General features: G+C 45.2%; 1 protein-coding gene, 1 long non-coding RNA gene and 1 other non-coding gene across 9 annotated transcripts; 1 reads left to right on the top strand and 2 right to left on the bottom strand.

The window, feature by feature from the left end:
• The first annotated feature begins 12424 nt into the window (after positions 1–12424).
• LOC139263202 (spectrin beta chain, non-erythrocytic 1-like) lies at positions 12425–464124 on the top strand. Of its 7 annotated transcripts, none has more exons than XM_070878931.1 (36): positions 12425–12508; positions 191294–191490; positions 289997–290148; positions 292802–292975; positions 298561–298652; positions 298801–298881; positions 301780–301895; positions 302189–302301; positions 305951–306138; positions 307004–307121; positions 308532–308690; positions 311898–312200; positions 314832–314982; positions 317303–318173; positions 321792–321929; positions 326732–327488; positions 328784–328986; positions 329091–329181; positions 330273–330419; positions 333387–333650; positions 339474–339692; positions 339807–339896; positions 341080–341358; positions 355785–355915; positions 360728–360932; positions 361490–361864; positions 362827–363071; positions 370298–370436; positions 377195–377279; positions 379348–379544; positions 382761–382888; positions 387698–387776; positions 442860–443134; positions 446009–446182; positions 449868–449910; positions 459882–464124. In XM_070878931.1, the coding sequence occupies exons 2-36, from the start codon at positions 191340–191342 to the stop codon at positions 460065–460067; spliced, it is 7119 nt and encodes a 2372-aa protein (XP_070735032.1). In that variant the 5' UTR covers positions 12425–12508; positions 191294–191339; the 3' UTR covers positions 460068–464124. The 7 variants fall into 7 exon arrangements, with proteins under 7 accessions (XP_070735032.1, XP_070735035.1, XP_070735034.1 ...); XM_070878934.1 differs by lacking the exon at positions 12425–12508 and adding an exon at positions 13021–13043; XM_070878933.1 differs by lacking the exon at positions 12425–12508 and adding an exon at positions 36781–36834.
• LOC139263204 (uncharacterized) lies at positions 34957–246025 on the bottom strand. The gene is made up of 3 exons (XR_011593064.1): positions 246008–246025; positions 231980–232084; positions 34957–35007 (listed from the first exon to the last, which is right to left on the bottom strand). It is a non-coding gene; the product is annotated as an uncharacterized lncRNA (long non-coding RNA).
• Positions 217842–217933, bottom strand: trnay-gua (transfer RNA tyrosine (anticodon GUA)). Its single transcript is given in 2 exon segments — positions 217842–217877; positions 217897–217933. It is a non-coding gene; the product is annotated as a tRNA-Tyr (tRNA).
• Positions 464125–499751: the final 35627 nt, after the last annotated feature.

Here is a 499751-nt window from a genome sequence, read left to right as displayed (position 1 = left end):
GAGGGTGGCCCATGAAAGGGATGATGGTGAGAGAGGACTTGGAAGTGGGGTCTCTGACTCAATGCATTCCCACTTCTCCCCCGTTGCCCTTCCCCCTCAGTCAGAGTCCCACATGCTGCCTTTTATTCCGATGGCTAAGTCTGCCCATGCACAATTGCAGGAGGAGCAGTCTTTGGCGGGGCCCCCATAGGCTCCAAAACCCAGAGGACGTCTGCCGAAAGTATATAAACAGTCAGAGCAGGGAAGTGAGCAGCCTGCTGAAGCCACAGGGTTTGCAGAGCGTAGGAGCTGTAGGAAGAGAAAGATGAAACAATTGTAGATACACAAGGGTATGCATATAGGTTTGTTATAAAATGTTAGATGGTTAAGTTTCTGTAGAATTTTTGATCCACTTAAAATTATTTCTTTGCACCACTTTCCTGTCTTGTCCATTTTTGCCTGCTGGCTGGCTATTGGCCTTGTCAGTTGGAGTGAATTGTAAGACATTACTAAACCTCGAGCTATGGGAGTGTGTGACAGGAATGTTTTGGTCATTTTAGGACTACTTTGTGGTGGTGGTGGAGGGAATGAAGTTGGTTCAGCATCTGGGTACAATGTGGGTGCACTGGTATAACCTAACTAAATTGTGCCATAATGAGGTCATCCCTGGCCTCTCAGGCAGAAATGTGTGCCATTGATGGTGTCATGTCCACTTCTGGTTCCTCCTATTCCTCCTCGTATTCCTCCTGCTCCTCTGAAGAGGCTCTGTGCTCTGCGCCTTGCTCCTCCTGCAGCTCCAATCCTCGCTGCTGCGCTCTGTTTTGCCAAGTGCAGCATACCACGATCATTCTGGAGACCCTGGCTCATGCATATTGAAGGACACCTCCAGGCCTGTCCAGCTATCTGAAGTGCATCATCAGCATCTCGATTGCTTGCTTTATTACACATTTTGTCGTTATCTAGATTTGATTGTAGTGCTCTTTGACCCCCTTGTCTCCAAGCAGGCAGCCGGTAAGTTTGGACGGAGGTGCGAAGAGCTGAGGGAGGGTGGACTGGAGCAGGACAAATGAATCATGACGGCTCCCTGGGAATCTGGCACATACATGCATGATGATCTTTTTGTGGTTGCAGATGAGCTGCACATTGAGGGAGTGGAAGCCCTTACGGTTCACAAACTCTCCTGGGTGATCCAGGGGTGCCTTGATGGCCACATGTGTGCAGTCGACGATGCCCAGCACCTGTGGGAAACTAGCCAGAGCCACAAAACCGAGTGCCCGTTCCGTCTGACTGGCTTCATCTGTAGCAAAGTGTACATAACTGCCTGTCCAGCCAATAATAGCATCGATCACCTGGGTGATGCATTTGTGGGCGGGCGACTGCATTATCCTGTAAATGTCTCCTGCAGATTCCTGGAAGGAGCCTGAGGTGAAGAAGTTGAGGATGGTGGTAACTTTGACAGCCACTGGTAATACATGTCCACCAGATCCACTTGGCAGCAGGTCTTCGTCCAGCAGGCTCTAAATGTCTATCACAACCTGATGCGATAGCCTGAGTCTCCTGAGGCTCTGGTGTTCACTCATGTTTAGGGAGCTGATCTGCCTATATACCCTGTGTTTGGGGTATGGCACCCTTAGAGGTGCACCCTTGTGACCAGCTCCTCTCCTGTGGAGCGGCAGGTCGGTGAGAAGGCTGATGCTGCTCCTACTGGTGTTGCTGGTGTTGTTGGTGCTGGGGCTCACCTTGTTCCTCACCTGAAGTTCACAGTGAATCAGCATAAGCAGCACCCATGCTGATCTGATATATGACACAGGTAAAATGGAGACCAGAGGCACAAGTCTCCAATGTAGTGAGAGTGACTTCCAAAGTTGGAGAAATAACCTGCAAACTCCTCAAAGCAAACTCTCAGCACAAATGGTGCCAGCAAGAGCTTTTCCCTTTGGTAAGGAAGCAGATGTGAGGTGTGAATATGTATATATTTTTTTTAACTGTCAGTTATTCAGCTCCCAATATTGCTGCTGTGATCTCATCTTCTTTCACTGGCGAGGTTCAGCAAGCCTGGGAATCCCGTGAACATCCAGGAAAAGCTGCAACATCAAGTCAAAAAAGTCTGTTAATAGCCACAAAATGAGCTCTAAACTGCTTTAATTAATTCACCCGCCTCTTCCGAGGTGGTCTCTGGCGCGCCAACACACCCAAGTTAAAGGCCGAAGCCAGCAGGTTGAAGTCGTCTTCCCAAACGTGGTCCCAGGAATCTGAAATCTTCCTTTCTACACCATCCTTCCAGCTGCGCTCTAATAATCCCGACCTTTCCCTCTCTGTCTGGTCCTGCACGTAGCACTGAGTAATCCAGAGATTACCTTGGAGATTCTGCTCCTTAATCTAGAATTTAACCTTGAAATCTCATACTGATCTATCAATAGGGCCGCTTGTGTGTGCAGAAACCCTACCTGATATTGAATGCTGATCCCGGAGTCCCAAAACAATTAAAAAATTCAGCATTGGCCAGGATTGCAGTTTTTAATTTAATAAAATACATTTCATAATACTGCTTGCTGCTTATGTGAAAGAACCCAAAGGCATATGTGTAGTTCACTGCGCTCCCCAATCTCTGCTCGAATTCTTCCTGGCAGGCAGGATTTAATGCATAATATAAATTGAAAGGCAAGTTCATTTTTTTTTACATTGTAATATGTAATCCTTTATTCACAGAAGCAATGCTCTCCGGAAATGATTTTGAAGACAATAATTAATTTATCCTACCAGAGTGTATTTTAGGAAGAAATAATATCTCGTGAGTATTAGAACATGTAACCATTGCATTTGCTGCGATTATAAATAATCTCACTTATATTTAGTTCTGTAATCTTCAGCATAATGTTTTGTTGAGTTCTAGATGGCATTTATCTTTCATCAAGTATTTCTTTGGGTTATTATCCATTTCTACTCACAGATTGATCATTTGTTGGTGGGGGTTAAATTACCTTGTGAAAATAAACAACTCCCAGTACATTAGAATCAAATTAAAGGAGGCTGTTTATCGGCAAATAACTCAAAATATGAATCAGCTTGTGCTCCGTAGATTAATAAAACACCATCAAGGGATCAAGGCATCAGACACAAATTTTGTTTTCTAATTATATGAAATTAAATCAGAAGCTGTAAAAGCAGCACAACATGATGATTATTTGAACGGGATGCTCAACTTTTGTAGAAAATTAAAACTATGCTTGTCTCTATTTTTGTGGGGGGAGTTTTTACTATCTAGGCCATATGGTGTTCCCATATTGAGAGAATGGGCAGTGGACCCATCCAGAGACCTTTGATAGTGTTCCTTTTGTCACTGGCTGTTTGAGGTGCTGGGCTGGAGTGCCTTCCCTCTGACTTGTCCCCTCTACCGCCCGTGAAGAACTAATTAGCTTCCACTTTGCATCTCTCCAACTGAGTTCAATAATGAACCAAGCATCACATTACTTCATCAGATTTCACATTATCTACCAGTACTTCTCAAGGTTAAAATTAATTTAATGTAATGGACTATATTAAAAGGTAACCTCAGGTGAAATGAGAAGCTTCTCCACTCTAGGTACACAGCTGCTGCAGTAGTATATTAATCAAGAGGCAGGCATCACCTGCAACTCCTTGTTATGCGTACCAATGTAACAACTGTCTTCTGCCCAGATTGACAATTTAATTTTAAATTCTGGATGGAATATATGTAGAAAACTGGAGATAACCAAGACTGGTGTATTTTTCTCAGACTTTAACCTGAAAATTCTTGCAGCACCTAATTGAGGAAAACAGACTCCTCGACCAAGATTTCTTCAGATGAAGCTTGGATTGTGAGATGTTTTCCTGTTTACCTCCCGAGGCTTATTTAGAATCTTGCCTGGAAGAAAAAGCACATTAAGTACAACTTAAGCTTCAAACTTTTACCAGCTTTGAATAAACAGCCTTAAAGGTTATCTGGTAGCAAAAGCCTTGGGTTAAAAAAAACCCTTACAATTATGTTGTATAAGATGAAATATTGTATGCTCTGGTTGCGCTTTAAAATTCTACATAGTTTCTTCATCATAAACTGGCTGAGCAAATCTGATAATGAGTATTCCCTCCTACAAAATATTTGTCCCAAATGCCTTGCCATAAATGGCTTCGACATACCATGCAACCTCACTTTTATCTTGTTAAGCCACTCTTGTCTTACTGATGCTGAGTGATGGTTCTCAGACATTTGGAAGGAACCTGGCCCCTGAGGCCAGGGAGTAGATGGCCCTTTCCTCTCGTGCAGCAGCATTGACTCGAACTGAGTACCCTTAGATGCTTCTGAGAAAGCAACTCTATTGGGAGCATAGGATTTTAGAAATAAGACAAGACCATTCATCCTGTCAAGTATCCTACTTCAGGAACAATTCTGACTTTTTTTCCCCACCTTAAACTCAGATCCCTCTTCTCTTTGCTGAATCTCAGACTGATCCAGTCCCCCTTTAACAGTTTCAAAAGGGTCAGCACTTACTGTGGCCATCTACACCCGGAAACTCAATGGCTAACCATGAATATTTTTCTCCTTAGGTTTGATCTAAAGAGTTGGAAGTGAATTATTTGAGCCTCTCCAGCATATTATTTTTTCCTTTCTAAAATATTTGGATAACAGATGAGTTGGTCCCTCTTGCATTTCACAAATGATACATGTGTTTGAACACATCATGTTAACCACAGTCCTTGCCATGTGTGTGTTGTTTCGTTAGGGATGTACATTCTGAGCTTTTGGGATGTTCATAATTCATAGCCCTGTGACTGATGGGAACTTAAGTTCTCTGTAGTGTGTAGTGGAAAGTGTTACACTGTCTGTCTTTTCTTATTATGTCAAAGGGAAGTAAAATCTAAAAATGTAAAAAGGAACGAAAAAATGAAATGAACAGATGTTCAGGAGTCTTAGTTCACCTAACATTAGAGTCCAATATTTTTAATTGTTCGTCATTAAATAGGTCCACATAAAATGTATCCTCTTAAAAACATTAGGATTTCCATCATTATTTATAATGGCATTAAACATAGATCATATTAAACCTCACATTTCGATTTTAGTGAGATTAAAAAGGACTTCTGACTTTTGCTTGAGAGGGTATCAGTGTAAGCTGTGTATCAGTGTAAGCTTCTGTGTATCCATGTGAGCTTCTGTATTATGTAACAGCACAAATATTTCACGCACATTAATGAAATTCACTAGTCTTAGCATAACAAACAAAAGGTCATCTGACTCATAAATTAATAAATTTTGTTATGTGCTCATACCAGTTGCTACTGTGTTATAATGCAATCCATTTAATAATGAGAACACATTTTGAGCTCCAGTACTGTGATAATTGTTAGCAGCACCAAATGACTTGCCTCATCAAACAGCAGTGATATATTACACTATAAGGTTAATGATTGAGCAAGTATTCAGTCAGAGCTCATTATAAAGAAGCACATGACTGACTATTTCCCTGCCCTTGCCCTCATCATTATTTAACTATTTCTAATTTTACATAGAACAAATTTGGTTCACTATTAACTTATGGGTTGGGCTGCCATCTGGTGTATTATCTAGAGTCCCAGTTAAAGCATTCAGAAAAGTTTTGAATTAAGCAACTTGTATTTATATATTTGCAACCCCCTCTTCCCCTTCTTCTGAGACATAGAAGAAAGTCTGAGTGCTACACTGGGGGAGCAGAGGGTGCACATTCAGGATGCAATAGGGAGCAGTGGGGGAAAAAAGGCCTGAACATAAAGCAAGAGAAAGATGGAAATGATCTAAGCAGATTTTAGTTTTGAATTAACTTGCATAGTTAGCTCTTGGCTATTGTGTTCTTGGAGTTTCAGGTTCTTTATTCATAAAACCTTCTTTAACTGTAAGTTTTATAAACACTTATTTGTGTACCTGCCAAGAACATAGCAGAGCAATGAATGTTTTGAAGAAACTGTAACACGTCGGGCTGGATTTTCGGCTTTTCTGTTTTCGGGGCGATGATGGCGTTGGGGCAGGAAAGTTAGTGGCTAGGAATAGTTTGCATGTTAGTATTTATGTTTGGGCATCTGGGCCCTGTGTCAGGGGGCGTAGCGCTAAAGGAGGCACCTTTGGCGCAGGGAAGGGAAACCCCCGAGCTAAAGAGCCGGGCTGGGAGGGCTCCGAGAGAGACCTGGGGTGGGGGGTTGGGAGGGGAAGAGAGAGGAAAAAAACCTAAAAAAAAAACTAAAAAAAAAAACCCACGAAAACATTCCTAAAACATTGCCCACGCCATCGCAACACAAATTGCACAAAAATCTAAATCAAAAAACAGTCGCTCTTACTTTTGTTGGAATTTACCTTCCTTTCTGCCGCTGGGAACATTGGACCGCTCCGATTTCCCAGGCGGCCAGTGCGGGCGCACCTCCGGGCAGACGGGTCGGCCAAGAATCAAAAAACTTGCACTGGTGTCGCAACCAGAGGTGTTGCATACCTGGTTCAGTTCTCCTCGGTGGTGCTGCTCAACGCCGCCACAAAACCCGACCAGAGGATCACGACGGGGCGCAGGAGACCCCCGGCGGCCCAAAGGCCAAGAAATTGCTAAATGCGCTGCAGATCTGAGAAGATTGGCTGCACCGTGTGATTTTGGCGACCACCTCACTGCAGCACTAAGGGACATCTTCGTTATTGGAATCGGCCACGAGGTCCTCCTCCATAAACTGCTCTCTACGGACACTACGGTCACCTTGCAGAAGGCAATCAAAATGAGCCAGGCTTTCATGATTTCAGTCTGCGACTCCAAAAGGATGATGACTCACCGCCAGGATTCTAACCCGACGAGTACAGCGAACCGAATGGCGCCTTTCAGAGGCAAGACTGCTGCCCCGATTCCCGCAACCCTGAGACCGCCACATGGGACCAACCAGCTAGCCCTGTGCTGGCGCTGTAGAGGAAACCACAGGGCCCACCAGTGCGGATACAAAGACTATACCTACAAAGGCTGCAACACTAAAGGTCACCTTCAGCGAATGTGTAGAAGAAATCTTACTCACCGAGTCGATGAAGAGTTGGCCGATCACCCGGGCTCCAGCGCTGATGAAGATGAAGCGACTCAGCCCCTGGAAGAGATGTACGGAGTGTATACCTGCTCCACCAAGTGTTCCCTGTGGAGAATGGAAGTAGAAATCAACAGTGTTCCAGTCTAGATCGAAATCGACACAGGGGCGAGCCTGTCGCTGATGAATCAGACAGCCTTTGAGAAACTCTGGGACAACCCCGCCAAACGACCCAAAATGTCCCCAATCCAGGCGAAGCTACTCACCTACACAAAAGGCACCATCCCAGTCGTTGGCAGCGCATAGCGGCGCGATGCATAAGCTTCCTTTGTGCATCGTTGCCGGTGATGATCCAATGCTGCTGGGAGGAAGATGGATGAAGCAAATCCAAATCTGTTGGAGCGACGAAGGCCTCCAGGCCCCGGCAATCGACATCCTACGTGGCCCCAAACTTGGATCCATCGCAGCACCTGAAAATCCTACTGTCCGACTCGACAGTGCGGCAACGACACAGACTGCACAACTCAGCGGCGAGATGATCCAACCTGAACGACCAGACCTCGCCTTCCGGGCTCCAGTGGCAGGACTCCGAGGAAAGAAGATCGGCGCAGAAGATAGATTCCCGGTATCCGTGGCAGAACCTGGGGAGAAAAGGATCACCGCAGCCTACCTCGTGGAGAGAAAGAAGATGGCGCCCGCACCACGAGGCAAAGCACCTGAAATTAAGATGACTGCGACCAGACCACGAGGGGCAGTATTGAGGGAGCAACACGTGTTACCGAACGGCGAACCGGATTGGGGTAAAGATTGCAAGGACCTCTTAAAGGAGACCGGCAACCCAAAACAATTAAAGGGACAGTTCCACTCTTGGCACAGCGATTCCGGTGACACTAATGATAAAAGTGTAATTAATGAATGCAGGTATATAAATGTACTGTTGAACGGTGATGCGGTAATGCTAATGAGAAAAATGTAACTAATACTCCAAAAAGTGATGTATGTGACAAAATTGTACTGTTGAACAGTGATGCTAGTAATGTTAACGAGACAAATGTAACTAACAAAGGCAGGTATTCAAATGTAACGATGCACAGAGATACTGATGGTACACAAGAAAGCGTTGTAACTGACAAATGTGAAAGTGTAAAGAGAAATAACAATGTCGAGTCGGCTAGTTGTGGTCGGAGCCAATGTATCATGTATGCTAATGATAGAATGAGAAATGATACAGGGTTCTACATGTATACTGCCAATGCCAAAGGAAACCCCCAGTGAGAAACACCCAAGTCCAGTGGGCTACCTGATTATGTAGACTGCGCTTCCGGGACCAATGTGATGACCCAGGGAAGGTTCACACACACCCAGTGGGAGCATACCCACAGCAGTCAATGGACAGCACAGCCACCACCACTGGCAACCTGCCCCAGAGCGGCCCTACCATCTCCCCCCCCACCCCGGCCACCAGGGCCAGCACCGGGAGCAAGAGGCCAGTACCCTCCAGCTTTCCCGGCGGGACCTGGGATGATCAGACTTCCACCACCATGAAGGGCAGCAGGGCGACCCTACAGCCCCCAATGGAGGACAAGGAGGCCACACCACCCTGTGACTCTGCCCACCACTAAACGCTCTCACCCACCCAATCACAACATATGTACCTTACCCAGAACAACATGTACTTGCTCCACCACTGCGGAATCCTCCAACAGTGACATACCCACATGGTCTATATATGGTGGGGGCAGCGGGGGGGGTGGGGGGGGGAGGAAAATGGATGTGTGCAGCCATGAACACATGGATCACACCCGGCACACACACAACCCTCATCACAACCTCCCACTGTCCACTACTGATCACCTCCTCATGTCATGGCAATAAGGACTTGGGAAAGACTTAGGGGGGAGTGTTGTTATGTATGTATGTTAATATATGTACTGTAACACTAGACCACTGAATGTACCTTCACCGTGTATACACCATACCTATACCAGCAGAGGGTGCAACTGCTGGAGACCTAAGGGCCACCTGCACACTGCAGGTAACCAAGTATAAAAGGGAGCTCACTTCTTGGTGTCCTCACTCTAGGAGCTGCAATAAAGGACTAAGGTCACTACAGTTCAAGTACCATACCCTTACCTCGTGGAGTCATTATTAGAGTGCTTGCATATACTATACAATCCTTTCTAATTATCAGTTGGTCTGCAGTTTCCAACTCTTTCACCTGTCCTTCTCTAGGTAGTATCCAACTCTCTTTCACTGCCCTCATTCTCTCTTTCTCATCTGTCCTCCTCTAAGGTACCTAGCTCACACTTACACCTGCCCTTTCTTGTAGTTCTCTCTTTGTAGTTTACAATGTTCTCTCTTTCTCTCTCTCGCTCTCATATCTGTCATTTTTCTTTCTACCATCTCTATCTCTCTCATATATCCTATATCCAATCTCCCAAGACTAATGTTCTTTCACATACTTTGGGCCCAAGTTTCGGGCCGCGCATAAAACGGCGCAGCCCGGACCTGGACGCCCGTTTTTCGCGCCAGAAAGTGCGCCTAAAAAAAACTTACCTATTCTCCAGCTTCCTACAGTTCCTCTGGAGCTGGGCGCGGCGCAGCACGAGCTGTAGGGGGCGGAGCCAGGTCCCTGCGCTGAAACCAGTGCCGGAACCTCTGCACATGCGCGCTACAGTGGGCGCGCATGTGCAGTAGCTCCAGGCGCCCAAATCTGTGGGAGGGGCCCGAAGCACGCAGCCCCTAGCCCTGGCCGAATGGCCTCACTGGGGCTGCGTGAATAAGGCTCCTCCCACTCGACCCGACCCCTGCTCCCCACCGCCCCCGGACCTCCGCAACTCTCTCCCTCCAACCCCCCGGACCTCCGCGACTCTCTCTTTCCCCCCCCCCCCGGACCTCCGCGACTCTCTCTCTCCCCCCCCCTCCGGACCTCCGCGTCCCCCCGGACCTCCGCAATTCTCTCTCCCCCCCACCGGACCTCCGCGACTCTCTCTTCCCCCCCCCGACCTCCGCGACTCTCTCTTTCCCCCCCCCGACCTCCGCGACTCTTTCCCCCTCCGCAACCCCCCCCCACCCCCGAGACCCGACGTCACCTACCTGTAAATCAGCCCGAGGTCTTGGGCCCGGCTGTTCAGCCTCCTTCTCTCCCTTCCCCCCTCCTCTCTCCTTCTCTCCCTCCCTCCTCTCTCCTTCCCTCCCTCCCTCCCTCCCTCCTCTCTCCTTCCCTCCCTCCCTCCTCTCTCCTTCCCTCCCTCCCTCCTCTCTCCTTCCCTCCCTCCCTCCTCTCTCCTTCCCTCCCTCCCTCCTCTCTCCTTCCCTCCTCTCTCCTTCCCTCCTCTCTCCCTCCCTCCTCTCTCCCTCCCTCCTCTCTCCCTCCCTCCTCTCTCCTTCCCTCCCTCCCTCCCTCCTCTCTCCTTCCCTCCCTCCCTCCCTCCTCTCTCCTTCCCTCCCTCCCTACATCCTCTCTCCTTCCCTCCCTACATCCTCTCTACCTTCTCCCCCCTTGCCCCCCTTCTCCCCCTCTCCCCCCTTCTCCCCCTCCCCCCTTCTCCCCCTCCCCCCTTCTCCCCCTCCCCATCGCCCTTCTCCCCCTCCCACCTCCCTTCTCCCCCTCCCCCTCCCACCTCCCTTCTCCTCCTCCCCTCACTGTCAGAAACACAGACACTGACAGACAGAGAGTGAGAGACACACACACACACACAGACAGACAGAGACACTGACAGAGACACACTGGGGGGACTGTCCCAGCACACTGTTGGAGGACTCCCGGTGCTGCAGTCGGTAAGTAGAAAATGTTTTATTTATTGATTTTTAAATTTTTTTTTATTTTTTATTAATTTTTTTTCATTGATTTATTGGTTGATTTATTGATGTATTTATCATTTATTATTGATGATGGCTCTTTATTTGTAAAACTGAAGTGTTTAATGTTGTAAACTTCCCTTTAAACCCCCCCACCCCCCCATTCCCTACACCTGATTTGTAACCTATGCCTGATTTTCTAAAGTGTAGACAAGGTTTTTTCGAACGTACAAAAATCTTCACTTACTCCATTCAAAGTTAGTTTGGAGTAAGTTTTCACTGCCTAAACTTTGAATACAGGCATAAGTGGCCGGACGCGGCCCCTTTTGAAATAAAATTCTGTTCCAAAGTGAAACTGTTCTAACTGACTAGAACTGGAGCAAACTAAATGCCGAGAATTCAAATTTCTAAGATACTCCATTCTAAACCAGTTGCTCCAAAAAAACAGGAGCAACTCAGGCCGAAACTTGGTCCCTTTCATACTATCTGTGGTCTCTAACTCACTCACTTGTTCATCATTCTTCCAGATACTGCTTTCGAGATCTACCAATTGACATCCATTTCCTGTAGCAATCGCTCATTTTAGTTGTGCTGGCTTGATGTCTGGAGTGGGATAACTGACCTCAGTGCGCCTTGGGAGGGAAGATCAGGTCGGGTTCCCGTTCTTGATTGTTATTTATTGACTCCTGCTATAAAGTGTGTGTGGAAATCAAACTAATGCATCGAACCTTTATATGGTCCAATAGCTTGGTCATTTGGGCTAAGTATTAAGGGGCTGTCAGTAATAGTTTGTAGTGCCTTTGGGAGAGGAATTGCAATCAGATAAGTGGCTCAGTGGGTAACACGCTTGCTTCTCAGTCAGAAAGTTGTGGTTTTAAGTCCTGTTCCAGAGACCTGAGCACAAAAGTCTAGGCTGACAGTCCAATGTCGTACTGAGGGAGTGCTGCACTGTCGCAGGTGCTGTTTTCGGATGTGATCTTAAACCAAGGCCCTCTCAGGTGGATGTATAAGATCCCAGGACACTATTTTGAAGAAGAGCAGGCGAGTTACACCCGGTGATCTTGATCCCTCAATCAACATCACTAAAAAAGAAACACTGCTGTTTGTGGGACCTTCCTGTGCGCAAATTGGCTGCTGGGCAGTCATGACAACAGTGACTGCACTTCATAAAGCACGGCATTGGGTGTGAAAGGCGCTATCTAAATGCCAGTCTTGCTTTCAGTTAGCAAATAAAACGGGTTTGCAATCAGTGACACGCTTACAGATAGCAGCGGCTCGTTCAGAGCCCTGCAGCCACCACGCACCGGATTGTGTCCCCGGGGACTGCGTGCATGCCTGGCTGGCGCTGCTGCTGCCCGTTGGTCCACTTGTCCACTTGTGTGGCGCTGGGCCAGCGGTGTCATCTTGCAGGGGCTTTCTGCGCGTTTCCGCGGCCGAGCAGGACGCCGCTGTTGCTGGTGCGCGTCGGCTGGTGACATTTGGAGGTGACTGATGCTCGGTATTTGTTTTAGAGTCGGTGCAGGGTCGCGAGTCTGCAGCTCCTCATTGTGCAATTTATTTTGTTCTTTCCCACTTCAGGTTTTATTCCTGAGTGACAGAGAAAAGAGCAACTTCTTACCCCCCCCCCCATCCCCCCATGTTTACATTTGACTAGAAAAGTGATTTCAAAATACAGTACATGACAAGAAAGGTAGGATTTATTTAACAAACATTTTATTAGTTATAGTTTGACCAATGCAGTCTTTTTACCTGCTGACTTGTTAAGTACTCAACCCCAGTCGTGTGAGGGTGTTGTCAGCTATTCGTAAAGCTGTGATTTATATTTAATGTAATTAAAGTTAAATGTATTCTATAATCATTTAAATTATATGAAAAGTGAGGGTAACATGGCTTTATTGATAGGCGCACTAGTTGATGCCGGTTGGGTGTCACGTGAGTGGGTGTTGTTATGGTCTGAGAGCAATTTTTAGAAACCTCTTGAGCATTTTCATGTCCATCCCCCCATCACTGCGTACGTTTATTTTATACACGCATTTATTCATTTAGTTTAAGTCCAGAAGAATGTCTCAACTCTTGACTTGTTGAATAACAGGTTTCTGCTGACAAAAAAAACAAGAACTAACCATCTATCGGGTCTGTGACATTCCTATGAATTTTTATGCTTTGAGAATACTTTCCAACTGACTAAAAGTGAACACTTTGCCATCTTGCTTGCTCCTTGAGAGGTATGCTGTATTGGTATGGATCGCTGTTTGTGTTTAATAAGTTAGAAGTGTTGGTTTAACAGCTGGTATATTGTCTGATTTTTACCTCTCAAAAAAAAACGATTGTCTGTGTGATCCTGATAAAGAACACCAAAGTGTACACAGTTGTGTTCCATCTTCCTCAGCTGCTTTTTCAGTTAGCTTGATGTCTGACATTTGGAATCCTATTGCAATGTTTCACAGTCTCCAAACTACTAAGCAAACTACATGAGCAGAGTTTCTGTTTGCCTGATATCCAATGAACATTCTCACTTTCGAGGGAGACACCCCACTTACAGAAATTCAGAGAGATTAGACTTACATTGGAAAAAGCCAAAGCTTTGGAAAACTCATGTGTAGGTGTACTCCTGTAGTTCAACCAGCTAAAGCCATGTAGCTTACCAGTGCAGAAAATTGGTGATCTTCGAGCTGCTTCTCCAACAAGGATAACTTTACCTGTTTGGCTATGGGCTTCAACTGTCACCATGAACAGAGCGAGAAGAACCCCAGCTTTTGCAGATCCCATTGATAAGCCAAGTGTTCAATTATTGTCAGTAATACTAAATCTGCTGTGGAGTTTAGACTTGGTGCCAGTTTTCCATTATACATTGCCAACTTGATCCCAAAGAGACCTTGTTTCCCTTCCCCCTACTCCTGAAGAAGTATAGACTCATCATCATAGGCAGTCCCTTGAAATCAAGGAAGACTTGCTTCCACTCCAAAAATGAGTTCTCAGATGACTGCACAGTCCAATTACAGTCTCTATCACAGGTGGGACAAACAGTCGTTGAAAGAAAGAGTGGGTGGGGAGTCGGTTTGCTGCACGCTCCTTCTGCTGCCTGCGATGGTCCTCCGCATGCTCTCGGTGACGAGACTTGAGGTGCCCAGCGCCCTCCCGGATGCTCTACCTCCACTTTGTGCAATCTTGGGCCAGGGATTCCCAGGTGCTGGTGGAGATGTTGCACTTTATCAAGGCGGCTTTAAGGGTGTCCTTGAAACGTTTCCTCTGCCCACCTGGGGCTCGCTTGCCATGTAGGAGTTCCGAATAGAGTGCTTGCTTTGGGAGTCTCGTATCGGGCATGCGGACGATGTGGTCCACCCAATGGAGCTGGTCCAGTGTAGTCAGTGCTTTGATGCTGGGGATGTTGGCCTGATTGAGAACACTGGTGTTGGTGCGTCTATCCTCCCAGTGGATTTGCAGGATCTTGCAGAGGCAGCGTTGGTGATATTTCTCCAGCACTTTGAGGTGTCTACTGTATATAGTCCATGTCTCTGAGCCATATAGGAGGGTGGGTATCACTACAGCCCCGTAGACCATGAGCTTGGTGCCATATTTGAGGTCCTGGTCTTCGAACACTCTCAAGCAACCGAAGGCTGCGCTGTCACACTAGAGGCGATGTTGGATCTAATCGTCGATGTCTGCCCTTGCTGATAGTAGGCTCCCGAGGTATGGAAAATGGTCCACTTTCGTGGATTTTGATGACCGGAGGCACAGTCCTGTGTGGCGGGGCCAGGTTGGTGGAGGACCTTACGGATGTTTAGTGTAAGGCCCATGATTTCATACGCCTTTGTGAAGGTGTTGACGATAGCTTGGAGTTCAGCTTCTGAATGTGCGCAGATGCAAGCATTGTCCGCGTATTGTAGTTCGATGACAGAGGATGGGATGACCTTTGATCTAGCCTGGAGACAACGACGGTTGAACAGGTTCCCATTGGTTCTATAGTTTAGTTCCACTCCAGCGGGGACCTTGTTGAGCAAGAGATGGAACATTGAAGTGAGGACGATCGAGAAGAGCGTTGGTGCAATGACGCAGCCCTGCTTGATCCCGGTCCGGACGTGGATTTGGTCTGTGGTGGATCCATTGATCAGGATCATGGTTTGCATGTCATCATGGAGCAGGCGGAGGATGGTGACAAACTTTTGCGGGCAGCCGAAACGGAGGAGGACACTCCATAGTCCCTCGCGGTTGACAGTGTCGAAGGCTTTTGAGGTCAAAGAAGGCCATGAATAAGAATTGGTGCTGTTCCCTGCACTTCTGTCATTGTCGTGTGGTGAACATAACAAGAACATGAGAAATAGGAACAGGAGTAGGCCATACGGCCCCTCGGGCTTGCTCCGCCATTCAATAAGATCATGGCTGATCTGATCATGGACTCAGCTCCACTTCCCCGCCCGCTCCCCACAACCCATTATCCCCTTATCGTTCAAGAAACTGTCTATTTCTGTCTTAAATTTATTCAATGTCTCAGCTTCCACAGCTCTCTGAGGCAGCGAAGTCCGCAGATTTACAACCCTCTTAGATAAGAAATTTCTCATCATCTTTGTTTTAAATGGGCGGCCCCTTATTCTAAGATCATGCCCTCTAGTTCTAGTCTCCCCCATCAGTGGAAACATCCTCTCTGCATCCACCTTGTCAAGCCCCCTCATAATTTTATACGTTTCGATAAGATCACCTCTTATTCTTCTGAATTCCAATGAGTAGAGGCCCAACCTACTCAACCTTTCCTCATAAGTCAACCCCCTCATCCCCAGAATCAGCCGAGTGAACCTTCTCTGAACTGCCTGCAAAGCAAGTATATCCTTTCATAAATATTGAAACCAAAACGGCACGCAGTATTCCAGGTGTGGCCTCACCAATACCTTATATAGCTGTAGTAAGACTTCCCCACTTTTATAATCCATCCCCTTTGCAATAAAGGCCAAGATACCATTGGCCTTCCTGATCACTTGCATACAACCTGTTGCGTATCTGTAAAACATGCACTCCCATGTTCCGCCACCAGGGAGTGCATCCCCTGAAGTCCCAAGGGATCCCAACATCCCTTGGGAGCACTGTATATAAGCCGGCCCCTAAGGCTTGTTCCTCACTCTGAAGTGTCTTATTAAAGACTGAGGGCACTGTTACTTTAACCTCCCTGTGTGCAGTCTCATCTGTGTTAGGAATACAACAACTGGTGACGAGAATACTTATCCAACGCAAAGATGAAGCAAACTGTGGGAATCCTGGAGAAGTTCTCGAAGGGTGAGGACTGGGAAGCCTATGTCGAACGGCTAGACCAGTACTTTGTAGCCAACGAGCTGGGCGGAGAAGGAAGCGCTGCAAAAAGGAGAGCGGGCCTCCTCACGGTCTGCGGGGCACCGACCTACAGCCTCATGAAGAATCTTCTGGCTCCGGTGAAACCCACAGATCCGTCATATGAGGAGCTGTGTACACTGATTCGGGAGCATCTTAACCCGAGGGAGAGCGTGCTGATGGCGAGGTATCGGTTCTACACGTGCCAGCGATCTGAAGGTCAGAAAGTGGCGAGCTACGTCGCCGAGCTAAGGCGACTTGCAGGACAATGTGAGTTTGATGGCTACCTGGAGCAAATGCTCAGAGACTTTTTTGTACTGGGCATTGGCCACGAGACCATCCTACGAAAACTTTTGACTGTAGAGACACCGACCCTCAGTAAGGCCATTGCGATAGCACAGGCGTTTATGTCCACCAGTGATAAAACCAAACAAATCTCTCAGCACACAAGTGCTAGCAATGTTCATAAATTAACTGGAACTGTGTTTGCGAGCAGAAATGTACAGGGCAGAACCCACGAGTCTGCAACTGCCAGCAGGCCTCAGGTGACCCAGATGACTCAAGAGTCCGCAACAAAGGATGAATGCAAGGCAATTCACACCTTGTTGGCGTTGTGGATGCTTCCATTCAGCCTATTCATGCCGCTTCAAAGGTTATGTTTGCAAGAGCTGTGGAACAATGGGGCACCTCCAACAAGCTTGCAGACAAGCTGCAAAACCTATTAACCACCACGTGGCAGAGGAAGATCGGTCCATGGTGGATCAAAGCAATTTCGAGCCTCAGAGAGAGGAGGCAGATGCTGAAGTACACTGGGTGCACACATTTTTGACGAAATGTCCACCTATAATGCTAAATGTAAAATTGAATGGCTTACCTGTAGCCATGGAACTGGACACTGGCGCTAGCCAATCCATCATGAGTAAAAAGATGATTGAGAGACTGTGGTGCAACAAGGCACTCAGACCAGCCCTGAGCCCCATCCACACGAAACTGAGAACGTATACCAAAGAGCTTATCACAATGCTGGGCAGCACCATGGTCAAGGTCACCTACGAGGGCACGGTGCACGAACTGCCACTCTTGATTGTCCCAGGCGATGACCCCACACTGTTTGGAAGGAGCTGGCTGGGCACAATCCGCTGGAACTGGGATGACATCCGAGCGCTATCACATGTCGATGAGGCCTCATGTATCCAGGTTCTTAACAAATTTCCTTCCCTTTTTGAGCCAGGCATTGGAAACTTTTCTGGGGTGAAGGTGCGGATCGACTTGGTCCCAGAGGCACGACCCATTCACCACAAGGCGCGAGCGGTACCTCACATGATGAGGAAGAGAGTGGAAATCGAGCTGGACAGACTGCAATTCGACGGCATCATCTGCCCAGTGGAATTCAGCGAGTGGGCCAGCCCGATTGTTCCAGTACTCAAAAGTGATGGGATGGTCAGGATTTGCAGCGATTATAAAGTAACTATTAATCGTTTCTCGCTACAGGACCAATACCCGCTACCTAAGGCAGACAACCTATTTGCGACGCTGGCAGGAGGCAAGACGTTCACCAAGCTCGACCTGACTTCGGCCTACATGACGCAGGAGCTGGTGGAGTCTTCGAAGGGCCTCACCTGCATCAACACACACAAGGGACTGTTCATCTACAACAGATGCCCGTTTGGAATTCGGTCGGCTGCAGCGATCTTCCAGAGAAACATGGAGAACCTACTCAAGTCGGTACCACGCATGGTAGTTTTTCAGGACGACATATTGGTCACGGGTCGGGACACCGTCGAGCACCTACAAAACCTGGAGGAGGTCCTCCAGCGACTGGATCGCGTAGGGCTGCGGCTGAAGAGGTCGAAATACGCATTCATGGCAACAGAAGTGGAATTTTTGGGAAGAAAGATCACGGCGGACGGCATTCGGCCCACAGACGCCAAGACAGAGGCTATCAGGAACGCGCCCAGGCCACAGAACGTCATGGAGCTGCGGTCGTTCCTGGGACTCCAACTATTTTGGTAACTTCCTACCGGGGTTGAGCACCCTCTTGGAGCCCCTACATGTGCTATTGCATAAAGGTGAGAACTGAGTATGGGGAAAAAACCAAGTAATAGCTTTTGAGAGAGCCATAAACATTTCATGCTCCAACAAGCTGCTTGTATTGTATAACCCGTGTAAAAGACTTGTGCTGGCATGTCACCCGCCATCGTACGGAGTCCGGTGTGTATTACAACAAGCTAACGTGGCGGGGAAGTTGCAACCTGTCGCCTATGCCTCCAGGAGCTTGTCGAAGGCTGAGAGGGCCTACAGCATGATTGAGAAAGAGGCATTCGCGCGTGTGTTCGGGGTAAAGAAAATGCATCAGTACCTGTTTGGCCTCAAATTTGAGCTGGAAACCGATCACAAGCCCCTCATATCCCTTTTCGCTGAAAACAAGGGGATAAATACTAATGCCTCAGCCCGCATACAAAGCATACACTTGTGCTAACAGTGTATATCTATACCATCCGCCACAGGCTAGGCACCGAGAACTGTGCGGATGCTCTCAGTCAGCTACCATTGCCCACCACGGGTGGAAATGGCGCAGCCTGCAAACTTGTTGATGGTGGCGCAGCCGGCAGACTTGTTGATGGTCATGGAAGAGTTTGAAAATGATAAATCACTTGTCACGGCCCGCCAGATTAGGACTTGGACCAGCCAAGATCCTCTGCTGTCTCTAGTAAAAAAACTGTGTACTGCATGGGAGCTGGGCGAACATCCCCGTTGAAATGCAAGAGCTAATCAAGCCGTTCCAGTGGCGAAAGGACGAGCTGTCCATTCAGGCAAACTGCCTGTTGTGGGGTAACCGCGTAGTGCTACCCAAAAAGGGCAGGGAGACGTTCATCTCGGATCTCCACAGCACACACCCGGGTATAGTAATGATGAAAGCGATAGCCAGATCCCACGTGTGGTGGCCCGGTATCGACTCTGAATTAGAGTCCTGTGTACGGCAATGCAGCGTGTGTGCTCAGTTGAGCAACGCGCCCAGAGAGGCACTCCTATGTTTGTGGTCCTGGCCCTCCAGACCATGGTCAAGGATCCATGTCGACTATGCGGGCCCGTTTCTCGATAAAATGTTCCTGGCGGTGGTGGATTCTTTTTCAAAATGGATTGAATGTGAAATAACGTCGGGAAGCACCACCACCGCCACCATTGAAAGCCTGAGGGCCATGTTTGCTACCCACGGGCTGCTTGACATACTGGTCAGTGACAACGGGCCATGTTTCACCAGTGCCGAATTTAAAGAATACATGACCCACAATGGGATCAAACATGTCACCTCGGCCCCATTTAAACCAGCCTCCAATGGGCGGGCAGAGCGGGCAGTAGAAACAATCAAACAGAGCCTAAAACCAGTCACAGAAGGCTCACTCCAAACTCGCCCGTCCCGTACTGCTCAGCTACTGCACGAGACCCCACACGCTCACAGGGGTGCCCCCGGCTGAGCTACTCATGAAAAGGACACTTAAAACCAGACTCTCGCTGGTTCACCCCAACCTGCATGATCAGGTAGAGAGCAGGCGGCAGCAACAAAATGTAAACGATGGTCGCGCCACTGTGTCACTGGAAATTGATCTTAATGACCCTGTGTATGTGCTAAACTATGGACATGGTCCCAAGTGGATCGCGGGCACAGTGATAGCTAAAGAAGGGAGTAGGGTGTTTGTAGTCAAACTAGACAATGAACAAATTTGCAGAAAGCACCTGGACCAAACGAGGCTGCGGTTCACAGACTGCCCTGAACAACCCACAGCAGACACCACCTTTTTCAAGCCCACAACACACACCCAAAGGATCAAAGACACCATGCCGGACCAGGAAATCGAACCCATCATGCCCAACAGCCCAGCAACACCAGGCTCACCTAGCAGCCCTGCAGGGCCAACAACACGCTAGCTCAGCGAGGGCACAGCCAACACACCAGAACAGACAGTTGTACCGAGGTGGTCCACCAGGGAAAGAAAGGCTCCCGACCGCCTCACCTTGTAAATAGTTTTCACTTTGACTTTGGGGGGGGAGTGATGTTGTGTATCTTTAAAGGATGCACTCCCATGTTCCGCCACCAGGGAGTGCATCCCCTGAAGTCCCAAGGGATCCCAGCATCACTCGGGAGCACTGTATGTAAGTCGGCCCTTAAGGCCTGTTCCTCACTCTGGAGTGTCTTAATAAAGACTGAGGTCACTGTTACTTTAACCTCCCTGTGTGCAGTCTCATCTGTGTTAGGAACACAATACTATCCTTTTGTGTTTCATGCACAAGTACCCCCAGGTCCCGCTGTACTGTGGCACTTTGTGATCTTTCTCCATTTAAATAATAAGATCATGTCCCTTGTACCCCTTAGTGGACGAAATCCGCATTGAGACTCTGGGAGGAGCTCTTCAGCCACAGGGAGAAGATGGTTGAGGAGGATTCTAGCGATCACTTTCCCAGTGGCCGACAGCAGGGAGATTCCTCTGTAGTTGCTGCAGTCGGACTTGTCCCCTTTTTTAAAGATGGTCACGATCACTGCATCTCTGAGATCTCCCAGCATGCTCGCCTCCCTCCAGATAAGAGAGATAGGTCATGCATTCGTGTCAATAGTGCTTCTCCACCATATTTTAGTGCCTCGGCGGGAATTCCATCTGCTCCTGATGCCTTGTTGTTCTTGAGCTGACGGATGGCCTTTTCTACCTCGTGTAGGGCTGGGGTTTTGCTGAGATGGTGGCAGGTAGCATGCTGCGGGATGGAGTCAAGGACACTTGTGTCAAAGGCAGAGTCTCAGTTAAAGAGATCTTTGAAGTGCTCCTTCCAGCAGACCCTGACTGCCTCGATGTCCTTAATGAGTGTCTCCCTCTTCTTACAGCAGTGGGGTGGGGCCTTGGGTGCTTGGGCTGCAGGTGGACTTAACTGCGGTGAAGAATCCTCGCACATCATGGCTGTCGGCTAGCTGCTGAATCTCCTGTGCTTTCTCCATCCACCATGTATTCTTTAGGTCGCGTTTTTTTTTATTGGACCTTGGCCTTCAACTGTCTGTCGAGCTGCTTTGCTGCAACCGAATTGGGTTGCTGCTTTAAGTTCAGAAATGCCCTGCGCTTGCGGTTTATTAGCTCCTGGATCTCCTAGTCATTCTCGTCAAACCAGTCCTGGTGTTTCCTGGTTGAGTGACCGAGTGTCTCTTCGCAGGTGCAGACTTGGTGCCAGTCTTCTCTTATAAATTCACCAACATTGCCAACTTGAGCCAACTTGATCCCTTCCCCTACTCCTGAAGAAGAATAGACTAGTTGACAGTTGGATAACTGACAATTGCAGGTTTAAGCTCTTGCTAGTTAGACAGCAGATGCCAGGAATTTGCCACCAGAAGCATGCTGAGCACCATGGATCATCATAAAATGTGTGAATGCATTACCACCATTTCCCTCATCACAGTATGGATATATACCTTGCCCCATCAAAGGATGGTTCTACCAGTTTGATGTGTGGACCTTTAGCAGGAACTGTACATTTTAAGTAGTTGATTGTCAGAAAACAATGTATTTAAAACACATGTTCTCAAAAGGCTGACCTAAAAGGCTGAGCTCTGGTCTCTACTATCAACAATAAGTCCAGTCGAGGTAAATTAGGGCACTGGGTACATTAAGAAGGATTGGTTTTAGGCTTATTTCCGATGCTGAAATAATTCCAAAAGACCAATATAACGGGCCATCTCAGGGAAGAGATTTTATACCATCTAAACTTGAATAGTATAAAAAATTGCAGCTGAGATTGCTATTGCAGCACAAAAATGTTGGTTAATAATTGCAAAAGTAATGGCCTGGAAATCCCAGCCTTCCCGGGTCTGTACGGAGTGTGTGTGGACCTAGAAAGGCATTGCAAAAGCCGGTTTTCAGCGCACAATGCACATGCTGGAGCTTGACAGATCCTCTGCATCTCGGGAGCGACGACATTTGCATAAGCAAGATTGCGGTATTTACCCATATCTTGTCCAGCAAATATCCTGAAAACTCTTGCGCCTGATAAAAGCAGGCGCATAACCTACTTTTACAGGCGTAAGATTTTTAAAACATATAAAAATATAATTAAATTAAATGAAAAAAACACATTTTATTGTTTAAAAACCCTGTCCACTAAGGTAAGTTTATTTTTAACCCTAGTTACAAAACTTTTAAAAAAATTGGAAAAATATTGTTTTTTTCTAAGGCATTTATAACTTTAATTTCAATTAATTTTAATTATGTGAGATATTTTTACATTTTTTATTATGGTGTTTAGTGTGTTTTTTTCCTCATTAATAGCAATGAGAACTCGTAGATACGGAGTTCTCATTTCTATTAATGAGAAAGCTGTGAAACACTGTACCTGATGTGTGACTGCACCTTCTGTGTGGGAACCTGGAGGACGGGAGTGCGCTTCGCAGCACAGGAAGAGAAGGCCTCCCCAACGGAATCCCACGCTCCTCCGGGACCACCAGGTAAATTCGTTTAAAAATTTCCGGTCAGAGGCGTTGGTCCGAAAGAAGCTTCCGACTGGAATTTCAGGGCCAATGATGCACCAATGTAAAAATAACATTTAAAATGTAAATGCTGATCCTGCAAAATGCTTTTTTTTTGTTTGATTGTTCTGAAAAGATGTGACAATAAGTATAGCATTGAATGTTCATCTGATACATCAATTAGTTTCAATCCAATGGTACACAGATTACTGAAAGTACAACAATAAAATGTGCAAACTTGCACCACTCATTAACACTTCAACTTGTGCTGTCAAAACTCTAACGCTGAATATATTTATTTTCTGTTTCTTACAAAAATGTTTAGAAACTGTGTTTCTGTGGTTCATTAATCATTTCATCTTAAGAACTTTCTGTTATATATGTAAACTTGCATATACTCTTTACAGCCACCAGAGGGCTCATCCCCTGGAGTCCCAAGGGATCCCATAATCCCTTGGGAGCACAGATATTTAAGGACGCCTCACAGGTTCGAGAGGCACTCTGGAGACCTGCAATAAAAGACTAAGGTCACACTTTACTTTGAGCTCATAGTGTTCAGTCTGACTCTTTCTCCATGATTAACAACAGGCGACGAGATACAGATAGCGATCACAAAGATGCAGAGAACAGTGGGCATCCTGGAGAAATTCTCGGAGGGAGATGATTGGGAAACTTTTGTGGAGCGACTCGACCAATATCTTGTGGCTAACGAGTTAGATGGGAAAGAGAGTGTTGCCAAATAAAGGGCGATCCTCCTCACCGTCTGTGGGGCACCAACATATGGCCTCATGAAGAATCTGCTCACTCCAGCGAAACCCACGGAGAAATTGTACGATGATTTGTGCACACTGGTCCAAGAGCATTTGAACCCGAAGGAAAGCGTTCTGATGGCGAGGTACCGGTTCTACACCTACAAAAGGTCTGAAGGCCAGGAAGTGGTGAGTTATGTTGCCGAGCTAAGACGCCTTGCAGGACATTACGAATTTGAAGGACATTTCGAGCACATGCTCAGAGACTTTTTCGTACTTGGCACTGCCACGAAACCATACTTCGCAAACTTTTGACTGTAGAGATCCCAACCTTGAGTAAGGCCATAGAGAAAGCCCAGGTGTTCATTGCCACCAGTGACAATGCTAAGCAAATCTCTCAGCACACAAGTGCTGCTATAAGTACTGTGAACAAAGTGATGTTGTTTTCAAATCGCAACGTACATTGCGGGTCACACATACTGCATCTGCACGTCCGCAGATGTCTCAGAGTCCACCATCAAGGGTGATGAGTGCAAGGCCATTAACACCTTGTTGGCGCTGCGGGGTGATCATCATTTCCATTCATGCCGCTTCAAAGGGTACGTTTGCAAGGGCTATGGAACAATGGGACACCTCCAACGTATGTGCAAGCGAGCTGCAAATCCTGTTAAACCTGCAAACCACCATGTTGCAAAGGAGGGCAGATCCACGGAGGATCACGACGAACCAGAGCCCTCAGACTGAGGAGGCAGAAGTGCATGGGGTGCACACATTCACGACGAATTATCCCCCGATAATGCTGAATGTTGAACTAAATGGACTCCCGGTGTCAATGGAGCTGGACACAGGCGCGAGCCAGTCCATCATGGGCAAAAAGACAAAAACTCAAGGCCAGTTTTAACTCCAATTCGTACGAAACTAAGAATTTATACAAAAGAACTGATTCCCATAATCGGCAGTGCTACTGTAAAGGTTTCCTACGATGGAGCGGTGCACAAGCTACCACTCTGGGTGGTACCAGGCAATGGTCCCATGTCGCTCGGCAGGAGCTGGCCGGGAAAGATACGCTGGAACTGGGACGACGTCCGAGTGCTATCACCCGATGACGACACTTCGTGTGCCCAGATCTTAAACAAGTTCCCTTTGCTGTTCGAACCAGGCATCAGGAAATTCCAAGGAGCAAAAGTGCAGATCCACCTAATTCCGGGGGCGTGACCCATCCATCACAAGGCGAGAGCAATACCATACATGATGAGAGAAAGGGTAGAGATCGAGCTAGACCGGCTGCAACGAGAGGGCATCATTTCACCGATTGAGTTCAACGAATGGGCCAGCCCGATCGTTCCTCTCCTCAAGGGAGACGGCACCATCAGAATCTGTGACGATTACAAATTAACTATCAATCGTTTCTCCCTGCAGCACCAATACCCACTATCAAAGGCCGACAATCTCTTTGCAACGCTGATGGGTGGAAAGACGTTCACGAAGCTGGATCTGACTTCAGCCTACATGACGCAGGAACTGGAGGAATCATCAAAGGGCCTCACCTGCACCAACACGCACAAAGGTCTTTTCATTTATAACAGATGCCCGTTTGGAATTCGCTCAATGGTGGCGATATTACAGAGAAACATGGAAAGCTTACTGAAGTCGGTCCCGCGCACTGTGGTCTTCCAGGATGACATCTTGGTCACAGGTCGGAACACAGTCGAGCATCTGCAGAATCTGGAGGAGGTTCTTAGTCGACTCAACCGCATGGGGCTCAGGTTAAAACTCTCGAAGTACGTTTTCCTGGTGCCTGAAGTGGAGTTCTTGGGGAGGAGGATCGCGGCGGATGGCATCAGGCCCACTGATTTTGAAGACGGAGGCAATCGAGAACGCACTGAGGCCACAGAACGTGACAGAGCTGCGGTCGTTTCTAGGACTCCTGAACTACTTTGGTAACTGCTTACCAGGTCTCAGCACACTGTTAGAACCACTGCATGTCTTACTGCGTAAAGGGGATGAATGGGTTTGGGGCAAAAGCCAAGAAAATGCCTTTGTAAAAGCGAGAAAATTGTTATGCTCTAACAAATTGCTTGTGTTGTATGATCCATGTAAGCGTTTGGTACTAGCATGTGATGCGTCGTCATATGGCGTTGGTTGTCTATTGCAACAAGCTAATGATTTCGGGTAACTGCAACCGGTTGCTTACGCATCCAGGCATCTGTCTAAGGCTGAGAGAGCCGACAGCATGATTGAGAAAGAAGCGTTAGTGAGTGTTTATGGGGTAAAGAAAATGCATCAATATCTGTTTGGGCTAAAATTCGAATTGGAAACTACCCATAAGCCACTCGTATCCCTGTTTTCCGAGTGTAAAGGGATAAGTACCAATGCATCGGCCCGCATCCAGAGAGATGGGCGCTCACGTTGTCCGCATACAACTACACCATCCACCACAGGCCAGGCACAAAACTGCGCCAATGCTATCAGTAGGCTGCCATTGCCCACCACGGGGGTGGAAATGGCACAGCCTGCAGATTTAGCCATGGTTATGGAAGCATTTGAGAGTGAGCAATCACCCGTCACTGCCCGGCAGATCAAAACCTGGACGAGCCAGGACCCCTCATTGTCCCTAGTCAAAAGCTGTGTACTTCACGGGAGCTGGTCCAGTGTCCCAGTGGAAATGCAGGAAGAGATAAAGCTGTTCCAGCGGCGCAAAGATGAAATGTCTATACAGGCAGACTGCCTTCTGTGGGGCAATGGAGTAGTGGTTCCCAAGAAGGGCAGAGACACCTTCATCAGTGACCTCCACAGTACCCACCCAGGCATCGTAATGATGAAAGCGATAGCCAGATCCCACGTGTGGTGGCCTGGTAGCGATGCGGACTTAGAGTCCTGCGTTCACAGATATAATAAATGCTTGCAGTTAAGCAATGTACCCAGGGAGGCACTGCTAAGTTTACGGCCTTGGTCCTCCAAACCGTGGTCTAGGGTACACGTCGACTATGCAGGCCCATTCTTGGGTAAAATGTTCCTTATGGTTGTAGATGCGTACTCCAAGTGGATTGAATGTGAGATAATGACGGCTAGCATGTCCGCTGCCACTACTGAAAGCCTGCGGACCATGTTTGCCACACACGGCCTATCTGATGTCCTGGTGAGCGACCACGGGCCATGTTTTACCAGTGCTGAGTTCAAAGAATTCATGATCCGTAACAGGATCAAACATGTCACATCTGCCCCTTTTAAACCAGCGTCCAATGGTCAGGCAGAGAGAGCAGTGCAAACCATCAAGCAGGGCTTGAAGAGGGTAACTGAAGGCTCACTGCAGACTTGCCTCGTCCAAGTCCTGCTTAGCTACTGCACGAGACCCCATTCGCTCACTGGGATCCCACCTGCTGAACTGCTCATGAAAAGAACACTTAAGACAAGGCTCTCGTTAGTTCACCCTGATCTACATGAACAGGTAGAGAGCAGGTGGCTTCAACAAAGTGCATACCATGATAGCGCAAATGTGTCACGCGAGATTGAAATCAATGATCCTGTATTTGTATTGAATTGTGGACAAGGTCCCAAGTGGCTTCCCGGCACTGTCGTGGTCACAGAGGGGAGCAGGGTGTTTCGGGTCAAACTTTCAAATGGACTCATTCACCGGAAACACTTGGACCAAATCAAACTCAGATTCATGGACTATCCTGAGCAACCCACCTTGGACCCTACCTTTGATCCCCCAACATACACACCAGTGGCAACCGGCACCACGGTTGACCATGTCGCTGAACCCATCATCCACAGCAGCCCAGCATGGCCCAACACACCAGGCAGCCCAGCAAGGCCAGCTGCACAGCAGCCCAGCATGGCCCAACACACCAGGCAGCCCAGCATGGCCCAACACATCAGGCAGCCCAGCATGGCCCAACACATCAGGCAGCCCAGCAAGGCCCAACACACCAGGCAGCCCAGCAAGGCCCAACACACCAGGCAGCCCAGCAAGGCCAGCTGCACAGCAGCCCAGCGAGGGCCCAACAAATGATTCAATAATACCAGCTTTCACACCGAGACGATCAACCAGGGCAAGAAGGGCCCCAGATCGACTCACATTGTAAATAGTTACACTGTTGACTTTGCGGGGGAGTGTTATATATGTAAACTTGTATTTACTCTGTACAGTCACCCGAGGGCTCATCCCCTGGAGTCCCAAGTGATCCCATAATCCTTTGGGAGCACAGGTATTTAAGGAGGCCTCACAGGTTGGAGAGGCACTCTGGAGACCTGCAATAAAAGACTAAGGTCACACTTTACTTTGAGCTCATAGTGTTCACTCTGACCCTTTCTCCATACATAACACTTTCTGTAAGTTGTTAATGCAGCTTTTTGTAGGAGAGGAAGAACATTCTTTACCCAAAGATTGGTGGGAATGCGAAACTCGTTATGACAGGGAGTGGTTGAAGTGAATAGTATAGATGCATTTAAAGGGAGGCTAGGCAAGCAGATGAGGGAGAAGGGAATAGAGGGTTATGCTGAGAGATTTACACAAGTAAAGACGGGAGGAAGCTCCAGTGGAGCATAAGCGGACTGGTTGGGCCGAATGGCCTGTTTCTGTGTCGTATAGCCTATGTAATCCTGAGTGGTGGAGGTGATTGGAAGGAGCTAAAGATATTAAGGATTAGCTGCATAAGTATAGGAGGGAGGGAGATTATGTTGTAACTTGCTGCATCAAACTGGGAACAGAAAGTCTGAATTGGAATGTATTGCAAGTTTAATGTGGAAATCACAAATTAATTCTTTATTGGTCTTAAACAGTTCTAAGCTACATAGTTCTGGTTTCTCTGATAATTGAATCATAGCCTTATACTTTCTTTATTAGCATGTTTAAATGTTAGAATATCTTTTATAAGGTTTTTTTTGTCTCCAGGTTTTACCTCTTTTCTCCTGAAGACTGACTCACTCTGAATACTGTTATATGGACAATGGTTATCCTCCTGACCTCGTTCAACTGGCTATTCTTCACCTGTGAACCAGGACAGTGAGTGTTGTCCATTGCAGCTGAGCCTGCTTCCATCTTCAAGCAGTTTTCAGCAGGAATTCTTGCATAGCAGTTAGGAGAGGGAGCCCTGGCTGATGTGATTTTCCCTTGCCTAGTTTTGTGGCACTGAGGTCGATTGTCGCATTCCCGCTGTCCTTTAGATCAGCTAAGTCAGCACAGACTGGGGATTGAAACTGGGGCCTTCTGGTCTCAAGACTTGGGATCACAGGATGGCTATTTAAAAAAAAACAAGATTGATTGATTTGTTTGAGTTCAACTAATGAATAATTCACCCAGTTGTAGCTTGCAAGTAACAAGTATAGAACAAAAATTGACCCTTAAACTGAAGTAAAATCTATCAAGAGAACAAATCTGTGTAAAGCAAAAAATGTTCACATTGTTATATTTTTAATTGGCTCTAAGATTCTTTTTCAGTGGGGGAGTAATTCGTGTTTAGCGCTCGAAAGCCAGCTGATGGCAGTTCCAGCGTGCACGCCATTTTCGTGTTGCCGGTAGTGTTGCTGATAAACTTGATCGCTGGGGACATCATCAGCACAGAGATCATAGAAACATAGAAAATAGGTGCAGGAGTAGGCCATTTGGCCCTTCTAGCCTGCACCGCCATTCAATGAGTTCATGGCTGAACATGCAACTTCAGTACCCCATTCCTGCTTTCTCGCCATACCCCTTGATTCCCCGAGTAGTAAGGACCTCATCTAACTCCTTTTTGAATATATTTAGTGAATTGGCCTCAACAACTTTCTGTGGTAGAGAATTACACAGGTTCACCACTCTCTGGGTGAAGAAGTTTCTCCTCATCTCGGTCCTAAATGGCTTACCCCTTATCCTTAGACTGTGACCCCTGGTTCTGGACTTCCCCAACATTGGGAACATTCTTCCTGCATCTAACCTGTCTAAACCCATCAGAATTTTACACGTTTCTATGAGGTCCCCTCTCATTCTTCTGAACTCCAGTGAATACAAGCCCAGTTGATCCAGTCTTTCTTGATAGGTCAGTCCCGCCATCCCGGATCATGACATCTTAGAGTGTGCAATGCTCACTTGTCACCCGATCTCCAATTTTGTTTTGGCCTTTATGGTTACCGGCTGGAGAATGCAACGACAGGCAGAGATGGCATGCGGCAGCAGGAAGCCGGCTCCAGTGAGGATATTTAAAGGGATCATCACCAATCACTCGCACCTGACAGGGTTTTGCTGTTTGAGTGGCTGTGTGCTACCTCCTGCAAATGCAAGAGTTTTCTTTAGTTATTTCAAGGTTAGTTAGTGTCGGAGTGTTCTGGCAAGTACAAAACTCTCTAATTATTTTTCACACACTACAACACTTGCTAAAAGTCATGGGGGCTGTACTGGCAGTTAGCCTCGTGCTCCAGGATCTACGGCGGAGAGAGCGGAGGCAGCGAGAAAGTCAGGAACATGTGCGCAGAGGGAGGAGGAGGACCATCAGGGCTCTCAACAGGAGACCTTACCCACCTAAGGTCTTCAGACAGCACTTCTTCTACCTTCAAAGAACTCTGCCACCTCCTGCAACCAGACCTCTAGCCTCAGACCAGGGTGACCGCAGCTCTCCCAGTGACAATCAAGGTCAATTTCTTTGCCAGCGGATCCTTCCAGTTTGCAGCAGGAGACATAGCTAACATCTCTCAGTTCGTCATCCATCGCTGCATCTGGGAGGGCACAGAGGCTCTTTACACCAGAAGAAGGGACTACATTGGTTTCCCAATCACCAGATAGAAACAGGACGAGCATGCATGTGGCTTTGCCAGGATAGCAGGTTTCCCCATGGTGCAGGGCACGATCGACTGCATACATGTGGTTTTGCGGGCACTGCATAACAATCCTGAGATCCTCCGTAACCGCAAAGGCTACCACTCACTGAATGTGCAGTAAGTATGTGTCCAGACACAGCGAATCATCAATGTCAATCTTAGTACCAGCTACGGTGCCGTCATCCTGCATTCTGTGCAGCAGAACCCGTGCGTGAACTCCCCCTCCGGGCAGCTGGGCCCTGAGCTATTCTTTTCCCCCAGCCTTGTTGTAGCCCATTCGTGCCCAGTGCCTCACGCTGTGCAGATCCTGCTACTACACTAGCCTCTAAAGAACATGTCGTGCAGTATCTGAGCTGGTGTCTGTGAGTGAGAGATGCAATTGTACAGTGTCTGCTTCCTGCTCTTCTTCTCCTCCCTCGCGCGCTCTGGTTTTCTTTTTATTCATTCCTGGGATGTGGGCATTTCTGGCAAGGCCAGCATTTATTGCCCATCCCTAATTGCTTTAGAGAAGGTGGTGGTGAGCCGCCACCTTGAACTACTGCAGTCCTTGTGGTGAAAGTTCTCCCACAGTGCTGTTAGGGAGGGAGTTCCAGGATTTTGACCCAGCAACAATAAAGGAACGGCGATTTATTTCCAAGTCAGGGTGGTGTGTAACTTGTAGGGGAACTTGCAGGTGATGGTATTCCCATGTACCTGCTGCCTTTGTCCTTCTAGTTGGTAGAGGTTGCGGGTTAGGAAGGTGCTGCCAAAGAAGCCATGGCGATTGCTGCAGTGCATCTTGTAGATGGTACACACTGCAACCATGGTGCGTCGGTAGAGGGAGTGAATGTTTAAGGTGGTGGATGGTGTGCCAATCAAGCATGGTGCTTTTTCCTGGATGGTGTCGTGAGTGTTCTTGAGTGTTGTTGGAGCGGCATTCATCCAGGCAAGTGGAGAGTATTCCATCATACTCCTGACTTGTGCCTTGTAGATGGTGGAAAGGCTTTGGGGAGTCAGGAGGTGAGACACCTGCCACAGAATACCCAGCCTCTGACCTGCTCTTGTAGCTGTGATGTATGTAGTACTCAAATCGCTGACTCCACACAGTGTGGTGTTGTAGTACTTGCTGTAACCTTGGTCCTTTATTGTGTAACACCAGAGTACCCCTCAGGTGTGGTGGGCAGCCTTTTATACTCTGTCTCGCAGGTACTTTCGGGTCTCCCACCCACAGTGCCCCTTGTGGCGCACCATTGTAACTATACATTTAATGTGCATGGACAATACATAACAGGAGCTACAGTATTTATGTGGCTGGTCCAGTTAATTTTCTGGTCAATGGTAACCGATGTTGATGGTGATGTTGAATGTCAAGGGGCGGTGGTTAGACTCTCAGTTGTTGGAGATAGAAACATAGAAACATAGAAAATAGGTGCAGGAGTAGGCCATTCGGCCCTTCGAGCCTGCACCACCATTCAATGAGTTCATTGCTGAACATGCAACTTCAGTACCCCATTCCTGCTTTCTCGCCATACCCCTTGATCCCCCTAGTAGTGAGGACTACATCGAACTCCTTTTTGAATATATTTAGTGAATTGGCCTCAACAACTTTCTGTGGTAGAGAATTCCACAGGTTCACCACTCTCTGGGTGAAGAAGTTTCTCCTCATCTCGGTCCTAAATGGCTTACCCCTTATCCTTAGACTGTGACCCCTGGTTCTGGACTTCCCCAACATTGGGAACATTCTTCCTGCATCTAACCTGTCTAAACCCGTCAGAATTTTAAACGTTTCTATGAGATCCCCTCTTATTCTTCTGAACTCCATTGAATACAAGCCCAGTTGATCCAATCTTTCTTGATATGTCAGTCCCGCCATCCCGGGAATCAGTCTGGATAACCTTCGCTGCACTACCTCAATAGCAAGAATGTCCTTCCTCAAGTTAGGAGACCAAAACTGTACACAATACTCCAGGTGTGGCCTCACCAAGGCCCTGTACAACTGTAGTAACACCTCCCTGCCCCTGTACTCAAATCCCCTCGCTATGAAGGCCAACATGCCATTTGCTTTCTTAACCGCCTGCTGTACCTGCATGCCAACCTTCACTGACTGATGTACCATGACACCCAGGTCTCGTTGCACCTCCCCTTTTCCTAATCTGTCACCATTCAGATAATAGTCTGTCTCTCTGTTTTTACCACCAAAGTGGATGACCTCACATTTAGCCACATTATACTTCATCTGCCATGCATTTGCCCACTCACCTAACCTATCCACGTCACTCTGTAGCCCCATAGCATCCTCGTCACAATTCATGCTGCCACCCAACTTAGTGTCATCCGCAAATTTGGAGATACTACATTTAATCCCCTCGTCTAAATCATTAATGTACAATGTAAACAGCTGGGGCCCCAGCACAGAACCTTGCGGTACCCCACTAGTCACTGCCTGCCTTTCTGAAAAGTACCCATTTACTCCTACTCTTTGCTTCCTGTCTGCCAACCAGTTGTCAATCCACGTCAGCACACTACCCCCAATCCCATAGGCTTTAACTTTGCACATTAATCTCTTGTGTGGGACCTTGTCAAAAGCCTTCTGAAAGTCCAAATACACCACATCAACTGGTTCCCCCTTGTCCACTCTACTGGAAATATCCGCAAAAAATTCCAGAAGATTTGTCAAGCATGATTTCCCTTTCACAAATCCATGCTGACTTGGATCTATCACGTCACCTCTTTCCAAATGCACTGCTATGACATCCATAATAATTGATTCCATCATTTTACCCACTACCGATGTCAGGCTGACCGGTCTATAATTCCGTTTTCTCTCCCTCCTTTTTTAAAAAGTGGGGTTACATTGGCTACCCTCCACTCGATAGGAACTGATCCAGAGTCTATGGAATGTTGGAAAATGACTGTCAATGCATCCGCTATTTCCAAGGCCACCTCCTTAAGTACTCTGGGATGCAGACCATCAGGCCCTGGGGATTTATCGGCCTTCAATCCCATCAATTTCCCCAACACAATTTCCCGACTAATAAGGATTTCCCTTAGTTCCTCCTTCTTACTAAACCCTCTGACCCCTTTTATATCCGGAAGGTTGTTTGTGTCCTCCTTAGTGAATACCGAACCAAAGTACTTGTTTAATTGGTCTGCCATTTCTTTGTTCCCAGTTATGACTTCCCCTGATTCTGACTGCAGGGGACCTACGTTTGTCTTTACTAACCTTTTTCTCTTTATTGCTTGGCACTTGTGTGGCGCGAATGTTATTTGCCACTTATCAGCCCAAGCCTGAATGTTGTCTGAGTCTTGTTGCATTCAGAACTGGACTGCTCCGTTTTCTGAGGAGTTGTAAATGGAAGTGAACACTGTGCAATCATCAGCAAACGTCCCCACTTCTGACCTTATGATGGAGGGAAGGTCATTGATCAAGCAGCTGAAGATGGTTGGGCCTAGGACCCTGCCCTGAGGAACTCGATCAGCAATGTCCTGGGGCTGAGATGACCCACAACCATCTTCCTGTGTGCTAGGTATGGCTCCAGCCAGTGGAGAGATTCCCCCCCTGATGCCCATTGACTTCAATTTTATTAGGGCTCCTTGTTGCCTTGATTTCAAGAGCAGTCACTCTCGTCTCACCTCTGGAATTCAGCTCTATTGTCCATGTTTGGACCAAGGCTGCAATGAGGTCTGGAGCCGAGTGGTCCTGGCGGAACCCAGACTGAGCATTGGTGAGCAGTGCCGCTTGAAAGCACTGTCGACGACACCTTCTGTTGTAGGAAAATAGCATGATGGAAATTCAATCTATGACGTTGTCAGGGGAATACTGATCTAATTGCAGAAAACAGACAGGTTACTTATCTAATTAACAAACTGCCATTGTCACTATTTCTGAAGTAATGGCTCAAGAATGAGGAGTCAGGTGGGCAAACAAGGTAAATAAGCTAGACATACCAAATGAATTAAAAGCAAGCCAAGAACCTTCAACTATCAATTGATATGCAATTATAATATAATCAAGGAGAAATAATGTGAGCCACACCCTGGGGACTGCCCCCCAGGAGCACATGGACAGGGACCAAGAAAGGTATAAAAATGTAACCATTTCTGTATTCTGCAGAGTGCTCCACCTCACGCTGTCGAGAGAGGCTCTCCGTGCATATGCTTGAGAAATAAAGATTTGATGTTGAATTAAGACCTACCCGACTCGACACATTAGAAGAATGTGATGATCTCATAGAAACATAGAAATTAGGTGCAGCAGTAGGCCATTCGGCCCTTCGAGCTTGCAGTGCCATTCAATAAGATCATGGCTGATCATTCAACCTCAGTACCCCTTTCCTGCTTTCTCTCCATACCCCTTGATCCCTTTGGCCGTAAGGATCTCTGTTGAAAAGCAACTGAGACAACACGGGCACATTTCACCCGGATGAGGTCTGGTCTCTGAAGTGATACCTCAACACCTGCCATCACTTTGCTGATGATTGAGAGTAGACTGATGGGGCAGTAATTGGCCGGATTGGATTTGTCCTGCTTTTTGTGGACAGGACATACCTGGGCAGTTTTCCATATTGTCGGATAGATGCCAGTGTTGTAGCTGTACTGGAACAGCTTGGCTAGAGGTGCGGCTAGTTCTACAGCACAAGTCTTCAGCACTACAGCTGTGATGTTGTCGGTGCCCATAGCCTTTCCTGCATTCAGTGTGCTCAGCTGCTTCTTGATATTACGTGGAGGGAATCGAATTGGCTGAAGACTGGCTTCTGTGATGATGGGGACCTCAGGAGGAGGCCAATACAAATCATCCATTCGGCACTTCTGGCTGTGGTGTCCTCGGGATAGGCTGTGCTTGGGAATTATCTGAAAGCAGAAAGGGACATGAGTCGGCAGCTGCACACCCAACAAGCCTGACAATGAGGTGCTGCAGCATCAGTGAACCTCCCATTTAAGTAGTGGAAAAATGCTGTGGCATCATGACTTGCAATTAGACTGCCCCTGATATTGCTCCAGCTTTTCAGTGTAACTCCAATCAGCTTGAGTTTTTAGAATTTAATCATGACTATAGTTATTTTAATGGGGAGATAGCACAAATTTTGCGTGAATCCTAGGTGGCGCAACTTAACTGTTTTTCATCTAAACACTGCCCATTTCTTGGGTGTAACGAATTTCTAGCCCTGATGAGTGTGTTTTAATTTGAATATTTAGCAAAATACAGAAATCGAGCAATTGCCTTTACTGTAGTGAAGTTTTCAAATACCTCTTTTGTTTAAGAAGCGAATGCAAATGGATAACTGCCATTAAAAGGGTACCGAGCCCAACAATTGAATGATAATACACAATTAATGCTAAGGCTGCAGCATTTACATTCAACCTTATTGTCAGTGTGAAGTGGGTTCACTGTGCACCAAGTTAAAATGATGGTGCAAGTTTGGAATCAGAGGCCAATCTGACTGGAGCAGAGGAAGACTGCCCTTCCTGAGGAAGTCTCACTGTTGTTCATTCCAGTGTAACGTTGGCCCCTGATTTACACTGAAACTTAGGGAAAACACTTCACATCTTGTTAAGATGCAGTGTGCAAATTATCCCCAGACATATGATTATCTATTAAGGGTAACAAATCACCCTCAATGTTGGATGTGCCCAGAAACTCATTTATTTCCTTTCTTTCCCTTGATCACACCATCTGTACAAAAGGCCCATCAATCTTTTTAAATGTTTGACTACTTTTAAAATAAGTCCTGATACTCTTCCAGCATTGGATACCTTTGACATTTTACAATCTACAATTGTTTTCTTTTGCTTTAACTGCACAGCAAATAGTTCACTAAATGCTGGAGTACCTGAAATTATTCATATTATTCATTTTAATTCACTTGACTGCATTGTATTTCAACTTGTCTGAGACAATTTTTCCAGTATATTTTTTAGACTAAGCAGAGAGCAAAAATGTCTAGTTTTCGCTGATTGAGCTTTTATTGGAAAAGCACTTAAAATAAAATTTGCAGTATGCAAAGCGAAAACTGGTTCTCTGGAGGGAAGACAGTGAAGCATGATGATGTAACTCTTACAATTCCAAATTACACTTTAAACACAATGTTTGACAAGTATGTGCACAAATATTTTTCGTGGGGATGGTTGTTGAGTAGCACAATCTCTCCAAATAAAAATAAATGTTGCATTTAAAAAATATATAGTTTGGCGAGAGGCATGGAGGGAGGGAGCAATTTCTTTTACATTGTATGCTTTGAATTTATACTCTGTGTACTGAATACAACTTAAAATATTCAAAATGTTAGTTTTTCAAATTAGAGATTTTAAAACTATGTTTTTTGCCTGAGGCTCTTGTGGTTAGAGTGATGAAACACTAATTGATTACTGCAATTTTTATATTGAAACTCTTTTCCTTGCACCCACAACAGCAATTGACAACGGCCATTTCTTCAGTTTTCTTATCTTTATGCAATTGTGGAGCTCCCCTCTTATCAAGGAGGACAGCTGTTCTGTAATGATATTGTCAGAAAGGGGGAACTCCTGCATATTTCCATCTTGGAATTACTTTTTGGTTAAAAGAAACCGTGTTTTGAATTTTGGTGACTGGCTGATGCAATCTCAATGAGACAGTGGGAAAGTAAATATGCAACTATAGTTGCAATTAGCAGGATAAATATGAAATAGCATCCTGGTCAGGTTAGTACCCTTAACATAATATTAAAAGTTATAAACATATGGGTCTCAAAATTACACCGTGGAATGCTTTCACTTGCATGTTGATCTGAAATTCTTTCTCTGCGATTTAAGCAGAGGCCCTAACCCGTTTAAAATAAATGGATTACTGCTTAAAATAGCGGCTAGAGAAATTTAAGACTGATGTTTTAAGCGTTCATGTGCTAGTATCCCACGGCATAATTCTAGAACCGTTACTTTTTCATTTATTATTGTTTCATATGCATCTGAAACATCATTGTACAAGTAATATTTGAAGCAGATCTCTAGATTATGAATGTTGTCAAGTGTAGAAAGATTTGAGTGAAAGTAATGATCTTAAAGACTGTTGCTTACCTGAGCAAAGTAATAGTAATTAAGGTGATATCATCATTGATGGACAAAAAAGTTTTAATAAAATTGCTCCTGCATATCTCTTAAAATAAATCATCTGATGAGTACATATCCTTTTGGGTGTGTTTAAGAATTGAGGAGCTGAAGACAATACTGGGTGGCACAGTGGGATGGTACACTGTCCTTTCTCACTTGAGATCTGAATTTGAATCTAGTTAAACTGCAATGTAAGTACACTGTCTCTTCTGGCCATGAGGGTCCAGTGGAATAATGACAGTCACGCAATCATAAAATTTTGCTGACCTTGTTGAAAATCGTAACTTCAACAGCGGCTGAAATAAAATGTGCAAAGGGGAAAAATGATACATAGAAACATGGAAACATAGAAATTAGATGCAGGAGCAGGCCATTCGGCCCTTCGAGCCTGCACCGCCATTCAATAAAATCATGGCTGATCATTCAACCTCAGTACCCCTTTCCTGCTTTCTCTCCATACCCCTTGATCCCTTTGACCATAGGGGCCATATCTAACTCCCTTTTGAATATATCTAACGAACTGGTCTCAACAACTTTCTGCGGTAGAGAATTCCACTGGTTAACCACTCTCTGAGTGAAGAAGTTTCTCCTCAACTCAGTCCTAAATGGCTTACTCCTTATTCTTAGACTGTGACCCCTGGTTCTGGAACTCCCCAACAATGGGAACATTCTTCCTGCCTCTAACTTGTCCAATCATGTCAGAATTTTATATGTTTCTATGAGATCCCCTCTCATTCTTCTAAACTCCAGTGGATACAAGCCCAGTTGATCCAGTCTCTCCTCATATGTCAGTCCTGCCACCCCAGGAATCAACCTGGTGAACCTTCGCTGCACTCCCTCAATAGCAAGAACGTCCTTCCTCAGATTAGGGGACCAAAACTGAACGCAATATTCCAGGTGTGGCCTCACCAAGGCTCTGTATAGCTGCAGTAAGACCTCCCTGCTCCTATACTCAAATCCTCTAGCTATGAAGGCCAACATGCTATTTGCTTTCTTCACCGCCTGCTGTTGCTGCATGCCAAACTTCAGTGACTGATGTACCATGACACCCAGGTCTCGTTGCACCTCCCCTTTTCCTAATCTGTCACCATTCAGATAATATTCTGTCTTCCTGTTTTTGCAACCAAAGTGGATAACCTTATATTTATCCACATTATACTGCATCTGCCATGCATTTGCCCACTCACCTAACCTGTCCAAGTCACCCTGCAGTCTCTTAGCATCCTCCTCACACCTCACACCGCCACCCAGCTTAGTGTCATCTGCAAACTTGGTGATATTACATTCAATTCCTTCATCTAAATCATTGATGTATATTGTAAATAGCTGGGATCCCAGCACTGAATCCTGCGGCACCCCACTGGTCACTGCCATCCATTCTGAAAAGGACCCGTTTATTCCGACTCTCTGCTTCCTGTCTGCCAACCAGTTCTCTATCCATGTCAGTACATTACCCCCAATACCATGTGCTTTAATTTTGAACACTAATCTCTTGTGTGGGACCTTGTCAAAAGCCTTTTGAAAGTCCAAATACACCATATCCACTGGTTCTCCCTTGTCCACTCTACTAGTTACATCCTCAAAAAATTCTAGAAGATTTGTCAATCATGATTTCCCTTTCATAAATCCATGCTGACTTGGACCGATCCTATTACCGCTTTTCAAATGCGCTGCTATTTCATCTTTAATAATTGATTCCAACATTTTCCCCACCGCCGATGTCTATAATTCCCTGTTTTCTCTCTCCCTCCTTTTTAAAAAAGTGGTGTTACATTAGCTACCTTCCAGTTCATAGGAACTGATCCAAAGTCAATAGAATGTTGGAAAATGATCACCAATGCATCCACTATTTCTAGGGCCACTTCCTTAAGTACTCTGGGATGCAGCCTATCAGGCCCTGGAGATTTCTCGGCCTTCAATCCCATCAATTTCCCTAACACAATTTCCTGACTAATAAGGATTTCCTTCAGTTCTTTCTTTTCGCTAGTATTTCCGGAAGGTTATTTGTGGCTTCCTTAGTGAAGACAGATCCAAAGTATTTGTTGAATTGGTCTGCCATTTCTTTGTTCCCCATTATAAATTCACTTGATTCTGTCTGCAAAGCACCTACGTTGGTCTTCACTGATCTTTTTCTCTTCACATATCTATAGAAGCTTTTGCAGTCAGTTTTTATGTTCCCTGCAAGCTTCCTCTCATACTTTATTTTCCCCCTTCTAATTAGACCCTTTGTCCTCCTCTGCTGAGTTCTAAATTTTTCCCAGTCCTCAGGTTTGCTGCTTATTCTGGCCAATTTATATGCGTCTTCCTTGGATTTAACACTATCCCTAATTTCCCTTGTTAGCCACGGTTGAGCCACCTCCTCCTTTTTATTTTTACTCCAGACAGGGGTGTACAAATGTTGAAGTTCATCCATGTAATCTATAAATGTCTGCCATTGCCTATCCACTGTCAACCCTTTATGTTTCATTTGCCAGTCTACCCTAGCCAATTCACGTCTCAAACCATCAAAGTTATCTTTCCTTAAGTTCAGGACCCTTGTCTCTGAATTAACACTGTCTCTCTCCATCTTAATAAAGAATTCTACCATATTATGGTCACTCTTCCCCAGGAGGCCTCGCACAATAAGATTGCTAATACGTCCTCTCTCATTACACAACACTCAGTCTAGGATGACCAGCTCTCTAGTTGGTTCCTTGACATATTGGTCAAGAAAATCATCCCTAATACACTCCAGGAAATCCTCCTCCACCGCATTACTACCAACTTGGTTAACCCAATCAATTTGTAAATTAAAGTCGCCCATGATAACTGCTGTACCTTTATTGCACACATCCCTAATTTCTTGTTTGATGCCATCCCCAACCTCACTACTACTGTTTGGTGGTCTGTACACAACTCCCACTAGCGTTTTCTGCCCTTTGGTGTTCCGCAGCTCTACCCATACCGATTCCACATCATCTAAGCTAATGTCCTTTCTTACTATTACGTTAATTTCCTCTTTAACCAGCAAATCTACCCCACCTCCTTTTCCTTTCTGTCTATCCTTCCTGAATGTTGAATACCTCTGGATGTTGAGTTCCCAGCCTTGGCCACCCTGGAGCCATACAAGAAAGTACAGTGCAGAACTAAAAGGAACAATAAAAATCCAAGCAGAACAACTGACTGATCAAAATAGTAAAAAGAAACTGATGAAAACATTGAAAATTGTAAAGTTAAGAAAAAAAATCAAAAGAAGGGAAAAAAATACTGAATAATAACTTATACTCACCATCATTTAACAAGAGGAAAGGTTGTAAGAACTTTAAAAAATCAGGGTGGCAAAAGATCAATTTGCAAACAAAGCCGTATCCACTGGTACATTATCTCTCCCATCAAAGCCATGGCTGTTTTTTTTGTTTGTAAACCCTCTCTTCGCTTCCAAACAGCCTCTGGTCAACTCAGAACCCTACTACTATCCATTAAATTTGCGCAAATGAGTGATCGAATGGCTCATTATTACACATAGTAACATTTGCCAACTGAACTATTAGGGGCACTGGGTATCTGATTTGTAACTAAACTTTATTCCCCCAAAAACTGGTAGATCACTCTCGGTGAGCTCTTTTTGTTGTTTTTCTGTCTCCTTCTCAGGTGGTGCCTGACCTCTGCTCAGCACCTCCTCATAGTAATGTGTCTAAGTTGGGGAGCTCAGCAGAATAGAGCGTCAAGTGCTGGGACCCCAGCTCTTTACAATATACATTAACGATTTAGATGAAGGAATTGAGTGTTATATCTCCAAGTTTGCAGATGACACTAAACTGGGTGACGATGTGAGCTGTGAGGAGGACGCTAAGAGGCTGCAGGGTGACTTGGACAGGTTAGGTGAGTGGTCAAATGCATGGCAGATGCAGTATAATGTGGATAAATGTGAGGTTATCCATTTTGGGGGCAAAAACACGAAGGCAGAATATTATCTGAATGGCGGTAGATTAGGAAAAGGGGAAATGCAACGAGACCTGGGTATCATGGTTCATCAGGTACAGCAGGCGGTGAAGAAAGCAAATGATATGTTGGCCTTCATAGCTAGGGGATTTGCGTATAGGAGCAGGGAGGACTTACTGCAGTTGTACAGGGCCTTGGTGAGGCCTCACCTGGAATATTGTGTTCAGTTTTGGTCTCCTAATCTGAGGAAGGACGTTCTTGCTATTGAGGGAGTGCAGCGAAGGTTCACCAGACTGATTCCAGGGATAGCTGGACTGACATATGAGGAGAGACTGGATCAACTGGGCCTTTATTCACTGGAGTTTCGAAGGATGAGAGGCAATCTCATAGAAACGTATAAGATTCTGACGGGGCTGGACAGGTTAGATGCGGGAAGAATGTTCCCGATGTTGGGGAAGTCCAGAACCAGGGGACATAGTCTTAGGATAAGGGTTAGGTCGTTTGGGACTGAAATAAGGAGAAACTTCTTCACTCAGAGAGTTGTTGACCTGTGGAATTCCCTGCCCCAGAGAGTTGTTGATGCCAGTTCATTGTATATATTCAAGAGGGAGTTAGAGATGGCCCTTACGGCTAAAGAGATCAAGGGGTATGGAGAGAAAGCAGGAAAGGGGTACTGAGGGAATGATCAGCCATGATCTTATTGAATGGTGGTGCAGGCTCGAAGGGCCGAATGGCCTACTCCTGCACCTATTTTCTATGCTTCTATGTTTCTAATATGGAAGCATTAGCACAGCAAATACTTTGATCTAAAATGCTTTATAAAGAAATAAGCAGCTATCAGCAAGCCAAAATAGAATCCATATGAAAAGAGATAAAAGATAATAAAGGATCAATCACACTAATAGGCGTAGTCTACAGACCACCCAATGGTAGAAGTGACCTGGAGGAAGAAATATGCAGGCAAATTAGGGAAATGAATAAAAAAAACATAGAATAATAATCATGGGGGATTTCAACTACCCCATATTAATTGGACAGAAGAGGTAGGTGTTGCGTATGCAATAACTCTTAGACCGAGTACTGTTTAACTCCAAGAGGTATGACCTTGGCTCTGCTTTATTAAGGCCCAAAGTGACTAATATACAAAATGGCTGGCCTTTTATACTTGGGCTGCACACAATGGCCTCTAACAGTGACGCCATCTAGTGGCTAGTGATCCCAAAAGTACATACATGACAGTAGTTAAAGGGGATAAGTGAATGGAGTTCCTGCAATGGGTACTGGACTCCTTTTTAACCCAACATGTAAAAAGCCCAATAAGGGAGGATTTGCTATTGGATCTAGTAATGGGGAATGAACCAGAGCAGATAAGAGAAGTAAAAGTAGGGGAAAATCAAGGGACTAGTGACCATAATATTACACACTTTAAGATGATAATTGAGAAGGACATAAGTATGACAAAAACCAGGTTAATAGATTGGAGAAAAGCTGATGTTGAGGGGGTGAGAATAGAACTTGGGAAAATATAATGGGCAACAATATTGGCAAACAATGCTGTAGAACAGCAATGGGAAACATTTAAAACGGTGATCAACAGAGTGCAGGAACAATATATTCCGCTAAAAGGAAAGAACAAACTAAACACTATTGAGACTCCATGGATGAATAAAGTCATAAGGGAACAATTGAAGGTAAGGAAGGAGGCATATATTAAGGACATGGACAGCAGAGGAATGCATGATAAGGGAGAATACAAAGAGATTAGGAGAGAAGTCAAAAAAACAATTTGGAAGGCAAAGAGGATCTATGAAATTAATATATCAAGGAACATAAAACAAAATAGTAAAACATTTTACAAGTATATCAATAAAAACAGGAAGGTTGGGATGGGAATAGGGCCATTGAGGGATAGACAGGATAATACCACAGGTAACGACAAAGAGATGGCAGAAATATTAAATAATTATTTTGCTTCAGTATTTACCAGGGAGGCAGAACAAGTGGACAGGGCATTGCATGATGAGATTAGTAATGAGATAAGTGCAGTTAAAAGAAAAAGAGGAGGTATATTAAATAAACTAATCAAACTCAAAGTGGATGAAACCCTTGTTCCGGATGGATTGCATCCACGCATTTTTTTAAAAACTAGATGGAGTGTGAAATTCTGGACGAAATAGACATAGTGAGAGAGAAGGTATTAGAGGGTTTGGCAGCTTTGAAAGTGGATAATTCCCCAGGCCTGGATGAAATGCATCCCAAAGCAAGAAAGGAAATAGCAGAGGCTTTCATCATCATTTTCCAGTCCTCTTTGGATACAGGCAATATGCCAGAGGACTGGAGGACTGCTAATGTGGTACCCTTGTTTAAGAAGTGAGAAAGGGATAGGCTGAGTAATTATAGGCCAGTCAGCCCAACCACAGTGGTGGGAAAATTATTGGAAAAAGTCCTGAAGGACAGGATAAATCTACATTTAGAAAGGCAAGGATTAATCAGAAACAGTCAGCACGGATTTGTTAAGTAAAGATCGTGTTTGACTAACCTGATTGAATTTTTCAAGAATGTAACCAGGAGGGTTGATGATGTGGTGTATATGGACTTTAGCAAAGCTTTTGATAAGGTCTCACATGGCAGACTGCTCACGAAGGTAAAAGCCCAAGAGATCCAGGGCAAAGTGGCAAGTTGGATCCAAAATTGGCTCAGAGGCAGGAAGCAAAGGGTAATGGTTGATGGATGTTTTTTTGACTGGAAGGATGTTTCCACTGGGGTTCAGCAGGGCTCAGTACTGGGTCCTTTGCTTTTTGTGCTATACATCAGTGATCTAGATTTGAATATAGAGGGCATGATTAAAATGTTTGTAGATGACACGAACATTGGCTGTGTGCTTAATCATGAAGAGGAAAGTCATGGACTGCAGGAGGATATCAATCAACTGGTCAGGTGGGCAGAACAGTGGCAAATGGAATTTAATTTGGAGAAGTGTGAGGTAATGCACTTGGGGAGGGCTAATAAAGAAAGGGTATACATTAAACGGTAGGCCACTTAGAAGTGTAGATGAACAAAGGGACCTTGGAGTGCTTGTCCACAGATCCCTGAAAGTAGCAGGCCAGGTGGATAAGGTGGTTAAGAAGACATACACAATGCTTGCTTTTATTTGCCGAAGCATGGAATACAAGAGCAGGGAAGTTATGTTTAAATTGTATAATATACTGGTTAGGCCACAGCTGGAATACAGCGTGCTGTTCTGGTTGCTGTATTATCATCATCATCATCATATCATCATAGGCAGTCCCTCGGAATTGAGGAAGACTTGCTTCCACTCTTAGCATGAGTTCTTAGGTGACTGTACAGTCCAATACGAGAATCACAGCCATCGTCACAGGTGGGACAAACAGTCGTCGAGGGAAGGGGTGGGTGGGTGCCTGCGCTTGATTTCTGCTTGCTCTCGACGACGAGTCTCGAGGTGCTCAGCGCCCTCCCGGATGCACTTCCTCCACTTAGGATGGTCGTTGGCCAGGGACTCCCAGGTATCAGTGGGGACATTGCACTTTATCAGGGAGGCTTTGAGGGTGTCCTTGTAATGTTTCCGCTGCCCTCCTTTGGCTTGTTTGCTGTGAAGGAGTTCCGAGTAGAGCGCTTGCTTTGGGAGTCTCGTGTCTAGCATGCGAACTATGTGGCCCGCCCATCGGAGCTGATCAAGTGTGGTCAGTGCTTCAATGCTGGGGATGTTGGCCTGGATGAGGACGCTAACATTGATGCTCCCGGGGGATTTGTAGGATCTTGTGGAGACATCGTTGGTGGTATTTCTCCAGCGACTTGAGGTGTCTACTGTACATGGTCCATGTCTCTGAGCCATACAGGAGGGCGGGTATTACTACAGCCCTGTAGACCATGAGCTTGGTGGCAGTTTTGAGAACCTGGTCTGCAAACACTCTTTTCCTCAGGCGGCCGAAGGCTCCACTGGAGGCGGTGTTGGATCTCGTCGTCAATGCCTGCTCTTGTTGATAGGAGGCTCCAGAGATAAGGGAAGTGGTCCACGTTTTCCAGGGCCGCGCCGTGGATCTTGATGATTGGGGGGCAGTGCTGTGCAACGAGGACAGGCTGGTGGAGGACCTTTGTCTTACTGATGTTTAGCGTAAGGCCAATGCTTTCGTACGCCTCAGTAAATATGCTGACTATGTCCAGGAGTTCAGCCTCAGTATGTGCACAGACGCAAGCATCGTCCATCGACAACAGAGGTTGGGGTGGTCTTGGACCTGGCCTGGAGATGGCAAAGATTGAACAGGTTCCCACTGGTTCTGTAGTTTAGTTCCACTCCAGCGGGAGGCTTGTTGACTGTAAGGTGTAGCATGGCAGCGAGGAAGATTAAAAAGAGGGTTGGGGCGATGACACAGCCCTGCTTGACCCCGGTCCGGATGTGGATTGGGTCTGTGATGGATCCGTTGGTAAGGATCACAGCCTGCATGTCGTTGTGGAGCAGGTGGAGGATGGTCCATAGACCCTCGCGGTTGACCGTGTCAAAGGCCTTTGTAAGATCGAAGAAGGCCATGTATAAGGGCTGGCTCTGTTCTCTACATTTTTCCTGCAGTTGTCGCACTGCAAAGATCATGTCCGTTGTGCCACGTAGGGGACGAAATCCGCACTTCGACTCCGGGAGGAGCTCCTCGACCACAGAGAGAAAACGGTTGAGGAGGACTCGAGTGATGACTTTCTCAGTTGCTGATAGCAGGGAGATTCCTCTTAGTCGGACTTGTCCACTTTTTTAAAGATGGTCGCATCTCTGAGATCTCCTGGCATGTTCTCCTCCCTCCAGATGAGAGAGATGAGGTCATGTATTCGTGCCAACAGTGCCCATCTGCCATACTTCAGTGCCTCAGCAGGGATTCCATCTGCGCCCGTAGCCTTGTTTTTAAGCTGTCTTATGGCTTTTTCTACCTTATGCAGTGTTGGGGTCTCACTGAGGTGGTGGCGGGTAGCATGCTGCGGAATGGAGCATGCTACGGGATGCGTATTATAGGAAGGACGTGATTGCACTGGAGAGGGTGCAGAGGAGATTTCCTAGGATGCTGCCTGGAATGGAGAATCTTAGCTGTGAGGACAGATTGGAAAGGCTGGGTTTGTTCTCCTTGGAACAGTGGAGGCTGAGGGGAGACCTCATTGAGGTGTATAAAATTTTGAGTGGCCTGGATATAGTGGATAGCAATGGCCTATTTCCCTTGGTGGAGGGATATAGTGGATAGCAATGGCCTATTTCCCTTGGTGGAGGGGTGAATTACGAGGGGGCATAGGTTTAACGTCGTTGGTAGAAGGTTTGGAGGGGATTTGAGGGTAAGCTTCTTCATGCAGAGGATTGTGAGGGTCTGGAACTCGCTGCCTGGAAGGGTGGTGGAGGCAGAACCCCTCACCACATTTAAAATGTGTTTGGATGTGCACTTGAAGTGCCATAACCCACAAGGTTATGGACCTAGAGCTGGTAAGTGGGATTAGACTGGATAACCTCTTGTTGGCTGGCGCAGACACAATGGTAAGTACATCATGGAATCTAACACGGCCTGAGTGATCTCCTGGATTAGTTTTGATCGCCTGGATGGGTCGGAGAGGAATTTTCCTGGATTTTTATCCCCAATTGGCCTGGGTTTTTATCTGATTTTTTGCTTCTTCCAGGAGATCGCATGGCTCCGGATGGGGTGGAGTGTAAAATGTTGCGCTACATGGGGTATCTCAGTTGTGTAGGGTGGACTGGTTGGGCCGGGTGCTCTTTACCTGTCCGGCATTGTTCATTCTTCATAGGTTTATATGTAACCTTCAGGGCTGCTGATCGAGGGCCATGTGGTTCTTTGTCGGCAGGCGGGACACGATGGGCCAAAATGGCCTCCTTCTGCACTGTAGCTTTCTATGCTTCTATAGCAGAGGTATTACTACACATATTTAATAATTCGTTAGACAAAGGTGTAGTGCCAGAGGACTGGCAGATAGCTAACATAATACCTATATTCAAGAAGGGGAATTATACCCCAGTTAGCTTAACATCAGTGGTAGGGAAAATGGAATCCCTACTAAAGGAGAAAATAGAAGAACATCTAGGGGTAGAAATTGTTCCCTCCCCCCTGCCCGTTCCCACCCCGTTTCGATGGTTTTTACTACAGCTGCGGTTCAGGCCGACTCTTTCGCGAAATCCCGCTTTTTTTGGTTTGTTTTGATCCGGAAGTTGGTGTAATCATCATCATCATCATCATCATCACCATCATCAAATGGGGGCGGTGTCCACACCTGAGGGACAACGACGCCGCGGTAACAGCAACTGTGGCTCGAAAGTTGGGGGTGGTGCAGAGTCACCGCCGTGATGACGTCTTCACAGCGTCGCGTCAGCACGGCTCTCCCCTTCACTTAAAAGCCTTTGTGATTTTTAACCTTTGGCCCACTGGGCCACCAGAGAGGGTTTCGGCCGAGCCAGTGGCCTGGCACCCAAGAGGGGGTCTAATTGTCGGGCTGACATGTTATTCGGCCGACAAAAAAAACACGGCGTCAGTGAGCTCTCCCCTTTAAGGGAAACCGCACGGCCGCTCCAAAAGGCCTCAGCCTCACTGGACCACTGAGAATAAGCGTATTTTGGCACTGCGGGGTGGGCCGAATATTTTTCGAGGGGTATAGATCGATAGTAATGATGTGCTTAACACCGATTGGCAGCAGCGGAGTGGTAAGGGGCGGATTGGGGCACTGCCGAGAAAACTCGGGAGGGCAATTGGGCTAGTAGCAGCCATTCCACCAAAAGGCTGTGGCCACTCTACTCCGCAGCGTGGCCACTGATTTTGCGGTGGTAACAGGCCTTTTGGCCCCCACGAAACCAAAAATATAATAATGAATAGTCGGCATGGATTTCAAAAGGGAAAGTCTTGCTTCATCAACCTAATTGAATTTTTCGAAGCAGTAACAGAGAGAGTAGATAATGGTAATTCAGTAGATGTAATTTATCTAAATCTTTAGAAGGCCTTCGATACTGATGAACAAGGTCAGAGAATGTGGAGTCAGGGTTCCAAGTTGCAGAATGGATAGCTAGATGGTTTCAAGACAGAAAGCAGAGAGTAGGGGTAGAGGGTAGCTATTCACAGTGGCAGAAGTTGGGTAGTGGTGTTCCACAAGGATCAGTGCTGGGACCACAATTGTTCACAATTTACATTAACGATTTAGATTTCGGAATCAGAAACACTTTCTAAATTTGCGGCTGACACCAAATTGCGGGGGGGGAGTGGGGGGCAATCGTCAATACTGAGGAGGACTGCAACAAATTACAGGAGGGCATTAATAAACTTGCAAAATGGGCATACAATTGGTAAATGAAGTTCAACACAGATAAATGTGAGGTATTACATTTTGGTAGGAAGAATAAGGAGTTCTCTTATTCAAAAGCAAAATACTGCGGATGCTGAATCTGAAATAAAAACAGAAAATGCTGGAAACTCAACGGATCAGGCAGCATCTGTGGAGAGAAAAAGAGAGTTAATAGGTCGACGATCCTTCGTCAGAACTGGTGAATGTTCGAAAAGAACACATTCTTAAGAAGCACTGAAAGGGTGAGGAAAAGAAAGAACAAAAGGGAAGGTCTGTGATGGAGGGAAGGCAGGAGAGATTAGAGAGACAAAAGGGATGATGAGCCGAATTGAAATGGTAATGGCAAGAGTTAGAAAAAGGTTAGTCAAGATAGGGTGTGAATGGCGAAATAATGACCAGCTGCCATTGGAGACAAAGAGAAAAAAAATATGAGCTCGGAGGAGGGGAGGGTGGGGGGAGGGGGGGGGGGGAGAAAGGGGAACCAAAGATGGGCAGAGGTTATGCTCTGAAATTGTTGAACTCGATGTTGAGTTCAGAAGGCTGTAAAGTGCCTAAATGAAAGATGAGGTGCTGTTCCTCGAGCTTGCGTTGAGCTTCATTGGAACAGTGTAGGAGTCCGAGGGTAGAGATATCAGAGTGGGAGTGGAGTGGAGAATTAAAGTGACAGGCGACCGGAAGCTAAGGGTCACACTTATGGACTGAATGGAGGTGTTTTCCAAAGCAGTCACCCAATCTGTGCTTGGTCTCCCCAATGTAAAGGAGACCACATCATGAGCAGCGAATATAGTGTACTAAATTGAAAGAAGTACAAGTAAATCACTGTTTCACCTGGAAGGAGGATTTGGGGCCCTGGATAGTGGGAAGAGGGAGGTAAAAGGGCAGGTGTTGCATCCCCTGCGCTTGCACGGGAAGGTGCCATGGGAGGGGGTGCTAGGGGTGACTGCGGAGTGAACCAGGCTGTTGCGGAGGGAGCGGTCTCTTTGGAATGCTGAGAGAAGAGGGGACGATGTGATTGGTGGTGGGATCACGCTGGAGGTGGCAGAAATAGCGGAGGATGACCTGTTGAACGTGGAGGCTGGTGGGGTGAAAAGTGAGGACAAGGGGAACTCTGTCGTGGTTCTGAGAGGGAGGGGAAGGGGCAGTAAATAGAACGGACACGGTCGAGGACCATGTTAACTACAGCGGAGGGGAATCCTCAGTTGAGGAAAAAGGAAGACACGTCAGAGGCACTGCTGTGAAAGGTGCCATCGTCAGAGCAGATGCTACAGAGACGGAGAAACTGGGAGAATGGAATGGAGTCCTTACAGGATGCGGGGTGGGAGGAAGTCTAGTCCAGGTCGCTGTGGGAGTCAGTAGTCGGAAGCCTATGCCCAGAAATGGAGACAGAGAAGTCACGGAAGGGAAGGGAGGAGTCAGAAATGGATCATGCGAAGGTGAGGGAAGGATGGAAATTGGATGCAAAGTGAATGAAATTTTCTAGTTCAGGGCGAGAGCAGGAAACGGCATCGATACAGTCATCGATCTACCGGGAAAAGAGGTGAGGGAGGGGACCCGAGTAGGACTGGAACAAATAATGTTCCATATATCCCACGAAAAGGCAGGCATAGCTAGGACCCATGTGGGTTCCCATAGCAACACCTTTAATTTGGAGAAAGTGAGTGGAGCTAAAGGAGAAGTTATTCAATGTGAGAGCAAGTTCAGCAGGCAGAGGAGGAGGAGTGTGGTGGTGGATGGGGACAGGTTGGGCCTTTGTTCGAGGAAGAAGCGGAGCGCCCTCAGGCCATCCTGGTGGGGGATGGAAGTGTAAAGGGATTGGACATCCATGGTGAAAAGGAGATGGTTGGGGCTGGGAAACTGGAAACTGTTGAAGTGACGGCGGGCGTCGAAGGAGTCGTGGATGTAGGTGGGAAGAGAGTGGGCAAGGAGAGAAATAATAGAGTCAAGATAGGAAGAAATAAGTTTTGTGGGGAAAGAATAGGCCAAAACGATAGGTCTACCGGGGAAGTCCTGTTTGTGGATCTTGCGAAGGAGGTAGAAGCGGGCTGTGCGGGTTTGGGGAACTGAGGTTGGTGGCTGTGGAGGGAAGATCTCCAGAGGAGATGAGGTCAGTGACGATCTGGGAAATGATGGCTTGATGTTCAGTAGAGTGGGGTCATGGTCCAGGGAGAGGTAGGAGGAAAGTTGGCAATCAGCTTCTGCAAGGTAGAAATCTCTTATTACTTGGGAGTACAAAAATATAAATCACTAAGTTGCGACACAGGTTAGCAAGGCCATACAAAAAGCAAACCGAGCACTAGGGTTTATGTCGAGAGGGATAGAATTGAAAAGTAGGGAAGTTATGCTAAACCTTGGTTAGACCACACTTAAGAGTATTACCTGCAGTTCTGGTCGCCAGAATATGAAAAGGATATAGAGGCACTGGAGAGGGTGCAGAGAAGATTTACAAGGCTGATACCAGAAATGCGAGGGTATACATATCAGGAAAGGATGAATAGGCTGGATCACTTTTCTCTTTTAAAAAAAAAAGTCTGAGGGATGATCTAATGGAGGTCTTTAAAATTATGAAAGGTTTTGATGGAGTGGATACAGAGAGAATGTTTCTACTTGTGGGGAAGTGCATAACTAGAGGCCATCAATATAAGATAGTCACCAAGAAATCAAATAGGGAATTCAGAAGAAACTTATTTACCCAAAGAGTGGTGAGAATGTGGAGCTCGCTACCACAGGAAGTGGTTAAAACGAATAGTATAAATGCATTTAAGGGGAGGCTAGACAAGCATATGAGAGAAGGGAATAGAGGGTTATGCTGATAGATTTAGATGAGAAAAGACAGGAGGAGGTGCGAGTGGTGCATAAACGCCAGCATGCACTGGTTGGGTCGAATGGGCTGTTTTTGTGCTGTATATACTATGTAATCCTATGAAATGATATATGATTGTATTATATATGTTAGAAATCAGGGATGCCTAAAAATGTATAAAATTGAATGCTGTGTTTTAAATCGTTGTTTTGAACTGCAGATGGAATGTCTATTCGAATCAGAGAAATGCTTAGAAATGGAAGCTATAGTTCTTTGTACTATATATAACATCCCTGTTGCTAAGCGATTATCTGCTTTTAAGCTAAGACTTGAACCTTGTTTATATATTTTATGTATAATACGAAGGGCAGGGTTTGAAGTTACCTGAACAAAACTGCTGGCGAAGATAATGAATGGAAGTTGTAGGTTTTAACGTAAACATGTTGCTACGTCGTAAAAGAGATAACTGCTCTGGGGCAAGCAATTTTCTGGTTTGGTTTCATGGGATCAAAGGAGACGAGAGAGATATGAAACATTTTCCACAGGAAGAAACCCTGAGTTAGTATAAACAGAGAGATATCAAAAGAATTCTACAGAAAAACGACTTCAATAAGGTATAAACAATGACATATGGCCAGAATCATAAGACATGTTTATGGCGGGCTTTGTTTCGTGCTTCGAGACAAAGAACTAGAGGTCTTATTGGATATTAAGGTTTATGGGGAACCTCCTATAGGTCAAAAGGTCTTGTCAGTGTTCAGGTCCAGGCTCACCCCTAAAAATAGGTTAAAAGTGATCTCCTGGAAGATTATAGTCACAGACAATGGAGGGGAGAGCGGACCAAAGAAGGCTCTAGACAGAGAGATACTTCAAGCTAAAGAGAACTGCCCACGTGCGCCAGTCGTTTGTCCGACCGGGATCGGTATCAACTGCCTGTTACGGTTCTATGTTTTTGCTTTCTAGCTAATGTGTTATATTCCGTCTTAAACTCTGATTGAACACAATATATCCACCAGATTGGTTTACAGTTGATCCTGATTGTTAAAGTGAATACAGATAGCCTTAATGTGGCATATTTCTAACATGAATAATCCTGTTTTTGCCTCAACAATGTTTGGTTGAGTAATAAAATATGTTTTTCTATTCTAAACTTGCTTTTCACTAAGTTTCATTTATATACTTAGTTAACCCTTTTTCTGGCTGCTTTGGAATAGTATTAAAATAATTCCAAGCCAAGATGTTTTTTTCTTTTTGAGGAACTAACCACATTGGCAGATTATGAATATTAGACAACCAGATTTTCTGAAGGCGTGTGAATAATGGGAGACTTCTAGCTGAAGTCAAAGCTCTAAAGAAAAAAAGAGGACATTTTAGATTGGATAATAAGTCTGCTGATAAGTAAGAAGCAAAGGTTGGTGATTAATAGTAGCTATTCACAATAGAGAGCTATCAAAAGCGGCTATCTCAGGGACAATTTGGAATCTCTGATGGGAGGTGTTAAATGTAGATTGTCTAGATTTGCAAAAGATAACAAATTATATGCAAAAGGATTATATTCAGGGAAAAAAATAAAATTCAAAGATAAGATTGAACAGATGAATTATGAAAAAAGCATAATGGCCTAGAAATTTCAGTCGGAGGTTTCCCACGGGTAGATGCCTCCGACCTAAAATATTTCTACGAAAGTATCTGGTGGTCCCGGAGGTTTGGAGACTTGCGGTCCTGGCTCTCCATGCGAAGGCCTTCGTAGGGGCACATGTATGGGTTTTGTACGCATCAATGGGGTAACGTGGGCCGGCCAAACCTCTGAGTAGGGGGATCCCCATTAATACTTATGGTAATTTCGTATGTACAGAATCAACATAAATATGAATGGGAATACCCCCCAAAACATAGTAACATCGAAAATAATTAAAAAACTCATCACATATTTCAAATAAATAAAAATGGAATTTAATTAATTATTTTAAACAAAAAGGTATCTTATTTAACAGGATTTTACATGTTTGAATTATTTTTTAAAATGTATTATTCTACACTTTAAAAGTCATACGCTGATAAAGCAGGCCTTCTGTGCTTTTATTAGTAGTAAGAAATTGAAGGACATTTGCTGGGCAGGAGTTGGGCAAATAGCAATCTGTCAGATCGCAAGTGCAGAGTTTAGAAGCATGCAATTCGCATACCTAAACCCGGAACTTGCAGGGACCCTACGGGTGCCTGTGCACCTCGCACGTATCCATGGGTAGCGCGATTTCAGGCCCAGTATTAAGAAATGGAAGGTAACATATTGGAACCAAAAATTGCAAATGTGACCACAAAAAGAAATATATGGCATTTTGGAGGGGACTCAACAATGGTGATGCCAAGGGAAGGTGGTTAGACTCTCGCTTGTTGGAGATAGTCATTGCCTGCCACTTATTCATCATCATCATAGGCAGTCCCTTGAAATCGAGGAAGACTTGGTTCCACTCCTAAAGTGAGTTCTTTGGTGGCTGAACAGTCCAACACGAGAGCCACAGACCCTGTCACAGGTGGGACAGACATTCGTCGGGGGAAAGGGGGGTGGCACTGATTTACCACAAGCTCCTTCCAGTGCCTGTGCCTGACCACTTCACGCTCGCAGCGTTGAGATTCGAGAAGCTAAACCCCTCCCGGATATATTTTCTCCACCTAGGGCGGTCTTCGACCAGGGTCTTCCACGTGTCAGTGTTGATGTCGCACTTCACCAGGGGGGCTTTGAGGGTGTCCTTGTAACGTTGCTGTTGCCCACCTTTGGCTCGTTTGCCATGAAGGAGCTCCGCATAGAGCAATTGCTTAGGGAATCTCGTATCTGGCATGCGAACTAAGTGGCCTGCCCAGCGAAGCTGATCGCGAGTAGTTAGTGCTTCAATGCTGGGGATGTTCGCTTGGGCGAGGACACTGTTGTTGGTGCGTCTGTCATCCCAGGGGATTTGCAGGATCTTGCAGAGACATCGTTGGAGATATATCTCCAGCGACTTGATGTGTCTTCTGTACATCGTCCATGCCTCTGATCCATACAGGAGGGCGGGTATTATTGCAGCCCTGTAGACCATGAGCTGGTGGTAGGTTTGAGGGCCAGGTCTTCAAACACTCTTTTCCCAATCCTCAATGTCGTCCAGGTCTTGTTGCATGCGGGTGCGGATTGCTTCATTATCTGAGGAGTTGCGAATGGAACTGAACACTGTGTAATCATCAGTGAACAGCCTCTCTTTAATGGAGGGAAGGTCCTTGATGAAGCAGCTGAAGATGGTTGGGCCTCGGATGCTGCCCTGTGGAACTCGTGCAGCGATGTCCTGGGGCTGGGATAATTGACCTCCAACAACCACAACCATCTTCTTCTGTGCTCCAGCCAGTGAAGAGTTTTCCCCCTGAGTCCCATTGATCTCAAGTTGAATCGGGCTCCTTGATGCCACACTCAGTCAAATGCTGCCTTGATGTCAAGAGCAGTCAGTCGCATGTCGCCTCTGGAATTCAGCTCTTTTGTCCATGTTTGGACCAAGGCTGTAATGAGATCTGGAGCTGTGTGGTCCTGGCGAAACCCAAATTGATCATCGGTGAGCGGGTTATTGGTGAGTAGGTGCTGCTTGATAGCACTGTCGATAACTCCTTCCATCACTTTGCCGATGATTGTGAATAGACTGATGGGGCGGTAATTGGCCAAATTAGATTCGTCCTGCTTTTTGTAGACAGGAAATACATTGGCAGTTTTCCACATTGTCGGGTACTGGAACAGCTTGGCTAGAGGCGCGGCTAGTTCTGGAGCACGTCTTAAGCACAACAGCCGGGATGTTGCCTTTGCTGTATCCAGTGCGCTCAGCCTTCCTTGATATCACGTGGAATAAATCGAATTAGCTGAAGACTGATTTCTGTGATGGTGGGGTCCTCAGGGGGAGGCCAATATGGATCATCCACTCAGCACTTCCGGCTGAAGATGGTTGCAAATGCTTCATCCTTCTCTTTTGCACTCGCGTGCTGGGCTTCTCCATCATTGAGGGTGGGGATATTCATAGAGCCTCCACCTCCTTTATAGTTATTTAATTGTCCACCAATATTCACGACTGGATGTGGCTGGACTGCAGAACTTTTATCTGATCCGTTGATTGTGGGATCGCTTGGCCCTGTCTATAGCATGCTGCTTCTACTGATTAGCATGCATGTAGTTATGTGTTGCAGCTGCCCAGGTTGGCATATTATTTTTAGGTAAGCCTGGTGCTGCTCCTGGCATGCTCCTCTACACTCCTCATTGAACCAGGTCGGTCCCCTGGCTTGATGGTAGTGGGAGAGTGAGGGATATGCTGAGCCATGAGGTTACAGATTGTGGTGGAATGCAAATCTGCTGCTGCTGATCCCCCACAGCACCCCATGGGTGTCCAGTTTTGAGCTGCTCGATGTGCTCTGAATCTATCCCATTTAGCACAATGATAGTGCCACAAAACATGATGGAGGATGTCCTCAGTGTGAAGACAGGACTTCGTCGTCACAAGGACTGTGCGGTGATCAGTGCTACCAATGCTGTCATGGACAGATGCATCTACAACAGGTAGATTGGTGAGGACGAGGTCAAGTAGGTTTTACCCTCCTGTGTGTTCTCTCATCACTTGCCGCAGGCCCAGTCTGGTAGCTGTGTCCTTCAGGACATGGCCAGCTCGATCAGTTGTGGTGCTGCTGAGCCATTCTTGGTGATGGACATTGAAGTCTCCCACCCAGAGTACTTTCTGTGCTTCTTCCAGGTGGTGTTTGACATGGAGGAGTACTGATTCATCAGCTGAGGGAGGGCGATTGGTGGTAATCAGCAGGAGGTTTCCTTGCCCATGCTTGACCTGAATCAATATTGAGGACTCCCAGGGCCACTCCCTCCAGACTGTATACCACTGTGCCCACCACCTCTGGTGGTCTGTCTTGCCGTTGCGCCAGGACATATCCCAGGGATGGTGATGGAGAAGTCTGGGACATTGGCTGAAAGTCATACTCACAGAATCATGCCTATCAGGCTGATGCTTGACTAGTCTGTGGGACGGCTCTCCCAATTTTGGCAGGTCTCCAGATGTTAGTGAGGAGGACTTTGCAGGTTGACAGGGCTGGGTGTGCTGGTGTTGTGTCTGAAGCCGTTGCCGAGGCCAATGCTGGGTGGTCCACCCACTTTTATTCTTATTGTTTCTCGTAGTGGTTTAGTACAACTGAGTGGCTTGCTAGGGCATTTCAGAGCGCAGTTAAGAGTCAACCACATTTGGGAATTCTTTTTAATGTTTTTTGTTTCAGAGGGCAGTTGAGCTCCTAGGGCTAAAACTGCCTACTTTTAATTCATTTTTATTTTTTTCATTTTAAAAAATAGTTCCCCTTTAAAGGACAAAAACTGCTTTCTAAAATGACAGGCTAGCTTTAAGAGAACGCATTTCTTCTTCCAGGGACGCTACGGCCACGCTTTATTGGGCCTCCTGCTGAGAGTAGCAGCCGAAAACCAGACTTGCATGGTAAGCTTAGTGCTGTGCTAAAGTTCAGGCAGCAAGTAGGAGAAAGAATCAGGCTGAACACTGTGAGCTCAAAGTAAAGTGTGACCTTAGTCTTTTTATTCAGGTCTCCAGAGTGCCTCTCCAACCTGTGAAGCCTCCTTAAATAACTGTGCTCCCAAGGGATTATGGGATCCCTTGGGACTCCAGGGGATGAGCCCTCTTGTGGCTTTACAGAGTAAATACAAGTCCACATATATAACAACACTCCGCCGCCCCCCACCCCCCGCCCCCCAAATAGTGTAACTATTTACAATGTGAGTCAATCTGGGGCCCTTCTTGCCCTGGTTGATCGTCTCGGTGTGAAAGCTGATGTTGTTGAATCATTTGTTGGGCCCTCGCTGGGCTGCTGTGCAGCTGGCCTTCCTGGGCTGCCTGGTATGTTGGGCCCTGCTGGGCTGCTGTGGATGATGGGTTTTGCTTTGTGGTCAACCGTGGTGCTGGTTGCCACTGATGTGTATGTTGGGGGATCAAAAAAGGTAGGGTCCAAGGTGGGTTGCTCAGGATAATCCGCAAATCTGAGATTGATTTGGTCCAATTGTTTCCGGTGAATGAGTCCATTTGAAAGTTTGAGCCGAAACAACCTGCTCCCCTCTTTGGCCACGACAGTGCCGGGAAGTCACTTGGGACCTTGTCATCATTTAATACAAATACAGGATCATTGATTTCAATCTCGCGTGACACATTTGCGCTATCATGGTATGCACTTTGTTGAAGCCGCCTGCTCTCTACCTGTTCATGTAGATCAGGGTGAACTAACAAGAGCCTTGACTTAAGTACTCTTTTCATGAGCAGTTCAGCAGGTGGGATCCCAGTGAGTGAGTGGGGTCTCGTGCGGTAGCTAGGCAGGACTCGGGATTGGCAAGTCTGCAATGAGCCTTCAGTTACCCTCTTTAAGCCTTGTTTGATGGTTTGCACTGCTCTCTCTGCCTGACCATTGAACGCTGGTTTAATAGGGGCAGATGTGACATGTTTAAACTCAGCACTGGTAAAACATGGCCCGTTGTCGGTCACCAGGACATCGGATAAGCCGTGTGCGGCAAACATGGCCCGTAGGCTATCATTAGTGGCAGCGGACATGCTAGCCGACATTATCTCACATTCAATCCACTTGGAGTACGTGTCTACAACCACAAGGAACATTTTACCCAAAAACGGGCCTGCATAGACCACAGTTTGGAGGGCCAAGACCATAAACTTAGCGGCACCTCCCTGGGTACGTTGCTTAACTGCAAGCATGTATTACATCTGTGAACGCAGGACTCGAAGTCCGCATTGATACCGGGCCACCACACGTGGGATCTGGCTATTGCTTTCATCATTACAATGCCTGGGTGGGCACTGTGGAGGTCATTGATGAAGGTGTCTCTGTTCTTCTTGGGGACCACTACTCGATTGCCCCACAGAAGGCAGTCTGCCTGTATAGACATTTCATCTTTGCGCCGCTGGAACGGCTTTATCTCTTCCTGCATTTCCACTGGGACACTGGACCAGCTCCCGTGAAGCACACAGCTTTTGACTAGAGATAATAAGGGGTCCTGGCTTGTCGAGGTTTTGATCTGCCGGGCAGTGACGGGTGATTGCTCACTCTCAAATGCTTCCATAACCATGGCTAGATCTGCGGGCTGCGCCATTTCCACCCCCGTGTTGGGCAATGGCAGCCTACTGACAGCATCGACGCAGTTTTTTGTGCCTGGCCTGTGGTGGATGGCGTAGTTGTAGGCAGACAACATGAGTGGCCATCTCTAGATGCGGGCCGATGCATTGGTATTTATTCCTTTACTCTCGGAGAACAGGGATATAAGTGGCTTATGGTCAGTTTCCAATTCGAATATTAGCCCAAACAGGTATTGATGCATTCTCTTTACCCCATACACACACGTTAACACTTCTTTTTCAATCATGTTGTAGGCTCTCTCAGCCTTAGACAGACTCCTGGATGCATAAGCAACCGGTTGCAGTTTCCCAAAACCATTAGCTTGTTCCAAGACACACCCGACGCCATAGGATGATGCATCACATGCTAGTACCAAATGCTTATATGGATCATACAACACAAGCAATTTGTTTGAGCCTAACAATTTGCTCGCTTTTACAAAGGCATTTTCTTGGCTTTTGCCCCAAACCCATTCGCTCCCTTTTCGTAGTAAGACATGTAGCAATGTGCTGAGACCCGCTAAGAAGTTACCAAAGTAATTCAAGAGTCCCAGAAACGACCGCAGCTCCGTCACGTTCTGTGGCCTTGGTGCTTTCTCGATTGCCTCCGTCTTCACGTTGGTGGGCCTGATGCCGTCCGCCGCAATCCTCCTTCCCAAGAACTCCACTTCAGGCGCCAGGAAAACGCACCTCGAGCGTTTTAACCTGAGCCCCACGCGGTTGAGTCGACTAAAAATCTCCTCCAGGTTCTGCAGGTGCTCGACTGTGTTCCAACCTGTGACCAAGATGTCGTCCTGGAAGACCACGGTGTGCGGGACCGACTTCAGTAAACTTTTCATGTTTCTCTGGAATATCGCTGCCGCTGATTGGATTCCAAACGGGCATCTGTTATAAACAAAGAGACCTTTGTGCTTGTTGATGCAGGTGAGGGCCTTCGATGATTCCTCCAGTTTCTGCGTCATGTAGGCTGAAGTCAGATCCAGCTTTCTGAATGTCTTTCCTCCCGCCAGCATTGCAAAGAGGTCATCGGCTTTTGGTAGTGGGTATTGGTCCTGCAGAGAGAAACGATTGATAGTTAATTTGTAATCACCACAGATTCTGATGGTGCCGTCTCCCTTGAGGACTGGGAGAAGAGGACTGGCCCATTCGCTGAACTCGATCGGTGAAATGATGCCCCCTCATTGCAGCCGGTCTAGCTCGATCTCTACCCTTTCTCTCATCATGTACGGTACTGCTCTCGCCTTGTGATGGATGGGTCGCGCCCCCGGAATTAGGTGGATCTGCACTTTTGCTCCTTGGAATTTCCCAATGCCTGGTTCGAACAGCGAAGGAAATTTGTTTAAGACCTGGGCACACGAAGTGTCGTCAGCGGGTGATAGCGCTCGGACGTCGTCCCAGTTCCAGTGTATCTTTCCCAGCCAGTTCCTGCCGAGCAGCGTGGGACCATCGCCCAGTACCACCCAGAGTGGTAGCTTGTGCATTGCTCCATCGTAGGAGACCTTTATGGTAGCGCTGCCGATTACAGGAATCAGTTCTTTCGTGTAAGTTGTTAGTTTCTTGTGAACTGGAGTTAAGACTGGCCTTGAGGCCTTGTTGCACCACAACCTTTCGAAAGTATTTTTGCCCATGATGGACTGGCTCACCCTGTGTCCAGCTCCATTGACACCGGGAGTCCATTTAGTTCAACATTCAGCATTATCGGGGGACAATTCATGGTGAACGTGTGCACCCCATGTACCTCTGCCTCCTCTATCTGAGGCTCGAGGCTCTGGTTCATCGTGATCCTCCATGGATCTGTCCTCCTCTGCAACATAGTGGTTTGCAGGTTTAACAGGCTTTGCAGCTTGCCTGCACATTCATTGGAGGTGTCCCATTGTTCCACAGACCTTGCAAATGTACTTTTTGAATCGGCATGAATGGAAACGATGATCACCCCAGCAGCGGCAACAAGGTATTAATGGCCTTGCATTCATCACCCTTGATGGTGGACTCTGAGTCATCTGCGGACGTGCAGCTGCAGGTATGTGTGATCTGCCCTGTACGTTACGACTCGAAAACAACATCACTTTGTTCATAGTACTTGTAGCAGTACTTGTGTGCTAAGAGATTTGCTTCGTATTGTCACTGGTGACAATGAACGCCTGGGCTATCGCTATGGCCTTACTCAAGGTTGGGATCTCTACAGTCAAAAGTTTGCGAAGTATGGTTTCATGGCCAATGCCAAGTACAAAAAAGTCTCTGAGCATGTGCTGCAAATGTCCTTCAAATTCGCAATGTCCTGCAAGGCGTCTTAGCTCGGTGACATAACTCGCCACTTCCTGGCCTTCAGACCTTTTGTCGGTGTAGAACTGGTACCACGCCATCAGAACGCTTTCCTTTGGGTTCAAATGCTCTTGGACCAGTGTGCACAAATCGTCGTACGATTTCTCCGTGGGTTTCGCTGGAGAGAGCAGATTCTTCATGAGGCCATACGTTGGTGCCCCACAGACGGTGAGGAGGATCACCCTTCATTTGGCAGCGCTCTCTTCCCCATCTAGCTCGTTGGCCATGAAGTATTGGTCGAGTCGCTCCTCAAAAGTTTCCCAATCATCTCCCTCCGAGAATTTCTCCAGGATGCCCACTGTTCTCTGCATCTTTGGGTTCACTCTCTGTATCTCGTCGCCAGTTGTTGTGTATAGAGAGAGAGTCAGACTGAACCCTGTGAGCTCAAAGTAAAGTGTGACCATAGTCTTTTATTGCAGGTCTCCAGAGTGCCTCTCCAACCTGTGAAGCCTCCTTAAATACCTGTGCTCCCAAGGGATTATGGGATCCCTTGGGACTCCAGGGGATGAGCCCTCTGGTGGCTGTACAGAGTAAATACAAGTCCACATATATAACAGGTAGCACCAAAATACCAGTGCTGCCTGCATGGTTAAGTTGCCCACGGTGGTGCTGGCAATTTTTTCGTGCACTGAAGTTTTTAGCCATAGAATGTTGCTCAGTAGAGTAAATGATGATTCTATTAAAGCACTGAGAAGGAAATTGGATCAATTTCTGTTCATAAGGTAGTTGAGTAACATGGGATAAGGATTTGGGGTGGGGATGAAAAAATTAGAAAAATGTTCTATAACCGTGAGATCTAATTGGTGGAATAGGCTGGTTCAATTCAGTGACCTCAGTGCTACTTTCTTATTTTGTTGAAGAGTGATAAAGAGTAAACCAAAGTAAAATAAATGCTAAATTACAGTGAAACATTCCAGAAACATATGTATTAAGGCACATAAGAGTAAGAATAAAGTTCATGGCTTATCTTTAACTGAGAATATCACTCGTGTACAGTGGAGGTCTTACAAACAGAAGGTGAGATAAACAACTAGTTAACCTCTTTGATGGCACTGGTTGAGAGATCAATGTTGGCCCCAACACTGGGAGAACCCACCAGCCTTTCTTTGAAATAATGGTTTTGGATGGTTTACATCCACTAAACAGGCATTCAGGGCCTTGGTTTAATGTCTCACCTGAAAGATGTTTGTAGGCATTTAAAGTAGAGAAGCCTCTGAGTAGCCAGCAGAAGCTTCAATTGGCAACAAACAAACTTGTTAGGATAGCATGTTGAGTTTTAAATTGCATTGGGGTACTGGGACAACACACATTATAGTTGCAATCACTGCAAAACTGACTTAAATGTTTTATAGACCTTTCAGTTCAAAATGTTTCACATTGAATGTTAAAACTTAATATTGGAATGAAATTCTGTCTTTATTGTCCCTTTTTTGGCTGCGAACAGAAAATAATCTCTCAGATGTAATGCGGGCAACAGTGACGATGTGTGAATTTTACTTATACAGCTAGTTTAAACAGCACAAGATTATCCCATTTTTAACTGGTCAATAGCTGAGTGCAGATTAGGTACCGAGACACATCTGAGAGTAACTGGGGTAACAACCTTTTTGAATTGTATGTTCCAAACTCTGTGGGCAGGGAGCTTTCAGTATCATTCGTGCAGGTCGTAAATCAACTACATGTGCAAGACATGGAGTGAAAAGGCCAAAGCAGAATAGAAATGGTTTGTTCCTTTTATTTCTCATTGAAATGAAGGAAAAGGGAAGCAGACTACAATGGGGAGTGGCTTTTTCATTGTGTTTAAATTATGAAGGCTCAGCTTAATGTTAAACACATTTCTGGGTGTACTACTGTCGCAGCAGATAACTAATGGAATTTTCAGTCTGCGAAGGAGCTCCTGTAGAATAACAAACCAGCACAATAACTTAGATGTTCTCAAGACAATTGACACAGTTTATAATTAACGTGGGAACAATGCATATAGTAGCATTTAGTCAACTGAGACCAGAAAGCACTGGACTTTTTGTTCCATCCTTTGTTTGGCTATGAAATATTTGGGGCTAAAAGTTCGGGTGGTTTGCACCACCCATTAACGCCATAAAATGTCGAAAAAGCGGCAGCCAGCACTTATCCACTAGGTGCTGGTGGCTCCCGCAGTGGTGCCATTTTGCAAGGGCTGGTAGCCCTCACCAAACGTGATTGCTGGAGAGATTTAAATCAACAAGATTGTGATGTCGGTGAGCATGCAGCTCTCACTGGATGCCCAATCTGCAGCACTTATCGGCATGTTGAAACAATGACGGGGAAAGCAGGCACTCAATAGTCGAAGGAGGCTCCAGCAATGATATATAAAGGGTTCATTAGCAATCCGTTGTACCTGACATGATTCTGCAGTTTGAGTAGGTCTGTGCTACTTTCTGCAACTCCAACGCCTATCTTTACATCTTTCAAGTTTCGCTCTGTGGTAACATGGAGTAATGTTACAAGTTCAGAACTCCTTTATTATTTTTTGCAGGGTTCTGATCACAGCACTTGCTCACAGTCATGGAGGCTGTCCTGACATTTGACCTCGTGCTGCAGGACCAATGGCAGAGGGAGCGGAGGGAGCAAGGAAAACGGGAACATTCACTCAGAGCGAGCAGTAGGAGGGCATGAGGGCCCTCAACAGAAGGCCTCACATACCTAGGGTCTTCCAAGGCACTTATACACCCAATTAAGCAAGGAGCAGTATCTTGGGAGACTCGCTTCAGCAAAGCAGTGGCCACAGGACTCTGCCACCTCCTGCAACCAGAACTTCAGCCTCAGAGCAGGGCGACCATGGCTCTCCCAGTTGCAGTCAAGGTTACTGTGGCCCTCAGTTTCTTTGCCAGTGGATCCTTCCAGTCTGCAACAGGAGACAAAACAAACATTTCACAGTTTGCTGTCCGTCACTGTGCCCAGGAGGTCACAGAGGCCCTCTATATCAGAAGAAGGGACTTTTTAATAAATTTGTTCACAGGTTGTGGGCGTCACTGGCAAGGCCAACATTTATTGCCCATCCCTAATTACCATTGAGAAGGTGGTGGTGAACCGCTGCAGTCTTTGTGGTGAAGTTACTCCCACAGTGCTATTAGGGAGGGAGTTCCAGGATTTTGACCCAGTGACAATGAAGGAGCAGCAATATATTTCCAAGTCAGGATGGTGTGTAACTTGGAGGGGAACTTGCAGGTGATGGTGCTCCTATGTGCCTGCTGCCCTTGTTCTTCTAGGTGGTAGAGGTCGCGGGTTTCGGAGGTGCTGCTGAAGAAGCTGTGGTGAGTTGCTGCAGTGCATCTTGTAGATGGTACACACTGCAGCCAAGGTGCGCTGGCGGTGGAGGGAGTGATGTTGAAGGTTGTAGATGGTGTGCCAATCAAGCGGGCTGTTTTGTCCTGGATGGTGTCGAGCTTCTTGAGTGTTGTTGGAGCTGCATTCATCCAGGCAAGTGGAGAGTATTCCATCGCACTCTTGACTTGTAGATGGTGGAAAGGCTTTGATGAGTCAGGAGGTGAGACACTCGCCACAGAATACCCAGCCTCTGATCCGCTCTTGTTGCCACAGTATTTATGTGGCCTGTCCAGTTAAGATTCTGGTCATTGGTGAACTCCAGGATGTTGATGGTGGGGGATTCGGCGATGGTAATGTCATTGAATATCAAGGGGAGGTGATTAGACTCTCACTTGTTGGAGATGGTCATTGCCTGGCACTTGTGTGGCGCGAATGTTACTTGCCACTCATCAGCCCAAGCCTGAATGTCGTCCAGGTCTTGCTGCATGAAGACATGGACTGCTTCATTTTATGAGCAAGTTGCGAATGGAACTGAACACTAGGTTGATTGACCTCCAACAATCAAGGGACATACAGGGTAAGATAAAGAAAAAAGGGAAGCTTATAACAGATACTGAGAACTCAACACTGCAGAAACTCTAGAGGAGTATAAGAAGTGCATGGGTGCAATTAAAAAAGATATCAGGAAAGCAAAGAGAGAGCATGAAAGAATGTTGGCAAGTAAAATCAGGGAAAACCCAAAGATGTTTTATAAATACATTGAGAGCAAGAGGATAACTAGAGAAAGAGTAGGGCCTATTAGAGACGTTAAAGGAAATCTGTGTGTGGAGGCGGAAGAAGTTGATAGGATTCATTCTTAAAGAATACTTTGCATCCTTTTTCACAAAAGGGAGGGGCGATGCCGATTTTGCAATGAGGGAGGAGGAGTGTGAAATATTAGATGAAATAAACATAGTGAGAGAGGAAGTATTAAAGGGCTCAGCAGCTTTGAAAATGGATAAATCCCCAGGCCCGGCTGAAATGTATCCCAGGCTGTTAAGAGAACCAAAAGAGGAAATAGCAGAGGCTCTGACCATTATTTTCCAATCCTCTCTGGCTACAGGTGCAGTGCCAGAGGACTGGAGAACTGCTAATGTTGTACCTTTGTTTAGAAAGGGAGAAAGGGATAGACCGAGTAATTACAGGTCAGTCAGTGTAACCTTGGTGGTGGGATAATTATTGGAAAAATTCCTGAGGGATAGGATAAATCTTCATTTGGAAAGACATGGATTAATCAAGGACAGCCAGCATGGATTGTCAAGGGAAGGTCGTGTCTGACTAACTTGATTGAATTTTTCGAGGAGGTAACTAGGAGGGTCAATGAGGGCAGTGCGTATGATGTATATAGATTTTAGCAAAGCTTTTGATAAGGTCCCACATGGCAGACTGGCCATGAAAGTAATAGCCCATGGGATTGAGGGCAAAGTGGCAAGTTGGATCCAAAATTGGTTCAGAGGCAGGAAGCAAAGGGTAATGGTTGATGGGTGTTTTTGTTGCTGGAAGGCTGTATCCAGTGGGGTTCCGCAGGGCTCAGTGTTGGGACCTTTGCTTTTTGTGGTATATATCAATGACTTGGACTTAAATGTTGGGAGTATGATTAAGAAGTTTGCAGATGACACTAAAATAGGCTGTGCGGTTGGTAATGAAGAAGAAAGCTGCAGACTGCAGGAAGATATCAATGTACTGGTCAGGTGGGCAGAACAGTGGCAAATGGAATTCAATCCGGATAAGTGTGAGGTAATGCATTTGGGGAGGTCAAACAAGACAAGGGAATACACATTAAATGGTACGACACTGAAAAGTGTAGAGGAACAAAGGCACCTTGGAGCTGAGGTCCAAAGATCCCTAAAGGTAGCAGGCCAGGTAGATAATGTAGTTAAGAAGACAAATGGAATACTCACTTATGTGGAATATAAGAACAGGGCGGGGGGGTTTATGCTTGAACTGTATAAAACACTGGTTAGGCCGCAGCTGGAGTACTGTGTGCAGTTCTGGTAACCACGTTACAGAAAAAATATGATTGCACTGGAAAGAGTGCAGAGGAGATTTACAAGAATGTTGCCTGAACTGGAGAATTTTGGCTATGAATTAAGATTGGATATGCTGGGTCTGTTTTCTTTGGAACAGAGGAGGCTAAGAGGTGACCTGATTGAGGTGTATAAAATTGAGGGGCCTGGATAGAGCGGATAGAAAGGACCTGTTTCCCTTGGCAGACCATGGGGCACAGATTTAAAGTAATTGGGAGGAGGATTAGAGGAGATATGAGGGGAAATTTCTTCACCCAGAGGATGGTGTGGGTCTGGAACTCACTGCCTGAAAGGATGGTAGAGGCAGAAAGCCTGACCACAATTTAAAAAAAATACTTGGATGTGCACTTAAAAGTGCCGTAACCTACTGGGCTACAGACCAAGAGCTGGAAAGTGGGATTAGGCTGGATAGCTCTTGGTCGACTGGCGCGGACACAATGAGCCGAAATGGCTTCCTTCCATGCTGTAAATTTTTATGGTTCTATAACCGCAACCATATTTCTTTGTGCTAGGTATGACTGCAGCCAGTGGAGAGTTTCCTCCCTGATTCCCATTGACTTCAGTTTTGCTCGGGTTCTTTGATGCCACACTCGGTCAAATGCTGCCTTGATGTCAAAGGCAGTCACTCTCATCTATGCTAACTTCTCTGTCAGCAGAGAGAAGCAGGACATGCGTGCATATGGCTTATACAATATTTGCTGGCCACTCAATGCATAGCCTCAATTGTCAGAAAGCTATTATTTGTATGTGCTTACTGTAATTTTTTTTCTGTTTTCTTTTAAGAAAAGCAATAGCTACGAATCACTTGGGATGATGAATGAATTTTGGCATAAATATAGTGGGGGCGATGTTCCCCAAATACTTTTGGTGCAAAAGGTGGCCAAGATGGGGTCTTAAGCTGAAACGCTGGTTTAGCCTGCATTTAGCATTTTGGTAAAGAGTTGACGCCCGGAGGATAGTTAAGCAGCTGATTGCCACTTAAATTGCCTGCTAGCGATCATTAAGGAGGCTGAACAGCATTTTGGTGACTAGCGCTTGACCTAACGCGCTCTCCTAACAGCAACCAGCTGACTGAGAGTAAACTAGTCATTGCAAGGATTTCGAGCACTACTTACAGGTATATCACCTTTTACTGTTCATTTGCTGCTGGAAAGAGCTAACTCAAGCTATTTCAGCAGGTGTGCTTTTGGAGATGCTGTCTTTCAATTGAGATATTAAACCAAACCCCTTTTGCCTATTCTGGTGGTTCAGATGGACTATAGAAGCACAGAATCATAAAATGGTTGCAGCACAGAAGGAAGCGGTTCAGCCCGTTGAGCCCTTGCCGGCTCTCTGCAAGAGCATGTCAGCTAGTCTCTTTTCCCATAGCCCTGCAAATTTATTTTTCTTCATGTACTTATCCAATTCCCTTTTCAAAGCCACGATTGAATCTGCCTCCACCATCCTTTCTGGCAGTGCATTTCAGATCCTAACCACTTGCTGCGTAAAAAGGTTTTTCTTCATGTCGCCTTTGGTTCTTCTGCCAATCACCTTAAATCTGTGTCCTCTGGTTCTCGACCTTTCCACCAATGCGAACAGTTTCTCTCACCTACTTTGTCCAGACCCTTTATGATTTTGAACAGCTCTATCAAATCTCCTCTCAACCTTCTAAGGAGAACAACCGAAGTTTCTCCAGTCTATCCACGCAACTGATGTCCTTTATCCCTGGAACCATTCTTGTAAATCTTTTCTGCACCCTCTCTAAGGCCTTCACATCCTAAAGTGTGGTGCCCAGAATTGGACACAATACTCCAGTTGAGGTCAGACCAGTGTTTTATAAAGGCTCATCACAACTTCCTTGCTTTTGTACTCTATGCCTCTATTTATGAAGCCCAGGATCCCATGTGCTTTTTTTAACCGCTTTCTCAACGTGCCCTGCCACCTTCAACGATTTGTGCACATACATCCCGAGTTTTCTAACTCCTGCCATTACCATTTCCAGTCGGCCCATCATCCCTTTTGTGTCTCTAATCTCTCCTGTCTTCCACCCTTTCACAGACCTTCCCTTTTGTTCTTTCCTCCCCATCCCCTTTCAGTGCTCCTTATTAATCTGTTCATTTTGAACATTTGCCAGTTCTAACGAAGGGTCATCGACCTGAAACATTAACTTTGTTTTTCTCTCCACAGATGCTGCCTGACCCGCTGAGATTTCCAGCATTTTCTGTTTTTATCTAGAGTAAACATACTTAAGGCCAATTCCAGTGGGTTGAGAATGGATCTGGCCTGGATAAATTGGCAGGAAAAACTATAATCTAGCAATGGTTTGAGTAAAGTTGAGATACATTCCTACTAGAGGGAAAGGTAGGGTAACCAAAGTCAGAGCTCCCTGGATGACAAAAGAGATAGAGAGTGAGATGAAGCAGAAAAAGAGCATGTATGACAGATGTCAGGTTGAGAATACAAGTGAGAACCAGGCTGAAGAGTGACCATAATATGGTAGAATTCTTTATTAAAATGACGAGTGACAGAATTAATTCAGAGACTAGGGTCCTGAACTTAAGGAAAGGTAACTTCGATGGTATGAGACGTGAATTGGCTAGAATAGACTGGCAAATGATACTTAAAGGGTTGACGGTGGATAGGCAATGGCAAACATTTAAAGATCACATGGATGAACTTCAACAATTATACATCCCTGTCTGGAGTAAAAATAAAATGGGAAAGGTGGCTCAACTGTGGCTAACAAGGGAAATTAATGATCGTGTTAAATCCAAGGAAAAGGCATATAAATTGGCCAGAAAAAGCAACAAACCTGAGGACTGGGAGAAATTTAGAATTTAGCACAGGAGGACAAAGGGTTTAATTAGGAGGGGGCAAATAGAGTATGAGAAGAAGCTTATCGGGAACATAAAAACTGACTGCAAAAGCTTCTATAGATATGTGAAGAGAAAAAGATTAGTGAAGACAAACGTAGGTCCCTCGCAGTCAGAATCAGGTGAATTTATAATGGGGAACAGAGAAATGGCAGACCAGTTGAACAAATACTTTGGTTCTGCCTTCATGAAGGAAGACACAAATAACCTTCCGGAAATACTAGGGGACTGAGGTTCTAGTGAGAAGGAGGAACTGAAGGAAATCCTTATTAGTCGGGAAATTGTATTAGGGAAATTGATGGGATTGAAGACCGATAAATCCCCGGGACCTGGAAGTCTGCATCCCAGAGTACTTAAGGAAGTGGCCCTAGAAATAGTGAATGCATTGGTGATCATTTTCCAACAGTCGATCGACTCTGGATCAGTTCCTATGGACTGGAGGATAGCAAATGTAACATCACTTTTTTAAAAAGGAGGGAGAGAGAAAACAGGTAATTATAGACCGGTTAGCCTGACATCAGTAGTGGGGAAAATGTTGGAATCAATTATTAAAGATGAAATAGCAGCATATTTGGAAAGCAGTGACAGGATCAATCCAAGTCAGCATGGGTTTATGAAAGGGAAATCATGCTTGACGAATCTTCTAGAATTTTTTGAGGATGTAACTAGTAGAGTGGACAAGGGAGAACCAGTGGATGTGGTGTATTTGGACTTTCAAAAGGCTTTTGACAAGGTCCCACACAAGAGATTAGTGTGCAAAATCAAAGCACATGGTATTGGAGGTAATGTACTGATGTGGATAGAGAACTGGTTGGCAGACAGGAAGCAGAGAGTCGGGATAAATGAGTCCTTTTCAGAATGGCAGACAGTGCCTAGTCGGGTGCCGCAGGGCTCAAATCTGGGACCCCAGCTATTTACAATATACATCAATGATTTAGATGAAGGAATTGAGTGTAATATCTCCAAGTTTGCAGATGACGCTAAACTGGGTGACGGTATGAGCTGTCAGGAGGATGCTAAGAGACTGCAGGGTGACTTGGACAGGTTAGGTGAGTGGGCAAATGCATGGCATATGCAGTATAATGTGGATAAATGTGAGGTTATCCACTTTGGTGGCAAAAACACGAAGGCAGAATATTATCTGAATGGCGGCAGATTAGGAAAAGGGGAGGTACAATGAGACCTAGGGGTCATGGTTCATCACTCATTGAAAGTTGGCATACTGGTTCAGCAGGCGGTGAAGAAGGGAAATGGTATGTTGGCCTTCATAGCTAGGGGATTTGAGTATAGGAGCAAGGAGGTCTCATTGCAGTTGTACAGGGCTTTGGTGAGGCCTCACCTGGAATATTGTGTTCAGATTTGGTCTCCTAATATGAGGAAGGATGTTCTTGCTATTGAGGGAGTGCAGCGAGGGTTCACCAGACTGATTCCAGGGATGGCGGGACTGACATATGAGGAGAGACTGGATCAATTGGGCCTTTATACATTGGAGTTTAGAAGGATGAGAGGGGATCTCCTAGAAACATATAAGATTCTGACGGGACGGGACAGGTTAGATGCGGGTGGAATGTTCCCGATGTTGGGGAAGTCCAGAACCAGGGGACACAGTCTTAGGATAAGGGGTAGGCCATTTAGGACTGAGATAAGGTGAAACTTCTTCACTCAGAGAGTTGTTAACCTGTGAAATTCTCTGCCGCAGAGAGTTGTTGATGTCAGTTTATTGGATATATTCAAGAGGGAGTTAGATATGGCCCTTATGGCTAAGGGGATCAAGGGGTATGGAGAGAAAGCAGGAAAGGGGTACTGAGGGAATGATCAGCCATGATCTTATTGAATGATGGTGCAGGCTCGAAGGGCCAAATGGCCTACTCCTGCGCCTATTTTCTATGTTTCTATGTTTCTGTGGCAGGACTGACATATGAGGAGAGACTGCATCGACTGGGCCTGTATTCACTGGAGTTTAGAAGGATGAGAGGGGATCTCATAGAAACATATAAAATTCTGACGGGACTGGACAGGTTAGATGCAGGAAGTATGTTCGCGATGTTGGGGAAGTCCAGAACCAGGGGACACAGTCTAAGGATAAGGGGTAAGCCATTTAGGACTGAGATGAGGAGAAACTTCTTTACTCAGAGAGTTGTTAACCTGTGAAATTCTCTACCGCAGAGAGTTGTTGATGCCAGTTCGTTGCATATATTCAAGCGGGAGTTAGATATGGCCCTTACAGTTAAAGGGATCAAGGGGTATGGAGAGAAAGCAGAAAAGGGGTACTGAGGTGAATTTTCAGCCATGATCTTATTGAATGGTGGTGCAGGCTCGAAGGGCCAAATGGCCTACTCTTGCACCTATTTTCTATGTTTCTATGAATATAGAAAGTTCAGAGGGGAAGTGAAAAAGGAAATACAAGGTTCAAAGAGAGACTATGAGAATAGATTGGCAGCTAACATAAAAGGGAATCCAAAAGTCTTCTATAGGCATATAAATAATAAATGGGTAGTAAGAGGAGGGGTGGGGCCAATGAGGGACCAAAATGGAGACCTACGTGTGAGAGAGAGGGCATCGCTGAGGTACTAAATGAATACTTTACATCTGTCTTTACCAAGGAAGAAGATACTGCCAAAGTCATAGTGAAAGAGGAGGTAATTGAGATACTGGAAAGGATAAAAATTCATATGGAGGAAGGCTGGTTGTACTTAAAGTAAATAAATCACCAGGACCAGATGAGAGGCATCCTAGGATGCTGAGGGAAGTAAAGGTGGAAATTGTGGCGGTACTGGCAATTCCAATTCTCCTTGGATACAGGACTGGTGCTAAAGAACTAGAGATTTGCAAATGTTACACCTTTATTCAAAAAGCGATGCAAGGATAAACCCACAATTACAGGCCAGTCAGTTTAACCTCGGTGTTGGGGAAGCTTTTAGAAAGTATAATCCAGGACAAATTTAACAGTCACTTGGACTATTACTATTCTTAATGTAAAGTTTCGAAGCCTTTTGCAATTTGTTTTTTAGAAAGTAACACACTGAGGTGACAAATGCCACAGTCGCAATGAGAGTTTTGTAATATGTTTAGATTTTTTAGAAAATTGAGGGGTTGAAATTGCCCAGAGTGAACAGCGGCCCTCCTTTTTAACCGAAGGGGAGGGGCGTTGAGCCACATCAGCGTTACGTGGAGCAGCTGCGTAGCACTGACCAATGCACCCCAATTGCGCCCCGGGACCCGCCCTAAGAAGAAGTAGAGCGTGCGAGATTGCGCTCCACTTCCTCTGAGAGGCAGTAACCGCAATTTCGCACAGGAAGTCCCGCCCCAACACAGCCCCCAAACGGGGCGCTGGGGAATTTCTCCCCCTGGGTTATCAGTGCCTTAAAATGTGCTTTTCGTGTTACTTAAAGATTGAATAGCCGAGCAGCATCGAACAGATTACATCTTTAAAACTGACCATCAGTTATTGGATTGGAAGTCAGTTCAGCCATGACTCAGTTGGTCGAAATCTTGTCTGAGTCAGAAGGTTGTGTTTCAAGTCCCACTCCAGTGACTTGAGCACAAAATCCAAATGGACACTTTTTAGTGCAGTGCTGAGGGAGTGCTGCACTATCGGCAGTGCTGTTTTTTGGATGAGATGTTAAACCGAGACCCCGTCTGCCCTCTCACGTGGACATAAAAGATCCCATGGCATTATTTTAATTAAGAGCAAGGGAGTTCTCCCTAGTGTCCTCAGCCAACACCACTAAAGCAGATTGTCTGGTTATCATCAAATTGTTGTTTGTAGGAGCTTTCTGTGCGCAAATTGGCTGCCACATTTCCTACATTACAAAAGTGACTACACTTCAAAACTGCTTCCTTGGCTGCAAAGCGCTTTGAGACATTCGGTGGTTGTGTCTTTCTTAAATAATCTGCTATTACGGTGTACAGGTTGAACCTCCCTTATCCAGAACTCCCTTATCCAGAACCACCCCTCGTCCAGAACCATTCCCGGCCACCGGGTGGCACATGTGCAGAACTCCGACATGAACAAATTGAAGTCCTTCCTCGCTGCCGACTCCTGCAATTGCTGGCCTGACCCCACGATCCACCGCCCCCCTCCCCCCACCCCCATGATTTCTCTGCCGCACTCCCAGCCCCAAGCCAGCCAGCCAGCCCCGATATCCCCTTGCTCAGTACCTGTACCATCCAATTTAACGTGACCACCCCTCGTCTTGAAAAATCCCTTATCCGGGCTAGGCCAGGTCCTGAGGGTTCCGGATAAGGGAAGTTCAATCTGTATTTGAATCATTGAGAAGTACATGAACAAAATAACAACATTGTAGCACTACATCTTGTGACCATTCTAATGTTATATGGTGGCACGGATAGAAAAATCCTTTTCCATATTTTCTCTGCATTCTGATCAAAGCATCAAAACTGCAGTATGTGCTAATTTATCGAGGGGAAAATAAATGTTAAATTGCAGATAAACAATTTTGAGCAAATGTGATTACTTTGTGGAAGTAGTATTAGCATATATGTAATCTGTCACAGCAAAATCATTTTTAGCATTAACTTGATTTTAAAATGTAAACTATAGTGTAACATCAAAACATTTCTGGGTTAACTGTCATTGGAGCATTTGAGAAAAATATGTCTAGCATATGAGTAATGAAAAGCTATTTCTTTGTGATTGGAGTGCTAGAATATAAAAAAAAATCAAAATTTACAGCAGGGTTTTTGTGCCTTTTCATTCTTCAGATGAGGAATACAAAGCAGTTTGTGTCTCTACAAAGTGGTTTTGGCTTTGCATCTACACAAGCTACCGTATAATTCACTTGCAAAGTGCTGCAAAACAGTCATCTCAGTTAAACTCTGCCTGAGCGACCTGAGCCTGGAAACATTAGCAGATACATAACCATACAGAAGTTTCACATTTCAGTTTTTAAACAAATCCGTCATTTGAGCTGATGCCAAAAGTGTTCATTGTTCTATTTCTAGTGGTTTGATCTAAAGTGGAATAATGACAACTTGGTCTACTTATCCCAGCGCAGGCATGTATATATTTAGTACACCTGTACAATGTTTTTCTCCAAGATGCAAGGAATTAAAACCTATTACCATTGCAGTTTAAATTGTGGTGCAATATCTCAAGGATGTCAAATGTTTGATTCCTGTGAAGTGCCTTGGTACGTTTTACTACTTTAAAGGCACATAAATACAAGTTGTTGTTGTGTGGTCTTGTCATGAGACATTGCGGTCCATTCTTATCTGTTATGGCACTTTCTGCTAATTATCTTTGTGTTTTATTTTGAACAAGATTTTTGCCATCATAAGTGTCATGATAAAGGAATCAAAGAGAAATTTTCCAGACTCCCTGGCTAGATGACCGAGTAGTTCTTAACTTGTCCATAATTTTCGTATGTTTGTATGATATCAACAGATAATGGACTCCAGTCTTCAAATCAAGTGATTTGGATTGGATCAGCAATGTACTAGTATTTAAACTGTTGTGATAATGGTTGCGATTTCCCCTACCTTGGTGGGTCCGGTGTGGCGGATCCTGACCCCGCTGCTGTCTCCAGCCCACTGTGTAGAAATTATTTTACTGTGATTGGGCTTGGGCAGGCTTAACATCACCAGTTAGTTTTCTTAAAGGGATCATGCGCAAACTTAGTTTGACAGCTGTGCTGTCAGTGTTCTACAGCATTGAGGTACTGCAAACACTGATACACACTGCACAAAGTTGCATGGCTGCACCCAGGCTCCCTCATGACTCCCTCCATATGCTTATGGAGGAAGTCACAGCACGCAGGGAGGCTCTCTTCCCTTCCAATGTGCGAAAGAGACATCCCCAGGAGACCAACGCAGCCTGGTTACACATTGCACAGGCAAGGATGTCACCAGGAGAATTGGGCTGCAGTGGCGCAAACCTTTCAATGATCTCAGTAGATCACGAAATGTTACTGCAAAGCCACACTCAACCTCATCCTGCTGTGCCACTCATCTCATCCCCATCAATCTTCCTTCCCTACCCTACAACACATCTTTACTCACAACAACTTATCTTGCACCTCCACCCTTCCCTCTCTATCTACATTATCACTTCACCATCTCACTAGCCACCCCTCACACTCACCCTCATCCTATTCCAATCATACCAACTAACAGCACACAAGGATAGCCACTTGGGTGTTTTAGCCAAAGTTTATGAAGTTTCTGTTAATGTGCTGTCAAACATTGAAATCTTTATTTTCAACACTTTGTTATTGGGCAGATTTGTGTGCACCTTTGGAAGTGGCTTGTCAATTGCAGTGAAAGGTGAGACATAACGGTTCCTCCCGCAATGCCGATGAGTGTGAACGGAATGGCTTGTGCATTGTAGGGATGCTTTATGGTGTTGGTGCCAACCTGGCACATCATGTGACAGCCAAGGTGTACAGCATCAAGTGAAGTAAATCTGGCCATGGTGTGTCCATCCCTATCCTCCTGGGCAGCAATGTGGTTGGGTGCTGATGCACTTTGTCCTGTGTAGCATCAGATGATTGCAGAGAAGGTTGGTGTTGTTGGTGCTGCTGGTGTGCCTGGTGCTGCTGGATTTGGGACTGATCGTGATGGGATCCTGAGGACCAACGTGAGATAGTTTCAAGGGCACTAATACTAATGCAATACATGGCAGGTGAACTTGAGATGACGGAAGCGATGGTGAGAGAGGTTGTTACCATGAGGTGACACTGGATAGAGAGTTGTCTCCAAACACTTGAAACCTGCATAAAGCTCAATCTGCCTTCCAAATGTAGTAAGCAACAGCTTTTGGTCTTAGAAAGTGAACACATGTGAGGTGGGAGCTTTTACAGCTCATTTTCAGCTGTGGTCTTGACGTCCTTACATGACGTGATCCCTGAGCAGTGTCTACCCCATGGACAACCTGGTAAAATGTAAAGGTGAACTCAAAGTACTGTTTAAAGAGCTGTTAACAAAGTAATAATGACCTAAATTGCCTCCCCCTCCACTGCATGTTGGGTCCGTTCAGCCCTGACAGACCCAACATCTGGGAAAGTAGCGTGGCAGCGGTCAAAACATTTTTTTTCCCACCTGACCCGAAAAATTCCCCTCCATCATCATCATCATCATAGGCAGTCCCTCGGAATCGAGGAAGACTTGCTTCCATTCCTCAAGTGATTTCTTTGGTGGCTGGACAGTCCAATACGAGAGCGACAGACCCTGTTACAGATGGGACAGACATTCGTCAAGGGAAGGGGTGGGTGGGACTGGTTTGCTGCGCACACCTTCCGCTGCCTGCGCTTGACCTCTTCACGCTCTCGGCATTGAGATTCGAAGAGCTCACCGTCCTCCCAGATGCACTTTCCCCACCTAGGGCGGTCGTCAGCCAGAGACTCCCAGATGTCAGTGGTGATGTCGCACTTTATCAGGAAGGCTTTGAGGGTGTCCTTGTAACGTTTCCGCTGCCCACCTTTGGTTCATTTGCCGTGAAGGAGTTCCGCATAGTGTGTTTGTATCAGAAGAGTATATATTTATAGTAATTTATTGCAAAATTGGTATAACTGTACATTTCCTATTGTACATTATAAGATCTTTTCCTATTCAACTTAGCCGTACCTCTTTTATTCTTGCTGAATTTCACAGAAAGCATTCCCCTTTATTCAGTAGATGGCATAAGATTGCTTCAAATTCATGTCACTTGTATTGAATTCCTAGCCCTCTTTATTTTGTGAGAAATGCTATGGGAGGTCCACAGGTGTTGTATCCCAGGACCCCCATTACTGTCACCCACCCACCTCCATTAGTACTGCCAGAACCCAGTAATCCCCTAGTGAACCAAACCCCAGCTCTGCCAAATTCCAAGTTCCTCCTCTGAAGTACTGCCAAAACACAGATTACCGCCACCAGTGCAGCTAAACTTCAGAACCCCACCACATTGATATCAAATTCCAGGATTCACCCCAGCACTTTTGAACCTTTATCCCAGACTTGGCCACACTCTATGACTAGAACTCCAACACTGCCAAACCCTACCATCACCTCCTCCGTGCCTTTACCCCAATACTGTTAAAGCACAGAGGGATGCCCTTCCATCTTCCCCAGTGTTGTTTAACACCAGGTACGCTCCACCAGAGTGACATATCTCGTCGACCATCCTGCTGTGTTATGTGGGCTTAAAAAATTTGGAAAAGGAAAATTAAATGCATAGGTAAAAGGAAGTTGCAATTTTCATGAAAAATGGATGGTATTTTGGAAATTGATCCACAGAACACTAGTAAAACTTACTGCAATATCATGGAATGGAATAGAATTTGATTAATTCAATGCCCTGATAATATGCGATGTGTTACATGGCATAACACCCCTGTTATAATAAAACAGCATATTCACTGACTCAACAAGTGTAATGAGAGAGAAAATCAGCTAGTAACTTGTAAATATTATATGTTGATATTAATTGGATAAACCAATGTCCCGAGCATCGAGACATTGACCACGCTCGATCTCAGCCACATTGTCCGCATGCTCGATACAAAACTCCCGAAACAAGCACTCTGCTCCGAGTTACATCATGGCAGGCGAGCCCCAGGAGGGCAGAGAAAACATTTCAAGGACACCCTCAAAGCCTCCTTGAAAAAATGTCATATCCCCACCCACTCTTGGGAATCCCTGGCACAAGACCACTCAAAGTGGAGGAGAAGCCTCCGAGAAGGCGCCGAACACTTCAAGTCTCTTCGCATGAAGCACGGAGAAGCCAAGTACAAACAACAGAAGGAGCGTACGACAAATCAAACACCCCACCCACCCGTCCCTCCAACCACCATCTGCCCCACCTGTGACAGAGACTGCAGATCCCGCATTGGTCAGCTTGGAACTAATTTTAGTGTGGAAGCAAGTCAACCTTGACTCTGGGGGACTACCTCAGAAGAGAAGAGAAGAGAAGCCCTCTCGGAGGCTTCTCCTCCACTTTGAGTGGTCTTGTGCCAGGGATTCCCAAGAATGGGTGGGGATATGACATTTTTTCAAGGAGGCTTTGAGGGTTTCCTTGAAATGTTTTCTCTGCCCTCCTGGGGCTCACCTGCCATAATGTAACTCGGAGTAGAGTGCTTGTTTCAGGAGTTTCGTATCGGGCATGTGGACAATGTGGCTGAGATCGAGCGTGGTCAATGTCTCGATGCTCAGGATGTTGGCCTATTCAATTAATTAGTGAGGTTCAGGTAGCATCATCTAAATTTGTGCTGTGATTGTAAGAACTTGCAGCAATACAACACCTACCATGCATATACCTGTATTCTGAAGGGACAGATAGACATGACATATGAAAGCAATTCCATTGTTGTCTCTGGCAGGTTATGTGGAATGAACTGGACATTCCACTACTTAAAATAAACCAGTATCCTGTGACGTCCTGTGTCGCTATTCAATATCCTGTTTTGTTACAAGGCAGTGCTCTTTGAAGTCCTTGGTGCTAAAAATTATTTAAAAAAAATCCAAAGCTTTGTGTAATGTTGTATAAAAAAATAACCTTGCCATGTGTCAGTCGTAAATTTCAAGATTCACCTTATTTTTAACCATGTTGGAATGTTGTGCCCACTTTATTTCCTGAACTAGTTGGTGTGAATTACAAATGTTGAATCTAACACAGCATCAAAGCTAATAATACTGTTCTTGAAATTTGTGGTAAGATTTGGCTACCGCCATTGGGTTACAGGCTGGTCTTTGAGTCTTTGAGTGCACTCTATATATTTCACTGCCAATTATTGCCTGTGAGCCAAATAGGGTATCCTGGCCCTGCCGTGGACAATGTGGACCACTTTCCATACCTCGGGAGCTTATTATCAGCAAGGGCAGACATTGACAGCACGGTTCAACACCGCCTCCAATGCGCCAGCGCAGCCTTCGGCCACCTGAGGAAGAGAATGTTCGAAGATCAGGCCCTCAAATCTGGCACCAAGCTCAAGGTCTACAGGGCTGTAGTGATAACTGCCCTCCTCTATAACTCAGAGCCGTGGACCATATACAGTAGACATCTCAAATCGCTGGAGAAATACCACCAATGATGTCTCCACAAGATCCTGCAAATCCCTTGGGAGGACAGACGCACCAACATTAGTGTCCTCGATCAGGCCAACATCCCCAGCATCAAATCACTGACCACACTCGACCAGTTCCATTGAGCAGGCCAAATTGTTCACATGCCTGACACAAGACTCCCAAAGCAAGCGCTCTACTCGGAACTACTACACGGCAATCGAGCCCCAGGTGGGCAGAGGAAACGTTTCAAGGACACCCTCAAAGCCTCTTTGATAAAATGCACCATCCCCACTGACACCTGTGAGTCCCTGGCCAAAGACCGCCCTAAGTGGAGGAAGAGCATCTGGGAGGGCGCTGAGCACCTCGAGTCTTGTCGCCGAGAGCATGCAGAAAGCAAGCGCAGGCAGTGGAAGGACCGTGCAGCAAATCAGACTCCCCACCCACTCTTTCCTTCAACGACTGTTTTCCCACCTGTGACAGAGACTGTAATTCCCGTTAGGTGACTGAACAGTCCAATACGGGAATTACAGTCTCTGTCACAGGTGGAACAGACAGTGGTTGAAGGAAAGGGTGGATGGGGAGTCTGGTTTGCTGCACGCTCCTTCCTCTGCCTGTGTTTGCTTTCTGCATGCTCTCGGCGATGAGACTCGAGGTGCTCAGCGCCCTCCCGGATGCTCTTCCTCTACTTAGGGCAATTTCGATTTCGAGGGACTGCCTATGATGATGATCCTGGCCAGCAGTAAAGTGAACCAGATAATTCACCAACAACACAGTCAGGAATGGAAATAGTTTATGCAACATTTTGAGGCAGTAAATACTTGATTTAAAACAAAAACAATTGTTTTCATGCCACATTGATACCTGTACATCACTTGCCAATAATATATGCCTTTATATTCATTAATACTTTTCATTTGTAGCTCAAAGGATTCAACACTTGCTGCCCAGTGAAATGTCCAGTTCTTTCTATTTTATTAGTGATATTTCCAGCTATGAACATTTATTCCTTTTAATACAAATTTTGCTAATTCATTTCTAAGCAACCTGGTATTGTCATCATTTTGGCACTCTAGTCTTTGAATTAATTGAACAAGAAATTGGCAGACTCTACTGATACAGATGGAGTGGGTATAATATGTTGACTTTTGCTGCATAAAGGGCCCTCACATCTGCCTCTAATCTTCTGCTTCCTTTTATCTTCTCATTGGCAGTTGCTCAGTATCAAGAAAATTGTAGTAAAAATCACGGGTAATGATAAATGAGTAATATCCTTTGTTAAGAACTTGTGCTTACTGTATACTTAGAATTCAAGGGCAATTCTGAATAGAACATTAATTTTCCAAGATTTATGTAACTACTGCAGTCAAAACAGTTTAATAATTAACATCTATAGAGTACCTTCAGTATTCCTTAAAATCAGCACTTTATATTTCTAAAAATGTACCACATACTAAAGGATTTTTAAAAAGGCTTTCTACCTGTAGTGTTAGTTGAAAGCCTTGATATTTTTGGACCAACATTTGTACCCTGCACAAATTAATTCTGCAACCCAACATTAAAACTGTAGGTACAAAGAGAAGGTCAGCCATTTTTACCTTTTAAGCTCCAAAATTCTTTTAAAATCCAAATCTTTGCAGTTAGGATCATCCTGAGTCGATGGGTCCATTTCCAAATTTGGCTTTTTCAGTTATATTCTGATTAACACATTACATGCATTGTGAGTTGACAGAACAGTATTGTTAAGTGTTTTATTTTAGTAAGTGCAGATTTTTATATAACTCCATTTATTTCTTTGCCGGTGTTTTTCTCACATAACATTGTCTGACCTAGAAGGCTGGCAGTGACCACAACCTGTTCTGAGGCCTCTATATGCTGCTGTTGAGCCATCTGCTGACTGGTATATAAAGCCCCTGTTGTTTTAGAGATCATTCCCTCCTCTTCCCCAATTGATATCTGGATAATTGTAGTACAAAATGCTTTTAATTACAGAGCCAGTAAGCCAGATATCCGATATTGAATTGCAGCAGGAGCGGCGAGGTCGGGGCGAAGGAGCGGCGAGAGATTGCAGAGCGACGTGATCGGGCCCCAGGAGAGGCGTGAGTTCGGGGCCCAGAAGAGTCGAGGGCCCAAGGCAGCATGGGCCAGCCCACACTGCGATATGTGTGCGCACTAGGTCCGTGCAGCAGAGCTGGTCTTGGGTAATCCTTGCCACTGGACCAAGACCTCGCTCTTTCAAGCCCGTGTGGTGGCTGGTGTGCAACGGCCATCACACGTTAAAAAAAAAACAAGCACCAGCATCTTCCACCCTTCAACATGTATTGTTAGGAATATTAGGTCCTTCATTGAAACACCTGTGAATTCATCCCTTTTTGGCATGGAAGCAAGTCATCCTCGATATGAGGAACTGCCTATGATGATAATGGTATGCAAGGCCAATCCACAGTTGATTCTTCTGATCTTGCTTTCCTTCCTTCTGGGGAACTCTCTTAACTCTGCTTGGAGTCTTCGCCCAAACAGGTCAACTGAGATCGTGAAGAGAAGTCCACACTCTAAAATTCATTGGCACAGAATGGGTTAGTCGGTGGAACACCTCTGCAGATGATTTTTATCACATATATTCAATACACAAAACAAACCTTGAAATGGCACCAAAGTTGCTGATGCAGCCTGGGTCCAAATATAAATTTGAAAACCAGATTCATGTGCCCATATATGTTCAAATCTACTTGCTTGCAAAATGTTGTTACTTGGGTTAATTAACTTGAGTTTCAGATACTAAGGGGCAAATTTCAAGGAGTAGATTTTAATCCTTACTGATTGGATGTACTAGATAGAGGATAACTGAGCTGAGAAGATTGCAAGCCAGTTACAAACTGCCCTACTTTTCTTTCCATTAGTTTAAATGGAAGCAAAATTGGACAGATTCTATTACCAACATGTGATCTTCTTTGCCAGATTTTCCTCTTTGCGCTCTGCTTAAGTGATGCTTAACTCCCAGGCCGTATAAAGGACAATCTACTCCTAAATTATTATTGCATAGATTTGTGATCTATTTAGCAGTAATGTGATTTTCCATTTACAATAGCTGACATATTACTGTATTTCAAAATCCTGGCATTTCTATCATCGTGCCAGCACTCTGAAAAATTTCAAGGTTATTCCTAGGACTTTGTATTTAGGTTCTCCCATGCATACCTACTATTTCCAAATGAAGCGTGTTAACTTGCACTGGATAGTCTCAGTGCTGCACCTGTTTCTTAAACGATTTGCAGCACAATGTTCAAACTGGAGTTACAATAAGAAGGTTTAGGGCTGATTTCCATTGCTGGCAAAAGGCTAGATAAATTTTCATGGTCAGCCCTCATTATCATTCCATTAGCAATCTGCTTTGCACATTTGGAGCAGCTCCACGATGGAGGGGACCAAAAATCCAACAGCTCCACCATGGAGCCCAATCGATTCAAGTCAGTTAAACGGGGAGAGGTGATCCTGGGCGAGGGCCATGGTGGTTGATTTTTGCGGTCACCCCATTAACTTAATAGAGAGAAATTATTTTAAACAGTAAGCAAACGATAAGATCATTCCTTCTCCCTGACAAATTAAAAAAAACATCATTGTATTAATAAAACAACAGCCTTTTCATTCTCTTGGGCAAGAATATCAAGAGTATAACAGAAGAATACAATACCATTCCTGGAATATTAAACAAGTTGCTTAACATTGCATCAGTGCCATGGGTGAAAGCTGACTAGCATCTCCCACCCCTGCTTTTCACCAGACTGGTAGGAAGCAGTCTGGAACTTGTGATATTTGGTTTGGGGAGCTAAGCAACCGACAGTTTCAGGTTGAATTTTTTTTTCCAATATGGATTGTTTTATTCCAAGGATATGGTTTCTACATGTCTTTTGTTTTTGCAATTCATCAGCATTATTTAAAAGGCTGTGATTTGTAAAGCAACTGGGAATGCAAGATTTGGAAGCCTTTAAACATCATTTGTGTTTTCTGTGTGCATTTTTTATGCTTAATTGGAATGAAAAGGGCAGCAGAATGGTAATTTCAGGTTTAAAATGAAACTTCACATGATCATTAATAATTCTAGGAGAGGTTAGCAGTACTTTACTGTTGAGTGTTTTGTGCTGAGAGGTAGATATCTAAATATAGTTACTTTGGTCAGTGCTAAAATTGCATGCATGTTTGGTTTAGCTGTATCTCCACATGCAAACTATCAAGTTAAAATTCCTCTGATGGAAACAGCTGATGAGAAAAGAACAACTGATCACGCAGCACCAGAGTGTAATATCACTGCTGTCACTTGATTTCCTACGTTTATCCTTTGCTGATGAATGATTCTGTGCTGTGTCCCTTTAGCTTCAGAATTACAGTTGGGAATATATTAAGCAGCCTACGTATACAGATGTCCTAAGGTATTCAGGAAAGCCTCTAAACTTTGGGAAAAAACCCAGCAACTTAACATTGCTGGAATGCAATGTATTGCAATAACAGTTTTTTGTTGATGACAGCAGCATAAAGTACTTTAGATAAAACCTCCATGCAGTCTATTGCATTGAAACATTTGGGCCGAAATTAACCCCCGCCGGTTTTTCTTGTGTTTTTGCGGCGGCCCATCTTCCGAAATTCAGCTTTGTCATTTTTTTTCGAGCAGGGCGGAAGTCGGTCATAATAGGGGCAGAAGTGGGGGCAGGAACGGAGATACTGTCATAATGGGGCGGAGTCTCCACTGCTGTCAGTCATCAATGCCGGGCTGGTGACATCATCGCGCTGGCGCATCAACAGTTAAAGCGGAGAGCCGCTGCGAGCTCTGCAGCTTTTTAAGTTAGGTCCACTGGGCTATCAGGGAGGGTTTCGCCCAGGATGGGGTGCCAGGCTGCCCGTTGGTGGCCCGGCCGAACCTGGGGCATAATTGTCGTGCCGACCTGGCAGTCGGCCGACAAAAATAAATAAGGTGACGGCTGTGACAGTGCATCCTCCCCTTTAATGGAGGCCACACTGCCATTTCAAATGCAGTGCAAACACAGTGGACCGACAGAAAAAATTGTTGGGGGCACCGAGTGGCGGCCAGAAGATTTTTGAAGCTGAATTTAGCTTCTGGGGTGGGACATCGATGGTGCACGCTTTGATGACATACTTAGGAGGGTTTGGCAGCATGGGGGCAGAAGTAGGGGGAGCGGGGCGGATATAATCACCTCTGGAAAAACCACCGGGGAGAATTTTGCGAGTGGCGGCTATTCGACTAAAAATCGGCGGTCATCCGACACTGCCGCATGGCTGCCGCTTTCTGACGGGAACAGAACTTATCGGGAGGTTGAATTTTGGCCCCATTAGCTTTCAAAAGGGGATCTGGAAACCTAAATGTTTATGAACTCATCAGATTTCTGTCTGTTTGAATCTGGGCATATCACGCTGCAATATCTCAAGAACACTATTCTATATTTTTCTCTATTTAACATGATAGTGCATTATTATTTCTGTTACTCTATTCTAACAGTCTCTTTTTCTACAATGAAAATACTGTTCTCCTCAGGTAGCTGATGCCAAATTTTGGAAGTTAAAGCTATTTACAGGACATTCCCTGGAGTGTGTCAGTATTTACAAGGCTTCTCCACACATTTTAACCTGACTGGTATTTTTAACTCTGGTTGTCCTTTAGATCAGTTTGTACTTAATCCGTGGTTATGGGTTCAGTGCATGCTTTTGTAACATACCTTTAGGTGATTTGCCCCGAAAAGGTTCACTCCTCGTCCAGTTGTATTTGCTTGTATGCATAAGTGTGTGTGCTCACACACATGAATCTATTATTTTTTTAATATTGAATTCGATAATTTAATCATGATAGACGTTCTCTGCCACCATCAATCTCTCTCTGCTCATCTAATAATAGAGGCCTGGTAGTAACAGTCAGTGAGGAATAAATTTATTCTGTTTTCCATCTGCTAATTTTTAGAATTGGATCAGGGAATTCACTATTGCATTGCTTTGCTCAGATTTATTGGCTAGTGAGTTATATATATTTTGAAAGCCAGCACTATTTGGCAGATTGACATATGTACTGTTGTTGTTCTAAGCCAGGCAAATTACAAATTAGCATAGTGCCATAAATATTTTCCAGTTGCAAAACTGTATTGATTGCAAGTGAACTAGAAGCATTATAATTCTTCACTAGTAGCAGTCAATGGTCCTATGCAATTTATTGACAGAATAGTAGGCAGTCATAACTTTTCACATCATGCCACAAAATGTAGTAGTATATCTCAAAATACTGGTAGTTCACGTGACAAAAGAAAAGCAGATTTGTTTTAAACCTGTTCCAGCAGGAGTATAATATTTTGAAACTGCCTAAACCTTCTTGTGACAATGTTGCTTTGCTATTTATTAACTGACCTTCTTTGCACAAGAATTTGGTTGAGGAATGTATATTCTAACAGGTGGATGGAGCCAGTGTAATGTGAGGTACCTTCAATTACAGCATTCCATTCATGTTTGTCTGTACAACATATTTTGGTGTACAAATAAATAAATTTGCTCAGTAACAACTATTAACATTGATGTGGGTTATGTATATAATGTGCGTTTGGAAACCTTGGCCCTGATAATAACTGTGAGGTGATGAGGAGCGGGGCCCCCCCTTCTTGAAGGCCAGTTACCGCCTCTCAGAGACGGTAACGGGGCAGTAAGGCCTTTCCACCCAGGGGCAGGTGGCGGGGCCGACCCATCTACAATTGCCCTCGGGCGAGAATGTGTTTCCGCCCCACCCGGTGTACCGACCCCTTTTCCGGCCCGCAGAGGAAATTGCCCCATGGGAGCCCAGCTGGCACTGGTCACTGCCCCCGACAGCTTCACGTGGTGGGAAGCTGCCAGTGGCTGGGCGGTGCAGGCGGCCTTAAAGGTGAGGGCGCACCGCCACTTTATTTTAATTCCCATCCAACTCTGGAGTTGGCCCGACAATGGTGGCAGCCCGGCACCTCCTCTTGGGTCTGGCCGAAACACTCCCTACTGGTCCAGTGGGCTCCACGTAGGCCTCGCAGCATACCCCCACTTTAAGAGAGGGGGAGGGACGTTGCTACGCGTCAGCACGATACAACATGTCTGCATCACGCTGATGTCATCACCCGATACCGCCCCAAAGTGCTGGGAGGCATTGCCAGAGGTAAAGAGTCAAATTTTCTGACTCTTCCCTCTGACTCCCGCTGGGTGGTTATCCACCCCAAACGGGGCGGAGGGCAATTTCCAGCTCTTAGTGACCGGGAAACCCAGAAGTATGAGTTTGCCGGAGCTCCTGTTGAATTTAACGGCAGGACCTGATTTAAATTTTTTCTCTGTTTCCTGGCTGCAGCCAGCGAGATTGAGAGGCTGGCTGGCTGTTGGGTGAGGAAGCCTGCCACTCCAGGCTGCAGGCAGGGAACGGACATCGGGAACGGGGTGGTGGGGTTATCTGATTGTGGGGTGATTCGCAGGTAAGCTGAGGGATCTGGAGGGTAGCACTCCTGCTCGTTCTGTCCCACAAGCAGTGCTGAAAAGGCATTTACTTATTCCATCCCGCTGTTCTCACTTCCCTTCTAGCTAGAGAAACCCAGCCAGCATTAAATTTAAAACGGAGCAAACATGTGAGATACGCTGCCTCACTACAGTATTTAAATTCGGGACCAGCCTCTGGAGAGCAAGTTTGGCCAGCCCCATAACCTAGGTGGGCGCGTTGGAGGCGGGGTTTAGGGGTCAGGTTTCAGATTTTACTTATTTTTAACCCTGCCCCCCACCACCCCCGCCTATCCTGGGGGGAGGGGGGGTGTTAACATTTACCCCATAGATTTCTTTGCAACTGATATAGATACCAGAATGTCAAAGCATCTATTCCTATCTAGCATTATATTTAAAGTTATCAGCTTCATCTTTAAATCTGTCCATGGTTTTGTCCCTAACTGCAATTTCCACCTGCCCTAGTCCCTCCTGAACAGTTTTTTTTTTGGTGCTTCCAATCTCCCCTTGTACCATCATTGCAATCTAAGTCTTCAGCTGCCTTGGTCTTATTTTCTGGAGTTTATATTCTAAAACTCTCCATTTCTCCATTTTCTTTTTAAAAACGTTCTCAGAAGCCATCTCCCTTTCTGGCTCATCATTCATTTTTCTTGTGCCATTTTGTGAAATACTTTGGGATAGTCTTTCTGTTATAGGTGCTATATAAATATAAGTTATAGTAGTAGTAATAGCAACAGCAACAAGAAGACTGGGACGTGACATCAAATCATAAGAGATATATTTGAGTGTATCCTTGTCTCAGTTTTTTATTTTAGGATCTATAATGGAAACAAAGAAAGGAGACTTGTATCCCATTTGGGCTGTATTTGAATTGAAAGAGGAAAGGATGAAATTCCAGTCCTTGCATTGCTCAACATTAAATGAACCTACGTATTAGCTGAAAATTTGATGTGTGACGTACTTGCACACTAGAGGAAATTCATAGTACTTACCCAGTTGCAGTAATTTTATTACCATTTGATGTGTTCAAATAAATTGGAGCCCACTTAGAATTGCCTTGAAGGGGTCACATTGAGTTGAAAATTAACATATTTTCATTCTTGCCATATTGTATTTCAACAGCAATTTGATCTTTTTTTCCCTTTTTTACATTTTATTTAATGGAAGTAAATATTACAAACAGATTACAAATTAAAACAGAAAAACTGGCAACACTTATTGGTCCAGTTATAAACTGGGAATCCTGGATTTCGCACTGACATAGTGCTGGTGTATATTCTCAACATAGCATTTACAGGAGGGTGCATTGACTTTGTGTATGCATTTAACATGATTCAAGTCTGAGGTAAACTTGCGATGGGGGCTGTGCACCCTTCCAGGGTGTTTAAAAGTTACAGCTTACCCATTCCCGATCAAGCTAGCTTTTCAAACCAGCACCAACTCTGCTTTATTATAATTTCTGGTAAGCATTATGGAGATCAATCAAGCCCACAGTCACCTTGAGCACAATTTATCCCTGGGAAATGAGAACTGATGTAAATACGCTCTCTGAATTCTATTAGTCACTTCTATAATCAACACACTATTCAAGTACAAAGAAACAGCTGGTTGACACAGCCATGCTGTGCTTTTTGCCATTATCTTCACACTGTTCTTTATTTGTGAATTTTGTATGCTCACCATACTGAAAAATATTGGAGACAAGGTCATCATTACATACAGATAGAGTGACTCATTTTTGAATAGGTCTGTCTTCAGGATAAAAAAAATTAAGAGTTGCTGCTTCTTGATGAAGTGAATATTCTCAACCATTTTTCCAAATATAAAATTGTGTGAGTGATTCATCAAAAGTAATGTAATGAGCATCTCTAGGTTATGTCATTTATTATACTGGTGAGAAAGAATGGATGACTTGCTCATGACTAAATTGCTTATCATAGAATCGTAGAAAAGTACAGCACAGAAGGAGGCCATTAAGCTCATTGAGTCTGTGCCGGCTCTTTTGAAGAGTGCCACTACCCTGGTCTTTCCCCTAAATCCCAGCAATTTTTTCCCTTCAAGTATTTATCTAATTCTCTTTTGAAAGCGACTATTGAATATATCTATCACTCTACCACCCTATCAGGCAGTGAATTCTAAATCCTAACCACTCGTTGCGCAACAAAAAGTTTTTCCTCAAGTTGTCCCTGGTTGTTCTGCCAGTCGCCTTAAATCTGTGCCTTCTGGTTATCGACTGCTTAGCCATTGGAAACCGTTTCTGTTGTGTCCTTAGATGCTCTAGTAATGACTCCACGAGGCAGTGTGTTGTACTTGAACTGTAGAGACCTTAGTCCTTTATTAGTTAACTCCAGAGTGAGCATCACACCAGCTGGCCTGCCTCTTATACTAGGCCAGGCATATCTGTACAAGTAACCTACAAGTCTCCCACTGCTGTGCCCTCTGGTGGCACACCTTGTGATAGTACCAACAGTAGCTGTTATGTATTTAACCCTTGGCAACCTGTATCACAACACCACCAGAGGGCCTGTGTGTTGGAGTTCCAAGGGATCCCAGCATCCCTTGGGAGCACTGTATATAAGCAGGCCACCCACGCGGTACCTGCACTCTGGTGTCTTATTAAATGAGCTAAGGTCACACTCATTGCTCACAGTACTCAGTTTCATCCTTTATTATGAGCTTATCAATTGGCGATGAGATAATGAACAACCTCGCGAAAATGCAAAGAACAGTTGGTATCCTGGAGAAGTTCTCAGAAGGGGATGATTGAGAAGCCTTCGTGGAGAGACTCGACCAATACTTCGTGGCCAATGAGCTAGAGGGGGATGAGAACGCTGCCAAACGAAGGGCGATCTTCCTTACCGTCTGTGGGGCAACAACCTATGGCCTCATGAAGAATCTTCTAGCTCCGGTAAAACCAACAACCAAATCCTATGAAGAATTGTGTACGCTGGTCCGGGTGCACCTAAATCCCAAGGAAAGCATTTTGATGGCGAGGTATCGGTTCCACACATGTCAACGGTCGGAGGGCCAGAAAGTGGCGAGCTACATCGCTGAACTAAGGCGCCTTGCGAATTTGATGGATTCCTAGAACAAATGCTGAGAGACATTTTTGTGCTTGGCATTGGCCATGAGGTAATCCTTCGCAAACTATTGACTGTTGAAACACAGAAGCTGAGCAAAGCCATAACGATAGCCCAGGCGTTTATGTCCACCAGTGACAACACCAACAAATTTCGTAGCTTAAAGAGGTTTCAGCCAGTACTGTGCACAAAGTAACGTAGTTTTCGAGCAGGAATATACATGGGAGAACGTACACGCTGGCTGCTGCACGACCTCCGATGACCCAGAGTCCGCCATCAATTGTTAATGCGAGGCAGTTAACATCTTATTGGCGTTGTGGAGGTGATCATCAGGCCCATCAATGCCGCTTCAAGCACTATGCGTACAGTGGCTGCGGAACAATGGGACACCTCCAGCGAATGTGCAGGCGAGCTGCAAACCCTGCAAACCATCACGTTGCAGAGGAAGATCGATCCACGGTGGATAAGGCTGGACTAGAGTCTCGAACCGAGGAGGAAGAGTGTACGGGGTACACACCTTCACCACGAAATTTCCACCAATAATGTTGAAAGTTGAACTGAATGTATTTCCAGTATCCATGGAACTGGACATGGGTGCGAGTCAGTCCATAATGAGCAAAAAGGCCTGCGACAGGCTGTGGTGCAACAAGGCACAGAGGCCCAAGCTCAGCCCCATTCACACCAAGCTAAGAACTTACACCAAAGAACTAATCCCTGTAATTGGCAGTGCAGAAGTCAAAGTTTCCTATGATGGAGCAGTGCATGAACTCCCACTATGGATCATTGAAATACTAATCAGCCAAGCAATTAAAAGTTTTTAAACTCTGTGATCAACTGCAAAAATATCTCTCGTATGTGGCTGTTGGAAGCAATATTTAGTTTTATCTTGTTTTTTTTTTAAGTTTGTTTTCCTCACATTTCCTCATCAAGTCACCTTCTTGAAGTCATGCAGCTTCCTTGATCTGAAAAGAAGGGCCTCCTGTAATAACCTTTTCTGAGTGAGTGTGTGAGAGCAGCATGTCATGATTCATCCTTCAGTTTTCCTTCATTCCAGCAAAGTGCCTGCCTTCTCCTAGGCAACATTGATCAACTGAGCATTTGGTTGATGGTCGGGAATCAGTGCAACATCCTACCTCTCTGTGGTGCAGAGCCTTCGGGCAGCTCCTCTCCAATTCTGGCAAATTCCCATATGGTAGCCAAGAAACAGCTTGAGGCAGGAGAAGAAGCTGGAAATGATTCAGTGATTAGTTTGGCCACGCATGTAATATAAATATAGAATAATGACTGCCAATGAATTGCGAGACTGAAATTCAATCACTCAGCACTGATGATCTCATAAACCACGAGCAAAGCATTCATGGGGCAGGATTTTAACTTGGAGACGGGTAGGGAGCAAATTTAACAGCAGGGCCTGAATCACATTTTTTTTTAAATCTCTGGTTCCCTGTCTGCAGCCAGCCAGATTGAGAGGCTGTGGCTGAGTGTCTGACAGATAGGCCTGTGGCAGCTGGGGAACAGAGAGGAGGGAGGGAGGGATCGGAGGCAGAGGGTGGGGGTGGATCGATGGGCCAGAGGTGGGGTTGTTGGAGGCTGGAGGGGGGGGGTCAGGGTTCGGAGGGGGGAGGCGGGAGAGGTCAGAGGGAGAACCGGGGGGCGGAGGGGGTCGGAGGGAGGGGGGAGGGCCAGAGGTCAGAGGGAGAACTGGGGATCAGAGGCTGGGGTGAGGGGGCTGGGGATCAAGTGGCTGGGATGGGTCAGAAAGCCAGGATTACTGGGCCGGTGGGGCGGGGTGGTGGTGGATAGGGGGGGAGGTCGAGGGCCGGGGATCGGAAGGCCAGAGGAGGGATCAGAGTTCGGATGCCTTGTGGTGGGGGGAGGAGGATCAGAGGCCTTGTGGGGAAGGTCGGGTGGGAGTTGCCGAGCAGGGACGCTGGATCCAGCAGCTATGTAGAATGCCACATACCTGCTGGATCCAGCAGCTATGTCGAATGCCACATACCTGCTGGATCCAGCAGTCCTCACATTCCTTTGGCAGCTGGGTTCCCCGCGGCCCAGGAAAACCGGCCGCCCATAATTAAATTTGAAATGGAGATTCAAAATGAGGCACGCAGCTTCATTATATTATCTAAAGTGCCAACCCACCTCCTGGGAGTCCCCCCACCCCACCCTCGTCCTGCCTCCATTAAAACCGGAGATGGGTGGGTTGGCGGGGGGGGGGGGGGGGGGGTTGGGGTCGGGATTCAGAGTTTAAAACATTTTTTTACATCCCACCCAACCCTAACTTGCCTGTTTTTGGGTTCAAAATCCCCCCCACCCCCCACCTCCATGGTTTCTGAATATCAACTGAAGCTATCCTTATGAATAAGATTAACCATCAGTACACACATTTTTCAGTCATTTCAATATCTCTGGACATGATCTGTACATTGCTCAGGAATGTATTAATTCATACATTTCTTGAAATAATCTACAAAATTATTTCACTCCTTTTTAGGGAGTAGAGTTCAATTCAAAGAGTTGGTCACCAATAATCATCACCTGCCAGTCATAAGGGGCTCCAGTAGCGCAGGATTGTGGAATACTGAACATATCTCAATGAATGAGCCATGGTTTTACAAGCGCCGATAATCTATGGTGAAGTGAAAGTCTAACCGGGAGTTATGTTTTCTCATAAAAATGCAGGCTAGATTTGTTTTAAATGAACTTTTTGACTTTTCTTAGCATTCTGTGATAGAGGTGGTATGGTGCATTTAATAAAGCAAATTGTCAGGCGTGACCTGAAAGAAGACAGCATTCCTTGATCAGAAATGATAATACAACCTTTTGGCCAGTTTTCAGGCATGTACTTTGAGTGAGAGTTTTTATCTCATCTGTGCTTCATGATGGGAAGCTTATGCCCCTAACTGGAGAGAATGTTGATGCAGTAATGATACTCTGTCCCAAGTGTCCATAATGTGATTAGTAAATAGTGTTTTCTAAATATGGCAGGACAGTAGTTTAAAAAGAAATGTGGTTTCAAGACAAACAATAACAACTTGTGTTGACCTCTCGCCTTTAATGTAGTAAAACGTTCCAAGGTGCTTCACAGGAGCATTATCAAAAAAATGACACCGATTCACATAACGAGATATTAGTATAGGTCAGAGGTAGCTTTTAAGGAGCATCTTAAAGGAGGCAAAGTAGAAACGTGGAGAGGTACAAGGAGGAAAATAAACTCTTAATTATTAGTAAATAAAAAATGAGTAATAGACGCTGTCATTAGGCGTGTGATCTCAATACTCGTATTCAGATAGCGTATGCATGTGTACATTAACTTTTTAATATATTTGTTAGAAAAATGGGATGGCAAAAAACAGTGTTCAAGTTTTTTTTTGATCACTGTGAAAGCTTTACTTCCTTGGTTACTGAATGATTATGGATGTTTGTTAAGTAATTACACCTATGCAGTACACTTGCCTGTATTGTGTGAGTGCATGTAGACATTTTGTATAATAAATTAGTGCATGTGACTAAAATGGTGTTGACATAGCCGTACCTATGGCTAGTCAGCAATTTCTATTGGGCAACAGTGATCTAGTTACATCAACTCACAAGCACACATTTCTTTTCGTTCATTTTCTCCCACCAATTTTTTTCCTCTCCCTTGCTTTCTTGAAGGTGTTCATTGCTTGCTGAACAGTGGTTTCCATCACAACATTTGAGACAGAGTTTGTCCTCACACCATGCATACTTCCAGTGGGGATCACTGGAAAGTTTTCAGGTGCAGTTTAGAGGTATTTAAGATTGGGGGATGGGGGAGGTGGGATCTGCTGGAACGCACTGCCTGAAAGGGTGGTAGAGGCAGAAACCCTCATCACATTTAAATAGTACTTGGATATGCACTTGAAGTGCCGTAATCTGCAAGGCTACAGACCAAGAGCTGGAAAGTGGGATTAGGCTGGATAACTCTTTTTTGACCGGCGCAGACATAATGGGCCGAATGGCTTCCTTATGTGTCATAAATTTCTATTATTCTGCGATGATTTCATGATGAAACTGTTGTGTATGGAGAAAGAGTCAGACTGAACACTGTGAGCTCAAAGTAAAGTGTGACCTTAGTCTTTTATTGCAGGTCTCCAGAGTACCTCTGCAACCTGTGAAGCCTCCTTAAATACCTGTGCTCCCAAGGGATTATGGGATCCCTTGGGACTCCAGGGGATGAGCCCTCTGGTGGCTGTACCGAGTAAATACAAGTATATATATATATATAACAGAAATGATTTGATATGGTTGATGGATACTGTGGCCAATTGTAGCCTCTCTGCCGCTGTGCTACCTGAAATCAGCTAATAACACAGAATGGGGATTGAAATTGGGTCTAGACAGATCCTAGGTTAAATCTGTGCTACGATAGCAGAGCTAAACTTCTCACTGTCTAAATTTGGGAGGGACGATTTTCCCCAGATACTTTTGGCGCTAAAGAGTCTCTGAGGTGGCCAGCCGATTCAGCCTGTGAATAGTACAAGACACCATCTTAGTAAAGGAGTTGAAGCTTGCACTCAGAATGGCTGCCTGGAGGATCATTACAGTGCTGCTTTCTACTTACATTGCCTGCTAGCTCCTATTAGTGAAGCTGTATGGCATTTTGTGGATAGCGCTTGACCTAACACCCTCTCCTAACAATGACCAGCTGATTAGGAGTAAACAAGTCATTGCAAAGGATTTTGAGCGCTACTTAGGGGTACATCAGCTTTTACTGTTCACTTTCTGCTGGGGGTTTGAATAGGACTTTTGAAACATATCGGAAGACTTTCTGGAACACATTGTCAAGACTTCACTCACATTCTATCAAAATTTAATCTGGAAATTCTCTGAAAACATCTAATAGTGAATACTGTGCTACTGTACCTTTATTAGATACCTCATAGGAGTCACCAGGAGAAAGGGAGTGCTTGGTCATCAGCATCTTGCTGTCGGTCCTCCTTGGTCTGCAGGAGTAATGGGAGGAGGACAGGAGGCCAGACAGAGCAGCACGAGCTGCTGCAGGAGAGATGGACAGAAGGGTGAGGCGGACTTTCCCCCGCCGCCCCATGGATACAGGACATCCCTCCTCTGCCAGGACCTCCAGTGCTGTGTCCGAGAACCTGTGTGCCCTCTCGCTTGGCTGCTGACCTATCCTGAAATCTGCCACTATGTATAAGCCAGCCCACTCTACACCTTCAATGGAAGTGGGTGAGTGGAGTCCACATATACTGCTTCATGAAAATTGTGACTAATCAGAGCTTGAATGCTACACCTGCAGGTGTCTGTTTTACCACCTCTAGGCAAGTTCAAATTATGGTAATAAGCAATTAGCACCAAAATTGTATGCTAAAACCAGACTTTCAAACAGACATGTCTTATTAGCTCAGCGCCTGTTTTCACCCTTTCACCAAAATAACACCCTAGTCTATCACTGGGCAGCACAAGTATAAACTTTGATTAATGTGAACAAAGACAATCAACACTAACTTTTGCCTTGTGGACTCCTGAACATTGGCTAGCCAAATGTGTTATGGAGTCTGGCGTCATTCTGGTGGAATGCCATTTTTGGAGCATGACATAATTAAGGTTAAGACTATTTCCCACAATCAAGCAACTGCAATACTGACACAGTTCACATGGTAAGAATTCAGTGCACTCAAAACAGTTAGTAAGTACTGAAAAAGAATCAAAGCAGTGGCATGTGAGTGAGCTTGAATCCCGTTCAGACTGGTCAGATAAAATCTTCTTTCTCCTGTAGGATCCATTGTGAAATGAATTTGAAGAGTCTCAGTCCAGTTCTTGTAGATTTGGTTCCACTTACAAAACTACCCATAACTCAACACAAACAGGCACTAAATTATCAGTTTCACCAATGGAACCAGAAAAAATGGATGGTGTGGAAAAAATAAAATGTAATGATTATGCTTTAGTGGTATATTGTTGGGGCAAATTTGAAGGAGCTCACATACGAACTATGTGCTAGGAGCAGCACCAGGCATACCTGGGGAAGCTACAACACAGGACTACATACATGCTAAATAGTGGATGCCGCATGCTATAGACAAGTTTAAGCGATCCCACAAAAAATGGGATCAGATCAAAGTTCTGCAGTCCTGCCACATCTAGTTGTGAATGGTGATGGACAATTAAACAACTAACGGGAGGAGGAGGCACCATGACCATCCCCATCCTCAATGATTGCGGAGCCCAGCACGTGAATGCAAAAGACAAGATTGAAGCATTTGTAACCATCTTCAGCCAGAAGTGCCGAGTGGATGACCCATCTTGGCCTCTTCCTGAGGCCTCCAACTTCACAGAACCAGTCTTCAGCCAATTCAATTTACTCCACTTGAGCGCACTCGATACAGCAAAGGCTATGGCCCCCAAAAACATCCCGGTTATAGTGCTGAAGACTTGTACTCCAGAACTAGCCATGCCACTAGCCAAGCTGTTCCAGTACAGCTACATCACAGGCATTCATCCGACAAAGTGGAAAATTGCCCAGGTATGTTCTGTCCACAAAAGCAGGACAAATCCAATCTGGTCAATTACTGCCACATCAGTCTACTATCAGAAAAGTGATGGAAGTTGACAGTGCTATCAAGCGACAATAACCTACTAACTGATGCTCAATTTGGTATCCGCCAGGCCCACTCGGCTCCAGACCTCATTACAGGCAAACATGGACAAAAGAGCTGAATTCCAGAGGTGAGGTGAGCGACTGCCCTTGACATCAAGGCAGCATTTGACCGAGTGTGGCCTCAAGGAGCCCTAATAAAATTGAAGTCAATGGGCATCAGGGGGAAATCTTCCACTGGCTGGAGTCATACCTAGCACAAAAGAAGAAGGTTGTGTTTATTGGAGGCCAATCATCTCAGCTCCAGGACATTGCTGCAGGAGTTCCTCAGGGAAGTGTTTTAGGCCCAACTATCTTCAGCTTCATCAATGACCTTCCCTCCATCATAAGGTCGGAAGTGAAGATATTTGCTAATGATTGTGCAGTGTTCAGTTCCATTCACAACTCCTCAGATGTTGATGCAGTCCATGCCAATATGCAGCAAGACCTGGACAACATTCAGGCTTGGGCTGATAAATGGCAAGTAACATTTTGCCACACAAGTGCCAGGCAATGACCATCTCCAACAATAGAAATTCTAACCACCTTCCCTTGACAATCAATTGCATTACCATTATTGAATCCCCTACATCAACATCCTGGGGGTGACCATTGACCAGAAACTTAACTGGACCAGCCACATAAATACTGTGACTACAAGAGCAGGTCTGAGGCTGGGTATTCTGCAGTGAGTGTCTCACCTCCTGACTCATCAAAGCCTTTCCACCATCTGCAAGGCACAAGTCAAGAGTGTTAAGGAATGTTCTCCACTTGCCTGGATATGTGTAGCTCCAACAACGCTCAAGAATCTCAACACCAATCAGCACAAAGCAGCCCACTTGATTGACACCCCATGAACCACCTTAAACAGTCAGTTCCTCCACCACCAGCACACTGTGGCAGCAGTGTGTACCATCTACAAGATGCCCTGCAGCAACTCGCCTAGGCCTCAACAGCACCTTCCAAGCCCATGATCTCTACCACCTGGAAGGACAAGGGGAGCAGATGCATGGGATCACCACCACCTCCAAGGTCCCCTCGAAGTCCCACAACATCCTTGGAAATATATCACCGTTCCTTCATCGTCGCTTGGTCAAAATCCTGGAACACCCTCCCTAACAGCACTGTGGGAGTACTATCTTCACCACGTGGACTGCAGCAGTTCAAGAAAGCGGCTCACCACCACCTTCTGAAAGGCAATTAGGGATGGGCAATAAATGTTGGCCTTGCCAGCGACGCCCATATCCTGTGAATGATTTAAAATAAAAACATATATATATACCCGTGTCTTATGATTCCACAGCATTGTTGCCAGAGCTGCTTCTCTCTCTCACACCAACCCTCCAAAACCATTAACACAAAAGAGAATTCATTGTTTGTAAAGTATCTACATCCAAATTGTGTTCTCTTTGCTATTAGGTTTTAGAAATAAAATCTTTCTTTTTTTTGATAACTGATTTCAGATCACTTCATGTTACACCAACACATTTCTCATTTAGCTACCTGTGTACATATAAGTTGGCACATTGAGAACAGAAGTATTTGAGTAGTGCATCTGTGTGTAAACAGTATCCCACAGCACTTTCAGAATATCATTTTGATTTTCCTTTCACATGGCATTTTCTTTAGTCCTTGCCACAATTTCCTTTCCCTAGCCACCGACTCCATCCCACTCTCTGGTCACTATCTGAGGCTGAACCAGACCATTCGCAACCTTGGTGTCAAGTTGACCCTGAGCTGAGCTTCTGATCCCATATCCTCTCCATCACAAAGTCTCATCGAAAATGCAATTAGCCACATCTGGATTCCCAATTTGCCACATTTGGCGAGTGACTAATATATTGGGCAACACTGAATTAGATTTAATAATGGAAAGCTGATTGAGCAGTTAGCCTGGAAATTATGCTGTGGGATGTTTTTGTAGAGATACTTAACACGTGGGTGCCAAATTGCTTTATCTGGTTTCTAATGGTGACATTAAACCATTTACTTTAAGTAGGTTAATGCCTCCATTTATTTGACACAGATAGAATATTACATAATGTAATTACCAGGCTTTATAATCAATTGAAGCTTTTAAAGTATAGAAAATCACCCCTGAATTGGTATTGTCTGCAAAACATTGGGATGTAATAGGCCCATTTTATATACTATTTTTCTAGGTTTTTATTTATTTATATAACATAATCATGGCAAGATAGTCTTGACATTGAAATTTCAAAGCAAAACATCTTGTGGTGTATGCATGTGCCCACACATAGACATAGAAAAGAAGAAATACAAGGGGCAAGAAATGCATCTACTTACCGCCACTCCGTAACACCATGAAATGGCGATAAGATGGTGGCCACTGCTCTTTTGCCAGCTAGTGGTGGGTCGCACAGCAGCTGCCACATTCCTTTCACCCCTTGCGCTGCTACTAACTGGCAGCGCCCTGGAAAAAAAATGGTGGTGTGGTGATGTCAATCGGTGTGCAATGCTGAATTAACATCACTCACACGAACTTCGGCCTGCTGGGTCCTAAGGAAGCAGGCTGATTGTGGAAATGCCGTGACCTCTTAAAGGGACAGACCTTTTGTTCAGCAAGTTTGGATGTAAGGTTTTGGACTCTTTTTTTTAAGTGTGTAGGGAGTGCTGCTGGATGCTTGCAAGGGCTCAGATGATAAATGAAGGCTCTGAGAAGACAGAACATGCTGTGACTACTCAACAGGTCACGCCACATCCATGGAGAGAAAAACAGAGTTCACGTCTCGGGCCAAGATGTTGCCTGATCAACATTTTATGCTGCCATTTCACATTTACAGCATTCACTTGCAGAGGGAAAAGGAAGACACAGAAGAGGAGGAATCAGATGGAAGGATGCATCCCAGACAGCCCCTTTGTGCCCGGGATATCCGGGATTGGATCATCTGCCTGCAGTCCCAGTGACCACAACCCCAATTCCCCTTTCAACATTAGTCCCACACTTTACCTTCTCTCTGTTACTGACCATCGCAACGTCCTCTTGGCCACGCTGCTGAAATAAAAACCACCACAAAACAAAGCTTACCAATCCACCTATATACGTCGATCCATCTAATGTGACAATCAAGAAATCAACTTATCACTCATAAGCATTCTCTTAGTGATTGTCTTGTGTGTGCTTTTGTCTATTGTACGTTAGTGGGAGTTGTGTACAGACCTCTAAACAGTAGTAGTGATGTTGGGGAGGGCATCAAACAGGAAATCAGGGGTGCATGCAATAAAGGTGCAGCAGTTATAATGGGTGACTTTAATATGCATATAGATTGGGCTAACCAAACTGGAAGCAATACAGTGGGGGACGACTTCCTGGAGTGCATAAGGGATGGTTTTCTAGACCAATATGTCAAGGAACCAACTAGGGGGGAGGCCATCGTAGACTGGGTGTTGTGTAATGAGAGAGGATTAATTAGCAATCTCGTTGTACGAGGCCCCTTGGGGAAGAGTGACCATAATATGGTGGAATTCTACATTAGGATGGAGAATGAAACAGTTAATTCAGAGACCATGGTCCAGAACTTAAAGAAGGGTAACTTTGAAGGTATGAGGCGTGAATTGGCTGGGATAGATTGGCGAATGATACTTAAGGGGTTGACTGTGGATGGGCAATGGCAGACATTTAGAGACCGCGTGGATGAACTACAACAATTGTACATCCCTGTCTCGTGTAAAAATAAAAAAGGGAAGGTGGCTCAACCGTGGCTATCAAGGGAAATCAGTGATAGTATTTAAAGCCAAGGAAGTGGCATACAAATTGGCCAGAAATAGCAGTGAACCTGGGGACTGGGAGAAATTTAGAACTCAGCAGAGGAGGACAAAGGGTTTGATTAGGGCAGGGAAAATAGAGTACGAGAGGAAGCTTGCAGGGAACATTAAGACGGACTGCAAAAGTTTCTATAGATATGTAAAGAGAAAAAGGTTAGTAAAGACAAACGTAGGTCCCCTGCAATCAGAATCAGGGGAAGTCATAACGGGGAACAAAGAAATGGCAGACCAATTGAACAAGGACTTTGGTTCAGTATTCACTAAGGAGGACACAAACAACCTTCCGGATATAAAAGGGGTCAGAGGGTCGAGTAAGAAGGAGGAACTGAGGGAAATCATTATTAGTCGGGAAATTGTGTTGGGGAAATTGATGGGATTGAAGGCCGATAAATCCCCAGGGCCTGATGGACTGCATCCCAGAGTACTTAAGGAGGTGGCCTTGCAAATAGCGGATGCATTGACAGTTATTTTCCAACATTCCATTGACTCTGGATCAGTTCCTATCGAGTGGAGAGTAGCCAATGTAACCCCACTTTTTAAAAAAGGAGGGAGAGAGAAAACAGGGAATTATAGACCGATCAGCCTGACCTCAGTAGTGGGTAAAATGATGGAATCAATTATTAAGGATGTCATAGCAGCACATTTGGAAAGAGGTGACATGATAGGTCCAAGTCAGCATGGATTTGTGAAAGGGAAATCATGCTTGACAAATCTTCTGGAATTTTTTGAGGATGTTTCCAGTAGAGTGGACAAGGGAGAACCAGTTGATGTGGTATATTTGGACTTTCAGAAGGCTTTCGACAAGGTCCCACACAAGAGATTAATGTGCAAAGTTAAAGCACATGGGATTGGGGGTAGTGTGCTGACATGGATTGAGAACTGGTTGTCAGACAGGAAGCAAAGAGTAGGAGTAAATGGGTACTTTTCAGAATGGCAGGCAGTGACTAGTGGGCTACCGCAAGGTTCTGTGCTGGGGCCCCAGCTGTTTACATTGCACATTAATGATTTGGATGAGGGGATTAAATGTAGTATCTCCAAATTTGCGGATGACACTAAGTTGGGTGGCAGAGTGAGCTGCGAGGAGGATGCTATGAGGCTGCAGAGTGACTTGGATAGGTTAGGTGAGTGGGCAAATGCATGGCAGATGAAGTATAATGTGGATAAATGTGAGGTTATCCACTTTGGTGGTAAAAACAGAGAGATAGACTATTATCTGAATGGTGACAGATTAGTAAAAGGGAAGGTGCAACGAGACCTGGGTGTCATGGTACATCAGTCATTGAAGGTTGGCATGCAGGTACAGCAGGCGGTTAAGAAAGCAAATGGCATGTTGGCCTTCATAGCGAGGGGATTTGAGTACAGGGGCAGGGAGGTGTTGCTACAGTTGTACAGGCCTTGGTGAGGCCACACCTGGAGTATTGTGTACAGTTTTGGTCTCCTAACTTGAGGAAGGACATTCTTGCTATTGAGGGAGTGCAGCGAAGGTTCACCAGACTGATTCCCGGGATGGCGGGACTGACATATCAAGAAAGACTGGATCAACTGGGCTTGTATTCATTGGAGTTCAGAAGAATGAGAGGGGATCTCATAGAAGCGTTTAAAATTCTGACGGGTTTAGACAGGTTAGATGCAGGAAGAATGTTCCCAATGTTGGGGAAGTCCAGAACCAGGGGTCACAGTCTAAGGATAAGGGGTAAGCCATTTAGGACCGAGATGAGGAGAAACTTCTTCACCCAGAGAGTGGTGAACCTGTGGAATTCTCTACCACAGAAAGTTGTTGAGGCCAATTCACTAAATATATTCAAAAAGGAGTTAGATGAAGTCCTTACTACTCGGGGGATCAAGGGGTATGGCGAGAAAGCAGGAATGGGGTACTGAAGTTGCATGTTCAGCCATGAACTCATTGAATGGCGGTGCAGGCTCGAAGGGCCGAATGGCCTATTCTTGCACCTATTTTCTATGTTTCTATGTTCCTATGATGTCATGCAGTGCTACCCCGGTGGCCGCAGCATGGCTGGTAGAAGGCTGCTGACTTTCCTTCTTGGGCACCTGAGCCAGATGGTTGGGGTGACACTGCTCGCAGTGACAGCCTCGGTGATGAACTCCCACATCCTTTCTGGAGGGCCTCCTGATCCTTGTGGGTAGAGGACCTGTCTTGCAGTGTTGACCCCTGCACAAAGCTGGAGTGTTGTGTTACTGAGACCCTCGGTCTATTTCCCTGGCTTGCTGAGCCATTTGTGAAGTTTTCCCATTTGTTGAGGTGAAGAGGGTAACTCAGCTTTAAGAGCCGAATATTTACATTTGGGACTTTTAAAGGTTGAATATTTTTTAAAAGGCAGAAAGCGCTGCAAAATGTATGGTTCAATTTCATTTTATTTTGTATTGCTTCAGCATAGCCCCTTTAATTCTCAGTCCTCTTCATTATCCACAATTCCTTGCGAGCTCCAGAGCCTCGCTTCCAGAAGCTGCGTGAAGCTCGAACGGCTCTCCCTCTTCACAAACTTTGCCTCGGATGCCTCCAGCAACGCCACCAGGACAGCGTTGCACAAAAGGTGAGCACTGCGCCACCAATCTCCATGTCCCCCAGATCAATTTTGCTCCGTTAGCTTTGCCAATATTTCAGCGCCCGTTAACTCCATTTGCTGGTGAACACAAATGTTTTCCCCCTTGGAGTTTTGCAATGCTGCACAGCTACTGCCCAGTGTTTTCTCCCCTGTGTACCTGAAAGACAAGCCAATCTGAATCAGCAAAAATCAAAGGCCTTGATATTCGGGTGGTTTGCACCACCATTCCCACCATGAAATGTTAAAAAAGCGGCGGCCAGCGCTCTTCCGCTAACTGGTGGCAGCTCCCGCGACGGGCACCAATTTGCAAGTGCCAATAGCGCTGCCGGTAAATGCGATCGGCGGAGTGATTTAAATAACCAAAATTGTGATGTCAGTGAATGTGCAACGCTCACTTGATGCCAGATCTGCAGTATTCGTTCTCGCCATTGAAATTACCGGCATGTCAAAACGACATGAGAGCAGCCGACTAATAGCAGGAAAGAGGCTGCAGCAGCGATCAGTTGCACCCCCTTTCTTTCAGTCCAACAGCTTTCTTTACTTATTTCAAGGTTCTTTGCTAACAGGGAGTGTTGTTGCAAGGACAGAACTCCCTCAGTTTTGAAGGCTTCTACTCACAACACTTGCTCACAGTCAAGGGGGCTGTAGTTGCAGTCGACCTCGCCCTCCTTGATCTACATCAGAGGGAGCGGAGGCAGTGAGGAAGAAAGGAGTATGCACGCAGGGGGAGGAGGAGAGCCATGTGGGCTCTCAACAGGAGGCCTTACCCACCAAAGGTCTTCCAACAGCACTTCTGCTACCTTCAATTAAGTGAAGAGCAGTGTTTTAGGAGGCCAGGCTTCATCAAGGAGGTTGTCACAGAGTTCTGCCACCTCCTGCAACCAGACCTGCAGCCTCCGAGCAGGGTGACCACTGCTCTCCCAGTGGCAGTCCAGGTTACTGTGGCCTTTAATTTCTTGGCCAGCTGATCCTTCCAATCTGCAGCCGGAGACATAGCTCACAGTTCGCCATCCATCGCTACATCTGGGAGGCCACTGAGGTTTTTCACAGCAGGATGAGCGTGCATTTGGCTTTGCCAAGATAGCAGGCTGCCCCATGGTGCGGGGCCCCATCAACTGCACACATAACAATCCTGAGATCTTCCGTAACCACAAATGCTGCCACTCACTGAATTTGCAGTTGGTGTGCAATCACGTACAGCGAATCCTCATGTCAATGTCCGCTATCCTGGCAGCAGCCATGATGCCTTTATCCTCTGCCAATCTTGTGTGGCCAGCAATCTTCTGGCCACCAAAGCAAACTCGAGGGTGGCTGCTCAGAGACAGGCTTTCCGCACTCTACCTGGCTCGTGACTCCCCTCTGCAACCCCAGCATTCCTGCCCAGCACTCAATAAAATGAAAGCCATGCTGTCACCAGGAACATCATCAAGAAGACCATATGGATACTGAAGTAACTGTTCCGCTGCCTTGTCCGCTCGTGAGGAGCCCTCAAGTACTTGGCGGAGCGGGTGTCCCATTATGTGGTCTGCTGCAAGCTCCACAACTTGGCCATCATGAGGGTGCAGCCCTTGCTAGCTACCAGGGATTGTACCACCATCTCAGGTAGAGGAAGAGGAGCAAGCAGAGGAAGGAGGCAGGCAGCCAGTCGTCCATCCAGGCGAATTGTCCGTGAGCGGCTCATCAGACTCCCGATTCGAATTAATGAAACCCCAGCTCCCCATCATACCATCTCTCTCTCATAGAATATCACATCGTTCTCCTGAGATGAGCGCCACCACAAAAAATTCCAATACAAAATTAATAAATTTATCAATAATCACATGACACATATTCACAATAATACTATTAACGAGTCACTCTTGTGCAATCCCTTACTGTCTCTTTTGTGTTCCTGTTCCTAATATAGTGCTCCTAATATAATGTTCCCCCAGCGGCTGCAGCATGGCTGGTGGAAGGCTGCTGAGTTTTCATGCGGGAGACTTCAGATGGCCTTGCAGGATGCCCTCGAGCAGTTCTGGACCTAGAAGGCATGGCTGTAGACTGCACCACCTCGGCATGGGCAGTAGCAATCTGGGCTGGCTGGCTACCAGGCAAGGCCAATGGGGGAGTGGCAGTGGTGGGAACAGGAATGCTGTCCTCCTGAGAGAGAACAGCAGGGCCCTGCTGCACTGACCCACTGCCACTTCCCCGGGGCGGCGCCTCAGCATTCCTAGCAATCTGTTGGAGCACAGATTGTTGTCCTGCTGCAACACCCTGCAAGGTCCAGTTGGCGGTGGTAAATCCAGCCACGATGGCATTAGTCAGAGCTTCAGGTGGCTTCGAGCTGAGAGCACTCTGAGTTTGGGAGACTTCGAGCTGGGACTGCATGACAGTGGTCTGAGCTTGGATGGTATCACGCTAAAACCACTGGTGCTGCACTGGAAGCTGCAACATCGCCCATCATGCGCTCCATCACCTTTGGGTCGCCACGGTCCCTCTGGGAGTGTACGATCATTTCCAGGCTGGAAATCCTCGGTTCCAAGGTCTGCGCAGAGCCCTGTGTAGCCGTGGAGGTGGTCCTTGATGTGGCAGCCTTGCCACTGCACCCATCATTTCTGTGGGTATGCCCATCACCTTTCTGAAGGTCTCCCCATTAAGGTCCTCATCCGAGTCCTGTGCAGCCGAACTCACGTATAAGCTCCCTCTCAGGGGAGCTGGGCCCTGAGCTAGCCTTTCCCCCGGCCTTGCTGTAGCCAACTTGCACCTGGTGACTCGCCCTGTGCAGATCCCGCTTCGAGTCCAGCCTCTGAAGTTTGCGTAGTGTCAGTTTCTGAGCTGGTGTCTCTGAGTGAGAGATGGAATGACACAATGTTTTTTGCCTCTTCTTCTCCCCCTTCGCTCTGAACATTGCCCTCGGGGATAGACTGCTCGGCTGCTTGTTGATTATCGAAAAGCAGAAAGGCACAAGAGTCGGGTTATGGTGAGTGGAGGGGATGGAAGCCAGAAATGCATGCCTGCACCATGTGTAGCTTGAAAGTGAGCAAAGATTGTGGTCTGAGGGGGTAGTGGGATTTGAGAAAGATTAGGAATGAACACACCATTGTTGTCCCTAAGGGGTTCAACCTCGCCGGTGGTGAAAGCTTCTACCGCGTGGCGCCCAATGATCTCCAGTACTTGCTCCTCGAGCTGGTCTCCCCCCTCCTGTCTGCTCCTGCTCACGGTGATTACGTGTGACCTTGGCCTGAAAGAGAAATGTTGAGTGAGTTTAGTGCAATGTGTTAGGGTGGTATGCCTGCCATATTATTTGAATGGGGAGAAATTACAACACGCTGCGGTGCAGAGGGACCTGGGGGTCCTTGTGCATGAATCCCAAAAAGTTAGTTTGCAGGTGCAGCAGGTAATCAGGAAGGGGAATGGAATATTGGCCTTCATTGCGAGAGGGATGGAGTACAAAAGCAGGGAGATCCTGCTGCAACTGTACAGGGTATTGGTGAGGCCGCACCTGGAGTACTGCGTGCGGTTTTGGTCGCCTTACTTAAGGAAGGATATACTAGCCTTGGAGGGGGTACAGAGACGATTCACTAGGCTGATTCCGGAGATGAGGGGGTTACCTTATGATGATAGATTGAGTAGACTGGGTCTTTACTCATTGGAGTTCAGAAGGATGAGGGGTGATCTTATAGAAACATTTAAAATAATGAAAGGGATAGACAAGATAGAGGCAGAGAGGTTGTTTCCACTAGTCGGGGAGACTAGAACTAGGGGGCACAGCCTCAAAATACGGGGGAGCCAATTTAAAACCGAGTTGAGAAGGAATTTCTTCTCCCAGAGGGTTGTGAATCTGTGGAATTCTCTGCCCAGGGAAGCAGTTGAGGCTAGCTCATTGAATGTATTCAAATCACAGATCGATAGATTTTTAACCATTAAGGGAATTAAGGGTTACGGGGAGCGGGCGGGTAAGTGGAGCTGAGTCCACGGCCAGATCAGCCATGATCTTTTTAAATGGCGGAGCAGGCTCAAGGGGCTAGATGGCCTACTCCTGTTCCTAATTCTTATGTTCTTATGTTCTTATTATAGTTGAATAGCAACCATTGTGTGCAAGATGTGAGATTTGGGTGTGAGTGTTGTTAGGTAGATATTGTTGCTTTGTGAGTGCTGGGATGTGATGCAATGACCAGTGTGTTAAACTTGCAGTACAAATGGTGGTAGTGGATTTTGTTGAAGCCTTCACTTAACTTGATCATCCGTGTGAGCTCATGAAACTTCTTCCTGCACTGGGTGTGGGTCTTGGGGACAACAGTGCTGACCGTGACATGGCCCATGATCTCACGCCACATGGTCCGGGATGTGTGTTGTGCGGGCCTCCTGCCAGATTACAGGTATTGGACTGCCCGTCGACTCTCCATCGCAAATGCCATTGCTTGCCGAGCTTCATCAGAGAACCTACGGGCTCTTTCTCTCTGTCTAGGTTCTGCCATGATTATTTGTAACTGACTGTTGCTTGTCCTTAAGCTTCTTTATTTTGTTGTTGGGGCAGCTGAAGACCCAATCACCCTGACAATGAGGTGCTGCAGCATTAATGCACTTCCCCTTTAAGTAGTGGAAAAAGCCTATGGCAATCACGACTGTGAATTAGACTGGCCCTGATATTGGTTCACCTGTTGAGTGTAAAGTCAATGAGCATCGGTTTTAGTGCTGAAGTCATGACTACAATCGTATTAATGAAGTGTGAGCACAAATTTTGTGTGCTAACTAGACCATTTTCAGGCTGTGCTGCTTAACCTCATTTATTCTTAACACTGCCCATTTCTTGGCTACAACCAATTTAAACTGTGTTCTTAGCTTAGATGCTTGCTTACTGCTTTGATCGTTCAACCAGAACACCCGTGTTCCATTTAAAAGCTGCTCATTGCTGCTTTGTTGCCGATGTTGCTTTTGATTTAAAAAAAAAACTGAAGTGTGCATTTTTACAGCAGGTGAAAGAACAAGTCACAAAGACAGTTGATAGGACATTTGGAGATGTGGCACTAGCAATACAAACTATATAAGGTGACAACAGACCCCAGGGAAATTGATGATGAAATAATATATAATGGGTTAAATTCAGGATAAACAGGGTTTTCTTGGTAGGTGCCTCGTTATAGATTTTTTGACTTTTGGTTTCTTCATGGGAAGAATTTTGGGATTCATACAGACTTACAAAAAGCTGCATGCATGTGCTGCAGATTTGTATTGGAGCCAGACAATGCAGTTTGAGGAGTGTCACAGCTGATACAATGAGGACCAATTGTGTCATTCCAGTTCCATTAGCCAGGATGGACCTCTCTCATTTTGAGAATAGCAGATGTTCTTTTCAAGCTATGCCCCAAAAGTGCGGGGGTGGGGAGGAGAGATAGGTGCTTTGATTGACCAGCCTATAGGCGAATCACGGACGAGAGTGGAAGTCAGCATCACAGCCCTCCCTTGGCTGAGAAAATACAGAGGAAAGGGACACGAGGGCAATCAGGTTTTTAACAAGAGACCATATAGAAATTCGACTTGGACGGCACTGCATCGTCTGCCTGTTATACTCCCCACTTGATACTCAATTGTGTTGAAAGAAGTCAGGTTTTACAGTTAGAAATTCTCTAGAAAGAAAGAAATGCCAAAAACAAGGCAGCCATGAAAGAGACAGAACACATAGGGTAGATTTTGAACTTGTCACTTAGATTTGAAACTAGCTTTGCAGATCGACCACCCGTTCTAGAAACCACCCGATTTTCATGTTGATTGCAATCCGTAGAAATGAAAATCACACAGTTTCTATAATGTACAGCCAACTTGCAACAACAGCTTTACACCCAGGTGGCAACTTGAAAGTCTACCTCATAGTTTATTATTTTTCCCATTTTTTGAGGAGAGAAGTGAGATTGAGTTAATGGAATTTGCCTTGTCTGTTACTCAGTATGTTCACTTGTGGTCTGAAGGAAAACAGATTAACGATTCGCATCTGACCTTGTCCCACCAAGTGTTTCAGTTTGCCTTTGAAAAGAATAGAGAAGTACTTATGAGGGCACATGCAAAAATCATGATATCCAAGAGGGCCTATCGTTAAAAGCCCAGGTCACACTATTGTTTAAGTCGATACTGGACAATATGGGCATACCTAGTGTTATATATGTGGACTTGTATTTACTCTGTACAGCCACCCTTGGGAGCACAGGTATTTAAGGAGGCTTCACAAGTTGGAGAGGCACTCTTGAGACCTGTAATAAAAGACTAAGGTCACACTTTATTTAGAGCTCAGAGTGTTCAGTCTGACTCTTTCTCCATATACAACAACTGGCGACAAGATACAGATAGCGAACCCAAAGTTGCAGAGAACAGTGGGCATCCTGGAAAAATTTTCGGTGGGTGATGATTGGGAAACTTTTGTGGAACGACTCGACCAATACTTTGTGGCCAACAAGCGAGATGGGGAAGAGAGCGCTGCCAAACGAAGGCCGATCCTCCTCACCGTCTGTGGGGCACCAATGTATGGCCTCATGAAGAATCTGCTCACTCCAGCGAAACCCATGGAGAAATCGTACAATGATTTGTGCACACTGGTCCGAGAGCACTTGAACCCGAAGGAAAGTGTTCTGATGGCGAGGTACCGGTTCTACACCGACAAAAGGTCTGAAGGCCAGGAAGTGGCGAGTTATGTCGCCGAGCTAAGACGCCTTGCAGGACATTGCGAATTTGAAGGACATTTGGAGCACATGCTCAGAGACTTTTTCGCACTCGGCATTGGCCACGAAACCATACTTCACAAACTTTTGACTGTAGAGACCCCAACCTTGAGTAAGGCCATAGCGATAGCCCAGGTGTTCATTGCCACCAGTGACAATACTAAGCAAATCTCTCAGCACACAAGTGCTGCTACAAGTACTGTGAACAAAGTGATGTTGTTTTCGAATTGTAACGTACAGGGCAGGTCACACATACCTGCAGCTGCACGACCGCAGATGACTCAGAGTCCACCATCAAGGATGAAGAATGCAAGGCCATTAACACCTTGTTGGCGCTTTGGGGGTGATCATTGTTTCCATTCATGCAGATTCAAAGGATACGTTTGCAAGGGCTGTGGAACAATGGGACACCTCACGAGTGTGCAGGCGAGCTGCAAAGCCTGTTAAATCTGCAAACCACCATGTTGCAGAGGAGGACAGATCCACGGAGGTTCACGACGAACCAGAGCCTCAGATAGAGGAGGCAGAGGTACATGGGGTACACACGTTCACCACGAATTGTCCCCCGATAATGCTGAATGTTGAACTAAATGGACTCCCGGTTTCAATGGAGCTGGACACGGGCGCGAGCCAGTCCATCATGGGCAAAAAGACTTTTGAAAGGTTGTTTTACAACAAGGCCTCAAGGCCAGTCTTAACTCCAGTTCGCACGAAACTAAGAACTTACACTAAAGAACTGATTCCTGTAATCGGCAGTGCTACCGTAAAGGTCTCCTACGATGGAGCGGTGCACAAGCTACCACTCTGGGTGGTACCGGGCGATGGTACTGGGACGACGTCTGAGCGCTATCGCCCACTGACGACAGTTCGTGTGCTCAGGTCTTAAACAAATTTCCTTCGCTGTTGGAACCAGGCATTGGGAAATTCCAAGGAGCAAAAGTGCAGATCCACCTAATTCCGGGGGCGTGACCCATCCATCACAAGGCGAGAGCAGTACCGTACATGACGAGAGAAAGTGTACAGATCAAGCTAGACCAGCTGCAAAGAGAGGGCATCATTACACCGATCGAATTTAATGAGTGGGCCAGTCCTATTGTCCCAGTCCTCAAGGGAGACGACACCATCAGAATCTGTGGCGGTTACAAAGTAACTATCAATCGTTTCTCCCTGGAGGACCAATACCCACTACCAAAGGCCGACGACCTCTTTGCAACACAGGCGGGAGGTAAGACGTTCAGGAAGCTGGATCTGACTTCAGCCTACATGACGCAGGAACTGGAGGAATCATCGAAGGCCCTCAACTGCATCAACACGCACGAAGGTCTTTTTGTTTATAACAGATGCCCGTTTGGAATCCGATCAGCGGCGGCGATATTCCAGAGAAACATGGAAAGTTTACTGAAGTCGGTCCCGCGCACCGTGATCTTCCAGGACGACATCTTGGTCACAGGTCGGAACACAGCCAGGTTTATCTCTAGTCAAAAGCTGTGTGCTTCACGGGAGGTAATCTGGTGTCCCAGTGGAAATGCAGGAAGAGATAAAGCCGTTCCAGCGGCGCAAAGGTGAAATATCTATAAAGGCAGACTGCCTTCTGTGGGGCAATCGAGTAGTGGTCCCCAAGAAGGGCAGAGACACCTTCATCAATGATCTCCACAGTACCCACCCAGGCATCATAATGATGAAAGCGATAGCCAGATCCCACGTGTGGTGGCCCGGTATCGATGCGGACTTAGTGTCCTGCATTCACAGATGTAATATATGCTCGCAGTTAAGCAATGTACCCAGGGAGGCGCCGCTAAGTTTATGGTTTTGGCCCTCCAAACCGTGGTCTAGGATGTACGTTGACTATGCAGGCCCGTTCTTGGGTAAAATGTTCCTTGTGGTTGTAGACGTGTACTCCAAGTGGATTGAATGTGAGATAATGTCAGCTAGCAAGTCCGCTGCCACTACTGAAAGCCTGCGGGCCATGTTTGCCACACACAGCTTACCTGATGTCCTGGTGAGCAACAACGGGCTACGTTTTACCAGTGCTGAGTTCAAAGAATTCATAACCCGTAACGGGATCAAACATGTCACACCTGCCCCGTTTAAACCAGCATCCAATGGTCAGGCAGAGAGAACAGTGCAAACCATCAAGCAAGGCTTGAAGAGGGTTGTCATGTATCTCACATTACTGTACATAACTGTATCTTACCATGCTATACATGACTGTAACTAGAGATGACCTGTAACCACAAGCTTACCTTACCACCAGTGGTGCACTTGCAGGAGACACTGGATACCTGTCCCAGACAGGTATATAAGGACAGGTCTCAGGCAAATGTGGCATTCGAGAGCTGTGTAATAAAGGTGCAGATCCTGAGTGACCTTGACTTCAGTATGTGCCTCGTGTGAATCTGTACTGCAGGGACAGGACTTTACAGTGGCGATGAGTTACGGGATTACAGAATCCACAGAATGGCGAAGAACGGCTCAGATGAAAAATACAATGCTGGAGACAATTGGGAGGACTTTATAGAAAGGCTCCAGCAAAGCTTTGTAACCAAAGACTGGTTAGGCGACGACAAGGCAGACAAGAGAAGAGCCCATCTCTTGACCAGCTGTGGCTCGAAAACATACGCTTTAATGAAGGACCTGCTGGCACCCGAGAAACCAGCAAGCAAGTCGTTTGAAGAGTTGAGCACACTGCTAAGAGACCACCTGAAGCCAGCGAGCAGCCTACACATGGCCAGATACAGGTTCTACAACTACAGACGCTGTGTGGGCCAGAGCATACCCGACTTCGTGGCGGAACTTCGGAGGTTGGCTAGCTTATGCGAGTTCTCCGATGAACTAAGGAGAGAAGTACTGAGAGACTTTTTCATTGAAGGAATAGGCCATGCAGGCATATTCCGAAAGCCCATAGAAATCAAGAACTTGACCCTAGAGGCAGCAGCACTTGTTGCACAGACATTCTTGGCAGGAGAAGAAGAAACGAGGTTGATCTACACTGCGAGTACGATGACTAATGAAACATTGGAACAAGGGGTTCACAGAGTGAACAAGCTGCTACCCCCACACACAGACAAAGGCAGGAGAACAGGCCCTCAACAGCAGGCAGTGGTGCCAGAAGCCATCAAGGGCCACATGAACGGCCGTTCACACCTCATCAACCCACAAAGCGAGCAATCAGCTACAGACTGAGAGAAGCTCAAGAGAGATCGACCAGACGCAGCTCATTCTTTGGAAACAATGAAAGCGGTCTGTGCTGGAGATGTGGGGGAAGGCACTCATCAAGGGGGTGTTGATTTCAGCATGCTGTTTGCAGAATCTGCGACTATACAGGGCATCTGACCCGCATGTGCAGAAAAACGGCAGCTCGGCTGGTATACGAATTGGAAGGGTCGGAAAGCGGACCAGAAGACGGTGGGGACAGTACCCGGGACACCGATGTACAGCGGGTCAACACGATCAATGGCCACTGCTCCTACAACAAGACGCCTCCAATAATGATGAGGGTCCTACTCAACGGGATACCCATCAACATGGAGCTGGATAAGGGAGCGAGTCAATCTCTCATGAGTGCTCAACAATTTGAACAGCTGTGGCCGCACAAAAGAGACAGACCAAAACTCACAAGAGTCGACACCAAACTAAGGACCTATACCAAAGAAATCGTCTCAGTCCTTGGCAGCGCCATGCTCTCGGTCACACACAAAGGGACAGTGAACCGACTTCCCCTGTGGATTGTCCCCGGAGATCTCCCAGCACTGCTGGGGAGAAGCTGGCTGGCAAAACTAAACTGGAAATGGGATGATGTTCACGCCATGTCGTCAGAGGAACGGACCTCCTGCTCAACAGTTCTAAGTCGATTTGAACATCTCTTTCAGCCAGGTGTGGGCACCTTCAAAGGGGCTAAAGTCAAATTCTACATCATACAGGATGCTAGATCGGTCCATCACAAGGTTAGAGCTGTACCCTATGTGATGACGGAAAAGATTGAACATGAACTGGACAGGCTTCTGCGGGAAGGCATTATCTCACCCGTGGAATTTAGCGACTGGGCAAGTCCCATTGTCCCAGTCATGAAACCTGATGGATTCGTACGAATCTGTGGGGAATACAAATCTACCATAAACAGAGTCTCCCTACAGGACCAGTACCCACTGCCCAAAGCGAAGGACTTATTTGCCACATTGGCTGGAGGAAAACTTTTCTCAAAACTAGATCTCACATCTGCGTATATGATGCAAGAATTGACCGAGGAATCCAAGCTACTCACCACCATCAACACACATTGAGGCCTTTTCATGTACAATCGATGCCCATTCGACATCAGGTCGGCAGTTGCTATATTCCAGCGCAACATGGAGAGTCTGCTCAAGTCCATCCCGGGGATGGTTGTATTTCAAGCCGACATGCTTATCACGGGCAGGGACACCGACTCTCATCTCCGCAATTTGGAAGAAGTACTAAAGCGGTTGGATCGAGTAGGCCTATGAGTTAAGAAATCCAAGTGCCTGTTTCTCGCGCCCGAGGTTGAATTTTTGGCCAGAAGGATTGCCGCTGATGGAATCCACCCAACAGAGTCCAAAACCGAAGCAATTCACCTGGCACCCAGGCCCTGGAATGTCTCAGAACTGCGCACCTTTCTCGGGCTACTCAATTACTTTGGGAACTTTATGCAGAACTTAAGCACACTGCTGGAGCCTCTCCACGTGCTACTCAGGAAGGGGTGCGATTAGTTTTGTGGGGACGCCCAGGAACGCGCCTTCAATAAAGCAAGCAACCTTCTGTGTTCCAACAGTGTTTTGACTTTCTTTGACCCAGGTAAAAAGCTAGTTCTCACATGCGATGCGTCAGCGTATGGGGTCGGGTGCATTTTGCAACATGTCAATAGTGCGGGCAAATTACAACCCATAGCTTATGCCTCCAGGTCACTTTCGCGGGCAGAGCGCGTACGGAATGGTGGAGAAGGAGGCGCTTGCGTGCATGTACGGTGTCAAAAAGATGCACCAATACCTTTTCGGGGCCAAATTCGCATTAGAAACTGACCACAAGCCCCTCACTATCCGAAACCCAGGCAATAAACGCCAACGCCTCGGCGCGCATTCAACGGTGGTGTCTTACGATTACACCATAAGGCACAGACCAGGCACAGACAACTGGGCCGACGCGCTCAGCAGGCTACCCCTGGCGACTACGGAAGGGTCTGACGAACAGGACTGTGAGATAGTCATGGCAATCAATGCCTTTGAGTCCACAGGTTCGCCCATGACGGCTCGCCAAATCAGAGCCTGGACGGCCAGCGACCCCACGTTATCCTTAGTAAAAAGATGTGTCCTAACCGGTGACTGGGCAGAGGCTCACGATGCCTGCCCCGAGGAATTAAAACCCTTTCACAGGCGCATGCATGAGCTATCACTACAAGCAGACTGCCTGATGTGGGGCAGCCGAGTAGTCATGCCTCTGTGAGGCAGAGAGGCATTTGTCCGGGAGCTCCACCGCGAGCACCCGGGGATCGTTCTCATGAAGGCCATAGCCAGATCCCACGTATGGTGGCCTGGCATTGATGCAGACTTGGTGCTCTGCGTCCGACGGTGCACCATTTGTGCCCAGCTCAGTAATACCCCCAGGGAGGCCCCCCATAGCCCCTGGCCTGGCCCACCAAACCGTGGTCGCGGTGCACGTAGACTATGCGGGCCCATTCATGGGCAAAATGTTCCTCGTAGTTGTAGATGCATTTTCTAAGTGGATCGAATGCACCATTTTAAACTCGAGCACCACCTGCACCACTGTGGAGAGCCTTGGAACCATGTTCGCAACGCACGGCATTCCTGACATATTGGTCAGTGACCATGGTCCGTGCTTCACCAGCACAGAATTCCAAGATTTTATAAGTGACCACGGCATAAATCACGTTAAGAAGGCACCATTCAAGCAGGCCTCCAGCGGCCAGGCGGAGCAAGCAGTGCAAATCATTAAACAAGGCATGCTCAAAATCCAAGGTCCCACGCTGCAGGGCCACCTGTCGCGACTGCTGCTGGCATACAGATCTCGTCCGCATTCATTGACTGGAGTTCCCCCCCGCGCAACTATTAATGAAACGGACCTTAAAGACAAGGCTCCCATTAATCCTCCCAGACATGCACAAAATCATTGAGGCAAAGCGCCATAAGCTAACCGAGTACCATGACCGAAATTCGAGGGGGAGGTGGAATGAGATAGGGGACAAAGTGTTTGTGCTAAATTATGGCAAGTGTCCCAAATGGCTTGCAGGGACAGTAACAGGCAAGGAAGGAAACAGGCTACTGGTGGTACAAATGGACAATGGCCAAACCTGCCGGAGGCATGTAGACCAAGTCAAAAGTAGATTTACCAACAACACTGCTGAACCAGAGGCAGACTACAATGTGGAACTCACACCATACCTCGTGGACAGACAGAGGGAACAACCTGAGGAAAGGGCAATCCCAACAGACAGCCCAGGCGAGACACCAACAATCATACTGAACGAAACAGACAGCCCAGGCGAGATACCAGCAATCACACCGAAAGAACAACAGGCACCAAGGCAACCAATTGAATCACAACTAAGACGCTCCACGCGAGAGCGTAGACCACCTGAGAGACTGAACCTATAAAGACAATAAGACCTTGGGGGAGGATGATGTCATGTATCTCACACTACTGTACATAACTGTATCTTACCATGCTATACATGACTGTAACTAGAGATGACCTGTAACCACAAGCTTACCTTACCACCAGTGGTGCACTTGCAGGAGACACTGGATACCTGTCCCAGACAGGTATATAAGGACAGGTCTCAGGCAAATGTGGCATTCGAGAGCTGTGTAATAAAGGTGCAGATCCTGAGTGACCTTGACTTCAGTATGTGCCTCGTGTGAATCTGTACTGCAGGGACAAGACTTTACAAGGGTAACTGAAAGCTCACTGCAGACTCGCCTATCCCGACTCCTGCTTAGCTACCGCACGAGACCCCACTCACTCACTCTGGGATTCCACCTGCTGAACTGCTCATGAAAAGAGCACTTAAGACAAGGCTCTCGTTAATTCACCCTGATCTACATGAACAGGTAGAGTGCAGGTGGCTTCAACAAAGTGCATACCATGATAGCGCAAATGTGTCATGCGAGATTGAAATCAATGATCCTGTATTTGTATTAAATGATGGACAAGGTCCCAAGTGGTTTCCCGGCACTGTCGTGGCCAAAGAGGGGAGCAGGGTATTTCGGGTCAAACTTTCAAATGGACTCATTCACCGGAAACACTTGGACCAAATCAAACTCAGATTCGCGGACTATCCTGAGCAGCCCACCTTGGATCCTACCTTTTTTGATCCTCCAACGCACACACCAGTGGCAACCGGTACCATGGTTGACCACGAAGCAGAACCCATCATCCACAGCAGCCCTGCAGGGCCCAACACACCAGGCAGCCTAGCAAGGCCAGCTGCACAGCAGCCCAGCGAGGGCCCAACAAATGATTCAACAACACCAGAGACGATCAACCAGGGCAAGAGCCCCAGATCGACTCACATTGTAAATAGTTGCACTATTGACTTTGTGGGGGGCGGGGGGGGAGAGCGGGGGAGATTGTTGTTATATATGTGGATTTGTATTTACTCTGTACAGCCACCAGAGTGCTCATCCCCTGGAGTCCCAAGGGATCCCATAATCCCTTGGGAGCACAGGTATTTAAGGAGGCTTCACAGGTTGGAGAGGCACTCTGGAGATCTGCAATAAAAGACTAAGGTCACACTTTACTTTGAGCTCACAGTATTCAGCCTGACTCTTTCTCCATACATAACACTTCGGAATGTAATACGCTTAAACTGCTTAGAGGAATGATTAGCATCACTGCATCCTGGAGAATATCCCAAAACTTTTCACAGGAGGTAAAAGTCACAAGTAAAACTTTCTTGATGGAAGTATACCAATTGCACCAGAGTTATAATTTTGGTTTCTTGCCAGTTATTTAAAAATGCAAATTTCTGACAACATATATAGTCCGATAAATCAGGCTATAAGTGTGGCCATTCAAATATTATGTTTACAGCATTATGTTTACAACATTTTTTATAAAAACATCTACATTTCATATCTTTCTTTTTTGTACTTCTGTGAGAGTGAAGTAGGGTGCTGTGCAAGGTTGGATGGGTTATCGGATACCTGTTGTGGAATAAATGTTGTGGCTGCGCAAAAGTGGAAACGCAGTTATGAAAGAGCTGTGGCATTATTAGTGCAAGCTGTGTGAAGGGTCTGATTACTTCATGCTATACCATGGGTGCTTCTGCCCAGGGGCAGCAAGGGCCAGCCCACACTACAAAATGTGTGCGCACTAGGTCTGTGCAGCAGAGCTGGTCTCCAGTCGTATTGGTTAACCCTTGCCACTGGACCAAGACCTAGCTCTGTCAAGCCCACGTGGTGGCTGGTGTGCAACGGCCACCAGATGTTAAAAAAATCCACGCACAGGCATCTTCCACCCTTAAACATGCAGTTCGGGACCTGGAATATTAGGTCCTTCATTGAAACACCTATAAACTCATCCCTTTTTGGCGTGGAAGCAAGTCATCCTCGATACGAGAGACTGCCTATGATGATGATGCTTCTGTAAATATTATTGAGACAGTTTGTGTGAGGCTATGCATAGGTTAAATGTATTGAGTGAATTGGGGAGTGTTAAGTGTAGCAGGCTTGGGAGGGACAGGTGAATTTGGACATGGCTCCCAAAGCCTTCCACCACTGAGGTTTTCTTTGCCTCATGTCTGGGTCTATTGTTGACTAATTGACAGAGATTGAATGCTATAATTAGTCAACAACCCCATTGTAGTTGTATCATGCGACTCCCAAGATGGTGGAGGGTGAATTAGATGGACGTTGGTCTCTTTTCATCTCGCAATTCCTATGTTCCTAAATACATTCCAATAGATGTGCCCTATACTAAAGATTAAAGGAACGCAGCCACTTGTAGAGTATTCCTGCATTTGAATAGAAGATCAAATTATTGACCCATTAATGGTTACTAAATATCTTTTCACAAATATGATAACATACAAAGAAAATGTGTCTTGAAATGTGTACATTTATTGGCAATACAGTGCAAACTTTCGATCAGTCATGTGAAACTGGTTGCTTAGGTGTATTTGTGTACTGGTACTGAGTTGTGTTTCAATCCCTGACAGTCATAGGATTGACTTGGTCTCAGTATTGCACTTACTGCTTAAGCTCCATACCAGAAATTAGAGCTTCTTTGCTGACTGATGATAGCTACAGTGCTTCATGGCAGCCCTCTTAACATTTATCAACAGCTGTTTGAGGCAAAGGCTGACTGATCACTCCCAGCCAACCCCTCCTCCCAGTGATATTAATGTGAATGTTACTTTGTGGGTCACTCCAGCAACCACACACACACACACACACACACACACAAGGACACGGGCAGAGGATTGCACAGCCACTGGGAACACTTGGAAGGAATTTATTGCAATTTTCAGCTGTTAAATGTATGTACGTAGAACAAATTGCTGCTTTAATAATTAGAACGTTGTGTGCTTTTTATTATTTATGTCAGGTAAATGGTTTTACTTTTGAATGTACTTATAAATACTACATGTAGTGAAGTAAGGTTCTGTAATGTTAAACAATGTGACAGAGCAGAATTTAAAAGCAATAGCTCCAGGAATTTTGAATATGCAATATAGATTTGAGTCTTAAACAACATAATTCTTTACTTTAATTTCAGTTACTTTCTCTGCCACCTTTTAGCTTCTGCCATATCGCAAACAATTTATTGACTGAGAGAGTAGGCAAGCATACCATTCTAGCCCTTTGCTTTGTCAGTTTTGTAACTGGCTACCAGAGTATCTGTGACAATGATGTAAGTCGACTCGCACTTCTGTGTTCTTTTTGACCTCAACGGGAGCATTTTACTTGTGACCTCTGTCAGATGGTCATGTTAAGCTTGTTGCCATATTCTAGCATAGCATATTGATATGTACACATGTTGTGCTTGAGGAAAGTACAGGTTTTAACAGTATCAGCAATTTCATATCCAACTTTCTGTTCAAGTTTTGGATAGTTGGAATGAAATTAACCAAAACACATGGCATCATCACAGCCAGCACTGACTTTCTGGATTTTATCAACCTGTGAAGCCTTGAAGCAAAATTTGTGTGCAGTATAATAATTGAAAGGCTGGCTTAAGTTGGGCGCAATTGGAGATCCGGTTACAAATTGTGCTCAAAATTGCGTTAGTTTTGAGAAGTGTGTTTTTCTCAAGTTTCCGTTCACACTCATTTACATATCGCCAAATGCAAAATCTGCCATGAACCAGCGCAAATGGGCAATGTTTTAAAATGTTTTTTTAAATTTTACTTAAAAAAAATATTCCTTGCTATATTGAGTGGTAACTTGGTGCAGTTTTATTAATACAGCTGTAAATGGGTTTATCACAAAAAATAAGCATTTTTAATCAATGTCAATCCACCACCTGGAAGTAATCTGACTTTAAATGACTGAAAATTGACTTTAAAGAAATGTACAAAACTTAGTAGTCAGTTTCTTCGTCAATTTTTTAAAAATTACATTGAAAAGCTTTTAAAACGTACCTATTCGTGTTTTTGCACCCAAAAGAACCAGCGTAATTTTTAGATTCTCCTTGAAGGCCTACAAACGAGGCAATTAGCCTAAATTCCCAATGGTAATCAATTCATCCTGGGAGTGGGACTCGCTTCCAGAGCAATGTTTTTTAAACTAGCGCAAAAGATCATGGAAGCTTGATTTGTGATGAACGTAATTTGTGCTTAGTTCTGCGATTTTGCTCGCTGGTTCCGCTAATTTAAAACTAATTGCACAAAAAAAAAACAACGCAATCGAGGTGAAACTCTACCCCATAGACTCCAAATTTTCTTGGCGGGTGTGATCCCAGCATAACCACTGAAATCATGGCTGTAGATTTTTGGTGCTGAAATATTGTGCACATTTAATTACTGAGTTGTATGTGCGTCATAATGTTTTAAAATGTTTAAATGTGCCAATTTTTTTTTGCAACAGAATATTTTGTTAGTTGTTTTGTAGACAATGCTTCTACCCAGAATCAAGTACTTAATAAACTAACTGATCAGTACAACTGACAGGAAAATGTGCAGGTTTAATCTAAGTGGGTTAGGATCAGATCCTTCTTCTGACGTCATTACTGCAATTGAATTCCACTGTTTGTGTGTCTAGTCTTGAAATAGATCCAGTATCTTCGTACTTAAGCAGTTAGTTGCTGCAGAAGAGACTGTAACTAATTTTATGATTCAGATGATTTACCTTCAAATTACTTGATGTTTGACACAGCAACAAGGTTGAATATTATGTGGCTACAAGCTGACAAATGTTTTTTTCTGCCCAATTTATCTATTTTGACTCTTGTTTTTTGTTTTGTGGGTTTTGAAAAGGCTTGCTGTTGAAATACTCTAATCAAGCTCAACAGCTGTAACGTGAGCCTTATGAATTAAATTTTGTGAAATGTTGGATTGCACATATTATCTGATGGCACAAATAAATATATAAATGAAACGATGAAAATGATGGTAATCCTTATGCTGTGGTGAGGGCTTAGCAACATCTCTCGATACCTGTTGATGAACTGGTGGCAAAAATGTTTGTTCAATATATTTATTTACCTTGTCCAAAATAAAGGAGGGAGATGGTTCTCTTTGGCACCTCTAGTGTGATTTGATGAGAAATATATGGAGATATCATCATGATCTAGGAACACTGGTTTAGTTTGATGAAATTATATCTTTGTTTAAATTTTGTCTTCATGCATAATAGATGGTCAAAATGTATCTGAAACCCCAGGATCAACAACATAAGATAACAATTATCATCAAAATATATACCCTGTGCTGTGTACTGCACAGTTTCTGTTATTAATTTCCTTTGAAATATTGGAAAAATGAAAGTATTGAACATAATTATGAAATATTTTGATAGCCAAAACATACTGTGTGTATAGGCAGGGTATGTATGTAATGTATGATGGGTTTCATTTCTGAATTAGTCAATTGTGATCATCTCTATTATTAACTGTTGTCGAGCATCTAAATGTGCCGTGTTGAGAATTAAAACTTGAGCAGATGTAAAAGACTAATTTTGTGCCCATTTTCCTTATTAGTTTCTGATAGTTATTTAGACAGCAGGTATTCTTCACTGTCCATTACATAATTGTCTGTAAAAGTAATAAATAGCCCTGTACTATCCAGAATGCATTTTGTTCAGACCAATATGTTGGTTTGCATTGATAAAGATTACATTTTAAATGTAGATGAGTTTTCATTGAAGTAAGAAATATGGTATGACTTTTCTCAAATATACTTCCACATGCTCATGTTTTGTTTGCAATTGCGGAATAATTTCAACCTCCATTGTCTTTTGCTGTTTGTTTGGTAGGATGCCTGTTTAACCTGCATCAGCTCTCTGTTTCCTAACAGGCTTAATTCAAAGTCCTTGGCATCATTTACAAATCCCTCCATGGCTCTACCCTGATCTCTCACTGCCTCCTCCCCCCCTCCGCTCTCCTCATGCCCCCCCCCCCCCACACCATTTCTGTAACCACCTCCGACACATCCCTCTGCCCTTCTGACTCTGGCCTCCATTGCTGCACGTCCCTCTCCCTTCATTCCTCCTCCGGTGACAGGGCCTTCAGTTGCCTTAGCCCCATACTTTAGTACTCTCTTCCCAAATCCCTCTCAGTCTCCCTTCCAAATCCTCGTCAAAGCCTACGTCTTCAACCGTGCCTTTGGTCACCTCCCCTCAACTCCTCTGCTTGGTAACTTTTTTCAACGCTATGAAGTACCTTGGGATGTCTCACTACATTAAAGATGTTATATAAATGCTAGTTTATGTTGTTGAGTTTAATTGTAGGTTGTGGTACTTTTTATTTGGTCCTGTTTTTTCCAAGTATGATCCTTTGTTATGTCTTTAATGAATGATTCCACGAGGTCTAGTATTGTATTTGAGTTGTTGTGACCTTAGTCAGATTTATTGTAGCTCCACAGTGAGGCACAAACATGGTGCACAGCCTTTTATACTGGGCCCTGCACACCTATGCAGGTGACCCTCAGGTCTCCCACCACAGTGCCCTCTGGTGGCACACCTTATATGACTATACAGTTAGTATACATGCTCTACATACATGACATCACTTCCCCCCCCAAGTCTTTAATGTGGGCTATGCCTTTTCCACCTGGGTGGTGGGCGACGGTAGCCGACTGTGAGCATGGGCGCAGTTTACTGTTTCTGGCCTGCCATTGGGTGCCTGCAATGTTAAACTGATCTGAGGCAGGGTATCGCTACCGGTGCCTCTGCTCTCCGGCGATCGTTTACTCTGCGGCTTGTCTAATTCTGTCAGCTGTGGAGACACTTTATGATACATCGTTCTGGACCCGGGGACACAGGCGACAGCATTGGGTAGCCCGCTGGACCTGTATACGACCGTTAGGTGTTCGCCCACTACATTGGCTGATTGCAGTTTACACCCGACATCGCTCCACAACATTTTGCTCGTTACAGCTGGACTTTTACATTGGTTACCAATTTCAAGCGATTCATTCAAAAATGGCGGGTTGCTGGCTTCCTTTAAAATGGCCATACTACTTTTACCCCAATCGTCTTCCTTGCATGGAACCACATGTCGTTGTTCCATTAACGCTGCACCTTGTGGTTTGGACGCCACATCGTTTCCCTGACAATGAAGCCGACTGCCGTGATCTTCTTTCCCAGGGATTCTGCCACTGAAGCTGGGAAGGTGCCCTCGGATCCAGTCTTCCTGCCCAGGAGTCCTGCCACTGAAACCGGGAAGGTGCGTTCGTCGTCCCGGCTGGATCATCGCCATGCAGTCATGATGAGCGGTCTGTGCCTTAGGGGCTGCGCGGAATTGCTCTCCGGTACCTGTCCCAACCGAAGGTGGAGGCATGCTCTGCCTCTGAGCATGGGGGACGTCGATCGCTGGAGGGATGAAGTCTCCCCAGTTCCAATGAATCTTCCCCAAGTAGCGTTGGTTCATCACCTGAAACAATCCACAATGGTAAATTGTGCATCGCGCCATCATGGAATATGCTTACATCCGCATTACCAACAACTGATATCAGTTTCTTGGTGTAGATGCGCAGCTTTGCCTGAACCAGGACCAGCTTGGGTTGTTCAGCTTGATCGTTCCATAGCCTCTCAAAGGCTTCCTGGCTCATTACTGACTGACTCGCCCCGTGTCCACTTCCATGAAGACTGGAACGCCATTTATCTCGACTCCCATTATCACTGGAGGACAATCTGTGGTGCAGGTATATACTCCATACACTTCGTCCTGGGACTGAGCTGCCTCTCTAGCCATCTCCTCGTAATCCGCGCTGGATTCATAGCCATCTGCTGACTCCTCTTCCACATGGTGACTCACAGCTCTTTTGCACATTCGCTGGAGGTGGCCCTTTGTGCTGCAGCCTTTGCACACATGGTTTCTGAACTGACACTGATGAGCCCTCTGATTACCTCTGCAACGCCAGCATGGTGCTACTCGACTTACGTTTACAGCCCTCGGCGGACTCTAAGTTAAAGGACTCGGGGGGCCTGTATGCTCTGCCCTGCACAGATTCACGTTCAACAGTTCTGCCTGTGAAAAGCGCCATTCTATTTACAGTACTTGCCGGGTTTGAGTCCTGAGAGTGAGTCATCATCTGCTTGGAGCTGCAGCATGAGGTCAAGAACGCCTGGCTGATACTGATGGCCTTCTGCAGAGTGACGGTGGTTTTGGCAGACAGTAGCCTGTGAAGAAGGGCCTCATGACCGATGCCAATTACGAAGACGTCCCACAACGCATCGGCGAGGGATGTGCCGAATTCACATGGTCCTGCCAGCCTCCTGAGGTCGGCAGCATACTTCACGATTTCCTGGCCCTCGGGGCGGCGGTGTGTATAAAATCGATGCCTGGCCATGAGGATGCTCTCCTTCGGTTTGAGTTGATCCCGACTGAGCACTTTCAGCTCCTTGTATAACTTGGTCGTTGTTTGCTCTGGTGCAAGCAAGTCCCTGACAAGGCTGTAGACCGCGGGCCCACAACTGGTCAACTGGATAGCTCTGTGCTTATCTGCCAGTGTGGCCGGATCATCACCCTACTGGGTCGTTTGCTACGAAATATTGGTTGAGCCGCTCCCTAAAGGCTTCCCAATCTTCACCCTCCGAGAACTTTTCTAATGCACCAATGTTAGTCATTCTGAAAGTTCATAATCTCATCGCCAGTTATTATGTCTTTAATACTCTTATGAATGACTCCACAAGGTCTAGTATTGTACTTGAGCTGTTGTGACCTTAGTCCCATTTATTGTAACTCCAGAGTGAGGTACAAGCATGGTGGGGAGCCTTTTATACTGGGCTCTGCACACCTTTGCAGGTGACCCTCAGGTCTCCCACCACAGTGCCCTCTGGTGGCACATCTTGTGTGACTATACAGTTAGTATACATGGTTTACATATATGACATCCTCCACATCAAGCATTATGTCCAGTGGTGAGGGTAATCAGTAACATTTTCTAATGTATACCCTTATTGGCATTCTATGATCACTCTGTGTGGCATGCATATTTATGAACATAGTCTCAAGATAATTATGAATGAAGAAAGGCTACCTTAGTTCAAACACCCAGAAAGATCCTGCATTCCCCTCAGTACAGCATCTAATTGTTTTTTAAATAACTGCAGTGTTTTGCTTTCATTGCTGATCACAACTTCCTCTGACATACCTTTTATTATTATAGCAATGTAGTTCACATTCAATTTGCTTTGTTGATTGATCCTCTGAATTGCTTAAGCGTGTTGAGTGTCAAGTCTGCGAATATTCCAGGGTTTTTTTCAGCTTCATCCTTGGCCATGTCAACACCATTCATAGAGTATGTGCCACCCAGTTGTGCTTATTAGTGCATCCCTGGTTCCAACTAGTATAAATATCTTCCAACTAATCTTTGAAAGTAAACTATCTTTCCTGAAAAATTTACTATCCCAAATAATGTCTTCCAAACTACAAACACAAACTTTTTAAACTCCACAGTCGGGACTTTACGAACATCGGCGGGCCCGTGGCAGGCGGAGCCAGGACTCCACTTCTGTCTCCATCCTGGCCTCTGAAATGAATTTTCCCTGATTGGGCTTATGTCTGCCCAGTGCATTTCCTGGCCATTAAGAGGAAGCGAGGCTGGTGATGTTATTTAATGATGCATCATCAGCCAATTTCCTTTAAGGGACCATGGCCAACTTTCTTTTAACATTTGTGCCGTCAGTGTTCTACAGCATTGAGGTGCTGCAAACACTGACAACCACTGTACAGAGGTGCAGGGTTGTACCCAGGTTCTCCCATGACTCTCTCCTGCTAATAGACGGTGTCAGAGCACTCAGCGAGATCCTCCTCCCTTCCCATGGGTGGAAGAGACTTCCCTAGGAGATCAGCACAGCCTGGTTGCACATTGCAGAGGAGGGCACAAGCAGGGATGTGGTCAGGAGGACCTGGGTGCAGTGCCGCAAACAGTTCAATGATCTCAGTAGATCACAAAATGTTAGCACAAAGCCACACTCAACTTCCATTCATGCTGTGCCTCTCATCACATCCCCATCACACTGCCTTCCCTACCCTACTCCTGCACATCCTTACTCACACCAACTTACCTTGCACCTCCACCCATCGCTTTCTATCTACATTATCACATTGCCATCTCACTAAGCCACCTATCACACACCCTCATCCAAATGCAATCATACCAACTAACAACACACAAGGGTAGGCACTTTGGTGTTTTATGCAATGTTCACGCAAAGTTTCTGTTAATGTGCTGTCAAACATTGAAACATTTATTTTCAACGTTTTATGTTCTTGGACAGATTTGTGTGAACCTTTGGAAGTGGTTTAGTGAGTTGCAGTGAATGGTGAGACATAACAGTACCCCTGCAATGGTGATAAGCATTGTAGGCATGCTTTATGGTGTTGGTGTGGGGTGGTACCAACCAGGCATGTCATGTGGCAGCCAGGGTGTACAGCGTAAAATGAAATAAATATGGCCATGGTGAGGCCATCCCTGTCCTTCTGGGCAGCAATGTGGTCGGGTGCTGATGGCCTTTGTCCTGTGCAGCATCAGGTGATTGCGGAGAAGGTTGGTGGTATGTTGGTGTGCCTAGTGCTGTTGGGGTTGATAATGGTGGTATTCTGAGGACTAAGGTGAGAGCATATAATCGGCACCCATGCTGATGGAATAGATGGCAGGTGAAGTAAAGATGACAGAAGCGATTTGTCAATAGTGAGCGAGGTAATGAGGTCAGACTGGATGGAGACTTGTGTAAAGACTTACAGCATGGTGATTCTGTTGTGGAAATGTAGCGAGGAAGAGTTTGTGGCTGAGAGAAGAAATCTTTGTAAGGTGAAGGTGTTATGTATGTTAATGTATGTACTTTAACACTAGACCACTGAATATACCTTCACACTGTATATACCATACCTGTACCACCAGAGGGTGCTACTGGTGGAGACCTAAGGGTCATCTGCACACTGCAGGTAACCAAGTATAAAAGGAAGCTCACCTCATTGTGTCCTCACTCTAGGAGCTGCAATAAACGGACTACGGTCACTATAGTTCAAGTACAATACCCTTGCCTCGTGGAGTCATTATTAGAATGCTTGCATATACTACAACTGGCGACGAGGTTACGAATTTCCACGACCAGCATGTCTAACCTAAGCAACTTCCAACAATTCACTGATGGGGAAGATTGGGATGCCTTCGTGGAAAGGCTCGAACACTTTTTCATCGTGAACGACGTGGTTAGAGACACACCGACTTCGATGGCTGATAAGCGCAGAGCCATCCTGCTCAGCAGTTGTGGGCCCAATGTTCACGGCCTCGTCATGGACCTGCTAGCCCTAGCGAAGACGACAACCAAGACTTATGCGGAGCTCGTAAATATAATACAAGAACAACTAAACCTAAAGAGAGCATCCTCACAGCCAGACACCGGTTCTACACCCACCGGCGGCCCGAAGGCCAAGAAATTACTAAATATGTTGCAGACCTGAGAAGATTGGCTGCACCGTGTGATTTTGGCAACCACCTCACCGCAGCACTAAGGGACATCTTCGTCATTGGAATCAGCCACGAGGGCCTCTTCCACAAGCTTCTCTCTGCGGACACTATGGTCACCCTGCAGAAGGCAATCAAAGTGAGCCAGGCATTCATGATTTCGGTCTGTGACTCCAAGAGGATGATGACTCACCGCCAGGACTCTAACCCGACGAGTACAGTGAACTGAATGGCGCCTTTCAGAAGCAAGGCTGCTACCCCGAGTCCCACAACCCTGAGTCCGCCACATGGGGCAAACCGGCTAGCCCTGTGCTGGCGTTGTGGAGGAAACCACAGGGCCCACCAGTGCGGATACAAAGACTATTTTTGCAAAGGCTGTAACACTAAAGGTCATCTCCAGCAAATGTGTAGAAGAAATCTTACTCACCAAGTCGCTGATGAGTTGGCTGATCACCCGGGCTCCAGGGCTGATGAAGATGAAGCAACTCAGCCCCTGGAAGAGATGTACGGAGTGTATACCTGCTCCACCAAGTGTTCCCCGTGGAAAATGGAAGTAGAAATCAACAGTGTTCCAGTCTCGATGGAGATCGATACAGGGGGCGAGCCAATCGCTGATGAATCAGACGGCCTTCGAGAAACTCTGGGACAATCCCGCCAAACGACCCAAAATGTTCCCAATCCAGGCGAAGCTGGTCACTTACACAAAAGACACCATCCCAGTCGTTGGCAGCGTGGATGTCCAGGTGTCCCATGACGGTGTGATGCACAAGCTACCTTTGTGGATCGTTGCTGGTGATGGTCCAACGCTGCTGGGAAGAAGATGGATGAAACAAATCCAAATCTGTTGGAGCTAGGAAAGCCTCCAGGCCCCAGCGATCAACGTCCTATGCGGCCCCAAATTTGGATCCATCACAGCACCTGAAGATCCTACCTTCCGACTCGACTACATAGTGACGACACAGACCGCACAACTCAACGGCGAGATGATCCAACCCAAACGACCAGACCTCACCTTCTGGGCTCCAGTGGCTGGACTCCGAGGGAAGAAGATCAGCGCAGAAGGTAGATTCCCGGCTTCCGTGGCAAAACTTGGGGAGAAAAGGATCACCGCAGCCTACCTCGTGGAAAGAAAGAAGATGGCGCCTGAAACCAAGATGGCCGTGACCAGACCACGAAGGGCAGTATTGAGGGAGTAACACGTGATGCCGAGCAGCGAACCGGATTGGGGTAAAGATTGCAAGGCCCTCTTAAAGGAGACCGGCAACCCAAAACAATTAAAGGGACAGTTCCACTCTTGGTACAGTGATGCCGGTGACACTAATGATAAAGGCGTAATTAACGAATGCAAGTATATAAATGTACTGTTGAATAGTGATGCCGGTAATGCTAATGAGACAAATGTAACTAACAAAGGCAGGTATCCAAATGTAACCTTGCACAGAGATACTGATAGTACACAGCAAAGTGTTGTAATGAACAAATGTGAAAGTGTAAAGCCAAATAACAATGTCAAGTTGGCTGGTTGCAGTCAGAGGCAATGTATCATGAGCTAATGATAAAATGAGAAATGATGCCGGGTTCTACATGTATGCCGACAATGCCAAAGGCAACCTCCCGTGGGAAACACCTAGGTCCAGCGGGCTACCCGATCATGTAGCCTGCGCCTCCGGGACCAATATGATGCCCCAGGGAGGGTGCACACACACACACTGGGAGCATACCCCACTGCAGGGTCAGCGATCAATGGACGGCACAGCCACCACCACAGGCAACCTGCCCCAGATCGGCCCTGGCCACCAGGGCCAGAACCGGGAGCAAGAGGCCAGTACCCTCCAGCTTTCCCGGTGGGAGATGGGATGACCAGACTTCCACCACCAATGAAGGGCAGCAGCGTGACTCTGCAGCCCTCAATGGAGGACAGGGAGGCCACACCACCCTGTGGCTCTGCCCACCACTAAACGTCCTCACCCACCCAGACAATGTAATTTACGTACCTTACCTATAACATGTACTTGCTCCACCACTGCTGAACTCAAAAACAGTGATATAACCAACCTGATCCCTTATTCATTCTACATGTATGCCAATGCAGGTGTTGAGCCACACACATGGTCTATGTATGGGGTGGGGCGGGGAATGGGTATATGTAGCCATGGACACATGGATCACACCCAGAATCCACACAACCCTCACTACAACCTCCAACCGTCCACTGCCGACCACTTCCCAATGTCATGGCAATAAGGACATGGGGGTCCACAGGGAGAGAGCCATTCCCAAGCAAAGACAAAGTGCAAGGGCTTTGGGCACTCTAAGTCGAGGGCCAGAGCACACAGTGCAAAAGCCTGTGGCACAAGACTTGGGGGGGGTGGGGGGGAAATGTTGTTATGTATATTAATGTATATACTGTAACACTAGACCACTGAATGTAGCTTCAAACTGTATACACCATGCCTGTACCACCAGAGGGTGCTACTGGTGGAGACCTAAGGGTCACCTACACACTGCAGGTAACCAAGTATAAAAGGGAGCTCACCTCATTGTGTCCTCACTCTAGGAGCTGCATTAAACGGACTAAGGTCACTATAGTTCAACTACAATACCCTTACCTCGTGGAGTCGTTATTAGAGTGCTTGCATATACTACAGGAGGTTTACTGTAAATTTGAAGCTGTCAACGCAACAGCTGATTCAATGGCCATTGACCTCCTGACCAGTGTGGACTCCATGGGCGAGATGTCAAATGCAGAATGTGAGCTCAAATTAATTTTTAAGTGGCTCGTAAACAAGCCACTAATTACCTGAATTGGATCCCTCGCTGTGAACCCGCCGCTGCATGTCGGGTTAGCTCAGTGTTGAGAGACATGACATTTGGTAAAGGTGTGTGGTGGTGGGTTCACAGCGAGGTCCTGACCCTCTAGCTAAAAAAAACACACTTCCATCCAACCTGCCCGATCGCACCTGCTGACATCCCGTAAATTCCAGCCTACATGTCTCTGGTCAATCATTAATACCAGTGGTCCTACTATTTCTTTCTGACATAACACCAATGGTCAGTAACAGTTTATAGATGACAAACTTAGTTATCACCCTTAACCTTAAATTTGCTGACCATTCTCAATAATTGTTCTTGTAGAGGGAAGACTTCCTACCCATTATATTAGTTCCTTTCTCCTTCATCAAAACAGCTACTCAACATATTTATATCCTTAACTCTAACTCCAGAAAAATACATTACTGCACATTTCACTATTAGCTTGGCTTACAATGGAATCTCCCAACTTACCTTCTGACTTTAATCATTTGCAGCTGTTGTTCTTGCCTTTGGCATTCTGTTCCTTTCTAGATATTGAAAGGAGTGTTAGTTAATATTTTACAACAATGACATTTGTGTATTTAGATTGCTATTTCATGCATTTGATGTAATTTCTTACTTTAGCTTCCTTCCTTTTGCATTTCTACAGTGAGAATTGGGTTACATCCTGCTTACATTATTATTCCATGTAGCCTTTGGTTTAGAGGTTTTTTTGAGCTTGCTTGATTCTCTTGTTAAAATTTGACATTTTTTTTGTGTATCGCAAGTGTTAGTCCACACAAGTCATCAATAATGCTGTCATTTGCCAAACAAAACAATAGTTATTCTAGGACTGCAGTTGTAAAAAAATCTTCAGCATAACTGCTGTATTTTGCACATTTAGGTCCACAGAGAACAAAAGCTTTGCTGAGTTGGTAATGTGAATTTTTTATACATCACATCAGTTGGAAAATTACTGGGTGGCATTTTCCATCACAATCTAAATTCACATGAATATAAATAAATACGTTGGAACTACATTTAGTCATGTTTCTTTCTCATTTATTTTCTTATTGATGTAGAGAACATTGTGGCATTATTTTGTTTCTCTAAATCTCTGGGAAGTTGTCCTGGAAGCACAGTACTTGGAAATTGCCAGATCAAAAGAAACCAGCCTAGGATGTTGTGGCCTTCGAGGGGATACAGAGGAGATTCACTAGAATAGTACAAGGGATGAAAACTTCAGTTACATGGACAGACTGGAGAAGCTAGGGTTGTTATCTGTTCTCCTTATAGCAGAGAAGGTTAAGGGGAGATTTGATAGAGGATTTCAAAATTATGAGGGGTTTTGATAGAGTAATTCAGGAGAAACTATTTCCAATGACAGAACGAAATGACACTGATGTAAGATAATTAGCAAAAGAACCAGAGGAGACATGAGGATATTTTTTTTAACGCAGCGGGTTGCTATGATCCGGAATGCACGACCCAAAAGGGTGGTGAAAGTAGATTCAATAATAACTTTCAAAGGGGAATTGGATAAATACGTGAAGGGGGAAAATTTTCAAGGCTATGGGGAAAGAGTTGAGGAGTGGGACTAATTGGATAGCTCTTTCAAAGAGCCGGCACAGGCATGATGGGCAGAGCAGCCTCCTTTTATATTGTATCATTCTATGATTCTATGAAACCACAATTTTGGTGGACTAAATTATTTACAAATTGTATTGTGTTAAATGTTAGATATGATATTGAGCACCTGAATATCTGGTACTAATTCTTTTTTTGTAAAATTGACACTTTAGATGCATTGTGGACTGCTGGGAACTGGGTGTGAGCACTTTGTTCCTGAGAAAGCCTGTGGGCTGCACCTCTGGAGCTTCTGCCTGGGCAGCTGGGTCTCGCCTCTTGCGTACCACTTGTGTGATGCTCGGATTGGGTAGGCTGGATGCCTGGCATATGCTGCTGTCCTGAGAAAAGGCAGCCTTGTGCAGGTCATCTCCAGCAGGTGACATTCCACTTACTCTTAGATCGGGGGATGGCTGGTCAAATGGCTGCTTTCAGATTCTGAAAGCCCTGAGAGACAGCTGCATGTATCCCAGGCCAGTGATCTGAAAGTCAGAGTTCTGACTATCCTGTCCCCAGCTGCCTCCAGGGCAGCATTTCATCTGAAGACTATCTGAAGGTCAAACTAATTTAAGTTTTAGGCACGTCTTTTCTTTCCTCTTTGAATTACCTGGTCCCTTCCTTGGGTTCCTCTGCCTTAGAAGACTTTCTTGAAAATAGTCATGAAATCTCGTGCGACATTTGAAGTTACTAATGGACATGATATTTAGTCTGGCAGAAGGTGCACCACTTATCGGCTGTTCTCCCAGCCTGATGTTGACCGTTTAAAAAGGGTCCTGATCTTTAAAGTCTGCACCTTAAGCTGTTTTAAATTCAAACTGGTTTAAACAATTCTTCAAATATGTGCAATTTTTTAAAAAAGCACCTTGTTAATAGGGAAATGGATGGTGTAGTACATTAGGCACATCACCTGGTCTCAACTCCAACTCAGAATGATGGGTAAAGTCTCCTGTGGCTGTAGTGGTCCTTCATGAACTGAGTTGTGGCAGCCTTGATCCAGTGCCGAGTGGGCATGACACAAACCTGTTTCTAAGTACCAAATTGGCAATCTTACTCAGGAGACCACAGGAGCTGGTGTGGAAATGAGGAAAAGTACAGAATGGGTGCTGTTTCGAGGCTGTGGTTGTAACATATTGTTGGGGTAAAGTAGATGGTGCTTTTCTTGCCATTGACCTGTACTATATCAATATCTGTTGATGCCTGGTGCCTGAAATGGCAAGTAGGGAGGGAAACAGAAGGGGAAAAGCTAATTATTGTGTAATTAAGTGTTTACAGCGAGGTTCAGTGGCATTATCATATAATTTAATTAACATTTCAATGTCACGCAGTATCAAAATTCAAAATAAGATAAAATACCATAGGGTAAGTCCGCAGATTTAGCATAGTGAATACTCAGATTGAAGCTGTAATGTATTTAACTGTCATTGTAACCCATGTATAAACTGACTAGTTGTACACTGTGAGAACATTGACCACTAGGTGGTGAACTTGTGGGAGACACTCCTAACCTGGTCTTTCAGGTATAAAAGGGGAAGCTCCACCCAACTTCATCACTTCAGTGCTGGAATAAAAGTTGCTAGTCACAGAGTGACCTTCTCTCAAGCACGGGCCTCGTGTGCATTTGTACTGTATAGTAAGGACATATCATTGGCGACCAGAAACTGGGATTTAAACCACGCGAGCATGGCCACTAGCAGCACAGACGAGAGGTACTGTGTTGGTGATGATTGGGATGACTTTATTGAGAGACGACAGCAAAACTTCGTCACTAAGGAATGGCTGGGACAGGATTCGGCCGACAAACGCAGGGCTCATCTCCTGACGGTTTGTGGGTCCAGGACGTACCCCTGATGAAGGACCTTCTAGCGCCAGAGAAGCCGGCGGACAAGACTTTTGAAGAGCTCAGTAAGTTGTTCGGGGAACACTTTAAGCCGGCGAGCAGCATGCACATGGCGAGACACCGGTTTTATACGCACCGGCGGCGAGAAGAGCAAAGCGTTCCAGACATTGTGGCAGACCTCTGGCGACTGGCGAGCCTATGTAAGTTCCCAGATGCATGCAGAGCGGAGATACGGCGAGACTTTTTTATTGAGGGCATCGGGCACGCTGGGGTTTTCAGGAAACTGATTGAGACCAAAGAATTGACCCTGGAAACGGCGGCTTTGATGCCCAGACATTTATCTCAGGGGAGGAAGAGCCCAGAATGATGTTTGACAAAAATCTTGGTTTAAATGCAGCAAATGGACAGGGAGTCAACATTTGTAATGCGGCACACAGTTCCCCAGGCAGACAGGGGCAATCGGACATGCCCGAGCATGTAGTCGAATCCAAAGCGGGAATTCAACAGAGACAATGGCTAGCTGAACGGTGATTCATGCCATCGCAAGGGACAATGCGGCCAGTAACGGGGCCATCAACACCTGTTAATGGTGTGCTAAAAAACAGTTACACAGACAGTCAGAGACGATCGACTGGTAATGGGCCTTTTGTTTGCAACAACGGCTTATGTTGGAGGTGTGGAGGCAAACACACAGCCAGAGCTTGCAGGTATCAGCAATATACCTGCAGAAATTGCAACATCAGCGTTCACTTGGTGCATATGTGCAGGAAGCCTGCAGCCAGGTTGATGTACGAGGAGGACAGGGACGATGTAAGCCTTACGGGGCCAAATGGACACTGGGGGAAATCGCTGGAAGCTGAAGTTCAGCGAGTTCACGTGGAGCACATATACAGTTCATACACCAGGACGCCACCGATAATGATGAAAGTGCTCCTCAATGGCATCCCAGTATCAATGGAGCTAGACACAGGGACCAGCCAGTCCCTAATGAGTATCAAACAGTTCGACAAGTTGTGGGCGTCCAAGGCCAGGAGCCCAAAATTATTGCCAATTGACGCACAGCTACGGACATACACAAAGGAGATCTTTCCGGTGCTAGGCAGCGCCATGGAAGTCGTGACCCACAAAGATTCGGAGAACAGGTTGCCACTCTGGATTATTCCGGGGGATGGTCCTGCACTGCTGGGGAGGAGTTGGATTGCTGTCATGAACTGGAAATGGGGCGATGTCAATGCAATTTCTTCTGTGGAGCGAATATTATGCTCACAGGTTCTGGACAAATTTGACTCACTATTTCAGCCCGGCATTGGCACTTTCATGGGGACCAAGGTAGTGATTCACATAAACCCGGACGCCAGGCCAGTACACCACAAGACCAGAGCGGAGCCGTACGCGATGCAGGAAAAGATAGAAGGCGAATTGGACCGCCTGCTGAGGGAAGGCATCATCTCTCCAGTCGAATTCAGTGACTGGGCGAGCCCAATTGTGCCGGTGCTCAAGGCGGATGGGTCGGTCAGGATATGTGGTGATTACAAGGCCACCATCAATCGGGTGTCACTCCAAGACAAGTACCCTCTACCGAGAGCAGAGGACCTCTTCGTGACGCTATCCAGTGGCAAACTTTTTTCAAAATTGTACCTAACCTCAGCTTACATGACCCAGGAGCTGGCGAGTGAGTCGAAGAAGCTGACCACCATCACCACACACAAGGGGTTGTTTGAGTACAACAGATGTCCGTTTGGGATTCGCTCGGCCGCCGCGATCTTTCAACGCAATATGGAAAGCCTCCTCAAGTCGATTCCAAGGACAGTGGTTTTTCAAGACGCCATCCTCATCACGGGTTACGATACTGAAGAACATCTCCACAACCTGGAGGAGGTGCTACGCAGACTGGACCGGGTAGGTCTGCGACTGAAAAAGTTGAAGTGCGTCTTCCTAGCTCCAGAGGTAGAATTCCTGGGGATGAGGGTAGCAGCAGACGGGATCAGACATACTGCGTCCAAAACAGAAGCGATCCAGAGAGCATCCAGACCCCGTAACACGACGGAGTTGCGTTCATTCCTCGGGCTCCTGAACTATTTTGGTAACTTTCTTCCCAAATTGAGCACGCTATTAGAGCCGCTACATGTGCTCCTACGCAAACGTCGTGAATGGGTCTGGGGGGACAGCCAGGAAAGGGCTTTTGATAGAGCACGAAATTTGTTATGCTCCCAACAATCTGTTAGTGCTATATGACCCATGTAAGAAACTTGTTTTAACGTGTGACACGTCGTCCTATGGGGTTGGGTGTGTGTTGCAGCATGTTAATGCCAAGGGTCAGTTACAGCCGGTAGCTTATGCCTCCAGAAGTCTGTCCCAGGCAGAATGGGTCGACGGGCTGGTAGAAAAGGAAGCGCTTGCATGTGTAGATGCTTTAAAAAAAATGCACCAGTACCTGTTTGGCAGGAAATTTGAGCTGGAGACAGATCACAAACCCCTAACGTCCCTTTTCGCCGACAACAAGGCCATAAATGCAAATGCTTCGGCCCGCATTCAGAGGTGGACACTTATGTTAGCCGCCTATGACTACACAATTCGGCACAGACCGGGCACTGAAAACTGCGCCGATGCACTCAGCAGGCTCCCACTAGCCACCATCGAGGGGGCAACCGAGCATGCTGCTGAGATGGTCATGGCTGTTGAAGCTTTCGAAAGCGAAGGCTCACCAGTGACAGCCCGTCAGATCAAAGTCTGGACAAATAGAGACCGGCTACTGTCTTTAGTCAAGAAATGTGTCCTTAATGGGGATTGGGCAGCCACATACAGGGCATCCCCTAAGGAATTCAAACCATTTCACAGGCGCAAGGATGAACTCTCGATTCAGGCCGATTGCCTACTATGGGGAAACTGAGTAGTCATGGCCCAGATGGGCAGAGAGATGTTCATTAGAGAACTCCACAATGAGCACCCGAGCATTGTCATGATGAAGGCAATTGCCAGGTCACATGTTTCGTGGCCAGGGAAAGATGCAGACCTGGAACTTTGTGTTCGCAGGTGCAACACGTGCGCCCAGCTGTGCAATGCGCCCAGGGAAGCCCCCCTTAGCCCCTGATCCTAGCCCGCATCCATGTGGACTACGCCGGTCCTTTAATGGGAAAAATGTTTTTGTTGTAGTATACACCTACTCCAAATGGATCGAGTGTGACATTCTCAATTCAAGCACATCCTCTGCCACGGTAGAAAGTCTATGGGCAATGTTCGCCGCCCATGGTCTACCTGACATATTTTTTCAGTGACAATGGCCCCTGCTTTACAAGCATTGAATTCCAGGACTTCATGGCAGAAAATGGTATCAACCATGTCAGAACGGCACCGTTCAAGCCGGCCTCAAACAGCCAGGCGGAACGAGCAGTGCAGATAATCAAACAGGGGATGCTCAGAATCCAAGGGGGTTCTCTACAAAGCCGCATATCACGCCTCCTGTTCGCCAATAGATCCCGACCACACTCGCTCACAGGGGTCCCACCCGCAGAGCTGCTAATGAAAAGGACGCTCAAAACCAGGTTATCCCTTATACACCCGACCATGAAAGAAATTGTTGAGAGCAGGCGGCAGTCACAATGTGACTACCACAACGGGAATGCAAGGGCACGATGTATTGATGTCAGTGACCCTGTCTTTGTTCTCAACTACGCTGCAGGGCCTAAATGGTTCGCAGGCACTGTGATTGCCAAAGAGGGGAATAGGATTCTGGGAGTTAAACTTACCAGTGGACAAATCTGCCGCAAACACATGGACCAAACAAAAAGGAGGTTCAGCAACCCCATAGAAGAAGCAGAGGAAGAACACGATGTAGATTTCACTCCTCCACAGGTGACCGAACACCGGAACCAAGTGGAGGAGAGCCCAGTCACTGTGGGCAATCCGGACAGGCCTGAGGCACCGCAAACAGCAGACACTTAGGCCAGCGCCCAACAACCGGAGCCCCAACTCAGGCGCTCTACAAGGGAGCGTAAACCACCAGAGAGACTTAACCTGTGATCCCAGTAAGACATTGGGGGGGGGGGGAGGTAATGTCATGTATTTAACTGTCATTGCAACCCATGTATAAACTGACTAGTTGTACACTGTGAGTGTGGTGTATGTAGCACACAAATCACTGACTCCACAAGGTCTGGTGTAAATCTAACTGCTGTGACCTTCGTCCTTTATTGTTCAGCTCCAGAGTGCCACTCAGGTGTGGTGGTCAGCCTTATATAGTGCCTGTTCTAGGTACATCCAGGTTTTACACAACAGAGCCCTCTGTGGTGTGGCATAGGGCTTACATTACATTTCAGGTACTGGGTCGATACACACATCATTACATAACATCACCTTCCCCCCCCCCACCAGGACGCAGGACAACGATACACACATCAACACATAACAACACACTTGTCCAACGGATAGCAGGTAGGCATAGACAGTGCGTTAGTATGGTACATATTATTTGGTACATTAACTAGTTATTGACTGGTAACGGATCCTTGATTTCCTTGTTAGCCCTTATCATTAATTGTACTTCATCCATTATTTTACACAAATACAGTGGCCATTCAGCATTAAAAAAGTAATTCTTATTATAAATTCACCATCTCACATTAACATAGCTCATTTTAGACTCGCTCTGCCTTACAGAAGTCCTTTGTGGGGACCACCTCTTGGTAAGGCCCTTTTAAGACTCCTGGGTGCATTTCCTTTTTAAGGCGCCATCTTTGATGCAGGAGGATTCCACGAGGCTTCTCCTTGGGCGCCGCCATCTTTAATGCTCTGCTGCTCTGAACACGATGCCGCCGCCATCTTCTTCTCCGCCGCTCTGGATGCCCTCTGCCGTCGAACCCTCCGCTCCCCTCCGCTGCCACCTGACTTGCCGCCTCTCCTGCGGCCGTCGTCGTCGCTTCTCCGGCGGCCACCGTAGCCGCCTCCCCCACGGCCGTCGTGGCCTCTCCAGCGGCCGCACTTGCCGCCTTCCTCGCGGCCTCCGTAGCGGCCTCCCATGTGGCCGCCAACCTCCAGCTGCTGCCATCGCCCGACGCTAACAGCTCCTCAGTGGGGCTCGCCCAACGGCAGCTTCCTCAGCGGGGCTCTTCCGATCCGCCGGCCATCCTGGATCCCTCGCACCCCGCCGGCTCACCCCCCCGCCCCCCCACCCCCCCCACTCACTAGGCCCCTCTGTGCAGGGCTGCTTGCCTGTGGGGCTGAGGCTGCAGGATCTCTGTGGCTTGAGGTCCGGGCCTGGGGCTTGCCTGTGGGTGGATTGAGGCAGCAGCTCCAGCTCGGTCGGCGCTGCTCTCTGGGGACCCGGGGTGCACGGCAGCACCCCGGGGAGCAGCAGTCTGTGGAGGAATGAAGTCTTCCCAGCTCCCATGGACCGTCCCCATCCACCTCCGGCCGAGGAGTGTTGGCCCATCGTCTGCAACGACCCACAAAGGTAAACCGTGCGTCTCGTCCCCGTGGGATACCTGCACCATCGCTCTGCCAAGAACAGGTATTAGTTCCCTGGTGTAGGTACACAGCTTCGCTGTGACCGGGACCAGCTTGGGTCGTGCAGCTGGGTTAATCCACAGTTTATCAAAAGTTCTCCGACTCATCAACAACGGACCCGAGCCCGTGTCCACTTCCATACTCACTGGGAGTCCGTTGATTTTTACTTCCCTTATCACTGGGGGCGAATTGTCAGTACACGTGTACAGTTCCAACACCTCATCATCTTCTACCTGCTCCTCGCTGAACAGCAGATCATCCCTCATCTCCTCAGCCACATGGTGAGTCCGATTTCTTTTACACATACGCTGAAGGTGGCCTTTAACGTGGCAGGTATTGCACGTATACTCCGCAAACCTGCACCGGTGAGCCCCATGGCTTCCCGCACAACGCCAGCATGGTGCTGCTTGATTGGCCCCCCTCAGTGGACTCTGAGTTCCAGGATCCCGAGGTCCGTGCTCTCTGCCCCGGGCAGAGCCACGTTCTGCAGTTTTGTCCGTGGTGGGCGTTATCCTGTGGACAGTGCCTGCTGGGTTCGAGACTGTGTGGATCATTTGCTTGGTGCTGCAAGTCGAGGTCATATATGCCCGGCTGATGGTGATGGCCTTTGTCAGAGTGACTGTGGGTTCCATGGCCAGCAGCTTGTGAAGGAGGCCCTCGTGGCCAATCCCCATAACGAAAACGTCCCGCAAAGCCTCGTCAAGGTGTGCGCCAAAATCACACGACGCCACGAGTCTCCTGAGGTCCGCAGCATATTTGGTGACATCCTGGTCCTCGGGTCTGCAGTGATGGTAGAATTTGTATCTGGCCGTGAGGATGCTCTCCTTTGGTTTCAACTGGTCACGAATGAGTTCAGTCAGCTCCTCATATGACTTGTCCCTGGCGCTCCCAGGTGCCAGCAAATCCCTGACGAGACAGTAAACCTCATCTCCACAACTGAAGAGCAATATCGCCTTACGCTTATCTCTCATTGCGTCCGTTGCCTCCGTCAGGTCATTTGCTGTGAAGTAGTACTCGAGCCTTTCCGTGAAGGCCTCCCAATCACTGCCCACGTTAAAATCCTTTAGCGAGCCCAGAGCAGCCATGGTTGCGTGGAGTTCGTCCGCTTCCTCGTTGCCAATGTGCTGTATGTAGCACACAAATCACTGACTCCACACGGTCTAGTGTTGATCTAACTGCTGTGATCTTCGTCCTTTATTGTTCAGCTTCAGAGTGCCAGTCAGGTGTAGTGGTCAGCCTTATATAGTGCCTGTTCTAGGTACTTTCAGGTTTCCCACCACAGCGCCCTCTGTGGTGTGGCATAGTGCTTACATTACATTTGAGGTACTGGGACGATACACACATCATTACAGTGAGAACATTGACCACTAGGTGCTGAACTTGTGGGAGACACTCCTAACCTGGTCTTTCAAGTATAAAAGGGGAAGCTCCACCCACCTTCATCACTTCAGTGCTGGAATAAAAGTTGCTGGTCACAGAGTGACCTTCTCTCAAGCATGGGCCTCGTGTGCATTTGTACTGTATAGTAAGGACATATCAGAAGCTATGACACAAAATGTAAAATTGGGTCTACTGTTTAACTGAATTTGCATTGAAGTCAAGAATCCTGTGATAAAGTTGTAGACCCTGAAATTGTACCATGGATACTAGCATACAAATGCATAGTATATTTGTTTGAAATTGTTCTGTCTGCAATTTCAGCAGAGGTGTTAAACTGTTGAAAATAAATATTTTTTTGCACTGCATTTAACAACTGCCTACAAAGAAGAAAACACAATTATGTTTTACAGCCTTCAGTAAAGGATGTTCTGTGTTAATCTCAGGAGAGCACACAAATACCTTCAGAAATCTTTTCAGTACCAATGAATCATGACTGGTAAATGCCATCAAATAATTGCTGTTTTACTGTAAAAACTTACTTCTCTGAATATCAAATTCCTTCAAGGAATAATGTACACTAAGTGCTTTGGGTTTGTGTCCATCATAATTCTTAGGAGGCAAATAGATACAATTATTATCTGCATTGACAAGCTTGATAACATTAGAGCATGACAGAAGATTCAATGAACTATTGATTTAAGATAGTTGTTTCAGCAGTGGGACTAACAAATGTTCATGGAATAACATTATTGAAAAGCATGAATCTGTTGTGTACCTAACACAGATGAGACTGCACACAGGGAGGTTAAAGTAACAGTGACCTCAGTCTTTATTAAGACACTCCAGAATGAGTAACAGGCCTTCGGGGCCAGCTTAGATACTGTGCTCCCAAGGGATGCTGGGATCCCTTGGGACCTCAGGGGATGCGCTCCCTGGTGGCGAAACATGGGAGTGCATGCTTTACAGATACACAACATCACTCCCCACCAAAGTCAAAGTGAAAACTATTTACAAGGTGAGGCAGTCGGGAGCCTTTCTTTCCCTGGTGGACTGCCTCGGTACAAATATCTGTTCTGGTGTGTTGGCTGTGCCTAGGCTGGCGTGTTGTTGGCCCTGCAGGGCTGCTGGGTGAGCCTGGCCTTGCTGGGCTGTTGGGCGTGATGGGTTCGATTTCCTGGTCCAGTGAGGTGTCGTTGATCCTTTGGGAGTGTGTTGTGGGCTCAAAAAAGATGGTGTCTGCTGTGGGTTGTTCAGGGCAATCTCTGAACCGCAGCCTCGTTTGGTCCAGGTGCTTTCTGCAAAGTTGTCCATTGTCTTGTTTGACTACAAACACCCTACTCCCTTCTTGAGCTATCACCGTGCCCGCGATCCACTTGGGACCATGTCCATAGTTTAGCACATACACCGGGTCATTCAGGTCAATTTCCCGTGACACAGTGGCGCGACCATCGTTTACATTTTGTTGCTGCCGCCTGCTCTCTACCTGATCATGCAGGTTGGGGTGAACCAGCGAGAGTCTGGTTTTAAGTGTCCTTTTGATGAGTAGCTCAGCCGGAGGCGCCCCTGTGAGCGAATGGGGTCTCGTGCGGTAACTGAGCAGTACTCGGGACAAGTGGTTTTGGAGTGAGCCTTCTGTGACTCGTTTGAGGCTCTGATTGATTGTTTGTACTACCCGCTCTGCCTGCCCATTGGAGGCTGGTTTAAACGTGGCCAAGGTGACATGTTTGATCCCATTGCAGGTCATGAATTCTTTAAATTCGGCACTGGTGAAATATGGCCCGTTGTCACTGACCAGTATGTCAGGCAGGCCGTGGGTGGCAAACATAGCCCTCAGGCATTCAATGGTGGCGGGGTGGTGCTTCCTGACATTATTTCACATTCAATCCATTTTGAAAAAGCATCCACCACCACCAGGAACGTTTTACCGAGAAACAGGCCCGCATAGTTGACATGGATCCTTGACCATGGTCTGGAGGGCCAGGACCACAAACTTAGTGGTGCCTCTCTGGGCGTGTTGCTCAACTGAGCACACATGCTGCATTGCCGTACACAGGACTCTAAGTCAGAGTCGATACCGGGCCACAACACGTGAGATCTGGCTATCGCTTTCATCATTACTGTACCCAGGTGTGTGCTGTGGCGATCCGAGATGAACGTCTCCCTGCCCTTTTTGGGTAGTACTACGCAGTTACCCGACAACAGGCAGTCTGCCTGAATGGCCAGCTCGCCCTTTCGCCGCTGGAACGGTTTGATTAGCTCTTGCATTTCAACGGGGATGCTGGCCCAGCTCCCATGCAGTACATAGTTTTTTACTAGGGACAGCAGAGGATCTTGGCCGGTCCAAGTCCTAATCTGGCGGGCTGTGACAGGTGATTTATCATTTTCAAACACTTCCATGACCATCAACAAGTTTGCAGGCTGCGCCATTTCCACCCCCGTGGTAGCTGACTGAGAGCATCCGCACAGTTCTCAGTGCCTGGCCTGTGGCGGATGATATAGTTATACGCTGATAGCGCGAGTGCCCACTTTCGTATGTGGGCTGAGGCATTAGTATTTATCCCCTTGTTTTCAGCGAACAGGGATATGAGGGGCTTGAGATCGGTTTCCAGCTCAAATTTGAGGCCAAACAGGTACTGAGGCATTTTCTTTACCCCGAACACACACACTAATACCTCTTTTTCAATCATGCTGTCGGCCCTCTCGGCCGTAGACAAGCTCCTGGAAGCAGAGGCGACAGGTTGCAACTTCCCCGCAACGTTAGCTTGTCGTAATACACACCCGACTCCTTACGACAACGCATCAAATGCTAGCACGAGTCTTTTACATGGGTTATACAATACAAGCAGCTTGTTGGAGCATAAAATGTTTCTGGCTTTCTCAAAAGCAATTACTTGTTTTTTTTCCCCATACCCAGTTCTCACCTTTGTGCAATAACACATGTAGTGGCTCAAAAAGGGTGCTTAACCCCGGTAGGAAGTTACCAAAATAGTTGAGGAGCCCCAGGAACGATCGCAGCTCCGTGACGTTCTGTGAGCTGGGCGCATTCCTGATAGCCTCTGTCTTGGTGTCAGTGGGCCGAATGCCGTCCGCCGCGATCTTTCTCCCCAAAAACTCCACTTCTGTTGCCATGAAGACGCATTTCGACCTCTTCAGCCACAGCCCTACGCAATCCAGTCGCTGGAGGACCTCCTCCAGGTTTTGTAGGTGCTCGACGGTATCCCGACCCATGACCAATATGTTGTCCTGAAAAACCACTGTGCATGGTACCAACTTGAGTAGGCTCTCCATGTTTCTCTGGAAGATCGCTGCAGCCGACCGAATTCCAAACAGGCATCTGTTGTAGATGAACAGTACCTTGTGCGTGTTGATGCAGGTGAGGCCCTTCGAAGACTCCTCCAGCTCCTGCGTCATCTAGGCCGAAGTCAGGTCGAGCTTGGTGAATGTCTTGCCTCCTGCCAGTGTCGCAAATAGTTTGTCTGGCTTAGGTAGCGGGTATTGGTCCTGTAGCGAGAAGCGATTAATAGTTACTTTATAATCGCCGCAAATCCTGACTGTGACATCACTTTTGAGTACTGGAACAATAGGGTTGGCCCACTCGCTGAATTCCACTGGGGAGACGATGCCATCGCGTTGCAGCCTGTCCAGCTCGATTTCCACTCTCTCCCACATCATGTGAGGTACCGCTCGTGCCTTATGGTGAATGGGTCGTGCCTCTGGGACCAAGTGGATTCGCACCTTTGCCCCGGAAAAGTTTCCAATGCCTGGCTCAAAAAGGGAAGGAAATTTGTTCAGAATCTGGGTACATGAAGCCTCATCGACATGTGATACACTCGGATGTCATCGCAGTTCCAGCGGATTTTGCCCAGCCAACTCCTTCCAAGCAGTGTGGGGCCATCGCCCGGGACAATCCAGGTGGCAGTTCGTACACCGTGCCCTCGTGGTTGACCTTGAACTTGGCGCGGCCCAGGACAGTGGTAAGCTCTTTGGTGTGTGTTCTCAGATTCGTGTGGATGGGGCTCAGGGCTGGTCTGAGTGCCTTGTTGCACCACAGTCTCTCAAACATCTTTTCACTCATGATGGATTGACTAGCACCAGTGTCCAGTTCCATAGCTATGGGTAAGCCATTCAATTTTATGTTTAGCATTATAGGTGGATATTTCGTCTAAAATGTGTGCACCCCGTGTACTTTAGCATCTGCCTCCTCTCTCTCAGACTCGAAATTGCTTTGGTCCACCATGGACCGATCTTCCTCTGCCATGTGGTGGTTAGCAGGTTTTGCAGAGCTTGCAGCTCATCTGCAAGCTTGTTGGAGGTGCCCCATTGTTCCACAGCTCTTGCAAATATACCCTTTGAAGCGGCATGAATAGGCTGAACAAGGTGTGAATTACCTTGCATTCATCCTTTGTTGCAGACTCTGAGTCATCTGGGTCACCTGAGGCCTGCTGGCAGTTGCAGACTCGTGGATTCTGCCCTGTACATTTCTGCTCGCAAACACAGTTCCAGTTAATTTATGAACATTGCTAGCATTTGTATGCTGAGAGATTTGTTTGGTGTTATCACTGTGGACATAAACGCCAGTGCTATCGCAATGGCCTTACTGAGGGTCGGTGTCTCTACAGTCAAAAGTTTTCGTAGGATGGTCTCGTGTCCAATGCCCAGTAAAAAAAGTCTCTGAGCATTTGCTCCAGGTAGCCATCAAACTCACATTGTCCTGCAAGTCACCTTAGCTCGGCGACATAGCTCGCCACTTCCTGACCTTCAGATCGCTGATATGTATAGAACCAATACCTCGCCATCAGCACGCTCTCCCTCGGGTTAAGATGCTCCCGAACAAGTGTACACAGCTCCTCATATGACTTATCTGTGGGTTTCACTGGAGCCAGAAGATTCTTCATGAGGCTGTAGGTTGGTGCCCCGCAGACCGTGAGGAGGACCGCTCTCCTTTTTGCAGCGCTTCCTTCTCCATCCAGCTTGTTGGCTACAAAGTACTGTTCTAACCGTTTGACATCGGCTTCCCAGTCCTCACCCTCCGAGAACTTCTCCAGGATGCCCACAGTTTGCTGCATCTTTGCGTTGGATTCGTGTACTCGTCGCCAGTTGTTGTGTTCCTAACAAAGATGAAACTGCACACAGGGAGATTAAAGTAACAGTGACCTCAGTCTTTAATAAGACACTCCAGAGTGAGTAACAGGCCTTAGGGGCCGGCTTATATTCAGTGCTCCCAAGGGATGCCTGGATCCCTTCGGATTTCAGGGAATGCGCTCCCTGGTGGTGGAACATGGGAGTGCATGCTTTACAGATACACAACAGAATCAATATGACAAAGCTACATCATTGTGGTGGCTAGGCAGTGGATTGCTATTGAATACTGTTTTTTTTACAGTGGCCTTTCCCATGTCCAGATGATTTTCTTAAAACTTAAAATTGGCCATATGGCTATTGGTGTATATTTGTAGTGATGGAAGCTTGGGGAGCACTTCCTCTGAATGGGTCTATACTCTGTGCACAGACATGGTACCATGGAGTGTATTACATCAGCCCTTATCCATCTAGAAAAAGAGAAACAAACAGAATTGTCCCTCTTTACATATCATTTCCAACAAATCCAGGGAACTATAGATCAGCTGGCTTAACGTTATGCTAGGAAAGATATTGGAATCTTTACTCAAAGTTGTAATAGAAAAACATATAGAAAAAAAATAATGAAGAATAGTCAGCACTGATTTCAAAAAGGTAGTTCATGCTTGACCAACCTGTTGAATTCTTTGAAGAAATAACAGAAAGTGTAGACAAGGGTAATGCAGTTGATGTGATATACATGGACTTTGAAAATGCCTTTGATAAGGTACTGCATAGTAGTCTCATGACTAAGATCAGAGCATGTGGAGTCATGGCCAAGCTATTCCAGTACAGCTACAACACTGGCATCAATGTGGAAAATTGCCCAGGCATGTCCTGTCCACCAAAAGCAGGACAAATGCTCAATCATCAGAAACATTATAGAAGGAGTCATCAATAGTGCTATCAAATGGCTCTCATTCACCCATAACCTGTTCACCGATGTTCAGTTTGGTTTCCACCAGGGCCACTCCACTCCAGATCTCACTATAGCCTTGGTCCAAACATGGACAAAAGAGCTGAGTTTGAGGTGCAGTGAGAGTGACTGCCCTTGTCATGAAAGCAGCATTCAACCGAGAGTGGTACTAAGGTAAAACTGAAATCTATGGGGATCAGGGGGAAAACTCTCCAGTGACTGGAGCCATACCTAGCTCAAAAGAAGATAATTCGTTGTAGGAGTTCCTCAGGATAGCCACCTAGGCCCAACTATTTTCAGCTGCTTCAACAATGTCCTTCCCTCCATCATAAAGTCAGAACTGGGGCTGTTCGATGATGATTGCATTGTGTTGAGCTCCACTTGCAATTGGTCAGATAATGAAGCAGGCAGTGCTTGCATGCAGCAAGACCTGAACAACATCCAGGCTTGAGCTGATCAGTGACAAGCAATATTTGTGCCACATAGGTGCCAGGCAATGATAACCTTCAAGAGAGAGCCTAACCACTAGCTCTTGATATTCAGTGGCATTACCATTGTCGAATCCTCCACCATCAGCATCCTGTGGGTTGCCATTAACCGAAACTTAAATGGACCAGTCACATAAATGCATTGGCTACCAGAGCCTGAATATTCTGTGGCAAGTGATTCACCTCCTGCAAGGCACAAGCCTCTCCACCACCTGAAAGGCCCAAGTCAGAAGTGTGATGGAATACTCTCTACTTGCCTGGATGGTGCAGCTGCAACAACACTCAAAAAGCTCAACACCATAGAGTCCAAGAGAAAAATAACCCACTAAAAAGCAAGAACAAACTAGCCAGTAATGACACACCATGGATGATTAATGAAATAAAATTGAAACAAAAGAAAAAGGCATGCACTAACTACGTAGACAACAAAAGATGACAAAAAGGAATATGAAAAGGTCAGGAAAGAAGTTTAAAAAAAAAATTTAGGAAGGCAAAAGAAACTATGAAATTAAATTATCAAGGAATATAAAAAGAAATAGTAAAGTATGCTACAGACACACAAATAATAAAATAAAAATCAGGATAGAGATATCATCATCATCAATATAGGCAGTCCCTCGAAACAAGAATGACTTGCTTCCACGCCAAAAAAAAGGACGAGTTCACAGGTGTTTCAAATGAAGGACCCGAACTACATCCTGAAGGCTGGAAGATGCCTATGCGTGGATTTTTTTAACGTGTGGTGGCCGTTGCATACCAGCCACCACACGGGCTTGACAGAGCTAGGTCTTGGTCCAGTGGTGCACTCTTTGCTGCCGTCGCCCTCCTGCACCAGCTCACGCTGTACCTTGAAGTGGTATGGCCACCACACTGCCCATAGTTGCCGCTCGCTGCTCCTTTTATGGCCCCGACCTGCCGCTGATGGTCTCTCGCAGGTCGGGGCCACACTAAGGGATACACAAGATAAACTCTCAGGCAATGACAGCGAAATGGCAGAAATATTAAATAATTACTTTGCCTCGGTATTTACCAGGGAAACTAACTGGTGGACATGACAATAGAAGAAGAGATAAAAAAAAGATTTAAACACATTTTAAAATTGAAAGGGGGCGATAACAGATGAACTAATCAAACTTACACAGAATTAAAGCCGGGTCCGGATGGATTGCATCCGAGTATATTACAAGAAGTTAGGGAAGGGATAGCAGAGGCACTATATTACATGTATATATAAACATTCACTAGTAAAGGGAATAGTGCCAGAAGACTGGCAGACAGCTAATGTGATTCCTATACATAAAATGGGAGATAGAACAAACCCTGGGAAATATAGACCAATTAGCTTAACATCAATGTTAGGAAAGGTAATCAAGGATGTAATAGAAAACATCTAGAAACTGAAAATATAATAGTAGGCAGCTCGGATTCAAAAAGGGAAAGTCATGCTTGATGAATCTTATTGAATTCTTTGAAGAAATAACGGAAGGGTAGAAAAAGGTAATGCAGTAGACCTAATATATTTGGATTTCCAAAAAGCCTTTGATAAGGTACCACATAGTAGACTCAAGACTAAGGTCAGAATATGTGGAGTCAGGGGACAAGTAGCAGAATGGATAGTAAGCTGGCTACAAAACAGAAAAGAGAGAGTAGGGATCAAAGGTAGTTACTGGGATTGGCAAATGGTTCGAATTGGTGTTCCACAAGGACCAGTGCTGGGACTACTGTTGTTCACCATTTACATAAATGATTTAGTCTCTGGAATCGGAAGTACAATTTCAAAATTTGCAGATGACACCAAATTGGTGGGGTGGGGTTTAATACAGAGGAGTACTGTGACAAAATACAGGAAGACATTAATATACTTGCAGAATGTAAAATTGGCAAATGAACTTTAATATAGATAAATGTGAGGTAATACATTTGGTAGGAAGAATAAGGAAGCCACATACTCCTTAGAAACTAATTGCCTAAATGGGTAGAGGAACAGAAGGATCTGGGGGTACAGATCACTAAAATTAGCGACACAGGTTAATAAGGCCACAAAAAAAGCAAATAAAGCACTGGGGTTCATTTCTAGAGGGATAGAATTGGAAAACAGAAGTCATGTTAAACTTGAATAAAACCTTGGTTAGACTGCACTTGGAGTAATATAAACAGTTCCGGTCTCCATATTATAAGAAGGATATGGAGGCCCTGGAGAAGGTGCAAAAAATACTTCCCTCGAGTGATACCAGAACGGAGAGGTTATACTTATCAGGAAAGCTTGAACAGGTTGGGGCTGTTTTCTCTAGAAAAGTGAAGACTGAGGGGTGACCTGTAGAGCTCTTCAAGATTATGAAAGGGATTGATAGAGTAGACGTAGAGAAGATGTTTCCACTTGCGATCAAGACCAGAGCTAGGGGCCATAAATATAAGATAGTCACTAATAAATCCAGTAGGGAATTCAGGAGAAACGTCTTTTCTCAGAGAGTGGTTAGAATGTGGAACTCGCTATCACAAGGTGTAGTTGAGGCGAATAACATAGATGTATTCAAGGGGAAGCTAGATAAACACATGAGGGATAAAGGAAGAGAAGGATATGTTGATAGGGTTAGATGAAGAGGAGCGGGAGGAGGCTCATGTGGACCTGTTGGGCCGAATGGCCCATTTCTGTGCTGTAAATACTTTCTAATACTTTGTAATATCATCCAGGACAAAGCAGTCCACTTGATCGGCAGCCCATCCACCACCTCAAATACCCACTCCCTGCACCACTGGTGACCATGTGTACTCTCTATCGGATGCACTGCAGCAACTTGCCAAGGCTTCTTCAACAGCACTTTCCAAACCCGCAACCTCCAGCACCTGGAAGGAGAAGGGCAGCAGATGCATGAGAACACAATCAGCTCCAGCTTCCCCGCCAAGTCACATACCATCCTGACTTGGACCGATATCACTGTTCCTTCATCATCACTGGGTCAAAATCCTGAAATTTCTTACCTAACACCACTGGGGGAGGAGCGGGGTCGTGGGGGGGTGGAGGTCGCAGGGCGGGGGTGAGCTTCATCACATGGACTGTAGTGATGTAGGAAGAAGTCTCACTACCACCTTCTCAAGGGCAACTAGGGATGGGCAATATTGGCTTTGCTAATGACATGCATATCCCCAAAATGAATTTTTAAAACTGTACAAGGGAAATAATCAAGTGATAGAGGAAATGCAGAGAAGAACCAAAAGTCTTTTCAGCCTGGTAAGGAGGCATCTGAGAGGCAATCATAACAAAGTAAATAAGATTGTTAAGAGAATAGAAATAGTCAATTGGGTATATTAGGATTACATAGGATTACATAGGATATACAGCACAGAAACAGGCCATTCGGCCCAACCAGTCCAAGTCGGAGTTTATGCTCCACTCGAGCCTCCTCCCATCTATCCTCATCTAAATCTATCAGCATAATCCTCTATTCCTTTCTCCTTCATATGCTGATCTAATCATATGCTTATCTAAATGCAGCTATTTTATTCACTTCAACCACCCCCTGTGGTAGCAAGTTCCAAAATCTCACCACTCTCTGGATAAAGAAGTTTCTTCTGAATTCACTATCATATATTGATGGTCTCTAGTTTTGCTGTTCTCCACAAGTGGAAACGCTCTTTATCCACTTCTATCAAAATCTTTCATGAATTTAAAGACCTCTATTAGGTCACCCCTCAGCCTTCTCTTTTCAAGAGAAAAGAGACCCAGCCTGTTTATCCTTTCCTGATATGTATACCCTCGCATTTCTAGTATCATCCTTGTAAATCTTATCTGCACCCCCTCCCGTGTCTCTGTATCCTTTTTATAATATGGTGATCAGAATTGTACACAGTATTCCATGTGTGGTCTAACCAAGGTTCGATACAGATTTGGCATAACTTTACTACTTTTCAATTCTATCTCTCTAGAAATAAACCCGAATACATGGTTTGCTTTTTTCATGGCCTTGTTAACCTGTGTTGGTACTTTTAGTGATTTGTGTATTTGTTTTCCAAGATCCCTTTGCTCTTCTACCTCATTTGGATTCTTATTTTCCAAGTAATATGTGACTTTCCTATTTTTCTTACTAAAATGTAATACCTCACATTTATCTGTGTTAAATTTCATTTGACAATTATATGCCTATTTTGCAAGTTCATTAATGCTGCCTTGTAATTTGATGCAGTCCTCCTCATTATTGACTATTCCCCCCCCCCCCACCAATTTGGTGTCATCCACAAATTTAGAAATTGTGTTTTTGATTCCAAAGTCTAAATCATTAATAAAAATTGTGACCAACAGTGGTTCTAGCACTGATCCTTGTGGAACATCACTTCCCACCTTCTGCACTCTGAATAGCTACCCTTTACCCATACTCTTGAAGCCAGCTAGCTATCCATTCTGCTACTTGTCCCCTGACTCCGCATTCCCTGACCTGATTCATTAGTCTATTATGTTGTACCTTAATGAAGACCTTTTGAAAATCCAGATAAATTACATCTGTATTACCCTTGTCTACACTCTCTGTTACATCTTCAAAAAATTCAATTAGGTTGGTCAAGCAAGATTTTCCCTTTTGAAATCCATGCTGACTATTCATTATTATATTTTTGGCTTTTAGATGTTCTTTCATTTTTTCCTTTAGTAGGGTTCCATTATTTTTCCTACAGCTGATAAGCTGACTGGCCTATAATTCCTTGCATGTGTTCTATCTCCCTTCTTAAATATAGGCATTACTTTAGGCATCTGCCAGTCCTCTGGCACTACACCTTTTTCTAATGAATTATTAAATATGTGTAGTAATGCCTCTGGTATCTCTTCCCTAGATTCTTTTAAAATGTGTGGATGTAATCCATCTGGACCAGGGATTTTTATCCTCTTTGAGTTTGATTAGTTTATTTAATATATCTCAACATTTTATTTCAAATGCAGTTATCTCATTACTAATCTCTTCATACGACATCATCTCTTCCACCTGTTCTATCTCCCTAGTAAATACTGAAGCAAAGTAATTATTTAATATCTTTGCCTTCTCTCTCTCACTGCCTGTGGTAATATCCTGTCCATCCCTTAGTGGCCCTAAATTAAATTAAATTTAAGAGTAAGACAGGGGAATACGGGTTAAAGCTAGTAAAGCGTAAATTCTTCATACAAAGAGTGATCAGTATAAAATTAGTGGAGATAAAAACCCTGAACTTTTGTAAGAAAGAATTGGATGCAGAATGTGTGTGGAGAGTGCAGAGTTATGAATTATGATGGGCTGAATGGCCTTTCTCATCTGTAATTATCTTATGATGTCATGACCAACCATGTTTACTATGAGGTCAACAGAGACCGCCTAGATGCAGATGTTTTCTTGCTCTACTTGTCCAACCCTAAAGAATGGCTTGAACGCTCTTGACTATACTTGCCTCCCAGCCTCTGAGTCAGTAGTGTACTTGATGAACTACCTTTTTTATTGCCATTAACTGCCCAAAAGGTGGAATTAAATATTTAGAGGTTATATTTCCTGCAGAAATTGATAAATAAAAACAATCACTATCTCCCTTTCATACAACCAGTAAAATTTGGTCATCTCCTTTCAGTTACATCAATACATGAGAATGGTCATCCTTAAATGATATAATGCTGAGAATAAATACTTGTGCAAATATTGTACTCCTAGCTGTATGTATATAAGGTTATGGATCTCTTTGTTTCCTTCTCTTTTCCATCATTCTGTTTCCCTTGTGTGATGCAGCTCCTATGATTGAGATGGTGGCTGGGTGAACTTCTCTCAGATTTTCACAAATGGTTCTTTATGGTTGCTAATAGGAGAAAGTGACTGTCCTGGCGATATATGCCCCTTCAATTTTTCTTCCTTAGTTGAGGATGCACTGGGTTCTCTTACTTACCACCTTGCTTTTGCATTCTGTCTCTAGATGCAAAACCAGGTAGTCCATTTGCCCTTTTGGGATATCTACCTGAGATGCCTCTTTTAATGATCTGTACCTAAGGTTTCTGTTGGAGTTACTGGTTACCACCACAGAATGCTGGTAATTTGCCCGCTACTTGTCCAGGCAGGGCCTTCCCACCCGTTAGGACTTTATTTTACTGGGTAATGTGTTGCTCAATAGTGTGAATCCTTGCTCCCATTAATGAGTCACATTGGCAAGTCAATCATTGACAATGCCCGAGAGCTAAATCTCATCTGCTTGTCCCCTGTCACTTGTCCGACTGTAAGCGGTAGGACCGCAGTGTCGGGTGGCAAGAGCACACCTGCTCAATCAAAGCCACACAAGGAAAGTTATAAAAATTTAATAAGACGTATCTCTTTGGGCCTCTTTGCGCCTCCTTTTCCCACTAGGTTGACCTGGTTCCCACTCAGGTCGATGGTTAAAATAGAAGTTGAGGCCTGATGATGTCAACATAGCCTGATCTGCATATTTAAAGAAGGTTAAAATTGAGAACAGTGGGACGTTGGTGGGTAAGACCCCATGACAATTTTAACTGCCTGCCTGCCCAGTTCCACTGGATGTGTATGGTTAAAATTGCCCCGATTGGAGCCAACTCAAACCCAAAGAGAATCTGCTTATCTTCCCCTCCACAAGAAGATTCATTACTAGTTGGGTCATTCAGCAACTGGCAAACATGGGCTTGAACCCTCGCTCAGCAGATAACTAGTACAAGGAACTCTTCCCAAGTGGAATAGTGAACAGCACAACTCAAAATATGTAAGTGAATTGCCACCATTTTCCTGACCACAGCATTTTCACACATACCTTAATGAATTGTGGTCCAACCAGTTGGATGTGTGGAGCAATTCAAGTTGGCACAAAACTCGAAGAGTAAAAAAATCATCCCCCAATTCTGCAATGGTAGATTTCCAATAATAACTGTTAAAATAATACTACCGCAATTAGATAACAGCCACTGTCAGAAGCCATAAAATTATTACTGTCTATTTATAGATAACAGCTGACTTGGAGCTTTCAAACTGAATTATTCATCCAAGGTAATTCATTATTAAAATACTAAGATTTTTTAGTTTGGTTTTCAGATTACAGGGTTTTTAGATAGCTTTTACATATTGCAAAACAATGTTTTTATTACATTGCAAATCTGCACAAAAATATGTATTTTTTTGTGGATGCCAGTTAATTAGTGGCATATGAAAATAGTACCCAGCAGCATACTTCTGCTGAAAAAGAGGTTATGGGCTCATAAATTAGCATAAATATGCTAGTCACAGAACTGACTGACTGCCTGTTTGCAGAGAACTGAATATGAAGAAAGCTACAATAATGTGCAGCATTCTGCTTGGCTAGTAATGGGCACAACCATCTGTGTACTATGCTGTACATTTTATGCTTATAGCTTTAAATTGAAGGAAATCCCTTCAGAATATGACATAATGCAGGAAGAATGAGAGCTCCTTGAGGCGTCACCTTTTTAGATAGAATCATTGTCTAGAGTTGATCGAATTCTTCAATTAATTAATGGAAATGGTTGACGAAGGTAGTGCTGTTGATGTTTTGTATCTGGATTTGCAGCAGGTGCTTGATAACAAATAGACTCGTTAGCAAAATTGAAGGCTATGGGATTAAAGGGGCAGTGGCAGCATGGATATGAAATTGGCTGAGACAAAAAGCAGAGAGTAGTGGTGAACAGTTGATTTTCAGACTTGAGGGATGTATTTAGTAGTGATCACCCCCGACAATCAAATTTTAATTTGATTTTAATGTCTAAAGTTTAATTTGCCGGTTTTAGTGCACTCCCCCCCCTTTTTAGTCAGGGGGCACTTGTATAATGTGTTTCTAGTGCCCTCAAAAAAAAAACAAGGGGGCACTTAAAGTTTTTGGTGTGTGCCCCCCTTTAATCAGAGGGGCATTTGATTACTGATACAACTAAAATAGTTGTATACAATAGTGTCCCCCAGGGGTCAGTATTAGGACCACTGCTCTTTTGATATATATTAATGACCTGGACTTGGGAATAGATTTGCGGATGACAAAAAGCTTGGAAATGTACTAAACATTGAGGAAGATAGCATCAGACTTCAGGAAGACATGGAGAAACTGGTGAAATGGGCAGACACCTAGCAGATGACTTATAATGCAGTGAAGTGATGCATTTTTGGAAGGAAAAATGAGGAGAGGCAGTATTCTTTTTAATTTATTTGTTCACGGGATGTGGGTGTCGCTGGCAAGGCTGGCATTTATTGACCATCTCTAATTGCCCTTGAGAAAGTGGTGGTGAGCCGCCTTATTGAACTGCTGCCGTCCTTGTGGTGAAGGTACTTCCACAGTGCTGACTTTGTTGTAGCAGTTTGGCACAACTGAGTAGTTTGCGAAGCCATTTCAGAGGGCAGTTAAGAGTCAACCACATTGCTGTGGATCTGGAGTTACATATATAGGCCAGATTTCCTTCCCTAAAGGACATTCTTGAACCAGTTGGGTTTTTAACGACAATCCGGTAGTTTCATGGTCACCATTGCTGATACTAGCTTTTTTAAAATTGCAGATTAACTGAATTTAAATGCCCCAGCTGCCATGGTGGGATTTGTACTCGCGTCTCCGGATTATTAGTCCAGGGCTTCTGGATTACTAGTCCAATAACATAACCGCTATGCTACTGTATCCGTACCATACTAACATTTTAAAGGGGATGTAGGAACAGGGGGACCTGGGGTTTCACATACACAAATCTTTGAAGGTGGCAGGAGAGGTTTCCACTGGCAAGAGGATCAGTAACGAGAGAACACAGGTTTAAGATCATTGGCAAAAAAGCCAAAGGATGACATGAGAATTCTTTAAAATCAGCGAGTAGTTACGGTCTGGAATGCACTGCCTGAAAGGGTGGTTGAAGCAGATTCAGTAGTTAACTTTTAAAAACAAACTGGATATATACTTAAAAAGAAAAAAAAATGCAGCGCTATGGGGAAATTGCAGAGCAGTGGGACTAATTGGTAGGTCTTTCAAAAAGCTGGCACATGCACAATGGTCTCCTTCTGTGCTTTATGATTCTATGATGGAGAGAATACAAATCCTGCTCAGGTGAAAAAATGTTCTGAAATAAATTTAAAATATTAAAACTAAAATAGTTTTGCTTGTGGTGCCCTTGTAAACAAGAAAAATAATGAAGGGAAAATATTAAATCATCAAAAATAGTGTTTTATTTACAATCTAGATATAAATTTTGCATGAATCTTACCACAATCTCTAGTTATCTCAAAAAATGCCCAAATCTCTGATGCAAGTGCATTTGCAAATAAAAGTGCATCATTTCATATTTTTATGAGTGATTAACTTTTGTGAATGATTATTTTTGCTCTTTCTACTTGCTGCAATATGTAGTACTATAAAGGCCTTCCTCCTCCCTGCATCATTAAAACTTATCGCACTCCTACTCGAAGTCATTACTCCCCAGAATATTAAAATGCACAACTTCCTCAGTATTTCATCCTCTGATAATCTTTTAGATTTTTTTAATTCAAGTTTGGCATTACTTAACAGTTATGTCCTCATTTACCTCATCTTTGACTACTTTAATATAGATGATCGCCCTTCACTATGGGTCTAGATCCTTTACCCAGGCTTCTCAATAAAAGTAAATCAACAGTTGACATTGAGTTAATAATCAATGCATCTTTTTAAAATACAATGCCTCACATCTTGTGGGCAATTCTCAACTTGATGGAGAGTATCGCCTCCCCTGATGTGGAACCCATCTCAGTGGTCTCCCTGTTTTTTCGGTGCTCTCCCCTCCAAGCGAGTTTGGTGAGGCCCTCACGCCGACGGGGAGAGAAGAGCGCTGGGGAACGTCCGTTGGCGTGCACCGGCGTGCAACGCTGACACAAGTCCTCCCGCCCGCTCCCTCCAGAAATTGGTCCAGGCCGTCCTCCGCTCCAGCAGCAGAAAAGATCGCCACGTGGAGGCAGGTCTTACCTAAACGGTAAGTATGAAGGCCTACAGGAAAAGGTTAGTGAACTGGTTTTCTTCATTTCTTTTGCAGCGATGTTGTTGGATAGGGTCCTCTGAAGGATGTGTAATAGTTCTTTTTCATTTGTTGAACATTTTTTTTCCTGTTCTCTCCTCCGTGGGTCCGACTCTATCCTCGCCGTTACTTTGCCGAGGATCGCATTTGCCGCCCAGAATCCGACCTCCCGCCCGCTGCTGTCCAGAATCACCGTGTAATGCCCATTTTTTCCGCCGGGTGTTTTTTTCCCATTTTCCCACCAAATTTTTGCCCAAAGTACAGTCAGGATCTCAGCGGTCCTTTCGATGGTACATGGGCGGAACTTAGGTTTGACCACACTCTGGCCAAAGATCAGTATGGACAAGGAAGGTCATTTGGTACACTTCAGTTCATCGATCAGACAGATTCACCATGGCACCATTCAACTGTTAAATAACTCCATCGTTTTTTTTCTTTGCTAACTTGTCCTTTTCACATTAAAGATGTCTAACAAAATTAATTCATTGTATACCTTTCCACCTCCCACCCCCTTCTTTAACCTCCACATGCCTCTGACATATAGGGTTACAAAACCTCTTCTATCTACTCTATCTTTTCTGTATTTTGTATCCATTAACATATTGGTAAAACTGATTTAATTCAACAAAAGTGTATCTCCATGATAGTCTTGATATATCATCAAGGTTCTTCCTAGCAGGAATAGAGCACTTTTCCACGAAAGTGATTCGGGGATATTACTGAAATATAAGGTTCATCTGTTGCATTCTAATCAGGTGTGCTTGTAGCTTTAGCATGCAGGAGGGATGTTACCTAATATCTTAGCTGATCATTCATAAAGACTGCTGCTCCATTCTCCTGCAATGAGAACTACTGGTTATGCATAATAATAAAAAAAGTATCTCAACTTTGACAACTATCAGTTTCAGGAGAATTAAAATTTTGAAGTTCAGCAAGTGCCAATGAGGAATGAGTAAGCAGCAGAACATTGAATAATCAACTAAAAGTTTAAAAGAAACTTTCAATTCTGAACTGCAGTAATCGCAACAAGCAGATGAATAAAATATTTTTTTGAAGTTGGTTTGAACCACCATCTTGAATTTTTACCAACCTGAAAATATGCCAGTATAAGTAATATTTAGGATTTTTAAAATTAACAATTCAGAATAAAACGCTTATTCTTACTCATAGCCTTGGTTCAATGTTATAAATCTCTGGAAAACATTTTTTGGGAAAAGGTAAGATTGGGGGCCGAGGAGTCAGTTTGGAACTTCAGTTACTGAGTTGGCTTTGTTGACTCTTTTTTTATTGTGATAATACCATAGCTCTTCCCTTCTTCACTTTGGCTTCAGAATGCAGTTTAAGGATATCTCCCTCCTGAGTCTAATGAACAACACCATGGCCCGGATTTTATTAACCTTGGTGGATCTGTGGCGGTCGACATCGGTGGCGGGTCCCGAGCTTGCTGCTGGCTCCAGCCCACTGTGTAGAAATTATTTACATTGATTGGGCTTGTTAAGCCCTCCCAGCACGCTTCCAACCCAACTAGAGGAAGCAGGTCTGGTGACGTAATTTGATGATGAGTCAGCAGCTGGTTTCCTTAAAGGGACCATGGGCAATTTTGACATTTGTGCTGTCTGTTCTATAGCATTGAGGTGCTGCAAACACTGACACACACTGCACAAAGGCACAGGGCTACACCCAGGCTCTCCCATGACTCCCTCCAGATGCTTATGGAGGGAGTCACAGCATGCAGGGAGGTCCTCTTTCCTTCCCATGGGCAGAAGAGACCTCCCCAGGAAATCAACACAGCCTGGTTGCACATTGTACAGGAGGACACAAGCAGGGATGTGGTCAGGAGGATCTAGGTGCAGTGCCACAAATGTATCAATGATCTCAGTAAATCACGAAACATTAGTACAAAGCCACACTCAACCTCCTCCTGCTGTGCCTCTCATCACATATCCATCACTCTGCCTTCCCTACCCTACTCCTGTACATCCTTATGCACAACAACTTACCTTGCAGTTCCACCCTTCCCTCTCTATCTATCTATATTATCACATCCCCATCTCACTAGCCACCCCTCACACTCACCCTCACCCTAGTGCAATCATACCAACTAACAACAGACAAGGGCAGGCACTTGGTGTTTTATGCAATGTTTATGTAAAGTTTCTGTGAATGTGGTGTCAAACATTGAAACCTTTATGTTTAACACTTTGCATTCTTGGACAGACTTGTGTGCACCTTTTGAAAGTGGCTTAGTGAATTGTATTGAATGGTCAGACATAAGGGTACCCCCTGCAATGGTGATGAGTGTGAAAGATATGGTTTGGGCATTGTAGGGATGCTTTATGGTATGGGGTGGTGCCAACCTGGCATATCATATGGCAGCGTCAAGTGAAGTAAATATGGCCATGGTGAGTCCATTCCTGGCTTCCTGGGCAGCAATATGGTCGGGTGCTGATGCCTTCAGTCCTGTGCAGCATCAGGTGATTGTGGAGGTAGTTGGTGGTGTTGTTGGTGCAGCTGGTGTTGGGGCTGATCGTGGTGGGATTTTGAGGACCAAGGTGAGAGAGTATAAAGCACACCCATGCTGATGGAATAGATGGCAGGTGAAGTAGAGATGACAGAAGCGATCGGTCAATGGTGAGAGAGTTAATGAAGTCAGACTGAATGGAGACTTATGTAAAGACTTGCAGCATCCTGAATCTGTAATGGAAATGCAATGAGGAAGAGCTTGTGGCTGAAGGAAGATATCTCTCTAAGGTAGGAGCTTTTATGTACATTTGAAGCTGTCAACTCAACAACTAATTCAATGGCCACTGAATTCCCGCCTTAGCTTGACAGACATGGTCCACGACCAGTGTGCACCCTGTGGACGAGCACATAAAATGAAAAGGTGAGTTTAAATGTATTCTTAATGATCTCTAAACAAGGTCATAATTACCAGAATTGGGTGCCCTACCGCTGCGCGAGGGTCTGCTCAGTGCTGGCAGACCCGACATTGGGAAAGGTGCATGGCGGTGGGTTAATTGCGGGGTCCTGACCCGACATTGGGAAAGGTGCATGGTGGATTAACTGTGGGGTCCTGACCCGAAATTGGAAAAGGTGCATGGCGGGTTAACTGTGGGGTCCTGACCCAACATTGGGAAAGGTGCATGGCGGGTTAACTGTGGGATCCTGACCCGACATTGGGAAAGGTGCATGGCAGCATTGGGTTAACTGCAGGGTCCTGACCCGACATTGGGAAAGGTGCATGGCAGCGTTGGGTTAACTGCAGGGTCCTGACCCGACATTGGGAAAGGTGCATGGCGGGTTAACTGTGGGATCCTGACCCGACATTGGGAAAGGTGCATGGCGGGTTAACTGTGGGGTCCTGACCCGACATTGGGAAAGGTGCATGGCGGTGGGTTAACTGTGGGATCCTGACCCGACATTGGGAGAGGTGCATGGCAGTGGGTTAACTGTAGGGTCCTGACCCGACATTGAGAAAGGTGCATGGCGTGGGTTAACTGTGGGGTCCTGACCCGACATTGGGAAAGGTGCATGGCAGCGTTGGGTTAACTGTAGGGTCCTGACCCGACATTGAGAAAGGTGCATGGTGGCGGTGGGTTAACTGCGGGGTCCTGACCCGACATTGGGAAAGGTGCGTGGTGGTGGGTTAACTGTGGGGTCCTGACCCGACATTGGGAAAGGTACGTGGTGGTGGGTTAACTGTGGGGTCCTGACCCGACATTGGGAAAGGTACGTGGTGGCGGTGGGTTAACTGTGGGGTCCTGACCCACTTGGGGAAAAAAACTCTTTCCCACCCGACCCGCCACTGATCGCGCCTGCTAACTACCACCTCCCCCCCCCGGAAAATCTTGGCCTATAGTTTGGAGCTGAAGACAGGGGGTTGAGGGGAGGGAAGAGAGATGACCGTATATGGCAACTAGGAATTTTAAAATAATTTACAGTGAGACGAACTATTCTTTGAGTGTTTCAGGACTTACTTTTTCTTAACTACCCTGTCCTCTGATGGAAAAGCCTGTGAGGTAACTGAAGTTATGATGTATAAAACATCTTGGCATTTTAAAGTCTGGACTTTTGAACTTTAACAGGTAAATGATATAAATAACTGTACAAAATTGATTGTGTAAGCAAATTATGTTGATTAAAGCTGCCATGTGTTTATTTACTGTTCTATTGCCTCCTCTCAATCACTTTCTTCATCCTTTCTGAGGAATAGCACTCTGATTTGTTTCCTACTCATAACGTTGTAGGCTTGGGTTCTGGTGTCTGAGGCCATGAGGCCCCTACCATTTTCTTTAAACCTGATCAGCAGTTCAACATGTTGTCACAATGCCCCATTCTCCACATCACTCCTGTACTGGACTAAGGAACTATGCAGCTTTTATGGTCTGCAACCTGCCCTACCTCTCTTTCCTGCAATCCCATGATGTCCTTTTTCCCATGTTAGCTGCGCAAATGTATATATGGAACTGTGGTATATGACAGGAACAGCCATCAAGACCAAACGTCCATAAGTGTATTAATATGTATGAAGGGTTTGATAATGTAACACCACTTCTGTTTCACTTTACAGTTGCAATATCATGATAGTCTAATGACTGCAAACAGTAGAGGAAAAACTGAAATCCTACAGAATGGTAGCTGTACTACATTAATCAAATAGGTGGGGAATCAATAAAAGGTATATGTTTCATGATTGCAGTGCTAATGCTATTTACAACAGCACTGTGATAAATTGTTGCTCATTGTCTTCCAGTGCTTTGAAGTCTACCTTAATACGCTTAGCAAAGGTTGGCAAAACCATTCCTTTTATGTTCAGACAACGACAGAAGTATTTAGAGTGTTTCTGCAGTTGGCTGTCAGTGTTTGTGCTGACAAACACTGAGGCCAGATACTAAAATAGCAGTGATGTACTACAAAATGCAATGGCACATTGGCCAATTACGTAGAATAAAGGCATGCACTTCATCTCTCTGCTATTATTAAAGATAATGAAATCGATGACTTTCAAAGAGATTGACACAAATCAAACTGATAATGGAAACAGTATGTAGGGTGTTGACATTTGCATAGATACTATTTCTTTCATAGATAGTGAGGTACTTTTCAGACTATGTAGTCCCAAATGACTCACTACAATTTACCTTTGGTTATTTAATGCTGAATATCTGAACAGAATATATACAAAGGTGCAAAGGTGAAATTGTTTAAGGGGTATCTTTTCAAATTTAAAACTATAGGATTCGTTTCTCATTTGCGACAGTTCTAACAGCCTTTCAGTAGTGCTTGGAATGAGCTGAGCCAAGTAAAAAAACAAAATGTCATAGAGCTAGCTTTGAACACAAGTCAATGTTTACAAGTAGGGAGGAGCTGTGTCTTACAATAAATTGATCTGTATTCAAAGTTAAGACGTATTCTGAGTTTCTGAGTTGCCCCTGTTTGGGTCACTTTGGATGCTACCTTTGTTTGCCCACACAGATACTCTTTCCAGTCAGGGTCACTGGACAGTGATCACAAATAGGAACCCTAGCTGATTGTCCCCTCTGTAGCTTGAGACATTGAGGTCAGTGGCCATGCCCCATCACTGCCCACGCTAAGTCAGCACAGTGTAGGGGCTGAATTTTCGGCTTTTGAGATTTCAGGGAGGTAATGGCAGCGGGGCGGTCCTGATACTGTCTGGAAAAAGTTGGTGCCCTCATCTGCAAAATTTGGCAAAATATGAGGTTCTATGATTGGGGGCGCAAAATCTTGCCGTAAATTTTTTTTTGATGATTTAAGGGACTTCATTGTTGCTCAGTGCCCTGCACCATAATGTTTTCTATTGAATGGTTTTATTTTGGCGGGGGGAGTTTTTGTTACTTCATTGCAGTAAAATTTATGATTCATCCTTTACCATTGGTGTCTTATGTTTCATTCCAAAGATCACCGGAGATGTGTCTTTATGGGGGCACATAGCATGTCCAGTATTAGCTCCATCCCTCCGTTTCCTCCATTTAGGAAAACCAGTCCATTATGAGCTGGCGACATGCGACTCTTGGTCCGGCAGCATCACCATGCTGCTTCCCCTGTGGATGGTGTGGCTATCCAATGGGGGCCTAGCCAGGCTCCTCTTGTCATCCTCCTCCTCCTGAGGTGGGCCTTCAATCCCCACTGGCAACGCCTGATCCCTCATGATGGCCAAGTTGTGCAACATGCAGCACATCACAATTAATTTGGATACCAATAATCAGCGAATTATTCAGGAGAAATAGAATTCATGAATATTGAATAAACTCAGTTCAATGTACGGTCATAATTATTAAAACCTTCAATTAAACTGAATGACAAATAGGTAATGAAATAACAGGTTTAAATGCTGTTTTGCAGTCACAAATACCTCCACACAAGCTCACACCCATGTTTCTGTTCTCTGTCAATGAGGCACTTCTAGTATTTGCAAGGTGAGGGGAGTATTGAAGGCTGCCTCCAGAGCGGTCTGCCTGTAGGAGATGGCACATCTCTGTCAGCACTTCCCTTTGGAAGCGCAACTTTCCCACATACTGGTCCTCAGAGAGCTGCAGGTATGAGTGTTGGTGTCTGTAAACACGTGGAGGGAGTAAGCCCTCCTCCCCAGATGTCTTCGGCCTCTCCTCATCCGTGGGCCGACATGGCCAAGAGCCCTTCTTATAGCTTGATGCCGCCTGTAGTATGGCGCATGAGATGCTGGTGATTAAATGCCTCCATTAACTTCTCTCACTGATGTTGTAAGGACACTGTAATTGCAGATAAAACTGACGCTTTCTAGTTGGAGCTTCACGCAGCATGATGTGCGCAACTATTGCAGTCAATGTGACCTTCGATGTAGGATCCTCCTCCCTCCAGTTAAATATGCTGTCAATACCGCCTGCTGCACCCTGGGAATGCCTGGTTTTTCAGAAATTTCCTGGGGTGGGTGTATAATGAGACGTTAGGGCCGAATTTTGCATTCGGGCATTAGCGAAGCATTGTACGACGATTGACGTCTTGATTTCGGTGAAACTAGAGGGCAGGACGGTAAGTCTTTGCCTCGTCATAAACCATGAGCCGAATTTGCCAGCCAGGCGGTAAAAGTTGGACGCCCACCATAATGCCTGGAAACACCCTTTACCGCCACTCTGGGATGCTAACTGAGGCGCAAGTGAGCCAAAAATCCTGGAACTGAACCAGAGGCTTTCCTGGTTTTTATGACTCAATATCAAATCCTAAGATAGATTTACCTACAGAATAGGTGATACAGCAGTTGAGTCTCGGATAACATTTCAGAAGGATCATAAGGAATGTAGAATTGTCCACACCAGCAGAGTATTCCATCTCTCATGGCGAAGCTGTAAGACTAGTTAGTTTCAGCAGAATGTATGAACAGATCAGTCACTGAGAATGATGACAGCAGAGGGACCGTTTTTCTTCACTTCACAACTAATAGCTCCTGATTATCAACACCAGCTTACCAAAGAGACAGTTCTTCTACTGACAGCCATCCCAGTGACTTATCTGCTCACCACACTTGAAATGAAATTTAGTAAATAATCAACATGTTACTTCTTTAGTCTGTTGGCTAAAATAGGTTTTATTCCAGGATTTTATGTTGATGGCAACCTTTCCCTCTAATGTGTTGGCCAACCAAAGTAGTTTAATTCTCTCTTTGTGCTATTTTTGTTGCACATGTTAATGCATTAATGTAAATTCATGATTTTAATCTGTTGAAATTAAGTACATTAAACTCTTTAATAATGTCTATGAAAATGCTTTGGATGTGCTAAAAGTAGAGCAAATGGACTGATTCCACCCCGCCGCCCAGCTGCTTTAGGCATCTGAAAAGAGCTATGAGCTAAACAAACCTTTCCTTTTTTTGTTTGATCTCAATCCCAAACTAGCTGCCTTTGCATTGTATGCTTCAAATCTTTCTCTCTGCAGAAACACATCTAGTTGATTCTTGAACCCATTTATGCTATTTATTTAATTGCCCTTTCCTAGTGACTTATTCTACATGTCTATCATTCTTGCGATTTTAAAATGGTCTGACCTGACTTCTCTTACTCCTAACTTCTTAATTTTTAACTTGTGACCCTGCTACTTAAACCTTTCAGTGCGAGGAACAATTTGCCTGAATCAAATTTGTGAATCCCTTTTCATAATCTTCAAAACTTCAATCAGGTCACCTTGGACCATCCAGCTTCTTGCCTGGTATGTATTTGAGTGACAGTTCAAGTTACCCATGGCATTTCAAGTGGCTGCTGGGCTCCTGGAACTTAGCAGCCATGTGTTTTTTTTACACGTTATGCAAATAGCAGTCTACAGGTCTATGAAGAACTATGAACCTCTGGGATCCCAAGGCTGTCTCATCAGTCCTGAATTTCCAATGTTGATACAATTATGTAAACAAATATCTGAATGCTTGCTTATGAATAGGGCTGTATATTTCTCATAGTACAGCACAAACTTGTTGCACAGACGCTAAAGTCAGAATTTCTTCAAAGAATTTATTGGCCCTGAAATTATTTAATTGCATACCAGTGTTCGACCATTTAAAACGTGTGTTGCAATTTCCGTCCTGCTATTTTAGCAAAGGCGCAAACTTATTTCTTTTGAACAGGTTAATGTCTTGGCTAAAGTAGTGCAGAGATGAAATGCAGACAGTGCTTTGAGTTATTGTCCATGGTCTAATTTTATTCAAGATGTATGCATCATTGACAAGGCCGGTATTTAATGCCCATCGCAAATTGCCCTGCAGAAATGGAGGTGGGCTGCCTTCTTGAACCACTATGTTGGGATTTGATACAACCGAGAGGGTTGCTAAGCTACTTCAGAGGGCAGTTAAGAGTAAACCACGTTGATATGGGACTGGAGTCATATGTATAGGTCAGATCGGGTAAGGACGGCAGGTTTCCTTTCCTAAAGGATACTAGTAAACCGAGTGAAACAGTTGAGTTTTTAGGGCAATCCGATAGCTTCATGGTCACTTACTGAAACCAGCTTTTTATTTCCAGAGTTTTTTAAACAGATTTCAAATTCTGAAACTGCCATTGTGGTATTTGAACTCATTCTCGGGATTATTAGTCCAGGCCCCTGGATTATTACTCCAGTAACATAACCACTGCACTACCATACCATTCAGGGTCATAGTATTTTACAGTGATTATTAGAAATGAACTTTATAGTTGTACAATTTCAGGTAAGTAGAATTCCTCATAGTGCGTTGGCAGCAGGTATATGGGAACTCCATCACCACCAAGTTCCCCTCCAAGTCACACACCATCCTGACTTGGAAATATATCGCTGATCCTTCATTGTCGCTGGGTCAAAATTGTGGATCTCCCTCTCTATCAGCACTGTGGGAATACGTTCACCACACGAACTGCAGCGGTTCAAGAAGGCGGCTCACCATAAGGGCAATTGGGGATGGGCAATAAATGCTGGCCATGTCGGCGACGCCCACATCCCAGGAACGAATTTGTTAAAAAGTGTGTGTCCGTGCATCCAGATAAGACATGGCTGTTTGAAGCAGTTTACATTGCAGAAGTGTAGAAACCTTAAAGTAGAGGCAGTTGAGAGAATGAGTGCAGGTAGGAAATTAGGATATGAAAACTGAAGCTGGGTGGAGAAACAAAAAGACACAATGATCGTGGAGTGAGGGAGCCTGAGACAGAAAATGGAAAGCAGAAGAGGGGAAACTGGGGAAAGGGGAGAACTAAAGAAGGACATGATTAAATTATAGGAGATTCATTGGCGTGGAATTGGTATTTTTTAATTTACTTTTTTTTGCTATTTCTGATAATTGTTAGGGTTATCTTTTGACTGCCCTTCTCACTGCTTGGATGCTGTCGTGCAAGTATAAGGATTTATAGACGGTACTTCAACACCACTTACTGCTATATCAATGTTGCAATTGAGCAACATGGTAAATTCAGACTGGGACAAGCCAGAGAGTATGAAGACTGCCTGACTGAAAAGTTGCTTTAAACATTAATACATCTAGTTGTATTCTCTGCTTGTTTGATGCTGGATAATTAGGATCGATAAGAACAATATAACACAAGAACAACACAGGAATCAGCTCAGGATCAAAGTTTCCTTGGCAGATAATCATGGAAAATCATCCTGGGAATAAAATGAAATGCTATAAATAAAGCAGCACTCTCCAGCCCATCTGTGATAGAGAGAGATGCTGCTGCTGCTGAATGGTTTCTTTTCAAACACTCTCCAGTTCTGACGAAGGGTTATTGACCCGCAATGTTAACTCTACTTCCTCTCCACAGATGCTGCCTGACCTGCTGAGACTTCCAGCATTTTCTGTTTTTATTCCAGATTCCAGCATCCGCAGTATTTTGCTTCTGCATTGTTTCCATTGCTCTTAATTGTTAAATATGGTGTATGTTATTTTGAATCAAAATAGAAAATTGGCACATTTTCGGTCAGCTCATTTCATGCTCCCATTCTTGTATGTGTTCATAACACCTTCAAAAACAAATTAGAAAAAGATGCCCTTTTGTTTTCTGAGTTTCTGTTTGAAAGGCAGCAGGTGGTGATTATGCTAACTGGCACCACTGGATGACTGTAGTCAGCAGAATGTTTGTGCAGCCAATGATAAATGCTCAGGCTGAGCATCAGCACTTATCTGAGTGCACATGCATTAATTTTACGCTTTCCAACCGGTTTAGTACAGTAGATTTCAGTCTTATTTTGTTACTCTTGGTTTTTATATAAATTAGCATTCATTGAATTTGGTCAGTTCTGACTCTTAGGTAACGCGCAGCACATGTTGATTGAAATGATGCAGCTTGACAAAAACAATTTAGCCCCCATTTTAACACCCACCCCCCCTCCTTCATCCTCAACCCATGCACAACTCAAATGGCGCACACAGGTGAGGGGTGGTTAATATAGGGGCAGAGTACTTACACGTTGCCAATTTAACTCCCGGATTTCAGAAGGCATCAGTGGTGCTCGCCGCAAGCAGGTGAGTTCCTGATAAAAATTCAAAAGTCGATGTCCCCTGATTAAAATAGAACCTCGATGCAATTTTAACTTAGCTGAGCCTAAGCCAGGGCCTCCTAAGTAAACTTGCTGGAAAACAGGATCAGGGCCAGAAGTGTCCCACAAAAGCAAGATTTTTTCTTAATGGTTTTCATGTGGGCCAGGAGTGCTCCTCCTTGGCTCTCCCCTGTCCTGCGCCTCCCCCTTCCCAAACTGTGATGCCCTCCTGACACCCCCCACCCCCACAACACTTACCCGTTCCTACAGGTCCCTGGCAGTGGCCTACTGTTGACCTAAATCCCATTTTCACCCACTGCATAATAGTGATTTCCTCCCAGGTTCACACGGGAGACTCATCTCCAATATAGAAATGAGGCCCGGGAGTTAAATTCTCTCTCCGGGACTCATTTGCTTCAGGATACGCGCTTGCCCTGGTCCCGGATGTTGCACCCATGCCTCAGGTTAAAATTGGGGCTTTTAAGTTTGTAGAACTTTTCAACACTAATGCAGAGCCTTATGTAAAGCAATGTTAAGCTGTGCAATGTATATAGAAGAATAGTATTGTAATTTTGATTAATTTGGATCTTCAATCAAAGATGATTTTTGATAAATCTGGATAATATGTTTTTAGAAAAAGACTATGCTATTTATGCAATAACAGAGAAGCTTCTTAACCAAGCCAATCAATGAATTAAATATAATTCATAAAAGAATGATTTGAAGACTGCACTATATTACATGGTTTCAATCATGCAATTCCACACACACTGGGTTGAATCAAAGCCATTGAATCAGACATACAATGGTGGTGGTGGTGGTGGGGGGGTGGGGGGGTGGGGGGGTGGGGGGGGTAGTGGTTGGTGCTTTGACACAAGGAGGAGAAAATCAGAGGATAAATCATTCAAGCTGCTCCGACACACGTTTTGGCAGCCAGTTACAGGCAGGCATTGTAAGAGACCCGGGAACAAGTTGCCAGCTCACCTTCTCATCCAGGTTGTTATGTATGCAAACCTCACCAATGTGTAAGACTTGCCACCAGGGGGCACACCTGTGGGAGACCTAAGGGTCACATGTGCACCCTGGGCAAGCAGGTATAAAAGGCAATCCACCTTGCTGCTTCCTCACTTTGGAGTTACATTAAAGAAACTAAGGTCACAATGGTTTGAGCTTACAACACAGTCTTGTGGAGTTATTCTGAACATAATAATTGGCGACAAGTTCCAGATCATTCAAGCTGCTCCTACACACGTTTTGGCAGCCAGTTACAGGCAGGCATTGTAAGAGACCCGGGAACAAGTTGCCAGCTCACCTTCACATTGTAATGGCTGCCGTTGGTATTCTTGAGAGATTTGTTGATGATTGGGAAGCCTTCGTTGAGCACCTCGATCAGTACTTCGTGGCTAACGAGCTGGACACGGCTGAGACGGCGGTCAAGCGCAGGGCGATTCTCCTCACTGTATGTGCGTCTTTGATATATGGCCTTGTCAAAAATCTGCTGGTACCGGACAAACCAACGGACAAGACTTACGCAGAGCTGTGCAAGCTGGTTCGGGAACACCTCAAGATGAAGGAGAGCATCCTAGTGGCCAGGTATCGCTTTTACACGCACCATCGCTCCGAGGGCCAGAACGTGGCGAGCTTTGTCGCCGACCTAAGACGCCTTGCGGGACAGTGCAAATTTACCGGATCTTTGGGGGAAACGTTGGGGGACTTTTTCGTGCTTGGAATCGGCAAATTGCTGTCTGCCAAATCCCTAGATCTGAGCAAGGCCATCATGATAGCCCAGGCTTTCATATCCACGAGCGACAACACGAAACAGATATCTTCACAGTATCGAAGCTCAACGGCAAATACTGTGCATAAAATTATGCCTTCAGTAGGCAGAACTGTACATGGCAGGGCCTACACAACTGCCGAGGCCAGGCCTTGGGTGACTCAGAGGCTGCTGTGGGGTGTGAATGCGTAATCATTAACACCAAGTTGGCGCTGCGGGGGCAGTTATAGAGCCCATCAATGTCGATTCAAGCACTATGTGTGCAAGGGCTGTGGAACAATGAGGCACATCCAGTGAATGTGCAAATGACCTCTGACTCACCACGTGGCAGAGTCAGCAGAGGATAACCGATCCAGTGCGGATCACGCTGAACGAGTAGGAGAGGCAACTCAACCTGAGGATGAAGAGGAAGTGTATTGGGTACACACTTTCACCACCAAAAACCCTCCGATAATGTTAAAAGTTAAACTTAATGGCATTCCAGTCTCCATGGAATTGGACACGGGGGCGAGTCACTCAATCATGAGCCAGAAGGCTTTTGAGAAACTGTGGGGCAACAAGACACAGAGGCCAAAAACTGAGCCCGATTCACACAACACTGCGCATGTACACCAAAGAACTCATACCTGTTATCGGCAGTGCGGCAGTGAAAGTATCGTACAATGGAATGGTGCATGATTTACCACTATGGATTGTACCAGGCGATGGCCCAACGCTGTTCGGTAGAAATTGGCTAGGAAAGATCCGATCGAACTGGGACGACATCAAAGCGCTGTCTTCGGTGGATGATGCCTCTTGCGCCCAGGTGCAAAACAAATTCCCGGCATTATTTGAGCCAGGCATCGGCAACTTCACAGGCGCCAAAGTGCAGATCCATCTTGTTTCTGGGGCACGGCCCGTTCATCACAAGGCCCGAGCAGTCCCATATATGATGCGAGAGAAAGTCGAGATCGAGCTGGACAGATTTCAACGAGAGGGAATCATATCGCCAGTCGAGTTCGAGTGGGCCAGTCCAATCGTGCTGGTGCTGAAGAGCTATGGGACAGTCAGAATCTGTGACTAAAAAGTAACGATCAACCGAGTCTCGTTACAGGACCCACTACCTAAAGCGGAGAACCTATTTGCAATGCCAGCAGGGGAAAAGTCGTTCACCAAGTTAGATCTAACCTCTGCTTACATGACACAGGAACTCACTGAACTGTCAAAGAAACTGACGTGCATCAACACGCACAAAGGACTGTTCGTGTACCACAGATGCCCCTTTGGGATTCGCTCGGCTGCAGCCATCTTCCAGAGGAACATGGAGAGTTTGCTGAAATCGGTTCCATGCACCGTGGTGTTCCAAGACGACATCTTGATCACTGGTCGCAACACCACCGAACACTTGCACAATCTGGAAGAGGTTCTAAAGTGACTGGGCAGAGTGGGACTCAGGCTGAAACGCTCCAAATGTGTTTTCCTGGCGCCAGAAGTTGAATTTCTGGGGAGAAAGATTGTGGCAGACGGCATCAGACCCACGGATTCCAAGACCGAGGCCATCAAGAATGCACCCAGACCACAGAATATGATGGAGCTGCGTTCATTCCTGGGACTCCTCAACTATTTTGATAACTTTCTACCGGGTCTTGAGCACTTTTCTGGAACCCTTACATTTATTGCTACGCAAGGGTGACGACTGGGTTTGGGGTAAATCTCAAGAGTCAGCCTTTAATAAGGTCAGAAACTTGCTATGCTCTAACAAGTTACTTGTATTGTATGACCCATATAACCCATGTTTAGTACTAGCTTGTGATGCGTCGTCGTACGGGGTCGGTTGTGTGTTACAGCAAGCCAATGTGTCAGGCAAACTGCAACCGGTTGCATATGCGTTCAGAAGTTTATCCAAGGCTGAAAGAGCCTACAGTATGGTTGAGAAAGAAGTGTTAGCATGTGTATACGGGGTTAAGAAAATGCACCAATACCTATTTGGTCTCCAGTTCGGCTCGAAACCAACCACAAACCGCTTACTTCACTGCTCTCAGAAAGCAAAGGTATCAATACCAATGCTTCGTCCCGCATCCAAAGATGGGCACTAATATTATCTGCGTATGACTATGTAATCCGCCACAGACCAGGCACTGAGAACTGCGCTGATGCCCTCAGTCGGCTATCATTGCCCACCACCGGGGTGGAAATGGCGCAACCCGCAGACTTGCTTCTGATAATGGATGCTTTTGAGAGCGAGGGGTCACACGTCACCTGATCTGGGGTCGCCAGATCAGGACCTGGACTAGCCAAGACCCTGTGCTATCACGAGTGAAAAGCTGCATCCTTAATGGGAGATGGTCGGTGATTCCCGGAACAATGCAAGATTAAATTAAGCCGTTCCACCGATGTAAGGATGAATTGTCCATCCAATCGGATTGCCTCCTATGGGGGAATCATGTGGTTTTGCCAAAAAAAGGCAGGGAAACGTTTATATACGACCTACACATTACCCACCCAGGCATAGTCATGATGAAGGCTATCGCCAGGTCGCAAACTCATTCATAAGTAGTTTGCAGTCTTGTCATGCCAACTCATATTTGCTTTGTAAAGCTTAGTCTTTCTCTATAAATGTCTTGGTTTTCTTTACATTGGCACTGTTATTAGCTTTCCATCATATTCACTGAGTTTGTTGCCCAAGCTTTTCAGTAACAATTTGAGAAAATCAGTAACAGTTTTTTCCAGCGATGAGTACGGTATCGCAGTGGTTACATTACTGGAAAGTAATCCAGAGAATGTGAGTTTAAATCTTACACTGGCAGTTTGATAATTTAAATAAGGTTAAAATATCAGGAAATAAAAAGCTAGTATCAGTAAAAGAACATGAAGCTGTCGGTCAGTTGTAAAAACCTAACTGTGTCAGCCGTGGCTCAGTTGGAAGTGTTGTGTATGGAGAAAGAGTCAAACTGAACACTGTGAACTCAAAGTAAAGTGTGACCTTAGTCTTTTTTTGCAGTCCAGAGTGCCTCTCCAACCTGTGAAGCCTCCTTAAATACCTGTGCTCCCAAGGGATTATGGGATCCCTTGGGACTCTAGGGAATGAGCCCTCTGATGGTTGTACAGAGTAAATACAAGTATACATATATAACAACACTCCCCCGCAAAGTTAATAGTGTAACTATTTACAATGTGAGTCGATCTGGGGCCCGTCATACCCTAGTTGATCGTCTCGGTGTGAAAGCTGGTGTTGTTGAATCATTTGTTGGGCCCTCGCTGGGCTGCTGTGCAGCTGGCCTTTCTGGGCTGCCTGGTGTGTTGGGCCCTGCTGGGCTGCTGTGGATGATGGGTTCTGCTTCGTGGTCAACCGTGATGCTGGTTGCCACTGGTGTGTATGTTGGGGGATCAAAAAAGGTAGGATCCAAGGTGGGTTGCTCAGGATAGTCCGTGAATCTGAGTTTGATTTGGTCCAAGTGTTTCCGGTGAATGAGTCCATTTGAAAGTTTGACCCGAAACACCCTGCTCCCCTCTTTGGCCACAACAGTACCGGGAAGCCACTTGGGACCTTGTCCATAATTTAATATAAATACAGGATCATTGATTTCAATCTCGCGTGACACATTTGCGCTATCATGGTATGCACTTTGTTGAAGCTGCCTGCTCTCTACCTGTTCATGTAGATCAGGGTGAACTAACGAGAGCCTTGTCTTAAGTGCTCTTTTCATGAGCAGTTCAGCAGGTGGGATCCCAGAGTGAGTGGGATCTCGTGCGGTAGCTAAGCAGGATTCGGGATAGGCGAGTCTGCAGTGAGCCTTCAGTTGCCCTCTTCAAGCCTTGCTTGATGCTTTGCACTGCTCTCTCTGCCTGATCATTAGACACTCGTTTAAACGGTGCAGATGTGACATGTTTGATCCCGTTACGGGTCATGAATTCTTTGAACTCAGCACTGGTAAAACATGGCCCGTTGTCGCTCATCAGGACATCGGGTAAGCCGTGTGTGGCAAACATGGCCCACAGGCTTTCAATAGTGGCAGCAGGCATGCTAGCTGACATTATCTCACATTCAATCCACTTGGAGTATGCGTCTACAACCACAAGGAACATTTTACCCAAGAACAGGCCTGCATAGTCGACGTGTACCCCAGACCACAGTTTGGTGGGCCAAGACAATAAACTTAGCGGCGCCTCCCTGGGTATATTGCTTAACTGCGAGCATATATTACATCTGTGAATGCAGGACTCTAAGTCCGCATCGATACCAGGCCTCCACACGTGGGATCTGGCTATCGCTTTCATCATTACAATGCCTGGGTGGGCACTGTGGAGGTCATTGATGAAGGTATCTCTGCCCTTCTTGGGGACCACTACTCGATTGCCCCACAGAAGGCAGTCTGCCTGTACAGACATTTCATCTTTACGCCACTGGAATGGCTTTATCTCTTCCTTCATTTCCACTGGGACACTGGACCAGCTCCCATGAAGCACACAGCTTTTGACTAGAGATATAGGGCCCAAGTTTCCACAAGAAAAAAAACGGGCGCCCCTCCGAGCTGGGCGCCCGTTTTTCGCGCCTAAAACGGCGCGTAAAAAAATCCTCAGTATCCTAAACCTACTTACAGATCCTCTGGCCCTCGGCGCAGCCAGCACGAGCCGGGACCTCTGAACATGCGCGCTACAGTCGGCACGCAAGTGCAGTAGCTCCAGGCGCCGAACTGTGTGGGAGGGGCCCGAAGCACGCAGCCCCTAGCCCTGGCCCAATGGCCTCACTGGGGCTCCTTCCACGGCCAGCTCCTGCTCCCTGCCTGACCAGACCCGACACTCGCTCTCGCTGCCCCCCCCCCCCCGCCGACCAGACCCGACCCGACCCGACCCGACACCCGCTCCCCCCCCCCCCGCCCCGACCCGACACCCGCTCCCCCCCCCGCCCCGACCCGACACCCGCTCCCCCCCTCCCCACCCCCTCGACCAGACACCCGCTCCCCGAGACCCGACACCCGCTCCCCCCGCCCCGACCCGACACCCGCTCCCCCCCTCCCCACCCCCTCGACCAGACACCCGCTCCCCGAGACCCGACACCCGCTCCCCCCGACCCGACCCGAGACCCGCTCCCCCCCTCGACTGACCCGACCCGCGCTCCTGTTCCCCGACCCAACGCCCCCCCCCTCTCTCTCTCTCTCTCCCTCCCTCCCTTCCCCTCTCTTTCCCTCCCTCCCCCTCTCTCTCCCCCTCCCTCCCCCTTCTCTCCCTCCCTCCCCCCCCTCTCTCTCCCTCCCTCCCCCCTCTCTCTCTCTCCCTCCCTCCCCCCTCTCTCTCCCTCCCCTCTCTCTCCCTCCCTCCCCCCCTCTCTCTCCCTCCCTCCCCCCTCTCTCTCCCTCCCCCTCTCTCCCCCTCCCTCCCTCTCTCTCTCCCTCCCTCCCTCTCTCTCTCTCTCTCCCCCTCTCGCTCAGCGGCACGAACAGCTGCAGAATTCTCCCTGGCTGAAGCACTTTCACACAGGTAGGAAGATGGTTTATTTAATCTTTTCTTGGCTTATAAATGTTTATTCAGGTTGGATTTATTTGTATAATATTTGTAGAAGTATAAATAAGGATTTATTGTCGAATTTAATGAGTTCCCTTCCCCTCCCCTCCCCCCCCACCTCGTTCTGGACGCCTAATTTGTAACCTGCGCCTGATTTTTTAATGTGTAGAACAGGTTTTTTCAGTTCTACAAAAATCTTCACTGGCTCCATTCTACTTTAGTTTGGAGTACATTTTCACTGTGGAAACTTTCAAATCGGGCGTCAGTGGCCGGACACGCCCCCTTTTGAAGAAAAAATTCTGTTCTAAACTAGAACTGTTCTACCTGACTAGAACTGCAGAAAAAAAAATGTGGAGAATTGCGATTTCTAAAATAGTCCGTTCTCCACCAGTTGCTCCTAAAAATCAGGCGCGAATCATGTGGAAACTTGGGCCCAATAAGGGGTCCTGGCTTGTCGAGGTTTTGATCTGTCGGGCAGTGACGGGTGATTGCTCCCTCTCAAATGCTTCCATAACTATGGCTAGATCTGCGGGCTGCGCCATTTCCACCCCTGGTGGGCAATGACAGCCTACTGAGAGCACCGGCGCAGTTTTCTGTGCCTGGCCGGTGGCAGATTGCGTAGTTGTATGCGGAGAACATGAGCGCCCATTTCTGGATGCGGGCCGATGTGTTGATATTTATCCCTTTACTCTCGGAGAACAGGGATATCAGTGGCTTATGGTCAGTTTCCAATTCGAATTTTAGCCCAAACAGGTATTGATGCATTTTCTTCACCCCATAGACACACGCTAACGCTTCTTTCTCAATCATGCTGTAGGCTCTCTCAGCCTTAGACAGACTCCTGAATGCGTAAGCAACCGGTTGCAGTTTCCCGAAATCATTAGCTTGGTGCAATACACACCCGACGCCATATGACGACGCATCACATGCTAGTACTAAACACTTACATGGATCATACAACACAAGCAATTTGTTTGAGCATAACAATTTTCTCGCTTTTACAAAGGCATTTTCTTGGCTTTTGCCCCAAGCACATTCGTCCCCTTTTTGTAGTAAGACATGCAGTGGTTCTAGCAGTGTGCTGAGACCCGGTAAGAAGTCCCAGAAATTATCACAGCTCCGTCACAGTCTGTGGTCTCTATGCGTTCTCAATTGCCTCCGTCTTTGCGTTGGTGGGCCTGATGCCATCCGCGGCAATCCTCTTCCCAGGAACTCCACTTCATGTGCCAGGAAAATGCACTTCGAGCATTTTAACCTGAGCCCTGTGCAGTTGAGTCGACTAAGAACCTCCTCCAGGTTCTGCAGATGCTCGACTGTGTTCTGACCTGTGACCAAGATGTCGTCCTGGAAGACCACGGTGTGCAGGATGGACTTCAGTAAGCTTTTCATGTTTCTCTGCAATATCGCCACCGCCGATCAGATTCTAAATGGGCATCTTTAATAAACAAAAAGACCTTTGTGCGTGTTGATGCAGATGAGGGCCTTCGATGATTCCTCCAGTTCCTGCGTCATGTAGGCTGAAGTCAGATCCAGCTTCATGAACATCTTTCCCCCTGCCAGCGTTGCAAAGAGATCATCGGCCTTTGGTAGTAGGTATTGATCCTGCAGTTAGAAACGATTGATAGTTACTTTGTAATCGCCACAGATTCTGATGGTGCCGTCTCCCTTGAGGACTGGGACGATAGGACTGGCCCACTCGTTGAACTCGATCGGGGAAATTATGCCCTCTCTTTGCAGCTGGTCTAGCTTGATCTCTACCCTTTCTCTCATCATTTACGGGACTGCTCTCGTCTTGTGATGGATGGTTCGTGGCCCCGGAATTAGGTGTATTTGCACTTTTGTTCCTTGGAATTTCCTGATGCCTGGTTCGAACAGCAAAGGAAATTTGTTTAAGACCTGGGCACACGATGTGTCATCAGCGGGCGATAGCGCTCAGACGTCGTCCCAGTTCCAGCGTATCTTTCCCAGCCATCTCCTGCCGAGCAGCGTGGGACCATTGCCCGGTACCACCTAGAGTGGTAGCTTGTGCACCACTCCATCGTAGGATACCTTTACAGTAGCACTGCCGATTACAGGAATCACTTCTTTCGTCTAAGTTCTTAGTTTCGTGTGCACTGGAGTTAAGACTGTCCTTGAGGCCTTGTTGCACCACACCCTTTCGAAAGTCTTTTTCCCATGATGGACTGGCTCGCCCTGTGTCCAGCTCCATTGACACCAGGAGTCCATTTAGTTCAACATTCAGCATTATCGAGGGAATAATTCGTGGTGAATGAATGCACCCCATGTACCCCTGCCTCCTCGGTCTGAGGCTCTGGTTCTTTGTGATCCTCCGTGGATCTGTCCTCCTCTGCAACATGGTGGTTTACAGGTTTAACAGGCTTTGTAGCTCGCCTGCACACTCGTTGGAGGTGTCCCATTGTTCCACAGACCTTGCAAATGTACTCTTTGAATCGGCATGAATGGAAATGATGCTCACCCCCGCAGCACCAACAAGGTGTTAATGGCCTTGCATTCATCACCTTTGATGGTGGACTCTGAGACATCTGCAGACATGTAGCTGCAGGTATGTGTGACCTGCCCTGTATGTTACGATTCGAAAACAACATCACTTTGTTCACAGTAATTGTGGCAGCACTTGTGTGTTGAGAGATTTGCTTCGTATTGTCACTGGTGGCAATGAACGCCTGGGCTATCGCTATGGCCTTACTCAAGGTTGGGGGTCTCTGCAGTCAAAAGTTTGCGAAGTATGGTTTTGTGGCCAATGCCAAGTACGAAAAAGTCTCTGAGCATGTGCTCCAAATGTCCTTCAAATTCACAATGTCCTGCAAGGCCTCTTAGCTCGGCAACATAACTCGACATTTCCTGGCCTTCAGACCTTTTGTAGGTGTGGAACCGGTACCTCGCCATCAGAATGCTTTCCTTCGGGTTCAAATGCTCTCGGATCAGCGTGCACAAATCGTCGTATGATTTCTCCATGGGGTTTGCTGGAGTGAGCAGATTCTTCGTGAGGCCATACATTGGTGCCCCAGAGACGGTGAGGAAGATCACCCTTCGTTTGGCAGCGCTCTCTTCCCCATCTAGCTCATTGGCCATGAAGTATTGGTCGAGTCGCTCCACAAAAGTTTCCCAATCATCTCCCTCCGAGAATGTCTCCCGGATGTCCATTGTTCTCTGCATCTTTGGGTTCGGTATCTGTATCCGTCACCAGTTGTTATGTATGGAGAAAGAGTCAGACTGAACACTGTGAGCTCAAAGTAAAGTGTGACCTTAGTCTTTTATTGCAAGTCTCCAGAGTGCCTCTCCAACCTGTGAAGCCTCCTTAAATACCTGTGCTCCCAAGGGATTATGGGATCCCTTGGGACTCCAGGGGATGAGCCCTCTGGTGGCTGTACAGAGTAAATACAAGTATACATATATAACAGGAAGCACTCTTGCCTTTGAGTCAGAACGTTGTGGGTTCAAGTCCCATGCCAGAGACTTGAGTGCAAAACTCTAGGTTGACACTCCAGTGCAGTGCTGAGGGAGATGCCGTCTTTTGGATGAGACATTAAACCGAAGCTCTGTCTGCTCTCTGAGGTGGACGTAAAAGATTCCATTGCATTATTTTGTAGAAGAGCACGTGAGTTATTCCCAGTGTCGTCGCCAATATTTATCGCTCAATCAACATCACTAAAACAGATTACCTGGTCATTAACACATTGCTGTTTGTGGGAGATTGCTGTGCGAAAATTGGCTACCATGTTTCCTACATTATAATAGTGACAACACTTCAAAAGTACTTCACTGGCTGTAAAGCATTTTGGGATGTCCTGAGGTTGTGAAAGACTCTATATAAATGTAAGTCTTTCTTTCACTAATATCCTTTAGTTATGAAACCTGCCATCTTACCTGGTTTGCCTATATGTGACACCAGTTCCACACCAATATGGTTGACTCTTAACTGCCCTCTGAAGTGGCTTAGCAAGCCATTCAGCTGTATCAAACGGCTACAAACAACACCACATGAACTGAAGCGGTTAAACGAGAAGTCTATCTTCTCAGGGCAACTAGGGATGGTCAATAAATGCTGGGCTTGTCAGCAACACCCATATCCTGAGCATGAGAAAAAACACATGACAGTTGTTCATGATATTTCAGTTCCTATGAGGTTCGCTACCAGCTGCTGTTGTATAGTCTTGCTTCTGTAACAGTTTCAGAAATTGTCACCTTCACTTCAGTAATAAGAACATTCCACTGTCCATTTTCCATCTTGTATGCATAAATGTATGTCTCCACAGCTCCCCTACCTCTATTTAAATGGGAGCGGTATTTATTGCAAAACCATTTAGAATCATAGAATAATACAGCACAGAAGGCGGCCATTTGGTCCATCGACTCTGCACCTGTTCTTTTGACGAGAAATCCAATTGGTACAACTCTTCCCCCCCTCCTCCCACCCCACCCCCCGCCCGCCCTTCCGCATATTCCTGCATTTTTTTCTCCTTCAAGTATTTATCCAATTCCCTTTTGAAGACTACTATTGGAATCTGTATGCACCACCCTATCAGGCAGTGCATTCCAAATCTTAAACATATGTTGCGGAAAAAGGTTTTTCTCATGTCGTCTCTGGTTCTTTTGCTAATCACCTTAGATCTGTGCCCTCTTGTTATTGACCTTTCAGCCATTGGAAACAGTTTCTCTTTATTTACTCTATCTAAATCCTTCATGATTTTAAGTATCTCTATCAAATCTCCTCTTAGCCTTCTCTGCTCCAAGGAGATCAACACTAGCTTCTTTAGTCTGTCCACGTAATTTTACTCCCTCATCCCTGGAACCATTCTAGTAAACCTCTTCTGTATCTCCTCCAAGGCCTTCATGTGCCTCCTAAAGTGTGGTGGCCAGATTGGACACACTACTCCAGCTGGGGCCAAACTAGTGTTTTATATAGGTGCAGCATAACTTCCTGGCTTTTGTATCCTATGCCTCCATTTATAAAGTCCGGATCCTATATGCTTTGTTAACCTATCCTGCCAGATTGTGGCCAGCACCTCTGCAATTTCTAGTCTTACTTCCCTCAGTAACCCAGGATGCATCCCATCCAGACTGGGTGACGTATCCACTTTAATTACCACCAGTCTTTAGAGTACCTCCTCTTTATCTATTTTTATCTCATCCAGTTTCCCAGCAATCACCTCGTTTAGCATAACCTTGGCATAGTCCTCTTCCTTGGTAAACACCAATGCAAAGTACTCACTTACTACCTCAGCTATGCCTTCTGTCTCCACCAATAGTTCTCTATTTTGGTCCGTAATCGGTCCCACCGCTCCTCTGACAACTCTTTTACTATTAGTATGCCTATAGAAGACCTTTGGGATTCCCCTTTATGTTAGCTGCCAATCTATTCTCGTACTGTCTCTTTGCCCCTGTTATTTATTTTTCACGTCCTCTGCACTTTTTATATTCAGCCTGATTCTCACTTGTATTATCAAGCAGGCATCTGTTATACCGCCTCTTTTACTGCATCATCCTACTTTCCAACTCCTTCGTCATCCAGGAAGCTCTGGCTTTGGTTGCCCTCCATTTCCCCTTGTAGGAATGTACCTAGACTGTACCCGAACCATCTCTTTAAAGGCCGCCCATTGCTCCATTACAATTTTTCCTGCCAGTCTGACTCCAGTTTATGTGAGCCAGATCCCTCCTCAAGTTGCTAACATTAGCCATCCTCCAGTTAAATATTTATATTTTAAATTGTTTCTTGTCCTTCTCTATAACTTATCTACGATACTATGATCACTATGGTTCCATTTATAGGCAAAAGCCGTAATGGTGCGAGATTGGGATCAGTAGCACCCGTTGGTCGGTGTCCAATGCACACACACACACGTGTGGGGCAGATCCTTCCTATGCCATGTTGATGAGGAAATTAGTGTGCGCGCAGCTAATGTCTGCCGGAATTATGTAGAGCAGATAGGTCAGGATGTCAGTCAGTGTGCAACATTGATTTGATGCTCGCGGTGCCATTTTGGAGCTGAATGCACCAACCAAGTTCACACAGCACTAAAAAAATCATCAACTGCTCGAAGAGAGGAGGATGAGGAGGGGGGAGAAGGGCTCTCAGCAGGAGGCCTATCCGTCCAGGATGTTCAGGGAGAAATTCAACTACCTGAACTTCAGCGAGGAATAATGTGTGAGACATCTACATTTCAGTAAGAACGTCCTCAGTGAGATCTGCCATCTGTTGCAGCCACAACTGAAACTTCAGAGCAGGGTGAGAAGCACGTTGCCAGTGGCTGTGAAGGTAACCATGGTGATGAACATTTATGTGTCGGATTTTTGCAACATCCATTGTTGCATAAGGGAGGTCACTGATGCTCTGTATTCAAAGAGAGCTGACTACATTTCATTCTCTCTTGTCAGAAAGCAGGAGGCGGGGTGAGCACGCAGCTTCACAAGGATTGCAGGCTTCCCCATGGTGCAGGGTACCATTGACTGCAGGCACCTCGCTTTATGGATGCCACATGTCAAATTCTGATGTACCGCAACCGAAACGTCCAGCTGGTGCGCGGGCATAGGTAGTGAATCATGCAGGTTAATGCCCAGTATCCTGGCAGCAGTTATGATGCCTTCATTCTGTGGCAGTCCACTGTGCCAGCTGCATTTGAGCCACCATGGCTACTGGGCGACCAGGGCTATCCGCTGATGACATGGCTGATGAATCGGCATGCAACCCACGTGCACTTGGGCAGCATGCATACACTGATTTTGGGTACTGTTGAGGGGGATGACTCATCAGGGGAGGGCAGCAGCAGCAAGTTCATGGCACCGTGGCTGGCTCTGTTGCACACGATGGCAGGAAAAAGAGTGGGAGAGCAATAGTGATAGGGGATTCAATTGTAAAGGGAATAGATAGGCGTTTCTGCGGCCGCAACCGAGACTCCAGGATGGTATGTTGCCTCCCTAGTGCAAGGGTCAAGGATGTCTCGGAGCGGGTGCAGGACATTCTAAAAAGGGAGGGAGATCAGCCAGTTGTCGTGGTGCACATTGGTACCAACGACATAGGTAAAAAAAGGGATGAGGTCCTACGAAACGAATTTAAGGAGCGAGGAGCTAAATTAAAAAGTAGGACCTCAAAAGTAGTAATCTCGGGATTGCTACCAGTGCCACGTGATAGTCAGAGTAGGAATCGCAGGATAGCGCAGATGAATACGTGGCTTGATCAGTGGTGCAGCAGGGAGGGATTCAAATTCCTGGGGCATTGGAACCGGTTCTGGGGGAGGTGGGACCAGTACAAACCGGACGGTCTGCACCTGGGCAGGACTGGAACCAATGTCCTCGGGGGAGTGTTTGCTAGTGCTGTTGGGGAGGATTTAAACTAATATGGCAGGGGGATGGGAACCAATGCAGGGAGACAGAGGGAAACAAAAAGGAGGCAAAAGCAAAAGACAGAAAGGAGATGAGGAAAAGTGGAGGGCAGAGAAACCCAAGATAAAGAACAAAAAGGGCCACTGTACAGCAAAATTCTAAAAGGACAAAGGGTGTTAAAAAAACAAGCCTGAAAGCTTTGTGTCTTAATGCAAGGAGTATCTGCAATAAGGTGGATGAATTAACTGTGCAAATAGATGTTAACAAATATGAAGTGATTGGGATTACGGAGACGTGGCTCCAGGATGATCAGGGCTGGGAACTCAACATCCAGGGGTATTCAACATTTAGGAAAGATAGAATAAAAGGAAAAGGAGGTGGGGTAGCATTGCTGGTTAAGGAGGAAATTAAGGCAACAGTTCGGAAGGACATTAGCTTGGATGATGTGGAATCTATATGGGTAGAGCTGCAGAATACCAAAGGGCAAAAAACATTAGTGGGAGTTGTGCACAGACCTCCAAACAGTAGTAGTGATGTTGGGGAGGGCATCAAACATGAAATTAGGGGTGCGTGCACTAAAGGTGCAGCAGTTATAATGGGTGACTTTAATATGCACATAGATTGGGTTAACCAAACTGGAAGTAATACGGTGGGGGAGGATTTCCTGGAGTGCATAAGGGATGGTTTTTTAGACCAATATGTCGAGGAACCAACTAGGGGGGAGGCCATCTTAGACTGGGTGTTGTGTAATGAGAGAGGATTAATTAGCAATCTCGTTGTGCGAGACCCCTTGGGGAAGAGTGACCATAATATGGTGGAATTCTGCATTAGGATGGAGAATGAAACAGTTAATTCAGAGACCATGGTCCAGAACTTAAAGAAGGGTAACTTTGAAGGTATGAGGCGTGAATTGGCTAGGATAGATTGACGAATGATACTGAAGGGGTTGACTGTGGATGGGCAATGGCAGACATTTAGAGACCGCATGGATGAATTACAACAATTGTACATTCCTGTCTGGCGTAAAAATAAAAAAGGGAAGGTGGCTCAACTGTGGCTATCAAGGGAAATCAGGGATAGTATTAAAGCCAAGGAAGTGACATACAAATTGGCCAGAAATGGCAGCGAACCCGGGGACTGGGAGAAATTTAGAACTCAGCAGAGGAGGACAAAGGGTTTGATTAGGGCAGGGAAAATGGAGTACGAGAAGAAGCTTGCAGGGAACATTAAGACGGATTGCAAAAGTTTCCATAGATATGTAAAGAGAAAAAGGTTAGTAAAGACAAACGTAGGTCCCCTGCAGTCAGAATCAGGGGAAGTCATAACGGGGAACAAAGAAATGGCGGACCAATTGAACAAGTACTTAGGTTCGGTATTCACTGAGGAGGACACAAACAACCTTCCGGATATAAAAGGGGTCGGAGGGTCTAGTAAGGAGGAGGAACTGAGGGAAATCCTTATTAGTCGGGAAATTGTGTTGGGGAAATTGATGGGATTGAAGGCCGATAAATCCCCAGGGCCTGATGGACTGCATCCCAGAGTACTTAAGGAGGTGGCCTTGGAAATAGTGGATGCATTGACAGTCATTTTCCAACATTCCATTGACTCTGGATCAGTTCCTATGGAGTGGAGGGTAGCCAATGTAACCCCACTTTTTAAAAAAGGAGGGAGAGAGATAACAGGGAATTATAGACCGGTCAGCCTGACATCGGTAGTGGGTAAAATTATGGAATCAATTATTAAGGATGTCATAGCAGTGCATTTGGAAAGAGGTGACATGATAGGTCCAAGTCAGCATGGATTTGTGAAAGGGAAATCATGCTTGACAAATCTTCTGGAATTTTTTGAGGATGTTTCCAGTAGAATGGACAAGGGAGAACCAGTTGATGTGGTGTATTTGGACTTTCAGAAGGCTTTCGACAAGGTCCCACACAAGAGATTAATGTGCAAAGTTAAAGCACATGGGATTGGGGGTAGTGTGCTGACATGGATTGAGAACTGGTTGTTAGACAGGAAGCAAAGAGTAGGAGTAAATGGGGACTTTTCAGAATGGCAGGCAGTGACTAGTGGGGTACCGCAAGGTTCTGTGCTGGGGCCCCAGCTGTTTACACTGTATATTAATGATTTAGACGAGGGGATTAAATGTAGTAGCTCCAAATTTGCGGATGACACTAAGTTGGGTGACAGTGTGAGCTGCGAGGAGGATGCTATGAGGCTGCAGAGCGACTTGGATAGGTTAGGTGAGTGGGCAAATGCATGGCAGATGAAGTATAATGTGGATAAATGTGAGGTTATCCACTTTGGTGGTAAAAACAGAGAGAGACAGACTATTATCTGAATGGTGACAGATTAGGAAAAGGGGAGGTGCAACGAGACCTGGGTGTCATGGTACATCAGTCATTGAAGGTTGGCATGCAGGTACAGCAGGCGGTTAAGAAAGCAAATGGCATGTTGGCCTTCATAGCGAGGGGATTTGAGTACAGGGGCAGGGAGGTGTTGCTACAGTTGTACAGGGCCTTGGTGAGGCCACACCTGGAGTATTGTGTACAGTTTTGGTCTCCTAACCTGAGGAAGGACATTCTTGCTATTGAGGGAGTGCAGCGAAGGTTCACCAGACTGATTCCCGGGATGGCGGGACTGACCTATCAAGAAAGACTGGATCAACTGAGCTTGTATTCACTGGAGTTCAGAAGAATGAGAGGGGACCTCATAGAAACATATAAAATTCTGACGGGTTTAGACAGGTTAGATGCAGGAAGAATGTTCCCAATGTTGGGGAAGTCCAGAACCAGGGGACACAGTCTAAGGATAAGGGGTAAGCCATTTAGGACCGAGATGAGGAGGAATTTCTTCACCCAGAGAGTGGTGAAGCTGTGGAATTCTCTACCACAGAAAGTTGTTGAGGCCAATTCACTAAATATATTCAAAAAGGAGTTAGATGGAGTCCTTACTACTAGGGGAATCAAGGGGTATGGCGAGAAAGCAGGAATGGGGTACTGAAGTTGCATGTTCAGCCATGAACTCATTGAATGGCGGTGCAGGCTAGAAGGGCCGAATGGCCTACTCCTGCACCTATTTTCTATGTTTCTATGTTTCTATGAAAGCCGTGCTGCCATACAAAATGTGATAGAGCAGACCATTGCCGTGCTGAAACAACGTTTCCTCTGCCTGAACCGCTCTGGAGGAGCCCTGCAGTGCTCAGTTGTATGGCGACCAGCTGAGGAACAGGCAGAGGAGGCAGTGAGGAACTTAGACAGCCCCTTTCTGCCCAAGCCCTCCGTGATGAACTCATGTGAGTGCAATACCAATAAATGGATCCCCAATTTCCCATTCACCAACAGTCCCACACCTCACCTTCCCTCTGTCACTGGCCATTACAGCCTCCACCTGGCCACAGTGCAAAAATAAAAGCCTCTGCAAAATAAACATTCTAAACCAAATTCATAAATGAAATCATGCCATATAGCATGCAAATGTAGTTGTTGCAGCATGGCTGGTGAAAGGCTGCTGACTTTCAGTGGAAGAGATTACTGATGGTCTTGGAGGACGACCTCAAGCAGCTCTGTGCATTGAAGGCTCAGCTGCGGACTGCACCATCTCGACATGGGTGGCAGCAGTCTGGACTCGATGGCTGACGGGCAACAGCACGGGCACTGGCATGGTGGCACTGGTGGGAGGACAAATGCTGTCATCCTGAGAGAGGACAGCAGGTTAGTGCTCCATGGAGCCATTGCCACACCCACATCCTAGTAATCTGTTGAAGGACAGATTGCTGGACTGCAGTGACCCCCCTCAAAGCCCCTTTGAACACATGAATCCAGAGCCATGATGGCAACGGTCTGCACTTCCAATGGAAGCTGAAACATCAGCCATCAGAAGCTGCATTATGGCTGGGTCCACAATTGTGCAAATGGAGTTGGCAACCACGTTCATGCCGGAAAGGATGGGCTCCAAACTTTGTGCAAAACCGTGTGCCAAGTTGGTGCCGGACTCCTCCATGCTCCTTGACATTGCACACCAGGCTTTCTGGCAGGCTTCCCAATGAACCAAGCATTTCATTGTGGATACCCATTAGCCGCCTTCTGTAGCCTGCCCCATCGATGTTCTCATCTGAATCCACTGCAGCAGAACTCGTGTATGACCTTGCGCTCCAGTGAGCTGGCACCTACAAGTCCTTGCTCTCTGCCCTGGCCTATCGAATTTAGCCTCCAGCATCTCCTCCTCCTTTCCATCTCCCCTACCAAGACCTCCAGTAGAACGTTGAAAACCTTGGAGACCGCTTTCTCCCTTGTTGTGCCATTCCTCACTCTTTCCCAGGATCAGAATCTCTTCAACCATGACTCCCAGCACCTGCTCCAGCCACAGTGTACCTCCCTTTAAGAGGTGCAGGCTAGCTTCACCTGCTGCTAGCCTCTCATGGTATTGGCCCCCTGCTGATGTGTCAAGCCTGTGAACAACACGGTCAGCACTGGCTGGATGGTGAGATTATGTAAATGAACAGGCAGCACGAAGTGGCCATGCTGCCTGTATTATAATCAACGAGCGAGTGTTAATCGCGCATCACAATCTGCGCACATTTTCGGGGGCTATCCAATTTAACCCTCTTTTTGTTAACATTGCAAGGACTTTCTTTAGTTAATTAAATTATGCATTGTGTTAAACTATTACAGCATTATTGTAGGCAGACAAATTGATAGCTTTTCATTCAGTTTGGAGAATTGGAGGTGCTTTGCTGTTTTGAGTCTGATGTATGGAATTGGTACAGGTAGCACTACCTAGTCCAATGCTACACACAGATTAATGAGGAATAAATAGTTGCACAGTTTAAAGATGACCAAATGAATGAATTTTACAGTGTTGACTTTCCCTGTTTGACATGCATGGACTGGGATGGTTGACAGCTGTTGCTGATATAGCAGTATCTGTGATATTTAAAGTCATGAGGAAGGAATTCAGCAGCTGGTGTGACACCAGTGGTCTAACCCTAATTCCAGGACTGAAGAGAGTCGAGGGTGTTGTATGGAAAGCAGTAGATTTTTTTTGTGCTGCAGTAACTGTGCACCTAGTATGTAACTTATTCTTTTGCAGCTGGTCCCTTGAGATATTGTGCATTAGCAGTGGGCTCAGTGATACCGTTATCATCGAGCCACACCTTCAAACACTTTCTTAGAAATCCTAAACCGCTTTACTCCTACTCATGGCAGTTACAGTATGCATGCTCATTAGCCTATACATGTACTCACGCCAATTGTTGGTCTCGGGAGCAGTTCTGTAATTTTACATTCTTTTAAAAGGTAAAATATATATTTTATGACTGTTCTTTCATGGCTCACTCGTGTTCAATTGTACAATGAATTAGCTCATATAAATCATTAGAGAGGTCATTATGTGCAAAAGTAGTTTCCTTCCATTATCCTTCGGTTGATTACCTTTTGCTGTCAATACACGTGACGCATCAGATGTAATCATTCAGCTTCCTAATGGTGTCCTTGGGATGGGCGATAAATGCTGGCCTTGCCAGCAACGCCCACACCCCAGAAACAAATACATTAAAAAAAACTTCCCAATCAAATTGTGCTTTAGGAATTCAAATTATCACATGTAATTTGTACAGTCTCCTTTTCACCGGTAGTTGTGGAAACATGTTGCAGTCCTGCTGAAAACCTGGAATTTCATTCACCACTGCTTTTACAAGGTAGACATGACTAGTTTTTTTATTAACTTCCTATAACTTTGTGCCTCTTACTCAAAGTTACAATACCGTGTAAATTGCTCCAAGTTATAGCATCTATTTGTTGAAATGGAGGAGCTCCAACCTCTGAAGAATTCTTCTACTGTACTTGAGTTTAACAGTGGCAGGTGGGATTCTATATAGACATTGCAAGTTACTGCATTTTGGATGTAAAAATAGATAACTTGTGCTCAATTACCTTGTCACTCAGCATGTCAAAACCGTGTGAGGCAACAGTAATCAAATGGAAGGCTGAGCTACGTGGCCAAATCAGTTGAGTTGAACACCCAGAAGTCACAATGGGGACCTACAGTGCCCAGTTCAGGCTGCATATGGGGGACAGTCTGCAGAAATCGGAAAAGATTGGGGCATGGTGAGGGGGTGTTGGAGCATCGCAGTGACCAGGGAGGGGGCAAAGATCGGAGCATGGTGGTGGGGGGGCGTGGGGGAAGGGATGTTGGAGCAGAGCAGTGAGCAGGGAGGGAGGCAAAGATTGGGGCATGGTGGCGGGAATTGGCCAGTCGCGGCAGCGAGTAGAGGCCGCAATGGGCAGAAGATTTGCCTGAGGGGCCAAGGAGAGCACTCGTGCTCCACCTGGCTCACAAGCGGTGCTATAAAAAGAACTTACCTGCCTGATCCGGCTGCTCCAGTCTCTACTTAACTGCTGGGTTTGGGAAATCTGGAGGGCTAGCGTTAAATTAAAATTAGGTTCCCAACTGCGCTGAGAGTCTGATTTAAATATTATACTGAGCTATCCCACCTCTCCATGGCGGGACACAGGCACACCATGTAACCTGTTGCCGTAAAAATGATGGCTGGCGTGTACGCGGCTGTCCGGGGTCGCGTTGATGCAATTTAACATTTTTAACCCCCACCTTGCCCCTCTCTCACCCATCATGGGGGGATAGGTTAAAATTCCCCCCAAAATATCTGCACATCAGGGTGACAATTGAATAAGCTGTTTCTCCTCATCCAATTGGCTAAATTGTAAAATGAAATAGTTTTAAGAAATCTGAAGGTGACAAGAAGCTATTTGAAAGCCCAGAGTCTCACAGTACAAGAAATTCCCCAGCAAGTAATCAAAACTGTGGTACTGAGCCATCTCTACACCAATTCCAGAGTGATACTATTGACACTGCCAGGCTAATACTAGCACAGTGCCAAAACATTCTTTGGGAAGAGACTGTCCTTTATTTGCCAATCCATTGTGGTTTTCAGATCTGTTCTTGTTCTTGCACTGCCAATTGTGTTATTTAACCGTGAAGTATTAGAAATAATATCTTGTTCTCTCATTACCCTTTCCACTCCCCCCACCCCCCAAAGGCTGCAGTAGATATTTGTTATTTCATTCTGAACTAAGACTTTAGTGTAGGCTTATAAAAATATAACCACTACATTATTATTTTTATGCAAGCAAATAGGAGGTGTAGATCCACTGTTTTGTCATGGAATAACATTACTCGGGGCATAGAAAAATCTATCAATCTTCGGTGAGTTTTGGTGGTTAACAGTTAAAGAGAGGAGTTAAAACATTGTTCATAAGTGGAACATATGGAAATTTGTCAAATTGCATTTTATGCTGCCAATTTTGCTTTGGTTAGCAGGCAGAGAATTAACACGTTTTATCTTATTTTTCAAACTCTCTTCCCTCCCGCCTCCCCTTTGCTTGATCCTTTCTTGTATTTGGTGCTGAGCCCCGATAAAATCTAGGAATTGCAGTTTAGATGGAGCGCTAGATAATAGTAACAGACAAAGCATTAACTTTATATTTTCGGGAACCGGGTTTTTCCCCCACATTATTTTATCACTGATTTTCTCTTCTATAGTGTCTCCATGTGAATTCTCTCCACTTTCTGTAGTTGGAATGATAGGATGGTTTTCTAAAGCTGTCACTAAAAGGCCTGCAAGAAAGACAAGATTCCTTTGATTAATTCCCCCCCACTCTGCGGTTACGTCCCTAACATCCCTGTACCACCCCTTAAAACATTAACTGTATTGTTACAGTGATGATAAATGTATCTTTACAGCTGTACACTAACTGAGCACTTGGCAACTTCAACATCCAACATTTGGGTGAACAAAATGGAAGTAAATTTGATCTCAGAAAAGATTACACACTGGTCATCTCCTAGAAAAATGCCTCAATGTTTCTTATTTGTACTCCGGACCCTGACATTGTCAGCACTTGTGTTTTTGCCTTGAATTGTTGCGATTAGTTCTGGCGCAACATGAAAGCTGGAGCTTGATTAATGAAATGCCAGTGTTGCTTCTTTCTTCAAAGGCGTTTTTTAGCGTTTAAAGTGCATCATCCAGCATTGTATCTACATGTCGTGTCAGGTGATGATCACGTACAGCCAGTACAACGAGACCTTTGAGCTCATGTGACCAGCACAGCTGGTGTTGCAGACAGTCAGAATGCATGTGTGCTGTGTGTTTATTTTGATGCACAAATGCGGAACTGTGAGTCACCGCAGCAGCTGTAATATATTGTTCACAGCTATGAACCAATTACACTCGGTCAGGTCGGTCAGAGCCACAAAGGAATTTTCAGAAAATAAATTCCCAGACATAATTTATTTTATAAAACAAGGACAGCTGACTCGGTGAATGAAGCTTTTGTTTACTTGTTTGGTTTTGTGTTTTGGATCTACCTTACACTTAATGGCTTGTTGTATAAGTAACAGTCTATCCATGATGTCTCTGTTGAAAGCCAAACAATATTGCTAAGTGCGGTGGCTAGATGCTACTTTACAGCATATTCATACATGCAAGACCTCCATCTACTGGACAGAGTGTGCTGTGAAATTTCCAGAGCTGCTTGCACCATTTGCTGCATTATTATCACAACAGCTGAATGCCTCCGGTGAAAAGAAATGTATCATCTGTTCCCACAGCTACCTAAAGTGGCAGTGACTGAAATGTAGCTTGCAACACACTGGGATATTTATTTTGTCAAGAAGCCCTTTGCGTGTGCTAAAGTGCTGCCTTCTCTTACAGATAGGCCTTATGAGAGAGAGAGGAAAACGGCTACAAAACCAGCACAATGACATCGGCCACAGATTTTGATAATGTGGAGATCCAACAGCAGTACAGCCACATCAATGCTCGCTGGGAACTCTCGGATGAAGGTGAACTCGATAATGACAACAGCTCCGCAAGGTTGTTTGAGCGTTCCAGGATCAAAGCTCTTGCCGGTAAGGTGACTGAACTCCAGATTCGTTTCCGAGAATTTGGTTGGAGGTTGCTCATGCCATCAGCTATTCTGGTTTGATAATGTCGTTTATCTCTCGGGTACATAAAATGATATATATTCAATCCATTGCCTGTATGAAGGTAAATTATTTGATTAAATAGGCAGCAGTTTGAAAGAAATGTTTTTCTGAGAGGGAAAAAAAAATAGTTACTTGCAATTGTGACTTGTAAATCTTAAAAACTATCACGAACGACTGTGTTTTTCTGATTATTCTGGTACAGTAGCATTTAATTTCTGACAGGAAGTTTTGCAGGTAGCAAACTATCAATGTACCTTCATCTTCCAAATTTTTTTTTTTAAAGTGAGGCCAAAAGATTTATTTTCTATATTGTCCATTTTTTCTGACTGTGTATATAATTGTGACTGAAAATAGCCTCGCTATCTCACCTACCGGAATATGTATTGGGAAGGTCCTAAATTATCATAAAAATCAATCTGATAGTCAGTTTCACATTCTTGCAAAAGATCAGGCATATTGAAAAGATTTTAAAATGATGCCATTTTAATATCCTCTCCTCAAAGGACAAGTTTAATCACATAAGCCGTACGTGCAGCCAATGTATACATAGTCTGGAGGCATGCAAGTCCATGTATAGCATTGTGGTCTATCACTCATACAGCTTGTTTCCCCACTGTATCACACTGTATGAATGGGTTTTCAAAAGGGGCATTTTTGACACTCAGGTGTTTGGCAAGCCTAAGTGGAGCTTGTGCATGGTAACTTATATTAAGATTGCAGATGCAAACAAAAAGATAAAGCTACATATGTAAAAGATTTAATGCACACCTATCAGATATCAGTTGTGATTTGTTATTTTAAACAATCTTTTAAAACATAATAGAGAAAGCAAGCCATTGATTTCTGCTGGGTTTCTGACCTGAGATAATCTGGTCTCTTCCTAAGGACAGTTGCCAAGCAGTTGTCAATGTAGAAAAACATCCAGCAGCAATTGGACTCTAATTAACCCCAGGAGCTGCCATTTAAACTGTTTCCCATGGGAGTACCTTAGTTTTGGCTTTGAAGGGACAGACTGGTTAAGCAGTACTTCAATGCCAGACAAACCTATTAGCAATGGGACATCAGCTTATTTTTTTTAATCAAAAAGTAGGGTGAAGGGTTAAATCACCCAGCAAAAATTACATTTCAAATGCTTAAACTTTCCTGACAGTCAGTATATAAGCTCCAAAATTGAGTTTTTATAGTAGGTTGTTCCTTACAGTTTCCAAAACTGAACTGCCTTTGAAAACTCTCCAATACTCTCCAGTATAGTGATGATATATCTTCAAGGTTATAATCAAAGCAAAGCTCGAAAGATTCACTGTTATGATAAATTGAGTTGTCAATTCATGTTATGGATTTAGGTATTTTACTGTGTCATCTGCAAAGTCATGACACAGCAAGTTTTTCCTATGTTTTCTACCAATTTACTTGTAATCTCCTGTCCTGAAGGGGTGGCATCCTTGCTGAGGTACTCTCCACTACTTCAAACAAATGGTCACTCTATGCATGAACTTAGGCAGTGGGTTGTTAGCAGGCTATTCATCCACAGGAGACGTTACAGCTGAGTCCAATCCTGTCCTCCTCCAATGATCACACGTGTACACTTGAAGGAGTGGTGACTGAAAAGCTATTGGAAGCAGGCACTGTGTATCCAGTTTGCCCCTCACTTCTCCAGGGCCACTGAGGCTGAATCTGGCATCCCAACAGTTGTCCTAACCGAGATCAAGAAGCAGCACAGATCAGTGATCAAACCTGGGAGTTTCTTAGTCTATATAGCTGAACTGTCCTCTGTCTCAACAGGTAGCCATTGAGGGAGCAGCAAAACAAATATATCAAAGCTGGATTTTCCACCTCTTTTTACATTTTCTTGGCGTGATTTCTTTTTTTTACATACACCTAAAGATGGGGTAATTTTAGCCTAACCTGATTGTAGGACCCCAATTGCAATTTTAATGTACAAATGGAGGAAGCATATGCTAGTTCTAGTTGTACCAGGCTTTGAGTAGCTTTAACAGAAGCTCAGGAAAAGGTAAGTTTTTAAACAAGATTTTTGTGGGGTCAGCAGGGCAGACCAGCCGTCCCATTCTTCCCGCCCTGCCCCCCCCACACTTTCCCACCGGCCAGGATCCGTTCCCATCCGCCCCCCCTCCCCCCCCAGTTCAGGTCAATACATTCATGTTAAAGAGCTAGTGCTATTCCTTTACAAAATACAACATTGGAACATGATTTCAATTACTCTAAAGCCACTTGTCTTTGAATAGAGTGTCTTGTAAAATACCGCATAGTAAATATTTAAAAGCCGGAGCAGAATGTATTAGATAGCTGACATCCATTTCAATAAGTAAATCCCAGGCATGCCAGCCCTTGATTTTTAAGTCATTCAGAATCTAGCTATTAGCACAATTTGTTTTGAGACTAGATAACCAATACACTAGAGTAATATGACCTTACTTTGTTTTGCTGTGTAGCCAGTCCTATTAGTAAAACAAAGCATACTTGACATAGAAATCGAAGGGTGGCAAACTATACATAAATCATAGAATGCTGGAAATACTCAGCAGGCCAGGCTGCATCTGTGGAGAATGAAAGGTCATTGACCTGAAACGTTAACTCTGTTTCTCTCTCCAGAATTCTCTGTTTTTATTTCAGGTTTCCAACATCTGCAGTATTTTGCTTTTATTCGTAAATCATACTGGTTTGTGTTCTTCATATATAAGAAACCAAAGCTCTGTAACTGTGTCATGGAACCATTATCCCTGCTGAGATAAATACATATTATTAGCAGATCTCCTCTGGTTATTCTGTCATTATTTTTATATTTCCTTATAAATTCCTATGTCCACAATTATAATGGAAACTGCCTATGTAATCTTGAGTTGCTGCAATTACACCCCCTGCCAATGACGGTGTTACAGCACCTCCAATGGAGTGATTGCAGTTTCCATTATAATGTTGATAAAGAAATTTGTAATAAAAAGAGTTGTCAGATGTGTACCTAGACATAAGATAGCCAACGCAGTGCAGTGTTCATTTCTTCTCATCAAATAGGTCTTTAATCTGGATAGCACACTTTGCCAGTTTATACAAAATCCCGACAGATAGTTCCTTGTTCAGCCTTTGGGTAAGATGCCATCTCTGTACACTCTTCTTTCCAGACCCTGAGGATGCCTTCACGGGTTTGTTGAAGAGGAAAGAAAGACTTTTATTTATATAGCGCCTTTCATGACCACCAGATGCCCTAAAGCGTTTTACAGCCAATGAAGTACTTTTTTTGAAGTGTAGTCACTGTTGTAATGTAGGAAATGTGGTAGCTAGTTTGTGCACAGCAACATCTCACAAACAGCAATGTAATAATGACCAGCTAATCTGTTTTTTTAGTGATGTTGGTTGAGGGATAAATATTGTCCAGGACACCTGGGAGAACTCCCCTGCTCTTCTTTGAAATAGTGTCATGGGATCTTTTACGCCCACCTGAGAAAGTACTCAGGGCCGCGGTTTAACATCTCATCCGACAGACGGCACCTCCGACAGTGTAGCACTCCCTCAGCACTGCACTGGAGTGTCAGCCTAGAATTCTGTGCTCAAGTCTCTGGTGTGGGAATTGATCCCCACAACCGTCTGACTCAGAGGCAAGGGTCTACCCATTGAGTCACAGCTGACATCTAAGCTGACACATAGTTCAATCAAGCAGAGTCAGCATGGTTTTATGAAAGGGAAATCATGTTTGACAAATTTGTTGGGGTTCTTTGAGGATGTAACGAGCAGAGTGGATAAAGAGGAACCAGTGGATGTGGTGTATTTGTATTTCCAGAAGGCATTCGATAAGGTGCCACATAAAAGGTAAAAGTTCATGGTGTTAGGGTTAATATGTTAGCATGGATAGAGGATTGGCTAACTAACAGAAAATAGAGAGTCGGGATAAATGGGTCATTTTCCGGTTGGCAAACAGTAACTAGTGGGGTGCCATAGGGATCGGTGCTGGGGCCTCAACTATATACAATCTACATTAATGACTTGGATAAAGGGACCAAGTGTAATGTAGCCAAGTTTGCTGATGATACAAAGATGGGTGGGAAAGCAAACTGTGAGGAGGACAGCAAAAATCTGCAAAGGGATATAGACAGGCTAAATGAGTGGGCAAAAATTTGGCAGATGTGTGAAAATGTGAGGTTATCCACTTTGGCAGAAAGATTAGAACATCAAATTATTTTTTAAATGGAGAAAAATTGGAAAGTGCTGCAGTACAGAGGGACCTGGGTGTTCTTGTGCATGAAACACAAAAAGTTAGTATGCAGGTACAGCAAGTAATCAGGAAAGCAAATGAAATGTTGGTCTTTATTGCAAGGGGAATGGAGTATAAAAGCAGAGAAGTCCTGCTACAACTGTACAAAGTATTGGTGAGGCCACACCTGGAATACTACATGCAGTTTTGGTTTCCATATTTACGAAAGGATATACTTGCTTTGGAGGCAGTTCAGAGAAGGTTCACAAGGTTGATTCCGGAGATGAGGGGGTTGACTTATGAGGAAAGGTTGAGTAGGTTGGGCCTCTACTCATTGGAATTCAGAAGAATGAGAGGTGATCTTATCGAAACGTATAAGATTATGAGGGGGCTTGACAAGGTGGATGCAGAGAGGATGTTTCCACTGATGGGGAAGACTAGAACTAGAGAGCATAATCTTAGAATAAGGGGCTGCCCATTTAAAACTGAGATGATGAGAAATTTCTTCTCTCAGAGGGTTGTGGATCTGTGGAATTCGCTGCCGCAGAGAGCTGTGGAAGCTGGGACAGTGAATACATTTAAGACAGAAATAGACAGTTTCTTAAACTATAAGGGAATAAGGGGTTATGGAGAGCAGGCAGGGAAGTGGACCTGAGTCCATGATCGGATCAGCCATGATCGTATCAAATGGCGCAGCAGGCTCGAGGGGCCATATGGCCTACTCCTGCTCCTATTTCTTATGTTCTTATGTTCACACAGCTGAAACCTAACTTTCTTGTGGCATGTTACATGTGAGTTTTTTCCCTCTCAAGTTTGTGAATTGAAACCAGCAGTTCAGCTTCTGATGTGATTTGCCCAGTGTATCTTGGTAATTGGTTGTGATTCTGGTAACATAGAAACATAGAAACATAGAAAATGGGTGCAGGAGTAGGCCATTCGGCCCTTCGAGCCTGCACCACCATTCAATAAGATCATGGCTGATCATTCCCTCAGTCCCCCTTTCCTGCTTTCTCTCCATACCCCTTGATCCCTTTAGCCATAAAGGCCATATCTAACTCCCTCTTGAATATATCCAAGGAGGGTTCTTGCAGCTTTACAGGTCTATGGGATTTGATAAAAGGAAATGTGATGGCTAGATTAGATAGAACAGCAATTTGAATGGGGAAGTACATCACATACATAAAATGCAACATAAAATTTCAAGACACCATTTCTTCCGCTTTAGCAATCAGTGAAGCATAGATTGAATTTCCTACAGGAAGTGCACGCAATCCATAAAATGGTTGATCATCAGCAGCCAAATATTCAATATTTTATACCCATAGATAATATAGCTGGTATTTCACTGAGAAGCTCAACATCTGCAGATTAATGTGCACTACAGAAATAGTATTAACATACCAAGGAACATATGGGGATGCGATAATTTTCTGCATTTGTGCTTTCGGCTGGGAGCCTTGCCTTCCATCAGCATCTATTGGAAATTAACTTTAAATAGTCCAAAGATTCTGCGCAATGCACGCTCAAATATCTGGTATGTGCTTCAGTGAGTGAGAACATAAGAATTAGGAGCAGGAGTACGCCATGTGGCCCCGCGAGTGTGCTCCACCATTCCATAAAATCATGGCTGATCTTCGACCTCAACTCTACTTTCCTGCCTGTTCCCCATATCCCTTAATTCCCCATGAGTCCAATAATCTATCGATCTCAGCCTTGAATATACTCAACGATTCAGCATCCACTGCCCTCTGGCATTGAGAATTCAAAAGATTCACAATCCTCTGCATGAAGAAATTCCTTCTCATTTCAGTTTTAAATGGCCAACCCCGTATCCTGAGGCTATGCGCCCTGGATCGAAACACTCCAGCCAGGGGAAACCGTCTGAGGATAAGCATTAAAGGCAGGAAAAAAATACTCATGCACATTTGAAAGAGTGAGCTTAAATTCCCATGTGGCAGGACTTGGATTTGTGTCTGAATTTCCCCAAACTCTCAAGTGTGATGTTAGGGGGAAGTATGTCCATGCAGGGAAGGAAATTCTGAATGCATGTTGCACAGGGTTGCTAGTCATGTACCTTCTAGCAGCCAGGTTATCAAACTCTGAAGGTAAATTCCAGATATATTTCAATTGCTCAATTCACTTCCAGTAAGCGAGATTTGATTTCAAGTTTGATCATTAAACTGAAGGACAATTCCAGATATTCCACCTTTGGGCTGTCCAGACATGACCCTTTGAAAGAAAGACCGCTCCTTTCACGACCAGCCGATGTTCCAAAATGCTCGGTGGGCCCCAGGCACAGTGGAGGAGAGAGAAGGTCGGGGCGGGTGAGCGGCGAGAGATCGTGGCTGAGATGTGACAAGAGATGAGTGGCCAGAGATCATGGCGGAGGTGCGGCGAATGTTTGATGTGGAGGTGCGGTGAGAGATCGTGGCGGAAGTGCGGCGAATGCTTGTGGCAGAGGAGCGGTGAGAGATCGTGGCGGAGGAGCGGCGAGAGATCGTGGCGGAGGTGCGGCAAATGAGGGTGCGGGGCCCAGAAGAGCCGAGGGTCCAGGGACAGCACGGGCCTGCCCACACTGCGATATGTGTGTGCACTAGGGTCCGTGCAGCCTAGTCGTCCTGGTTTACCCTGGCCACTGGATAAAGGCCTAGCTCTGTCAAGCCCGTGTGGTGGCTGATGTGCAACGGGCACCACACATTAAAAAAAATCCACACACAGGCATCTTCCACTCCTGGAGTTCAGGACTGGACTATCGGGTCCTCCATTGAAACATCAGTGAACTCATCCCTTTTGGTGTGGAAGCAAGTCATCCTCGTTCGAGGGACTGCCTATGATGATGATGATGACCAGCAGGTGAAGTATCAGAGACCGAGGAGCTGTGGTATGATGCTTTATGCAGAGAGGCCTGAAGTGAAAGATCAATATATATAAATCATCACCTACATTTGAAAAAAGTTAAATATTAATTAAAACGCAAAATGCTTCACACATGAGACCACTGTGTTGAACCATCCAGTTTTTCACTGGTGTAAAATTAAATGGAACAGAATGAAGCATAAATTGAATTCTTACAGACATTTGGGGCCCACCATCTGTCATGTATTCAACTGTCATTGTAATCCATGTATAAACTGACCTAAGTTGTACACTGTGAGAACACTGACCACTAGGTGGTGAATTTGTGGGAGACACTCCTAACCTAGACTTTCAGGTATAAAAGGGGAAGCTCCACCCATCTTCTCCACTTCAGTGCTGGCTAATAAAGGTTACTGGTCACAGAGTGACCTTCTCTCTAATATGGATTTGTACTGTATAGTAAGGACATATTATTGGCGACGAGAAACTGGGATTTAAACCACGCGAGCATGGCCACTAGCAGCACAGATGAGAGGTACTGTGTTGGTGATGATTGGGACTATTTTATTGAGAGACTACAGCAAAGTTTAATCACTCAGGAATGGCTGAGACAGGATTCGGCTGACAAATGCAGGGATCATCTCCTGACAGTTTGTGGATCCAGAACGTACTCCCTGATGAAGGACCTTCTGGCGCCAGAGAAGCTGGTGGACAAGACTTTTGAAGAGCTCAATAAGTTGATCAGGGAACATTTTAAACGGCGAGCAGCATGCACATGGCGAGACACCAGTTTTACACGCACCGGCATCGAGAATGGCAAAGCGTTCCAGACTTCATGGCAGATCTCCAGCGACTGGCGAGCCCATGTAAGTTCCCAGATGCATGCAGGGCGGAGATGCTGCGAGACTTTTTTATTGAGGGCATCAGGCACGCTGGGGTTTTCAGGAAACTGATTGAGACCAAAGACTTGACACTGGAAACGGTGGCTTTGATGGCCCAGACATTTATCTCAGGGGAGGAAAAGACCAGAATGATGTTTGACAAAAATCTTGATTTAAATGCAGCAAATGGACAAGGAGTCAGAGAAACATAGAAACATAGAAAATAGGTGCAGGAGTGGGCCATTCGGCCCTTCGAGCCTGCACCGCCATTCCATGAGTTCATAGCTGAACATGCAACTTCAGTACCCCATTCCTGCTTTTTCACCATACCCCTTGATCCCCCTAGTAGTAAGGACTTCATCTAACTCCTTTTTGAATATATTTAGTGAATTGGCCTCAACAACTTTCTGTGGCAGAGAATTCCACAGGTTCACCACTCTCTGGGTGAAGAAGTTTCTCCTCATTTCAGTCCTAAATGGCTTACCCCTTATCCTTAGACTGTGACCCCTGGTTCTGGACTTCCCCAACATTGGGAACATTCTTCCTGCATCTAACCTGTCTAAACCCATCAGAATTTTAAACGTTTCTATGAGATCCCCTCTCATTCTTCTGAACTCCAGTGAATACAAGCCCAGTTGATCCAGTCTTTCTTGATGTGTCAGTCCCGCCATCCCGGGAATCAGTCTGGTGAACCTTCGCTGCACCTCAATAGCAAGAATGTCCTTCCTCAAGTTAGGAGACCAAAACTGTACACAATACTCCAGGTGTGGCCTCACCAAGGCCCTGTACAACTGTAGTAACACCTCCCTGTCCCTGTACTCAAATCCCCTCGCTATGAAGGCCAGCATGCCATTTGCTTTCTTAACCGCCTGCTGTACCTGCATGCCAACCTTCAATGACTGATGTACCATGACACCCAGGTCTCTTTGCACCTCCCCTTTTCCTAATCTGTCACCATTCAGATAATAGTCTGTCTCTCTGTTTTTACCACCAAAGTGGATAACCTCACATTTATCCACATTATACTTCATCTGCCATGCATTTGCCCACTCACCTAACCTATCCAAGTCACTCTGCAGCCTCATAGCATCCTCCTCGCAGCTCACACTGCCACCCAACTTAGTGTCATCCGCAAATTTGGAGATACTACATTTAATCCCCTCGTCTAAATCATTAATGTACAATGTAATGAGCACAGAACCTTGTGGTACCCCACTAGTCACTGCCTGCCATTCTGAAAAGTACCCATTTACTCCTACTCTTTGCTTCCTGTCTGCCAACCAGTTCTCAATCCACGTCAGCACACTACCCCCAATCATATGTGCTTTAACTTTGCACACTAATCTCTTGTGTTAACGACACACAGTTCTCCAGGCAGACAAGGGCAATCGGACATGCCCGAGCATGTAGTCGAACCCAAAGGGGGAATTCAGCAGAGACAATGGCTAGCTGAACGGCGATTTATGCCATCGCAAGGGATAATGCGGCCAGTAATGGGGCCATCAACACCTGTCAATGGTGCGTTTAAGGACAGTTACAGAGACAGTCAGAGATGATCGACTGGTAATGGACCTTTTATTTCCAACAACAGCTCATGTTGGAGGTGTGGAGGCAAAAACACAGCCAGAGCTTGCAAGTATCAGCAATATACCTGCAGAAATTGCAACGTCAGCCGTCACTTGGCGCGTATGTGCAGGAAGCCAGATTGATGTACGAGGTGGACGGGCCCGATGTAAGCCCTACGAGGCCAAATGGACACTGTGGGAAATCGTTGGAAGCTGAAGTTCAGCGAGTTCATGTGGAGCACATATACAGGTCATACATCAGAACGCCACCGATAATGATGAAAGTGCTCCTCAATGGCATCCCAGTATCAATGGAGCTAGACACGGGGGCCAGCCAATCCCTGATGAGTATCAAACAGTTCGACAAGTTGTGGGCGTCCAAGGCCAGGAGGCCAAAATTATTGCCGATTGACGCACAGCTACGGACATATACAAAGGAGATCATTCCGGTGCTAGGCAGCGCCACGGTAGTCGTGACCCACAAAGATTCGTTGAACAGGTTGCCACTCTGGATTGTCCCAGGGGACGGTCCCTCATTGCTGGGGAGGAGTTGGCTTGCTGTCATAAACTGAAAATGGGGCAATGTCAATGCAATTTCTTCTGTGGAGTGAATATCATGCTCACAGGTCCTGGACAAATTTGACTCACTATTTCAAGCCGGCATTGGCACTTTCATGGAGACCAAGGTAGTGATTCACATAAACCCAGATGCCAGGTCAGTTAACCACAAGGCCAGAGCGGTGCCGTAAGTGATGCGGGAAAAGATAGAATGCGAATTGGACCGCCTGCTGAGGGAAGGCATCATCTCGCCAGTCAAATTCAGTGACTGGGCGAGCCCGATTGTGCTGGTGTTCAAGGCGGATGGGTCGGTCAGGATATATGGTGATTACAAGGCCATCATCAATTGGGTGTCACTCCAAGACCAGTACCCACTGCCGAGAGCAGAGGACCTCTTTGCGACGCTATCCGGTGGCAAACTTTTTTCAAAATTGGACCTGACCTCAGTTGACATGACCCAGGAGCTAGCTAATGAGTCATAAGAACATAAGAACATAATAACATAAGAATTAGGAACAGGAGTAGGCCATCTAGCCCCTTGAGCCTGCTCCGCCATTCAAAAAGATCATGGCTGATCTAGCCATGGACTTAGCTCCACTTATCCACCCGCTCCCCATACCCCTTAATTCCTTTATTGGTTAAAAATCTATCGATCTGTGATTTGAATAAATTCAATGAGCTAGCCTCAACTGCTTCCTTGGGCAGAGAATTCCACAGATTCACAACCCTCTGGGAGAAGAAATTCCTTCTCAACTCGGTTTTAAATTGGCTCCCCCGTATTTTGAGGCTGTGCCCCCTAGTTCTAGTCTCCCCGACCAGTGGAAACAACCTCTGTGCCTCTATCTTGTCTATCCCTTTCATTATTTTAAATGTTTCTCTAAGATCACCCCTCATCCTTCTGAACTCCAACGAGTAAAGACCCAGTCTACTCAATCTATCATCATCAGGTAACCCCCTCATCTCCAGAATCAGCCTAGTGAATCGTCTCTGAACCCCCTCCAAGGCTAGTATATCCTTCCTTAAGTAAGGTGACCAAAACTGCACGCAGTACTCCAGGTGCGGCCTCACCAATACCCTGTACAGTTGCAGCTTTTGTACTCCATCCCTCTCACAATGAAGGCCAACATTCCATTCGCCTTCCTGATTACCTGCTGCACCTGCAAACTAACTTTTTGGGATTCGAAACCGGGCAGAAACATTATGTGTCACCCAGGTCGGGTGGCACGGTTTAATGTTTTTTGTTTTGCAGATGAACTCCAAAAAGAGTTTCATGCACTAGGAATCCAGGTCCCTCTGCACCGCAGCATGTTGTAATTTCTCCCCCTTCAAATAATATTCCCTTTTACTGTTTTTTTTTCCAAGGTGGATGACCTCACATTTTCCGACATTGTATTCCATCTGCCAAACCTTAGCCCATTCGCTTAACCTATCTAAATCTCTTTGCAGCCTCTCTGTTTCCTCTACACAATCCTCTTTCCCACTAATCTTTGTGTCATCTGCAAATTTTGTTACACTACACTCTGTCCCCTCTTCCAGGTCATCAATGTATATTGTAAACAGTTGTGGTCGCAGCACCGATCCCTGTGGCACACCACGAACCACCGATTTCCAACCTGAAAAGGACCCATTTATCCCGACTCTCTGCTTTCTGTTCGCCAGCCAATTCTCGATCCATGCTAATACTTTTCCTCTGACTCTGCGTACCTTTATCTTCTGCAGTAACCTTTTGTGTGGCACCTTATCGAATGCCTTTTGGAAATCTAAATACACCACATCCATCGGTACACCTCTATCCACCATGCTCGTTATATCCTCAAAGAATTTCAGTAAATTAGTTAAACATGATTTCCCCTTCATGAATTCATGTTGCATCTGCTTGGTTGCACTATCCCTATCTAGATGTCCTGCTATTTCTTCCTTAATGATAGCTTCAAGCATTTTCCCCACGACAGATGTTAAACAGAGGCGTTACATTAGCTGCTTTCCAATCCACTGGTACCTCCCCAGAGTCCAGAGAATTTTGTTAGATTATAACGAATGCATCTGCTATAACTTCCGCCATCTCTTTTAATACCCTGGGATGCATTTCATCAGGACCAGGGGACTTGTCTACCTTGAGTCCCATTAGCCTGTCCAGCACTACCTCCCTATTGATAGTGATTGTCTCACGGTCCTCCCTTCCGACATTCCCGTGACCAGCAATTTTTGGCATGGTTTTTGTATCTTCCACTGTGATGACCGAAGCAAAATAATTGTTTAAGGTCTCAGCCATTTCCACATTTCCCATTACTAAATCCCCCGAAGAAGCTGACCACCATCACGACACACAAGGGGATGTTTGAGTATAACAAATGTCTGTTCGGGATTTGCTCAGCCGCCGCAATCTTTCAACGAAACATGGAAAGTCTCCTCAAGTCGGTTCCAAGGACGGTGGTTTTTCAAGACGACATCCTCATCACGGGTTGCGATTCTGAAGAACACCTCCACAACCTGGAGGAGGTGCTCCGCAGACTGGACCGAGTAGGTCTGCGACTGAGAAAGGCGAAGTGCGTCTTCCTAGCTCCAGAAGTAGAATTCCTGGGGATGAGGGTAGCAGCAGACGGGATCAGCCCTACTGCGTCCAAAATGGAAGCGATCCAGAGAGCACCCAGACCCCGTAACACGACGGAGCTGCGTTCATTCCTGGGGCTCCTGAACTATTTTGGTAACATTCTTCCCAAATGGAGCACGCTGTTAGAGCCACTACACGTGCTCCTATGCAAAGGTCGTGAATGGGTCTGGGGGGACAGCCAGGAAAGGGCTTTTGATAGAGCACGCAATTTGTTATGCTCCAACAATCTGTTAACGCTATATGACCCATGTAAGAAACTTGTGATAACGTTTGATGCGTCGTCCTATAGGGTCGTGTTGTAGCATGTTACTGCCAAGGGTCAGTTACAGCCGGTATCTTATGCCTCCAGAAGTCTGTCCCAGGCAGAAAGGGGCGACAGGATGGTAGAAAAGGAAGCACTTGCATGTGTATATTCAGGAAAAAAATGCACCAGTACCTGTTTGGCAGGAAATTTGAGCTGAAGACAGATCACAAACCCCTAACGTCTCTTTTGGCCGACAACAAGTCCATAAATGCAAATGCGTCGGCCCGCATACAGAGGTGGGCACTCACGTTAGCCGCCTATGACTATACAATTCGGCACAGACTGGGCACTGAAAACTGCGCCGATGCACTCAGCAGGTTCCCACTAGCCAACATGCTGCTGAGATGGTCATGGCTGTTGAAGCTTTCGAAAGCGAAGGCTCACCCGTGACAGCCCATCAAATCAAAGTCTGGACAAATAGAAATTTGGTGGCCAGGGATAGATGAAGGTGCAACACGTGCGCCCAGCTGGGCAATGTGCCCAGGGAAGCCCCCCTTAGCCCCTGACCCTGGCCCGCCAAGCAATGGTCACGCATCCATGTGGACTATGCAGGTCCTTTCATGGGAAAAATGTTTTTGTTGCCAACTCCAAATGGATCGAGTGTGACATTCTCAATTCAAGCACATCCTCTGCCACAGTCGAAAGTCTGCGGGCAATGTTCACCACCCATGGTCTACCGGACGTCTTGGTCAGCGACAATGGCCCGTGCTTTACAAGCATTGAATTCCAAGACTGCATGGCAGGAAATGGTATCAACCATGTCAGAACAGCACCGTTCAAGCCGGCCTCAAACGGCCAGGCGGAACGAGCAGTGCAGATAATCAAACAGGGGATGCTCAGAATCCAAGGGGGTTCCCTACAAAGCCGCTTATCACGCCTCCTGTTGGCCAATAGATCCCGACCACACTCACTCACAGGGGTTCCACCTGCAGAGCTGCTTATGAAAAGAATGCTCAAAACCAGGTTATTCCCTTATACACCACACCATGAAAGAAATTGTTGAGAGCAGGCACCGGTCACAATGTGCCTACCACGACGGGAATGCGAGGGCGTGATGTATTGATGTCAATGACCCTGTCTTTGTCCTCAACTATGCTGCAGGGCCCAAGTGGCTCGCAGGCACTGTGATTGCCAAAGAGGGGAATAGGATTCTGGGAGTTAAACTTACCAATGGACAAATCTGCCGCAAACACGTGGATCAAACAAAAAGGAGGTTCAGCAACCCCATAGAAGAAGCAGAGGAAGAACACGTTATAGAGATGACCGAACACCAGAATCAAGTGGAGGAGAGCCCAGTCACTGTGGGCAGCCTGGACAGGTCTGAGGCACCGCAAACAGCAGACACTCAGGCCAGCGCCCAACAACCGGAGCCCCAACTCAGGCGCTCTACTAGGGAGCGTAAACCACCAGAGAGACTTAACCTGTGATCCCAATAAGACTTTTGGGGGGAGGTGATGTCATGTATTCAACTGTCATTGTAATCCATGTATAAACTGATCTAAGTTGTACACCGTGAGAACACTGACCACTAGGTGGTGAACTTGTGGGAGACACTCCTAACCTGGACTTTCAGGTATAAAAAGGGAAGCTCCACCCATCTTCTCCACTTCAGTGCTGGCTAATACAGAGTGACCTCTCTAGTATGGGCCTCGTGTGCATTTGTACTGTATAGTAAGGACATATTACCATCCATGACATGGCTGAACAATTGCCCCTCCCCCCCCACCCCCACATGATATGTCTGAACAATTGCCCCTCCCCCCCATATGACATGACTGAACAATTGCACCCGCACCCCCCCCCCCCCCCCATGTCCCTTGTTAGTACTGATTGTGTCAGTGCACATTACTCTGATGTGTTGAGCTTGTTATGGATGGTATACAAAGAAGATAGGTTTCACGATTATTGATTAAGTTTTTATCCTGGCTGCTGCATTTACAAGAAATAAAAGTCATCATTTTGTCATATCATCAGCAGATTTACATCATCCATGCATTATTTAGTTTGATAGGGTGTTTTATTTTTTTCCCCAATAGTTTTTATATTTTACTGGGCCAGTTATTCTTTTAGGCCCCTTCCCGCCTACATTCCACTGCAAAAAGGGTAACTGGACAGTCCAGATTTGATGTTCCCCAGTTCAATCTGTGAAGAGAATTGGATTTCTGTAGGGAGCATTGGTTGGACTAATTTCCCTTCCATCTGAGGTCGGAATTGCCCCTTTGTACAGGGCCAGTTGTCGGCCAGCGCTACCGGAGCGCTGATATGTTAGTGCGCGGGCACGGTGGCTACGTCGGCTTGTGCGGAATTGCCCCCAGGGCTACGCCGGCGACAAGTGGTTTGCACCCCGCGATTAGTGCAATGGCGTGGCGCACACATGGCGATGATGTCATTGCCATGTGCGGCGACTCCTTTTCACTCCGCGGGGGAAATTGCCCTGCGGGAGCGAGGTCTGCGTGGGCTGATGCCACCGACAGCTTCTTGATGTGAGAATCTGCGGTGGTATGGTACCGACGCCTCAGTTGCCCTTAAAGGGGAGGTGCCGCCACAGCGGCCGCCATCTTTTCTGTGTCGGTCGACTTTTCAATTGGCCTGACAATGGTAGCCGCTGGTTCGGCCGGGCCGCCAACAGGCAGGCTGGCACCACTTCTTGGCAGACACCCTCCCTGGTGGCCCAGTGGGTCGCACTGATGTTGCTGCTCAGATCGCAGCGTCCCTTCCCTTTAAGAGAAGGGGAGGGACGCTGCGGGGCTAACGGGCCACGTTGACGTTATCAGTGCGGCGCTGATGTGTTGAGCCACGCAAACACCGGGGGAATGCCAAGTTAGCGCAGCCAACATTTTTTGGAACAAAGAGCCCAAATCCGCAATGGGGCAATGCATCCCGCGCCAGCACAAAAAAATCTCTATCAGCCAATTGACTGACTCAAACCCAGTGCGGGCCAAATTCGGCCCCAATGAGTTTCACCTCGCAGTCAGTCAAGAAATTATGAAACTCACCCGATGATAAGAGGGTAATTTTGAATATAATTCATTGCTGTAAGTCTTGGCATGCTTTCAATGGCACTTTAATACTGCAGTGCTAAACCTATCAGACTGCCTGGACTGACTCATTTCTTTCCAATAGGTTTGTCCTTGAATCATCCCGATTGACCTCCACTGCACAACAATGGCTACATTTAGCTGTAGGCATTTGAGTGGAATTTAAGTGCTCATTCACGATGGCAGCTGCTTAATCTCCATACCGGTTCTGTTTACTAACTTGTTGGTTCAGAGTTGTTTGAACCAGGTGGCACTTTAATAAAGGTGACCTGAAACTCAACTTCTACTACTTTGCTCTTTAATAAAAGCCAATACACACATTTCCTCCTTCGAACAAATACAATTTCCCTACATTCACAAATATTATTAAAAATTGTTCTTATCCAAAGATCCTATTTTGTGGGTTTAATTCTATCCCCAAACTCTTACTTCCAGCAAGTGATTCCGAAGCCACTTGATTTTAAATAGACCATTTTGTAAACGATATCTGAGTGAAGCCAAGCAATAGCTGATCTCCTTTTCTTCTAAAGGATTGGGGAACTGGGTGGTGAAGTGGGATTTGAGTTAAAATTTAGCCCAAACTGATGAGATGAAAGTCAGTTGGCTCTAAGGGTCCTGTGTAAAATGAGTTTGGGCAGTCTCATTCCAGTTTTATTGTGTATAGGACTGCAGTACAAAGCTATGCCTAATTTAGTTTTAATTGGAACTTTCATTCAGACGCAGCACAGAAAAGCTGGTGTGGGAAGAAAAAGATATCATACCAGTATGGTAGAAGATTCTCTTCTGAGGCTGTGTTTGAGGCATGTCCGTAGTTCAGGGATTGCCAGAAATGGGAGGAGTTCCATTCCTCAGTGCTAATCTCACCTTGAACATAATAATGTAAAAGCAGATGGGATTAACAAAGTCTGTGGCATTTTCTGCCCAACTTTACATTGTTAACGGGGGATTAATGGCACAGACTCATACGCAGTCCCTCGGAATGGAGGAAGACTTGCTTCCACTCCTGAAGTGAGTTCTTTGGTGGCTGAACAGTCCAATACAAGAGCCACAGACTCTGTTACAGGTGGGACAGATAGTCGTTGAGGGAAGAGGTGGGTGGGACTGGTTTGCCGCACACTCTTTCCGCTGCCTGCGCTTGATTTCAGCATGCTCTCGGCGTTGAGACTTGGTGTTCAGCGCCCTCCCGGATGCACTTCCTCCACTTAGGGCGGTCTTGGGCCAGGGACTCCCAGGTGTGTCAGTGGGGATGTTGCACTTTATCAGGGAGGCTTTGAGGGTGTCCTTGTAGCATCTCCGCTGCCCACCTTTGGTTCGTTTGCCGTGAAGGAGCTCCGAGTAGAGCAATTGCTTTGGGAGTCTCATGTCTGGCATGCGAACTATGTGACATGCCCAGCGAAGCTGATCGAGTGTGGTCAGTGCTTCAATGCTGGGGATGTTAGCCTGAATGAGGACGCTGATGCTGGTGCGCCTGTCCTCTTTTCCTCAGACAGCCGAAGGCTGCACTGGCACACTGGAGGCGGTGTTGGATCTCATCGTCGACGCCTGCTCTTGTTGATAGGAGGCTTCCATGGCACAGACTAGAGTGTGAATGAAAACTAATGTAGGAACAAACACAATCCACTTGAAAACATACTGTGGTGCAGAAATGAAGGTGGAACACCGATTTTCTGAACAATCATATTGCTTATGGTTGTTCCACTATTTTTTGTAATTTATGTAAATAGTTGCAGTTTGAATGGTGGTTGTTCCTGAATTAAATTGCCCCTCAACATAAAATGTCATATTTGGAGCCTGTGCTTAGGATCTGACTACTAACTAACCATTATTATGCCATTTAAAATAATGGACATTAAACTAGGAGAGGGCAACTGGAGTTTCATAATTTTATTATTGTTAAGCACTCTAATGTTCATAACTGGTTTTCAAACTGATAGCCATAGCGTCTGTGAGTTGGGACTTTTAAATTTAATAGTTTTGCATAAATTCTTTTGTAATGATGTAAGTGTTTTTCTGCAACTTTGAGCTTGGAAGATCTATTGAACAAGTGTAGACCTCTTCTGTTTTTTTTACCAATGCCCTGATTTTTGGTGCTTGTTAAAGGGGAATTAGTGTTGTGTCAGTCAGGTAACTAAGAAGCAGAGACAGTTGTGGATTCAAAGGTGGAAGAAACTGGGAATTTATCCGTGAACTTGAATTATATTCGGAGTTTGCAAAATTTGGGTATTAGTTAGCATTTTTACTTACTAATAAAACCAACAAAGAACGTGATAAGGGATGAGGCTATGGAAGTGAAAATTATTAATTTTTTTGATGACCTAAATAATCAAAAGCTAACTAAAATTTATACTGTTGAAAATATGTTGGAGGGAAGCTCAGTAAAATGATTACTGAAAATGATGGAAATACACAGCAGATTACAAAGTTTTGGTATGTATCCTTCATTAGAGTCAAGCCTACCAAATCTTTGATGAAAGGCATGTTCCCAAAATGCCATAATCTGACTTTTCTCTTTACAGATGCTGACTGACTTATATTTCCAGCAATTTCTACTTTTATTTGAGATTTCCGGCATTTGGAGTTTTTCTTAACTTTATTTTATTAAGATGATTATTGGCAGAAATGGGAGTGAAAAGGAGATGTTGGATGAAAAAGTAGTAATTTTATTAATGATTGATTCTCTCTGTTCTGCAAAAATACATAGTTTGCATTTTTATTAATTGGACAAGGGTTATTTGAGGATTTATATCAATACCAGCCCAAAATGGTAAAAGTATACACATTTTGATGGTCCTTACCCTAAATGATGTATGTGTGCAGGGGAAGGCAGAATTCTCAACTTCATTCTTTTACTTCAGGGGGTTCCTGAGTAGCAAAGTTTGTTTTAGAATAACTGGTCAACATAGCTGTGGGGAGAATTAGGAGTGAAACTCATCAGGCAAAATAGTGGTATAACTCCATCTTCATTTATATATTCAAAGATTCTTATAAATGCAAGACTGTTTCTGGATTTAAAGTGTTGATATTGAAAATCAGATCAAGTTTGGGTCAATGAATGAAGTACATACAGGTGACGAATGAAGTACATACAGGCGGTCATCCCCCTGCAAAACAGATACACTGCTTTGAGTACTGTTGAGGGGGATGACTCAATGGGGAGGGCAGCAGCAGCCAAGTTCATGGCACCGTGGCAGGAAAAAGAGTGGGAGAGCGATAGTGATAGGGGATTCAATTGTAAGGGGAATAGATAGGCGTTTCTGCGGCTGAAACCGAGACTCCAGGATGGTATGTTGCCTCCTTGGTGCAAGGGTCAAGGATGTCTTGGAGCGGGTGCAGGACATTCTGAAAATGGAGGGAGAACAGCCAGTTGTTGTGGTGCACATTGGTACCAGCGACATAGGTAAAAAAAAGGGATGAGGTCCTACGAGACGAATTTAAGGAGCTAGGAGCTAAATTAAAAAGTAGGACCTCAAAAGTAGTAATCTCGGGATTGCTACCAGTGCCACGTGCCAGTCAGAGTAGGAATCGCAGGATAGCGCAGATGAATACGTGGCTTGAGCAGTGGTGCAACAGGGAAGGATTCAAATTCCTGGGGCATTGGAACCGGTTCTGGGGGAGGTGGGACCAGGACAAACCGGACGGTCTGCACCTAGGCAGGACCGGAACCAATGTCCTAGGGGGAATGTTTGCAAGTGGTGTTGGGGAGGAGTTAAACTAATATGGCAGGGGGATGGGAACCAATGCAGGGAGACAGAGGGAAACAAAATGGAGACAGAAGCAAAAGACAGAAAGGAGATGAGTAAAAGTGGAGGGCAGAGAAACCCAAGGCAAAAAACAAAAAGGGCCAATGTACAGCAAAATTCTAAATGGTCAAAGTGTAATAAAAAGGCAAGCCTGAAAGCTCGGTGCCTCAATGCGAGGAGTATTCGAAACCCAGGAGAGGGCTCTGAGCTAGTTAGAGTGGGTGAAAGCGCAGATGAACAGGACCCCAAGAAAGAATGCAAAAGGCAGGAGGCAACAGAGCAGAGTAGCACTGGGGTAAGTGTAAACCACAAGGTGATAGGAAGGGACAATATGTATGAATATAAAGGGGCTGCAGGAGGGGTCAAAAGTAAAAATCATGGTTTAAAAACTAGTATTAAAACACTTTACCTAAACTCACGTAGCATTCGAAATAAAGTAAATGAGTTAACGGCACAAATCATTACAAATGGGTATGATTTGGTGGCCATTACAGAAACGTGGTTGCAGGGTGGCCAAGACTGGGAATTAAACATACAGGGGTATCTGACAAGTCAGAAGGATAGACAAGAAGGGAAAGGAGGTGGGATAGCTCTGTTAATAAAGGATGATTTCAGGGCAGTTGTGAGAGATGATATTGGCTCTAATGAACAAAATGTTGAATCATTGTGGGTGAAGATTAGAGATAGTCAGGGGAAAAAGTCACTGGTGGGCATAGTTTATAGGCCCCCAAATAATAACTTCATGGTGGGGCAGACAATAATCAAGGGAATAATAGAGGCATGTGAAAAAGGAACGGCAATAATCATGGGGGATCTTAACCTACATATTGATTGGTCAAATCAAATCGCACGGGGGTAGCCTGGAGGAGGAATTCATAGAATGCATACGGGATTGTTTTTTAGAACAGTATGTTACAGAACCTACAAGCGAGCAAGCTATCTTAGATCTGGTCCTGTGTAATGAGACAGGAATAATAAACGATCTCCAAGTATAAGATCCTCTTGGAATGAGTGATCACAGTATGGTTGAATTTGTAATACAGATTGAGGGTGAGGAAGTAGTGTCTCAAACGAGCTTACTATGCTTAAACAAAGGGGACTACAGTGGGATGAGGGCAGAGTTAGCTAAAGTAGACTGGGAACACAGACTAAACAGTGGCACAATTGAGGAACAGTGGAGGACTTTTAAGGAGCTCTTTCATCGTGCTCAACATAAATATATTCCAGTGAAAAAGAAGGGCGGTAAGAGAAGGGATAACCAGCCGTGGATAACCAAGGAAATAAAGGAGAGTATCAAATTAAAAACCAATGCGTATTAAGGTGGCCAAGGTTAGTGGGAAACTAGAAGATTGGAAAAATTTTAAACGACATCAAAGAATGACTAAGAAAGCAATAAAGAAAGGAAAGATAGATTACGAAAGTAAACTTGCGCAAAACATAAAAACAGATAGTAAAAGCTTTTACCAATATATAAAACGGAAGAGAGTGACTAAAGTAAATGTTGGTCCCTTAGAAGATGAGAAGGGGGATTTAATAATGGGAAATGTGGAAATGGCTGAGACCTTAAACAATTATTTTGCTTCGGTCTTCACAGTGGAAGACACAAAAACCATGCCAAAAATTGCTGGTCACGGGAATGTGGGAATGGAGGATCTTGAGACAATCACTATCACTAGGGAGGTAGTGCTGGACAGGCTAATGGGACTCAAGGTAGACAAGTCCCCTGGTCCTGATGAAATGCATCCCAGGGTATTAAAAGAGATGGCGGAAGTTATAGCAGATGCATTCGTTATAATCTACCAAAATTCTCTGGACTCTGGGGAGGTACCAGCGGATTGGAAAGCAGCTAATGTAATGCCTCTGTTTAAAAAAGGGGGCAGACAAAAGGCAGGTAACTATAGGCCGGTTAGTTTAACATCTGTAGTGGGGAAAATGCTTGAAGCTATCATAAGGAAGAAATAGCGGGACATCTAGATAGGAATAGTGCAATCAAGCAGACGCAACATGGATTCATGAAGGGGAAATCATGTTTAACTAATTTACTGGAATTCTTTCAGGATATAACATAGAAACATAGAAAATAGGTGCAGGAGCAGGCCATTCAGCCCTTCTAGCCTGCACCGCCATTCAATGAGTTCATGGCTGAACATGAAACTTCAGTACCCCCTTCCTGCTTTCACGCCATACCCCTTGATCCCCCGAGTAGTAAGGACTTCATCTAACTCCCTTTTGAATATATTTAGTGAATTGGCCTCAACTACTTTCTGTGGTAGAGAATTCCACAGGTTCACCACTCTCTGGGTGAAGAAGTTTCTCCTTATCTCGGTCCTAAATGGCTTACCCCTTATCCATAACGAGCATGGTGGATAGAGGTGTACTGATGGATGTGGTGTATTTAGATTTCCAAAAGGCATTCGATAAGGTGCCACACAAAAGGTTACTGCAGAAGATAAAGGTACGCGGAGTCAGAGGAAATGTATTAGCATGGATCGAGAATTGGCTGGCGAACAGAAAGCAGAGAGTCGGGATAAATGGGTCCTTTTCAGGTTGGAAATCGGTGGTTCGTGATGTGCCACAGGGATCGGTGCTGGGACCACAATTGTTTACAATATACATAGATGACCTGGAAGAGGGGACAGAGTGTAGTGTAACAAAATTTGCAGATGACACAAAGATTAGTGGGAAAGCGGGCTGTGTAGAGGACACAGAGAGGCTGCAAAGAGATTTAGATAGGTTAAGCGAATGGGCTAAGGTTTGGCAGATGGAATACAATGTCGGAAAATGTGAGGTCATCCACCTTGGAAAAAAAACAGTAAAAAGGAATATTATTTGAATGGGGAGAAATTACAACATGCTGCGGTGCAGAGGGACCTGGGGGTCCTTGTGCATGAATCCCAAAAAGTTAGTTTGCAGATGTAGCAGGTAATCAGGAAGGCGAATGGAATGTTGGCCTTCTTGCGAGAGGGATGGAGTACAAAAGCAGGGAGGTCCTTCTGCAACTGTATAGGGTATTGGTGAGGCCGCTCCTGGAGTACTGCGTGCAGTTTTGATCACCTTACTTAAGGAAGGATATACTAGCTTTGGAGGGGGTACAGAGACGATTCACTAGGCTGATTCCGGAGATGAGGGGGTTACCTTATGATGATAGATTGAGCAGAGGGTCTTTACTCGTTGGAGTTCAGAAGGATGAGGGGTGATCTTCTAGAAACATTTAAAATAATGACAGGGATAGACAAGATAGAGGCAGAGAGGTTGTTTCCACTGGTCGGGGAGACTGGAACTAGGGGGCACAGCCTCAAAATACGGGGGGAGCCAATTTAAAACCGAGTTGAGAAGGAATTTCTTCTCCCAGAGGGTTGTGAATCTGTGGAATTCTCTGCCCAAGGAAGCAGTTGAGGCTAGCTCATTGAATGTATTCAAGTCACAGATAGATAGATTTTTAACCAATAAGGGAATTAAGGGTTACGGGGAGCGGGCGGTTTAGTGGAGCTGAGTCCACGTCAGATCAGTCATGATCTTGTTGAATGGCGGAGCAGGCTCGAGGGGCTAGATGGCCTACTCCTGTTCCTAATTCTTATGTTCTTATGTTCGTATGAAGCAAAGTTGGAAAAAAAAAATTAATTTTGAATTTTGGATATATTGGATATAAATGATGAACATCTAGATTAGTATGGTTCCTGCGAAAACCTTGTTGACAATAGACTAAAGCAAAATCTCTCCTTGTTATTTTGCAAATGTTGACCATAAGTGAGAAGCCCTTGTAAGGCGGGCTATAAAGATAGCCTTTCTGGTCAGCAGATGTAAACCCCAGATCCAGACACTGAGACAATAGACAATGTTTTACAATATCTACAAAGGTTGAAGGTTTCAACAAGTGGAATTTGAAAGAAAGTACTCTAACTTTAAAGCAGTTTGCTTTTAGAAGTTGAAAGTACTCAGCTTAGCACAGATAGAGGTTTTGCAGCTGTGATAAGTTAACTTAGTGACGCTAGTCCTCAAAGTATAAAATGTGGAACAATAGTTAAAAAGAAACTGAGAAGATGCCCGATGAACCAGGAAGGAAGGACGATTGTAAGAGACTCACAGAAGGAATATCCGTGCACACATTGCAGAAAAAAAGGAGGATTCAATTTTGACTGATTGTATGGCATCAACTGGAGTGAAGAGGTTGTTACACTGTCTGTTAGAATGATCTAGTTAAATAGAGAATTTATAACCAAGAATGGTGTGTTGCTATACAAGCTGAAAAGAATGCCCTTGTCAGCTTTTAGGGTATGGGTTAAGGCTCGCCCACCAGGCATGCACATCAGGCAATTGTAGGCACACTGGCCACAATTTCTCATCCATAATGAACAGAAAAATGGTGGGCAATATGTCCATAATTCCCTGATGTGCATGGCTGGTGGTAAGGCTCCATACTGGTAGCAGGTATTTAAAAATGGCTGTGTAGTGTAGTTCCCAAAGCGCAGTGATGAACTGAGGATATTAATGTAAATTGAACCCAGTTCAGGCTATATTACTGTAATGCTGAAATAAATGATACCATTTTGTGAATCATGGTTGTACTATAACAAACAGTTGTAGCTGTTCTAATTGTCATGCTGAGAGTCAAATAATTCTTGTATCTTGAATAAGTAGCGTTAGGAACGGAACTCTGCATCAGCATTCATTTCTTCCTGATACTGATAAACCCAGAGCTAACTGCTTTTCAACCAATGCTGCACTTTACCCAGGCTATTGGCTGAAGAATTTTGTTTTAATTGATATTATTCAGGTTAATTTAATGCAAGGTAACTTATGGGAGCTGAATATAATATTGTAAGTTAAACCTAAACACACACTAATCATTCCTACAGCAGTGCTAATGAAAACAGGAGGATCTACTTTAGGGTATATTGGAATTTTAACATTGCTGTGAAGTGGTTTCCACTGAGGTTGTGGTAGATCTCCGTCGATGACTTCCAATATGACTGCAGGGGAGTGGTGTGAGAGAAGGCAGTTTCACACCGGTGGGTCTGATATCACATGGGGTACATTGCCAACCGGGTGCCATGCCATCTTTCCAAAGTGTTCACTGAACCTCCTGGACACTGTTATAAACCACCGAGAGATTATTTGAACATACTGAGATATCTGATGCTCCCGCTAATGTTCCCAATACACTGACATTGTAACAGCTAGGAGTGGAGCTCTGCACATGCCTATGAGCTGTCTCCTAAATTTGCCATTTCTAATTACAGCCAGGAAATATAAACAAGGTGCTGCAGACTGCAAACGGATGCTGTAGCTGGACATGAAATTGGTAGCTGTAGTGAGGCTGCCCTCTTATACCATGGTTATCGCTGTTGCTGGTGATGGAAAACCTATAGAACAAAGTGTGTGACTCCCCCTTCAGCACCGATGATTTAATCTATTTTAAATAAAAACAGAAAATGCTGGAAATACTCAGCAGATCAGGCACCTTCTTTGAGGGAAACAAAGTTCATGTTTCAGGTCGATGACCTTTTGTCAGAACTGGAAGAAGTTGGAAATTTAACAGTTTTTAAGGAAGTACAGAGCCAGTGAAAGATTGGGGGAGGGGAGGGGGAGGGGAAAAGGGAAGGATAGAACTAAAGGGAAGGTCCTGATGAAATGCATCCCAGGGTATTAAAAGAGATGGCGGAAGTTATAGCAGATGCATTTGTTATAATCTACCAAAATTCTCTGGACTCTGGGGAGGTACCAGCGGATTGGAGAGCAGCTAATGTAACGCCTCTGTTTAAAAAAGGGGGCAGGCAAAAGGCAGGTAACTATAGGCCGGTTAGTTTAACATCTGTAGTGGGGAAAATGCTTGAAACTATCAATAAGGAAGAAATAGCGGGACATCTGGATAGGAATAGTGCAATCAAGCAGACGCAACATGGATTCATGAAAGGGAAATCATGTTTAACTAATTTACTGGAATTCTTTGAGGATATAACGAGCATGGTGGACAGAGGTGTACCGATGGATGTGGTGTATTTAGATTTCCAAAAGGCATTCGATAAGGTACCACACAAAAGGTTACTGCAGAAGATAAAGGTACGCGGAGTCAGAGGAAATGTATTAGCATGGATCGAGAATTGGCTGGCGAACAGAAAGCAGAGAGTCGGGATGAATGGGTCCTTTTCCGGTTGGAAATCAGTGGTTAGTGGTGTGCCACAGGGATCGGTACTGGGACCACAACTGTTTACAATATACATAGATGACCTGGAAGAGGGGACAGAGTGTAGTGTAACAAAATTTACAGATGACACTAAGATTAGTGGGAAAGCGGGTTATGTAGAGGACTCAGAGAGACTGCAAGGAGATTTGGATAGGTTAAGCGAATGGGCTAAGGTTTGGCAGATGGAATACAATGTCGGAAAGTGTGAGGTCATCCACCTTGGGAAAAAAAACAGTAAAAGGGAATATTATTTGAATGGGGAGAAATTACAACATGCTGTGGTGCAGAGGGACCTGGGGGTCCTTGTGCATGAAACTCTTTTAGGAAAAGTACACTTCGAGCCGGAATTGAACCAGCAACCTAAGAATGGCTTTGCTCAGTATTCAACTACAGTCCTCCGCTCTACCAACTGAGCTATCGAAGGGAAGCGGCTCCTTGTGCATGAATCCCAAAAGGTTAGTTTGCAGGTGCAGCAGGTAATCAGGAAGGCAAATGGAATATTGGCCTTCATTGCGAAAGGGATGGAGTACAAAAGCAGGGAGGTGTTGCTGCAACTGTATAAGGTATTGGTAAGGCCGCACCTGGAGTACTGCGTGCAGTTTTGGTCACCTTACTTAAGGAAGGATATACTAGCTTTGGAAGGGATACAGAGACGATTCACTAGGCTGATTCGAGAAATGAGGGGGTTACCTTATGATGATAGATTAAGTAGACTGGGTCTTTACTCCTTGGAGTTCAGAAGGATGAGGGGTGATCTTATAGAAACATTTAAAATCATGAAAGGAATAGACAAGATAGAGGCAGAGAGGTTGTTTCCATTGGTGGGAGAGACTAGAACTAGGGGGCACAGCCTCAAAATACGGAGGAGCCAATTTAATACCGAGTTGAGAAAGAATTTCTTCTCCCAGAGGGTTGTGAATCTGTGGAATTCTCTGCCCAAGGAAGCAGTTGAGGCTGGCTCATTGAATGTTTTCAAGTCAAAGATAGATAGATTTTTAAGCAATAAGGGAATTAAGGGTTACGGGGAGAGGACGGGTAAGTGGAGCTGAGTCCACGACCAGATCAGCCATAATCTTATTGAATGGCGGAGCAGGCTCGATGGGGCTAGATGGCCTACTCCTGTTCCTAATTCTTATGTTCTTATGTTCTTATGTCTGTGGCAGGGTGGAAAGCAGGAAAGATTAAATGACAAAAGGGATGATAGTGCAAGGTAAAAGGGGGGTAATCGGACAAGTACAGAAACAAAAGATGGGTCTAGAGGAGCTGTAGATGGCAATATTTTAATCATTGTGCTCAATTTTCCACATGGGTGATTTTTGGCGCAGTTGAAGAGGTATGTCCGATTTTTTTTAAAGGGCCAAATGCTGCAAAATAATCCAAGTTTCGCCAGAATTAATTTTGAATTTGGAGCGGCGCAGATTGGCCTTAAGCTTTGTGGGTGGAGCTTAAGGCTTGCGCCAAAAACTGATGTTGCTAGGGTAACGAGTGACGCTCAGAAGGGCTGAGGTTGGAAACTGAAACTGATGAAGGACTGAGGCTGGGCTGGAAACTGAAGCCGCTGCCATTCCGGGCGGAAAGGACCCCGCACCGGCCCGCATGTGTATTATCCGACTTATCATGAGCAACCCACAGGATTTGTAACAAATAACTTCTCTTTCTTTCCCCTCACTGCCCCTCCTTATTTTCTCTCCTCCTCTTCTGAAGGCTCTGGCTCACTTAGTATGAATGCACAGACACCATCCATTCTCCAGTGCTTTGACCAGGTGAGATAGTTAATCTCAGCCAAAGAAGTAATGCGGGCCGGAGCAGAGTCCTTTCGGCCTGGGATGGCAGCGGGCTGGTGTGGAGTCCTTTCGGCCCATGATAGGTACGAGCCGGTGCGGGGTCCTTTCGGCCCGTGATAGGTGCGAGCCGGTGTGGGGTCCTTTCGGCTCGGGTTGGCAGCGGGCCAGCCCGCACCTATCCCGGACTGAAAGGTCCCCCCCCACCCCCGACCAGCCCGCTGCAATCACGGGCCGAAATGACCCACCCCCCCACCCCCTCCTCCCCACCTACCTGCCCTGGCTTCTGCTCCGCTGAACAATGGCGTCTTCTCTTGTTGAAAACTCCACTCTCAATATAAGACTCTAACACAATCAGCTCCGGCAGATGTTCCTTTAATAAGTTTTACTTGCAGCAAGGAAGAGTCTCACTCAGTCAAAGACAAAGTGAAGACTCCCATTATGGTACAGTTTCACAAGGTATTTATACAGTAAAAAACAAGTTATGGTTCCATCCTGTGTATTGGTTCTGCCTTTGCAGTCAGCGAAAACAGATAAAGAGTTAATGATTACCACATCCTTGTCTTGACATTTTTCCCTAATGTCTCCTTTGTCAGTGTTTTTGGTGGACCAATCAGCGATAACTCGATTAGGGTGTGATAATGTGCTATCACCGGCTTTGCATTGTTTAGGATTGTCCAGTTTCCTGGCCAGTTATTTGGGCCCATGATTTCCATAGTGGCGTCTTGCATATTATGGATGAGTTCGGTACAAGAGATAATGGCTGGTAATTTGATTATCTCTTAGGAGGTGAATTGGTGCTGCATCTTTACAACCTTTATCCAGCCCTTCTAAGGTCTGGTACAGCAACAGACTATTGATAATACAGGGGAGCACAATGGGTGGTACTTATCTCAGCAGGACAGTCTTAATGTTGTCTGGTGGCTATTAATCAGCTATCAGCAGTTTCCGTCAGGGTTAGCATGTTTATGCAAACAGACTATCTGTTGCAGAAGTTTCTCGCAGGGCCGGGACTCCATTTTGTTTTATGGCAAAAAGGGTACAAAATAGATTATAGTGCAACTTTAAAAATACATTTCCACATTCATCCCCTTTGGTCCTTCACAAGGACAACTTAATCCATTCGAATCTTGCATAGTCTTTCTATTTCCATTTCCACACAAGAATCTTCAGTAGTTGTTGCTACCATAACCCTAGCAGTGGTCTCGGTTGGTAACACTGTTTTTCCCAACCTGGCACAGCAACACTTAACTAAGACAAACAAAAGATATAGGGCGAAGACTATCAGCAAGAATATGATCAAACCCTGTACCAAAGGTCTCCCTAGGGATCCCAACCATCCAGATGCCCAATCCCACAAGGTGATACCGTCCTGGTCAGTAGTTTGTTTGTACTCTATTACCTTTTACCTAATATATTCAGCTAGACTGCCGATCTCTTCTGACTTATCCGGGCTATACGTACAGCATTCTTCACCAATTAACGCGCATGTCCCTCCTTCTTTGGCTAGGAGATAATCTAAGGCCATATGTTTTGGAGAGCCACTGTTCGAATGGCTACCATTTTGTCACTCACCCCTTCGAAGGCTTGGGAACTGGCGTTGGCTACTGATTCTACTAAATTAGCCAGTTCCTGTAATTGCCATTCGTTTGATGCTATTCCATAGGGTGGTATCATTACCTTGAATATTCCATTTAACCATGTCAAATCCCAATGGAAGTAGGCATCCCTTAGAGTCTTTGTTGTCCTAATAAAGGGTACCACATATCCTAAGTAACAGGACCCTGTCCAGTTGGCTGGTACCATGGGTAGGCTTTATGGCCACAAATAAAGTAAGTGCAATTATAAGACGTCAGCTTTTGGTCCTTTCGTGCCATCCATACTCAAGTGGTCTCCCCATCCTATCCTTCACCTGAGGCTTTATTATGGACCATTGTCCAGTTAACGGTTGCTATCTTTCTCCTGTCAGTGAGATTTGTTACTCTTTAGACTTTAGTTCCGGAATGGCTTGCCATTTAGTCATTTGGGAACACTTGCTGCGTCCCATTTCTGGTCCTTTAGTTTCATTACTCACTAGGCATATTATTCCTTCAGGATTTCCTATTCCGGGAGTAATACTTAGGAAGGGTGGCTGACGGTTATTATTATAATTGGACTGATACCATCCCTGGAAGGTTGTAAGTTTCTACCCTGCTGACCTCCATTCTGTTCGATCCTTTATTTCTGACACCTTGGTTAGGTTTGTCTTATTTTGCACTATCAACCATTCTACCATTTCTGATTCATTAAAGGGGACAGATCTTCGGGGAATATCCCCTTCGGAGTGGACAGGTATATGGGAACATATCCAACAACAAGACAAGTTTCTTTCTTGAGCATACTTATGACTCAGCGCCATAAATACATTTACCTGCAGTTCCCTTTGTTCGCATTTCTGTACCCCTGATATTATCAATAACGCAAAGCAAAACCCTGTCAAGCATAGCACTATCAGTCCCCATAGTCCGTACAGTTCCTTATTCGGCCTTCCTTTTTCTGTTCCTCTGGTTCCTTCTTCCCTTCCTCCTGGTCGGATGCCCTTTTGCAATGGGACGCATGGATCCCTGTTGGTCTTTCCTTTACCTTGATTGCAGTATGCCAGCAAGACCTGGTATGGTCCTTCAAATCTTGGTTGTAGACTGCTTTTTCTTTTAAAGATTTTGATGTAAACGAATTCCCCGGGCTCCAGATTATGACACTTTCCTTCCGCTGGCTTGACTTGAGCTTCTTTTAACTGCGAATGACAGCTGGAAATACATTTGGTTAGTGCAATACAATAATTCAACATATTTTCTTCCATTTTGTGGATGTCCATTTGTTTTGCAGTAAACGGTGCTGTAAAAGGTAGTCGTTGGGGACGTCCCATAACTACCTCATGCGGTGACAGGTCTGTTGTTCTGTTGGTTGCAGATCGCATTACCATCAAGGCTAAGGGCAGCAGTTCTACCCATTTTAGTCCAGTGTCATTACATAATTTTGCCAGCTTATTTTTAAGCATTCCATTATATCTTTCAACAAGTCCAGCTGATTGTGGATGATAACTGCAATGGAAACATTGGTTAATCTGTAAAGCTTTACACATTTCTTTTATAACAGGTCCCGTGAAATGTGACCCATTATCACTTGAAAGTTTAGCAGGGATTCCGAAGCCCGGTACGATTCCTTTTAACAAAAATTTAGCAACAGTAGTGGCATCGGCCTTTTTACATAGAAAGGCTTCAATCCATCTAGAGAACACATCTACAATAACTAATACATACTTGAAACCCATACACATAGGTAATTCAATAAAATCCATTTGTAAATGTACAAAAGGCCCCACTGGATTTGGGTGGGAGGCAGATTTTATTTTTCCGTCTTACCCGGATTTATTATCTGATAGGTAACACAATTTTCACAGATTTGTTTTGCAATTGCCGAAATACCCGGTGCATACCAAGTTACCAAAATATAATCTGCCATCCCCCCCTTTTCCCGCATGTGTGAATGTATGAACACATCGGCAATCCATGGAAGTAAGAATTTGGGCGCCACCACGCAGCTGTCATGGTGAACCCATATTTCTTCTGGATTTTTATAACATTGATCCTTCGTCCAGGTCAACACCTCCTCATACTGACCTGTGTCTGGAAGGCCAGCACATCTTTAATAGTGGGTAGTGGATCTGAGCAATTATTTTTTCCTCAGTGGAAACAATGACACCTGCATCCCCCTTTTGACAGAGCTGCTGACTTAGCTGCATTATCAGGTCTGGCGTTTCCAAGTGCCACCTCATTCATCTGGCCTGTATGTGCTTGGCATTTGATAATGGCAAGTTTTAAGGGGCATTGAATGGCTCGGAGAAGATTTTCTACTTGTTCTGCATTCTTGATAGTGGTTCCTGAAGAAGTCAGGTATCCGCGAATTTTCCAAATTTGTCCATAGTCATGTGTTACTAAAAGCATACCTGGAGTCAGTGTAGATATTAACTGTTTGTCCTTCAGCCAGAATACAGGCTCGAGTTAACGCAAACAATTCAGCTTGTTGGGCTGAAAAGGAGTGTGGAAGAGAGGCTGTTTCGACAGCATTAAACAGGGTTACAATTGCATAAGCCTCTTTAGGTTGGCCCCTATCATTTCGTAAGGCTGATCCGTCAACATAGTGCACTCGATCAGGGTTACAATTGGTACATCTGTTAAATTGATACATGGTTTAGTCACTAATTCGGTTACCATTTCACATGAATGGGGTTTGCCGTCTTCCTCTGTGTGGAGTAGAGTGGCTGGATTTAAGGTAGTACATCTTTTAATGATAAGGTTCGGATTTGATAACAGTTCAACTTCATATTTAGTGGTTCTTGCAGAAGTTAGGTGTTGAGTGGCACATTTAGTAAGTAAAATCTCAACAGAGTGTGAGATATACATAAAACGGTTTGATGATTTAGAGTTATTGTCTGAGCCTGTTGTACAGCGTAATATGCTGCTGCCAAAGCAGGAAGACATCCTGGTAGTCCACGTGCCACTGGATCTAGTTGGGTGCTGAAATACGCGATCGGTCGCTGCCTGTCCCCATGTAACTGAGTCAAAACAGATTGTGCAAAACCCGACTTGTGATGAACAAATAAGTTGACTGGCTTAGTGTAATCTGGTAATCCCAAGGCTGGTGCTGAAGTGAGGGACTGCTTAAGATTCTGGAAAGCATTCCAGAATACTTCATTCCAAATCAACTTTTCTGGTAGTGAGGGCATGGACATTTCTAACAATGGTCTAACGATCTTGGAATAACTCATAATCCATTGCCTGCAATATCCTGACATGCCAAGGAAATGTTTCATTTCTCTCTTGGTTATTGGTAGTGGAGCAGAGCAGATTGCTTTTACTCTGTCTTGTGTCAATTGTCTCGTATCTCTGACCAATTCGTGTCCTAGATACCGAACCCTTTCTGAGACAAATTGTAACTTCGCCTTTGACACTTTGTGTCCTTTCGAGGCCAAGGCTTTTAATAACACAAGAGAATATGTTTCCCAGGCTAATTTGAAGGGTGAGGCGAGCAGTAAGTCATCAACATACTGCACAAGTGTAGAACCTGCAGGTAAAATTACATCTTCCAGATCCTTCTTTAAGCATTGTGAAAATATAGTAGGACTTTCGGTAAATCCCTGTGGGAGTCTTGTCCATGTATATTGGCGTCCTTTATACGGGAAGGCAAACAGGAATTGGGGCTCTGGGTGAATGGGTATTGAGAAAAATGCTGAACATAGATCAATCACCGTATAATACGTTGAGATTGCCGGAATACTGGTAAGTATAGTCGCAGGATTGGGCATCACCGGATAAGTTGGGAATACAGATTCATTCACAGCTCGTAGGTCTTGGACAAACCTCCATTTGTCACTATTGGGCTTCTGAACCGGAGAAATCGGTGTGTTACACGGACTTCTCATTTATGCTTATAGTGATTCACAGATCACAGAATGCAAAGTACTTGTTTTATAATTGTGTGCCCAACTTCTGTTTTAGAAGCTGAACATCAAAAACTCCAATCTTTTGCTCTGTAACTTTAATTTTATGACAGTGTCTCATAAATTACATCTTTTTAAGCTCAGCTTCTGACGCAGAAGTTGTGCAATTTTATTAAAAAGGCTTCCAAACCCAAGATTTTCCAATACAACCAAAATGTTTATCAAGGAGAATCACCTGAAATATTTCAAAATCTCAATTCAAATTTTGTACTGCCAACCTTTTATTTAAAACTCTTTTTACTGAGCTAGAAGCTTTCGTGTCAAGGTTTTACACAAAGGAAAATGGGGGTGTCCTTCCCCAGCCTCGAGAGACCCACACAGGCTTTTTTTTAAAGGCATTACAACTTCCCTTCTCCGTTCTTTATCTCATTCCGAGACTAAATTTATTGTCTTTCAACCCAATGTAATCAATGATTGCATGTTTTCTTTTGACAAGTTAGCGTGTCGAAATTTATTATTTTTTTTAAAAACCAACAGGACCACACATTTTTTATCTTTTGCTCAACAAACCTATCCTTTGTGCATTTCCTAGCTCCGTAACTTATCATCCGAATAAATCCACACCTGCGTTTCTAACTTAAAATGTAATTCAATTCTAGGTTCACACGTTCTTAAAACTTCCCACATACAGGACAACACAACAAAGGGTTAAAAAAAAACTTCACTCTGTCCGAAAAAGTGGGTAGAGCTTAAACAGCAGACAGCTCCACCACTTTCTGAAGCAAGCTTTCAGACATATGAAAAATTCATTAATTCCCACCTCAAATATTCCACAGTCAAAAGTCACACAAGCACTCTCATTCAAAGACAGACATTCACAAAAGTCTCTCTTCATTCAACAAAGCTTATTGTTTGGCCAGCTCTATTTTTGGATCCATACGTCATTTAAGATAGTCACTATCAGGTTTTATTTTCCTTTTCTTACATTTGATTTACTTCCTCTGTTAATTTTACGTGGGCTCGAAGAATCGGAACCCAGGCCTTTTCTATTACTTTATTTTTTTACCTCTTCTATCTGGGTCTCTGTCTATAAGACACTCCTCTAGACATGTTATTCTTTCTAAATTAAATGAACCATCGGATGGAAATGGCCTGTTTCCATCCTTAGTCCATTTTACCCTTTTTTTTTTAGGTAGTCAATTGAAGACTGACCACAATTCTGGAGCATAAAATAGGCTGGTGTGCGCTTTGGTAGTGTTTTACTTGCTCCGGCACCCATTCTGGATGATTAAGGTTTTTCACAGTTTCTGATCTCACAAACCTTTCGGTCAACCAAGTTCCCTACGCCCATTTCTCCTGGCCATCACATGGCCTGAAAAGGCTCTTAATTTGGGCTCAGTCTGGGTGTGTGAGATATGTTGACATGAACCAACCGTAGTTGATCAATCAGTTACTGTTCCTTTTCTCAATCAATCCTTGTTTTTCCGAATCACAATTTTCCCTAGTGACTCTTCCCATTTCTCTAATTGCAATGTCGCACGAAAGTATTGAACACAACAGTATAACAAGGACAACTAGGACAATCAACATTCACGTGGGTATACAAATCATAGCCTTAAACTCTATCTAAACAAATAGTCAATTCTCAGTCTGCGTTGTACGCCACTACAGACCAAGTCCTTAACTTATCTTAATAAAATTTATGGTCCTATCACACAAGGACCCGGATCCTATCACACAAGGACCCTGTCCCTTCTAAGGCAGTCCTATCACACAAGGAGCTTTCCTTTAGGGACTTGTATTATCCTATCAAACCAGGATAATCTTCATTTATGGTCCTATCACACAAGGACCCTGATCCTATCACACAAGGATCATCTTAATTTATGGTTCTATCACACAAGGACCCTGATCCTATCACACAAAGATCATCGATCGATAGCGCTCTTTTTACCTTTTCCTAATGAATATCTCCCCGGGCTGTTTCAAGATCAGATATTTTCAGGATCAGATCCCTTCTGCCTACAAGCTGAGAAGGAAATGATTACAAAAATAACTTTAGCTCTTAAATGTCGAGTCTCGTAGATCGCAGTAACTCCACTGTGGACAACAGATTACATATGCGATTCAACAGTAAAGAGACCCCTTGTGAGCAAAAGGCTCACCTTATTCTGGCCAGTTAAGCCCTTCACTGAAGAGGCACTATGCTGGCATCTGTTTATTCACAGAGTAGAGAGTAATCGATCTCGGTGGAACCTCCAAGAAGTAACTGTCGAAATCTCAACTCTCAATATAAGACTCTAACACAATCAGCTCCGGTAGATGTTCCTTTAATAAGTTTTACTTGCAGCAAAGAAGAGTCTCACTCAGTCAAAGGCTAAGTGAAGACTCCCAATATGGTACAGTTTCACAAGGTATTTATACAGTAAAAAAACAAGTTATAGTTCCATCCTGTGTATTGGTTCTGCCTTTGCAGTCAGTGAAAACAGATAAAGAGTTAATGATTACCACATCCTTGTCTTGATATTTTTCCCAAATGTCTCCTTTGTCAGTGTTTTTGGTGGGCCAATCAGCGATAACTCGATTAGGGTGTGATAATGTGCTATCACCAGCTTTGCATTGTTTAGGATTGTCCAGTTTCCTGGCCAGTTATTTGGGCCCATGATTTCCATAGTGGTTGATTGGGTACTTGGCTTCTTGCATATTATGGATGAGTTCTGTACAAGAGATAATGGCTGGTAATTTGATTATCTCTTAGGAGGTGAATTGGTGCTGCATCTTTACAACCTTTATCCAGCCCTTCTAAGGTCTAGTATTGCGACAGACTACTGATAATACAGGGGAGCACAATGGGTGGTACTTGTCTCAGCAGGACAGTCTTAATGTTGTCTGGTGGCTATTAATCAGCTATCAGCAGTTTCCGTCAGGGTTAGCATGTTTATGCAAACAGACTGTCTGTTGCAGAAGTTTCTAGCAGGGCCGGGACTCCATTTTATTTTCTGGCAAAAAGGGTACAAAATACAGCGAAATGCAACTTTAAAACTCTCCACCGATTTTTTCTTCTCTGCGCCGATTTCCTTAAGTGTAGGGAAGGTTTTTCACAAGGGTGCAGTGCGCCGTTTTAGAGAAAAATCATACTTGGCCAAACTCGCTGAAATGGCCAGAAGTGGCACACATGGCAGGTTCTGCCCCCAGTGACGTAAAAAAAATTGGGAACTAAATAAAATCAGACGTACCTACTTTAGAATAGCGCAGAAACTTTGGCCAAACTTGCACATTATTGTCTGCTCCAAAAAAAAACTGTGTATGCCAAAAGAACAGTGCAGAATGGTGGCCAAAATACAGCCCATTATCAGCACCTGCTGTGCAAAAAAATGGGAGCAGTGGTTATGATCTGAAATCACAGACCTTCCCTTTTGCTCTTTCCTTCCCCCCCCCCACCCACCCTCACCACCCCCTTTCCCCGCCTATGTACTTGCTTAAGAACTGTTAAATCTCCAACTTCTTCCAGTTCTGACAAAAGGTCATTCTCTTCACAAGGTGCAGATATCCAATATGAAATGAACAATCTTTTAACAAGGTACTCCAATCCTTTTGGAAGTTCCTTCGTGATTTAAAAAAATTCAATGCTACAATGGTTGACAATAGAGTATTTAATAAAATACTGATGTCATTACAGATTATAGATCAGCACATTGAACTACATTATCTGTTTGACAACAGTTGTCAAATACAAAATAATATTGGGCCTGAATTTCCTGTAGCAGGGCATCGAACAGCATATGCCGTTAGTTAGACTTGCCTTTGCACTCTTCAACTCAAAACATTTTTGCCTACAAAGTTGCTGAAAGTGTGAGCTGATAACGGTACAGCGAGGGAAGCAGGGTATCTGGGACCTGAGTGAACAGGACAATCAATAAGGTATCTCCTTAATCAATCGGGTTAAGGATTGGGAAATACGACTGAGAAGAAGGGTAATTAGGTATAGAAAGAGAAATAAAGAGAGGGCAAGAAAGATTGGACTAAGAGAAAGAGGAAAAAAGACATAAAGGAAAAATCAGAGAAAATATGTTCCATTTAAAATTTGAAAGTTTTAAAATCTCCCCAAAATATTCAAAATCTGAAAGATGATATTCCAAACTTGTAATAGTTAATTTCTGGTGCCAGAGAGGTTGGCGGTAATTAACACCTATCACAGTGATTTAAAGGGCAAGACGAGACTTAACTTTCTGTAGCAAGTTTAATGGGTTATTAATGGGCAAATACAGCAAGTACCTAAAAGAAAAGGGGTGGCTAACGGCAAGATGCCATTTTCGCAAGATTAAAATGAGTGCAGTTTGTTCAGGCTGTGAAAAGAGGCTTTGCTGCATCCTTATATTTTTGACAATCCATCACAGTTTCTTCCAGCATGGCAGTTTTAGAATTTGCTGTATTTACACAAATCAAACTGCGTAGTACTCTTGATACAATGTGCGAGCATGTGGTTTATTTATGTCAGGCAGAACTGAGTAATGCAGTGACTTATAGCACTGACATTTCCTCTGTTGAGGCCTGAATATGAATACATTTCCAGTCAGCTAAATGACAATGTCCATTCTCTCACACCTATTATTAGTGTCATAACTGCAATGAATTCTGAATAGCTTAAGTGAGTTCCAAGTGGACATAAGTCCATGGCAGAAAACTGACACCTATTTGGCACTAATTCAGAAATGTTATTTAGGGAGGAAATAGCGACCGATAAGCAATGAATGGAAAATGGCACTGTATTTGCACAACTTAAGCTTACATTCACTGCATGAGCATCAATATACCTATTTTAATTTTTTTGCACTGAAATCCATACTGATGTCCTTTTCTATTATATGTATGTATGGAAAAGTCATTCAAGTGCTCTGTTGTCTGTTATTTTCGTGCGATGTTTGCTTTTAATGTTATGTAGTCTTTGATGAAAAAATTACCATTATTTTGCATAGGATGAATTTATTGGCCTGGAATTTGCAGTCAGCGGCATAACAAAGACATTTTCTGCTGGACTCGAAGAAAACTGCCCTCTGAGATCTCACGATCTCCGTGGCGAGAAGTTTGCCCTTCTCAACGAGTAAGAGATTGCAGTGCTCTTTCGTGGGGAATCCCTAACACGATCTGTTGTGATGTCAACAAGCTGTCTGAGCAGGCAATCACAATGCAGAATGCTCACAGAAAACAAGCAGGAAATGAGAACTTGCTTTCATCCTGACTTTTTAAAAATGTTAGAGAGAAAAACAAAAATGGAGCTCTCACATGGGGATAAGGTAGAACGTAAAATAATCATGAACAAACCTTAAAAAAAATACATATATTTTTTTTAAGTTTCTTTAAAAATTGCAATTTTTATCATCATGGAGACATTTGACACTCAACAAAATTATAAATAGTATTCCAGAGCTAAAATGTTTGTTTAGCAATCAATACACTGTTAAAACCCCAGTATTTAGATGCGCTACACCCTGAAGTTGCGGTCAGTTTCAAAGGGATGCTAACAGCGAATGCTATGAGTTTGCCATTATTACCCACCGCAAATTCCGGCCCATTGGGTTTTCACTGCAAAACATAAGAACATAAGAACATAAGAATTAGGAACAGAAGTAGGCCATCTAGCCCCTCGAGCCTGCTCCGCCATTCAACAAGATCATGGCTGATCTGGCCGTGGACTCAGCTCCACTTACCTGCTCGCTCCCCGTAACCCTTAATTCCCTTATTGGTTAAAAATCTATCTATCTGTGAATTGAATACATTCAATGAGCTAGCCTCGACTGCTTCCTTGGGCAGAGAATTCCACAGATTCACAACCCTCTGGGAGAAGAAATTCCTTCTCAACTCGGTTTTAAATTGGCTCCCTCATATTTTGAGGCTGTGCCCCCTAGTTCTAGTCTCTCGGACCAGTGGAAACAACCTCTCTGCCTCTATCTTGTCTATCCCTTTCATTATTTTAAATGTTTCGAAAAAGATCACCCCTCATCCTTCTGAACTCCAACGAGTAAAAACCCAGTCTACTCAATCTATCATCATAAGGTAACCCTCTCATCTCCGGAATCAGCCTAGTGAATCGTCTCTGTACCCCCTTCAAAGCTAGTATATCCTTCTCTGTACCCCCTCCAAAGCTAGTATATCCTTCAGAAACACACATTTCCATTGCAGAGATGTAGAAAATATAACCAACAACACAGCTACAAGAACATAAGAACAAAAGAAATAGAAGCAGAACTAGGCCAGACAGCCCATCGTGCCTGCTCAACCAGTCAATAAGATCATCGCTGAACGTTTACATCAACTCCACTTTCCCACCCTAGCCCCATATCCCTTGGTGCCCAAAACACTATCGATCTCAGTCTTGAATATACTCATTGGCTGAGCATCCACAGCCTTCTGGGGTAGAGAATTCCAAAGATTCACAACCCTCTGAGTGAAGACATTTTCCTTCATCTCAGTGCTAAATGGCTGACCCCTTAACCTGAGACTATGACCTCTGATTCTAGACTCTCCAGCCAAGGGAACTAACCTCTCATCATCTAGCAGTATACAGGCATTTGAGAGAAAAAAGAACAGCCCATTTGGAATGTGTGTATGTGTGAGAGATGGGTTAAATAGAACAGTTTAAACAAATTAGAATGCATTAATTTTGCAACTGCTTACTACTGTTTACTGTAATTGCATTATTACTGAAATGTTCACTTTACCTAAAGGAAGTAGTTTGTGTCAAAATCCAAGTGATACGGATAAAGTTTGCAGTGAAGAATACAGTTTAATAGATAAAAGTCTCCTTCCAACAATGCATACAACTTACACTGACTTGTGACTTTTCTACTGGATCATTTCCAGCCAATGACAAATAAATCACAAAATGTCACATCAGGTAGAGAGTTAAGATCAAACATTTTAATGTATTTAAACACTTTAATGTATTTGTCAGCTTCATCAGGGGAAGTTTGGATTTGAAGCTCTCAATCTCGTTACTGGTTCTGGTTTGTGTTAGATTGAAATTCTAACTGTCAATTGGACAATCAACAGCGTATTTGATTATTAGAGAGGCAGCAAAAATTAATAACTGTCTAATCAGTGCCAATTCAGTATCTGCAACTTTTTTTTCCCTACATTTTTATATCAGATTTGTATCTGGCAAACAGCTTCAAGTTGTTTGCTTTTTAGCTCAGAGTAATGGCCCACTGACCTCGAAGAAAGCTGACCGCAAGGACCTAGTGATCTCTGTGATGTGGATTTCACCTTTCTCGACATTAATTTCATTCTGGCGTCATCTATCGGAGATTTCCAGTGTCTAGAAACAATGATGTCATCAAGTAGGTTAAGCATCCAATCACATTGAAGAATTCTCACAGACAGCAAACCAGGAAGTAAAAGGCAGGTTTTATCATTCACTTTTTAATACTTTTACAGAAAGCTAAATAAAGTTATGGATTAAGGTAGAAGCTGAAATATCATAACCAAACTTAAAAAAAAAACTTTTATTATTTAAAAAATGACATTTTTATCATCTTGCAAAAATAAAGATTTCAAAAATAACACCCGGCTACTATTCTCTGCTGCTAACCGTCGCCTTAAACCCCTCTCCCGTCTCCACCACACTCGCCTCCAACAACAAGTGTGAGGAGCTCATGGACTTCTTTGTCTCAAAGATTGAGACCATCCGATCAGCTGCCTCTGCGAGTTCCCTTCCTTCCCCTAGCCCACAGGGCCAAACTTCATCTGAGGCTCCCACCTACCCTAGCCATGAATTCATATCTTTCTCCAGTTTCACTTTGATCTCCCCTCTTGATCTCTCCAAACTCATCTTGTCCATGAGACACACTTCCTCTTCTCTTGACCCTATTCCCACTAAACTGCTGACCACCCAACTTCCTTTTTTGGCTCCCATGTGAGCAGACATTGTTAATGGTTCTCTCTCCTCAGGTACTGTTCCCCTCGCCTTCAAATCTGTCGTCATCACCCCTCTCCTCAAAAAAACAACCCTTGATCCCACTTTGCTTGCTAGCTATCGCCCCATCTCCAACCTCCATTTCCTGTTCAAAGTACTTGAACGTGTTTTCGTTTCCCAAATCCGTGACCATCTTTTCACGAATTCAATGTTTGAATCCCTTCAATTTGGTTTTCGCCCCTGCCACAGTACCGAAATGGCTCTCATCAAAGTCACAAATGACATCCTTTGTGACTGTGACAAAGGTAAACTGTGTCTCCTCGTCCTTCTGGACCTGTCTGAGGCCTTTGACACAGTTGACCACTCCATCCTCCTACAACCCCTCTCCACCAATGTCCAGCTAAATGGGACTGCACTCGTCTGGTTCCATTCTTATCTCTCTAATCGTAGACAGAAAATCACCTGCAATGGCTTCTCTTCCCACTCCCGCATTATTACCTCTGGTGTCCCCCAAGGATTTGTTCTTGGACCCCTCTTATTTCTCATCTATATGCTGTCCCTTGATGATATCATCTGAAAACACGGAGTCAGTTTCCACATGTACGCTGACGACACCCAGCTCTACCTCTCCACCACTTCTGTCAACCCCTGCTTGGTATCTAAATTGTCAGATTGCTTGTCCGACATTCAGTACTGGATGAGCAGACATTTTCTACAATTAAATATTGGGAAGATCAAGCCATTATCTTTGGTCCCCACCACAAACTGCATTCCCCAACCATTGACTCTATCCCTCTCCCGAGCATCAATCTGAGGGTGAACAAGACTGTTCGCAGCCTAGGTGTCATATTTGACCTTGAAATGAGTTTCCAGCCACATATCCGCGTCATAACTAAAACCGCCTTTTTCCACCTCTGGAACTTTCCCTGCCTCCGCCCCGCCTCAGCTCTTCTGCTGCTGAAACGCTCATTTGTGCCTTTGTTATCTCTAGAATTGACTATTCCAACTCACTCCTGCTGAGCCTCCCACATTCTACACTGCATAAACTTGAGGTCATCCACAACTCAGCAGCCCGTGTACTAATCCGCACCAAGTCACAATCACTCATCACCCCTGTGCTTTCTGACCTACATTGGCTCCCAATTAAACAACACCTCAATTTCAAAATTCTCATCCTTGTTTACAAATCACTCCATGGCCTTGCCCCTCCCTATCTCTGTAATCTTTTTCAGCCTCACAACCCCACAAAATGTCTGTGCTCATCAAATTTTGGCCTCTTGAACATCCCTCATTATAACTGCTCAACCATCGGTTGGCGTGCCTTCAGCTGTTTAGGCCCTAAGTTCTGGAACTCCCTCCCTAAACCTCACCATCTCGCTACCTCTTTTTCCTCCTTTAAGACACTCCTTAAAACTTACTTCCTTAAACAAGCTTTTGGTGATCTGCTTTAATTTCTTTTGTGGTTCGGTATCACATTTATTTGTTTTGTCTTGTAACACTGCTGTGAAGCACCGTGGGACATTTTACTACATTAAAGTCGCTATATAAATAAAAATTATTATTATTATCTATTGTAGGAAATGAGACTCCACGAATAAAATTAGTTTTCCAGGGTCTGAGAGGTTGGTCAGCAGTAATTATGACTTTATACACCATTAAAAAAAATCAGTTACACCTCATTAAACAAGGCTTAACTTTTTAAAGGGATTTTACAGCGAGAATAGAGCGTGAAAAACTGATGTTCACATCAATTCATTGATTGTGTTGATTGTATCTGCAAGGACTGCAACAGCGCCCCCTGTGGAGGAGCAAGGTATCACCAAAAGAAACTTCAGGATTTCTATGTTTAACTGCGCATGTGCGAACTCTAGAGGTTATTGTCAGTATTACAGAGCGAACGCTGACAATTTCCTCGTCATTACAACCACAAACTGTGGCCAATGGATCTTTCACGAAATTGAAATTTGAAGAAATGTGTGGTGTCAGTTTGAAATTAAAAGATCTATTTTCTGGCTGGTGGCAATGGTCCTGTTGATACAACTTTCTGGCTGAATAAATGACCAGATAATCACATTTTGTTGGTGAGGAAGGTTTTGAATTTTAACCTACCTTAGACTTCTCTTTTTCCAGACCCAGATTTGTAGACATGTAAAGGCTGAAGTTTGCAGGGCCTTCCTGCTATGTAAGTTTGTTTGCCCCTATCATCCACTGCTTTGTTTTGGAAGAAGAGATGTTGAAGTTAGAAGCGCATATTGAAACATCCAAGTATCCACCCTGCATCCCAGCCTTCTGTGTGCAAATAAACATGATTCATGCAGGTTCTGTTCCAATCTTCCTTTGTGGTTTACCTTTATGGATGCTTTGTATACAACCTCAGTCAACTTTCCCTATCTACTTTGTATAGGTCAATGCCGAGTAACTTTAGTTTGGCAGATTTTCTGATTCTGCAAAACTCTTTCTTTTCTTCCCAGCCCCTTTGGATGTTGGACACTGCCTTGAGCCTGTCTTGGCATCTTCTACGAATTCCAGTTGGTTCTCCTGTGGGAAGGACTCCCTTCTCTGTCAAACCCGCTGTTCACCCACTTCGTGCAGCAACAGCATTGGAGAATACAAGGGCTTTTTGGGTGCATTAAATCATTTTACCACCTTCCCTGTTCTGTATTACATTGGGCCAGAAACTGCGATCGGAGGCTTCCTGCGGGTGGATGCCTCCGACCAAAATTTTTTTAATGAAAATACCTGGTGGTCCCGGAGGAACGAACATTTCTGCTCCAAGAGCTAGATGCACAGGCCAGCGCAGAGGCCCACGCCTCCCTAGAGTGTACGGGCATCCTGGGATCACGTGGGCCTGGACAACCAATGAAATGGAGTATTCTCAGCAATAGAATTGAGTTCCATTTGTACGGAGCTCCCATTACTATGAATGTGGATACCCCCAAAAACACAAACACAATACATAAATTTAAAAAACACCTCACGTATTTGAAATTAATTGAAATTGAATTCAATTAAATGTTTTTATTCTTTGAGTTTTTTTAAATATGTTTTGATAGGGTTAAAAATAAACTTTCCTCAAAGGACAGGGTTTTTAATATAAAAATTAGTGCTAACATTTAATTTTTCTATCTTTTAAAACACTTACTGCTTTTACCAGGCATAAGAATTTTAAGGGTATTCATTGGCCAAATAGCACAAATCTCCGCCCGCGAAGGCCCTTCTGGGGATGTGTGCGTTTGACAGATTGCAAGTGCTGGGTTTAGGCTTTGCGTGCCTAAACCCGGAACCTGCGGTGCCTCTTCGGGCATGTGCGCACATCGTATGCACCCGGAGAGGACACAATTTATAGCCCATTATAGTCCTCTTTAATGTACAGCTGCAGGTCTTAAACAAGGATGTGTTGATTTGTACTGCCAAAATGGCCACTATGCTCCATCCCTTGTCTATGATTGGTCCCCTTGGAGGATAAGCCACACCCTGAAGTTTCACAGGAATGTGTCACTGGAACTGCCCATCCCAAGGTCTCACTGACTTTGCAAATTGTAACTCGATCAACTTTGACTTCCTGAAGCGACAGAGGACAGAGCTCCCCAGAAGACAGCAAGGGCCAGCCAAAGTCCTGTACCCCAGTTCAAGTGCATGAGTGCATGCCTCCCCCAGCCGAAGTGCCTTATTCCAGTCCAAGTACATCCCTCCCCCAGCCAAAATGCCTTACCCCGGCGCAAGTACATCCTTCACCTCCTCCCCCACCCCCCGCCCTCGCCCCCGGCGATAGATGGGGCATTGTGTACAGATTGTTAACAGGTTTATTGGGTATGAAGTGAATAGTGACAGTGTCCTGAATCCTGGATACCATCCACTCCAACAATGGGCATTGTAGGGGGTTGGAAGAAGGTGATCCGTCTTCCCTGAGTCCCATCTCTCCCCTCTAATCACGCCCCCCCCACCCTCCATGTCTCTCTCTCTCTCTCTCTCTCCCCCAGTCTCTCTCTCCCCTCCCCTCTCTCTTTCTCCCCCAGCCCTTCTCTCTTTCTCCCCCAGCCCTTTCCCTCTTTCTCCCCCAGCCCCTCTCTCTTTCTCCCCCAGCCCCTCTTTCTCTCCACCAGCTTCTCTCTCTTTCCCCCATCCTCTCTCTCTCTCCACCAGCTTCTCTCTCTCCACCAGCTTTTCTCTCTCTCTCCCGCAGCCTCTCTCTCGCTCTCCCCCAGCCTCTCTGTCTCTCCCCACCCAGCCGCCCTCTCTCCCCCTCTCTCTCCCCAGCCGCTCTCTCTTTCCCCCAGCCCCGCTCTCTTTCTCTCCCCCAGCCCCCCTCTCTCTCTCTCCCTCAGCCCCTCTCTCTTCCCCAGCCCCTCTCTCTCTCTCTCTCTCTCTCTCTCCCCCAGCCTCTTTCTCTCCCCCCAGCCTCTTTCTCTCCCCCCAGCCTCTTTCTCTCCCCCCAGCCTCTTTCTCTCCCCACCTCTCTCTCTCTCCCCCCAGCCTCTCTTTCTCTTTCCCCCCAGCCTCTCTTTCTCTCTCCCTCAGCCTCTCTCTCTCTCTCTCTCTCTCTCCCCAGCCACTCTCTCTCTCTCCCCCAGCCCCTCTTTCTCTCCCCCAGCCCCTCTCTCTCTCTCCCTCAGCCCCTCTCTCTCTCCCCAGCCTCTTTCTCTCCCTCAGCCTCTCTCTCTCTCTCCAGCCTCTCTCTCTCTCTCTCTCTTCCCCCAACCTTTCTTTCTCTCTCCCCCAACCTCTCTTTCTCTCTCCCCCCAGCCTCTCTTTCTCTCTCTCCCCGCCAGCATCTCTCTCTCTCTCTCCACCCCAGCCTCTTTCTCTCTCCCCCCCTCCCAGCCTCTCTCTCTCCGTCCCTCCCAGCCTCTCTCACTCCCCCCCATCCCCCAGCCTCTCTCTCTCTCTCTCCCACCAGCCTCTCTCTCTCTCTCTCTCCCCCCAGCCCCTCTCGCTCTCTCTCCCCCCAGACCCCCTCTCTCTCTCTCCCCCCAGACCCCCTCTCTCTCTTTCCCCCCAGCCCCTCTCTCTCTCTCTCTCCCCCAGCCCCTCTCGCTCTCTCTCCCCCCAGACCCCCTCTCTCTCTCTCCCCCCAGACCCCCTCTCTCTCTCTCCCCCCAGCCCATCTCTCTCTCTCTCTCCCCCCAGCCCCTCTCTCCCCCAGCCTCTCTCTCTCTCACCCCCAGCCCCCCTCTCTCTCCCCCAGCCCCTCTTTCCCACTCCCAGCCCCTCTCTCCCACCCTCAGCCCTCTCTCTCTCCCAACCCCCAGCCTCTCTCTCTCTCTCTCTCTCACTCACCCCTAGCCTCCCTCTCTCTCCCACTCCCCAGCCTCTCTTGCTCCCACTCCCCAGCCTCTCTCTCTCTCTCCCACAGCCCCTCTCTCTCCCCCCAGTCTCTCGCTCTTCTTCCCCCCCCCCCCAGTCTTTCTCTCTCTCTCCCCCAGCCCCTCTCTCTCCCCCCAGTCTCTCGCTCTTCTTCCCCCCCCCCAGTCTTTCTCTCTCTCTCCCACAGCCCCTCTCTCTCCCCCCAGTCTCTCGCTCTTCTTCCCCCCCCCAGTCTTTCTCTCTCTCTCCCCCAGCCCCTCTCTCTCCCCCCAGTCTCTCGCTCTTCTTCCCCCCCCCCAGTCTTTCTCTCTCTCTCCCCCAGCCCCTCTCTCTCCCCCCAGTCTCTCGCTCTTCTTCCCCCCCCCCAGTCTTTCTCTCTCTCTCCCCCAGCCCCTCTCTCTCCCCCAGTCTCTCTCTCTTCTTCCCCCTCCAGTCTTTCTCTCTCTCTCCCCCAGCTTCTCTCTCTCCCCCCACCCACCACCTCCCCCCACCCCCCACTGACCAGCCTCTCTCGCCATCGGGCCCAGGACCGCCGCCATCGGGACCCCCCACCACCACCATCTGGTCAGCTGGGGGTGGAGATAGTCAGAGCCTCGGGTCCTGCTTCTCGGCACCATGCGCATGGAATGATTCGGCTTGGAGGGAGGGCGGAGCTTGAGTGAGCGGGGCTTGGCGCCTGTCGGTCAAAAAGTGCATTGCGGGACGGGGGCTTGTCAGACGCCTGTGTGTCAAAAAAAGTGCCGTACAAATAGTTACATCGCTTAAACAAATGCAGCATTCCCCAGTCCCGCATTTAGTGAGCCCTTGGTTGTAGATCAGTTCTGCCTGGAAGCTCATTGCGTACATAATGAGGCTGATTCCAAAAAATTGGGCAATGGCAGCTGTTTGAAACTCATGGAAGTACAAAGCTTATAGTGGCCCAGTGTTGGGACTGGAAACCGTTCCTTTAACAATCAGCAAATATTCATCACTACCTCATTTCCAAAGGTTCTGGCTAAACTCTCTGAATGTCACTGTACCCAATTACATGAGTGGAAATTAAGAGCTTGCTAAAATACTTGATTTAAAAAAACATTTTGTGTGAAATTGCACTAAATTTTCTTTCATTGTTTGCTTTCCTTCAGTTTTAAAATAAACAACAGAATTGAATTTTAGCTTTGCTCACAGATGGCAACAGTCTGATTACACAAGGTGTGCAGACCTGCATCCTGTCTTTGATGATTACTCCACGTTGCCCATGAATTGGCTTTCGTCCCTCAAATTTTGTTGCCATAGTGAGACACTCCTTCTCATTTGGTTGCTGTGTTCAAAGTCCAATTGGCAAAATTTGCTTTCTCTCTATTAACTTTTTTTTCGTCTCAACGTCTATGCGGCTTTGGATATAGCTTATGGCCGTAATTTCAGTGCCCATTTCAAGGGGATGCACTGAGTTGCAAAGAGCAATAAGTGCAGTCACAAAATAACAGTTCCTGCTGTCATCTTTTGTGGCAGTTCATTAGAAATTCGTCCTCGCATGTAAAATAGAATCATTTTTAAAACCAAACACAATATGTATTATAAGTAGGACATTTTCAGTGCTACCTGTGAAGGTGAGTATAACTTATTCCAGCGGTTCCCCAAATTGTTTTGCACCATAAAGATATCGGGGGTGGGGAGGGAGCATGAGGAACACAGGCTGTTTGAAACTGTTCCAGAATTCCTCTTTATTTTCAATGAGGCTTGTCAAATTCCATGCCTGAGAGAGTTTCAGTATAGAAATGGTTATTCTCTGGATAATGTTCAAATTTTGATGTAAGTCACATTTAATTTATTTTGGTGTTAATGTTTATTGGCAATATGATTTTGTGAGCAGATACATGCAGTGTGATTGTCTGCATTTAGAAAGAGTTGATGACCCAATTCTTTGAAGATTTTTCTAATTTTAGTATGAAGAGTTAATTTTAAATCAAGTTAGCAGTGCCTGTTTTTATTTTCCATATTAATGGGAAAACATATTCCTTGTACTTGAACAAACCCATCATGCTTCAAGCTATCTCTAACATTACATGTAGCCTTAGATGATCGCAAGTAGGAGCAGATAACTGTTGTTATCTGATTGTGCATTGAACCAAAACATACTGGTTTATTTGCATTTGTGATAACAAAAACTGCATAAGACGACAGGATTTATTTCACACTGGACAGATTTTCCTCAAAACTGTATTGAAATGTTTTACATTTTTGTACCATTATCATACCTTTCTTTTGTTGTCTTTATTCTCTGTCACTCTTGCTTGTGTATACCATGGAATGAGGGATATAATAATGATCCTGACCATTTTATCTGGAGAGATTTTATTCTTGTCAGAGTTGGAAAGTGGAAAACATGTTTACTTCCAACAGCCCTTTGCAGCACCAAACATTGTAAATCGGAGGTTCCCGAACTGGGGTCTTGGGTCAGGGGAGGGGGGAGTGAGAATCAGAGGATGGTTGAGGAGGGGAGTCATCAATGCAACCTCACATAACCAGGGGAGGTGCATCAAAAGTCAGAATTTCTTTAAAATTTAGATTTTATAAATGGGGCGATCACAGCACAGCACAGATGTTTGAATTCCCGCTGATTTCTAGAAGTGGAAGTTGGACCAATCAGAGCAGCTATTGGTGCACAGTAATTGGTTTCTATGCACCAGAAGCAGCTTTGATTGGTCCAACTTCAACTTGATCCCGATGTGGACGCACAACTAAATGCCACAGGAGAGGTGAGAGTAACTGCCCTCGATGTCAAGGCAGCATTTGACCGAGAATGGGATCAAGAAGACCTAGAAAAACTAGGTTCAATGGGAAAACCCTTCAGTGGCTGGAGTCATATCCGACATACAGGAAGAATTTAGCAGTTGTTCCAGCCCAGTACAGGACATCAGTGTAGGGCAGCATCCTTTGCCCAACCATCTTCAGCTATTTCATCAATGACCTTCCTCTGTCATAAGGTCAGGAGTGGGGCAGTTTGCTGATGGTTCTACAGTGTTTAGCTTCTATAGCATATTCTCCAATAATGGTGCAGCCCATGTCAGTCTCCAGCAGCATCTGGACAACATCCAGGCTTGGACTGATGAACATCGGGTAACATCCATGCCACATAAGGAAATGAGCATCTCCAATAAGGAAAGGCCCAACCCCCTCCCAACCTTCGGTGGCATCACCATCACCATCATTAACATCCTGGGGTTCACCAATGGTGTAAAGTTTATTGGACTAGTCTTGTACCAACACTTTTTATTATTCATCCTTGGGATGTGGGCATCACTGGTGAGGTTGGCATTTGTTGTCCATCCCTAGTTACCCTGTGCAACTGCGTGAGCTACTGGGCCACTCCAGAAGGCAGTTCAGAGTCACATTAAGAGACTAGAATCACATATAGGCCAGAACAGGTAAGGACGCTAAGTCTTCTTCCCAATTGGACAGTAGTGATCCAGTTGGGTTTTTAACGACAAACCAATAGCCTGTGGTCACTTTCTGTTACCAGCTTTTTATGTCCAGATTTTTTTTTAACTGAATTCAAATTCTCAAACTGCCCTGGTGGAACCTGAACTCAAATTCTCTGAATTACAAGAGCAGAGCAAAGGCTGGGTACTCTAACAAACTAGCCCACCTTCTGACCCCTCGAGCCAGGGGTTTGATGGAACATTCACCACTCAAGGGACAGGCTAAGGATGGAGCTTTGAGGTGCTCTGGCAGTGACTGTCCAGGGTGGAAGTAGAAGCATTGATGTGTTGACTATGGTCGAGCAGGAGGAGTAGAAAAAGGCAAGGTGAACCACAGAGGATATGCAGTGGAGGGGGATTGAAATGTCAAATGCAGCACTGGGTTGGATAGGAGAATGGTGAAAAATCATTTGCTCTTTCCACAACTCAACTTCAAAATATCCAGAGATTTATTTTAACTTCCATGTGGTTGATCACAGTATAAAGTCCTATAGTATGTCTGTAGCAATGTAGCATCCTCTTAATTTCTACAAAACTATCGCAAAAATCCATACTGATCTTCTGGAGCCGTGTTGGAAATTTTGGAATGACATTTTGATAGATATTTTGACATGAATATCATGCTTACAATTGCCAGCCTCTGACTTAGAAAGAAATTACTCTGAATGGAGCAACAATGTTTGACCTGTTGCCCTTCTTTCAAAATTACCCAAAGTTACATTAATACAGTGTAACATCGTGGCTTCACTTATACTGAGTAGGACCAGGTCTATTGAAAGAAAGCTAAAGAAGTGTGATTAGAAAATAAATGCATCCATATATCTCTGAGAGGGGTCATTTCTGTCACCACTGGTGTAAATAATCACATCTAGATAAATCTAGATCTGCTGTCTGGTGTGATGAATTGCCATTCGATCTTTTTCAATTACGCTAAATTTCTGATGCAAGTGCTTAAGAGCCGTCAAGTGCCCTTGGTTGGCTTTCATTGGAGTGATAAATTTCTCAACATGCAATGTAAATAATAGCAAAAAAATTCTGAAAATTCAGCTGGAGTTGAGATGTGAAATTTGTCATCTCAGCTAAAAGTTTCCAACAATTTGCATTTCTGCAAATTCTTGCTTTTTGATGTGTAATTCATCTCAAATTCATCATCATAGGCAGTCCCTCCGGAATCGAGGAAGACTTGCTTCCACTCTTAGAATGAGTCCTCAGATGGCTGAATAGTCCAATACGAGAGCCACAGTCCCTGCCACAGGTGGGACAGTCATTGAGGGTAAGGAAGTGTGGAACAGGTTTGCCACACATTCTTTCTGCTGTCTGCGCTTGATTTCTGCATGCACTCGGCGATGAGACTCGAGGAGCTCAGCGCCCACCCGGATGCACTTCCTCCACTTAGGGTGGTCTTTGGCCAGGGACTCCCAGGTTTCGGTGGAGATGCTGCACTTTATCAGGGAGACTTTGAGGGTGTCCTTGTAACGTTTCCTCTGTCCACCTTTGGCTTGTTTGCTATGAAGGAGTTCCAAATAGAGCGTTTGCTTTGGGAGTCTCATGTCTGGCATGTGGACAATGTGGCCTGCCAGCAGAGCTGATCAAGTGTGGTCAGTGCTTCAAGGCTGGGGATGTTGGCTTGGTCGAGGATGTTAATGTTCGTGCTTCTGTCCTCCCAGGGGATTTGTAGGATCTTGCGGAGGCATTATTGGTGATATTCTCCAGCGATTTGAGGTGTCTACTGTACATGGTCCATCTCCCTGAGCCCTGTAGACCATGAGCTTGCTGGTAGATTTGAAGGTCTGGTCTTCGAACACTCTTTTCCTCAGGCGGCTGAAGACTGCACTGGCGCACTGGAGGTGGTGTTGAATCTCATCGTCAATGTCTGCTTTTGTTGATATGAGGCTCCCGAGGTATGGGAAATGGTCCACGTTGTCCAGGGCCATGCTGTGGATCTTGATGACTGGGGGGCAGTGCTGTGCAGCGAGGACAGGCTGGTGGAGGACCTTTGTTTTATGGATGTTTAGTGTAAGGCCCATGCTTTCATACGCCTCAGTAAATACGTTGACTATGTCCTGGAGTTCAGCCTCTGAATGTGCGCAAACACAGGCGCCGTCCGCGTACTGTAGTTCAGTTCGATGACAGAGGTTGGGGTGGTCTTGGACATTGCCTGGCGAAGGTGAAGGTTGAACAGCTTCCCACTGGTTCTGTAGTTTAGTTCCACTCCAGCAGGTAGCTTGTTGACTGTGAGGTGGAGCATGGCAGCGAGGAAGATTGAGAAGAAGGTTGGGGCAATGACGCAGCCCTGTTTGACCCCGGTCCGGATGTGGATTGGGTCTGTAATGGATCCGTTGGCAAGGATTACAGCCTGCACGTTGTCATGGAGCAGGCAGAGGATGTTGACGAACATTTGGGGGCATCCGAAACGGAGGAGGATGCTCCATAGACCCTCGCGGTTGACAATGTCAAATTATCATACGGCTGAATCTTGTTAAAACTTAAAGAGAAAGGAAGTAATCTGAAACTGGCTTCAGGATCAAAAACAGGTACAGGAATAGATAAGTGTAGCAAAGGAGACTTTGTCAGCTCCTTAATTACAGTACCCTGTATTTATTTTGTCTCTTTTCTTTTGAAAGTCCCTATTCATTACCATTTGGTGTTATTTCTGTTTGATTGTGCAACAACTCTGCTGTCATGTCTACCAGAATCCTAGAGTTTTACAGATAAATATCGTCTTAGAATGGTACAAGTAGGGAAACTACAAAAGTGACAAATCAGTGATATATGAGCCTCCAAGCTGGCTGTTTTTGGAGCCCGATAGTAGAACAAAAATTGTATATGTCACCAAAATGATTTCGGGCACTGTATTTTGAGGATTTGGGTTAGGTTTAACAGAATAGGTTTGTGTTTTTTTTTAACTATTCAAACAAAATATGATCAGAAAATGTTATTGTTGACGGCTTACAGGAGCGAACTTTCCAACCTCGAAAACCCAATAAAAGCTGAAAATGTCAAAATGGCTCTGATTATAAACCTAAGAAATGTGACAACAAATAGTTACACAGACTTAGCACCTTAAGCTCCAGGGGCTGGAATTTCCGCTTGTTGCTGCCTTTGTTTTCGCCCCGGAGCGGCGGTGATGGTCTCAATTCTTCCAGGCGGGCGGCCAGCCTCCAGCACCCCGCCAGGGTTTTCGGGGCCGATTTCGGAGGGGCATGGACCATTACCGCCTGAAAGAGGGGAGCCCGTGTGCAACGCCCGTGGTTGCGACACCAGTTTGATTTTTGGCTCCAGTCCGTGCTGCGACCGCCTATGAAAGCGGATGGTCCGAGCTATAGCGGCTGCAGTGAGGTAAGTAATGCCCACCTCGGGTAAGTGTGATTGTTTTTTTTTACAATTTATGTTGTGGTGACGTGAGTGACTTATTGGGAATGTTTTTGGTGGTCTTTTTTCAGGTTTTTTTCTCCCCAGGCCTCTCTTGGAGCGCTCCGAGGCCAGCTCTTTAGCTCGGGATTTTCGCATGCTCAGCCGGCCTAGCACCCTAAGAGTGCCCCGCCCCACACTCAGGGCCCAGCTGCCCAATTTTGCTGACTGAGGCGCAAACTGTGCCCCGGCGCTCTCAGGATCACCCCGTCGCCATTACTGCCCCGAAATGAACAAAACCGAATATCCAGCCCTCGGTATACAAAACATTCATACACTTGCCACTTAATAATGACTTGAGCAGGTTTTCTCTTTTCCTGTCTTGATTTATAAGCTGTGAAATAATGATAAAAGAATATGCAGGATCTGCTGGATGTTGGAGGCTGATTGTCAGATATTCTGTGTGTATTAGCAATAACTCCACTGCCCAGGAATCTAGTAACTAACTGCAATGGTAAGGGACACTGTGAATGAATGCAGTTAATTATCACTCTGTCCACACTATGCAGTGCATTCCAGACAAAGATTTAAAATCTAAACTCGTAGAAAAAAATGTCAACAGCTTGTTATAAGTATTCCTTCACTTGTGAAAAAGATGATTAGAAACCCATCAGTGCAAGTGTTACTGGTGCTACACAGGAACACAGTGCTGCCAAAAGAATTGTCAACAAACACCACTATCCATGCAGTATCCCAGATTTATTTGCTTTACCATTCCCACCTTTTACTGGTTTCTTTTGTTTATTTTTAAAGAAAAATTGTATAACTGTTATGGCTTCATAATATGTACAGTTGCTATTGTTTCCCTTCCCTTCAAGATGCAATCTTTTGCTCAGTGGGGTGGAGGATTGGGTTCAATCCTCCAGGTACCAATATACCGATCAGCAGGGTGGTCCACAAACTTCTACTCAGTGGGGAGACCACTGCCATCACTTCTCCTATCTCTTTCCCTTTGAGTTATCCACTCCCTCTCACACACATACACGCACAAACACCTGCACTCATGTCTTCTTTGATTTTTTTCTAAAAGCACTTAATATTAATTTTACCTTTGGTCGAGCTTTTGAAATTGGTTCTTTAGCTTTTGACAGCTTCTAGCAGTTACAAATAAAAGCTGGCCAAATAATACTGATATATCATAACAGTGTACCTTCAAGAGTATTGTCCTCCTCTTCCTCTAATCCGACTGGGCCTGTGACTTGCAATAGACCTGGAAAGAGAAGCAAGTGACAAGGGTTAGCAGCTAATGGGTTAGCAGAAACAGGTGAGTGACAGCACCAAGCAGCACCAGACTGCCTTGCAGAGTGTGTATGACGAAAATAATTCAGTTAGAAGAGAAAAGTAAGATAGCCAAACACCCTGCAGAACATATGCTCCAGCCTCGTTGGTTGCGATGCTCCTGACCCACCTTTTTGCCACTGCTTCAGTGGTGGCCTCTTCCATTGGTAACAGTGCTTGAACTGATCGTGTCCCTCCTCCTTTGTGTCTCTGCGCCTTCTTATTGTGTGCCAGTTTGATCCTACAAGAAGAAAAGGAGTCTTGCTGAAGGGTTCTGAAGATTTGTGAGTCAGGATAGCATGGTGTAGATGATACATGAATATTGCCACAAGTGTGGGAAAGTAAGTTGAGTAATTGTGAGGGTAATAGCAGGTGCAGAGTGTGCAAATAGCAGCAAAAGGAGGGCAAGTGTTGCTATGATTGGAGAAGAGTGATGGGAAGCAAGGGAGGGAACACTTGAGAGTACTAGCACTACAGGTAGTGCAGGGTTAAGTAGAGAGTAAAAGAGATGAGAGTAGGAATCTCACCATAGCAGCTCTGGTCACATCAAATTATTTTTGATATTGCAAGCAGGGCTTGGGTGCTATGTTACGTGCATTCACCTGCTCAGCCACCTCTGACCACTGTTGCCATGCAATTTGCCTTGACACCCTTCTTCTGTTGGCTGGAAATAGGACCTCCTGCTGACCTCCTCTACAAGGGCTTCCATGACATTGTCCGAGAATCGAGAAACCTTTGCAAAACTCATTGTGAGTTTTCCCTGTTCCAAGTCTGAAGTATGCAGCACAGACAACGTGCATCTCTCCTTTAAGAGGTGCAGATGCCCTTTAAATGTCTTACTGCCACCTGAATTCTTAACCGCAACACCTGACAGTTTGCCCATTATATGGAAATGTTTGTACTTGTAGTTTATGATGTCATCTGGACCAACTTGATGCATTGGTATCTTACATCATCTTCCATTTTATGTATTAAGCTACAGAATCTTCATTATTTACATTACAGTCGTTGTCTGTCTTCAATCTGTATCATTTCAGTGGTATTTTTATCTGTTATTCAATATAGTTATTTTTGTTGAGATGTATTATGACTACTGTAAGACCAAGAAATGAACTGCAATTGAAGTCTACTTCAACCCTGGAATAAAGTGTATCGTAATTTCTCTCAACCATTTGTAATACTATACGTAATAGGTACAAAGTGGTGACAGTCTTGATAACGGATCACTAAACACATCAGACCACATTCTTTTTCTGTTACTCAGTCCTGCCTCAGTGTAAGTAAATATGACACAATAACAGTATTGGTTGCAGAAGATCAAAAGGTGCTGAAAAAGTCAAAGATCAAATCACCCGAGCTCTTGAAATGGTGTTTCAAAGTGCACATTAAAGAGCACTCTTTTTAAACGTGCATAAGATATTCTACCCAGATAACATGGGACAGTGCCAATTATTTTTCCCAGGTTCTAGACCTGGGAAAAGGTGGGATTCAAGCAGCAGAAGAAATTAAATTATAGATTATTTATTTGCTAGGTGAGGATAACATTATATTGACTATAATATCCCATGCTCAAATAACTTTATAAATTGAGAGTAAATATCAAGTGGGTTAAAACCATTTTCGATATGGGAATCGTTGTTCTGTATGTGTTGCAATAATCATTTGAGATGGAGTTGATGTGCGCAATTTATTTTGTGCAATTGTTTTTTGTGGATAATGATGATCAAGTCACATAATGCAGTAACATTCATTAAAGAATTAACAGTTGTGAGCTAATCCAAAGGGAATTGTCCTTATAAGCATATAAACTGGTGCAATGTGAATTGTCATTCTTCATTAACCCATCTCTCCCTGTTACATGATACCACAGCATCTGATATTATCTGTTCTATAAAACCCCATTTCCCTGTCGTATGATCCAGATAAACCATTGTAAATCAAAGGTACCCTACTCAAACTGAACGTCGTAACTGCAGTAATAGTGCATTTCTCAAACCAAAACGTTATCTGCATAGAATCTCCTATGCACTTTGAAAAAGAGTTGCCCTTTATCGTGTTCCACTTTGAAACACCATTTCAAGAGCTCTGGTGATTTGAACTTTGATTTTTTTTTAGAGCCTTCTGGTTGTATTGTATCCTTATGACATGAATACAACAATATCTGAATAGTTGTACATCACAACATGCTGATTGGTTCTTTTCCTGTAATATTTCCTCATTAATCGTCTCTATTTTCAGTTTTGTGTTGCTATCTCGTTATCAATGTTACCTAAAAAAAAAATGAATCTTTCAGATTTTCTCCTTTTCTCTCCATGCTGAACAACATTTGCAGTCAAGATGACCTACTTTCACAGCTCTGTTAATGCTACTCTGCAGCCACTTTTGTGTAAACAGTCCAGGGTGACTGGCCTCCTGTATTTAATTCCATTCTCCGGCCTTCTCCTGGACAGCACGGCTGAAATGGTCGAGAAACTCATCAGTTCGCAAATTACATGCACGTCCATATCCTACCATTTTGTGGCACAGATTCTTGAAGCTTCTCTGCATTGCCCTGTCATATATTCAACCAGCATTGTAACCCATGTATAAACGGACCTAAGTTGTACACCGTGAGAACACTGACCACTAGGTGGGAGACACTCCTAACCTGGACCTTCAGGTATAAAAGGGGAAGCTCCACCCACCTTCATCACTTGAGTGCTAAGGAATAAAGGACAGGTCACAGACTAACCTTCTCTCAAGCATGGGCCTCGTGTGCATTTATACTGTGCAGTAAGGACGTATCAATGGCGACGAGGATGGGATTTAAACCACGCGAGCATGGCCACGAGCAGAACAGATGAGAGGTACTGTGTTAAGGAATGGTTGGGACAGAGATTCAACATTGTTAAAGCAGCACACAGTTCTCCAGGCAGACAAGGGCAGTCAGGCATGCCCCAACGTGTAGTTGAACCCAGAGGGGGAGTTCGACAGAGACAATGGCAAGCTGAACAGCGATTCATGCCATTGCAAGGGACAATGCGGCCAGTATTGGGGCCATCAACACCTGTTAATGGTGCACTCAAGGACAATAACAGGGGCAGTCAGGGACGATCGACTGGCAAAGGACCTTTTGTTTCAAACCGCAACTCATGCTGGAGGCGTGGAGGCATACATTCAGCCGGAGTTTGCAGAGATGAGCAAAATACCTGCAGAAATTGCAGAAATGGACACTGGGGGAAATCGCTGGGAGCTGAAGTTCAGCGAGTTCATGTGGAGCACGTATACAGTTCATACACCAGGACGCCACCGATAATGATGAAAGTGCTCCTCAATGGCATCCCAGTATCAATGGAGCTAGACACGGGGGCCAGCCAGTCCCTGATGGGTATCAAACAGTTCGAAAAGTTGTGGGCATCCAAGGCCAGGAAGCCAAAATTATCGCCGATTGACGCACAGCTACGGACTTACACAAAGCAGATCATTCCGGTGCTAGGCAGCGCCATGGTAGTCGTGACCCACAAAGATTCGGAGAACAGGTTGCCACTCTGGATTGTCCCAGGGGACGGTCCCGCACTACTGGGGAGGAGTTGGCTTGCTGTCATGAACTGGAAATGGGGCGATGTCAATGCAATTTCCTATGTGGAGCGAGTATCATGCTCACAGGTCCTGGACAAATTTGACTCATTATTTCAACCCGGCATTGGCACTTTCATGGGGGCCAAGGTAGTGATTCACAAAAACCCTGACGCCAGACCAGTACACCACAAGGCCAGAGCGGTGCCGTACGTGATGCGGGAAAAGATAGAAGGCGAATTGGACCGCCTGTTGAGGGAAGGCATCATCTCGCCAGTCGAATTCAGTGACTGGGTGAGCCCGATTGTGCCGGTGCTCAAGGCGGATGGGTTGGTCAGGATATGTGGCGATTACAAGGCCACCATCAATCAGGTGTCACTCCAAGACCAGTACCCGCTACCGAGAGCGGAGGACCTCTTTGCGACGCTATCCGGTGGCAAACTTTTTTCAAAATTGGACCTGACCTCAGCTTACATGACCCAGGAGCTGGCGAGTGAGTCGAAGAAGCTGACCACCATCACGACACACAAGGGGTTGTTTGAGTACAACAGATGTCCGTTCGGGATTCGCTCGGCCGCCGCGATCTTCCAACGAAATATGGAAAGCCTCCTCAAGTCGATTCCAGAGACGGTGGTTTTTCAGGACGACATCCTCATTACGGGTTACGACACTGAAGAACACCTCCACAACCTGGAGGAGGTGCTACGCAGACTGGACCGGGTAGGTCTGCGACTGAAAAAGGCGAAGTGCGTCTTCCTAGCTCCAGAGGTAGAATTCCTGGGGATGAGGGTAGCAGCAGATGGGATCAGCCCTACTGCATCCAAGACGGAAGCAATCCAGAGAGCACCCAGACCCCGTAACACGACGGAGCTGCGTTCGTTCCTGGGGCTCCTGAACTATTTTGGTAACTTTCTTCCCAAATTGAGCACGCTGCTAGAGCCGCTACACGTGCTCCTACGCAAAGGTCGTGAATGGGTCTGGAGGGACAACCAAGAAAGGGCTTTTAATAGAGCACGCAATTTATTATGTTCCAACAATCTGTTAACGCTATATGACCCATGTAAGAAACTTGTGTTAACGTGCGATGCGTCGTCCTATGGTGTCGGGTGTGTGTTGCAGTATGTCAATGCCAAGGGTCAGTTACAGCCGGTAGCTTATGCCTCCAGGAGTCTGTCCCAGGCAAAAAGGGGCTACGGGATGGTAGAAAAGGAGGCGCTCGCATGTGTATAGAAAATGCACCAGTACCTGTTTGGCAGGAAATTTGAGCTGGAGACAGATCACAAACCCCTAACGTTCCTTTTGACCGACAACAAGGCCATAAATGCAAACGCATCGGCCCGCATACAGAGGTGGGCACTCATGTTAGCTGCCATTTCGGCACAGACCGGGCACTGAAAACTGTGCCGATGCACTCAGCAGACTCCCACTAGCCACCACTGAGGGGGCTACCAAGCATGGTGCTGAGATGGTCATGGCTGTTGAAGCTTTCGGAAGCGAAATCTCACCCGTGACAGCCCATCAGATTAAAGTCTGGACAAATAGAGACCGGCTATTGTCTCTAGTCAAGAAATGTGTCCTGAATGGGGACTGGGCAGCCACGTACAGGGCATGCCCTGAGAAATTTAAACCATTTCACTCTCGATTCAGGCCGATTGCCTACTGTGGGGAAACCGCGTAGTCATGCCCCAGATGGGCAGAGAGGTGTTCATCAGAGAACTCCACAATGGGCACCCGGACATTGTCACGATGAAGGCATTTGCCAGGTCACACGTTTGGTGGCCAGGGATAGACGCAGATCTGGAACTTTGTGTTTGCAGGTGCAACACGTGTGCCCAGCTGGGCCATGCGCCCAGGGAAGCCCCCCTTAGCCCCTGGCCATGGCCCGCCAAGCCTTGGTCACGCATCCATGTGGACTACGCAGGTCCTTTCATGGGGAAAATGTTTTTGGTTGTAGTAGACGCCTACTCCAAATGGATCGAGTGTGACATTTTAAATTCAAGCACATCCTCTGCCACGATAGAAAGTCTACGGGCAATGTTCGCCGCCCACGGTCTACCGGACATCTTGGTCAGCAACAATGGCCCATGCTTCACAAGCATTGAATTCCAGGACTTCATGGCAGGCAATGGAATTAACCATGTTAGAATGGCACCGTTCAAGCCGGCCTCAAACGGCCAGGCAGAACGAGCAGTGCAGATAATCAAACAGGGGATGCTCAGATTCCAAGGGGGTTCCCTACAAACCCGCTTATCACGTCTCCTGTTGGCCTATAGATCCCGACCACACTCGCTCACAGGGGTTCCACCCGCAGAGCTACTAATGAAAAGGACGCTCAAAACCCGATTATCCCTTATACACCCAACCATGAAAGAAATTGTCGAGAGCAGGCGCCAGTCACAATATCACTACCATGACAGGAATGCGAGGGCGCGATGTATTGATGTAAATTATCCTGTTTTTGTCCTCAACTACGCTGCAGGGCCCAAATGGCTCGCAGGCACTGTGGTTGCCAAAGAGGGAAATAGGATTCTGGTAGTTAAACTTACCAATGGACAAATCTGCCGCAAACATGTGGATCAAACAAAAAGGAGGTTCAGCAACCCCATGGAAGAAGCAGAGGAAGAACACGATATAGAGTTCACTCCACCACAGGTGACCGAACACCGGAACCAAAGGAAGGAGAGCCCAGTCACTGTGGGCAGTCCGGACAGGCCTGAGGCACTGCAAACAGCATACACTCAGGCCAGCGCCCAACAACCGGAGCCCCAACTCAGGCGCTCTACAAGGGAGCGTAAACCACCAGAGAGACTCAACCTGTGATCCCAATAAGACTTTGGGGGGGAGAGGTGATGTCATGTATTCAACCAGCATTGTAACCCATGTATAAACAGACCTAAGTTGTACACCGTGAGAATACTGACCACTAGGTGGGAGACACTCCTAACCTGGACCTTCAGGTATAAAAGGGGAAGCTCCACTCACCTTCATCACTTGAGTGCTAAGGAATAAAGGACAGGTCACAGACTAACCTTCTCTCAAGCATGGGCCTCGTGTGCATTTATACTGTGTAGTAAGGACGTATCAGCCCGACCCTATCACCCTTATTCTCATCCATTATTCTTCATAAGCAGCTGGCTCGTGATTACTTATACACTCACCGTGATGGTTAAATTAATTGTCACAAATGATCTGCTTTAAATTAAACCAAACACTTCATAAAGATTTATCTGATCTGGGCGACTCAAAGCTTTTGATATAATCAACAAATTTTGCGAACAGAGTAAATGCTGATCACACTTATACTTGCCCACCGACATTCTGTGAAGGTTTGAACTGGAACTTGTAGCTGAGAGCCAAAACAGCGCAGTGCCCTCCAAAGGGCATCTGGGACCTGTGTAAACAGGACAAGCAATGTTGTGTCTCCTTAATCAATCAAATTGAAGAATCCTTACTGAGTCATGCAGGCCTAGACATTCGGGTCGTTTGCGCTTCCCAAACTACTTTTCACCCGGGCATGGCACCGCCCTCCACAGGAGTTTAGCGGCGGCGGTAGCTCATAGAAACATAGAAAATAGGTGCAGGAGTAGGCCATTCGGCCCTTCAAACCTGCACCACAATTCAATATGATCATGGCTGATCATTCACCTCAGTACCCCTTTCCTGCTTTCTCTCCATACCCCTTGATTCCTTTTGCCCTAAGGGCCATATCTAACTCTCTCTTGAATATATCTAACGAACTGGCCTCAATAACTTTCTGCGGTAGAGAATTCCACAGGTTAACAACTCTGAGTGAAGAAGTTTCTCCTCATCTCGGTCCTAAATGCCTTACCCCTTATCCTTAGACTGTGACCCCTGGTTCTGGACTTCCCCAGTATCGGGAATATTCTTCCTGCCTCTAACCTGTCCAATCCCATCAGAATTTTATATGTTTCTATGAGATCCCCCCTCATTCTTCTAAACTCCACTGAATACAGGCCCAGTCGATCCAGTCTCTCCTCCTATGTCAGTCCTGCCATCCCGGGAATCAGTCTGGTGAACCTTCGCTGTACTCCCTCAATTGCAAGAACATCCTTCCTCAGATTAGGAGACCAAAACTGAACACAATATTCCAGGTGAGGCCTCACCAAGGCCCTGTACAACTGCAGTAAGACCTTCCTGCTCCTATACTCAAATCCTCTCGCTATGAAGGCCAACATGCCATTTGCTGCCTTCACCGCCTGCTGTGCCTGCATGCCAACTTTCAATGACTGATGTACCATGACACCCAGGTCTCGTTGCAACTCCCCTTTTCCTAATCTGTCGCCATTCAGATAATATTCTGCCTGCATCCTGCTCTGCTGCACTGGTGATATCACCGTGCCCAGCGCCACGTTAGCACCCCGGACCCTAAATTGGCTTTCGCCAGATACTTAAAGGGGTGGTGCAGTGCTTATTAAAAAAAAGTCATATATTTTGGTGCGCTTTGAATGCAGGGTCTGTGCCGTGATTGGTCAGTCCGGCACACCCCTTGAGTTCTGGACTGCTGGCACGGCATCCCCGCTCCCAGGTGGACAAGGTAGGCCAATTTTAAAATGCAGAGTTTTCAGCTTGGGCACTTCACGCTCCCGACACGTCCGCCCTGCTAGCTCCCTAGAAAGGAAGTGGAGAGTATTCATTTACACTCCATTTCATTTCAGGGGCAGTAACCCCAATTTCTCACGAGAGGCGAGACTTCTATGCCTGGCGCAAAGTCTCGCACCTTGCGAGTGTTTCTGCCCACAAACGGGGCGCACCATAATTTTTCCCCTGCAGCGTCTGAACTAGGAAATGTAAGTTGGAATATTTAATTCAATATCAAATTGATAAATCTGCAGACTATAGATATACTTTCTGTGTCGTCACTTTATAGTTGCATAAGATGGAGATTTGTTTACCGGATATACGATCAATAAGGTTTACACTGTGTATATACATGCTGGCACCACTAGAGGGTACAACTGGTGAATACCAGGATATCCTGCCCAGGTGGCAGGGGCTGTATAAAAGGGGAGCCACCATGCGGCTGCCTCCTTCTGGAGTTACGAATAAAGGACCAAGGTCACTACAGTTTGAGTACAGCACATTGCCTCGTGGAGTCATTCATAGGTATATTACAGACATAAAACAAATTATGTACAATGGAATAAAGAGAGTGAAATAAAGCTGGGATTAAGAAAGAACGATAAAAGAGACAATGAAAAAGTTTTAAAAAAGTGTTTTTATCTCCAAAAATAATTAAAATCTGAAGGAATGAGACTTCACACTTGTATTCGTTCATTTTCACTGCCAGAGAAGTTGTTTGTTAGTAATTAAGACTTATCACACCGTTAAAAATTCACATACTTGAATAGTCATGCCCTAACTTTTTCTGGTGTGTTTAGTGGGTAAGTACAGCAACTTCAAGCCGTTCCTTGTGTTTCAATACATTCGACAAGCTACCGGTATAGTGCAGCTTCTGGAGGAGCAGGGCAACTCGGACAGCAACTTCCTGATGTCCACGTTTAACTGTACATGTGTGGCTGTCGGAAGTTGCTGTTGGATTTATTCTATAATAACAGTGAGCACTGATGGCCTCCCTGTTAATTCTACCACAAAATCCAGGCCATTGTAGAATTGACAAGAATAAAAAATCTAACCAGCAGGTTCAACTCGCGTTACATTAATGTAAAATGGACAATATATCATTGGCCTCCCCTTGTATACCTTTCCTGAAGTGTGTAACAGGCAGCCAATTCGATATTGCCTGTTTTATATAATTGCCAAAAGTTCAAATTAATCCCCTTGAAAGTAAAGCTGGAACATGTTATATGCTATTTCTAAATCACCTGGCCCCTGATTGGAGCACTGCTTTGTACCTCACCTATAGTTCAGATATCTGCCACTAATGCATCAACTAAAGCCAGATGCAAATTTACTTTGTAAATGTTATATTATTGCCTCTGGCTTCTAGGAGACCCACTGGAAGGGGTGATTCCCAAACAATGGAGGTGCATTGTCTTTTATTCTACCAATTCTCCCCTTTTCATTATTTCTCTCTTGAAGGTGTTATTCCCTTGCTGGCGTATAGGTCCATCCAGTACCTTACCTAAGTGACCATGCTTCATATCTGACCGTAAACAGTGGTTGAGCCAGAATTTGTTATAAAGTCATAGAAATTTCCAGCACGGAAGGAGTCCGGCCAACAAAGAGCTATCCAGCCAAATCCCACTTTCCAGCTTTTGGTCCATAGCCTTGTAGGTTATGGCACTTCAAGTGCATATCCAGGTACTTTTTAAATGTGGTGAGAGTTTCTGCCTCTACCACTCTTTCAGGCAGTGAGTTCCAGACCCCAACCACTGTAAACTTCCTACCAATTATTTTAAATCTATGCCCCCTGGTTGTTAACCTCTCTGCTAAGAGAAATAGGTCTTTCCCATCCACCCTATCTAGGCCCCTCATAATTTTATACACCTCAATAAGGTCTCCACTCAGCCTCCTCTGTTTCAAAGAAAACAACCCGTGCCTATCCAATCTTTCCTCATAGCTAAAATTCTCCAGTCACATTCTCATCTATCTCCTCTGTACCCTGTCTAATGCAATCGCATCTTTCCTGTAATGCGGTGACCAGAACTGCATGCAGTACTCTAGCTGTGGCCTAAATAGTGTTTTATACAGGTCAAGCATAACCACCCTGCTCTTGTATTCTATACCTCAGCTAATAAAGGTAAGGTTAATAAAGTCCTTACCTGACTTCTGCAGATGCACTTCCAGTCGGGGTTGTCTCCCTGACTCTCTTTGCTTCGAGATCAATCAAATTCTCCCTTATGGTGCTCTGGTTGAGATTAACTAACTTAGCACATAGAAACATAGAAAATAGGTGCAGGAGTAGGCCATTCGGCCCTTCAAGTCTGCACCACCATTCAATATGATCATGGCTGATCATGCACTTCAGTACCCCATTCCTGCTTTCTCTCCATACCCCTTGATCCCTTTAGCAATAAGGGCCACATCTAACTCCCTTTTGAATATATCTAACGAACTGGCCTCAACAACTTTCTGTGGTAGAGAATTCCACAGGTTCACAATTCTCTGAGTGAAGAAGTTTCTCCTCATCTCGGTCCTATATGGCTTACCCCTTATTCTTCGACTGTGACCCCTGGTTCTGGATTTCCCCACATCGGGAACATTCTTCCTGCATCTAACCTGTCCAATTCCATCAGAATTTTATATGTTTCTATGAGATCCCCGCTCATTCTTCTAAATTCCAGTGAATATAAGCCTAGTCGATCCAGTCTTCCTTCATATGTCAGTCCTGCCATCCTGGGAATCAATCTGGTGAACCTTCGCTGCACTCCCTCAATAGCAAGAATGTCCTTCCTCAGATTAGGAGACCAGAACTGTACACAATATTCAAGGTGTGGCCTCACCAAGGCCCTGTACAACTGCAGTAAGACCTCCCTGCTCCTATACTCAAATCCTCTCACTATGAAGGCCAACATGCCATTTGCCTTCTTCACCACCTGCTGTACTTGCATGCCAACTTTCAATGACTGATGTACCATGACACCCAGGTCTCGTTGCACCTCCCCTTTTCCTAATCTGTCACCATTCAGATAATATTTTGCCTCCCTGTTTTTGCCACCAAAGTGGATAACATCACATTTATCTGCATTATACTGCATCTGCCATGCATTTGCCCACTCACCTAACCTGTCCAAGTCACCCTGCAGCCTCTTAGAATCATCCTCACAGCTCACACTGCCACCCAGCTTCGTGTCATCTGCAAACTTGGAGATATTACATTCAATTCCTTTGTCCAAATCATTAATGTATATTGTAAATAGCTGGGCGCCCAGCACTGAACCCTGTGGCACCCCACTAGTCACTGCCTGCCATTCTGAAAAGGACCCGTTTATTCCGACTCTTTGCTTCCTGTCTGCCAACCAGTTCTCCATCCACGTCAATACATTACCCCCAATACCATGTGCTTTAATTTTGCACACTAATCTCTTGTGCGGGACCTTGTCAAAGGCCTTTTGAAAGTCCAAATACACCATATCCACTGGTTCTCCCTTGTCCACTCTACTAGTTACATCCTCAAAAAATTCTGGAAGATTTGTCAAGCATGATTTCCCTTTCATAAATCCATGCTGACTTGGAACTATCCTGTCACTGCTTTCCAAATGTGCTGCTTTTACGTCTTTAATAATTGATTCCAACATTTTCCCCACTACCGATGTCAGGCTAACCGGACTATAATTCACTGTTTTCTTTCTCCCTCCTTTTTTAAAAAGTTGGGTTACATTAGCTACCCTCCAATCCATAGGAACTGATCCAGAGTCCATAGAATATTGGAAAATGACCACCAATAGAAACATAGAAACATAGACAATAGGTGCAGGAGTAGGCCATTCGGCCCTTCGAGCCTGCACCATCATTCAATAAGATCATGGCTGATCATTCCCTCAGTACCCCTTTCCTGCTTTCTCTCCATACCCTTTGATCCCCCTAGCCGTAAGGGCCATATCTAACCCCCTCTTGAATATATCCAATGATCTAGCATCAACAACTCTCTGCGGCAGGAAATTCCACAGGTTAACAACTCTCTGAGTGAAGAAGTTTCTCCTCATCTTAGTCCTAAATGGCCTACCCCTTATCCTAAGACTGTGTCCTCTGGTTCTGGAACTCCCCAACATCGGGAACATTCTTCCCGCATCTAACTTGTCCAGTCCCGTCAGAATCTTATATCTTTTTATGAGATCCCCTCTCATCCTTCTAAACTCCAGTGTATAAAGGCCCAGTTGATCCAGTCTCTCCTCATATGTCAGTCCAGCCATCCCGGGAATCATTCTGGTGAACCTTCGCTGCACTCCCTCAACAGCAAGAATGTCCTTCCTCAGATTAGGAGATCAAAACTGAATCCACTATTTCTAGGACCACTTCCTTAAGTACTCTGGGATGCAGACTATCAGGCCCTGGGGATTTATTGACCTTCAGTTCCATAAATTTCCCTAACACAATTTCCTGACTAATAAGGATTTCCTTCAGTTCCTCCTTCTCGCTAGACCCTCGGTCCCCTAGTATTTCTGGAAGGTTATATGTGTCTTCCTTAGTGAAGACAGAACCAAAGTATTTGTTCACTTGGTCTGCCATTTCTTTGTTCCCCATTATAAATTCACCTGAATCTGACTGCAAGGGACCTACATTTGTCTTCACTAATCTATTGATGGAGCCGTGGAACTTATGGTTCAGTGTACAGATTGTAGCCTCCAGTCCGGGACCCCCTCATCTGGAAACATCCGTGGGATTAGTTGGGCCTGAGGGAATGACGCGTTTATTTTAAAAAATGTTTTCATTGGCTGCAATGGCTGCAATCAGTGTGTTTGGCGATCGGCTGTCAGTGAGTGAGTGTATGCGCGGATGCTCAAGGAACTGTCCACAGGTTGCCAGCATGCACTCACACAGACAGGAGCCCGGGCGCTGTCCACCGGTACCGGTAAGCAAGACCTCTCGTGGTTCAGGAAATTCTCTGTTCCGGCACCGGTCAGGTTCCGAGGGTACTGGACTGGAGAGGTACAACTTAGAAATTCCTGCCAACTGAGTGAGCAGTGGCTAGAAATTGAAGACTTTGGAATATTTCCGACTTCCCTCCTGTTATGTCCAAAGACACACTCAATGTTAGCGTTGTGATAACTAACTACTTTTATTTCCAGATCCTCGAGAACATTCTCATTAAAGAATAACAAAAGAGAAATGTAATTGCTACAATGTGTTTACATCTGTCAGGGTGCTATCTAGTGTTTAGTTAACAATATATAACTACCATGCACCGAGACTAATTAACAGGAGCAGTAGATGGTAACCTCTTTTTTCCCCCTCAAAATTAAAAAGTGAAAATAATCATCTCCAAGAATGAGCCTGGTTAACAACTAAGAAACATTAAGTCAAGATATTAAGGAATTACATCTTACAATAACATGATAAAAAAAGTAACCATAGTAATCTCCTGGTAGTATACAGGAGAGATGGGTTATGCTGTCACTAGACATACAAACATGGGAACAAGGATGGATGGGAAAAGACAATTGTAATGCCATTAAATGTCAAGGGGCGGTAGTTAGGCTCTCTCTTGTTGGAGATGGTCATTGCCTGGCAATTGTGTGGCACGAATGTTGGCCACTTATCAGCCCAAGCCTGGATGTTGTCCAGGTCTCGCTGCATGCGGGGCACGGACTGCTTCATTACCTGAGGAGTTGCGAATGGAACTGATCAGCGAACATCCACACTTTTGACCTTATGATGGAGAGAAGGTCAGTGATGAAACAGCTGAAGCTGGTTGGGCCTAGTTCACTGCCCTGAGGAACTCCTACAGCGATGTCCTAGGGAAGAGATGATTGGCCTCCTACAACTGCAACCATGTTCCGTTGTGCTACATATAAATCCACCCACTAGAGAGTTTCCCCCTTATTCCCACTGACTTCAGTTTTACGAGGGCTTCTTGGTGCCACACTCAGTCGAATGCTGCCTTAATGTCAAGGGCAGTCACTCTCACCTCACTTGTAATTCAGCTCTTTTGTCCATAGAATCATAGAAATTTACAGCACAGCAGGCCATTCAGCTCATCGTGTCCGTACTGGCCAGAAAGAGGTATCCAGCCTAATCCCACTTTCCAGCTCTTGGTCCGTAGCCTTGTACGACACTTCAAGTGCATATCCAAGTACTTTTTAAATGTGGTGAGGGTTTCTGCTTCTACCACCTTTTTAGGTAGTGAGTTCCAGACCCCCACTTCACTCTCGATGAAAAGATTGCTTGTCAATGCCCTTCTACTCCTTCTACCAATTACTTTAAATCTATGTCCCCTGGTTATTGTCCTCTTTTCTAAGGGAAATAGGTTCTTCCTATCCACTCTATCTAGAACCCTCAAGGACCAGGGCTGTAATGAGGTCTGAAGTCGAATGTTCCTGGGATTCCCGGGATGGCGGGACTGACATATGAGGAGAGACTGGATCAACTGGGCCTTTATACACTGGAGTTTAGAAGGATGAGAGGGGATCTCATAGATACATATAAGATTCTGATGGGACTGGACAGGTTAGATGCGGGAAGAATGTTCCCGATGTTGGGGAAGTCCAGAACCAGGGGACACAGTCTAAGGATAAGGGGTAAGCCATTTAGGACTACGATGAGGAGAAACTTCTTCACTCAGAGTTATTAACCTGTGGAATTCCCTACCGCAGAGAGTTGTTGATGCCAGTTCACTGGATATATTCAAGAGGGAGTTAGATATGGCCCTTACGGCTAAAGGGATCAAGGGGTATGGAGAGAAAGCAGGAAAGGGGTACTGAGGGAATGATCAGCCATCATCTTATTGAATGGCGGTGCAGGCTCGAAGGGCCGAATGACTTACTCCTGCACCTATTTTCTATGTTTCTATGTTTCTATGGTGGAACCCAAATTGTCTGTGAGAATTCTACCTTTGATTGGCTGCTTAGACAGCCTATTGACATCACAACAGTTCACACAAGAGCATTCCCATTAAGTTCCATTGAATTGAATTGAAGTCAAGGTTGGAAAATCCAAAGTTGTCAACAAGGCATTGTGAGATCCTTGTGTGGAGTGTACTTTGGGGCCAGCAGCGAACACCTCACTTCGCTGCTGAATGCTTCGCTGCTGACTACAAATTCAGGGCCAATATACTTCTTTGTAGCAGTTTGATACAACTGAGTGGCTTGCTGGGCCATTTCAGAGGACAGTTAAGAGTCAACCACATTGGTGTGGGTCTGGTATCAAATATAGGCCAGACCGGGTAAGGACAGCAGGCTTTCTTCCCTGAAGGACATTAGTGAACCAGTTGGGTTGTTAGGCAATCCGATAGCTTCATGGTCACCATTACTGATATTTATTCCAGATTTATTTGTTTTTTCTTAACTGAATTCAAATTCACAAACTGCCATGATGGCATTTGTACTCACCTGCAATGCTTCCTATCTTTGTGTCATCGGCAAATTTGGATATATAACTTTCTATGCCATCATCTAAGTCGTTAATAAATATTGTGAATAGTGGAGGGTGTGCAGCATAGATTTACTAGAATGATACCCAGACTTCAAGGGTTAACTTACGAGGAGAGATGACATAAATTAAGATTGTATTCCCTAGAATGTAAGGGGTGATCTGATCAAAGTTTTCAGGATATTAAGAGGAACAGATAGCGTGGATAGAGAGAAACTATTTCCACTGGTTGGGGATTCCAGGACTAGGGGACACAGTCTAAAAATTAGAGTCAGACCTTTCAGGACTGAAATTAGGAAACACTTCTACACACAAGGGGTGGTAGAAGTTTGGAACTCTCTTCCGCAAACAGCAATTGATGCTAGATCAATTGTTAATTTTAAATTGGAGATTGATAACTTTTTGTTAATCAAAGGTATTAAGAAATATGGCCAAAGGTTGGTATATGGAGTTAGGTTGCAGATCAGCCATGATCTCATTGAATAGCGGAAACAGCTCGAGGGGCTGAATGGCCTACTCCTGTTCCTATGTTCCTATTAGTCCAGTAATATAACTGCTACATCATTAAACCTGCCTGAAGCCCTGTTGTTCCCTCATGCTGGCAATATTGTAAAACCTTTATGGAACCTCTCCAGGCACTGAGCTGCTGGAGCACAAGAAAACTGCTTTACAATCTTCTCCAAAGCAACTGCTGGCTGTGCATGCACTTACACTGAAATTACGCTAAGGGCTCCTATTGTGTGAATGCTTAACATTGTTCAAATAAATGGATTAATACCTCTGCATTAACAGTTTGTTATATTAGAATCCCATGCCTTAATTTCAAGTTTACAATTTAAAATTCTTTATTAAACCATTTCCTTTTTTCCCTTTTCTCTCTGCCTCCTTACCCTTTCCTTCAAAGTATATTAATTTATAATTTCCTCACTAACGTGGTTCTATTAATTATTTACATGTTGTTGGAAGAAATATTGGTTTTATGACTTAGAATTGCAAGTATTAGTGAATATACTTCATTGCCCTGTACACATTTCTCTAAAATTATTCTCTCATTGCTGCATTAAAAGATCATATTCATGTGCACTCATTTAAAAAAAGATAACTGGTGCAAACTGCAATGTTTGCACTGTAGAATTCCATCTGCTGTCTCCTGATTGTTGGAGCCTTACATTTTTTTCCACACACCTCTGTGAGCAAACAGAAAGTGACATCACTTAGCCCGATTATTACCATGGGGCCAGGGTCAAATAAAAGCCTAATTCACATGCAACTCTTCTAGTGCACACGTTAGGTAGGACAATGCTGATAATGGAGCTGCTACACTGAGCTGAATCTGCTCAGAAGATTGTGTTAACCACTCACAAACTCATTCAAGCAGAACTGGAGTGCTGCTGAGCTGGGAAAGAGAAATTAAAGATCAACTCGAAGACTCCACCAGTGCCGTGCAGTGCCTTTTGCGTTCTGTAGGGCAGCCTGTGGAAATTGGGCTGTGCAGTCCACCCATCTACCTCATTGGGAGTGTACAAGGAAAATTCCTTCTCCGCACTGGCACCTGAATTGTTCTACTCATGTCCACCCTTGCAGGGGTGTCTCCTGGTTACAATCCATCACATCAGACGTCTTACAATGTCGTGGATGGGCGTTTCAAACATTTACAAGGTACACTCGGCGCTGTCATCTCTGCCTGAACGCAACCGATATCGTGTTGTAAAATGAAAGAAGTAAGACTATGCAGCTGCATGAGAGCCAGAGAATGCGGGAAGTCTGAAAGGGGTATAAAGCTTGTTTGTGTGGCTTTCTGAAAATGAATTGAAAGAGATCAAATCAGCTTTGTCACTTAGGAGAAAACTAGTAAGCAGTGCTTGAACATAAAACCTTTTTTGCTAATTGCATTTGTTTTTAAATTAACAAGAGGAGTGTATTAATCCTGGTCAGAAGACACAAGACTAATGTGCTTTAGGCATATAGTAACGTGTGATAGACATATAGAAAGGTTTAGCAAATTGTGGTGCTTGTATTGAAAAGTCAAAACTGAAAGAAAAGGGAAAGGTGTAACAGATTACTGAGCATAAAGCATTACATATCGATAATAAATAATTCCGATGCTGGAAGCAATTCATTAGACTTTCCAACAGCCTTAAGTCTGAACAACATACACTTCAAGCATTACATAAACAAGATTTTGCCGAGCTGTGTTCCAGGATAGACAGCACAAGTACTTTGGACTGTGCATTGTGTTGCTGAGCACCGACAGCAGTTCAATGTGGAACCATTGACACCAGCTGAACATATTCCTGCCTCGAGCTGTTTGTGATCCAGTCACAGAATTCCAACTTGTAGAAATCCAGGTTCATTATATTTTCTGTTCTCCTTCAGTTTGAGCCGCACTGAATAAACAGCAGGTGGGTCGCTTTCCCAGTTACTGTTTATTCAATGTGGCTCTAACTGCATATCATCAGCCCTGTATGCTTACCAATATGCCGAATGGCCCTTCCTGCACTGTAGTAACTTTTCAGCATCAAAATAAAAAAGATGTGCTCAGGTTCATATTTTTTTATGCCCCATTTTTCCATTTTTTTAAAATAAAAAATAACTTAGTGCACCTGTTATCACCATCACATCAGAGTATATTTCCTGAGCTATAGTGCTTAGATGCGTCGTAGATGGGTAGGAAGGGAGGGGGGAGAAGAGTCAGAACTGTTACACATTTTTTTCATCATTGTAGGATCGTGCACAAGTGGCACAGTGGCATTTCCAAGATGCAAGGATATGTTACAGCATAAATTACATCTGCCACACACTTTTTGCAACAGTAGGTACTTTAAGAGTATCATCCATTTTAATCATCATATTGAAGCATGCATAAGGATTAGTAATTCTTGGGCATTGCTTCAATTAGAGTTTCTGGTTCTCATTACTCATTTTTATTAAAAGATTCACTCAGAAAATAATATGCAATAATTTTGCAACATGGCATAACACTGAATTATGTACAATACTCTGGTAGGGCTACACCTTGAGTACTAGTTTTGGTCATCTATTGGCAAAGGAGATGCTAAAAACCCTGGTGGGAGTAAAGAAAGGAGCTACGATACTGATGCTGGGGATTGAATTATGAGATTTTCTTCATGGGGAAGATTTCCACTGTTATTTATTGTAACAGATTTGTGAGAATGTTCATCATGATTTCATTATAAACAACCAACAGCAGAAATCTTTCCCCCATAGAGTTATACACGATAGCAAATGATACAGAAAAGTACAGGTATATTCAGAACGTATTTCAAATTAAACTGTTTCCTTGGGACAACGGGTACAGGTTAAAACTGACAAACCACAAAGTTAGGACTGATAATCAGGAAAATCTTCTTTACACAAGGAGCGATCAATAGGTTTTGAGCTAGTAACCCTGGAAATACCTAGACAGCTGTTGTTGTGATGGAAAAATTATAGGTTAATTATGGATGAATGAGCTAGGATATGCTGAATGTACTGTCTCAATCCCTATCTACCTTCTGTTGATCCTCATAAGTTGTAGGTACTCTGACTATCATATGTTTATTAAGTGGGCATTATTTAAATCCCAAATATTTAAGCATGGGTCCCTATTTTTCCTAAAAACTTCAATGTAGAACTAGGAGTGTAGAATACTCTAATACTGATCCCTCATGGTGATGGATGAACCTTTTCCCATTTATTCGTCAACCTCCAAAACCATGTTCTTTGTCCTCTAACCTCTAACAATTAATTTGTGAAACCGTGATGGAGGGATAGAGGAGGAGGGAGGCTGGGGGGGTGGGGGGGGGGGGGAGGAGGGGGCAGTGCGTGGGAATTCTCTTTATGGTAGAGTTCCTGTGGGACCAAGGAGTGGCTAGCGGCAGTTTCGGCAGATGCAGTTGACGGAAGTCCCATTTGGGGTGGTAGGCCTTGCAACAAGCACCTTCCATCATTCTATGCCACGATCCTGCCTAAAACCGGGGCTGGCTTGCAAAGAAGAATTCCCTTCTATGACTCCAGGAATGAAAAATGGCACAATGCCTGTCTTTCTCCAAAATGAATGTCCCACTAACAAAATTCAGTTTCAGAAGCTGCATTTTGAAAACCTCATGTTGCTATGAATTAATGTGTAGGTCATCAATTACAGAGAGAATGACACATTCTTCCATTTTTTAATAAAAGAGGAATTTCATTTCTTAATTGTGCTTTTTGATGGCTCGTTTCCAGAAACGAGTCCTCACCCACTTCAGACATTTAGCACTATAAATAATAGTTGTTCTCTCAGGGTTGTACCTCTACAGTGTGGCTGCTTTTGAAATTTGCTCCAGTTCCAGGATCGGGTAATGTCTGTGCTGTATCAACAGCTCCATCGCCATCAAGTCCTGCCATGGGAATATCACTAAAAATTACCACACACTCTACCTTTTTTTGAAAGCTGTATTTCAAATGGTAGGTTAGGGCTGGAAAGTCATCTCGGAGTCTTCTTATCATGGATTCTTTTTAATCAAACATATGATCCAACTGAGGAAATAATTAAAATTAAATATGCAGGTATTATGATGGTTATAAGTGTTTCAGAGAGCAAAGTTTACCCCTTTATGTAAGTGCCAGTCACTTAGCACATACTCAGCGTCACAACATTCACATCAAATAATGAAGAGAACCTTACTGGCTGACCATAATGCTGCTGTAATTGCAATTGTGAGATTTGCATGCACACATTCTTATTTATGTCTATAGCTTTATTACAAAGCTCATTATGTTGAATAACCACAGGGATGACGTGCAATGTGACAGTATTTTACACTTTCTGCCACTTACTTTCAGTTTTGTTTGCTGCATGTGACTTGAGTCATACTGTAGTGGTTAAAATCAACGAGCATGATTCAACACAGCGGTAGAGAAAGAAGCTGCTGCAGGCACATTCCAAAGCATATGTGCTGAAAAATAATATTTATAATTTAACAAGGGTCACATGCCCATCCTTGACTATTTACCACTTCAGTGGTTATTTAGACATCAAATGTATTGATGTCACATGGATTTCTATAAGTGTTTTTTCATGTACTGTGTCTATTTTCAGCTGCACCACCACCAATGTGTAACTTCTTTGTGTACATGTCATATTTCCACACTGTTCAAAGAGTACTTCTAAGTTTCAGACGCAATCTGAAACAGTGGATGAAATACTTTTCATCTTCATATATAAAAAGGCACAAAAAAGGCAGTCTCTTAAAGAAAGACTTGTATTTATATCGCGCCTTTCCTGACCACCAGACATTTCAAAGCACTTTACAGCCTGTGAAGTATTTTTAGGGTGTAGTCACTATTGTAATGTGGGAAATGCGGTAGCCAATTTGCACACAAGCAAGCTCTCACAAACAGCAATGTGATAATGACCAGATAATCTGTTTTTTTGTAATGTTAATTGAGGGATAAATATTGGCTAGGATACCATAGATAACTCACATGTTCTTCTTTGAAATAGTGCCATGGGATCTTTTACGTCCACTTGAGAGAACAGACGAGGCCTTGGTTTAACGTCTCATCCAAAAGACGGCACCTCCAACAGTGCAGTGCTCCCTCAGCACTGCACTGAAGTGTCGACCTGGATTTTTTTGTGCTCAAGTCCCTAGAGTGGGGACTTGAACCCACTACCTTCTGACTCAGAGGCGAGACTGCGACCCACTAAGCCACATAACAGAGAATTACCCAGAATATAGGTGAATTGCTGCAGAGAACCTTGCTTTAGTTAAAGTGGTCACCAGTTGCAACACTGCAGGTTTTCCTAATTGTCATTTATTGCAATTCAGTCCATTTTTAAAATAACGCAGAATCACTAGGTAGCATGAGGAGCATGCCTTTGGCTTAGTGCTAGCATTCCTACCTCTGTGTCAGAAGATGCAGGATGCAAACCCTGCTCCATACAGTCCCGGTGAGTGGAGACCGGACCTCTGAATTCCCAGTTGACATCCAGAGGGTCATTATCATCATCATCATAGGCAGTCCCTCGAAATCGAGGAAGACTTGCTTCCCTCTAAAAGTGAGTTCTTAGGTGACTGAACAGTCCAATACGAGAATTACAGTTTCTGTCACAGGTAGGACAGACAGTCATTGAGGGAAAGGGTGGGTGGGACTAGTTTGGCGCATGCTCCTTCCGTTGCCTGTGCTTGGTTTCTGCATGCTCTCAGCGATGAGACTCGAGGTGCTCAGCGACCTCCCGGATTTCCAGAAGGCATTTGACAAGGTGCCACATAAAAGGTTACTGCACGATAAAAGTTCACGGGGTTGGGAGTAATATATTAGCATGGATAGAGGATTGGCTAACGAACAGAAAACAGAAAGTAGGGATAAATAGTTCATTCTCTGGTTGACAATCAGTAACCAGTGGGGTGCCGCAGGAATCAGTGCTGGGACCCCAACTATTTACAATCTATATTAACGACTTGGAGGAAGGGACTGAGTGTAACGTAGCCAAGTTTGCCGACGATACAAAGATGGGAGGAAAAGCAATGTGTGAGGAGGACACACAAAATCTGCAAAAGGACAGAGACAGGCTAAGTGAGTGGGCAAAAATTTGGCAGATGGAGTATAATGTTGGAAAGTGTGAGGTCATGCACTTTGGCAGAAAAAATCAAAGAGCAAGTTATTATTTAAATAGAGAAAGATTGCAAAGTGCTGCAGTACAGCGGGACCTGGGGGTACTTGTGCATGAAACACAAAAGGTTAGTATGCAGGTACAGCAAGTGATCAGGAAGGCCAATGGAATCTTGGCCTTTATTGCAAAGGGGATGGAGTATAAAAGCAGGGAAATCTTGCTACAGTTGTACAGACTATTGGTGAGGCCACACCTGGAATACTACGTGCAGTTTTGGTTTCCATATTCAGGGAAGGATATATTTGCTTTGGAGGCAGTTCAGAGAAGGTTGACTAGGTTGATTCCAGAGATGAGGGGGTTGACTTATGAGGAAAGGTTGAGTCGGGTGAACCTCTACTCATTGGAATCTGAAGAATGAGGGGTGATCTTATCGAAACGTATAAGATTATGAAAGGGCTTGGCAAGGTGGATGCAGAGAGGATGTTTCCACTGATAGGGGAGACTGGAACTAGCGGGCATAATCTTAGAATAAGGGGCCGCCCATTTAAAACTGAGATGAGGAGAAATTTCTTCTCTCAGAGGCTTGTGGATCTGTGGAATTCGCTGCCTCAGAGAGCTGTGGAAGCTGGGACATTGAATAAATTTAAGACAGAAATAGACAGTTTCTTAAATGATAAGGGGATAAGGGGTTATGGAGAGCAGGTAGGGAAGTGGACCTGAGCCCATGATCGGATCAGCCAAGATTGTATTGAATGACAGAGCAGGCTCGAGGGGCCGTATGGCCTTCTCCCGTTCCTATTTCTTATGTTCTTATGCTCTTCGTCCACTTAGGGCCCTCATGTCTGGTGGTTGTGGGTTCCCTGCCCCGACTGGCAGCATATTCATCTGCCTGCAAATTCTACCACTACTTCACGTGGGAAGTACGTGAAGATACAAAAACAACAAATAACTAGAATTAACCTTGATTAGTACATGTATTTTGGCTCAAGGAGATGAAATTATTTTGTAGTTAACAAAATCTGCACAAAACAAACAAGATAATTATCATAAATTGTTATCTAAGTAAATGACCAGGGATTGTGTTCAGTGTTAATTCGTGCAGGGATGCAGGGTCCACAGAGGTTTGATGTCTGAAGTAAAAGCTGTGCAAAAAGAAAAGCCCGGCTTACATTTTAATTTTTAAGGCCAATCAGAAAATGTAGGTTTCCTCTCACACAAGGGAACAAACAAGGGAATGGACAAGTGTTAAGGTGTTTCTTAAATGTGACATTGTCCTCCTTCTGAATTGAAATATCTCTGCAATATGTAAGATAACATTGTTGCATCAGTCCATTTATTTTATTGGGGGGAAAATTGCGGTCGGAGGCTTCCTTCTTCTGAACGCCTCCGAAAGTACCTGTGGTCCCGGAGGAACATAGGATCCCGGTCAGAGGCCTAGATGTGCTGCGCAGTGCACGGGAAGATGTCGTTCAGGTATGTACATGCTGGAGTCACGTGGGTCTGGACCACCAATCACTATGCAGTATTCTCATTGATAAAAATGGGAGCTCTGTTTGTACGGGCTCCCATTACTATCAACGGAAAAAAAAACTAAAACACAAAACAAAGCATAATAAATAAAACACCTCACATATTTAAAATTAATTGAAATTAAATGTAATTAAATGTTTTGGAGAAAAAAAATATTTTTGGGAATTTTTAAAAATGTGTTTTAATAGTGTTAAAAATAAACTTGCCTTAATGGACAGGGTTTTTAATATAAAAATGTGTTTAAATTTAATTTTTTTATGCTTTAAAAGTGTTACGCTGGTAATAGTAAGCTGTGTGCCTGCTTTTACCAGGTGTAAAACTTTGAAGGACATTCGCTGAACATGAGTTGGGCAAATAGCCCAATCTCTCCCGTGCGAATGTCCTTCTCCCCGGGATGCGGAGATTTTGTGCGGAGAAATCTTGACAGATCAGAAAAACTGGTTTTCGGCACATGAGCATTGCGCCCCGAAAACCGGCTTTTGTGAAGCCTCATTGTGTCCGTGTGCACTTCGTACAGACCCGGCGAGGCCGGAATTTAGGCCCATTATCTTCAGCCAAAGCCCTTGATGAGGAGTACACAAAAGCTGGTTTTTGCACTGCAGTTTGTTATATTTTTATTATTGAGTTAAGGATGGATACTTAATTCATTTTAGTCTATGGATTGTGACTCAGTCATAAAAAGAGCCTAGCTTACTCCCCGCCTCCACATAAATATCGAGGCCATTGTGTCTTGACCCCAGTGGCACGTATCTTTGTACTTGGTGCTGAGTTGACTGTATTTGAGGAGAAACTTCTTCACTCAGAGAGTTGTTAACCTGTGGAATTCCCTGCTGCAGAGAGTTGTTGATGCCAGTTCATTGGATATATTCACGAGGGAGTTAGATATGGCCCTTACGGCTAAAGGGATCAAGGGGCATGAAGAGAAAGCAGGAAAGGGGTACTGAGGGAATGATCAGCCATGATCTTATTGAATGGCGTTGCAGGTTCGAAGGGCCGAATGGCCTACTCCTGCACCTATTTTCTATGTTTGAAGTTTTTTCTTGAAATCCTTCTTTGTAGCACCAGAAAATATTGAAGTCAAATAGGAAGTCATCCTGATTGACCCTAGTGTTAGGAATGTAGGTCGTATTCTGATATCAACACATCAACAATTTAGAAGAGCAATAAAGCAGCAAATGCATGGTAGGAAGGGGAAGCAGAGATTACTTACAAATACCAGATAAAAATTGATGAATGATTGCTGTATAATTACATTCATTCGTGCAGTCTTTCTAAAAATCACTCTAAGCTTTTATTCTTCAGAGTGACTATATGCACTGTGGTTTTTTCTATGTCCTGTGGACTCCGCCCCCGACACCTCTCGCGCATGCGCAGACTCCTCGGACTTGAAACCGGAACCGGAAGTGGGGCCGCGACGAGTCCTTATGGAGTCCGCTGCTGAAACATTGCTTTCAGCTTTTGTATTATTGCGGCCTTCTGTGGGAAAGAAAACATCGGAGGTAGTGGGAGTGAGAGAGGGGCGGGGAGGTGAGAGAGAGAGGTGGGGGGCGGAGGAGAGAGAGGTGGTGGTGGGGGGGGGGTGGGGGAAGAGAGAGGTGACGGGTGGGGGGGTGTGAGAAGCGGCGGGCAGGAGGGGGTGAGGGATGTGGCGGCGGGGTGAGCCAGGCAGGCAGCGGGGGAGAGAGGCGGTGGGCGGTGGAGAGAGAGGCGTTGCGGGGGGGGGGGGGTGGGGAGAGCAAGGTGGGGAAAGAGAGAGGGGTGGCAGGTGGGGGGGAGGGAGAGAGGCAGGAGAGAGAGGCAGGGTGGGGGGGAAAAGAGGCGGTGGGTGGGGAGAGAGGCGGCGGGCGCAGCGGGAGGGGAGAGAGGCAGCGGGCGCGGGGTGAAAGAGGCGTGGGTGCGGGGATGAGAGAGAGAGAGGTGGCAGTGGGGCGGGGGGGAAAGAGAGAAGCGGTGTGGGCAAGAGAGAGAGATGGGGGGAAGAGAGAGAGAGTTGGGGAAGTGGGAGGGGGGATTAGAGCGGGGAGGGGAGAGCAGGGACTCAGGGAAGACGTATCACGTTCTTTAAACCCCCTTTACACGCATAATGGTTGAAATCCAGAAGTCACGACACTCATACCCAATTAAACCAGTTAACAATCCGTGACCCCCCACACAATGTCCCATCTATGGGGGGGGGGGGGGGCGGGTGAGGGGAGGGTTAGAAACATAGAAGCATAGGAATTTGCAGCGCAGAAGGAGGCCATTTCGGCCCATCGTGTCCGCACCGGCCGACAAAGAGCCACATGTCCCGCGGTTAGCAGCCCTGAAGGTTACATATAAACCTATGAATAATGCCAGACAGGTAAAGAGCATCCAGCCCAACCAGTCCGTCCCACTCAACTGCGATACCCCATGTATCTCAACATTTTACACTCGACCCCACCCGGAGCCATTGTGATCTCCTGGGAGAGGCCAAAAAACAGATAAATCCCCAGGCCAATTGGGGAAAAAATCTGGGAAAATTCCTCTCCGACCCATCCAGGTTATCAAAACTAGTCCAGGAGATCACTCTGGTCGTATTAGATTCCCTGAAGTGCTTACCATCGTATCTATGCCAGCCAACAAGAGATTATGCCCTGGACACCGTGGACCATTTCCCATATTTTGGGAGCTTCCTATCAACAAGAGTAGGCATTGATGTCGAGGTCCAACACCACCTCCAGTGCGCCAGTGCAGCCTTCGGCCACCTGAGGAACACAGTGTTTGAAGACAAGGCCCTCAAAACTGCCACCAAGCTCATGGTCTACAGGGCTGTAGTAATACCTGCCCTCCTGTATGGCTCAGAGACATGGATCATGTACAGCAGATGCCTCAAGTTACCGGAGAAATATCACCAACGATATCTCCACAAGATCCTACAAATCCCCTGGGAGGACAGGCGCACTAACATCCCCAGCATTGAAGCACTGAATCACTCGATCAGCTCCGCTGGGTAGGCCACACAGTTCGCATGCCAGACATGAGACTCCCAAAGCAAGTGCTCTACTCGGAGCTCCTTCACGGCAAACGAGCCAAAGGTGGGCAGCCGAAACGTTACAAGGACACCCTCAAAGCCTCCCTGATAAAGTGCAGCATCCCCACTGACACCTGGGAGTCCCTGGCCCAAGACCGCCTTAAGTGGAGGAAGTGCATCTGAGAGGGCGCTGAGCACCTCGAGTCTCAACGCCGAGAGCATGCAGAAATTAAGCGCAGACAGCGGAAGGAGTGTGCAGAAAACCAGTCCCACCGACCCCTTCCCTCAACGACTACCTGTCCCACCTGTGACAGAGCCTGTGGCTCTCGTATTGGACTGTCCAGCCACCAAAGAACTCACTTCAGGAGTGGAAGCAAGTCTTCCTCGATTCCGAGGGACTGCCTACGATGATGATCCAGTCTAATCCCACTTACAAGGCTCGAGGTCCATAACCCTGCAGGTTATGGCACTTCAAGTGCCCATGCAAGCACCTTTTAAATGTGGTGAGTGTTTCTGTATCCACCACCCTTCCAGGCAGTGAGTTTCAAATCCCCACAATCCTCTGCGTGAAGAAGCTTCCCCTCAATTCCCCTCTAAACCTTCCACCAACCACCTTAAACCGTTGCTCCCTCGTAATTGACGCCTCCACCAAGAGAAATAGATCCTTGCTATCCACTATATCCAGGACCCTCAAAATGTCATCCACCTCTAGGAGGTCTCCCCTCAGCCTCCTCTCCCAGCTCATAGCTAAGATTCTCCATTCCAGGCAGCATCCTCATAAATCTTTTCTGAACCCTCTCCAGTGCAACCACATCCTTCCTATAATACGGCGACTAGAACTGCATGCAGTACTCCAGCTGTGGCCGAACCAGTGTATTATACAATTTAAGCATAACCTCCCTGCTCTTGTATTCTATGCCTCAGCCAATGAAGGCAAGCATTCTGTATGCCTTCTTAACCACCTTATCCACCTGACCTGCTACATTCAGGGATCTGTGGACAAGCACTCCAAGGTCCCTTTGTTCATCTACACTTCTAAGTGGCCTACCGTTTAATGTGTATACCCTCTCCTTATTAGCTCTCCCCAAGTGATTTCCTCACACTTCTCCGAATTAAATTCCATTTGCCAGTGATCTGTCCACCTGACCAGTAGATTGATATGCTCCTGCAGTCCATGACTTTCCTCTTCATTAACCACACAGCCAATTTTAGTGTCATCTGCAAACTTCTTAATCATACCCCTTATATTCAAATCTAGATCATTGATGTATACCACAAAAAGCAAGGGACCCAGTACTGAGCCCTGCAGAACCCTACTGGAAACATCCTTCCAGTCATAAAAACATCCATCAACCTTACCCTTTGCTTCCTACCTCTAAGCCAATTTTGGATCCAACTTGCCACTTTGCCCTGGATCCCATGGGCTTTTACCTTCATGACCAGTCTGCCATGTGGAACCTTATCAAAAGCTTTCCTCAAGTGCATATGCACGAATCGTAGGCACTACCCATATAGACCCTCTTGGTTATCACCTTGAAATATTCAATCAAGTTAGTCAAACACGATCTTCCCTTAACAAATCCATGCTGATTGTCGGTGATTAATCCTTGCCTTTCTAAATGTAGATTTATCCTGTCCTTCAGAATTTTTTCCAATAATTTTCCAACAATAAGAGGTTAGGCTAACAGGTCTGTAATTACTTGGCCTATCCCTTTCTCCCCTCTTAAACAAGGATACTACATTAGCAGTCCTCCAGTCCTCTGGCACCACACCCAAATCCAAAGAGGACTGGAAAATGATGGTCAAGGCCTCTGCTATTTCCTCTTTTACTTCGTTCAACAGCCTGGGATGCATTTCATCCGGGCATGGGAATTATCTACTTTCAAGCTGTTAAACCCCTTAATACCTCCTCTCTATGTTTATTTCGTCCAGAATTTCACACTTCTCCTTGATAGCAGTATCTGCATTGCCCCTTTCCTTTGTGAAAACAGACGCAAAGTATTCATTAAGAACTATACCCCACATCTTCCAACTCCACACACAGATTATTTTTAAAAAAGGAGGGAGAGAGAAAACAGGGAATTATAGACCGGTTAGCCTGACATTGGTAGTGGGGAAAATGTTGGAATCAATTATTAAAGATGTAATAGCAGTGCATTTGGATAGCGGTGACAGGATCAGTCCAAGTCAGCATGGATTTATGAAAGGGAAATCATGCTTGACAAATCTTCCAGAATTTTTTGAAAATGTAATTAGTAGAGTGGACAAGGGAGAACCAGTGGATGTGGTGTATTTGAACTTTCAAAAGGCTTTTGACAAGGTCCCACACAAGAGATTAGTGTGCAAAATTACTGGGGGTAATGTATTGACATGGATAGAGAACTGGTTGGCAGACAGGAAGCAAAGAGTAGGAACAAACGAGTCCTTTTCAGAATGGCAAGCAGTGACTAATGGGGTACCGTAATGTTCAGTGCTGGGACCCCAGCTATTTGCAACATACATTCATGATTTGGATAAAGGAATTGAATGTAATATCTCCAAGTTTGCAGATGACACTAAGCTGGGTGGCAATGTGAGCTGTGAGGAGGATGCTAAGAGGCTGCAGGGTGACTTGGACAGGTTATGTGAGTGGGCAAGTGCATGGCAGATGCAGTATAATGTGGATAAATGTGAGGTTATCCACTTTGGTGGCAAAAACAGGAAGGCAGAATATTATCTGAATGGTGACAGATTAGGAAAAGGGGAGGTGCAACGAGACCTGGGTGTCATGGTACATCAAGTCATTGAAGGTTGGCATGCAGGTACAGCAGGCAGTGAAGAAGGCAAATGGCATGTTGGCCTTCATAGCGAGAGGATTTGAGTATAGAAGCAGGGAGGTCTTACTGCAGTTGTACAGGGCCTTGAATATTGTGTGCAGTTTTGGTCTCCTAATCTGAGGAAGGACATTCTTGCTATTGAGAGAGTGCAGCAAAGGTTCACCAGACTGATTCCCGGGATGGCAGGACTGACATATGCAGAAAGACTGGATCAACTTGGCTTATATTCACTGGAATTTAGAAAATGAGAGGGGACCTCATAGAAACATATAAAATTCTGACGGGATTGGACAGGTTAGATGCAGGAAGAATGTTCCCAATGTTGGGGAAGTCCAGAACCAGGGTTCACAGTCTAAGAATAAGGGGCAAGCCATTTAGGACTGAGATGAGGAGAAACTTCTTAACTCAGAGAATTGTGAACCTGTGGAATTCTCTACCACAGAAAGTTGTTGAGGTCAGTTCGTTAGATATATTCAAAAGGAAATTAGATGTGGCCCTTACGGCTAAAGAGATTAAGGGGTATGGAGAGAAAGCAGGAATGGGGTACTGAGGTGAATGATCAGCCATGATCATATTGAATGGTGGTGCAGGCTCGAAGGGCCGAAGGGCCGAATGGCCTACTCCTGCACCTATTTTCTATGTTTCTATGTTTACCTTCATGGTCTCTAATAGGCCCTATCCTTTCTTTAGTTATCCTCTTGCTCTTAATATATTTATGGAACATATTTGGGTTTTCCTGGCCGAGAATTTTTCATGCACTCTCTTAGCATTCCTAATATCCTTTTTAATTTCACTTCTGAACTTTCTATATTCCTCCTGAGATTCTGCAGTATTTAGCCGTTGGAATATGACATAAACTTCCCTTTTTTTCTTTTTTCTCCCCTGTAAGTCCATAGACATCCAGGGGGCTCCAGAATTGTTATTCCCACCCTTTTTCTTTAAGGGCACATGTTTGGTCTGAGTCTTCCGGATCTCTTCCTTGAATGTCTCCCGCTGTTCTGACATTGATTTACCTTCAAATAGCTGTTTCCAGTCCACTGTGGCCAAATCACCTCTCAACTTAGCAAAGTTAGCTTTTCCCCAATTTGGGACTTTTATTCCTGGTCTATCCTTGCCTTATCCATAACTACCTTGAATCTGACTGAATTATGGTCACTGGCACCCAAGTGCTCTCCTACTTGTGCTGAGGGGCATGAACTTGGGCCGGGGGGTGGATAAGGAACTTGGGCTCGGGGAGGGGGGAGTGGGGATGAACTTGGGTTGTGGGTGTCAGGGACTTCGGCTGGGGGAAGCCATGCACCTGGGCCGGGGTCATGGATTTTGGAGGCTGTTGCTGGGAGCTCTATTCTCTCCCTGACTGCTTGCAGGGGAGTTCTGAAGTCAGAATAGCTTGAATTACACTTTGCAAAGTCACTCAGAACTTGGGCTGGGCAGTTCCAATTGCACACTCCAGAGAAACTTCAGGGTGTGGCTTATCCTCCAAGGGGACCAATCAGAAATCAAGTCATGTGATTATGGAGTGCCAATCAGCCAGAAACACAATGCAAATAACTGGATCCTTTATTCGTTTACGTTGTTTTAAATACAGGCATTAAATTAAGTACATTCAAATATGCCCCATCTAAAATTAAGGCCATCATTATATTTAAGTAGCAATCATGTTAAAGTACCTTTGTTACAGCACTTAAATCTGTTGATTTATTCATTCTTGACGTTTGTTGACAGTTAATGCTGCATAGTGCACTGCATGAATGAAATGTATGGCGATCTTTACATAATTCTCAACCTCTCCAAATGAAAATGCAAGAAGGCATCAATATTTTACAGAAAGTGCTGCTGAGTCTTTACAATTCCTTTGGCTGCTTTCACTTTGATATTAAGTGTTGTCTCTGAGATCCCCTGGCATGCTCTCCTCCTTCCTGATTAGAGAGATGAGGTTGTGGATTTGCACTGAGTACTTCTCCGCCATGCTTTATTACTTCGGCAGGGTTTCCTGTATGCTTCATACAATGTCCAGTAGATACCTCAAAGCACTAGAAATCACTCTGCAAAATCTATCCCAACGTCAGCGTTCTCTCTCAGGCCAACATCCCCAGCATCGAAGCTTCGATGGACGGGCCACATTGCCCGCATGCACGATACTGGACTTCTGAAACAAACTACATCATGGCAGGTGAACCGCAGGAGGGCAGAGAAAATACTTCAAAGAGATCCTCAAAGCCTCTTTGAAAAATGTAACATTCCCACCGACTCTTGGGAATCCCTGGCCCAAGACCGCTCAAAGTGGAGGAGAAGCATCCGAGAAGGTTCCGAACACTTTGAATCTCTTCACCGGGAGCACGTGGAAGCTTAGGACAAACAGCGGAAGGAGCGTTCGACAAATCAAGCACCCCACCCAACTGTCTCTCTCACCACCAATTGCCCCACCTGTGACAGAGATCTTAGATCCCGCATTGGTCTCATCAGTCACCTTGGAAGCAAGTCATCCTCGACTCCGGGGGACTGCCTAAGAAGAAGAAGTTGATCAAGTGTTGTCCATAATAATGTTGAACTTTTGGGTGTTATGACACTATTGATTACTTGCATCATTCCCACATCAACAACAACAACTAACATATAATATGTGCTACCCTGGCCCGTAACGGTCTTTGTAAATGCCCTTCTTAAACCTTGAAAAAAATTGTTCTTTGGATGTGGGTGACATTTGCAATGCTGTATTTATTTCCATGACTAATTGCACTAAGGGCATTAGAACCATCCACACTGTATGGAACAGTAGTCACATGAGGGCCAGACTGGATAGGAGTGGTCGGTTTCTTTACCTGACAGACATTAAATGAACTAGTTGTTCATTTTCTGGTGGTAGCTCACAAACAATAGAATTTTAAAATTTGATTTGAATGCATGAGCTCTGTATTGCTTGTTTATTATTATAAACCACTAGATTACCATACCTGCACGGTTAGGGATTATACGTTCTCAGTGGAAGCATCCTTTCGTAATCATTGGGACCAAAATTGCACTATTTTTTAAGATGTACGTGGTTTCCCTTAGGTGTTTTCGAAGCACCCCCACTTTACAATCGTTCAAATCTGGGAGTGATTACTGTACTGAACAGAAGAATGAGTCAGGGATGGGTATCTTGGTCCGAGTACTGGCAATGCTTTTATTAAAGTTAAAACACACACCTGCACCCAGTAAAACCACACACACTCTGGTGTGTAAAACAAACAATACACAGTCTGGCCCATCGAAACAGGCCCCTATCGTGAAGTACCCACGTCTAAAACCTCCCCTGAAAACCCCTAAGATATTGGTTGGGAGAACCCACGATACCCCCTCACACCATGGCTGTGATCTTAAAAGATGTTTGTGCAGAGATGATGCTCACCGATTCGTTGGCTTACTTGTTGCTTCTCCTGATAAAGACGTGTCTCTTCTGGTTTCTTCTCTCCATCCCACACGGAAGACTTGGTCCTTGTAGAGGCGAAGCTGGCAAGAGCAAGAGAGCGATGTGTGGCCACACAGCCTCTTTTATATCCCAGTACTGTCCGTCCTTTCAGGCTGAACAATGTTTGTTTCAAAGCTTCCTGTGAGTGTGGCCTCCCATTGACGCCGGAGCGCCTGACTTCTCTTTTTACAAGAAATACACAACAGATAAATCACAATCAAAAACTGTACAATGACGAGAGCATGTGAGCATTTCCGGATCCACGGAGGAACCTCCACACTTATACCAAGGTCCCACCAGGAGGGGGAATTTATCCCTTTAATTCTTTCCCCTGTGTCCCGGTTTGTCTGTTCCAGTGTGAAATAATGTTTTTGGGATAGCTCAACGGCCTTTAATAACGTTGTTAGGTGTTCTGGCAGAAAAGGAATCTGATACCCAAACTAGGTAATGTACTGTTGCAGCTTCGGGATCGTGTCATTTACCGTAATGTGTACCGTGAATGGCTCTGGGATTGGAATAATACGTTCCTGTGCCACTTGAACTTCGGCATGGGGTTTGAAGCAGAAAGTGCTGTCAGTGACCGGTGCACTCGATACCGGTCCACACTCGTGGTTACGCAGTATATCCCGTCGCCTGCATATGCTACCTGAGGTGGAACATGGTTCTGGGCCCTCACCTCCATGATGTAATTGATGGGCTCTCGACTCTCGGATTCAAACCTGCACTCTGCCCGATCGAACGCATTCAAATGCTGGGGACACAATATGACGTGTGCGCCCCAGCTCTGGCACCCCTTGAAGTCAGTGCCGGTCATTGCGTGCTCCCACTTTATAACAAATGGTGGGACCGCATGATACCGCATGTGCACCCCTTCCCGTATGACCCCAATATTCTCTCCACCCTGTATACCGGCGCTGATTGTGATGTCCTGCCCATTACTGTCATACGCAACACTATCCCATGATTGTGTGGTTGGACCGACCGCAATCCTGGGACTGGGTCGGCTTCGGAGGCTGGATGGAGCTGACACGGGCTCATCGAATTACTATATGGGCTGAGCGCTGCGAGATGCCGGTTGCTGATCCAAGACGGGACGCGACCTTGCTGGAGGTCATCTAAATTAGTGCGCCCCTCACTCAGTAACCAGACACCGTACAACATGCACACTTCGTTTCGTGCTGCCTGCGCCGAGGCATTCCTGTCCTCCTGTATTAATTTACAGTCTTTGCGTGTGTCTCCAGCTCTGCGATAACCTCCTTTAATTGAACAGTAATTGCCTGGTCCTCCTCTAACTCCGACCCTACTGCCGTGTTCCCTTCCCCCAGGATTTTCTGCAGCTGGTCCTTTAACTCTTTTTGGAGTTCATCTGCAAAACAAAAAAACATTAAACGGTGCCACCCGACCTGGGTGACACTCCAGACATTTACAAGGCCCTTTTTTTTTTCCCCCTTTTTTTTGTGTTTTTCTTTTTTTTGGTTTTTTTTTTTGGGCACTAAAATCACAATTTTCCCCAGTGCCCCCTATAAAAGGGAAGGGGGACACTAAAAGCACCGGCAATTAAAACAAATTAAACTTAAAAACTTAAATTCAAATTAAAATTTGGTTGCCGGGCGTGATGATGCACTCCAGTCCCTCCGGTGCCCACCTCTCGAGCTGGTCCTTTAAACCACTGATCTGCATCTGCAGCTGCACGTCATCCATATTATTGACGAGAGATGTACCCGGGCTAAACGCCATAGCGACATCATTGAGCACCTCTCGCCTCTGTCTCCCCGGACCAACGTTATCGTACACTGCCATATCGTATGATCTTTCCCGACACACATCCCCGTAACTGAGTTCAAAGAACTGGCGGAACATTTCTTTAATGAGCGCCTAATACAGCTGCTCAGTTTCTTTTGGACACCACTCGGGCAGATAGACCCCGGTTAGGTTTAAAATGACTGACACGACCGTGTAATGCATCCCCTGGACTAAAACTAAACCATTCCTTGCACCTGGTGTGGTGGCTGGACACCTAACTTCTGACGTCTGTACTGGTGGGGTTGTGGGCAGGGGCTTCTTCTTGTGTGCTACAAGTTCAGTGGCATTTATTGTGTTGGGAGGGTCTGGAATCACGCAGAAATCCATACTCCGATCCCAACCTTGCCATTGCCTCGAGAAGGCAATCGACACACCCGCTGGGCAGATCCACTCCGACCCCCACATACACACACAAATTCCCTGTTCCTCCTTCCACCACTTGTCCCAGCACACTTTCACTCCCCACTTTGACCCCGTGATCTGTCGGTATGTATCATTCCCCAGTCGTTCCCAGTCTGCTGACTGGTTCCTGGTGTCCTGACTCAATTCCCTGAGCCACCTCCACCGTCCCAGAGGAATGTGTCCCTTGCACTTCAAGCATACGCGCTTGTCCTCGGTCACCCCAACCCGTGTGGCTGTGACCTTCAGTCAGCGACACGATAAGGAAGCCTCCCCGTATGTGAACCCGGCGTGGCTGGAGTATTTCGTCGAATTCGACCCCAGCCACCCTGGCCACCTTCCCTGGTGGAAGTAGGCTGCCATCCCATCCGTGACCCTGTGCTACCCCCCTGTCATGGTGAGTCCGTTCCCCTCAGTACATCCATAGAGGAAGGACGACTCAGCGTCCCCCCTCCTGCTGTACCCTGTTCCGGCCAAGCTCCAAAGAACGATTACCAGGATTGTCTCCATCTCTCAGCTTCCTGTGAAGATACAAAGAAACAACAACCTTTCTGTGAGAGGGTATACCTCCACAGGTCTGGCTTCATCAAAAACACACGCTGTAAAACATGAAACTGAGAAGGAAACTATATACACCGCCACCTGTCTCTGGGTGGCCCCACTAGGTCTCTACGACCCTGGGCCTTTTACGGCTCCTCGGCGGTGTGCAAGGAGGCGACCACGGCGTTCTCGGCCGTGGGATCCTGCTACTCCTCTGAACCACCACCACCACGGGCTCCTCACTGTCCCAAACTATGGGAGGAAGACCCGCGTCCACCATGCTGTTTACAGCGCCTTGGTGGTGCTTTTTGTTTCTCGCCCTTTCCCCCGGGTTAAACAACTTGCACTGGTTCACATGGAACCACTTCGTGTCCTTCGGAAGCTTAACCGCGTACACCATGTGACTAGCCTTATCTACAATGCTCTAGGATCCCATGTTCAAAGGCTCAAACGTGCCCACCTGAGTGTAATTGCGGACCATGACCTGATCCCCTACCTTCCACTCGTGGGTTCACCGGGGCTCGAGTAGCAACCGATTGCTCTGGTGTTGCTGCCCTATGTTGCTGGCAGCTTGCCAATGAATCTGTTTAAAGTGCTCGAATAGATTCTTGATAAGCCTGTCCCGGCTTGCCTCTCTCACCTGCCCCGTTGTGAGAACCGGCGCCAGAACATGGGTAGGCGTGTGCATGACCCTACCAGTCATGAGCTCATGCGGGGAATACCCTGTGCTTCTGGAGAGGCTGGCTCGGACCCCCAATAGGACAAATGGCAGGACCTCAACCCACTTTTTCGTGGACTGTCCTGTTTCCTTCCTCAGCCTTTCTTTGATGGTCCAATCAAGTCGCTCCACAACTCCCGATAACTGTAGGTTGTGAGCCACGTGCCATTTCCCTTCTATCCCTAGCACTTTCAAAGTAGCCTGCATGACCAGCCCTGTGAAGTGGCTCCCCTGGTCGGACTCCACGATCTACGGCAGTCCCCACCTAGAGAACACTTCCCTCACCAAGATCCTTGCCGTTGCCAACGCTGTGGCTGATTGGCAAGGGAAGGCTTCAACCCACTTCAAGAAAACGTTTACTAGGACCAAACAGTACTTGTAATCCCCCTTTGCGGTGGGCAATGGCCCGATATAATCAACCTGTACCATCTGCCATGGTCCCTCTACCCTTCTCGTGTCCCATGGGAACCTTTCTTTTCTGGGGATCGGGGTTGTTCGCTGCACACACCAGACAGTCTGTGCAAAAATCGCGGACGTCCTCCCTCAGTTGCGGCCTGTTCTACCATCTGCCAGGTAGTCTCCGGTCCCGGGTGTCCCGTTCCTGGGTCCCCGTGGGCTATCTGGAGTAATTCCCTCTGGTGCTGTTCTGGAACCACCCACTGATCTCCCCTGAAAACCATTCCCTCCTTTAAAGTAATGCCCGCTACCCCGAACGGGCCTTCTACCTTTTCTCCCCTAGCCAGCTGCTCCAGGACAACCTTGAGGACGGGATCCTGTGCCTGGACTTTCCTCAAGTCCGGGGCCAATGCTACCCCTATACTCCCTTGTGTTCCCACTTTGTCCCGGATCGCTGCTACTGGGCTGGACCAGTATGGGTCCCAAACTCTCCTGTTTTGGCTCCCTCCTTGGCTAACTCATCAGCCTTTTGGTTGCCTTCCCCTCTGGGCTCTGTCTTGGAATGGGCCATTACTTTATGAATGTAATGGCTTCCCGGGGTTCCCATGGCCTCTAAGATCCTTTGCAGCAGTGGTTTCGTTGTTAAGGGCTTCCTGTCTGCGGATGTGAAACCGCGATGAGACAAGATGGCCAAGTATTCGGTGCACGAATTGCATGTGAATATGGAATCCAAACAGATGGTGTATGGAGTCTGGAACTCGTCAGTGTGGGTAACGACGTACACCACCGCCGACAGTTCGGTGTGCTGAGTGCTCAGGGTGCTCGGGAGTTTAATGGCCCTTGCAATGCCTGCCGTCGGGTCATAAATCCCACACCCAGTGAAACGCTCCCCTGCTACCACCGAACTGGATCTGTCGACATGTATTTTGCGGCTCGTGGGGTGTAACCTGGCCCGAAATCCTATGTCTACGTCCCATACTCCCTCTACCGAACACTTATGGTCCGCCTCTGTATAGATCATGTTAGTTGCCAGCTTGGGCTCGCACAGGCCTTGCACTCTCAGATTCATCTGTGAGAGCAATAAAGTCCAGCAAGCAATGTGAACACTGCTCACTGTGCCGTCCTTTATCCTCCCATCTAATAACATCTGAGTGGGGGTATGGTGGGTTAGTAGAATGATCTGGGATGGCCCCGTAAAGAGCTGGGAGCTGGGAGTTCTTCACGGCCCAATGCGTGGCCAGGAGGTGCCTCTTGCAATTGGAGTACCCCTGTTCTACATCTGTGAGGACTCTTGAGGAATAAGCCACAGGTCTCAGCTTGCCGTGCCGCTCCTGGAGCAGCACCGCACTCAAACTGTCCCCGTTGGCTGCTACTTCTAAAAAGAAGTCCTCCCCACCATTAATTGTCCCCAGTGCGGGTGCCGTCTGCAGGTCTCCCTTGAGACGATTGAATGCTGCTATGCAATCCTCATCCCACTCCCATCCGACTCCCTTGCGGAGGAGCCGAAGTAGAGGGGCTGCAGTGGTGGCGTAATCCTCAATAAAATCCCTGCAGTATCCCGTGAGCCCCAGGAAGGATCTCACCCTCATCGCGGTCGTGGGGGTTGGTAACTCCTGTACCGCCTTCCGTTTGGCCTCGTCGATAGCCCTTTCCCCAGCCCTTACGGTCAGCCCGAGGAATTTGACCTCCCTCTGACCGATCTGAGCTTTCTTGGGATTGACCTTGAACCTGGTGTCCTTCAACAGCTCCAGCAGCTCGGCCAGCAGCGGACCATGCTTCTCCCCCTCGTCGGAGAACAAAAGCCGGTCATCTGCACCAACTGCTGAGAACTTCTGAAACCCTTTAAACTATTGGCCATACACTGGTGAAAAATGGAGGGGCTGTTGTGGAAACCCTGGGGAAGGCACGTCCAGGTCTACTGTTGCCCTTTAAATGTAAATGTGAACTTGTACTGGTCCTCTCTTTTGAGGGGAATTGACCAGAACCCGTTCGATATATCCAGCACTGTGAATGTGGTCGTGGATGCTGGAATGCTCCCTATCAGGTCGGTTATGCCTGCGACAGTGGGCGCGCAAGCTGGGATGTTCTTGTTGAGCACCCGATAGTCCATGGTGGCCCTCCACGACTGGTCCGGTTTCCGAACTGGCCAAAGTGGAGAGTTCACGTGTGTGGCTATGGGCCTCAACACTTCCTGGGCTACCAGGGATCCCAGTGCCATCTCTAAGTCGCCCTCTGCCTCCCTGGGGAAATTATACTGTTTCTGCGGCCGGGAGATAGGGTTTCCTTGTACCCTGACTTCTACCCCCGTCACCCTACCACAGTTGTGTTTGTGCGTGGCGAACAATGCGAGATTGTCCCGTACGTAAGCCTGGTACTCGGCCGGGGTAGTATTAGCCAATTGCTTTAGGTCGTAACTATCCTTCAGCTTCATCGTACACACTGTGCCTTTACCTTCCCCTTTTCTTGGGATCACTACCACTTCTTTCTCCTTCCCTGTACGTACCGCGCCCCCTCCCCAAAGACAGTGGTTCCTTAAATCCACTATGATTCTGTGGGCTAACATAAAGTTGGCCCTGAGGACTCCTGACCCCGGCTGCTTCAATTTCAGCAGGACGCACTTCTGTTTTGCATGGAGTGATCCTAAATCGATGGCTATTAGCCTGGAGATTGATCCCGCCTGCTCGTTCCTTGTGAACCCCACCAGACTGTGTGGACCAGGGTGAATTGATCGGGTTCCTCGCATGGATCACCGTGCTTGAAGCCCTGGTGTCTACCAAGTACTTCCCCTCGACCTTCTCCATCCCCATCCTCACGCATGGTCTACTCCACTCATCGTACGTGAACGGACACAGGTACTCAGGCTGGGCACGTGCTAGTCAGGGTGGTGGGATTATCGGAGTGGTCGGGATTTCCCTGCTCACGGCAGCGCCTACCCTTCCCTGCTCTGGCACAAAAGCTGTCCGAAGGGCGTCCACCAGAACATCAAATTATTCCGGGGTTGGTCCCTTCGCCTCGACAGGTTTTGTCTTCGGCACTAAAGGATCCCCTTTGCCTTGCCGTTTCCTCAGGGCTGGGCAGTCTTTCCTCCAGTGGCCCAGCTTCCCACACCCGAAACACGTCCTAACCCTCTCTGAGCTACCTCCTTACTGGCGCCATTCCCTTTTACTACCCTCACTGGGCTTCATCTTGTGAACCTTCCCCTTAACTGGTTTGATCTCCTCCTCCACGCCGGCCTTAAATGCCAGATTCATGTGACGGAGCACATCGGCCTTCGTGTTCTGGAGATTCTCAGGGTCAAACCAGTTCTCGGACTTTACCCTAATCCGGGGCAAACTCTTTGACACTAGCGTTCCTTGGCTCACCCTGCAACTGCGCTCAGTCCAGCACTCCATTACAGGCTTTATTATAGACCGGCCAGAGTCAATCCGCAAAAGCCTGAGGTGCTTCCCCAACCAGTTGCAGCATCCTTTCCACCCTGGAGAATGGACTACCCTGGGCGTGACCCATGGCTCTTAGGATTTCCTCCTTTAAGCCCTCTATGGTTCCCTGCCCCCTTTTGCTTTCGGCAGATAGGGCCTGATACATCTTCCCCTCCAGGGAAAATAATAGCAGCTTGTGAACCTCTGACCCATTACACTCATTAATCCCTCCCACCTGTTCCACCTCCGTGAAGTGGACCAATGGGTCTCCTTCGTTGGTAAGCTTGGGCACCCCTGAAATCATATTTTGCAGCTGTGGGGTTGTGAATGGGAGCACAAAATCGCTTTGCAGCGCCCCCTGATCGCGGTTGTCGATGGGCGAGCCGTATTTCCACTGCCGTATGGGATGCATGGGTCTCGGTGTCTCTGGCAGAGGTCGTGCATCCCTGTCCGGCTCGCAATCCTCACTGTCTTTCGCTTCCTCTTCCCAGTTCACCCGGGCTCCCCCCGGGGCCATTAGGCAGACCATTTCTTTGGCCTTTTGGATAGAGTGTGGGTCAAGCTTTGGATTTTCTCTTGGCAGGGCTCGTGATTCCCACTCTCAAAACCCTTACTGGTGGCTACCCTATACACTGTCTTAATATCCTTCAGTTGCCCCTCCAGCCCATTTACCCGCTAGATGTGCGACCTGCTCATTGAGCTTGGCCTCTGTTACCTAACACTGCAGGTACTCCCTTTTGTTATGGGAGGTTTACTCCTGAGTGTGCCTCCTGTTTTTCTTCGCGCAACTCATCTAAAAGCTTCGTACCTACCACAGCCCTTGCGGCTGACTGCTCCTCAGACTCTTTGAGCTCTGCCATAAGCCTACTAACCTGCTCCCTAAGCAGTTGGACTTGCTTCTGCAGACACAGGAGCCAGATGGCCTTTTCTTTTGCCTTTCTATGCTCCTTACTCCCCGTCCACTCAGCAGCTTTATCCTCCGGACTCTCAGCCCGCAAAAGGTCTAGTATCCACTGTTGTGTTATGTTAATAATAAAGATATATGAGGAAATCCTAGCCCCCATTGCTGATCTCTTGGCCTTAATATCCTCCATAACTCTCTGTTCAGTTCACCCAACGTCCTGCCGTGGTCGCCAAATTCTGTCCAGATCCTTGGGGATTCAATGCTTACAGTCCTTACAAAGGTCTTAATGACCGAGGACAGGTGGAGAATACAACCTATCCGCAATTGCCCCCGGGCCGGGGCGACAGAAACAGGCTTCCACTGCAACCCGACCTTCCGCCCCACCCGGCGATCCAACCCCTTGTCGGCCGCGCATCGGCCCCTTACTGCTCGGCAGCGTCCCTTTTCCACCCCATGGGGGAAATTGCCCCATGGGAGCGTGGCCGCCGCCGGTCAGTGCTACTGACAGCTTCGCGAGGCGGGACACTTCCAGTGCCTCAGCGGTTCAGCCGCCCTTGAAGGGGAGGGCACAATGCCACGGCCGCCATTTTCTTTTAATTGTCAGCCGATTCGGCACCCTTCCATTCCATGGTGGCCCAGTGGATGCAACGTGGCCTCACTATGCCTCACAGCGTTCCCCCCTCTTTAACTGAAGGGGAGCGACGTTGCTGCATGTTAGCGTCTCGCTGATGTCATTGCCGTGCTGACGGACGTCACCTACTCCCGACCCGAACCCACCCCTACACCGCCTCAAACAGCACCCCAAAGAGTGCTAGGAAGCAGTATCAAAGTTAAAGAGATGAATTTCCCACCTCCGCCTGCTGCCGCCCCCCCCCCGCCCGCCCCCTCCACCTGCTGCCGCCCCCCCCCCCGCCCCCACCCCGCACACCAAATGGCTCGCTGGCACTGTCGTAGCCAAAGAAGGGAGTAGGGTGTCTAAGATCAAACTTGCAAATGGCACCACCAACTTCGACACTCTGATACACACACAAGTGGCAACCGACATCAGGGTTGACCACGAACGGAACTCATCATCCCCAGCAGCCCAGCAAGGCCAGCGAAGGCCCAACCAACACACCTGCACCTATGTTTGTACCGAGACAATCGACAAGGGAGCGGAAAGCCCCAGATCGTCTCACCCTGTAAATAAGTGTACTAATGATTTTGGTGGGGGGGGGGGGGGGGCGGAGTGATGTTATGTATGCAATACCTTGTAACCAGCATTCTACCGCCACCAGAGGGCGCATCTGTTGGAGTCCCAAGGGATCCCAGCATCCCTTGGGAGCACTGCATATAAGCAGGCTGCCCATGCTGTGCCAGCACTCTGGAGTCAGAATAAAGAGAGTAAGGTCACACTTACTCAAGTCGACAGTACTCAGTCACATTGCTTTATTTGAGACATAACAGTAAGTGTGATAGTTCTGTTTATTTTTATTTTTGCGATTTATTTGTGGCATGGTCAAGGTATTGGGAATGTTTTTTGTGTGTTTTGTGCCGATTTTTTTTTTCTTCAAGCAAGCCTCTCTTAGGGTGCTCCAAGGCCGGCTCTTTAGCTCAGGATTTTCAGTTGGTCTGCCGGGCTCTCGCCCTAAAAGAGGTGTGCAACGCCTCCCTTAGCACTCCGCCCCACACTTAGGGCCCAGCCGATGAATTTTGTGACTGAGGACACAAACCATTTCCCGGCGCAAACTTTACCACCCCACCGCCATTACCGCCCCGAACTGACTAGAACCGAAAATCCAGCATAGGGCGTTTTCTCAGCAAAACAGAAGTTGCAGATATTAAATAATCAGTCCTAGCTTGCCATGATTCCTCCATGGTTGGGGGTATGAAATACAGTGTTCTGAACAAATTAAAACAAATTGAAGAAAGGTCTTCTATTTATATAATACCCTTCACGACCGCAGGACGTCCCAAACTGCTTCATAATTAATGACTGCCTTTTGAAATGTAGTCATTGTTGTAATGTAAAAACACAGCAGCCAATTTGCACACAGCAAGGTCCCACAAACAGCAATGAAATAAATGACCAGAGAATCTGTTTTAGTGGCGTTGGTTGAGGGATGAATGTTGGCCAGGATGGGGGAGAACTCGCTTGGTCTTGTTCACATAGTGCCATGGGATCTTTTATGTCCAACTGAGAGGGTAGACACAGCACTCCCTTAGTACTGCACTGAAGTGTCGGCCTAGATTTTGTGCTCAAGTCTCTGCAGTGGAACTACAGACCTAGAACCTTCTGATTGAAAGGCTAGAGTGCGACCACTGAACCACAGCTGATACTATTATTATCATTTTCAGATAGAGAAGTAGTAAAGTAGGACTTACAATTATCAAATAAGCAGACAATTGCAATAGCCTGCACTGGAGCAGTGAGTCCAACAAACGCCATTTGTACCAGTGCTGCATCACTAAAACTGAGATTAAGTCACAGTCTGTAAGTTAATGGGCTGTGTTACTAATTAGCTCCCACTTGTTTTTTCAACCAGTCAAGGACACAGCAAAAAGAGTAATGGAACTGATTGGAAATATTTTCTGTCTGGTCCAGCATGACTTGAATTTGAAACATTTGTTCCTGCAGTTAGTGCTAAGTAGTGAAAGCTGTCACCTGACACCAGTTAGATGTGTTAAGTATAAAAGTGTAAAAGCCAAATATTGAAACAACAAGCACTGAGTTGATTAATTAATTGTTTTACAGATGAACGTGAAGTTGTGCAGAAGAAAACCTTTACGAAATGGGTGAACTCCCACTTGGCACGTGTCACGTGCCGCATTAGTGATCTGTACACAGACCTCCGAGATGGTCGCATGCTGATTAAACTGCTGGAAGTTCTCTCAGGGGAGCACCTGGTGTGTTGCATAATTTGCTGAATTCATAGTTTGTAGTCTCAACTGTCTTGGGTGTTGATGGTTGAGTTCAACATCAGAATAATTACGTTCAGAATGCCACAGCGAGCATTTATAATCTCTGTGCTGCTTTCCAAAACCTTCTGAAAATGAAGACTTTTTGTACAGCATCAGTTCAAAAATGTTTACATATCTGTGTAAACACATTTGTCGAGAATACTTATTTCATAATTAATATAACTATTTCAGATTTTTTTTGTTATTTCAAACGTAATTATTTCAAACTTATCTCAACTAGAAATGTTATGGTGTCAATGTAGTAAAATTATTTTTGTGTGTTCAATAATATTTTCCATTTCTGTTCATTTCATAGCTCTCACCTTTATGAGTACCAACTAGTGCTCCATAAAGGAAACATTTTGCCCTGATATTTATGGGGAGGCAGGGAGGGTGCGGGGGAGCGCAGGGAAAACCCGGCAACGCTGGGATTTCAGAGGTCCCACCGAATTTAATGGCAAGACCTCATTATGTTTTTTCTTATGTTTCCTGCCCGGCAGCCGGCCAAGTTGGAGACGGTCCCCGACAATCGAGAGGGGGGCGTGAGCGAGAGATCGGGGCCGGAGTGGGGAGATTAGCGATGGAGGAGTGGGGGGCGGGGGAGGAGAGAGAGAGGCCACGACTGGGATAGGGAAGGCCGAAAGCTTTATTAAAGGGTCTGGGGAGACCACTCCTGCTTCTCCTTGCTCACAAGAAATGCTGTAAAAGGAACTTACCATCTTGAACTGGCAGTTCCTGCCTCCTTTTCACTGCTGGATTTCCTGAGCCCTGGGAAGCCTGGTCAGCAATTGTTAAATTTAAATCATGCTCCCAATTGCACTGTGGGAGCCTAACTTAAATATGTTAATGAAGTGATACACGGCAGGTCACTCGCATGGCAAAAATCCACCGCCATAAAAACGGCAATGAGTGCATACTTGAGGAAGCGTTCCTCGGTTTAAATTTTTTCACCCTCCCACCCGACCAATGTTCCCTCCAATTTTTTGTTTTGGTGCGCGGTCCCTTTAAATTTTTATGCATGGTAACTTTTCCAGTGGCAGCAGCTGGTGAGCGGCCTGTATGGGCCCTCCCGATTGATGCACAGCTGCGTGCCCACACACCTTAAGGGAAACATTCCCCTGACCCTTTCCCGTCTGTTGTGGGAGGCATTAATATGCAGACCATTTTATCCATTTTGGGCACTCAGTGTCAACATCAAACATTCCCTGGTCAGGTATAGTGTCGGCTGTTTCTTTGGACTATTCCCCTGCCCCATAAATGTAGCTCAATATCGACCTCAAGAACTCTCACACCAGGTAAATGAGTTTGCCAATGTAGTGCCAGGTTGTGTCGAATTATTGTCAGTCTTTTGCCTTTAACCCATGTCCATTAGGACCTGGGTTCAGAGTATTCAAGCACACTTCATGTTAGGCCCTTACATTCAGCCCAAGAGGGAAAGCAGAAGTTATATCGACTTCCCAGAGGTGAAAAGGCAGCATGTTATATTTGTAGTAACTGCTTGTGTTTCATATCCTTTCATTAAGTGCCATACATTCACCTCCAGCGTGATCCCACCACCAATCACATCTTCCCTTCTTCTCCCCTCTCAGCGTTCCAAAGGGACCGCTCCCTCTGCGGCATCCTGGCCCATTCCACAGTCACCCCCAGCAACCCCTCCCCTTCCCATGGCATCTTCCCGTGCAAGTGCAGGAGATGCAACACCTGCCCTTTTACCTCCTCCCTCACCACTATCCAGGGCCCCAAACACTTCTTCCAGGTGAAACAGCGATTTACTTGTACTTCTTTCAATTTAGTACACTGTATTTGCTGCTCACGATGTGGTCTCCTCTACATTGGAGAGACCAAATGCAGATTGGGTGATCGCGTTGCAGAACACCTCCGTTCAGTCCGCAAGTGTAACCCTGAGCTTCTGGTCACCTGTCACTTTAATTCTCCACTCCATTCCCACTCTGACCTCTCTGTCCTCGGTCTCCTACACTGTTCCAACGAAGCTCAATGCAAGCTCGAGGGACAGCACCTCATCTTTCGTTTAGGCACTTTACAGCCTTCTGGACTCAACATTGAGTTCAACAATTTCAGAGCATAACTGCTGCCAATCTTTGGCTCCCTTCCCAGCCCCTGCTGCCCCGCCCCCCCACACCCATCCCCCGTCCCCCTCAGAGCCCGTTTATTTCTTTTTTTTCTTCTTGTCTCTAATGGCAGTTGGTCATTATTCACACCCTATCTTGACTAATGTTTTTCTAACTCCTGACATTACCATTTGAATTTGGGCCACCATCCCTTTTGACTCTCTAATCTCTCTTGTCTTCCAATCTATCAGAGACCTTCCCTTTTGTTCTTTCTTTCCCTCCCCCTTTCAGTGCTTGTTAAGAATCTGTTCGTTTCGAACACTTTCCAGTTCTGATGAAAGGTCATCGACCAGAAACGTTAACTCTGCTTCCTCTCCACAGATACTGCCTGATATGCTGAGATTCCCAGCATTTCTGTTTTTATTCCAGATTCCAGCATCTGCAGTTTTTTGCTTTTGTACATTCAATGTTTATTTTATTGTGTATTTTCCTTTTTACTGAAAACATGACGTTATTATCTCTCTAATCAGCCAAAGCCAACCAAAGGTCGGATGCGTATTCATTGTTTGGAAAATGTAGACAAGGCTCTTCAGTTTCTCAAAGAACAAAAAGTGCATCTTGAAAATATGGGGTCACATGACATTGTTGATGGAAGCCACAGACTTACACTCGGTCTCATCTGGACCATCATCCTTCGCTTCCAGGTAAGTGGGAATATAAAAGAAACAAATGGACTGTTCTGGCCTCCACACGTCTGCACGGTACGGATCCCAACCCTTCTGTCTTCGGCGAGAGTTTACTGATAGCGGTGAATCATTTCACGAGCTCTGCTGTTGGTAACTTGTGAGAAAAGTTTGTCGTAACCACAATTTGTGCAAATCAGCTGTTTCCTCATCTCCCCCATTTCCCCCACCATTACTTGCCGCATTTCAGAAGGTTTGTATTGGAGGGAGCTGCTGCCTGGCTGTGCCGAATGCGCAAGCTCGGAGCAGAGATAGCATGTGGTGGAGCTGCTGTGGATTGGAGGAGCACGGACTGAGGCATGGTTCTCCCGAACGCTGCCTCTAGCAGCCGACTTGGCTTGAGAGTGCTCGGGGAGAGAGATGGGCACTGGGGAATGGGGGCTCAGAAGAGATGGAAACTGGGGAATGGGGGCTCGGGAGAGATGGAGACTGAGGAATGGGGGCTCGGGAGAGATGGATACTGGGGAATGGGGGCTCGGGAGAGATGGAGACTGGGGAATGGGGGCTCGGGAGAGATGGAGACTGGGGAATGGGGGCTCGGGGGAGATGGAGACTGGGGAATGTGGGCTCGGGGGAGATGGAGACTGGGGAATGGGGGCTCGGGAGAGATGGAGACTGGGGAATGGGAGCTCAGGAGAGATGGAGACTGAGGAATGGGGGCTCGGGGGTGAGATGGAGACTGGGGAATCAGGGCTCGGAGAGATATGTAGCCTTGTGAATGAGAGCTCGGGAGAAAGAAACAGGCTGGATGGGGGACTAGGGGATGGGAGATTGGGACACTGGGGGGATCAAGTGATTGTGACTCTGAGGGGATGGGGGGAGAACAATGGGGTAGGGTGGGTACCAGCATTTTTAGGAGTACTGGGAGCAACAGCAGCAAGGTGCCCTTTGTGCAATCGCTCAGTTTGGTTCAGGTCAGTCCGTAGCTCTGGTCAGGTCAGAGAGCTGGCCATCCTAGACTGGGTGTTGTGTAATGAGAAGGGACTAATTAGCAATCTTGTTGTGTGAGGCCCCTTGGGGAAGAGTGACCATAATATGGTAGAATTCTTTATTAAGATGGAGAGTGACAAAGTTAATTCAGAAACTAGGGTCCTGAACTTAACGAAAGGTAACTTTGTTGGTATGAGACGTGAATTGGCTAGGATAGACTGGCAAATGATACTTAAAGGGTTGACGGTGGATAGGCAGTGGAAAACCTTTAAAGATCATATGGACAAACTTCAACAATTGTACATCCCTGTCGGGAGTAAAAATAATACGGGGATGGTGGCTCAACCGTGGCTTACAAGGAAAATTAAGGATAGTGTTAAATCCAAGGAAGAGGCATACAAATTAGCCAGAAAAAGTAGTAAGCCGGAGGACTGGGAGTATTTTAGAATACAGCAGAGGAGGACAAAGGGTTTAATTAAGAGGGGGAAAATAGAGTACGAGAGGAAGCTTGCCAGAAACATAAAAAATGACTGCTAAAGCTTCTATAGATATGTGAAGAGAAAAAGATTAGTGAAGCCAAATGTAGGTCCCTTGCAGTCGGATTCGGGTGAATTTATAATGGGGAATAAAGAAATGGCAGACCAATTGAACAAGTACTTTGGTTCTGTCTTCACAAAGGAAGACACAAATAACCTTCCGGATGTACTAGGGGACAGTGGGTCTAGTGAGAAGGAGGAACTGAAGGATATCCTTATTAAGCGGGAAATTGTGTTAGAGAAATTGACGGGATTGAAGGCCGATAAATCCCCAGGGCCTGATAGTCTACATCCCAGAGTACTTAAGGAAGTGGCCCTAGAAATAATGGATGCATTGGTGATAATTTTCTAACAGTCTATCGACTCGGGATCAATTCCTATGGACTGGAGGGTTGCTAATGTAACACCACTTTTTAAAAAAGGAGAGAGAGAGAAAATGGATAATTATAGACCGGTTAGCCTGACATCAGTAGTGGGGAAAATGTTGGAATCAATCATTAAGGATGAAATAGCAGCGCATTTGGAAAGCAATGATAGGATTGGTCCAAGTCAGCATGGATTTATGAAGGGGAAATCATGCTTGACAAATCTTCTGGAATTTTTTGAGGATGTAACTAGTAGAGTGGACAAGGGAGAACCAGTGGATGTGGTGTATTTGGACTTTCAAAAGGCTTTTGACAAGGTCCCACACAAGAGATTGGTGTGCAAAATCAAAGCACATGGTATTGGGGGTAATGTACTGACGTGGATAGAGAACTGGTTGGCAGACAGGAAGCAGAGAGTCGGGATTAACAGGTCCTTTTTAGAATGGCAGGCAGCGACTAGTGGAGTGCCACGGGGCTCAGTGCTGGGACCCCAGCTCTTTACAATATGTATTAATGATTTAGATTTAGGAATTGAGTGTAATATCTCCAAGTTTGCAGATGACACTAAACTGGATGGTGGTGTGAGCTGTGAGGAGGATGCTAAGAGACTGCAGGGTGATTTGGACAGGTTAGGCGAGTGGGCAAATTCATGGCAGATGCAGTATAATGTGGATAAATGTGAGGTTATCCACTTTGGGGGCAAAAACACGAAGGCAGAATATCATCTGAATGGCAACATATTAGGAAAAGGGGAGGTGCAGCGAGACCTGGGTGTCATGGTTCAGCAGTCATTGGAGGTTGGCATGCAGGTACAGCAGGCGGTGAAGAAGGCAAATGGTATGTTGGCCTTCATAGCAAGGGGATTTGAGTATAGGAGCAGGGAAGCCTTACTGCAGTTGTACAGGGCCTTGGTGAGGCCCCACCTGGAATATTGTGTTCAGTTTTGGTCTCCTAATCTGAGGAAGGATGTTTTTGCTATTGAGGGAGTGCAGCGAAGGTTGACCAGACTAATTCCAGGGATGGCTGGACTGACATGTGAGGAGAGACTGGAACAACTGGGCCTTTATACACTGGAGTTTAGAAGAATGAGAGGGGATCTCATAGAAATATATAAGATTCTGACTGGACTGGACAGGTTAGATGCGGGAAGAATGTTCCCAATATTGGGGGAAGTCCAGAACCAGGGGACACAGTCTTAGGATAAGGGGCAGGCCATTTAGGACTGAGTTGAGGAGAAACTTCTTCACTCAGAGAGTTGTTAACCTATGGAATTCCCTGCCGCAGAGATTTGTTGATGCCAGTTCATTGGATATATTCAAAAGGCAGTTAGATATGGCCCTTGCAGCTATAGGGATCAAGGGGTATGGAGAGAAAGCAGGAACGGGGTACTGAAGGAATGATCAGCCATGATCTTATTGAATGGTGGTGCAGGTTCGAAGGGCCGGATGGCCTACTCCTGCACCTATTTTCTATGCCTCTATGTTTTTATGTACCAGCAGGCTTTGACATGTGAAGTAAAGTACTTAATCTCTGGCAGCGGTTCTCAGTTTAGAATTGTCACCTTCACATGGAATCTGAATCCAAGGAGATAGGGAGAGAGATGGGGCCTATTAAAGGTGGCATCAACTGGGAGCCTGACCTCACCTGCAGTGCTGGGGATTTCTGGTTATGGTGTCAGGGTGAATATCAGTGCGTTATAGGATTACTACTAGATACAGGTCGGATATCGGAGCATTACATCTATTACTACATAGACTATCAGTTATTATATTACTGTTGGTTGTGAGGGGAATCTCACTTTTGACCTAAACAGGATAGAACAGAGTACTTTCTAAATGGTGAAAAGCTAGAGTCAGTGGAGGTCCAAAGCGACTTGGGGGGGGGGGGGGGGGGACGGGGGGCAGGGTGGTGGGGGGGGAGGTAGGTGGTGGTGAGAGGAGTGGGTGCATAGGTCATTAAAATGTCATGGACAGGTACAGAAAATAATCAAAAAGGCTAATGGAATGCTGGCCTTTAAATGTAGAAGACTAGAATATAAGGGGTGAGAAGTTATGCTGCAGCTATACAAATCCCTGGTTAGAACACACCTGGATTCTGTGAGCAGTTGTGGGCACCACATCTTAGGAAGGATATATTGGCCTTAGAGGGAGTGCAGCGTAGATTTACCCGAATGATACCCGGACTTCAAGGGTTAAATTATGGGGAGAGATTGCACAAACTAGGTAAAAGACAAAAGATGGATCCAGAAGAGGTGTAAATGGGTATAGCAGAATCATCAATCATCAATATCCTTTTGCTTTGTACAATCATACCTTTTGTCATTTAATCTCTCCTGCCTTCCACCCTATCACAGACCTTCCCTTTTGTTCTTTCCTCCCCTCCCTCCTTTCCCTGCCCCTGCACTTGCTTAAAATCTGTTACATCTCTAATTCTTTCTCGTTCTGACAAAAGGTCATCGACTTGAAAAGTTAACTCTGTTTCTCTCTCCACAGATGCTCCCTGACCTGCTGAGTATTTCCAGTTTTTCCTCTTTTTTTATTGCACAAACTAGGGTTGTAGTCCCTGGAATTTAGGTTAAGGGCTGATTTGATCGGAGTTGTCAAGATATTAAGGGGAACTGATAGGGTAGCTAGATAAACTATTTCTGGTGGTTGGGGACACTAGGACGAGGGTCATCGTCTAAAAATTGGAGTCAGGCCTTTCAGGAGTGAAGTTAGGAAACACTTCTACACACAAAGGGTGGTCGAAGTTTGGAATTCTCTTCCGCAAATGCCAATTGATGCTAGATCAATTGTTCATTTTAAACCTCAGACTGGTAGATTTTTGTTATTCAAAGATATTCATCATCAATCATAGACAGTCCCTCGAAATGAGGATGACGTGCTTCCACGCCGAAAAGGGATGAGTTCACAGGTGTTTCAATGAAGAACCTAATATTCCAGATCCCAGACTACATGTTGAAGGGTGGAAGATGTGCGTGCGTGGATTTTTTTAACGTGTGGCAGCCATTGCACATCAGCCACCACATGGGCTTGACAGAGCTAGGTCTTTGTCCAGTGGCAAGGGTTAACCAAGACGACTGGAGACCAGCTCTGCTGCGCGGACCGAGTGCAAACACACATCGCAGTGTGGGCTGGCCCATGCTGTCCCTGGGCCCTTGCCTCTTCTGGGCCCCGAACTCTCACCTCTCCTGGACCCCGATCACATCTCTCTACGAAAGATATAGGGCAAAGGCAGGTGGAGTTAGGTCACAGATGATCTCATTGAATGGCGGAACAGACTGTAGGGCTAAATGGCTTACTGCTGTTCCTATGTACTAGTTATCAGTGCAATTTCAGTGAGTTACCATTAGTTACTGGTGGAATCAAAGTTCCTCCCAGCTCTGGTTTCCCCTATGTGAATCACTCCCCCACCTTTGGTTTCCCCCTCTTCCCCGCCTATAGTTTCTTTTCTTCCCCACCCTCGGTTTCCAGTCTCCAGTATTTATGTTATTAACTCTTCAAACAACTTCAAATACAGGTTGTAAAACTGCTAAAATTGTATTTTTTATTCAATTTTCCAGAACTTTAAGTGTGGTTTAGTGTACAAATTCCATTTCTTTGGTTTTGATTTTAAAAAATTGCAAGAAAACTCTTTACTGGAGTTCTTATAGATCTGCTTCAAATGTCTACATGGTACTTTTTTTTAAAGTACATCCATCAATCTGTACTTTCAGATCCAGGATATTACTGTGGAGACACATGACAGCCGTGAGACTCGGTCAGCAAAGGACGCCCTCCTCCTTTGGTGCCAGATGAAAACAGCAGGGTGAGTTACTCTGACCTCTTCCTTTGCTCTTTTACTCAACCTTTTATCCTGTCAAAGCAAACGGCTGCAACATGTGGTCTGAATTTCTGTCAAAGCTGAAAAGTTTTTTTAAAAGTTACTTTTTTCTCTCTTTTTTTATAATACCTAGGTATCCCAATGTAAACATCAGAAACTTCACATCAAGCTGGAAGGATGGCATGGCATTTAATGCTCTTATCCACAAGCACAGGTAATGTGAGGCAAAAGCCATCAGCAGGATGTGAGAATCTAAGTATCATAGATGGAGGATATGGAACAATTGTTAGAGAACACTGTAGATGAAAAATTGGTTCTGAGAAATTAGCATAAGTCAAGGTAGACAAGTCACTGGTCCCAATGGCAAGCAAAGGAAGTTGAAGAGGCAAGAACAATTCTTCAATCCTCCTTAGATTTGCAAATTGCCGGGGAAGAGCCAATGTAAATGTCGGTTCAAAAAGGGAGAGAAGGATAAGCCAGGTAACTCTTAGGATCCAGAATTCAAAAACAAATGAAAGTATTTAGAGATTTATGGGATAATCAAGGACAGCTAGAATCTTCTAGAATTTTTTGAGGATGTAACTAGTAGAGTGGACAAAGGAGAACCGGTGGATATTGGGTATTTGGACTTTCAAAAGGCTTTTGACAAGGGTCCCACGCAAGAGATTAGTGTGCAAAATTAAAGCACATGGTATTGGGGGTAATGTATTGACGTGGATAGAGAACTGGTTGGCAGACAGGAAGCAGAGAGTCGGGATAAACGGGTCCTTTTCAGAATGACAGGCAGTGACTAGTGGGTTGCCGCAGGGCTCAGTGCTGAGACCCCAGCTCTTTACAATATACATCAATGATTTAGACAAAGGAATTGAGTGTAATATCTCCAAGTTTGCAGATGACACTAAGCTAGGTGGTGGTGTGAGCTGTGAGGAAGATGCTAAGAGGCTGCAGGGTGAATTGGACTGGTGAGGTGAGTGGGCAAATGAATTGTAGATGCAGTATAATGTGGAAAAATATGAGGTTAAATTGGTGGCAAAAACACGAAGGCAGAATATTATCTGAATGGTGACAGATTAGGACAAAAGGAGGTGCAGCGAGACCTGGGTGTCATGGTACATCAGTCATTAAAGGTTGGCAAGTAGATGCAGCAGGCAGTGAAGAAGGCAAATGGCATGTTGGCCTTCATAGCTAGGGGATTTGAGTATAGGAGCAGGGAGGTCTTGCTGCAGCTATGCAGGGCCTTGGTGAGACCTCACCTGGAATATTGTGTTCAGTTTTGGTCTCCTAATCTGAGGAAGGACATTCTTGCTATTGAGGGAGTGCAGCGAAGGTTCACCAGACTGATTCCCGGGATGGCAGGACTTACATATGAAGAGAGACTGGATTGACTGGGCCTGTATTCACTGGAGTTTAGAAGAATGAGTGAGGATCTCATAGAAACATATAAAATTCTGACCGGACTGGACAGGTTAGATGCATGAAGAATGTTCCTGATGTTGGGGAAGTCCAGAACAAGGGGACACAGTCTGAGGATAAGGGGTAAGCCATTTAGGACCGAGATGAGGAGAAACTTCTTCACAGAGAGTTGTTAACCTGTGGAATTCTCTTCCGCAGAGAGTTGGTGATGCCAGTTCGTTAGATATATTCAAGAGGGAGTTGGATATGGCCCTTACGGCTAAAGGGACCAAGGGGTATGGAGAGAAAGCAGGAAAGGGGTACTGAGGTGAATGATCAGCCATGATCTTATTGAATGGTGGTGCAGGCTCGAAGGGATGAATGGCCTACTCCTGCACCTATTTTCTATGTTTCTATGTTTCCCGCATTAAAGACAAGTTGTGCTTTTGAAACTTGACCTTATAAGACCTTTTAGCGACCCGTTTTCGCCCCAGAGCGGAAATTGGGTAGCGCCTCATGAGGTGGCTGCAGGTGATGTTCGCGCCAGCCTCGCAGGATGCGAACTGGACCACAATCTGCTCGCAGAGTGCCGCCATTTTTTTTGCCAACTTCGCGATCGGGCCTTTCGTTTACGATTTAGCGGGGTCCGTGCTGCGATGGTGCAGCCCGGCACTCTGCTTCTGCGCCAGGTTGCAGCCACAGCACCCAGCTTCCCGTTAGTGTAGTGGTGGCTCCTCGTCCCACTGCAGAGCTCGCAGCATGACCTCCTTTAATGGAAGGGAAGGGCCATGTGCTCGTATCAGCGCTATGCGGCACTCCTCTTCATCTCAGGGGCGGTAACCCCAATTTCACGACTGGGGTGGGTCTTGCGCGCTGGGTGCAGGAAGTCTCGCCTCACCTCGCCTCGGTTACCGCCCCCAAATGGACGTTACCAAATTTCTGCCCCTATCAATCTTATATTGCTGTAACAATTAGCCAGCACAGACACGATGGGTCAAATGGATTCATTCTGTGCTGTAAACGTCCATGATTCTAATACAAAAGCAAAATACTGAGGATGCTGGAAATCTGAAATAAAAATAGAAAATGCTGAAAATACTCAGCGGGTCAGGCAGCATCTGTGGAGAGAGAAACAGAGTTAACATTGCAGGTCAATGACCTTTCCAATCTGAAACGTTAACTCTGTTTCTCTCTCAACAGATGCTGTCTGACCTGCTGAGTATTTTCAGCATTTTCTATTTTTAATCCGTGATTCTATGTGTGGCCAGTAGCAAAGTGTCTATTAATTTGCAAAAATTATTTTCTCATGCTAGATTTTCATTTGTTTCTTTTATGGAATTAACACAACTGTTACTTGTTCAAACCTGAACATATCCTAACCTTGCCTATTTCAATGTGTTTTAGTTCAAGTTTAGTTTATAAATCCATTTGCAATTGGGTACTTCTATTATTTACTATTGCCAGTAGGGTGCATGACTTCCAATTTGAGGAGTTTGCTTTTGTGATAAGATAAGGTAAAGAAGAGTGCCATAACACAACATAACCAAGTAGGCTTGAAATGGATCTGGAAATGGTTGTTTGGCATTTTGGCAAAATATCTGAATTCCATAATTCTGCAAAAATTCTCATTTAGTTTGAGTTTCTTAAACATTGAGCAAGCTATTCGACATCAAAAGTGTATGGTAAATTGGAAATATTTAAAAGGTCTCTCTCTCTTCAGGCCTGATCTGGTTGATTTTAACAAACTGAAAAAATCTAATGCCACGTACAACTTACAGCAGGCCTTTAATGTCTCAGAGGAGCACCTGGGTGTAACCAAGCTGCTTGATCCTGAGGGTAAGTTTCATCAAGATGGTTGTATGTAATTACATGTGTACATTAACTTCCTTTTGCCACTGGTAATGTCAATAACGGGATTTGTTCAATATATTTCAAGGGGTGTAGTTTTCTGTCCAGCAAATGTTTTTTGACCCAGTTCAGATTAAAATGCGCCAGTGGATCCCTCGAGTGTAATTGCACAGATTGCATTTAATGTTGTGACAAAAATGAATTTTCTCCTTTCCTTGGTAAAGAGCGATGCCTGATTAAGAAAGAAGCAGGTTTTTATTCTCGTTTTCTCCCATTCACAGATGTTTTTACAGAAAATCCGGATGAGAAGTCAATCATTACCTATGTGGTAGCATTTTACCATTACTTCTCCAAGATGAAAGCATTAGCAGTGGAGGGGAAAAGGATTGGGAAGGTTTGTGTTGCATAGAATTGTTTGTTTAAATAACCAGCTGCATCCAAGTAGTACAATATATCAACTTTCTTGGAATGCTGGTGAGAAAATTGACCTGACAGTCTATACCCATGAGAAATCCCTGTGTGTTGCCATTTCTGCTTTGTCATGGAAAACGCTGTTGTTTATGATACCAGAGGTAGGAGACTTCAGTTATGTGGGGCAAATCGAGAAACTGAGATTTCTCTCCTTAGAGCAGAGAAGATAAAGGGGAGATTTAATAAAGATATTCAATATTATGATGGGTTTGATAAGAGTAGAATGAAGAGAAACTGTTTCCACTGGCAGAAGGGTCGGTAACCAGAGGATACAGATTTAAGATAATTGACCAAAGAACCAGAGAGGAGATGAGAAAAATGTCTTTCATGCAGCGAATAGTTATGATCTGGAATGCACTGCCTGAAAGGGCGGTGGAAACAGATTCAATAGTAACTTTCAAGAGGTAATTGGATGTATACTTGTAAAGGAAAAATTTGCAGGGCAGCGGGGAAAAACTAGGGGATTGGGACGAATTTGATAGCTCTTTCAAAGAACCGGCACAGTTACAATGGGCCCAACATTGGCCATGACTTGCATCAATATTTTTGGAGCAAAAAGGTACTCCAAATCCACTTAGGTCAGCGTATGTGGCAAGCTCTGAAAAACCTTGCGGGCAGGTAAGAAAAAGCAGCGCACATTCAGCAGACATTAAGGCAGGGTTAGGGGAGGGAAGGGAACTGGAGAGGACCTCAACAACCAAGCAGCAAACATTAAGGAAAAGCTCAAACCATTAAAATACAATTTAAAAAAGTAGTAAATCCTACCTTATCTTTAAAGTCTGCCCGGGAAAGGCCTGTGCCATTCGGCCATTCGGCCTGGGATAGGGGAGAGGGGAGGGAAAATGTGCACCGGAGAAACATAGAAACATAGAAAATAGGTGCAGAAGTAGGCCATTCGGCCCTTCTAGCCTGCACCGCCATTCAATGAGTTCATGGCTGAACATGCAACTTCAGTACCCCATTCCTGCTTTCTCGCCATACCCCTTGATCCCCCTAGTAGTAAGGACTTCATCTAACTCCTTTTTGAAAATATTTAGTGAATTGGCCTCAACAACTTTCTGTGGTAGAGAATTCCACAGGTTCACCACTCTCTGGGTGAAGAAGTTTCTCCTCATCTCGGTCCTAAATGGCTTACCCCTTATCCTTAGACTGTGTCCCCTGGTTCTGGACTTCCCCAACATTGGGAACATTCTTCCTGCATCTAACCTGTCTGAACCCATCAGAATTTTAAACGTTTCTATGAGGTCCCCTCTCATTCTTCTGAATTCCAGTAAATACAAGCCCAGTTGATCCAGTCTTTCTTGATAGGTCAGTCCCACCATCCCGGGCAAAGTCGGCGCGCTTCAGGTCAGTGCGACGAAAAAAGGTGTTGGGCAATGTTGGGTCCAATGGGTCAAATGGTCTCCTTCTGTGCTGAAAGATTCTATGATTAAATTTGAAATAAAAACTACCGTGAAAGTATAACATTAGTTGCAATGAATGATGATCAGTGTGTACATATCACAGTTTTTGACCTAACAATTATTGGTGTAGTTATAAATAAACAATATATGCACAGCTCAAGCCTGATCTCAATCTCTCCTGGAGGTCACATAAGCAGTTTTCCAGTAGGTGATCATGATCAAGAATTAGAAACTGTGGCTATTTTCTGTCTTTTCCCTTCCCCAGTCCAGGGACTCTAATGCAATTTAATGCCATTTTTGCTACCTTGGCTGAATTTATTTTTTAATACTTGTTACATAGCCTAAATTGATATGGAATATTATCACCTGCATTTGTTTATGTCTTATGTTTATATCTCAACACAGTAAAGTCTGTGGAGGTCCCCTTGTAGAATTTAAGGGCCTGTATTTTTTGGGTACATGGTTTCTACATTCCAATGATTAAGACTAAACTTTGTAGCACACATTATGGACTGCCTTGATAGCTCAGTGGATTTATCCAATGATTAGCTGAGTCATACAGATCAAACCTCGATTCTGCTGAATTAGCTGATTTCAGCCTGAGTAATAGTAGAAATGCTAAAACTGGCAGATTGCATCCGATGTCATGACAAAGATGTATTTTCTCCTTTCCTTGATAAAGAGCAATGCCGCTGTTTTTGGAATGGGGAAATTGAACCGGAGGCACTACTAGGGCGCAAACTACCGTTCGCCCAGGCGTGGCACCGCTACCGGCTCCCGTGAAATTCCGCGGGAATTTAGTGGCGGCGGTAACCGGTAACACCTCTCTCCGCTACGCCAGCGATGACGACATCATCACTGTGCGCAGAAACCTGTTTTTGCCCCAAAATTTGGTAGTGCCCCATGAAGCTGCCACGGGCGATGCCAGCGAGAATTTCAGGGGACGCGTAATGGGCTGTAGCCTGCTTGCAGGGCGATAATTAAAGGGAGATGGGGAATGTAAAAAAAAATGGCAACTTACCGGTTGCTGCCTTTTTGCTCCTCGATCGTGGGGTCTGTGTCGTGATTTTGCAGCCCGGCACTCCGCTTGTGTGCCAGGTTGCTGCCACGGCATCCCATTCCCTGGTGGTCCAGGGATGGCCCCGTTTCCCGCCCGCAGAGTTGGCAGCTTGGCCCTCCCCTTTAATGAAGGGGAGGGCTCTGTCTAGACGCTGCGACCTTCGTGGAGTATTTCCAACCCACTTGCACCCCGCTCCCGCCCCACTGAGTAGGTGGAGTGCGATATCTTGCGCTCCACTTGCTCTCGGGGGTGGTAACGCGAATATATATCGCTGGGCGGGACTTCCATGCCTGCCGCAGGAACTCCCGCCTAACGGCAGTTACCTCCCCCAAACGGGGCGCTACGCAATTTCGCGGCCAATAACTTTAGGAGAGGAATGCAGGAAATTGGCAGCAAAAAAAAATCCTTCTTTTGAAACCCATCTATTTTCTATCCCACCATTATCACATTTCAATGTTTGCTGCATTTTCATTTATTTTAGGAGGGAATAATTTTAGGCTCTTAGAGGTGAGAGGTATTAATGCAAGGAACGGAATACTTGCAAATTCTGCAGGAGCAGCTTCTAACGTTCCGACGTCAGGTGTGGTAAAGACTTAATGCAGAGTCAGGCCCCCTCTGCACTGCCCCAACCACGTTCCATAGGCCCAACCAATTGGCTCCAAATAACTCTGTTCAAGCAAGCAATGGCAAAGAGAGCAAGTACCTTTGCAACAATGTGGAATTTTGAAAATGTTACTTCCTCCCTCTACCCCCCCCTCCCCCCCACAAGGTCCCAACTAGTGCTGGCCATGTGTAGTTGTGATTTTTTTTGAGTGGGCAGAGATAGACCAAATCCTGGTTATTAGGATTACATAACTCACTGTGGGCTCACAGCTTGTGAAATCTGTGATTTGCTTTTTTGTATGCCATTGCACACGCTTGTTTATCTTGTGACCTTATTTTGAAAATCTGGCATTTTCCATGATTAAAAAAGAGTAAGACGAATTGGTATCTCGTCAATCCGTCATATAACAGCTGTTTTGTTCATTTTGATTAAACGGAAACTATTCCAGCATCTCAGAGTGTTTGAAAAGCTTGAGCTATCCTAAGTGTACTACATCCATTCCCAGGTGTTGGACAATGCAATTGAAACACAGAAAATGGTCGACAAATATGAACACCTGGCATCTGACTTGCTAACTTGGATCGAGCAAACCATCATTGTCCTCAACAGTCGGAAGTTTGCCAACTCATTGACTGGAGTGCAACAACAACTGCAGGCCTTCAACACTTACCGCACAGTGGAAAAACCTTCCAAGTAAGTTGCAGAAGTTACTTTGCCTCTCCATCCGCCTTAGTTCTCTCCAGCCACACTCACCTCGATTACCCTTGCCAGCAAGAACAGCTAGTATGTGATAGCTGATTAATCGTGTTGCTTGCCACCTCATAGCTTCCCTCACATCCTCATTTGGGACTTCCAGCCAGCCATCAAATCTTCCACAGTTTTGAGAGAGTGAACCAAAAATGCTCTCCAGCACTAAATGTGGCCCTTCAGCTACATAGGTGACTCTTTAGGCAGTTTGCACTCACCTCCAACGATGCTTCTGGCAATTTATGCAATGCTAATCTCAGTCCTGCAGACAACTCGACAATCAGCACAGAGCCCCACCCATCAGTGCAGTGCTGTGAGGTCACAATCAGTATATGACCAGATAAAGATCATTAACCAGTTGATGTAAAACATTTTTGCTTTGGATTCCAGCACAATTTCGTAAGTCAATGCATCAGTTGCTGTGTGAAATGTACCATGTATTTTCAAACTTTTTTTTCTGCATACTGCTGAAAGGCAAGTGTATTCTGTGGAAGATCCGAGATTTAAATCATGGAAGCCTCCAAAGCTTGAAATACTGAATGATTTTGCTGCCTAAAAATAGACTTTAACAATAACAGAACTGAACCAGCAGAGCTGCACAGTATTGCTTTGGCATCTGTGGCATCTGTCTGAGATGACGAATGAAATGCCTTTCCATATTGTTGTGGCTTTCTTCTCTGCGATACTTATAATGTTAAACTTTCAGTGCACAACACCATTTTCAAGATTGTTGTGTCATTAATGCTGCTTTTGATATAAAGGTTTCTTTTGAATTACAACAAAAATTACCAAAACTGCTATTCTCCGACAGGTTCCAGGAGAAGGGTAATCTCGAGGTGCTGCTGTTCTCCATTCAGAGCATGATGAGAGCAAACAATCAGAAAGTATATACGCCGCATGAGGGCAAGCTCATTTCAGACATCAACAGGGTAGGAGCTTTCTTCACTTGTTATTTCCATCAGTCAGTTTAAGAGTACAGATAATTCCATGAGTCTTTAACAGTGTTGGTTTAACTGTTGGTAGAATTTATCCCCTGTGCTGTTTTTCTGGGAAAGATGTCATTGCCAATTAAGGAGGCTTTCTGATACCACACATGGTGGCTGTACTGGAGAGCAGCTAGTGCTCAGTATTCATTTAAATAAGCATTCAGGGGAGATTTATAGATATCAAGAGCACATTAGTGCTCCTTTTTAGCTGAAGTTCGCAGATAAATGAAAATGTTCTTAACTCTTAAATAGTCGACAAAACTTTATATATTTTCCCCTAATTTTCTTTGCTTTTCTTCTTTCCTCGCCTGTAGTACAAAAGAGTTTCTGTTTATATGGTATTCTTGCAAATGTCTCAACGTGCATCACATGCAGTCAGTACTGTCAAGCGCAGTCACCTGTGCTATGTAGGCAAAGGTGGTTATTGACGCTGCGTATCATCCACTGGCAGCTCTCTGATACCAGCCCAAGTGACCTTTTGCATACAAGTCTTCATTAGTCGGTTTTCTGGACAGCCTTGCAGCAAAGTGCAGTTGAGTTAAGTGTTTTCTGACACGTCACTGGATAGTGATCAAGAGCGGGAACTTGGTGGACTTTTTATCCCCTCTCCCAAGTCCTGTGGACACTGAAGGCCCACCATGTTACTTCTCCCAACAGAAATCATGAAATTGGCATAGATAAGGGATCAAACTTAAGTACTTCTTGGTGTGTTAGGTATATTACAACACATGGCACATTTGCAAGATGTTCATTGAGCTCCTGGTTTTATTTTATGTTTGCGAAGACCAAATAAATTGAAAATGTAGTTAAATAAAAATTAAGATTCAATCACAATCCTAAAATATTGTTCTTACACTGATTATGTAAAAATATTTTTTGGAACACTTCTCCCTCAATGTTACTTATGTACTTTTTGCACTTTATTTGTGTAGTTTATTCCATGATCTCATAGGGTCATGCACTGCCTTCAGCTGAGAAGACAAGTAGATGACCAGCATGCAAGACTCCTGAAGCAGCTTGTAAAATTGCCTGGTCACTTTTGGAGTCTCCCCACAACAGCATGGCTGAGATAATGAACTCAGGGGCATGGGATTAAACCAACAATTCCCCCACTGCTCTGGCTCCAAGGATTACTTTTACAACATAACACACTGCAATATCACACTGACATTTTTCTCTATTCGTTATGAAAGTAGCAAATGAAGGCAATGCCATCCGAATAGAACAATAACTTCAACCCACAAAATAAAATCAGTGCCGTATAAACGAAACAAAAATCTTCAAACGTCTTTTGAAAAAAATAATCTCAATGTGTCATTACTTGTGGTATTTGTATCTGGCGATTCAAAATAGGGCTGGGAGCGGCTGGAGAAAGCAGAGCACGAACGTGAGCTGGTCCTTAGAAATGAATTGATCAGACAGGAGAAACTGGAGCAGTTGGCCCGTCGTTTTGACCGCAAGGCACTTATGAGGGAGACGTGGTTGTGTGAGAATCAGCGGCTTGTCTCGCAGGTAAAGAAACATCCCATTTTATTATAGAAAGCACAGAGGCACAAACAGGAGTTAGTGGGGCAGGGCAGCTAAAGTACACTAAAGTATAAAAAGGCCTTTTCAACTTGAAGATTGCACAAGTCATAGATTCTATATAGCCATGGAAATGTTAATGTTTGTAAATGTCTGATAAAACAAAATTTGAAACATGCTCTGGGAGGTAACTGAGAAATTTAATTTTTTTTAAAATGTTATACACACTATACACCTGCAGGCTCACGTTATAGCTCTGTTTCTTACTTTCTCCAAAATTTCAAATCTATACTTCACCTGAGGCCACGCACCATATGTAGCACGCAAACAATCTGTTCACATGCCTCTGCCAATGCTGTGTATAGCAAGGGGAAGCCTGAGATGCTGCTCCGTCTGATTTCCTTCTCTTTATGTGAAAGCACCTGGCCTCAATGGCATTACTTGTGACTTTAAGATGGTTTGATGGCATTAATGCCTCCCTTCCCCACTATATAGTGCACTGTATAGGAAATCAAGGTTGAACCCAGCATGTTGCATCCTTCGTAATTAATGTTATTTTTCTCATTTTGACACACAAATGTTACTCTCAACTTTAAAGGGGTGGTGTAAAAGATGCAAAATGCTGCATAGTTACTGATAGATAGACAAAAGACACATTTAGAAACCTGCATTTGCACCATCTCCAATACTTTTCATATAAAATTGAAGTGCTTGGGCAGCAAATTGTAAACATATGATGTGTGTACAAATGTCCATAATTTGTCACATGATGTTGCACGCTCAACCTGCTCTGCCTTGACTATGGAGCAGCCATATTGTCATACTTACTGTAGCTAATTGTATGAAACCATTGCTGGTTTATTTTCCAAGTGCAAATTAATATAACATTTTCAAAGGGGGATTTAGGATCAATTATTTGAAGGAACTGTATTATCAATGTCTTTTATTTTATTTTCTAATCATTTCCCAAAATCAAACAGTCTTGCCTTCCTCTTACCATGTGTTCATGACTGCTGAAATGACAAATACGATGGTGAGCGTGCAACTTTGGAAATGGGATCAATATGCAGATGAGCCGAAATGTGCAGCTGTTGTCCGTTCAACCTATCGTCCTGTAACAAATTGGAAGTGTAGCAGGAATCCATTGTAATTAGTGGTTTTATCACCAGAAATTGAAAATTAAGCAGTAAAGCTCTTTTAAATGTTTGGTGAATAAAATTAGCACCAGTTTAAGATCCTACATTATGTTCTGTCCCTACCCATCTTACTATAATTCAGAGGTGGCAAGAAAAGTTTTTGGGAGGATATGCAGGGAAACCACTGACAATGTATGGAGTTTATTAAGTATTAACAGGTAATCATTAATTTGTTAGATATATGTTAATAGTGAATGTCTTCAATATTGAAGTATGTTTTGATACACTTATTCAAAGTCTGTCATGTTGTCTTGTCTTTAACTCTTTGCCCTCACCCAGAGTTTTGTCCCTAAAAAATATTGTTTTGTGTAGCAGCAATTCAGGATGGTGAAGGCAAAGTATTAATAAAGTTCTTTGTCAGTTTTACTTGAGCGGTGTTTTGCTTTACATCAGTAGATAGTTTATTAGAATCCACCAATCTGGCCAGCCCTACAAGCACACATTCCTTACGTGAGTCTAATATTCCAAGGATTGGATCTTGCTGGAGCGGGGTATCTCGCAGTATACACCATTAGCTAGATTATTTCCTGCACCCATCAGTTCAAAATATTTTTGCTCTGTAACTTTTCGGAAGTGCGAGCACAACGGGGCATCTGGGACCTTAGTGAACAACGGGACTAACAATGTATCTCTTTAACTAATGAGATTTAACTATTGGGAAAGAAACCGAGGAATGGCATAGAAGGAGGGTGAATTAGAGTCAAATCAACTACTGAAAGAGAAATAAAGAGAGGGAAAGAAAGATTGCATTAAGAGAGAGCAAAAAAGAGACAAAAGGAAAAGCAAGAAACAATTTTAAATTTTAAATTAGATATTTTTAAAATCTCTAACAACAATTGACTACATGCAGGAATAAGATTGAGCCATTTAAATTGTTCACTTTCTGGGCAAGAACAGTTGATTTACATTGCATTAACAATTACCACATCGTTAAAAAGATACATACGTGGTAAAATACAGCCCTAACTTTCCACAGCAAGTTTAATGGGCAATTAATGTGTATATCCTGCAAGTTCCTAAAAATAACGGGGAGTTTGAGGGTGAGATGCCATTTGTGCAAAGTAATGGATCAGCCAGAGGCATAAATCGACCAGCAAGCTCTGGAGATTCGCAACTCACGGCATATCTCTTAATCCCCTGAATTTGATGGCTAATTTAGGCATTAATAATGGTGTCATTAAATCGCCAATTAATCGGCAAGATCCGGCCCATTGTGTTTTTGAAACACTTTATGCTTCTGCGCAGCTTCCGGTAGCTTTCAGTTCGTTGGCAGGAGTCACTCTGTAAAAAGTTATTGCATGACAGGAACTATTTCAGAATCCAAATATCACTGCACACATTCTAATGCAACTATCTACTAGTGGTTATTTTGTCTGGATACACGGGCTCTATTCTGGACCTTGGGATTTGGAGCTGATGATGGCATTTAGTTCTTGAATCATGCATTGATCAGCTCTCCTTCCTTTTCCCACCACAGAATCTGTTCATTCAGACCCTATAGCCAGGATAAAGGTGCTTAGTGTTTATTTTTGTTGCATTGCATTGGATGAGTCTGCTAAATGCATATATTTGATAATTCAGGTCTGGAAACAATATGTGTATTCAAGACGTAGTATAACTTTATAGAGTAATGTTCTGTTGTGGTCTACATTGTGTTTAGTTTTCATGCTGAATTCTTTTCTGATCCATTTACTACTTCCAATGGCTGTCTCAATGTGCTGGTGTTTCTGGCTTCTGATGCAGTGCTCTTGCATGTTACCATAAAATAAGAACAAAATGTAATGTATGGATGCTTCAGAATCTTGTCATTCTACTATAGTGCCAAGCATGTTTTCAATGCATTGACATCCAAGCATTTTTTTCTTTGGTCTGAAAAGTGGCAAAGTTGATGTACACGTCTGCCGTTTCTTGTACGATTCCGTCATAGGAATGTGACTTGTCACTGAACAATTCCAGTCTCTTATGTATTTATTGTTTCATTTATCCAATTTGTTCACAGGATAACTTTGGCTATGATCTGCCTGCTGTGGAAGCAGCTATGAAGAAGCATGAAGCAATTGAGGCAGACATCGCTGCTTATGAAGAACGTGTGCAGACCCTTGTGGATGTGTCACAGGAACTGGAGGCCGAGAGTTACCATGATGTTAAACGCATTAATGCCAGAAAGGAAAACATCATGCGACTGTGGGAGTATCTGTTGGAGCTCCTTAATGCTCGACGAGCAAGGCTGGAAATGAACTTGGCCCTTCAGAAAATTTTCCAGGAGATGCTTCACATCATTGATTGGATGGATGAAATGAAAGTATGTGTTGAGATAAGAATTTTTATGTATGTATAATGTGCGCCCGTGTGTGTGTTGGTGTTCTTTTACTAGTGGGACAAAGACAGTGAGCGATTAGTTGGATTTTTCAATACTTAAGATGGCCAATGTCTCTTTTGAAAATAAAATCACAACATAACTGTTAGATTCTTTTTTATTGCTCATTTTCAGATTTTTTCTATATTAAACATTAAAAAAAAATGATATACAAAAAGGCACAGTCATGACCTTTTCGAACCTAACCTTCAACCTTCCTCCTGCTGTCCAGCTAAGTGCAGAATGTAATTGTCATTAATGATTATTTGTAACTGATTTTCTTTAAAGTAAACATGTACTAGTTGTATCACCGGGTCTTTGAAATATGACTTAATTATTCCTTCCCATTTCTTATCAGATAAAATAGATCCATATATTTACATAAAATCCCCAGGGCCGGATAGTCTGCATCTCAGAGTACTTAAGGAAGTGGCCCTAGAAATAGTGGATGCATTTTCCAACATTCTATCGACTCTGGATCAGTTCCTATGGACTGGAGGGTAGCTAATGTAACCCCACTTTTAAAAAAAAAAGAAGGAGAGAGAAAACAGGGAATTATAGACCGGTTAGCCTGACATCAGTGGTGGGGAAAATGTTGGAATCAATAATTAAAGATGTAATAGCAGTGCATTTGGAAAGCATTGATAGGATCGGTCCAAGTCAGCATGGATTTATGAAAGGGAAATCATGCTTGACAAATCTTCTAGAATTTTTTGAGGATGTAACTAGAAGAGTGGACAAGGGGGAGCCAGTGGATGTGGTGCATTTAGACTTTCAAAAGGCTTTTGACAAGGTCCCACACAAGAGATTAGTGTGCAAAATTAAAGCACATGGTATTGGGGGTAATGTACTGACATGGATAGAGAACTGGTTGGCAGATAGGAAGCAAAGAGTAGAAATAAACGGGTCCTTTTCAGAATGGCAGGCAGTGACTAGTGGGGTACCGCAAGGTTCAGTGCTGGGACCCCAGCTATTTACAATATACATTAATGATTTAGATGAAAGAATTGAATGTAATATCTCCAAGTTTTCAGATGACGCTAAGCTGGGTGGCAGTGTGAGCTATGAGGAGGATGCTAAGAGGCTGCAGAGTAACTTGGACAGGTTAGGTGAGTGGGTAAATGCATGGCAGATTGAGTATAATGTCGATAAATGTGAGGTTATCCTCTTTGGTGGTAAAAACAGGAAGGCAGATTATTATCTGAATAGTGACAGATTAGGAAAAGGGGAGTTGCAAAGAGACCTGTGTGTCATGGTACATCAGTCATTGAAAGTTGGCATGCAGGTACAGCAGGCGGTGAAGAAGGCAAATGGCATGTTGGCCATCATAGCGAGAGGATTTGAGTATAGGAGTAGGGAGGTCTTACTACTGTTGTACAGGGCGCTGGTGAGGCCACACCTTGAATATTGTGTACAGTTTTGGTCCCCTAATCTGAGGAAGGATATTCTTGCTATTGAGGGAGTGCAGCGAAGGTTCACCAGACTGATTCCCGGGATGACAGGACTGACATATGAAGAAAGACTGGATCGACTAGGCTCATATTCACTGGAATTTAGAAGAATGAGAGGGGATCTCATAGAAACATATAAAATTCTGACGGGATTGGACGGGTTAGATGCAGGAAGAATGTTCCCGATGTTGGAGAAGTCCAGAACCAGGGGTCAGAGTCTTAGGATAAGGCGTAAGCCATTTAGGACCGAGATGAGGAGAAACTTCTTCACTCAGAGAGATGTGGAATTCTCTACCACAGAAAGTTGTTGAGGCCAGTTTGTTAGATATATTCAAAAGGAAGTTAGATCTGGCCCTTATGGCTAAAGGGATCAAGGGGTATAGAGAGAAAGCAGGAATGGGATACTGAAGTGCATGATCAGCCATGATCATATTGAATGGTGGTGCAGGCTCGAAGGGCCGAATGTCCTACTCCTGCACCTATTTTCTATGCTTCTATGCTTGTGGATCTCTTGTAAAACGTTTGTAAGGATGGGAGCATTATGTCACATAATGCACAATTTAATGAATGTGACAGAAATTTGCATGAGTGACATTTGAACTTTGATGCATGTGCCTTAAATATATGTAACATTTATAATATATGGTTTCATTTAAATTTTTAAGATGTCTACTTGATCTTTAAAAACAGATTACATATGGCATTACATCGAGATACTGGCTAGCATTTATATTGTTTAAGAAGCAACATTTTGCTTATGAGGCTTATTTTTTAGAAGAATCTGTAGGAGAGAAAGGTTAGGGGAAAAGAACTAACTTACACTTTGACCTGATTAAAAAATAAAGTCAACCTGGTTTTATACTGGCAAATCTGTCAGTGGGGTTCATAAAGTAAACAAACTACAGTTACTGACAATATTTATAGTACTTAAAGAGCAAACTTTTCCAGTGATAATTAATCTGTTCAGAAGTGCTAAAGATCTTTGGATGCATTAATGTTTAACTTATTTTTAAGTTTAGAAACAATGACATTTCTAATTGTGTGTAATACTACATATATTATACATATGTGTCTTTTAATTGATATTTGGTTATTTTAGAAAGCTAATGGTATATTTTTCTTTCAGGTACAACTGCTATCGCAGGATTTTGGTAAACATTTAATGGGTGTGGAAGACCTGCTCCAGAAACATGCGCTGGTGGAAGCTGACATTGCGATTCAGGCAGACAGAGTGAAGTTAGTCAATGCCGGGGCACTCAAATTTGCTGAAGGAGAAGGTACATATTGATGTTTCCTTAAAGTCCTGCACTTCACATACTGTTTAACCCTTTAGCAATCAAACTGGGTGTAAAGGATCATCAGATAATTGCTAAAAGTAGCTGCAAGCCATTGATTTTCAGTTTTTGTTGCTGTGCCTATTCATGGAGCAGTGTCAATACTCAGCACGTCCCAAAGTGCTTCACAGATAATGAAGTATTTTTTGAAGTCACTGATGTATTGTTCGGAAACACAGCAACCAACTTGTGCACAGCAAGGTCCCACAAACAGCATCGTGACAATGACCGGATAATCTATTTTAGTGATGTTAATTGAGGGACAAATATTGGCCAGGACACGAGAGCAAACTATCCTGCTCTTTTCGATAGTGCCATAGGATCTTTTGTATCCACCTGAGAGGGCAACTGGGTCCTTAGTTTAACATCTCATCTGGAAGACGACATCCCATATTACATATTACTCATCAAGATGAGCTGTCTAAGTATTGAGGACTAAGGCAATGTTTAGTTTCTTCCGCACACTCCCAGGTCAGGTGTAGCTTACGTTTGGCGTTGCACTAAGAATGTGACCCTTACTTCATCAATATAACTTCCAATTTACCACATCAGGTATCTTTGTGAACTTTGAGCAGGATTGCCATTTTGGTGCTAATTGATGCCACGTTTGTAACCATTTGAAGGTTAAGGACATGGGTTTTATTTTATACTATGCTACTCTCTGTATTTTAGAATATAAGACCACTATATTAAAGCTACCTGAACTCATTTCACTTCAGACCCTTATATCAAGCAAAAAAAAGATTTAGGGGGAGAAATTGGATTAATTTGCGTTCCCCCGGGCTTGCGACTGGGTGCGGCACGGCTAACTACTCCCGCTAAATTCAGTGAAGGTTTAGTGGTGGTGATATGGTGTGGCGCCCCGATCTTCTGTGCCTGGAGATTATGACATAATTACCGTGCGCATCGCCCTGTTGGCACCCCAGCCCCTAAATTGGTTTTCAACCCTGAAGCAGCGACTGCTTCAGGACACACATACCGGGTAGCCGGCCACTACCGAGGTGAAAATTAAAGGGGAGGTGGCCAGCAGCTGTGAAAAAAATCTGCCCTTTTCGTTGCCACTCCAGTCGAGGTTTGCTCGCGGGGTTGGTGTCGCGATCGCTCAGCCGGATTGCGTGGTGCAGGTAGGTGGAGTCTTCTTGGTCAGAGTATACAGCTTGGGCCCTTTCCTTTAATTGAGGGAAGAGCCCCTCGTACGCGGCAGCACTACATGGCCCAATGTGTAGTGCTGCTGAGGCATGCGCCCAGTTACTGCCCCAGGAAGGAAATGGAGCACTTGATTTAGCACTGCACTTCCTTCCGAGTGATCCACTTCCATCCTGGGGCAGTAACCAGAATTAGTGAGCGGGGCGAGACTTCTGCGCCTGGCACAAAATTTTTTGCCTCCCAGATGTTGCCAACCCCAAAAGGGGCAATAATGAAGTTCTCGGCCTTGGAACCTATCAGTCTGAACAGGATTTGGGCTTCCAGGGGAGAAAGTACAGTGTTGTTACTTATTATTAAAACTGAAAAATCTAACATACTTTTTTGGTCTGATGTTGGCTATGATGTGAAGCTGCAGGGCATGTATAATATATTCTGATGATCCAGCAAAGTCATGATGGGCAAACAATAATGGGAAAGGGTTAATGAGGTCTTCAGTAATTTTTTATTGGTCAGAGTTGTTCATGATTTGGTTTGTCTAATTATTCATTACCTTTAATTTCTAAAATATAGAGAGTAGCATGGTATGAAATAAAACCCAATCTCACGTCAGTTCATGTCATGCAATTGAACTTGCTTTCTCACAATACTTGCTGCCAGTGTGAATCTCCCCATAATCTGCTGAACAGAATAAAATCATCCTATCTGCTTGACCTGGTCAAGTTATAAGGAGTATAGTTTAAAGATCTAATGCATCCAGGGGGTCAGATGATGCTGATAAACTGCATGGAGCTCACGCATTCAGCTTGTGGTGTCCTCTAAATTCCTTGATATGTTACTGACTTGTTGCCTGTCCATCCTGCGTTTACCTATATATAACCTTCAAGCCTTTGTATTACTCCATATGTAAATACTCCATCTTTTGTGCTATTATATTATACTCCAGACATTTTTTTCTCCTGTGATTACGGTTTAGAGGAGGTAGAGGCAAATCATTGTAAAGGTTTCTGCTAACTAAAAATTGATTTCTTCCCCCATGTTTTTGCAAGACCAAATGAAGTTAACTTCCACAACATTTTCAACAAGAAAACCACTGATTATCTGTGAATCCCTTTTCCAGGTTACACACCTTGTGATCCCAACGTGATCAAGGACCGTGTCAACCATTTGGAACTGTGTTATGAGGATCTTTGTGTATTGGCAACTGAACGGAAGGACCACCTCGAGCAGTCTCGGCGTCTTTGGAGGTTCTTCTGGGAGATGGCTGAAACTGAGGGCTGGATTAGAGAAAGAGAGCAGATCTTCTCCTCGCAGGATTATGGGAAAGATATTACCAGTATAATGATTCTGCAAAGCAAGCATAAGGCACTGGAGGATGAGTTGGGTGGTCTCCGCACTCATCTGCAACAGACAGATAAGGAAGGCAAAGACATGATTGCAGAGAAACATTTCGCTTCACCTGAGATCAAGAAAAGAAGAGAGGAAGTCTTTGACATGTGGAAGGATTTGGAGGAGCTGGCGGCCTTCCGCAAACAAAATCTTCAGGATGCACAAAACTTCTTCCAGTTCCAAGTGGATGCAGATGATATCAAAACTTGGTTACAGGACACTTATCGCATCATGTCTTCAGATGATGTAGGTCACGATGAATTTTCAACACAAACACTGGTGAAGAAACACAGGGACCTTACAGATGAAATCATGAAGTCTGGGGCAGCTATTGATGCTCTGAATAAACAGCTACAGAGCCTCCCAGATGAATTCAGGAAATTACCAGAGATAAGAGACCGACAGAGGGAGATAAAGGAGTTATATGCAGATCTCGTAGCTCTATCGGATCTCCGAAGGCAGCGATTGCAGGATGCCCTTGCTCTCTATATAATGTTTAGTGAAGCTGATGCATGTGAATTATGGATGAATGAGAAGGAGAAATGGTTGGAGGGAATAGAGATTCCAAAGAAACTAGAGGATCTGGAAGTAGTAGCGCACAGGTACAAACTGAAAATGCAATAGATACATTTATTTATCTTGTATGTTCATTAGTATTGTTTAAGTCGATCTTCAATAGTTTTAATTGACTATTGGGAGGACCATGCCAGCCATGGTGGTTGTAATCACCCTGACTGACACAATTAAAATTCTGAGTGGAAAGTGCACATTATCCAACCTATGGGTGCTTTATAAAGAGTGAGCCTTATTGAATTCATGACCCAACGTTACTTATAGTGAGCAATTGAATTGACAGGGAGCAAACCACTTTAGGATTATGTTTGCCACTAATCACTTCAACTCCTCTCCCCTCCCCCATACAAGCTTATACATTTGATCTCTTTGTATATGTTGAACCAGAGGGCCAGATTTTTGGCTTTCAGGTTTTTTCAGCAAAAACAGTAGCGATATGTGAAACTTACCGTTTTCGCTGCACTACCGTCTTTAGGCCAAACTTTCGGGTTTTATGTAAGGGGCGCGTTGCATGAGAATTTGCGGCGCATAAACGCAAGTTTTGCCAAATTTAGGCCGAGGCCGGGAGCGGTGCAAGTGAGACCTTGGAAGGGAGAAAAAAATTCCCCAAAACATTCAAAAAAACATTTACAAGACACTTACCTATCGAATCGCTGAAAAAAAATTTAAAAATAAAAACTTTAACTTACCTTTTCTGCAGGTTTTCATACTTAACGCTGCTGGCAAGGCTGTACCGACAAGTTTGACCTGTTGGTATTCTGGGTGTGGCGTACGGGTTGGGAAAGAGCAGAAAGTCCGACGGTAACGCAATCCGTATTGTTGCACGTTGGTGCTCCTCTCCCCGGCGGTACGTCCCATCGCCACCTCAAACAACAAGCTGATGATCCCGCCGGGGTTTGCGACCGGATTTTCACCGCGGAGGGTCAAAATGCGGTGAAAACCCAGTCGCAAACTTCTCAAAAATCCGGCCCATAGTCTTAAGCCACTTTTTTTAGCTTGCACCATTCTTTTTTTAATTTGATGTACCTGAGAGTGATTACAAAACTAATCTAATTATAGCAGGTTATGAATGTGTCAAATGCATAACAAACCATAGTAAACTGTAATGTATTTGCTTCATGGGTTCTTTGCATAAGAATTCATAGCAACTCATAGCTATTAAGAACTAGTTGGTTTATTAACAAAGGTTTAACAATCACACAACACATTATCAGTTCATCCACTCAGCTCACAATTGCATACCTCATTGTGGATGACCGAGACTCAATTGACTGGGGCTTTATGGAGTCTTGCTAAAATCACGTGACTGGCTAAGCCGCTCACAATGCAACAGCTGTACAACTATTTTAAATCATACAATTACACAAGTGCCCCCCTTGTTAAAGGGACACTACAACTAGAAAACCGAAAAAAATCAAATTAAATTTGGTTGTTGGGGGGGATGATGCACTCCAGTCCCTCCGGTGCCACCTGTCATGGAAGGCTGTGAGCGTACCAGTAGACACCGCGTGCTCCATCTCCAGGGATACCCTGGCACGAACGTAGCCGCCAACAGCTCTTTAATCAAGTGCCCCCTGGTTAAAGGGGGGGCACACTCCAAACACTTTCAAAAAAGTGTTCCCTTGTTTTTTTTGAGGGCACTAAAAACACAAATTATACAAGTGCCCCCTGGCTAAAAAGGGGGAGGGCGGGGGGCATTAAAACTGACAAACATAGACAAATTAAACATTAATGATCAAATTAAAGCTTGGTTGCCGGGGGTTATGATGCACTCCAGTCCCTCCGGCGCCCACCTCTCACAGAAGACCGCGAGCGTACCGGTGGACACCGCGTGCTCCATCTCCAGGGACACCCTGGCTCGGATGTAACCGTGGAAGAGAGGCAGGCAGTCGGGCTGAACGACCCCCAACAGCTCTACAACTCTTTTGGGGCAAACATAAACATTAATTCATGTGCCCCCCGATCTGGGGGACACTCCAAACATTTCCCAAGGCCCTTTTTTTTTGTATTTTTTGTAGGTTTTTTTTTTAGGGCATTAAAATTCCATATTTTACAAGTGCCCCCTATAAAAGGGGAGGGGGACACTAAAAATACCGGCAATTAAAACAAATTAAACTTTAAAACATAAAATCAAATTAAAATTTGGTTGCCGGGGGTTATGATGCACTCCAGTCCCTCCGGCGCCCACCTCTCACAGAAGGCCGCGAGCGTACCGGTGGACACCGCGTGCTCCATCTCCAGGGACACCCTGGCTCGGATGTAACTGCGGAAGAGAGGCAGGCAGTCGGGCTGTACGACCCCCAACAGCTCTACAAACCTGTGAGCATACTCACAGGTGCATACATTATATAAACAACCGTGTATAGTTTTGAACTTGTATCTGAACCTGAGCTTGGGTTACAGTCTTACAACCATTCTCTAGTGTTCCTTATTGATTATAATATTTATTTTAGTAATTTTATTCAGGGGAGGTATTCTTTGGTCAGTTCTGTGCTGGCCGCACCTGTCAGTATGGATGCTGATTGCTTGTGCATTTCACGTTCACTGAGACTGTTCTGTAAAATAGAGAAGGTTAAGGCAGGAACTAATAGAGATTTTCAAAATTATAAAAAGTTTTGAAAAGATAAGTTGTGAAAAATGGTTTCCACTGATTGATGAAACAGAAATAAAGAGTCAGAAACTCAGGATTATCACTAGAAGAATCAAGAGGGCAGTTAGAAAAAATGAATTGACACGGGTTATTAGAATATGGAATGCTTTGTTACAAGTGGCTATTAAACCAGCGACTATGTAAAAGGAAATTGGATAAGTATTTGAAAAGGAAGAATAAAAAAGGTTGTAAGAAAAATCAGGGATATAGCACTTTGGTGGGTAGTCCTGTTTGAAGAGCTAGCACTGGACAGATACAATAGGGGCAATTTTAACCTAATTTGCTGGGCGAGCAACTCACAGGATCAGATGGAATGCTGGTTTTACAACTTGCCCAAAGTTACTCTCCATTTACTTCAGTGGACAACAAAATTTGGGTGGGGTGTAAAATCGGCATTATACCTGATCTCGTCAGTTTCCTGGTGGACGGGTTAGGTTAAGATTGCCCCCAAGGCCCACCTTTTGTGCTGTCATTTTTATGATTCTATGCCCTAGATATTTGGTGAACAGGAGGAGGAATTATAAAGTTCCAACTCGTCAAAGTTAATCTGCTGTTCATTACCACAAAATTGACATGCAATACAAATTATACATGCATTTATGGAGCAGTTACAAGCCAGTGATCTCATCACAGCATTCAGGTGCATTAAAAATTGTAAAGGCGATATTCGAATGGTTTGCAATATTATCAGAACCCCAAAATGACATTACAGCTTTGAAATTGCTGTATGGTACCCAATTGTTTTTAGAGGTTTCTGACCGATCATGATGAACGCTGAAGGGTAGTGCATTTTGTCGTGGATGCATGATATGCCGCATTCTAAGCTATCGGGGCCATGGTTGCTGCAATTGAGTAACGATCATCAGCATTTTTGCAAAAAATTATAGTAATCTATATGCTAATTAAAAATCTTGGATTATGAGCCATCATGCTCATTGTGATTTCTAAAAATATGTCATAATCTACTTCACTTGATGTTTCCTCACACACTTCTTAGATTTGAAATCCTGGAACAGGAAATGAACAATTTGGGATCTCGGATCACTGAAGTAAATCATGCAGCCAACCATCTGGTAGAGAGTGGCCATCCCAGTACGCAAGAAGTTAAAGAATGTCAGAATCGTGTGAACCGCAGGTACGCCCTTAATTTGTTGACATTCACCACACATAGTGCGTAGGATTCATAAGTGGTTTGTGAACCTGGAAAAGAATGTTCAGAACCTAAGAAGATGAAAAAAACTATTCATCCCATTTAGCTCTACGCAAATGATCCACTCAGAGACTATTTTCCTCTTCCACAATTGGTTCCAAACCTGTTCCCCTTACTGGATATGTCTTTTTTTTTACATTCTTCAATTGAGTCTCAATTCATTGCTTTAAGTGAAAACGTGTCATGTTTTTCTCGTTGGGTGTGTATTTTGCTCTTTTCCCCAGTAGTCAGGTGGCCCAATTACAGACCTCTGCCAAATATGTTTTTGCACTAACTATAAGGATCTGTGTGAGAGTTGCCTAGCAGAACGAGTGGGAAAAGACCATTTGACCTAACAATCCCACTCCTTACAGAGTCCTTAAATAATCATTCTGTCATAGATCTTTCTCCTAAATGAAGGAACACCAAGTTCTTTGGGGGAAATAAATCAAACAATGCTCATGGAATCTCTATAAATCTCAATCCCTTTCTCAACAGATATTGCTGCAGCTTCCTTTTAAAGGTGTTGTTGATCTGAATTAACTATGTTTTCTAGTACAATTTTAAAGGACATGCAGGAACAGAGAGTCCTGGGGGTGTACGTACACAAACCTTTGAAGCTGGCAGGACAAGTTGAGAAGGCTGCTAAAAAAGCATAAAGGATCCTTGGCTTTATAGACACAGGCATTGGGCCCGATATTTACAGGAAGGCAGGAAGGGTGCAGGAGGAGGTGTGATAGTTTGGGGGAAACCCGGCAAGGATGAGGATGTGGAAGTCCTGCTGAATTTAGAGGCAGAACCCCATTCGGGTTTTTATCTGCCGCTTCCCGGCTGCTGTGTGAGAAAACCAGCAGCCACAGCCAGGGATCTTTCAGGATCTGTAGCTCCCTCTCCCGGCAATTGGGAGAGGGAGCTACAGATTGGGGCTTGTAGGGGGAGGAAGATAGCAACATCGTAGTTTGTGGGGCGGTGGGGGGGGGGGGGGAGTGGTGGTGGGCGGGGGGGAGGGCGGGGAGAGGAAGCTACAGATCAGGGCTACAGGCGGTAAAGGGGTCAAAAATTTTAAACAGAGAACACGTCCCCAAACTGCGCCTGCTGCCGTTTTTATGGTGGGAGGTACATGTCGTCCAAGTGCCCTGCCCTCAAGAAGTGGAACAATTCAAAAATATATTTAAATCAAGCTCCCACACTGGGGAGGTTAATATTGAGGTTATAGAGTTCAAAAGCAAGGAAGTTATGCTGCAATTTTATAACTCACTGGTAAGGTCCCAACTGGAGTATTGTCGCCAATTCTGGGCACCACACCTTAGAAAGGATGTCAAGGCCTTAGTGAGAGTGCAGAGGTTGTTTACGAGAATGGTACCAGGGATATGGGACTTCAGCTTTAGAATCATAGAGATTTATGGTACCCTCTAATCCTCCTGCCAAATACTTTAAATCTATGTAGAGAGACTGGGGTTGTAAAGAAAGTTAAGGAGAGATTTAATAGAGATCTTTAAAATCATGAAGGGTTTTAATAGATTAAACAAGGAGAAACTGTTTCCAGTGGCAGAAGGTTTGGTAACCAAAGGACACAGATTTAAGGTAATTGGCTAAAGAACCAAAGGGGAGATGATGGGAATTTTTTTAATGCAATGAGTTGTCGTGTCTGGAAAGCTCGACATGAAAGAGTAGTGGAAGCAGTTTCAATACGGCTCAAATTTTACATTGTACGCAGCCGTAAGTGCCCCACAAGTTCCAGGTTTCTGCACGTGCTGCGCATGAGAGAAAACCCGGAACTTGCGATCTGTCAAGCTCATCTACATGCGCAGGAAATGGTCACTCGCTGTCGATGAGTTGGGCTATTTGCCCAATTACTGCCCAGCGAATGGTCATGAAACTTTTATGCCTGGTAAAAGCAAGTGTAGAGCCTTTTTTTTTTAACCAGCATAAGGGTTTAAATAAATATTAGAATAATTCTCCCATTAGTTGTTTAATTGTCCACCAACATTCACAACTGGATGTGGCAGGACTGCAGAGTTATATTCTGATCCGTTGGTTGCAGGACCGCTTGGCTCTCTCTATAGGATGCTGTTTCCGCTGTTCAGCTTAATGTAGCCCTCTGTTTTGCTTCACCAGGTTGGCACCTCATTTTTAGGTATGCCTGTTCTTCTACACTCCTCCGCTGGCTTGATGGTATTGGTAGAGTGAGGGATATGTTGGGCAATGAGATCATAGATTGTGGTGGAATATAATTCTGCTGCTGCTGATGGCCCATAGTGCAACAGTGTCCAGTTTTGAGCTGCTAGATCTGTTCTGGATCTATCCCATTTACCACGGTGGTAGTGCCATACAACATGATGGTGTGTGTCCTCAGTGGACAGACTGTGTGGTGGTCATTCCTACCAGTACTTTCATGGACAGATGCATCTGCGACAGATGGATTGGTGAGGTCAAGTAGGTTTATTCTTTGTGTTGGTTCTCTCATCACCTGCCGCAAGCCCAGTCTGATAGCTATGCCCTTCAGGACTTGGCCAACTCGGTCAGTAATGGTGCTACTGAGCCACTCTTGGTGATGAACATTGAAGTCACCCATGCAGAGTACATGCTGTGTCCTTGCTACCCTCAGTGCTTCTTCCAAGTGATGTTCAATATGAAGGAGCATTGATTCATCAGCTCAGGGAGGGCAGTAGGTGGTAATTAGTAGGAGGTTCCCTTCCCCATGCTTGATCTGATGCCATGAGACTTCATGGGTTCCAGAGTCAATGTTGAGGACTCCCAGGGGCATGCCCCTCCCCGTCTGTATACCACTGTGCCACCACCTCTGGTGGGGCTGTCTGGTGGACACATCAAAGGATGGTGATGGAGGAGTCTGGGCATTGACAGATTGGTGCGATTCTGTGAGTATGATTATGTCAGGCTGTTGCTTGACTAGGCTGTGGGACATCTCTCACAATTTGGCACAAATCCCCAGATGTTAGTGAGGAGGACTTTGCAGGATTGACCGGGCTGGGTGTGCTGTTGCCGTGTCCGAATCCGCTGCCTAGGTTTAAGCCAAGTGGTACGTCCGGTTTCATTCATATATTTTTAGAAGCGGTTTGATACAACTGAGTGGCTTGCAATGCCATTTCGGAGGGCAGTTAAGAGTTAACCACATTGCTGTGGTTCTGGAGCCAGACTGGGTAAGGATGGTGGTGAACCAGCTGGGTTTTTCCAACAATCCGATAACTTCTTGGTCACCATTACTGAAACTAGCTTTTTATTCCAGATTTATTTAATTTACTGTATTCAAATTAATTCAGTTAATTTACATCTCCAGATTATTAGTCCAGGCCTCTGGATTACTTGTCCAGTAACATAACCACTATACATTACTCCTGTGCCCTTAGATGCAGCGTCTGTGCATTAACAAATCTCAAACAATGATTATTTTAATTTTGCTGAAGATACATTGTTGAGTTAAGCACCACTGCATTGCCCTGTAGCAGCTGTATTACAACTTTCACTGTTGACGAGCCAGGAAAATTGATCTCATAAGCAAGTCTATAAATAATTAATTGACTCTGCCTTCCTTGTCTAGATTTATTGTTTAGGTAAACTCTAGCACGTTAAGCAGTATACGCATTGTATTATTTATCAGCTGTTAATGATTTGACTGACCCTAAGGTGTCTTTGCATTGTGAGGTAAGAAATTAAAATTTAATATGATAACACCATGAAAGCAGTGGTATTGAAAAGCTGGTGAAGTTCCATGGAGTACTGGGGGTTCAGTTCCCTGCACGGAGAGTTTCTAATTTCAGCACTAAATAGATGCCATGAAAGAGGAATATTAGATCCACACTGTTCTTGCATGCGTCCATGCATACAGTTGGAGTAGAGAACTATCAGAGGTCTGTCTGGTGGCCCATTGCTTGCTCATCATCTTTGCCAACCTATGGTCTGAGGTATGAGAAGACCCAGAAAGGGAAAATATAAAATTCCGTATCAAAAAAGAAAAGTTATTATTTCGTGGGATGCAATTTCAATCCAGAAATTAAATTTCTTTAAACATTCTGTACCATACCTGGAAATAATCCTGTATTTGCTATACATTTGTTCAGCTTGTATTATCGCTCATATTTACTTCATGCAGGTTAATTGCCTCAAGGCTCAGTATATTATGTCTTGTTTGAGTACAGAGCAGTTGTTTTGCTGGAAGGTGTGGTGAGGAAGGAGAAAATTCTGGACGAAACACAGATGAACACAAAACAAAAGAATCGCAGAATACTGTTATCTTCTGAAAAATTTGACTCCACCCCAGAAAGATTTTGTTTTAGTTTGCTACTGTAAATTTTTACCCAATCCCTTGCCCCCCACAACTCAATCAAGATATGGAATTTAATAAGTAGTGAACAAAGTTACCCTGTGATACAGCACCACGTAGTTCTAATATGTTGCACTCCTATGCCACCCCAAATGTTGCCCTCTTTATTTTCCTGGAGTCTTCTCCAGTCAGGAGCATTGAACACCCTGAGCCATGATACTGCCTGGTCAAAGTAAAATGACTCTGTTGGATTGCCATACATGACTAATCCCCAACCTAAAAAAACAGGATTCAAAGCATAAACCAAAATAAGTTTTATGAAAATAATTTTAATTTATTGTTTTAAGAAAGATTATTTACTGTGTAATTTCCCCTTTGAATTTTTGTGACATTTGCCGACAGATGGATAGATTATTTTCTGTTTGAGATGCAGATTTCTGCATGATAATATTGATGCTATTTGCAGATGGTTGCTGTTCCAGAAGTTGGTAGAGATGAAAAAGAACAATGTGGACTCTGCATTAAGTCTTCAGAATTATTGTCTCGAGTGTAATGAGACTAAAGTCTGGATCCGTGAGAAAACCAAACTCATTGAATCAACTCAGGAGTTGGAAAGAGACTTAGTCGGTGTCATGGCCATTCAAAGAAAGTTATGCGGAATAGAGAGAGATCTGGCTGCCATTGAATCAAGGCTTCCAGAGTTGCAGAAGGAGGCCCATACATTGGCAGATGAGCATCCTAAGCATGCTGCAGATATCTTGAATAGGCTTAAGGAAATCAATGATGTCTGGGATGAATTGAAACATACGCTTCAAGGTTGCGAGGAATCGCTTGGTGAGGCCAGCAAACTGCAGAGATTCCTGCAAGATTTAGATGACTTTCAGTTGTGGCTATGCAAATCACAAAAAGCTATTGCTTCTGAAGATGAGCCAAACTCCTTGCCCGAAGCAGAAACACTACTCGGGCAACACAATGCCATAAAAAATGAGGTAAATCGTTATGAGGAAGATTACCAAAAAATCAGAGACACTGGAAAAATGATAATACAGGAAGAAACAGACCCACAGTTTCAAATATTAGAGCAGCGATTGAAAGGATTGGACACTGGTTGGAATGAGCTTCATCAGATGTGGGAAAACAGAAAGGATCTTCTCTCTCAGTCTCTTGGATATCAGCAGTTCCTCAGGGACAGCAAACAAGCAGATCGCATTCTCAGCAATCAGGTACTTGATTATTGTCATAGCATGCAATCACACTACAAGCGTCATGTTAGCGTGAAGCGTTTTCAGCTGACCAATAAAGCTAAACTTATGTAGTATAAATTGGAAAAAAAAAACACAAAAATCACCAAAAAAACAAAAACAAAAAAAAAAGGGCACATGAAAAGTGTTTGGAGTGTCTCCCAGATCGGGGGGCACTTGATTTAATTTATTATGTTTTCCTCAAAAGAGTTGTAGTATAAATTGGAGGTTGAAGACCAAACTGACACTGAAGCAAAGCAAAGTTAGAACATTTTGATCTGATGTGATATTTTTAGTGTAAATGCGCACTTAGTCTTTTTTTGACTAACAAGACAAAATGGGATACTGATTATTTTTGGGGCATTCAAGAGATCTTTTATTCATTTGGGCAGTGGAAATATGATAGACATCAGAGCAAATTTATTGGCATTTTAGGAATGCATTGACAATCTATTCAGCCTCTAATTGCAGAATATCACCCTTCAATGTATTGCACTTTAAAAAGCAGACCAGTGAGAATGTAATTAAGAGTATTTTGCACAGTACAGTCTTATCTGCTGGGATCTTGACTTGGGTCTATGTCTGAAATCTTTTTTCCAATGATTACATGATTACAACTGAAAAAAAAATGATCTTAGATATTTAAAAACATTAACCCGGTTGGTTTTCGTCTGTTCTGCAATGCAGTGTTTGGCCCCATCGTTAGGGTATGCATATAGTCAAAAAATATGTGCTGCTGAATAAATTACAAAAAGGCTGATAGTAATTCCATTGCAATTAATCATTGCATTTTCTGATACTGTCTTTGATGCAAATCATTTCCTTTGAACAAGCAACATCTATCTTTGAAGAATCTTTGACTTCATTGTGGTATTTATTTTTTAAATTTGGAATATGCTAATCTGTTATATGGCACGGCAGGATTGAGCAATTAATGTAAGCATATTTGTGAATGGAAATTATGGGAATTAAAGTACATGGCTCGGTGTATTGTCTGGGCTGGGATGAAAGGTCACTGGGCAGTTCTCTCGCAGCTTTTGTGTGCCTTGTATCAGTTGGTTATATTGTGGCAAAGGCAAAGACCTGGGAGCAGGTAAGTAATCATCTTCATAATTGTACATTGTGCAGAGGTTCTAAAGAAGGAAATTCAAATATGGGGAAAGAGAAAGACAAATTTAATTAAGCTTTCAAGTCTAAAATGATTTATAAATGCAAATGGTAAATATTCAGAAATGTTACGAAAAATGTTTTGGGGTAAACTATGACATTTTCTATAGGAATACAGTTTAATGCACGTTAAAATGCCAAATACACTGGAAGCAGCTGAAGGTGCTATCAAGAAACATGAGGATTTTGTGACAACCATGAATGCCAATGAAGGCAAAATCATTGGGACAATCAATGGAGGAGAAAAGCTCATCAATGATGGAAATAATTTCAAAGACAAGGTGGTTGACAAGATCAAATCTATCGATGAAAGGTAAAAAGCGAACGTCTAGAGCACCGAACTCGCAGGATGTGTGGTTAAAAGATGCTACTGGTTTTTAATGTTTCAGTTCTAACGTGATTTTGTTGCTGCTCCAGGTACAAAAAGAATAAGAAACAGGCGAAAGAGGTGGCAGCACATCAAAAAGACAACCGTGATCTTCAGCATTTCCTACAGAATTGCCAAGAGGTTTGTGACCGTATCTGATTAACCCAGTAAATTTTCATTCAAGATTTATGCAGATCTTTGAATTGAGTGTGGTACAGTGCACGTGGAATGCAAACACGCCATGCTACGGGATGGGAGGTTGCAGGTTCATAAGAATCATAGAAAATTATGACAGAGAAGGAGGCCATTCAGCCAATCGTGTCTGTGCTGGTCGAAAAAGAGTTACCCAACCTATTCTCAGGTTTGCATGCATGATTTCATAGATGATGAATTTCTGTCTCTCAATGTGCTGCCAAACAGGAAGTTTTCCCATTACTTTCCGCAAACCATGTGTCGTTTGCACTGTCTGGGCCTACCCCAACTTCATGGGGGGATGGATAGAGGTAAATAAGCATTGATTAAATTTTCAACAAGACAAAGCTCTCTGAAATATAAACAGAAAATGTTGGACATACTCAGCAGGTCAGGTAGCATCTGTGTAGAGAGAAACGGAGTTAATGTTTCAGGTTGGTGACCTATCGGCAGAACTGGAACCTTTTTTCAAAGCTCTCTGAAGTTTCTCCCTGAGCCCTCCGTAAAGTATAATCCAACTAAACAGGATATTAATCAACAATATACATTACTTCTGACCATGTTTGCGCACTATTCTCCAGATCCTAACCCGACTGGAACTATCATAGACTATTTAATCATCTATAACTATTTGCCCTGATGCAGCAATGTCATTTAACAGGTATTTATCCAGCTCCTTTTCCGCGAGTAGATCAAGATACCATTAAATGTTCTTGCTCAGAGTTCATGCTGTGAATGTTATATAACTCTGTGAGAGAGGGGAAAAAATTTCCTTTATCCTTGGTCTTGCCTGAGGTTTGACAGCATTACCCTTGAATCCTATGATCGCAGATTAAGTTAAAAAGCCTGCCCGTTTGACATGCCTGTGGCAGTGTGTTCATCTCTGCATGAGTCAAACCACAGTATATTCCTTAAAAATATCTGTTTCAGCAATTGTCACTGGTGGTTACATTGAGTACAGGATCCTGTCTTCTATTGTGCTAAATTCTTCCAAACCAATACTGCATCTGGAACTTGTTCACTCCTGTTTCTGCTTCCAGCTTACTTTCTGGATCAATGAGAAGATGCTAACAGCCCAGGATACCTCTTACGATGAGGCTCGCAACCTGCACACAAAATGGCAGAAACATCAAGCATTTATGGCTGAGCTGGCATCAAACAAGGAGTGGCTGGACAAAATTGACAAGGTGAAACAGAGTTTAGGAATGGGAATAAGTCCTAAAGGCTTTTGACAATGCTGTCTAACAAAGAAATCTCTCTTCCGTACAACTTCACAGTGTGCATCCGTTCTTACTCATTCTATAATGAGGTGTGATGTTTTTAATATCCTCTCTGAATATTGTTTTTTGTTATAATTTTTGGAAATGCATTTTCCACGATACAAAGCACTATTTATACAGGGGGACAATGCACACAATGCCTAAAGTCACATCTCTTAAACACAACTTGTGTACAACATTATGGCCAAGAGCTTCCGCTTTGGGTTAAATCAACGATCTGGGCGCAAATTGCGCTCAATAACGCGCTAGTTTTGCAAAGTGAGCTTTTTGCTTACGTTTCCGCTCAAACTTAACTGTATATCGTCGAAGGTAAAATCTTCCATAAACCAGCGCAATTGGCCAACATGTTCGAAAATCATTTAAAAAAAAAAGTCATTAAAAAAGTATTCCTTGATATATTTGAGTGGTAACTTGGCACAGTTTTATTAATATAGCTGAAGATGAGTTTATCACAAAAATAAACATTTTAATCAGCCCACCACCTGTGAGTGACCTGATTTTAAATAACTGAAAATGACTTTAATAGCTATACAGAACATTTTCTAGTCACACTGGCGTACAGTAGTCAGTTACTTAATAAATTAAAAGAAAATATTTAAAAGCTTTTAAAAGGTGCCCAGTACTGCCTTTGCAACAAAAAAACAGCTTTATTTTAAGAGCCTCTTTGAAGACCCGCAAACGGACGCATTTAGTGGAAACTCACCATGGTGATTAATTCGATTTGAGGGACATGGTCAGTTTTGTGGGTGGGGCCGGCTTCCAACGCAATGTTTTTTAAACTAGTGTAAAGGATAGTGACTTGCGCTTGACATAAGTTGTGCTTAAAATTCTTCGATCTTTTGTGCTGGTTTGCCAAATTATGGATGAGTGCACAATCTAGCGGAAACTCCAGGCCTATATGCTTCTAAATGTCCGAGCTCACAAAATGCACAGTGCTTCAAAACAAAATACCTAAAATATTTCAGACTTGTAAAGTAGATTTTATTAGTCAATTGAATAATGACTACAGTAGAAAACTGCTGAATGTATGAGATCCAAATGAAGAATTTGAACCGTAGTTTGGAGAGGCAAGGCAGTAACTCAGTCAGAGATAAATCAATAGTTTAAACCAAAATTAAGGAATCGATTTGTGTTTTGTCATCAAGCAATTCACTTCATAATTGGCTTAGCATTGGTGTTAGAAAATTTATTGATATGCAGAATACCTTTGCATTGAAACAGCAGAATGATATATTCTAGTTAGAGAGTAATATTTTATATTTATTGAAGGGCTGTGTTATAAAAAATATTTTGATAGTTACTCACTGGATTGCAAGTTATTATTTATATATTCGTCCAGTGAGCCATACGACTGTGCTATTGACTGAGGAATTCCTGTGTGCACTGTCTGCAATTAAATTCTGAATCTCTTTATTAAAAAAGGTTTGATTTTATGTGACAGTACAGATATCGCTCACAACCAATATGATTTTCATGGTTCAGTCTGTCTCTCTCGCTCTCAGTCTGCCACAGGTTTAAATGATCAAATTGAACTTTGAACTGCTTAGAATAAATATGACTAGCTTAATGTTTCCTGTGACAGTCCCTTTTCCAGATTGAATGATACATCAGTGGGGGCTGTTTACAACTCTCAAACATAGTCTCCTGGCTTAATTAAGACATCATTGCTATATGGAAGTCAAAGAAAAAAGCCACCTCTGCAAACCAGACTGACTGAGTGAGACAGTCATCTTAGATGTTCACAGGCTTAGCTTTAACTTTATACAGTACAGTGTACTGAAATATATTTACACGCATAAGTATTTTTGACTGTCTACCTATATACAGTGGCAATATCTTGGAATTTGTCACAAGTTCATTACACATAATGCATAGAGAAATCTTCTCTCATTATCAAAGTTAAAATGAATTTCCATCAAATATCACAAGAACAACTCCTCAATCGCCCATCAATTTGGTTGACATCTAAAATGGAAATTTACATGTAACATTCATCATCTTGCTTTTAATAACTTACTTTGTGTGATTTGAACAGAAAATATGTTGAGTGGCCATATGATATAATTTATCTTCCACTTGTGACACTGAGCACAACTCACTTGCACCTTTGACATTCATTAGTTAGCCCACTCGTGATTATGAGTCGTATCCTGCCTCTTCTAATTGTATATCCTCTATACTTTTACTCCCATATTTGGTAATTAAATTGAATGAAATTGCCTTTTTTTTGCTTACATTATAGAAAAAATCCAAAATTGTCAATATAGGGATGCAGGTGATATGAAGACTTAAGTGCAAATGATTGTAATCTCTTTGAACCCTGCAGTTGTGTTATAGCCTTTAATACCTATCTGGCTATATTATCAACTAAATCAGCTTATAAATAGCATAGCATTTAAATAACTTCAAAATTACTGTGGCACATGAGGGAATTCTTCTCCCATACTTGTGTGCTTAGATTTAAATTCATTAAGTATATTCATTTTACGCAACTGACTTTCATCCAATTGAATCTGGTTCTTTAATTCAATATTATGGGACTCTGGGTTGCCTTTAGCATTGGTGTTCCTGCTGATGAACACAATGCCAATACCATTTTTCATTAGCCGTTTAAGTTTTGTACTATACCATTATTCATTGCAAATACTTGCCAACACTAAAAGCGATGGTAGCTTAATGTGAATAATCCCAAAGCCCGCAAAGTTCGCTAGCATGCAGTTACTATTGCATTGTTGCCCATTTGTGAGAACCACTTTTGTTTTTTTGGATTTGAACAGAAGCTTGAAAATCATACCTCAATTATATAGCAACGTGTTGGCATCATGATATTGGGGAGGGTGTTCATTTTGTTTGATAGTCTTTCCCTGATGGCAGGAAGGGAAGCAGCTAATGGACGAGAAGCCAGAGTTTAAGCCAATTGTCTCAAAGAAACTGGAAGAACTGCATTATCTGTGGGAAGTTTTGGATTCGACCACCAAGGACAAGGCACAGCGCCTATTCCATGCAAACCGGTCAGAACTGTTTGATCAGAGCTGTAATGACTTAAACAAGTGGATGGATGAGGTGGAGTCACAGCTAATTTCTGAAGACTTTGGAAAGGACCTGACGAGTGTCAATATCCTGCTCAAAAAACTACAGGTAATGATGTTAACTCTATTTCGCGCTCCACAGATGCTGCCTGACTAACTGAGTACTTCCAGCATTTCTTGTTTGTATTTGAGCTCATGAGTAGGCTCAACTGGATGGTTTGTAAATGGAGATGAAATTGTTGATGAGTGCTTGTTATCCATATAATACACCTGAAAGTCTGGAACAATTATTGGCATTTGACCCATGGCCTCTCCAGACCAGGTGTACAGTTGGCATTGGCTCTCCCTAACTTACATAATGACCAATGTTTAGGAACATTCTTCAAATCTAAACATTAATATATGACTTGCAAAAGTAGAAGAACCTTTCAAGAGGCAGGAATAATTGAGTTATCTTTCATCATTCAGTAAAAAACCCAGTGGATTTATATCTTATAAACATGCATGAGCTGACTGCCAACATACATATTTCAACAGTTAGCAAAAATTTAAGAGTGTAGGAGCCCAGTTACCCTGACCAATAAGTAGCACAGCTGCACAAAGTTAATGTGAAATCCGCTACATATATCATATTTAGAGGAGTACCAATTATGAAAACCCACATGAAGGTCAGTCGTTCATCCAACCTAATATTTCTGAAGGTGCAAATCGATATCCTGGGGATGCAAAGTAAATTTTCTCCATAATCTAGAAAAACACAGGAAAGTTTAAGGCTCCATAACATAATTGGGGTAGATTTACCGGCGCAAATTGTGACCAAAATTCTGCCCGTCTGAAAAGTGTTTTTTTTCCCCCCACTTTTCTGCTCAAGTTCATATGCATGTCGCCGAATGCAAAATCTGCCATGAATCAATGCAATTTGTTAGCGTTTGAAAACCTAACTAAAAAAAAAATGTGCTTTAAAAACTGTTGCTTGATATATTTAAGATTGGTAACTTTGTAAAACGTTTGATTAATACAACTGAAAATGGGTTTATCACATAAAATAAGCATTTTAAATCACAGTGTCAATCAATGTTCCCTGCTGCGCTTTATTCTGCGTGACCAGTTTCTTTTAATGCGCAGTCCCTTTAACTTTGTGCGTGTGCTGTAAAATGTAAAAGCTGGTGAGCAGCCTGCGTTGCACTTACTGATTACTGCACGGCCGCGCACGCGCACCTTAGCGGGAACATTGGTGTCAATCCATCACCTGTGAGTAACCTGATTTTAAGTGACTGAAAATGACTTGAAAAAACTATACAAAACTATTTTCTAGTTAGATTGGGGTACATTAGTGAGTGCCTTAGTAACTTAAAAAGAATTGCCAGTTTTGTGGGCAGAACCTGCTTCTAGCGCAATGTTTTTCAAACGAATGCAACAGATCACGGAAACTCAAGTTGCGCTGAACACAATTTGCACTTAAAATTCCATGATCTTTTGCACTAGTTTTAAAAACGTCATGCTAGAAGCAGGTGCTGGAAGCAAGCGATTGTGCTAGTTACACTGATAGCGAGGGAAATGCGGCAAAAAAACCAGCTCAATCGAGCAGAGACTCCAGGCCGTTATCTTTAAATTTATTGGCCTAATAGAGTGACAGAGGAGGTTTAAACTAAGTTTTAAACTAAACTTTTATTACTTGGGTGAGCTTGGTCTGTATCTTAGAGAATTCAACTTGCATAAAAATGGCCCGGAGATCGTGATGTCATCGCCGTGCGCATCGCCCCAGATATCGCCCCGGACCCAAACTTGGGTTCGGCCCCCTGCAGCATTGCAGGACGAAAACACCGGCAGCTGCAGGAGGCGTCCATCAGGAGGCCATGTGCTTCTGCGGTGATACTTAAAGGCAAGGTGGCCGAGGTAAGTATAAACACAATTTTCCTTCTCTCTTGCAGGGTTTTCGCAGGTCCCTGCCTGCAATTGATCAGCCCGGCACTGTGCTTGAGTGCCGGACTGATTGGGCAGGATTGTGGCTGCCGTGGTGGTGAAAAGTTTTTGTTTTGCAGAGCCTGCAGCGATGGCCCTTCCCTTTTAAGGAGGATAGGAGCCTTTCAATGCAGCAGTGCTGCATGGCCCATTTTTTTAAAAGTTTGAAAACATTAGTACCTGGCGGACATTAGTGTCACAGGACACTCCTGAATTTCTCCCCCATAGAGTCTGCAGCACCAAACTAGGCCCTTTGGCTTACTGGTCTGTGCTGATGTTTATGCTTCACACGAGCCTCCTCTCACCCCTCTTCATCTCACCCTATCACTATATCCTTGTAATCCTTTCTCCCTCATGCACTTATCTAGCTTCCCCTTAAATGCATCTATGCTGTTCGCCTCAACTACTCCTTGTGGTAGCGTGTTCCATATTCTTACCATTCTTTATGTAAAGAAGCTGCTCCTGAATTCCCTATTGGATTTATTAGTGACTATCTTACATTTATGGCTTCTAGTTTTGGACTCCTCAATAAGTGGAAACATTTTCTCTATGTCTACCCTATCAAACCCTTTCATAATCTTAAAGACCTCTAACAGGTCTCCCTTCAGCTGTCTCTTTTCTAGAGAAAAGATCACCAGCCTGTTTAGCCTTACCTGATAAGTATATCCTGCAATTCTCGTATCATCGTTGTGAATCTTTTATGCTCCTTCTTCAGTGCCTCTGTATCTTTTGTTATAATATGGACACCAGAACTGCGCACAGTACTCCAAGTGTGGTCTAACGGATACAAGTTTAACATAACTTCTCTGCTTTTCAATTCTATTCATAGCCTTCCCTTCTTAGGCAGTCCCTCGGAGTCAAGGATGACTTTTATTCATATAGAATAACATTAGCTCTCCACCAGTCCTCTGACACTATTCCCTTTTCTAATAATTTTTTTACATATATGTGTAATAGTGCCTCTGCTTACTCTTCCTTAATATGCACGGATGCAATTAATCTGGATCAAGGGTTTTATCCTCTCTAAGTTTGATTAGTTTAGCAATTATCTCCTCCTTTCAATATTACATTTCTTGATATCTCTCTTGAGCTCTTTCTCTAATGTCTTGTTCACCTTGTTAGTTTCACTGGTAAATAATGAAGCAAAGTAACTATTCAATGTTTCTGCCATTTCACTGTCTATAGTTGTGAGTTTAGCGTGTGCATCCTTAGTGGCCCTATCCCTATTCTGATTTTTCTTTTGTTATTTATGTTTCTGTAGAATACTTTACTATTTCTTTTTATATTTCTTGATAATTTAATTTTGTACTTCCTCTTTGCCTTCCTAATTTTTATTTCACTTCTGTCCTATCTACTTGGTATATTCCTTTTTCTTTAGTTTCAATTTTATTATTTTTTTCTTTATTAATCCATGGTGTTTCATTATAATCTAGTTGTTCTTGCTTTTTAGCAGAATATATTTTCCCAGAACTCTGTTGTTCACTTTTTAAAATATTTCTCACTGCTGTTCTATCTCTTTGTCAACATTTTTTTTTCCAATTTACCTAGTTCCTTTCTCATCTCCTCAAAATGAGCTTTATTCCAATCTGTTACTTTGGTCTTTGTTTTACTTATGTCTTTCTCAATCATTTTAAACTTTATTATGTTATGATCGCTATTATCTAGATGTTCAACTACACTTCTCTTATGTGTGCAGCTCAGATTATTCAATTTGAATAACAATTTTTAAAAGCCTCTAAAATTATAAAGGAATTTGATAGTGTAGATACAGAAATACTATTGCCTCTGGAAGGGAAAACAGGAACAAGCAACATAATCTTAAAATTAAACCCAGACCATTTAAAAGTGAAATCAGGAAGCATTTTTTCACACACAAGTTAGTGGAAACCTGGAATTCTCTTCCCCCCCCTCCCCCCCCAAAAAAAAAATGATGGATACTGGGTCAATTAAAATTTTCAAGCCTGAGATTGATAGATTTTTGTTCGGTAAGTGTCTCGAGGGATGTGGAGCAAAGGCGGGTAAATGGAGTTGAGCAGATCAGCCAAGATCTAATTGAATGGTGGAATTGGCTTGAGATTCTGAGTGTCCTACTTCTGTTACTATGTTCGTACCATGGATGAAGCATTAAATATATGTAAGGAGTTAAAACAGTTGGTAGCATAGATAATAAATTCTCTCACATAGCCAGTTAGGTAGTCTGCTTTTTATTACCTCAACTGCATTGTCAGAATTAATTTCTGTTTACTTTTGTTGATTTTTATTCCCTGAATCAGTTAACCACTTTTCTAAATCCATGTAAGCATAATCAACAGAGTAGAGTATTACAAGAGAAATAACTTGGCATGTTGTGCTTATTTGAATAGGTAGGCAGCCTAACATCCAAATGTGGTGGAACAGCACGGTAGATAGTGAATTGATCAATATTCAATCAATGTGGAACCAGCAAATCAGTGAAGTTGGAATATACATAATGGGCACAATGGCAATTAATGAGCCCATTAAGGCCACACCCTAATTAAGTACATAATTTGCCCTCTATCACAATTAATACTACTAAAACAAATAAGATCACCATATCAACATAGGCAGTCCCTCGAAATCGAGGAAGACTTGCTTCCATTCTAAAAGTGAGTCCTTAGGTGGCTGAACAGTCCAAGACGAGAGCCACAGTCCCTATCACAGGTGGGACAGATAGTCGTTGAGGGAAAGGGTGGGTGGGACAGGTTTGCCGCATGCTCCTTCCGCTGCCTACGCTTGATTTCTGCATGCTCTCAGCGATGAGACTCGAGGTGCTCAGCACCCTCCCGGATGCACTTCCTTCACTTAGGGCGGTCTTTAGCCAGGGACCCCCAGGTGTCAGTGGGGATGTTACACTTTATCAGGGAGGCTTTGAGGGTGTCCTTGTAACGTTTCCTCTGCCCACCTTTGGCTCATTTGCTGTGAAGAAGTTCTGAGTAGAACGCTTGCTTTGGGAGTCTCGTGTCTGGCATGCGAATAATGTGGCCTGCCCAGCAGAGCTGATCAAGTGTGGTCAGTGCTTCAAAGTTGGGGATGTTGACCTGGTCGAGGACGCTAACGTTGGTACGTCTGTCCTCCCAGGGGATTTGTAGGAGGCGAGCGAAAAATAATTATTATAATTAAACATAATTCCAAAAATAAAAGTGAGGATGCATGGAGACTAGTGAGAGTGCTTTGCAGGTTCACATGCCCCTTTGGATCTGTAATTGATTAAGATATAACAATGACTTGTTTTATAAGTTGCCTTGGATCAGCTGTACAAAACATTACTGTAAGTCCTTTAAAGTTAATAAATCCTTGATCTGGTATATTACTGGCTTTCTTTTTAAAAATAAAAATGCTGAAAAGTAATATAAAGCAGCAATGAAACCCATTGGAGAACATTGTTTGTTAAGCAGCACCCACTAGTGGCCAAATGATGCACACAACTTTGTTTAACTGATTGGTTGAAGTTGGCTGGTGCCAACTGATCTAATCCTGTAACTTAGCGATGCCGAGGATTTGATAGCAGTGAATTGCTGGGTAACCCCAGTTGGCCTTGTTGGATACTTGATGAATTTTGTGAGTAACCACTCCAACTCTACAGATATACATGATGTCTATTATTAAGTTTATTTATTTAATGTCAAAAACAATTTCATCCAAAGTAAATTCAAGTTTGTTTCTTTAAAAGCTCCTCAGTCCCAGTAGAAGTATTCTGCTGTCATCTTTGTTTTGCTGACATCTTGCCATTTCAGGGCTCAGTATGCCTTTCAGATAAAGACCCTAACATGAAACTGCCAGTGTACTGGTACATGTTACAGACCCGATGATCAGCTTTGTGCTCGATATGCTACTGATTTGTTGGTCAGAAGTTCTGGTGCAGTGTATTCTTGCTTTCCTTTTGTTCAAAGGGAAAATCTTGCAATGAAGAATTGGAGAAGCCTGAACCAATTGTTTTTGTTGTGGACAGATGACAGAAAACCAAGTGGAGGTGCGACAGAAAGAGGTGGAGGAACTTCTAACTCAGACCAGAATTCCCTCCCAAGAAGGACAGATGGAGACAGATGGGAAAACAAAGGATATAGAGAGTAGATTCTTACAGCTGATGGGCCCTCTGCAGGAACGGCGCCAAAATCTCTTCATATCTAAAATGGGTTACCAGTTTTACCGTGATCTGGAAGATGAGATTGTAAGAAGTGATGCTTGTATTTTTTCACAGCGGATTATTTAAAATAGTAAATTGTATAGAGTAATCAATAGCTTTGTTTTGTGAGAATTTAAATTTTTTCATGTTCTCTTTTAGCTTTGGGTGCAGGAACGAATGCCCTTAGCTACATGCACAGACCATGGACACAACCTCCAGATAGTACAGCTCTTAATGAAGAAAAATAAGGTAGGTAATATAAGTGGAAACTTTGCATCAAGTGCTTCAGTGCAATTCTATACTTATGAAATTTTAAACACAAAGTATATATTTTTTCTGTCACTGACTTTTGAACTGCTGACATTTATTTTAACTTATATATAACTTAACAGGATTATTTTGCCAAAGATTAAGTACTCAACAGCACAAGCCTAAGGCTTACCTCGATGTATTTTATCACTGAGTGTGAGCTGCTACATTGTGCACATTACTCTACCTTAGAATACATGTCTGATGCCCAACTTCTGCTGTGGAATCAGCACGTGAAGGACTTTGATCCAGTTTCCATCATCTATTTAGCCTCGAAGTCCAAGTAAAGTGAATATTGACTTTTTGGGAGCATTTTGCCCTCTGCAAATAGAATTTACCATAAGTGTGTAGCAAAGCACGTAACGTTTGTCTTATGTGCGTAGCACTCTCGCCTCTGAGTCAGAAGGTTGTGGGTTCAAGTCCCACTCCAGGGACTTGAGCACAAAAAAAAATCTAGGCTGACATTCCAGTACAGTGCTGAGGGAGCACTGCACTGTCGGAGGTGCCGTCTTTTGGATGAGACATTAAACCGAGGCCCTGTCTGCTCTCTCAAGTGGACGGAAAAGATCCCATCGAAGAAGAGCAGGGGAGTTATCCCCGGTGTCCTGGACAATATTTATCCCTCAATCAACATATCAAAAAAAACAGGTTATCTGGTTATGATCTCATTGCTGTTTATGGGAGCTTGCTTGTGTGTAAATTGGCTGCCGTGTTTCCTACATTACAATAGGGACTACACTCCAAAAATTGGATATAAAGTGCTTTGAGACATCCGGTGGTTGTGAAAGGTGCTATATCAATCCAAGTCTTTCTTTTCTTTCTTTACCACAATACCATATCTCTCATTCCTGAAGTTTTCAGAGAAATTTGGTTTTGTAGCTGACCAAGTAACAAACAATATTTGTAAAGCTTATCGCTGGGGAAGGATTAACATTATTCTTTCATGTCAACAAAATACTCCATAACATGGTGTATTTATGAACTATTTGGCTTTCCCACTGCTGCAAGAATAATAGTAATACACAGTTGCAAATTCATGGTTACCTGATACAAGCAAAACTCAAGAGGTCCACGTGATAACCCCCTATTGTTACTGCCATAAGCCTTCATTCTGTTTCCTCAGACTCTTCAGAAGGAGATCCAAGGGCATCAGCCACGTATTGATGATGTGTTGGAAAGAGGAGAAAAGATGATTATGGAACAAAGTCCTGATTCGGGTGCTATCGAGGAGCAATTGAAAGAGTTAAAGGAATTGTGGGACAAACTGCAGGAAGAAACCGAGAAAAGACAGAAGCGTCTGGAAGGTGCAAATGAAGCCCAACAATATTACCTGGATGCTGCAGAAGCTGAAGTGTGGATGAGTGAGCAGGAGCTGTACATGATCGCTGATGAGAAAGCCAAGGTATCTACTTAATTTTAGGCATTTAATTTTACTATTATGTGTTGGACATCCTGGAGAGTTGTATGTTGGGGATGTAATGCGCTTATAATTGAACTTCCTTGTATCTTGGAACAACACACTTTCTACTATAAACAGGATGCCTTTGAAGTGCCATGAGAAGAAACATAGCTTGTCTTCTGCTTTCAGTTGCTGTGTGTTATTTATGAGGAATGCTTGTGCAAGGAAATAAGTGACAGTAATGATATCAATCAGTGGTGCTTAAAGTATAACTTTGATTACTAATGTAATAAACATAGGTAGAAGGATCCATTAACTATAGTATAGGAAGATTAAAGCCTACTCTTCAAAGGATTCAAGAACAGTTAAGTCAGGAAGTCTTGTTTGAGGAAAGTGGTTTTGGAGTAAACAAACAAAAATGTTTAAATGATGGGGGTGGATTAATTAAAGAAAGCCAGCATGGATTTTTTTAAAGGCAAATCATGTTTAACTAACTTGATTGAGTCTTTTGATGAGGTAACAGAGAGGGTTGATGAGGTTAATGCGGTTGACCTAGTGCACATGGATTTCAAAATGGCATTAAACAAAGTGCCACATACTAGGCTTGCCGACAAAGTTGAAGCCCATGGAATAAAAGGGACAGTGGCAGCATGGATATGAAATTGGCTCAGTGACAGGAAACAGAGAGTAGTGGTGAACGGTTGTTTTTCAGATTGGAGGAAGGTATACAGTGGTGTTCCCCAGAGGTTGGTTCTAGGATCAATGCTTTTCTTGATAAATATTAATGACTTGGACGTGGGTGTTCAGGGCACAATTTTAAAATTTGCAGCTGACACACATCTTGGAAGTATAGTGAACAGTGAGGAGGAGAGTGATAGATTTCAGGAAGACATAGCCGATGAAATGAGCGGATACGTGGCAGATGAAATGTACCGTAGAAAAGTGTGAAGTGATGCATTTGGGTAGAAAGAATGAGGAGAGGACATATTAACTAAATGGTACAATCCTAAAGTGGGTGCACGAACAGAGAGACCGAGGGATATGTGTGCATAAATTGTTGAAGGTGGCAGGGCAGGTTGAAAAAGCAGTTTATAGTGGCTTACGGGATCATGAATAGGGTTGAAATTGCTCTCCGCCCGAAACAGGGCGCACCCTCCGGTTTTTAAAGTTTTTCTCTGCCGCAACCCATGCGGCGGAGATGCCATTGATAGTTGGCACTTTGTAAGTTTTTTGGGGGCTCGGGGCAGAAGTCCTGGCTGAGGGGAGGAAGTGTCCTTGCCCACTTGCCCCGACCAGTCATCAGTGCTACATCGTGCTTACGCCTCACAACGTCTCTCCCCTTCAGTTAAAGGGGAAGGCCGCTGCGAGCTCTGCATACTTTTTAGTTAGGTCCACTGGGCCACCAGGGAGGGTTTCGGCCAGGCCAGTGGCCTGGCACACAAGAGGGGGTGCTGGGCTGCCTGTTGGCAGCCCGACCAAACCTGGGGGCATAATTGTTGGGCTGACCTGGCAGTCGGCCGATAAAATAAATAAATAACATGACGGCCATGGCAGTGAGCCCTCCCCTTTAAGGACAGCCGAGCCACCATGTTACAGAGAGTGCACCGACACAAAAAGCTGTTGGGGGCACTGATTGGTGGCGGGGGCGCTCCCGCGGGGCAATACCAGGAAAGGGGCCATTTCGCGAGGGGCAATTTCGTGAAGGGGGCCCCGCTGGTTGGTAAGGGGTCGGCATGTACATGCCGCAGTGGGAAAACGGGCGGCGTGGTCCCAGGCACCGCTCCAAAACTCACGAAAGGCAATTTACAAAACGTCGGCCCCTCCACGGAGAGTCAGCGGCCATTCCGCGCTGCCCCGTGGCCGCTGCTTTCAGACTGCCAGAAGCCTTATCGGGAGGGACAATTTCGGACCCATAGAGTACAGAAGTTTGGAAATTATGAAGAACCTGTATGAAACACCGGTTCGACCTCAACTGGAGTATTGTGTCCAATTCTGGGCATCGCACTTTAGGAAGGATGTGAAGGCCTTGGAGAAGGTGCAGAAAAAATTTACCAGAATGTTTCTAGGAATGAGGGACTTCAGTTAGGTTGATAGACTGGAGAAGCTGGGGTTGTTCTCATTGGAGCACAGAAGATTGAGAGGAGATTTGAAAAGATGGAGAGAAACTGTTCCCATTGACAGAAGGGTCGAGAACCAGAGGACACAGATTGGCAAAAGAACCAAAGGCGACGTGAGAAAAAACTTCTTTACACAGCGAGTGGTTAAGATCTGGAATGCATGGCCTGAAAGGCTGGTGGAGGCAAACTCAATTTTATTTTTCAAAAGGGGAGTTGGATAAGTATCTGAAGGAAAAGAATTGGCAGGGCTCCGGAGAACGGGCATGGAAGTGGGACTAGCTGAGAGTCGGCACGGGCTCAACGGGCTGAATGGCTTTCTTCCGTGCTGTGACCATTCTATGATTCTAAGGGGGCAAAATTGCCCTGCGTGAAATTGGGGCGGTAACGGGGCTATAAAAGGGGGCAATTTCACCCCCTATGATCCTATGATTCGACTGTTTTCAAGGTATTCAGGAATAGATACATCATGAGGTTTTATCTGTGACATGCACCTTTTGATCTGGATGAAATGTGGTGTATAAAGGGAGCATGGTTGTCAACAGTTCTTCAGAGGGCACAAAAGATAGAACTAGAAACCGAAAGCCACTCCCTGGCCCCAAGTTTCCACATGATTTGCTCCTGATTTTTAGGAGCAACTGGTGTAGAACGGAGTATCTTAGAAATTGGAATTCTCCACATTTAGTTTTCTGCAGTTCTAGTCAGGTAGAACAGTTTCACTTTGGAACAGAATTTTTTTTTCAAAAGGGGGCGTGTCCGGCCACTGACGCCTGATTTCAAAGTTTCCACAGTGAAAACATACTCCAAACTAACCTAGAATGGAGCAAGTGAAGATTTTTGTACGCTTGAAAAAACCTTGTCTACACTTTAAAAAATCAGGCGCAGGTTACAAATTAGATGTAGGGAACGAGGTGGGGGGGGGAGGGGGGAAGGGAAGTCATTAAATTCTACAATCAATCCTTAGTTATACTTATACAAATATTATACAAATAAATCCAACCTGAATAAAAATTTATAAGCAAAGAAAAGATTAAATAAACCATGTTCCTACCTGTGTGAAAGTACTTCAGGCAGGCCTTTCAGGCAGCGGTGTGGCGTCAGTGTCTCGACGGCAGCGGCAGCAAGCAGCCTTCGAGCTGAGCTGCGGTGCTTGAGGCAGGCCTTCATTCCCCGCGAAGATGCAGCACCCGGACGGACTTGAGGCCATTCGGCCATGGGATTGCAGCGGCGTCAGTGGCTGGCCGGGAGCAGCAGCAGCCTTCGAGCTGTGAGGGGGACTGACTGAGGCCATTTGGACAGGGAGAGGCAGCCACATCGACATCTTTATATTTAAATTTGCAGAATGGGTGCACCACATATTATGCAATGGTTTGCTTCCTCATGCAAGAAATTCTTTGTTCTTGGTGGAAGTTGATCCATTGCAAAGTTGAATTGGCACTTTTATTTCTCCAAACACACAGTCCTTAATTTGCAGGCACCGGTTCTGCAAGTTTAGCAGTGAAAAGCTGAACTCAGATTTCAGCAGGTGATTTATTCAGCAGTGCTGCTAAAAGCACTCCCTCACACACAGAAATATCAAGAAAATTAAAATACAAGCCTTTGCAGGGGTCCAAGAAACAAATCTTCACTTTTTCTGCAGTACTTTTAAAAATGGCCGAGTGCCAATGTTTACTTCAGACTGCGCGTGCGCGAACGCTCCAACGCGCACGCGCAGGGTTGCCGGCACCAAGAAGCCTCATTTCAATTGTACCCACCCCCACCTACTTATAAAATCAGCGCGAGTGGTAGGCTTCGCCCCCTGTGCACCGCGCCAAGCAGACATCGAGCTCCAAGGAGCTCGAGAATACCGTGTTTTTTTTCCGGCACCGTTTTCGGCGCGAAAAACAGGCGCCCAGCTCTGAGGTGCGCCTTTTTCGCCGCGTGTGGAAACTTGGGGCCCCTATGTCTAGTTGGGTCGATGACCTATACCAGCTATCAATAAAGTCTGTTTCATATACTCCACCATCAAGTGTCTCGTGCTTACTCGAAACGTGCCGTTGTGAATCAGAGAAGGATTGAGGTTGACTGACAGTTGAATGTTAACAAAATGGACTAAAAATTTGGGTTAACTTATTTTGTGGGTGGGTGTTTTCACTTCCCTAGTGACAAAAAATGTCCTAGGCTCAATCCCCAGTCTGCAATGAGTACACAGACATTCTTGAAAAGTGCCACAAAATATTCATAAGACCTGCAGCTGGCCTCAAGTTAGCTGGCAGTCAACTGACTGAGCCAAGCACTGTTCCTTTACTGACCCGCTGATCCTTCAAGCTGCTGCTGCAATGTTCAGCTATAACTGTCTCTGTAAAGACTTCTCTCTAATTTCCATGTAACCCAGCACATTACTCACATTTTAAAAGGGTAGTAAACTTCTTTAACAAAGAAGAAACTTCTTTACCCAGAGAGTACTGAGAATGTGGAATAGTATAGATGCATTTAAGGGGAAACTAGATACGCATATGAAAGAGAAGGGAATAGAGGGTTATGTTGATCGTCAGATGAGGAAAGACGGGAGGAGGCTCGAGCGGAGCATAAGCGCCGGCATAGACTGGTTGGACCGAATGGCCTGTTTCTGTGCTGTATATCCTACCCTGTGTAATCCTAGTCACGAACCAAATAGATCTGTAAGTGAGCTGATCCAAGTAACTCTCATTGGAACATGCAAAAAGATGGACAGGAAAAGACCAGCTGGTCCATCAAACCTACCTCAAATAGACATGATACAACTAAGCACCCTAAATTCCCAGTGTTCCCTCCCACATGTAGTCATGTAATCTCCTGGGAAAGGCAAAAAGACAAAGGGGTGGAAATTGGGTCGCGCCTCAGTTGGGGCGGTAACCCGGGCGGAGCGGTAAATTGGTTTGCATCTACCGCCACAAAATTCATCAGCTGGGCCCAGAGTTTGGAGTGGAGCGCTAAGGGAGGCATTACATGCCTGTTTTAGGGTGCAAGGCCGGCTGAGCAAGGGAAATTCCCGAGCTAAAGTACTGGCCTTGGAGCACCATAACAGAGGCCTGGTGAGGGGTGGGGGGGGAAACAAAAAAACCCCAAAACATTCCCAATACAGAGCTCACGCTACCACAACATAAAAAACAATCACACTTATCTCAGTCGACGGACATTACTTACGTCACTGCGAATGCTACAGCTGGGAATGCCAGCTTTCACAGGCGGTCCAAGCAGGGCGCTCTACGGGGCGCAACTGGTTGGGCGGCAAACAAATTTCGAGCCAGTGTCACAATCAGTGGCGTTGCACATGGTCTCGCGTCTTCTGGGCGGTAATGCTCCACCCCCCCGTTGATATCGGCACCGAATATCCTGGGGGGTGCTGGAAGCTGACCGCCAGGGTGCAATTGCTTTCCGGCGTCATTGCCGCCCCTCTGGGGCGTGAAGAGGGGTGGCAGAAGACCAAATTTCCACCCCATAATCTGCTGTAATAAATCGGGACTTTTCAAGCGGGGATCATTTTAGTCACCTTCCTTTGAACCTTTTCCAGGTCCTCTATATCGCCGAGCGCGTGAGGGGACCAAAACTATACACCGTGTTCCAGATAAGGCCTAACTAATGTCTTGTACAAGACCACTGTAGTATTCTGGTCAGGCAGCATCTGTGGAGAGAGAAACAAAGTTAACGTGTCAGGTCGATGGACATCATCCTGAAACGTTAACTTTGTTTCTCTCTCCACAGATGCTCCCTGATTGCTGGGTATTTACAGCATTCTCTACTTTGATTTCAGATTTCCAGCATCTGCAGTATTTTGCTTTTGTACCACTATAGTTCTTTTAGTTTCCCACTGAATTGTTTTTGTGTAACTAACTACCTCTCCACACCATCAGCAGGCACAACTATTTTTCCATTGCCATTAAAGTGGTGCAACTCACCATGGGGGATTCTCCTCCAGTACCTCAGATTAGATTCAGCTTAACACTGTTTATGTAGCTGTGGTGTGTCGGTTTTTAGACACACATTCAGTGTTCCCAGTAGTGGGTGATTCTGTCTTATTGATGAGCGTGGGCATTTGATTGGCTAAACCGTGTTTTTTCACTAATTCATCCGAAGATCTCAGTGAGCAATTGGCAGACAGTCACAAACTAATAAAGAAAAAAGAAAGACTTACATTTATATGGCGCCTTTCATGACCACCAGAGGTCTCAAAGCGCTTTGCAGCCAATGAAGTACTTTTGGATTGTAGTCACTCTTGTGCTATGGGAAACGCGGCAGCCAATTTTGCGCACAGCAAGCTCCCACAAACAGCTGATTGAGGGATAAATATTGGTCAGGACACCGGGGAAAACTTTTACGAACACCTGAGAGAGCAAACAAAAGCACTTGTGAATGTCTCAGTACCAAGGTCAAATGTTACTGAGAAAGTTGTAAAAAGATTTAATAGCCTTTATTGGAAATGAAATTTCAGTATTGGTTGACCTTCCTTACTTTCTCCATTAAATGCACATCAGATTCCTCCAACTCCCAACAATAACATGATTTCATCGTTTATGGCTTAAATAGGTGTATTTGTATTTAAAGTTAACAATAAATTGGTATTGTTGTAATCTGCAGAGTAGATTTTAATCTGATACATTTTATTAACTAAAACCAACAATTTAGGACTTAAAGAGAGAAATAAGAAACCTGTTTTATTCCCTAGCAATTTACTTGAATGCCTACACCCTTGTTGTATATGCAGACTAGAGGGTGCAACTGGTGGAGACCGGGGGTTTCCTGCCCTGGTGGCAGGGCCCAGTATAAAAGGCTGCCCACCATGCTTGTGCCTCACTCTGGAATTTGGAATAAAGGACCAAGGTCACTACAGTTTGAGTACAACACATTGCCTCGTGGAGTCATTCATAAGTACATTCCAGACATAACAACTGGCGACGAGAATAAGGACTTTCACGCGATATTATGGCTACCTTTGGTACACTAAAAGACTTCGCAGCGGGTGATGATTGGGATGCTTTCACGTAAAGGCTTCTGCAATATTTCGTGGCAAACCACCTGGCAGGGGAGATGGACACATTGGCAGAAAAGCGCAAGGCTATACTGCTGACCAGTTGTGGGCCCGAGGTCTACCGCCTCGTCAGGGACCTGCTGGCACCCACGAAGGCCAAGGATAAGACATACAATGAGCTGACTGAACTAATTCGCGACCAACTAAAACCAAAAGAGAGCATCCTCACGGCAAGATTCTACACTCACCACAGACCTGAGGGCCAGGAGATTGCAAAATATGCTGCCGACCTCAGGAGACTTGCGGCACCATATGATTTTGGCACACACCTCAACGAAGCATTGCGAGACATCTTCGTTATAGGAATTGGCCATGAGGGCCTCCTTCACAAGCTATTATCTGCCGACACCACAGAAGGCCACCAGCATCAGTCAGGCGTTCATGACCTCGACCTGCAGCACCAAGCAAATTATTCATCCTGTGGACTGAAACCCGGCAAATACTGTACACAGAATGGTGCCATTCACAGCCAAGACTGTAGAACGTGGCTCTGCCCAGGGTGGAGAGCACAGACCTCAGGGTTCCAGAACTCAGAGTCTGCCGAGGGGTGCTAATCGGGGTGCTGGCGTTGCGGAGGAAACCATAAGGCTCACCAGTGTCGGTTTGCGGAGTACGTATGCAAAGCCTGTAACACGAAAGGCCCCCTCCAGCATATGTATAAAATAAATACGACTCACCTTCTAGCAGAGGAGTCGGTAGATGACTTTGAATCCAGTGGGGAGTATGATGATTTGGCCAGAGAGGCAGCTCAGCCCCAAGAAGAAGTGTATGGAGTGTATACCTGGACCACCGATTGTCCTCCAGTGAAGGTGGAAGTTGAGATAAACGGCGTTCCAGTCTTCTTGGAAGTGGACACAGGAGCGAGCCAGTCAGTGATGAGCCATGATGCCTTTGAGATGCTATGGAACGAAAAACGACCCGAGCTGGTTCCAGTACAGGAAAAGTTGCGCACCTACACCAAGGAGCTGATCCCAGTCCTTGGTAGTGCAGATGTAAGTGTAATCCATAATGGCGTGGTGCACAAGTTATCTCTGTGGATTGTTGCAGGTGATGGTCCAACGCTACTTGGAAGAAGGTGGATGGGGAAGATCCAGTGGAAATGGGAAGACCTCTTCACTCCAGCAATCGATGTCCCCGTGCTCAGAGGCCGAGCAAAACCTCACCTTCGCTTGGGATAGGCACCAGAGAACAGAACAACGCAGCACCTGAGGCACAGACCGTCCATCACGACATTGTTGCAATGATCCGACTGGAATGACCTAAAAGTACCTTTCCGGCTCCAGTGGAAGGATTCCTGGGGAGGAAGATCGAATTCACAGGCACTCTTCCAGCTTTTGTGGCAGAATCGCAGGAGAAAAGGATCAAAGCAGTCGACCTCGAGGACAGAGGCAAGATGGTGTCTTGGCTGAAAAAAAAGGTGGCCGCGGCAATATCACGAGGTGCAACGCTGAAGGACCAACACATGGTGTCTAACAAAGGATTTGACTGGGGTAAGTTAGCAGGGTTCTCTTAAAGGACACCTGTAACCAACTGAACTTAAAGAGACATTGTATGCACGGCAATCAATTTAACGAACCGATCAAGATTGTGAACAAAATGTTGTTGTGAATTGTCGGTACCATTCCTAATGTAAATAACAAAATGTTGTTGCGAGATGTCGGAAATAGAGTGTCCCCAAAAGTAGCAAGCGAGCGACCTCAGGAGGGTGAAGGCACTGATCCTGATACCCTGCCTCAGGTCTATCCCACGCTGCAAGCAGCCGATGGCACTATTCGCCACGGACCTGGAAATGAAAACGGCTCCAATACGCGCAGTCAGTCGCCGTTGCCCACCACCTGGGTGGAGACGGTGCAGCCCCCAGACCCAGTCACTACCTCGGCCATGTCCGGGAGTGAAAGGTCAGAACCAACGAGTTCCCCAAACAGGACCTGGAACAGCCAGGTTCCCAACACCGCGAGAGAGCAGGCAGAAGACTCTGCAGCCCTCAAAGGAGGTCAGGGAGGTCACACATCTGTGGCTCTGCCCATCACTAGGCAACGGCAAAGGCCCTGAGTCCTGGCAAGGTGAGCGAACCAAGCCCACCCCACTAGCAGGGGGCGCAGCACTGCCATCAGACGACTAGGACCCCGTCTGGTTGCTCTGGAACTAGCGTCCTTGCTACCTCAGTACTGACATGACTGAACCATGAATGCAATCTACCCAATTCTGGCGTACGACCATAAAACGTAACGAATGTCAGTCACTGAACCAAGGTGTCACGATACAAACTGTAAAAAAACATTTTTTTTCTTCCTTTCTTTGTACTTGCACTGTGTCTGATCCTGTATGTTAATGTAACGGGCCAGCTGCATGATCTCGCTGTGGGGCGGGGGGGGGGGGGGGGAGGGAAATGGATGTATGTAGCCATGGACACACACATGGATCACACCCAGAACCCACTGGAACCGCCACTGCATCATCGAATCATTGAATCTGATACCACTACCCAACATTGTGGCAACAGGACTTGAGGGTTAACAGGGAGAGAGCCAAGCTAAAGCACAGCCAAGGTGCAAGGGCTATTGGCACTTAAGTCTGGGGAGAGCTAAGCCAGAGCACATATGGCTAATGGTAATTGGCAGAAAGGACTTGGGGGAGAGTAATGTTGTATATGCAGACCATGGATGTACTCTCTGTGTAGTCACTGTGTGGTTGCATAAGATGGAGACTTGTTTACCTGATGTACTATCAAATAAGGTTTATACAGTGTATATACATGCTGGCACCACGAGAGGGTGCAACTGGTGGAGACCGGGGGTTTCTTGCCCTGGTGGCAGGGCCTTGTATAAAAGGCTGCACACCATGCTTGTACAGCACTCTCGAGTTTGGAATAAAGGACCAAGGTCACTACAGTTCAAGTACAACACATTGCCTCGTGGAGTCATTCATAAGTACATTACAGACATAATACTTTTCCAGTCAGGAAGTAGGAAGTCTTGCTCACAGATTCCTCCATGAATGTTGCCCTTGGAATGAGAGAGAAATCTAATTGGAAGAACATAAGAACATAAGAAATAGGAGCAGGAGTAGGCCATACGGCCCCTCGAGCCTGCTGCGCCATTTGATACGATCATGGCTGATCCGATCATGGACTCAGGTCCACTTCCCTGCCCGCTCTCCATAACCCCTTATTCCCTTATAGTTTAAGAAACTGTCTATTTCTGTCTTAAATTTATTCACTGTCCCAGCTTCCACAGCTCTCTGCGGCAGCGAATTCCACAGATCCACAACCCTCTGAGAGAAGAATTTTCTCCTCATCTCAGTTTTAAATGGGCGGCCCCTTATTCTAAGATTATGCTCTCTAGTTCTAGTCTCCCCCATCAGTGGAAACATCTTCTTTGCATCCATCTTGTCAAGCCCCCTCATAATCTTATACGTTTCGATAAGATCACCTCTCATTCTTCTGAATTCCAATGAGTAGAGGCCCAACCTACTCAACCTTTCCTCATAAGTCAACCCCCTCATCTCCGGAATCAACCTTGTGAACCTCCAAAGCAAGTATATCCTTTCGTAAATATGGAAACCAAAACTGCACGTAGTATTCCAGGTGTGGCCTCACCAATATCCTGTACAACTGTAGCAAGACTACCCTGCTTTTATACTACATCCCCTTTGCAATAAAGGCCAAGATTCCATTGGCCTTCCTGATCACTTGCTGTACCTGCACACTAACTTTTTGTGCTTTATGCACAAGTACCCCCAGGCACCGCTGTACTGCGGCACTTTGCAATCTTTCTCCGTTTAAATAAAAACATGCTCCTTAATTTTTTTTCTGCCAAAGTTTATGACCTCACACTTTCCAACATTGCATTCCAAATGCCAAAATTTTGCCCACTCATTTAGCCTGACTATGTCCTTTTGCAGATTTTTTGTGTCCTCCTCACACATTGCTTTTCCTCCCATCTTTGTATCGTCAGCAAACTTGGCTACGTTACACTCGGTCCCTTCCTCCAAGTCGTTAATATAGATTGTAAATAGTTGGGGTCCCAGCACTGATCCCTGCGGCACCCCACTGGTTACTGATTGCCAACCCGAGAAAGAAGCTGGCCCTGTAATGGAGTACTGCATTTTCATGAGGCACTCCATCCAATAGGCCAGCCAGGAACCATGGCCAGGATTTTCCTTACCTTGGCGGGTTTGGGGCGGGCGATGTCAGTGGCGGGCTGCGGCCTGACTGCTGACTACATCCCACTCTGGAATATGAATTTAAGTTGGTGGGGCTCGTTAAGTCCGCCCAGCACATTTCCCGGCCCGATTAGAGGAAGTGGGTCTGGTAACGTAATTCATGACGCGTCATCAGCCAGTTTCCTTAAAGGGACCATGGCCCCATTATTTTTTATATTTGTGCTGTCAGTGTTCTACAGCATTGAAGTACTGCAAACACTGACAATCACTATATAGAGGTGCACCCGGGTTCTCCCATGACTGAAATGTAAGTCAGAGCACGTAAGGAGTTCCTCTTCCCTTACAATGGGTGGAAGAGTGCTCCCCAGGAGAACAAAATAGCCCGGTTGCACATTGCACAGGAGGGCACAGGTAGGAAGGTCATCAGGAGGCCATGAGTGCAGTAGCGCAAACCTTTCACTGATCTCATTCGATCACAAAATGTTAGTACAAAGTCACACTCAATCTCATCATCCCCATCACTCTGCTTTCCCTACCCTACTCCTGCATATCCTTACTCATAACAACTTACCTTGCACCTCCACCCATCCCTTTCTCTCTACATTATCACATCTCCATCTCTAGACGCCTCTCACACTCACCCTCATCCGAGTGCAATCATACCAACTAACAACGCACAACAGTAGTCACTTGAGTGTTTTATCCAATGTTGATATAAAGTTTCTGTTAATGTGCTGTCAAACATTGAAACTTTTATTTTCAACACTTTGCATTCTCGGACAGATTTGTGTGCACCTTTGGAAGTGGCTTAGTGAGTTTCAGTGAATGGTGAGGCATAATGGCACCCCCTGCGATGGTGGTGAGTGTGAAAGGAATGGCTTGGGCATTATAGGGACACTTTATGGTTTTGATGTGGTTTGGTGCCAACCTGCTGCATCATGTGGCAGCCAGGGTGTACAGCGTCAAATGAAGCAAATCTGGCCTCCCGGGCAGCAGTGGGTTCAGCTGCTGATACCCTCTGTCCTGTGTAGCATCAGGTGATTGTGGAGAAGGTTAGTGTTGGTGCTGCTGGTGTGCCTGGTGTTGGGGTTGATTGTGGTCGAATTCTGAGGACCACGGTGAGACAGTATAAAGGGCACCCATGTTAATGGAATAGATGGCAGGTGAAGTCGAGATGACGGAAGCATTCTGTCAATGGTGGGGGAGTTCTTCCAATGAGGTAAGAGTGGATGGAGAGTGGAAAGTGGAAAGTCTGCAGAATGTGTAGTGGAAATGGACTGAGAAACAGCTTATGGTTGAGGAAAGTGATGATCTGCCAGGTGGGAGCTTTTACTGTACATTTGAAGCTATCAAGTAATCAGCTGGAGCAAAGCCCACGGAACTCCCGCCTCAGGTTCACAGATGTGGTCCCCGAGCAGCGTAGCCCCCGTGGACGAGCAGTTAAAGTTAAAAGGTAAGATTAAAAGCATTACTAAGGGGCTGTCAACAACCCAATATTTGGTTTAATTGGGTCTCCTGCCTCGGCAGGTTGAGTCGGATTAGAGATCACACAGGCGCCTGTGGGAAAGGATGTGGTGGCGGATTGACAGCGAGGTCCCGAACTGCTGACAAAAAAATCTAATTTCCCACCCGATCCACCACCAATCCCGCCTGCTGACCCCCCTCACCCCCCCCCCCCCACCCCGGAAAACTTTGGCCCATGTATGTGTGTCTGTTTTAAACCCACATGGTGCCATAATATCAGGTTACTTGCCTGAGCTGTTTCTGTATCTACATTTGATACGCTCATTATCTATGCTTTATTTGGCTCAGCTATAAATTGTCTTAAGGGCAGAGTGGCTTGTAGGCCCCAAGTTTCCACATGATTTGCTCCTGATTTTTAGGAGCAACTGGTGGAGAACGGAGTATCTTAGAAATCGGAATTTTCCACATTTAAGTTTTCTGCAGTTCTAGTCAGGAAGAACAGTTTCACTTTTGAACAGAATTTTTTTTTCAAAAGGGGGCGTGTCCGGCCACTGACGCCTGATTTGAAAGTTTCCACAGTGAAAACGTACTCCAAACTAACTTAGAATGGAGCAAGTGAAGATTTTTGTAGGCTTGAAAAAACCTTGTCTACACAATAAAAAATCAGGCGCAGGTTACAAATTAGGCGTAGGGAATGAGGTGGAGGGGGAGGGGGGGAAAGGGAAGTCATTAAATTCTACAATAAATCCTTAGTTATACTTATACAAATATTATACAAATAAATCCAACCTGAATAAAAATTTATAAGCAAAGAAAAGATTAAATAAACCATGTTCCTACCTGTGTGAAAGTGCTTCAGGCAGGCCTTTCAGGCAGCGGTTTGCCGTCAGGACCGACCGACGGCAGGGAGAGGGAGAAAGCTGCAAGAAGCCTCAGTACTTGAGGCAGCCGTTTGCCGTTGGGACCGACCGATGGCAGGGGGAGAAAGCTGGAAGAAGCCTCAGTGCTGATCATGGAAGGGCAATGTGGTTTTATTAAAAAATTTTAAAAATTGAACAGCTACAAAGAATTTGAATAGTCTCAAACAAGTGCATGTGTCCCGTTTATCACAGTCTATCTTTAATTACAGAATGCACTCCCTCACACACAGAAATATCAAGAAAATTAAAATACAAGCCTTTGCAAGGGTTCAATAAACAAATGTTCACTTTTTCTGCAGCACTTTTGAAAATGGCCGAGTGCCAATGTTTACTTCAGACTGCGCGTGCGTGAACGCTCCAACGCGCACGCGCAAGGTTGCCGGCACCAAAAAACTCATTTAAATTGTACCCGCCCCCTCCTACTTACAAAATCGGCGCGAGTGGTAGGCTCCGCCCCCTGTGCGCCGCGCCAAGCAGACATCGAGCTGCAAGGCGCTCGAGAATACCGCGCTTTTTTTCAGGCGCCGTTTTCGGCGCGAAAAGCGGGCGTCCAGCTCGGAGGGGCGCCTGTTTTGCCGTGTGTGGAAACTTGGGGCCGTAGTAACTAAGTCAGAGAAGCTTGAAGGGGCTTCGACAGATGTGTGGCATTTTGAATGTATTTGTCCAAGATAGCGATCTCCAAGGTATGTATACTTACCAATGTTTTTCTGGGTTCTCTAGGATGAAGCTGGTGCAACTTCGATGTTGAAGAAACACCTGACCCTGCAGCAGGCTGTGTCAGATTATGGGAATACTCTCCAAGAGCTCGCAGACAGGGCCCAGAAACTTCTTGCTGAAGAGCACCCTGAGGGGTGAGTAGTAATATTGTCATCTTCTTGGACCTTCAGAAACACTAAAATTAATTATGCTAATGAGAGGAAGTTAGAATTATAGAATGTTTACAGCACTGAAGGAGGCCTTTCGGGCCATCGAGGCTGTGCCGGAAGTTTTATGTCAAAATAGCACTAATTAGAAGTTAGATTTTCTTCTATTAATGTTAAAGAATTTGGGTTAAAGGAGTTTGAATTTGTTGTTATTGAAAGGAACAAAAATCAATCAAACCCACATTTGATGCACTCACTGGTGGACCTCAGCTTTTGGGGGGATGCAGCAACTCGCCATTACAGGCTGCCTTCTCCAAAGTTTGGTAGAAATGAAAAATAAATGCTTGAGTTAATGGAAAAGGCTAACTCTGAGGATTGGGGAACAGAATTTATTTTTAAAAGAAAGTCACTTCTGTATATTTCCAGTTTATTATTTGCTGCTCACCGATCTCCCGTGGCATTGTCTGGGGTCTGGAGCATATGGTGATCTTTAGCTGCTAACCTGGCCAATCCCTGTCAGGTCACTGTTCTAAATGGGCAAATCAAGGTAACTGTAGCTACATATGAACAGCCATAGTCAATCAGAACGCAGTGGTATCCACATGTACATTTCAGGCTCCCGGTTATTTTGGATCTAGCAAATTGTGACACCTGGGATGTGGCAGATATATGTTGGATGCAATATTTGAATTGTTATATAGATTTACAATAAGACTCTCTTAATACTGTAATGAGCCTTTTATAATAACAGTATGGGCCCAAGATTCGGGCCGCGCCTAGAACGGCGCAGCCCCGACCTGGACACCCGTTTTTCGTGCCACAAAGTGCGCCTAAAAAAACTTCCAGATTCTCCGGCTCCCTGCTGGTCCTCTTGGGCCGGGCGCGGCGCAGCACGAGCTGTAGGGGGCGGAGCTAGGTCCCTGCGCTGAAAACAGTGCCAGGACCTCTGCACATGCGTGCTACAGTGGGCGCGCATGTGCAGTAGCTCCAGGCGCCCAAAACTGTGTGGGAGAGGCCCGAAGCACGCAGCCCCTAGCCCTGGCCCAATGGCTTCACTGGGGCTGCGTGCATATGGCTCCTCCCACGCCCAGCTCCTGCTTCCTACCGACCCGACTCGACTCCCGCTTCCCCACCACCACCCCCCCCCCCCCGGACCGGACCCGACGCCGACCCGACTCCCGCTTCCCCCCCCCCTCCCCGCCCCCGGACCCGACCCGACCTGACCTCCCTCCCCCCGCCCCCGACACGAACCGACCCGCTCTCCCTCCCTCCCCCCCCCCGACCCGAACCAACCCGACCTCCATCCTCTTCCCCCCCCCCCCCCCCCCCCCCGGGACCGGACCCAATCTGACCCGCGCTCCCGACCCCGACCCGCGCTCCCCCCGACCCGACCCGTGCTCCCGACCCCGGACCCCGGACACGACCCGACCCAACGCCACCTACCTGTAAATCTGGTGCTGGGGACCGGACCCTGCCCGAAGTCTTGGGCCCGGCCATGTACGGCCTGTCAGCTTCCCACCCCGCTTCTCCTTCCCCCCCCCTTCTCCTTTCCCCTCCCTTCTCCTTTCCCCACTTCTCCTTTCCCCGCCTTCTTCTTTCCCCCCCTTTCCTCTTCCCCTCTCCCCATTTCCCCTTCCCCTCTCCCCCCTCCTTTCCCCTTCCCCTCTCACCCCCTTCTCCTCCTCCCCCGCCTTTCTCCTCCTTCTCCCCCCTTCTCTCCCCCCTTCTCTACCCCCCCTCCTCCTTCTCCCCTTCCTTCCCTCCCCCTCCATCCCCTTCCCCCCTCCCGCTCTGCCTCCCGCCCTCCCCTCCCCCTGCCCCCCCTCTCTCCCTCTACCCCCCTCCTCCCCCTCCCCTCACTGTCAGAAACACAGACACTGACAGACAGAGTGAGAGACACAGACAGACAGACAGACAAAGAGATAGAGACACTGACAGAGACACACTGCGGGGGGGAGGGGGGGCATCCCAGCACGCTGTTGGAGGGCTCCCGGTGCTGCAGTCGGTAAGTAGAAAATGTTTTATTTATTGATTTAAAAAAAAAATGATTTCTTCTTAATTTTTTTGATTGATTTATTGGTTGATTTATTGATGTTTTTATCATTTATTATTGATGATGGCTCTTTATTTGTAGAACTGAAGTGTTTAATGTTTGTAAACTTCCCTTTAAACCCCCCCCCCCCATTCCCTACGCCTAATTTGTAACCTACGCCTGATTTTCTAAAGTGTAGACAAGGTTTTTTCGAGCGTACAAAAATCTTTACTTACTCCTTTCTAAGTTAGTTTGGAGTAAGTTTTCACTGCCGAAACTTTGAAAACAGGCGTAAGTGGCCGGACACGCCCCCTTTTGAAAAAAAAATTCTGTTCCAAAGTGAAACTGTTCTAACTGACTAGAACTGGAGCAAACTAAATGCTGAGAATTTGAATTTCTAAGATACTCTGTTCTACACCAGTTGCTCCAAAAAATCAGGAGCAACTGAGGCCGAAACTTGGGCCCTAAATATGGCACTAGTGAGGCATATGAAATAACAACATCTGACTTTCATTGGTGAGAATATGCTTAACTTGATGACCAGAACTCTGGTATCCTCCGAAACCTGAGGTTCCAGTGCACTCATTTCAGCACATTGCACACAATGAAACCTGCTTACTTTATGCCCTCTTTAATGTGCTGCAGAGTTCTGCTGTTATGTTCTAGTCAAACAGATAGGCAATGATGCTCTTGCCCTTGTGCTGGGAACTACAGTGAAGTTGAAAGGCAGGGTTGATCGAACCTGTTTGTTTTTCCACCCATCCCTCCATGGAATTGCAATGCCTGCCATTAACTACATACATGAGATTCATCACATAGAGAATTACTGACAAAAGTGTAATTATAGAAACAGGAGTATACCATTTCACATGTCGAGCCAGGCCCACTATTTTTAGTAGCTGTGAAAGCTCTGCCTTTTTAATCCCATTTGCCTGCCTTTTCTCCCATACCTTAATACTTCCCAAGTAAATGTCTATCCCCCTTTTAGTCACCTGAATTGACTTTGCATCTATGGTCCTACAGACCAATATGTTCCACAATCTCACAACCCATGTGTGAAGACATCATCAAGTTACATCGAGTCTACAGCACAGAAACAAGTCATTCGGCCCTACTATTCCATGGCAGCGTTAATGCTGCACACGAGCCACCTCCCACCCCGATTCATTTAACCCTATCAGCATTTCTTTTTATTTTTTCCCCCTCATGTATGCTCTTTGCCTCAATTACTCCTAGTGAAAGTGTGTTCTACATTCTTAACGCGCTTTGGGTAAAGAAGTTTTTCCTGAATTCTCTATTAAATTTATTAGTGACTATCTTATAGTTATGGTCCCTAGTTTTTTAAACCCCTACAACTGGAATCATCTTCGCTATGTCTACCCTATCGAACCCCTTTATCATTTGAAAGACCTCTATCAGGTCAGCTCTCAGCCAAAAAGACCCCCCAGCCTATTCAGTCTTTCCTAGATTTATTTTTAACTGGTTTAGCTAGACTTTTAAAAATACATCCCCTCGATCAGGAATTCCCAACTAGAGGGACGCATTGTTGCCTATCTATCTTGTTAATTCCTCTGTCAATCGCCTCTTAACCACCTCATTTCTAAGAAATATAACCAATGTTATCAAATGTCCCTTTATTCCAAGTGTCATCCTGATGAACTGTCACTGGATTTTCTCCAAGGTTAATATAACCTTCTTAAGATAAAGTGCCAAAACTGGAAACAATATTCTAGTGTTGCAATAATTCCACAAATTGCATTTATACTTAATTTCTTTTATATTGTAAAACGTTTGGCAGCATCCTCTTAGCTTTTTAGTCACCCTTTGTATCCTTTATGAGCTACCTTTTAATGACATGTTCTGGGACCGCTAAAGCCTTTATTCATTTACCCCTACTCCAGTCCGTGGTTTTCCCTTTTAAATTATTTTGTAATTTGCCTTTCTGATGTCCAAAATATACTATCTAACACTTGATTATAGTAGACTGTATTTGCCATCATTCTTCCCATTTTCTTAATCTATCTGTGTCTTTTTGCAATTATTTGTTTTATTTTCACAGCTCCTAAAACCTTCTAGTTTGGGTATCATCTGAAAATTTGGATGTACTTCCCCATTCTCAAAGTGATGTCTTATTTATCACTTTAATGAAAAGCTAGGGCTCTAACATCAATCCTAGGAACATCACTTGTCACTGTTAACCAATCTAAGAATGATATTTGATCTCACATTTTGTCTTCTACCTATCATTGTCACAAAGTCACCTCCAGTTACTTACACCTCAATTTTAACGAGCAATTTCCTATCTTCTTATGTAACCGTAACTTAACCCTTCCTCCTTGTGTAATTAACTGATTGTCTCCCGCTGTTGGCCATATCCATTCATTTTGAGCAAGTTCATCTAGAGACATCCCTTCCACTTGTGATTGTTGTGGACATTCTACATTTCAAGGAACGCCCATATCATGCAAAATACACACACTACAGATCTTGTCTACCCTGTCACACTATTGCTCAGGAGTTAACCTAATGTAATTTAGTCTGTTGCATCCCCTCCAATTCTCATTCCTTACCTAGCTCTTTGTCAACACTAAACTTCTTCCTCTTAACTCAACTGCATTCTGTTGCTCTGCAGTCAGAACGCTTGCTTTCTTTGCATCTTCCAGTCTGTGATGCAGCGTGGTTATATACAAATGTGTTGCACCACCATTTAGGATGTAAGTCACAAAATATTGTTGAATTCAACTGATAACTGACTGATTGATTTACAGTGAGCAGATCATTAGGCGTCAGGGGCAGGTGGACAAACTGTACGCAGGACTCAGAGATCTAACAAATGAGCGTAAGAAAAAATTGGAGGATATGTACCATCTCTTCCAGCTGAACCGTGAGGTAACGGATCTGGAGCAGTGGATTGCAGAAAGGGACCTTGCAGCATCTTCACAGGAACTAGGACAAGACTATGACCAAGTTACAGTGAGTATTTATCTGTTGAATAACAGATTGGCAGCATTTAAAAGTACTATTATAATAAAATCTTTTAGATGGTATCTTGCTTTTCAAACAGTTTGCTTTTGTGTGTCTCTTTCTGGTGTGTTTAAGATGTGTTTGATTTTATTTTATTTTATTTTGTAAGTTTTGGTTTGTGGGTGCACAAGTTGGGTCAGTGTTGAGATCAGGACATCACTACAGAGAACAAGAATGAAAATAGAGGGTGGAGAAGTGTGGGGGGGGTTGAGAAGAAGAAAAGGTTTGTGCAGAAATAGCACAGCCACTATTTACAACACAATTACACAAAACTAAACTTGAAAAATGAGCTTCATGAATCTGTGCATAAACCTCTATTGGAAAAACATCCCTAATAAAGTGAGCAACCTTTGTGATTACCAGAAGATTCCAATTATAAAATCTAAGCTGTAATTTCACAATTTGTGAATATACTCTTCCAGATCAGATATAGTAAAGAGTATCATGTTTTATTTAATCAGTAACAGAACAACTGCAATTCACTATGGTTTGCCTTTCACTTGCAGTTGCTGAGAGAAAAATTCCGTGAGTTCGCCCGGGAGACAGGGACAATTGGTCAGGAAAGAGTGGACAGTGTGAATATGCTGATCGATGATCTCATTGACTCAGGTCATTCAGAAGCGGCTGACATTGCAGAATGGAAGGACAGCTTGAACGAGGCCTGGGCTGACCTGTTAGAACTCATAGATACTCGCACACAGCTGCTAACTGCCTCCTATGAACTCCACAAATACTTCTATGATGGCAAAGAGCTCCTGAGCCTGATCCAGGAAAAGCACAAGGAGTTGCCAGAGGAGCTGGGCCGTGATGCAAACACAGCAGAGTCTTTCCACAGAATGCACAACACGTTTGAACGCGATATTCATTCCCTTGGAATACAGGTACCATGCAGTGTCACTAATGTATGGTGGAAATGAAAACTTAACACAGGCAAATAGTAATAAAACTACAATATACAATTGCAAATTATATCAATTTCTCCCAGACAATATTTTGGGCTACAGTATATGAGTAATTTGAGACATGACATATAGTAAGTATAACATGCTTGGGAGGAACAAGTGACTTTGGACCTATGATTCCCAAAACTTTCTTTCATTTGGGGATTTGCTCTCCTCATGTCTGGGTCTGTTGTAGATTAATTGATAGTGATTGATTGCTTAGTCAACTACTCCATTATTGTTTAATCATGCAACACCCAGGATGGCAGAAGACAAACTAGATAGAGCTTGGTCCTTTTACATTTAGCAATTTCTATGTTCCTATACATTGTGACATCATATTAAAGCCTTGTATACCAGGTGGTGAAAAATTGCACATACTGGTACAGAGTTGCACCCCCCCCCCCAATTCATAAAATGCAACTGATATGCTGATTTTATTTTTCTAAGGTAATTTTTTGTGTTTTGTGATGACTCATTTGTGTTCATTTAAAATCTGGCAGAATTTTCTTCTTTAAAGATAACTTCCAAAAGTTTTAGTTTTTGTTTTGATTCAGTGCTAAGCTCTGTTATTTTGTAATTTATAAACTGGTTGTAGATCTGCAACATAAGCTTTTATTGTACCCTCCTGCAAATCATGTAGCACCTCACTTATATTCCAAAGTCTACATTCAATGTCATTTCAATTACGTACCCTGTAATTGTCATTAGTATTCTTCTCATTTAATTGAGGCTACAGAGCACATTTTAAAGTGAGTGGAGGCATCTTAAACCAGAATTTAGGCAATTACAATTGGACATTTAATTACAGATAAAAGACACAGAGGAAACAACATGTAAAATTGTAGTGACTCTCCTTGTTTGTCCTGCACGGATAAGGAAATGAATCTTCTCGTTAACAGGTTCAGCAGTTCCAGGAGGATGCAGGTCGTTTGCAGACAGCATATGCAGGGGATAAAGCTGCAGCCATCCAGAAACAAGAGCAGGAAGTGGTTGAGGCTTGGAAGGCACTTCTGGATGCTTGTGATGGTCGGCGTACCCAGTTAATTGATACTGCTGAGAAATTCCGCTTCTTCAGTTTGGTCCGAGATTTGATGTCCTGGATGGAGAGCATTATTAGACAGATTGAAACAGAAGAGAAGCCACGGTAATTTAGAATGACCTTTTCATTCATTTTGGGGATTTGAGCATCGCTGGCAAGGCCAACATTTATTGGCCATCCCTAATTGCTCATGAGAAAGTGGTGGTGAACTGCCGCTTTGACCCGCTGTACTCCAAGTGGTGAAGGTACTCCCACAGTGCTGTTAGGTAGGGAGTTCCAAAATTTTTACCCAGCAACCATGAAGGAATGGCAATATGTATCCAAGTCAGGATGGTGTGTAACTTGGAGGGGAACCTGAAGGTGATCGTGTTCCCATGCACCTGCTGCCCTTGTACTTCTAGGTAGTGGAGGTCACAGGTTTGGGAGCTGCAGCCGAAGAAGCCTTGCAGTTTTATAAAGCAATGCTGTTTGTACTGTGGGAAAGAAATATAACTGCAAAACATACAGCCACTAACATTAACTGCAACACTGACTCCTGTGCAGGCAGATGCTTATACTCTGGTGTGCCTATTTAAAGTTTTATTATTCATTTTGACTGCAAATTAATTGTTCATTTATTAGTTTGCAACACTTTCGTAACGAAGAACAATTTTTCATATTTACTCAGTGCTCTTCAATTGTGATAAATTTTCATGATTGGGCAGTAAATTTAAACAATTATTTGCTGACCTTCCCTCCATGGTATCACTTGCTCCCAGGACACAACATTTTTTTTATTTGTTCCTGGGATGTGGGCGTCGCTGGCAAGACCAGCATTTATTGCCCATCCCTAATTGCCCTTGAGAAGGTGATGGTGAGCCATCTTCTTAAACCACTGCAGTCTGTGCGGGGAACGTACTCCCACAGTGCTGTTAGGGAGGGAGTTCCAATACTTTGATCCTATATTTCCAAGTTGGAATGGTGTGTATCTTGGATGGGTACTTGCAGGTGGTGGTGTTCCCATATGCCTACTGCCCTTGTCCTTCTATGTGGTATTGATCACAGGTTTGGGAGGTGCTGTTGAAGAAGCCTTGGCAAGTTGCTGCTTTGCATCAGTGGATGGTACACACTGCAACCACAGTGCGCCGGTGCTGGAGGCAGTGAATGTTGAAGGTAGTGGACGGTGTGCCAATCAAGCATGCTGTTTTGTCCTGGATGGTGCCAAGCTTCTTGAGTGTTGTTAGAGCTGCACTTATCCAGGCAGGTGGAGACCATTTCATCACACTCCTGACTCGTGTCTTGTAGATGTTGAAAAGGCTTTGGGGAGTCAGGAGGTGAGACACTGAATACCCAGCCTCTGACCTGCTCTTCTGGCCACAGTATTTATGTGGCCCTAAGTGAAACCCGGCGGGCAGGGGAAGGCCAGCTCAAAGAGCAAGGTGGTGGTTACACCTTCTTCTGGAAAGGTAAACCAGAAGAAGAATGCCGCCTCCACAGAGTTGGCTTTGCCATCTAGAATGAGCTCGTGGGCCGTCTCAGAGACTCCCTCTGCGGGATAAGCGAACGTCTCATGACTATCCATCTCATCCTAGCCTGGAACCAGTGCACCACAGTCATCAATGTGAATGCCCCAACATTCAATGCAACACATGAGACTAAAGAGGAATTCTACTCCAGCTTCAAACAATCCCTGTCCCGCGTCCCTACGGACAACAAACTGATCCTCCTCAGTGACTTCAACGCCAGAGTTGGTAAGGACACAGACCTCTGGGAGGTGTGATTGGCAGAGAGTGGTACCCTGCTCCTGACAAAATGCCTAGAACATGACCTTGTCATCACCAGCACCTTGTTCCACCAGAGGCAGGCACAAGGACAAGGCATCATGGCAACACCCTCGCTCCAAGCACTGGCATCTGCTTGACTACGTCAGATACACCAACATCAGTGTTCTTGCTCAGACCAATATCCCCAGCATTGAAGCACTGACCACACTCGACCAGCTCCATTGGGCGGGTCACATCGTCCGCATGCCTGACACGAGACCCCCTAAGCAAGCGCTCTACTCAGAACTCCTACACGGCAAGCAAGCCCCAGGTGGGCAAAGGAAACATTTCAAGGACACCCTCAAAGCCTCCTTGATAAAATGCAACATCAATACCGGCACCTGGGAATCCCTGGCCCAAAGTGGAGGAAGAGGATCCGGGAGGGCGCTGAGCACCTCGAGTTTCGTCGCCAAGAGCATGCAGAAATCAAGCACAGACAGCGGAAGGAGTGTGTGGCAGACCAAGCTCCTCACCCACCATTTCCTTCAACCACTGTTTGCCCCATCTGTGGCAGAGACTGTAATTTCCCACATTGGACTGGACAGTCACCTGAGAACTCACTTTTAGAGTGGAAGCTATTCCTCAATTTCAAGGGACTGCCTCTGATGATGATTTATGTGGCTGGTCCAGTTAAGTTTCTAGTCAATAGTAATCCCCAGGATGTTGATGGTGGGGGATTCAGTGATGATAATGCCATTGAATGTCATGGGGCAGTGGTTAGACACTCTCGTTGGAGATAGTCATTGTCTGGCACTTGTCTGGCGCAAATGTTACTTGCTACTTATTAGCCCAAGCCTGAATGTTGTCCAGGTCTTGCTGCATATGGGCATGGACTGCTTCATTATCTAGGGAGTTGCAAATGGAACTGAACATTGTGCAATCATCAGCGAACTGCCCCACTTCTGACCTTTATGATGGAGGGAAGGCCATTGATGAAGCAGCTGAAGATTGTTGGGCCTAGGATACTGTCCTGAGGAACTCTTGCAGTGATGTCCTGGAGCTGAGATGATTGACCTCCAACAACCACAACCATCCTCCTTTGTGCTAAGTATGACACCAGCCAGTGGAGAGTTTTCCCTCTGATTCCCATTAACTTCAATTTTACGAGGGCTTCTTGATGCCACACATGCTCAAATTTTGCCTTGATGTCAAAGGCAGTCACTCTCCCCTCACCCCCTGGAATTCAGTTCTTTTGTCCATGTTTGGACTTAGGCTGTGATGAGGTCTGGAGCTGAATGGTCCTGGTGGAACCCAAACTGAGCATCGGTGAGCAGGTTATTGGTGAGTAAGTGCTGCTTAATAGCACTGTTGATGACGCCTTTTCCATCACTTTGCTGATGATTGAGAGTAGACTGACAGGGCAGTAATTGGCCGTTTGGATTTGTCCTGCTTTTTGTGGATAGGACATACCTGGGCAGTTTTGCATATTGTTGGATAGATGTCAGTGTTGTAGCTGTGCTGGAACAGCTTGGCTTCAGCATAACAGCTGGGATGCTGTCGGGGCCCAGGTTTTTGCTGGATCAAATTGATCAGAACTCTGGTTCTTAATTCAAACTATCTCAGAACTCTTTGCAAGATCATGGGGCCGAAATTCAGGGTCTGGATAAGACCCATTTCCGCTGTTTTGCGGCGGCCATGCAGCAAAATCGAGTGGCCGCCGCGTTGCAGTCCATTGGCCACCCCGACCCAAATTGAGGTCAGGCATTTTTCGGGCCTGTCCCCACTTCCGTCCCCCTGCTGATGACCACCGCAAGCACGTCATCAAAATACGCACCACCGCTCTGCCTCACCTCCAGAATACTCCGATCAAAATTTAGATTAAAAAATCGTTGCCCCGCTAGGCGGTGCTCCCGACAGCTTTCTCTGTCAGTGCACCTTGTCTGCTCTGCCTCTGCCCTGGCGGTGCGGCTGCCATTAAAGGCAAGGGTTGAATGCTGCGACCACCATCTTATTTTTTTTGTCAGCAAACTTTCACATCGACCGAACTATTGCTTCCCTGAGTTCAACCGGGCCGCCAACAGGCAGCCTGACACCTCCTCTTGAGTAACAGGTCGCTGGCCCGGCTGAAACCCTCACTGGTGGCCCAGAAGCCGAATCTAAAAAATGCCCAATTCTCTCCCCTTTAACGGAGGGGAGAGAGCATGGTGATGTACATGCGCAGTGACGTCACCCCCGCTCTGCCGCTGAATGACAGTGGCGGAGACTCGATCCCGCCCCAACCTCCATTGCTCAGCATGACTTACCGCCGCACTTCCGCCCCCACTATGACCGACTTCCGGTCCAACGTTAAAAACTTCAAAGTCCTCAAAACCGATCCAAAGGCCGCCTCAACGCTCCTGGTCAGAAAACCTTTGAAAAAAGGTAGGTGCGCCAGCTTTGTGGCAGCCCTGAATTTCGGCCCCCATGAGTTCAATCAAAATCCACCCTGAACTGAGGGTATAGATCTCCTGGAAAGCAAACAACAAAAATTAGGGGAGGAGAAAGGTGGAGATGCATCCACAGCCTCCATGATGCCTGGTTTTATAAATGATTAACAAATGATTGGCATAAATCATACACCCTCTATTACTAGCCTCTTCATCAATGCCACCCTCTTAATCTTTTATAATTTGAGAATAAAATGTTTGACTGTAACTCCAAATCATTTCAAAACATATATTAACAAAACTGGGGTGCCTTGACCTGCTTTGCTTTGATTATGCCCACTGTTCTTCCACAAATATCATCTTCATTTGCACAGTGCATCTGTGGCCTCAAAGTAATCTGGCGTGGAGGGATGCTTTATGGTGCCACATTTGTCTCTGGCCAATTCAGTGACTTTGATATTCTGCACAAGGGCGTTCCAGTTGGACTTAATGACCTTACTAGACGAGACTGACCTAATCAACAGTGCTCTGCATGAACCATATTGCTGACTCCATGGGATAACCTTGTGCAGAATAACCAAACTCACTTGAAGTGTCAAATTGCCTCAATCACCAAACACCTTCTGCTCATCTGGAAAGCATTTGACTACAATTCTTTAGTCAGTTTTTAGAAAGCAGCATGACATTAAATCACTGGAAAATTATAGTTTATCTGCTTCAGCTCATTTACTCTTGATCTTAAGATGGTTCTTGGGCAGCTCTTAGAAACATAGCCAACGTAACGTAGCCAAATTTGCTGACGATACAAAGATGGGAGGAAAAGCAACGTGTGAGGAGGACACAAAAAATCTGCAAAAGGCTATAGACAGGCTGAGTGAGTGGCAAAAAATGTGTAGATGGAGTATAATGTTGGAAAGTGTGAGATCATGCACTTTGGCAGAAAAAAAATCAAAGAGTAAGTTATTATTTAAGTGGAGAAAGATTGCAAAGTGCCGCAGTACAACGGGACCTGGGGGTACTGGTGCATGAAACACAAAAGGATAGTATGCAGGTACAGCAAGTGATCAGGAAGGCTAATGGAATCTTGGCCTTTATTGCAAAGAGGATGGAGTAAAAAGCAGGGAAGTCTTGCTGCAGTTGTACAGGGTATTGATGAGGCCACACCTGGAATACTGCGTGCAGTTTTGGTTTCCATATTTATGAAAGGCAGGCAGTTGCTTTGGAGGCAGTTCAGAGAAGGTTCACTAGGTTGATTCCGGAGATGAGGGGGTTGACTTATCAGGAAAGGTTGAGTAGGTTGAGCCTCTACTCATTGGAATTCAGAAGAATGAGAAGTGATCTTTTCGAAACGAATAAGATTATGAAAGGGCCTGACAAGGTGGAAGCAGAGAGGATGTTTCCTCTGATAGGGGAGACTAGAACTAGGGGGCATAATCTTAGAATAAGGGGCCGCCCATTTAAAACTGAAATGAGGAGAAATTTCTTCTCTCAGAGGGTTGTGGATCTGTGGAATTTGTTGCCTCAGAGAGCTGTGGAAGCTGGGACATTGAATACATTTAAGACAGAAATAGACAGTTTCTTAAACGATAAGGGAATAAGGGGTTATGGGAGCGGGCGGGGAAGTGGACCTGAGTCCATGATCGGATCAGTCATGATCGTATTAAACGGCGGAGCAGGCTCGAGGGGCCGTATGGAATACTCCTGCTTCTATTTCTTATGTTCTCATGTTAAAGAGCTATCCAATTATTCTCACTCCCCTGCGCATTCCCCATAGCCCTGTAATATTTGTAGGCTCTTTTTTTAAGAGATGGCAATTGATTTGTCTGATGCCTTGCTCTGTTAATTCTGAAACCTTTAATTAGATAAATGCTAACCATGAGGATTCGCATGACAACTCTTACAGTACATCTTGTCAGATTTTATTTGATTTTTTGTATCTTTCCATGTTTATTCCTTTGGCCTCTTTTGAGTCCTCCCATGCTATGTTTATCCAACCTGAAAGAACAAGTGAGCAATTTACTTTCATGGCTCAATAACTGTCCACCACCAGGTGCTCAAGAGTGGTTCATGGGTGATTCTCCTTTTGATATCCTTCATTCTCTGGAAAAGGACTTGGTTTCCTTCCAGGCTCTCCCAGTAGCACGGAGATTGGGAACATGCTGGGGGACAGCAGTTGTGAGCCTATAGCCTTGGCACTTGCAATATCAGCTCCTAATATCAGATATACGATCTTTGAAATATTTTACAGGACTCGATGACAAAAATCAAATCTGTGTTATTGAAAATAGTTAATAGGAATAAATAATATAATTTCCAACAAATGAAGTCTGTAGCCCCAATTTTGCCAAGTCTCGTGGACAATGGGTGCAGGTCAGAAAATGGGGTACATAACCTCGCACAAGGCACTCAGGTTTTCAACAGACGATTTAGGGGAGAATAATGAGGTTGCACAACCAGCAGACACCGCCTCATTTTTATGTCGGTTTCTGCCAGTTCTTTTCTTCATTATTCTTGGTTGCTGGTATTTAAATTGTACCATATAAGGAGCTGAAGATGAGTATTCCATTATCATTTCAAAATGCACTGCAAGATTGAGATGAAGAAATGAAGGAGCCAACAAATACAGTTGCCATGCAGGTGAGGCATTTTGGCCACAAGTCACATGAATGTGTTTCCTAGCACACCAGTAAAAAGTTCTTACTAAGAATGCAGTAACTATTTTAATTATTTCATAGAGAACGTAACATGCCTGGAAGGGATCACCAGGCATAAACCACTCGGGCAAACTCATCTGATCCTTGAGATGAGACCCCAGCCTTGAAATTATTTCTCCTGTGGCTATTACTTCACATGAGTTTTTGAGGTCACTTTTTAAAGTATCATGGTAGCATTCCAGTGGCCTACTCGCTCAATGCCACCTGAGGACATGTGCTAATGGATTAACAATTGAGATTCACTTCAAGTTTTTTGAGCCAATTCATGGCAAATAATAGTCAATACATAAACATACCATTTCATTTTTTTTCAAAAATGTTTTTAATTTTGCTGTGTCTGATGTACCATGAAACCAATGATTCATGCAGTCAAGTCAATGATATACTTTGGCAACACTTCCTTTCTTGCTAAATTAAACATTATGTTCAATTGTTATGTTTAATGACAGGGATGTCTCTTCTGTGGAGCTACTGATGAAGTACCACCAGGGAATCAGAGCAGAGATTGATGCCAGGAATAGGAAGTTCACTTCCTGTATCGACCTGGGCAAGACAATGTTAGCCCGCAAACATCATGCTTCTGATGAGGTGAGGATGGCAGGATATTGCCATGGTTTTGGTACACAGTGGTTCAACATCCAGCATTGAGTTTTTTGAAGCTGAATGAAATGGTTCTCATTTAGCTTTTCACATTATATAACTCAGTGGGAATTTTTAGCTCATTATTATTTATACTCAAGGATTTATACTCAATAATAATAGAAGATCATTGTTTATGGCTGAACTGAAAAATATGTTGCATGGAGGATAACACAGCCTGAAATGTGCTATATGTAAGTTAGTATGTAGTGGTAAATTTTCTTAGTCTGCACCGACAATAAGTATCTCATCTGCCTTCAGTTTTTTGAGAAAATCAAGGAGCAAAGCACTCAAAATGCCTGAGATTCTCCAATGTGCACTGGTGCGCACTCAGAAAACTTAGGCTGTAGTCTGCTATATAATATACGGTGATCATGTAGGCTACAGTATGCCATCATCATCAGAGGCAGTCCCTCGGAATCGAGGAAGACTTGCTTCCACTCTGAACATGAGTTCTTAGGTGGCTGTACAGTCCAATACGAGAACCACAGTCTCTGTCACAGGTGGGACAGATAGTCATTGAGGGAAAGGGTGGGCAGGGAGCCTGGTTTGCCGTAAGCTCCTTCCGCTGCCTGCGCTTGATTTCTGCATGCTGTTGGCGATGATACTCGAGGAGCTCAGCGCCCTCCCGAATGCACTTCCTCCACTTAGAGCGGTCAATGGCCAGGGACTCCCAGGTGTCAGTGGGGACATCGCACTTTATCAGGGAGGCATTAAGGGTGTCTTTGTAACGTTTCCTCTGCCCGCCTTTGGCTCATTTGCCGTGGACGAGTTCCGAGTAGAGCGCTTGCTTTGGGAGTCTCATGTCTGGCACGTGAACTACGTGGCCTGCCCAGCGGAGCTGATCAAGTGTGGTCAGTGCTTCAATGCTGGAGATGTTGGCCTGGTCGAGGACGCTAACGTTTGTGCATCTGTCCTCCCAGGGGATTTGCAGGATCTTGCGGAGACATCGCTGGTGGTATTTCTCCAGCGATTTGAGGTGTCTACTGTACATGTTTCTGAGCCATACAGGAGGGCAGGTATTACTACGGCCCTGTAGTATATATAAAACACACAGACTAGCTTGTGCTATATGTAGGTTGACAAAGTAGATTGCAGTATCATACACAGATTAACATGTAGGCTCTATATATAGGCCAACAGATGGGGCTCAATTTTGCCCAAGCCCATTTTTTGCCACAGTGCCAGAGTTACACCCGTTTTACTAGGCCAGAAATGCGTCAGAAATATTTGTCTAAAGTTTCCCCGCAGTATTTATCAAATTTGGTGCCACGCAGCCTGTCCAGTTGCCTCGGGGGATGGAGCCTGCTATCTGCGCCGAAAAAACAATGCCGCACCTTCTGCTCATGCACGAAAAAAAAGGACATTTTTGATGTGATCCCAATGGGTGCGCATGCGCAGTACAGTTCCGGGTCTGCAAACAGTCATTTTTAAAGAGCCAGTTGCGTGTGTGAGAACGTTGAGTGCTTTGTAAGAGCATTGGAAAACTCGGAGTTGCAATACAAGATGCAACATGACCAAGAATTTCTCACAGGATGACGTGGAGGCACTAGTTACTGTAATTGAGGGCAGATGGCAGGAGCTGGACACCAGCAGAGGTCACATAAAAGTTCCACCCAAAGAAATGAAGAAACGCTGGAACTAAGTTGCAGAAGATTACTGTGCAATGGTGACCACCACGAGATCTGGAGGCCAGTGCAAAAAGAAGTGGCAGGTGCTTGGTTAAGAAGTTAGTGTAAGTAATATTTTCATTTATTCAATGGAATTGCAATTGTAAATGTGACCAGCTGTATATGTCCCACCCTCTCTAAAAAGTTGCATTTTCATCTTTGCAGAGGAAGGTGGCACATAACACAAGGGAAGGAACTCGAACAAGAGGAGGCCCGGCAAATCTGCAGCCACTGACACCTTGAAAAGAGAGGGTCCCTGCTTTGATGGGTCCTGCCTGGAGAAAAGCAACCACCACTGCACAAGCTGGGCCTACATTCGAGGGAGAGGGTAAGTCCTGCAAATTCTACTGTCTGGCTTTGCTAAATGTTAAGTGCTGTGTGGGCTAGCCATGCTTTAGTTCCTAGGGATGTCTCCATCAGCTACGCTTCGGTTGATGCAACGTGCTTTCATTCATCGTGGTCCTTCAAATCAGCCTGCTGCCTGCGCTGTGTGAGCCTACTCATGCCACCCACCCTGCCCCCTCCTCTGCTGCTAACCATTTGTCTGTTCCGTTATATTTTGCTGAACTTGAGGCCAACCCTGACGATGCAGAAGAGGATTCAGACGAGGATGAGCCTGAAGAGGAGAACATTTTCCAATCCAACCCTCCAGACCAAGAGCGTGAGGGTGAGGTGATAGAGATGGATGAAGCCCCCACTGTTTTACTGACTTTGGAGGAGGTGCAGGTGCCATCCATTGAGGTGCCAGCTCCTTCTGTAACTAGTGGTTTGAGTTTTGGTGGGACGTTCCATGCTTTCTTACCATCCGAGGTTGTGGGTCCCAGTGGTGTGGTGCAACAAGGCACACCCAGGGCAGCACCGTCCGAGGCTGTGGGTCCCAGTGGTGAGGTGCAGCGTAGTACACCCAGGGTGAGGAGGGGAAGGCGAGCTCAACCATGTTTTCCTGACGTGCAGGTTCTAACAGATGTGGTTCAGCTGATGGCAATGAGTGCGGAGAGCATTGCCCTTACGCGATCACTCCTGGACACCATCAGTGGGGTGGGTGATGAGGTAGCGGGACTGTCGAGAGAAGTAACAACAAACTCACGAGAAATGGGAATGATGTCCGGGACCATGATTGAGGAAATATCTCAGTCAGCTGAAACCACGTTAATGACCATGAGGGAGGGAATGTCACAGGTAGCTGACACGCTGTCAGTGAACATGAGGGAGGGCATATCACAGATGGTGCAAACACTAACAGTGACCATGAGGGAGGGAATGTTGTAGGTAGTTGAGACACTGTCAGCACATGAGGGACGGCATGTTGGAGTTAACTGTTGCAATAAGGGAACACACCCAGACCCCACGCCCATTGACAGAACCAACTGTCATTCTCACTCCAATCCCCACACCAGCCTCTGAAGAGCCCCAATCTGGGCCCTCCACATTGCCATCTGGGCCCTCCACATTGCTGCCTGCCCCCCTCCCCACCCCCCTCCCTCAACAGGTGCACACTACCCGAGATCTTAGAAGGAATAAGCTTGGTACTAACCCCAGAAACACTACGCTACCGCCTGCGGGCAGGGGTGGTGGAATCACCAAGAACAAGCGCAGTGGGTGGTCTTGAAATAAGATGGAGGAGAGATGGGTGCAGACTTTCTTTGCAGTTGCTGCTGTTGTTATTGTTGTTACTGTTATAACTGTTGTTCTCAAATTATAACTTTTTTGTAAATTATGTAAATTTACAAGTTTAAAAGTTTGTAAGTGATCTTAGAGTTTGTAAGTGATCATAACTGAAAACTTTAAAGTTTGATATAAGAATAAGAATAATTTTATTAAAGTTAAGTACAAAGAACTTTTGCTAAACTTTTGAATAAAATATATTTTACTTTAAAACTGAATCATTTCCATTATTTGTTCCATTATTAACACAACTTTTGGAACTCGAGAAGAATTATTTCCATTATTTGTTTGATTATTAACATAACTTTTGAAGTAAACAAGAATAATTTCCAACATTTGTTCCATTAACACAACACAACATTACGGAACAGCTCCAAATAGTAAACATGGTCCATGTGAAATAGTTGTTGCTGAGCTCTCAGGCAGCAATGCGTTCACGGATGAGCAGCTGGTGCAAGGCTCGAGCAATCATTAAAGGGGCACGATGGCCCGCCCTCCTCTGCCATCGAGCTCCGGTTTCAGGTATTACATGGCTTCCTCGTCCTCGTCCTCCTGCTCATCATCTGCATCTTCCTCATCATTATCATCAGCTACTCTCACCTCCGGTGAGTCTTCTACTACCAGCTGTTGTTGCCTCATGATGGCTAAGCTATGCAGCACACAACAGTGAACTGACCAACAATCTCAGGGGAGTATAACAAGTAGCCTCCAGAATGGTCCAGGCATTGGAAATGTTGTTTCAAGATGCCAATGGTCCTCTCTATGATGCTGCGCGTCGCAATGCGCAACATGTTGTATTCCAGTCAGCTTCCATCTGGGTTACGCATAGGGGCGTCATGAGCCAGGTGGCGAGACCATATCCTTTGTCACCCAGTAACCAGCTCTGCCCTTCTTGCTGCTGCTGAAACATGCCAGATGTTAAGCTCTCGCGTAGGATGAATGCATCATGGGTGCTCTCAAGGTATCTTGCATCGACTGACATGATGTGATGCATGTCGTCACAGACGAGCTGCACGTTCATGGAGTGGAAACCTTTTCTGTTCCTGTACATTTCGGGATCCTCCAAAGGTGCTCGCAAGCCAGTGTGGGTACAATCAATGCAGCCCTGTACCTTTGGGAAGCCAGCAATTTGGAGAAGCCCACAGCCCTGTCGTGCATTACCTGGGCAGTCATGGGGAACTTTATGTAGTCATTCCTTCTGGCAAATAGTGCAGCTGTCACCTGCCGAATACAGACATGTAGTGTGTGTTGAGAAATGGCATACACATCCCCAGTTGTAACTTGAAATGATCCGGAAGCATAGAATGAAAGTGCAGCTGTAAACTTCACTTCAACTGACAAAGCAGTCCTCCTGATGCTTCTAGGTTGCAGGTCCGCTTTCACCAACTCATAGATCTCAGTTACAACTTCTTTGCGGAAACGCAGCCTTCAGACACAGTCTGCATCACTCAGGTGGAGGTACGATATAGCCGAGGTGGGAAAGGCCTCCTGCCCAGCACCCTATGGGCTCTGAGATCCCTCTTGTGATGACGTCGAATCATTTGTCTTCTTCGTAGCACCATGATGCAGAAGGCTCACACAAGGTATGGCATTGTCAGTATTGCCCCCATGGTTAAATTTTACCTTTTGCAAGAAGCTCAAAATGGCAGGAAGGCAGGCAGGACAGGTTCTTTGTTGTCTCTCCCCCAGGTCTCTATGGACCACACCCAGGTCTCAGCAGTCTTGTGACTTCTCTCCCCCCCTGCACACCCCCCCTACCCCCCCCAGGCTCATGGCAGCCTTGTAACTTCTCCTCCCCGGGCTCATTTGGTGCCTAGTCCAGGCTTCCGATCGCCACCTCCCCACTCTGCCCCCTCTCCTCCCCGGGACTTGTTTTGCAGCCGAGCCCTTGTGTCCGGGCACGGAGCCGATCCTGCCGGCCGACGCAGCGATCCTCCAGCCCTGTTTGAAGACGTTCGGTGGTGGCGTGTAAGTTTAAATAAAAATAAAAACTTCAGAATTCCATCAAACTTCCATGTACTCCGTTGAAAGGTAAAAAAATGTCATCTTTATTGTGGATATTTAAAGTGTTCTTGACTCTTTCCAAAAACTTCGATGGAAAATAATGGCTTTATTCTGCACCGATTTCTCAATGTTAACTCACCAGAAGGTTTATTGGGAGTGACCAGATATGTCGACCTAGCAGAAATTTTTGGGTGGAAATCTGTGAAAAATTATCAAAACTACCGCAGCCATGAGGGAACTAATCGGAACTAACTCAGTTAAGCTGCCGCAGATTCCTGGGGGAAACTTTGATATTAACACTTATGCTAAAAAAAACGGAGCGTGCCAAAAAAACGGCGCAATTGACCCGGGAAAACTGAGCCCATGGTCTGTAGTGCACTATATTTAGGATAACACACAGGTCATGGCATGCCACATAGGTTGGTCCTAATATCTCTGTGGTTCATGTCAAATTTTGTTTGATTATGCTCTTGTGAAGCACCTTGGGGCGTTTTACTATGTTAAAGGCGCTATATAAATGCAAGTTGTTTTTGCGGTTTTAGATTAATACAGAAAAACAGACAAGAATGAGGAATTGCCATTAAAGTTCACCTATCGAGTGCCCTAACTCTCCCAAACTAGGATCCAATTGCATTGCGAATGCCCCTAATGTCTTCTTTCTAACACCTGACCTACCAGATTATTCTGACTACTTATCACCGCTTTCTGAATAAATATTTTTCATTATGAATTCAGCCAAAAGAAAACAATGTGAATTTAAAGAAACAAAACAAGTATCCAATATCGAAACTAGTAAGTAACTTTCTCAGTTGCTACAATGCTGATATACCTAAAGTGTATTTTTCTGAAACCCACTATGTAATTTACTGTAGTATGTGTCATACTCAAATCATGTGATACAATGGCAGGAAATGGATGTAATACATCTGAAATTAAAGTATGTTTATACAACCACTGAAATGGGCGAGGGCTACCAGCCAAAGTATTTCTTTTGTAGATGATTAACTGCCGCTTCCTCTCCGTCAGACCCCCCACCCCCAAAGCCAAAATTAATTTGTGGTTCTGCCTCTGGTGAGGTTCAGCGGCTTCTTTCACATCTGGTTTGTTTAAAGGAAACACTGACATTACTTTTCTGTGTTTATTATATAAACTGAAACAGGTGCTTTTCAAATGTAATATGCACTGAACTGTTCAAACTTCATAAACTCAGATCATAATGGCATTAGTAAGAACCACTTGTAATACACACCAGCATACATATCATCATATATCTAGTATAAATCCCATAATACTACCTTCAAAAATCGCTCTGTAAAATTGAAAATGCCAGAACTTGCCATTGATGTTGACAAATCCTCACCTTTTTAGATTAAAGAAAAACTGGTGCATCTCACAGAGAAGAGAAAATCGATGATGGATAAATGGGAAGAGCGCTGGTACTGGTTACGCCTTTGTAAGTGAAGCACTGTCCACGCATTTGTCTTTCCTTGACACTTCAGTGCAGTACCGAGTGAGTGCTATACTGTCGGGAGGGGCCGTCTTTCGGATGAGACCTTAAACTGAGGCCTTGTCTGTTTGCTCAGTTTGATGTAAAAGATCCCATAGCACTATTTTGAAGAAGAGCAGGGGAGTTATCCCCAATGTCCTGGCTAATATTTATCCCTTAATTAAAACATTATACAGTCATTAACTCATTATTGTTTGTGGGACCTTGCTGTGTGCAAATAAGCTGCAGTGTTTCCCTATGTTACAACAGTGACCACACTTCTAAAGTACTTAATTGGGCTGGATATTAACTCTGAGGCAGGGAGGGGGCGGGGGTGGGGAGTGATGTGGACGTTGCATTGAGCTCAGGAGACCCAGAAGAACATTTCTTGTCACCGGGCGGTTAGGTCTTCGGCAAGAAGCCGCAGCCAGGGAGCAGAGAGGAGGAAAAGAGCGATCGGGGTGGCCGGATGGGGTGCGTGGGGGGAGAAAGATCGGGAGTCGTGAGCCAGGCAACATCGGGGAGGCCGCTGGGGGTGGGGGGGCAGTGGTGGAGATGGGAGGAGGGTCAGGATTCGTGAGCTGTGGAAGATCGGGGAGGCCGGAGCGGGAGAGGAAGATCAGGTGTCCTGAGCCGGGAGGACACTATGGAGGTCTTAGCAGGGTGAGGAAGATTGGGAGTCCTGAGGTAGGGGACATCGAGAAGTTTGGAGGCCAGAGCAGGGGAGAGATCGGAAGTGTCGGATGGTTGTCCGATTGCGGAGGGTGGGTGAAGCCGTTAAGCTAGATCCAGCAGGTAAGTGGAAAGGCACTTACCTTTTGGATCCAGCAGTACTCGCCTCCCTTTAGCTGCCGGGTTTCCCAATGCCCTCCGATATTAATATGTTGGTTAAATGTGAGGCTCTCAGTCTCATTATAATATTTAAATTGCCAATCAGCGTTCTATGAGTGGATTGGTTTCCTGTCACCTGTCTTCCATCCCACCTCCATTAAAACCAAAAAGTGGACAGATTGGGGGTGGGTTAGGATTCAGATTTTTAATATTTTAACATCCCACTTGACCCCAAACTGCCCATTTTTGGGGGTTACAATTCCTCCCATTATCTTTGTACTGAAGGAAGCTGATAAAGCATTGTTAATTGAACTTCATATTTGTACAGGTTCCACTGGCTTCAGCCCCAGTGAAGGCTCATACTGTAATATGCAGATCATAAGTGCTTTATGTTGCAGGCAAAAGCATTCTCATTTGGTCAAAAACCCATGGGAGTAGGATGTATCCATAGTCTGGGTGAATTTGGAAGCTTCCCATTGGAGGAGCTGTGTTCTATGTAATATGTTGCTGGGGAAACTGTGCACACTTACGTGGTGCTATGGAAGTAGTAACGCATGTCAACCACATGTGATATGGTGCCAAAGAGATTGTAAGGGCAAGAGGAAAACAGCATGTTAAAGTTGGATGATGGAGGGAAAACAAATGGATTATAAAATTCGGGACAGTGCCCCCTGAAACATTGGGCTTATTTGACTGCGTAGACAACATAGGCCTAAGGTCAGCCCTAACTTTCCTCATTTCCATGCAGCAATTGATGTGATGCTTGACATGATAACTTCACTGTTGAATCTGACTTCGATGTAGGGTAGGAGGAGACATGGGTTCAGTTACATTATTGAATTATTTTGAAAAGTTATCTTAAAATAAACCTTACAAATAATGGAATTGAAGTAAAGCAAGTAACCATTTCAAAAATAGATTTAATTTTCATCTGTTTAGGTTTTTAGTTGAGCCTGAACTGGTTTTCCCACAAGATATCACCAGCTCACAGAGCACTTTTCAGAATGAATTAATTACACCCAGTGGTGGTTTAAGGCTATTAAATCATTTTAGAAATCAATTTACTGTGTGAACAATGTGCTGATGCCGAAACATCTCCAGCAACCTAAACATTAGGAAAAGCAGCAGGTGTCTCTTTTTTGTTGTTGCCCATATTAACTGATTAAAACTTTGTATTATTGTGTGTTTTCTGTTTTTTTTCTAGTACTAGAAGTGTGTCAGTTTGCAAGGGATGCTTCAGTTGCTGAAGCATGGCTGATTACTCAGGAGTCCTACCTTAACAGCCGTGATCTGGGCAGCAATGTGGCCGAGGTTGAAAAACTGATCAAGAGACATGAGGCATTTGAAAAATCAACAGCCACTTGGGACGAGAGATTTGCTGCGCTGGAGAGACTGACCACTGTAAGTAAAAGCAAAGAGAAGCATCTAACTTCACCAAAAAAACATCTATCTTGGACAATCTGAAGCTTGATTAATACTAAGATACACAGTCCATTAGCAGCTAATTTTAATGCATGAGTAGTGATTTTGAAAGTGACATCTTCCAGTGGACACAAAACTTTGATCCCTTGTTGGGTTTATAATGCAGCAACACATCTTTGCAATTTTTTTTACAGATTACATTTGTTCACAAGACCCAAGACCCAAACTTTTAAAACCCCAGTTGACATCAACTAATTTACCTCATCTTTTAAAAAAAAATCTTGGTGGTGTCCAAAATGTGGGCCTCATCCTCCATGTAAGCAAAAGACCTACATTTTGTAAAGCACTGGAAATCACGCAGGAGTACAGATGATGTCATAAACTGCAAGTGTGGTTTGTGTTTGTTATTCAAACCCCAAGGTTGGATTCGTGGCTTAGTTCGCTGCTTGTCATATAATATTGTTTGAAATATATTACCTGGAAATCAGTGATTTAAAAACATATATATTTTTAATACGTACATAAAATAGCTGATGCTAGTTTGTTTGACGTGAGCCTTTCTCAAGGTGATCAGTTCATCTCCTTTCTCAGCTTGATGCCTCTCCAGTAGCAAGGCTCAGGTTAGAAACTCACCATGTAGGTAATTGTTTCTTTTTGTTCAGCTGTAGGTTTTCAATTGGCCTTCTGTATAATAATGGCCCCAACTTTTTTATAAATAAAATGTTTGTTTATTTTTATTATCGAGCTGTAGACTCCAGGAAGAAACATTTAATAGTGTGAACATAAGATAGTACCCAGCACAATATGTGTTTAAAAAAAAAAGTGTGGTACTAATATTCCAATAGATTACAGAGCCCCCATCTTTTTAAAGATTAATTTGTTAATTATTCAAACTTTGTGCATCACATCAGCATCTCATTATTCACCCAGTTCTAGAATCTAGTCGGGTTGAAGATAATTAAGTTTAACTTGCTTGATAACATCAACAATTGTGTTCCATTCTTCAGGGTTTTGCACTGCATTTCCTAATTCTGGGAACCATAGCTCCACACCACCATTCTAAACTCTTGACATGTCATTCAGTTAACACATCATGAGGCACAACTGCCAATGAATAATTAGAGTTGTACTTCGGGAGCATTTTCAGGCACATCAGTCTGACCTGCGTTATCACCACCTCCTACCAGTTGCTTATAGAATGGTGCTGGCACACATCAGTTCCTTAAACGTGATCTTGGCTGAGAAATGGTTTATGGTCCAGAAAGACATGAAAGAATAACAAGAACGAACTTGCACACTTGACTTCTTAACACATCCTCAAGGTGTTTCAAAGTGATTCACATCCAGTTAATTACTTTCTGAGTTGTAATTACTGCTGTTATATAGGCAAACATAGCAGCCAGTTTGAAAACAAGGTCCAACAGTAAATAAGAAATAACAGCTAAACCATTGGGGTTTTTTTGCGAAGTGATTATTTGCAACAACTTTTTTGTGTCCTTGTGTCCTTTTGAGTCTTGGACTCCGCCCCCTTCTTGCACATGCGCGCTCGATCCGGTCGCGGATATGCAGTGCGACATAGGAGGAAGCGCAAGTGGGGCCGAACTGTGAACTGTGTGGAGCTCTTCACCGCTAGAGCTGCTTCTCGGGCTTTTGGATTATCTTCAGGACTATTGCCTAAAATATCGCTGTGATTATCGACACGGACATTTTCGCGGCCTTCTGTGGGAGAGAAAAAAATCGCAGAAGGGAGAGAGAGAGAGAGAGAGAGAGAGAGACTGACTGACTAACTGACGAGGGAAAGGAAGAGACAACGAGAGATGAGAGAGAGAGAGAGAGAGAGACGAGAGAGAGAAATTGGAAGGGGGGAGAGAGAGAGACGAGAGAGAGATTGGAGGGGGAGAGAGAGAAACTGTGGGGAGAGACTGGGGGAGAGACTGTGGGGAGAGAGAGCGAGAGAGAGAGGGGATCAGCGGGGAGAGAGAGAGGGAACTCGGGGAAGACAGATCATGTTCTTCACCCCCTTATACCCGCTCCCGTTCTCCCACTCCTCCCCTACACCTGGTTGATTTCTCAGAAAGCTCAGTGCATGTGTGACAAGTGACATGATTGGAATGGATGAAATCCGTAAGTCACAACGCTGTCACTATCTACTTCATATCCAATAAACCTGTTAACAATCTGTGACCCATACACAATGCCACATTTATGGCGGGGGGCGGTGGTAAGGTCAGGAACTTGGGCTGGGAGGTGGGTTAGGAACTTGGGCTGTGGTGGGGGTCAGGAACCTGGGCTATGATGGGGCAGGAACTTGGGCTGGGGGGTGGGTCAGGAACTACAAGGGGAGAGATCATAACCTGAGAGAGTGAGCTCTCTCCTGTCTGGGATCGGCAATCAAAATGTCCTCCTTTTCCTCAAATAGTCCTCTGGGATCTTTTATTTCCAATTGAGCAATCAAACTGGGCCTTAATTCAGCACCTTTAGTGTCAGCTTTGATTGTCTGCTCAAGTCCTGGAGTGAGGCTTGAATCAGCTGTGCCAAGCTGACATCGAAGGCAGTGAATTATCCCATTTAAAATATATTTATACGTAGTTAGTTGTTACTGTCCAAATAAAAATCTTACATCGTTCTTTTAACTTAAACAATAATGCATTGATGTAATTGTCAAAAATTTTAGACCATAACATCTGCCCCTAATTCTTCCTCCCATGGCAGCTCTTGATGATTCTGCCATTTCCATTTACACCTTATCTCGACTCATCTTTTGTTTCTTAACTTGCCCGAGTACTATCTCCTTTTGTCTTGCACCATCATCTCTTTTGTCATTTAATCTCTCCTGCCTTCCATCCCATCACAGACCTTCCATTTTGTTTTTTCCTCCCTTTCCCTGCCTTTACACTTGCTTAAAAATCTGTTACATCTCAAACTGTTTCCAGTTCTGAGGAAGGGTCATCAATCTGAAACATTAACTCTCTTTCTCTCCACAGATGCTGCCTGACCTGCTTAGTATTTCCAGCATTTTCTGTTTTTATTTCAGATTTCCAGCCTCTGCAGTATTTTGCTTTTGTATTATATGTAATTTTCTCTGGTGGCTTAACCTGATTGTAATTCCTGCAGCACTTCTGGTATTTTCTTTAATAATCATCAATTTGTTACCTTCCCAATGTGATGTATTCCTACACTGTTGCTGTCTTGTAGTTGGAGTTACTGGAGATTCGAAAACAACAAGAGGCTTTCAGGCAGAGCTTGGAGGCGCAACTGCAGCCAGAACCCCAGTCACAACCAGATCATGAGCGAAAAACACCTGATCAAACTCATGAGGAGAAGTGAGTGTTAATATTGTGCTTCTCCCGGTGTTGAATGGTTAAATACTGGAGAAGGCAGGATGATGATTTTGGTCCTCAATTTTGTAGTTTCACCAGAAACAGACTGCCTCTATGGAGACTGATGTCAGGGCCGTAAGGGGAAAAGTTTAATATGAATAACAATTGTAGTAAATTGTAGCATCTGTAAACCAGGTTGTGGCAGGTCCTCCTCCTGCCAGAGGTGGGTGAGGGTAGGACTTCTGTCCGCCGGCTGCTGTGAACCCATCCCGTTTTCTTGGATCGGGTCATTTCTCCTCAGCAGAGAGAACTCGGCACTGCAAGGGAGGAACTTGCTCTGGTGCTGCAATGGAGTACTCACTGCAGCCTCAGAAATGGGCAGGATCATTGTTAAAGCAGGCAGAAGCAGCCTAACTAATGCTGACCAAAATTTGGAAGAGAATTTGATGGAGTCCAGGTTCAACAGTTAAGCAATTATGATGAGATGGAAAATAGAGAGTTTCTTTTTCTTTGCTCTCAGCCAGTATTCTTGACTCCTGCCACCACATTCCCCTATCCCCATGACCTCTATTATCTAATCCTGTTGAGCATCAGCAATTCAGGGGTGGAAAGCAAGGGAAATTATCCAGACTGGAATACCTTGCCCTTCTCCTGTGGCTGGACAGGAGCTAACATTTGTGTTGGTAGGATGGAGAGGAGGAGAAATTTGTAGGCCCACTTTAGAAGCAAAGAATCTGCAGTAGGCCTCCCGGCCAATATCCCTATCGGTACTGCTCCAGGACCAGTCATAAATGGGCAGAGGAAAATTCAAGCCACATGTGGAAAGTACACCAGGCTACTTCTGTTCGAGGAATGATGTCTTTATGGGAATGTATTTGTCAAGCCTTATGTGTTGTTTGAAAACTGCAACAGATTTCTCTTAGTAGGAAGGGGAAAAGAACAAAACTATAAAGCTTATTTTTCAACTTATGTGACACCAATGAGAAACATCCTTGATTTCTCTCTTTTTTCTCAGAATTTTAGTAGGGGAAATTATGTTTTCTTTTGTTGATTGCAAGAAGGTCTTTCTTAGCTCAACTTTTCAGAAAGACTGTACAATCCCCCTACCTCCCACTTCAAATCCCCATTGCAGTATCCAACTCTTTCTTAAATGATTCCATGGTTGTTCCCTCCACTACTCTATGTGCAAGTCCTAACTATATGTTGATCACTCTTTGGAATCATTGTGCATGAAATCATCAAACCACAATGGCTGTTGTGTTTCATTTTAAGTGTCAAGGTGGTATGTTTTCAAGTTTAAATGTTGTCTGGAGTTCTTTTAATACAACGTAAAGGAAAAGATAATTACTGTTTAAAAAATGAGTTATGTTTTGATGCCAGTGAACAAGAGAGTTCTTGCTTGGGGATGAAACACCTTTCCACTTTTAATAACCAGTGCCATCCAAACCATTGTTATCAAGTACAGCCAAACATAGATTAGATGAAAAACCCTCTTTATTCTGCCAGAACCTCAGAAGCATCCTCTTCTCACCAAGACGTCAGTTTCGATTTAACACATGAATTCTCTGAGTGAGACTGTCAATTTGTACTAGTTAGGGTTGATTTTCAGGGCACATTATGCTTTTGGGTCAGTTGGAAATGGATTGAGACTGCTCAAGCTCAGTTAATTTTAGACATTATGAGGTAAACATTCCAATTTGTGAATTTACATACAAATACTTAATGTACTCATACTATGCTTGCGACCGCATGCAGCAAATCATGCAAGTCTGTGCCCGGTTTCCTGGCAGCAGTCCTGACTCATTTATCCTGCTCCAGTCCTCTGTGCCACCTTTGTTTCAAGCAGGCTGGCTACTGAGCGAAAAGGGCTATCCCCTTCAGAGTTGGCTCATGACTCCTGTCGGGAACCTGGGCACAACTGCAAAGATAACTTACAACGATGTTGCCAGCAGAAACTCATTGAGCAGATTGTCGGCGCATTCAAGCAATGCTTCCACTGTCTGGACCATTCGAGAGCAGCTTTGCAGTACAACTCTGAGCGGGTATCCACATTTGTTGTCATGTGCTGCGTGCTTCATAATGTTGTCATCATGAGGAACCAGCCCATACCATAACCTGAGCAGCAAGAAGTACAGCAGGATGAGGAGCAGCATGATGAGGAGGAAGAGAAGGTGTGCCCATTGATCACCATTGCCCTGAGCTGCCAAAACTCAGAGAGCAGCTTATCACGGAGCGCTTCATGTGAACCATCCCTCCCATCCCCAATATATCAACGGTTGCACAATACTGATCACCACCATCCTTGCTATCACCTTCCTTCCGTCCAGCCTATGGGTCTTGCCCTTACTTCAGTACAAATATAAACACCAACAACAGATCCATAACACAAAACAAATATATTGAACAGCTCAATTCCATCTACATCTAATATTTAACAGGCCCCCAAAGTTAAGGTGGCAGCCATCTGAGTTGCCCTGGCAGCTGTCCGCAGAGGTTCCAGCATGATGGGCACCACTGTCGTGTTCACGGAGCTGACTGCTCAGGGCATGCTGGACAGCATGGTGTCCATGCTCTAGGCAAACCCTTGATCCAAGTTGAAGCTAGACTCCTCCATGCTCTGAGTCATTGCGTGCAAGCTCGCTGGCAGGCTGGCCAATGTACCTAGCATTTCCTGGTGTATGTCTATCAACCTTCTTTGATAGCCTGGGCCCTCAAAGTCTGCATCCTAGTCTTCTGCAGCAGACCTAATATGTGATCTCTCCCGCCAATGAATTGGCATCTGTGGCGTCCTATCCATATGACTTAGCTCCTTTGCACATGTCTGGTGATTCCCACGTAAAGATCCGTCCTCTAGCTTTATCTTTAAAGTATGCGTAGTGCCAACCTTTGATTTTGCTAGGGTCAGATCAAGTAACGGTGCATCTTCAGGAAGGCTAGCCTGTTTTTCCTAAAGTGGCAGAGGTAGTGCCACATTTTCAAGACCTGAAATGAAAGCGAGGGACAAGGGTAAGATTTTAGTGTGAAGGGAGTGCAAAGAGAAATGAGTGACTGTTGAAAGTAGCTTCAATTTGTCATGCAAAATGTGTAGGGTGAGAGAGAAGTAAGAAGGGAAAAAGAGGAAAAGGTGTGAAGAAACCCTGTGCAATGTCTCCTCCAGCATTGCCAGTTGCCACAGCCATGGCTCTACCCCTGCCCATGTTGGTCAATGCACTTTCTTCCACGGGGGAGAGGGCGTGTGGCTGGGCTCAGCCTCTTCCGCTGACAGCTTCCTATCTCAAGTTGTACCTGGCCTTCTCCTGCAAAGAAGAAGGGAGTGTGTTAGTGAAGTCCTTGTGAGCTATTTAGAGAATGAGCCTGCCATGCTTGAATAGTTGATATGCAGTGTGTAAGCTATGAGGTGTGGAGAAATAAGGGTTGCAATAATGGTGAGTGTGGGAGTATGAGGAGGAGGAGGTAGAGTGAAGTGTGGTGCAGTGATTTTAGGAGAATGAAGGGATGCAGGGGTGGAGAGTATTGTGAGGTGGTGTAGGTGTTAGCAGCGAGTTAGAGAGCTGTATTCTTACCTTGACAACTCTGGTGAGGTCATTGAACTTCTTTCGGCATTGCAGTCATGTCATGGGCAATATGCTCCTTACCTCCTCAGCAACCGCTTCTCACTGGAAATGGAGGTGTTGCTTGGAGGGATTTCTACCCCCTGGGGTGAACAAGATCTCTCTCCTCCTGTCCACTGTTTACACCAGGTCCTTCAGCTCGGCATTGAAGAACCTGGGTGCCCTGTCTGAATGTCTTCCAGTCATCTTCTTGAATCTGGACAATTTCCTTGATGTCTGAAGCCAGAGTGCACCCACTCCCTTTTAGAAATGCTGGTTGCCTTTAAATAGCATCAGAGATGCCCGATTTCACACTCCCACAATAGGCATGCAACAAATGAATAGCCCTGTCTGTACACCTGAATCATTTTAATGAGGTCCCAGTACGAATTTCTTGTGCTGCTTGAGACAATGTGAACAGGCACGAGCTCCATTATTGGGCGTGATCATATTTCTAGGCTGAAATATTACAGCTGAAAGTGTAATACAAATTGGTCAAAAATTGAATCATTAAAAAAATGTATTGCAGTGCTTCAAAAGTGAAGGATGATGTAGCTCTATCACTTCTGAGCAAAACATGACTTTGTGATTGCTATTAATATGAAATTCAGCCTTCTATTGAAATGTTTAAAAAACAAAAAATCCGGACAATGGTATACATTTTAGTGGAATCAATTATCCCATTAAAGCAATGAATTACAAAAGGTTAAGTGAACTTTGGGAAATCACAACAGCTAGAGTTGACTTCTAATGGTGTATTTTATGTTTAATTGGTAAGAGCGTCACAAATTGCAGTCATTAACTTGTCTCTCTTTCGTGCTCTGACCATTTGCATTAGCAACTGAATAATTTCTGCCAGCATTAAAGGATCAATAAATATTATCATATTTGACAAGTATTTTCTTTTCTTAGCTATGAATTTGAAAAAATAATGTAAAACAAAAATGCATACAAACACAATTGCAGCAATGTTAAACTTCCATCAGCAGTGAGATTTAGTTATTTGTTTTGACTCATCCGATAATAATTCTGCTAGCTGTGAGAGAAGACAGGTCTCTGGACAATTCTAATATATTACTTAGATGACAGCATACAAAAGTTCTGCACTCTACCCAAATATAATTCAAAATAAAAATGTCTATTTTCTTTGCAGCGTACAGACACTAGGCAGAGAAGCATACTACAGTCATGCCATTTGATGATACATTCTCCTTTCCTTTAGGTCACAGGAAGAGGGATGGAAGATAGAAGTCCAGGAGGCAACAGAAACAACTCCTCATACAACAGAAGAACCATCACTGGTCAGTTACCAATCTAAATTCTATCATAGTTCCGATCGTTTCAAGACAACCTAAAGTGCCAACCATCTGTATCTGATTCCTCTTGATTTGTTGGTTTTTATCTCTTTTTAAAAAATCCATCTCTTGTTTGCTTACTTCTGTAAATTTATGGATGTACAGGTTGGGTCCAAACCAAACCAGAGTAAACAGACAGTGCTTGTCAAAGAATATTTCCACAGCTACAAAAGTGTAGGAAGCAGCACTAATTAAACATAAACACCACAAATGAAGATGAGCATGGATGAGAAATAATGAGAAAAAAGAAAAATTGGTTTGATTTTCTGAATTGGATACAAACACAGTTGGGGTAGAAATTAATTTTGGATGGTGACACAAAATGGGTGGTACTGTATCTCACCAACTGCCCGATATACACCCGCCTGAAATGTAGTTCCATTCCAGCCAATCTAATTGAATAGCAGGTGGGGCAGATAACAGGCAGCTGATGCGATACAGCCTGTTTTTTTCTTCCCTCCAAGACACATGTCTACCCCAGTTGTATCTTAATTGCACTAAAGTTGCAGGTGTAGCGAATAATGAAGATTTCCTATCCAAGAATTCAGGATGCAGATCTGTAAGATGCTGTCAATATAGGAGTACAACCTGGAGAAGTTTCAGCCAGATCCGTACATCCCAAGTCTAATCTATTTTATTCCATCTCGGGGAAAATTGGGTGCAAGACTATATAGTAATTATCATCATGTAGGGTTATTTTTAAGTAACGGTCACTAATCTGGCTGAGAGTTTGAGTACCCATGTTACATTCATGGCCGATTTAGATCGATACAAATTTTGGGGGATTTTTACCATTTTAAAAATTATTTTCCTTATTTACATTTTCACTTCACTTTTTGAAATGTCCTTGCACCACACATGATTTGCAACCATGGATGTGGGCAGATGGTCTCCTTACAGATCTCTGCTAATCAACTCGGCTGTAACCAGAGGCCATGAATGTGGGAGAGCAGCTCATTGTGAATCCTATCCCATTATTCCCCCTTTTCCCACAAGGAAACATATGCCTTTTTATTGGCACTATCCCATGCCGGAGCAAGCTGAATGTGTCAGTAGTCACAGGTGTGACCTCACACCTTACCATTCTGTGGCACAATGCATTGGACCTCCAGCACATTGTGCTAGTGGGTTGTCTTTAAGCCATGCCCCTGGCTTGTCGAAGATGTCTTGAATCATGTTCCTAATATGATTTGTGCACAGATTAAGGAGCATTCACATTGTATAAGAACAGAAGTGTGAGAGAAGTACTGCAGCTTGTCTCAGGGGAGATAATTTTTATATTTCATTAATGTTTCAGAGAGAGAAAAAAGTCAAGATGCAAACTCCATCTCGGCTACCACCTCACTTCAAAATAATAGTTACATTTATGTTTTCACAGGGAAAATATGTTAATTATGTAACAGGAAATTCCATGTAAAACACAAATTGACTGATAGAATTATAATACCACATAGTACAATCTCTCATGGATGTAACATAGTCATTCTTCATTAATGCCAAGTGTGCCTATCAAAAACCAGGAACTTATTTTAATTTATAATTCTGATTTTAACAATTGCCCCAGTAAAGAATCTGCGATGTTCATCCTTTGTTGTCCAGAAATTTGGGCATGTCTACAAACTGGAGATGGAATTATAGATTTTTTAATGTCAGAGGTTGACCATTTTGCCTATATAAAGAAGTGTAGCTAATTAAATTTACAATGTTCATTTTTCTTGGATTTTTTCTTTTTCTATTACTAGAGTTATATGAAAGATACAATAGAGTACAGTTTGCCCTGATTCTTGGTTACATTCTTGCTGTTGTTTGATCTGAATTATGCACTTAAAGTTCTCTAAGTTTGATGGTTCTGGTCTGCTTTTCGATGTTACTTCAGAATTGGCCAAAACCATAGACATTATTATCAGTTCATTTCAAATATATCGGAAGTTGATAAGTGGGGAGAGGGAGGAATCTTTCTTCTGGTTACCGTGTGTTAGTGACATTGTGAACATAGCAGGAAGATTTCAAATGTTTGCTAGTTCTATCGATATTGTTGTGCCAGAAATTGAGATGAAAATAAATCACCCAATTTTGTTTATGTTGTCACTAATGCAGAGCAGCCAGAGGAAATTCCCACCTCCATCCTTTTTTAAGGATAACTTTTTTAAGGACTCATTGATTATGGGGAAGAGGAAATGATACTGCAGCTTTAAAGGTCAATTATTTGAAGGTAATTTGAGTTAACCTGGACAAGAAATAAGCTTTTCCTCTCAAACTAATGATTCATAGTCCAGTTATTCACAGTAACACACCTGATTAGAGTTTGCTGCAAGAGATTATGGAGGTTTGTGCCATTCCAACAATAATGTTGATCAATCTACCTTATGCAAGTAATGTGCTTTTGATAGCACACCAAAAGTGGTTTATTGGATTGTAAGGCACAAATAGGTGTTATATAAAATGGTTGCAAAACAGTTTAGTTTACTCAAATCTTTTGTGCACCATGGTGGGAATGTTATTTTACTTGGTAATTAGGTTTGTGGTAGAGAAACCAAAATTACTTTTGGATTCCTGCTCTCAGTCTGCCTTGCTATGTCCTGCATAACAGTCTATTGTCCTGAGAATGTTTTTACTCCAGCTTAACCAACAATAACATTACCTTTGCTGCCTCTGCTTGATTTTTTGTTTGAAAAGTTAATATGGCAAGGAACAACGAAGACTTCAGAGAAGATTGCAAGACAATGGTATCCCTTGTCATTCCTGTTTCTTCATTCACATAGATTTAGTGCAGGGGATGCTAGAGCAGGAATGTGGCAGTGAATCAGGAAACTTAACAATCAGCACATTGTCATTGTACTCATTGCTCTTTCGCTTTCATCAGTCATCCACCTGCCTTATTATGAGATGCGAAACCTGACTTTACGTTCGCCACGAGCATTGACCTTGCTATAATGCTAACTCCGAACTGCGTCATGATGCAATTTTGTTTGTTTTTAGAATTTTCAGAGAGACATCTCATTCTTTTGCACCACTTTTTTAAATATTTAAAATTGTATTTCCAACTATAGGAGAGATTAGCAGTCTGCCAATAATTTTGAGATTGAGGTGAGGTTGGGGGTGGGGTGGGGTGGGGGTGAGTTATTCAACCTCTGATAATTCAGTGATCCGCGCACTTCCACGAGGAAGCTATTGGTCTGCAACACTGCAACCCTAATTCTGTGATCCACACCCTCTGGGTTGCAGGATCTCTTAATTTGCCGTTTTATTTCTTGGAAGAAAACATACTCAAATGCTACTAGAGAATCTCTTGTTTAAAAAGATAAACTGACTTTTTGCAATAAGAGTCTGGTGCACTATGGATACAGAATCAAAGTTAATGGTTCAGCAGTGGAACTGTTGGGGTTAAGCCCTTGCTCTGGCTTCTCAAAAACACAATGGGGGTAAATTTCTGCAGGGGTTCTCCCACTTTGGCCCTCCATAACATTGGCATAAACCCTGTAAAAACAGCATAAATAGGTATTTATGTTTCCCTCACTGGAATTCATCCTAATCAATAGAAAAGCTTTTGTCATTTCAAGTTCTAATATTGCAGTATTTTATATCTTGCTCTCGGTGGAACAACGATGAAATAACAGCAGCTGCACAAATACATTTTATGACCCAAGGGGGAATTATAGTTGGTAGCGGGATTCAAGCGAGCAGGGTTGGGGCAAGCATCAGATGCAGGCAATGTCGGCATTGGGCGAGACCCGGGTTGTTTTAACTCCTGGGACTTAGCTGCATTTCCCATGTCAGCTACCCACTCTAAACAGGAGAGGGGCATTTAGTTGGTGGGCAAAAGTGGAAGTTCAGAAGGCAGGAGGCCACCAGCTATCACCAAAGCAAAGCTCACCAAGAAGGGTGTATGTCGAGGGGAGGAGGTTCCGGAGGTATCTTGTTTTCGGGAAGGAGGTTGCCTGGGCAGAAGAAGCGAAACGTTCCTTATGACACCCACAGGAGCATGTCTGCTCCTCCTGGCCCTGCCAGGAAAGTAACAAAAAGATGACCTTAAATGGCCTCTTCTGTTCCCTGTTTTTGTTGTCTTTACCTGGCTAGAAAGCCACAGTGCCTTCCCTGCTCAGGCCAGAGTTAAAATTACAGTTGGAACATAATAATTTAATCAGACCTTCAATCTGCATATTTAAAGAATGACACCGCTGGCTTTGGTGGGTGTCCTTGCCGGCCTGCTCGGCAGAGCCGATTAAAATTCAAGTCAGAGGGATTGAAGTGGGATATCAGCGGGTAAGTCACCCAGTCGATTTTAATTACCTGCCTGTACAGTTTGTGCCGGGCGGGTAGGGTTAAAAAGGCCCATCCTGCTAAAAATGCTTTGTATTTGATGCCGTGGTGCCAATCTCATTCCTCTCGCCCTCAGTACCTCTTTGGGTGAGACTGTCAATTTGCCGCTAATCAGTGCCAAGTTGTAGACAGAATTTGTTGTGTGTCAAGAAGGAGATGAATTGAGCCTGTCCAAATTTGCATGGATTAATTTTACTAGTATTAGAAGAATGAACCTATAGAAATGAAATGGTGTCCTCCACTGGTGGATAACAACAACTTGCATTTATATAGCGTCTTTAATGTAGTAAAATGTTCCAAGGCGAATCTTGATAGTTGACAATTTACTGAGAGATGCAGGCAAAGGAATTCGATGCAAATGCATTAATTAAAAATGATGTGCAAAATAATTTATTCCAGTCACTTTTTCCCTCCTTTCTGGTACACACTTCTCCCCCTCCATTTCAAAACATTGACTCCTTGTTGTTGCCTTCAATAAACTGGCCAATCTCAGTGATTGAAGCTGGATAGTGAGTGTTGGGATTTGACCACAGATGGGCATCGCAGCCAAGTATAATGCTGTCCTCACCTGGTGTCCATAGAGGTGCACTTCCAGACGGACCACTGAAAGACAATTAGGAGCAGCAACCAGACTGCTTTGTTATTTTCCTCATTCTCTACCCCAGAGACACTGAGGCCAACTGTAATGATGCCCGGGCTGAAATCAGCAAACACTTGTGATCAAACCTTGAACTTGCTGATCGGTATGCCTGTTATTCACTGCTTTACATAGTATTTACCATACAGGAAAAGGCCATTCTGCCCAACAGGTCCATGCCGGTGCTTATGCTCCACATGAGCTTTAACTAGCTGAAGTATCGGGAATCTCGTCAACACCCTTACTCGCAAAATCAAATATTGCATAATTAAAATTTGATTTCTTTTAAATTCCCCATATGCGAGTATGAGAGCAGTCTGTAATCTAGTAGGGATTAGAAAGGTGTTAGCAAGGTTGCTTTCACAAGCTAGGAGTTATTTAAAATGCTAAGTAGTAAATGACAAATGAAAATATATTTATCATAAAGGAAATTCAATTCTTCTTCAATGTAAGATAATGTAAACGATATTGGGGTGGAAATTTGGTCCCGCCTCCTTTGCGGCACTAATCCGGGCGGAGCGGTAAATTTTGCGCCAGCAAATAGTTTGCGTCTACCGTCGCAAAATTCATCAGCTGGGCCCTGAGTTTGGAGTGGAGCGCTAAGGGAGTTGTTGCACACTTCTGTTAGGGCACTAGACTGGCTCAGCAAGTGAAAATCCCAAGCTCAACAGCCGGCCTTGGTGTGACCTAAGTGAGGCCTCGGGGGAAGAAAAGAAATCTGGGAAAAAACCATCAAAAACATTCACAATAAATAACTCGCACCACCACAACATAAATCACAAAAAAAAAAATCAATCACACTTACCTCAGGTCGACATTACTTACCTCAGTGCAGCCGCTACAGCTTGGAATGCCAGCTTCCACAGGCGTTCCCACCAAGGTGCTGTATGGAGCACTATGGGTCGGGTGCGCTCCAAATATCGAGCCGGTGTTGCAACCAATGGCGTTGCACACCAGCTTGCCACTTCCGGGCGGTAATGCTCCATGCCCCCTCAAAACCGGCACCAAATGTCCCAGCGGGGCGCTGGAAAATGGCCGCCCACCCGGAAGTGCATACTGCCACAATTGCGGGGCATTAACAGACCGAAAATCCAATCCCCTGACTATTATTTCTTGGATATCACTGAATAAACTTGTAATGATTCTGTCACAATTCTTCAGTGTGGCTATCGTCAGGCTTCATCTACTCAGTATAGATCGACACGAGACAAAGATTAATTTATTAATAAATGATTGACATCAGAAATTTTCAGGCTGTAATCTGATTTTGGGGGTTCAGGTGATGGTTATCAACTGTGATGTATCTTAACTCTCACCGCTTACAGCATCAGCTGCACCATTCATTGAGATCACCCTCCAATGGGCCCAAGTTTCCACATGATTCGCGCCTGATTTTTAGGAGCAACTGGTGGAGAACGGACTATTTTAGAAATCGCAATTCTCCACATTTTTTTTTCTGCAGTTCTAGTCAGGTAGAACAGTTCTAGTTTAGAACAAAATTTTTTCTTCAAAAGGGGGCGTGGAGAAATTTAGAACTCAGCAGAGGAGTACAAAGGGTTTGATTAGGGCAGGGAAAATGGAGTACGAGAAGAAGCTTGCAGGGAACATTAAGGCGGATTGCAAAAGTTTCTATAGGTATGTAAAGAGAAAAAGGTTAGTAAAGACAAACGTAGGTCCCCTGCAGTCAGAATCAGGGGAAGTCATAACGGGGAACAAAGAAATGGCGGACCAATTGAACAAGTACTTTGGTTCAGTATTCACTAAGGAGGACACAAACAACCTTCCGGATATAAAAGTGGTCAGAGGGTCTATTAAGGAGGAGGAACTGAGGGAAATCTTTATTAGTCGGGAAATTGTGTTGGGGAAATTGATGGGATTGAAGGCCGATAAATCCCCAGGGCCTGATGGACTGCATCCCAGAGTACTTAAGGAGGTGGCCTTGGAAATAGCGGATGCATTGACAGTCATTTTCCAACATTCCATTGACTCTGGATCAGTTCCTATCGAGTGGAGGGTAGCCAATGTAACCCCACTTTTTAAAAAAGGAGGGAGAGAGAAAGCAGGGAATTATAGACCGGTCAGCCTGACCTCAGTAGTGGGTAAAATGATGGAATCAGTTATTAAGGATGTCATAGCAGCGCATTTAGAAAATGGTGACATGATAGGTCCAAGTCAGCATGGATTTGTGAAAGGGAGATCATGCTTGACAAATCTTCTGGAATTTTTTGAGGATGTTTCCAGTAAAGTGGACAAAGGAGTACCAGTTGATGTGGTATATTTGGACTTTCAGAAGGCTTTCGACAAGGTCCCACACAGGAGATTAATGTGAAAAGTTAAAGCACGTGGGATTGGGGGTAGTGTGCTGACGTGGATTGAGAACTGGTTGTCAGACAGGAAGCAAAGAGTAGGAGTAAATGGGTACTTTTCGGAATGGCAGGCAGTGACTAGTGGGGTACCGCAGGGTTCTGTGCTGGGGCCCCAGCTGTTTACATTGTACATTAATGATTTAGACAAGGGGATTAAATGTAGTATCTCCAAATTTGCGGATGACACTAAGTTGGGTGGCAGTGTGAGCTGCGAGGAGGATGCTATGAGGCTACAGAGTGACTTGGATAGGTTAGGTGAGTGGGCAAATGCGTGGCAGATGAAGTATAATGTGGATAAATGTGAGGTTATCCACTTTGGTGGTAAAAACAGAGAGACAGACTATTATCTGAATGGTGACAGATTAGGAAAAGGGAAGGTGCAACGAGACCTGGGTGTCATGGTACATCAGTCATTGAAGGTTGGCATGCAGGTACAGCAGGCGGTTAAGAAAGCAAATGGCATGTTGGCCTTCATAGCGAGGGGATTTGAGTACAGGGGCAGGGAGGTGTTGCTACAGTTGTACAGGGCCTTGGTGAGGCCACACCTGGAGTATTGTGTACAGTTTTGGTCTCCTAACTTGAGGAAGGACATTCTTGCTATTGAGGGAGTGCAGCGAAGATTCACCAGACTGATTCCCGGGATGGTGGGACTGACCTATCAAGAAAGACTGGATCAACTGGGCTTGTATTCACTGGAGTTCAGAAGAGTGAGAGGGGACCTCATAGAAACGTTTAAAATTCTGACGGGTTTGGACAGGTTGGATGCTGGAAGAATGTTCCCAATGTTGGGGAAGTCCAGAACCAGGGGTCACAGTCTAAGGATAAGGGGTAAGCCATTTAGGACCGAGATAAGGAGAAACTTCTTCACCCAGAGAGTGGTGAACCTGTGGAATTCTCTATCACAGAAAGTAGTTGAGGCCAATTCACTAAATATATTCAAAAGGGAGTTAGATGAAGTCCTTACTACTCGGGGGATCAAGGGGTATGGCGTGAAAGCAGGAATGGGGTACTGAAGTTTCATGTTCAGCCATGAACTCATTGAATGGCGGTGCAGGCTAGAAGGGCTGAATGGCCTGCTCCTGCACCTATTTTCTATGTTTCTATGTTTCTATGTGTCCGGCCACTGACGCCTGATTTGAAAGTTTCCACAGTGAAAATGTACTCCAAACTAAAGTAGAATGGAGCAAGTGAAGATTTTTGTCGAACTGAAAAAACCTGTTCTACACATTAAAAAATCAGGCGCAGGTTACAAATTAGGCGTCCAGAACGAGGTGGGGGGGGAGGGAGGGGGAAGGGAACTCATTAAATTTGACAATAAATCCTTATTTATACTTCTACAAATATTATACAAATAAATCCAACCTGAATAAACATTTATAAGCCAAGAAAAGATTAAATAAACCATCTTCCTACCTGTGTGAAAGTGCTTCAGCCAGGGAGAATTCTGCAGCCGTTCGTGCCGCTGAGCGGGAGGGGGAGAGAGAGAGAGAGAGGGAGGGAGGGAGAGAGAGAGAGGGGGGGGAGAGAGAGAGAGGGGGGGGAGAGAGAGAGAGGGGGGGGAGAGAGAGAGAGGGGGGGGAGGGAGAGAGGGGGGGGGAGGGAGAGAGGGGGAGGGGAGGGGAGAGAGAGAGAGAGGGGAGGGGAGGGAGAGAGAGAGAGAGGGAGGGGAGGGAGAGAGAGAGAGAGGGGGGGAGAGAGAGAGAGAGAGAGAGAGGGGGGGAGAGAGAGAGAGAAAGAGAGAGGGGGGGAGAGAGAGAGAGGGAGGGAGAGAGAGAGAGAGGGAGGGGAGGAGGGAGGGGGAGGGGAGAGGGGAGGGAGAGAGAGAGAGAGAGAGGAGGGGAGGGTGGGGGGTCGGGTCGGGGAACAGGAGGTCGGGTCGGGTCAGTCGGGGCGGGGGGGGAGCGGGTCTCGGGTCGGGGGGGGGGAGCGGGTGTCTGGTCGGGGTGGGGGGGAGCGGGTGTCGGGTCGGGGGGGGGGAGCGGGTCTCGGGTCGGGGCGGGGGGGGAGCGGGTGTCTGGTCGGTGGGGGGGGGGGGCGGGGAGCGGGTGTCAGGTCTCGGGTCGGGGCGGGGGGGGGAGCGGGTCTCGGGTCTCGGGGCGGGGGGGGGAGCGGGTGTTGGGTCGGGTCTGGTCGGCGGGGGAGCGAGTGTCGGGTCTGGTCGGGCGGAGAGCAGGAGCTGGCTGTGGGAGGAGCCTTATTCACGCCATTCAGCCAGGGCTAGGGGCTGCGTGCTTTGGGCCCCTCCCACACAGTTCGGCGCCTGGAGCTACTGCACTTGCGTGCCGACTGTAGCGCGTGTGCAGAGGTCCTGGCACTGTTTTCAGCGCCGGGACCTGGCTCCACCCCCCCCACAGCTCGTGCTGGCTGCGCCGAGAGCCAGAGGACCTGTAAGTAGGTGGATACCGAGGATTTTTTTAGGCGCCGTTTTAGGTGCGAAAAACGGGCGCCCAGCTCGGAGGGGCGCCCGTTTTTTTCCTTGTGGAAACTTGGGCCCAATATATCTATCATTTTCTATGTAAACTAAACTCAATATAATTTTAATACCTTGCTGATATCTACATGGGTATCATAATAAAGACAGACAAAAACAAGCAAAAGGTTTTCTTTATCCAGCCGACCTTCAAAAATATTCTATGAAAGTTTCCCATCATTTTGTTAAAACATCAGAGACCAAAGAGTGTTCCCCAAATTAAAATATACTATTGTTGTTCCTGAGCCACTAGATGGTAGTATAACATTACCCAATTTCTACATTCCTGCAGCTATAACGGACTGTAGGCACTCCAGGAATTAGATTAGTTGTGGGGGAATTGAGATGCTTTTTAAAAAATTTGATTGTACTCCACAGTCAACAGGAATTAAAAAAAATATATTGATACATATTACTTGAATAAAATAAACCGTTACTTTAATCATCAACAGTATATCGCTATGTAGTGGGATCTTGTAAACTGGATTTCCAGTTTGAAAGTGTAATTACAAGAATAAAACTTAGGATGTGGATTTGTGGTGGTGCTTGTTAATAGGACTTATCTTGGACTTTGAGGAATGTCACCAAAATCACAACTGTTTGATTTAACATGTTTTCTCTCTCTTACCAATTTGTGGGTGTCTAATCTGTGCTATGGTACTTGGCCCTTTGCCTAGGTTTCTTAATTTTAAAAAGTACTGACTTAATTAATTCTGGATTATTAATTAAGCGGGGATGAAGTTTTCTTTTGCCCTACTGACTAAATGGGAGAAGAAAAGAAATTACTCCCAGGTATGTTGCAACACTAACATGAGCTTCAGTTGCACAGCTTTGTTTAACACAAGATGTCAACACAACACAAAAATATCCTTGCTGAATGCATTGCAGACTGTATTGTAGTTTGGGAACTGAGGGTATAAACTCATCCAGATAGGAATAATATTGTTGTTTAAACTTGTTCCTGATGTAGCACATACACCTGCAATTCTACACTGTTCATCTCTCTTGTACTACTTATGTCCTTCCTGTTGTGCCCTTTATATGCTTTTATTTTGGTATTTTTGCCAAATGGCTTTTTTCCCTCACATGCTATTATGTGTATTTGCAATTCATCCATTATGTTCTCTTAAATGATTTTCCTGATTCCTCCTTTATCCAAAGATTTTAAATAAAGCAGTCTTTATCCTTAATTAATTTTCAGTGGAAATGTTGTGTTTATGTTGCTCACCTATTTATTTTCACCTGCTGTGCTATTGAGAACAGAATTTTGATACCTGAAATTTGTTTGAATTTACATTGGCGTAGTTCGCACTGCACAGTCATTTAAAAAGCTGAAGTAAATGATAGGAAATCAGTTATTAAAAGCTGATAATCAAGCAAGTGCAGTTCTGTGCTTTGAATGTAAAATAATTTATGCAGGCATCAACATTAGAATCGAAGACTCAAGCCTGGAATCCCTGTGCCTCACAGCATGCTCTGCAATGTCACTGTTGGCAGTTGCAACTGTGGGCACTATAAAAGAGCTGACATTAGTAAGTTAGAGTCTGACTGAATGGCCAGAACAGTAGTATTTATGTGCACCTATTTATTTTTTTTAATGGGTTTTGCATGCAGCAACTTTTGAAATTATACTTTACATATAGCTTTAGAACCTACAATATACTAGAGTTTTCAAAAGTTTAAGCTTTTTGTCAAAACAATCGGTGACACGCATAACTTTGTAACTGGTACTCAAAGATAGCAATTGTGACCTGTTAAATCTTTGGAAACATTTAGGGGGGGCAAAATTGCCCCCTTTTATGATGCTCGTTAGCGCCTCCTGGGGGGCGTTAATGGGGTGCAAAGTACTTTTCGCCCCGGGGAGGGGAGCACTAGCAGATTCTGGGAAATTGCCCAGGAGTTTGCGGAGGTGCTGTCACGGCAGCGCCGCGCCCCGCGGGTAGCGCCCTGGGTGGTCATGCAACCGGCGATGATGTAGTCAATGTGTTCAGCGACCCCTTAGTGCCGCGCGCTGACCCCTTTACGCGGGGGGATATTGCCACACTTCCCACAAGGCTGGGGTGAGTGGGTGTCAGTGCCAGCTTCGCGAGTCACGAAGCTGGCCCATAATCCGCGGGGTGGAATTTAAAGGGGAGGTCACAGCGCCCCGCGCCGCCATCTTGCTCGTTTTGCCGACTCTCTGGTTGGCTCTGTTGGTTCCCCCATATTGTGGTCGGGCTGCCATCGTGCAGCCCGGTAATCTATTTTGGATGCCAGGCTGCAGCTCTGGTACCATGCTGCTCTGGTGATCCAGTGAAGGCCATCAGCGGCCTTGCAGAGTGTGCAGTGGCCCTCCCCTTTAAACAAAGGGGAGGGATGTTGAAGTGCGTCAGCGCTACATGGACCATCCGAGTAGTGCTCCCGATCGTGCCCCATTAGCGCCGCTGGTCCCGCCCCTACAGGAAGTGGAGCGAGAGATTGCTCTCCACTTCCTTTGAGGAGCAGTAAGCACAATTCAATAGCTGGGTTGGAACTTCCACACCGGGTACAGGAAGTACTGCCCAGAGTAGGCTACTGCCCCCAATCAGGGTGCAGGGCAATTTCACCCCCTTGGTTTCAATGCATAGGCCTAGAAATTGTCTCCTTAGCGCCTCCCATTATAGCCTCAATAACAGGGTGCTAAGGACCTATCAACCGGGTGCAGCAAGAAGATTGACTCCCGACATATTCGGTGGGAGGTTCGCGGCGGCGGTACAGCGTTGTGCCCTGATCTCCTTCGCCCGGAGATTGTGACATCGTTGCCGTGTGCATCACCCCAATAGTGGCCCAGACCCAAACTTCGGTTCCTCCCCTGCAGCGTCGCCGTGCAAAAACACCGGCAGCTGCAGGAGGCGTTCATCTGGTGTCCGGGCGCTTCGGGGGCAATGCTTAAAGGCAAGGTGGCCGAGAGAGTGTTTCCTGTCCACGATTGATCAGCCCGACACTCTGCTGCAGTGTATCGGGCTGATTGGGCTGGATCGCGGCTGCTGTCGGCGAGAAGGTAAGTTCTTCTTTTGCAGAGCCTGCAGTGATGGCCATTTCCTTTAAGGGAGGGAAGAAGCCTTCCAATGCGGCAGTGCTGCAAGGCCCAGTGTCACCGCCCCACCTGCTGCCTCTTGCGCTCCAGGAAGGAAGTGGAGGGCTTGATTTAATGTTCCACTTCCTTCCTGGAACGCAAATGTCGAATTTTTTTAAAGTTAGAAAACATTAGCGCCTTGTGCTAATTTTCCCAACTTTTAAAAGTTAGTGCCCCAAACGGGACGCTCCCGAATTTCTCACGCACAATGTTTACATTTTTAATTGAGTAACCGGTTGTCAGATCCTACATAAATGAAACATTGGGGAAAGCAACATTTACACAAAGCATCTATTGGCAGACAACGAATAAGCATCACAGTTACTCCCAGAGTCAAATAACATGAAGTTTTCAATTACATGCATGGTGGGTACAACACTCCAATGGACTGATTTAATTTTGATGCTTCAGCATGATTGAGGACATGCATACCTTGCGCATGCAACAGACTGTTTCAAAGTAATGAGTAAGCTTGAGCAGGTGGACAGAAAGCGACAGACTACCGGAATTATTTTGTGATGTAGACAACTGACCTCTGAGGCAGTCAAGCCACCCATTTAAAGCTAATGCTGACAGAAAATGGTTACAACCGAATTGGAAGAAAGAAAAAGAAAATGCCCACCACTGTGTTACGAAAAGAATAGATTTCACCCACACTGTAGCAGACAGTCTCATCTTTCAAACAGTCTGCCTAATCCTTAGTTCCCCTATTCATGAGAGGCAAGCTTTCAGGTGTTATGCATTGAAGCCTTTTTCAGAAGAATTATTCATGCAAGGTGAACGTAGAGAAACAATCAGTTTCCTTTGAGCTGCAGCAGACGTTAAGCCATGCAGTCAGGAATGTAGGAACAGGAGTAGGCTATTAAGCCCCTCAAGTCTTTTCTGCCACCATTCAATTAGATCATGACTGATCTGTACCTCAACTCTATTTACCCACTTTTGCTCTATACCCTTGATATCCCATATCTAACAAAAAACAATCGATCTCAGTCTTGAAAGTTTCAACTGACCTTGCATCCACTGTCTTTTAGGAGAGAGCATTCCAAATTTCCACAACCCTTTGTATGAGAAAGTGTTTCCTGATTTCACTCCTAAATCGCCTAGCTCTAACTTTAAGCTCAGGTATTAATAGTTTAATATGTTAGAGCTTATTGACTTCTATAATAAACAAACTGTTCAGAAATCCAGGTGTTTTGAAACTTCAGATCTGTAAGTTCAAGCATCATTACAAGAAGTCTTTCCTTTGTGGCACTTGAGTGCTTTTAATTTTGATGAGTTGCTGGCTAGGAGGCGTGCAACATTCAGTAGAGGCCTCAGCCTATCCTAGTCCACACACCAACAGGACATGACCAGTAGGAGCAGCACAACGCCTACTGCCCGTGGAATTTGTGCAGGAGAGCAGCATCAGGACAGCAAAACAAAAACTGGTCTTCAGCACCCAGGAAAGGAAGACCACCATCGGTGGGACCCATTAAATTTGAAATTATCACACACCCAGATGAAAATGTGGTGGAACTCTTTGGCCTAGAGAGTCAGCAGAGGTAACCGAAGTTGAAAGAGGTGTATTTATCAGCAAACCTGGTAAGTTTTTCTATCTATGTGATGTTGTCAACTACGTTTTAACTAATATGAAATGTAGACGAATAATAGTTGAAAAAATGTACTATTGCCTATAGTTGCTTTATGTATATGAGTTACATATAAGTAATAGTTTTGATTGACATATCATCTCTATGGCACCATACGAATAACTACCTTTTTGTCTCTCCACAGAAGAACCTGAACCATCTTGTCTGCAGAGCACATTGAAGCCTCATGATACACCTCAAGCCACTCACACAACCATGGCTGCTGTACTAATACAGAGATGCTTGAATCTCCACAACTTAGTGAATCACTGCCACATAAGTGACACATAAGTAAGCACTCACTGCACTGTGGTAACACCGCTGCTGGCTGAGTGTGCATTAGAGAGACTGATAAAAGATAGCGGGCATGTTAGACCTAAAGTACAAACAGAGGGGAGGAACAATGGTTAGTTAGCTCACTTCAAGGTGAGGTTATTGGAGTACTAATAAGGTACCTAAAATGTTAGGGTTATAATCCATCTTGAATATCAACACCTCCATCTCCATCCACAATGTGATAGACCAATGATTGGCTACATTGCCAATCACCATTGAGGGAATATCATCCAAAGTGATGACTACAATAGAAACCACCATGACCTAGGGACTAAAGAACATAGGGGCACCACTTGAAAAATCCATGATTTCAGTTTTGTCTCACATGGGATTCACTATCTGAGGAGCTTGGTGGTCAAGTGTTTTGGGGAGTTTAGGAGAAAAGATGTAATTAACTTTTGAGGAAAGGTTTTTCTGGAGATGCAGTCCTGAGACTGATCACTTGCAAAGATAAAAAGAGCCTGGCCACCAGTCATCTAAGCAGAGGTACGAGAGGCAGGACATTGCATCCTGTCACTGATGTCAGAGAGCATTGGTCACATATCTTAAGTTGTACACATTGAAAACATAGGTCCTGTTTGAGGCACTCCTTGGTCTGATACTCTGCAGAAAGACGTGCTAATCCACATATTATTCCCTCTGAAAAATGTGGAAGTTCCCAGTTAAAGGAGACAACTTCCACCAGAAGCAGAGTACAAGAACGCATGACTTAAGTACATAGTCATAAAATGAGAATAAGTATATGGATTTTACCAGGGAAAGACCATAACTAGCAACACATTCATTGAAACAACAAAACAAGTTGTTTAAAGTCATCAGGGTAGATCTTGATTTTGTGCGATAATGTAAAAGGGATGATAGCAATTTGGCAGCCTATTTTACACCTCAGCCGATTTTTATTCCATTGACTTCAATGATAGAAGTGCATTAACTGGGCCTTTCAAAATTGTGTGAAATGGTCATTAAAATCATTGGCACTGTGCAAGTATCAGCCCGTAATATGTTCATGTCCAATAACAGAAGTGTTAACTCGTGTTTTAAACGGGTCTAAACCTCTTTTAAAACAGAGGAGAAAGGAAGTGCCTACAAATGCATTAAGTGATTATATACTAATATATAATATTGTAATTACAAAACCATTATATGTAACTTTAAAAGAGCTTAAAAAATGAGTGATGATGCCTCTTGGTGTTCTTATTCTGTGAGTGCAGAGTAAAACAAATCAAATGGGTAAATAAACAATCCTCTGTATTTATATATCTGGTAAAAAAATATCTTTCAGTTGGCATGCAGTGCATTTAGGATTAGCGTTATTCAATTTGAAGAAATAAAGAGGCTACAAGTTTCAATAATTAGGAGAAAAAATATTGAAGCAAATGATAGAATCCTGCAATGCCTTGAGTAAGAAAAATCTGTTGATTACCTGTAATACACAGTGAATTTCAGATTTCCTACTCACCGCCCACCAGCCAGTATAATTCTACAAAACCAGCGATACTTCTCTGAAGTACCTCAGTTTGATTTGACGTTGAACTTTGTGACTTTTCTTGTGCATGTTCATCCCTTTGTATGTGATAATCTTAAAGCGTTAAAGCCAGAATAAAGGAGAGTTTATTTGTTCCAACCACTTGCACAGTGTGCAATACTGAATTATGGACATTTCTCTTCACTGTGGATGGAAAACAAAAAGATTGTCTTGACTCCAGGAGAAGTTGGATAAACAATTTTTTCCCCCTCATTTGTGAATTGCTAGTTCAGGCAAAATTCTATTTGATTTGAGTGTTCAGATGGATGAAATGATGCAGAGGCACGGAGAGTAAACATGACTCTGGCATATGCACAAGAAACATCTATTAAATTGTTTTTGTACCTTTCTGAAGTATACTCCATCCAAAGTAGTACCCCTTGTTGATGGCGAGGCCTGATTCAGGAGTCTGTACTCAGTAATTATATCCTTGTAGTGAATTAATCGAACTGCCTTATTTATATGTGGTACTTGTCTGGCTTTATCAGAACTAAGCTTTATGTGCTTGTGCACACCGCACATAAGACATTGCATATTTAGAAAATGTGTCAAAATAAATGTAGATTTTAACTTCTTATTTTTATTTTGCTTTTTCCTTACATGGAAATTGGAGTCAGTATTTGGGGGAGCAAGAGAGGGGGAACAGCAACAGTTGGGTGGAAAGTAGTAAATGGGAAGAGGTAGAATGTATTGTATTGGTCATTATATTGGTCTATTGAGGACTTCAAGTTGCATGTCTGCTCCCAGTTTACAATGGAAATATATCTAAATTGGCTCTGACAAAAGACCTGTCCCTCAGAAGGTCTGGTTTAGGTTGCTGCTGATTTTGGTTCCGGAGTTCGGTGAGTTTGTTGTGGCACGTGGAGGCCGTAATTCAGTAGATTCTATGATGACTCTCATATTTCACGGATTTGGGTGTGAACAGAAAACTGCTGGGTTTCACTTGAATAAAGTGTGCAATTTAATTTATCCTACTATGGCTGCCAAGAGTTAAGTTGTTAGGAATGATCCCAATTTCATAGACGAGAAGGGAAAAAAGACAAGACATTTTTTATTGAAGACATTTTCTGGACATTTCAAAGACCATTTTTATTCTAGTTTCTGTGCTTTGTTGCACAAATATCCCAACTCTTTCCTCTACAGAGAACTTGTACTTTCCTATATTATACAGCGACTGCATTTCACAAGTTGGCTGTAAAGCGCTTTGGGTCACAAAAGACGCTTTAGAAATGCAAGTTTTTCTTTCTTTGTAAAATTACATTGCTAAAGTACACTTCAGGCTGATTGACCAAAAACTTAAAACCATGGCATCAGGCTGCATGTGTGCCCAAATGCAGACTCTTCCACAGGGGAGATCATTAAAAATGTTTTCATGCAGACTGTTATAAGAATATGGAACATTTTATATCACCATGAATGGCTATTGAACTAGAGTCAGCCAAGACATTTAAGAAATGAATGAAACACTTGGAGAAACATATGGAAAGCTGTGGGAAAATGGCACGATACACACACAAGGGATGAAGTGTTCTTCCTCTGTGTTGCAATGTCTTTGATTCTATGAATTGTCCCGAGGAGAAATCGGGACATGTAGAAAACAAGCAAAGAAAGAAAGGGAGAAACAAATAGCAAATGGAGAGAGAAGGAATACAACAAAACAGAAGAAATAAATGCAAAAGCTGTGAAATAGAAAATGAAAAAGAGGAACAACAATAAGAGAAAAAATATATTCCAGCAAAAAGGCAAGGGGAGAAAATTAAAGACAAAAATTTAATATATTATAAATGTTATAGTTACTTTTTTTATTACATATTTTTCTTGTATTTATTATAATTGTTTCTTGACATTCCTTCTCGAGGGTGTAGAGAGGAAAGATATGCAGGAACACTCTACTACTCGCTCTCCCCTCACCCCAGATGAAGGGAGACATTATGTAGTAGTGGTAAGAAAAATCTGTTCTGATCCAGAAACACTATTTCAAACAGAATATGGGGCTTTTAGTGATAAGACTACTAGACTTTTGCTCCCAACTCTTTCAATTGTCAATAAGGCATTTCCTCAAGTGCACACTCCATTATAACACACAAAACATTTAGGAGTGTCACGTTGACATTCAACGTGCTGTACCAAAAGTTGTAGGAGCCAGGTTCACACTCCCAATTCTCCACATTGAACTTTACTGATCTCAGTCAAAGTAACAAAGTAGAGAATAGGACCCTGATATTACGAGGAGGTGGGGAGCGTATGGATGAGGCCAAAATTGGCCGAAAAAACAGGAAAGGCCAGGAACGCGGAAGCCCTGCTGATCTTAATGGCAGGACCTCATTTGCATCCACTTCCGCTTACAGCCTGGGAGAGGGGGGCTGGGGGACAGAGGCCGGAGATTGGGTGTGGGGGATAGAGGCTGGCGATCAGGCCTGGGAGAGGGAGGTTGGCGATCAGGCCTGGGAGAGGGAGGCTGGAGATCAGGCCTGGGAGAGGGAGGATGGCGATCAGGCCTGGGAAAGGGAGGCTGGAGATCAGGCCTTGGAGAGGGAGGCTGGAGATCAGACCTGGGGGTGTTCAAAGGCTTCCTTTAGGCGCCTGGGCTGAGCACTCCTGCTACATCTGGCCCACAAGGAGTGCGAAAAGTGCCACTTACCCTGGGGAGTTGGCAGCTCCCACCTTGGTTCAGTTGCCAGGAATCCCACAGCTCAGGCTTCCCCCTCGCTTTCTGTTATATTTAAGTTGTGGCGTCAATGTTGTCATCAGGCCGCAACTTTTGTATTAGGCCCCCCACCTGCCTTTTGTGGCAGCCTTATCCATGCCCTGAATTCTGCACTTTAAAATTTAAAGGGGCGGGAATGGGATCGGGTTGCCCAATCCTGATATTTCAACCTCCTCCCTAGGACCTTAAAATCGAGGCGCTAGGTGCTTCCTAAGGGAATAATGCACCTGCTTAACTTTCCAAAAGTGTTGTGTTTGGTATAGGTATTTTAAGACATTATATTAGATTGATAAATATTCAGTGGGTACATTCATTTTATAAATCCTGGAAATCTTTCTAGATTAATTCTCTTTGATGAGGTCGCACAGGATGAATTGTTTAAGGTTAAATGAAATGTCTGCAGGAACACTAGCACCCAGTTTCAGGATCTAGCACTTCCAGGATAAGTATATCCCACCTGAGATGTAAAGTGAATCTCCCTCAATCACGTCACAACACTTGGTTTCCATCCTCAGGAGGGCCTTAACTCACCAGTGTGCCATTTCTGATTCCCACACAAGCCATTCTTGTGTCATGTAGAATTGCTGTCAAATTATTGGCAGTTTTGTGTTGTGGATTTGTACTCCCCGTATAACTGAGTTGAGTCCACAAGAGCGCTTCTAACACTGGATGGCCCATCTCTGTCACCTGATACAGGATAGGGTAGTTTTTAACTGCATAGCATATGTGCAAACACTGTTAACACTGAAAGAACAATATTAATTAAAACAAAATTTTAAAAATTATTGTTTTTCAGATAAAGTACATTACAATCCAGCTGAAATACTTTGCCTCATGGGCATTTAATGCCGGTATATAAATGTTCCAGTGATAATCCATGTTTCATTTCGGATCCATTTTCCTGCTCCATTTTTGCACAACAATAATAATACTGAAGGAAGTGCTTTCCTGCGGGTTTAAAAAAAAATGCAACTGAGAGCTTTAAAGCTGCACATAATAAGCAGTTGCATCTTTTTGTTTTCATGTACATGTCTATTATTTTTCTTTCCATGAGCGCCAGTGGATTCAAAAAGTCTTGACAATTAGACAAGGAATCCAGGCTTCTGCTGTCAACAGTAAATATTTGTCCAAACCAACACTGACCTTTTGGTTAAGTATTTTGTTTCTCTTTATTGTTTTGGGAAATAGAACACAGTACATTAAAATTCAATGCCATATTTTTGTATCACACTTCGTGAGAATAAGATCCAGCTTATAAATCTCACTGGTGTACAAGGCACTTCCCTAACTTTCTGACAACTTTTTCAATGTAACTTCTTGACCATGTCAGCCATGGTTCAATTGGAGGTGCCATCTTTCAGATGAGATGTTAAACTGAGGCCCCAACTGCACTCTCAGGTGAACATAAAAGATCCCATGGCACTACGTCGAAGAAGAGCAGGGAAGTTATCCCCGGTGCCCTGGCCAAAATTTATCCCCTCAATCAACATCACTAAAACCAGGGAGCAGGCTATCTTAGATCTAGTCCTGTGTAATGAGGCAGGATTAATAAATTATCTCGTAGTAAAAGATCCTCTAGGAATGAGTAAGACCATAATATGGTTGAATTTCAAATTCAGTTGGAGGGTGAGAAAGTTGGTTCTGAAACCTGGGTCCTAAGCTTAAATAAAGGAGACTACAAAGGTATGAAGGCAGAGTTGGCTAAAGTGGACTGGGAAAATAGACTAAAGTGTGGGAAAGTTGACGAGCAGTGGCAGACATTTAAGGAGATATTTCATAACTCTCAACAAAAATATATCCCAATGAGAAGGAAAGACTGTAAGAGAAGTGATAACCATCCATGGCTAACTAAGGAAATAAGGGAGGTTATCAAATTGAAAACAGAGGCATACAAAGTGGCCAAGAATAGTGGGAGGCCAGAGGATTGGGACATTTTTAAAAGCCAGCAGAGAACGACTAAAAAAATGATTGCGAGGGAAGATAGATTATGAAAGTAAACTAGCACGAAATATAAAAACAGATAGTAAGAGTTTCTACAGGTACATTAAAAGGAAATGAGTGGCTAAAGTAAATGTTGGTCCCCTGGAGAATAAGACTGGGGAATTAATAATGGAGAACAGGAAAATGGCAGAGACGTTGAACAAATATTTTGTATCAGTCTTCACGCAGAAGACACCAAACACATCCCAATAGTGGATAATCAAGGGGCTATAGGGAGGGAGGAACTTAATACAATCACTAATACTAATAGTGCAGTCCTAGGTAAAGTAATGGGACTAAAGACGGACAAGTCCTCTGGACCTGAAGGCTCACATCCTAGGGTCTTAAGAGAAGTGGCTGCAGAGATAGTGGATGCATTGGTTGTAATCTAACAAAATTCCCTAGATTCTGGAGAGGTCCCAGCAGATTGGAAAACTGCAAATGTAACGCCCCTATTTAAAAAAGGAGGCAGACAAAAAGCAGGGAACTATAGACCAGTTAGCCTAACATTTATCATTGGGAAAATGCTGGAGTCCATTATTAAGGAAGCAGTAGCGGGACAAATGGAAAAGCATAATTTAATCAAGCAGAGTCAGCATGGTTTTATGAAAGGGAAATCATGTTTGACAAATTTGCTGGAGTTCTTTGAGGATATAACGAGCAGGGTGAATAAGGGGGAACCAGTGGATGCGGTGTATTTAGATTTCCAGAAGGCATTTGATAAGGTGCCACATAAGTGGTGACTGCACAAAATAAAAGTTCATGGGGTTGGGGGTAATATAGTAGCATGGATAGAGGATTGGCTAACAGAAAACAGAGGGTCGAGATAAATGGGTCATTTTCCGGTTGGCAAACAGTGACTAGTGGGGTGCCGCAGGGATCAGTGCTGGGTCCTCAACTATTTACAATCTATATTAATGACTTGGATGAAGGGACCAAGTGTAATGTAGCCAAGTTTTCTGATGATACAAAGATGGGTGGGAAAGCAAATTGTGAGGAGGACACAAAAAATATGCAAGGGGGTATAGACAGGCTAAGTGAGTAGGCAAAAATTTGGCATATGGATTATAATATGGGAAAATGTGAGGTTATCCACTTTGGCAGAAATAATAGAAAAGCAAATTATAAAAGTTAAATGGAGAATAATTGCAAAGTTCTACAGTACAGAGAGACGTGGGGTCCTTGTGCATGAAACACAAAAAGTTAGTATGTAGGTACAGCAAGTAATCAGGAAGGCAAATGGAATGTTGGCCTTTATTACAAGAGGGATAGAGTATAAAAGCAGAGAAGTCCAGTTACAACTGTACAGGATATTGGTGAGGTCACACCTGGAGTACTGTGTATAGCTTTGGTCTCCATATTTAAGGAAGAATATACTTGCATTGGAGGCTGTTCAGAGAAGGTTCACTAGGTTGATTCCGGAAATAAAGGGGTTGACTTATGAGGATAGGTTGAGTAGGTTGGGCCTATACTCACTGAGTTCAGAAGAATGAGAGGTGAACTTATTGAAACTTAGAAGATAATGAGGGGGCTCGACAAGGTGGATGCAGAGAGGATATTTCGACTCATAAGGGAAACTAAAACTAGGGGACATAGGGCTAGAACCTCCGCTTTTTTGCATGCTTAACGTCCACTTAATGGCCATTTTACCGCTGAAATGACATATAATGCCCATATGTCGCCCATTTTGGCACAAAATGGAAACTGACGGGCATTTTTAGGAAACTTATTGCTGAGTGTTACTTTCCCCATGTGCTTAACGCTGGGAAAAAATATTACCGCCCGCCCACTATTTTTGGGAAGAATCATCAGAATGGGCGAAATCAATGCCCATAATATCGCCCACACTGATTTAACGCCGAGATTCAATAATACCGTCCGCCCACTTTTTTTGTTGCAAAGAGCATATTTACCGAAACTAGCAGCCATGAGATCACCCAGTGTCAATTTCGCCACCTCACACACATATCACCCACCATATCTGTCGCCCAGAAAAAGTGGAACTAACCAGAACTAATCATAGCGTAATGGACACCATGTTATACATCACATGTCACATCCTTTAAAAGGCGCCTGTGCTTCAACCGCGGCAGAGTTCGGATGTACTCTGCAAGTCGTTGGAGTTGATGTGAACATCTGTAAAAACATCTTGACCACACTGTGACCGATTGGAATTGAATAGGTGTCTTCGTCAGGACATTCCTTGTTTGTGACCAATCGGTGGAAAACATAGAGCTATTGCAATGGGGCCTGTCATTTCTCACCCTCTCTTGATGAACAATTACATGCAACAGACTCGAGATGGGCGAAGGTACGCTCCACTGCATTATGTGCCCAATGTAAGACATGACAGACTGATGAGGAGGACCAGACGTTACACCCCCCGCAAGTACAAGGAGAAGCATTCTTACCTCGACTTGCCCGACACCACCTGCCTTCGGAGACTGCGCCTCCACAAAGAGGGTCTCACTGAGGTATGCCAGCTGATAAGGGCAGATCTGCAGCCTGCCAGCACCATCAGAACTACACTGTCCGTCGAGGTCAAAGTCACCGCGGCACTGTCGTTCTACGCCTTGGGTACTTTTCAGGCCACAACTGGCGACATTTGCAGACTTTCTCAGCATGCCACACATAGCTGCATTAGACAGGTCACTGAAGCCCTATACGTATGCAGGAGGGACTTGATCAGCTTCCCTATGACCAAGGAGGCACAAGAGTGAGAGGGTTCTAGGATTTTCCAGAATTGCAAACTTCCAAAAGGTGCAGGAGGCAATATACTGTACGCACATCACGATGCGGGAACCTTTTCCGGATGCAGAGATTTTCAGGAACCACAAGGGATTCCACTCCTTGAATGTCCAACTGGTTGTTGACCACCAGCAAATTATAATGGCAGTGAATGCTAAATTTCCAGGCAGCATCCATGATGCTCACATCCTGCGTGAGAGCACTGTATCTGACTTGTTTAACAATCAGCCACAAGGTTAATGCTGGATGCTTGATGACAAAGGATATGGCCTCGCCACCTGGTTGATGACCCCCTTAGGTGACACCTACACCGATGCTGAGAAGCGATACAACGAGAGCCACAGAGCAACTTGCAATATCGTGGAGAAAACCATTGGAGTGCTGAAGCAGTGCTTTAGATGCCTGGACCACTCGGGAGGCGAGCTCTAATACCACCCTGAGCAGGTAGCTCAATTCGTGGTGGTGTGCTACATGCTGCACAACTTTGCTATCAGGAGGGGACAAGAATTGCCTGATGAGTCTTACAGTCCACCTCACCAAAGAGAGGAAGAGGAGGACGAGGAGGCAGACGCTGACATCAGGCCAGACAATCAGGCTGACGCTGAAGCCATGCCCCCGCCCCCCTGTAGACCGCATGAAAGGGCCCATGGTGGCATGATAGCTGCAAGAGTCTTGCGTCAGGAGCTCATCAATGATCGCTTTGCCTGAAAGAACGTTGGTATTATTTACAAGGCCGACACACTTGCTGGGTGTGCAGGTGATACATCAATGGTGGGCATCACCTTCATGACAGTTAAAGTTTAAGTTGATTGGTTAAGTGTAATTATATCCGTTGATAAGGAATCACCAACGTGTAATGGTGCAGCTATCTGAGCCAATGCTCTACAAGGTTTTGTCAAATAAAAAATGTTTAAACCGAACATTAGTCTGAAATCATCAGTATTTCTGTACAAACCAACCCTTTCCCACCCCCACCCCCACCCCCCCGCTTCTCCTCCCCACCATTACCCTTTCCCCTCCTGACTCCAAGCCACCTGGCCGAGAGGCTCCTCAGGCGATGCTTCATTGGGGGGCGGGGGGAGCGGGGGTGTGATGGCCAAAATGCTGCTTGGATGGATACGGGATAGGACGGTCCCGAGGTGGGAACGTGCTGCGAGCCAGAAGCAAGATGTTGCTGCTGGCTCTTATGTGGTTGGCAATGGGGTGTGGCACCCTCTGCCACCAGTGTTCCTGGCTACCAGCTCCAGGGCCTGCTCCATCCCTTTCATGTTATATCTTATTTGTTGGACAAAAACTTGGTGCCAACTATGTTCTTGGTGCTTAGTAGGCTTTTTGCTGCTGGTGAATCTCCCTCATGCCTCCCACAACAGCCAGGCAAGCACACACCACAGCCACACATGCTTTCAGTGCCTCTGAGCTCCCTCTCGATCTGTCTCCTCTTCTGCATATGTCATGATGACCCTTGACCTCCTGAATCGCAGGAATCAAGCGTTGCCATGCCATTGTTAAGGACGGCAACACTTTACGGCAGAAGGTCAAAAAAATTTAATGCTAACGCCCATTTCATATCACTCGTGGTAACGCCCATTTTCAAAAATGGAGACACGATGCGTTGAGAATGGGCAAGAAGCTGGCGATCTGAAAGCCCTTTTTTACCACCCACGCCGGAAATATGGACGATAAGCACAAAAGCGGAGGTTCTAGCCCATAGTCTTAGAATGAGGGGCTGCCCATTTAAAACTGAGATGAGGAAAAATTTCTTCTGAGTGTTGTAAGTCTATGGAATTCTCTGCCCCAGAGGGCTGTGGAGGTTGTGTCATTGAATATATTTAAGGTGGAGATAGACAAACTTTTGAGCGATAAGGGAGTGAAGGGTTATGAGGAGCGGGCAGGAAAGTGAAGCTGAGTCCATGACCAGATCAGCCGAGATCTTATTGAATGGCGGAGCAGGCTCGAGAGGCCAAATGGCCTACTCCTGCTCCTATTTCTTATGTGCTTAAAACAGATTATCTGGTCATTATCACATTGCGTTTCCCACATTACTATAGCGACTACACTACAAAAAGTACTTCCTTGCCTGTCTGGTGGTTGAGAAAGGCACTATATAAATGCAAATCTTCTTTCTTTCTTTAACACAGTTGGATCATGTTTTGTAGCCATAACGCATAATTCCTATTTAAGTACCAAATACCCCACATGTCCCTGTATTTCTTGCTTCTTGATTTTAAGTTATTCTCTCCTTTTTTCCTGTCTTTTTTTTTTTCTGTTTTTAACATTGCAGGGTTTGAGTTGGTTGTTCAGGCAGCGAGCGGGCCATGGGTATCTGGATCTTTCAGGGAATAGCTGCAAGTCTAGGGCAAGAAGCGAGAAAGCAGCTGGGTATAGTCAGTGTATGTCATTGGGTCCCAGAGAGAAAAGGAGCAAGTCAGAAGGTTTCTGGTAGAGAGAAAATATGATGGTTGAAGTCATAGGATTGAAGAACCCTTTCAGAACTGCACAGTTATCCGGACGGGAAAAAACAGATGTTTAATTGAGATAATTGCAGGCTATTCTGTATGAGTGATGCTGGAGAAAATGTTGTAGTGTTGTATAAATCACTTCCCCGGAGCTTAAAAGCAGGAGTGAAAATGTGACACATATAATGGATTTTGTGTTCCTTTCTAATGTTTGCCACGTATGCCTTTCGCACATAATTTTGTATTGAATTGTGTTCTGCCCTTCCATTTGTTTATTTGTTTGGGATATTAGCCATTTGGCTACAAATATGCCCTCATTCTTAATGCTTCCTGTTTTCAGTAGATGCTTTCCATTAATGCCTTAGTCAGGCCTTCTAATGTCCAGACATTATCCTGATTTGTTTGTGGAAATTTGTTCGCACAATTGAAAGCTATTTATATTTATATACACTGTGTGATTTTTGAAACTTTCTTTGCAAGATATAAGACTAGCAAGGTGCACACTATTGAAAGTTCTCACCGCAATAATAGTAATATGGTTGAGTTGTGCCATTTAAGAGACATTACAATGTAAAAGCTCCACCTAATACATTCTGATATGACTGCACGTAGTCCTCAGCTACTCGTTGCCCATTGTGGCAAGGCCTCCCAGCTTTGTTCTCTGTGGGAAAGTAGACAATGTTTTGTTAATTATGACTGCAGTAAAGATGTTTCTTTCATAAACATTAGTCTTAATTTTAATTCAGACTGTTTATAGAGACAGAGACAGTCATGAAAACAGAGAATCAAACATATGAAAACAGAGAAATGCAGGCATGAGAGCACAGAGATAGAGAGTGATGAAAATGGAAAGTTTGAAAGAGGGGGACACAGGACATAAATTGTTTTGTTTATGCAACCAGAAAATTGTCATTTAAGTTTACTGACATTTTTATTTGAACAAGCTGTCCAGTTTTTATTTGTGGTAGGGTATTTGTAATTATTCTGCTGAACCTGGGCTTTAGCTATTTTTACCTTTATCAGCCTGAATAAAAGAGGAATTTGGAACAGACGGGGCAGTAATGGAAAACGGAGAGTGTTTAAGATCTAAGAATGCCAAACTTCTTGCAGGAACGACCAACTAATGAAAACTTCCTGTTGCGTAAACAATCCTTAATGATTTATGGTAAACAGTATATATTGGGCCAGATTTTGCAGTGAAAATAATGGTGAAATTAACAGCACTCACTGCCATTTATGCGCAAATTGGGCAGCAACTTCCGACGAGCATACGTGCGCAGTTAACCGTGAAAATACGGAAGTTGCTGTCTGAGATATGCTGCTCCTCCATAGGCTGCACGAAACCAGCATCTCACTGTTCTGGCTCCCCATTCAAATATTGAACTGTGTCAAGTTCCTGTACTGACGTCGTAGATATGGACTAAGCTCATCACAAAAGGTTAGGGCTTGTCTAGTCCAGTCTAAGTACCCTTTTAATGGTGTGGTAAGTCTTAATTGCTGCCAAACAACCTCTCTGGCATGGAAAATTAACTTTTAAGTGTGGGATCTCATTCCTTCAACTTTTAATTATTGTTAGAGATTTTTTTCAAAATTAAATAGATTTTCTTTTCCTTTTATCTTTGTATTTTTTTCTGTCCTCCTTGATCCAATCTTTCTTTCCCTCTCTTTATTTTGCTTTCTGGACCTAATTTGACATTGAATTCATTATTCTAACTGACACTGTCTGGTTCTGCTCATTAACAATTTTTCAGTCTGGTTGGTTAAAGAGATACACAGTTTCTTGTCCTGTTCACACAGATCCCAGGTGCCCTGTAGAGGGCACTGTGCCATTTGGATGTCCCGCTTACAGAAATGTAACATGAAAAAACCTCATGGAAAGTCTGTGGAAAAGTCTGACGAAAGGCACTCACCGCTCACAGCAAAATCTGGCCCAATACAGTTTTTCCCTCAGGATCATAATATTTTTCTTTTGAAATTGCTGTTCTAAATTCTGGAGTCATGCACCTTTTTTGTTAAGTTACTCAAGAGTTGCAATTCTGTTCCAACATTTAATATTTAGAACATTTGACAAAAGGTTTGCCACAAATAGTTATTCTTAACCATAACTTTGTTCTAGTTCACAGCAACATTAATTTCACCTTTTTTAATTACAGGTATCTCCAAAACTGCCATCAATTATAAATTGTTTCAAATCCAATGTTTTCATTTAGGGGCAGAATATGTACAGATTTTCCCATCAAAGCTGACTGTTATCGATGAAGATGCCAATACCTTTATTGCTGCTCAGTCTTCACTTGTTTGTGTTTAATGCTCTCAAGCAGATATTTTGTGTGGAATCTGTCCTTTATTGACATTATGAACTGAGATAGTATCACTGTTACCATTTGAAGTGTCACTGGAGAGCAACTGATGAGGAAATGCTGTACAAAATGTCTGGCCCCAAGTTGTGTCCCAATAGCAATTTGTTGCACCAAAGGAAAATTGACAAATGTCGATAAATGACTACCTTTATAACATTTGTTGTGTGGCAATTCAGTGGAATACATTTCCCCTATATTTGGCTTTAATCATGCCTAATCCAGCAGCCCTTCTTCATGTGTGATCCTGGATAGTGAGTGCCCACACATGTTTTTATTAGGTGAAACTTAAACTCATCGAGCAGGGAAAGGAATAATTGTTGAGTAGCTTGACAAGTGCCATGGGAGCTGAGATGCTATTTGCTATTGAAAAGAGCTTATTTTAGATACTCTGCTCAAATGCTGTGGGTTATCATGATTAAAGTTACTTTTTGTCAGTATAGGTTTGATTCACCTGCTCTGATGAAAATGTTATGCAAATGCACACTTGGCTTACAGGAAGATACATAACATGCAGTTGAGGTGGGCAGCTTATTATTCTGTGCGAGTCATACATGCTGGAGAAAACATTATGCTAGTTGATATTCTGAAGTCAGGGAATAAGGTAGAAAGAAAGAACTTACATTTAACACACACTTCTGTCCACTGTGGTCCTAACTCAAATCATCATCATCATTATTATCATCATAGGCAGTCCCTCAGAATCGAGGAAGACTTGCTTCCATTCCTGAAGTGAGTTATTTGGTGGCTGAACAATCCAATATGAGAGCCACAGACTCTGTCACAGGTGGGACAGATAGTCGTTGAGGGAAGGGGTAGGTGGGACTGATTTGCCGTATGCTCTTTCTGCTGCCTGCGCTTAATTTCTGCATACTCTCAGCGTTGAGACTCGAAGTGCTCAGCGCCCTCCCGGATGCACTTTCTCCACTTAGGGCAGTCTTTGGCCAGAGACTCCCAGGTGTCAGTGGGGATGTCGCACTTTATCAGGGAGGCTTTGAGGGTGTCCTTGTAACGTTTCCGCTGCCCACCTTTGGCTCGTTTGCCGTGAAGGAGCTCCGCATAGAGCACGTGCTTTGGGAGTCTCATGTCTGGCATGTGAACTATGTGGCCTGCCCAGCAGAGCTGATCAAGTGTGGTCAGTGCTTCAGTGCTGGGGTTAGCCTGGACGAGGACACTGATGTTAGTGTGCCTGACCTCCCAGGGGATTTGTAGGATCTTTTGGAGACATCGTTGGTGATATATCTCCAGCGACTTGAGGTGTCTACTGTACATGGTCCATGCCTCTGAGCCATACAGGAGGACAGGTATTACTACAGCCCTGTAGACCATGAGTTTGGTGGTAGATTTGAGGGCCTGGTCTTTGAACACTCTTTTCCTCAGGCGGCCGAAGGAGGCAGTGTTGAATCTCCTCATCGATGTCTGCTTTTGTTGATAAGAGGCTCCCGAGGTATGGGAAATGGTCCACGTTGTCGAGGGCTGCGCTGTGGATCTTGATGAATGGGGGGCAGTGCTGTGCGGTGAGGACAGGCTGGTGGAGGACCTTTGTCTTACGGATGTTTAGTGTATAGCCCATGCTTTCGTATGCCTCAGTAAATACGGCGACCACATCCTGAAGTTCAGCCTCAGAATGTGCACAGACGCAGGCATCGTCCGCGTACTGTAGCTCAACGACCAGAGGTTGGGGTGATCTTGGACCTGGCCTGGAGGCGGCGAAGGTTAAACAGCTTCCCACTGGTTCTGTAGTTTAGTTCCACTCCAGCGGGGAGCTTGTTGACTGTGAGGTGGAGCATGGCAACAAGGAAGATTGAGAAGAGGGTTGGAGCGACGACGCAGCCCTGTTTGACCCCGGTCTGAATGTGAATTGGGTCTATGGAGCGTCCTCCTCAATTTCGGATGCTCCTAAAAGTTTGTCATCATCCTTCGCCTATCCACGATGACATGCAGGCCGTCATCCTTACCAACGGATCCATTACAGACCCTAACTTAAGTAATGCATTGAAGAAAGGAGAGAGAAACTAGCCTATTACAAACCAGTCAGTTGCAGAGTAGTTACTTAGATAAATGTTCCCTTACTGTTGGATTATTAGCTAACTGTGATCATAATATGATCAGATTCAATGTTAGGGTTGAAAAGGAGAAATGTGACACAGTTACTAAGATTCTAGATTTTGGTAAGGCGGAATGAAACTGACGACAGCAAACTGTTTAAAACTGTTATTGGGTAAAAATACAGCTGAACAGTGGGAGGTCTTGCAAAAAAAAAATAGCTTAATACAGGACCAGTATGTACCCCAAAGGGGCAAGAGCTCAAATACCAAATAAAACAGCCATGGTTGACAAAAGAGGTGAGAGATAACATAGAACTAAAGAAAAGAGCATACAAAAGTACATATTTAGATCCAGGGGACTGGGAGAAAGGTAAAGAACAGCAAAGGAAGACAAACAGATAGTAAGAGCTGCAAAAAGGGAATATGAAAAGAAACTTGTGAGGAATATCAAGATTAATACAAAAAGTTTTACTATTATATTAGAAAAGGGTGGTGAAGGGTAATGTGGGCCGTTTAACAACAGATACAGGTAACGCAAAACAAGGAAATGGCGGATATGTTGAATAATTACTTTGTGTCAGTATTCAAAGTAGAGGAAGAGGATAGTGTATCTGATATTCCAGGAAAACTAATAATGCATCAAGGACTGGAACTCACTAAAGTTAACATAAGCAAGAAAACAATATTAGAAAAAAAATGGCTCCAAGATTGACAAAACCCCAGGACCTCATGGTTTCCACCCCAGGGTTTTAAAAGAAGTAGGTGAGGAAATTGCTGATACTTTAGCCATAATCTTCCAAAGCTTTCTTGATTCAGGAATTGGAAAATTGCAAATGTAACTCCATTATTTAAAAAAGGAAAGTGAGAGAAACCAGGAAATTATAGGCCTATTAGTTTAACGTGGGGATTTTTGAAATCTATAATTAAGGACAAACAGAGAAATCTAAGCTTATTCGAGAGAGCTAACATGGATTAGTAAAGGGTAGGCTTTGAGGCAGTAACTAAAGTAGTAGACAGGGGAATGTCTATGGATATAGTTTATATGCACTTCCAGAAGGCATTCGAAGAGGTTCGACATAAGAGAATGTTAGCTAAAATTAAAGCTCATGGATTTGAAGGCAAATTATTGCCCTAGTTAGGAGATTGGTGTTAGGTGGTAGAAGACAGAGAGCATGGATAATGGGTATGCACTTGAATTGGAAGGACTAGTGGTGTCCCACAAGGATCTGTGCTGAGGCCTCAACTATTCATTATAATTATTAATGACTTAGATAACAGAATAGAGAGCCATATATCCAAGTTTGTTGATGACACAGAGATTGGTGGCATAGTAAGTAGTGTAGACGGCAGCATAAAATTACAAAGAGACATTGATAAATTAACCAAGTGGGAAAAACTGTGGCAAATGGATTTCAATGCAGCTAAGTGTGAGATCATCCATTTCAGACCAAAAAAGGATAGATCCGAGAATTTTCTAAATTGTGAAAAGTTAGGAACAGTGGAGGTCCAAAGATATTTAGGGGGTCAGTATACACAGATCACTAAAATGTAGTAGACAGGTATAAAAAAAATCAAAAAGGCTAATAGAATGTTAACCTTTATAAATAGAGGGCTAGAATATAACCGGGAGGAAGTTTTGCTACAGCTATATAAAGCCCTGGTGAGACCACATCTGGAGTAATGTGTACAGTTCTGGGCACAACAGCTTAGAAAGAATATATTGGCCTTAGAAGGATTGAAACACAGAGGAGACTCCAGGGGAAGAATAGTCTACTCCTGTTCCTATGTTCCTATTGGAATCTATTGTCAGGGACAGAGCGACTGAGCACTTGAACAAGTATGAGCTGATCAAACAGTATAAGCATGGGTTTGTGAAGGGTAGGTCATGTCTGACTAATCTAGTTGAATTTTTTGAGGAAGTGACTAGCACGGTAGACAGGGGTACATATATGGATGTTGTCTATATGGACTTTCAAGGTATTTGATAAGGTTCTGGACAAGAGATTATTAGCTAAAATGAGAGGACACGGAATTTGAGGTAACCTTGTGACGTAGTCCGCAAGTGGTTGGGAAGTAGAAGACAGAGAGTGTGAATAAAGGGATTGTAGTCTGATTGGTGGGATGTAAGAAATGGTGTTCCCCATGGATTTGTACTGGGCCCTCAGCTTTTCGCCAGAAATATTAATGACTTAGGTGAAGGAATAGAGAATGTAAATCCAAGTACTGAATTAAACTAAGTTAGGAAGGTCAATAAGTTGTGTGGATGGGAGCAAGGAGTTACAAAGGGGCATAACCAGATTGGCCCTGATATTAACACAGGGCTTGAAAGAGAGCAACAAGGAGGTCGGGGGGGGGGGGGGCTTTTTGGATGGGAAATATGGGTTTCCCGGACATTCTGCAGTAATGAACTGAACCACAAGAAGTTTTTAAATTTTCAGCAGGTTTTCCACACAACAGCCATCTAGAATGATAGGCTGGCTGCCTGTTGGGTGGGAAAGCACCATGAATCAGATATCAGGTAAGTCTGACTTCGCGGGGCAGGGGTGGGGGTGACTCAGAAATCGCGGAGGCGTGGGAATGAATCAGATATCATGGGGGTGGCATTGCGATTCAGTCATTGCGGGGGGTTGAGAGCAAATTGGTCATTGCAAGGGTGCGGGTGAATTGGTCATCGCCGGGGTCGGGGGGCGAATTGGACATTGTGGGGATCTGGTCGAGTGCAGGTAAGCTTGTTGGGCCTGGAGGAAACACTCCTACCTCTCCTGGCCCACAAGCAGGCAGTGCAATAAAGGCATGGATCCTGCCCTTCTCACCTCCTTTTACCTGCTGGGATTCCCGAGGCCCGGGACTCCCGGGCTCCATCAGTTCCTATTAAAATGGAGGCAAATCCACCTTCTGGGAGCAGATTGGTCTCTTGCCCAACAGCCCGCCTTCATTAAAACTGGAAGTGGACAGGTTCAGGTTGGTTTGAGATTTTTTACATTTTTACCTTCCCACCCAACCCCAACCCACCTATCCTTCAGGTTAAAATTATCTTCATTGTTAGTGAGCAAATCTATGGCAAATGGAGTTCAATGTGGTGAATTGTAAGGTTCTCCACTTTAATTCCAAAAAGACAAATCAGAATATTTTCTCAATGACAAAGCATTGGGAACTGTTATGTGGGTAAACACAAAAGCACTCCCTCAGTACTGCATTCAAGTAATTACTGAGATTATGTGCTCAAGTCTGTAGCTGCTGACTCAAAGTCGAGTTCTACCAACTGAGCCAAGCTATGTACTATAGATATGTAAAGAGAAAAAGTTTAGTAAAGACAAACGTAGGTCCCCTGCAGTCAGAATCAGGGGAAGTCATAACGGGGAACAAAGAAATGGCGGACCAATTGAACAAGTACTTTGGTTCGGTATTCACGAAGGAGGACACAAACAACCTTCCGGTTATAAAAGGGATCGGGGGGTCTAGTAAGGAGGAGGAACTGAGGGAAATCCTTATTAGCCGGGAAATTGTGTTGGGGAAATTGATGGGATTGAAGGCCGATAAATCCCCAGGGCCTGATGGACTGCATCCCAGAGTACTTAAGGAGGTGGCCTTGGAAATAGTGGATGCATTGACAGTCATTTTCCAACATTCCATTGACTCTGGATCAGTTCCTATGGAGTGGAGGGTAGCCAATGTAACCCCACTTTTTAAAAAAGGAGGGAGAGAGAAAACAGGGAATTACAGACCGGTCAGCCTGACATCGGTAGTGGGTAAAATGATGGAATCAATTATTAAGGATGTCATAGCAGTGCATTTGGAAAGAGGTGACATGATACGTCCAAGTCAGCATGGATTTGTGAAAGGGAAATCATGCTTGACAAATCTTCTGGAAATTTTTGAGGATGTTTCCAGTAGAGTGGACAAGGGAGAACCAGTTGATGTGGTATATTTGGACTTTCAGAAGGCGTTCGACAAGGTCCCACACAAGAGATTGATGTGCAAAGTTAGAGCACATGGGATTGGGGGTAGTGTGCTGACATGGATTGAGAACTGGTTGTCAGACAGGAAGCAAAGAGTAGGAGTAAATGGGTACTTTTCAGAATGGCAGGCAGTGACTAGTGGGGTACCACAATGTTCTGTGCTGGGGCTCCAGCTGTTTACACTGTACATTAATGATTTAGATAAGGGGATTAAATGTAGTATCTCCAAATTTGCGGATGACACTAAGTTGGGTGGCAGTGTGAGCTGCGAGGAGGATGCTGTGAGGCTGCAGAGCGACTTGGATAGGTTAGGTGAGTGGGCAAATGCATGGCAGATGAAGTATAATGTGGATAAATATGAGGTTATCCTCTTTGGTGGTAAAAACAGAGAGACAGACTAGTATCTGAATGGTGACAGATTAGGAAAAGGGGAGGTGCAAAGAGACCTGGGTGTCGTGGTACATCAGTCATTGAAGGTTGGCATGCAGGTGCAGCAGGCGGTTAAGAAAGCAAATGGCATGTTGGCCTTCATAGCAAGGGGATTTGAGTACAGGGGCAGGGAGGTGTTGCTACAGTTGTACAGGGCATTGGTGAGGCCACACCTGGAGTATTGTGTACAGTTTTGGTCTCCTAACCTGAGGAAGGACATTCTTGCTATTGAGAGAGTGCAGCGAAGGTTCACCAGACTGATTCCCGGGATGGCGGGACTGACCTATCAAGAAAGACTGGATCAACTGGGCTTGTATTCACTGGAGTTCAGAAGAATGAGAGGGGACCTCATAGAAACATTTAAAATTATGACGGGGTTAGACAGGTTAGATGCAGGAAGAATGTTCCCAATGTTGGGGAAGTCCAGAATCAGAGGTCACAGTCTAAGGATAAGGGGTAAGCCATTTAGGACCGAGATGCGGAGGAACTTCTTCACCCAGAGAGTGGTGAACCTGTGGAATTTTCTACCACAGAAAGTTGTTGAGGCCAATTCACTAAATATATTCAAAAAAGAGTTAGATGAGGTCCTTACTACTAGGGGGATCAAGGGGTATGGCGAGAAAGCAGGAATGGGGTACTGAAGTTGAATGTTCAGCCATGAACTCATTGAATGGCGGTGCAGGCTAGAAGGGCCGAATGGCCTACTCCTGCACCTATTTTCTATGTTTCTATGATACAATTTGGATGAAGTAATGCAACTTATTACGAGTGTTTTTTTTCAGGGTTAGACATCCTCTTTTTAATTTCCCAAAGACATTCCTTACTTCTTTCCCCATTCTTGGATTGGCTTGTATCATGAACCATCATAAGTAAGAGGATAGGTGACCTAGTATGAATTCAGCAGTACCTTAGGGAAATGCCGAGGCATGTGGTTGGCATAGCCACAAAGCAGCACTAAGGTTGAGGATTGGTTGTGTGAGGCATTGTGAGCAAATCTGTGGCTTTCCTCCATGGCAGATTGTCTGCTATCTTATTAATTTTGTTGAGTAGGTTTTTCATTTGAATTATAGAGAATAAATTGAGTTATGGACTGAAAGCTATTTAAATGAAACAAATTGTCAATTGGAACACAATCTATTCCTTTCATTATTTTATAAACCTCAATCAGATCATCTCTAAGTCTACGCTGCTCTAACGTGTAGAGTCCCAACTCTTTTAGCCAGTCTTGATAATTAAGATGGTTTTGACTGGGAATGGGTCCAATGGCCCTCCTCTGCACCCTCTCCAGAGCCTCAATATCACCCACCATGTGAGGAGACTAAAACTGGACACAGTATTCCAAGTGCAGCCTGACTAAGGTTTTGTACAAGGACAAAATAGTTTGCCTCATCTTCTACTCAATTATCCTGTGGATACACCCCAAAACCCTATTTGCTCTAACTATCACTTCACGGCATTGCTCATGTACCTTTTAAGGATGTATGCACGATAATGACCAAATCTCTTTCCATCTCCACCTTCTTTAATGTTTTTCCCTGGAGGGTGTATGAATGTTGAGCATTTCTCCTGCCCACATGCATAACACTGCACTTAGCTAAGTTATAAAACATCTTCCAGTCATGAGCCCGATCTCCCAACATATTAAGATCTACAGTCCTAATACTGATAAGGGGTTAAGGGGTTATGGAGAAGTAGAGCTGAGTCCATGATCAGATCAGCCATGATCTTATTGAATGGCGGAGCAGGCTCGAGGGGCCGTATGGCCTACTCCTGTTCCTATTTTTATGTTCTTATTAATACTTGCAAAGATCTTGGTATCAGCTGCAAATTCGCAGATCAAACCCCCAACACTTACATCCAGATCATTAGTAAAAATAGTAAAAAGCAATACCCAATTGCTCCCGGTACCGATCCCTGCTGGACACCCTTGTTGACTGGTCTCCAAACAGATCCAAATTCATCTATAACTACTTATGGAGAAGACTCTTGTGCGGTACCTTATCAAAAGCTTTTTGGAAATCTAAGTAACAATGTCTACTGGACTTCCCTTATCCACCAACTTTGTAACTTCTTCAAAAAATACAATTAGATTTGTAAGACATGACTTCCTTTTTATGAGCCATGTTGGGTTTCCCTTGTATGTCCCTCTCTATCTAAGCTTTCAGATATAGCATCCCCAATGATTCCCTCAAGCATCTTTCCTATTACTGATGTCAAACTAATGGGCTATTGTTACCCGGGTCTGTTTTGTCATCTTTTTTAAAGATGGGGATTACATTAGCATCCTTCAAGTCTATAGGAACCATCCCAGTGTACAGTGAGCTATTAAAAAATACAGGTTAAGGGCTCACACAGCACATGTCCCATCTCCCTGAGGACACTTGGGCGGATATTATCTAGCTCAGCTACTCTCTCTATTTTCAAGTTCTTAATTCTTTCTAAAACATTGGGGCTGAAAATCAGGTCCCCAAAAAGGCCACTTACAGCCAGAAAGCAGTGGCCAGGCGGCGGAGTCGAGCGGCCGCCGACTTCTGGTCCAATGGGGAATTTTCTGTCAGTCCCCACTTCCGCCCCGCTGCTGCTGACCATCCGAAAGACGTCATCACAGGGTGCACCGCTGGTCTTCCGCACCACATTTGCACCTCTCGCGAAATTTAAGTTGAAAGATCTTAAATCTGCCGCACGGTGCCACCGACAGCTTTTTAAAATCGGTGCACCTTACTTTCACTCTGTGAGCCATGGCAGCACAGCGGCCCTTCAAGGGGAAGGCGCACTGCAGCGGCCGCCATGTTCTTTTTTGACGGCTGACTTCCCGATTGTGGGTGCCAGGCCACTGGCCTGGCCGAAACCCTCCCTGGTGGTCCAGTGGACCAATGTTTCAAAATGACGAACGCTCTCCCCTCTAAGTGAGGGGGAGAGCATGGTGACACACATCACGACGTCATCTCCGCTCTGCTGTTGACTGACAGCGGCGGAGACTCCGTTTCACCACAACTTCTGCCCCTCTAGAGTACTTACCGTACCACTTTCACCGCCATTATGACCGACTTCAGGTCGGCCAGAAAAAAAAGCCAAAGACCTGAATTTCGCGAAAGGGTCGACCTCATTCTACGTGGCTGAAAAAAGACTTCAGGAGCGGCAGGTGCGACTTTCAGGTGAAGGTAAATTTCGGCCCCAGTATGTTCATCTATGTTAATATTGCTAATAATGTTAGTAGCATTATTAAAATCTAGTAGTCGAGTATCATCTTCAAGGGTGAAGACCGATGCAAAGTACTCATTTAATATTTCTGCCATACCCAGTGAGTCCTTTATAACCTGTCCTTGAACATCCTTCAATGGCCGAATACAGTCATTGACAGTTCTCTGACTCTTCACATAACTGAAAAAAGCTTTTTCCATTACTTCCACAGTTGTCTTATGATCCTTTTTTCCATTAGTCTTTTTGCTGATCTAATACAAGCCTTCATTTTCTTTAGTTGTTCCTTGTACTCAACTCTGTTTAGTTGAGTATTAAATGTCTTTAATTGATCGAAACATTTCTGTTTACATCTTAATTGTCTTTGTACATAACCAGTCACCTTGTTTTTTCCTTACCACACTTCCTTCTTTGGACTTTGGGTACATATTTGGTTTCTACATTTTTCATCTTGTTCTTAAAAACTTTCTATTTGTATTCTACATTGATCTCATCACCACCCAGTAGGGTTAGCCAATTTACCCATTCCAAATCATTTGCCATTTTACTGAAGTTTGCTCTTCTAAAATCTGGTACAAATTGCAGATTCTCGGTACAGGTTGAGTGTCCGAAATCCAGAGTTCCAAAATTCGGAATGTTCCGAAATCTGGACATCGCGACGATCTGTGGAGGGGTCATCCGGAATTCTGAAAATGTTCCGAAATCCAGACATTTTTTAAAAAGCCAATAATACCGTTAATCACTCCACTGTTTGGGGAAAACACCAAATTTTTCTTCCAAAAAGCAAGATATTAAAATTCACAAAATCCTTACCTACTAAATCGCTGAAAAAGAATTAAACAATAAAAAATTTAACTTCCCTTTTTTGCAAGACTTCAACGCAGGTTTTTCCCGGTTGCCGCCCCCGGACCCGCGACCCCCCTCACCGACCACCACCCCGAACCCTCTGCCGACCCACCGCTGTTGGCCCCTCCTCCGCCATCGCAGCACCCTTACCTCGGCCCGGGTGTTTCCGGATTCGGGACATCGGAAAGACATTCCGAAATCTGAAAATACCCGAAATCCTGAACGGCCTCGGTCCCGAGGATTCCGGATTTTGGACGCTCTACCTGTACCTTTAATTCTACTGGCCAATAACCGTATAATGTTGTGTTTACTAATAGCCAGATGTTCCCCCACATGGAGGCCCGATACAAGGTCAGGCTCACGACTAAACTCTGGATCCAAATATATGATTATCCCTAGTTACTTCATTAACATGTTGGGTCAGTCTTGTATATCATCAACAAATTTTTAAGCTGCAGTTCCCACTACAACAGAGAGTAAACCATCGTGCGATGGAATGTAGGAAAATTAAAATCACTCGTCAAACAAAGGTGTCATTTTATATTAAAACCGTTTGCAAAAAAAAAGAAGTTGCAATCTGTTTCCATAATAACTCATCATGTTCAGGTGCCTAACCTAAAGGTCTATAACAATTTCCGATGATTAGTCCCTGCCCGTGAGCTTTTTTCACTTGAACTCAGATAGCCTTAGCTGTACTTGATGACGCAATATCAAGTCTCCCTCTAACTGTTAGATTATCTCTGATAAAAATAGCAACTCCACTTCCCCTTTGACCAACTCTATCCTTTGTAGCACTTTAGGTAAATTTCTGGCACATCACTTTCATCTGGCCATGTCTCAGAAATACACAATATGTCTAATTTCTTCAAAACAGCGTAGGATAGCCGTTCTAACAATTTTTTTCCTAACACTCCTTGAAATTACATAAAAACAATTTAAAGGTCTCTAATCTACCTTCTTAGAGTTAGTTATTCTTATATGCTTCCTACCTGGTTTAACTGCATGCTTAGAATCTATGGCTGGGATTTTGCTCACCTCGGTGTGTCCAGGGCGGGTGACATCGATGGCGGGTCCCGAACCCGCTTTTGGCTGCATCTCACTCTGTGAAATTACTTTCCGTTGATAGGGCTTGTTAAGCCCGCCCAGCGCATTTCCCAGTCCAATTAGGGTCTGGTGATGTCATTTGATGATGGGTCATCAGCCGGTTTCCTTAAAGGGATCATGGCCAACTTTATTTTGATATTTGTGCTGTCAGTATTCTACAGCATTGATGTACTGCAAACACTGACAATGACTGCACAGAGCTGCAGGGCTGCACCCAGGTTCTCCCATGACTCCCTCCATATGCTAATGGAGGGAGTCATAACACGTCCCTTCCCTTCCCATGGTTTGCTTTATGGTGTTGGTGTGGGGTGGTGCCAACCTGGTACATCATGTGGCAGCCAGGGTTTACAGAATCAAGTGAACTAAATCTGGCTATGGTAAATCTTGGGTGCTGATGCCCTCTGTCCTGTGCAGCATCAGGTGATTGCGGGGAAGATTGTTGTTGGTGGGGCTGGTGTTGGGGCTGATCGTGGTTGGATTCTGAGGACCAAGGTGAGACAGTATAAAGAGCACCCAGTTGATGGAATAGATGGGAGATGAAGTACAGATGACAGAGGCATTCTGTCAGTAGTGAGAGAGTTCTTCCAAAGAGATGATACGGGATAAGAGAGTGAAAGCCTGCAGAATATGTGCTGGAAATGGACTGAGAAACAGCTTGTGTCTGAGGAAAGTGAAGATCTGTCAGGTGGGAGCTTTTACTCTACATTTGAAACTGTCAAGGAATCAGCTGGAGCAATGGCCACTGAACTCCCACCACAGCCGTGGTCCCCGAACAGCATGGTTCCCGTGGCCATGAAGTTAAAGTGAAAAGGTAAGTTTAAAAAAGCGTTTTAATGATCTGTCAACAAGGCAATAATGAGATTAATTGGGTTGCCCGCCGCTGCCTGTCGGATCTGCTCAACGCTGACAGGCCGGACATTGGAAAAGGCACGTGACAGCGCGTCCGACCTGCTGTCCCACCCGACCTGCTGTCCTGTCCGACCTGCTGTCCCACCCGACCTGCCATTGATCGCGCCTGCTGATCGCCGCAAAATTCCGGCCTATGTGATTATCAAGGTCAGTAAAGCCATCTGAACATAACTGCTCTATCCCTTGCTGAATTAGTTTAAATGCTTTCTGAAAGCATGCTCAACACCCTCTGCCAGTCTTTGTGGTTCCAGGAAGTTAAGATGGAGGCCGCCCCTCCTAAACAACTTATCTTGTCCAGTGAACACCTCCTAATTATCGATAAAGTGAAGCTGCTTCTTTTTGCAAAGGTCCCGAAGCCAGATGCTGAATCCGTAGTTTCGGCTACTCCTCTCCAGCAATCTGGACACGATTAGTAATCATCATCATCATCAGAGGCAGTCCCTCGGAATCGAGGAAGACTTGCTTCCACTTTAAAAGTCAGTTCTCAGGTGCGGGAATTACAGTCTCTTTGTCACAGGTGGGGCAGACAGTGGTTGAAGGAAAGGGTGGGTGGGGAGTCTGGTTTGCCGCACGCTCCTTCCACTGTCTGCGCTTGGTTTCTGCATGCTCTCACGACGAGACTCGAGGTGCTCAGCGCCCTCCTGGCTGCTCTTTCTCCACTTTGGGCGGTCTTGGGCCAGGGATTCCCAGGTGCTGGTGGGGATGTTGCATTTTAGCAAGGAGGCTTTGAGGGTGTCCTTGAAACATTTCCTCTGCCCACCTGGGGCTCGCGTGCTGTGTAGGAGTTCTGGTAATAACTCAGAGATGACTACACTTGCACCTCATTGCTGAAGGTCAGCAATGAGGTCTTGGTATGAATCTTGCAAAACAAATTTATTTCTATCCATTATATACTTAGTACCTATATAGAAACCTATTACAGCACTCGCCTTTCATCAGATTGTCCACAAGACCCGAAGATCAGCTACCTGGAAGACAAAAGACTACTTGACAGCACTAGGGTGCTGTCTGTACGCCTGATGATGGAGTCCCCTATGAGGATTGCACGCTGCTTCTTGCTCTCCCTTGGATTTTCACCCAACAATGTCCTCTTGATCTTTGCAGCCTCTCCCTTACCTTTTCCAATATGTTGATATGAGTATTGAGATTGATCAGTGTCACTGCTGACCTCACTGCCCGTTGTCTCCTCCCCACGGGAAAGGGCGAAATCAGAAAAAAAGTTGTAACCAGGGTGTTCTTGTAACTTGGTTAGTGTTTTTAGGAAGCAGTATTGGTGAAAGGCTTAAAGTAGGAGGGCTAGAGTTTCCTCTCAAATCGCCCCATTTACCGCCCAGATACGGCCCGACGGTAAATTCCACAGTCATTACCGCCGGGTGGTATTCAATACTGTCCGCCCATATATTACCGCCCAAACACTGACCAAAATGGAAGTTTCATCATTAAGATCTGTTTACCACCGGACCTTAATACCGTCCTGAAAAAGCAGGTCTTACTGGATCTTAAGTGGATCTTAAGTGGGCGGTATGGACACAGACCTAACAGGTTTGTTTGATATTACACAGATCTTTATAGTTTGATGTATTTTTAAATAGAGTGTAGTTTTTTTAGTGTTAGATAATAATATAAATGTTCTAATAAAGCCTTATTTACTCCTTTAGTCTCTCTCTCTCTCATTAGTCTCCCTCATCCCCCCAGTCTCCCTCATCCCCCCAGTCTCTCTCATCCTCCACAGTCTCTCTCACCCTCCACAGTCTCTCTCACCACCCCCCCCCAGTCTCTCTCACCCCCCCCAGTCTCTCTCAACCCCCCCAGTCTCTCTCACACCCCCAATCTCTCTCACCCCCCCCAGTCTCTCTCACCCTCCCCCAGTTTCTCTCAGCCCCCCAGTCTCTCACACGCCTCCCAGTCTCTCTCACACTCCGCAGTCTCTCTCACACCCCCCAGTCTCTCTCACACCCCCGCAGTCTCTCTCACCCCTCCCAGTCTCTCTCACCCCTCCCAGTCTCTCTCACACTCCCCAGTCTCTCTCACACCCCCCAGTCTCTCTCAACCCCCCAGTCTCTCACACCCGCCCCCCCCAGTCTCTCTCACCCACCCCCAGTCTCTCTCACACCCCATCTCTTTCCCCCCCAGTCTGTCTCCCCGCCCCCACAGTGATCTCACTTTCTTCCCCCCCACAGCGATCTCACTCTCCTCCCCCCACAGCAATCTCACTCTCTACCCCCCTCCCCCACAGCGATCTCACTCACCCTCCTCCCCCCACAGCAATCTCCCCCCTCCCCCCCACAGCGATCTCCCCACTCCCCCAATGCGATCTCACTCTCCCTCCTCCCCCCCCACAGCGATCTCACTCTTCTCCCCCACCACAGCGATCTCACTCTCTTTCCCCTCCCCACATCGATCACTCTCCCCGCTCCTCCCCATTGTGATCTCACTCTTCCTCCCCCACCAGCGATTCCACTCTCCTCCCCCCGCCCCCACATCGATCACTCTCCCCGCTCCTCCCCACAGTGATCTCACTCTCCCCCTCCCCCCACAGCGATCTCACTCTCCCCACTCCCACCCACAGCGATCTCACTCTCCCCACTCCCCCCACAGCGATCTCACTCTCCCCACTCCCCCCACAGCGATCTCACTCTCCCCACTCCCCCCCACAGCGATCTCACTCTCCCCGCTCCTCCCCACAGTGATCTCACTCTCCCCACTCCCCCCCACAGTGATCTCACTCTCCCCACTCCCCCCCACAGCGATCTCACTCTCCCCACTCCCCCCCACAGCGATCTCACTCTCCCCCTCCCCCCACAGCGATCTCACTCTCCCCACTCCCTCCGACAGCGATCTCACTCTCCCCACTCCCCCCCACAGCGATCTCACTCTCCCCACTCCCACCCACAGCGATCTCACTCTCCCCACTCCCACCCACAGCGATCTCACTCTCCCCCTCCCCCCCACAGCGATCTTACTCTCCTCCCTCTCCCCCCACAACGACCTCACTCTTCCCCCCCCCCCACCACCACAGCGATCTTACTCTCTCCCTCCTCCCCCACAGTGATCTCACTCTCTTCCCCCTCTCCCACAACGACCTCACTCTTCCCCCCCCCCCCCCACCACCACAGCGATCTTACTCTCTCCCTCCTCCCCCAACAGCGATCTCACTCTCTCCCCTCCCCCCCACAGCGATCTCACTCTCCCCACTCCCCCCCCACAGCGATCTCACTCTCTTCCCCCCCCCACAGCGATCTCACTCTCCCCACTCCCCCCCACAGCGATCTCACTCTCCCCCCTCTATCCCCACAATGACCTCACTCTTCCCCCCCCCCCCGACCACCACAGCGATCTTACTCTCTCCCTCCTCCCCCACAGCTATCTCACTCTCTTCCCCCTCCCCCACAGTGATCTCACTCTCTTCCCCCCCCACAGCGATCTCACTCTCCCCACTCCCCCCCACAGCGATCTCACTCTCTCCCCTCCCCCCCACAGCGATCTCACTCTCCCCACTCCCCCCCACAGCGATCTCACTCTCTTCCCCCCCCACAGCGATCTCACTCTCCCCACTCCCCCCCACAGCGATCTCACTCTCCCCCCTCTCCCCCCACAACGACCTCACTCTTCCCCCCCCCCCGACCACCACAGCGATCTTACTCTCTCCCTCCTCCCCCACAGCTATCTCACTCTCTTCCCCCTCCCCCACAGCGATCTCACTCTCTTCCCCCCCCACAGCGATCTCACTCTCCCCACTCCCCCCCACAGCGATCTCACTCTCCCCCCTCTCCCCCCACAACGACCTCACTCTTCCCCCCCCCCCCACCACCACAGCGATCTTACTCTCTCCCTCCTCCCCCAACAGCGATCTCACTCTCTCCCCTCCCCCCCACAGCGATCTCACTCTCCCCACTCCCCCCCACAGCAATCTTACTCTCCCCCCTTCCCCCACAGCGATCTCACTCTCCCCACTCCCCCCCACAGCGATCTCACTCTCCCCACTCCCCCCCACAGCGATCTCACTCTCTTCCCCCCCCACAGCGATCTCACTCTCCTCACTCCCCCCCACAGCGATCTCACTCTCCCCACTCCCCCCCACAGCAATCTCACTCTCCCCACTCCCCCCCACAGCAATCTTACTCTCCCCCCTCCCCCCCACAGCGATCTCACTCTCCCCACTCCCCCCCCCACAGCGATCTCACTCTCCCCCCTCCCCCCACAGCGATCTCACTCTCCCCACTCCCCCCAAAGCGATCTCACTCTCCCCACTCCCCCCCACAGCGATCTCACTCTCCCCACTCCCCCCCACAGCAATCTCACTCTCCCCACTCCCCCCCACAGCAATCTTACTCTCCCCCCTCCCCCCCACAGCGATCTCACTCTCCCCACTCCCCCCCACAGCGATCTCACTCTCCCCACTCCCCCCCACAGCGATCTCACTCTCCCCCCTCCCCCCCACAGCGATCTCACTCTCCCCACTCCCCCCCACAGCGATCTCACTCTCCCTCCTCCCCCAACAGCGATCTCACTCTCCCCACTCCCCCCCACAGCGATCTCACTCTCCCCCCTCCCCCCCACAGCGATCTCACTCTCCCCCCTCCCCTCACAGCGATCTCACTCTCCACCCTCCCCGCAATGCGATCTCACTCTCCCCACTCCCCCCCACAGCGATCTCACTCTCCCCACTCCCCCCCAAAGCGATCTCACTCTCCCCACTCCCCCCCACAGCGATCTCACTCTCCCTCCTCCCCCAACAGCGATCTCACTCTCCCCCCTCCCCCCCACAGCGATCTCACTCTCCCCCCTCCCCCCCACAGCGATCTCACTCTCCCCCCTCCCCTCACAGCGATCTCACTCTCCACCCTCCCCCCCACAACGACCTCACTCTTCCCCCCCCCCACCACCACAGCGATCTTACTCTCTCCCTCCTCCCCCACAGCGATCTCACTCTCTTCCCCCTCCCCCACAGTGATCTCACTCTCTTCCCCCTCTCCCACAACGACCTCACTCTTCCCCCCCCCCACCACCACAGCGATCTTACTCTCTCCCTCCTCCCCCAACAGCGATCTCACTTTCTCCCCTCCCCCCCACAGCGATCTCACTCTCCCCACTCCCCCCCACAGCGATCTCACTCTCTTCCCCCCCCACAGCGATCTCACTCTCCCCACTCCCCCCCACAGCGATCTCACTCTCCCCACTCCCCCCCACAGCGATCTCACTCTCCCCACTCCCCCCCACAGCAATCTCACTCTCCCCACTCCCCCCCACAGCAATCTTACTCTCCCCCCTCCCGCCCAAAGCGATCTCACTCTCCCCACTCCCCCCCACAGCGATCTCACTCTCCCCCCTCCCCCCACAGCGATCTCACTCTCCCCACTCCCCCCCACAGCGATCTCACTCTCCCCACTCCCCCCCATAGCGATCTCACTCTCCCCCCTCTCCCCCCACAACGACCTCACTCTTCCCCCCCCCTAGCACCACAGCGATCTTACTCTCTCCCTCCTCCCCCACAGTGATCTCACTCTCTTCCCCCTCTCCCACAACGACCTCACTCTTCCCCCCCCCCCCACCACCACAGCGATCTTACTCTCTCCCTCCTCCCCCAACAGCGATCTCACTCTCTCCCCTCCCCCCCACAGCGATCTCACTCTCCCCACTCCCCCCCACAGCGATCTCACTCTCTTCCCCCCCCACAGCGATCTCACTCTCCCCACTCCCCCCCACAGCGATCTCACTCTCTTTCCCCCCCCACAGCGATCTCACTCTCCCCCCTCCCCCCCACAGCGATCTCACTCTTCCCCCCCCCCCACAGCGCTCTCACTCTCCCCTCTCCCCCCCACAGCGATCTCACTCTCCCCACTCCCCCCCACAGCGATCTCACTCTCCCCACTCCCCCCCACAGCGATCTCACTCTCCCCTCTCCCCCCCACAGCGATCTCACTCTCCCCCCTCCCCCCCACAGCGCTCTCACTCTCCCCTCTCCCCCCCACAGCGATCTCACTCTCCCCCCTCCCCCCCACAGCAATCTTACTCTCCCCCCTCCCCCCCACAGCGATCTCACTCTCCCCACTACCCCCCCACAGCGATCTCACTCTCCCCCCTCCCCCCACAGCGATCTCACTCTCCCCACTCCCCCCCACAGCGCTCTCACTCTCCCCCCTCCCCCCACATCGACCTCACTCTCCCCACTCCCCCCCAAAGCGATCTCACTCTCCCCACTCCCCCCCAGAGCGATCTCACTCTCCCCACTCCCCCCCACAGCAATCTCACTCTCCCCACTCCCCCCCACAGCAATCTTACTCTCCCCCCTCCCCCTCACAGCGATCTCACTCTCCCCCCTCCCCGCACAGCGATCTCACTCTCCCCACTCCCCCCCACAGCGATCTCACTCTCCCCCCTCTCCCCCCACAACGACCTCACTCTTCCCCCCCCCCACCACCACAGCGATCTTACTCTCTCCCTCCTCCCCCACAGCGATCTCACTCTCTTCCCCCTCCCCCACAGCGATCTCACTCTCCCCCCTCTCCCCCCACAACGACCTCACTCTTCCCCCCCCCACCACCACAGCGATCTTACTCTCTCCCTCCTCCCCCACAGCGATCTCACTCTCTTCCCCCTCCCCCACAGTGATCTCACTCTCTTCCCCCTCTCCCACAACGACCTCACTCTTCCCCACCCCCCCACCACCACAGCGATCTTACTCTCTCCCTCCTCCCCCAACAGCGATCTCACTCTCTCCCCTCCCCCCCCACAGCGATCTCACTCTCCCCACTCCCCCCCACAGCAATCTCACTCTCCCCACTCCCCCCCACAGCAATCTTACTCTCCCCCCTCCCCCCCACAGCGATCTCACTCTCCCCACTCCCCCCCAACAGCGATCTCACTCTCCTCCCCCTCCCCCCCAGCGATCTCACTCTCTCCCCTCCCCCCACAGCGATCTCACTCTCCCCACTCCCCCGCACAGCGATCTCACTCTCTTTCCCCCCCCACAGCGATCTCACTCTCTTCCCCCCCCCCACAGTGATCTCACTCTCTTCCCCGCCCCAGCGATCTCACTCTCCCCCTCCCCCCACAGCGATCTCACTCTCCCCACTCCCCCCACAGCGATCTCACTCTCCCCACTCCCCCCCACAGCGATCTCACTCTCCCCACTCCCCCCCACAGCGATCTCACTCTCCCCCCTCCCCCCCACAGCGATCTCACTCTCCCCACTCCCCCCACAGCGATCTCACTCTCCCCACTCCCCCCCACAGCGATCTCACTCTCCCCACTCCCCCCCACAGCGATCTCACTCTCCCCACTCCCCCCACAGCGATCTCACTCTCCCCACTCCCCCCCACAGCGATCTCACTCCCCCCACAGCGATCTCACTCTCCCCACTCCCCCCCACAGCGATCTCACTCCCCCCACAGCGATCTCACTCTCCCCACTCCCCCCCACAGCGATCTCACTCTCCCCCTTCCCCCCCACAGCAATCTTACTCTCCCCCCTCCCCCCCACAGCGATCTCACTCTCCCCACTCCCCCCCACAGCGATCTCACTCTCCCCACTCCCCCCCCCAGCGATCTTACTCTCCTCCCTCTCCCCCCACAACGACCTCACTCTTCCCCCCCCCCCACCACCACAGCGATCTTACTCTCTCCCTCCTCCCCCACAGTGATCTCACTCTCTTCCCCCTCTCCCACAACGACCTCACTCTTCCCCCCCCCCCCACCACCACAGCGATCTTACTCTCTCCCTCCTCCCCCAACAGCGATCTCACTCTCTCCCCTCCCCCCCACAGCGATCTCACTCTCCCCACTCCCCCCCACAGCGATCTCACTCTCTTCCCCCCCCACAGCGATCTCACTCTCCCCACTCCCCCCCACAGCGATCTCACTCTCCCCCCTCTCCCCCCACAACGACCTCACTCTTCCCCCCCCCCCGACCACCACAGCGATCTTACTCTCTCCCTCCTCCCCCACAGCTATCTCACTCTCTTCCCCCTCCCCCACAGCGATCTCACTCTCTTCCCCCCCCACAGCGATCTCACTCTCCCCACTCCCCCCCACAGCGATCTCACTCTCCCCCCTCTCCCCCCACAACGACCTCACTCTTCCCCCCCCCCCCCCCACCACCACAGCGATCTTACTCTCTCCCTCCTCCCCCAACAGCGATCTCACTCTCTCCCCTCCCCCCCACAGCGATCTCACTCTCCCCACTCCCCCCCACAGCAATCTTACTCTCCCCCCTCCCCCCCACAGCGATCTCACTCTCCCCACTCCCCCCCACAGCGATCTCACTCTCCCCACTCCCCCCCACAGCGATCTCACTCTCTTCCCCCCCCACAGCGATCTCACTCTCCTCACTCCCCCCCACAGCGATCTCACTCTCCCCACTCCACCCCACAGCAATCTCACTCTCCCCACTCCCCCCCACAGCAATCTTACTCTCCCCCCTCCCCCCCACAGCGATCTCACTCTCCCCACTCCCCCCCCACAGCGATCTCACTCTCCCCCCTCCCCCCACAGCGATCTCACTCTTCCCACTCCCCCCAAAGCGATCTCACTCTCCCCACTCCCCCCCACAGCGATCTCACTCTCCCCACTCCCCCCCACAGCAATCTCACTCTCCCCACTCCCCCCCACAGCAATCTTACTCTCCCCCCTCCCCCCCACAGCGATCTCACTCTCCCCACTCCCCCCCACAGCGATCTCACTCTCCCCACTCCCCCCCACAGCGATCTCACTCTCCCCACTCCCCCCCACAGCGATCTCACTCTCCCCACTCCCCCCCACAGCGATCTCACTCTCCCTCCTCCCCCAACAGCGATCTCACTCTCCCCCCTCCCCCCCACAGCGATCTCACTCTCCCCACTCCCCCCCACAGCGATCTCACTCTCCCCCCTCCCCCCCACAGCGATCTCACTCTCTTCCCCCCCCACAGCAATCTTACTCTCCCCCCTCCCCCCCACAGCGATCTCACTCTCCCCACTCCCCCCCACAGCGATCTCACTCTCCCTCCTCCCCCAACAGCGATCTCACTCTCCCCACTCCCCCCCACAGCGATCTCACTCTCCCCCCTCCCCCCCACAGCAATCTCACTCTCCCCACTCCCCCCCACAGCGATCTCACTCTCCCCCCTCCCCTCACAGCGATCTCACTCTCCACCCTCCCCGCAATGCGATCTCACTCTCCCCACTCCCCCCCACAGCGATCTCACTCTCCCCACTCCCCCCCAAAGCGATCTCACTCTCCCTCCTCCCCCAACAGCGATCTCACTCTCCCCCCTCCCCCCCACAGCGATCTCACTCTCCCCACTCCCCCCCACAGCGATCTCACTCTCCCCCCTCCCCCCCACAGCGATCTCACTCTCCCCACTCCCCCCCACAGCGATCTCACTCTCCCCCCTCCCCCCCACAACGACCTCACTCTTCCCCCCCCCCACCACCACAGCGATCTTACTCTCTCCCTCCTCCCCCACAGCGATCTCACTCTCTTCCCCCTCCCCCACAGTGATCTCACTCTCTTCCCCCTCTCCCACAACGACCTCACTCTTCCCCCCCCCCCACCACCACAGCGATCTTACTCTCTCCCTCCTCCCCCAACAGCGATCTCACTCTCTTCCCCCCCCACAGCGATCTCCCCCCACAGCGATCTCACTCTCCCCACTCCCCCCCACAGCGATCTCACTCTCCCCACTCCCCCCCACAGCGATCTCACTCTCCCCACTCCCCCCCACAGCAATCTCACTCTCCCCACTCCCCCCCACAGCAATCTTACTCTCCCCCCTCCCCCCCAAAGCGATCTCACTCTCCCCACTCCCCCCCACAGCGATCTCACTCTCCCCCCTCCCCCCACATCGATCTCACTCTCCCCACTCCCCCCCACAGCGATCTCACTCTCCCCACTCCCCCCCATAGCGATCTCACTCTCCCCCCTCTCCCCCCACAACGACCTCACTCTTCCCCCCCCCCAGCACCACAGCGATCTTACTCTCTCCCTCCTCCCCCACAGTGATCTCACTCTCTTCCCCCTCTCCCACAACGACCTCACTCTTCCCCCCCCCCCCCACCACCACAGCGATCTTACTCTCTCCCTCCTCCCCCAACAGCGATCTCACTCTCTCCCCTCCCCCCCACAGCGATCTCACTCTCCCCACTCCCCCCCACAGCGATCTCACTCTCTTCCCCCCCCACAGCGATCTCACTCTCCCCACTCCCCCCCACAGCGATCTCACTCTCTTCCCCCCCCACAGCGATCTCACTCTCCCCCCTCCCCCCCACAGCGATCTCACTCTTCCCCCCCCTCACAGCGCTCTCACTCTCCCCTCTCCCCCCCACAGCGATCTCACTCTCTCCCCTCCCCCCCACAGCGATCTCACTCTCTTCCCCCCCCACAGCGATCTCACTCTCCCCACTCCCCCCCACAGCGATCTCACTCTCCCCTCTCCCCCCCACAGCGATCTCACTCTCCCCCCTCCCCCCCACAGCGCTCTCACTCTCCCCTCTCCCCCCCACAGCGATCTCACTCTCCCCCCTCCCCCCCACAGCAATCTTACTCTCCCCCCTCCCCCCCACAGCGATCTCACTCTCCCCACTACCCCCCCACAGCGATCTCACTCTCCCCCCTCCCCCCACAGCGATCTCACTCTCCCCACTCCCCCCCACAGCGCTCTCACTCTCCCCCCTCCCCCCACATCGATCTCACTCTCCCCACTCCCCCCCAAAGCGATCTCACTCTCCCCACTCCCCCCCAGAGCGATCTCACTCTCCCCACTCCCCCCCACAGCAATCTCACTCTCCCCACTCCCCCCCACAGCAATCTTACTCTCCCCCCTCCCCCTCACAGCGATCTCACTCTCCCCCCTCCCCGCACAGCGATCTCACTCTCCCCACTCCCCCCCACAGCGATCTCACTCTCCCCCCTCTCCCCCCACAACGACCTCACTCTTCCCCCCCCCCCACCACCACAGCGATCTTACTCTCTCCCTCCTCCCCCACAGCGATCTCACTCTCTTCCCCCTCCCCCACAGCGATCTCACTCTCCCCCCTCTCCCCCCACAACGACCTCACTCTTCCCCCCCCCACCACCACAGCGATCTTACTCTCTCCCTCCTCCCCCACAGCGATCTCACTCTCTTCCCCCTCCCCCACAGTGATCTCACTCTCTTCCCCCTCTCCCACAACGACCTCACTCTTCCCCCCCCCCCCACCACCACAGCGATCTTACTCTCTCCCTCCTCCCCCAACAGCGATCTCACTCTCTCCCCTCCCCCCCCACAGCGATCTCACTCTCCCCACTCCCCCCCACAGCAATCTCACTCTCCCCACTCCCCCCCACAGCAATCTTACTCTCCCCCCTCCCCCCCCACAGCGATCTCACTCTCCCCACTCCCCCCCAACAGCGATCTCACTCTCCTCCCCCTCCCCCCCAGCGATCTCACTCTCTCCCCTCCCCCCCACAGCGATCTCACTCTCCCCACTCCCCCCCACAGCGATCTCACTCTCTTTCCCCCCCCCCACAGCGATCTCACTCTCTTCCCCCCCCCCACAGTGATCTCACTCTCTTCCCCGCCCCAGCGATCTCACTCTCCCCCTCCCCCCACAGCGATCTCACTCTCCCCACTCCCCCCACAGCGATCTCACTCTCCCCACTCCCCCCCACAGCGATCTCACTCTCCCCCCTCCCCCCCACAGCGATCTCACTCTCCCCACTCCCCCCCACAGCGATCTCACTCTCCCCCCTCCCCCCCACAGCGATCTCACTCTCCCCACTCCCCCCACAGCGATCTCACTCTCCCCACTCCCCCCCACAGCGATCTCACTCTCCCCACTCCCCCCCACAGCGATCTCACTCTCCCCACTCCCCCCACAGCGATCTCACTCTCCCCACTCCCCCCCACAGCGATCTCACTCCCCCCACAGCGATCTCACTCTCCCCACTCCCCCCCACAGCGATCTCACTCCCCCCACAGCGATCTCACTCTCCCCACTCCCCCCCACAGCAATCTCACTCTCTTCCCCCCCCACAGCGATCTCACTCTCTTCCCCCTCCCCCACAACGACCTCAGTCTTCCCCGCCCCCAACAGCGATCTCACTCTCACCCCCCCCCCCCCCTCCACAGTGATCTCACTCTCCCCCCCACAGGGCAATTTAAAAGGAAAATCCAGCCCTCCGGCAAGTCTTGTTGCATTCTGAAATGTGAGTGTTGCACGGGAAACAGGAATAAAGGAAAAGGAGAAAAGACCTTTCTTTTTTTTAAAAAAAGCCCATTCTCAAATACTTTCTTCTATCTATTGAATTCACCCTCCTTTTCAGTTTCTTACAGCAGCCCCCACCTATCAGTAATCTGTCAACAGATTGCTACTCTTTACAGGTACTGCACTTTGGAAATAAAGCAAAAAGTCAGTGGAGATTTGAACTGGGCTGTTATGTGAATCTGATAGGATTCATTTGGATTAGTATTTTTTGCTGTGCAATGACAACAGAGTGAACCGCTATGCAGCATGCACTTGGTATGTTTATGTTCGGAACAGCTGCAAGATCAGGAAAGAAACACAAAGAAGAAGATTTGGACCAAGTAAATATGGTGTGACTTCAATTTTTATTATTCAACATAAGAAACTAGGAGGATGATCACTCTTGCAGATATCATCTACAAAATGAACAGAATTTGAGGTCCAGAGAACATTCAGTACTCCAAATTGTAATAACATTCCCCAAACAGCTTCATTATGCAACCTGTAAAGGATTCAAAAGACTGCCCTCCACTAGGAATGATTTCAAGCACAACATAATTATCCCGCTAACCCAAGCCTCTATTGACCCTTGCTGGAGTAACACTTAACAGTCTGCAGTATCATATTCTCCATTTACTGAAACATTTGTGGTCTTCGCAGCAAGTAAACATAACGAATATATAGCCTGGAGATTACTATTAGTGATTTAATAGATGAACGACAACATGTTTGCATGAATTTCCTTTGTTTGTTGTTTTAGCAGAGGTGTTGGCATATTCATATTTTAAATGCCTATGTTGCAATAGGGGACAATTTGTTAAATGTTTGTCTGCTAATATCACCAACAGTCATTTCTCAGTTGTCTGTCCATGCTAGCAATAGCATAGGACTGGTGGTTAGATTGACAACATTCTGTGTAATACAAAACATGCCTCTCCGATAAAAGGACATGTTATTTGGGCACCACCAAGCATAAGAACTAAGGTTCAATTCCTCAGTCCACTGATTTCCTGATCTCTGCTGTGTTGCTATGGAGAGATGCCAAATAAAAGCCAAATCCTTTTCCAAGTTGCGGGAAGTTAGAGCTGAAATTAAAAGAAAAGTTGTTAAGTGGATGTTCTTGTATATCAATGATAGCCCGATAAGAGTAATACTGAGAGCAAGTAGTCCTCTTAGCCATAGAGAAATATATGGGGAAAGAAGACCATGGGAAATTTTGGGAGGACAACTTACCTTCAAAGACTTAAGGGGTAAAATTGCCCTATTCACTCTGACCACATGGACACATTAATATATTTGTATGATATTTCCCTGTTCACAACTTTAAGAAAAGCATTAACTCATTTTTTGAAATGAGCTAACACTCTGTTAAAATAGTGGACAAAGGAATTTCATACAAACATATTGACACTAATATCACACATCATTGGTGTAAAACTTACTTTTATTGTACTTTCCCTATTACTTAGCATGCAGCATGGCTAAATTAAAGCGAACTGTGCATTGCAAATATACAATTCTGTTGGCTTTTCTTGATGGGATAACTCATGGTACAGGTCTGACAATGGCTGTCTGTAATCACTAAAATCTAATATAGTTCACAGTTATGGTGCATGGCTCTGAAAGCTAACTCAAAAACAATACAAGTTGTAGGTGATTATTGTAATGCTCAAGATTTCAGTCTCTGACTTTATCTGCAACTTTCCATAGATAACTACATCAGAAGATCTATCTGCCTTGGTAAATGGTACGGACAGTCCAGAAGAAAAGGGATTAGGGAGTGAAGATAAATCACAGTTTGAAGAGAAGCCTCATGAGAGGGCCTCCAAGCCTCCACCTCTGATATTGCCGGAGTTGGAAATTGAGAAACCCAGAGTTTCATCTACACTTCCCATTTCGACTTCAAGAGAACAAGTTGTTCAACTGGAAGGATACCTTGGGCGTAAACATGAACTAGAAGGGCCTAACAGGAAGGCATCAAACAGGTGAATTTTTCAAACTTTGAAATGTATTTCACGTGTTGGACCTGAGTTTGAATCTGATTAATATTTTCTCTTCTTACTGTAAGCAATCTGCATGAAATGAATGTGGGCAGTCTCATGTGGTGCAAGTTTATAGCACAGAAGTGCCCATAATTTGGCACTAGATTGACACCATCAGTAACTCAGAAAAGCTACAGGGATAGCTGATGCAACACATGCACAATTCTTACCAATGAATTTAGGGATGTTCTTCGAAGATTTAGTTTTGACCCATTACGAAAAGGTTTCTTCTGTGTGCTATGTCAATTAAATCATAAACCAATTTTTTAAAATAAACAGATTGACTATTTCATTACATGGTGCATTGAGAAAATCTCCCTCTCCCCCCCCACCCCCCCACAATTGTTCAGACAGTACAGAAAGAACTTTGCATCGCATCTGACCTGGGAGTGCATAGGCCCAACACCGGAATCGTAAAGTAGAAAAACATGCTACATTCTGCTGAACCAGACCATCCATAGTCTTTGTGTCCTGTTCAGCCCCGAGCTGAACTCTAATCTCAACATTCTCTAACCCCACCAAAACTGCTTACTTCCACCTCCACAACAATGCTCGCATCGGTCCTTCCGATACTGAAACCCTTTGACATGGCTTTGTTACCTGCAGATTCAACTAATTAAAGGGTCTTCTTGCTGGCCTCTCGTCCTCCACTCTTCATAAACTCCAATTGTTCCAAATCTCTGCCACATCTTATGACACACCAACTCCTACTCACCTATCATTACAATCCTCCAATGCATTAAATTGAAAATCCTTCTCATCTTCATCAAATCCCTCTATGGCCTTTCCCCACTCTTAAAAACCTCCCCAAAGCCTGTATTTTTGACCAAACTTTCACTTACCCCTCTTAATTCTTTCCCTTCCTGGATTAGTGTCCATTTTCATTATGCCTATTTGTGAAGCACCTTGTGATATTCTTTATGTTAATGGTGCCATATCAACACAAGTTGTTGTTGTATAATGCTGAGTTATACAGATTAGGAAGATCACCCTGGCCATGTTTAGTTCATGATAATAACCAGGGTGGGAAATAGAACACTACAATTGAATACAGTATGTTGAGCTAGAGCAGGGGAAAATCAACCACGGTTCCCACTCTTTGGCCCCAAGTTTCCACATGATTTGCTCCTGATTTTTAGGAGCAACTGGTGTCGAACGGAGTATCTTAGAAATCGGAATTCTCCACATTTAGTTTTCTGCAGTTCTAGTCAGGTAGAACAGTTTCACTTTGGAACAGAATTTTTTTTTCAAAAGGGGGCGTGTCCGGCCACTGACACCTGATTTCAAAGTTTCCACAGTGAAAACGTACTCCAAACTAACTTAAAATGGAGTAAGTGAAGATTTTTGTACGCTTGAAAAAACCTTGTCTACACTTTAAAAAATCAGGCGCAGGTTACAAATTAGGCGTAGGGAACGAGGTGGGGGGGGGGAAGGGAAGTCATTAAATTCTACAATCAATCCTTAGTTATACTTATACAAATATTATACAAATAAATCCAACCTGAATAAAAATTTATAAACAAAGAAAAGATTAAATAAACCATGTTCCTACCTGTGTGAAAGTGCTTCAGGCAGGCCTTTCAGGCAGCGGTGTGGCGTCAGTGTCTCGACGGCAGCAGCAGGCAGCAAGCAGCCTTCGAGCTGAGCTGCGGTGCTTGAGGCAGGCCTTCATTCCCCGCAAAGATGCAGCACCCGGACGGACTTGAGGCCATTCGACCATGGGATTGCAGCGGCTTCAGTGGCTGGCCGGGAGCCGAAGAAAGAACAGCAGCAGCCTTCGAGCTGTGAGGGGGACTGTCTGAGGCCATTTGGACAGGGAGAGGCAGCCACATCGACATCTTTATATTTAAATTTGCAGAATGGGTGCACCACATATTATGCAATGGTTTGCTTCCTCATGCAAGAAATTATTTGTTCTTGGTGGACGTTGATCCATTGCAAAGTTGAATTGGCACTTTTATTTCTCCAAACACACAGTCCTTAATTTGCAGGCACCGGTTCTGCAAGTTTAGCAGTGAAAAGCTGAACTCACTGATTTCAGCAGGTGATTTATTCAGCAGTGCTGCTAAAAGCACTCCCTCACACACAGAAATATCAAGAAAATTAAAATACAAGCCTTTGCAGGGGTCCAAGAAACAAATCTTCACTTTTTCTGCAGCACTTTTAAAAATGGCCGAGTGCCAATGTTTACTTCAGACTGCGCGTGCGCGAACGCTCCAACGCGCACGCGCAGGGTTGCCGGCACCAAGAAGCCTCATTTCAATTGTACCCACCCCCTCCTACTTACAAAATCGGCGCGAGTGGTAGGCTCCGCCCCCTGTGCGCCGCGCCAAGCAGACATCGAGCTCCAAGGAGCTCGAGAATATCGCACTTTTTTTCCGGCGCCGTTTTCGGCGCGAAAAACAGCCGCCCAGCTCTGAGGTGCGCCTTTTTCGCCGCGTGTGGAAACTTGGGGCCTCTATGACTATCCAGTAACCCCCGCTGGAAAGTGCATGTCCGTAAATACAAGCTAAAGGCAGTATAAGACTAGATGTCCTTCCCCCACAATTTAATAGTCAGCAGACATTCATTGCCTGGGCTCACAGATGAAGAATGCTCTTTTTGGCTGAAATAAAGTAAGTTGCTGGCACCCATTAATTATATCCGAGCATGAATTCATTCCTTTGGGAGCAAGGATAAATTTGGGGACGAATGGCCAAAGTAAATTGTGTAAGAAACATCATTGCATATTTTTTTTCAACATTGGATTGGATCATCATTTTATTGATTTCGAAATATATATATTTGTATACATTTATGTACTGTATCCAAACTTAGGTCATGGACTACCTTATATTGTGCCCTGAAGAATGGTGAATTTTACTTCTATAAGGATACAAAGAATTGTAGTGCAGGCGTAACGTACCATGGGGAAGACCCTCTGAATCTGAAAGGTGCTATGTGTGAAGTGGCTGCTGATTACAAGAAGAAAAAACACGTGTTTAAACTGCGGTGAGTTTGATGTTGATAACATGTTGATGACAAGGTTTTTGTAACAGTTGTAATAACATTACAACATGAAAACAAGAACAGAAAAGGGAGATACATTAATAACACTTCCCAAATAGTGACAATAGCTGCAAATGCAATTTGAGATATGCATAAGAAACAAAGCAGTTCTGAAATGAGTAGATCCCTCTGCATTAAGCGTACATGGGTGTTCCCAAGGGTCAACTGGGCTTCACCAAGATATACTGCGCCTGGAATGCACCTGGGCCAGCTTGCGTGATCTAACAGTTCAGACGAGAGCCAGCCAGCATAACTTTTTCCAAACACCAGACTCATTACCATTCATTTGGGATACGTGTTTGGCAGTTTACTGGTGTGATCTGAAGTTTAAAACAAACTTGCTACAACACTTATAAAAACGCAAAGAAAATCCCCAGTCTGTGTTATAATTATCTGCCATTCATATTTAAAAATCTTAGCAATATTGGGCATGAAGCAAACACACTATGGAATAAAAACTACATTCTGATTTTGATTTTGTAGCTTGACGATCTGAACTATTAATCAAGGTGCGATCCATTCTCAATACTTGATATATTTGTTATTAAATCTTTATATTACAACTGATGTATCTGTACTTTGTAGGTTAAACATAATAATGGCTGGGTCAGTGATGTTTATCTGGAGTTGAACAACACAAAAGTCAAGTTTCAGGAGTCCACTAATAACTAGCTCCAGCCCCGTGTAGTTATTGTGGAGTGTCTTTTGCAGTTCGTTTTTAAATTTTCTTTCCAGCAAACACTTAGATTTTTTTGTTTGTGCGTGTGTTTATTTGTCAGGATTACTGCTGCAGGAGCAAATGCAAAGCAATGCGAGGATAGTGTGGCAGGTTTGATCATTGACTATATTGGAGCTGGATCTCTGCCCAACCTGTGATGGAACAATGGCCAGGAATTTGACAGCATTCCCTGTCATTCTGCCGCTGAAACTGACCACAACTTCAGGATTTATGCAGATATCCTGAAATTACAGTCTCATTCACTGCTCTGCCACAGGCTGCGCAGTGCCCCCCTGCCCGCATGCCCGCTCCCCACCACCACTCTCCACCCCTCCCAATCAGTGAAATCTCAAAAATCAGGGAAACTGATGAAAACTTCGGCTCTTCCGCAGTAATTACGCTGTTATATTCCCCATTAAAAGTTAGACTCAAAGGCATTCGGTGTAACTGGGGATTTAACAATGTATTGACTGCTAAGCAAAGGTTATGGCCCTGAAAAAATTATTTTAATTTTGTGCAATGTCAAATTTATCCATTTTAATAAAAAATTTACATCTTTAAGAAACTTTTAGAAAAATACTCATTTTTAAGATTGTCCATCTTTATTTCAGGTTTCCTTTTTCCCCATAGGAGAACCCCAATCCTTGTTTTGCTCTCTCTTAACATTTTTTAAAAGTTAGAATTTTAAGAGTTTACACACTTCCTTGTTCACTGTCTGCGAGAATTCTGCGTTTTGATTGGCTGCTTGGACTGCTTGTTGACGTCACAGTATCTTGCACTATGGAATACCCACTATACTCCGTTATTTGAATTACATGCCAGAAAACCTGAGCCCCTCGACACACAGATGGCAAGATGTTTGTGCGAAGTTTACTTCGAGGCCAGCGGCAATCGCCTTTGCTTCACCGCTGACCGCAAATTCCGATCAATATATTTGGAATTCGGGAAAGATTCAGCAGGTCAGGCAGCAGAAGAGAGAAAAAGAGTCAACTTTTTAGGCAGATGTCCTTTTTTCACAACTGGCTTTTGTATTTGGAATTCTTATGGTTAGATCTGAAATCTGTTCCCAGACAGTTGATTCTATAAAATCTCGTTTCTGTCGCGGAAAAAAATATGAGCAGGCAGACATGAATAGGATTATAGAAATTCGTGCACAGTGTTCAGCAAGGAGAACGGTAAACAATTCTATCAGGAGCACTGTTCCAACAGCTAAATAAAATCATTATGCTCGAGTGGAGCATAAATGCCGGCATGGACTGGTTGGGCCAAATGGCCTGTTTCTGTGCTGTATATATTAAGTAATCCTCTTTAAGTTCTGTACACAAACTGAGAGCAACATCCATGCTTATCAGTAGATCTATTTACATTCAAAATCATGATGGGTCTGGAGAGAATATAAAGAGAAAAACTGTTCCCAGAAGGGTCGAGAACCAGCGGACACAGATTTAAGGTGATTGGCAGAAGAACCAAAGGGTGGCATGAGGTAAAATGTTTTTATGCAGTGAGTGGTTATGATCTAGAATGCACTGCCTGAAAGGATGGTGGAGGCAGATTCAATCGTGGCTTTCAAAAGGGAATTGGATAAATATTTGCAGGGCTACGGGGAAAGGGCAGGATAGTCGGACTAGTTGAAGTGCTCTTGCAGAGAGCTGGCACAAGCTCGACGGGCTGAATGGCCTCCTTCTGTGCTGTAAGGCGAAGCAGAAAGGTTGAGAGGGAGGCAGGGCTGGAACTTGACCAAATAGAGCTTGATCATCATAGGTCTGAAGTCGAATGTATGAATAAGCAGACCAACCCAGAACCCAAGGGTCCACCTTCCTGAGTTGTCAGACAAGCAGCATTTTTGGTGAACAATTGTCAGGTATCCCCAGAGCTTTAGATGATAGGGGCCTGTATCTCTGATATGTCACCTATTTACATTTGACCAAAAAGTCCATCCTCTTTTCTGTTGAAGTATTACATTTTATGAAACTTCCACAAACCAAATGCTATAAATCATTTGCTCTTGATCAATGGGGAGTGTGGGTTTCGTGCCACAGAAGCTATAGTCAATGAACGGAGAATTGTCTGGAACCAATCACAGTTCTATTTCATTGGCATTGTTTAATTCTGGTGCTGAACATTGGACTTGAGTGCCACAGAATGGCACAGTGCTTGCTGGATTCCCCACTTAGCTCACTTTCCATTTTGAGCAGTGCTGAGCTGAAATTCCAGCAGCCCGCATCAGAGGGGAATGGAAATAAGGTCTGTTTTATTTTAATTTAATAACAATTTTCAAGCCCTTACTGATTTCCATATTTTTGTGGGGGTGGGGGTGTTAATCAGTGTGCATTTTTGACACATTCTGAAACATGTTGGTGAAAGACCGATGTGGAATTGCTCACCCCCAATGATCCACAGTTCTATGTATATGTTACCTTTTTGTTATTTGAAACTCCTGAATACACCTGTCACCTTCGATGCCCAGGAATATCGTCCTTTTATACTAAGTACTTGTGAAATATTGTCGGAATAAGTACTTTGGTTTTTCTGTGGAGAGTTTGTTTAAATGTTACCCCTTTTCCTGCTGAGTCCACATATTTTAGGCAATTTCTTCCAGTGGAAAGAGACAGATGCCAGTGATGCATAACCCTTCTATAAATAGAATAATACCTACGTATGATGGATTAGCAAAGCTTTAAAGCAGTTGAGGAATTCAGATGTCAGGATAAACCGCAACATCAAAGCTCAAGTTATTTATGAACATTGTGTGACTTCAGACTGTGTCATAGTCATTAACTTCCTCCCAGTTATCTGTTGTAACTACAAGTCTAAAGATAGAATATTTAATGATGTTGTTCAATTATGACTGATGCTCTTGTATGCGGAAGCATCCATTTTAAATGTGTTGTGCTTGGGCTTCCATTTCAGGTTGAACAATGGTTGCGAATACCTGCTCCATGGCAAGGATGAGGTGAGTGATTCTGACACTCGTATTCTGTTCAAAACTAATATTCCTTTGGAAATAGTGACATCAAAATAATCCATCGCTAACTTTGATGAATGACTAAGTATATTATAAACAGCAGGAGTGATTTTATATATTTTTGGGGCTTATTTATTTAACCAGTTTCTATAACTCCAGTAATAAGCATATCTAACTCGTGTAGTAAATGGATCAGTCCACACGTGGATGCTTCCCATATTCTATAAAAATGCATTATAAAAATAGAAAAAAAATAGCAAAAACCCTGGGGAGAGGGGCAGTGGGTGAGTGAGCAGGGATGTGGGGACGAGTTGAGGGGCAAGAGGGAGGGAGAGTGGGTGAGTGGAAGGAAGACAGGTGAGGGGAGGTAACAAGGCCGGAGGGAGTGGAGCAAGGGTCGGCACTAGCATATTGGCACTGACTGTGTCATTAATCATTAACCTCGTGAAGAAGTTGAAATCTATCTGATGGAACTAAACTGTTTTGCTGTTAGACTGAAGGACATTGTCATGCGCTGCACTGAAACGGGAGTGAAATATTAAAGACTTTTGGGCACAGATATAGATTGTCTACAAAATCCAATGGGTGAATGATATTTTGTATATTTATTGTACATCTGCTGAACAATGGCCAATTGAGTGGCCACGGGAGAAGGGTGGGGGAACACGGAGACTAGAATTGTCCATGTCAAGCGAAGCGGAGAATGGGCCAGTGGCTGATTGGCGCAGGGTGGGCAACCAAAGGAGGAAAAGGAATATATTTCCGGGAATAGCAAAACTTTACTTGTGGGGATGCTAGTAGGAATCTCCACCCCCACCCCCACCAATCCCAGCATTTCAGGGGAGAGTTAGAGGCAAGTTTGGAATGATCTGGAGCAGGAGACTGTATGCAGGACAAGGTAGGATTGGAGAGAAAGGGACGTGGGCCTAAAAGGTGGCTGGCTGGCCCGTGTGAATATCGAACCAAGGGGCCGTGAAGTGAGGGGGAGATCACGACCTAATCAGTTAGTGCAGTTGAGCTGGGAGAGCCTCCAGATAGGCTATGATCTGCAGGGGGAAAATATGTAGAGACAATGCTCCCAGTGGATCCCAGCAGTTCAAGATTATTGTTTAAAGGACCTGAGTGGTTAGAAAGATAAGTCCTGGCTTGACAGGCCAGACCAAAAGTCTTGTACTGGGATTACAAAGGAGCTCATAATGGAGGTACAGAAAGCAGGCTGGGGCTGGAAGTAGTGGCCCAACGTAGCCTAAGGAAGAAAAATTAAAAATCCAAGATGGTGACGATTTGGAGCTGAGATGAGGGCGAGAAATGAATTTAGTGCTCCACAGCATCACTGAGTGGACAGAGCTTGGAACTGCAGGCAGAACCAAAACATCCCTTGAAGTATTCTTGTATCACAGCCTAGCACATTAACATGAAAATCTTATTAAAAGTGTGACGAGCCAGGCATCTCCAGGTATAGATACAATTAATATGGAAATAAATCTGTAAACACTGTTAACATAGAACTTCTGAATGCAAATATGACAGCACATACAGTTGTAATCATATAAATGTATATGAAGTGTGTTATACTAGCCATTTGGAATTTGCTGAGCCTCATTTTGTATCTGGCTTGCAACAACTAATTATTAACAGTTAATAGTTGCTGTAGTTTCATTCAGGTACTTTCTGAGAATGTATGTGATTTTTCCCTATTGTCGTTGCCTACAATGGTTCATTTGTCATTTAATTTCTTTAAGTTGGTTAGAGAAATAAATTTTCTCCTGTACCCAGCAAAGTTAATCAGCTTGTATGGCCGACCACCTCTTTAAATTATACTCCCAATATGTAATAGCGCCAATGCATAGTCTTGTACCCAAGTAGCCTGGTATCTCAGCATTGTCTGTGAGGCCCACTAAGAAGTTGCATACTTACGAGAATGTTCTTTTGGATTAAAGTCCATTAGTAATGTTGCTTCTGCTGAAATAAGTTCTGAATATAATGAGTGATCAAGTGTCAGTTGGAAGTTTTGATTCAATGATCAAAAGTTTTGATCAGGTTTCTCTTAAAAAGACAACACTAGGTTTATCTCATAATCAGAAATTGAGTCCCCACGACTGAGCGTGATGTCTGGATTATACTGTAGAGATTTGTACACTGCCATTGCAGGCCAAAAGGCCTTTGAATTATTTTACTGGTCCCTATTTTCAGAGAGAAAGGTGGGTTAATTTTTGCATTTCCAAGTCATTTTTTCTCATAGATAAATAATAAAAATTTAGAAGGATCAGATATCAGACCACCATGCAGTGTTAGACATTGGTTTAGCTCATGGTGTGGGGAGGTGCAATTGGCTGCCTAACAATGCGAATGGAGTAAGGAGTGGATCAATATTTGGTTATTAATGGGATTGAGAATTATAAAGGAGAAGTAAAAACGTGTCCTTGTATTGTTTTGCTGATGATAATATCACACCAGGGACGACAACTGATTTAAAATGTCGCATGTGGTATTTATTAGATATTGTGGATGCTTGCTCAATTTACTTTCGGGATGGGGACATGGAGGCCAAAATTCAGGGTCCTGGGAAAGATCATTACCCGGATTTTCGGCGGCCATTCGGCAAAATCGACTGGCCGCCGTGTTCCGGTCGATTGGCTCCCCTGACGCATTTTCAGCGCAAGAGTTTCCTCGGTGGTGCGGACTTCTCTTCCGCTGCAAGCTGCCAACTTCCGCTGCAGTGCGGGGCTTGCGGCCGTAGTGATGTCATCAGGGTGTGGACCACTGCTGTGCAGTCACTCCACCCAATTCAGGTTTAAAAAGTCAGCTCTTTGTTAGACAGTGCCCCGCCACCTTTTTGGGTCGGTACACTTTGCCGTGCTACTCGATACCACTGGAGGAGGAGAACGGAGGATTCCTGCGATCGGGGGTATTTTTGGTGCAAACTTTTTCAGTTCATTTTGTGCATTTGGTTAAGCTGCTTGAGTCGTGTTCATTACTTTTGGGATGGTTTTGAGGACTTTTAGCTCTCACTGATTAGTGGAGGCCTGTAGGCCTCATTCTGTGCTCCACAACGGCCTGCTTGTCAGAGTCCAGCATTCACACAGAACAGGGGAACGCCTTGTCCACCTTGTCAGGTGCAGGGCGGCATGCAGGGGAAGGCGGTGCCGTCAGCAACGGGTAGAGAGGCAGCGGGCAAGGAAGGCAGCAGCCATTGCTGCCCAACATCCAGAAGGGCCTGCAGATGGGCACAGACCTGCACGTAGAGAGGGTGGCCAAGAGGGAGATGGCGAGAGGAGGAGGGTCAGATATGCTGACCCCCTGCATCACATACTGGGCCAGGAGCCTTGCCAGCAACAGCCTGCAGAGGCTCCCGAACATGAGGAGGAAGAGGGAGAAGGCGATCATCCAGCTGCCATGGGAGGTGGCCAGCACAGACCTGGGGGAAGGTGGCCCTACCGTCAAAGAGTCTACAGATATCAGTTCTCTTTCCTGGAGTTCAGTGATGAGCATTGCTTGCAAAGGCTGAGATTTAGAAAGAACATACTGAGGGAGCTGTGCAATGTTCTGCACCAAGATCTCCAGCCTCACACAACGCTCAGGACCGCTGTGACCATTGAAACCAAGGTCACCAGAGCTCTGAACTTTTATGCTACAAGGTCTTTCTAGTCTGTGACTGCTGACATAGCCAAGAACTCACAATTCTTTGCCCATCGCTCCATCCGGCAGGTCACCGATGCACTGTATAGGAGACGAGTGGACTACATCTCCTTTCCGATGACCAGGGAGAAGCAGGTCGAGCGGCAGGCCGGATTTGTCCAGATTGCAAGATTCCCCAGGGTACAGGATGCCGTCGATTACACAGACATTGGGCCTGAGGGTGCCACAACACCATCCCAAAGTCTTCATCAATAGGGAGGGATTCCACTCCCTCACTGTGCAGCTGGTGTGTGACCACTAGTTTAGAATCCTGGCACTTGATGCCAGGTCTCCAGGCAGCAGCCATGATTCATTCATTTTGCTCCAGACCAGTGTGTCCGCCCTCTTCACCAGGCCAAATCAGGATTGTGGATGGCTGCTTGGTGACAAGGGATATCCCCTGTCCACTTGGCTGCTGACTCCACTGTGGAACCCAGGACAGCGGCCGAGCATGCCTACAATGACGCTCATTCTGGCACCAGGTGCATCATCGAGCACTGCATTAGGATCGTCAAGCAGAGGTTTCGTTGCCTGGACCGGTCTGGTGGCGCCTTGCAGCACTCTTCTGAACGGTCTCCATCTTCGTGGAGGTCTGCTGCATGCTGTACACCTGGTCTTCATGAGGGGCCAGCCGCTGGAGGTCGAGCCAGCAGTACCACCTGATGAAGAGGCGCAGGAGAAGGAGGATCCCCATCGCCACCCAGCCGAGAGGCATCATCGCCATTACAACCCTGCAAGGGAGGTGCAGACACGTCTCATTGCTGCTCAATTCACAATCTCATCCCCACATGACCCTTCAGCTCCTACTTTCCATGGCCATCCCAATGAGTGCCTTCATACAGAATTGCTCACTCTCAAATGAAACACCTGGCCAGATATATGTGCAAAAAATAAAGATTTATGACATGATGCAAGTCAGTGCAAAAAGACAACAGAACAAAAAACAGTACTAGAAACTAACACAAAAACATCATTTTTTTACCCTTGTGCATCTCCTTATAACACCTTTTACGCATGCTATCCTAACACTATGCCTAAGTGTCTCCCATGTGGCTACCTCATGGGTCTGGGAAGGCTGTTGTGGTTGTTGTGTCGGAGCTACAGATATCCTTGTCGGACGCCCTCGACCACCTTTGGGCCTGGAAGGACCGGGTGCAGACTGGTCAGCACCCTCCTGGGAGGTTTCAGTCTGGCTTGGCTGGGACGAGGCCATACGTGGAGGCACTGGCAGAGTGACGGGTCTGGGGCCAAGAATGTTGTGATGCTGAGAGAGCACATCATTGGGATCCTGGTCCGGAGGAGCTGAGTCACTCACTGGGGGCGGCACATTACCACCACCACCAAGCTGAGGGAGGTCAGGTCGGTGCTGTGGCGCGACACCGGAAGGTCCCCCGTGGCCTGTGTAGGACCCAGCCGCGAACGCAACACTGAGGTGTCAGGTGGCATCCAGCTGAGACTGCATGAGAGGAGTCAGAGTCTCACAGCCAGCAGACATGGCAGCAGTTTGACATTCCATGGCAGCAATAAGACGCTCCATGGCAGCAATAAGTCGCTCCGAGCCTGTTGCCCAGAGTGCATAAAGAGCATTCTGAGCTTTCAGGGCCATGGCCATCCCCTCCAATACAGCACCGATGCACTCATTCCCTCATGCCTGTGCTGAAATGGCAGCTGCCACATCACCTGCAGGTTGCAGCATCACAGCTGGATCCGCACGGTCACTCTGGGAGTCCACCATCGCCTGCTCACTGGCAATGATGGGCTCCATGGTGTGTGCAGAACTGTCGACTATGCGGGAGGCAGACTCCTCCACATTCCTCATCACTTCCACCAGCCTCTCTGGCACCTTGTCAGTGCCCCCAACATCTGCGAATGCATGGCCTCCACCCTTCTTTCGTAAGCCACAGCATTGATGGCATCATCTGAGTCCTCCTCAGCAGAACTCCTGTGTGGACTCGCCCCCCGGAGAGACGGCACTTGAAGTTGCTTAGCCCTGTCACCATGCTGCAGCCCGCTAGGCCCCGATGTAGCACCCAGTGCAGAGCCCTGTACCACATCAACTATATCAGACCGCGCACTCCCAGTATCTGAGCTGGCGTGTGTGGGTGGAAGCAGTGACGTGTGGGTGCCATCAGTGTCCTTCTCTTCCTCTTCAGTCACATCCCCAAATGATGGAGTGCTCTGGATGCTCTCAGCAGGGCTTGACCCTTCAATGTCCTCACTTAAGATGTCTGCTTTGATGTGGTGAAAGGTCTCATGCAGGCCTCCAGCTGGTCTGCGCAGCCTCTCCTCACTCCCCACTGTGCTGGATGTGCTGCCACTCGGTCTGTTATCTGCAAGCATAAATGGGAGAAGGGCTGCCATGAGGGAGAGGTGGGTGATTGACGCATGGAGCCTGCAAATAGCAGACTTCCAGAAGGAAGGGTACAGTAGGTGCTGGTGCATTCAAGGAGAGAATGCATTAAAGGAGGGTCATTCACTTAGCTACATCTGCATCAGCAGTACCCAGGCCTACAGGGAAGGCACCGTGTCCACCCAGGAGCGCCTCAACCCTCTCCTCCAAAGGTGTGAGGACCTCGATGCCTGCCTCATCATCACCAGTCCTCCTTTGCTCGGCTCTATAATGAGCCAGTTTGGCCTGCAAAACAAAGAATGATTGGTGAGTACCACTGTGATGACGTATCAGAAATGATACACAAGTTTTTGTCCCTGACATGCAGCTGTAAGTGTGAGATGAAAGAGAGCCTCCATTGCGAGAACACACACACACACACACACACACATTATATATATATATATAATGAGTTGTCAACAATGAAATGCTGCTTCAGTGACTAAACAGTGAGGATGGGAAATCAGAGAATGTTGAAGGAGAGGCTGGCAGATGCAAGGTCAGCAATTGGTGGAACAGGTACTCACTTTCATTACACGGATGATAGCATTGAAGCGTTTTCTGCACTGCGTGGGAGTCATGTCATGATGGAGGTACCCAAAACCTCCCCTGCAATCTCCCTCCATGCATTGCGTAACTACCTCACGACTTGGTCTTCCCACGTCGGGATAAATCAGTTTCCTACTGCCCTCGACACCCTGCATGAGGTCTCCAGCTCGGCATCAGTAAGGCGGTTTGCCCTCCTTGGTCCACGAGTACCAGCCATCCTGCAATCTAACTCCTTCCCTCCTCAGGGCCTAGCTGCTAACCCTTTAAGAAGGCCAGGGAGCAGCTGGCTCGTTATATCCACATTAGCAACATACTGAATTTCTCCGTGGTGATCCCGCTTCAATCAAGAAACCCACACCGCTGAAAGCTGGTGTTTGCCACTGCTCCTTTGCGCAGGACGCCATTTATTTTCATGTTGAATTTGGATCGCAAAAATTTCGGCGGTGATGGCTCCAAAAAGTCGGGAGGCACGCAAGCTTTCTTGCGGACCTGAATTTTGGCCCCATAGTCTGTGAAAGCAATGGGCTTGATTCGCAAAATGGTGTGTTCTTGTTTTTTTTATGCTCTCTGTGTGAAGAATGAATCACCAATCTGTGATCTATTCCTGCTAATGTCTTGTATGACCACACTGCCCCTGAGTTTTGACAGATCTGATGTAGCTCTGATTAGCTACAGTTGGTGGGAAACAGCTGGCCCAAACATTGCCACTTAATTATGAATCCTAAGAGTGATGTTGTGGAGAATGCAAATATCCTGTTAGTGTCCATTACTGGGTGCTCGAAGAAGGCAGAGGGCAGAGTCTTATCTTGCCTATTTGGGATTGCTTAGTCCTGTCATTACATGTGAACTCTGTTAATGTCTTGGATAGAGTCAGACTAGATACTGCAAGTTCAAAGTAAGTGTGACCGTAGTCCTTTATTACAGACCTCAGAGTGCCTCTCCAGCCTGTGAGGCCTCCTTATACACAGGTGCTCCCAAGGGATTGTGGGATCCCTTGGGACTCCAGGGGATAAGCTCCTCTGGTGGTTAGACATGGTAATTATAGGTTTACATACAAAACAACACTCCCCTCCCCCACCCCCCCCAAAAGTCAATAGTGTAACTATTTACAATGTGAGTCGATCTGCGGCCTTCCTTTCCCTGGTTGGTCGTCTCGGTGCAAATGCTGGTGTTGGTGAGTCGTTTGTTGGGCCTTCGCTGGGCTGCTGTGCAGCTGGCCTTGCTGGACTGCTCGGGGTGGTGAGTCTTGCTGGGCTGCTGCGGGTGATGGGTTCTGCTTCGTGGTGAACCGCTGGGTCGGTTGCCACTTGTGTGTGTGTTGGAGGGTCAAAAAAGATAGAGTCTATTGTGGGTTGTTCTGGATAGTGAACCTTCTCTGAACTGCCTCCAAAGCAAGTATATCCTTTCGTAAATATGGAAACTAAAACTGCACGCAGTATTCCAGGTGTGGCTTCACCAATACCTTGTATAGCTGTAGCAAGACTTCCCTGTTTTTATACTCCATCCCCTTTGCAATAAAGGCCAAGATTCCATTGGCCTTCCTGATCACTTGCTGTACCTGCATAGTAACCTTTTGCGTTTCATGTACAAGTACCCCCAGGTCCCGCTGTACTGCAGCACTTTGCAATCTTTCTCCATTTAAATAATAACTTGCTCTTTGATTTTTTTTCTGCCAAAGTGCATGACTTCACACTTTCCAACATTATACTCCATCTGCCAAATTTTTGCCCACTCACTTAGCCGGTCTATGTCCTTTTGCAGATTTTTTGTGTCCTCCTCACACATTGCTTTTCCTTCCATCTTTGTATCGTCAGCAAACTTGGCTACATTATACTCAGTCCCTTCTTCCAAGTCGTTAAAATAGATTGTAAATAGTTGGGGTCCCAGCACTGATCCCTGCAGCACCCCACTAGTTACTGGTTGCCAACCAGAGAATGAACCCTTTATTCCGACTCTCTGTTTTCTGTTAGTTAGCCAATCCTCTATCCATGCTAATATATTACCCCCAACCCCGTGAACTTTTACCTTGTGCAGTAACCTTTTATGTGGCATCTTATCGAAGGTCTTCTGGAAATCCAAATACACCACATCCACGGGTTCCCCCTTATCCACCCTGCTCATTACATCCTCAAAGAACTCCAGCAAATTTGTCAAACATGATTTCCCTTTCATTAAACCATGCTGACTCTACTTGACTCTATTATACTTTTCCAAATGTCCCGCTACTGCTTCCTTAATAATGGACTCCAACATTTTCCTAACGACAGATGTTAGACTAACTGGTCTATAGTTTTCTGCTTTCTGTCTGCCTCCTTTTTTAAATAGGGGACCGCTCCGTCCTTTTTCCCGCTGCGGCGTGCAAGGGCTGACCCCTTACCGGCAGCGACCCCTTCCCGAAATTGCCCCGCGGGAGCGGCACTGCCGGTCGGTCCCCCAGACAGCTTTTGCTGTCGGTACACTCTCCGTTACTTGGCCACCCTTAAAGGGGAGGTGGCGCTGCCGGCGATGCCGTGTTATTTTTTTTGTTGGCGACTGCGAGGTCGGGCTGACAATTATGGCCGTGCATTCGGGTTGGCAGCCCAGCACCCCCTCTTGGGTGCCAGGCCACTGGCCTAGCCAAAACCCTCCCTGGTGGCCCAGTGTTTGCCACTAAAGTGGCTGCAGAGTTCGCAGTGGTTCTCCCCTTTAACTGAAGGGGAGGGACATTGTGACGCCTCAGCACGCTGCAGCACATCCACGTTACGCTGATGTCATCAGCATAGTGCTGATGATTGGTCGGAGCGGTGGACCCACTGCACGCCCACTTCTGCCCTGCAGCCAACTGGAACACTGCCCCAAGGCAAAAGAAATGTCAAAGATGGTAGGTGCGCCTCGTTTGGGGCAGGGCTCAATATCGCCCCGCTGATTCTTGCTTCACTTCCTGTAGGTTTGGTGTCTGGCCTTTGCTCACCACTTTCTCACAGTAGCATATCAGGAAGGTAATGGTTACGGTGATTGAGCCTGTGTATCACTGCTCTGGTCATGCCACTCTCACAAACTATGTCTCTTGGGAAATGTTATTACAACTCAGCTGTGCAATGTGTCAAACCTGAAGTGGAATGATATGTGTCAGGTGTTTTACAAATGGGCACAAATCAAACCAATACTTTTAGCACTCACTTTTTTGGGTCACAGCGTTGGTACAAAGGAAGTGCTTGTTTATGTATTTGATGCCAATTATTGAACTTGAAGACATAATGGTACAGATGAAATGAAATACTTTGACATGCTGCGCCCTCACCTGTCGTGGTGCAGATAACCAAGTTGTTTTCTACATTAATGGACGTCTCTTTTACTCTTGTAGGAGGAGATACATAGCTGGATCCACAATCTCAACACGGCAATAGGAGAGTATGACGAGCCACAGAATGCAAGACATGGTGAAGGCAGGGCACATACCCTACCTCTCCCATCTGTGATTGCTCAAGAAACAAGTCCAGGCAAAAAGGACAAGGAAAAAAGATTCAGCCTTTTTGCGAAAAAGAAGTGATCATCGTTAAAATAAGAAAAAAAAATGTTTTAGTGCCTAACTTAAATGGTGGCAGTGCTCAAACTGCTCCAATGGGGGGAAACCAGTTACTGCAAATGTAAATATACATTTCATCTTTGTAGACAGTGATGAGAAGGCAACTTTTTTTTTAATTTACTAAAACCGTGCACGTCATCCCAAACAAGAAACTGCTGAGAATTATTTTTTAAATGATTTACAGTTTTACATGTATTTTGGCAGAAACTGCAACACATCTTTTCCAAAGTAAATTCTTACAGTTGTGGCTAATGGCCGAGAAATGCAAATTTAGATTAAATAGAGCTTTAAGATCACAGCGAGTTACCCAGACACATTCTTTGTTATTGAGCCATTACGTTGGTGACTGTTCTTGTATTAGGCTAGTCGCTCAAATATTCTGTGAAACAATTGTGGAACAGTGGGACTCCAGTAACACCATGTTTAAATTAAATTGCCACTACCAAAGAATATTTTTTAATAAGCAATATATAACAATTCTAAGCAGAGGCCAATTTTTTCAAAACTAAAATAAATTATGATATTGGACAGGTAACCATGTAAGATTGATAAATGTAATTGATTCATCTTGGAAATGGTTAAAAATGCCAGGTTTGTACTGTAAACATCGAGAGTTGGAGGCATATATTCTGTACATTTTGGCATGTGTTTTTGTAGTGTTGCCATAGATTATGTTTTAGCAAATTAAGAATTTTGTCAAATTTGTAGAAGCTTTTTCTGGTCAAACTGCCTTCATGGTGTAAGAGTTGCGACATAGTAACTATGTTTATGAAGATTTCATGTTCATTATTTCTAGAAAAATCAAACATGTTCTTTCAAGAAATCTTCAACAACATGTACAATGTCAACACACTCAGTGACCAGCAAAGTCGCTGTCTTTATATTTTATGTTTTAAAAAAAATATTTTTATTTGTTACCAGCTGTTGCTTGCAAACAAAGGGCTTTCTATTGAAACTGCATTCATATTTCTATTAACTGCATTCAAAGGCACAATCACTTATTTGTTTTCAAGATATTAAACATTTCCAACCAGGTGCTCTTAGACTAAATACTGTAGAAGCCCTCTCAGTATTTTAATTGAGTTAGGAATACCACATGAAATGAAATTGAAAAGAAATCAATATACACACAAAAAATGTGCTTGCTTTTTATTTTTGTTTCAATCATAATCTCATTTCTGTTTTATATTTTACCTGTTTGAATTTTTTCATTTGACAGTTTTGTCTGAAAACAATGGCAGGAAAATGTGACAAGCTATTATTATGCTTTTTAGGTATAATGTTATAATTTGTTTCTTGTTGATATAGCATTGAATTATCTATAGTTATATCAAATCAAACAAAATATATGCATTACCCCTGTAAAGTTGCAAATCTCAATGGGGATTTGTTTAGATAATAAAATATTTTTTTGCAGAAATAAATATAGGTTCAATACTTTGAGATCTTTTCTCGTACCTCATTGTTGCAGACTTGCAGTAACTAGTTTGGCCTTGAAAGAGGACCTCTGTACTGACTTCAGGCATTCTATAAAACAGCTGGTCCCTCAAAGTAGGATCAAATATGAATCACTATTATATTACTGGGACTGTCATCACGTGGATACTATGGCTAGGTGATCATTAAGACAACTTCAGCCACGATGAAAGAAAAGGTTTATTATGGCAGAGAGAATTATAAAGTGCCAGTTTGATCTAATGAGGTATGACTGGATCTATGGTAGACTACTTTGACCTTCAGGGATGCAACAATTACAAATTCTTTGCTGTACAGACATGTTTACAGAAGCTGACTTAAGATACTGACCCAACTAAACCGATTTAATTTTTAACCAGTGAATTTATTCTCAGCCTTTCTCAAATGCCTAATGATATCTCACCAGAACCTTGTTTGATGTGATAGGGTAACCAGGGTTCATAAAGAGCTAATCTCCTCTCATACTTCCTCATATACCTCAAGAGTGTTCAATGGATGTGCACATTGTCAGCAGGCTAAAAGTTCATTCTCTGTTTCCATCAGAAGTATTTATCAGGCGGGTGGTATAACAAAGGAAGATGATAAAAAGTTTATTACAAAGGTGTGTGGGGTGTGCAGAGTTGCTCTTGGGCTGGTTTGTATTTGGGTGACGCAACCAACCAGCAAGGAGCTGCAGATATCGCAGTACCTATTCTCTGATTAAGCTATATTTATATACAGTGTTCTGTATTAAGTAAAACTGAAAAATAAAAGCAAGAGTCTTCTCCTGTTAATAGGTGGCACTGGTGATCAGACACTGTTTTTAATAGTCATATATTTTTGGGGGCATAAAGCTTTCAGCTTGCCAAAATGAAGGATATCAATACTGGGCAATGGAATATCTTTCCATTTTCTGGCATGTAATATCAGTATCAAATACTCTTAGGTCAGCTTTATCACTGTCAAAAACTAAATCTCGCTCTTACTGCCCAATGAATGTGCCTTAACCCAACCTCAGAAGAGCATCTTATGATATGCCAGTGTGATTTACTTTCCACTTCTCACACCTGCCACCCTCATGGCAGCTCTTATGTGAGACTGCCAGTTTAGTGCCAAATTGTAGAGTTTTGTATTTGGAGTTTATGCCCAGGAGGAACTGGGTAAGGCAGCTTAATTTCATAAATGATGCTTGTAGTAAACAGCGACAGTCGACTTTCATTCACTGACTATGTGCCAGAGCTGAAACAGGAGAATGACGACTTATTACATGGACAAGTCTCCTTCATTTTTTCCCATTTCCTATACTAGACATTCATGTAGTCTTTGAGTGATTAAACCAATTTAGTGCCAAATTGCACATTGTACTGCAGAGCTGCTCCAACTCAGAACTAGGTTGTGAGTGCCCAAACAATTACAACCAGAAGAGAGATAATTTGTTCCACTAATCTAAGCTGGATTGAACCCAGTTTCTAGAGGGGAAAGGGCAGTGTGCTACACAGCCTCTTTCGCAAAAATCTTTAAATTCAGCAGGTTCTTGGTCCAAGACATTTTAGGTTTGACTTCAATTTCAGTTGTCATTCGGGTGGTCTGAGTCTGAAATCTAATCTGAACTTTGGAATTGCTCAATTAGGTTGGCTCTTTGAAGCCAAATTTGGGGTCAATGACAATCTAAAGGATTTAGGATTTAACCATCCAAATAACAGAGCCTCACAAATTCAAGCCTACAAGCTTTGTATGTTGCCAATTGTGAAAGGATGTAGGAAAATTCGTGTAAGCACCATTTTATCTCCTTTAACTTATTTTCCAGAGAATCCAGAAGAATTTGACAACTATATATAACGTGTAATTGCTTCATAAGCATTCTGAGATGCCTACAGTGTTGTAATAAACCTACAATCTATTATGCTCCCAGCTTTGAATCGGATAGAAAAACTTGAGTTGAACAGACCATTAAGCAAAATATTTAATAACCATTGCAAGCTGAATACATCAATAAAATGAAATATCTTCTCTCCTGAAAATATGGGCTGGGTTCAGTTTATATTAAGATGTAATCTTAATCAGCCCAGAGAGGAGGGTTCGAAAATTTGCACTCCTAGAATATCAGAAATAGCACTTTGCAAGTTTATTTTAGAAAATAATTGAAATCTCAGAGAAATTAATAGCAACCCAAAGCTTCTAATAAGCACTGAAATGTGTCAGATGCTGTAATAAGTCTTTAGTTAATTCATATCTTTAGTTAAACCTTATGTTTTAATCAGTTCCAGTCCCCCTATTCAAGCATGAAACATCTGGGTACATTAACTCTAACTCTAATAACTTAGCATTGCACACTTGTACTTGTTGCACTCCATGATAAAATAATCACACCATTTATTTCTCTAAAATCCCACTGTGATATGATCTTAAATATTGCTCAGTTTTATTAAAAACAAAGTCAGTAGACCTTGGAAACACTTTTTAAATTGTTTTAGAGACGGGCTGTAAATTGATTTCTGTTTTTTCTTAAATGTGTAGATTTGGTGCAGCAGTCCTCAATGGAATAAAACATCTTATATATTTTAATACTGCATTCACAGCTCACCTCAATTTATTTGACTTTTTCATCCTTTTGTTCTATGTTTTTGCTTTATGTTTTTGTGTGAAAGTGAACATGCTTGAATATTGGTTTTTTTGTTTACTTCTGTCCACTGAGCACTTCCAGGTGCAAGTTGGTAATTGGCATCTCCTTGTAAATGTAACCTTCTGAAAACCAGCTTCTCCTGGTGCAGCTGTTTTGTTTCTACTTTTCAGTGGTACGCACCCTTTATGCAAAATGGAGAACAATTTAAAGCTAAATGTGCCTGCCCTTGATTTAATTGAAAGCAGGCTTTTAGAACTTCACATTGACAGTGTAATGAACTGGTTAATGAATAACCTGGGCTGCAAGTGGATTGTGAATCATGCAAGTTAATTACAGCAGTTAACCTTACTTTTAAATTCCTGAAGTGTGCAGACTCCTGCTGTAACCCTAATAGGGCAGCCAAGGCCTTGCTTAAGGCAGAAACTGCACCAGATTTCTATTTTCAGTGTGGTTTCTTAGAATTAGGATTCCTGAATCAAAATTGTTTTAATCAAAATCACCTTGGTCGATAGATAAATAAATTAAGTTTCTTTTAGGCTGCTCAAGCATCATATGTTTGGTATGTTGTTACAGCCCTGAATTTGCTGAAATTTATATTACATAGCCCAACTCTATGTACTACAGTACGCAATTTTATGGTGGGCATATATTCTATATACATCACATGAATGACAATTTTTTGCTATTGCACAGATTTTAGTCAAAGTTCATGTTAAAATATTCACTGAGTACACAAATTGCCTCTGCCACTTAATCACTTTAAAAAAAATTTTAGTTACAGAAGTAAATTAATTGGAATGAAATCTAAATAAAATTAAGGTTAGCAGTGTAACACAAAACTCATTTGTTTAGAAGTGTTATTCAATGGCAAACAAGACAGAAAGTTACAAGTATCAGAATGTGGCTTTGTACTTCATAAGCTGAAATAGTATTGTTACTAAAGTTTATTTTGTTGTCCTTAAAGAATCTTATTTTTACAATATAAATTAAACAATTATATAAAATGCATGAAAATAGAGGATTAACAATTGAAAATTGGAAGCCCAGCTGTAATATGACCTTGTGTCACCGATTGGAACAGTTCACCAATAATAAACTCAAAAGTGCTCAAATTTCATGACCCAAATTGTATCTGAATCTTGAATTTCAAAAGCTTACCTCTGAACAATTGTTCTCATGCGCTTTATAAAAATGATAAACCTTACAATTCCATTTTTATTGGATTGCCATATTATAATTCAGCTTTAAGTTGTGCACAATCCAATTATTGCTGAAAGTAAAAGCTGGGTTGGCGATGAAATTAGTTTAGCTCTATTGCTTTGTGTAGCTGTGTTGATCTTCAGCTTGTGAAAGGTTACACACATTTTCTCTGCACAAGTAATGTGTTCATGGGCAGGATTCAAAGTAACCAATGTCGCTTGATCAATTGTTCATCCACGTTCCTTGTAAAGGTAGTTTAATAAAAGTTATATTTATGGTAGACAGCTGTTTAGCTGACAACTTGGAACATTGAGTATTAATTAACAATGCACTTTCATGTATAAATCACTTTAAAGAATGTGGTGTATAATGAAACAGGACTCCTTTTTGTGAAAAAGGAGTCTTTTATATGCATTTTAATAGGCAGTGACTATGGGGGTGCATTTGATTTTTTTTAAATGGTTATCAGTAAGACTGACAATTGTGCTTGGAATCAAACTGTTGATATTGACCATATTTACAGGAAGATTTAGGAAAACATTTATTTCTCCAGTGAATATTCGAATGACTACTTTTCCTTAATTGCATTAACACTGACAGTAAAGCATTTGCTAAACAAGCAGATGTTGCTGTGTGATATCACAAGGTAGATTACTCACTATCTAGGTGGCACCAGTCAATGACTCATTTAAAGCTAAGTCAAGTGGTTACTTATCCAATGATGCAACTTCTTGTGTTCCTGGAGTCATCTAATGATGTGAATGAATGTTGTAACTTATGATGTATTTTAAGATTATAGCACTTATCTTTATTTATTCTGCCAAAGTTTATCTCTGTTAACCTAATTCACTCAATGTAGCATTAACTGCATTTTGATGTTTCTAAAGTCTGCATCTCAACTACCCTCAATGGCAGATTATTCCAGACATTTCTCACCCTGTGTGTGAAAAAGTTATTTCTGATTTCCCTCTACTTTTCACTAGTTTCTATTACGGCCACTAGTCTAAAGAGCATGCACTATTCTTAAGGTAATCTGGTTTATATTAAATCATCCTGCAAGATCACAACCAGCTTCAGACTCGTGCTGCATGTTTTGAGCAGAATTAGAAACTAGAGGGACGTGACATTCTGGAATTGGGTGATATTCCTAAATTTTATTCCCATTTTACAATTGAAACATAGCCCTTACTAAAAAGCTTGTGGGTGGAGGAATGAATAATTAACACTAATCAATATCAATTTCTATAGGAACTGAAGTAGACCATTCAGACCCTCAAGTCTGATCTGCAATTCAAATAGACCATGGTTGATTTGTATCTTAACTCCATCTACTCATCTTGGTTCAGTAATCTTTAATACCCTTGCCAAACAAAAATCTATCAATCTCAGTTTTGAAATTTTCAATTGACCATAGCTTCAACAGTTCTTTTGGGGAGAATTTTGCTGATTTCCAGATCCTTTGAGTGGAGAACTGCTTCCAGACATCAACCCTGAAGGGCCTAGCTATTATTTTAAGATTATGCCCTCTTCTTGTGGACTCTCCCTATCAGAGGAAATAGTTTCTCTTATATACCCTATCAAATCCTCTAATCATCTTAAATACCTCAACTATATCACCACTTAATCTTCTATACTCAATGGAATATAAGCCCAATCTATGCAACCTGTCCTCATAGTTTAACTCTTTTAGTCCCAGTATCATTCTGGTGAATCTGCACTGCACCCTCTCCAAGGCCAATATATCCTTCTTGAAGTGCGGTGCCCAGAAGTGAACACAGTATTCTAAATAGTGTCTAACCAGAGCTTATATAACAGCTTATATTACTTCCAGCCCCCTTGACATGAGGCTCAATTTTCCCCAAAGCTTTTTTTTTGGCGTACTTGACGAGTTACACCAGTTTCTTTGGGACCCAAGTATGGCAAAAAAAAATGTTCTAAGTTTCCCTGTTGGATTTCTTCATTTTGGCGCAGCCTAACCTGTCCTTTAGTTGTGGGGGCGGAGCCTTGATCTGCACCAAAAAGATCAGGTTGCCACGATAACCAGGGACACAATGGTTACCGTGCAGCTCAGGCTGAAAAGTGGAATATATAGCCAGCTCGCAACACATTAAAATACATTGCAGCAACTTAAAAACACTTTGACCTAGAAATCCCGGTCGAGGTTTTCTCGCGGGCAAACGACTGAAAAAAGGAAAAAAAAATGCACACTTACCTGTTCCTGCTGCGCCCGCTCAAGATCCCGGTCCTAAGGCCTTCACTCCCTGCGCGTCGCAGCGCTTCCATGTTGGGACATCCGTAAGCTGCGGTTGGAGTCATATGGCTCTGGGCAGCCAATCAAAGTACAGTATTTTCTCATTCATAAAAATGGGAACTCCGTAAGTTGTAGTTCCCATTATGATGAATGAGAACCCCCCCCACACACCCAAAACACGAATAAAAAATAGAACTATACACTACATATTTAAGATTCATTTAAATTAAAGTTATTAACTCTATAAAAAGTCTTATAAAAAAAAATGCGATTTAAAAAAAAAAGTTTTAAAAATTATGGTTTTAAATAAACTTAGCGTAGTCGGCAGAGTTTTTAACAATAAAATGTGTTTAATTTAATTTAATTGTATTTATGTATGTTTTAAAACACTTGCGCCTGTAAAAGTAGGCTATGCGACAGCTTTTACCAGGCACAAGAATTTTGAGGACATTTGCTGGGCAAGATATTTGTAAACCCCACAATCTTGCCTAAGCAAATGTCGTCGCTCCCAACCTGCGAATGATCTGTCAAACTCCAGCTTGGTGGTCCCGCTCCCACCGACCCTAGCCCCGAGTGCCTTGCTGGTCCCACTCCCCTGCCTGACCCTAGCCCCGAGTGCCTTGCTGGTCCCACTCCCCTGCCTGACCCTAACCCCGAGTGCCTTGTCGGTCCCGCTACCTTGACCCTAGCCTGGGCCGAAGAGCTTGCCTGTCCACTCCCCCACCCAACCCTGGCCCTGAGTGGCCTCCCGGTCCGCTCCTCTACCCCTATCCCAGGTCGAATGGCCTCCTCCCTCCCAGGCCCTGCACCTAACTATACCAAAAGGCTTCTCCCCTCCTTTCCCCCTCTCTTTTACCTCTCCTGCTGCTGCTGTCCGGACATCTGTTGCACTTCCCTGCGCCGATTTCCTTAACTCGCCAGAAGGTTTTTCTGCAGAAGCCACATACGCTGGCCTAAGAAGAACTGGAGTAACTCTCAGCTGGCCAAACTTAGCGCGGGTGGCAGGTTACGCCCCCTTTGGCTGGAAAAAAAGCATACCTAAAAAATAAATCGTAACTAACTTGAGTTACGCTGGTACAAATTGATTGGGGGGAACTGTTTTTTTTAAACTTAGGCCAAAAAAAGCAGCCTACTCCAAAAAAATGGTGCAAATCACTGGGGAAAATAGAGCCCGTAAAGACCAACATTCTATTAGTTTTAATTTTTTTGTATCTGTCCTCTAGATTTTAGGGATTTTTGTACTTGAATCCCTAAATCTTTCTGCTCCTCACTGTTCCTATCTTCTTATCATTTTTTAAAATACTCTTATCTTTTTCTTAGGTCCAAAGTGGACAAGTAGACAATCTAAAATATACACTTGCATTTACCCAGAAGATAGCCCAATGTTAGGTTAAATCTTTAAGGATGTTCCTTGTTACACTATAATGTAAAGTCAGTGTGAACTAGAGCTGTATTTTGACACATCTGTTTACATTATATACATACTCTAACAAAACATCTTTGTCATACAGTAAAATGAGATTATGTTGTTGTAGTCCAAACCTTGGGACAATCCATATATGTTGGCATGATATCCTCAGTTAACATTCTGCTCACTTTGAAAATTGCTGTCTTGGCATTCTTGGCTTAACCAGCAATTTGACAGCATAGTATTGATAAAAGTAATGCAAGCTGGGATAACGCTCAGCCCTGACAACTGAATTTTGTCTGCTGTCAGTCAGCTTGCCAGTTAACCCAAAAGAACTCTGTGTACCATATTAGGAACGAAACTACGGGAACAAAATGGTTTGCAAATTGGTGTTATTTTGTCTAATTAAGGTGAGGTGTGTTGATACTTTCATGATCAAAGAACAACATTTTACATCACGAGAAAACTATTTCAACAGATTTGATGCATCAGAAAGGAACTTCTAAGCAGTCATCTTGTCAGGAACATTTCAAATAAATTAAAAGCCACTTTTAAATAGATTCCAGGCAGGAAATTATGAAAATAACTGTGGAATATTTTTAATGCTTTGAAATAAGAAAAGCTCCATTAGGTTTCTAACATTAACAATGAGCTGCCTGAAGTACTGGAGCTCTATACATGCTGCCTAACACTGGATGTGTAGAGTTCTGTCCTGGCTGAGGACAATGTGGTGTACAGCTAGGTGCTGAGCAGTCAGCTGAACAACAAGCAAACCATTTTATTTTTCTCCCCCAGTCACCAGTCCCTTGCCAAAGCCAGTCTCCTCAGTTGCTGGGAGATTTGTAAGAGTGGCTCGAGATGATTCAATCTCTAGCTGCTGCTCATCACCTTGCCCTGGTTGCGTGATAGATACCAAGAAATCAATACAATGGGGAATCGCAGGCACATAGCCACACCCTGCCAATCTGTGGGACAATCCAGTATGCTGCCAATGCATTGTGCCAGACACCATCACCTTCATGAAAAATTTAAATAATGTGGAACAATTTGTAGTTCTGAAGAGCTTGAAGAAATTTGGAACCATTAAATCTTGTCTTTTTGTTACTGTTCTACTTTGTTCTCACGCAAAATACATTTTAAATTTAGGCTTTCTCATGGAAATGGCACAGAGGCAGTCTGATTAATCTGACAGTTTAAAACGATTTATCATTTTCTTTCATAAGAATGACATGGGCGGAATTTTAGGCAACTGTGATCTGTACCTTAGTATTGCTCTTTGAAGAGTTTTCAGTTGCAGGTGTTGCTATTAAAGCTTCCTTTCTGAACATTGCCCTTCTGAATCTCTTGTAAAAATATTGCTTTGAAGCCTACACTGGATTAATATTCTGCTAGGCTCTTGGGCAAACTATAACAGGAACTTCAGATTTGGATGCCAACTATTTCTGATTACACATTGCTGTAACCTTACATTGGAAGGCACTTAAAGTCAACAGCCTTGTGGTAAACAAAATGTTCCTTTTATCTGAACATTTGAAAGCAAACACCATTAAAATAATATGCTTTTAATTGGCAGTAACGGGTGTTGTAAGGGCCCCTAAATGAGTAGCATTACGAACAGCTGGTTTGCATTAGGTGATAAGGTTGTAAAACTTGCCCATTAAGCTCCATGAGACTAGGGGCCAGATTTTGCTGTCAAAATAACGGTCAGGCTAATGATGCTCACCATTATTTATTTGTAAATGCTACAATTCTTTTAGTTGGTTGCAGTCAAATTAAACAATTAAATCAAGTGCCCCCCCTGATTAAAGGGGGAGGACACTCCAAACATTTCTCAAGTGCCCTTTTTTTTTAGGGCACCGAGAGGCAAATTATACTCATGCCCCTGACTCGGGGGACACTAAAACCGGCAATAAAAAACAAATTAAACTTTAAAACATAAAATCAAATAAAAATTTGGTTGCCGGGGATGATGATGCACTCCAGTCCCTCCGGCGCCCACCTCTCGTGTAAATGCTACAACTCTTTTGGAGTTAACAATAAACATGAAATCATAAACATTAAATCGTGCACCCTGATCTGGGGGACACTCTAAACATTTACCAAGGCCCTTTTTTTTTGTATTTTTGTAGGTTTTTTTTGTGGGTTTTTTTGGGCTCTAAAACCATAATTTACAAGTGCCCCCTATAAAAGGGGAGGGGGACACTAAAAACCCAGCAATAAAAAACAAATTAAACTTTAAAACATATAAAATCAAATTAAAATTTGGTTGCCGGGGGTGACAATGCACTCCAGTCCCTCCAGCGCCCACCTCTCGTGTAAATGCTACAGCCACTTCAGGCAAGGAGCAGATGCGCAGTTAAATGGCAATTTCCAAAAGTTGCTGTCCGAATTATACTACTCCTATTTTAGCTTCACCAAAACTCCGGCCCAGAAATTTGTCTCAGGCAGTTAGGCAAAACGGGCGGTATCTGATCTGATGCTAAGTGTTTTGTGTCACCGCCAGAGATGAATTTCTAGGTTGTCGTCTCTCAGTCTGACTCACCATTGAAATGAATGGTGTGAAGTTGCTGTACTTGCGAGGTAAATACAAACTAAACTTGCTACAGAAAGTTAAGTCACATCATTGCAAGTGAAAGTACTCATTTAAAAACATGATAATTGTTAATTACTGCCAAACAATCTCTCTGCCACTGAAAATGAACTATTACAAGTGTGGAATTTTAATCCTTCAGGTATTAATTGTTGGAGGTTTAAAACATGTCTTACTTTCCTTTCTGTTCCGTTTTTCTCTCTCTCTCTTAATCCAATCTTTCTTTCCCTCTCTCTTAATCCAATCTTCTTTCCCTCTCTTTATTTCTCTATCTGTACCTGATTTGACATTGAATTCACCCACTGTAATTTACACTTCCTTCTCAGTCCTTGTGCTGTTAATTTCACAATCCTGCAATCTGATTGGTTAAGGAGACACACAGTTGCTTGTCGTGTTCACTCAGGTCCCAGATGTCTTGTTTCCCTCACTGCGCCGTTATTAGCTCGTACTTTCAGCAACTTGCCACGCAAAATATTTACAAACCTAAACATGAGGTGCTTGGATGCCCAACTACAGTAAAATCTGGGCCTAGGTCTTTCCGTGCAAGGGGAGATATAACAGGCATTCGATTGCACAAATTAATTACTCATCAATTAAAAAAATCTAAAGGGTCGTGACAATTGGTTACATAGATGGAAATGAAACGCCGATTTTGGCTTTTGTTTAAAAGACTGCCAATTGAATAAAAAATCAGTTTGCAGCACTTTCTAGGTATTGTGCCTCTTAGGCAATGGCCACATTATGAAGTGTTTCTATAAATCATTTGCTTTTTCCACAAACTGTATAAGCAATTGTACCTGATCAAATGTTACTCCTAGTATTCCCATTGATAAGGTGTCCATTAATTGTCTCGCACCTGTGTTTTCAGCAAAAACTTGTCTTTTCTCTTTTGCTTGACTTGTTCAGAAATAAATGTTTGAATGTTTACATAAAGCTGTAAATGTCACTCTCATTCCAACGGATGATTGAGGAAGTCACGTGAGTGGAGGCATACTCAAAAATGATTTGAAATTTGGTCATCCAAACTCAAGAACTGGTGCTTTTGGGTCAGTTTGCCCATCTCCCAATTCTATAAAAGATTATTTATGATGAGGAGGTAGCTCATTACACATGTAAGATGTTTTCAATTAAAATATATTGGTAACGTAGAAAAATAGTTTCATAGGATCTATCTCTATCTCGCTATCTCTATCTTTAGCTATATCTTTCTATCTAAAAATCACACTTCCTGTCTGCAAAACCATACTTCCTGTTGTCTCGTTTTTGTGTCAACATTTTCTATTATAAACTCCTATGTCTACCTTTATAACTGCAGCTGCATATGTAAATTCATCATGCTGTATTTACGCTCTCCCACTGATAATGATGCTAAACATAGGAACAGGAGTTGAACATTCAGCCCCTCGAGCATGTTCTGCAATTCAATTACATCATGGCTGGTCTGTATCCTAACTCAAACCAGCCATTTAGTACTATTGGCTAGCAAAAATCTATTGATCTTAAATTTATTAATTGAGCTAATATCTACTGCTTTTGTGGGAGGGACTTCCACACTTCTCCCACCCTTTGAAAAAGTGTTTCCTAACTTCTCTGCTGAATGGCCTGGCTCTAATTTTAAGGTTATGTCCCCTCATCCTAAACTCTCCCCACCAGCAATTTTTTTTCTTTCTTTCTGCCCTAGCAATTCTTTCAAAATCCACAATCAAATCACACTTTAACCTTTATATTTGACCTCAGTTCGTAGTTTTGAATCTCTCAGCTCACTGCCGGTACAGAGAAACGTTTGTCAACATTGGCCCAGAATTTGGGTTGGAGGCTTCCCGCGGGCGGTTGCCTTATACCCAAAAGATTTCTACGAAAGTACGTGATGGTCCCGGAGGTTCGGGGACTTGCGGTCCTGGCCCTCTACATGAAGGCCTTCATAGGGGCCCACGTATCCCAGCAGCGTATGGGTTTCGTACGCATCAATGGGATCATGTGCCCAACCTATCGGAGTAAGGGGGTCCCCATTCGCACTCATGAGTTCCTTATATATGGAACCATAAGTATGAATGGGACGACACACAAAACACTGAAAATAAATTTAATTGGAATTTAATTATTTAAAACATTAAATATTTTGAAAAATTAATTTACATATTTTAAAGGGTCTAAAAATGAACTTATCTTATTTAATAGGATTTTAAATGTTTAAATTATTGAAAAAATGTAATATTCTGTGCCTTAAAAGTTTAACGCTGATAAAAAGCAGGCCTTGCGTCTGTTTTTATCAGTCGTAAAAATTTGAAGGACATTCGCTGGGCAGGAGTTGGGCAAATAACCCAACCTTTCACCCAAGGAGGCCCTTTCATTTCGGAGGCGTGCGATCTGTCAAGAGAATTCTGGGTTTAACCACCTAAACCCTGAACTTGCGGGGGCCACACGGGCGTCTGCGCACCTCGTATGCGCCCATCGGGAGCGCGAATTTAGACCCAATATTTTGGGGGGAAAGTTGAAATGTATTCCAGTTTAGTTTCAAATGGTTTAAACTTGGCTGCCTTTGAATTATTGGCTTCCTCCATATTAGTTACTGCCCATGTCAGTCATGGAAAACCCGGTCCTCTTCATTATGGCTCTGAATTCAGTTTACGATAAAATTCTGAGTAAGGTAGTGAACCATTTTTGGTGTTTAAATGTCTTCTTTTTAACAAAACCTAGAAGCTGCAAAAACAATAAACTTTAAAGCATTTTAAGACACCACACCCTCTAGCCGCAAATCCAAATCATTGGTGTACACAATGAACAGAATGTTGTGAATCACCTCCACCTATTTCCAACCACTGAAAAACTGTACTTAACTCCCACTCTCTGTTTCCTTCCTTCTAACCAGGTTTCAATTCAAATTGCGACCCTATCCCTAATTCCTTATTGTTCTCCAACAGACTCCTGTGTGGTACCTCATCAAAGGCTTTCCATAAAGTATAGCACATCCACTTCAATGCCACCAAGTCCCACTGGATTGTAAAAAAAGACGGCATAGTACCTGTCATGTATGTGGACCATGTATACTAACTGTATAGTCACATAAGGTGTGCCACCAGAGGGCACTGCGGTGGGAGACCTGAGGGTCACCTGCATAGGTGGACAAGGCCCAGTATAAAAGGATGCCCACCATGCTTGTGCCTCACTCTGGAATTAAATGAGACTAAGGCCACAACAGCTCAAGGACAATACTGGACCTCATGGAGTCATTTAAAAGAGTATTAACGACATCCCTGTCTGGAGTAAAAATAAAACGGGCAAGGTGGCTCAACCGTGGCTAACAAAGGAAATTATGGATAGTGTTAAATCCAAGGAAGAGGAATATAAATTGGCCAGAAAAAGCAGCAAACCTGAGGACTGGGAGAATTTTGTAATACAGCAGAGGAGGACAAAGGGCTTAATTAGGAGGGGGAAAATAGAGTATGTGAGGAAGCTTGCTGGGAACATAAAAACTGACTGCAAAAGCTTCTATAGATATGTGAAAAGAAAAAGATTAGTGAAAACAAACGTAGATCTCTTGCAGTCAGATTCAGGTGAATTTATAATGGGGAACAAAGAAATGGCGGACCAGTTAAACAAATACTTTGGTTCTGTCTTCACGAAGGAAGACACAAATAACCTTCCGGAAATACTAGGGGATCGAGAGTCTAGTGAGAAGGAGGAACTGAAGGAAATCCTTATTAGGCGGGAAATGGTGTTAAGGAAATTGATGAGATTGAAGATTGATAAATCCCCGGGGCCTGATAGTCTGCATCCCAGAATATTTAAGGAAATAGCCCGAGAAATAGTGGATGCATTGCTGATCATTTTCCAACAGTCTATCGACTCTGGATCAGTTCCTATGGACTGGAGGGTAACTAATGTAATACCACTTTTTAAGAAAGGAGGGAGAGAGAATATGGGTAATTATAGACAGGTTAGCTTGACATCAGCAGTGGGGAAAATGTTGGAATCAATTATTAAAGATGAAATAACAGCGCATTTGGAAAGCAGTGATGGGATCGGCCCAAGTCAGCATGAATTTATGAAAGGGAAATCCTGCTTGACAAATCTTCTAGAATTTTTTGGGGATGTAACTAGTAGAATGGACAAGGGAGAACCAGTGGATGTGGTGTATTTGGACTTTCAAAAGGCTTTTGACAAGGTCCCACACAAGAGATTGGTGTGCAAAATTAAAGCACATGGTATTGGGGGTAATGTACTGACATGGATAGAGAACTGGTTGGCAGACAGGAAGCAGAGAGTCGGGATAAACAGGTCCTTTTCATAATTGCAGACAGTGACTAGTGTGGTACCGCAGGGCTCAGTGCTGGGACCCCAGCTATTTACAATACATATTAATATTGTGTTCCTAACACAGATGAAGCTGCACACAGGGAGGTTAAAGTAACAGTGACCTCAGTCTTTAATAAAACACTCCAGAGTGAGGAACAGGCCTTAGGGACCGGCTTATATGCAGTGCTCCCAAGGGATGCTGGGATCCCTTGGGACTTCAGGGGATGAGTTCACTGGTGGCGGAACATGGGAGTGCATGCTTTACAGATGCACAACATCACTGCCCCGCCCCCAAAGTCAAAGTGAAAACTATTTACAAGGTGAGGCGGTCGGGAGCCTTTCTTTCCCTGGTGGACCGCCTCGGTACAAATGTCTGTTCTGGTATGTTGGCTGTGCCCTCACTGGGCTGGTGTGTTGTTGACCCTGCAGGGCTGCGAGGTGAGCCTGGCCTTGCTGGGCTGTTGGGTGTGATGGGTTCGATTTCCTGGTCCGGTGTGGTGTCGTTGATCCTTTGGGTGTGTGTTGTGGGCTCGAAAAAGGTGGTGTCTGCTGTGGGTTGTTCAGGGCAGTCTGTGAACCGCAGCCTCATTTGGTCCAGGTGCTTTCTGCAAATTTGTTCATTGTCCAGTTTGACTACAAACACCCTACTCCCCTCTTTAGCTATCACAGTGCCTGCGATCCACATGGGACCATGTCCATAGTTTAGCACATACACAGGGTCATTCAGATCAATTTCCCGTGACACAGTGGCGCGACCATCGTTTACATTTTGTTGTTGCTGCCGCCTGCTCTCTACCTGATGATGCAGGTTGGGGTGAACCAACGGGAGTCTGGTTTTAAGTGTCCTTTTCATGAGTAGCTCAGCCGGGGCACCCCTGTGAGAGAGTGGGGTCTCGTGCGGGAGCTGAGCAACACTCAGGACAGGCGGGTTTGGAGTGAGCCTTCTGTGACTCGTTTAAGGCTCTGTTTGATTGTTTGTACTGCCCGCTCTGCCTGCCCATTGGAGGCTGGTTTAAACGGGACCGAGGTGACATGTTTGATCCTATTGCGGGTCATGAATTCTTTAAATTTGGCACTGGTGAAACATGGCCCGTTGTCACTGACCAGAATGTCAGGCAGGCCGTACGTGGCAAACATGGCCCTCAGGCTTTCAATGGTGGTGGTGGTGGTGCTTCCCAACATTATTTCACATTCAATCCATTTTGAAAAAGCATCCACCACCACCAGGAACATTTTACCGAGAAACGGGCCTGCATAGTCGACGTGGATCCTCGACCATGGTCTGGAGGGCCAGGACCACAAACTTAGTGGTGCCTCTCTGGGCGCATTGCTCAACTGAGCACATACGCTGCATTGCCGTACACAGGACTCTAATTCAGAGTCAATACCAGGCCACCACACGTGGGATCTGGCTATCGCTTTCATCATTACTATACTCGGGTGTGCACTGTGCAGATCCAAGATGAACGTCTCCCTGCCCTTTTTGGGTAGCACTACGCGGTTACCCCACAACAGGCAGTCTGCCTGAATGGACAGCTCATCCTTTCGCCGCTGGAATGGCTTGATTGGCACTTGCATTTTAACGCAGATGCTGGCCCAGCTCCCATGCAGTTTTTTACTAGGGACAGCAGAGGATCTTGGCTGGTCCAAGTCCTAATCTGACGGGCCGTGACAAGTGATTTATCATTTTCAAACGCTTCCATGACCATCAACAAGTCTGCGGACTGCGCCATTTTCACCCCCGTGGTGGGCAATGGTAGCCGACTGAGAGCATCCGCACAGTTCTCGGTGCCTGGCCTGTGGCGGATGGTATAGTTATACACTGATAGCGCGAGTGCCCACCTTTGTATGCGGGCTGAGGCATTAGTATTTATCCCCTTGTTTTCAGCGAACAGGGATGTGAGGGGCTTGTGATCGGTTTCCAGCTCAAGTTTGAGGCCAAACAGGTACTGATGCATTTTCTTTACCCCGAACACACACACACGCTAATGCCTCTTTCTCAATCATGCTGTAGGCCCTCTCGGCCTTAGACAAGCTCCTGGAAGCATAGGCGGCAGGTTGCAACTTCCCCACAACGTTAGCTTGTTGTAATACACACCCGACTCCGTACGACGACACGTCACATGCAAGTACAAGTCTTTTACACGGGTTATACAATACAAGTAGCTTGTTGGAGCATAAAATGTTTCTGGCTTTCTCAAAAGCAATTACTTGGTTTTTTCCCCATATCCAGTTCTCACTTTTGCGCAATAACACATGTAGGAGCTCGAAAAGAGTGCTTAACCCCGGTCGGAAGTTACCAAAATAGTTGAGGAGTCGCAGGAACGACCGCAGCTCTGTGACGTTCTGTGGCCTGGGCACGTTCCTGATAGCCTCTGTCTTGGCATCTGTGGGCCAAATGCCGTTCGCCGCGACCTTTCGCCCCAAAAACTCCACTTCTGTTGCCATGAAGACGCATTTCGACCTCTTCAGCCGCAGCCCTACGCAATCCAGTCACTGAAGGACCACCTCCAGGTTTTGTAGGTGCTCGGCAGTGTCCCGACCCGTGACCAATATGTCATCCTGAAAGACCACCGTGTGTGGTACCGACTTGAGTAGGCTCTCTCTGTTTCTCTGGAAGGTCGCTGCAGCCGACCGAATTCCAAACGGGCATCTGTTGTAGATGAACAGTCCCTTGTGCGTGTTGATGCAGGTGAGGCCCTTCGATGACTCCTGCAGCTCCTGCATCATGTAGGCTGAAGTCAGGTCGAGCTTGGCAAACGTCTTGCCTCCTGCCAGCGTCGCAAATAGGTCGTCTGCATTAGGTAGTGGGTATTGGTCCTGTAGTGAGAAACGATTAATAGTTACTTTATAATCGCCGCAAATCCTGACCATGCCATCACTTTTGAGTACTGGCCCACTCGTTGAATTCCACTGGGGAGAAGATGCCCTCGCATTGCAGCCTGTCCAGCTCGATTTCCACTCTCTCTCTCATCATGTGAGGTACCGCTCGCGCCTTGTGGTGAATGGGTCGTGCCTCTGGGACCAAGTGGATCCACACCTTCGCCCCGGAAAAATTTCCAATGCCTGGCTCAAAAGGGGAAGGAAATTTGTTAAGAACCTGGGTACATGAGGCCTCATCGACATGTGATAGCGCTCGGATGTCATCCCAGTTCCAGCGGATTTTTCCCAGCCAGCTCCTTCCAATCAGTGTGGGGCCATCGCCCGGGACAATCCAGAGTGGCAGTTCATGCACCGTGCCCTCGTAAGTGACCGTGACCATGGCGCTGCCCAGGATTGTGATAAGCTCTTTGGTGTTCGTTCTCAGTTTCGTGTGGATGGAGCTCAGGGCTGGTCTCAATGCCTTGTTGCACCATAGTCTCTCAAACATCTTTTTACTCATGATGGATTGGCTAGCACCAGTGTCAAGTTCCATGGCTATGGGTAAGCCATTCAATTTTACATTTAGCATTATAGGTGGACATTTCATCGAAAATGTGTGTACCCCGTGTACTTCAGCATCTACTTCCTCTCTCTCAGGCTCGAAATTGCTTTGATCCACCATGGACCAATCTTCCTCTGCCATGTGGTGGTTAGCAGGTTTTGCAGAGCTTGCAATGGAGGTGCCCCATTGTTCCACAGCTCTAGCAAACATACCCTTTGAAGCAGCATGAATAGGCTGAATGGAAGCCTCCACAAGGTGTGAATTGCCTTGCGTTCATCCTTTGTTGGGGACTCTGACTCATCTGGTTCATCTGAGGCCTGCTGGCAGTTGCAGACTCGTGTGTTCTGCCCTGTACATTTCTGTTCGCAAACACAGTTCCAGTTAATTTATGAACATTGCTAGCACTTGTGTGCTGAGAGATTTGTTTGGTGTTATCATTGGTGGACATAAACGCCTGTGCTATCGCAATGGCCTTACTGAGGGTCGGTGTCTCTACAGTCAAAAGTTTTTATAGGATGGTCTCGTGGCCAATGCCCAGTACAAAAAAGTCTCTGAGCATTTGCTCCAGGTAGCCATCAAACTCACATTGTCCTGCATGTCGCCTTAGCTCGGCGACGTAGCTCGCCACTTCCTGACCTTCAGATCGCTGGCACGTGTAGAACCGATACCTCGCCATCAGCACGCTCTCTCTCGGGTTAAGATGCTCCCGAACCAGTGTACACAGCTCCTCATATGACTTATCTGTGGGTTTCACCAGAGCCAGAAGATTCTTCATGAGGCTGTAGGTCGGTGCCCCGCAGACCGTGAGGAGGACCGCTCTCCTTTTTGCGGCGCTTCCATCTCCGTCCAGCTCGTTGGCTACAAAGTACTGGTCTAGCCGTTCGACATAGGCTTCCCAGTCCTCACCCTCCGAGAACTTCTCCAGGATGCCCACAGTTTGCTGCATCTTTGCGTTGGATTCGTATTCTCGTCGGCAGTTATTGTGTTCCTAACACAGATGAGGCTGCACATAGGGAGATTAAAGTAACAGTGACCTCAGTCTTTATTAAGACACTCCAGAGTGAGGAACAGGCCTTCGGGGCCGGCTTATATACAATGCTCCCAAGGGATGTTGGGATCCCTTGGGACTTCAGGGGATGAGCTCCCTGGTGGCGGAACATGGGAGTGCATGCTTTACAGATACACAACAATTAATGATTTGGTTGAGGGAATTGAGTGTAATATCTCCAAGTTTGCAGATGACACTAAGCTGGGTGGCAGTGTGAGCTGTGAGGGGGACGCTAAAAGGCTGCAGGTGACTTGGACAGGTTAGGTGAGTGGGCAAACGCGTGGCAGATGCAGTATAATAGTGAGGTTATCCATTTTGGTGGCAAAAACACAAAGGCAGAATATTATCTGAATGGCAGCACATTAGGAAAAGGGGAGGTACAGCGAGACCTGGATGTCATGGTGCATCAGTCATTGAAAGTTGGCATGCAGGTTTAGCAGGCAGTGAAGAAGGCAAATGGTATGTTGGCCTTCATAGCTAGGGGATTTGAGTATAGGAGCAGGGAGGTCTTACTGCAATTGTACAGGACCTTGGTGAGGCCTCACCTGGAATATTGTGTTCAGTTTTGGTCTCCTAATCTGAGGAAAGACATTCTTGCTATTGAGGGAGTGCAGTGAAGGTTCATCAGACTGATCCCTGGGATGGCAGGACTGACATATGAGGAGAGACTGGATTGACTGGACTGTATTCACTGGAGTTTAGAAAGATGAGAGGGGATCTCATAGAAACATATGAAATTCTGATGGGACTGGACAGGTTAGATGCAGGAAGAATGTTCCCGATGTTGGGGAAGTTCAGAACCAGGCAACATAGTCTAAGGATAAGGGATAACCCATTTAGGACTGAGATGAGGAGAAACTTCTTCACTCAGAGAGTTGTTAACCTGTGGAATTCCCTACTGCAGAGAGTTGTTGATGCCAGTTCATTGGATATATTCAAGAGGGAGTTAGATATGGCCCTTTCGGCTAAAGGGATCAAGGGGTATGGAGAGAAAGCAGGAAAGGGGTACTGAGGTGAATGATCAGCCATGATCTTATCAAATGGTGGTGCAGGCTCGAAGGGCCGAATGGCCTACTCCTGCACCTGTTTTGTATCTTTCTATGTTTCTATGTTTCTATAACAACTGGCGATGAGATTACGAACTTTCACGCAAAAATGACTACCGTTGGTGCATTAGAAAAGTTCTCAGAGGGTGAAGATTGGGAAGCCTTTACGGAGCGGCTCAACCAATATTTCGTAGCAAACGACCTGGTAGGCAATGATCTGGCCACGCTGGCAGATAAGTGCAGAGCTATCCTATTGACCAGTTGTGAGCCTGCAGTCTACGGCCTCATACTTGCTTGCACCAGAGAAAACAACGACCAAGTCATACGAGGAGCTGAAAGTGCTCATTCGGGACCAACTCAAACCGCAGGAAAGCATCCTCGCGGCCAGGCATCGATTTTATACACACCGCCGCCCCAAGGGCCAGGAAATCGCAAAGTATGTTCCCGACCTCAGGAGGCTGGCAGGACCGTGTGAATTCGGCGCATCCTTTGCCGATGCATTGCGGGACATCTTCGTAATTGGCATCGGTCATGAGGCCCTTCTTCAAAGGCTACTGTCTGCCGAAACGACCATCACTCTGCAGAAGGCCATCAGCATCAGCCAGGCATTCATGACCTCATGCTGCAGCTCCAAGCAGATGATGACTCACTCGCAGGACTCAAACCCGGCAAGTACTGTAAATAGAATGGCGCCTTTCACAGGCAGAACTGTTGAACGTGAATCTGCCCAGGGCAGAGCGTACAGGCTCCCGAGGGGTGCAAACGTAAGTCGAGTAGCACCATGCTGACATTGCGGAGGTAATCACAGGGCTCATCAGTGTCAGTTCAGAAACCATGTGTGCAAAGGCTGCAGCACAAAGGGCCACCTCCAGCGAATGTGCAAAAGAGCTGTGAGTCACCATGTGGAAGAGGAGTCAGCAGATGGCTGTGAATCCAGCGTGGATTATGAGGAGATGGCTAGAGAGGCAGCTCAGTCCCAGGACGAAGTGTATGGAGTATATACCTGCACCACAGATTGTCCTCCAGTGATAATGGGAATCGAGATAAACGGCGTTCCAGTCTTCATGGAAGTGGACACGGGGGCGAGTCAGTCAGTAATGAGCCAGGAAGCCTTTGAGAGGTTATGGAATGATCAAGCTGAATGACCCAAGCTGGACCCAGTTCAGGCAAAGCTGCGCACCTACACCAAGGAACTGATATCAGTTGTTGGTAGTGCGGATGTAAGTGTATCCCATTATGGCGCGGTGAACAATTTACCATTGTGGATTGTTTCAGGTGATGGACCAATGCTACTTGGAAGTAGATGGATGGAGAAGATTCATTGGAACTGGGAAGACTTCATCCCTCTAGCGATAGACGTCCCCCATGCTCAGAGGCAGAGCAAGCCCCCACCTTCAGTTGGACCAGGCACCGGAGAGCAGATCTGTGCAGCCCCCGAGGCACAGACCGCTCATCACGACTGCGTGGTGATGATCCAGCCGAGATGACCCGAACGCACCTTCCCGGTTTCAGTGCCAGGATTCCTGGGGAGGATGATTGGATCCGAGGCCGCCTTCCCAGCTTCAGTGGCAGAATCCCTGGGAAAGAAGATCGCGGCAGCTGACATCATGGACAGGGAAAAGATGGCGTCCAAACCACGAGGTGCAGCGCTAATGGAGCAACGACATGTGGTTCCATGCAAGGAAGATGGCTGGGGTTAAAGTAGTAAGGCCATTTTAAAGGAGGCCAGCAACCCGCCATTTTTGAATGAACTGCTTGAAATTGGTAACCAATGCAAAAGTCCAGCTGTAACAAGCAAAATGTTGTTGAGCAATCAGCCAATGTAGCGGGCGAACACCTAACGGTCGTATACAGGTCCAGCGGACTACCCAGTGCTGTAGCCTGCATCCCCAGGACCAGAACGATGTCTCATAAAATGTCCCCACAGCTGACAGAAGTAGACAAGCCGCAGAGTAAACGATCCCCGGAGAGCAGAGGCATCGGTAGCAATACGCGATACCCTGCCTCAGATCAGTTTAACATTGCAGGCACCCAATGGCATGAACCGCCATGGGCCAGACACAGTAAACTGCGCCTATGCTCAGAGTTGGCTACCATCGCCCACCACCTGGGTGGAAAAGGCGCAGCCCACAAACCCACTCGCCACCACGCAATGCCCAAGAGTGAAGGGTCATCTGCAACGGCTCCTCCAAACAGGACCTGGACCTGCCAGGATCCCAAACTAGAGAGTGCTCACAATGGTGCCCTCAAGGAAAGCGAGTCAGCAGTCCCCTGCGAACTGCTAAACAAGACGAGGCAACCCCACTGTCGCTTAGACGAAACGCTCACTCGCTCGGACCGCTTCCCAGGGAGCAGCAGCGACACTGTGCAAATGAAAGGGACAGGGAGGTCACAGACATATCAGCTGTCTTTGGGCCTGCTTGGCACAAGGAGTAACGGTAAGAGCCCTGAGCTCCGGCAACTCGAGCAAAATGAGCTCACCTCGCCCAGAGACCCACTAGCATGGGGCGCTGTGCCACCACCAGACGACCCAGATCGCATCCAACCGTGCTGGAACTAGACTATCTTTGTGTACCTAAACTGAGATACCTGTGCTGATCATGTAAATGTACCACACAAAAAGAAATGCAACTGTAATCCACCCAACAAATGTACCAAGATGTAAATGTAAAACCCATGTGATGAACTTGAATGCAACTTGCATGTAACGGGCCATTAGCATGATCTCTGTGGGGGGAGGGGGGCAGCGGGAGCGGGAGAGAATGGAGTAGTCATGGACTCACAACTCAAAACTACTGGGACCTCCACTGGCAACAAATCTCACTACCAACCCACCCAAGCTAGAAGCAACCCTCCAGTGGTCAACCAGGAAGAGCAAAGCCCAGGTCACCGTCAATGTACAAGTCAATTTGCGTTAAAGACTTGGGGGCGGGGGGGGAAGTGCTGTATTGAATGTAAACCATGTATACCAACTGTATAGTCACATAAGGTGTGCCACCAGAGGGCACTGTGGTGGGAGACCTCAGGGTCACCTGCAAAGGTGTGCAGGACCCAGTATAAAAGGCTGCCCACCATGCTTGTGCCTCACTCTCGAGTTACAATAAATGGGACTAAGGTCACAACAGCTCAAGTACAATACTAGACCTCGTGGAGTCTTTCATAAGAGTATTAAAGACATAACAGTACCAATGTTCAAAAGGGGTGACAAAACAAAACCAGGTAATTACAGACTCATTTGTCTTTCATCAGTAACTGATATAATAATGGAATCAATCATTAGGAGCAAACGTGAGTATTACCTGTTTGAAAATAACGAGTAAATGGTGGCCAAAATATTTTCAGAAGATCATGCTTGACCAACCTCCTAGACTTTTTTTTGTCAGTAACGTCCTAGGTGGATGTTGAAAAGTCTGTAATGTAGTGTACCTACACTTCCAGAAAGTCTTCAATAATGGGGTCAGTGCTGAAGCTCATACAGTGTCTGGTCTACATATACAACCGAGATTCTGAAAGGCACTGCAAGTTGGTCAGATTTTCAGAAGATGAGGGATTGCAATTGAATCTGATGAAGCAGCCAAGGAACCACAGGAGAACCTGGATATCATTTGCAGATGAGCAGGACTATGTGTTGATAAATTTTTTATATATATTTTAATGTCTATTCTTGAGAAGTAACTGGTCACTTTAAATCACTTTCAATGTGGTCAGCAGCAGCCCGGCGCACTACCAACGGGTGCGGGGCACTACCAACGGGTGCGGGGCACTACCGGTTTGCGCCTCCTCTAACCTTTGCAGTAGGCGGTAACGGCCCCCGCCCTGGGTGAGAAGTCGTTTGCACCGGGGGAGGGGGGGGGGGGTGGTACTAACGGGAGGTGCAAACGTCGTGATTTCTTCCCCTTGAACTCAAATAACTGGTAAGTCCAGTGGGAGTCATCTGAGGCAGAGGTGATTGACAGCTCCACGCCCGTGCAGATATACATCATGGGCTTCCTCTCTCAACTCACCATTTCTACCTTATGTCATTGCACCTCAGTTCAGTGGAGATGTTTTTGTGGAGCTCCATGGACCATTAAAATACACACATATCAGAGTTACAGACTTTAGTCCAGATTTAATATTATCAGTAGAGTTAGCAAAGTGTTGCGTCTCTTGTTACCTTTGCATGTAAAGAGACTGAGTTAAAAGTTCTTTGGTGCAAATCGCTACATTATTCATTGCCACAGTTTGTTACTTTTAATAAACCAGTTGTATAGTTTGTAGCTTTCAATATTGTCTGATCTTGTTTACACTTTCACTTTGTGAAGGCTAGGAGATCAGAAGAAGACTTGCCATTTTCAATAAAATTTCCAATAACAAAGGTTTCTGTTTGACCCAAAGTTGCGGTCAGAGGCTTCCCGTGGGGAAATGCCTCTGATCGGCAAATAAAATCTGTGCCTATACAGTGCCTTGGGTCCACGGGGACTCGCACTCCTGGGCCTCTATGCGTAGACATGCATAAAGGCCCACATCTCTCAGGGGCGCAGGCGGTTTGCAAGCGTCCCTGGGATCACATGGACCGGCCCAACCAATGAAAGAAGGGGACCCCCATTTATGTTTATGGGGATTCTGTTCGTGCGGAATCCCCATAAACATGAATGGGGATCACAAAAAAACCCACATTTATATACCAAATAAATTTTAAAAATAAATTTGAAAATTAATGAATGCCATTTAATTCATCATCAGCTGCCTCTACCACTTCCCTTCCTTCCCCTTGTCCACTGGACCAAACTCCCTATCCCTAAACTCGCATCTTTCTCCAGTTTCTCTTAGATCTCCCCTCTTGACCTCTCCACGCTCATCTTGTCTATGAGACCGACTTCCTGCTCCCTTGATCCTATTCCCGCTAAACTGCTGACCATCCAACTTCCTTTTCTGACAACCATGTTAGCTGACATTGTTAACGGTTCTCTCTCCTCGGGTGCAGTCTCCCTCTCCTTCAAATCTGCCATCATCACCCTTCTCCTAAAAAAAACAACCCTTGACCCCATGTGCTTGCAAACTACCACCCCACCTTTAACCCCCCTTTCCTCTCAAGTCCTTGAACGTGTTGTAATTTCTCAAATTCATACCCATCTTTCCCGGAACTCCATGTTTGAATCCCTTCAATCTGGTTTCCACCCCTGCCACAGTACCGAAACGGCTCTCATCAAAGTCACAAATGACATCCTTCTCGACCTGTCTGCAGCCTTTGACACAGTTGACCACATCATCCTCCTCCAACGCCTCTCCTCCAGGTGGATGGGACAGCGCTCGCCTGGTTCCATTCTTATCTATCTAATCATAGCCAGAAAATCTCCTGCAATGGCTTCTCTTCCCACTCCCACATAGTTACCTCTGGTGTCCTCCAAGGATCTATCCTTGGCCCCCTCCTATTTCTCATTTATATGCTGCCCCTTGGTGACATCATCTGCAAACACAGCGTCAGTTTCCACATGTACGGCGATGATACCCAGCTCTACCTCTCCACCACTTCACTTGACCCCTCCATGGTCTTTAAATTGTCAGACAGCTTGTCAGACATCCAGTACTGGATGAGCAGAAATTTTCTCCAATTAAATATTTGGAAGACTGAAGCCATTATCCCCACCAAAAACTGCGTTCCCTAGCCACTGACTCCATCCCTCTCCCTAGCATCTGTCTGAGGCTAAACCAGACTGTTCGCAACCTAGGTGTCATATTTGACCCTGAAATAAGCTTCCGACCACATATCCACAATATAACTAAAACCGCATATTTCCACCTCCATAATATCGCCGTCTCCACCCCTTCCTCGGCTCTTCTGCTGCTAAAACCCTCATCCATGCCTTTGTTACCTCTAGACATGACTACTCCAATACTCCTGGCTGGCCTTCCCCATTCTACCCTACTTGAGCTCATCAGAAACTCGGCTGCCTGTGTCCTAACTCGCACCAAGTCCGGATCACCGGTTCCCGGTTAAGCAACGTCTCGATTTCAAAATTCTCATCTTTGTTTACAAATCCCTCCCTGGCCTTGCCCCTCCCTATCTCTGTAATCTCCTTCAGCCTCACAACCCCCTGAGATATCTACGCACCTCAAATACTGACGTCTTGAGCATCCCTGATTAAAATTGCTCAACTATCGGTGGCCGTGCCTTCAGCTACCTAGGCCCTAAGCTCTGGAACACCCTCCCTAAACCTCGCTACCTCTCTTTCCTCCTTCAAGACACTCCTTAAAACCCACCTCTTTGACCAAGCTTTTGGTCATCTGCCGTAATTTCTTCTTATCTGGCTTGGTGTCAAATTTAATTTTTGTCTTATAACACTCCTGTGAAGCGCCTTGGGACGTTTTACCACGTTAAATGCGCTATATAAATACAAGTTTTTAATGAAACACTTAAAACTATAATTTTATATTTTGAAAAATAAATGTAAATGTTTTACAGGGGCTAACAATAACTGTAACTTATCTTACAGGTGTTTTAATGTTTAAATAATTTTTAAAATTATTTTTATTGTCATTTAAACTCTTACGCTGGTACCAAGGGTAAGAATTTCCTAGACATTCGCTGGGCAGTAATTGGACAAATAGGCCAACCCTCCACCCGTGAATGCTCTTTTCCCAGGGAAGGCTATGATCTGTCATGAAGATTCTTGACAGGTTGCAAGTTCCGGGTTATCGTACATGCACAAAAACCTGGAGCTTGCGAGGCACTTATGGGTGTGTCGACATCGCAGATGTACTGTAGGCCCGGAAAGTATTGTGTATAAGGTCATACTTTGGCTTATGGGGAGTGAGGGCTTAGTTACATAAGTGGATGTTGACACAGGACACAAGAGAAGTATCTGGGTAATGCCTAAAAATGTACTGATAGTTTTCTTCTACATATTGATGCAAACAAGACGTTACCTTTAAGCTCTTAATTGCGCATCAGATAGGTAATTTTAAAGGGACATCTCGGGGCCGAAATTCAGGCACGGCAGAAAGCTGGCACACCCGCAATTTTTTACCGCTGGGTGCGATGAGGCGGTCTTCCGAGCGATTTTCTCCACTTTAAAAATGTTTTTGCGTTGGACCAGATGTCAGACATAATGGGGGCGATACTGCGGCGGTAAGGCTTGGTGAGGGGCAGAAGTTGGGGCGGGACTGAGTCTCCGCCGCTGTCACTCAGCAGCGGAGCAGGGATGAGATCACGACGCGTTTACGTCACCGCGCTCTCCCCTTCACTTCAAGGAGAGAGCTTTCAGCATTCAGAAACATCGGTCCACTGGGCCACCAGGGAGGGTTTTGGCCGGGCCAGTGGCCTGGCACCGAAGAGGTGGTACCATGCTGCCTGTTGGTGGCCCGGCCGAACCCGGGGCAATCATTGGCCGGCTGATCGGAAAGTCGGCAGGCAAAAATAACAACATGGCGGCCGCGGCAGTGGGCCCTCCACTTGAAGGGCCGCCGCGCTGCCATGCCGCACACAGACAGAACAAGGTGCACTGACAGAAAAAGCTTGTGGATTTTTAAAAGTAAATTTGGGGCAGATTGAAATGGAGGTGCGGGATAGCGCGGTGCGCGCTTTGATGACGTGCTTACGGCGGTCGGCAGCAGCGGGGCGGAAGGGGCGACAGGCTGAAAAATCCCAGAGTTGAATTTGGGTTGGGGTGGCCAATGGACTGCAATGCGGCGGCCACTCGATTCCACCGCATGGCTGCCACAAAACAGCGGTAATGGGCCTTATCCGGACCCTGAATTTTAGCCCCCTCATGTTTTACCATTTCTAATAAATTCCAAGAGTGCACTCATTTCCAGATCATCTACCGCACTCCTTATTGTGAAAACCTAAACTTCACTTGCTTCCATGTTTTAAAATAAAAATTTTTTTCCCCCTTTAGTCTGTCTTTGTAGTGCAGCAGTCCAAGAATGGGAATTCCTTATTGATCACCTTTTCATCCTGTGCAGGTGATAAAGTTAAATGAAGCAATCGTCAAATTAGTTTCTTCAGCACAGGATAAATATTAAGTCAGCTTAATCCCATAAGTAGAGTTAGTAATGAGCCAGTTATATCTCAGAACCTCTGTTTTCTGGTATATCTCAAATGATTATCATTTTTTACACTGTCAAGCAGTTTTATTCCTAACAATAACTAGCAATCCATATTAACAACCATTGCAGGATTTATGATCTCGTGAAAATACAAAAACTTAAGGGAGCAGACATGATGGTATTGCTTATATAAAAATAACACAAAGTTTAAACAAGTTACTCATTCTTTTTAAGTCAACTGGATTGCTAATTGTATTTCTATATTGCTAACTACAGACAAAGGGCTCAATTTTGCCCAAGCCCGTTTTCTGGCCCATGCCAGAGTTACGCCTGTTTTTCTAGGCCAGAAATGCGCCGGAAATAATTTGCCAAAATTTCCCTGATGTATAATTGGAATTTGGCGCCGCGCAGCGTGTCCAATCACCTCGGGGGATGGAGCCTGCTGTCTGCGCCGAAAAACAATGCTGCACCTTCTGCGCATGCGTGAAAAAAAAGTTACGTTTCTGACAACGTTGCAATGGACACACAAGCGCAGTACAGCTCCGAGTTGGCAACTGGCCATTTTTAAAGACCCAGTTGTGTGTGAGAGAACGTTGAGTGCTGTGTGAGAGCATTGGAAAAATCGCAGCTGCAGCAATACAAGGTGTAACACGGTGCAAGGACCAAGAATTTCTTAGAGGAAGAAGTGGAGGCACTAGTTACAGTGATTAAGAACAGATGGCAGGAGCTGGACACCAGCAAAAGTCACATAAAAGTTCCACCAAAGGAAATGAAGAAACGCTGGAACCAAGTTGTTGTTCTCATAACAAAGGATGAAACAGAGTACTGTGTACAATGAGCAAGTGTGACCTTAGCTCCTTTAATGTGACTCCAGAGTGCAGGTACCTCGTGGGTGGCCTGCTTATATACTGTGCTCCCAAGGGATGCTGGGATCCCTTGGAACTCCACCAGGTAGGCCCTCTGTTGGTAGTGTAATACAGGTTACAAGGGGTTAAATACATAACATCACGCCCCCGTGAAGTCAACAGTACACTTATTTACAAGGTGAGACGATCTGGGGATTTTCGGTCCTTTGCCGGGCTACTGGGGGTGGTGAGTCCGGCTTTGTGGTCAAACATGATGTCAGTTGCCATTTATGTGTGTGTTGGAGGGTCAAATTTGGCGGTGTCTTCTTCAGGTTGTTCGTAGCTGTTGGTGATTTGGTCCTAATGTTTTCTGTACGTTTGTCCATTGGTCAATTTGACCTGAAACACCCTATTCCCCTCTTTGGCTATGACCGTGCCAGCGAGCCATTTGGGACCATGTCCATAATTGAGCACAAACACAGGATCATTAATCTCAATATCGCATGACAAATTTGCACGGTCATGGTACACACTTTGTTGATGCCGCTTGTCCGCCATGTGATCATGGAGATGAGGGTGGACAAGAGAGAGCCTTGTTGTTAGCGCCCTTTTCATGAGCAGCTCGGCTGGGGGAACCCCACTGAGTGAGTGGGGTCTGGTACGGTAGCTGAGCAGCACTCGGGACAGCTGGTTCTGCTGGGAGCTTTCCGACACCCGTTTCAAGCTTTGCTTAATGGTCTGAACTGCCCATTCTGCTTGGCTATTAGATGCGGCTTGAACGGGGCAGATGTGACGTGTTTGATTCCATTGCGGGTCATGAATTACTTGAATTGAGCACTGGTGAAACATGGCCCATTGTCGCTGACTAGGACATCAGGCAAGCCGTGCGTGGCAAACATGGCTCGTAGGCTTTCAATAGTGGCCGTGGATGTGCTTACAGACATTATCGCACATTCAATCCATTTTGAGTAAGCATCCACGACAACCAAAAACATTTTTCCGAGAAATGGGCCTGCATAGCCCACGTGGATCCTTGACCACGGTTTGGAGGGCCACGACCACAAACTTAGCGGTGCCTCTCTGGGTGCATTGCTCAGCTGAGAGCAAGTGTTGCATTGGCGCACGCATGACTCTAAATCTGAGTCGATGCCGGGCCACCATGCACGGGATCTGGCTATGGCTTTCATCATTACAATGCCCGGGTGGGTACTGTGCAGTTCACAAATGAACATATGTCTGCCATTCTTGGGCAAGATCACGTGATTGCCCCACAACAGACAGTCCGCCTGCAGGGACATTTCGTCTTTGCGCCTGTGGAATGGCTTAATCGCCTCCTGCATCTCTGCTGGGACACTGAACCAGCTCCCATGGAGGACACAGTTTTTTTTACCAAGGACAGTAAAGGATCCTGGCTGGTCCAGGTCCTGATCTGGCATGCCGTGATGGGGGACTTTTCGTTCTTGAATGCCTCCATTACCATGAGCAAGTCTGCTGGCTGTGCCATTTCCACCCCGGTGGTGGGCAATGGCAGCCTACTGAGAGCATCTGTCTAGTTCTCTGTGTCCGATCTGTGGCAGATTACATAGTTATGCCAACAGCGTGAGCGCCCATCTTTGGATCCGGGCAGAGGCATTGGTGTTAATCCCTTTGCTCTCAGAGAACAGCGATATGAGCGGCTTGTGATCAGTTTCAAGCTCAAACTTGAGGCCAAATAAGTACTGGTGCATTTTTTTTACCCATAAATGCATGCCAGAGCCTCTTTTTCAATCATGCTGTAGGCCCAAACTCCTGGAATTCTACATTAGGATGGAGAATGAAACAGTTAATTCAGAGACCATGGTCCAGAACTTAAAGAAGGTTAACTTTGAAGGTATGAGGCGTGAATTGGCTCGGATAGATTGGCGAATGATACTTAAGGGGTTGACAGTGGATAGGCAATGGCAGACATTTAGAGACTGCATGGATGAACTACAACAATTGTACATCCCTGTCTGGCGTAAAAATAAAAAAGGGAAGGTGGCTCAACCGTGGCTATCAAGGGAAATCAGTGATAGTATTAAAGCCAAGGAAGTGGCATACAATTGGCCAGAAATAGCAGCGAACCCAGGGACTGGGAGAAATTTAGAACTCAGCAGAGGAGGACAAAGGGTTTGATTAGGGCAGGGAAAATAGAGTACGAGAGAAAGCTTGCAGGGAACATTAAGATGGACTGCAAAAGCTTCTATAGATATGTAAAGAGAAAAAGGTTAGTAAAGACAAATGTAGGTCCTCTGCAGTCAGAATTAGGGGAAGTCATAATGGGGAACAAAGAAATGGCAGACCAATTGAACAAGTACTTTGGTTCGGTATTCACTAAGGAGGACACAAACAACCTTCCGGATATAAAAGAAATCGGACGGTCTAGTAAGAAGGAGGAACTGAGGGAAATCCTTATTAGTCGGGAAATCTTTTTTGGAAATTGATGGGATTGAAGGCCGATAAATCCCCAGGGCCTGATGGTCTGCATCTCAGAGTACTTAAGGAGGTGGCCTTGGAAATAGCGGATGCATTGACAGTCATTTTCCAACATTCCATAGACTCTGGATCAGTTCCTATGGAGTGGCGGGTAGCCAATGTAACTCCACTTTTTTAAAAAGGAGGGAGAGAGAAAACAGGGAATTATTAGACCGGTCAGCCTGACATTGGTAGTGGGTAAAATGATGGAATCGATTATTAAGGATATCATAGCAGCGCATTTGGAAAGAGGTGACATGATAGGTCCAAGTCAGCATGGATTTGTGAAAGGGAAATCATGCTTGACAAATCTTCTGGAATTTTTTGAGGATGTTTCCAGTAGCGTGGACAAGGGAGAACCAGTTGATGTGGTGTATTTGGACTTTCAGAAGGCTTTCGACAAGGTCCCACACAAGAGATTAATGTGCAAAGTTAAACCACAGGGGATTGGGGATAGTGTGCTGACGTGGATTGAGAACTGGTTGGCAGACAGGAAGCAAAGAGTAGGAGTAAATGGGTACTTTTCAGAATGACAGGCAGTGACTAGTGGGGTACCGCAAAGTTCTGTGCTGGGGCCCCAGCTGTTTACATTGTTCATTAATGATTTAGACGAGGGGATTAAATGTAGTATCTCCAAATTTGCGGATGACACTAAGTTGGGTGGCAGTGTGAGCTGCGAGGAGGATGCTATGAGGCTGCAGAGTGACTTGGATAGGTTAGGTGAGTGGGCAAATTCTTGGCAGATGAAGTATAATGTCGAAAAATGTAAGGTTATCCACTTTGGTGGTAAAAACAGAGAGACAGACTATTATCTGAATGGTGACAGATTAGGAAAAGGGGAGGTGCAACGAGACCTGGGTGTCATGGTACATCAGTCATTGAATGTTGGCATGCAGGTACAGCAGGCGGTTAAGAAAGCAAATGGCATGTTGGTCTTCATAGCGAGGGGATTTGAGTACAGGGGCAGGGAGGTGTTGCTACAGTTGTACAAGGCCTTGGTGAGGCCACACCTGGAGTATTGTGTACAGTTTTGGTCTTCTAATTTGAGGAAGGACATTCTTGCTATTGAGGGAGTGTAGCGAAGGTTCACCAGACTGATTCCCGGGATGGTGGGACTGACATATCAAGAAAGACTGGATCAACTGGGCTTGTATTCATTGGAGTTCAGAAGAATGAGAGGGAATCTCATAGAAACGTTTAAAATTCTGACGGGTTTAGACAGGTTAGATGCAGGAAGAATGTTCCCAATGTTGGGGAAGTCCAGAACCAGGGGTCACAGTCTAAGGATAAGGGGTAAGCCATTTAGGACCGAGATGAGGAGAAACTTCTTCACCCAGAGAGTGGTGAACCTGTGGAATTCTCTACCACAGAAAGTTGTTGAGACCAATTCACTAAATATATTCAAAAAGGAGTTAGATGTAGTCCATACTACTAGGGGGATCAAGGGGTATGGCGAGAAAGCAGGAATGGGGTACTGAAGTTGCATGTTCAGCCATGAACTCATTGAATGGCGGTGCAGGCTAGAAGGGCCGAATGGCCTACTCCTGCACCTATTTTCTATGTTTCTATGTTTCATGCACAACCGGTTGCAAGATCCCCGATTCGTTAGCCTGTTGTAACACACACCCGACCCCGTATGACGACGCATTGCAAGCTAACACTAATCTTTTACGAGGGTTATACAGGACAAGCAGTTTGTTTGAACACAACAGATTTCTGGCTTTCTTAAAGGCACCCTCTTGTGAATTTCCCCATACCCAGTCGTCTCCCTTGCGTAGTAGTGCTCGTAGGGGTTCTAGCAGGGTGCTTAATCCAGGTAGGAAATTACCGAAATATTTAAGGAGTCCCAGGAACGACCACAGCTCCGCCACATTCTGTGGTCTCGGCGCGTTCTTGATGGCCTCTATCTTGGCGTCGGTGGGTCTGATGCCGTCTGCTGTGATTCTTCTTCCCAAGAACTCGACCTCCTGCGCCAGGAAAACACTCTTCGAGCATTTCAACCTGAGCCCCACATGATCCAACCGACTGAGAACCTCTTCCAAATTCTTCAAGTGCTCCATGGTGTCCCGACCTGTAATCAGTATGTCGTCCTGGAATACAACGGTGCGAGGAACCAACTTTAGCAGTCTCTCCATGTTTCGTTGGAAGATTGCCACAGCCGACCGAATCCCGAATGAGCAACTGTTATAGATGAACAGACCTTTGTGCATGTTGATACAGGTGAGGTCTTTCAAAGACTCCTCCATCTCCTGCGTCACGTAGGCTGAGGTCAGGTCCAGCTTGGTGAACGTCTTTCCTCCAGCCAGGGTCTCAAATAGGTCGTCTGCCTTGGGTAGCGGGTACTGGTCCTGGAGTGAAAAACGGTTAATCGTTACTTTATAGTCCCCACAAATTCTAACTGTGCCGTCCTCTTTAAGTACAGGAACAATCAGACTAGCCCACTCGTTGAATTCCACCGGCGCGATGATGCTTTCTCGCTGCAGCCTGTCCAACTCAATTTCTACTTTCTCACGCATCATGTACGGTACCGCCCGTGCCTTGTGGTGGATGGGTCGTGTACTGGGAACAAAATGGACCTGCACTTTAGCCCCCAAGAACCTTCCAATGCCTGACTCGAACAACGATGGGAACTTGCTCAGAACCTGAGCACATGAGGCGTCGTCAAAGGACGAAACCGCTCGGATGTCGTCCCAGTTCCAACGGATTTTTCCCAGCCAGCTTCTGCCAAACAATGTGGGGCCATCCCCTGTCACAATCTACAGCGGGAGTTCATGTACTGCTCCGTCATAGGAGACTTTGACTTCTGCCAATTACAGGGATTAGTTCCTCGGTCTAAGTCCTTAGTTTGGTGTGAATGGGGCTGAGCTTGGGCCTGTATGCCTTTTTGCCCCACAGCCTGTCGAAGGCCTTTTTACTCATTATGGACTGACCCGCACCCGTGTCAAGTTCCATAAATACTGGAATTCCGTTCAGTTCAACTTTCAGCATTATTGGTGGACATTTCGTAGTGAATGTGTGTACCCCGTAAACTTCTGCCTCCTCGGTATGAGTTTCTAATTCAGCCTGATCCCCAGTGGATCGATTTCCCTCTGCAATGTGGTGGTTTGCAGGGTTTGCAGCTCATCTGCACATTCGCTGGAGGTGTCCCATTGTCCTGCAACCGTTGAACGCATAGTGCTTGAAGCGGCATTGATGGGACAGATGATCACCTCCACAGTGCCAACAAGGTGCTAACTGCCTCGCATTAACGATTGATGGCGAACTCTGGGTCATCTGAGGTCGTCCAGCAGCAGCCGGCATGTACGTTCTACCATGTATAGTTCTGCTCGATACCGACGTTACTTTATGCACAATATTGGCTGAAATTTCTTGACTTTGCGAAATCTGCTTGGTGTTGTCGCTGGTGGACATAAATGCCTGGGCTATCGTTATGGCTTTACTTAGAGTCGGAGTTTCTACAGTCAAAAGTTTGCGAAGGATTGTCTCTTGGCCAATGCCCAGTACAAAAAAGTCTCTGAGCATTTGCTCTAGAAATCCCCCAAATTCACAATGTCCTGCGAGGCGCCTTAGTTCGGCGACATAGCTTACCAGTTCCTGGCCCTCCGACCGCTGACACGTGTAGAACCGATATCGCGCCATCAAAATGCTTTCCTTAGGATTTAGGTGCTCCCGGACCAGCGTACACAATTCTTCATAGGATTTCTCTCTTGGTTTTGCCAGAGCCAGGCGATTCTTCATGAGGCCATAGGTTGTTGCTCCACAGACAGTTAGGAGGATCGCCCTTCGTTTGGCGGCGTTCTCGTCCCCTTCCAGCTCGTTGGCCACAAAGTATTGGTCGAGTCTCTCCACGAAGGCCTCCCAATCGTCCCCTTCTGAGAACTTCTCCAGGATACCAACTGTTCTTTGCATTTTCGCGCGGTTGTTCGTTACCTCATCGCCAATTGTTATGCTCATAATAAAGGACGAAACAGAGTACTGTGTACAATGAGCAAGTGTGACCTTAGCTCTTTTAATGCGACTCCAGAGTGCAGGTACATTGTGGGTGGCCTGCTTATATACCCTGCTCCCAAGGGATGCTGAGATCCCTTGGGACTCCAAAAGGTAGGCCCTCTGGTGGTAATGTAATACAGGTTACAAGGGGTTAAATACATAACACAAGTTGCTGAAGATTACTGCGCAAGGGTGACCACCACGAGATCTGGAGGCCAGTGTAAAAAGAAGTGGCAGGACTTTGGTCAAGTAGTCAGTGTAAGCAATATTTTTATTTATTCAATGGAATTGCAATTGTAAATGTGACTATTTGTATGTCCCACCCAGCAGAAAGACACCCTCTTTAAAAAGTTAAGTTTTCAGCTTTGCAGAGGAAGGTGACACATAATAAAGGGGAAAGAACTCGAAGACGAGGAGGCCCGGCAAATCTGCACCCACTGACACCCTTGGAAGAGAGGGTCGCTGCTTTGATGGGTCCTACCTGGAGAAAAGCAACCACCACTGCACAAGCTAGGCCCTCACTCGAGGGAGAGGGTAAGTCCTGCAAATTCATCGTGCTCCTTCAAATCCGCCTGCTTCCTGGCCTGCGATGTGTGAGCATAAAAAATATATATGCCAAAAAAACGGCGCTCCAAAAAAATGGTGCAAATGACCGGGGAAAATTGAGCCCAAAACATGGGCAAGTACTTTTAGCATAAAATACATACAAAACAATTACAGTTTGTTGATAATTGGTTCATTTTTGATAGAACTATTTAACACGGCAATAATGATGAAAGAAAAGTGTACACTCAAGATGGGCTTTTCCACACCACAAGCCACATTCTAGTCATGGTTTAAACCAATGCTTGTGGGTAAATACACAATGCACTTGTATCATTAAGCCATAAATTTTAAATTCTAAAATAAAGGAAGACTTGCAATTTTAAAGCGCCTTTAACGACCACTGGATGTCCCAAAGCGCTTTACTACCAATGAAGTACTTTTTGAAATGTAGTCACTGTTTTAATATAGGAAACACGGCAGCCAATTTGCACATAGCAAGCTCCCCAAAACACCAATGTAATAATAATAATGACCTGATAATCTGTTTTTTTAGAAATGTTGATTGAGGGATAAATATTGGCCAGGACACCAGAGATAACTCCCCTGCTCTTCTTTGAAGTAGTGCCATATGATCTTTTACATCCACCTGAGAGAGCAGTCAGGGCCTCGGTTTTACATCTCTTCCAAAAGATGGCACCCCTGACAGTGCAACACTCCCTCAGCACTGCATTGGAATGTCAGCCTAGATTTTTTGCTCAATTCTCTGGAGTGGGACTTGAACCCACAACCTTCTGACTCAGAGGTGAGGGTCCTACCCACTGAAACATAGCTGACAAATTCTAAATTCTAAATTCTGTGCCAGGTTAGCTAACCTCAATCTGGCAAGCCAATGAGGAGTGCTTCAGTTGGCCTCAGTCCCCTTGGACTAGGAAAAGGAAAAAAATCAACCAGTCTTCCTGCTCCTGAGCAGGCACCTGCTGAAATAGTGGGCCTGTGTATATTGGACGAGCACAGGGCTGGGCTTGTGGTTAAATAGACTGTGAGCACTCACAGTAGCTTCAATAAAGAATGGGCAATTTGGCTGTTTGTGTAGTTGATCCATACCCCAGCAATTGGCAATGTTTTCGGAGGGTACGGATAGAAAACGAGTAAAACTAAACTGCGGTTAAAGATAAGTATTGTGCCATTAACACTTGGGGTCATCTATGTTTTTTAAGCTGCTGTATTGGGAGGTTTACAATTAGCCTTGGAGTCGGTTTGGCCCATTGGAAAGTATGGTTCCATAGTGGCCATGGATTTGTAGTGAAAATTCCATCCAGTGTGAATGTGCACCATAATGGTGTACTGCCAACGTGTTCGGTGAGTTATCGAAATGACCCATAGGTGGCAGTGTAGGCCATGACTCAAATCTTCAGGGCACAAATAAGATCAACCTCAGGTGTGTTTAGATCTAAAAAGATGTTTAGCTCACTTTGCAGTCCTTCAACAATTACTTGCGTTTATATAGTGTTCCCCACAAAAATGAAATGTCTCCTAGCGCTTTTAAAGGGGAGTGGTGAACATCGAGCAGGAAACGAGGATGTTTGTGGGAGAGGTAGCAGAGCCAAGTGGTTCGGGAGAGAATTCCAGAGAACAAGGTATAGTGACTGAAGGATCATCATTTGGCAGAGCAGTGAAGCAGAGTCACAGGGACGGAGTGTGTGGGCAGAATACACAGCTGGAGAAGAATGTGGTCTTGGCAGCTGACCAGATGTGAGGTTAAAAAGCTCATTTCAGAATGGGAATAAAGCCATGTTCCATAGCCACTGGATCAAGCCCGAGGACACACACATACCGAGGGACTAATGGAGCCGAGGCAAAGGGCGCATAGGTGCTGGCAGAAACCAAAATGAATGGCTCAAGGAACAAGTTGATATTGATTATGTCTGTAGTTTCTCTCCGATCTCCCCTCATGCCCTCTCCGAGCACACCTTGTCCCTGAGACCCACCTCCCGCTCCCTCAACATTATTCCCACCAAACTGCTGACCATTCAACTTCCCTTCCTGGCCCCAGTGTTAACTGATATTGTTAATGGTTCTTTCTCCTCAGGTACTGTCCACCTTGGTGTCAAATCTGCCGTCATCACCCCATCCGTTAAAAAAACACCTTTGATCCCTCTGTCCTTGCACACTAGCACCCCATCTCCAACCTCCCTTTCCTCTCCTTAGAGGTGTTCTCGCCTCCCAAATACATGTACATCTTTCTCGCAACTCCGTGTTTGAATCCCTGCAATCAAATTTCCGCCCCTGCCTCAGCATTGAAACGGCCCTTATCAAAATCACAAATGATATCCTAGTTTTATATAGGCACTCAATGACACTGCAGAATGGCATGGAAAATTCATCACAGGACCAATTAGTAG

This window comes from Pristiophorus japonicus, chromosome 4, assembly GCF_044704955.1.
Source record: "Pristiophorus japonicus isolate sPriJap1 chromosome 4, sPriJap1.hap1, whole genome shotgun sequence".
Taxonomy (NCBI): Eukaryota; Metazoa; Chordata; class Chondrichthyes; family Pristiophoridae; genus Pristiophorus; species Pristiophorus japonicus.
This window is presented reverse-complemented; position numbering and strand designations above follow the sequence as displayed.

What these genes read in the sequence shown, in the direction of transcription:
- LOC139263202 (XM_070878931.1), top strand. Translation starts at nt 191,340, where the DNA reads ATGACATCGGCCACAGATTTTGATAATGTGGAGATCCAACAGCAGTAC. An exon ending in TCTTAATGAAGAAAAATAAG is followed by an intron (nt 339,897 to 341,079) that starts GTAGGTAATATA and finishes CTGTTTCCTCAG; the next exon opens with ACTCTTCAGAAGGAGATCCA. An exon ending in AAACACGTGTTTAAACTGCG is followed by an intron (nt 446,183 to 449,867) that starts GTGAGTTTGATG and finishes CTTCCATTTCAG; the next exon opens with GTTGAACAATGGTTGCGAAT.